Source organism: Elephas maximus, chromosome 3 (genome assembly GCF_024166365.1).
Source record: "Elephas maximus indicus isolate mEleMax1 chromosome 3, mEleMax1 primary haplotype, whole genome shotgun sequence".
Taxonomy (NCBI): Eukaryota; Metazoa; Chordata; class Mammalia; order Proboscidea; family Elephantidae; genus Elephas; species Elephas maximus.
The window spans coordinates 38,899,367-39,459,581 of NC_064821.1; the positions used below are offsets into that span (position 1 = coordinate 38,899,367).

The 560,215-nt window shown below is 51.8% G+C and overlaps 22 protein-coding genes and 1 long non-coding RNA gene across 55 annotated transcripts; 9 read left to right on the forward strand and 14 right to left on the reverse strand.

The window, feature by feature from the left end:
- Positions 1-12,209: 12,209 nt before the first annotated feature.
- Positions 12,210-36,148, reverse strand: SUGP2 (SURP and G-patch domain containing 2). 3 transcript variants are annotated; one of them, XM_049877502.1, is made up of 11 exons: positions 36,080-36,148; positions 33,945-34,076; positions 29,323-30,918; positions 25,556-25,676; positions 22,781-23,250; positions 22,048-22,159; positions 20,993-21,432; positions 18,102-18,163; positions 15,326-15,462; positions 14,647-14,764; positions 12,210-12,413 (listed from the first exon to the last, which is right to left on the reverse strand). In XM_049877502.1, exons 2-10 carry the CDS (start codon positions 34,063-34,065, stop codon positions 14,647-14,649), a joined length of 3,177 nt encoding a protein of 1,058 aa, XP_049733459.1. In that variant the 5' UTR covers positions 34,066-34,076; positions 36,080-36,148; the 3' UTR covers positions 12,210-12,413. The 3 variants fall into 3 exon arrangements, with proteins under 3 accessions (XP_049733459.1, XP_049733458.1, XP_049733457.1); XM_049877501.1 differs by lacking the exon at positions 36,080-36,148 and adding an exon at positions 35,719-35,809; XM_049877500.1 differs by lacking the exon at positions 36,080-36,148 and adding an exon at positions 35,665-35,782.
- On the forward strand, positions 35,907-72,270 carry ARMC6 (armadillo repeat containing 6). 3 transcript variants are annotated; one of them, XM_049877504.1, is made up of 8 exons: positions 35,907-36,283; positions 58,652-58,820; positions 59,836-59,918; positions 64,302-64,875; positions 69,317-69,462; positions 70,164-70,295; positions 70,702-70,831; positions 71,660-71,863. In XM_049877504.1, exons 1-8 carry the CDS (start codon positions 36,230-36,232, stop codon positions 71,773-71,775), a joined length of 1,404 nt encoding a protein of 467 aa, XP_049733461.1. In that variant the 5' UTR covers positions 35,907-36,229; the 3' UTR covers positions 71,776-71,863. The 3 variants fall into 3 exon arrangements, with proteins under 3 accessions (XP_049733461.1, XP_049733460.1, XP_049733462.1); XM_049877503.1 differs by having other exon boundaries at positions 35,908-36,283; positions 70,702-70,839; positions 71,660-72,270; XM_049877505.1 differs by lacking the exon at positions 35,907-36,283 and having other exon boundaries at positions 58,731-58,820; positions 64,283-64,875; positions 70,702-70,839; positions 71,660-72,270.
- A 4,433-nt stretch (positions 72,271-76,703) lies between these two features.
- Positions 76,704-103,137, forward strand: SLC25A42 (solute carrier family 25 member 42). 3 transcript variants are annotated; one of them, XM_049877506.1, is made up of 10 exons: positions 76,704-76,752; positions 93,387-93,499; positions 93,765-93,881; positions 94,064-96,539; positions 96,626-96,731; positions 97,215-97,240; positions 97,817-97,983; positions 98,364-98,480; positions 98,915-99,066; positions 101,370-103,137. In XM_049877506.1, exons 4-10 carry the CDS (start codon positions 96,471-96,473, stop codon positions 101,675-101,677), a joined length of 945 nt encoding a protein of 314 aa, XP_049733463.1. In that variant the 5' UTR covers positions 76,704-76,752; positions 93,387-93,499; positions 93,765-93,881; positions 94,064-96,470; the 3' UTR covers positions 101,678-103,137. The 3 variants fall into 3 exon arrangements, with proteins under 3 accessions (XP_049733463.1, XP_049733465.1, XP_049733464.1); XM_049877508.1 differs by lacking the exons at positions 93,765-93,881; positions 94,064-96,539 and having other exon boundaries at positions 76,710-76,752; positions 93,387-93,495; XM_049877507.1 differs by lacking the exons at positions 76,704-76,752; positions 93,387-93,499; positions 93,765-93,881 and having other exon boundaries at positions 93,998-96,539.
- Positions 103,138-104,607: 1,470 nt separating this feature from the next.
- Positions 104,608-108,765, reverse strand: LOC126071632 (uncharacterized). The gene is made up of 3 exons (XR_007516364.1): positions 107,873-108,765; positions 106,234-106,466; positions 104,608-105,546 (listed from the first exon to the last, which is right to left on the reverse strand). It is a non-coding gene; the product is annotated as an uncharacterized LOC126071632 (long non-coding RNA).
- A 232-nt stretch (positions 108,766-108,997) lies between these two features.
- TMEM161A (transmembrane protein 161A) lies at positions 108,998-127,162 on the reverse strand. The gene is made up of 12 exons (XM_049877510.1): positions 127,072-127,162; positions 123,990-124,093; positions 123,408-123,491; positions 123,008-123,096; positions 122,761-122,917; positions 121,795-121,946; positions 110,901-110,961; positions 110,638-110,781; positions 110,273-110,386; positions 109,992-110,166; positions 109,729-109,825; positions 108,998-109,604 (listed from the first exon to the last, which is right to left on the reverse strand). Exons 1-12 carry the CDS (start codon positions 127,072-127,074, stop codon positions 109,351-109,353), a joined length of 1,434 nt encoding a protein of 477 aa, XP_049733467.1. The 5' UTR covers positions 127,075-127,162; the 3' UTR covers positions 108,998-109,350.
- A 5,254-nt stretch (positions 127,163-132,416) lies between these two features.
- On the reverse strand, positions 132,417-160,067 carry MEF2B (myocyte enhancer factor 2B). Of its 2 annotated transcripts, none has more exons than XM_049877512.1 (9): positions 160,027-160,067; positions 137,442-137,518; positions 136,700-136,903; positions 134,737-134,871; positions 134,080-134,227; positions 133,823-133,956; positions 133,644-133,737; positions 133,366-133,477; positions 132,417-133,047 (listed from the first exon to the last, which is right to left on the reverse strand). In XM_049877512.1, exons 2-9 carry the CDS (start codon positions 137,493-137,495, stop codon positions 132,822-132,824), a joined length of 1,107 nt encoding a protein of 368 aa, XP_049733469.1. In that variant the 5' UTR covers positions 137,496-137,518; positions 160,027-160,067; the 3' UTR covers positions 132,417-132,821. The 2 variants fall into 2 exon arrangements, with proteins under 2 accessions (XP_049733469.1, XP_049733468.1); XM_049877511.1 differs by lacking the exon at positions 160,027-160,067 and adding an exon at positions 152,105-152,308.
- Positions 152,305-167,427, reverse strand: BORCS8 (BLOC-1 related complex subunit 8). 3 transcript variants are annotated; one of them, XM_049877521.1, is made up of 6 exons: positions 166,898-167,427; positions 164,620-164,732; positions 164,213-164,277; positions 161,314-161,427; positions 160,027-160,099; positions 152,305-152,391 (listed from the first exon to the last, which is right to left on the reverse strand). In XM_049877521.1, exons 1-5 carry the CDS (start codon positions 166,932-166,934, stop codon positions 160,066-160,068), a joined length of 363 nt encoding a protein of 120 aa, XP_049733478.1. In that variant the 5' UTR covers positions 166,935-167,427; the 3' UTR covers positions 152,305-152,391; positions 160,027-160,065. The 3 variants fall into 3 exon arrangements, with proteins under 3 accessions (XP_049733478.1, XP_049733476.1, XP_049733477.1); XM_049877519.1 differs by lacking the exon at positions 152,305-152,391 and adding an exon at positions 156,361-157,389; XM_049877520.1 differs by lacking the exon at positions 152,305-152,391 and adding an exon at positions 157,396-159,809.
- On the forward strand, positions 167,008-173,562 carry RFXANK (regulatory factor X associated ankyrin containing protein). 5 transcript variants are annotated; one of them, XM_049877514.1, is made up of 9 exons: positions 167,008-167,099; positions 168,685-168,879; positions 170,129-170,212; positions 170,353-170,418; positions 170,665-170,765; positions 171,079-171,204; positions 171,747-171,813; positions 172,438-172,518; positions 173,475-173,562. In XM_049877514.1, exons 2-9 carry the CDS (start codon positions 168,693-168,695, stop codon positions 173,543-173,545), a joined length of 783 nt encoding a protein of 260 aa, XP_049733471.1. In that variant the 5' UTR covers positions 167,008-167,099; positions 168,685-168,692; the 3' UTR covers positions 173,546-173,562. The 5 variants fall into 5 exon arrangements, with proteins under 5 accessions (XP_049733471.1, XP_049733473.1, XP_049733474.1 ...); XM_049877513.1 differs by lacking the exon at positions 167,008-167,099 and adding an exon at positions 167,744-167,914; XM_049877515.1 differs by lacking the exon at positions 167,008-167,099 and adding an exon at positions 167,744-167,914 and having other exon boundaries at positions 170,132-170,212.
- Positions 173,563-173,766: 204 nt separating this feature from the next.
- NR2C2AP (nuclear receptor 2C2 associated protein) lies at positions 173,767-174,919 on the reverse strand. Its single transcript, XM_049877522.1, has 5 exons — positions 174,835-174,919; positions 174,613-174,703; positions 174,301-174,406; positions 174,161-174,228; positions 173,767-173,883 (listed from the first exon to the last, which is right to left on the reverse strand). Exons 1-5 carry the CDS (start codon positions 174,870-174,872, stop codon positions 173,767-173,769), a joined length of 420 nt encoding a protein of 139 aa, XP_049733479.1. The 5' UTR covers positions 174,873-174,919.
- Positions 174,920-181,141: 6,222 nt separating this feature from the next.
- NCAN (neurocan) lies at positions 181,142-208,610 on the forward strand. 2 transcript variants are annotated; one of them, XM_049877523.1, is made up of 15 exons: positions 181,142-181,227; positions 185,341-185,420; positions 186,275-186,664; positions 189,699-189,873; positions 189,980-190,107; positions 190,698-190,991; positions 192,670-193,260; positions 193,430-194,821; positions 199,428-199,544; positions 200,681-200,794; positions 202,246-202,404; positions 203,469-203,551; positions 204,523-204,667; positions 205,631-205,813; positions 206,377-208,610. In XM_049877523.1, the coding sequence occupies exons 2-15, from the start codon at positions 185,348-185,350 to the stop codon at positions 206,520-206,522; spliced, it is 3,990 nt and encodes a 1,329-aa protein (XP_049733480.1). In that variant the 5' UTR covers positions 181,142-181,227; positions 185,341-185,347; the 3' UTR covers positions 206,523-208,610. The 2 variants fall into 2 exon arrangements, with proteins under 2 accessions (XP_049733480.1, XP_049733481.1); XM_049877524.1 differs by having other exon boundaries at positions 206,381-206,484.
- A 6,098-nt stretch (positions 208,611-214,708) lies between these two features.
- Positions 214,709-221,530, reverse strand: HAPLN4 (hyaluronan and proteoglycan link protein 4). Its single transcript, XM_049875846.1, has 5 exons — positions 221,487-221,530; positions 220,538-220,655; positions 219,919-220,281; positions 217,653-217,976; positions 214,709-217,187 (listed from the first exon to the last, which is right to left on the reverse strand). Exons 1-5 carry the CDS (start codon positions 221,487-221,489, stop codon positions 216,796-216,798), a joined length of 1,200 nt encoding a protein of 399 aa, XP_049731803.1. The 5' UTR covers positions 221,490-221,530; the 3' UTR covers positions 214,709-216,795.
- A 1,480-nt stretch (positions 221,531-223,010) lies between these two features.
- TM6SF2 (transmembrane 6 superfamily member 2) lies at positions 223,011-230,487 on the reverse strand. The gene is made up of 10 exons (XM_049875847.1): positions 230,251-230,487; positions 228,450-228,553; positions 227,523-227,620; positions 227,352-227,455; positions 226,952-227,034; positions 226,151-226,275; positions 225,844-225,945; positions 225,478-225,570; positions 224,691-224,810; positions 223,011-223,723 (listed from the first exon to the last, which is right to left on the reverse strand). Exons 1-10 carry the CDS (start codon positions 230,343-230,345, stop codon positions 223,514-223,516), a joined length of 1,134 nt encoding a protein of 377 aa, XP_049731804.1. The 5' UTR covers positions 230,346-230,487; the 3' UTR covers positions 223,011-223,513.
- A 2,101-nt stretch (positions 230,488-232,588) lies between these two features.
- Positions 232,589-254,766, reverse strand: SUGP1 (SURP and G-patch domain containing 1). Its single transcript, XM_049877525.1, has 14 exons — positions 254,399-254,766; positions 251,667-251,829; positions 243,935-244,038; positions 242,848-243,075; positions 241,755-241,878; positions 241,420-241,520; positions 240,335-240,458; positions 238,023-238,396; positions 236,506-236,612; positions 235,606-235,783; positions 235,108-235,214; positions 234,516-234,661; positions 233,746-233,875; positions 232,589-233,444 (listed from the first exon to the last, which is right to left on the reverse strand). The coding sequence occupies exons 1-14, from the start codon at positions 254,430-254,432 to the stop codon at positions 233,418-233,420; spliced, it is 1,947 nt and encodes a 648-aa protein (XP_049733482.1). The 5' UTR covers positions 254,433-254,766; the 3' UTR covers positions 232,589-233,417.
- On the forward strand, positions 254,751-278,574 carry MAU2 (MAU2 sister chromatid cohesion factor). 4 transcript variants are annotated; one of them, XM_049877526.1, is made up of 19 exons: positions 254,751-255,064; positions 265,007-265,024; positions 265,332-265,397; positions 265,972-266,085; positions 267,384-267,478; positions 268,997-269,024; positions 269,331-269,486; positions 270,367-270,513; positions 270,581-270,671; positions 271,294-271,397; positions 271,635-271,712; positions 271,793-271,858; positions 273,198-273,284; positions 273,933-273,982; positions 274,117-274,194; positions 274,358-274,469; positions 276,626-276,716; positions 276,957-277,084; positions 277,191-278,574. In XM_049877526.1, the coding sequence occupies exons 1-19, from the start codon at positions 254,789-254,791 to the stop codon at positions 277,263-277,265; spliced, it is 1,860 nt and encodes a 619-aa protein (XP_049733483.1). In that variant the 5' UTR covers positions 254,751-254,788; the 3' UTR covers positions 277,266-278,574. The 4 variants fall into 4 exon arrangements, with proteins under 4 accessions (XP_049733483.1, XP_049733484.1, XP_049733485.1 ...); XM_049877527.1 differs by having other exon boundaries at positions 273,198-273,281; XM_049877528.1 differs by having other exon boundaries at positions 265,972-266,067.
- Positions 278,575-292,550: 13,976 nt separating this feature from the next.
- GATAD2A (GATA zinc finger domain containing 2A) lies at positions 292,551-375,692 on the forward strand. 11 transcript variants are annotated; one of them, XM_049877532.1, is made up of 13 exons: positions 292,552-292,957; positions 331,268-331,355; positions 346,039-346,301; positions 362,470-362,602; positions 363,200-363,331; positions 364,766-364,855; positions 365,344-365,475; positions 365,605-365,772; positions 367,646-367,925; positions 369,045-369,343; positions 369,906-369,980; positions 370,279-370,468; positions 372,423-375,692. In XM_049877532.1, exons 3-13 carry the CDS (start codon positions 346,045-346,047, stop codon positions 372,551-372,553), a joined length of 1,887 nt encoding a protein of 628 aa, XP_049733489.1. In that variant the 5' UTR covers positions 292,552-292,957; positions 331,268-331,355; positions 346,039-346,044; the 3' UTR covers positions 372,554-375,692. The 11 variants fall into 11 exon arrangements, with proteins under 11 accessions (XP_049733494.1, XP_049733489.1, XP_049733498.1 ...); XM_049877538.1 differs by lacking the exon at positions 292,552-292,957 and adding an exon at positions 308,552-308,781 and having other exon boundaries at positions 369,048-369,343; XM_049877530.1 differs by lacking the exon at positions 292,552-292,957 and adding an exon at positions 308,553-308,781.
- A 2,529-nt stretch (positions 375,693-378,221) lies between these two features.
- TSSK6 (testis specific serine kinase 6) lies at positions 378,222-379,481 on the reverse strand. Its single transcript, XM_049875848.1, has one exon. It carries the CDS (start codon positions 379,473-379,475, stop codon positions 378,654-378,656), a length of 822 nt encoding a protein of 273 aa, XP_049731805.1. The 5' UTR covers positions 379,476-379,481; the 3' UTR covers positions 378,222-378,653.
- Positions 379,482-380,270: 789 nt separating this feature from the next.
- NDUFA13 (NADH:ubiquinone oxidoreductase subunit A13) lies at positions 380,271-387,495 on the forward strand. Of its 2 annotated transcripts, XM_049877542.1 has the most exons (5): positions 380,271-380,385; positions 385,669-385,747; positions 386,714-386,785; positions 387,094-387,163; positions 387,308-387,495. In XM_049877542.1, exons 1-5 carry the CDS (start codon positions 380,292-380,294, stop codon positions 387,425-387,427), a joined length of 435 nt encoding a protein of 144 aa, XP_049733499.1. In that variant the 5' UTR covers positions 380,271-380,291; the 3' UTR covers positions 387,428-387,495. The 2 variants fall into 2 exon arrangements, with proteins under 2 accessions (XP_049733499.1, XP_049733500.1); XM_049877543.1 differs by lacking the exon at positions 386,714-386,785.
- Positions 387,496-388,013: 518 nt separating this feature from the next.
- On the forward strand, positions 388,014-396,132 carry YJEFN3 (YjeF N-terminal domain containing 3). The gene is made up of 6 exons (XM_049875491.1): positions 388,014-388,216; positions 392,429-392,537; positions 393,987-394,097; positions 394,303-394,416; positions 394,491-394,641; positions 395,927-396,132. Exons 1-6 carry the CDS (start codon positions 388,014-388,016, stop codon positions 396,130-396,132), a joined length of 894 nt encoding a protein of 297 aa, XP_049731448.1.
- Positions 396,133-396,721: 589 nt separating this feature from the next.
- Positions 396,722-405,006, forward strand: CILP2 (cartilage intermediate layer protein 2). Its single transcript, XM_049877544.1, has 8 exons — positions 396,722-396,911; positions 397,875-397,973; positions 398,790-399,062; positions 399,497-399,646; positions 400,722-401,000; positions 401,239-401,347; positions 401,645-401,802; positions 402,079-405,006. Exons 1-8 carry the CDS (start codon positions 396,848-396,850, stop codon positions 404,412-404,414), a joined length of 3,468 nt encoding a protein of 1,155 aa, XP_049733501.1. The 5' UTR covers positions 396,722-396,847; the 3' UTR covers positions 404,415-405,006.
- Positions 405,007-421,284: 16,278 nt separating this feature from the next.
- Positions 421,285-464,613, reverse strand: PBX4 (PBX homeobox 4). Its single transcript, XM_049875493.1, is given in 9 exon segments — positions 421,285-421,555; positions 421,699-421,709; positions 423,118-423,256; positions 423,489-423,676; positions 423,952-424,029; positions 424,031-424,162; positions 424,164-424,195; positions 436,096-436,165; positions 464,454-464,613. Coding segments are annotated over 9 exon segments (1,053 nt in total). The 5' UTR covers positions 464,586-464,613.
- Positions 464,614-466,520: 1,907 nt separating this feature from the next.
- LPAR2 (lysophosphatidic acid receptor 2) lies at positions 466,521-470,927 on the reverse strand. Of its 3 annotated transcripts, none has more exons than XM_049877548.1 (3): positions 470,900-470,927; positions 469,098-469,839; positions 466,521-468,441 (listed from the first exon to the last, which is right to left on the reverse strand). In XM_049877548.1, the coding sequence occupies exons 2-3, from the start codon at positions 469,837-469,839 to the stop codon at positions 468,128-468,130; spliced, it is 1,056 nt and encodes a 351-aa protein (XP_049733505.1). In that variant the 5' UTR covers positions 470,900-470,927; the 3' UTR covers positions 466,521-468,127. The 3 variants fall into 3 exon arrangements, with proteins under 3 accessions (XP_049733505.1, XP_049733502.1, XP_049733504.1); XM_049877545.1 differs by lacking the exon at positions 470,900-470,927 and adding an exon at positions 470,634-470,753; XM_049877547.1 differs by lacking the exon at positions 470,900-470,927 and adding an exon at positions 470,315-470,399.
- Positions 470,928-471,701: 774 nt separating this feature from the next.
- GMIP (GEM interacting protein) lies at positions 471,702-482,475 on the reverse strand. 2 transcript variants are annotated; one of them, XM_049877550.1, is made up of 21 exons: positions 482,346-482,475; positions 481,354-481,438; positions 480,582-480,666; positions 480,114-480,171; positions 479,633-479,758; positions 479,480-479,544; positions 479,281-479,388; positions 478,601-478,681; positions 478,347-478,517; positions 478,120-478,257; positions 477,554-477,750; positions 477,158-477,264; positions 477,009-477,086; positions 476,573-476,650; positions 476,348-476,502; positions 475,929-476,117; positions 475,697-475,834; positions 475,402-475,598; positions 474,687-475,074; positions 472,696-472,762; positions 471,702-472,558 (listed from the first exon to the last, which is right to left on the reverse strand). In XM_049877550.1, exons 1-21 carry the CDS (start codon positions 482,362-482,364, stop codon positions 472,155-472,157), a joined length of 2,934 nt encoding a protein of 977 aa, XP_049733507.1. In that variant the 5' UTR covers positions 482,365-482,475; the 3' UTR covers positions 471,702-472,154. The 2 variants fall into 2 exon arrangements, with proteins under 2 accessions (XP_049733507.1, XP_049733506.1); XM_049877549.1 differs by having other exon boundaries at positions 481,354-482,251.
- A 1,404-nt stretch (positions 482,476-483,879) lies between these two features.
- Positions 483,880-495,052, reverse strand: ATP13A1 (ATPase 13A1). Of its 2 annotated transcripts, XM_049877551.1 has the most exons (26): positions 494,638-495,051; positions 492,782-492,871; positions 492,507-492,697; positions 491,367-491,439; positions 491,062-491,217; positions 490,898-490,967; positions 490,689-490,795; positions 490,338-490,467; positions 490,196-490,251; positions 489,799-489,925; positions 489,596-489,733; positions 489,401-489,521; positions 488,928-489,085; positions 488,559-488,734; positions 488,375-488,485; positions 487,369-487,494; positions 487,003-487,111; positions 486,517-486,716; positions 486,338-486,434; positions 486,093-486,250; positions 485,907-486,021; positions 485,430-485,626; positions 484,803-484,945; positions 484,540-484,651; positions 484,303-484,446; positions 483,880-484,226 (listed from the first exon to the last, which is right to left on the reverse strand). In XM_049877551.1, the coding sequence occupies exons 1-26, from the start codon at positions 495,010-495,012 to the stop codon at positions 484,116-484,118; spliced, it is 3,591 nt and encodes a 1,196-aa protein (XP_049733508.1). In that variant the 5' UTR covers positions 495,013-495,051; the 3' UTR covers positions 483,880-484,115. The 2 variants fall into 2 exon arrangements, 1 of the variants encoding a protein (XP_049733508.1); XR_007516506.1 differs by lacking the exons at positions 483,880-484,226; positions 484,303-484,446; positions 484,540-484,651 and having other exon boundaries at positions 484,857-484,945; positions 485,430-485,606; positions 494,638-495,052.
- Between the last annotated feature and the right edge of the window lie 65,163 nt (positions 495,053-560,215).

Sequence of the window (560,215 nt, forward strand, 5' to 3'; positions counted from 1 at the left end):
CCCTCCAGGTCCTCAGGGCACATCTCCTGGGGTGCGGACTCCCAGCTAACACAGCCCATCACCTGAGGAGCTCCCTCCAGGTCTGAACAGGGCATCACAAGAAGAGACTGCTCCATGTTCAATACTCACATCACCTAAAAAAAACTGCTCCAGGTCCACAGCTTGCATCACCTGAGGAGACGGTGCCAGGTCCACAACTCGATCTTCTGGGGATTTTTCTCCAGGTCCACAGGTCACAACACCTGGGGAGCCCACTCCAGGTTCACTGGACACATCACCTGAACAGACCTCACCAGGTCCACTATGTGTATTACCTGAGAGGCCTGCAACAGGTCCACTTGGCTCATCACCTAGGCAGCCCTTAGAAGGACCTCAGGGAACATCTGGGGTGCCAATTCCTAATCAACACACCCTGTCACCCGAGGAGCACCCGCCAGGTCTGAACAGGGTATCAAAAGAAGAGACCACTCCATGTCCGTTACTCGCAACACCTGAAGAGACTGCTCCAGGTCCACAATATTCATCACCCGGGGAGCCCTCTCCAGGTCCAAAGGGGACAACATCTGGGAAGCCCACTACACGTTCACTGGGCTCATCACCAGAAGAGACCACTCTGAGCTCACGATATGCATCACCTGGGGAGCCCACTACAAATTCACATGGACCATCACCTAGGCAGCCCTCTACGGGTCCCTAGGGCACATCACCTGGGGAGCCCACTCCATGTCCACTACTCACAGCACCTGAAGTGATCACTCCAGAATCACAATATTCATCACCTGAGGAACCCGCTACAGGTCCACATGGCTCATCACCTAGGGAGCCTCCTCTAGGTCGTCTGGGCTCATCCCCTGAGGAGCCCCCTCCAGGTCCAAACAGGGCATCACAAGAAGAGATCACTCCTTATGTACACTCACATCACCTGAAGTGACCACTCCAGGTGCACAACTTGCATCACCTGGGAAGTCTGCTTTAAGCCCTTATGGCACCTCACCTCTGGAGTCCACTCTAAGGCCACACAGAGCATCATCTCGTGGGTCGGCCCCAGATGGACACAGAGCATCACCTTCAGGCTCCCCCTCAATAGACACAGCGCACTAGACACAGAGCACTACATGCAGGGCTTGCCCTGGATTGACATGGAGCAATATCTGTGTTATCCATCCCCAACTGACAAACAGCATCACCTCCAGGGTTCCCATCTGATCCATTCCAAGCATCACCTGCTGCATCCATTTTTGATCGACAGAGTATCACCTTAAGTGCCCACCCCCGATACAGAGGGAGGATCACCTGTGATTCCCACCCCCAACCCACGGTGAGCATCACCTTCAGGTCCTTCCCCTAATCCAAAGGGAGCATCACTTGCAGGGCTGACTCAAATTGAAATTGAGCATCACCTCCAGGGTATGCCCTCCTATTTACATGAAACATCATCTGTGGGGTCTACCCCCGATCAACAAGGAGAATCACCTCCAGAGCTCACCCACAATCCACATGGAATCTCCTGCAGGGTCCAACCCTGATCTTTACAGAACATCATCAGTGGGGCCTACCCCCTATCAACATGGAGCATCTCCTCTGGGGCCCAACCTGCATTCACACAGAGGATCAAATCTGGGGCACGCACCTGATCCACACAGAGCATCACATGCAGGGCCCACCTCAGATCAAAATGCAGCATCACCTGGGGGTCCTGCCTCCCAATCCACACAGAGCATCACCTTTGGGGCTGCTCCTGCTTAACAAAGAGCATCACTTGCAGGGCCTGCCTCTGGTTAATATGGAACATCACCTGCAGGGCCCACACAATACACACAAAGCGTCACTTATGTGGCCGCTCCCATTTGAGATAGAGCATCATCTGCGGGACCTGCAACTGACACAGAGCATCACCTATGGGGCTTGAATCCAACCCACATGGATCATCACCTGTGGGGCCCACCCCCAATCTACAGGGAACATCACCTGTGGAGCCTGTCCCTGATGTACAGGGAGAATCACCTGTGGGGCCTGCCCTGGATCCATGAGAATCAACTCTGTGGCCTACCCCCAATTAACAGGGAACATCACCTGTGGGAACTGCCCCCCAGAAAACACGGAACATCACCTGCTGTGCCCTCCCAGGATTCACAGGAAACATCACCTGTGGGCCAGGACCTCAGTCAACACAGGGCATCATCTATGGTGCCGCCCCCAATCGACAAGGAGCATCACCTTCGAAGTTCACCCTTGATCAACATGGAGGATTGCCTGCAGGGCCCACACGCGGTATGCACAAAGAATCACCAATGGGGCCCATACCCAATCCACATGGAACATCAACTGCGGGGCCCACATCCACTCAACATGGGACATCACCTGTGAGGCTCACTGTGAATCCACATGGATCAATCCTGGGGACTGCCCCAAATCCATAGGGAACCTCACGTACAGGGCTCACCCTGACCTCCAAGGAGCAACACCTGCAGGACCCTCAACCCACTGACAAGTAGCATCACCTGTGGGGCCCACCCCAATCTACAGGGAACATCACCTGCGGGGACTGCCCTCCTACACACATGCAGCATCACCTGCAGGGCCCTCCCCGATCCACTGGAAACATCACCTGCAGGGCTGGCCCCCAATCAACACAGCATCACCTGTGGGGCCCTCCCTCAATCCACACAGAGCATCAACTCTGGGGACCATATCCAATCCACATGGGGAATCACCTTCAGGGTCGACCTCTGACCCACACCTAGCATCACCTGCAGGGCCACCTCTGATTAACAAGGACCATCACCTGCAGGGCCCACCCTGCTAGACACAGAACATCACCTGTAGGTCCTGCCCCTGATTCATGGGGAGCATCACCTGTGGGGACCACTCCGAATGGACATGGGGCATCACCTTTGGGAACAGTCCTGAATCCATATGTGTCATCAACTCTGCAGTCCACCCCCTCCCTCCCCATTCACGTTCACATAGAGCATCACCTTCAGTGCCTGCCCCAGCTCCATAGGGAGCTTCATCTTTGTGACCTGCACCCAGTCAACATGGGGCACCACCTACGGGGCCCGCCCCTGTTTGACAGGGAACATCACTTGTGGGGCCCACCCTGAATACATAAAGATGATCAACTCTGGGGCCTGTCCCCAGTTCTCAGGGAGCACTACCTGCAGGGCCCTCTCCTGGTCCACAAAGAGTATAACCAGTTTGGCCCATCCCAGTTCCATAAGGAGCATCATCTACAGGGACCACCTCTCAGTACGCATGGAGCATCACCTCACAGGCCCACTGCCCATCCACAGGAAGCATCACCTGTGGGGCCCGCCCCCAAATGACATGGAGTCCATCCATCCTGGATCCACACAGTTCAATTCTGTGGCCCAACCCCGATTCACAGGAACCATGACCTGAGGGGCTGGCCGCCAACCCACGTGGAGCATCACATAGGAGGCCTTTCCCAATCAACATGCAGCAGCACCTGGAGAGCCTGCCCCCAATCAACACAGAGCATCACTTGTAGGGCCTGCCACAATCCACAGGGAGCATCACCCATGGTCCCACCCCCGATTCACAAAGAGCATCACCTGCAGGGCCAGCTCCCAATCCACACGGAATATCACATCCAGAACTTGCTGTAGAGCAGAGCCAGCCTCAGCACCCACTAGCGTCTGCATCCGTTCCTGAGCCAAGCTGGCACCAGGCCTTCATGCTCTTCACCTGAGAAGGCATCTTTCATGTTTTGGCACTTGTTTTCTTGATTGACATTTTTTGTTTGTTTAGCTAATTTTTATATTAGCTAAAGGTTTGACCTTAAATAAATTTTCACATTTTGAACATTTTAAAGTGTATAATTCAATGATCTTGTATGCTTTTTTTGAGAAAGGTGCAAGACTAAGCGATGTTTTGGACTGTTACACATAAAGTCACTCCATTCAGCCTAGTTTCAGAAATTATAAAACATCAAGTAGGAAAACCTTTCATTCTTATTCTTCCTGGGTTTTACTAACAAGGTAAAATATTGCCATAAAAGATTAGACTGGTTTTATCTGGAAAAACATAGGAAACTGAGGGGAAGGGTTAGATATATAGTAAAAAAAAAGCATACGTCCAGGAATTATTTGCAATCACTGATATTCTCTGTGAGACACACCCTTGGACCCTCCCAGGGTGCCCTGCTCAGTTGGTTCCTGTACATAAGAAATGGAGTTTTTCCTGCCCAGATGCTTTCTGGGTTCTAGTTCCTCACACATGGTAATTTTAGGGTTTCTTTTCCCTTTCCTAATTAAATAGATACTATGGGTATGGATATACCATGTATGATATTTTATTCCAATTGATGCTACATTTTTGAGGAAAATTAGAAAAAAGTGCAATGCAGAGTACAGAAATGAGTCACAATCCCACCACTGAGAAATTCCTCCCATAACTCCCGCATTTCTGGGCCTTAGTGTTGAGTTTGGATCAAAGTGGAAAATGTGTGTTTGGCTTTTGGACAGCATTTCCATTGCCGTCCTGATTGTATAGTGTCATACCTGGAAGGACCAGCTAGCAATCACCTGGTTAGTCCACCTCCCATGCTCACAGATGGGCAAGAGGCAGAGACAGGGAGTGGGGGCAGGAAAGCCAGGCCTTTGAACATTTTATCCGGCACCTCAGCATTGTCATCCCAGGTCTCTCCCCCTCAACTTGAAAATTTCTTTCGACTTGATCCTCATCCTTCTCCTCCCTCTGGCTCAGGCTTTTGTCTCTCCCTAGCCCATAGAATGAGAACAAGAACAGCCACAAGACCTGTGACTTACTGAGTTCTTGCTGTGTGCCAAAATGACTTCATCCTCTCAATAACTATGAGAGAGGGAACATAATTAACCCTATTTTACAGATGAAGAAACCGAAGTTCAGAGACTTGGTAACATGGCCAAGATCTCCCAGATAGAAGGTGATTAGAGGCAGGATCTAAATCCAGATCCTGTAATTTCAGAATCTTGTACCAACCACTATGTTTTCTGGTCTTGGGACAAACCAAAAAGTTTATAATCACCTAACTGTGCTTGTGTACTGAAACACAGCATATACGTCAAAGCTGTAGAAATGTTAAGCGTACAGCTAGATGAATTACCAAAAGGGAAACGCACCTGGTTAGCAGTACTCACATTAAAGAGAACATTACCATCCCTCCAGGAGCACCTGGAAATCATGACTAGGGGGCCAGGTTTAGGGCCAGAATCAGGGTCTGGACCATTGCCAGGGTCAAAGTTAGAGCCAAGGTCAAGTTCCAACTCGAAGTCATGGTTAAGTACATGTCCAAGCCTTGGGCCCAGGTCAGGGACATGACCAAAGACAGGCTCAGGACCAGAGTCTGGGCCAAGGCCAGGGACAGGCTCTGCATCAGCGTTAGGGTCAGGGGCTGGGAATTACCAGGAGGACCAAAGCAGATCTCCACGCCCAGCATTGGCGGGGGGGGGGGGGGCAGGGGGAGGCAAAGGTTTTATAGTGGTCATGGACAAATGTGACCATGAGCCAGAGTTATATAAGACGGCCTCAACAAGGTCATGTAACAGGGGCTTAGGAAACAGCAGTGAACTAACAAAAAGCATGAGGGCAGCTATGTTCAACCTTGCAAAGGCTATTTTCCCCTCAGTCCACCCCTCGAGCCTGGCTCTTATAATTTGAGACATTCCCCCTCTTCTGCAAAGTCCCTGAGGGCCCCAAGAGGAGATGTCACTGTAGTGACAGACAGCATTGCTGTAACTGGAGGCACAGACCACACCAGTAGTATAGACAAACACAGACAGTCCCTATAAAAAAAAAAAGTCCCCCCCCCAAAAAAATTTTTTTTTTTTTATATAAAAAAAAAAAAGTCCCTATACCCAGGAAAAATCCTAGACCCATCAAAACACCATGCCAACTAGAGAGGAAAGAGGAAAACCAGGCGGCCCTTTGTAGACCAGCCATCAGGTTTGTCTGGAGACTTTCTTTCTTTCTTCACGTGGCCTAACAGATGAGTTATGCTCTGCTGGTAGTCTGGTATACAGGTACAACATTCAGTCTTTACTATGGCACATGTCCTGATTTGAGTGGCTGTTAGAATACCCAGAGCCATTTGGTTCTGAAGGGCTACCTTCTCATTTGGGTGGTTTCAGCAGTTAACAGCCACAAGATTTCTATGATCTCATTCAGGGCATGTTTAGTATAACTGAAGCTTCAATTTGTTCTATTACTTCTAAGGAGCACACAGGGCAAGGGGAGGACAAAAACAGCTAAAAGGTAGTCACACCATTGGAAAAGGCTATGCTTGGCCCACCTGGCTTTCACCATGAGGCCTTTCAGTGATTTTGGTATAGTTTTCTTGACTGTCCCTGTGGCATAGTGTAACCCCAAAGTACAGTGCCCGATCTGATTATATGGTAACCAAGGCCACAGGTAGTGGCCACACAGCCACCAGGAGCCATTAGGAGAGGGACATGCTCCTGCCTTCCAGTTGGGGTGTTTATATTGCAACCAGTCAATGGCATCAGGTAGTATCACTCACTGGGAGTGGGATGCAGGACACCAGCCCATTATGTGGGCATAGGACTTGGTAGGAGACATGGGAACCCATGAGGTTTTCCTTGGTTTGAAACAGACTGAAACAGGTTTCCCTAGTACACCCCTTTTAGGTACCAACCAACCTAAATCATCCCACAGATGGAAAACACCCTTTAGTGGTCACAACCAAGAGGAGTAGCCGTCGCTTACCAAGATGTGGAAAAGGTGACGTTGTGCCCTGCTCTCCTGTTATGCCCCAATGAGTTAAAGAGGTTTTCATGCTCTCCACCCCTCATGTCTCTCATAGTTGTTTAATCAGGGGCTTCACACTCCAAGGCATGCCTTTGGTGCTTGAGAAGTGGAGTTGTCCACAGACCTAGCAGCTGCTTTTGTCGTGGACTACAGGGAAACTGCGAGCCCACTCTAGGAAGAGGTTGGCAGCCCCAAAGGGAAGAGTGCAGAGTAGGCCATACGTGTGGTTGGAAAGACACTATGGTGTCTGCTTTTCTGGTGAATCTAATGGGCAGCTTTCCCCTTGGGATGCACCATTCTACCTTGTGTTATAGGGTCTGTTTCTGGGTTTCCCAGTGGGGAAAGGTGTGAATGGGCTGCCACATGAAAAACAGGTCAGCATCCGGGGTTGGGATACAATCTCAGATGTCCTGCCACAAGGCTTTCCTCCTCATGACTTTATCCATTATTGTCCATTGCTTCTTATGCCATTGGCCTTTCCACATAGCCCACAGGGTTAAGGGCCAGAGTTTGTGGGTGATGATCATCCATAAGGGGCCCTTAATTTGCTCCATTGACTTCTTTGCCTTAAGCTGGACACTTGCACAGCTACCGCCGTCCATAGTGGTGGCATACCTTGGTTACAGCTATCTGTGTACCAGGGTGTCTGCTGGGAGCTGGCCTTCCTCTCTTGGAGGAGAAAGCAGGCTGCTCCGGCAGCACACTAGCCTATGCTGGGGATCATCTTGATATGTCACTGGACCAAGTACATCTTGGGACAACGGACTGGCAGAGAGGGCACTTGGCTATCTGGGCGATAGCTGACAACAGTTTGGAAAGGAGCCAGCTGACCCACCCATTTATGGGCAAAGTTATCGGAAGGGTGACAGCTCTTGTGCCTGTTAACAACCCTACCTGGTAGAGTGTCATAGGCTGCTAACAATTGTTTCTCCATACGACTGTATCGATTTTCCACCCTCATCCACAGTTGGGACCAAAAACCTAGGGGGGCTTAATTCTATCCTGTTCTTGCCACAATGCCCAGCCAAAGCTGTCCTTGGTGCTGCTCGTGTCTAACTGGAAGGATAACCATTCCTGCATTGTGCCCGGTGCTTTCACTTTTACAACCAACACCTTTGTTTTCTCAAAAGCTTGTTACTGTTCATTACTACAATCCCAGGAGGCACCCTTTTTTTTTACCAGTTGATAAGAGTGGTGTCAAATACTGGGCCAAGTGTGGAATAAACGCTCCCAAATACCCCAAAAGACCCATGAAGGCCTGCACTTCCTTTGGCGTCCCAGGGGTGGGATAAACTTCTTATCAACTGTGGCTTCAGGCAACACATGGGTCTTATCTGACCAGACGACCCCTAGGAATCTTACCAATGTTCCCAGTTTCTGCACCTTGTGGGGATTCACAGCCCATTCTCTCCCCTGCATGTGGATGATTAGGCCGTCTAGATGCTCCTGTAACAGAGCAATATCTTCGGCAGTTAACATGATGCCATCAATATAATGAAACCAACGGACAATACTGGGGAAGTGAAAAAGAGTCAGGTATCTGGCTATCATACAAAGGCAAATAGTGGGACTATGTAAATATCCTTGGGTGAGCACTTGAAATATTCATTGCTGCCTCACCCCTAGATGAATTCAAACTGGCCCTGTGCAGACTAGAGGGATGCTAAAAAAGGTATTGGCCAGATCTAACATAGCATGCTATATGCCCAGGTCACTACTAAGGGTTTCTAATAAGGAAGTTATGTTCGGGACTGCAGCATATATAGGAGGGATCACTTTGCTCAGTTCCCTATATTCCATGGTCACTTGCCAATACCCATCTGGTTTCTCCAAAGAACATCCAGGGTATTAAAAGCACTGTGGGCTTCCCGGAGGATGCCCACTCTTTTTAATTCCAAAATAGTTTTACTAATCTCCTTATGTCCTCTGGGCAAATCATACTGCTTGATGGGGCAGGGTCACTGGTTCCCATGCCACTTTCCCCCTCAGGACTGTTTTTACCACCCTCATTCACAGCCGGAATTTACCCAAAGACATGGTCAAAGTCAGGCCAGTGAGGACATCCATACCTAGAATGCATTCCGGTATTGTGGAAATATAAACTTGGTAAGGTTTAGGGGGAGGGGTTCCTACTTGCAGGATCAGAAGTACCTGGTGTATGCGGATGGACTGTCTGCTGTACTCATCAGTTGCCAAAGGGGTCCTTGAAACCTCTTAGGGTTCCCAGTAACAGGTGTACACTTGGCCCCAACATCATCCAGAGCAAACATTGCTGCTTGTTTGTTCTTGACCAATGTATTGTGATCTCTACGTGGGGTCTCCAGTCCCCCTGCAGGGCCCCACCCCTAGTAAAAGCACTTCCTTGAAAGGGGAAGTAGGACCCAAAAGGCAATACTGTTTCTCTGGCTTCAGATTCTTCCAAAGGCTAAGCAAGACTGTATTCAGTTGCATATTTGTCTCGTCAACTGCCGTTCTGGCAGCCACTAAGTCCACACACATCTGCCTTTGGGCACTTTCAAGTGGCCCTTGGATGGTCGTCTCGCAGGTTTCCCAACCTTTCTTTTCTCTCTTGCCATGGCTCGCACCCCCTTCTCTCTAGCCTTCTCGGTTTCACCCAAATCAGCTATGGCTTGTCTCACCTGATACACTATCTGGCCCAATAAGGGACTGACAATAGCCCCTAGCCTGCCACGCCAGGAGGAAGGAGCCACTTGGAGGATTCTTGTTTTCATTTCTGCATTGAAAACTTCATTGTCTGGCCCCTGGACGTGCTTCTTCATATAGTCCAGCTTCTCTGATCATTTAGTCAGCACACAGATTGAAAAATTATGGTGAAAGGATACAACCCTGACACACACCGTTCCTGATTTTAAACCACGCAGTATCACCTTGTTCTGTTCAAATGAACGAAGTACAGACGTTAGTTAACACATCAATATTGGTAAATTGTGACACATGTACATCACTAATCATCTTCAGGAGGGATCAATTGCTGGAGGAAGACATCCTGTTTGGTGAAGTAGAGAGCCAGTGAAGGCAAGGGAGACGCTTGGTGAGATGGACTGGCACAAGAGCTGAAGCGATGGACTTAAACATGCTGGAGATTGTGAGGATGCTTGTCATGGATTGAATTGTCAACTCAGCTGGGTCATGACTCCCAGTGTTGTCTCATCATCTACCATTTTGTCATCTGATGTGATTTCCCTATGTGTTATAAATCCTCTCACTATAATGTAATGAGACAGATTAGTGGCAGTTACATTGATGAGATCTACTAGACAGTGTAATAAGCCAATCTCTTTTGAGATACAAGAGAGAAGTGAGCAGAGAAACATGGGGACCTCATACCACCAAGAAAGCAGTGCCGGGAGCAGAGTGCATCCTTTGGTCCAGAGGCTCCTGCACAGAGAAGCTCCTAGGCCACAGGAGATTGATTGATGACAAGGACATTCCTCCAGAGTTGACGGAAGAAAGTCTTCCCCTGGAGCTGCAACTGTTTTGGGGCTTCTAGCCTACTTGACTGTGAAAGAACACATTTCTCTTTGTTAAAGCTATCCACTTGTGGTATTTCCGTTACAGCAGCACTAGATGACGAAGACAATGATGCAGGACCAGATGTTCCATTCTGTTCATACGGGGTTGTCTTCAGTTGGGAGTCAACTCGACAGCAGCTCCACCACCACCACATTAATGTAAGATGCTAAAAATGGGAGACACTGGGTGTGGGGTTGGGTATACGGGAACTCTCTGTACTGTCTTCTCAATTTTTCTGTAAATCTAAAACTACCCTAAAAAGATGGTTTACCTAAAAGGAGAAAGTAGGCAAACTGTTACATAATCTTTTATCCTCAAAAAAAAAAAGTAGCTCTCCTCATGAAGGAGACTGAGATTTAGTGGTCAGGACAACCTCTGCACCTTTTGATTCTCACCCACTATTATTCAAATATTGATTTCAAAACCTGATTCAGGCGGAAATGCTGCCAAGCCCACTGCTGGGTGAGGAAGCAAGTCCCTGAACCACGTGCACTATGGGGATGCTTCGTTGTTTTAGGATGCGGGGAGCAGGGAGAAGGGGACTAGGTGCTCTGTTCTGCATGTATCTGGGGTTTGGCTTCTGTTGGATTCTCCCACAAAGAAAATGTACTCGTGTGACTTGAACGTGCACACATGTATATATGCATGATCTGTGTACGTGTATGCACAGGTTCATACAAATGTACAGATGTGTGCATGTGTTGTAGCACGCATACATGTCCATGTACAGAACACGTACGGAAACATGGGCATGCACATGTGTAGGTGTGCATACATGCACACGTGTGCACACCCATGTATATTATGCATGCAGACATATGTGGGGATATACACACATAGCAGAGGCCTGCTCTAAAACCACAGGTGGTGTCCTTGTCTGGGACATGTCCCACCACCCCTTGCCTCCCACATAGCAGGGCTGGTGTTGAGCCCCAGAGCATAGCTAAGCCTAGGAAAGCCATGTGAGGAGGGGACATAGGAGGCACAGGGCTGGGAAGATGGGCAGGAAGGTGCCTCTCAAGGCATGAGGAGCACACTTGGCTTCCTCTCCTAGTGACCCTGGCCAGCCTCAGGCAGTGACAAAGGCAGGGGAGCAGATGGAGAACATGCTCTCAAAACTGCTGCCATAGTTCCTGTGAGGCATTGCTGGTTGGGGTGACTTTCTCAGGGTGCAGCCCTGGGGGGAATGTGGCTGAGTGCACACCTATCCGTGTCTCTTCTGCACAGCCATCTGGAACACTACATCCTGCGGTCCCCAGCCCAGGCCTCACCCCTGAAATGGGCAAGTGCAGACCTGATTCAGGCACAGCAGTGTGAGAGGTCCCTGACCAACGCGTGCTTCCAATCAAGGTCAGTGTCAGGAACTGGTCAAAGAGCTGGCCAGGGGCCCTGCAGCAGCTCCCAAAGTGCCGCTGTGTGGTCTTCTAATTCTGATGCAACACCCAGTGACTTTCTAAACATGCCCACACGCTGCACACCGACCTGCAGGGCCTGGAAGCCCCCTCAACCCTACTCTGTACCCGAAGGTCCAGGGCGACCATGGGCAGCACTAGGGCAATAGGTTCTTTAGGGATCCTTGAGAGCCCAGGTGCCTCAGCTGGGGGGTGGGAGGCAGCAGGCAGCAGAGCATGGCATAGGGCATCCAGAGTGGCTGAGGCCCTGTGGGGGGTGGGGTGTCGGGGGCAGCAGGAGCAGGCCTCCCTCCCCAACCCTCAGCTGTTTCCTGTGCTCACCGCCCCCCTCCCCCGCCACTGTGCTGGTGATATGGTCCCCCAACACCGGGCCTTCATTGGTGACTTAAGAGGCCAAGAGAGAGAGGACCCCAGCTGGGGTCACCCTGAGCACACGAACTCCTCCCCAAGTCCCAGTGATCTGACGTTAAGGATGCGTCCACAGAGACCAGAAAGCTTGGTTTCCTCTACGTTTATTTCAACTGCTACGAGATGAACAACATTCACAACTACAACGTCCCTTTGCAACACCACATCATCTAGGTTTACCAAGGACCAAACATGTTGAAACCCCCAAGGATCCAAGTGACAGAGACGAGCAGAGCCAGCACCCAGCGGCCAGCCAGAACTTCCCAATGCCCGGCATCCTCTCGGGAGTCCCTGGAACCAGAGAAGACACGTGACCCTAAAAGAGCTGCACACACACTTGCTGTGTTTGCGTAGGTGCCTGCATGTCTGCGTAGGTGCACCGAGAGCATGACAGGAACCCGAGGGTCACAGCACCAAGGCTGACAATGGTCCCTGGAGAACAGCACTCCATCTCTCAGGCCAGTATCCCTGCATCTGTGGGGACATTCTAGGTGCTTCCCTTTGCTGAGTGTGAGGGTCACAGTCTCACTGCACACTAAAAGGTGGCAGCTGAGGAGGATGGTCGCACACCCGTGAAATTTATAGCTATTTCATTTATGGAAAAAAGTGTAGCGTGAAAAATGAATGTACTTGGAAAAATGAACTAGAAGGCAGAGGGGACAGCAAACCACAGAACCATGCCTTGGTGCCAGGTCCAAGAAGGTAGGGAGGGTCCAGGCACCTTTGAAAAAGACACCAAGGCCCAGGCTTGCCCCCATCGGGTCGGCAGGGAATGTGCCAGGAGAGCTGGGAAAGCAAGTGCAGTGGACAGACCCCGTACCTGCCACGCCCATGGCCTCTTGTTTAGCCGATTCTGTGGACCGTGGCTCACCCTCAGGGCTGACACCCTAACTTTTCCGTGGTCAAAGTCAGACAATGGCTACTGAAGCCACAGAAGCCTCCACAGGTAGACAGCCAAGGGGCTCCCTCTACTCGGTGGTTACACCCGACCCAAAGAAAAGCAGGAAATGCTCGGCATGGGGACTGGGTACAATTAAGACAGCAATTAAACCAGAGCGTGGGGGTGGCAGTGTCAGGGTCAGGAACATGGGGTTCTTCAACCTTCTCCCTCCTTGGGCTCAGGCAGAAACCAGCTGCTCCAACCTCATTGTGTCAGTGGGAGCCCAGATTTTCACTTATTTAAAACATCAACAGAGATGCTTTATGAAGGAGGATCTGCACCTAGTCACAGGAAGCAACACCAGGGAGTCTGAAGGCACATCAGACTCTTGAAATGACAACCAGCTGCAGCCACGCTCCCTCCACCCTGGCTCCAGTCTCTTCTCTGACACAGCCACGTGGGCAGAAACTGGAGGTCCTGAGGGCCTGCCCTTGCCCCTCTGTAGGAGACCACGCTGTGGCTTCTCTGTGGATTCTGAAGAGACATGCAGACACGTGGCACTGAGCTGCTGACACTTCCCCCACTGAAGGCAGCCACACTGCTAGGCTGAGACTCCATCTGCCTCTTGGGTGCATTATCCCGTATGAGGCTCCTAAGTAACATCAAGTCTCTCAACCTGCTCCCCCAGCTTCTGAAGCTCGGTGGTTCACACCCGGTCTGGAAAGCAGTCAGAACCCAGGATCTGGAGTTGCTCCTACATCCTGCTTGTGGGCGGAGCCCTTCTGCAGAGCTGGTCCCTTGGGCTGGAAAACCCACCAGAGGGGCTGGAGAGGGAACCAAGGAAGAACTGCAGTGCCTGCTGCTAAAAGGACTTAGAGGAAATGGAATAATCAACAGCTGTCTGAAGGGCGTATTCTGTTTTCTTCGAGAAAACCCAAGCCAGCCACCTTTGTACCAGATGCTGGTGCTCCCTGGCCGGTCCACAGTGGGGCTCTGGGTCAGAACAAGGGTTAGAGAAATTGCTTCAGGCTTCCATCTCTCCTTATTTTTGTACTACTCAGGAAGAAAACAATTCTGTTCAAAACTGAGTTGAAAATTAGAGGTGGGGAGAGGGAAGCAGTTAAAAAAGTTGGAGAAATGCAGATATTGATAAGACTGATTTGACCCCCCTCAGAAGGAGAAAAACCTAAGGGCCTAGAAGGGAGCTCGGCCAGTCACCGCCCCCGGAGCTCTGGCATCCATGTCCGCCCACCACCACCTGGGACGGCATGTCCACTCCCAACTGGGGAACAGCCTTCCTGTTGGCGGCAGCACAGGGTGGGCAGCATCATCTGTGAGAGAGACCTTGAGCAACTGAGACGCCATAGGCGGCCCATTCCATACGCACAGTTCCAGAGCACACCACTGACCTGGGTCCTGGGTGGGAAGGCCACACACAGATGCATTCGGCTCATTCTTTCAGCCAGTCCTGGGAGGCAAGGGGCTGCAGAGGCCCACATCCAGAACTCCTACTTCCTTCCCAGAACTCCTGGGTTCTGGGGTTCTGGTCTGTATCTCTGGGAGCAGGAGCATCGACCTTTCCGGGAGGAACGTCTGTGCCCCAGCCTAGCTCGCAGCTGTCACGGCGCCCATGCTTGCACGTACCTACTTGTTTGCCCGCTTGTGTCTGTACATCTGCATCATTCTCTGGCGGAAAATGTCAAATGTGTCTTCTTTGTGCTCCTGGTCAGCCCCCAACCCCTCCCCTTCCGAGGCAGTCCCCCTGTGGGAGCAAGCAGAGAGTAAGTAAGCTGTACAAACGAGCAGAGCTGGGCGCCAGGCGTTGGACAAGCCTGGGCAGTCACCATGAGGCACTTCTGTCTGCAAGGGTGCTGACCGCAGTGCCAACCAGAATCCCTGTTCACTCAGCAGTGCACCAGAATCAGTAGGCTGCACTGTTTAGTCAGTCTAGGGGTGTGAGTCAGGCAGCCCTAGGCTGGACTCTCCCCCACAGCTGCCTGTGAGGGGCTCCTAGAAGATGGAAGAGGCTCTGGACCTTACCTACCTAGAAATACCATTCAGCTCTCAGGAGCTCACAAGATAGAGAAGCTGGTTACACAGTTGGCGTGGGCAGAGAGAGGACCTGTGTGTGTGGACGGTCAGCCTCATGTCTGAGACTCTCTTGTTAAAATCACAAGTACAGGAGCTTTAAGCCTATCTTCAGCACAAGTGGAACCAGAGTTTGGCTTGGGTCAAAGAACCGGAAGACTAGCCCACCGCAGCTTGCCCTCAAGCACAACACCATCCACCACAGCCCCAAGCAACACAGGTGCCCAGTACGTACACACTGACTGGCTCCCGAATGCCGCTGCCACAGGAGCCCAGGCCATGGCCCTCCTTCCAGCCCATCTTCTGCAGCATCTGGAAGCCCACATTCTTCTCTGTCAGCTTCTGCTCGGCAAATTCCAAGTCCTTGGGCTTCTACGCAGAAAAGGCATGTGGACTCAGCACAGGGAGCGAGGGAGCCTCACTTCTTCCCATGAAACACCTCTAAGCCAAGGGGCTCAGGCCCCGAACTCCAAGAGACGAGGCCACAGCAAGCCTCCTGAGAAGGCTGGCACCCACAGCCCTCGGATCCCTCCTCAGTGACAGTGCTCAGGACCAAATCTGTGGTCCTAGGCTCAGCCCCCACCCACTCACACACCATTCACCCTGAGTGTGACACGTGCTGACGCAAGACACCATCGTGTACACAGGAGAATGCAGAGCTGACATCTTGGTGCCCCACTGGAGCGGGGGAGGGCTTCTGGAGGTGAACTGCCAGAGTGCAGGTGGTCACTGGCCTGAGGCCCCAATAGGGTGGCTGAAACTGCCCAGCTCTTGGTCCAGCCTTTCAGGCCTGCTGTGACCACACAAGTAGCAGTGCCGAGACTATGAGGAAGATGCCTGGGGGCGGCGGGGTCCTGAGGACTCGGCGTCAGCAAACAGACCCAAGTGCAGACTGGAGTGAGCATGCCCAATGACAAGTGTGGGTGGGCGCACTCCAGGCGTAGGAGCCCAGGGTGCAGGATCAGATGTCAGGGGCAGGGGGGCTGTGTAGGGATGGCCTGGGAGACTGAGGTTGAGTGGGAGGTGAGTCATGGAAGGAGAGTTGGGTAAGACAGTAGAAGAAGGCCAGTGCCAGTGCCAGTGCCAGTGCCAGTGCCAGTGCCAGTGCCAGTGCCCCCTTGCGGCCCTTTCACTCGGCACCTGAAGGACAGCAAGTCTCCCAGCTTGAGCCTCTGCAGGCTGTGCCCCTAATGTCTCATTAACTCCTGTGTGCCCTGCGGGTCTTCAGCAGCACCCCTATCCTGAAAGTAGGCACTGCACAGTAAGCCAAAGTGGCCTGTCTGTCCTACCCATCTGGGGGCACCCTAAGGGTAGGGATTAGGTCTACGTGGACTCTGGGGACCCCATATCCAGCCACAGGTAGGTTGTCACTGAACTGGGACAACCGTGTGTAGGAAGGGAAGGCCTCAGGGGCTCTGGAAGAGTGGATGGGGCCCAGGGAGGGAGCTGTCCTGGGCGGCTGGGTGCCACTGCTCAGGGAGTGCACATGAGGGAGCACCAATGGACACCAGGCAGCACCGCATCGAACAAGAGTGCCAGCAGAACGGGGTCTGAGGGAGTGTGACCTGGACGTCACCCCTTCTTGTGCAGAGCCCCACGTGGATGCACTGGCCCTCCCCAACCCATGATCTGGCCCATTATGCAAGCCTCAAGACGTGCCTCATCCAAAGGACAAGTCCCCATGTGTGCCTCATCTGGCCGCTCAAGCGCCAGCTCCGCTGTACCAGAAAAAGCCAGAGCCAAGAGCCAAGGGGCCAAAGGTGCACTGGGTGGGGGCCGAAGTGGGGGAAGCCAATGCAGGGGGGCCGACCAGGGAGCCAATCAGGGGCCCTGCAGGGGCAGCAAGGTGGGGGCAGCACCGGGCCCACTGTTGCTGCTCAGTCCCTGGGCCTCTCTGGCCTCTGTGCTCGCCTTTGAAGGAACAAAACCACACCCAAGTGCCAGAGCTCACTGACAGGAATTGAGAGCCCTGGAGGGTGAAGCAGTGCGTGCACACATGCACATGTGTACGCTGAGTACACATGTGAGCATATGCACACGTATGTGTGCACACATCAGTTACCAATGGCAGAGGAGGCGGGGTGGCGCCTCCTCCCCATGATCATGTTTCAGGGGGTCTGGGCAGGCCGCTTTGCAGGGAAGTCACAGTCACACTGTAGGCCCAACAGGAAGGGACAGGCAGCAGCTTGATAGTGGAGATGGCGAGGGCAGAGCTTCGGCCCCAGGGACCCCCTGCCTCCCCTTCCCTGGCACCAGGAAAGGGCATCCTTGGGAGTAGAGAAAGCAGATGGGGCCCTTGTGGCCTCTAGCATTCAAGAAACGGCTTATGTGGCCATCCCAGCCACTTGTGCAATGGTTTCCCAGAGAATCAGAAAAAACACACAACCTGAGCCAGGACGTGCGGGTTGTGTGGACAGACGCTAGGGGCCAGGTTGAGTATCTTCCTTTTCTGTCCCGTCCCTGCCACAGGCCCCAGAAACCCCTAGGAAAGCCCACAATCCTAACCCATACAATACCCCCACCCCACACAATCCCTCCCTCAGCTCCGGCAGCTCCTGCTCAATGTCACCCTCTCGGAGATTCCCTGACTCTGCATCATGCCACGGCGGAATCTTCCCATTGTCTGTCTCTGCTAGTGCGCAGGCTGCATGAGTGAGCGGTGCCTCATCCCTGCTCCCACTGCCTGGAGGCGTGGGCGTGCCAGCACATATTGCTGCTGAGTACAGTGAACCAGCACAACACGTGCTGTCCCATGACTCTCATCGTCGCGACAGCTTTCTACACTGACGTTCTGGCAGCAAAGTCCTGACCTCATCATCTCTCGGCCTGCTGCACGCCAACCCCAACCTCCCGCTAAATGGCTGACCTCCCACAGTGTGCTCCTCCAGGAGCGGAGGTGGCCTGCTGCATCCTGTGTTCACACTTCAGTGGAAATATGAAGCTACAGTGTCTGTGAACACCCCAAAGCTGACCACACTGCTCGCGAGGACTCAAGGAGGGGGCAATCTCACCTTCTTTTTGGACATGGGACGACCCCGGGGCCTGTCGTAGGCAATTCGAACTGGCTCATGAACTGGAAGACAAAAGAAAAAAGTATACACATAAACACATACGCATGGTCCCCAAACTATTTAGGAGGAAACTTCAAGTTCATACCCCCTGAGAGAAGGTACCTTCAACCTGCATGTCTACCCTCCACCCCCTCAGCCATGCTCCCAGAGTCAATAAGACCTGAGAAGGGCTCAACTGAGATGTGCCTCCAAACACCTGAATTCACAACAAAGGAGCCGATACACGAACTGTTTGTCGTGACAGCACGAATATATTTTGCTTTAACGGATGGATTATTCACAGCACAGTGCCTGCCCACTGTGCGTATGACCCCTCCCCAGGCAGAGGATTAAAGTCCACGTGGAACTTCCCAGTGAACAGCAACCATGCTTCGCAGCCAGAATGTGACGTTTTTAATGAAAAGTCCAGTCAGCAGGTCTGGTCTCATCTCCTGAGGAACTCACAGAACCGTGACCTCCCTGAACAGAGACCCGGAACTCTACTGTCCCTGAGGAAGACATGTCTGAGTTGTGACACACAGTCACCCTCTGGAAATGTGTGAAGGACACTTGAGTTGTGGCACAGCTGGAGGTTCATTATCTCCCCAGCACAATCTCAGAGGGAGGACAGTGTTTGAAGTCCCCCACCACCACAGAAAGACTATGACAACACGGCTGTGGGCCTGAAGGACAGAGACAGTTCACTACAGCCCTCACTGCCCATGCCCCATCAGCCCCTGCCACCCACAGCAGACACCACAGGTGGAAGGGAGTGTGAGGAGCAGCCTTGGCTGGAAGGGTGGTGCAGATACCCCATACCACATGCCGGGACGATGCAATACAAAAGACCAAGCCGTGTGCGACTCTGTCCCGTGACAGCTTAGAGGCAGAACTACAGGGCCAGTAACTGGGTTGGATCTGCAGGGGCAGAAGGGGAGGGGACTGCAGAGGGGACAGTCTTCCCCTCTCAAAAGGGATGTATTTTATCCTGTGCGACTTGACCTTGAGAACCCTGGTCCTTGGTTGTGGGGGGTCATTTAGGTCAATTAGCATAACAAAATTCATAAAGGAAATATTCTACACCCAACTTTGGTGAGTAACGTCTGGGGTCTTAACAGCTTCCTAGCAGCCATCTAAGCTACATCTACTGGTCCCATCCCATCCGGAGCAAAGAAGAATGAAGAAAACCAAACACACAAGGGAAATAACTGTCCAAGAGACTAATGGACCTCGAGTACCACAGTCTCCACCAGCCTGAGCCCAGAAAAACTAGATAGTGCCTGCCTATGACTGCCAACCGCTCTGACAGGGATCACAATAGAGGGTCCCAGACAGAGCAGGAGAAAAATCTAGGAAAAAATCCAAATTCATAAACACACACACACACACACAAAGACCAGACTTAACTATGGTCTGACAGAGACTGGAAGAACCAAGACTATGGTCCCCCCAGACACCCTTGTAACTCAGAACTAAAGCCACTCCCAAAAGTTCACCTTACAGCCAAAGATTAGACAGGTCTATAAAACAAACAGCAGCCCTGGTGGGATAGCAGTTAAGAGCTCGGCTGCTAACTAAAAGGCTGGCAATTCAAACCCACCAGCTGCCCCATGGAAACCTTATGGGGTAGTTCTACTCCATCCTACAGGGTTGCTGTGAGTTGAAATTAACTCAACAGCAACGGGTTTTGGGTTTTCTAAAACAAACACATGAAAAACGTGCTTCTTAGTTCAGTCATGTATACGAAACCAAACGGACACCTGCTCAAAAGCAATGAGAAGGCAGAAAGGGACATGAAAAATGGACGGATGGAAAAAAGGGAATTAGGATGTGGAAAGGGAGAGTGTTGATACATCACCGAGATCGCAACCAATGTCACAAAACAATTTGTGCATAAATCGTTAATGAAAAACTAACGTACTGTGTAAAATTTCACCTAAAGCACAATAAAAAAAGAACCCTGGTCCTCCGCCATGAGAGAACACTAGCTCCATCTGGCAGCAGAGGCACCACCTGTGGGGCAAAGCTGGAAGCGAAGTGTTGACCTGCACTGGACTCCCTCTGTGCTGCTGTGCCCCCAACCCCAGGGGAGAGCAGGGCAGCTCTCTGGCCTCAGATCAAACACAGGCAGGCGTATAATACCTGCACCCTAAGGTTACAGGGGGAAACTGGTCACCCCCTACTGCTGGTCCCCCCTCCCCGAGACTGGGCTTGGAGCACAGGTAGAGATGAAACACGCATGGCACATGGGGTCCACTGGAAACACGCGGACTAAGAAGCACTCTCTGAGGCATCAACTCCAGACCAAGTGGAAACAGGAATTTTATCTCCCAACGCAAGTGAGGCCATACTTGGGGTGGAGACCAACCACTTAAGTAAAAACATATATAAAGGAGTCCCTGAGTGGTGCATATCGTTAAGTGCTCAACTACTAGTTGAAAAATTAGCAATTTAAACCCTACCAGAGGTGCCTCGGAAGAAGAGACTGGCGATCGGCTCCCTAAAGGTCACAGCCATGAAAACCCTATGGAACACAGACCTACTCTGCACACATGGGGTCGCCATGAGTCAAAATGGACTTGAAGACAACTAACAACACATGTACAACTAAAAAGCCAAGTGCTATGGGCACGCAGACCCAGGTACTCGCCAACATGTTGCTCAGAGGGCTGGGAGACTGCAGGGAGGTCATGTGCTGCTGGGGCAGATCACCAGGTCTGGTGCAGGCAGAGGCAGGAGGGGGGATAGACCAGTAAGATCTTCAAGGGGCTCAGGATGTCCATATCCAAATGACTGCCTCCACGCCCCCTATGAGGAGCACAGAAACACCTCCCCACAGCTGTGGCTCTCACCTTTGGGTTCCTGGATGAGACACACCCTCTTGGGGGCTGGGATCATGCCAACCTTCAGCGACTTGCTGCTGACCCTCTTGCGGGGGAAGTAGACCCCTGTGGAGGCCTGGGACGGAGCAGGAGCACTGGCTGGGTCATCCTCAGTGGCCACGCTTGGGAGGCCATCAGCGGCAGTGCCGCCCTCAGAGCCCCCAGATGTGTCAGCGGCTCCTTCTGGGCCGGAGGCCTCACTGAGCACAGGTGCCTCCTCCTCCTCCTCATCTTCCTCCTCCTCCAGCTCGGCCTCCTGCAGAGGGGGCTCGTCTCCACACGCCCTGTCCCCCTCCCTGGAGTCTGCACGCAGGGTGAGCGGAGACGATGAGAATCGAATTGAGGGGCACAGTTCAAACACTTTCATCCGATAGAATTTGAAAGCTGAGCTATTCTGGTCGTGCAGGAACCTGGGATGAGATGAAACACATGGGTTGCGGCGGGGGGAGCTGGAGGCACAATGACATGATGAACCCTGATCTACACGGCGCTGCTGCCCCAGCCTCTGCCCAGGCAGGATGACAGCAGCTCCTGGGGTCAGAGGGCAGCGTCCAGTCCTGACCCCCAGTGTCCCTTTCTGAGAAATGGGGAGGTAACCTCCCCTCCTCACCCCCTGCCCTGCACAATGATGCCATCACTGTGGAGCTGCCTATCATCAGAACCCAGGTCAGGGCTGAGGACCATGAGACCAATGGTGAGTCTGAGCTGCCTCTTGCCACAGTGGCCAGCATGACGGGGCCATCCCTTCTCATGTTCCCCAGCTCCCCGGGCCAAGGACGAAGTCACCAAGCACAGCCCACACACTCCGCAGAACGGCCTTCACCTCCCTCCTGGCCCCATGCGGCTCCCTGGACATGGGGGCTATTTCCTGGCCCCTCCGTCCCAAGTGATCCTTCCTTTCCCTCCCTTGGGCAACTCTGCACGGCCTCAGGTCTTGTGAAAATATTCCTCTGGGGGACTTTTCCTGGTGCCCCAGAAAGACGAGACACTTCTACTCCAGTGTGCCCCACCCCCGCAGTACACACCACAAATCAGGGTTGTCAGCGCTGTTCTCGATGCTGAACTGCTCAATTTCTGGTCCCACCTGAGCAACGAATCGTGCCAGCTTCTCTGCTGTCTCCATCGTCTTTGCATCAACTGCAAACACAAGGTGCCATCAGGATCCGCTCCTCACGAATGATACGCTGTGTGGCCTGGTCACAGGCAGCCCCATGGTCTCCCTGCGCTCCTGTCCAGCACGTGGCAGAACCCACCCCGTCGGTGGACATGCCCAGATAGCCAATGGGGGTGAGGTACACATGTCTGTCACCGTGTCACCTAAGCTGGCGGCCCAAGACCCCCACTGCTGCATGTGGACCATTCTGGGTGGTCTGTCACACTGCAATGGTGGCTGGTGTGGCAGTTGTGCAGGGTGGGGCCTCCACATCTCCCACTCCTGGGAGGGAAGCTCTGCCCACAGGGACAGACCTGGGTGGAGGCCACATCATTCAGGAGAACCCACAAATTGACCAGCCTTGAGGAAGGAGACATGGGACCTCGGTGAAGAAGAGGCAGGTCAAGGGACAGCATCAGCCCCGTGAGTCAGAGCCCAGATGGGACGTCCTGTGTAGCTGCAACAAGGGCGCCAGGGTGTCCCTTCTGTGACCCATCCCAGTAGGACTCACCAGGATGCATGGCTGCCCCTCTGCGAGAACCTAAAAGATCAGGGTTAGGATGGGGCCCAGAGAAGAGGGGCGAGTGGGGAGGAGGGGCACTCACCGTCGGCAGATGGGCAGGGAGAGGAAGTCTGAGAAGCTTCAGGAATGTCCACTCCTGCTGCCTTGGGCGGTGGGCTTGAGGCCTCCGAACTGAGATCCTGAGGAGCGGGCGCAGCCAGCCTTGGCAGGCAGTCCCTCACAGAAGTGCCTCCATCGGGCTTGGCAGGTGCCCCCCGGCCCTGGTGCCTCAGCCTGGTGCCCGATGAGAGGAGGGTCTGGGTGCCGGTGGTTGCACTCCTCGCCTTCCAGCCCCGGAACCCCTGGGCACGGAGGAGGCCCCGCCGCCGCCGCCCTGGGAGGAGCCGCCTCTTGAGGCTCCGCACAGCCCTGGCGTATAGCATGGCCCTGACGGCACACTCTGCCGAGCCTGGCTGCTGGCCATCACCACTTGAGGCCTGCTTTCCCCGCTGCACTTCTGCCAACCTCAGCTTGTAATACTTGTACTCCAGGCTGTCCTTGTCAGACAGAAACCTGCAACAGACAGGGACAGCAGAACAGGTGTCAAGATACCAAGCTCCTACCAAAAGCAGTTCTGCCAAGCACTTTCTGAGTGCTGGATCGCCGAGGCCCTTGGGCTGGGCCCAGATACCATCCTGCAGAAAGCAACTGTACAGGGTGTCACCCAGTGCTCCAAGTCGCTCCTCCACCATCCCCAGTAGCACAAAAAGGCAGGGGCGGAAACCAGCACTCTGCCACTCACACTCTGGCCTGCTGGAGGCAGGAAGATGCCTTCAAACAGCCTACCTCTGGTACCATTAGAAAGAAATCTGTGCTTTTCAAGAATCTCTACTAATTACAGTTAAGTCGCAAAAAAATCATACCCTGTATACGTACAACGTTACTAAAACACACATGACCACACCGTTCAAAAAGAGTAGCTACAACTAGAAGGTCTATGGAAAAGTGTTTGCACTCGTTAATCAACGAATGAAGACAAGCCAACCACCTCAGTATGAAATTAGCTTTTAAACCAAAGCACTCCAGTGAAGGTCTGCAACGCCCAAAGTGGCAGCGGGGGTATGTATTTGTGCGGGTACCACAGAATGTAATTTGATGGTCTAGGTCAATGGTCTCAAACAAGGCAGCCCTGTCCCCCAGGCACTGGGCAGCATCTAGAGACACTGCTGGCTGTCACAGCTGGGATACAGGGTGCTACTGACAGCAGCAGCACCAGTGGGTAAGGGCCAGAGATGCTGCTCTATACCCTCGAATGCACAGGACGGTCCCCACAGCACAGAATCCCTGGCCCCCAACGTCAAAAGTACAGAGGATAAGAAACCCTCACGTTGATCAGAGGCTTCTAAAATGCACTTTCCCTTTGGCCCACCAATTTCACTCCCAGATATTCTCCTAAATAAAACCACAAAAAAATCTAGACAGAAAAAAAACAAGCAAAAAAAAAAAGTTCGTCAGGTTATTTTTAGTACCGGGAGGGGGGACCAGATCTATCTAAGATCCCACCAATGGGCAGTGGTGAGTAGGTCTGGTACCTGTGTACGATGGAATGTTACGCAGTTACTAACAACAAAAAAAATAATATTAAGTGAAAAACACAGGACACAAACTGTAGAGTATACACTCTGGGAAAAAAAAAGAAAACACAGAAAGAAAACATCCCCAATATTAACAGCAGTGTTTTACTTTTGAGTGGAAGAGCACTGAGTGGCTGTCACGAGTGACTGTCATCTTTGCCTTAAAACTATCCTCTGATTTTACAAAGTACACACATCAACTTTCAATTTAGAGAAGTTAACAAATGATAAAATTTTTCCACTTCCTGCACTCTAACCTAAAGAGAGAATTCTAAACTTACAAGATTTGATGCATTAAGGTACTCATTGAAACAGTTTACAACGGCATATAATTGTGTAAAAAATGTTGAATTGGCAAATATTGTGTTATATTTTTATAAAAACAAAAAAAGCATTTAAGAAATTCTAAAAAATCTAACAGGAGTCTAATGGTTATTTAAACTTTAATTTATTTACTCTGTGGACTAGTAAAATGTTGTTATGTGAAATAACATCTATGAAAAATAATATATGCATATTGCTGTGTTAACCTACAAAAATATGGTATGTTGTATCACAGCATAATCCAAACCCAAACCCCTTGCAGTGGAGTCAATTTCGACTCATAGCAACCCTGAAGGACAAAGTAAAATTTCCCAACAGGGTTTCCAAGGCTGTAATCTTTACAGAAACAGACAGCCACATCGTTCTCCCACAAAGCACAATCACACAGAAAAAAACAGAAAACCAAATCCCCACTGAGGAGAAAGACTAGAAGCAAATATGTCAGTGGCAGTTGGTGGGTACAAAGGGTGGTTCCCCTGCTCTCTGCTTTTCTTTCTCTAGTAGCAAATACTGTATTTACAACGAAAACCATGATTTTTTAAAAAAGCTGTTCTATGCCTATGAAGAGGCAGTAAGGCAAAAGGAGAGCATCACAGACACCCAAACTTCACCAACAATCGTGGTGACACAGCTTGACCATAAACCCACCCTTGTAGGTATAGCTCATCTCATTCCCAGATCTGCCTGGTCAGTGGGGGCTGTGCCCACCACAGGGCAGAGCCAGCAAAGCTGAGGCCTGGACCCAGGTACATGTGGCCTCAGACCCAAACCCTTCCCACTGTTGGGCAGATGCAACACAGCTGGGGCCTGGCCCAGACCTGTGCCCTTCCAGCTGCACTGTACCATGTCTTACATACCCTGCCCTGTGCCCTCAACGGCTCTATGGGAGGGATGTGCTGGTGCAGCATCTGAAGACCTACCAGTAAGCAGGGTCCTCCTTGAGTGCAGCTCTCTCTCTGGGAGACAGGCTGCCTTCCACGATGCGGATCACCAGCTTGTCAATGGTCTCTACCACCTTGTGGCCTGCTCGCTGGGGCATGGCTGGAACAAAGAAAGCACGTGGGGTCCAGTAAGACAAGGACAGTTGGTCAGGGTCCAAGACAAAACCACTGAGCAGGCAGGAACCCTCCTTCAGGAGAGGCCAGTACTGAAGAGAGGAAGACAATGTTTCCATTCTAGAAAACAACATTCAAAATACCCGCCCAATAGATTTAGCAGCATAACCACTGGAATAGAAACAGCTTATGATAAAGATCCGGAACAATTTCTCTTCATGTATTTCTATGTGTGTACCAACACATAGCATCACATATTTTTCACGTACCACTCAACAACCTGAAGGTCCACAATATATTAACGGAAAAATACAAAGATATAACAAGAAACCAAACCAAACGCACAGCCGCTAAATCGATTCTGGCTCATAGCGCACCTATAGGACAGAGTAGAACTGCCCCATAGGGTTTTCAAGGCTGTGTATCTTTATGGAAGCAGACTTGCCACATCTTTCTCCTGTAGAGCAGCTGGTGGGTTCCAGCCAACCTTTCGGTTAGCAGCCTAACATTTAACCGCTGCACCACTAGGGCTCTTGAAAGACACAAAACATATTAAACGTAAAGATATATCTAAATACCAAACGTACCTAGATAATAACCTCCCCAGTATAAAGGTGGAATGAGGCAGATACATAAATACGGACACATAAAAAAAGGATGTGACGGAAATATACCAGAACACCAACAGCGAACGTATTTCGGTGGCAGATTTATCAGTGATTTCATTTTCTTTGTACTTTATTTAAAAAAAATAAACATATGTATTTTGTAATCACGAAAAAAAAAAAAAAAACCTACGTGGTAGTGGAAAAATTTGGAAAAGACTGATAGAACAACCTGAAGAATGTAATCAATGGCACCAAATTATACATGCAGAAATTGTTGATGTCTTCACCATAAAATAAAATTACGCATACAAAAAAAATTTACAAAGAAAAACTCCCTAATTAAAAAAAGTCAGTGGTCCCAACCAAGGTGGGTGTTCACAGAAAATATCTGCTGGATATACAGAAAAAAAAAAAAAAAAAACACATTTTTTAAGGTGTGAATTTACTTCAATGACTGTTCTACTCAGATGCCACCAGCACTGCAGAAGGGTATGCTTCCCCACACAATAAGAACACTGAGTCCTCTATGGGCTGACTTTAATAGCAAAACTGGTTGATTTCTTCAGCCACCCAATAAAAACCGCTGCTGTGTAGGAGCTGTTTTCCTTGTCACCCTCTGACCAACTTGAGGTCCTGCCCGTGCTAGGCCTGGGCTGTGGCTCTGACCTCATCCTAAAACTTCAGCGTGAGCTCTGTGCAAGACACTTAGTCCTTGACTGCCGTGTTAGTGCGGGCCTTTTCCCTATGGAACGACTATACTTTTAAGCTGTATTTCTGTCAGTGCTTATTTTACAAATCTTAGTTTTACGTAATTTTACAACAGAACAAATGGCTCAAGGTCAGGAGGCTTTCGTGTGGATCTCTGCAGCCACCCCTGGGGAGAAAGGCCTTGAGAGCACAGAGGTGTGACAGCAAGGCCCAGAGGTGGGCCTCAGCGCAGGCCCAGCAGCCCTGTCCTGAGAATGCATTCTTTAGAGAAAAGCCAAAACACCAAACCTGTTGCCGTTAATTCCAACTCCTAGTGACCTTAAAAGACCGAGTGGAACTGCCCCATAAGGTTTCCAAGGGGAGCCTGGTGGATGTTAACTGCCGTCCTTTTGGTTAGCAGCTAAAGCTCTTAACCACTACACCACCAGGGATATAAAAATAATGGTCATTATCAATAAATTCAACCAAAACAAATGGCCCCCACCCTAGGATGGATCGGAAGCAGCAACCTGGTGCAGGGCCCCTCACTGCCCCCCGCCAGCCCTTACAGCCCCGCTGGACATGCATGGCTCCATCCAGAGTAGCTAAACTTGAACTCAGCCCCTCATGGCTTCAGAGCCCTTAGTAAAAAGCCACTCAAGTCCAGTGTGAATTAAGTCTGTGTAATGATGCAGCCAACACTGCAGAAACACAGAAATGTCTCCTATACACCTTGAGGCAGTGCCACAACCCTGTCTGCAGAGGCCCAAGGGTCATATCACAGTACTACGTGAGGTGGGGGTGACTCCAGGCTATGGGTAGTGATTAGTCCTTCCCTATACAACTTCTTCGATATTGTTGCTACCATGACTTCCACTTCTACCACATTTGGGGGTGGTGTGTGGGGAGGGAGTTTGGCTTCAGTCCTGAGCCCCCTCCTGCAGGCTGTGGCCGGCCCTCTTGGGTTGTGGTGGCTGCCCAGGTGCATGGGGCCCAGCACAGGGCCTGGCCACAGGTCTCTGGGAGGCTGCAGAAGTGAAGACAGGAACGAGACTGTCCCACCTGGCTGGGGGCACTGCAAGGGCAAGTGGATGGATGACAGCGAGAATGCAGACACACGTTTCCTCTAAGCATCAGGCACATCTGAGCTGGAAGCACCTCTCCTGGGAGCGAGGCTGCTTCTACTCTCTCCTTTGTAGTTCTTTCATCCACAGTGAGCCAACACTCTGACCCACGGTTCCTGGGTACACCTAGTGACCTGTCAGCCCTCAGCCAGTGTAGAAGGCAAGCAGGGTGGAAAGGTGCTTCCACCACCTCAAACAGCCTGGCTGTTGCCTGCACGGCCCCTCGATAGCCTCCTAGCTCCCCCAGGCCAGATGGGGCCTTCTCTGTTGTCCCCAATTCCAGCACAGGCATGCCTGCTCACATGATTCCTTCCATCAGAGCCTGGGAACTCCTCGCAGGAGTATATTCTTCTTCTATACTTCGGACAAATTATCAAGAGGGACCAGTCACTGAAGAAGTACATCATGCTTGGTAAGGTAGAGAGTTAGCGAAAAAGAGGAAGACCCTCGATGAGATGGATCGACACAGTGACTTCTGCAACGGGCTCAAATATAGCAACGATTATGAGGGTGGTACAGAGCCAGGCAGCCTTTCGTTCTGTTGTACAGAGAGTCACTAGGAGTCAGAACTGACTTAATGACACCTAACAACAACAGTCACATCTCAGCCACACTGGAACAGGGCTCTTAACCTTGGCTTCAGCGGGATACAAACTGTAAGCAAAACTGTGTGCAAACGTAAGTGCATTTTTCCTGGCAAAGGCTATAGCTCAACATCAGATCCTCAAAGGACGAATGTCTGAGAACTTCTGAGGGGACAAATTGATAATACATGTTTATAGACTAGACGGCACACATGCATACAGGTAGTCCCCAACTTATGACAGGGTTCCGTTCTGATGACTCCTTTGTGAGTCAGTTTTGACGTAAGTCAAATACTTTTTTTTTTAGTTTCCATCATTATTGACTTTTATCATCAGCATCTTTATAAATCTAATCTTTATCTTCCAGGATTGAGAACATTATGTATAAACTAACGTTTTAAAATTGTATATGTTACTAATGACAAAACATACAAAAAAAAAATGGTCCTATGTGTGGTACCTCATAACTCAAATACGCGTTAAGTCGGAGACTACCTGTACTGACCAACGTGGGTCACCTACTAAAATCCTGACTTGTTTTCAGGTGGCTACAGAACTTCCAATCTAAGTAACAATCTCAAAGGGAGTAAGAGACATGACCAAAAACAAACAAGCTTTCCCTTCCTTACCATCACTCAGGTCACTTGGGGCCTTGGTCTGAATGTCGAGTTTTGTGGAAGGAACCGTCTTCTCCTCCTCTTGCACTGGCTCAGGTACGACCTTCCTAATCTGGAGTGGGTACCCACTAGCGATCAGCCAGGCCTTCAGATGGTCTATGTACTCTCTTCCAAATAAAGTGGAGTCCTCAAAGTTTGGAAATGCGGCAGGAGAGGGAGCTATATCTTGGAGGCCGACCGCTTCTAAGATTTTCTCTTGTCGGAAAGAAGAGGCCAAGGAAAACGTCTGTCCCAGAAGGGCCAAGGACTTGCGGCAGAGAGAGTTGGTGGTCTCCAGAGCGATGGCCAAGTCCAGGGGGTTGCTCAGAGTCTTCATCTTGACACTGAGCTCATAGGCATTGCAGGCCATGAGCAAGGGCGTGACGCTTTTCAGAAGCCGGTCTTGGAGCCTCATTATGTACTTGTCAAAGGGCTTGATGATTTCAAAAAAGCAATTTTTGGTTTTCACAGCACCTTTGTCTAAAAGCAGGTTTAAAAGCTCATTATCAACTCTGGGTGTTTTCAAAGCAGAGTGCTTTAAAAATTTGATAGTAAAAAAGCAAAAATCTCTGTGCTCTGGCTTTAAGGAACATTTGAATGAGGCAAGCATTTTAGCACAGGTTTCAGTTTCAAGCTCAAAGAGAGTCTGAAAAAGTTGAGAAAATTTAATATCATCTTTTATGGTGTGGAATCCTGCCCATTTGATGATTTCTATCCCAAACCTTGAAAAGACATCAGACTTATCTACAAAGTCGAAGCTCATCTTCCTCCTGGGGAGCCGGACATTCTTCAGATCAAGCCCAAAGGGAATCTTCTGCACAGGGAACTGGATGTCTTCTGCCCCTGGGTTGGTCCCAAGGGTCACATCAGGACTTAGAGTGGTTTTCTGGACTTGGTTAGTGGCCTGAGTTTTGGGAGTGACACGACTTATAGTGGGTGCTTTCTTTGTGCTCACGTTTCTTAGCGTGACGAGTTTCCCGACATCCCCTTTGGCCTTGAGCATGGCCTGAGTCTCCCCCTTTCCCAGGAGAGCACTTTCCTGGTCAGAAATGTTGAGAACGCGGCCTCTTCCCTGCACCTGGCTGCTAGCCAGTTGCACAGGGTCTGCCTCACCTGGACGGTCCAGGTCATAATCTTGACTTTCCTTCTCCAAACACTCCTTATCAATGAGTCTGGAAGAGCCAAAGTCCCCCAATATTGCAGAAGAGCCAACAGTAAATTCTTGTGACCAAGAGGATTCTTGAGAAACTGGATGGCCAAAGTCTTGTTCCCAAGAGCCACGGAGTGCAAACTTCCAGTCCTGAGAATGCAAATGTCCCAATTTCCGATGGCCAAAGACCTGGTCCCGAGCGTCAGGGTGGGACAAGTCCAAGTCTTTACGAAAGTAGGTATCGTCACTCACAGAAGCTGTAGTGGATCTGAAGGAAGGCCCTGGAAATACATCTCCTCTCAGGCCTTCTCTGCCGGTGTCCCGAGGATGGGATATGGATCTGCTGAGGGAGTACCTGGCCTCACTGTGAATGTCATCATACATCTCTGCTCTGGGTCGTGGGACAGCCCTCAGGAGATCTGAAACACACAAGTCAAAGAGAAACACACAAGGCACTCAGAGGCTGTACACATGGTCCTGGACCACTAGGCAGAAGTACTTTGTGAGGTCACAGTACTTTTTTACAAATTCGATTTTGTACCAACATATAAGATCCATGCGTTTCACTTTAAAAACCTGGATTTACCGTTTGGGAAAGCAGAAGACTAGAAGCACTGGGCCTGCGTTGCCCCCAGCTACAGCCCCTGCCCCCTGACTCCTTCAGATCCCTTCCCTTGTCCTATAAAGATGTGTGATGACAACTACTTTCAGTTTTAGACTCAGGGAAGGGTGTCTGGTCCCCACATCACCTGGATATCTTGGCTGACTAGAAGATTTCTCTACTTCTGCTTCAGATTCTATGAAGGCCACCTGCCCTCACTCCTTCCCAGGAGACACCCATGCCCACATCCACAGTAATGTCCAGCCATGGCTGACCCCTTGCCCTCCACTGCTGACTGGACTGAGGCTGAGCAGCTGACCAAGGCAGTAGACGCCACCATTCACAAAGGTCTGCTGGGCCCATCGGTCCTCTCTCTGGAGCTGAACAATGAGGCTGCAGAAGGGAGAGGGGAAGGCAGAAGCTAAACAAGCTCCATCTGGAGGGACAAGGGTGGAAATGAAAGAGCAAGCCTCCTGTCCTTTGTGCAGGAAGAAGGAACACTGGAACATGGGTCTGCATTTGTGGATATGTGCAAGAGGTCAAGAGCACACGTGAACTACACGCATGTGAGAACGTGGGCTAAAGCAGACTTATCACTGAATGCTTTTTTAACTGGCTGTTAAATTAGAACTCGTTAAACCAAAAAAACCAAACCCACTGCCATCGAGTCGATTCCAACTTATAGCGACCCTATAGGACAGAGTAGAACTACCCCAGAGTTTCCAAGGTACGCCTGGTGGATTCAAACTGCTGACCTCTTGGTTGGCAGCTGTAGTATTCAACCACTATACCATAAGGGTTTCCTAGAACCCATTACCTACTTTAAAGAAGTTGAATGAGAAATAGAGAGGGAAATAGAGATGTCATGAGATCCTGCTGGGCCAGACAGGCCACCGGAAGCTGGAGCCGAGTCCCCTTGTCACCAGTCTTTACTGAGCACCAACTGTGTGCGCTGCTTTTGGCATACAGTTACAGCAGGGAGACCAAGTAGTGAAGCCCTGCTTTCCTCGGGCTGCTTCTCAGTGGGAACCAAAAATGCTTAAGGGGGAGTGAGTGCCTGTGAGAAGGGCCAGGCAGGCTGGCAAGTGAGGGGGGAGCTGGGTGAGAGGAAACAAGGGAGGAGGGGCTGCCACCTTTACACATGGTGGTCAGGGAGATGTACTCGACCAGTAACACACGAGTGGCAGGTGTGGTGATGGGGAGGCTAGGCTGCACAGCTGTTAGGGGGCCTCCAGGCAGGAAGTCCCAAGGTATACCTGGTAGAGGGGATGACAAGCTAAGGGTAGGCAGGAAGTTCCAAGCTGTGCTATCCCCTGGGGTCCCCTGGAATCCTACACCCAGGCACTCTAACTTATAAAGATACCCAGATGATTCTAACATGAGGTAACAAAGTCAGGAAACTGTGGTGAGAGAAGCCCTAATGGTCTCTGCAGCTCACTCTGAGTGGGATGGAAAGTCCCTTGGAGGCCTCTGAGCAGAGATGTGACCCTAGCCACTATGTGAAGAGATTGCAGGGGCAAGAGTGGACACAGAGGTCAGTGTGGAGACCACCACAATGATCCAGGCACTGACTAATAGTACTGAAGCATGGTTTGGGTGGTACCATTACAGCGGATGGTGACTGAGTTCTGCACAAGATTGGCCAAATCTTCTGGTTTATGAGGAAGCAGGGAAGATCAGAGGAAGCAGAGATACACAGCAAGATCGAGCAACTGACCAACCATGCAGCTTTTGTGACAAACAGATGGTTCCAGAACAACCTAGTGTCCTCTGGGTTTCTAGTTCCAGCCCCCTGCCCCAAATCTTTCTGGAGATAACTAAGATGTGTTTTCACATTTGATTCTCTAGAAAACAAACCAAGATCTACATTTTCATACACATATACACCAACATATGAATTTGAGAATTACATAAATATTTCAAAGAATGGCACCAAATCCATTGCTGTTCAGTAGATTCTGACCCACAGCAACCCTACATGACAGAGTAGAACTGCCCCATAAGGTTTCCAAGGAGCAGCTGGTAGATTTGAACTGCTGACCTTTTGGTTGGCAGCCGTAGCTCTTAACCACTGTGCCACCAGGGTTGGGGAGGAAAGGGTGCAAATCAGCTAGGACACGTGGTGAGGCTTCTTTGGGGAGGCACCTCTGTGCCTGAGGATTATGACCAGGCAAAAGAGGGCATGCATCAGTGTCCCCGGAATATGAAGCACAGGGCAGGACACAGGAGTTTGGAGACTTGCATGGGTGGTGAGGAGCCATCATGCTATCCTGCCAAGGGGCATGTCGGCCCTGTTTCATCTTGCTGACAGTGTGTCAAAATTTCCAGGGACTGTTTTCAGGCAGGGCCTGCTCAGCAGCTCCACAGGCCCCCACTCCCTCCGCATGACCTGATCCAAAGCACACACCAATTACCTGACTACTCCTGCACTCATCTGAGGATCTAACCCTGCAATGGAGAGCCCCAGGACTCCAACGAAGGCTGTGGCCCAGTGAAACTGACATAAACAGCTCTGTGGAGCAGTTAAGGGGAGATAAAGACCAGGACAGAGCTCAAAGTGGGGCAGTTGCGGTGGGGATGGTACAAGATTGATTCAAGAACCCATTCTGAGGTGGAGGAAGGAGGCCCAGAGGAGGATAGAGAAGCAGTCTCAGCCCTCAAGAAACTGCAAGAAATAATACCCCCATCTGCATGCTGATGTGACAAGTAGGCCCAGAGAAAACTTCACCACCATTTAATAAGATACGTCACAATGGCTGGGGGAGGGTTTCATAGTTTGCCGGAGGCACTGAAATCTTCTTGCCTGGCCCCCAGATGTCTCCCTGAAAACACACTTCAATTTACCTTGAGCTTTAAACTGAAGAGTTTCACCTACAGCCTCAGCACTGGAGTCAATATGGTATCGCTTAGCTTTTTCTTGCAACACAGCATCAAGTGTCTCCTGCGCAATCCGCCTTGCTGCCATGCTTCTCCAACCTGTAGTAAGGTGAAAAAAGCATTGAAAATGACTACATTAAAAAAAAAAAGGCAACAATCTGGCAAGGTACTTCAGCAGGACAAGCTGAACTCTTCTAAGGGAGCTTCTGCCCTCAGGAAGCCCCCAGGTGTAGCCAACTAAGGAGCAGCAGGCAATCTCAGACAAATTATTTTCTTCTCTTAACTCATTTCCTCAGAATTTGTTTAAAAAAAGGCTCTGTGAGAAAGATCTGGAGAACAGTGGAGGGCGTGGGACCATAACTCAGTGCACAGGATGGCAAAGACACAATGGTTATGTTCCCATTTTACAGATGGGCCAAGAAGCTCAGAAAGCTGACTTCCCACAACTTCTCAACAAGTGGGTGGAGGAACCGCAGACTAGTAACAATGACAACAGGCGCCATCTACTGAGTCTCACTCCCTGACAGACCCTGTCATCAGCAGGATAGGCATAACCTCACTTACTTCTTGCAACAACCTACCAAAGAAGCAAGTCCCGCTATGAATTTCACTTTACACAGGCTAAGGGACCTGGGTGGAGCAAGTGGTTAAGTGCTTGACCACTAACTGAAAGGATGGCAATTCAAAACCACCCAGTGGTGCCACAGAAGAAAAGCCTGGCAATCCACTTCTGTAAAGAACTGCTGTTAAGACTATCAAGTTGATTCCAACTCATGGCAACCCATGTGTGCAGAGTAGAATGGCTCCATAGGATTTCCATGGCTACGACCTTTCTGAAGCAGATGGCCAAACCTGTCTTCTGAGGCATCTGAGTGGGTTTGAACCGCCTAACTTTCAGCTACCAGTTGAGCACAGACTGCTTTTAACCACCAGGAACTCCTTCCAAAAAAATCACAGCCTAGAAAACCCTACAGAACTCAGTTCTACCCTAACTTGTGGGGTCTCCAAGAGTCAGGATCGACTGAAGAAAAACGGGCTTGTTTGTTTTTTTCTGCTAAGGGACCCACCTACGGTCAGACAGCCACGACCTGAACAAGGCAAACAGGGCCCAAGCAGTGAGGACAGAGCCCAGGAGACCCCGAGCAACAACCCTTAGGACCCCAGTGGCTGCTCCTTAATCCCCGAGAGATGCTGCCTCATAAAACTCCAACCCCAGGACGCTGCGTGCCTCATCACCATTTCTCATGATCTCTGCCGCTGAGTCACCCCATGTTCCGTGCTAGCCAAAGGTAGAACCTCCGCAATGGTGGGCCTGGGTTCGAATCCTGACTCTACCCTTCCCTCGACAAAGAGATCTGACCATTCCGTGCCTCAGTTTCCCCATCCGTGAAATGGGCGCCCGGCCGCCATTACCAGCCCCACCCCCAATGTCGGCGACTGCCTCGGTCCCGGATAAAATGAATGAACCAGGGAGAGAACGAAATACCCCGGGTGCGGCCCGTTGCGCCTGGCCCCCGAGGGCCAACAGAAAGAGCGCAGGGCCCAGGAGGCCGCGGCCGCCCCACCCGGACGCGGCCGCCGCCACCAGTCCAAGGGCTGAGCCCGCGGCGCCATCGCGGGGACCGGGCTCAGGGGCTGAGCCGCCCGCCCCGAGTCCACCCTTCGACGACGCCGTCCCGGGTCTCACCCCGAGCCCACCGCGCGCTGAGCGAGCCCTCTGCAGCCGCCTCAGGGTCCTCACCCGCCGCCGCAGCCGCCGCCGCGAGGCGGGGACATGCAAATGAGCCAACGGTCTCTGCAGCGTCTAGCCGCGCAGGCGCAAGCCACCACCGGGCCCCATCGCGCAGGCGCAAACCGCCGTATGCCCTACCACGCAGGCGCAATCCGCCTTCGGCCCCCTTACGCGCACACACGAGCCACCGCCTTCTCCGCACGCGCACACCGCCGCTGGGCCTCTTGCGCAGGCGCATTGTCCCCTTCTTTAAGGCAGACGCTCCCGAGGCGAAAAATTTACTAGCCGGGGGACGCTGGCCACAGCTTGCGACCCAGAAAAGCCTGCAGAGACGCCGACGCTGCGCACCAGGCAGCAATCTTGGCTTTACCTGTGCTCGCGGTCGCCCTTGGTCAACCCGAGAGCTGTGCGTGGGCCTAAGAAGGGGGCGAGAGTAGACTCTGCGCATGCGCGCGTACGGCGGCCGATAGGGGCCAGAAGCCGCAGGAACAGTCGCAAGCTCCACCCGTTCCCCACGTGGATGCAGAGACCGGGTGAGGAGCGACGGCCGCCGGGCACCCTTGCACGCGTAGCGGTACGTGGGCACCGCGGGGTAGTGCTGGTGACTGTGGCGCGGGCCTCGGGGACTTGGTTTTGGAGCAATGAAAGCATGTTACGGAAGCTGCCCGGGGACAAAATTTCCCATTCCCTTGTTTCCGCTTTGTTTTCATTCATTCGTGCAGCGCCTGTGTATTGTGTGTCCGTCCCCACCTAGGAGGGGGGGCGGGGGAGGTGGGGAACAAAACGGATTGGAACTCCAGCTATGATGAAGGTTAAATTTCACTGGGGGAAGGGCCTATACAGTGGAAGCAAATAAATGAACGCTGTCGCCTTAGGTAGAGATGTTAACTGCCGTGGGGTTGGCCCCAACTCATAACACCACCATGTAACTGCCCTATAGAGTTTTCTTGGCTGTAATCTTTTATTATAATTTTTTATAAATTTCATTTATCTTTTTGTTGTTGAGAATATACGCAGCAAAACGTAAACCAATTCAACAGTTTCTACATGTACTTTTAGTGACATTGATTGCATTCTTCCAGTTGTTCGACCGTTCTTATTCTCCTATTCTGAGTTGTTCCTCCCTCATTAACATAAACTCACTGCTCCCTAGGGTTCCTATTTAATCTTTCAAGCTGCTGTTGTCAACTTGATCTCGTGTAGATAGTTCTTAAAAGAGCATAATGCTAAAGGCAGACCCTTGTTATTAGTTAGGCTAAGCTATTGTTTGGTTTTAAGATGACTTCATGGAATATTTTTGGTTTAAGGTTTAAAGATTATCTCAGGGCAGTAGTTTCAGGGGTTCGTCCAACTTTCATGGCTCTGGGAAACCTGGAGTCTGTGAGAATTTAAAATTCTGTTCTGAATTTTCTCCCTTTTGGTCAAGATTCTTGTATGGAATTGTAGATCAAAATGTTCAGTTATGGTAGCTGGGCACCATCCCGTTCTGGTCTCATGGCAGAGGAGGCAGTTAGCCAAAATTTACATATCATCCTCCTGTTCCTGACTCTCCTTCTTCCTCTGTTGCTCCAGGTGAGTAGAGACCAATTGTGCCTTGAATGGCCACTTGCAAACTTTTTAAGACGATTGGTTGAATTTACGGATGCAGAACCTGTGGATACAGGCCAACAATATACCTAAGAGTAGAATTGCTGTGTCATATTCTATTTTTTGTTTTTTGAAAAACTACCACACTGTTTTCCACAGTGGCTGTACCATTTTGCATTCCTACCAATTTCCCCTACATCCTCTCCAACATTTGTTATTTTTTGTTGATTTTTGTTTTTGTTTTCTTGTTGTATCTTAGCTATCCTAGTGTGAATGAAATGGTATCTCATTGTGGTTTTGATTTGCATCTCTCTGATGACTAATGATGCAGAGCACCTTTTCATGTGCTTTGTGGTCATTTAAAACCCTGGTGGTTAACGTTGTGTGCCAGCTTGGCTGGGCCATGGGATTCTCAGTGGTTTGGCAGTTATGTAATGATTTAGTCACTGCTGTGATGAGAGCTGATATACTGTAATTTCCTCCCATGATGAGATCTACTATGAGCAGCCAATCAGTTGAAAGGGAGTTTCCTTGGGGGGGTATGGCCTGCATCCAGTGTATGTGGACTTTCTGACAAAGCTCACTGACTTTTCCTCTGTTCTGGATCCTGCATTTGGCTCATCATCATCTGAGCTCTTGTTCTTGGGAGTTGAGCCAGCAACCTGTCATCTGACCTGCTGATCTTGGATTCATCAGCCCCTGCAACTACATGAGTTAGGAGAAGCCTCCAGCCTGATGCCTAACCCATGGATGTAGGACTTTCCAGCCTCTACAACCGCATAAGCCATTTATGTGATATAAGTTTATACCTACCTATGTATTTATTTATTTTTAGCAATTTATAGATAGGTATCGTGGTCTGGGTATCATGGAATGAGAGATATCGTTGCTGATGTCAAATGGATCCTGGCTGAAAGCAGAGAATACCAGAAAGATGTTTACCTGTGTTTTATTGACTGTGCAAGGCTTTTGACTGTGTATCATGACAAATTATGGATAACATTGCAAAGAACAGGAATTCCAGAACATTTAATTGTGCTCATTAGGAACCTGTACTTAGACCCAAAGGCATTCCTTCGAACAGCACAAGGGGACACTGCATGGTTTAAAATCAAGAAAGGTATACATCAGGGTCATGTCCTTTCACCATACCTATTCAATCTCTATGCTGAGCAAATAATCCAAGAAGCTGGACTATGTGAAAAAGAACATGGCATCAGGATTGGAGGAAGACTCATTAACAACCTGTGATAGGCAGATGACACAACCTTGCTTGCTGCAAGTGAAGAGGACTTGAAGCACTTACTGATGAAGATCAAAGACTACAGCCTTCAGTATGGATTTAAACAAATAATTCATTTTATAGGGATCAGCACAAAGCTGGTTCCCATCAGGAGTTTAAAGATGTCCCCAATGTTTAACATTTCCAAGCTGTTGTACCACTCCATCATCTCTAACATCAACTACTTACTCTCGCCTCAGTACTCTCCCTCCTGTCTTTGGGTTCCCTAATTCACTGCAACATCTCGTAGAACTCACAAACCATATATAGGAAATGGCTCGTGCGGTTGTGGAGGCTGACAAGTCCAAAAATCACAGGACAGCTGTGGACTTCTCCCTGGCCTTCAGTTTCTGCCCAGAGGCACTCAACTTTCTCGCTGCTTGTACTGGGAAGCCCCCTGTGCCGTCTCCTGCCAATCTCTCCTTCTTTGGTGGTGGTAGGCTCTCCTTTTTGCTCTAGAATTGACTCTTTTAAGGCAAAGGTAACCAATTCCCTTGTAGGCCACAATTACCTATCACACAATCACCTGGGTGGGAGTTACAAGACCATGGCTGGAACGGCAGCACACAAAAGTAATTACTCCGCTGCAGGATTACAGGTCAAGATAAAAGAAAAACCCTTGCAACTGGACCAATAAGCAACATCATGATAGATGGAGAAAAGATTGAAGTTGTTAAGGATTTTATTTTACCTGGATGCACAATCAATACCTATGGAAGCAGCAGTCAAGAAATCAAATGACACATTGCATTTGGCAAATCTGCTGCAAAAGTGTTAAAAAGCAGAAATGTCACCTTGAAGACTAAAGTGCACCTGACTCAAGGCGTGGTGTTTTCAGTTGCCTCATTTGCATGCTAAAGCTGGACAATAAGGAAGAGAGATGAAGAATCGATGCCTTTGAATTATGGTGTTGGTGAAGAATATTGACTATACCATGGACTGCCAAAAGAATGAACAAATCTGTCTGGGAAGAAGTATAGCCAGAATGCGCCTTAGTGGAAGCACTACTGCGTGTACTTCAGACATGTTATCAGGAGGGATCAGTCACTGGAGAAGTAAAGTAGGGGGTCAGCGAAAAAGAGGAAGACCCTCAACGCGATGAATTGACACAGTGGCTGCAATGATGGACTTAAACATAATAACGATTGTGAGAATGGTGCAGGACTGGGCAGTGTTTTGTTCTGGTGTTCATAGTGACGCTATGAGTCAGAACCAACTAGACAGCACTGACAACAGCATGTATTTATCTATCGGTCTATAATCTTCATGGGTGTTACTTCTCTAGAGAACCCAGCCTAAGACTAATATGGTGAAATGTCTATTCAAGTCCTTCACCTATTTGATGACTGGGTTTTCTTTTTGTTGTTAAGTTGTCAGTGTTTTACATTTATTTTGGTTATTGAATTCTTGCCAGATATATGGTTTCCAAAGATATCCTCCCAGTCGGTGACTTACCTTTTCACTTTTTTGATAAAGCCTTTTTGAAAAAGTTTTTTTATTTTTACAAGGTCCCATTTATTTATTTTGTCTTTTGCTGTTTGTGCTTTTTTAGTTATGTGAGATAATCCGTTGTTGAAAGCTAGGCCTGACGGCGTTGCCCCTGCTTGTTCTTCTAAGAATTTTATGGTTTTAGTTTGTACATTTAGGTCCTTGATTCATTTTGAATTTTTTTGTGTGTGTATATAAAAAAAAAAAAAAATTTTGGCAAGGATCCTGTTTCACTTTGCTACATGTGGAAGTCCAGTTTTCCTAGCCCCATTTTTTGAAGTGATTCTTCTTTCCCCATCGAATGGACTTAGCACCCTTATCAAAAATCATTTGGTGGAATATTACGCATTGATAAAGAAAAATGGTGAATCTGTGAAACATTTCATAACAAGGAGGAATCTAGAAGGCATTATGCTGAGTAAAATTAGTCAGCTGCAAAAGGACAAATATTGTATAAAACTACTGTTATAAGAACTCGAGAAGTAGTTCAGACAGAGAAGAGAATATTCTTTGATGGTTATGAGAAGAGGGAGGGAGGGGGTTTTCACTAATTAGATAGTAGATAAGAACCGTTTTAGGTGAAGGGAAAGACAACACACAATACAGGAGAGGTCAGCACAACTGGACTAAACCAAAAGCAAAGAAGTCTCCTGAATAAACTGAACGCTTCCAAAGCCAGTGTAGCAGGTGCAGGGTTTTGGGGACCACGGTTTCAGGGAACATCTAAGTCAATTGGCATAATAAAATCTACTAAGAAAACATTCTGCATCCCACGTTGGAGAGTGGTGTCTGGGGCCTTAAATGTTAGCAAGCAGCCATCTAAGATGCATCAATTTGTCTCAACCCACCTGGAGCAAAGGAGAATGAAGAACACCAAAGACATCGGGTAATTACGAGCCCAAGAGGCAGAAAGGGCCACGTAAAGCAAAGACTACATTAGCCTGAGACCAGAAGAACTAGATGGTGCCCAGCTACAACCGATGACTGTCCTCACAGGGGACACAACAGAGAACCCCTGAGGGAGCCGGACAGCAGTGGATGCAGACCCCAAATTCTCATAAAAAGACCAGACTTGATGGTTTGACTGAGACTAGAAGGACCCTGGAAGTCATGGTCCCCAGACCTTATCTTAGCCCAAGATAGGAACCATTCCCAAAGCCAACTCTTCAAACAGGGATTGGATTGGACTATGGGATAGACGAAAACCCCGGTGGTGTAGTGGTTAGGTGCAACGGCTGCTAACCAAAGGGCCTGCAGTTCGAATCCACCAGGCACTCCTTGGAAACTTTATGGGGCAGTTCTACTCTGTCCTTATAGGGTCGCTATGAGTTGGAATCGACTCAACGGCACTGGTTCTGGGTATGGAGACAATGATACTGGTGAAGAATGAGCTTTTTGGATCAAGTAGAGACATGAGACTATGTTGGCATCTCCCGTCTGAAGGGGAGATGAGAGAGTAGAAGGGGTCAGAAGCTGGCCGAATGGACGTGAAAAGAAAGAGAAGGATTGTGCTGTTTCATTAGGGGGAGAGCAATTAGGAGTATATAGCAAGATGTTTATAAATTTTTGTATAAGAGTCTGACTTGATTTGTAAACTTTCACTTAAAGCACAATAAAAATTTTTAAAAAATCAATTGACCATAGATGTGTGGGTTTATTCTGGACTCCCAACTCCATTCCATTTGTCTTTGTGTCTGTTGAAGCGCTGGTGGCACAATGGCTAAGAGCTTTGGCTGCTAACTAAAAGGTCAGCAGTTCAAATCTACCAGCTGCTCCTTGGCAACCCTGTGGGGCAGTTCTACTCTGTCCTATAGGGTCCCTATCAGTTGGAGTTGACTTGACAGCAACGGGTTTTGGTTTTGTGCATCTATTATTATACCACTACCAGGCTGTTTTTATTACTGTTGCTGTATAATATGTTTTCAAATCAGGAAGCGTGAGTCCTCCTGTTTTGTTCTTCTCTTTCAGCATTGATTAGCTGTTCAGGGCCTCTTGTCATTCCATATTAAGTTGAGGATTGATTTATTCATTTCTGTAAAAAAAGCTGTTGGAATTTTGATCGGTATTGTGTTGAATTTATAGATTGCTATGTAGTATTGATATCTTCCAATCCATGAACATCAAATATCTTTCCATTTATTTAAATTTTCTTCAATCTCTTTCAACAGTGTTTTATAGTTTATTATATAAGTCCTTCATATCCCTGGTTACGTTTATTCCTAGGTGTTTTGTTCTTTTTAGATGCTATTGTAAATGGAGTTGTCTCCCTAATTTCCCTTTCAGATTTCCTGTTGCTGGTGTATAGAAACCCAACTGATTTTTGTTTGTTCACCTGGTATCCTCCAGCTTTGCTAAATTCCTCTATTACCTCTAGAAGTTTTCTTGTGAACTATTTGAGATTTTTTATATACATGATCATATTATCCATGAATAGAGATATTCTTTTCCAATCTAGGTTTTATTTTTCTTGTCTTATTGCTCTGGCTGTGACTTCTAATACAAATATGGGATAGAAGTAAGAGCCAGCACCCTTGCCTTGTTCCCAGTTTCAGGTGGAAAGCGCTCAGCCTTTCTGCATTAAATATAACGTTGGCTGTTGACTTTTCGTATATTCCCTGAATCACATTGAGGAATTTCCCTTCTCTTCCAACTTTTTTTAGAGTTTTCATCAAGAAAGGGTGTTGGATTTTATCAAATGCTTTTTCTGCATCCATAGAGATGGTCATGCGGTTCTTGTCCTTTGTCCCATTGATGTGGTATATTAGGTTCATTGATTTTCTGATGTTGAACCATCCCTGCACTCCTGGAATAAATCCCACTTGGTCATTGTCACAGATCGAATTATGTCCCCCAAAAAGGTGTGTATTAACTTGGTTAGGCCATAATTCCCAGTATTCTGTGGTTGTCCTCCATTTTGTGATTGTAATTTTATGTTAAAGAGGATTAGGGTGGGATTGTAACACCCTTACCAGGTCACATTCCTTATTCAGTATAAAAGGAGTTTCCCTGGAGTGTGGCCTGCACCACCTTTTATCAAGAGATAAAAGGAAAGGGAAGTAAGCAAAGAGTTGATAAGCTCATACCCGCCAAGAGAGCAGTGCCAAGAGAGCAGTGCCAAGAGAGCAGTGCCAAGAGAGCAGTGCCAAGAGAGCAGTGCCAAGAGAGCAGTGCTGGGAGCAGAGCCTGTCCTTTAGACCTGATTTTCCTGCCTTGAGATGCTTCTAGACCAGGGGAAGACTGATTCATCACAAGGACCTTCTTCCAGAGAGGGAAAGCCTTGCCCTAGAGCCGGCACCCTGAATTCAGACTTTTAGCCTACTGGACTGTGAGAGAATAAACTTCTCTGTTAACGCCATCAACTTGTGGTATTTCTGTTATAGCAGCACTGGGTAACTAGGACAGTCATGGTATATGACTCTTTTAATATGATGTTGGATTGTGTTCGCTAGTATTTTCTTGAGTTTTGCATCTGTATTCACAAGAAATATTGGCCTGTGGTTTTCTTTTCTTGTGATGTCTTTGGTTTGGGTATCAGAGTTGTGTTTGCTTTCTGGAATGATTTAAGGGGTATTCCTTTCTTGTTTTATCTTTTGGAAGAGTTTAAACAATATCGATGTCAGTTCTTCTGTAAATGTTTGTGAGAATTCCCCAGTGAAGCCATTTGATCTGGGACCTTTTTTTTTGCTGGGAGGTTTTTGATCACTGATTTGATCTCTTCACTTGTTGTGTGTCTGTTGAGACTTCTATTTCCTCTTTAGTCAGTGAGTAGGTTGTGTGCTTTAAGAATTTGTCCATTTCATCTAGGTTATCCAGTTTGTTGCTATACAGTTGTTCATAGTGTTCTGTCGTAATTCTCTTTGTTTTTATCATGTCAGTTGCAATGTCTCTTTCATCTTTCATTTTGGTTATTTGCATCTTTTCTCTTTTTTGTCAGTCTCGCTGAAGGTCTTTTCAAAAAACCAGCTTCTGGTCTTCAGACTTAATGGTCTGACTGAGACTAGAAGGCCCCCTGTGGTCATGGCGCCCAGGACAGGAACCATTCCCGAAGCCAACTCTTCAGACATGGATTGGACTGGACAATGGGTTGGAGAGGGATGCTGGTGAGGAGTGAGCTTCTCAGATCGGGTGGACACTTGAGACTATGTTGGCATCTACCTGCCTGGAGGGGAGATGAGAGGGTGGAAGGGGTTAGAAGCTGGTGAAATGGACACGAAAAGAGAGAGTGGAGGGAGAGAGCAGGCTGTCTCATTGAGGGGAGAGTAATTTGGAGTGTGTAGCAAGGTGTATATGGGTTTTTATGTGAGAGACTGACTTGATTGGTGAACTTTCACTTAAAGCATAATAAAAATTATTAAAAAGAAAACCAGCTTCTGGTCTTATTGACTCTGTTATTTTTCCATTTTTGATTTTATTTATTTTTTCTCTGATCTTTGTTATTTTCTTCCTTCTGGTAGGTTTAGGCTTAGTTTGTTCTTCTCTTTTTAGTTCCCGCAGTTGTCGAGTTAGACTGTTAATTTGAGAGCTTGTTTTTTTATGTATTTATTGCTATAAGTTTCCCCAAGTACTCCCTCACTGGATCCCATAAATTCTGATGTGTTGTCCTTTCATTTTCATTTGACTCTAAGAAATTTATGATTTCTCTTTTGACTTCTTCCTTGACCCATTGGTAGTTTAATAGTGTGTCATTTAATTTCCATATGTTTGTGTATTTTCCATGTTTTCTTTTGATATTGATTTCTAGCTTTACTCTGTTGTGGTCAGAGAAAATACTTTGTATGATTTCAATCTTTTTAAATTTATCAAGACTTGCTTTGTGACCTAAAATGTGGTCTTTCCTGGAGAATGATCTATTTGCACTGGATTAGAATGTATATTGTGCTGTTTTTGGGTGAAATGTTCTATATTTGTCCTTTAAGTCTTGTTGGTTTATAGTGTCATTCGGGTCCTCTTTTTAGTTGTTGATCTTCCTTCTAGATATTCTGCTCATTATTGAAAGTGATGTATTGAAGTTTCTAATTATTCCTGTAGTACTGTTTATTTCTCCCTTCAATTTTATCAGTGTTTGCTTTACATAATTAGGTGTCCCGTTGTTGGGTGCATATATGTTTATGATTGTTAAAGCTTGATTAATTGACCCTATATCACTAAATGGAAACCCTGGTGGCATAGTGGTTAAGTGCTACGGCCGCTAACCAAAGGGTTGGCAGTTCGAATCCGCCAGGCGCTCCTTGGAAGCTCTACAGGGCAGTTCTACTCTGTCCTATAGGGTCGCTATGAGTCGGAATCGACTCGATGGCACTGGGTTTGGTTTTTTTGGTATATCACTAAATAATGTTCGTCTTTATCTCTTCTGACAGATTTTGTCTTAAAGTCTACTTTGTCTGATATTCAGACTGCTATCCCAGCTCCCTTTTGGTTATCATTTGCATGGAATGTTTTTTTCCATCCTTCCACTTTCAATCTATTTGTGTCCTTGGGTTTAAATGTGTTTCTTATAAACAGCATATAGTTGGATCATGTTTTTTTAATCCATTTTGCCACAGTCTGCCTTTTGATTGGATCATTTAGTCCATTTACTTTCACTGCGATTATTGATAAGAAGTGACTTAGTTCTGCCATTTTGATACTTGTTTTTTTGTGTGTCTTAAGCCTTCTTTGGAATCCTGATGGCGTAGTGGTTAAGAGCTCAGCTGCTAACAAAAAGATCAGCAGTTCGAATTCACCAGCTGCTCTTGGAAACCCTATGTGGCAGTTCTGCTGTGTCTTGTAGGGTCGCTATTAGTCCAAACTGACTCAATGGCAATGGGTTTTTCTGGTTTAAGCCTCCTCTGTCTTTGTCCTTTAGTATTGATTGCTTTTGTGTTTTGTAGTGAGCCTTTTTGGTTCTGCGGTACAGTGAATTAATACGGCCCTTCTAGCCATAGTCTTTGTAACTCTAAGCAGATGACTCTGTGGGACTATACACATGAGGTATATGAAACTTTAGCAAGGGGATTAGTCAGTTTTGCCATCTACTAAGCTTAAAGGGCAATACTAAAAGAGAGAGAAAGAGTTATAACACAGAAGACATGGAGAGAGAGCTGTAACACTGGAGATGGCAAGAAGCAGTGGCAGAGAAATGGCAGGCGCAGAACTGGCAGACTGGCAGGAGACAGCACGGTGGGCTTCCTCGCCCACAGAACAAGAATGCTGAGTGCCTTTGGGCAGGAGGCTTGCTGGCAGAGTAGGGTGCCTCTGATCACTTGGTGGAGTAGGTTTGATGACCTACAGATCTAGAGCTGAGTGCCTTTGGGCCAAGGCTTACTGGCAGAATGGGGTGCCTCTGGGCACTTACTGGCAGAGCTAAAAGAGCTTTGTAATAATTGCCAGAACAGGGCAGAGGCCAGGCTGAGGGGCCAAGGATCAAGGAGAGACCTGCCTGCAGGCATGACTGAGAAGAGGCTGCCCTGAACAAAAGAACTGTATCCTGAGCATTTGTGAGCCTGAACTGTAACTTTTTACTTCCCTAATAAACCCCATAATCATGAGTATTCTCTGTAAGTTCTGTGTGGCCATTGCAACAAATTATTGAACCCAGCAGAGAAGTAGAGTGCCTGTGGAAGGGACAGATGATGTCAGAATTGGTTAAAAAGTTGGAGGGTAGAGGCATCTCTGACCTCTGCCTCCTAGGAATCAGCCTTGGGTTGTTGATCTTGATTCTCCTTCCCCCTTGTGAAGTTAAGAGTAGGTCAGATGACTTCGTCATGCCATTTTTACAGGCTCCCTTCTGCTTTCCTTTTGCATACGGTTTATATACATATATATGTATTTTTTTTTCTTAGTGGTTACCATGAATATTACATTGAAGAGCTAGCACTTATAACATTCTAAGGTAAGTGATACCATTGCAATAACATACAAGAAATTATGTATGTATACTGTTTCAGGCTGGGTTCTCCAGAAAAGCAAAACCAGTAGAGCATATAAATATTTATATAGACAGATGTATATCAAAGAAACGGCTCATGTGATTATAGAGGCTGGAACATGCCAAGTCCGTGGATTAGGATAGAGGCTTCTCCCAATTCATGTAGCCATAGGGGCTGGCGAACCCAAAATCAGCAGGTTGGAAACCAAGGCTCTTGCTCACAGGCTTAGAAATATCAATGAATCCCAAGATTGGCAGGCAAGCTGATAGCTCAAGTCCCAAGAACCAGAGCTCAGATGAACAGGAGGCAGCCACAGGATTCAGCGAGCAAAAAGCCAGAACATCTGCTTATATTTGGATGCAGGCCACACCCCCAAGGAAAATCCCTTTCAGCCGATTGGCTACTCACAGCAGATCCCATCATGGGCACGATCACATATAAACACTGAGAATCTTTGCTCAGCCAAGTTAACACACAATCTCAATTGTCACATATATACCATTCTATTATCACTAATTGCGTCTCTATATTTTATGTGCCCTGTAATATAATTTTATGTTTGCTTTTGTATATTTGTTATTAAAAAACGTGAAGGACAAAACATTTAGAATTGTCAAGCATGGATACCTTCTTACCAGCCCTTATACTTGTCCATGCATTTTCCTTTACTAGGGATCTTTCCTTTTATGTATATGAATTACTTTCTAGTGTCTTTTCCTTTCCACCTACAGAACTCCCGCTAGTATTTTTTGTAAGGGCAGTCTGGTGGATATGAACTCTCTCAGCTTCTGTTTGTCTGGAAGTGTTTTAATTTCACCCTCATTCTTGGAGGATAGTTTCACAAGGTATAGTATTCTTGGTTGACAGCTTTTTTCTTTCAGTACTTTAAATATGTATTTTGATTGCCTTCTGGTCTCCAATGTTTCTGAGGAGAAATTGGCATTAAATCTTGTTGGGAATCCTATATATGTGACTGCTTGCTTCTCTCTTACTATTTTCAGGATTCTCTTTTTATTTTTAATTTTCGAAAGCCTAACTTTGATATGGAAACCCTGGTGACGTAGTGGTTAAGAGTTCAGCTGCTAACCAAAAGATCGGCAGTTCACATCTACCAGGCACTCTTTGGAAACCCTGTGGGGCAGTTCTGTTCTGTCCTGTAGGGTTGCTTTGAGTTGGAATCAACTTGACGGCAACAGGTGGGTGGTTGTTTTAATAGAACTTTGATTGCTCTTGGTGTAGATCTCTTTGGGTTTATCTTGCTTGGGGTTTTCAAGCTTCTTGAATTTGGGGATTCATGTCCTTCATTAGATTGGGAAAATGTTCTGTCATTATTTCTTCAAATATTCTTTCTGTCCCTTTGTTTCACCGCCTTCTGGAATTCCCATGATGTGTATATTAGGTCTCGTCGTTCCATATGTCATTAAACTGTGCTCAGCCTTCTTGAGCCTCGGTTCTTGTTGCTCTAAAGCATCTATAATTTTAGCTTGCTTATCCTCTAATTCACTGATTATTTTTTCTGCCTGATTAAGTCTGTCAGTAAGCCCTTTTACTGTGTTTCTCATTTTAGTTATTGTCCTTTTCAGTTGTATTATCTCTTATCTTAGATCTTCATTTTGTTCTTGCATCGTTTTCCTTGTTTCTTTTAGCTCTTTGTCTATGTTTCCCCTTAGTTCTTTAATTACTTTTAATGTTGTTGTATTATATTCTTTAATTTTTTTCATTATTTGGTCATCCCTAGATGTGCTTTCACCTTCTTTCTCATGTTCATTTGGATGGGTCATTATTTCTATGTTCTTTGTGTGGCTTCTGATTTTTTTTGTTGAGGCACTTGAATTTTTGAAGGTGTTAACTTTCTCAGTTTTCCCCAGTATTTGGTGTTTTTGCCCACACTACTTTCTGCAAGAAGCTCTGAGGTGGTGCCTTGGTCATCTAGTACTGCTATAACAGAAATACCACAAGTGGATGGCTTTAACAAAGAAAAGTTTATTCTCTCACAGTCGAATAGGTTACAAGTCCAAATTCCGGGTGTGGGTCAGCTCCAGGCGAAGGCTTTCTCTCTCTGTGGGCCCTGGAGGAAGGTCTTTATGATGCATCAGTCTTCACTTGGTCTGGGAGCATTTCAGCATGGGAACCTACGGTCCAAAGGATGCCCTCTGCTCCCAGCACTGCTTTCTTGGTGGTATGAGGTCCCCAACTCTCTACTTGCTTCCCTTTTTTATCTCTTGAGAGATAAGAGGTGGTGCAGGCCACACCCCAGGGAAACTCCCTTTACATTAGATCAGGAATGTGACCTGGGTAAGGGTGTTAAAATCCCACCCTAATCCTCTTTAACATAAAATTACAATCACAAAATGGAGGACAACCACAAAATACTGGAAATCATGGCCCAGCCAAATTGATATACACATTTTGGGGGGGTATAATTCAATCCATGATAGGTGGGTGGAACCTTCAACCTTCGCTTACTGCTTCCTCTCTCTCCCCGTGATAGCTCCTTCTCCCTCCCTGGTTTAATCGGGATTGGAAGTTCCAGATCTCATTTTTCAACTTTCAATCTCTCCCAAACACACTAGAGAACATGCTGTGTTCAGTCTCTCCACCAGCAGCCCCAGCCACTCGGGCGAGATAGCATGTACTAATCAATCTGTCCATCAAGGGTTGCAGTCCCCTCTTTTTGCTTATTACTCCCTTCCCATCTTGGTTTCTGCAATCATGTTTTTAGTCAGAAAACCCACACCCTGTGAGCTACTTTTGGGGTTGGGTGTTGCTCTCCGGTTTTGCCCAAGATTTCCTTCCCTGCTCTGAGGGGGCTGATTGTATCTGAGCTAGCATTAAGGGGAAGCACAGGCAGACTTTCCTCCATTTCAGGAGAAGGAGGGGCTGCCACTTCCCAGAAGGACCTCCAAGAGATCTATCTTGTTGGTTTCAGAGCCCCAGTGGCCCTGTGTTGGTTGGGGGGTGCAGTGCAGTCTCCACGTAGATGAACCACCTCCTAACTCCACTGTAGGGAACCTTCTGTAGGAGTTCATATCAGTTCAGCAGCTGACAGCTGCCAGTTAGGGGAGGGGTGGTTACACTAGGAACAGACCTGCAGGGAGGCATACCTTATTGCTCTCAGAGCCCACTCCGTAGAATGTTGGCCGTGGTAGCCTCCACTCAAGATGCTTGCTTCCTAGCACACAGCAGCTTCGGTCAGCAGTCCTCAGCACCAACTGTAAGGGAAAGCAGACAGGCCCAAAGTGATCCCCACGTAGGTCTGTCCTGTTGGTTTCAGAGGCCTAAGCTATGGGGTGCATAGGGAGGCAGGTTGAGTGCTGACTATGGGATCAGACTCCATTGTGGGGGCCTTCTGTAGCAGTTTGCAATAGTCTAGCAATCAACAATTACCAGGTAGGGGGGAGGGTGTCACGGCCTGGTCAGATCTCCATGAAAGTCTGCCTTGTTTCTATCATAGTCCCCCCAGTAGATTGTTGGCTGTGAGTGCAGCCTCTGCTCAGGACTCCTTCTTCCTAACACACAGCAACATCAGTCAGCATTCCTCAGCACCAACCGAAAGGGGGAACAGACAGACCTGAACTGACTCCCTGAGAGGTCTGTCCTGTTGATTTCAGAGGCCTGAGCCATAGGGTGCACAGGGAGGCTGATAGAGTGTTTACTATGCGAGCAGACTCCAATGCATGGGTCTTGGCTGTAGTCTTTACAGAAACAGATAGCCCAGGCCTTTCTTCCATGGAGTCACTGGGTGAGTTTGAACCGCCAACCTTTAGGTTAGCAGCAATCAATGGAAAACTGTTTGTGCTACTGAGGCTCTTAGGTAAATAATACTTTCGAGTGAGTGGTCAGGAAGGGTTCCCTTGGGAAGCTAGGAAGGATGATGGGGGTGGGCGGGACACAGGAAGATCAAAGTAGAGAAGGAGATGGTAAGCAGCCTGGGTTTTGTTCAGGAGGGTTGGGAAGCCACTGGAGGGTGTGTGGAAGGTGTATGTGATTTCGAGGCTCCCTCTGGCTGCTGTTTGGAGAACAGGAGTAGGAAGTAGTGGGGAGTAGGGGCGCGAGATCACCCACGTGGAGAGGATGGTGCCTAAGCCAGGGTGGGCATGGTGTGAGGAGGCCTCAGGCTCCCCGGCATGAAGTGGGATTGTTTTCTTTCTTTTTTTTTTAATAATTTATTTTGTTGTTGAAAATATACACAGCGGAATATATACTAATTCAACAATTTCTGCAGGTATGATTCATTGACATTGATTATATTCAAGTTGTGCAACCATTCTCACCCTCCTTTTCCAAATTGTTCCTCCCCTTTTAATATAAACTCACTGCTCCCTGAGCTTCCAGTGTAACCTCTGGAGGTGCTATTGTCAGTTTCATCTCATGTAGATAGTTATTAAAAAAGTGCAATGCTCAAGGCAGGCGTTCTTTGCTAATTAAACTAAACTGTTAGTAATTGGAAGCAAGGATGGCAAGACTTCATCTCACGTAATTTGGACACGTTACCAGGAGGGCTCAGTCCCTAGAGAAGTATATCATGCTTGCTAAAGTAGAGGGTCAGCGAAAAAGAGGAAGACCCTCAAAGACATGAATTGACACAGGGGCTGCAACAGTGGGCTCAAGCATAACAATGAATGTGAGGATAGCGCAGAACTGGGCAGCGTTTTGTTCTCTTGTACATAGGGTCGCTATGAGTTGGAACTGACTCAACAGCACCAAAACAACAGCAGCAAGTGTTTGATTTAAGGAGTCCTGTTGGTACAGTAGTTGAGCACTCTGCTGCTAACCGAAAGGTCAGTGGCTCAAATCCACCAGCTACTCCACTGGTGAAGGATGTGACAGTCTGCTTCCGTCAAGATTTACAGCCTTGGAAACCCTGTGGGGCAGTTCTACTCTGTGCTGTAACCAAAAAAAACAACCTGTTGCCATCGAGTAGATTCCGACTCGTGGTGACACTATAGGACAGAGTAGAACTGCCCCATAGGGTTTCCAAGGAGCCTCTGGTGGATTCAAACTGCTGACCTTTTGTTTAGCAGCTGTAGCTCTTAACCACTATGCCACCACAGTATGCTATAGGATTGCTATAAGTTGGAATTGACTTGATGGCAACGGGTTTGGTTTTTGGAGGTTTTTTTTTTGGATTGTTTGGTTTAAGGAGCCCTGGAGCTCAGGTCAGTGGTTCAAACCCACCAACTCTCCAAGGGAGAAAAATGCAGCAGCCTGTTCCCATAAAGATCACAGCCTTGGAAACCCCATGGCACGGTTCTACTCTGTTCTCGTAGGGTCACTGTTATGGATTGACTTCTGTCTTCCAAAAGTATCCAGTCAACTTGACTAGGCCATGATTCCCAGTATTGTGTGGTTGTCCACCATTTTGTTATCTGATGGGATTTTCCCATGTGTTGTAAATCCTACTTCTGTGATATTAATAACGTGGCATTAGCAGCAGTTATGTTCATGAGGCAGGACTCAATCTACAAGGCTAGGTCGTGTTTTAAGTCAATCTCTTTTGAGAATAAAAGAGAGACAAGCACAGAGGCAGGGGCGGGGGAATGATACCTCATTACTACCAAGGAAGAAGAACAAGGAGCACGTGTCCTTTGGACCCAAGGACCCTGTACTGAAAAGTTCCTAGACCGGGGAAAGATTGATGACAAGGACCTTCTCCCAGAGCCAGCAGAGAGAGAAAGACTTCCCCTGGAGCTGGCACCCAGAATTCAGACTTCTAGCCTCCTAAACTGTGAGAGAATAAGTTTCTGTTTGTTAAAGCCATCCAGTTGTGGTATTTCTGTTATAGCAGCACTAGATAACTAAGACAGTCAGTATGAGTCTAAATCAGGTTTGGTTTTTATTGTTTTGTTTAAAGAAGACTTCAGGAGATACTTTTGGTTTAAGGTTTAAAGGGACCACTTCTTTATGAGTGAAGCCATTGCTTAGGGGAACTGGCAACCACCAGACTCGCATTTTTACCCTAGCACAGCCCAGCTGCATTACAGGAGCTGGGAATGCTGTTTCCCACCCTCTTGGCCTAGGCTGTACCCCAAGTGGCTCTGGATGACCATCCCCAGGCATCATCACTCTCTTGAGCTCCATATCTGTCCTTTCACCTGCCCCCACTGTACTCTGTCCTGTGCTGGATCTGAGGGCCCTGGAGGACTTGGCTAGGGTGGTCACAGTGTCAGACGCCTACAGTCCTCAGCTCTGAGCTCAAGACTGGGCAGAGGGAGGGTCACAGTGGGGGATCCCAGGGTGAGAGAGCACAGCTCTGTATGAGTGGCCAGGGAGACTCCTAGGAGAAAGAAGAGGATCAAAGTAGAGGGAGAGGTGCCATTGAGGTAGGATAGAGCAGTGGTGTCCCAGCCAGGCCCCTTCCTGCCTGTGTGACTTCAGGCAGGTTCTTTCCCTCTCTGAGTTCCAGATTCCTCATCCGTCAAATAGGCACAGTGATGTTCCCCTTTGCGACGTACTTCTGTGACAGGGTGACCACTTACCGTTGGTCCATCTCAGGTCTGCAACATGGCCGGGGTCACTTACTTGCTGGTGTCCCTCCTGTGGTACTAACCCCAGAAATTCTTGCACCTTGGAGCTGGCCAGGAGCCTAGGCCACCCCACACTCCCCACTGAGAAAGTCGCTTGTGACAGAAAATCCTTACTCATTTCCTTCACCATAGACTTTGGAAATTCTTAAAACCAGTTGTTGTCGAGTTGACTCTGACTCATAGCGACCCCATGTGTGTCAGAGTAGAACTGAGCTCCATAGGGTTTTAGTAGCTGATTTTTAGGTATTTGATCGCCCAGCCTTTCTTCTGAGGCATCTCTGGATGAACTTGAACCTCTGCTCCTTGAATGAGCAGCTGAGCGCTTAACCACTTAGCCATTTGTACCACCCAGGGACTCCATCTAAACAAGGCAGATGTATTAAAACAAGTAAATTAAAAAAGTTTTTCGTTTCTTTTAGGCTCTGGGCCTGAGCCTGTCTCCCCTTGTTGAAAAGGAACGATGGCAAGTATTAGGTATTAAAGGCCTGTTGGCATCTGGTAGAGCCTTTCTTGTTGACATCATCAAAGAGTTGAAAGAATTGTAAAGGGAATTTCCTGTTTTCACTGAGGGCTTCTGTCTTATTTAACCGTGTGAACCATCCCGCTCCAGAAGGAAAGGCCCTGCCCAGGATCACTGACTTATCTAACTGCTGGCACTGCCCCCTGGCAGCCAGGTGTATGTGCAGTTATTGTTGTTTTAAATAGAATAATAGTATTTTTTTCTTAATGTGGAAACCCTGGTGGCATAGTGGTTAAGAGCTATGGCTGTTAACCAAAAGCTCTGCAGTTCAAATCCGCCAGGCGCTCCTTGGAAACCCTATGGGACAATTCTACTCTGTCCTATAGGGTCGCTATGAGTCGAAATTGACTCAACAGCAGTGGGTTTTTTTTTTTTTTGAACTACCTGGAATCCCCTGAGAGGGAAAGGCCCTGCCCAGGATCATCGACTCATCTAACTGCTGGCACTGCACCCTGGTGGCCAGGTGTATGTGCAGTTATTGTTGTTTAAATAGAATAATAGTATTTTTTCCTTAATGTGCTATAATTCACGTAACATAATATTCACCCATTTAAAGTGTACAATTCAGTGACAGAAGATTCACAATATTGTACAACAGTCATTTCTGTCTAGTTCCAGAACATTTGCATCACCCCAGAGAGACCTTGTACCCATTAGCAGTCACGCCCCATCCCCCGCTACCCAGCCCTTGGCAACCACTAATCCACTTTCTGTCTCTATGTATATGACTGTTCTGGAATTTTGTGTAAATGGAAATCATACAATATGTGGCCTTTTATGTCTGGCTTCTCTTGCTCAGCATGATGTTTTCGAGGTTCACCCATGTTGTACAATGTATCGGAGCTTTGTTCCTTTTCATGGCTGTGTAATATTCCATTGTGTGTATGGACCACATTGTGTTTGTCCGTTCATCTGTTGATGGATACAAGTTGTTTTCACCTTTTGGCTGTTGTGAGTAATGCTGTGAATATTTTTGTGTGGTTGTGTGTTTTCATTTCTCTTGGGTGTATACTTAGGACTGGAATTGCTATGTGTTTAATGTTTTATTGTGGAAAATTTTAAACATACAGAGTTTGAAGATACCATAATGAACACTACCTACCATCGCCCAACTTCAGCAATGGCCTGTTTTTGGTCTGTTTCATCCCCACGATGGGGCCTTTTGAAACAAATCCCAGTTACTATATCTGTCTTTTCCCTGTAAATGCTCTAAGTCTCTCAAAGACAAGGACTCTTTTTTTCCTCATAACCACAATACCATTATCACACCTATGTCATATTGTTAAGAATTCTTAATATCACTTTTCCAGAAGCTCAGATTTCCACCACCATCCCCGAATTTCTTTCAAATTATTGTTGTTAGGTGCCATCAAGTCAGTTCCGACTCATAGTGACCCCATGTACAACAGAATGAAACACTGCCTGGTCCTGCACCATCCTCACAATGGTTGTGGCAGCCACTGTGTCAGTCCATCTTGTTGAAGGTCTTCCTCTTTTTTGCTGGCCCACTACCAAGTATGATGTCCATCTCCAGGGACTGACTCTGATCCCTCTTTTTTTTTTTTTAGTTCACTGATCCCTCTTGATAACATGTCCAAAGTATGTGAGACGTAGTTTCGCCATCCTTGCTTCTAAGGAGCATTCTGGTTGTACTTCTTCCAAGACAGATTTGTTTGCTCTTTTGGCAGTCCGTGGTAGATTCAATATTCTTCGCCAACACCACAGTTGAAAGGCGTCAGTTCTTCTTTGGTTCTCCTTATTCATTCATTGTCCAGCTTACACATGCATATGAGATGACTGAAACCACCGTGGCTGAGGTCAGGTGCACCTAAATCTTCATGGTGACATCTCTGCTTTTCAACACTTTAAAGAGGTCTTTTGCAGCAGATTTGCCCAATGCAATGAGTCTTTTGATTTCTTGATTGCTCCCTCCATTGGTGTTGATTGTGGATCCAAGTAAAATGAAATCCTTGACAAATTCAGTCTTTTCTCTGTTTATCATGGTGTTGTTTATTGGTCCAGTTGTGAGAATTTTTGTTTTCTTTATGTTGAGGTGTAATCCATTCTGAAGGTTGTGGTGTTTGATCTTCATCAGTAAGTGCTTCAAGTCCTCTTCGCTTTCAGCAAGCAGGATTGTGTCATCTGCATATCACAGATTGTTAATGAGTCTTACTCCAATCTTGATGCCCTGTTCTTCAGAGTCCAGCTTCTTGAGTTATTTGCGCAGCATACAGGTTGAATCGGTATGGTGAAAGGGTTCGACCCTGACACACAGCTTTTAAATCACTCAGTATCCCTTTGTTCGAACAACTGCCTCTTGATCTGTGCACAGGTTCCTCATGAGAATAATTAAGTGTTCTGGAATTCCCATTCTTCGCAATGTTATCCATAATTTACTATGATATACAGAGTCAAGTGCCTTTGCATAGTCAATAAAACACAGGTAAACATCTTTCTGTTTGATTTCCTCAAAATGGGGTCCTAACAGTGATCCCCCCCACTTGCATTTAATTGATGTCTGTTAAATCTCTTTTGGAAACCCTGGTGGCATAGTAAAGTGCTACAGCTGCTAACCAAAAGGTTGGCAGTTCAGATCTACTAGGCACCCCTTGGAAACTATGGGGCAGTTCAACTTTGTCCTACAGCGTTGCTATGAGTAGGAATCAACTCGACAGCAACGGACTTGGTTTTGTTTTTGGTTTTAAGTCTCTTTTAATTAAAAGTTTTTCCCCTTCCTTTGCAATTTATTTGTGGGAAACCTTGGTTGTTGTTTTTTTGTTCTCTAGTCCCTTCCTCTTATTTAATGAATAGATTTTAGAGCAGTTTTAGGTTTACAGCAAAATCGAGCATATAGCACAGGGAGTTTCCATATATCTGTTCTCCCCCTACACACAGCTTTCCCCTACTATTGGGCGGTGCTGCTCTGAAGATGGTCAGACCCAGGTTTGAGGTTTTGGTACGATTGCTTCATAGGTGCGCCGTGGTCTGCATCAGGAGGCCCCTGTGCCAGATTTTCTCCTGAGTGATGTTGAGATTGATTGGAGGATTCAGTTAATATTGGCCTGGCCCTTCTTCATCTGCCCATCGGCTTTGCAGACTTTGCAGCCCTTGGGGGCCGTTATCTAGGTCTGCCCTGTGCCGGGTGATCTGCTGGGATCCGTCCTGACAGCACAACTTTTCTTCATCATTCCTGATTCTCCCGGGCCAACTTATACAAGGGAGGCAGCATCAAGGCTGGGTTCCTCACTTGCCAGTATTCGTAAGAACTAGTTGGACTTTTTTGTTTTAGTACTTATGGACTGACTTGCAGATTCTGATTTTGATGTCTAGTGTTTTTGTTTTGTTTTGTTTAATGCTCAGTTGTCCTCTCTTTGGCTAACAGGAGCCCCTTGGGGTTTACTCCTGAGTCCTTTGACATGACCCTGGTAGTCTCTAGAAGCTTCCTTGCTTTGTGGTATCACAGGATGCCTCAGGCTGGTCCTGCCCATCTCTGGAGCCAGTATCCTGTCCCTCAGTGGAAAACAGTATTTAGAGACCACAGTTGGCATCAGGGGAGCTCGTGACTACTGTGGTGTCATTTTCTCTCAGCATTTTCAGTTTGTGTTACTAGAAAATTGGAGTTTTTATTTGTTTGAGAGGAAATGTGTCATGAATTCATATAGATATTTCTAATTCAAATTTAGGAGTATCTAACAGGAGTTTTTAAATTAACTTCTTTGGTTTTATTAATGTTCGAATCTTTTTTCTTTTATGCTAGTTTCTAATGACATAAGCATTATTACTTATTGGAGACCCTTGGTGGTGCAAATGGTTAACACACTCAGCTGCTAACTGAAAAAATTTGAGGTTCGTGTCCACTCAGAGGCACCTTGGAAGAAGGGCCTCGCGATTTACTTCCGAAAAATCAGCCATTGAAAACCCTATGGAACACATTTCTATCTGACATGGATGGGGTGGCCAGGAGTTGGACGGAGTCAACTTATTGGCAACTGGTTATTTCCTATCTGTAATAGTTTCAGAGTAACATCACCCATAACAGACGTACTGAAAAGAGTTGAAGAGTTTCTCTTGCAGCTCATACCATCCTTAGGATCTGCCTCACCAGGAGGGCACAGACATGTGGCCTTGTTTTAAAGTTACATGAAATGGTTCAATCAATGTAGAGCCATTACAAGAGCTTCATTTTGCTCTTGATTTTTAGGGATTGCTCTTGGTTTTATTTCGGTTCACTTTCTTAATTATGCAAAGCGTTTATGTGGTTCCAAATTCAAACCTGTAAAACATGATATATTTGGAGAAAGGAGTCTTGCTTCTGTCCTGTCCTTTAAGATATGTATAAATATACATATATATATATATTCATTTTTACTATAAATGTGTGTTGGGGAAAAGGTACATATTAATAACCCCCCTTGCTCAGATAAACGGTAAACTACATGCTCTGCTCTGCACTTTTAGAGGCTCTTGGCATGTTGGGACATTTCCCTTTCTTTGATCTTGGGTGTAAGGATTTTCCCAGGGGGTTGTAGAACCTGGCCCTGGTGGAGACCCCCACAAATGGTGCTCTCAAGGAGGCCAGACCCCCCCCTTCTTCCCCATAGCATGGTGTCCTGTCCCCTTGCTTTCTCAGGTGGGCGCGTCTGTTGGCAGACACACGGACCATCGCGACAGCGTGAGGATGGCCTCCAAACGCATCAGCCAGGAGACCTTCGACGCAGCCGTGCGTGAGAACATTGAGGAGTTTGAAATGGGGCCAGATGAGGCTGTGAGGGAAGCCACAGAGCAGTTTGAGTCACAAGGTGGGCACTGGCACAGGCTCCTGTTGCTGTGAGAGGAGTTGGGAGTAGAGGCCTCACCCGGGCTGGCCACACCCATCACACCAAGCTTTGGGTCTGTACCTGCCTGTGCCTCATCAGACATTTGGGGGTCTCATTTCCACTATCACTTCCTTGAAGAGGTTTTTGCTGCCACTTTCCGGGATGGCACAGCCCAACTCGGAGACCCAGCTTACTCAGGCCAATGGGGCATGTCAACCTCCAGCCTATAGGAGACCAGAAGTACTCAAGTGGGTTCACAGAGGAGTGTTAAGTTGGCGCGGTGGGGGCTGTTTACAATGGGTCAGGGTTAGGAAACCCATGGTAGGGACCCTCCACAGGCCATGGCACGGACCCTGAGGGTCAGGGCAGGGAACCATTGCCCACCTGAGACCCACAGGAAGTTTAGCTCTGGACAAGGGCCTCCTGACAGGTTTAGGCCCCCAAGTCTGTATGGGACAGTTGAGGCTGGCCCTGCAGCCAAAAGCTGGGGGTAAATGCTGATTCTCTCCCCTTCACTTTATGCCTGGCCCCCATTGGCCAAACTCTGACAGAAGCTCAAGGGAAGGGAGCTGGGGATACAGCCCCAGAGGTCAGAGGTTGTCCTCTGGGCACAGAGAGGGCAGAGGTGCTGGAGGGTGACTGGAAGGCATTGGGCATGGGGGGCTTCCCGTGGGCAAGGAGCCCTGAGGGAGAAGGCTATCCAGTTGCCCCCTCACCCCCCAGGTAGAATGTGGCCACTTCTTGCTTCACAGCACGGCCAGCTGTGATCAGCCAGCCTTGCTCAGTGATGGCCTCACTGCCGCTCTGCTTGGACAGCCCAGGGGAAAGGGGGTGCTCACCCATGTGGACACAGTGCTGGGCCCACCATGGGTGGTGGGGGTAGGAGCTGGGCAGGCTCCCTGGAGGCTCCTGGAGTGGGGTTTCCAGGTGAGGGGCACATGGTATGACTCGGGTGGTGGTGACCCCTTGTTTTTGGTCTCCCCTCATTCCTCCCTAGGGGTTGATCTAAGCACCATTGTGAAGACAGCACCCAGGGTCTCTGCAGATGGACCGGAGGAGCCAGAACACGATGTTCTACAGGTAGGGGCAGGCAGCCACCTGGGCAGGGCCTCTCAGCTTGGCAGGAGCCTTAGGACCAGTACACTCCCAGTGGTCCCTGAGCTACCTGAGGGTGCCATGGGGTTTGTGCAAAGAGAGGTGGGCAGGGGTCACAGGGGAGGCGGGTCGAGCAAGAGCTGTGGTTTATGGGGCTTCAGCTGTCTGCTGGCACTAAAGCTTGCCTGTGGGGTGGATGCCGTAGTTCCTGAGTTAAGGTGGGGAAACCGAGGCCAGCACAGCTTTCCACACAGTAAAGTAGAGCTCATAGGAGCTGGACACTCTGCTTAATGTTGTCCATCAAGCTCAGTACATGGCAAATGGGTCTAGTGCTTGCTGAGAATGGACTGTGGGCCGAGTTCTAGGTTGGGCACCTTCCTTGTGCTCTCATAGTCAAGGTTGGGCTATTATCCCCATTTTATAGATGGGGACATCAGGATCCAAAGAGAAGAGCATGGCTTGGCTCTCCTAGTGGCAAGGAAGTAGAATGGGAGAGTGGGAGCCCAGCTCTGCCTCTCATTGCCTCAACATCCTCTGCACCTCCTGCCATGCAGAGGCCTTGTGAAAATGATATTGTTTTCTTCTGCCTTTCTTTACTAGTGAAGAAGAACATGTAGTAAGGATGAACTGTATTGGCTACATAGTTCTTCTTTTGTGACCCACTCAAGCTTGTCTTCTGGCAGATTTTCTACTGAGATGGCCACCTTTTTTTTTTTTCTTATTGATTTGTAAAAGCTGCTTATATAGGAAGGGTCTCAGTAACAATATAGCTGGGTCTCTGAGTGCTTCTTAAGTGCTTGGCATTGTGCTAACTTCTTAAAACTGTTGTCGCAATCTGAAATAGGCCCATTTTGCTGATGAGGAAACCAAGGCTTCCCAGGGGTAAGTGGGCTGCAGAAGGTCACAGCTAGTGAGGGGTAGAGCTGGGACCCAGACCCGGGCCCCTCTTCCCACAAAAGCCAAGCTCTGAACCACTCTGATGCCTTCCTCCAGCAGGTGCAGTGCAATGGGTTTCTCTTACATATGGCCTATCTTTATATATATAAAAAAATCTTTATATAGGCCATATGTAATTCTGCCAAAATGACTGGCTAGGCCACAGTCTTGCAATGGATTGCTCAGTGCACTATGCAAATAGGTGCTTAAAACCACCCGGTAGGATTAAGTGACCTTGCAGGAATTGGTCGATTACTATGCAGATTGAGTGATTGTGGTCTACCGACGGGATTGGTCAGTTTGTGGTGTGGCTGGGAGGGCCATGCCTTGAAATTGAATACAGGGGCCAATCCCATGGAGGTTGGGGGTGACCTCACTACCATCAAGACGAGCCTGGAACAGAGTGTGTCATTTGGACCCAGGGTCCCTGCATTGAGAACCTCCTAGACCCAAGAGAGAAAGCCATTACACTGACAGTGGCACAAGACAGCAAGAAACGTGGCAACACAGCAGAGCCCAGCAGCAGTGAAACAGTGGCAGCAGCATGAGTGGCATGAACCATGGGGACCAGTAGCTGTCGTGGGCTTGCCAACCCACAGAGTGAGAGACAGCTGAGTGCCTTCTGGCAGGAGGCTTGCTGATGGAGTGGGTTGTGTCCAGCTAAAGTGCTGTAACACTTGTCCTAACGGGGCAGAGGCTGGTATGGTCGAGAGAAGGGCTGCCTGCTGGCATGGCCAAGAGAAGGGCCATTGGCTGGCACGCCAAGAGTAGGGTTTGCCTGCAGGCACAGCCAAGAAGGAGCTGAGAGCCATCCTGGCTGAAAGCTGTCCTGAGTGACAAACTGTATCCTGTCCCCTGAGCTGTATCCTGTTACTTCCAAGTTAACCTTGCTCTTGAGTTGTAGCCTGTTACTTCCCTAATAAACCACATAATGGTGAGTGTGGTCTGTGAGTTCTGTGTGGCCATCACAATGAATTCTCGAAACCAGCAGAGAAATAGAGAGGGCAGTGGGAGGAACCGCTGGTGTCAGAAACAGTGAAAAATTCCCAGAATGGAGATGTGTCTGACCTCTACCTTGTAGGAACTAGCTTTGTGCCAATCCTGATTCTCAACTCTCTTCCTAAATGTAGATAGGCTCAGACTCTACTAGGTTACAACAGGAACCCCCTTGTTTGTGTTCAGCCTTTCCTCTTTTTCCTTCTTAATTTGACTTTTTAAATTTCATTTTTCATTACAGAATGAGAATGTGAATACATTCTTGGCATAAAAGATTCAGGCCATACTCAGGCATGTATAGTAAGAACTGGAAGTCCCCTGTCGCGTCCCTCACGCCACCCCCGTTCTCACTCTTCCCCGGAGGTAATGGGTGGACACTCAAGTCTGCACCTTCCTGCCCTCCTCACCTCCCAGCAGAGCTGACCCCTCCTCACACCTCTTGTGCACTGTTCACAGGTGTAGGGGCTCTGGTGTGTGAAAAAGGCTCCCTTTTGGAGAAGAATTCAAATCTATGGTGCCTTTTGAAATGAATCTGCTAGAGTTGTAAACTGTGTAGCAAACAAGCTTGTAGAAATAAAAACCAAGTCTTGAAACTCTCCGAGTAAAAAGTGAGTCAGCCGCTTAATCCATATAGAAGTTTATAGGCTAAAAGCAGTCAGTCGCAGAGAATGAAGGGACCCAGGAACAAACATAGCTGACAGATGTGGCCCTCGTAGCTGTCGTCAGGTTGACCCCACGTGTGTCAGAGTAGAACTGAGCTCCATAGTGGCCGTGTTTTGGAAATAGATCGCCAGGCCTTTCTTCTGAGGTACCTCTGAGTAGGTTCAAACCTCCAACCTTTCAGTTTGCAACTGAGTGCATGAACCAGTTTGCGCCACCCAGGGACATCACCTGACCCCCTCCATTTTAACAAAAGCCATCTCCTTAACAAGCAGGCGAAGTCTCGAGGTCACAGGGTTAACAAGCACACTTAGAAACTCAACTTTAGGGTGAGATCCCTGCAAGGCGTGATTCCATTTAGATTTGACAGGTACAGTGTGCAGATATCTGTAATTTTCATTTTCTCCCTCATTGATTAAATGCAGAATGATTGCAGATCCATCACTGGGCATTCTCAAAGGCACTGGCCTCACATGCTCTTTCCAGTTTCTTAAGGATTCCTGCTACAATACCACAGCCTCTGGCTTTAACTTACTTTTTAATACTCTGTTGAGTGACCAGCTACTGACTGAAAGGTTGGCAGTTTGAACCCACCCAGCAGTGCTGCAGAAGAAAGCCCTGGCAATCCGATTCCATAAAGATCATGGCCAAGAAAACCCTATGGAGCTCAGTTCTACTCTGTAACACATGGGGTCGCCACAAATCAGAATCAGCTCAACAGCTATGGGTTGAGCCTTCAAATTTCCTCTGAGGTCCACAAGTCTGAGGCTTGGTGTAGGTCTGCGGTTAAGGCAAGTTACAGCCCTTTATGGAGCTGCCCTCCGTCCTGGGGGCAGATGCTAGTGGTTTCATTAGCACCAGGGACATAGGTTCATGTGGTGCCCATCCAAGGCTTGTGGTCATGCCCCTGATTGGCAGCTAGAATTCTCTGCACTTTTCAAACTGCCTTCTCTCTTTAATATTAGATATTAAATAATTCAAATTATTTTAATGTAATTGTTGTTGTTAGTTGCTGTCAAGTCGATATCGTGACTCATGGTGACCCTGTATGTGCAGAGTAGAACTGCTCCATAGGGTTTTCAAGGCTGTGACCTTTTGAAAGCAGATTGCCAGGCCTTTCTTCAAGGTGTCCCTGGGCTCAAACCAACCTTTCAGCTAGTAGTCAAGAACTTAATATAATTAGTATTTTAATAATTAGATATTGTTTGATAGTCTACTTAAGGGCTTCGAGTTGAATCTGGGTAAATCCACTGTGCATACAGTGTGGTTCCACTTGGCAGGGCCTTGATAAATGTGTTGAGTGAATGAGACTAAAGGAGACATCTGGGATGGGTAGGTTTGAGAACTTCCTCAGACAGCTGACCATTGGAAAGTGTGTCTGCCAGCTACAGCTGTGTAAAAAGCGACCCAAATCAGCAGCCAGTATATTGTCTGTTAGGATTCTGCAGCCTGACTGGGCTTAGCCGGATGGTTCTTCTATGGGTCTCACTTGGGGGTGCTCATGCAGGGGCAACAAGGGCTGGAATGTTTACAAGGTCTGTGCTCATGTGTCATCTAGGGCCACTGGGGTGTCCAGGCCTCCTCCTCTCCATGTAACCTCTGCAACCAGCCAGACTCCCTACATGGAGCTCAGTGCTCTGATAGTATGGCTGTGGAGGCCACCACAGCCGGGACCAGCCCAGATCTGGGGAAGGAGTCCACAGGGTGTGAGCATGTGCTGCAGTCTGGGTGCTGTCTCTGACCAAGCCCCACAATAGTCTCTCTTGTGTCCCCCAGGCCCTGGATGCCCTGCGGGAGGCTGTGGCCTGCTCCCAGCCACAAGAGGTATTGGTGCCCCTGGCCCGCTTCCACAATCAATGCCAGGAGCACAGGCCCTGCCGCTTCTTGGCTGCCCAGAAGGGGGCCTACCCTGTGCTGCTCGCCATCTGGCAGCTGGCCATGGCGGGTGACCCAGCCCTCCTGCTCCAGGCATTGGACACCCTTGCGGTGCTGACAGATGGCCAGCCCGACCTGCTGGATGCCCAGGGCCTGCAGCTACTGGTGGCCACACTGGCTCAGGGCACTGGTGCAGCCAACCTCACCTGCACTGCCCTCCGCCTGGTGCGCCACGTCTGCCTGAAGCATGAGCAAAACCGGCAGGCCCTGGTCAAGGCTGGTGTGCTGCCCCTGCTGACTGGAGCCATCGTCCAGCACGGCCGCTGCGCTGACGTGGTCCGGGAGGCCTGTGGGGCACTCCGCGTCATGACCCTTGACGATGACATCCGCGTGCCCTTCGGCCATGCCCACACCCATGCCAAGATGATCGTGCAGGAGAACCGGGGCTTGAAGGTGCTGATCAAGGCTGCTGAAGGTAGGGGGCATGGGACAGCCCTAGGGGATGTATCCTTTTTTGAGGCCAGGCTCAGCTGGACAGTTCAAACTGCCCAAGGTATAGGGGGTAAGGGGTGGCCCCAGGGGTCATGGCCTCATCTGAGGCTTGGGGCTCAGCTGAAGGGTTCATTTCCTGGTGGATACCACCCAGGGTAAGGGGGCAGCAGATAGCACTGGGGGCACAACCTCCTCTGAGCTTGGGACTCAGCTGGAGGTAATGTGCTGGCTGCTGAGGAGGGCTCCAGGCTGGGCCTCATTGGCCAGACCCAGATGAGCCTGTCCCCAGAGCCACTTGGAGAGGGGGCCTTGTGCTGTCCAACTACATGGATGGAGGGGGAAAGGGAGAGTGCCCCCAGGGAAACTGAGGTGCTGTTTCCAAAGACAGGGGCCTTGATGCCCTCACTGAAGCTAGTCCCGACAAGGTTTACATTCCCGCCGTATTTGGCCACAAATTATGTGCATGTTCGTGTGCCCAGCTCCGCCCATGCTAGTCGCACGCTAATAATACTGACATTCAGACCCCAGAGTCCTGCCCGGTCCGCTGCTCCTGCCTGGAGAAGGCCTGACCAGGGTCCGGAGCCCAGAAGATGCTAGGAGAGTGAACGCCCATGTCCTTCCCATCTCATGACCCTGACCACAGCTGTGTGTACAGTCTGGCCCTGTCCATACCACCTGCAGGCGACACGGGCCTGGTGGTCTGCACATCAGCTGCTCTTTTGATGGTGACGCCCTCTCGTTGACTTACAGGAGATGTGTCAGCCTAGGTTCTCCAGGAAACAACCCACACGACATACATACATGCAGTTGGTGGTGGTGGAAGTGGTTAACACACTCAGCTACGAACTGAAAGATTGGAGATTCAAGTCCTACCAGAGGCACCTCGGAAGAAAGGCCTGGTGACCTTCCGAAAAACTAGCCACTGAAAACGCTATGGAGTACAGTTCTACTCTGCACACATGGGGTCACCGTGAGTCGAAATCAACTCGACAGCAACTAACAACAAATGTATCTCTATCTGGAAGGCGAAAGTTGGAAACAAGAAGAATGAGTAGTTAGGAAATATGGCCTTGGTGATAGAAACAATGCCAGAGATCGCATGATTGAATTTTGCAAGGCCAGTGACTTCTTCACTGCAAATACCTTTTTTCACTAACATAAATGGCAACTATACACATGGACCTCACCAGATGGAATACACAGGAATCAAATCGACTGCATCGGTAGAAAGAGACGATGGAAAACCTCAGCATCATCAGTCAGAACAAGGCCAGGGGCCAACTATGGAACAGACCATTAATTGCTCATATACAGGCTCAAGTTGAAACTGAAGAAAATCAGAGCAAGTCCACAAGAGCCAAAGTATGACCTTGAGTGTATCCCACCTGAATTTAGAGACCATCTCAAGAGTAGTTTTGGCATTTGAACACTAATGACCGAAGACCAGATGAGTTGTGGAATGACATCAAGGACATCATACATGAAGAAAGCAAGAGGCCATTGAAAAGAGAGGAAAGAAAGAAGGACCAAGATGGATGTCAGAGGAGACTCTGAAACTTGCTCTCGATTGTCAAGCAGCTAAAGCAAAACGAAATGATGAAGTAAAAGAACTGAACAGGACATTTCAAAGGGCGGCTCGAGAAAACAAAGTGTTATAATGACATGTGCAAAGAGCTGGAGATAGAAAACCAAAAGGGAAGAACACACTTAGCGTTTCTCAAGCTGAAAGAACTGAAGAAAAAATTCAAGCCTCGAATTGCAATAGTGAAGGATTCTATGGGAAAACTATTAAACAATGCAGGAAGCATCAAAAGAAGATAGAACATACAGAGTCATTATACCAAAAAGAATTGGTCGATATCCAACCATTTCAAGAGGTAGCTTATGATCAGGAACCAATGGTACTGAAGGAAGAAGTCCAAGCTGCACTGAAGGCATTGGGGAAAAAGAAGGCTCCAGGAATTGACGGAGTATCAATTGAGAAGTTTAAACACACAGATGCAGCGACGGAACTGCTCACTCGTCTATGCCAGGAAATTTGGAAGACCGCTACCTGCCCAACCGACTGGAAGAGATCCATATTTATGCCTATACCCAAGAAAGGTGAGCCAACCAAATGTGGAAATTATAGAACAATATCATTAACATCACACGCAAGCAAAATTTTGCTGAAGATCATTCAAAAGCGGCTGCAGCAGTATATCAACAGGGAACTGCCAGAAATCAGGCCGGTTTCAGAAGAGGATGTGGAACCAGGGATATCATTGCTAATGTCAGATGGATCCTGGCTGAAAGCAGAGAATACCAGAAGGATGTTTACCTGTGTTTTATTGACTGTGCAAAGGCATTTGACTCTGTGGATCATAACAAATTATAGATAACATTGTAAAGAATGGGAATTCCAGAACACTTAATTGTGCCCGTGAGGAACCTTTACATAGATCAAGAGGCAGTTTTTCAGACAGAACAAGGGGATACTGATTGGTTCAGAGTCAGGAAAGGTGTGCGTCAGGGTTGTATCCTTTCACCATACCTATTCAATCTGTATGCTGAGCAAATAATCCGAGAAGCTGGACCATATGAAGAAGAACCGGGCATCAGGACTGGAGGAAGACTCGTTAACAACCTGCGTTATGCAGATGATGCAACCTCGCTTGCTGAAAGTGAAGAGGACTTGAAGCACTTACTAGTGAAGATCAGAGATCTTCGTTATGGATTACACCTTCAACATAAAGAAAACAAAAATCCTCGCAGCTGGACCAATAAGCCACATCATGATAAACGGAGAAAAGATTGAAAGTGTTAAGGATTTCATTTCACTTGGATCCACAATCAACACCCATGGAAGCAGCAGTCAAGAAATCAAAAGACACATTGCATTGGGCAAATCACTACAAAGGACCTCTTTGAAGTGTTGAAAAACAAAGATGTCACCTTAAAGACTAAGATGCGCCTGACCCAAGCCATGGTATTTTCAATAACATCGTATGCATGTGAAAGCTGGACAATGAATAAGGAAGACTGAAGAATTGATGCCTTTGAATTGTGGCATTGGCGAAGAATATTGAATGTACCATGGACTGCCAAAAGAACAAACAAATCTGTCTTGGAAGAAGTACAACCAGAATGCTCCTTAGAAGCAAGGATGGCAAGACTGTCTTATATACTTTGGACGTGTCAGGAGGGATCAGTCCCTGGAGAAGGACATCATGCTTGGTAAAGTACAGGGTACAGCGTCAGTGAAAAAGAGGAAGACCCTCAATGAGATGGCTGCAATAATAGGTTCAAGCATAACAATGATTGTAAGCATGGCACAGGACCAGGCAGTATTTTGTTCTGTGGTACATAGGGTCACTATGAGTTGAAACTTACTCGACGGCACCTAACAACAACAGTATTTATAGTTATATATGCTAAGAAATTGATCTCTGTAGGGCAGAGCAGGCTGGACATGGGCAGGGACCGAGGTTGTGGTCCCTGGGTGGCAATTCCTCCCCCTTCCTCTGGGTTTGTTCTTAGGGCCCTCAGCTGACAGATAGAGCCCACCAGGTTGGAAGGATAGTCTTCTGTACTTAGTCCCCAGGCTGTGGGTGTTAACCGCATCTACAGACTGCCACACCACGGCCAGTGTCAGCTTGAATAACAGTTGAAGCATAACCAACCTTCATGAGTCTTCTCACGGGCTGTGGTATCTGCCCTCACTCTGGGGTCTCTGTGAAGGTGTCCCCTCCCAGGTACCTATGCAGGCCGTGGTATCACCATGTATTGTGTCGGGCCAGCTGTTCAGTTTCCTCCAGGGCATCTGGGTATTGTGTCACACTTAACAGGGTCATTCCTACCCCAAGATCAGAAAATCATCTCGAGTTTTATTTAGCACTTTGCTGGTGTCATGTTCTAGGTGAGACCATCAGTTGGTCTGGGATTTCTTTGGGATATTGGGTGGTGGGGCGGGGTGAGGGAGGGGTGGTCCTTGCCTATCCCCAGCGGCCAGCAGGGGGCGCTGCAGGCCCAGGCCCTGGGTGGGCACCAGGTGGGAACCCCTGAGCACTCTCTTTAGGCACAGCCTCTGGTGCTAATGGGCCTCCGGGCTTCCAGATGCAAATGGTGCCTTGTGAGGCAGAGTGGAAACGGATTCTTCACCCAGGACAGCTGGCCCCGAGCCTGGCTACCCAGGAGCCAGGCAGTGGCCAGCCACCGCTTGGGTCCACTCTCTTCCTTCCGGGTTCCCCCAGACTTGCCCTGAATCTTCCCAGACCCCCTCCTGTGTCCCTCATCCTCCTCCCAGTTCTCCCTGATCCCCTAAACATCCCTTAGGGTCTCCCCAGCCTCCTCCCTGGGTCTCCTCCCACCCCTCTGACCCCCTTCCTGCATGTTCTCTTCTCCCACACACATGCCCTCCCTCCTTCCCCCCCCCGCCCCCACAGCATTCCCTGACAGCCCCGGCATCCTGGGTGAGCTCTGCAATACCCTGTCTCGCCTGGCCGTCCGCAATGAGTTCTGCCAGGAGATCGTGGACCTTGGGGGCCTGGGCATCCTGGTGGGCCTGCTGGCCGATGACACCAACCACCAGGTGGGCACCAAAGACCCCCTCCCTGGGGTTCCTTCTTTTGTTTCCCTCAAACCTGGACTTCAGCCTGGGCTCAGGATGGTTCAGAGGGAGGCCTCACCCCCTTGCTGTCCTCAGTTTCCCCATCTGTAAGATGGAGCAGGGACCCCTACCCATCCTTCCCTCATCCACCAGCATTTATCAGCCTGCTGCAGCCAGAAAGCCCCTTGGGGGTGCCCAGCACATGGTGGTGATGGTCATGCTGCCCCAGCCCAGCTGGTGGCATTACCAAGACTCGGCCTGTGCACAGGCAGAAAGCCAGACTTGAACCAGTTTAAACTGGCCTCAGCAATCAAGGGAAGATGTTTTCCTTATACTCCTGAGGGCGGCCTTCAGTTTCGCTCCATCTCAGCTCTGCTTCCCACTGGACCCAGCTGTGGCCAGGGCCCATGCTCTGATTGGCTGGCTTGAGTCACATGCCCCCAGAGGGGCATAATCCTCATACTCACACTGTCCAGCTGAACAAAAGTAGCTGCACCCTGTCCACCTTCTGGGCCCCTTGCCCTCTGCCAGCTAGGACCCCACCTGTGGCCACACCTGTTCAAACCTGGACTATCTGTGCAGTAGCTGCACAGTGGCTGCCCCAGACCCATCTCGAGACCCCACCCCCCACAGCCCAGAAGCTTCTGAGGGGTCTGCGGCTGACTGCTCTGTCCTCACCACAGGACCTCATGAAGCAGGTGCTGAGCGCCCTGCGGGCCATTGCAGGCAACGATGACGTGAAGGATGCCATCGTCCGCGCCGGTGGGGCCGAGTCCATTGTGGCCACCATGACCCGGCACTTGGCCAATCCCCAGGTGCACACCACAGGGGGTGGGAGCATGGAGTCCCAGTTAGTGTCCGCATCTGCCTAGTACTCCTTCCCACCTCTTCAGGCCAGGGCTAGGGCAAGGACAGTGAGGCACTCGGGGTGGGGAGAGTGAGAGGGGTGTAAAGAGAGCAAGGCAGTTAGGGTAAGGCAGTCAACGTGTCCCTGCATGCACCCGACTCCGAGAGCAAGGGCCCCTGGGTGTCCTGGGGTGACTTCCATACCCAGGAGAGCCTGACTGGGGCAGAACCTTCTTCAGTCCTAATTGCCCGTGGTATCCCTGTCACCTGGCGTCTTCACCGTCATTAGTCTGTTACCAGCTGAGCTGACATCTGGGAGTGGGAGGGGTTTCACTGACCACCCCCCTAGGTCTCAGACACCCTGTGCCCCCCCAGGTATGTGAGCAGAGCTGTGCAGCCCTGTGTGTCCTGGCCCTGCGCAAGCCGGAGAACAGCCGGGTCATCATGGAGGGCGGCGGGGCCCTGGCTGCACTGGAGGCCATGAAAGCGCACCCACAGGAAGCTGGTGTGCAGGTGGATGGGGCAAGGGGCAGGTGTGGGAACAGGTGGGGGAAGGGGCAGCCCTCTTTTCTGCCCTGGGTGCTGTATCTACCCTGCTGCCAGTGATGGTTGGCCTGGTGTCTCCTCTGTTCTCTCTTCCTGGGCCTTACCACTTGTTGGTCCCTTTAGAGGGGTGTAGGAGGGAGGAGATACAGAAGTGGGGGGGTCTGCTGGGGCTTTGGAATGAGTTCCAGATGTGGGGATGCCACTGGCCACACCTCTTGGGAGTCATCCCCCCTACCCACCTGAAACTCAGACTCCTTGCTGGGCTCCTACGCTCCTGCCCCTCTGCCCTCCAGCCAGTACAGGCGCCTCCTCTAGGTCCTTGAATGTTCCTGGCGTCTGCCCACCCTGGCCTTTGTTCTTGCTGCTCCCTCACCCAAGGCCCCCCCGACCAAGATCTCCCCTTGGCTCGTCCACCCCTGACCACCCTGGCCAGGCAGCCCCTTACTTCCCACCCACTGGAGGCAGGCGCCATATCGGGAAGTGTGGCCACACTGCCGCTGTGCCCACACATGGCCAATGTGTGGTGAAAAAACAATGGACCCACACACAGCTACCTTCTTCCATGCCTGTGTTCCCTGGGCTTCTGTCCCAGCTTTGAGCCACCTTTAGGGACCTCGGGCCCCCACTTGCCCATTCTGAGCTGCCAAGAAGGTAAAACGGGAAGATGGGTCAGGCTGGGCGCAGTCGGCTGCAGTCATCATTATAGCTCGCATTAGAAGACTTTCCCAAGGCCAGAGTGAACCCGGGCCTGGCACCCCACGGCTTACACCACTCCCTCCCCTCCCAGAAACAGGCCTGCATGTTGATCCGAAACCTGGTGGCCCGCAGCCAGGCCTTCTCACAGCCCATTCTGGACCTGGGAGCCGAGGCGCTCATCTCGAAGGCCCGTGCTGCCCACCGTGACTGTGAGGACGTGGCCAAGGCCGCCCTGAGGGACCTGGGCTGCCATGTGGAACTGTGTGAGCTCTGGACAGGCCAGAAGGATAACCTGGCACTGTGACCCCCTTGGCCACAGGGACTCGAGGTGAGTCAGGGGCTGCAGCGTACGTGACTGCCCTGCACTTCATGCCACAGCTGGGCCCACCTGCTTCCGTTGTCAGATACATCTGACAACACACCTGGTAAGAAGCACCCAGTCCAGGCTGCCCGTCCCTCTTCCTGGCCCTTTCCTCCTAGAAGGACTTGCAGTGTTGCCAGGAATGCGGGGCCCTGCTGCCTGCCCTGGCCCCATGATGTCTGGTACCCAGTTAGCATCTGAGTGGTCTGTTTGGGTAGTTGGGGTCCTGCCTCTGTCCTTGTCCTCACCTGTAAAATGGGTCTCAGACACGTACACTGCTGGCCAGTAGGTGGGGCCATGATGTCTGTCCATTGGAGCCCAGGAATAAAGACCATGGATGCAGAGTGGACAGTGCCTATCCCATAGCTCGGCTGGGTAGGGGCTGTGGCCTCAGGAGAATTAGGGGGGAGGGCAGGAGGAATAGACATGTCGGGGGGGGTCATGGGGTCACCAAGGAAAGCTAAGGAGTTTTGAAAGTAGCTTGGGTGTTCGATCTGTGGACAGGGTGGTGGGGATGCAGTGGCAGGATGAGGGGTCTCCAGGTGCTGAGGGCACATTGCTTGGGGGACTCAGAGCACAACATCTGAGCCAACATCATGGTCCCCCTGAGCCTTGGTGGTCCCCATAAAACAGGGATGCAGAGTCCAGTCCGAGGGGTGGAACAGGGCCACAGTGGGTGGCCCCAACTATCCTGGCTGTGCCTGCTGACATCACCAGCCTCCTGGTCACTAAGCCTCCCACACAGCTACCCTGCAGCCCCTACTGGTGCCTGACAGCCAACCACCGGCTAGGTCACAGTCCTTATCCGCCCGGTGGCCTGGGCAGCCTACACCCTCCCTGAGCCTCAGTTTCCCCATCTGTGGGGTAGACATCATTGTTGCTGCCCCCAGTACCTCCCCCCTGCCCATGTTCTGGGGTCCTGGGCAGCTCATCCCCTGTATGGCCAGGTCTGGTCCAGGACAGTCTTCAGAAGGGGCTCTAGGCACCATGCCTAGAGCCTACCTGGAGGCCCCTCCCTCTCCTGGAGCTCAACTCAATCCTTGACCTCACCTCTGTCCTCTTCCTGGAGGTGCCTGGTTTCCATGGAAATCAGATTACTCAAGTAGCTATGAGGGGGCATGGCCCTGGCTCCACCCCCATGTAGGGATATCTCGCCCCATGGGTGGGGGCCTGCTGGTCAGGGTGCCCTGCCCTTTGGGGACCCACAGCAGCTCCCCTGGCTGATATAAACCGCACCCCACCCCAGTGCCCCACTCCCACTCACTGAGGTTCAGGGCCAGGTGGACCTTACCTGATCCTGGGTCGGCTGCCACTTGTGACTGTGGGGGGTGTCCTTAGGCTGCACTGAGCCTCTTTATGTCTCCTGGGGGTGTGCCAGGCCAATTCCAGGGAGGCCTGAGGGCCGGCTCTATATTATTTTGTCCCTTCTCCACCCTGCAGGTCCCGTCCCAACCCTGCTCTCAAACTGCCCATGGCTCCCATGGCCCTCAGCTTGTGCCTCCCCCTTGTCTTCCCCTTTTTGATCTCCAGCCACCCCACCACAGCTCACCCCACAGCCTGGTTCCCTCTTGCCCTAGGCCCAGACACCTGCTCCCTCCTCGGCCCCCCTAAGCTCCCAGCCCAGTGCCAGGTGTGTCTTCGGAGCCTGACCCCAGCTAAGGTGGCTGTGTGTGTCCTTCCTGTGTGTTTGCCCTTCCCTTTCCCCTGTCCCTGCTGCCGGCCTGTTAGCTCAGTGGGACAGAGCGCATCTGCCCCATGTGCCCAGGCTTCCCAAAGGTATTTTCTGAGTGCACCAGAGTAAATTAACTACCCTGAGGGAGGCGGAGGGACAGCCTTTGCCCAGCCCTCCCCTTGGCTCCTGGCCAGCATGCTCCTGGGGCCTCAAGCTCCTCCAGGGAGGGGAAGCTGGCTTATCAGCCCTTCCCACCTTAGCCTGAGGAATTGGGTATCAGAGGGTGCTGCCTCAACAAGTTTGCATGCACACTGCAGGCAGCATGTGGGGTAAGAACAGCCCGGGTATCCTCTCTGCACTTCAGGCATCACCCCGCTGGAGCCTTGGCCTCCCCTCTGTCCCTGCATGAGGTGCCTGGCTCAGACAGCCTAGGGGGCCTGGTTAGGGATTGCCTGTCGACTTCAGCCACTCCTCTAAGGAGTTCTTGCTGTCGTCGTTGATGACGTCAGTGCTCCCAAGAGGAAAATGGGCGAAGACAGAACATTTAGTCCAGCCAGGCCTCTGCCACTCTGTAGTACTGAACATGCAGCCCCACCTTTGTTAGCTCTGTGAAGCTGATACAAGACTCCCTTGGGCAGCATTGATGAGTAAACCCCCATAGGGGCAGGCTGCTGTCACTTCTCCCTATAGTTGAGGAGAAGGGGCTGTGGTGGGCTGGAGCCCAGGCTAGCCTCATTGCAGGTGGCCTGACCTACGTGGGTGGCCAAGCCTCCATGCTGCACCCATTCTGGCCTACAGTGTCCTGTGAGGTGATTCCTGGGTCTCCACACCCTGGCCCAGTGCAGCTCAGGTGCCTGGGGAGGGGAAGGTCATTGCTGCTGCCAAGGGGCACTCCCTGCCACTGCACAGAGGTTGGTCAGTGCCAGCATGCTATTCAGTGGACAGAAGTCAGAGCTCAGTGCACCAGCCTCACAGGCAGAGGTGGTGCCCATACTGGGCTGCTGCCTGACCCTTGCCTTAGTTGGCACTGTCCCTGGGTACCTCAGAGCCCACCAGGAGCTGGCTGTCCCTGTCTTGGGCTGGCAGGTAGGCACTGAGAATGGCCACCTCTGACACAGAGACCTCAGTCACAAGCCTCTTATGGTGGAGTTGGTCTGTGTCCTCATTCTATGAGGTGTACTTTACAGAGAGGAAAACTGAGGCCCAGAAGAGAGGAAGAGTGTACCCTTCACCAACATTCCAAATGCTCCTTTTGGACTGGCCTAGTCATAACATTTGACTTCCATTCATCTCTCCGATGCCCCCATCCACTCTGGGAGGTAGCTGGGAAAATTGAGGCAGAGTTTGAGTCACTTGCTGAAGGTCATGTGCCCTGGAAATAAAAAAGCACAGAGACTGAAACCCAGCCCTGGACCTTCCCACTGAGGAACACTCAACCACATAGTGGTTTTCTCATCTGCAAAGTGGGCCCATCACTGCCCCGCTCCCCCTGGAAACCAGGTCAGAAGATGGTGTTGGGAAGTGCCCAGTGGGGTGACAAGGTGCCAACTTCCTCCTCCCCTCCCTCCAGGTCCTGGAAGGACAATCCCTAGGGATCCACTGGCAGCTGTGTCTCAGCCATGCCTACTGGGCTGCCCACTGGGAAGCAGGGAGCAGCTAGGGGCACAGGAGGGGAGGCCAGGTGGGGACACCAGGAGTGAGGACTTCCAATGTAGGAGCCTCATCTCCCCTCCACACAGAGGGTCTGTGAGATACTTGGATGGGGCACCCTGCAGGGGCTTACAAGGCCCTAAAGTGGGAGCTATATTACCCTGCAGCTCAGCCTTGCCCCCTCCCAGGGCTTCGTGGCTCTGAACTTGATCTCACTCACCCAGCCACACTCAGGAAATAAGAGCTGCTGTATGTGGCACATTTGTAACCCTCTCCACCCAGGAGCTTAAGGGAGTGCCCTTGGTGAGTCAGAGAGCAGAGTGGGCTAGGGTAGGCTAGATGCCTAGCCTAGCACAGGGCAGCAGGTGTCCCTAAATGCCCCTTGGACCACAGGTTACAGACAGAAGCAGAGCACACAGGCCAACCTTGGTTCACTGAGGGTCACACGCTCCCACCAGAAGGTCACCGAGAGAGCTTGGGGTATAAAATTCTGTGGAAGCCGCCTCAGAGCTCAGCAGGGAGACTGAAATGGAGGAGTCACTGTCCATTTCCCAGGGAGGAACTTGAGCTCACCAGCCCCTTGCCCAAGGCCGCACCGCAGGAGGGCCAGGGGCCGAACAAGGATTCTCAAGTGTCTGCTCTGTGACACTGCCTCTCCTCCAAAAGGAAAGTGTGCTAGGTTCACACCTAGAACCGGCCGCTGGCGTGCTGTGTGACCCTGTGTAGACCCCAATGTCTACAATGGCCTTGACCTCACGGAGTTGGGGTTAGGACTCTGAGTGCGCCAGAGGCTAAGAAGTGGGGAAGCGGCCGGCAGGGACGTCCTGTCCCGCGGAGGAGGAGGCTCGGTCTCCACCGAGCCAAATCATTCCACAAAGCGTCCTCCCATGGCCCCGGGCCACGCATCCGTCCTGGGCTGCGCGTCTGCCACTGCAGGCTGCTCACAGGCGGCAGCAGGGATGCCTTGGCGCCCGAGTGGTTGCCCGCCTCTCGCTGCCTGGCCTGGATCCCGCACTTTGCACGCCCACCCGCGCCCCGCCGTTGGTCGCCGTGACCGCCCGTCCCGACATCGAGCCAATCCACGCTGCCTTCTGGGCTACGCCCTCCTCCCCCTCGCCCCTGCCTGAAGGCCTCACCACAGCGCTCGGAGCTCAGCCCTCGTTCCCCAGCGATTGGCCATCGGGACTGCCCGTCGCCGTCGAGACCAATCCTCGTCCCCGTCCAGGCGCTTGCCTCCCAGCGCTGTGCACCCTCCGGGACCTCCCGGGGTACCCACGGCCTCTCCCAACGGCCCCGCCTCCGCCCCGTAGCAATTGGCCGCAAAGGCTGCCCCTCCGCCTTGTGTCCGCAAATCCCTGCTGCCCACCGCGTCGATTGGCCGGAGCGCGGCCAATCGGGGCGCGGCATGGCCCCTCCCGTGGCGCGCTCTGGGGGTGCGCGGGGCGGGGCGGACGAGGCTGGAGGTGGCGGCGGCGGCGGCGGCGGCGGCGCGGCGCGGCCGGTGAGAGGCATGGGGTGGACAGGGCTGAGGTCTCGGGCCCGGGGTGCGAGGGGTGCGGGCAGTGTCACGGGCCTCGGGGCGGGTGCAGCAAGGCGACACCTGACAGCGTCGTCAGGGAGCAGGGAGAGGTTAAAGCCCCACCCCCGGACTCCGACACCCTCACCGGGGACCCCGACACCCTCGTCTGTGCCCCCTGAGGGCCTCACACCCGGTCTGAGCTCCTCGCCTTCACCCACGCACACCTGACACCACGTTCTCATTTGTTGGCACCTCTGTACACCCGAGACCACCCTCTTCGTAGTCACCACCCTATTCATAGTCACCCCCCACATCCTCAACCTCGTGTCCCCTGGGGCCCCTCACAGCTGGGCCTGCACCCCCATATACACCTGAGTCTGTGTCTGCCCTTCCTGACAGCCCTCTCACACACCTGACACGGCGCCCCCACTCGTGAACCCCCCACATCACCTGAGCCTGTCTGTCCTCTGATGCCCCCACACGCTGGGGCTGTGCCCCCTCCCAGCCCCCACAGCTGAGCCTGCATCTTACGCACACACTTGAGCCTGTGACACTGCCCTCCCCACCCCACCCCCACCCGGCACACCTTGGCCTGTTCTAGGCTTCACTGACCTCCCTGAAGTCTAGTCTGTGCCCCTCACACTGACCCCCTCCTTCAACAGCCTGGGTCGGTGCCCTAAGGATCCCCCTCCCCCAGCCACCTGCTGTCTCCCAGCAAACCCCTCACCCCATCACCTCCCCCACCCTGTCGGTGTCCCTCACTGGTCTCCCCCATTATGGGATCTCTGTCCTTCCATTATCATCCCTGTTCACACCTGTGCCCCCATCTCATACCTGTGTGTGCCCCTCCCAGGTTCTCTAACATTTACCCAAACTTTGTATCTTAGGTCACTGCATCCCCAATCTACCCCTCACCACACACATAAACAAAAGCCACCCAGGTGTTATCTCTTAATGATAATGGCTCTTGACAGGCTCTAAAAGTGATTTCCACACCTTAGAACAATCCCCTCAGATAGACAAAACCAGAATTGTCCCCACTCTGCCAACCACAAACCCAAAGCTCTACTCCAGTGCTGTACACAGAGCCTGCTCTCTCCTGTGGCCCACCTCAGTCTGTTGCCCTCCTGCTGTGTTTCTCTCTGAGGGATCAACTGGGGAGGGGAGCCTTCCTGTTCTCTGTGCTCACCCCCACCCCCAGGCGTGACTTTGACTGGGCGGGGAAGTGTTGAGCTGGAAGGGGTGACCCTGTGGTTGCTGGAGTGTGAGCCTGGATTCCTGGGGTAGGGTGGGCCGAGCAGACTTGGGTGGCTCGCTGACCTGTGTGAACGTTTGGGGCCCAGAAAGCTGCCAAACCCAAGAGAGTAAGGAAACAGCCCAGATGAGAGAGCTGATGTTTTACCGCCCAGGCTGGACTGCCTGTGGTGCTGGGGTAGTAGTTTTTCCGGAACTGTACAAGTTCCCGAGTGGGTGACTTAAGGCTACAGCGGAGAAGGAGGCAGGTGACTTTGTTGTTTAAAAGTGGTAAAGGACTGCTTCCTGTGAGGCTGGCACATTGCTTCTTGACCTCTTCCCATCTCACTTGCAAAGATGAGGTCAGAATGTTCCAAAGGGTTGTGTCACCTTCAACTTCTGTGGAAACTGAAACTATTGGGATTTTTCTGTCCAACTTCATAAGGGGTCATTTAAAATGTGCGTGTACATGTATATATATACACACACATGCATTAAAACGTACACATGTATAGATGTACATGTATATAATACACAGTCACGTACATGTGAGTATGTATGCATATGTACTCATGCACATGCATACATGTGCACATGAAATAGATACATGTGCACATCACGTATACTTATATGTAAATGTATACAATTCTACACGTGGAATCCTGGTGATGCATTGGTTAAGAGTTTGGCTGCAAACCAACAGGTTGACAGTTTGAATCCACCAGCCTTTCTGTGGAAACCCCATGGGGCAGTTCCACTCTGTCCTATACAGTGGCTATGAGTCGGAATGGACTCAACGGCAACAGGTTTGGTTTTGGGGTTTACTTTATACACATATACATACATGCGCGTTGTTAGTTGCCGTTGAGTTGATTTCAACTCATGGTGACTCCGTGTGTATCAGAGTGGAACTGCTGCAAAGTGTTTTCAAGGCATTGACCCTTTGGAAGCAAATCTCCAGGCCTTTCTTCCTAGGCACCTCTGGGTGAGCGCAAACCACCAACCTTCGAGCTAGTAGTGGAGTGTACGTGAGCGTATATACACATATATGTTGTTGCCTGCCGTTGAGTCAATCCAGACGTGCAGCGACCCCATGTGTTACAGAGTAGAACTGCTCCAGAGGGTTTTCTTGGCTGTACCTTTTTACAGGAGCAGATCTCCAGGGCCTTTCTCTCAAAGCACTGCTGGGTGGGTTCGAACTGCCGACCTTTTGGTTAGCAGCTGAGCACTTTAACCACTGCACCAGCAGGGCTCCTTCCATCCCTTTTACCCAGTGGTAAATCTTCACTGAATTTCACTGGACAGAAGTATATTTAACCAGTCCCTTGGGGATGGCCAAGTTGCTGCTGGCATTTTGCTCTTGCAGACAGCCGTGATGGATAGACTCATGCATTCATCAAACAGGGAGTAAGTATTTGCTGCTCACCACCCACCCCCACCATCCGTCAGTGCCCAAGAGAGTTCAAAGCCTCCATCTGGTGGCTTTGTCTGCAGTCAAAGGGCACATTCCTTTACTTTGTTCCCGCCCCTCCCTCGAGGTTGTACCCATCACTCTGCCTTTTGTCCTCTGTGAAGTTGGAAAGTGCTGTTGTCCCCCCTCCCTGCACCCAAAAAAGGTCATTATCAAGCTTGCTGGTCTCCAATCTGTTGAGCAGGAAACAGCACAAGGATCTTTTAGAAAATTGCTTCTGTGCGTATGGCTGTGTCTTGGGTGTTTTTGGCTAGTGTGGCCCTTAAACATCAGACTTGTTTTGCTACATGTTTCTTTTCTACCCTCAGACTGAACTTCAGTCCAAGACCGAAGCTCAGTTCAGTCCCTCCTCCCTGAAGCTCAGAGGGCAGCCCTGGCTTGGGCATCCTTGCAGAGAGGGGGACTCAGGCACGCCCAAGTCCTGCAAGGGCAGGTTGGGGGGGTGCTCAAAGGAGGTACCTTGGGAAGAACAGTTGGCTGGAAGAACTGTTCAGCTGTTGTGATTCTGTTTTTTTCATGTGAGTCTAGCAAAAGAAAAGACTAAGGTGTCACATGACATGGAGACAAGTCTGTAATGTTAGATCTGTTTGGGAGGTTGTTCTGTGGCATTCACAATTTCTCACTATTGGTGCCAAGTTAGGGAGGATTGTCAGACTCGGGGGGGCTGCTAAGGCCTGTTTCAACAAGTCATCCGTTTTTTTGTGTGTTTTTCTCTTCTTTCCTGTTTGAGCAACTAGAAGTTCAAAAACCCATTGCCGTCTAGTCGATTCTGCCTCCTGGTCACCCCGCGTGTGTCAGAGTAGGGCTGTGCTCTGTAAGATTCACGGTGGCTGACGCGTCAGGCGCGGATCACCAGGCCTTTATTCTGAACCACAGTCTCCGGGTGAGCAGCCGAGCATATTCACCATGCGCATGACCCGGGGACTCCCAGCTGGAAATTAGGATGGCATCATATTGAGATTATCAGAATCGTTGGCTTGTTTGAGTTTTGTAAGAGTGAATTTAAAAATGCGTTGCCTTTTTGACTTTAACTATGAAATACTTCTTGATAGAAAGTATGTAATGTTCACAATATAAACAAAGAAGGCACTCTGAATAATAACACCAACACCCAGCTCAGGAAATAGAACAGTCCCCTGCAGCCCTGCCCTGGCCCCAGTGCTATTTTTAAAATGTGTTCAACATTTGTTGTCTTCACCAAGCACCTTTTTCTGCAGCCGCCTTGGGCCTAGGGCTTAAATCCCAGAGCTCAGCGAGGTTCTGTAGGAGCCAGGATTTCTGCCTGCCGAGAGCTTGGCCAGCAGGGCCACTGTCCAGTGAGGGGAAAATGGCCTCTGGGCCAGGTGGCAGGTCACTACGAGGGGCAGGCCCATGCCGACACTTGCTGCCTGAAGCCTCTGCTAAGCCATCTGGGGCGCTATGCAAGTAAATGCTTGTCCAGGTGCCTCTGTTGTGTTTCGTTTTGTTTTTCTTAATTGTGAAAATATACGTAGCAAAACATACACCGATTCAACAATTTCTACATGTACATTCTTCAAGTTCCACAACCATTCTGATCCTCATTTGCCACATTGTTCTTCCCCCGCTAACAAACGCATGCCCCCTAAGTTTCCTGTCTGATCTTTCCAGTCACTGTTGTCAGTTTGATCCCATATAGATAGCTTTTAAAAGAAGACAGTGCTCAAGGCAGACCTTTTTTACTAGTTGAACTATAAACTATTGTTTGGTTTTAAGAAGACTTCAGGGGATAATTTCGGTTTAAGGTTTAAAGATTATCTCAGGGCAATACTTTCAGGGGTTCATCCAGCCTCAGTTGCCCCAGAAAGTCTGGATTCCAGGAGCATCTGAAATTCTTTTCTGCATTTTTCCCTTTTTGATCAGGATTCAAGGAGCCCTGGTGGCACACCGGTTAAGCACTAGGCTGCTAACTGAAAGGTTACAGCCAAAAACACTTGATGGGGCAGTTACTACTCTATCACATGGGGTTGCTATGAGTTGAAATTGACTCGACAGCACCCATAACAACAAGGATCGGGATTCTTTCATAGAATCTTCAATCAAAATGTTCAGTAATGATGGCCAGGCACCCAGGTGCCTCTGTTGTTTTGATCAAGAAGAGGAATGCTGATGGGGTCAGACAGAAGATTGAGGGGCTCGGAGCATGTTCCCCGCCCTCCAGAACGGCCAGTGTGTGTGCAGCCCCCCGGAGTGGTGGTGGTGGTTGTTACAGCCCCAGCTCATTCAACCTTCTGTACAACAGAACAAAACGTTGCCCAGTCCTGTGCTATCTTCGTGAGTGTGGGTATGTTTGAGCCCATTGTTTTGTTTTTGTGTCAGTCTCTCTCATGGAGGGTCTCTCTCATTTTTGCCGACCCTCTACTTTACCAAGGGAGATGTCCCTTTCTAGTGATTGGTCTTTCCTGATGACGCGTCCAAAATAAGCAAAACAAAGTTTTACCACCCTTGCTTCTAAGGAACATTCTCACTGTGTTTTTTCTGAGACTGGTTTGTTCTTGCAGTCCATAGTATTTTCAGCATTCTTTGCCAGCATCGTAGTTCAAATGGTATAGCTTCTAGCATTGTAGCAACGTGCAAGCCCCCACAGTACGGACAGACTGACAGAAGGGTGGTGGCAACCCTCTTATTCACCTGAACCCTCTTATTCATCTCCCCTCCCAGGTGGGAAGGACCTGGAGAAGTGAGTAGATGTGTTTTAATTTATGCTTTTCATTTTTTTTTTCATTGCCCCGGGCCGAGTGCCTATCAGGCTGTGAGATCCGTTCTGCGGTTATCCCTAGTTACAGAGAGTAGTGAGGGCAGTTGTGGGTCAGGGGTAGAATCCTCACCTTCCATGTAGGATATCCACGTTCGATTCCTGGCCAGCACACCTTATGCACAGCTACGACCCGTTGAGGCTTACGTATCGCTATGATGCTGAACAGGTTTTAGCGGAGCTTCCAGGAAGAAAGCCCTGGAGATCTGCTTCTGAAAATCAGCCAGTGAAAACCCTATGAATCGCAAAGGGCTGATCTGCAGCCGATCAGGGAGATAGCACAGGACCAGGCAGTGTTTTGTTCTGTTGTGCACAGGGTTGCCATGAGTCAGGGCCCGACTTGACGGTAGCTAACAATGGAAGTGTAATGAGGCTGAGGAGGCTTTTTCCAAGGACACTCAGTGTACGTGGGGAGCCAGGCAGACCTGGTGAGCCTACCTCCAGGCCCCAGCCCTCCTCTACATGTGGCCTTAGACACATTCATAAAGCGCCCTGAGTGCCTCCATGCAGCTTGAGGAGGAGCGAACGTGAAGCCCTAGTAGTACTCCCAGGTGCTGTAAACACGCACATACCTCTTGTGAGCCAGACCCAGACTTAGGCGATGCCCCCGTGTGGTCGGGTCCTGTAACTGCTCAGTCCTGAGAGGAGCCACAGGGGCTGCGGTTCAGTCCTGGGGGTGGGGAGGCTCCCTGAGGTCTGAAGCTCAGGAAGAGTGAACTAGATGGCACAGCCTCTGAGCAGAGCGGACGTCACACGGGAGAGCAAGCCTGGCACCGAGCAACCAGCATCAGCTGAGGACACTGAGAAAAGTGAGGGCCTAGCCCACGGTGCTGGCTTGGACCGCAGGAAAAGCCAGTGGTGACTGCAGAGAGTGGCTTACCCCAAGACAGCCATGGGCACAACATGGCTTGGAGACTTGAACTCAGGGCCTAGCTGTGGCTGGGCAAGCCGCTGGCACCCACATTCTGTGCTCTCTGTGTATAAGACTGGGCGGTGGCCTGCCTCTTGAGTAGGCGTGAGGGTTTGGCATTAGTTAGGCATGGATTCCAGCCACACTGACAGGAACACCCAGCCTACTGTGCCTGTTGGTGCACCTAACCACAACGCCTCCTCACTCTTGGTGACTCTGACTTCACAAGTCTGGGGTGAACCAGGGAGTCCTTGCAGGTGGTCCTGGAGACACCTGGCAGAGCAGACGTGAGCAGCCCTTCCCTTCCTGGCAGTGGGCATACCTGTCCTCTGAAGCGTCATCCCTTCATGAGGCTGCCACGACAAAGGGGAGGGTGTATCAGGACCATGCCTTGAGAACAACAGGTGGGGGGTAAGAAGGCCTCCCCAGCCAAGACGAGAGAGGCCACACAGCAGGATGCACCTCTGGTCAGTCAGAGCCAAACGTGGCAGACTGGACCGTCCAGTGGAGCAGCCTTTGGTGGGGAGTTGACATTTCCAAAATGCACCAATCCGAGGGGCTTTGGTAAAGATTGTGAGCTGAGGTGGCACCTTGGGAGATGAACCTGGAGGGCGTGGGGGGCAGGCACTGGAGACAATAGTTTGGCCCTCACAGAGCCCTGGCAAGGGACAACGCACTGAACATCGGTCTTGGGGCTGTGAGAGCTGAGAGTTGGGCTGGGCACTGGCACGATCCGGGGGGCTGCAGTGGCGGTGGTAGGACCTACTCTTCCCTGGCCCACCCTGCCCTGTCTGCTCCTTATCAGGGAGCATGGTATTTACCAACACCTGTTAACTGCTTGCCCCAGAAATAGTAACAGGTGAAGAAACTGAGGCTATGGAGGTTTGATCAGGTGTCAAGGTCACAGGCTAGAGTCCGAAATCACAGGCTGGACCTGGCTTCCCACAGCACATGCTGGTGTTGCAGGGAGCCTGTGCACCTGCCCGTTTGGGGAATGAGGCAGACAGTGATCGCAGTGGTATGTTCCTGAGCTTTGTGAAGGATTCCCTGAAGGTCAGGAAGAGAAGGGCAAAAACACCTGTGAGCTGAGCATGACCCGCTACCCCTCTCCCCCGCCCCTGGCCTTCCAGGGACCTACAACAGGCGAGTGAGGCGGGTGAGATGGACAGCAGCTAACTCTTGGAGGGGAGAGGCTGGCACATTTAGGATGGACTTTGACGGATGCATAGGAGTTTTCCAAGCATGGTGGGAAGTGGGGAACATTCCAGTTGTGTCGAGGAGTTAATTCACACCTCAAGCAAACAGTTGTTGAAGGCTGGCTGAGAGAGCACTGTGCTTGGTTCCCCATGGTAAAAACATGGGCTTTTGGGGTGAGGGCTAATTACACAAGTGCACCTTCTGAGTGGATTAAGTACTGTGGAGCGCCTTGGTTTGTTTTAGTGTTTGGGTTTTTTAAGTCATGTGCCAGGGTAAGTGGGGCAGGTGTCTGCAGCAGTATCTGTGAGTGACGAGAGCTGCAATTCCTCAGGGAACTTTCTGGCATTTTCCGGGGCTTGGATGTCTGTGTGTCTAACCACAGAGACCGCAGCCCTAGGTCACTGCCTCCAAAGTTTGTCCGGAAGCCCACACAGAGGCAGCCCTGGTCTTTGAGGGTTAACAAGGGACAAGTACTGTGTAAAACGCTCGGGGCCACTTAGGCAGAGATAATGCCTATTAACCAGGAAAGAAAACAGCTTTTATCAGCATTCAGAGAGGATGTTAATTAGCTTCCATTTACCAGTGATTACTGATCTCTTTCACAGTGTTTGGAGCTCCATTAACTACACACGCCTTCCTACTCACACTTTTACTAGGCTCCAGGGGTGGACTTCAGGCATTTGTGGTCTGGGCTCCTAGGGTCCCTGCCTCACTGTGGAAGTAGCCCTCATCCCACCCCCTAAAAAAACAGTCCACCCACCTGAACCCATGCTCCTTGTCTCTGGGGAGGCCAGAGCTGGTGCTATTGTGGTCAAATTGACTTAGTTTTTGTGTGTGTAAAAATCCATGTTGTTGTCGTTAGTTGCTGTCCAGTCAGCCCTGACTCGTAGCAACCCCGTGTGTGCAGCCCTGACTCATAGCAACCCCGTGTGTGCAGAGTAGAACAGCTCCATAGGGTTTTCAAGGCTGTCACCTTTCAGAAGCAGATCGCCAGGCCTGTCTTCCGTGGCGCTTCTGGGTGATTCAAACCTCCAACCTGTTGGCAAGTAGTGGGGCGCTTAACCAATTATACCACCCAGGAACTCACAGTAAAGCACGTATAACATAAAATTTACCCTTTCAACCATTTAACCATTTAGTACATTTACAGAATCATGCAACCACCCCTTATGTCTAGTTCCGGAACATTCTCTTCACCCCAAAAAGAAACCCTGTACCCACTAGCAGTCTGTTATGGATTGAAGTGTGTCCCCCCAAAAAATGTGTGTCAGCTTGGCTAGGCCATGATTCCTAGTGCTGTGTGATTGTCCAGCATTTTGTCATCTGATGTGATTATCCTGTGTTGTAAATCCTAACCTCTATAATGTTACTGAGGCAGGGTTAGAGGCAGTTATGTTAATGAAGCAGGACACAATCTGCAAGATTAGGTTATGTCTTGAGTCAGTCCCTTTTGAGATAGAAAAGAGAGAAGTGAGCAGAGAGGAGAGGGACTTCCTACCACCAAGAAAGAGCCAGAAGAGGGCATCCTTTGGACCTGAGGACCCTGTTCTGAGAAACTCCTAGACCCAGGGGAAGACCAATAACAAGGACTTTCTGCCAGAGCCAACAGAGAGAGAAAGCCTTCCCCTAGAGCTGGCACCCTGAATTTGGACGTCTAGCCTTCTAGACTGTGAGAGAATAAATTGCTGTTTGTTAAAGCCACCCACTTGTGGTATTTCTCTTGTAGCAGCACTAAATAACTAAGACACAGTCACTCTCCAGCCCCTGGCAACCACTTATCTGTTCTCTGTCTCTAGAGATTTGCCTGTTCTGGAGATTATAAACAGAATCACAGTATGACTTTTAAAGTCCCTCCCAACGTTGAGGTTTTGAGATTTCAGGTAAACGTTCCCTAGATGGCGCCACCTAGTTTTATCACCACGTTAGAGGCAGTGATGGTTCAGTGGTAGAATTCTCTCCTTCCACAAGGGGGACCCAGGTTTGATTCCCAGCAATGCATAGCCCCCACCCATCTGTCAGCGTGGAGGCTTGTGTGTTGCTAGGGTGCTGAAACTAGATTTCAGCAGAGTTTCCAGACTAAGATGGACTAGGAAGAAAGTCCTGGCAATCTACTTCTGAAAATCAGCCAGTGAAAACCTACGGATCACAACAGTCCTATCTTCAGCTGCTCCTGGGGTTGCCACAGGGCCTGGCAGTGTTCCCTTCTGTTGTGCCTGGGGACGACTGGACGGTTACTCCGGTTCACCCCCCACCTGCCCCTTTTGTTTTTTCTTTGGTATGTGGAGAGGTTGCTAAACAGAAACAACGTGTGAACAAGAGAATTGCTTGTTATTTGGTGCCGCTATCACAGGATAAGACGGCCCTGGGCCCCAGCCCCCAGCCCTGGATATTGCCCCCTCCCCACCCAGGGAGACTCTGGCACCTGGACTCCCATTCCAGAAAGTGCTTCCAGGAGGGGTACATTCAGCGGTGCTGAGCAGGAGCTGGGGAGTAGAGCTTCCTGGTGCTGTGGATGCTGTCATCATGGTTGGAATAGGTGCTATAGCGTGTGGGGTCAGGGCCCGGAAGGTGCAGGGGACAGGCACTCACCACAGGAAGCACCTCCCCTGCAGTCATGTGGCTGCATCCACACTCCTTGGAATCTCCCCTACCCTCCCCACTCCCCCTACGGAAGGGGACTCAGTCTAGTCCTAGCTTCCAGGGGGAGTGAGCACTCATTCCCTGATGGGGTCACCTGTGGAGAGCAGGTGGGGCACTTGCCCAGATCACTTTGCACACACGTGGCCTTGGTTCAGTCAGTCATCTGTGGAGTGGGCAACAGGTCTTCTCATGGGTGGGGGGAGCGAGTGTGGGCGGAGCACAGACCTTGGCCAGGTGCCAAACCCAGCTGTGGTCCAGAGTTTGGCACAGGTGCCTGGCCCAGTCTGGAGGCCCCAGGGGCATATCCTGCTGGAGCAGAGGAGGGATGCAGCCCTGCAGGGTAAGTAGAGCCAGGGAGAAGGTACTTCCAAGCACCACCCTTGAACCGCATAGCACCCAGTTGGCACCATGAGCCCAACTCACAGATGAGCAAGCTAAGGCCACAGGAGTGGGGTCTCTCACCTGGCAGCTCGCCTTGAAAAGGCAGAGCTGGGCCAGAACCCAGGGTCTGCCATTGAGCTCATGCAACAGGTGACCAGAGGGGGGCCGTGCACAGTGTCCTATAGGCTGAGGGGGAGGAGCATCCTCATGTCCCCAGAATGCTGGTTTAGGGATGGCACTTTCATGCCCTAGTTCACTGGGTGTCTCAGGAGGACTGAGAAGGGGGAGAATCTGGCCCAAAGTCTGTCTTTCCTCCTTCCTTTGTACACTTGGGGATTATGGGTTTCCCGATGACAGCAGGGTCTCCTGGACTGGCTGGTTTGGGCCAGCTTTGGTAGGGTGACCCGTGAGGGGAGGGCTGTAGTGGGGCAGAAGGAGGGATCCACCGGGCTTATCCAGGCAGATCAGACGACGGATGGAAGTGCCCCCTCAGCAGTGAGGCTGGCGTGGGTGGGTGTTTCAGACCCAGATGGCTGGGCTGCTTCATTTAATTAAACCTGGATGTTACTATGTGCTTTGCTTTCATAAAGGAGCCCTTGGTGGTGCAGTGGTTAAGCGCTTGGCTGCTAACCAAAAGGTTGGCAGTTTGAACCCACCAGCTACTCTGAGAGAGAAAGATGTGACAGTTTGTTTCCATAAAGATTATAGCCTTGCAAACCTTGTGGGACAGTTCTGTCGTATAGGGTTGCTATGAGTCAGGATCGACTGACAGCAGTGGGTTTGTTTTTGTTTTTTGCCTTCACAGCATCGCTGGTGGTTTATTGGGGCCCGGTGGTAGAAGTCCTGACTACCTTTGATCACCTGGGGAGCTGGGTCATGTCATCAGAGGTCACCCCCCTCACAAGAACAGGGGCCGCAGCCATGTGTGTCCTCCTGCCAGCCCTACCCCCAACACTTGCTCCCACCCCTCTTGGTGCTCAGGCCTGGGCTGACTCCTGGCCACCCCTCCCCTCCACCTCCTTACTATGCCCTGTCAGCCTGACTCTTCCCCAAACCCCACCACCTCCCCCAGTCCCACCGTCTAGGCTCCTACCTCTTGCCTGAGTGACCACACTGGTGCCCTTAACCAGCCTTCCTGCCTCCATCCCACCCCCACTGCAGCCAGAGTGACCCTTGCTTCCCTCATTGTCCTGGTCAGCTCCTTTCTGCCCCAGGGCCTTTGCACTTTGCATCCAGCTGCCTAGAATGCTGCGCCAGTGAGCCATCTATTTATCCCACCTCCATTCAGATGCTGCCCTTCCGGAAGACCTGCCAGCCACCATCCATTCCATCTGTTTCCTTCCCAGCATGTGTCCCTCCTTGCTGCATAGACTGTGGTGCCATGAGGGCAGGCCCTGTGCCTGATACAGTGGAGCCCTCGGTAAACATTCATGCATGAAGGATTCACGTCTTGGCTCCCATCCTTGCTGGGGTGGAGGTCCACCATGGCAAGACTGGCTGTTCTCATATCGTCGTTACCCCCATTGACCTGTGGTCAGCCTCCTATGATCCATCCTGGTCCCCGCAGCAGCCTGGATTAGTCTCCTGTTGCTGCTGTAACAAGTGATCACAACTTAGAGGCTTAAAACAAAAAATCTGTTGCCATCAAGTTAATATGATTCATAGCGACCCCATAGGACAGAGTAGGACCCCATAGGATTTCCTAGGCTGAAATCTTTACAGAAGCAGACTGCCACATCTTTCTCTTGCAGAGTGGCTGGTAGCTTTGAACTGCCAGCCTTTCACTTAGGAGCTTAATACTTAACCACTGTGCCACCAGGGGTCCTTCTTTAAAAAAAGGAACTAATTGCCATCAAGTCAGCCTTGGCCCTTGGCGACCCTGTGTGTGTCAGAGTAGAACTGTGCTCCACAGGAATTTCAGTGGCTGATTTTTCAGAAACTGATCACCAGGCCGTTCTTTCAAGGCACCCCCAGATGGACTCGAACCTTCAACCTTTTGGTCAGTAGCCAACGCATAACCGTTTGCACCACCCAGGGACTCCAGAGGCTAAAATAAAATAGCACATATTTATTCTTATATAGTTCTGGAGGTCTGAGTCTAAAATGGATCCCAGGGCCAACTCTCCCAGGGAAAAATGCCTCTCTGGCCTTTTCTAGCTTTTGGAAGCCACCCACACCCTTCAGCTGGCGGCCCCCTCCTCCTGTAAATTTGAACCTTCCTGTCCCTCTGTCTCCTGCTTCCGTCATTACATAATCGCCTCTGACTTGGACTTCTGCTCCCCCTCGTAAGGACCCTGTGATTACATGGGCCCACCAGGTAATCCAACATAACCTCCATCCCAAGATCCGTACCTTGATCACATCTGCAAATTCCCTTTGGCTATGTGAGGTCACATGTTTGCAGGCTCTGGGGATTAGGACGGGGACATCTTGGAGGGCCACAATTCAGGTGACCACATGGCCCTTTAAACATGGTGATCCCGAAGGCCCCCTTTCCAGGGGAAATAGTAACTTTGCTGTGGAGACACCTGGCAGCCCCCAGGATGCCCAGGTGACCCAGGTGACTTCACCCTGGTGAGTCACGTGATGTCAGGTGCCCCAATTCGATGCAGTCAAGAGAGAATCCCTCCCCCAAAACCCACAACCCCAGTCTGACCATGACAGAAACAGCTGACAGACCCTGACTGTGGTGTGTTCAAGGACCTGCAGCCCATCCTCCTCACAACTGCCAAGGTCACGAACAACAAGGAAAGGATGAGGGGCTGTCACAGATAGAGGGGACGGAGACAGAACATGAAACACAGCAAGGTGCCCTGGATGGGATTCCAGGCAGAGAGAAATGAGTGGAAAAGCTGATGAAGTCCAGGTAGTCGAGGATTTAGTTGATAGTCGGGGATTTAGTTAACAGTCCACATGAGGATATGGATAAAGATAATGTCCCACCAGGAGTCCCGGCATAGCACAAAACGGTTAAGTGCTGGACTACTAACTGAAAGGTTGTCAGTTCAAACTCTCTGAGGTGCCTTGGAAGAAAGGCCTGGCAGTCTACTTCCAAAAGATCGCAGCCTTGAACACCCTATGGAGTACAGTTCTGCCCTGCATCCACAGGGTCGCCACGAGTTGGAGTCCACTTGATGGCAAGTTACAGCAACAGTAATGTTCTGCCTCTACCTGCAGGGCTCCCCAGGACCCATCTGACAGCCAGTGCCCTGCAGGGCCCCTTCTCAAACCTGTGATGGTTACATTTGGGGGTCTCAGTGGCCCCATTTTATTTTTCTTAGATACTACTGGCTTTAGTGCCACTTTACTAACTCACGACTTACTGCAGGGACCCAGAGCCTTAGGGGTGCTGGGGAGTGTCCATGGGAGGCCAAGTGCCCCAGACAGAGGGGTGAGGGCCTCAGCTACTCCCACCAACCCAATTGTATCTGTACCGACAGGATCAGGTCCCAGGTGTCCCCTCCTTGACCAGCTGGCCCTTCCTGCATGTGGCATCTGGTTCCTGCATGCCGGATTCTGTATTATAGGACTCTGCAATGCCCAGATAGCCCCTTCTGCCAGACCTGATTTCCATTGGTGTCTCCCAGGCTCCCCATCCTCCAGACTCAAGGCCCCCAGAGGCTGAGCCATGGTCTCAGGATGGCTCCTCCTGGCACCTTCTCCCCAGCGCCCCTGCAGCATCCAGCCCACAGCAGGGCTGGCTAACCCTGAATCCCATCCATGGCCCTGACCCTGACTTCCATCCCCGCCCCTCTGTGCTGCCTCCTCTGGACTGGCTCGGGTCCTGATGGGGGTCGGGGGGGGCTCCTGGCCCCACAGGCAAGCCCAGGGGTCCCTACCATTGTGCCCAGACACTTTTACAAAGAGGCTGTTCCTGATTTGTGATGTCTACGAGGGGCCTTAGCCTTTCCCCGACAGGTGATTCCTTTGGGTTAAGGGAAGCCCTGCTAATTGAAGGTTGGCAGTTCGAGTCCACCCAGAGGTGCCTGGTAAGAAAGGCCTGGTGATTTACTGTCAAAATATTATCTATTGAAAACCCTATGGACCACAGTTCTACTTGGACACACAGGGAGTTGCCATGAGTTGGGATCGATTTGGGGGCACTGGTATTGATGGGGGTCTTAGTGAGGAATAGATCCCTTGGCCTCCCCGTTACTCTGCTCGCTGCTGCAGTTAGGACCTGTATTCTCAGCCCAGCTCAGCCCTCCAAGTGGCCTTGGGCAAGTACTTAAACTGCCTGAGCTTCAGCTTCCTCATCTGTAAAGCAGAGCTAATATGGGTCAAGGCCAAGCAGATTAAAGGACTGGGGTCAAGGAATTTAATGGACAGTAGTTGCTGTTGTGCCAAGACCAGGCCACAGGTTGTGGCATCTGTCTTGACCCCATTCTCACTCTGAAAGAGTCCTTTGTCCTGGTTTCCTCAAATCATTTTTAAAAACTTTTTATTTTCAAATAATGTTAAAAGAAAAAACTTTATTTTCAAATAATGTTAGACTTACAAAAAAAGGTACAAAAATAATGGAGAGTTCCCGTCCACCATTCTCCTGGCTTTCCCCAGTGTTAGTGTATTACGTGAACATGGTAAAAACAAAACCCAAGCTTCCTGCCATCTAGTGGACTCCAACTCATGGCCCCGTGTGTGTCAGAGAAGAACTAGGCTCCGTAGGGTTTTCTTGGCCATAATCTTCACAGAAGCAGCTTGTACCACCTAGGGACCTTACCTGATCATGGTACCATGATCTAAACCTGAAAGTGAGCATTGATGTAGTACTACAAAGCACGGCCACAGTGGTGGTTCAGTGGTAACACTCTCAGCGGGAGACCTGGGTTTTGTGTCTGACTTTTTTCGCTCAGCATGTTTCTGAGGTTCATGGATGTTGTGGCATGCATCAGGACCTCATTTCTCTTTATGGCAGAGTAATATTCCATTGACTGGATGGACTGCATTTTATTTATCCATTCATCTGTTAATAGACACTTGGACTGTTTCTACTTTTTGGCTGTTGTGAATAGTGCTGCATTGAACGTTGGTTTAGAAGTATCTGCATTCCAGCTTTCAAGTCTCTTGGGTGTATACCTAGGACCAGAATTGCTGAGTCATAGGGTAATTCTACTTTTAACTTTTTGAGGAACTGCTAACTATTCAGGACCTATTTTTAAGTAGGAAAAAGCTAGATTCAGACAGCATGTTCAGCATAATCCCACTGATGCGATTTTAACACATAACTCAGTGTTATGCACGGGCATTAGTGTGGGCAGAGGGCTCGGGGACATCCAGAGGCTGGCGGAACGATCACCGTCTGCTGCGGGGCCTCTGTGTTGTTTACAGTAAATCATATCAATTTACTGTAATGATTACAAACACAGGAACTGGTGCTGGCAACCTGTTCCCTGTCCTCTGCCCTCTGTCCTCTAGACACTTGGGCCTGGATGGTGGGACATGTGCTTTGCTGAGCTTTTGCCTGACCCTCAAGGTGAGGGCAACTTGCACCTCCTGGGAGGAACCCTGAGGTATCAAAGAGCAAGGCACCATTTCATAGTGAAAAATCAATTTTCTGGAAATTTTTGTGTGAATGAACTTGGGCCCTCATCGACACAGCCCAGTGGAGGCGGGGGGGATGTTGAGGGGCCGGGTAGGTGGGCTCTTTCGGCTCCACGTCTGTCTGTGCTGGTGAAGAGGAAGTATGGATGTTCCCCCTTCCCTGCCCCATACCCCCTGGCCTGTCCCCCATGCTACACAGCCTCAGGGAAACAGTTTAACCTCTCTGAGCCTGTGGGCTCCGCTGCAGCACCAGCTTAAAAAACAAACTACCCAGAGTCCAGTTTGTGAGGCCCAGACAGCAGGAGGGCTCTTGTCAATCATTAAGCCATAACACTGGGGCGAGGGTCAGGGTGTGGGGCGGGCACCGTCCCCTGCAAGAGACAATGGCCAGGCCAGGGGAGGAGGGGAGGTTCTGTCCGAGTGGCTGGGAGTGAGTTGCTGCACTGCATCTCCACCCCTCTGCCCCCCAGGACCAAGGCTTCGCCCAGCAGGCCTGGGATGGGTAATGGTGTGAAGGAGGCCACGGCACACCTGCCGGAGGGTGCCGAGCCCACCCTGCCCTCGCCTGTCTCCAAAAAGGCAAGTATGCGTGCTCTCAGAGCCCCCCTCCGCGCTCCCCAACTCTGCCCTGCACCCCCTCAGAGCTAATCACTGCCTCTGCGCATGCCATCACCAAGTCACCGACCCTTGACCCTCGGTCATTCTGTCTCATCCACTGCCCAGGACCCTCCCTCGCACCCACAGCTGGGGCCTGGCATGGCTCCAGGGAGGTTGGGGGCTGTCAGGGTGGTGGGTGGGAGACTCTGGCTCCTGATGGGAACCCCACTGACACAAATTTGTCTAGGAAGCTGGGGTGAAGAAGGGCTTTTGGAGCCTGTTTTCCTCCCCCACCTGTGGATACTGAAGATTTAGCCAGACAGTGGCTGAGCCTTTCTGCGGGATCACCCAACTTGTCTTATTTGCAGGTGGGGGGCAGGGATGGCCATGGGGAAGCTGGGATGACCAGGGGTATGGGGGGTTGGAAGGCCACCGGGGGCTGGATGGCAGGGTGGTTGGGTGGCTTTAGGGGGACTGTGGGGGGCCAGGATAGCCATGGGGAGTTTGCCCTGAGCCCTGCCATCTGCCTGATTCCCGCATGTGAATTTAGGACGTGTTCCCCTCAAAAGAGTTCCTGCAGCCTGTGCTATTCACCCTAGAAGCGAACCCCTAGTTCCACCTGAGCCACAGACTGACCTGACTCTGTGGGAACCCATCCCCGTGCACCCTGGGGCAGGACACAAAGTCCACTCGGCCAGAGGCCATGCTACAGTCATCCTCCAACCGATCCCCAAATTTCTGGTTGTGCTGCGGAGCACCAGGCAGACAGGCAGGTTCCCACCCACCTGGGAAGTCACTGTTCCTCAAGCTGTGTGTGGGAGGCAGTGAGGGGGCTGGACCCAAGGCAGGTGCTTCCCCAGCTATTTAGTGAACTTCCCTACTGAACTCCTGGATTCAGAAGATTTCATTCTTGTTGTCTCAACCATCCACGTCCATGGAAGCAGCAGTCAAGAAATCAAATGATGTATTGCATTGGGCAGATCTACTGCAGAAGACCTCTTTAAAGTGTTCAAAAGCAAAGATGTCACTTTGAGGAGGAAGGTGTTCCTCACCCAATTTTCAATTGCCCCATATGCATGAGAAAGCTGGACAGCGAAAAAAGGAAGTGAAGAAGATTTGATGTTTTTGAACTGTGGCGTTGGCAAAAGTATTGAATATACCATAGACTACCCGAAGAACGAACAAGTCAGTCTTAGAAGAAACACAGCCAGAATGCTCCTTAAAAACAAGGTGGTTAAAAAAAAAAGAAAAAACAAGGATGGCGAGACTTCATGTCATCAGGGAAGACCAGTCACTAGAAAGGGCCATCATATTTGGTAAAGAAGAGGGTCAGCAAAAACAAGGGAGACCGTCCATGAGATGGACGGACACAATAGCTTCAAAAATGGACCCAAACACACCAACGATCATGAAGATTGCACAGGACTGGGCAACGTTTTGTTCTGTTGTATATGGGATGGCCACGCGTCGGAGCCTACTCCATGACAACTGGCAACAACTACAGGGCTCAGAACCCAAGATCAGAAGCATCTAGATGCTGCCCCTCCTCACATGCTGACTAGTAAGAGTTTCTATGGGATGAATTCTGTCAGTGGGAGCCACAGTGCTTTGAAGGCCGAGGGTTCTGTGAGCACCAACATTGTACCGACCAGAACTGCACCTGGATCAACTGGTCCAACGGGGAGCTCCCTGCTCAAAGCCACATTTCTCCAATGAAGAAGCTGGAATCTTAGGATTTATGCCACTGTATGTTTCACATGTGCCTCACCCACTTCCTGTGGGGCTGTCTGCCTGTTCACATCTACTTGTGGGGGTCCCTATAGTGTCTGTGCTGCCTGCACTGGGCCCTTTGAAGTTAGGAGGAAAGGAGCTGAAAGCAACCGCCAGGCAGCAGGCCCCCTCGGAGCGTGCGTGCGTGCGTGTGTGTGTGTAATTGAAGGGTGGCACTGAGCTTTTAAGAGTCATAGGTGGTATCGGCCATGCACTGGTGAGGGAGAGAAAGGGGTGCGTGGGCTCCATCTTGTTGGTGCCATGGTCATGTGCCAGACGCTGCCCGCAGAGCGTCAACTCTGCTTGCAGAGGCCCACGAGTTGGCAGTCACTCATCTCACCAAGAAGGCCCCACTGAGTTTCCCCTCCAGTGCGGTGAGCCAGCGTCTGACCACACGCCTCAGAGCTGCTGACCCCAGATGCCCAGAAGTGTGGCCGTAGAAGCCAGAAATGCAGATTCCCAGAGATGAGACCCCAGTTGCAGATTCCAGCTCTGGAGACTGGGGAGTTGGGCTGGGTGAGGAGATAGAGAAGGGCTTGGCCAAGGCCCATGACATCCAGGGAACAAAGAGAGTGAGGCCCTGGGACCTGGTCTTGGGGACCGTTTCTGTCCATGAGAGGACGCCAGGAACAGTGTCGCTGCCGAGATGGAGCAGCAAGGAGATGCATGAGAGCACTGGCTCCATGGCTGGCCACATCACTGTCACCGTCATCACAGTTATTGTCACTGTCACCGTCGTCACTGCCATCAACACCACCACCATTGTCAACCACTGTTGTCACCACCATCATCACCATTATATCACAGTCACTGTTATGATCACCATCGTCACCGCTATCATCACCTCATCACCGTCACTGTTGTCACCGTCAGCATCATCACTATCATCACCACTGTCACCATAATGTCATCACCGACATCGTCACCATCACCGTCACTCTTCACCCTGACTGGATAACATTCCAGAGATGCCAGCCCCTGACCTGAGATGTGGAAGGGGCTACACTGATCTACCCCTTCTCTTACCCCACATGACACGTGTGCCTGGTGACATTGCCCTGAGGACACCGCAGTGGCTTGGCGTGGCCAGGAGCCTGGGTGTACACGTGGGCGGGGCTGGTTGCCCTGCAGTCTGAGCCCAAGGATCGGAGCCTGCAGCGCCCAGCAAGCACATCCCTCCTGCCCGGATGACCTCCAGGCTGCGTATTTCTCACGTCCAGCTGCGGGGTCTGTGGTCTCTGGGCCTGGCCTGGGCTGTAAGATGATACCCCAGCACCTCCTTGCCCCACCCCTCTCCTGATCGATGCCCCTCCTGATGCTGGTGTTCTGCACTTCCTTACAGAGAGACCACCACGACGTGTACAACGCCCTTCTGTCTGGGGCCCTGGCTGGTGCACTCGCCAAGACGGCGGTAGCCCCCCTAGACCGAACCAAAATCATCTTCCAGGGTACAAGCTATCTGCCTCTCTGTCCATCTATCTGTCTGTCCAGCATGATGGAGAAGCTTCTGGGCTCCCTCTCACTGTCCTGGAGGCGTTAGGCAGGCGCCACTTCCCTTTTGGGGACAAGTCTGGGTGTGTGGAGGGGAGGGGATATAGGCTTCCAGGTGGAGGAGGGGGAGCTGCTGCAGGGGTGCCCCCACCGCAGTCAGCACCCTCAGACCCACAGGCAGACTCTCAGCAGCCACTTCTTACTCCTGTTCTAAAAGCACAGAGCCGAGGGGGACGCGCAGACTGAGGGGGCACACCAATGGGGGGGACACGCAGACTGAGGGGGCACACTGATGGGGGGACATGCAGACTGAGGGGGCACACTGATGGGGGGACATGCAGACTGAGGGGGCAAGCTGAGGAGGGGAGTGTCATCCAGATGGGGAGGGTCATGCCAGTGTGTCCCTTGTGTCCTGACGGGCTGTGTGTGTTTTCTTCCAGTGTCTTCAAAGAGATTCTCTGCCAAGGTGAGGTACTAAGGCACCAATCCCAGGCCCCTCACACCCGCTGTCTTGATAGCTGGTTGGGGCAAGGGAGGGAGAAATGGCATGAGAGAGATACCTTTTCCCTGTGCCCTCCCACTGCCTCCAGCCAGGCCCCAGGCTACTCAGGGGTGAGGGCATGGGGGTCCCAGGCTGCTCGGGGTGGGGAGGAGGGTAGGGGTCCTCGCTGTGCCCCAGCTGTGCCTGAACTTGCCCCCATGCCCCCGCCAGGAATGTACAGGTGTGCTGTGTGTTTCTGGGAGGGGGGCTGGGAGCTTGGCTTTCTGAACCCCACATCTTTGTGCATGATTTTTTAACAGTACCAGGCATTACCTTCTTAATAAGGGAAACAAGACTATTTTTAAAATTAGACAAACACCACCTCTGTGGAGCTCTGGGTCCCCCTCATAAACCTGGTCTCCTGTTCGTGTCAGAATTCCTGCAGATGGGGTATGGGCAGGGAGGCATGTTGGTGGACAAGGTACAGGGCCGGACACATGGACAAGGTAGACAAGGACGTAGGTTCCTGGCACGATGGTGACCTCTGACCCCTGCCCCCAGGAAGCCCTCCGGCTGCTCTACTACACCTACCTCAACGAGGGCTTCTTCAGCCTGTGGCGTGGGAACTCAGCCACCATGGTGCGCGTGGTGCCCTACGCCGCCATCCAGTTCAGCGCCCATGAGGAGTACAAGCGGGTGCTGGGGCGCTACTATGGCTTCCATGGAGAGTGAGGACCCCCAACCCTTCCCTGGCCCCCGGCCCCCTTCCCCATCCCCTCTCTGGCCCCACCCCAACCCCTCCATAACCCCACAGGGCTCCAGAGCTGGGGAAGGACCAGGCATCCCCCACTGAAATGTGTCAGCACCCCGGGCTGGGCCTCTGTGTCTCTATCTCTTTGACTCTGTGTTTCTCTGTCTCTTCTCTTGTCTCTCTTTGTCCCTGCCCTTGTCTCTGCCTCTCCATCTATCTCTGTCTCCCTCTCTCTCTGTCTCCTGATTGCTCTGTTTCTCTGTCTCTCCATCTTTCTGTCTCTATGTCTCTCTGTCTGTCTCCCTCCATCTCCCTCGGCTCTCACCCTTGCTGCCCCCACCTCCACTCCCCCTGCAGGGACCTGCCTCCCTGGCCCCGGCTCCTTGCAGGCGCACTGGCTGGAACAACGGCCGCCTCGCTGACCTATCCGCTGGACCTGGTCCGGGCGCGGATGGCTGTGACCCCAAAGGAGATGTGAGTCCTGAGGGGCCGTGTCCCCAAGGGTGAGAGCCACTCCCCAGGCCCTGGGGTGGATCTGGGCATCTGTGTTCACTGTAGCAGAAGCTCTGTGAGAATCCTCACCCTGGCCCTTGCCTAGCCTGGGCTGTGGCTCTGCAGCCGTTCCAGAAAGCCTGTGATTGCTTTCTCAGACAGACTGAGTGTCTGCAGGCTTCCTTTGGAGTTGGGTATAGATGTGTTAAGTGTGTATGAATGAGAAATAAAGGTCCAGCCCATGGGGCAATCCCAGTGTTGATGAGGGAGCAGGAGCTTCTGTGTCCATGTCCTGATTCCAAAGCTGCTGCACATGGTTCTGTGGCCTAATGGTGGACAAGCAGGTGGTTGTGAACTGTGGCCCCTGCCCTGGTGGCTCACTCACCCACAGCCTGCCTGCCTGCTTTGTCCTGCAGGTACAGCAACATCTTTCACGTCTTCATCCGCATCTCCCGTGAGGAGGGGCTGAAGACCCTCTACCACGGCTTCACACCGACCCTGCTGGGTGTCATTCCGTACGCAGGGCTGAGCTTCTTCACCTACGAGACGCTCAAGAGCCTGCACAGAGGTGAGGGGCATGGGGCGGGTCCTGGGCTTTGGGTCCTGGGCCCTGGCACCCACAGGGTCACATATCCACCAAAGGAACCTGGGTACTGCCATTCAAGGCTTTTAAGAGCCACTCCCAATATCTAGTGTATTGTCTTGAGCGCTGACTGCACCTTACACCCACATTCATGCTCACACACATGGTCATATGCCTGCACCCACACGTGTGTTCATGTAGCCACACACACATGCACACGCAGCATGCAGGTAGAACCAAGACATTAGGAAATACTCTGTTGTTTTGATACTTTTGAGAAAATCTAGAAATACAGAAAAGTACGGAGAATACTATGAGAACACCCATACCAACATGGACAGCTATTACCATGTTGCTTCAGATGCTTTTTGTTAAAGAAATAAAACAATGCAGCTAAACCCCAGCTGTCCCCTGCCCCAGCCTTCATTATTAGAAATGGGGAGGGTATCTCTCAAGCTGATTTTAAAAATACATCTGTGCGCACAGTACGTTGTAACGTTTCACGGTTATAGGAAGTGGCCCACGCAGGGTTACATCACACAGGCTCCGTTGGCGCATCTTCTATCTGGGGCTGGTGTCTGAGCACCTTGTGTTGGGTGTTCACCTCTGGGGCTGAGGGTGGTGTTTAGGCCGGCTCTCAGTCTCCTGTGGCTGCTGTGACAAAGTACCACCCATTTAAAGCCACAAAGTTCTGGCTGTAAGAACAGAAATGTAATCTCCCAGTCTGAAGGCAGTAAGGGTGTCGTCAGGTCCATGCTTGGTCTGTTGGCTCTGGGGGAAGAGCCTTCCTGGTGGTCCAGGTGTGCTTCGGCCTGTAGGTGTATCCTCATGTGGTGTCTGCCCTATTGGAGTGACTGTGTCTCTGCCTCTCTGTCTGTTCTCCCCTTTTATAAAACACCACTCCAAAGGGATTAGAATTAGGACCCACCCTACTGTGGTATGACCTCATTTAACTGATAACAACAACAACAAAAAAAACCCTATTTCCAAACAAAGTCACCTCCACAGGTGCAGGGGTCAGGATTTCCACGTATCTTTTTGATATTACTTGCTGACCGCTTGGTTGATCACCTGCCGTTGAGTTGATTCTGACTCACGGTGATTCCATGTGTGTCAGAGTAGAACTGCTCCATGGGGTTTTTAATGGCAGATTTTTTGGCAGTAGATCGCCAGGCCTTTCTTCCTAGGCACCTCTGGGTAGACTTGTACCTCAAACCTTTGGGTTAGCAGCCAAGCACGTTTGCAGTTTACACCACCCAGGGACTCCGACATATCTTTTTGGAGGACACAATTCAGTCCCCAGCAGGCTGTTTCTAGTTTTTCTCTGTAATCTACCAACCCTGGGAGCATGTCTTCTCACACTGTCGCCCTTCTCAGTTTCCCTCACCCGGCAGTCACTCTTGGCTGCTTGGACATGGCCTTTCTCCAGGTTCTGGGCCACACGGGTATTGTCAGACCCCTTAACGTTTTTGCCAGTCTGGTGGGCAAGTGATGTTCTGTCACTGTTTTTGATTCTTAGTTCTAAATTTATAGCCGAATTTTTTAAGCAGTTTTAAATTTATAGACATGTTGCTGAGAAAATCCAGAGTGTTCCTGTATGCCCTCTCCCTCCTGCACAATTTCTCCTGTTATTACCATCGTGCATTTAATTGATGAACCAATATCCGTACATTACCATTAGCGAAAGTTCATAGCTCACATTAGGGCTCAGTCTTTGCGGCTAAACTTTTGCAAAGAATCCCTGTCGATCGGCCAGTGCCAGCTTCTTTCTCCATTGTGCTGCACAGCGGCCTCTTTCCTAAAACCCGAGAGGCCCTGGGGCCTCTGTGTTCTTCACGGGGAGATACTAGTGTTCAGGAAGTGTTTCCAGCGCACCCTGAGAGGTGTAGGTAGTGCAGGAGGACTGGGACAGGAAGATGTTTTCTTTATCAGACGGGATCCAGGTGTGGCTAGATGTGAACAGCGCCCCTTTCTGGGTCTTAGGTCTTTTTTAGGATTCTTTGTGCTTTCTGGTGTGTTTATTTCTCAAATTTGCTTACAAAGAAATAACTAGGAGGAGAGGAGGTGGGGACAGGTGGGTCCTGGCAGAGAGGAGGAGGGGATGTGGGCTCGGTCCAGACACACACCCCTGTCCTGTTATATCTGACAGGGGTGAGCGCGGGGGTGCGCGTGGGCGCGGGGGGCTTGTAAGGGTGCACTTATGAGGGAGTGCATGTGCCTGCGTGTGCACGTGAGCTCTGTGTGTCGGAGCGCTGCGCGCCCAGCGCTCACTCCACTCGCACCTGCAGAGTACAGCGGCCGCCGACAGCCCTACCCCTTGGAGCGCATGATCTTCGGGGCCTGCGCCGGCATCATCGGACAGTCGGCCTCATACCCACTGGATGTGGTGCGGCGGCGCATGCAGACAGCGGGCGTCACAGGCTACCCGCGCGCCTCCATCCTGCGCACAATGATCACCATCGTGCGCGACGAGGGTGCCGTGCGCGGCCTCTACAAGGGTCTGAGCATGAACTGGCTCAAGGGCCCCATCGCTGTGGGCATCAGCTTCACCACCTTCGACCTCATGCAGATCCTGCTGCGGCACCTGGAGGGCTAGGGCGGCGCCTCGGGGCACGGGGATGCAACCCCTCGCTTGCTAAGCCAAGGGAGAGCAGTCTGAGGAAGGGCGTGGTGCCTCTGCAACCTGCCCGCAGGCCCTGAAGTGCAATAGTGGGACAGGGGAGGGGGGGCGCTGTTCCCGAGAGTGTGGCTCAAAGGGGCCCTTGGCAGAGGTACTATGGGTTTTCAGGACCTGTATCCCTCTGAGCGCGGAGGCAGACCCTTCCGCCGCCGCCTTCTGACCGTGGGAGATGTGGCGGAGATGAGTGCAGGGAAAGTCCTGGCCCGGAACCATGGGACCTTTCCTGAAATGGGACCTCTAGGATGGGACCCCCATCGTGTCTGCTCTGAGCTTTGGCTGCTGCACTGGTGGCACCCAGGAAAACGCAGCCCCTCACCCCACCCAGCTCCACCCCCATCCCATTCTCAGTTCTTCACAATTTCCATGGGACAATAACTCCTTGGCCTCCAGTACTTGTGTCCTGATGGGCCACCCTCCTGGATCCCAGGTTCCACACCGGTGGTTGCTGAAACCCCCCTGAAAGAGAAGAAACCCGAGAGGTGTATTGGTGCTCCCTGTCCCCTCTGCTGCTGCCCATCCCATTTGTGAAATCTCAGTGAGAAGTCATGACCCCAAACACGACACTGTTCAGGTCTGAGCTCCATTTGGCATCTGTTGGAAGCTGAGCCCAGCTGGACCCTCTGTCCTGTAGCACCCCAGCTCCTGGAGGTTGGGGTATCCGTTGCTGAGGACCCCCCAGGAAGGGCTGTTGCCTGGGGTCAAGAGTGGTAGAGTCCTGGTACCCTGGGGCAGCACCTGTTTCCTAATGATGTTTGGGTTTCTGATTTGGTATTGTTTTTCACTTTGGTGGACATCCTCCCTGTCGCCATCTAGTCCAGAACAGGTGTGAATGGGAGAGCTGATTTTGTATCCAACAGCAGCCTGTGGTGTGTGACTCTGTTTCCCACTACCTGGCTTTGCCTCTGCTCTCTCCTCGCACCTGCGGGTGTGAAGGGCCCACTTGTCACCGGACATATTTGCCAGCTGTTCCCCAGATGGGTCCCCAGATGAGTCCCCAGGGGCCCTGGCAGCCTGAGGGGGGTATCCTGGTGAGTGAACGCCTCACATCCAACCTCCAGACCTTGCCCACTGCCTGGAGGCAGGGACCTGAGGCCCCCAGGCAAGGGTGGAGACCAGGGTTGACAGGTGGGGCACCGACTCCCTCCAGCCAGAGGTACCCCAGCTGGGCAGAAAAGGGGTGGTCCTCTGGTCCTGTTGGCCCCAGTGTGTCTTGAGGTCCTGGTAGTGCCATCCCCTCCCCCACAGCCAAGCCTCCCAACCCCTTCTGCTCTTGGTGGTCTAGAGTTACACTTTTGATGCCATGAAGACACTTTGTTTATATATAATGTTTATATATTTTAAAGATTTGTCAAAAGAGTATATTTAATAAAAATTGAAATGACTTTTTCTACTGCTCACGTCTCTTCTTCAGCTCTGACCGCCATCCCCAACACTAGCGTTGATGTCTTGACAAATTGGTGAATCCGTTTTGTGGAGTCTATTCCTTTATTGTTTGTTCACACAGACCTTGATTTTCTCAAGATGCTAGTTGTACATAGGTTTGTGATGGTCCGTGGGGCTGCCAGGCTCCCGGCTTCTGTTTCCGCATCCCCCGCCCCTACCCACTGCCTCACCCCACCGACGGCGTCACCCTACCCTCAGTGCCCACTGCTGGCCCTGGCTTGAGGATGAGCACGAGGCCTCCCCGCATGCAGCCCCCCTGGGACTCATGGCAGGGCACAGCCGAGAGGCAGAGGCAGATGTTCTATGCCCAGAAGTGGAGGAGGCCAGGTGGGCTCTGTTCTGTGCTGCTTTGTACTTCACCTGGCCGTGTTGCCGGTAAACAGTTTCCTCTTGTGGGTAGACCTGTCTCAATTTTTAGCAGTTGTATTTCAGGGGGACTTCTCTTACATACTTTAGATATGTTATCAGGAGGCACCAGTCCCTGGAGGGACGTCATGCTTGGTAGAGGGTCAGCGAAAGAGGAAGACCCTCAACGAGGCGGACTGATACAGTGGCTGCAACGGTGGGCTCAAGCATAACAACTGTGAGGATGGCACATGACTGGGCAGTGTTTCATTCTGTTGTACATAGGGTTGCTGAGTCAGAACCCAATTTCAGGAGGAAGGCCGTAATCAAGTCTACCAACACCTTACTGATTGACATCTAAGGGAATTGGTGAGCCATGGCTATGGCAATGTGGTGGTGACTGGGGGCTGATGAGCTGGCCACATGTCCACTTCCTACATCAGTCCCTGAGCCTCAGGGGAGTCACCCCCCACCCCCACTGTCACATCCCCTAATAGTATGGAGGTGGGCACGTGATGCTGTATCGAGTGGAGAGAACGGTTGGTAGGTGCGTCCTTTGGAACGCACCTTTCTTCCCTCTTGCTGGCCCTGGTAGAAGAGACTGCAACTGGGCCTGTCATCAGGACTGTCCTGTGACCACAAGGCAGGAGCAACACCAGGGAGGAACAGACACAGCAGGAAGTAGTAGAGATGGGAGAGAAACTGGGTTCCTGGTGGCACTCTCTGGACACCTGGACCTGGCCTTACCTGAAGGTCCACATCCACCAATGTGAGTCACTTTATCCTCATTTTTAAGCCAGTTGAGTTTTTTTGTTTTCAGTCAAGCACATCTTGAAACAAATACCCTTGTATGGACTTGTGTGTGTTCATGTGTTGGGATGTCTGTGGTGTGAGTTTCCAGAAACAAATGGCTGGGTTCAGGTATCAAGGGGGATGTGGTTAGTGTAGCTGATGCTGCCGCTGCCTGTCTGCAGCTTAGCATTCACAGTTCCTACCAACTGCTTGTTGCTGAAGCAGTCGTGACTCAGCCTTCCCCTCAAGAGCACGACCTAAGATCCCGAGATCACCCCTTCACCAATGACTGACAAGAATAGGAGGGTGCCGGTCCCCTTTCCCCTGGGTGAGACCACTCAGAGGTGTGTGTTCTGTGATGTCTCCCGGAGATCCCCATCAGGACTGAGCCCCAGTTGCCCGCAGTGTCACCTGCTCTTTGGCGCCCCCTGCAGTGTTCCTTCCTTCCCAGCCTAACGTCCCTAGCCCCCAACAGAGCTTCTTGGGGTCCCTCCTGGATACCCTCTATGCCCTCAAGTCCCTTTCTCAAGGTCAGCTTCTCAGGGAATCTACCCAAAGATGAACAGAAACACTAGCTATTCCTGCCAGGAGAGCTTATGAATTTACACCACCCAGCAAGGATCAATTCCTGACCTTTGATCTGTGCTTATTGGACAGGTGACAAGTGGTATCTCAAGATTTTAGTACTCCCTGGGGTGTGTTTTGTTTTGGGTTTTGGCCCATTTCTCCCACCCAGTCCATCTTGGAGATCTGTCCTTGTAAAATCAGTGAAATTTTTCTTGTTCTTCTTACCAGTCATGTAATTGTTCATAGTTTCTTTACTACCTGATAGCGGGGCATTTGGCTTGTTACCAGTCTTAAACTGTCAGAAATTACACTGTGGTTGCTGCCATGAGATGAGAATTCCCCTGGAATGTGTCCTGCTTGGCCGTGGGGCCACCTCAGTGAGGCCCTGTGGAATCGCTCTCCTGAGTGGCTGGCACAGGTTTCCACAGGGGTTGACGGCACCTCCTGCCTGATGCCTGCCTGGTGGGGCCCGACTTTGCCACTGCTGCCTGTGGGTGACTGACGTGGTATCATGGTGTGGTTTTAGTTTGCGTCTTTCTGTGATTTCCAGTGAGGATCACCTGTCCGTGATCACTGCTGTGTATCTTGCCTCTCTGAGCTGTCACTCTTCAGGATGTCTCAGTCCTCGGACCCCAGTCCTAGCAGGACAGGTTAAGAGATAGTTAGGGGTAACATGGACAGTTATTTCGTGACAGGTCTGCTGAGCCCTTGTGAGATGATAATGGGTATGACATCAGTAAACTGGGGAAACTGAGGGCCTTGGCTTCTTCACGCAGGACCCCACAGAACCCTTAGTACCTAATATACGGTCATGGGTGGGGAATGAGGCTCTGGCTCTTGGGCAGAAGCACCTGGAGCTGAGGAGAGGGGGTGGCACCTGCCAGGGAGGATCGGGGACTCCTGGGGGACAACTGTGAGTGTTGGGCAGGAGCCTGGGCACCTGGCAGTGTGAGCTACAGCAGATATTTGAGCAGGGGAGGAATTGAGGGGGTGAAAGGGAAGCAACTGGACTGGGATCCAGGTGAGAGGCAGGACATGGCATCTGTGTACTCAGAAGGTTCCAGAAGATGCAGGGTCATGGGGCAAGAGTCTGGTCTCCCCAGGGCCCACCGCCCCTGGCCCCAACATTTGCTGGCCCAAACTGAGTAGTACTTTGCATGGCCCTAGAAAGCCCTCCCCTCCTGGTCATTCCTAATTACTCCCTGGCAACGCCCACATCCCCACCACGGTCTTGACAGTCCTTCTCACTGCTGTAGATCCTGCGTCTTCCCAGCGGACTGACCCTTTTCCCATTACCTCATGATCGTGTTTGCTGCTGACATCACCTTTGCCTCTTGGCTTTGTTCTGGTCATCATCTGCAGGCAGCAGCTCTAGAATCTTTTCAGGGAGTGGGCACCTCCTGAGGACTTGGACTGCCACCAAGCAGGATCCTGGGTGGGGTCTGGGCGAGGAGGATCCGGGCTGCTGAGGCTGGAGCAGGCAGGATTCCCGCAGAACCGGAGTGAGAAGTAGCGGGTCAGGAGGACCCTGAGGTCTGGGTTCACTGAATAGGTGGCACTGATGTGACCGGGGGATGGGGGAGAAGGGTGGTGTAAGTGGACAGGTTTGAGGTCAGGTGCTTTGGCCACACGCAGCGAGACGTCAAGGGGGCAGAAATAACACTGGGATTTATTGGTGCCTGAAGCCCTGAGACTAATGAGCTTCAAGGGAATGAGTGAGGACAGGGAGGCAGGAGGGAAGTCAGGCAGTGGGGACTATTGGTGTCAATGAGGGGGCTCCCTGGGGCCTTAATCAGCTGTCTGTGCAGCCTCTCATTCTGTTCCCCACCATCCATGCCCCTTCTCACCACCGGTTTCTCCTGTTGGCTTTGACTGAATCGATGCCAGTTCTATTTGTTGCTGGGTTTTTTTCTTGTTGTTTTTTTTTTTTTTTTTTTCTCCCTCTCTACCTTAACTGGTTTGGAAGTTACACATTCTATCTTGACTCTTGTGATGCAGGGTTCTCAGCCTCAACACCACTGACATTTGGTTCCAAATTCTTCTCTGGGATGAGGGCCACCATATGCACTGTGGGTGTTGAGCTGCATCCCTGGTCTCCACCTACAAGGTGCCAGCAGCACCCCCTAGTGGTGTGACCAAGAATGTCCCCAGACATTGCCCATGTCCCCTGGGGACAGAATCACACCCCCCAACCACTGTCATTGTCATAGTGGTAACCACTGAAATGCTAATTAACACAAATTATCACACTTACTCCCCTGAAGTATCCCAGGACCCCAACCAGCCCCTCTCATCTTCTCTATGGAGAGTCCTGGGCATGGTCCTGGGTGCCTGGGGACAGTGCAAGACCTGTTGAGCTGGGGCAATGCACCATCAACCCCTGATTCCTGAGCCCTGGGTATGGCTGTTTTGTCTTTGCTAGGAGCTGGTCCAATCCTCTTTGTTCTGGAATCTTCCAGACTGCCAGGGAGGTGGTGCTGTTGTTGCTGGTGGGCCCCTTTAATCTGAAACCTGGAAACTTCCCTTGTGCTGTTCCATTAGTGCCTCCAGCTTCCTCAGACCTCTCCTTCCAGAACTCATTGTTTGGGACCTTCCTTTCCTGGTTTTCTTTTTTCCCCTTGTTTCCTGTATTTTTATCTTTGTGTTCCTTCTGTAAGATTTCCACAACTTTATCTTCCATCTGCTCTTAATTTCCAACCACTCAAATAGAGAAAAAATGTTCTTCCTGTTTAGTAGCATTCTGTTCTTGTTTCACAGGTACAACCTCTTCTCCTGAAAACATTCTGGATTGTTTGTTTTATAAGGTTTCACCTCCCTGAAGTGTCAGTTTCCTCACATTGCATTTTTCTGTTTAGGTGTCTGTTTTCTTCAGATTGCTGATGACCCCTGGCCATCTGCCCCATGACTAAGAATGGGAATGGAGATGGCCTGTTGGCAGACTTGAGATGGGGATGTGTGACTCACCACTAAATTGATGGCTGGTGGGGAACTCTGCAATGCTGGTGTCTTTAGGTCTGTCTTTATGGGCCATTCGGATTCCCCAGAAGTCTTCCATCTTCTGCCTGGAAGGTTCTGGAAGCTGAATGAGGAGGGTGAGGACTGGAGCTCCCTCTGTTCAGCTTTCTGTAGGCTCAGTCCCTTGTCAAGCCCACCTGTCCTGAGGGAGGTCTTTGGGGTCTCACCCCACCTCGGGCCAGCAGGACCACACAGCACCACCACAAGGTTTTATGAGGAGATCAACTGTTTCCTGGACTGGAGGTTCAGCATTTTATTTGCAGATCTGTTGGCCAGTTTCGGCTCCTCCCCTGATTCCCAGCTTCCCCAATGTTCTGCTGCCCCTTTCTCCTCGACCTTGTGAGTATGTATATTTTTAACCCCTTTTCTGTACTTGAGTTTTGGGAAGGGCAAGACCTGGATGCCTGCGGGTCATTTACCTGGACCCAGCAGGCACTTCTTGTTCTCCAAGTTGCCTCTGCTGTAGCGTTCGGCATGCCAGCTGCTCCTGGCTTGGGTCTCCACATTCTTCAGGTCTTTGGTTGTGCCCCTTTTCTGAGTGGCATGATGCTATCTTTGTTCCATCTCAAGGCCCTGGGGTGGACAGCTGGGGGTGGTGAGGGAGGCTTCTCCCCCACAGTGTGCACACCCGAAGCAGGTGAAGGGTAAGCGGTCATGAATAAGCCAGGATAAGCAGATGGCTCCCACAGGGGTGCCCTGGAGAAGCATGAGGCCAAGTGGGGCTGGGCATGTGGGGCAATGGTGTCTCAGGCTGCAAAGATTGCCTGGTGTTTTCACTCACAGTTCACATCTTATAACAGATAGGTGTGCTCACATGGTGCTCCCACCACCTAGTGCAGTGACCCCCATGCCCCCCTCCACCCGCCTCAAAGCCTCCACAGGGAGCTGTGGCCTTCATATGAACACAGGCACTGGGGCTCAAGACCAAGCCAGCCACGCTCCCCATGGGCTCCTCCCTCCCCTTCATGACCCTCTTCCCACGCTCCCGTATTTGCCCCTCTCTTCCACGTAAGGTTCTCATTACCCTCATCATCCCTCCTGGCCTTTCTACCTGCTCATGCTCACCTCCCACCACCCACCAGAGCCTCCCCTCCCTTGTTCCACATTTCCTCTTCCTCTACTTCTCCCTCTGTCCCTCCACCCCTGGGTCACCACCGCCACATCCAAATGGCCCGAGTGACGTGGAGGCACAGGAAGCCACCTCCCAAACCACTGAAATCTACTCAGACCCCATTCTTAGGAAGCAGCCTGCTCCTTTATTTGTCCAGAGAGTGGCCCCCATGCTGCTGTCCTGCAGGGACACATGCTCAGAGAACAAAGGCCATTGGCTGGGGGGAGATGGCTCCCATTCTGAGGCAGACCCTGGCTCAGGCACTGAAGTGTAGGGCTCACAACAGTGGGAGGACCCTGAGGCTCACACAGGGTGGCTAGGAGCCCCCCAGATGCTGGTGGAAGTAGAGACCAAAAAGGCTAGAGAGCAGCTGGCAGGCAGCTGTCCACCAGACAAGGAAGGAGAGGATGCCACGGCAGAACAGGGGTGTGAGCAGGCCACCCAGTGCCCCTGCAATCTGGGCTGCTGTCTCCTGGGCTGAGTCCCCCTCGGGGCCAGCAGGGGCAGCATCAGCTGAGGATGAGGTGAGGGGCGGAGGAGAGGCCAGGCCCAGGCCCCAGGAGTAGCCGCCTGCGAAAAGGGAAAGTGGGGAAGGCTCAGGAGGGGCTGGACCTCAGGAACTCACCCTGGACTGGCCTCCGTGTAGCCCCTCACCCAGAGGTGACTTCTCAGACCCCTCCCCACAGCTCCTCACCCAGTGATTTGAGCAGCAGTGTGCAGTTGAGGGTGAGAATAATGGGCGTCAGGTACTGTAGGCTGACCACTGTCACGTAGCAGTACACTCGGACCACCTGGGGGCAGGACAGAGGGGGCTCAGGGCTGCTCTGTGCCCAGGGACCAAGAGAACGCCTCACCCCCTGCCAGCTCTGTACCTGCTACTGGATCTCCCAGGCCTCAGTGAAGTCAACCTCAGTTCCCCGCCACCACCTCAGTTCCCCACCTCCACTGATGTCATACCCGCTGCTGGATCTCACAGGCCTCAATGCGGCCGGCCTCTCGCCGCAGCTGCTCCACACGCACTTTGGCAAGGCCCAGGTATGCCTGCAGGTGGGGCCGTGTCACCGCCAGCCTCAGCAGGCACAGTGCCACCAGCACCCAGAGGCGCAGTGAGTCGAAGGCTGAGTCCGGCAGCCTGGATGGGGAGGGTGGGGAGGCTGGTGAGGGCGGACTCCTAGGACTCCCAGCCCCTCCCTGAGCCTCAGAGACTTCCTCTCCCCACCCCATCTCCCTGCACGCACAAGGAGACGGACGTCCCCGCAAGGGGCGCCTGCTGCAGGAAGTCCCGGGCAATGGGCCTGGTCCAAAGCCACAGCACGAACAGGGGTGACAGGAAGCTGGTGTGCAGGAGGAGCCTGTAAGAGCAAGCAGATGAGGGATGGGCAGGTGAAGCCTGGACCTCCACCACCATCCCCTTAAAACCTTCTGCTGTCGAGTCAATTCCAACTCATAGCAACCCTATAGGACAGAGTAGAACTGTTTCATAGGGTTTCCAAGGAGTGTCTGGTGGATTTGAGCTGCTGACTTTTGGTTAGCAGCTGTAGTTCTTAACCACTATGCCATCACCACCAAGGCCCCCCAATTCCATGCCCCCCGCCCACATTACTGCAGCCCGGGCCGGTCCTCCGCCATTGTCAGCGCATCACGGTGGGTCTGGGCCAGCCGCAGGCCTGGGAAGGTAAGGAAGGCGCCCAGCATGGCGCCCATGGCCGCCAATCCCACACGGACAGTCAGTTTGACCAGAGGGAGCCTGGGGAGAAAAACAGGGTCAGAGGGGCCCACAGCCCTCCAGTGCCCTCTCTGCCACCAATCCAGCAGGATCCTGGGAGGCTCCCAGCTTCCCACCCCACTTGCATCCCCCAGACTCACGCCCAATCCCAGCCCTGCTTCTTTAGAAGTGGCTCCAAGTTCTGGGTCATGCTGGCCAGGCCTGGGGAGACAAGAAGGGAGTGATGTGGAGTGGACCTCCAGGGCCTCCTCCCAGACATCCATTCAGTCCCAGGGAGTAACGCGCCTATGGCAGCCAGGCACAAGGACCACATCGTGCTCCAGTTAAGCAGGGCTCATTTCCAAGAATGGGGGAGTGCTCCAGGCAGAGACCCTTGACTGTGGCTGAGCGACACCAGGTGAGGGCCACTAAGGGCCTGAGCCTCCTGGATTATACCAGGAAACTGGAGGGTATGAAGGGCCCCTGTGTGTCCAAGAAGAAACCAAAGTCTTCCATGGAGCAAAGTATCCTCTATTTAGACCCCCACATTTTCTACAGGTTAAAAGCAAACATGAGCTCACAACCAAAGATCACCAAATACACAAGGACACAAAAGTTGGGGAGGGAAAAAAAAAGTGTAGTCCCCCAGGGATTTCAAAAATTGTTACCAATTATGTGTGAAATGATTAAAGAAATAAAAGCTGGAATCATAGACTGAGCAACATGAGACTACCTGAAAGAACTAGGAAGATCTGAAAAGGAACCAAATTAAGCTCTTATAAATGAAAAATATGATTATTAAAATAATAAGTAGTTAAGCAGATTAGAAAGAGCCATAGGAGGCAGTTAATAAACTGGAAGATCTGAAGAAATCGCTCAGATTCTAGCTCAGAAAGATAAGAAGGTGGGAAATAGAAACAGGGGGCTAAGTGATAAGAGGCCAGAACAGAAAATCCAGCATAAGTGAAATTGGAGTCCCAGTGGGAGATGTGAGAGAATGAAGGGGGAAGAGTTATTAGAAGAGAATGATTGAGAGGTTTATAATGGATTATACACACAAAGTATATCAAACTGGATAAATAAAAAATTCATACCTAGACACACTGTAGCAAAACTGTAGAACACCAAAAACAAGAGCCCGCAAAGCAGCCAGGGAGTTAAGACAGATCACCTATAAAGGAACGACAGTTAGGATGACAGCCAACACATACAGCAAAACAGAAAAAGAATAAATAGAAAGCAAAAAGATGGTAGAAACAAAGCCAAAATGTCAGTAATCAACAATAAATGTAAGCAGACTAAACTTTGAAGTTAAATGATAAAGACTATCAGACACAACTGAAAATATCCAGCTGCATGTTGTTTAAAGGAGACACACCTCAACATAAGGTCCGTGGAAGGTTGAAAGAAAAGGGATGTTAAAAAGATAATAGCAAATACTATTCAAAAGAAAGCTGGAAAGTCTATATTAATAACATACAACATCCCACCCAAAGACAAAAGCATCATTAGGGACAGAAGACGTAATAAAAAGGCTGATTCACCAGGAAGATATAGCAAATCTAAACTTCTCAACACCTTGTAAAACAGCCTCAAAATATATAAGGAAAACACTGGCAGAACTATCTATAGAAATTGAAAGCCCTATTAATGGACCACAACTACCACAGCCTTCACCAGACTGAGTCCAGCACAACTAGATGGTGCCTAGCTACCTCCACCAACTGCTCTCACAGGGATCACAATAGAAGGTCCTGGACAGAGCTGGAGAAGAATGCAGAACAAAATTCTAACACACACAAAAAAGACCAGACTTACTTATTAGTCTGACAGAGACTGGAGAAACCCCGAGAGTATGACCCCTGGATACCCTTTTAACTCAGTACTGAAGTCACTCCTGCGGTTTACCCTTCAGCCAAAGATTAGACAGGCCCATAAAACAAAATGAGACTAAATGGGCACACCAGCCCAGGGGCAAACATAAGAAGGCAGAAAGGGACAGAAAAGCTGGTAATGGGGAACCCAAGGTTGAGAAGGGGAGAGTGTTGACACATCGTGGGGTTGTCAACCAATGTCACAAAACAATCTATATGTATTAACTGTTTAATGAGAAATTAATTTGCTCTGTAAACCTTCATCTAAAGTACAATTAAAAAAAAAAAAAAAAACCCAAACTCTATGGAGCACAGTTCTACTCTGACACACATGGGGTTACCATGAATTGATGTCCACTCAAAAAAAAAGAAATTGTGAGCCCTACCATCCTAGAGGGAGATTACCCCTTCAGGAACTGATATGTTAAACAGACAAAAAGAAAGGATGGTGATTTGAATTTATTGCATACGTAAAACCCTGTACCAATCAGTGAATATACTTTAAGAATACTGGACTATTCACAAAAATTGATCACAAACTAGGCCAAAAGGCCCATCTTGCCAAATTTCAAAGAAATCTATTAAAACAGACCATCTTACGTAACCACAGTGCAGTTAAGCTAGAATTTTTGTGTGTGTGTGTGCGTGTTTGAAATTTTAAAAACACTTATATATGACTCACAGGTTAAAGAAAACATAACAGAAACTTTAAAATACCCAGAACTGAATAATAATGAAAATACAAGTCAAAACTTAAGGGATGGTTTATCAATAATGTGAAGAGACAACCTACTGATGGGGAGAAAAATTTCGGGAACCATGTATCTACCTGATAAGGAGCCCTGGTGGCACAGTGGTTAAAGTCCTCGGCTGCTAACCCAAAGGTCGGCAGTTCAAACCCACCAGCTGCTCCGTGGGAGAAAGATGTGGCAGTCTGCTTTCATAAAGATTTACAGCCTTGGAAACCCTATGGGGCAGTTTTACTCTGTCCTGTAGGGTCACTATGAGTAGGAATCAACTTGACAGCAGTGGGCTTGGTTTTGGTTTTATATCTATCTGATAAGGGTTTAATATCGAACATATATAAAGAACTCCCACAACTTAACAGCAAAAAGACAAATAACCCAATCAAAGAATGAATAAAGGAGTTGAATAGACAATTCACCAAAGAGGACATACAAATGGCCAACAAGGACATGAAAAGATGCTTGACATCACTAGAGAAATGCAAATCAAAACCACAATGGGATACCACTTCATCCCCAGTAGGATGGCTATGAAGGGGAAAAAAAAAAAAAAAAGGAAAGTAACAGGTGTTGGCAAGGAGTTAGAGAAATTGGATCCCTCATCCATTGCTGGTAGGAATGTAAAATGGTACAGCTGCTGTGGAAAACATTTTGGCAATTCCTCAAAAAGTTAAACATAGAATTACCATGTGACCCAGCAACCTTAATTTAGATATACACTTAAAAGAACTGAAAGCAGAAACACAAACAGAAGCTTGTACACCATTTTTCATTGCAGCACTATTCACAATAACCAAAAGGTGGAAACAACCTAAAAGTCCATGAACAAATGAATGGAAAAACAAAATGTGGAACATACACACAATGGAATATTACTCAGCCGTAAAGAGGATGGAATCTTGAAAACGTTATGCTCAGTGAAATGAATTAGTCACCAAAGGACAAATATGATCCAATTTATATGAAATAGGAAAATGTATAAAGATGAAAGATTATTTGTGGTTACCAAAGGTAGTTTTCAGGAGGGACCAGTCCCTAGAGAAGGACATCATGCTTGGTAAGGTAGAGGGTCAGCACAAAAGAGGCAGACCCTTGATGAGATAGACTAACACAGTGGCTGCAACAATGGGCTCAAATACAGCAATGATTGTAAGGATGGTGCAGGACCAGGCAGTGTTTTTGTTCTGTTGTAATAGGGTCACTATGAGTCGAAACCAATTCAACTGAACCTAACACCACCATCACCACCAGAGGTGGGAAGGAAGGCGAAAGAGGAAGTCGCTGCTTAGGGGGCACTGAGTTTCTGTTAATGGTGGTGGAATAATTTGGAAATGGATAGTGGAATGGTGATGGTTTATAAAAACAGCGTGGGGGCAGAGTCTGATCTCTAACTTCACAAGAGGGAAGGATAACCAAGATCAACAGCCCAAGGCTGGTTCCTGTGAGGCGGAGATCAGACATGCCTCCTTTCTCCACCATCTTTGCCAACTCTGACACCAACCGTCCCTCCCACAGCACTCTCTACTGGGTTCAATAATTCACTGCAGTGGCCGCACAGAAGTCAGTCAATACTCACAATTATGGTAAATTCCACAGGGAAGTAACGGGTTACAACTCAGCCTCAGAAACACTCCATCAGGAGGGCCACTTCACAGGCACGCCTTTCCCTGGCCCTAGGCCTCTGCCCAAAGGCACTCAGCTTTCTCTCTCCACGGGCTGGGAAGCCCACTGAGCCGTCTCCTGCTGCCGGGTCTCTGCTGCTGGGTCTCTCCTATCACCGCTTCTCACCATCTTCAGGGTTACAGCTCTCTGTCTCTCTGTCTCTCTGTCTCTGTCTCTCTCTTGGTCTGATTCCAGGAGCTTCTCAGTACAGAGATCCTGGGTCAAAAGGACACGCTCTCTGCTCCTGGCTGTTCTTCCTTCATGGTGGTATGATCTTTTTTCATTCCTGCCTCTGGAGTGGCTCATTTCAAGGCCAGCAGGATAGAAAAACTGACCAGTCCCTTTGGAGGGCCACAATTACCCTATCACACAGTCCCACCCAATTACTTAGGTGGGAGTTACAAGACCACAGCTAGAAAGGCCACACAAAAGTGGTCCATCACACCACATGGTTATACAACGTGATGAATCAATATCACTAAACTCTACATGTAAAAAATGTTAAATTGGCAAATGTTTTGTTACTATATTTTTACCACAAACAATGGGGAAAAAACCAAGGTATGGAACAAAACTGGGACTAATAAAATAACTACACCTTAAATGCTATAAATGTTAGAAAAGGCTAACGAGCTAAGTACCCAACTAAGAAACTAGAAATAAGAAAAGTAAGCCTACCAGTACTGCTCTAAAACCTACAAAACAAGAAAGCAAAAACATACCAAAAGACATTTCTCCAAAGAATATACATAAGTAGCCAACAAGCACATGAAAAGATGCTCAATGTCAATAGTCATTAGGGAAATGCAAATCAAAACCACAATGAGATACCACTTCACACTCACCAGATGGCTGGCTATTAGCAAAAAAATAGGAAATAACAATTGTTGCTGAGGTCTTAGCTACACAAAAGACAAAGAAGGGGAAAGACTGGAAAAGACAAAAGAATTCACAATTCACTAAAAACACAAGTAGTGGACAAGGTTATTCCATGGGGAAAAAACTTCAAATTTGATCCATACCTCATAATACAAAAAAATTCAATGCCCAGGGTCCTAAGTGCTTAGGTGAAAGGCAAAACCGCAAAATTTTTAGAATATGGAACTTCCTTAGGGAAGGATTTCTTCAAGACAAGAATCAACTATGCTAAAATAATGAACTTCTGTTCATCAAAAGGCACCAGAGAAGGTAGCTGCAATTTACGTTTAATGGCTCAGCAAAAACATGTATGTGTGTGCGTGTGTGCGTGCGTGCACGTGTGTGTAGAAAATAATGCAAAGGTGGCCAGTGAAAATTGAAACCCTGGTGGTGTAGTGGTTAAGAGCTACGGCTGCTAACCAAAAGGTTGACGGTTTGAATCCACCAGATGCTCCTTGGAAACCCTGTGGGGCAGCTCCACGCTGTGCTGTAGGATCACTATGAGTCGTGATTGACTCTACTCCAATGGGTTTGGTTTTTTTGGTTGGTCAATGAAAATAGCTCAAGGGCACATGGGTGCGTTCATCAGACTATTCTTCCAACTTCTCTGAAGATACTTCACAAACTGGGAATTTAATCAAATCCAAAACACATTTTTTTCACATATTAACTTTTCTGAAATTGGGATATGTTATCGACTCGACGGCAGTGGGTAGTTTTATGACAATTGATGGCATGTAATAGTTTAAATAGCAGTGTTTTTTAAAATTTTTATTTGTTCATAAAAAATAATGGTGTGTCAGATTTGATATAATAAAGTATGTGCAGATGTAACAAAGAATCAGTATCCAGAATATATAAAGAAAACCTACAAGTCAACAAGAAAACAAATAAATATTTCTCCAAAGAATATACATAAATAGCCAAGAAGCACATGAAAATATGCTCAATGTCATTAGTCATTGGAGAAATGCAAATCAAAACCACCATGAGATACCACTTCACACCCACCAGGATGGCTATTAAAAAAAAAAAGAAAATAACAAGTGCTGATGAGGATGTGGAGAAATTGGAAGCCTTGAGCGCGGCTGGTTGGCATATTAAATGTTGCAGCTGCTGTAGAAAACTGGCAATCCCTAAGGTCAGGAACAAGACAAGAATGCCTGCTTTCACCACTGCTATTTAAAAAAAAAAAGAGTTTTTCTTTTTTTACTCAACTGGAGGAAACCCTGGTGGCACAGTGGTTAAGTGCTACGGCTGCTAACCAAAGGGTCGGCAGTTCAAATCCGCCAGGTGCTCTTTGGAAACTCTATGGGGCAGTTCTACTCTGTCCTATAGGGTCGCTATGAGTCGGAATCGACTTGACGGCACCGGGTTTTTTTTTTTTTTTTTTTTTAATTCAACTGGAAGTTCTAGGCCAGAGCATTTAGGCAAGACAAAGATATAAAAGGCATCCAAACTGGAAAGGAGTAAGCCAAACTATCTCTATTTGCATGACATGATCCTATATACTGAAAAATCTCAAAGAATCCACAAGAAAGCTACTAGAGCTAATATACAAATTCAGCAAAGCTGCAGGGAACAAGATTAAAACACAAAAATTAGTTGTGTTTCTATACACCAGCAATGAACAATGCAAAAAGGAAATTAAGAAAACAAATCCATTTACAGCAGTATCCACAAGAATAAAATACTCAGGAATAAATTTAACAATTTAAATACTCAGGAATAAATTTAAAACATTGCTGAAATAAATTAAATGTGACCTAAATAAATGGATAGACATCCATGTAGTTCATGGATTTGAAAACTTAATATTGTTAAGATTTCTATACTACCCAAAGCGATCTACAGATTCAACACAATCCCTATCAAAATTCCAACAGCCTTTTTTGCAGAAATGGAAAAGCCTATCCTCAAATTCATATGGAATTCCAAGGAGCCCCAAATAGCCAATACAATCTTGAAAAAGAAGAACAAAGTAGGAGGACTCACGCTTCCCAATTTTAAAGCTTACTACAAAGCTACAGTAATCAAAACAATGTGGTACTGGCTTAAGAATAGACATAAAGACCCACAGAATAGAACTGAGAGTTTAGAAATAAACCCGCATGTCTATGGTAACTGATTTTCAACAAGAATACCAAGAAAATTCAATGGGGTAAAGAATAGTCTCTTTAACAAATGGCGTTGGGACAACTGGATTTCTACATGTAAAATAATTAAGTTGGACCCCTAACCCATATCATATACAAGAATTAACTCAAGATGGATCAACAGCCTAAAAATAGGACCTAAACCATAAAACGTTCAGAAGAAAACAGAGGGGTAAATCTTCATGACCTTGAATTTGGTCATGAATTCTTGGCTAGGACACCAAAATCACAAGCAACAGAGAAAAAAATTGATAAATTGATTATCAAACTTAAAAATGTTTTAGAATCAAAAGACATTATCAATAATGTAAAAAGACAACCTACAGAATGGGAAGAAGTGTTTGGGAAACATGTATGTGATAACACCAAAATAACAAATCAATTAAAAAGTGGGCAAAAGACTTGATTAGACATTTCTCCAAATAAGATATATGAATGGCCAATAAGTACATGAAAAGATGGTTAGTGTCTAGTCATTAAACCCGTAAACCAAACCCACTGCCATCGAGTCTGTTCAGACTTATAGTGACTGTATAAGACACAGCAGAGCTGCCTCAATAGGGTTTCCAAGGAGCTACTGATGGACTCAAACTGACGACCTCGTAACCACTGCACCATCAAGGCTCCTGTCTAGTCATTAAAAAAAAAGTCATTAGGGAAATGCAAATCAAAACCATAATGAGATATCACTTCACACCTACTTGGATGGCCATAAAAAATTAATTTAAAAAGATGGAAAATAAGTATTGATGAGGATATGGAAAAATTGGGCGATTCCTCAAAATGTTGGAAACAGAGTTATCATGTGATCCAGCAATTCTACTCCTAGGCATACACCTGCAGCCCAGTGAATTACTTACTATGGCCCTTTTAGCCATGCATGGTCTTGTAACTTCCATGCAGTGACTGGGTGGGACTATACAAATAAGATGCTTGTGGCCCACCAAGGGGACTAGACAGCTTGCTAATAATACAAATAAAGTGCATGGAACCCTGCAGGGGTGAAACCATGCAAATAAGGTGTATGGAACCCAAATGAGGGGATTGGTCAGTTTTGCCAGCCTGCTAGGCTTAAAAAAGAGAGCCAATTCCAGAGCAGAGAGGGGACCTCAGTACCACCAGTAAAGAAGAGCCAACAGTGGAGAACCTTCTAGACCCAGGAGATGGAAAGAGAGAGAGCTGTAACACCGGCGACAGTGTGAGACAGTGAGAAATGGAAGCAGAACCAGGAGGCTGGCACAAGAAGGCATGTTGGGCTTCCCGGCCCACAGAGCCAACCCATGGAGCAAGAGAGCTGAGCACCTTCAAGCAGAAGGCTTGCTGGAGGAGTAGAGTGCCTCCAGGCATTTATCAGTGGCGCTAAAGAGCTTTGTAACACTTGCCAGAGTACGGTAGAGGCAGGGACAAGGAGCTGGAGGCAGGGAGACAGACAGAGAGAGAGGCCTGCCTGTGATTACGGCCGAGAAGAAGCTGTCCTGATTGAAGAACTGTATCTTGAGTCATCGCTGATCTTGAATTATAACCTGTTACCTCCCTAATAAACCACTTAACTATATTAGTTTGCTCTGTGAATTCTGTGTAGCCACTACAACAAATTATTGAACCCGGCAGAGAAGTAGAGAGTGCCATAGCTGGTGTCAGAACTGGTAAAAAGGTTGGAGGGTAGAATATGTTTGCACTTCGCCTCACAGGAATCAACCTTGGGCTGATGTTGACGGTGGTTCTTCCCCCTAGTGAAGCTAGAGGACCCCGGACATCACCTCACCATTTTTTATAACACCCAAAAGAACTGGAAACGGGGATGCAAACAGACATTTGCACACCAATATGCATTGCAGCACTATTCACAATGGCCAAAAGGTAGAAACAACCCAAGTGTCCATCAACAGATGAATGGATAAATGAAATGTGGTCCATCCATACAATGGAATATTACTTAGTCCTAAAAAGGAATGAAGCACGGATACATGCTACAACACGATGAACCCTGAAAACATTCTGCTGTGTGAAAGAAGTCAGTCACGAAAGGCCACATACTATATGACTCCACTTACATGAAATGTCCGCAAGAGGCAAATGCATAGAAATAGAAAGTAGAGTATATATTACCAGGGGCTGGGGAAGAGGAAGATGGGGAGTCACAGCTTTAGGGGCACTGAGTTTCTGTTTGGGGTGATGAAAATGTTTTGGAACTAGAAAGTGGTGACGATTGTATATATGGTCAACATAATTAATGCCACTGATTGTATACTTAGAAATGGCTGAAATGGCAAATTTTAGGTTATATAGACATCACAATTTTTTTTAAAAAAATCACCCAAGTAATAAAGTCAAAAGATAAATAATAAACTGAGAAAAAATATACACAATTCCTATCATGCACAAAGGTTAATTTCCTTAATATATAAAAAAGCAGTTGCCATCTAGTTAATAAAGAGCTCCTACAAATCAATAAAAACGGTCCAACAATCCAGGCAAAAGAACAGACCTTTGCAGGAAGGGAAATAAAAATGACTCTTTAACATGAAAAGATGTTCAACCTCGTATTTTCACCCATCACATAAACAAAGACAGAAATGTTGAGGAAACACCCCTGGAGAGGATCTAGGGAAATGGGCACACTCCTACGTCTTTTTCTAGATGGCAATTTGCAATACTGTCGAAATTACAAATGTACTTTCTTGCACAGGGACAAAATGCACAAGGCTGTTCTTATAAAACACTGTTGTAAAACAAACTGCTTTGTGCAGCACTGTTTAATGGCAAAAGGGTCTCCAAGGCAGTAATCTTTACAGAAGCAGATCGCCAGGTCTTTTCTCCTGTCCACCAGCTGGTCAGTTGGAACCACCAACCTTTCAGTTAGCAGACAGGCATTGCACCACTAGGCCTCCTTGCAAAAGACCTAAGTGTCCACAAATAGGGGCCTGGTTGAATAATCACGGAACATCCATACAATGAAATACTGTGTAGCTGTTTTTTGCTTTTTTTTTTTAAAGACATTCTAGGTATCATTGAGGGACAATCCCCCAAATTTATGGCTTTTCAGTTAAAAAAAGCACGGTATCGAACCTTATACATTACCATTTTGTGTGAAAATAGGGAAGCGGTCCTCTTGGTTTCCTCTGGGGAGGACAGGAGTAGGAAGGTGATTTTCCTGTTTTCTCTCCTTTACTTTCTGGATTTTGTACCATTTACTTCTTCCCCCACAAAATTAAATTACAAGTCAATAAAGAGGAGTCCCTGGGTGCCACAACTAGTTAAGTGCTCAACTACTAGCCAAAAGGTTGGTGGTTCAAATCCACTCAGAGGTACTAGGAAGAAAGGCCTGGTGATTTGCTTGATAGGTCACTGCCTTGAAAGCCCTATGGAGCAGTTCCACTCTGCACACATGGGTCGCTATGAGTCCAAATTGACTGATGGCAACTAATGACAACAATACGTAAACAAAGACACCATGATGGCTGCTGGGTACAGCACAGACAGGAGGGGTCACCTGGAGCACCTGCGTGAAGAGCAGTGGCGGGAGGTAGCAGTCAGAGACCAGGAGAGGTGGGGGTCCTCTGGTCCCTGAAGCCTCACAGTCTGCTAATACCCAAAGCCCGCAAGGTACCCTGAGTGAGCCCTGTGGGCCAGGAGCCACTAGTGGAGACAGCACATGCCCACTGACTCAGTGACCCCTCCCCACCCAGATGCACTAACCTGGCTCTAGGCCGAGCTCGAGTGTCTCCTCCCGCACCACCTGCACCAGCATGGCCAGGAGCAGGAAGAAGAAGGCGAAGGTGAGGCACACAGAGCGCTCACCGCCCTCCTCTGCGCTGAAGTAGAGCCGCGTCACTGTCAGGAACACCTTGCTGGTGCTGGAGCTAAGGAAGCCACAAAAGCCAGGGTGCCCCACCTCCCTCACCCCCAGCACAAGACAGTCCCGGCAGTGGCCTGGGGAGCTGGGGCCCCAGGAGAGCGAGCCGGGGGTGCAGGAGAGGCTAAGGAGAGTAAGCAGATGGGGCGGGGCCAGCACAGTGTGGTGGGGGGTCAGCAGCAGGTAGGCAGACACCTATGCTACCAGACCTCCCAGTTGGCCAATTACAAAAGGCCTCCCAGCCCTGTAGTCCCCCCGCAACCTGAGGGGGTGTCTTTAGGTGTCCTCTGGCCTCCTGACCCATCATAGGTGGGTTCTTAGAGCTGCACCCCAAGCAAGCCTCTGACAAGCCTTTGCAGAGCTGCTATAGCTGAAAGGGCTGTCTCTCCAATCTGGCCTCAGAGAGATTGGAGGTCTTTCAGGAACCAGGGTGGGTTCCAGATGACTCTCCCTCCTAACAAGCCCACCTCACAAAGGCATTCCTTCTGGGTGTCTCCCCCATCCCTGATCTGTGCTTTGACCCAAAGAATGTGATGGGAGGATGGAAGAAGTGAAGTGGGGAGGGGGGCTGGCCTCGAGGGGCCCCTGAAGCGTCCCTTCTTGCTTCCTTTATGTCCTGGGCTGGAGGGCAAGACCGAGCCCCCATGGAACAGAGAGGAGCTGTTCCAGCCAACTCCCACTCAGACCATGACCCACAGGAGCAAATCCAAGGGCTGCTGTTTTGGGGAGGTTTGTGGCCCCAGCAACCGAGGGTACAGGCGCCTGGGATCCTCCCCCCAGGCCCACCCAGGGAGCAAAAGGAAGGACACATGGAGAAGGCAACGGCTAGCAGGCACCAGCACACGGCAATGTTGGCCTCCCTGGCTGGGTGCAGCGCGTAGTAGTAGGCCTCGGTGAAAAGGTACACACCACCAGTGTACACAGCAAAGTCCACGAACCACTGGTACTCCAGGAAGAAGCGCAGGACTAGGGGATGGGGGCACATGGCTCAGCATGCACTGCGGGGGTGGTGCGCAGCACTGGACGGGGGGACCAGGGGACAGGCAGGGCTGTTACCCAGGGCATCCACCGCTGTGAGGGGACAGGTCTCCAGCTGGAAGGGGGTGTCTCGGGGCACGGACAGAGGTTTCTCCTCACTGGCCCACCTAGGAGGAGGGAAGGGTCAGAGCAGTTCTGCACACCCACCACTGGGTCAGCAAGGGCGGCCCTCCTCACCCCACCCCAGCCTGGGAGGCTCTCGAGCTGCCTGGGCAAAGAAGGCGCTGGTCTGGAAGGACTTTGCCTGGAAGGGGTGGGTACCACTGCCCACAGGGCTGCCCCCAACGAGCTTCCAATAATGCTAGATGTTAATGTGAGGCAACAAGCAATGATGATGAGTCCCCTGATTCCTCTCTGTGCCCAGAGTCACGCCTGGGCCTGTCCGGCTGCCCGGAGTCCCAGGGTCCAGCGCACTCACCATGGCTCCCTCTTGCCTCTGGGTCTCTGCTTGCCTGCCAGGGCCCGGAGCTCCTCCTCAGATGGATGCACATATCGGAACAAACTGAGGACCAGATGGACAGACAGAAGCTTGGACATGGAGGCTCCAGGCAGTGACCCCCCAAACTTGGGGCTGGGATTAGAGGGAGGGTGGGGAGGGATTTCCCAGGGATGGGAAGGTGGATGGTGGAGCCCAGCTGGGGGCAGGAGGGCGGGAGTTGTGAAGGGAGCCCATAAGTCTCCAGCTGACCCGGGCCACGTGGACTGGGGTCCGGGACACCTTGAACTTGCTATCGCTCCTGGGGGAGCAGGCAGGCACCTGCCTCTGGAAAGAGAGGTCATAGTTTCTGCCAGGTTCTTAAAAGGGTCAGTGTCGCAGACCCAAACCAGGACAAAAAGCAGCAGAGGCTAACATCTGTGGTGACTGAGAGAGGAAGGAGGCTGGTAGGTGGCTGGTGGGCGGGGCTTTCCGGAGTCTGAGGGCTCCGCCCACCCCGGGCTCCACCCTGCTCCCCTCTTCTCAGGCCCCCTCCCCTTGGTCCTTCCTCCCCCACCCACTCACCTGCCATTGCAGAGCAGCCAGCGTGCGAAGGAGCAGTGCGCAGCTAGCCTGTGCATGAGGGTGGCCGTGAGCAGGGTCACCACCAGCTGCACTCCGAGTACCGCCTGTGGAGGACACGACCAGCATGGTCCCAGTGGTCACCAGCTTCCTTCCCCCCTCCCTCAACCACCAGCTGGGTGCGCACAGCTCTCAGGCTATTTATAGAGAAGCTAGATTGGGGGGAGGGGGGCCTGTCCGCTCAGGCTGCCCTGGCTATCTGGGGGAAGGGAATTCACGGGCTGGGATGACCCCGGGCCCACCCCAGGCCCCCTGGGAGCCCAACCCAGGCGCAAGACCTCCCCGGGCCTCAGACCATCTCACCTCACCCTGAGCTCACCCTGACCAGCACCCAGTATCAGTCAGAGGGCCAGACCCCCACCCACTGGGGCCCAGACAGGGCTCACGTGTGGTCTCTGCTAGGGATTTCTGTATTAGGCTTTCTGAACCTCAGTTTCCTCATCTGGAAATGGGGTAGTTCCTGTTTCACTTATTCGTCAGGACCACCTCTGGGCCATAAGATGCCCAGCACACAGCTGACTTTCAGGGCAGACGTTCACGGCTTTCCCACCCTGGCCCCCTTCCAAGAGGACCCATGGAGTGTCCCTTAAGCTTTCAGCGTCAAGGTTCAGCTCAGCCCCTTCCTTGCCCTGCCAGCCCACCACCCGCCCCCTCTCCTCCACTGCAGTCAGCGTCCCTCAAAGCCAGTCTCACTACTTGACTCAGGTAAAGACTCACGTGATTGTGATGAATTTGCTTTCATCAGGAATTTTCTCACCTTTTCAACAAAAATTCGGGCCAAGCTTTCAAGTACTTATTTTAAAAATGTTTTAGAAAAAAATGTTACCAGTAATCAGCCTGAAGCTGAAGGCAGGTATTCCTGCTTAATCTGTCCATAACGCTTACACAAGATTCTGCTCAAGAGTGTCCACTAGAGTTATGAACTGGGTACCAAAAATCGCCAACTAAACGAAATAAAGATCATTTTAAGATTAACTCATATGATTAAAACACTTCTTTAACCAAGGCAGGAGCCTTGGTGGCACAGTGGTTAAATGTTTGGCTGCTAACCAAAAGGTCAGCAGTTCAAATCCACCAGCCACTCCTTGGAAACCCTATAGGGCAGTACTACTCTGTCCTACAGGGCCGCTAGGAGTCAGAATCAACTCAACGGGAACAGGTTTTTAACCAAAGGGAAAGTGAGCTAACCAACAGGAGATCCTCTAGTATAACGCAATACCGATTCAAAACAGCTGCGGAGAAAACAGCCCTTAAAAAAAAAAGGACATTTTCTCTATGCTCGTGAATGGGTTTGGTTTTTCGGTGTGAACTGTAAACTGAAACCACAAATATTCTTTCAGTAATAAAGTGGGGGAGGGGACATCTCCCTAGTTTCCCCATCCTCACTCTCACCTCCCCACACAGGGCTGGTAATAATGGGTGCTGGCGGGTGCCCTCTTTCCTGAGACCCTGCCTTCTCTGCCCCTACCCATGCTTGGTTCCCCATGCCTCTCAAACATCAGGCCTGCGTGCCCCTGCCTGCCCTTCTCCCTCTGCAACCTCTCCCTGTGGTCCTGTCCCCTGCCACAGTTTAACCACCTACTCAGCCTTACATGGCCCCAAAGGTGCACCTCCAGCCCTGAATTTCACCTGCAACGTGGCCGGCCCATGCCAGTCTTCCCTCAGACCAGGCTTCCTCCCAGTACACCGGGAGGTCCCAGCACTTAACCATTACTCAGAAACCCACTGAGTCCTTTCCAGGCAGCCCAGCCCACCCAGTCTCCCAGCAAACTCCCAACTCTGCTTTGCAGCCAGCTGGCCACCAGCCCCACTGTCTTCCTGGCCCTCTCAACACCAACCACTCCGGTCTCCCAAGACTCCGGCCCCCTCAGATGGTCCCATCCAACACCTCCTGAGTTCTTTATCTTGGCATTGCTGTTGGGCTCCCCAACTGGAATCTCCCTGAGCAAAGGGAAGGGGCTGGCTTCTGGTTCACATTATGGCTCCAGGCACTGTGGGGGAGCGAGGGTAGGCATCTTTCTCTCCACCTAAAGCTCCAAGGTCAGAGGTCCCTCCTGGGAGGCGTCTCAGCCCCTCAGCTGTCTCTGTCTTCCTCTGGATCTTTCCGGGCCTCACAGTCACGTTCCTCCTGCCCTGTGCTCAAAGTCCTTCCCTGCACCTACTTGCCTCAAACCTAGAACCTGCTAAGGTCAACTCCAAGTTGCCCCGTCTGGTTCCCTGGGTCCTTCCCCGCCCCTCCTCCTGAGTCTCACACCCTTGACACTCGGCCCATAACGACTCCCCCACTTTTAACATTCCCTATCAATGCCTCTCCTCGGAGACCTTCCCAGGAAGAGCTAGGCCTTCTGGCCCTCAGTCTCCGTCCTCCTCCGGCCCAGGCCGAACCTCTTGGGGATGGGGTCTCCCCGCCCTCGCCTGGCACCAGCCTGAATCACAGGTGCCAAGTTTGAAGAACAAACTCAATGGGTTCGAGCCAGAGCCTCCTGAGACGTGCGGGTTCCGGCTTGTGCTGTCTCCAAGCCTGAGACCCCGCCCACCCTGGGGCCACCCAGACTCCCGGCCTGCTCCCCAAGTGCTCCCCCTGGCCCTTCAACACACCCAGATAGCCGCAGAGCCTCCCAGAGCCTTCAGGGCGCCCCGAGGGCCCCATCGGAGCGGCTCCTACGCTCCCTTGGGGCCCTGACCTCAGGGGGGGACCCCAGCCCCAGGGGGACACTGGGCCCCCTCATGGGGATCCGAACGTGCTCGGGTTCCCAGTTCCCTTGTGGGACCCCAATACCACCCACCAAGACTCCAGGACTCCTAAAGTGCCGCCAGAGACTCGCCGGGACCCCCAGGACGCTTGGGGACTTCCAGTCTCCGCAGTAAGACCCCAGACCTAGAAGGACCCCGACCTCTCGGCGCAACTCCAACTCTCAGCTCCCCTAGTCAGAGCAGAGAGACCCCGGCCCTCGGCAACTCTCCAGATCCGGTCGCGGGGGGGACCCAACACCTCGCTGCCCGGCGCCCAAGACCCCCAGCTCACCATGGCGCCTGCGGGTAGCGCAGTGCGCGGACCACAGGGTTTGGGGCGCTTTGTAGCGACTCAACCAATCAGAGCCCGACTGCACCCTGACTAACGGCTCGCATGACCAATCAACAGGCTGGATACCGGGGCCCGTCAGGATGGACACACGCTCTCTGGCGCAGCGCGGCGCGTGCCGGGAGCTGTAGTTGTAGGACGCCCGGCTGGTGCTGCCTGAGGTTCGAGTCCCGACTGTGCCTAAGCGGCTCTGTGGGGCCCCGAGCCAAAAGTTGCCCCTCTCTAAGGCTGGGTTTCCTCACTTACACCCACCTCACGGATCTACAGCGAAAACATGCAGTCTTCCATTGGTCATTTCTGAGGTTGGAACTCCCCTGATCAAGAATAATCAATGTCTCCCACGGAGTAGACGCCTAAGAGCTCAGACTGAATTCAAACCAAACCCCACTGCCTTACTTAAATCTGCCGCCAGTACTATTGTACACACTATAGTCCAGCTTGTCACCGGCCATGCTATCTCATACCTCCATGCGTTGTAAACATGCTGTCCTTAAATCTTGGGATGCCTCCTTTTTCACCTGACAAAATCTTTATTCACCTTTACCAGCCAGGACTCTAGCTGCAGGCTGCAAAACATCCAGCTCAAATGGGCTCAAGGAAAAAAGGGAAAACTCTAGGAGTAGGGCCACCTTCAGGCACGGCTAGATCAAGGACAAAAATGTCAGCCTCGGATATCTGAAGATCTCTATTTTGCAGCTTGGAGGAAAGGGCTTCTATCATACATGCCTGAGTTTTGCCATCTGTGCTTGTATGGATGAGTGTGGACATATATGTGGGTGTAGCTGAGTCTCTAAGGAGCCCTGGTGGTGCAGTGGTTAGGCATTCAGCTGCTAACCAAAAGGTCAGTGGTTCAAACTCACCAGCCATTCCCCAAGGGAAAGATGTGGCAGGGATTTATAGCCTCGGAAACCCCATGAGGAAGTTCCACTCTGTTCTATAGTGTTGCTGAGTCTGAATCAACGCGACAGCAATGGATTTCAGGTAGCTGGGACTCAGGGTCTTTATGGGGGTGGGTGCCTGTCAGTGCAGCCTGTGTCATTGACATGCCTTGTCTCTGGGTGTTTTTGTCTTTGTTCATGAGCGCTTGCAGATGTTTCTTTTCCAGGGGATTCACTGGGTCTGAGTCCCTGTGTGTCTGGGAGATGGGCATGCCTCCCAGGAGACCCAGACTTAGGTCCTCTGAGTCATAGTGTCCTCTTGAGAAAGGGTAGGTGACCAGCAATGATGGTCACTGGAATTGTCAAGGACCATGGGATTCCCCTCAGGAACAGGGCAAACAGGTGGGATCCAGGGAAACTTGGATTTGGGGAGGTGGTTCTTAGAAAAGGGGCTGGGGTACCAGGTAAAGGAGACTAGGAAAGAAAGGAGGATGGGGGGGCGTTTGCTGCAGGCCCACTGTGCACCGGGCACGGGGGGCGGCATGAGCTCTTGTGCTCCCTCCAGCAGGCATGGGTGACACAAAAATTGTTTCCATTTTATTGATGAAGACACTGAGGCTTTCACCAATAACCAGATGCCATACAGTCATCTCCAATTCATGTCAACTCCACATATGTCAGAGTAGAACTGTGCTCCATAGGGTTTTCAGTGGCTGATTTTTGGAAGTAGATCACCAGGCCTTTCTTCTGAGGTACCTCTGGGTGGATTTGAACCTCCAACCTTATGATTAGCAGCTGAGCACATTCACCATTTGCACCACCCAGGGACTCCACTGAGGTTCTGAGAGGCTCAAATCTCCATCTCACACCTGACCTCCCCAACTCGTGATTCATAGTGCCCCACGTGGATGTTACGTGGGCAACTCACAATTGTTTCAGCCCCACTGAGCTCCACATCTTCCCTCAGACTGGTCTTTCCACTGCCACCCCTGCCTCAGAAAACAGCAGCTCCATCATTCCAGGAACTCAGCCATGAATTCTGAAGCCAGCTCAATGCCTCCCTCACCCTCACACCTGAGCCATCAGTGCCTCTTCACAGCCCCCCATCCAAGGGTAACAAGAGTCCAACCTGGTCTCCCCCTGTCCAGCCACCATTATCACCACCAGTGGTCTCCTCCTCTTTGGTCTCTGGCTTCTAGTCCCCTCCCCACCTCCACAGCTGGTTTTCCCAGAGCAGCTGAAGGCTCCTATTCCCCTACTCAGAACTCTCCATGGCTCCTGCCTGTCTCAGAGCAAAAGCCAAAGTCCTCCGTTCTACACTGGAAGTTCCATGAACTCTTTCCCTCACTGTTGCCCAACATCTCTGTTCTACACTGGAACCCCCCTTTTCTGTTCCACATTGGAGGCTCCTGCTACTCTGTTCTACACCGGATGCGCCATATTGCATGTTCTACATTGGAAATGCCTTGTTCTCTATTCTTCATTGGCCGAATCCACATTCTCTATTCCACACTGGGTATTCCAGGGCCCCTGCTCCTCACTATACGCTCCACATCTCTGTTCCACATCAAATGTCCCACGTTCTCTGACCTACATCACTCTCATTCAACATGGACTGTTCTGTCATCTCTATTTGTGGTGGTTCTGAAAACACAAGGTCCGGGGTGGCACAGATAGTTTGTGCTCAACTGCTAACCAAAAGGTTGGTGGTTCAAACCCATCCAGCAGTGTTGCAGAAGAAAGGCCTGCTTTCATTAAGGTTACAGCCAAGAAGATCCTATGGAGCTCAGTTCTACTCTGTAACACATGGGGTTGCTGTGAGTTGGAATTGACTCAACTTTTTTTTTTTCTAAAAACATCTCTCAGATCTCTGATGGATGCCCCAGTGGCTTCACTCGGACCCCCATCACCATATTTGTGAGGAGGCCATGCTTTCCACCGGGCTTCCTATCAGCAACTCACTTCCTGGCAGACCCAGGACCCCCCTGACCACAGGCATGGTGCCTAGCCAACATCTCTGTGTCCTCAGAAGGCCATGGTGGCAGGACACTTCCACCCAACCCTCCCTCCTCTCTCTCCTTCAAGGGGAGACCGACAGAGCCAGTGGGGACAGAGTTGGGGTCTTTTCCCAGGGGACTTTGTGGAACTCAGGGTCCCAGCCCATTAGCCCCCCATGGCCCAGGAAACCCAGAGTCATACATGTATAATTACACATGACATCCTCTGGGTTTCCAGGCAGAGAGCCTGAAAACCTAAGGTGGCTTCCCTGGAAGTCTAGATGGATTTTTATTGTATTACTACTACTACTTCATGTTTTATTTTTGGGCGGGGAGCACTAAACCCAAAGTCACATTGTCGGGCGCCACCTCGTGGCAGATGGTGTAAGTGCAGCCTTCCGGGTACGAGAAAGCGCAGAACCACAGCCACCGGCCCTGGGTACCCCTAGCCTTATAAAGCAGCCACCCATTTCACGAACCACACACTGAGCGCATAGCCTTTGGGTACTGACTTCAAGAAGGTTTCCGCTTCCTGTCCACTGTGGGGGTGAGATCTTGGGGCTGGGAAGGGGCCCTCCTTAGCCATGCCTCAGCTTTCTCAGGGGACCAGCCACTCTGGCTACTCTTCTCCTCCCCCGTTCCTGGACCTGTGTCTGGGTGCGTGGGTCACTGTGGCCACGACACTGGGGGCCACCAAGTGGGTAGCTGTGCACCTGTGTGGATGGCCAGGGTCCTTGTGACCCGGTGTCCCCGAAAAAGGTGACCTTGGTGCAGAATTTGCATCCGTGGGGAAACAGCCATTTTCACGCAGCAACGGTGACGCTGCAAGTGTCTGGGGATGCGTCCGCGGTCGGACCCTGGTGTCCACTGACTGGAGGCGCAGCGGCTCACCCCTCTCCGAGCAAGGCAGAAGAGAACGTGAGGACTTAGGACTGCTGTTTGAGCTGAGTGACAGACGTCTTCTAATTTGGACACGCAGAGGCCTTGCTTATCCCCAAACGGTCTCATTCTGCAGGCTTCCCCAGCGTATTAAGTGGCTCCCCCATTCCCCAGGTGCTGGTCAGAGAGCTGGAGTCTCCCAGGATGCCCTCCACCTTTAAGTCATCCGTAGGACGTCATGAATCAGCCTCCAAACGCACCCACAAAGCGTCCACTTTGCCGGCCACTTGTCACCCCCACACCCCTTTGCATCCCCTGGGCCCCTTGCCTCTCCCACTCCTGTCCACCCAAATCCTTCCCTCCCAGGAAGCCCTAAGGAGAAAGGGAGCCTTTTACAAATCATCTCAGACCACGTTCCTCTCTATCCTGGACACTGGGGACCCAAAGCCTGGACTTTCTTGGGGGGTCATCCGGGGGATCCACATGGATCGCGTGGATCTGGCACTTGGATTGTGCTCAATACACTGTCGCCTAAGTGAGCACCCCCGCCTCGCAAAAAAGGCTTGTCACTCCACATACTTTGCCCCGCCCCCCCAAGGAGTCCATCCCAGAAGCTTTGGCTGAGGGGGCTGCGGGGGAGGGGATCAATTCCAGGACGACCTACCGATTTCAAGGCCCCCTTATGCTCCTCCCCTCTGTATCCATCGCTCAGTCTGCGCGCGCTAATGGTGGAATGCAAGGCTTTGGTTCTCCTGTGGCGTGTGGGGGTGACAAGTGGGGATCTGAAGGGCTGCCAGTCAGCCCCCTGGAGTTGGACGGGCCAACACCTTTCCTTCAGCTAAGGGCTCCCAAACACCGTGTTCGGGTCTCGGGTGACCCGCCCACCCCAGCAGAGCTGGGCCAATCAGCTTTGGACTCTGAGGACTCTGATGAGGGGGCGTGGGATCTTATAAGCATTGACGTCAAACTCCTTATTTTCCACTTTCCTGTCCAGATCTGTGACGTCTATTCAACCCACTCCTTGTTCTGCTTTCGTTAGCAGTTAGAGCCATCTCTCCGTTTGGGGCAGTTCAGAGGGTTTCCTGGAGGAAAGGCACTGCGGGGGGGGGGGCTCCTGGAGGAGGGGGCATGGAATTTAAAAGAGAGGGAAGTTTGGGGTTGAGGGGGTGGTCCAGAAAGAACCAGAGACAGCATGCCTTTCGCGTCGAAGCTGCAAGCAGTTCGCGGCGGCTCAGGGCGCAGGACGGGGACGGGGACACACGGGGCAGGAATGAGGGGCAGCTGGGTAGCTCCACTTTCTCCTTGGGACGAGCCATGAACATTCTATTGAGACCACCTGGGGAGGGTAGGATGGACATGTGGGCGGCACCTACGGCTGTTTGCTGAGGGCGCCCTCTGGCTCTAGGACTCCTGAGTTGGCCCTCACACATGGGGGAGGCCAGAGTGAGCGGCTTAATTAACGCCCGGAGGGCCGGATAAACCCCCAGCCCGTCACCGCTCGGGCCAGACCACCCCGCGGTGCCTGTCCCCCAGACCCCGGCGAGCTGCCCACGGGGTCATCCCCTGCATGCAACCTCTGCGTGTCGCACGTCGCTACCCGCCACGGGCCCTTCCTAAGGTCACCTCTCATACCCCACAGGCCCTCAAGTCTCAGGGTCACCTGGGGAGGAACCCAAAGCAAGACAGGCGCTGGAGAGGGGGCGGGGCTCGGGGCGGCGACAGGCATCATCTCTTCCGCTGACGCCGCGCATGTTTTATTAGTGGACCGACACACACACAGAGGGAGAAAGGCAAGCCTGCGATGGTAGATGAATCCAGTCCCCCGTTCCCCCCACGCGGAGGGAGCCGTACTGCTGGGTCATCTCGGAGGAGGCCTGGAGGCAGGGGTCCCACGTCCTTCGCCCGTCCCACTTGGGTGCCCGGCCACGCCCACACGGCCCTACCGAGGCCAGCCGTCTCCCGAGGGCAACCGGCGCAGGGGGGGCCCGGGCCGCAGCGGCTCTGCCAGGGGCCGGGCCAGGAGCAGCGGGAAGGGGAAGGTCTTGGGAAAGTCGCCGGGGCCCCCGGGGGCCGGCGAGACGCGCTCGGACTTGACGCTGACTGGGGGGGTCGGCGGGGAACCGCCGCGGGTGGGGGGGCCCTCCTCACCCAGGCCGCGGTTCCCGCTGCAGAGGGGGAGAGAGAGAGAAGAGCATGAGTTCAGCGGTGGGGAGAGGGGAGGAGGGAGGGAGTCCAGGCTTGGCAGGGGGACCTTGGGAAAGGAGGGGGCAGCAGCCCTCCTGGGGCCTCCAAAATAGCCGCCCACCCTCCCAAGAGCCGGCGGCGGGAGGGGCTTGCAAGACCAGGAATGGCCACTGGGGGGCAGAAGAGGCTGGAATTTCGGAGGACCGGGAGGGGCCACCCTGACCCTGACTCTGGGAGGGGGAGAGGGAGGAGGAGGGAGGAAGGGAAGGGGAGGGGAGTAGGACAGCTGAAACACTTACCTGGGCTGGGCGGGGGCTGCCGGGGGTCCATCCCCCCTTGAAGGTTGCCAGGGGGCCAGGGCAGGGGGCTGCAGCAAGCCAGGGGGCGGTGGAGGGTCTCCTAGACCATATTCTAGGGGGCAGAAGGGGTGGACTGAGTCCTAGAGCTCAGGGAGACCCCGGCCCAAGCCTGACCCTTCCCACAAGCCAGTTTTCAGTCCCAGTGGGTGGGGGAGTGTGGACCTCCGGAGGGCAGGTGTGTGGATGACTCCTGCAGCAGACAGGGTAGTGGTGCCTACCTGGGGGGCCAGCGGGGAGGAAAGGGAAGCCCCCAAGTGGGGGTCCCGAGGTTGTGGCTGAGCATGGGCTCTGCAGGCTGCCGTAGAGGCCTCTCTGTGGGGAGAGCAGGTGAGGAGGAAGCTGAGGCACAGGCCAAGGCCGTACACCGGTGGCCCAGTCTGCCTTTCCCCCCACTCACCGAGGTGCTCAGCCCTCCGCAGCCCCCAGCCAAGCCCCCAGGCAGGTCTGGCCTCCGGCCCTCCGCTGCCAGGTACAGTGGGGGTGGTGTCTTGCTGGCGAGGTGACTCGGGGAGAAGAGAGGATGCACCAGGCCTATGGGATGGGAGAACCCCAGAGAGAGCAGTGTGAGGTCCAGCCAGACTGCCAGTGCCAAGATCTACCAGCACAGTCCCCTGAACCCCTGCTGTCCCCCAGGGCCCATGCCCCCGCACTCACCTGGGGGCCCAGCTTTGGGGGCTGTTGGCCGGAAGGGGGATGGGCGACTTTGGGCAGGCAGGGCCTCCCCGAGCCCATTGGGTTCACAGGCCGGTGGGGGGAGGGCCCCATATACCATGTCTGGGCTGGGCATAGTGGGGGCTGCTGGCTGTGGACACAGGAAGGAAGAACTAGTCATCTGGGATGGGTGGAAGGATGGGTGGAAGAAAATCCCAAGGAGCTCAGGGACGAACATCTACCATCAGGAAGCCCTGGTTTCTTCTCCCTCTGGGCTACCCCTATCGGTCCCTCTGTTCCAGACTGAACCTCACAAGGCTGGAGGAGCCTGCATTTGGCTGACTCAACAGCTAGGCTCAGGGCTGAGGCTTCTCATTCAGTATGGGGTGGGCACTGAGGGGGCTGCCTGGGGTGTTTGACGAATCAAAGAAACAAAGAAGGAAGGAACTGACCTCGTACCAAACTCTTACTCATACTTCAAAGCCCCAGGTGGCAATGCCCACTCTTCAAGGAAGCCTTCCGTACCCACCCAGGCAGAGACCCACCCCCAAACTCTAGGCTCCCCTGGCCTAAGATCCCTCCCTCAGCCTTGGCCTCAAGCACTGGTGGCCTAGGAGGTGGGTTGAGGACCCCATTCAGAGTGGAGTACAAATTTCTTACATAAAGGCGGGGTCGGGGCAGAGCTGGGTTGCCCCCATCACCCGCCAGCCTCCGCAACTTTTCTCCTGGCTCCTCAGACCCCTCGTCTGGCTCCAGTTCTGGCCCATCAAGGCCCACGCCCCTCCGCTTCAGTGTCTATGGGGACAGGAGACAATAGAGTAGACCCTCAACCACTTAGCCAGGGAGCTGATTCTACGAGGGCAGGGAGAGACTTTTCCCACCCAGCTCTACAAGCACAGTGTGCTCTAGCCCAACCCCTTTGACCAAAATCTCAGTGAGTTACCACCTAGTAAGTACCAACTGTGTGTGGGGTAGAGTGCAGGCATGGCCTGTTCCTGGCGAACCCCACTAACCAAAATCCCAATGAGTTACCATCCAGTAAGTTCCAATTGTATGGGGGGTGGAGTGTAGGCACAGTTTGCTCCAGGCAAACCCTAGTGACCAAAAACCCCAGTGAGTTACCATGTATGGGATTCCAACCGTGTGCCAGACACTGCTGTAAAACAAGGGAGGGACTGTCCCTTCCTGGTACCAGAGAGGACAATGGACCCACCAAGGTCACACAGCAGGGGCTGAGGTCCTCCCAGGCTTGGACTCAGGAGAGCATCCTTTCCACCCACACATGCAGCCAGAAAGCGTGCACACAGTAAGTGCTTAATAAATGTTGGCAGAATGACGATCTGAGGACAACTTCATGGGCTCTCCCGAGCTGTCTCCCTGGGACCCCTGACCCGCAACCTCCTGGGCCCCCCAGACACTGGGGGTCCTGGGGTGCAGTCCTAGCCCCACTACTCTCCCCAGCCCTTTGGTTCCAGCTTCCGCATCATGGGTGGAGATTCCACCGCTAACAGGATGATGACCTCACCCACCCTGGGTGGTGTGGGACTGAACCAGCTGGTGCTGGGGCCGCTTTCTCCCAAGGACACCTGGACTCATACAGAAATGCTCCCAAGGTCCTAGATGGCCTGCTCTGCAGAGCCTTTTATTCTGTCTCTCTCCCTTTCTGTCTCTCTCAGTGTCTACCTGCTTCTCTTTATCTCTGTGTGCAGATGGGAGAGTCAAGTCCAAGAGAGACAATCCCAATGCGCTCCAAGCCTCCTCTCCCTGTCTCTGCATACCTGTCCCTTTGCTCTGTCCGTCTTTCCCTCTCTCTGTCTCTCCCTGTGTGTCTCTCTCTCTCCTTGCTGTCGCTCTCTGTACTGTTTCTCTCTCTGTCTCTCCCTCTGTGTGTGTCTCTGTCCTCGCTGTCGCTCTCTGTACTGTTTCTCTCTGACTCTGTGTGTCTCTCTCTCTCTCCCTCTTTGTTTTTCTCTCTGTCTGTCCTATTTCTGTTTTTCCATGGCTCTATCTTAGACTCTTTTGGGTTATCTTAGACTCTGTCCCTCTCTCTATGTTGGACTCTGTCTCTCAATCTCTGTCTCTTCCTGTCTCTTTGCCTCTGACTCTGTGTCTCTCCGTCTCCATCTCTCTGTCTCTCTTCATTTTCCCCTCTCTCTATCTGTCTCTTCCCCTGTCTCTGACTCCCTCTCTCTCCCTGTATCTGTCTGTCTCTTTCTCTCTCTCTCTCCCCATTTATCATAATTGGAGTTTAAGAGCACACGCCCTGGAGACAGACAGACAGACAGACCTGGGTTCTAATTCTGCCTCCTCCACATACTTGCTGTGTGACCTCAGCAGGTGGCGAGAGCTCCTCTGAGCCTCACACCCCTGCCTGCAGAGGACGCTGACCAACTGCTCATGAAACCTGCATAATGTGTGTGGGGCCTATGGTCGGCCTAGAGGAACAGTGGCCAACATTCTTTGTGTCTACTGTCCAGGCAGCTGCCCTCAGAAGGGCCCTCTGTGCCCCCAAACCGGGTTTTACCAGAGGTAATGCCCACCAGATTTGTGTGCCAACCAGGAGTCGCTGGGCTCCGAGCACACAGTGTATGCGGGCCTTGTGGGCGAGAGGGGGCCCGGGTACCTCGAGGATGTCAGTGTTGGTGCGGCTCTCGTGGGGCTCACTGTACTCCGTGTACTTCAGCAGCACGCGATCCATGTCTGTGCTGGCATACTGAAAGAGGCGGTTGGCGCTGTTGAAGATGATAAGGGCAATCTCACAGTCACAGAGTACGCTCAGCTCGTAGGCCTTCTTCATCAGCCCAAACTTCCGCTTGGTGAATGTCACCTGGACCCATAGGCAAGGGGTGGGAGGAGACACAAATTTGGAGTGGGTTGGGGGAGGTGGAGGAGCCTCAGTGTCCCCAAATGAGCCTGTGCCTCTGCTACACTGTTCTTTCTGTCGGCTCTGCTCTTCCTCATGCTCAACTTGGTGAACTCCTGTTCATGCAAAATCCAGCCCAAAGGTCCACTCCTTTTGGAACACTTTTATTGTCCCTCCCAGGCAGGGCGCACACTCCCTCTCTGGGCTTCCCCAGCTCTGCGCCTCCCTCTGGCCCACCCTGATCCAGCTCCGTCTCACCTATGACTGGGTGTTCCCATCAACAAATGAATAAATTATCATGAAAACAAGCAACGCTAAATTTCAAATTCCTAGCGGTGCATCCAGGCCCCTCTTCCTCCTCATCCCCCGGGTTCTAACCACAGCTTTTACTCGAAGGTCCCCAAAACGGCCAGGCCTTTCCCCAGGCAGTGCCCCCTGCCAGGAATGCCTTCTCTCCAACCCTTGTCACCACCTCCCCCCCCTCCACCCACCAGGAACTCACCTGCCGGTTCCTTTGGTCAAGAATGCGTGAGATCTGGATTTTTTTCCTCCCCATTGTCCCAGGCTGGGTGGTGCAACCTTGGTGGGGGAGAAGGGAGAAAAGACAGTGTGGGCGTAGAGAGTGGGATCAAGAACCCCAGCCACCCTCCTATCCTTTGCTGGCCCCCGCCAGACCCTGGCCAGGCACTGAGGGGGAGATAAAGGGGAAAGCCAGGGCACGCTGGGCCTCCATGCACCCTGGTCTGCTGTGGGGACCACGGCATCTCTTGCCCCGGACCAGCCCGAGGGGGCAGAAGTGCTCAGTAAACACTTTCAGGCCAATTCTGCATAAAGAGACAGCTAACCAAGGGTGAAAAAGCAAGGTGCGGAAGGCCTAGTCCTGAAAGCCGTGGGTGTCAGGCCATCTCAGTTTCTTCATCTGTACAGCTGGGACAATAACGGTACCCACTCCCCAGTGTTGTCCGGAGATGAAATGAGTTAACCCTGAAAGCAGGGACTCAAACAGATTTGTGTGCACCAATGTTCACTGCAGCACTATTCACAGCAGCCAAAAGGTGGAAGCAACCCAAGTGTCCATCAATGGATGAATGGATAAACACAATGTGATCTGTCCATACAATGGAATATTACTCAGCCAGAAAGAGAAATGAAGTTCTGATACATGCTACAACCTGGATGAACCCTGAAAACATCATGCTGAGTGAAAGAAGTCAGACACAAAAGGCCACATATTGTGTGATTCTATTTGTATGAGGTCCCTAGAACAGGCAAATTTCACAGAGGCAGAAAGTAGATTAGCTGCTCCCGGAGCGAGATGGGGCAAAGAGGAGTTACTGTTTAACGGGAGTCCCTGGGTGGTGCAAATGGTGAAGGTGCTCGGCTGCTAACCGAAAGGTTGGAGGTTCGTTTGAGTCCACCCACAGGTACCTCAAAAGAAAGGCCTGGCAATCTACTTCCAAAAAATCAGCCACTGAAAACCCCACGGAGCATACAGTTCTACTTTGATACACATAGGGTTCCCATGAGCTGGAATCGACTTGACAGCAACTAGTTTATTGTTTAATACGTACAGATTTCCTGTTTGAGATGATAAAAAAGATACAGAGATAAATGGTAGTGAGGGTCACACAACGCTGTGAATGTGGTTGATGCCACTGGACTGTACACTCAAAAACAGTTGAAATGGTAAATTTTATGTTACACGTATTTTATCACAATAAAACAGTTTTTGTAAATAAAAATTTAAAAATGAGTTCACCCACGTGAGGCATTCAGATCTGCTCGGCATACAGCAGGTGCCATAAACATGCTGCAATTGTGAATATCGGCACCAGGGCTGATTCCAAGGTTTGGGGGGACACTGGTGCCGGCCTCCAACAGAAACACCATCAAAGGTATCAGGAAGCCTTCTGGAATGGAGCAAGCAGCAAGTAGTGGGCTCACACGGGGAGCTGACAGAGCTGACACTTAGGGAGCTGTGCGTGTAACCATCATGCCTCATCCCATTCAACCCCACCCGCGAGCAAGATACACGAGAACAGAAGAAAAGACTACAAGGAAATGCTCATGGTAGCGGTTACCTTTGGGCAGAGGATTTGGGGTGAGTTCCCCCCCTTTTTTTTTTGAGGTGCAATTCACCTAACATAAAATCAACCATTAAAAAGTGAAAAATTCAGTGGCATTTAGTACAGTCACAAGGTCCCTGGGTGGTGCAAATGGAATTTCGAGTCCACCCAGAGGTGCCTTGGAAAAAAGGCCTGGCAAATGACTTCCAAAAATCAGCCACTGAAAACCCTATGGAGCACAGTTCTACACTAACATACGGAGTTGAAGTCAACTTGACAGCAATGAGTTTTAGTATATTTACAAGGCTGTACAACCACGACCTCTATCTGGTTCCAGAACTTTCTTATCACCCCAAAAGGAGACCCCGTACCCATTAGCAGTCACTCCCCATCCCTCCATCAAGCACCTGGCAACCACTAATCTGCTTTCTGTCTACAGATTTGCCTGTTTTGGATATTTCATATGAATGGAATCAGATTAATATATAGCCTTTTTGTGTGCCCTTTCCCCCTTTTTGATTATCTGAATTTTCTAACTCCTTCTCCCACTCAGTGGTTATAGATTATTAAAATTTTTTGCTTTAATTTTTGAAAAAGAACAAGTGAAAACTCCACCTCTGCCCACCCCCCAGGGAAGAGGCGGGAGCTGCGTGGAATCTCCTCAGGCCTGGAGCTTTCAGATGGGGTTCGGACCTGGGGTCTGCTGGGCGGCTGGGAAGGAACCCTGGACCCTCCTCATGGGGTTCTGGGATCTCTCTGGTGGAGGTCCCAGACGAGGGCAGCTGTCAGACCCCCAGGCACCCTCCCACACACTCTGTGGTCACTTTGACCCTGATCTGCCCAGGGTCACGTGGACCTGCATGATTTCAGCCCCAGTTCTGACCCCTGGGATGCCCTGAGCAAGGGAACCCTCCCCCCTTGGGTTCTGCTGTTCTTCCCCCTTGGTCTGCTGTTTATGACAGGGCAGATAACAGACATGCCTGCAATGGGCAAGACGAATGTCTGGAAATGCAGGCCAATCTTCTGGGACCCAGCCTGAGAGATCTGGGTGTGATCCCCACAGTCCCAGGGCCCACGAGAAGGAGTACCCCCCATGTGTAGCCTGCTGTGTGACCCCAGGCTCATCTTCCACCCTCTTTGGGCTCCATATTCGAGTGGTCATAACTGTGTAGAGCCCAGCCCATTGGAGCCCCTACCCGGTTCCCCCAGCTCCTGCCTGGCCTGCTAAATTTAAGCTCTGGGGCTAATTTTAAACCCCAGCCAGAATCAGCCTTGTTCCCACGGCTGGGATGTGTTGCCTCCACCCCCACAGGTCCCTGGGGGCCTGGAGGGGCCCTGGTCCAGAGGCCCTGGTGCCAAGATGACTCCGGAAATGCCCCCCATGCCCGGGGTCCCACGAAGAGCAGGGCCGGGCTGGGCTTGGCCTAAGCTCTGGTCCTGGAAGATGAGACGCTCAGTCTGGGCTCCTGCCCTGTCTCAGCCTGTTCCCTGTTCACAGACAAGGACACTGTGGCCAGGGCAGACTTCAGATGAGTGTGAGGCCCAGAAGCTGGGAGGGTGGGCGGGGCGGGGGGTGTCTCTGAACTGAGACTGGAAGTGAGTTCCAGGCACAAGGAACAGCCTGTGCAAGGGCCCTGAGGAGGCACAGGAATAACCAATAGGGCTGTAGTGAGGGCTGGGGGAGGCAAGAAGGAATCACAGGACCAGACCACAACGGGCTTTCTGAGCTGTGAGTTTTAGTCTGAGAGCAAAGGAGAGCCATAGGAGAGTTCTGAGCAGAGAAGGGGAGTGATTTGATTTATTGTTCTTAAAACATCATCTGTGACTGCCATGGGGAGTAGGATTGCTGGGTTGGGGTGGAGACAGGAGGGGTTAGGGGTGGTACAGGGCTGCATCTGACCCTAGAACTCTCATTGCCCAGGAACCAAAGTCATCCACAATTCTGGCCACTAAGGAATCTCTCCAACACATACCTCCCTGCCCTCATATCCTCCATGGCTCCCCATTGTCCTCAGGAGAAAGTTCTAGCCTCTGACCTGGCACTGGAGGTCTTTTTCAATCCAGCCCTTGTCCACCTCTCTCGCTTTTCAATAAATGTCTCTGCCTGAAAGGGCCGTTACCTGGCCAACTTCTATTCATCCTTCAACACATGGCTCAAAAAATGCATTCCTCCAGGAAGCCTTCTCAGCATTCCCTCTGAATTCCCACAGTTCCTGCCCTTCCCCCCCAGCCCTAACCCCATGGCGGGTATGTCCAGCTCAGTCTTCCCTAGATTGGGAGCCACTCAGGACCAGGCACGAGGGTGAATGGGAAGAGTTGGTGAGTTGAGCAGTCATGAGAGATGGGACTGAAACACCCCAGCTTCCCTCAACAACTTCCTCTCAGACTCCCCCAGCTGACCCCCAGCCCAGAAATACACGGGCATGCAAATTCAGCCACCCAGGGTTGACCTATCTTGGCCCAGGTGTGAAGGGGTCTGCTGAGGAATGCGGAGGTGGAGAGCCGGGGTGTGCATATATATTTGTCCTCACATGCAAATTCCCTCCCCCAAGCCGCAGACAGACCCTGGAGACCCATTCTCCAGATGTTGGCGTGATCGGAACTGTTGGGGGTGGGGTAGCGCACATTGAATGTGCCAGGCACGGGCACAAGGGGGGAGGCTGAGGTTTGGGGGGCCTCTTTCGTATCCCTCCCCCACATCCAGACAGAAAGCAGAGAGCTTGAGGCATATATGCTCAGCACAGAGGCAAACAGATGGACCCACTGACCTGAAGGGAGGAGCAGGGAGGGAGGAACGAGTCAGGAGAAATTCCAGAGGGCATCTCAAGGGAAGGGCTGAGATTAATAGGCTGGCTGCAAGCCTAAGCATTTGAAGCCAAGGGTTCAGCACTTTCTATCCCTTTCTTTGCACTCTCATACTTAGCATTTATTAGGCAACCATTGTGTGCCAACCACTGAGCTAAGCTGACCTCAAAGGAAGTAGAAAGCTTAAGTAGACCAATGACCATAGAAGATTAGAAAAGTATCTCAAGATTTGCCATTAAAAAAGACAAGACAGAAGAAGGACAGCCACATGAAGACAGTCATGCTGCAGCTACAAGCCAAGGAATGCCTGAGGCTACCAGGCATAGAAGTAAGGACAGAAAAGAAAGGATTTTCCCCTAAGATCTTCAGAGAGTACATGGCTCTACCGACACCCTGAATTCAGACTCCTAGCCTCCAGAACCATGAGAAAATAAATTTCTGTCCTTACAAGCCACATGAATTTTAAAAAAAAGAGGGGGGGAAGGCCCAGATGGTTTTACTGGTGTTTACTGAACCTCAAAGAACAGGAAAGCCCAGTGTTACACAAACTCAGATCTTTGAAATAGAGGGGAGCTCCCCAAGTCATTTTTATGAAACTCCTTTATGTCAAAACCTGATGAAGATGGTTCAAAAAGAGAAAGTACTGACCATGAAAGAGGCTACATGAACCAAGGTGGTCAGGACGACCTCTCTGAAGAGCTGGCGTTTGAACTCAGACCTGAAGCACAAGAGAGAAACAGCCAAGCAAGGGAAGACCATTGTGGGGAGCTCTGGGGGGAAGCTTGCTCCTGACAGAGAGACTGCAAGGGCAAAAGCCTGGAGGTGGTAAGAGTTTGGCATTTTGAAAAAAAAAAAAAAGATGTTCCTTTGTGGCTGGACAGTGGCGTGAGGGAGAGATAGGAGGGAGATGATAGTGGGAAGTTCATGGGGTTGGATCACACAAGGCCTCCTGGACCACAGTGAGCAGAATGGACTTTACTCTGAGGGCAATGGGGAGCCACAGAGAGTTAGGGGTAGGAAAGGGATGGGATCTGATTCTACAGCTTTAAAAAGCTCCTCGGGTAAATAGCACTATTCACAATAGTCAAAACATGGAAACAATCCAAGTGTCCATCAGTGTATGAATGGATAAACAAATGTGGTTCACCCTTACAATGGAATATTACTCAACCATAAAGAGAAATGAAGTCTTGATACACGCTACGTTATAGATGAACCTTGAAAACATTATGCTCAATGAAATAAGTCAGACCAAAAAGGGCACATATTGTATGAACCCACTAAATGAAATGCAAATGCAGAGAGATAAAGAGTAGATTACTGGTTACCAGAGGCTGACGTGAGGGCAATGGGGAGTTATTGCTTACTGGGTATTGAGTTTCTGACTGGGGTGGTGAAGAAGTTCTGGAAATTGGTAGTGGGGATGGTTATAAAACATTCCGAATGTACTAAATGCCACTGAATTGGACATTTAAAAATGGTTAAAATGATAAAGTTTGTTACGCATATTTTACCACAATAAAAAAATGTGGTCCATCCACACAACGGAGTATTATTCAGCCATAAAGAGAAATGAAGCTCGGATACAAACCACAACATGGATGAACCTTGAAAACATGATGCTCAGTGAAAGAAACCAGACATGAAAGGACAATTATTGCATGATTCCACTTATACAAGGTCACCCAGAGCAAGCAACTGCACAGAGGCAGAAAGTAGATTAGTGGTTGCCAGGGACTGCACGGAGGGGGCAATCGGGAGTGACTAATGGGTACAAGTCTCCTTTCAGGGTGATGAGAATATTCTGGAATTAGACAGAGGTAGTGGTGGCACAATATTGTGGATATAATTAGTGCCATTGAATCGTACACTTAAAAATGGTGAAATTGACAAGTTTTATGATACATGTATTTCACCAAAAAAAAAAAAAAAATGAGAGAAGAAAAAATTTTTTAGAATTTCCTAGGATTCTTACGTTGCTGGTGGGAGGGGAAAGAGGTACAACCACTCTGGAAAACTGTTTGGCATCTCCTAAAGCTGAACACATGTCCACTGTCTGACCCGGCAAGCCCTCTCCACAGTATTTACCCATGAGAAATGAGTCTGTGTTCTAACAAAGAACACAGGCAGGGATGCTCTTGACAGCTTCAGTTGTCACAGTCCCAAACCTGAAACAACTCCCACACCCTCGAGGGGAGCTCAGTAAATACTTTCTGGTAATCCCATGATGGAATACTACATGGGACAGAAAAAGGACACCCACCAGCTCTGTGCAGCCCACGGTGAGTCTCGTGGACCACATACTAGGCAGCACTACAGTGTGGTCGGATCCTGCTCACGCAATGTTCTAGAATAGGCAAAGCTCACCTAAGGTGACAGATGTCAGCACGGTGGCCACCCTGGCAGGCAATGGCTGAGGGGGTTCCAGGGGCTGTGAATGTTCTGTGCCCTGATCCAAGGACTGGGTACCTGGCTGAGTTCAGTTCGAGCAAATTTCCTGAGTCTGACTCCGATGACCTGTGCATTTTTCTCAACGTGATATCTCAATAAAAAGTTGTTTTTTTGAACTTTTTATCATGGCTGTCCATGCAGCGAGTTTATGGGTCCAGGCAGGAGTAGAGATGATGGGGACAGGGGTCCAGGGAGAGTCTGGGGCAGGTGTCCAGGCAGGAGACTTGGGGCCTGGAATGGAATGGGCACTACAGGTAGGGATAAGTGGACAGACTGTTTGCTGACCAAAGGAACAGAACACATTGATGGCACACACCTGGGGTGGGTTGGTGTCCCAGGCCCCAGGCCTGAGCACCATTGGGGGAGCAGCTGGGGTGGTGCGAAGGAAGATCTCATGAGCACCCAGAACGTCATAAACTCTCAATGGCAGCATGTGAGGTCACTTAGTCAATCAACAAACACTTAAGCACTCCTGGGGCCTCTCAGGCCACAGACTCATTTCCCTAGTCTAGCGAGGCCTCCTGGACACCAAATGATGGAAATGGGGGGGTGGTTGGAGGAAATCCCACCCACCTTACCTTCCCCCTCTCCACCTGCCCCGGCTCTTCACCCCTGGCCTCTCCCTACTGGAGAACTCTGATTTCTCACCTGTAGATGGGGATGAGAAGCCCCCTCCCACCAGCTGGGGAGAGATGGGGAGAAGGGGTCTGTCAGTCTTGTCTTCTGGGCTCCCAGAAGCCTCTGGGAAGAAGGGCTGGAGCCTGGAAGTGCGGGGCAGGCCTGCCGTGACCACAGCCACACACTTGGCGACATCAAGCCCCCACTTCTTCCCCCGTAAAGTGGACCACAGGATCTAGACCCCAAAGGCTGTGCAGTGAGGGTGTGAGAGAAGCACTTAGGAGCCAGGCCAGTTCTCCCCTCTCTACCCAGTGGCGCTTTAACGGGGGACGAGTGTGGCAGTGGCATACCCAGACCCCTTAGCCTGGGAGGCCTCAGCTCGTCGGGGACCAGTGGGGACTGGCCGGGGAGGAGGACAGGAAAGGAGAAGTGAGAGGCAGGTGGGTGGTGGGGGGAGGTGAGGCCCGGGGGACGCGGCACGGCGGGGAGGGGGCGGCTGCTTCGGCAAATCAGGCCCGTGGCCTGCCTCACGCAACCCAGGCTGTGGTTTCATCACCTGCTCCCCAAGTACCTCATTACAGCGACAGGAAGAGCCCCTTGGAAAGCCGGGACCCCCCCACCCCTCTCCTGGGGGCTGGAGCATCTCCGACCCCAGCTGCTGGCAACCCCCCCAAGCCAGGCCCTGGGCTCCTCCCCTGAGGCCTGGGAGATGTACCCAGTGGGGGTCCTGTTGGTGACCCGGGGCTGCTCCAGCCACTAAGAAGAGCCCCATACCCGCCTGCTGGGGAGATGGTGGGGGTTCTCTGGGTCTCCATTCCCTCCCCCAGAAAACAGGCAGAGTGCTGTGGGAGCCTTGCTGGGTTGAGGGTGGTTACCGAGCACAAGCACATTCTGGGGGAGAGCTTCACAGTTGGGGCTCAATATCTGCTCACATCCTCCTTCCCCTGTGCAGGCTTCGGTCACCTGGTCTGACCCCTCCCTGCTCAGAGTTAGGGCCCCAGGCAGGGTGCTAGGGGAAAGGGTTGGGGGTCAGGGAAGAAGCCCTTTCCTTATCTGGCCAGTCGGGGGTGCAGTAAGATAGGCAGACACCTGCACATGGAGGCCCCAAGCATACGCAAAGTCCCTCAAAATCCACAATTGCCCCCAAACATGTACGAATCCCCCAAACACACACGAACCCCCTAAAACATACATGATCTCCCAAAACATACAGAAGCTTGAAACACAATCCCCCTAAAACATAAGACAGAGCCCCTCAAAATCCACAGGTGCCTAAAACACACAAAGATCCCCAAAATACATGTGGATGTCCACATACCAGCCCCAAACATGGACAGTCCCATAATACATGCAGACCCCAAAACACAAAGACCTCCCAAAACACTCAGATCCCCCAGGCATACACTTCCAAATACTTGCAGATCACCCCAGACATGCACAGCGCCCCCAAACACATGCAGACTCCTCAATTTCACATGGACCCCCATCTCATGCTGGCCCTTGACATATGCGGCTCCCCACCATGGTATACCCCCCCACCCTCTGCCTTTCTTTTTGAGGCAGGTGGCCAGTACCCCCAGGGAGAGATGTGGGCCTGGGCGCTGAGGGTGGGCCATGTGGGGTGAGTGTCTGGGGTCACATCTATGGATGCTACAGGGGGGCTGCAGCTGCATCACTGGGGATGGTAGGGGCGGTGGGGTCTGCAGGCGGGTGTTCCTGGGGCTTGTGGGCATCTGAGCAAGGGATAAGCCACCCACAGGTGGCTCTGAATCCCAGAGTCCAGGATGTTTAACCAGAGAAGGCCCCTTGGGAATCCCTTTGTCCACAAGACCCTCTAGCCCGCACAGGAAAACCAAGGCCCAGCAGGGGACCCTCTGACCTGCCTCCACTGACCCCTCCCTGGGCTGGACCAGCTCCTAGGATGGAAGGTTCCTGCTATGAAGGGACAGATGTGGGTGGCATGGGTGGGACATGGCTCCAGGAGGCCCACCTTTTGCCCCAAGAGCCCACCATGGCCAGCTAGACCTGGGTTCAAATCCTGGCCCCACCTCACACCCCTCATGGGAATCTGAACAAGCAGTTCCCCTCTCTAAGCCTCAGCTTCCCTGTGTATATACAATAGGCCTCTTCGAGCCGTCTAGGAGCCGACCCACCTCTCCCCTCGTCCCAAAAGCCCTCACCTGCAGTAAATTCCCAGTGGGCTTCTGTCCCACCCCAGGCACCAGAGACACTCCAGCCCCAAACAGGACCCCAACTCTCCCATCACCAGGCCTCTGCCAGGCTGTGCCCTCCCTTGGGATGCCCTGCCCAGGCTGTCCTGAAACCAGCCGCCAGTTCTAAGGGGCCAACTGAGCCCCCCTTTCAGGAGGCACTGACTTCCCCAGGCAGGGCCACTGCTCCCTGCAGCACCCAGCCCTGCTGATACTCTTTCGTGCTTCTTTGTTGTTTTCTTTAACAATCATTTTGCCCCACTAGAATGTCCATTTCATGAGGGCAGGGGCCAAGCCAGCCCGGGTCAACACTGCATCCCCCGTCCCCAGCCCCCAGCCATAGGCTAGATATCCAGCAAGTTCAGTCACTCTCTCTTAAATGATGAGCGATCAACTGCTTAACAAATGCAAGGTATGCCCTGCAACCTGTTTTTCTCTTAACCACCCCGATTTTCTCTTATACATCCTGTGGCTCACAAAACAGGCTGATGCTCCATCCGGCCCCAGGGCCGTGAGTTTGAGACCACTGCTCTAACGACCAGCCTCTACAGCACAGCAGCCAGCTGGAGGGTGCTCGAGCTTCCCTAAGGCTGTGGGACTGACCCTCTGAAGGTCCTGCTGCCCACCCTGGAAGGAAGCCACATCCAAGGGCCTGTAGGCCCGGCTGCCCTCGCTGTCCCCCACAGGCCTGCCCCATATGGTGGCACGCTCTCCTGTGTTGTGCCCATTGCAAATGGAGGCCTGCCTGCCCCATCCCACCTCCCTGAGGGGCTTAGGATCCCAACCCAGAGTGAGAGACTCTGGACACTTGCAACCAGCTCCACTGTTCCACTGGGGCCAGAGCTGGGGCAGTGATGTCTCCCAGGCTGGCCCGCTGTGGTGACTTTGGATCGGCCAAGGTTTCACGTTCTTTGTTCCAGAGAAAGCTCCCCCCCATGGGGCCCCAGAAATTCCTCCCCAGAGGCCCGGGCCTCCCTGCTTGGGAAATTAGCACATCTGTCAGCTCCAGGGCGGAAGGGACTTGGCCCACAGCCCCAGGGTGCAGCCAGCTGGGACCCCAACATGGGGCTCTGAGGCATCCCTGGCCCTGCTTTCCTCCCTCTACAAGCCTGCAAGGTGCTGGAGATGTGGCAGCGATGGACAGACCCAGCCTGGTCACCCCCATCCCAGTCTTGGGGGGAAGCTGACAACACACAAGTAGCCACGTCAGGGGCCTGGGCCTGCAAGGGAGAAATTTAACAGGGAAGGCAGAGGCAGGGGAGGCATCCACTTTACACAGAGAAGCCAGGAGCGTCTTTTGTTATAGATTGAATTGTGTCCCCCAAAAATATGTGTTGTAAATTCTAACCCCCATACTTGTAGAAGGAGCCCAGGTGGCACAGTGGTTAAGTGCTCAGCAGCTAACTGAAAGGTCGGCGATTCAAACCCACCAGCGGCTCCTCGGGAGAAAGATGTAGCAGTCTTTCCATAAAGATTAAACCCGTTGCTGAATCAATTCCAACTCATAGCGACCCTATAGGACTGAGTAGAATTGTCCCATAGGACAATGGGGCAGTTCTACTATGTCCTAATGGATCGGATCCCTATGAGCTGGAATTAACTCGGACAGCAATGGGTTTGGTTTGGTTTTTTGATACCTGTAGATGTAATGGAAACCCTGGTGGTGTAGTGGTTAAGTGCTATGGCTGCTAACCAAAAGGTCGGCAGTTTGAATCTGCCAGGCATCCTTGGAAACTCTATGCGGCAGTTCTACTCTGTCCTGTAGGGTCACTATGAGTCGGAATCCACTCTACGGCAGTGGGTTTGGTTTTTTTTTTTTTGGTAGATGTAATACCATTTAGGAATAGGGTTTTCTTTGTTATGGCAATGAGGTCCTATCAGTACATGGTGTGTCTTAAACCTAATGATTTTTGAGAAATAAAAAGAGCAAGAGAGGCAGAGAGAGAAGTAACCAGAATGGGGGAAAGATAGATCTCCAATGAAAGCAAAGAAGAATGCTAGAGAAGCTGAAACAAGGATCTTCCCCCAGAGGAGACAGAGAGACAGCTTTCCCTTAGAGCTGGTGCCCTGAATTCGGACTTCTAGCCTCCTGAACTGTGAGCAGATGAATTTCTGTTCATTAAAGCCACCCACTGGTGGTATTTCTCTTAGAGCAGCATTAGGAGACTAAGGCCATTTTCTGAGGAGGTGAGGCCTCAAGGACGTGAGAAACCCAGCCACATAGGGATGTAGGCGAGAGATTGCCCGGAGAGAAGGGTCCAGTGAGCACCTTGTGAGAAGGCACCTGCTAGGCAGGCTCCAGGAGCAGGGGAGGTGAATGAGCTGGAGCACAGTGAGTAAAGGGTAAGCAGGGGGAAGGGAGAGAGGGGAGGCCACAGGGGCCATATGAGGGGTGGACTGTAGAGCAATGGGGAGCAATGGAGGGTATGTGAGCAGGAGAGGGACATTTTTATTTTCGTTGTTGCTGTTTTTTTTTTTTTTTCCTTACTCACATATTGGTATTCTTTTATTTATTTTTTCCTTTTTTTTAAGTTGTACTTTAGATGATCAAGGTTTACAGAACAAACTAGTTTCTCATTAAACAGTCAGTATACATATTGTTTTATGACATTGGTTAACAATCCCACAACATGTCAGCACTCTCCCTTCTCAACCTCGGGTTCTATTTTACCAGCTTTCCTTTTCCCTCCTGCCCTCTAGTCCTTGCTTCTGGGCTGGTGAGCCCCTTTAGTCTTGTTTTGTTTTATGGGCCTGGAGGGACATGTTTTGATTCAGGATTTTCAGCAACTCCCATGTCAGCTATGTAGAGAAAGCCTGTCAGAGGAGGAAGTCAGGACAGTGTCCTGGTGGCCCCAGGTAGGGGCCAGCGTCCTGACCCTATCCCCCTGTCTGGGCCCACAGGGTGACTTACTCCCTTCCCAAGGCCCTGCCTCAACCTCAGGTGGACCTGAGATAATGGGAATTGAAAACAGGAAGCCCACTTGTCTGAGGCCTCCTAGGCCATGGGTGGACAGTGGGACGGGGGCAGGCCTGGATGGGGTTCACAGGCACCTCAGCTTGTCCACCTGCAGTTTACTGAGTGCTTGCTGTCTGACTGCCCCACACTTCAGCTCATTTACACTGGCCCCCACCTGCCCCAAAGGCAGCCCAATGGAGCGAAGATAGTCATTCCCATTTTACACAGGAGGAAGTAGGCTCCTTCCCAGGGCCACATGGCAAGACCCCCAGATTCACACTCAGGCCTGGGCTTCCCTCAGCTCCTAAAACCCACCACTCTACACAGTCCCCATGCACCACAGGGGTCCAAGACACTCATTTCTGGGCCTGTGGATGATGTAACTGCACAAACCCCACAGACATAGGCCCAGCCAGCTCTTTGGGGCTGGGAAACAGGACATAATCTCCGTGCCCAGCCCATGGGGTCTTGAGGGCAGAGGCTGGGGGGAACTCTCCGGCCTCAAGCATGAGCTCTGGCATGCTATAAAGCCTCTCAGAAAAACAACGTCTCCCTCCCAGTGTATACATGCCTAGAACCTTCCACAAGGCCAGACCGCCAAGGTCTCTACATCGATTGCCTCGGGATTGAGCCAACAAGCCAACAAGGATTTTACCACTCTTTCCTCTCTTAATTTGCATTTTCCAGATGTGATTTAGCCAAATAAATCATTAGCTGGAAAAGAGAGGTGAGATTGGCCTCGACTTGCTCAGGCCCCAAGGATCGGAGAGGGGCAGCAGCCTGCCCAAGGTAACACTGGGAGGGGGAGAACAAGTTGGGACCCTCACCTGGGACCCCCACTTTTGTTCTCTTTGAGCCCTGTCCTTTCTCCAAAGGATTTGGGTGTCCCCCCAACCCCCGACCTCGGTCTTCTCTTCTGCTAAGTGGGGGCTTCAGTCCGTATAGTTAGCTCCCAGGTTTGGGAGGTGAGACCCTGCTACCCTAAATTTGAACCCCTGGAGGCCAATATTCACTCCTCACCTTAGACAAGTAGGTGGACAGCAGGTGAGGGATGAAGGAGTAAGACCACCTTTCCCTGGAAGCCCTTTTGTGCCTCTGCCATCTAGCCAAGAGGCTGAGCGTTCTCATCCCTGAACACCAAGAGTCCAAGCCCCTAACCTTCCCCCGAGAGGGTTCTCAGCCAGGCCCCTAAGTGAGTGTAGGACCTGGGGCTCAGCTATTTCTGACTTCTCGGCTAGGGGTGGTCCATACCCTGGACTCCAAGAGAGCAGGGAGGTTGGTGAAAGTAATGCTACCACCAACTTGTCACATGCTGACATAAGGGCTATGACTACAGATGGGGACACTGAGGCCCAGAGAGGTGGGTGTTGGTGGGGGGCTGTGTACCGCCACCTGGGGGCTCACTGCCTATTGGCCTGCCCCAGCTGGGGGCCCAGGGTGAGATCCCCATGTTTGCTGCAGGGGCACAGATCCCAGTGGGAGGTGGGGGTCACAGTGACCAGTTGCACAACCGGGCAGTTAGGCCACACACAGGTCTCGGATGGGTGCATGACACCAGAGGGCACATGCACAATAAAGAGGCTCAGGGTTGTGCAAAAGGGGCTTGTGGACATGCAAGAGGTGTGTATGGAGAGGTGGGGACATTCAACTCATGGACACATCACAGGAGCTTACAGCTTGGGACACACAACTCTCCAACTCAAAACACCCCATCCACAACGCTGGACACATAGCCCCGGACGGATATCACAAACTGTGGACACAACTCCTGGAGATGCAACCTCCACACACAACCCGGGACTCCCAACCTCTTGGGGTCATAATTTTGGACACACAACCCCTCTAAAACACACTCCATTAACACACACTCTCAGACTCACACACTCGTGGATTCACAACCTCGGACACACATCCCAGCAAAGCTCACATATTCGACACAAGCCCCCGCGGACTCACAATCTCGGATTCGCATCCCTCGGGCGCACACCCTCTCGGACACTCACACCCTCGAACACACAGCCTTGGACGTAGAGCAGCACACGTAGACTTCCAAACTCACCCCAACCCGGCTGCAGTTCCGAGGACGCCCGCACTTGTTCTGCCGGACGGGACAGCGCGTCCTCTCGGCTGTGCGGCCGTGCGGCCGCAGGTGCGCTCAGAGCAGGCGGTGCTGATTGGGCGGGGTCGAGTCAATTTGCATAGAGGGCGTCACCGCGGGCGGCGATGGGCGGCCACTCTAGCTTGGCCCTGAGCATGGGGGGCGGTGCCGGGCTGAGATCGAGCCGACAACGAAGAAGGAGTGTGGACGGATGATGGAGAAGAAGGAGCGAGAGTAGAACTGGGAAACTAGAGAAAGGAGAAGGGGAGTGGGTCAGACCAAGCCAGGCTTCCCCCTTCCCATCCCTGGGAGCACCTGACCCTACCTGTGACCCTGACCCTAACTCAGATCATCGGCTCCTAACTTGAATTTACACTGTCCTGAGTGAAATCTAACTCTAATCCGGGAGCCCGAGGGCTTCAAAGAGACCGCGTCCTTCTCAGTCAACGCTGATCCTCGCTCTGGGCCCAACTCTGAACTCTACAGGAGGACCCTAGGCTGAGCACAGGTGTCTGCTGGGGCCCGCCCACGACCCTGCCCCTGCCAACCTGCCCACATCTTCCTTCCACTATCCATGCCCTGTCCTCTTTAAGCTTTGCACAGCTGTCCCCTTCACTTCAAAGGTCAGCTCTGGGGGCCCTTCCAGACTGGACCCCAGCCCTGATCTCTGGGGTCCCCAGCACCACCAAACCTAGGGCCAGACATGGAGTGGGACCATGGAGGGGTCAGTGAGCAAATCCATGTGAAAGGAATCACAGGATGAAGATGAACGGGTCTTCAAACACTGTCCACCATCTACTTTCCCATCTCGACTAGGCAAAGCTGGAACAGTCCTGGTCTGGGGCAGACAGAGCTGCCACAAACATCCTCAGCCCTGTGGAATCGGGACGGGACTACAAAGAGGGATATGCAGCTGAGGGAGCCCAAAACTGAGAACAAGGGCTGCTGGAGGAGTCAGGGAGGGCTTCCCAGAAGAGGGGACATTTGTACTGGGTCTTGGAGTATGTATAGGAGTTTGCCATTTAGAGAAGGGTTTTCCAAGAGGAGAGAACAGCACCTGCAAAGGTGCAGAGGAAGAGCACAGCACGTTTTTTGGTGAGGAGAGATGAGGAGATTACACCAGAGTGGTAGGTGAAGGCAATGGGTCTGGGAGCCCAGGAGGTGCTGGGAGCTGGAGAGGAGGGAGTCCATCTGGGGCAAATGCAGCAGGGAGAGCAGGCAGGTTGTGTTGGCTGCCTGATGTTCGTCTTCGTGGGAGACAACAGGAGGCAGCTGAACCCCTGGATGAGCAACTGAAGGTATCAGCATGGGGGGGCGCACTGAGGCAGGGAACAGGGGTATAGGCATCTGGGAGGCTTGTGCCTCTCCCTGAGTCTCACTCTAACTGCCTACAACATGGGCAATGTGGACTCCTAGTTTGGGCACAACCATCTCTTTGGATGTAAAAACTGGGGCTCATACTGTAGCATATGAGGGTGGGAACTGGGGTCCTGGCTCCCCCACCCCCATCCCTCAGTGCTCAACATGCAGATCGGAACAAGGCTTGGGGAGCTTGAAGGTGGCTGGGGAGCCCCAGGCCCCCCGAGGGCCATTCTGTTTACTCATGGCCGCCTGCCCGTCTCTGATGCAACAGGCAGGCTCTGGTTACATGAGGGCGGCCTCAGAGCAGCCCTGGGAGCAGCTGGGGTGGCAGGAAGGGCCATGCGGCTGGAGGTATCCCTTCTGCCCCATCTGGGGTGTCCTGTTCCACCCCACAGGCCCCTTTCCTAAATTTCCACCCCTCAGGCCCCTTTCCTATAACCAGCCCCTCTGTTTTGCCTTTGCGTCTGCTCCTGCCCTATTGCCCTGTGTGGACAAGCTCTTCATCCCAAAGGGCAGTCAAGTCTTGGATCTCAGCCTTCTCAGATGAGGGGACACACAGTAAAAGGTTGGAGGGTGGAGGAGAGGGACCAGAGAGATGAAAGGGGGGCCCTAGGGAGGAGACCAGGAAGATTGGGGCAGCCTCCTCCCTCCAGACCAGCTCCCAGAATAGAATGCTGGGGGAGGCTTTGAAGGACCCTCCATGGCAAGGACAGGGTGGTCCAGTGGGTAGGGTCCTGCGTTAGAGGACCCTGGATCTGAGTCCCAGCCCCAATACCTGCTCCCTGTGTGACCTCAGGCCAATCACTTCGCCACCCACGCCCCCAGCCCCAGTTTGCTCACATGAAAAATGCAACTGTTAGCAGCCCCCTCCTCCTGGGGGGGGTGAGTGGGATCAGAGTTTACTTAAGTTGCACCCCCACCTGCAACCCCTTTCCCACCACCTCCTTTGGAGCCCCCTCCCCCAGGAAGTGTTCCTGATCCCCCTGCTGTTCTGGACCCTTCTGTCCCATCCCTCCTTCCAGCCCAGCGCTAACCAAGGGACCTGGGGGTGGGTATCTGTGTCTTAGCTGTGTCTCCTCCAGCTGGGTTCCTCAGGGCCAGGTACCAAAGTGGTGTCTTATCAGTTTCTTGAAGAACTGGGACTTTTCACCCACATGGGTGGTGAGGTCTGAGCATGGAGGGACGTGGGGGCCAAACCTGGGGTGCCCAGAGGCCTCATGGGGGCTTGAGGTAGGCTGTGAAGGGGGTCCCAGGGGCCTGAGTGTGCAGGACCCTCTCAAGGAGCTCAAAACAAAAACATTGCCATCAAGTCAATTCCGACTCATGGCAATCCCATGTGTTACAGGACAGACCTGCTTCATAGGTTTTTCTTGGCTGTAATCTTCGTGACTCTGCTGAGTGGGTTCGAACTACCAACCTTTAGTTTAGCAGTCTAGTGCAAACCACTTGTGCCACCCAGGGACCTTGGGGAGCAGAAAGCAGGTCTGAAATTGAAGCAGGACTAGGACAGGGCCTGGAAACCCTGGCAGCATGGTGGTTAAGAACTACAGCCGCTAACCAAAAAGTTGGCAGTTCAGATCCACCAGGCGCTCCATGGAAACCCCAGGGGGCAGTTCTACCGTGTCCTATATAGTGTAGCTATGAGTCTGAATTGACTCTACCGCAATGCGGTTTGGTTCGGTTTTTTGGTTACGACAGGTCAGATCTGGACGGGGTCTGCAGGACAGAGCCTGATGGTTTGACGCCAGTCCTGGCAGCTGCAGGCCGGGGGCAGGTCACCACACTGTGAGCCTCGGTTCACCGCATCCATGGGTTTGAAGGAGCCTGGAGGAGTCACCTCCACCCTTGTGGGCGCCAGGCTTCCGCTTGAATGCCCTGGGGACCAGAAGCTCACTGCCTCTCTTCTGACTGCCTACCCATCTCTGAGGCTCTGCTCGCGAAAGTTCGGCTGGGCCGTGTGGAAGTGCCCAGGCCCCTCAAGCCGAGTGCCTGGGGCAGACCCCGGCCCTACTGGGCAACCCGACCTTGAGGAGCCTTGTTTCTCTCTTTAAAAATGGGAGCTGTATCCTGTAGGGTGATGAGGAGCGAAGGGTCACAAAGAGCCTGGGACATGCCGGAAAATGGACGCAAACGATGACCGCGCCCGGACCAGGCCTGGCCTCTTACGCCCCCTGGCGGTCGGCCGGGAAGGGAGAGGCGGACAGGCAAACGATAAGCCAATCTGGCCGAGGCCTCATGCAGGTAGATCTTACGCAGGGGCCGAGGGCGAAGGGGGAGCCCAGGAAGATCTGGGGAACCCCACGACTGCCCCTCATTAGCCCTCGGCGCCCAAATCGTTCTGATCGGCCTCTGGAGAGATGTGCAATTATCTCACTTTCTCTGTTTCATGGGGCTGGGCCTATCTTGCTCACAGCAGGATCCCCTGGGTAGGTAGGGCTCACAGTGGCAGTCAGTATTTGCTGAAAAAATGACTGTATAGTTGACAGATGGACTGGACTGACGACGGAGGGCGCCCTCCAGTGACTTATGAGGGCCACACATTATTCAGGGCCAGAAATGGGCCTGGGCCTGGGGTTCCTCTCCCCACACCCCCAGCCTGACACTGGGGAGGGGATGGGCAGACACACTAGCAGGGGGAGTGCGGGACACAGGGAAGGCTGAGTCCTGTTTCTTGGTGGCAGGAGGGCTTCCTTCCCAAGGATCCCTGTGTCCCAGACACCTCCACCACCACGTCCTTAGACCCCCCTGCAGCCTCAGGGTGCACCAGGACCCTTCTCCACCTCCCCTGGGATGTGCCTAGCCCTTGCCACCCCTCTCCCCAATCACCCCTCAACACCAAGCTGGGGGACCCTCCCAGAGCAGCGGGCCTAGGACCCACCCTGGCCACGCTCTAAACAATGCCATTCTGATCTTCTTGATTCATTTTGTGTGAACAAAATATTCTGGGGGTAAAATGACATTGGCAAACAACTGGCCTTGGTAATAGACACACGGTGGACTCGTGATATCCCAGATTCAGAATTCACAGGGATCAGCAGTGAAGGGTCTTCTGCAGCCAGCCACAGAAGCTGACTCAAAGCAATTTCAGCAAAAAATGGTGATTTATGAGCTCATGAAAGTGAAGAGTAAAGACTAGCTAACATCAGGTACAGCCGGATCCAGGACCTTGAGCCTGTTCTCAGGAAGCTGACCCCTTAATCCTCTGGCAAGCTAACCCCTTCATCTGCCAGCTCAACAAGCCCAGTGAGAAAGCAGCGCCTGTCCCATGGTTCCAGCAGAAGTCCGAGGGAAGATCTCTTGTTGGATCATGTGACCATCTCAAACCAATCACTGTGTCCTAGGAGAGGGGACCTGATTTACCAGGCCAGGGTCCCATATTCACCGTGGAGCTGGGATGGCTTCTCCACATGGCCTGAGCCTGGGGTGACATTTCTGCTTGAGGCAGAATGGAGGCCAGGCAGGCAGATGCCTGAATGTCCACCACAGCCCACAGAGGTGGTCCTGGTGGAGATAGGGAAAACCAGAGGGCCAGTTCCAGGCCAAATATCACAGTGACATGGGGCTGAGGTTCCACCAAGCCCAGGTTGGCTCTTCTGGAGCTGTGTAACCTCGGGCAAGTCATGTTGTTTTCCCACCTGCATTCTACGGACACCTGCCTGGTAAGACCCTGAGGATGAAAGGTCCCCAGCATGGTGCCAGGCACACAGCAGGTATGCACTGGTCACAGGGATAATCATGGTGGGGCAGCTAAGAGTCCAGGAGAAGCAAAGCTGTCTCAGGAGACAGTCACAGCTTTAGCTATGCACAGAGAGAAACAGGATTGTTTCTGTTCCCGGTCTTCATTCCAACCAATGTCATGTCCAAGGATCAGAGCTCTGGTCAGGCTGGGGAGCGAGGGGAGAGGGTGATGGTGAGACCTGGGAGGCAGAGGTGGAACTCTGGATCCCAGTCAGCAGGCGGAAGAGGGGAGCTGGGTAGCAATCGCCCTGGGAATCTGGCAGACCTGGGGCTGGAGTGTCACCCACAAGGCTGTACTGGGGGCTGGTGTGAGGTGAGCCAGGGGTCAGAGGATCTGGTGCGACCCAGGGCTGAAGCGTCACCCACAAGGCTGTACCAGAGGCCCATGTGAGGTGAGCTAGGGGGTCTGAGGATCTGGTGCGAATCACAGCAGTTCTGGTCCTGGGGGGGAACCTGGGCTGGCTGCCTCACTTCTCTGGGCCTTGGTTTCCTCTTCTGTAAATCGGGAAGGTACTTAGGGCCCTGGGAGTGGGCAGGAAGGTGAGGGCTGAGACCCAGGAAGGCCAAGATCTGACCCCAGGATCTAGCCCCATGAAAGTTGCTGGTGATGCTGAGGGGGGCAACTTTGAGGACAGGTGGGGGTGGAAGGCTCTGAGTTGGGAGAGCTGGGTGGCAATTCTGAGAGTTGTACAGGGGAGGAGAGGACTAGCTGAGGGGCACAGGGTCAAAGGCGGAGTCAGGAAGAGCCAGGAGCATTCTGTATGGTAGCAGTGCAGAGACAGAGGGACAGCAGATGGCACGGGTAGTGTCCTCAAGGCATGAGAGTGGGTGAGGCCAGAACACCACAGACGTGACCAAGGCGTCAGTGGGTGTGGACCCAGGGCTGGCCAACACGGCGGGGGGTGTGGTGGTTCCTGTGATGCCCTCCTACTTCAGGCCCTTTTGGATACCACCAGACGATCCTGCCTATAGGATTCCCTACCACCCTCATGCCCAGAGCTAAGCCTAGCATACAGCAGGTGCTCAATAAGTGCTCAGACTGAGGTGCTCAGTAAGCGCTCACAGGCTTGACACATGCGCTCCACTTCCCCTTGGCTCTAGGAGGCTATGGCTCTAGGGGGCTGTGGGGGGCCTGCCTCAACTCGTGCCTCCCCCAACCTTCTCGGAGGGCCTCACTGGCACAGAATGGAGGCCAATCACAACACCTGGCAAGGGGGCAGGGAGTTCTGAGAGGCACAGGCCAGGGGCTCAGTAAACATCAGGGCACCCCCATTCTGCCTGTATCTTCCCTTCACAGGCACAGTATGTGCAAGTCCTCCTTGGTGCTGCACCCCCATATAAGGTGGACCAGGTCCTTCCCAGTGCTGCATCCTCTGAGTTGGATCACACCTGCCAGTACTCAGGCCGTGATGCTAAGTTCGCCCACGTGAACTGCTTTGACTATCAACAAATGTGCCACCATCAAAGGCTGGGTGCTTGTGTGCTGAAGCGCCCTCCTGGAAGCCAGCCATCAGGGGAAGCACTGGCTAGCCTCCAGAAGAGGCACTGCAGGACAATCAAACCCCCCACTGCAGCCTGGTCAGTGCTCAGTGTATGAGCAAGGCCACCGCTGACTCTCCAGCCCCAGGCAGCTCCAATGAGTGCCATATGAGTGATATCAACAGAAGAACCACCAGCTGAGCCCAGTCTATATTACTGACTCATGAGCCAGTAAGTTATTAATTAACGCTATAAGGCACTAAAATCAGGCATTTTGTCACGCAGCAAGTGCTGACCGCGAGCTGGTCTTACAGAGGAAAATGCATCCAGACGGGGGAGGTGCTTGCTCAGTGGTGGTGTGAGGGCTCAAAATACAGCCAGAATGACCCTTAGAAGCATCTCACATACTTTGGACATAGGGCCAGTCCCTGGAGAAGGACATCATGCTTGGTAAAGCGGCGGGGAGGGGGGGTGGTCAATGAAAAAGAGGGAAACTCTCAAGGAGATGGATTGACACAGTAGCTGCAACAATGGGCTCAACAGTACCAACAACTGTGAGGCTGGCACAGGAACGGGGGCAGTGTTTCGTTCTGTTGTACACGGGGTTGCTGTGAGTCAGTACTGGATTGCACCTAACAACAACATACCTGTGGCTATAATCTTGTCTGGAAATAGGGGTTTTTTTTTGTTATGTTAGTGAGGCCATACCAGTATAGGGCGTGTCCTAAGCCTAATAACTTCTGAGTTATGAGATTAGACACAGAGGCAGGCAAAAACAGGGAAGACAGGCACCATGTGAGGATTGTCTGCAAGCCAAGGAACCAAGGAACACCTGGGGCTCCAACAAGGAAGGAATCCACATGGCCAAGACCCTGATTTGGACTCTTAGCCTCAAGAACTATGAAAAAATCAATGTCTGTTCTTTAAAGCCACCCACTTCTGGTATTTACATTACAGCAGCACTAGGAGACTAAGGCCATGGGTAGGCGCTGTGTCAGGTTCTGTCTGTTGAGACTCCGTGCATGGATAATGCCCTAGATTGTGGCAAAAGGGGGTCCTGGAGGGGGGACATGGGATCAGTACAGGCCTGTGGACAAGAGTGAAGCAGGGAAGAGAGGTTGAGAGGTGGACTGGGAACTCCCCCGAGCACAGAGGGCAAAGAGTTAGAGGCTGGGTCACAGATGCCCCCACTGCCTCCCGTGACAGAGCACCCACAAGAGAGCCCAAGTGGTCACATAAGCATGGACACTGGTGGGCAGGTTAGTCCAGAGCAGGGGAGGCCCCAGCTCTGCCCCAGCACTGACCTGGAAGGGGAGGCCAGGCACCTCCAGTTTCTTCTGGAATCAGGACGAGGAGGGTGGGGGCGGCTCTTCGGGGCTGGAACAAAACACGGCAGCGTCCATCAGGAAACCCCAGACTGGGCGTGGGTCTAACTTTGGCCCCCAGAGCTGTGGCCTTGGCATTCAGGGGATCCTCAGTACACATGGGAACAGTACCCCCTCTGGGGCCTGACTGGGACACCTCAGGACTGTGTGCTCGATCCCATGCACACGCAGAGAGGAGGCATGAGCAGCACCTGGCCACTGGCAGCACTGCTCAGACGTGAGTGACAGGAACACCAGGGTGAGGCTCTGTTGTGTGCTGGCCCATGCCAGGTGCCATATGCTGTCACCGGCACCTTCTCAAACAGCTGCCTGCAGCCATGCTTCTGGTGCAAATGACGCCAGTGGTAGAGGGAAGGACACTCACACCTGTTTACATACTCTAGGGGCTTTTCTGTTCAACAATTCTCACGTCTCAGGCATCAGAAGCAACACAGGTACTTCTCTTTTTATATGCCTGGTAGGGGTAGAGAACCAGTAGGCCAGGACTGGGGGCACCCAGCAGACACACCCCAAGGTGAACGCACGGCCTGAAGTGCGCATGAGTGCGTCAGATGCACATTTATCAGCTTAGTGTGAAAAACAAAGAGTTACTTTTCCGGAACCCCTCCAAGCAGCACACCAGGACTGGGGGGACCTTTCATTTCTGGATCACCCAAGCCTGGTGCAGGGCCTCCCTCAGACCCAGTCTGAGGACAGAGTGGCCTCACCGCACCTGCGGCTCACCACCTCCTGACCTGTCTTGGTCTTCCCGAGCCAGCTGCCCCAGCCATACCCGGCTCCTCCACACTCCTCCACAATATCCAGTTCACCCCGGCCCAGGGCCTCTTCCCTTGCTGTCCTACCTGGAGCCCCAGCCCTGTCAGCTCCCCAACCCTGTCATCCAGGCCTCTCTCACCCACTTCTTCTCAGATGCCCCAACCCCAAACCCCGCATTTGTCCTTTGTGGCATCTGTGGTGGTCTTTTTGGTCACACGTTTACCAGATGTCACACTCCCCTTCCCGCCCCTTGAGCATGCTGCCTCAGCCCCCACCCCATGTCTCCAGTGCCTGCCCAGGGTCCAGCACAGGGCAGAGCTCAGTTCCAGGCGCCAAGATAATGGATTCTCCCACAACAGACACCAAAGGACAAGAAGAGACAGGAAAGGGCAGCTCCTGGCCGGTGGTCCTCACAGTGCAGTAGTGGTGGCGGCAGACGCCTGGGACTACCTGTGGCCCTGGGCAGCAGAGGCGTTCATGTGGTCCCGAATGCTGATGGCCTGTCTGAGCAGCCCCTCGACACTGCGGAAGTAGACACTGCTATCCACGAGGTTCTTCACGGCACTGAAACAGGACAGCTAGGTCAGGCGAGGTGACAGCTACTGTGGAGCCCCCAGCACAGGAGGGAGGGAGGGAGAGGGGCTCCACAGGGTACAGTCACCCTGGGTCCTGCACAGCAGGCACCCCAGTGACTTGGCACCTCCCTGGGGCTCACCCCCATGTACCCAGGTAGCATCTATGCAACAGACTGTGGGATGAAGACGTAGCCTTTGTGTCCCTGTAGCCAGACATTCACCTTTTGGAGATACAAACACATAAAGAAGGCCACACAGATATCTCATTTTCCTCCCAGACAATGTATTCTGCCTCTGAACGAAGGTTATCAACTGAACTGTTCGCAGCTCTGAGTGTGAGTCTAGACTGAGCCATCCGCCAGAGTAACCTACCACCAGGAAGGGGTATGCTGCTGCAAACGGTGCCAAGCTTGGTGTGGGCACCACACAGTAAGCTCCACTGAGAACACCCTTTCCATTGAACAATACAGACATTAGCGAAGGCGCTTGGGACCTGACTATGACAAAACACCACCTGTTAGCCTACATCTACGGTAAATCTAAAAATATCATTTTAAATTCCTTCTATTAAAAATAAAAGGTCCCTGGATGGTGCAAACGGTCTGTGTTCCACTACTAACCTAAAGGTTGGCCGTTGAACCCACCCAGCAGCTCTGTGGAAGAAAGGCCTGGCAATCTACTTAAACAAAGACTACAGCCAAGAAAACCCTATGGAGCAGTTCTACTCTGTAACATACGGCGTTGCCTCGAGTCGGAATCAATGCAATAGCAAAGGGCTTGGTTTAGGGGTTTACTTGGTATTAAAAACAAGGCGTCGCTGAGTGATGCAAATGGTTCATGCAGTTGGTTGCCAACCAGAAGGTTAGATGTTCAAGTCCATCCAGAGGTGCATCAGAAGAGAGGCCTGACAATCTAATTCCAAGAAATCAGCCACTGAAAACCCTACGGAGCGCAGTTCTACTCTGACACACATAACATCGCCATGAGTCAGGGTTGACTTAACAGGAACTAGTTATTAAAAACAAAAAACATACTGCCATTTACTGTGGATCGAGGACCTGATAAAAAACGGTCCCAAGACCACAGGGTGTGCCATGCTCACCAGGAAAACTGTAAGAACTGCCTGTATTTTTATTGCTGTTGGAAGGTGGCTCTAACGTGCTCACCTTAACGCTATCAAATGAAGGCAGCTTTTCTAGTGTTTGATTCCACACCTTGATAAAAAGCTTGCTAGTAAGCTAACTATTGACTATTTAATGTCAGGCATGCAATTTCAACGTCTCGGGTTTTTAACTTAATGATGCTTAAAGGATCTGAAACACAAAAAAACAAGAAGTCTTTCATGAAACTTTAAATCTTTTAGCATTCGAGAAACATACATCTCCCTAAAGAAAATGCTTATGGCCCAGAGAATGCTAGTGTCCTGCCTAGTCCAGCACAATTTGATGGAACTTTCCACGTCGTGAAAAGTGTTCTTTATCTGCGCTGCCCACTCACACGGCTGCCGAGCTCTTGAAATGTGGCTTGTGTGAGGGAGGAACTGAATCTTTAATTTTATTTCATTTTTAGTTAAAACTGAAGCTTGGATAGCCACTTGTGCCCGGGGCTCCCACACCGACCCACGCAGTTAGAGGAGCTGGGGGAAGCACGGACATCAACACTTTCTTCCTTTAACCTTCAGCCCTGCTGACGAGCTGGCAGCTCTCAGGGACATCTGCCACCACTTGTACAAGAGAAACTCCTACCTCTTGTCTATTTTTTCCTTGAGGTAAGAAGGGCATCTGCAAGCACTTATCACTGTGGCCTCTGCGTCCTCAGGCAGGTGCCATCTGCCCAGCTACCCCTCGGTCCCACCAGAGGAACCAGGGCTGTAGGCAGCAGAACACCCCACCCTGTGCCCAAGGCATCAGGCCTTCTAGCCTAGGACCTGTCTTCACTTGACCAAACCTCAAAAGGCAAATGAACTCCTGAGACGAATCATGAGAACTGCCAGAGGAGTGTTCTCTCTCCCCCAGAACAGCCACAGCCCGCTATGGAGGCAAACAGCGCCTACAAACACAGATGTCCAACTCCAGGGCAGTTGCAACGAGACATTAAATACAGTCCTCTAAGGCAGGCAGGGGCAGGGTGGCACCAAAACCATGCCATGGGGAGACACAGGCCCCTGCTTGTTACATCAAACACCTGCGGGGCATCTTTTCCTAAAAAAGCAAAATAACCAGACCCAGAAATGAGCTAAGTTCTCAATTATCCTAGAAGAACCTGTTTGTCCATAAAACGAACCTTTAAGCAGTTTCCATCTATTATGAATGAAAAAGGCCCACACTACCCACCTCCTCTTTACAACCTCAAAACTTTAGATAAACTTAAAAAAAAATATATAAGCAACTGTCTGCATGCTTTGGCCCCCCTCAGTGGCCACCTTCCCGCCTGTCCTCCCATTTCAACTGCAATACTGCCATGGTGCTGGGTTCCCTTAAGGCTCCAGCTCCTTGCACCCAGGGGACGATCCAGATCACCTGTCTGAATGGTGGGGGAAGGTTCAGCACAGGAAGGGGCAGGGGCAGATGGGGGGAAAAACAGGCCTGGCCACACCTCCACCTACAGACCTCCACTCAAATGAGTCTGGCAGGATGGAGCTCCCTGGGGTCCTGAATGCCCAAGGCCAGGGATTGTGGGGTGATCTGGGGTAATGCCAGGAAGACTCCAGGGGACAGAGTGACCTCTGAGCATGATGAGGAGGCCCTGACAACATGGGGAGACAAAGCACTCACCTGCAGGCATACTCTACCGTGTAGATGGCCCCCTGGCTCTGCTCTTCCCATCGCTGCATGTCCGCCTGCAAGGAGGGGGGCGTAACTAGTGGGGCCGCTGCAGAGGGTACTCACTGTGGTCACAGAGCCCTGCAGCCCAGGTCTTTCTTCCTGCAACTCCCTTCCCTCCCTGTCTGGGCCTTCTGTGACTTTGTACAGCAGTTCCCTCTGCCTGTCCCACCTCCTTCTCAACACACAAGTCTGTCTCCACAGCCTAACCTGGCTGGGCCACCAGAAGCCTCCTCACCAGAGTCCTTGATTTGACTCCTACCCCCACAGCACCTCCACTACACAGTGGGCCGCCCAGGGCCACCCTCCTGCCCTGGCTTAGGAGGTGTGGAGGAGGTCCACAGTGGGCAGGGGCTCACCTTGTGCTGGGCCAGCTCAGGCAGGGAGCGGCGCACATGTTCCTGCAGCCGGTATAGCGCCACAGACGGCTCATTGGCTAGCACGTAAACGCTCTCAGTGAACTTGTCTGTGACTGTGTCCAGGTTCCGAGGACAGCCAAGCAGGGAGGGGGAAACCAAGGGGACAAAGCATCAGAGTCATGCTTCCCAACCTGTGCACCAGCCAGAGGGGAAAGGAGTGTGGGGAGCTCCCCCAGCAGCTGGGTCACCACAGTGGTTGGCCACAGGAGATGGTCATGGCAGGGCCCTCCTGGGGGCTCCTTGGGACCATGGCCTCACTCATGTATCCAGTGAACTCCTGGTCTTTCTGCTCCCAAACCCACATGAAGTGGACACACTAGTGCTGCCTGGGTCCCTCAGACCTCTGTTACAACTGTGCCTGAGACTGTTCTCCAGAGGACATCTGCAGCCTACTGAACCCGAAGTGCCTGGGCGTTCACAGCCTGACAGCCCAGTTTCCTGACAGGAAAGCCCAGTTCCTGCACTGAGGCATGCCTGCCCTCTCAAGCTCTTCCCCTGCAGGATTTCACCCGAGGTTGCCTTTGCTCAGCCTCCTCCCTGGCCCTGCCCCCTTCCTGATCCCCGCTGCAGGTTTCTCCTGATATATTACACAGCATTCTCATTCCAGGGTCTGCTTCAACAAGCAGCATTTCCATCCATCTACTGGTCCCCAGCCCTCCCTGCCCCAACCGTGAACAGATCGTGCTTGTCGTACCACAAAATAAAACCCAAATCTCACCTATGCACACCATTCCACCACCCCCACTGGCCCAGGCACTGCTGCTCCCCATCTGGGTGCCAGCCCAGTCTCCCCTCACTCTTCTGCTTCCCCGCCTGCCCCCACTGCACGATCTCCATGCAACAGACAGAGAAAGCTCCTAACGACACATCAGATATGTCCTTCGCTTGCTTGAATCCCTCCCATGGCTTCCACCAGTTAGAGAATAAATCCTGCCTTCCTTACTACCAACCATAAGGTGTCCCGTATGGCCTCCTGACTGTCCCTCAAACACTCCCAGCACTGCCCAAAATAATGTTCTGAGATAACAAAAAGGTCCTATAATCTGCACTGTCCACTATGATAGCCACTAGCCACATGTGGCTATTGAGCACTTGACATAGGGTCAGTGTGACTGAGAAACTCAATTTTCATTTGCCTTAACCTTAATTAATTTAAACTTAAATACCCTTAGGTGGCCAGTGGAGACTGTATTAGACAACACAACTCCAAACTATTCCCCACTCCAAGGCCTTTGCACCTGCTGTTTCCCCTGAGACAGCTTTCTCCAGCCCTGCCCCCACTGGCTCCTCTTCATTTCTTAGGTCTCAGTTCGAAAGTCACCTCCTGGGAGAGGCCCTCTCTGACCACCAAGCTTAATCAGATGCCCCCTCCACTATTCTTGATCTCATGACTGTATTCGTTTTTCTTATATGTATTGCAACTTACTGGGTTATGTGTTTACAAAAACGATATTAAGCCTAAGTTCATGACAGCAGAGATGTCTCAGCCTCAGCTTCCTCAACTGTAAAAAGAATCTTGATAACACTATCTTTCTGACAGTTTGCTACACGAATGGAGTTGATGTTATTGCCCAGGGCAATGTGATTGGTGAGGGAGAGAACCTAGGAGTGTTTGAGAGCCAAAGGAGGGTGTGTGGGTCTGTCCGGCTAACTCAGTAGGACATAGCCCAGTCTCTTAGACCCCCTTTTCCTCGTCTTAAAAATGAGTATCGTAATAGCTTACACCTCACAAGGTTGTTATGGAAAGGGGGCATTTAATGTACTTTCTAAATAATAAACTAGAAATAAGCGTGTAATAAAATAAAGACATGTATAATTGACAACTAATTTACATCAACCTACAACTTATTACCATACGGTCTGTAAATACCTGGTGTATACACACATATAAGCGTGTAAACGTATAAAAAGATAAGGAAGCAATACACAGTAATTGCCAGGCGCAGGCGCGCTTCCAATGCTTTGCAAATAGCAAGTCAGTGAATTCTCACAAGAATCCTATGGGGAGAAGACTATTATTCTCTCCAATTCACAAATGACAAATCTGAAACAAGGAGACTTCCCAAGGTTTGGAATTTGATGTCAGCTCAATTATCCCCCCCGCCCGCTCTCTCTGCGCCCTTGCTCTTGCGGGCGCCCCTTCCACCCTTTCTCAGGTCGCCACTCTGTGAATTACCCCCACGCGGCCCCCTCCGTCCGGCCCAGAGCCCCGCATCACCTTTCTTCCCCTTGAGCTGCATCTCGGGTTCCTCCATAGCGACGGCGGCCAAAAAAGCGTCCGGGACCGGAACCGGAAGTCTGGAGGCGGGAACGGCTGCCCTAGCCTTCCCCTGTGGAAACCGGACGCCGCGTTGCTACAGTTCCGGTACCAATCGGCCTGCTTTTCTCACCCCTCCGTCTCCCCGGACCGGAGAGGAGCTGTGAGTCATCCGATGGAGGGGAAGAACACCGCGGGTGGGTGAGGAGGGGGTGGAGACTCCTCGAGGCTTCAGAAGGAACGCCCAGGTGGAGAGCGGCAAGGGCCTCCTCCTTTCCAGAACTTTTTTCGGGGGCAGACGAGTTGGGGGACACTCCACACACTCTCCGCCTCGGGACGTAAAAACGCCCTTCTTGTGCTTCCCTCTACCAAGCGCCCGCACAGGTCTCCTGGGCCCCCGGGCCTGCAGTGGGGACGTTGTTACGGGAAGGGGCGGTAACGGGTACGTTGCCCTTTTAAGTCCTGGACGCCCCACCTACTTCTTTCCGCCCTCCCAGCTGGGGAAAGCTCGGCCCATTCCTCCTAAAAGGAAGCCGTTTGGCTTCCGCTAGACAACCCTCTGGGCGGAGCTTGCAATGAGAGCGGGGGCTCAGGGAAATCCTTAGAGCTGTCTGAGGCCCCGCCCATTCTCCAGCCGCGGGGGCAAGAACGCGCAGGCGCAACTGCGTTCCTCGGGGGTCCTAGCAAAGGCCACGCCCCCTCCCCAGGTTTTAAAAGGCCAGAACCAGCTGCTAAAGCTCGGGTTTTCCGCACTTTTGGGGGGCGGAGGTGCGCAGGCGCAGTGGGGGAGTTCTGGGGTGGGAGTAGAGGTCGTGTATCAAGTTGCTCTGTCCCGGCAGAGGAACCAGGGCGCTGAAGGGCCAGGTTCCCGTCGGCTCCCTCCACATCAAGTGGAGGTGAAAAGTTTGTGCATTGAGCCCCCAAGTTTTGGGGGACCCCATCTTGAGGCGCGGGGGTACGGAAGAGGCTCGTGGGGAGGTGAGTGGACCTCCTGAATCGGGTAGGGAGGGTGGGTGGGACTAGGGCCAGTCATACTTTCGTCGATCCCTCACTCATTCTGGTTGTTGTTAGGTGCAGTCCAGTGGGTTGCGACTCATAGCGATCCCTTGTACAACAGAAGGAAACACTGGTCCCGCGCCATCCTCACAATCGTTGTTATGCTTGAGTGTATTGTTGCAGCCACTGTGTCAGTCCTTCTGTCCAGGGTCTTCCTTTTTTCCATGACCCTCTACCAAGCATGATGTCCTTCCCCAGAGACTGGTTCCTCATAACATGCCCGAAGTACGTGAGGCAGTCTCACCATCCTTGCTTGTAAGGAACATCCTGGCTGTACTTACGGAGACCCCCAAAAATAAACACAGGGAGCATTTATTAAGCTCTGCTGGTGAATCAGGACCCCTGATTTCTTTCAGGCCTTATTTCCCCATTTTATTGAGGAGAAAACTGAGGCATGGAGGGGTTAAGTCATGCGCTCAAGTTCTGTAATTGGCAGGGGAGGGAATCCAACCTACAGTCTGACCCCAGAGCTGGGATTTTTAACCATTTGCATCTTGCAGGTATCATGGGGGGAGGGGACTGAAAAGCAATTGGACTCTGGTTTTAATGTCCTGGCTCTGCTACATTCTGACAATTAACCTGAGCCTCAGTTTAAGTATCTTTGCAGTACAGGGCTGGGTATACAGTCCATGCCTCCTAGATAAGAGATGTTGATGATAATTACTGTTATCTCCCCCTGGCTCTTCCACCAGCTTCCTGCATGGAGCCCACCCATCCCTTGGACAACCTCAGCCTGGCCCAGCAGCCCCTGGCCCCAGAGCCCAGGGACCTGGAAGACCCCAGGGATGAGACCCCTGACAGCTCAGACACCGTCGTCCTCAGCCTCTTCCCCTGCACCCCAGAGCTTGGGAACCCTGAAGTGGATGCTGGAGTCCCCTCACCACAGGGTAGGACCCCTCCTCTGGGCTCAACCATCTGGGACAGATGTGCTGATGGTAGCAAGTCAGGTGTGGCAACAGGAACAGGACCAGTCTTGGTGGTCCTGTTACCTCGGACACGTCTTTCCTCTCCAACTTGTGCAGGGCTTCTTGACTTATTTACAGTTTCACTTTTAAAATTGTGAAAAACTACACATAACATAAAGTTCACCCCTTTAGGCATTTTAAAGTGAACAGTTCAGTAGCATTTGCTATATTCTCAATGTTGTGCAGCCACATCTATCCAGTTCCAAAACATTCTCATCACCCCAGAAGGAAACCCTGTACATATTAGCACTCATTCTCCATTTTCTCTTCCCCAACCCCTGGCAAGCGCTAATCCACTTTCTCTTTGAATTTGCTTTCTCTGGACATTTCACATAAATGCAATCATATATTATGTAACCTTTTGTGTCTGGCTTCTCTCACTGAGCACAGTATTTCAAGATTCATCCGTGGCATTACATGTATCAGAACTTTGTTATTTTTTAAAGCTGAATAGCAAACATTCCATTGTATGGATGGATCGTATCTTGTATATTTATCTATCTGTTGATAGAGTTTTGGGTTGTTTCCACCTTTTGGCTATCATAATACTGCCACGAACATTTGTGTGCAAAGATTTGCTTGAACACCTGTCTTTAGTTCTTTTGGGTAGATAATGAGGACTGGAATTGCTGGGTCATATGGTGATGCTACATTTTTAACTTTTTGAGGAACCAAGGATGTATTTTTAAATGGAGTCCTTGAACATGTCTGATTCAGCCCACCCCAGTGCCTTTGTACTTGCTGTTCCTGCTGCCCTGGATGCCCCTCTCCCGCCTTTTCCTGTGCCTGGTATCCTCCTTACCTCAATCTTAGTTGGTATCGCTTCCTCAGAGAGGCTGTTCCTTACCACTTCATATAAAATAGAGCCTCCTCTGCCCCCCAGGCTTTCCATCACCTTGTACCTGCTTTTTATTTCTTCTGAGCACTATTTCTGCCTCTCTGCCTGACTTATCTCCTTGCCCCTGGGCTCCCTGGGGCAAGGCCTCTGTCTTGTTTTGCTGGCCCACAGCTTGGCCCAGAGTAGATGATCGTCCCTGAGTACCTGAGGAGCTGGGGTGGGTGAACAGTGGGATCTCAGGCACTGTCTTCAGTAGCTTCAAGCCCCGAGTGTCTTCCCCACAGCCCAAGACACACACTGAGGGGACACTGAGACCCCTGTTCTCTCTCCCAGCAGGCAGCTCCCTGAAGCACTCCACGACCCTCACCAACCGGCAGCGTGGTAACGAGGTCTCAGCCCTGCCGGCAACCCTGGACTGTGAGTGGGGCCCCAGGTTCCCAGGGGGGTCAGTGGGGGAAGGGATCAAGGAATCCCTTTGAACTGGTGTAAACTGAGGCCCAGAGGGCATGGGACAAGTGCCCCGCCTAATGGGTTCTCTCCCTTTCTCTGGCACCCAGCACTGTCCATCCACCAGCTCGCAGCCCAGGGGGAACTAAGCCAGCTGAAAGAACACCTGAGAAAGGGTGTGTGTCCACACACGTGCTGGCATGTCCACCTATGTGTGCTGGTGTGTTGAGGCCTGTTTGAACAAATGTGGAATGTGCTTGTTTACATGTGTGCCCTGTGTGTCCATGTGTGCCTGTTTACACGTGTGCTGGTGTGTCCACGTGCATGAGATGGCGTTTCTATCCGTGTGGATATACTTGTGTGCCTCCCTGCTACAGTGTCTGTGTGTCTGACCCCAGCCCCTGGCCTGCCCCTTTCTCCAGGGGACAACCTAGTCAACAAGCCGGATGAACATGGCTTCACCCCCCTCATCTGGGCTTCAGCCTTTGGCGAGATTGAGACCGTGCGCTTCCTGCTCGAGTGGGTGCGTCTGGGTCCAGCTGGGGGCCCCCATGGGTGGGCAGGTGGGGGTCTTGGCTGTATCTACTGGGGCCTGGTCTGTAAAATGAGGCTGCAGGGGGAATCCCTAGGATGCCCCAACCCCCTCTCTCATCACCTCTCTATCCCCCCATTCCCCCTCTTACTGCCTCTCTGCACCCACCCCTCCTCTCATGGCCCCTATGATCCCTTCCCTCACCTCTACACTGCCCCCCCCACCTCCCCTGACCACCCCTCTCTTCCTCACCCTTCCCTCATCACCCTTTGTCCCCCACCCTTATCACCACCTCTGCCCCCAGGGGGCTGACCCACACATCCTGGCCAAAGAGCGAGAGAGTGCCCTGTCGCTGGCCAGCATGGGTGGCTACACGGACATTGTGGGGCTGCTGCTGGAGCGGGATGTGGACATCAACATCTACGACTGGGTGAGGGGCCGCCCTGCCACCTGCCCACCCAGCTGCCCCAGTCTCCCACCCCACTTTCTGGGCACTCCACTGCCTGCCTGCCTTGCTGCCCCAGGTTCCCCACCTCACCAGCCCAGGCACCTACTCTGCCACCTGGGCATCTATCCCATCGCAGCTTCCTGGCCTGTGTTCCTGCCTCCAAAGGAATTGAGCACCTGCTGGGGCCAGGCTCCGCTTTGGGTGCTAAAAACACAGCTGTGAACAACAGACATGACCACAAGCTCCCAGTATGAGGGGAGGCAGACGAGTTAACAGGCAGCTCAGATGTAGTAGATAGTGCTGTGATGGGTGGCACACAGGCAGCTGCAGGAGCCCAGAGGTGCCCATCTGGTGAGGGAGGTCAGGGAGGGCTTCCTGGAGGTAGAGATGCCTGATCTGAGCCCTAAGGGAGGAGAAAGATAGCCAGGTGACAAGCAGGGGGAGAAGCCATGGTAGCTTAGAGGCCAGAGACTAAGGGTGTCCTGGAAATCAGGAAAGGCTAGTGCCTTGTCTCCCTACCCCAGAACGGAGGAACCCCCCTGCTGTACGCCGTGAGAGGGAACCACGTGAAGTGCGTGGAGGCCTTGTTGGGTGAGTGGGGCCCAAAGACCCGGCTGGGGAACCCAGGGGGCCTGGGGAGGGCAGCTTCACCCAAACTAGCTTGGGTGAGAGAAGGCTGCAGGAGAACATGAGGTGTGGGTATGGCTCAGCCCAGCACTTGACTTCAAAACCTCAGGGACCCCAGACGTGGGGGTCCTGTTGGCTACATTTATCGGAGAAGACTGGGGCTCAGAGTTGCCTGTTATTCAGGGTCACAGGAGAAATGCCAGACTCGTGGCTGCATGGTGGGGAATCACTGGACCTCCTGAGGCCCCGTTCTGGTCTCCTGCCTTTGGGCCTAGTCTCCCTTCCATGTCCCCACCCAATATCCCCTCCAGCCCCCTCTCTGACCCCCTCTAGCATCTCCTCCAACCTGGTGCCCCCCTCCAGCACACCCCAGCTCCCCAACATGGCCCTTTCATCCAGTGCCCCCTCCTGCCCCCCAATACCCTTCCAGCCCCTCCTCTAGTATTACACCCACCCTCCTCCATCCAGCACTCCCTTCAGCCCCCTCTCTCCATCCCCCATCCAGCATCCTCTGGCTTCCCCAGCACCCCTCCAGCCCCTCATCGCTCCCCACCAGCCTCTTCCCATCTGCCCCCACTCTGCTTCTAGCCCGAGGAGCCGACCTCACCACGGAGGCAGACTCTGGCTACACCCCAATGGACCTCGCTGTGGCTCTGGGGTACCGTAAAGGTTGGTCTGAGACACGAGGGGCAGTGATGGGATGCTGCAGGGGGGTGACCACAAAGAGGGATACAAGGATACCCCATACAGGCATTAGGTGCTGGCCATGTCGGCAGTGAGCATTCACGCCAGCAGACTTGGGTGCCTGCTATGTACCAGCCCCCACAAGGCCCCAGTGTGCTGAGGGAGGGAGATCGACATGCCTCAATGCCTAGGGCCACGATGGGGGACACACGGGCACTGAGAGGCCTAGCCCAGCCCAGATGGGGGCCCGGGGGGGCTTTTCCAGCCCTGAGGAGGAGGAGTAAGCTGAGGGGAGGAAGGATGGTGGTTCTGGCAGGAGGAAGAGCCCAGACAAAGGAGGAGGATGAGGACGCAAAGCTAAGTGGGTCAGCTCCTACACATAGGCGGGGGTCCAGCCTTCTCCTACCCTCTTTCAGAGTGACAAGGGCTGGTGCTGGGAAGTAGGTGTCAGCAGGGTATATTGGCAGACTCCATTTAGAATCCCCACCTCCCCCTCACAATGAGACCCAGCTTTCCCATCTGTAAAGTGGGAAGATCCTGACAGAACCGATCCCCTCCAAGGTCGTGAGGAGACAGAGAGCTTAAAAAATACCCTCGTCCTTCTTTGGGGGAATTTTATTTCATTTGGGATAAAAGTCATTCCATACAGCTCCCATCATCTTTTCATAGAAGTCACAACCTACTAATTTGGTCTGCTAAGAAATACCATATGGCTATAAAAACGCTCCAAGAACGAATACATCCTTATATGCTTTAGAAAAGGTGCCCAGAGTTCCCACCTCTGTGCTGGGAGGGGATAGATTCCTCAGACCTGCCAGGGTCTCGGGTAGGAGACTCCATTGTTGGCTGCCCAAGAGGCAAGTGCAACTGAGCGGTACCTGCCTCGGCAGCCCCCATTCAGGCTCACAGCCCGCCTTCTCCACTCCCGTCTCCATCTCCAGTGCAACAGGTGATCGAGAACCACATTCTCAAGCTCTTCCAGAGCAACCTCGTGCCTGCTGACCCTGAGTGAAGGCCGCCATCAGGGACTCAGACACTCAGAGAACAAAACGGTCAACCCAGAGCCAGGGCAACCCAGAACTAGCTTCAGAGGCAGCTCTCACTTCCCGGTCACGGGGAGACGCTCAGGACAGTGGCGGGAGAGGGCCATCCCAAGAGAAACCAATAAACCTTCTGTGCAGAACTACAAGGACTTGGCTGTGTTTCCCTGAGGGCTTCTTGGAGGAGGCAGTCTCACACCTTCTCCCCCAGCACCCGGAGATGGTAGATGACCACACGGCCAAAAAAGTCAGCCATGTCCTCAAAGGTCACCTTCAGGCGGTCCACCTCAGCAGCTGGTATGGGGAAGGTGTGAGCCCTGGGCAGTCAAGGAAAACATGCAGCTCCCAGTTGCCCACCTACAGGCCCCCACCCCTCCCGCATGTAAGGTTGAGCCCCAGCTAAGACACCACCACCATGCTGGGTGACTTGGTCCCTCAGCCTCACACAGAACAGGCTACCATGGGTTCCATTTTAGAGATGAAGCAGTGGGGACCTAGGCCTCGTGCCAGATTCTCTTCCAGGTCTCAGTGAGCTCTGGGCTTTCAGAGGCCCAGACCACCCCACACTACACCACTTCACAGGATATTTGAAGCGAGTTGTTGTCCTCAGGGTAGAAGTCCACAATCCTGAAAAGCGCCTGGCTCCCCTGTGAGCCTGCAGCAAAGAGGCAGATGTTTAGGGCGGGGCCTCACCCTCCTGCCCTCACCAACTGGGGACTCCCAGTACCTTCCAGGCGGCACCGGCGACTTGAGAAGCCCCCCTGGAACTGGATCTGTAGCTGGGAGATGCGAACGCCTTGGGGGAACTCGAGCATCACCCACTGGCAGGGACCCTAAAAGCAGACGAGGAAACAGGTTCGCGGTCACTCCACGCTCGGAACCTGCTATGCCTGTCTTTCACTCACGCAGTCCACCCACGGGACAAGCGTCCAGCACACGGTCCGCCCACACGGTCCGCTGGAGCACCGTAAGTTCTCCGGGCACCTTGGGCCCTGGATCTGATTGATTCTGGAGTTGGGGGTCCAGGGAACCGCCTCACCTGGTCCGAGTTCCAACAGGTCTCCTCGTTCTGGTCGAACAGGTGCTTTTTCCCAAACTGCCTGGTATCACGATTCAGTACGGAGCTCACTCTGGATGCACCAGGGTCAAGGCGAGGAAGGGAGGGGTTGACCCTGGCCCCGGACCCCGCCCATCCTCCAGCTCCGCCCACGTGGGGACTCTACCCCCTCCACCGGCTGAGGGCCCCACCCCAGGCTCTCACCTGCTCACAGTCTCCGGACAAACCAAAGAGTGGGTCATCTTGGCTCCACAAGGTTGTGCAGGGCTCAGACCTCCAAGTACTCGCCTATGGCCCGCAACCAGCCCGCCATTCCCGCTCCACTTTGGTCGTAAATGTCGCCTTTCTCACCCCTTTACAGGAAAAACTGGGGGGCTTGGGTAAACTGCCAGTGGCCGGGGACCGGGCCTTTCACAGCGGGTGCAAAGACAGGAAATCGGCTTCCCGCAGGCTTCGAGGGCGGTCACCCCTCCCCCCAAGCCTCAGTTTCCCTGCGCGCAGCGCCAGGACCCAAAACCTGGACCCGGAACCGCGTGGCAGCAGCACAGGCGCAGTTAGACGCACGGCCCCGCCCAGCCGTCGCTCCCGGGGGCAGGGCCTGACATGATCCCGCCCCTCCATGCCGCCTCTTAAGGGGTCCGAGCGGAGTGATTGGGTTTCCCTGGAGCTGAAAAAAGACCGACACCGAAAGCGATGGAGCGGACCACTACGTGCTGGGCGATGTTTCTTGGTACCCAGTACAAACCACTGGTTTTGGCTTCCGAGAGACTTCCTATTTAGGGAAGTCCACCGGAATCCATTTCCAAAAGCTAATACAGCCTGTAACCTTCTACACTGCTGCCTCCCAGAGGCCAAAGGAAGAGCTGAGAAAAGAGGCCACAACGCTGGGAGTACAAGGAGTCCTCATCGACCCCTCCTGCTCAGCTGGGACAGGGGAGGCCCAGCCTCCAAATCTGTCTTCCCCACCAATGCTACCTGGGACATCAATGAAGGCTTCTTGGAGTGGGGGGCATGCAAAGTGGGTTTTGAAGGATGAACGGGAGTTTGCCAAGTCAGATCACACAAGGCCTAGGCTAAGGTTCTCTGGTTCACTAAACACTTCCTGCTACCCTTTCATGTTACCCTCTTGTGCCACCCCCTGGTGCCACTTTCTTATGTCCCTCCCTGTGATGGATGATGATGGAGACAGGGAGAGGCCTCAGCTCCAGCCCCTATACCTATAACCTATTGCCGTGCAGTCAATTCTGACTCATAGCGACCCTACAGGACAGAGTAGAACTGCCCCATAGAGTTTCCAAGGAGTGCCTGGTGAATTCGAACTTCCAGCCTTTTGGTTAGTAGCCGTAGTACTGAACCACTACGCCACCAGAGCTCCAGCCCAGTGCCTGATAAGTTCCCAAGCTAGGAAAGATAGAGTTAGACACAGACACTCTCAGCCCCATGGGGCTAGGGCTGGGCCAGAGGGAGAGAGGGGTCTGAGGGAGCAGGGGCTCTACCTGGAGGGAGGGCTTCCTGGAGGAGAGCCACTGCAGCTGCACCTTAATGGGTTGGCATGCGTTGGCCAGGGTGGGGAAATCAAGGAAAGTGTTCCAGGCAGAGAGAGCAGTTCAACCAAAGGCTTGCTTGTGTGAAAGACAATGAATTAGAACAAAATATATGGAGCCAGATCCTGCTGGGCCAGGAGGAGCCCTGGAAGGTGCTTGAGGAAGGGCAGAATACCCTTCTGGCAGGAGGCTGCAGTTCCTGGCTTTAAGTGAATGACCAGGATCCAGCCCCTTCCTTCAAGGGCTGGGGTAGCAGTTCTCTGGCATCCTACCAATGTCTACCCAAACCCACCCCTGGAGAGGGGGCTGCCAAGGAAACTGGGTCACCAGTGGAAGGGCCTGCCCTATCCAGCCCTGCCTCCCAGGTCTTCCTGTGTTCAGTCTGGGGCTATTCTGGTCTCAGGGCTGGGGCTGAGGGTGACAAGAAACGCCCCCACTCCCTGAGAGGCAGTTAGAATGCCCCCACCACCTGAAGGGGCTAGATCTGATTCAAATTCTGGCTTGGCCACTGGCCAGCATCATGACCTTGGACAAGTGTTTTGATCTCGCTGAGCCTGTTTCCTTATCTGTAAAATGGGGCCAGTTCTCTTTACAGGACTGTTGGAGGATTCTGCGTGGGCTCCTTGGGCTGACACATAACAGTGGTGATATTTGTTGAGAGCCTGCTGTGTTTGAGACTCTATGCTGAGTTTTGTTTCCACTCATTGGCTCATGGACCCTGCAGTAGCTATTCCCGTTGCCACACCCCAGTTTACACCGAGGATGCAGCAACTAGGCCAGGGTCCCCAGTGAGGGTATGCACAGCCTCCACAGCCCTCCCCAAGATGCCCAGCTTTGGCAGGGGGCCGCCTTGCCACTGGGAGGAGGCCAGCTCCGGACCCTCTTCCTGCCTCCTCACCCCCCTGGCTTCCCAGCATGAAAGAGCCTCCTGTTTCTCCAGGGAATTAGTGGCTCCAGGCTCCCAGCGGGGCAGCCAGAAGTGGCCCATTCATTTGCCTGGATGAAAGAGAAGCCAAGCCACCCTCCGCCTCCTAGGGGATGGGGCATGGGGAGCTCTAGAAGGGCCAGCAGCAGTTCCTCTGGTTCATGGGGGAAAACTGAGGCAGCACAAAGAAGCAAAGTCACTTGGCCAAGGTCACCTGGGGGAACCAGGATTCGAACTCCAGTCTGATTCAAGAGTTCCCTCTGCCCACTGTCCCTGAACCTGTCTTCCTGGAGTGGGCAGAGAAAGGCCCTCTGAGAGATTTGAGCCTGGGTTTCCCGCCTGGGGATGGGGGTAATGGTTGCTCCGAGGTCTCAGTCTGCAGTCTGCACAAGGCAGTGAGCAAGTGTGGGGAAAGGCATGGCAGGAATCCCCCAAAATCTCTCCAGCTCAGAGTAGACAGTTTGGGGGTGTTGGCCCTGTGAGAGAGCCTGGTGTCTCTGTGAACACGGAGGTGACGTGGGTGTGAGGTGTGACTGTGGTCGTGAGTGTGGCTGGGTGTGGAGTGGCCATGCCATGACTGTGTGGCTGGGAGTGACCACACCACAGTGGCTGATGACATTGGGTGTCCACTGAACATGGTCGTGTGCCAGTTATCTGCAGGTGTGCCCACACTGTAAACATGGCTATGTGTGAACAACATGGTGGCCATGGGGTGACTCGTGTGGATGGCGGCAGGTATAAGTGCAGAGGGGCCGGGGGGTGTGACTTGAGGTCACAGCTGTAGGTTTGCTTGTGCGTGGAGTGATCCTTGTGTGTCTGGGTGTGGACGTATGTGAAGCTAACATGCTGTTGCCATGTAGCTGGGGGTGTCGGTGGTTGTGGGTGACATTGTGTGTAAAAGAAGTTAACATGGCTGAGTGTGATGTGTCCACGCATCCACCCATTACCTTGGGTGTGTTGGAGGCACTAGGGCCATGCTGTCCACCCTGAGACCCAGATTTTCTTGAGTCTGGCCGCCAGCCCCTTCCCCCATCTCCTCCCCACCACAGCAGCCCCTGGCCAGGGCCCCAGGGTGGGGGGAAAACAGAAGGGACCAAGGGTTTGGTGGGGGGGAAGGCTGGGCAAATCCCAGCACAGGACTATAAATAGCTCTTTGAACCCAGCAGATTCCCAGGCTGGTCCCCTCTATTCAAGCCCCCGGCAACAGCCTGCCCTGGGCCCCAGGCCAGCCCCTCGGAGCTGAGCCCTGGCGCCAGCCTAGGCAGGAAGGAGGCAGCTGGGCTCTGTGGCCACAGACCTGGGCTCCTAGTCTCTAGGTATGCTGTGCAGCCTCACAAGTGGCCCTTCCCCAGAGCCCCAGTTTCCCCCTTTGGAAATGGGCTGTGTGCTTTCATTCTCCCAGCAGACCCTCTGAGGTGGGAACTACTAATTAGCCACATTTTAAAGGCGAAACTCGGGTAAGAGGGATCAAATGGCTCACTCACAGACACACTGCTATGAGGGGCAGAGGGGTGTGGACCCTGGGCTTATAGAGGCCGAGCTGTAGGAGCCCCTTGCACAACCACACAACCACAAATAGTTACACAACCATGCAGCCACACAACCACACAGCTATACAACTACACAGTTACAATCACACACCCTCACACAGCCACACAACCACACAGCACAACCATGCACACTCACAACCACACACATCACACAACCTCACAGCCATGCAAGCCACACAACCCATACGCACACCGCCATAAAGCCAGAGTCACACAAGTCCACACAATCACGCACACCACACTACCACACAGTCACACAACCACACAGTTACAACCACACACACTCACACAACCTCACAGCCACGCAACCACACACATCACACAACCACATACATGGCAGGACTGTGCTCAGTCATATGACCATGCACATGACCTCACAAAACCACACCACCATGCAGCCACACAACCACGTTCATGCTCTCACCTCGCCCTTCCAAGCAGCCACTGAGTCAGCTTGCCAACCATAGGTGGGTACTGGTGGACCGGTGTGACCTCAGGTTGGCAGTCAGCCTCAGACACTGACACCAACTGACCGCAACCTCAGTGACACAGCAGCCCTAAGACCCTCCTTTGTGGGTGCAGCTCTGGGTGTGGCACGTTGGCCAAGGGACCCAGTGGGCTTGCAAGAGGCACACAGAAGAGGCTGACACTCACAGATGCCTTGGGCCCTTCATCCTTCTTCCATTCCCACCCCAGCTTCAGTCATTTTGTGGAAACTCTCCCGTCCTCCTTTATTTGTACCCCAGCCTACGAGGACCCACAGACGCAGAATATGCCTGGGGTGGGGGGAGCCGTCAGCGGAGAGACCAAGGTCAAGGGCAAAGGGGATAAATGGGGGCTATCAGGGGCCGAACTCTCTAGGCTTTTTTTCTTGTTTCCATGGTTTTTTCTATTGTGATAAAATTCACATAGCCTTAAAATTCACCTTTTTAATGACCATAAAGTGCACGGTTTCAGAGGCATTTGGCACATTCACAGTATTGTGCAACCATCACCTTTATCTAGTTCCAGAACATTCTCATCACCCCGAAAGGAAACTTCGTACTCATTAGCAGTCACTCTCCATTCCCCCTCCCCCAGACTCACTTTCTGTCTCTGTGTATTTGCCTGTTATGGACATTTCACGGAGCCCTGGTGGCACAGTGGTTAAGAGCTTGGCTGCTAACCAGAAGGTCAGCAGTTTGAATCCACCAGCTGCTCCTTGGAAATCTCAGGGGGCAGTTCTGCTCCGTCCTGAGTTGGAATCGACTCAGCAGCACCGAGTTCGGTTTGAGTTTGGACATTTCATATAAATGGAATCGTGCAGCCTGTGGTCTTTGTGTGTGGCTTCCCTCACTGAGCATAATGTTTTTGAGGTTCTTCCACATTGTAGCATGTATCAGTGCTTCATTCCTTTTTCAATTGTTGTCAAAACACAGGTAACGCCACATTTCCCAATTCAACCTTTTTCACATATGCAGTTCAGTGAGATCAATTACATCAATAATGTTGTGCAACCAGCCCCCATGTCTTTGCCAAATTTTCCATCCCCATAAGCAAAAACTCATTATTCCTAAACAATAATTCCCCCCACTCCACCTCCTTCCTGCCCCTGATAAACTTCATTCCTTTTCAGGGCTGAATAATATTCCATCATGTGAATTTTTACATTTTCAGATGGGGGTCTCCCCTTTCAGGGTACACACATGCCCCCTGCCCAAAGCAAGAACATTCCTGTGCCAGTAACAGTATGTACTAAGAGTTGGCTATAATGACCAAACGAAGGAATGAACGGTATGTTCTGGCAGGAGCTGGTAGAAACAGCTCTGGGGAGGTGCCAGACACACCGGGGCCCAATCCCTGTGACTCTCTTACCAGCTGAGGGACTAAGGGTGTCCCTACCTTCTCTGAACCTCTGTTTCCTTGGCTACACCAGTAAACCATCCTGACTCACTGCGACCCCATGTGTGTCAGAGTAGAACTGTACTCCATACGGTTTTTAATGGCTGATTTCCCAGTCACCTCTGGGTGGACTCGAACCTCCAACCTTTCGGTTAGCAGCCTAGTGCATTCATTGCTTGCACCATGCAAGGACTTCTCCTGGACTGTAAACTGGGCACAATAATGACAAAACTCCTTGGAGCGTGAGCCCTGCAGCGCCAGACAGGCCAGGGTTCTAATTCTAACTCTGCCCTCTCCCTCTGCGTGACCTTGGAAAGCCACTCTGTCTCTCTGGGGCTCAGTTTTCCTACCTGTAAAATGGAGCTGGCCCCACCCCTGGGCTTGCTGGGGACTTCGAACGAGGCTGCTGGCATAGGCTGGATGCGGGAAACCAGGCGCGTGTTCTCCCTGGGTGCGGCGAGCGGTCGAAAGGGGGGCGTTCTAGGTAGGCAAGCCCCCTTCCTCGGGCGCCCGGCAGCCTGAGGCTGGCGAGGGGGCGCATGCGCAGCGCAGCCCCGCAGCCCCTTTATAAGCCGCTGAGGCGGCGCTGGGGCGAGTGGAGCGCAGGGCGCAGGGCTGGACCCCGCGCGGAGAGCCAAGCCTGAGCGTCCTTTGTGCGGGGCAGCAGCCCCGGGGATGCGTCCCAGCTAGGAGCCAGGTGGGGGGTCCGGCGTGAGGAGGGGGTCGCGCTGGGGGAGGGGACCTCGTGACTGGAGACTGCGCTTGGATTGGGGAGGGGGCCTGGGATAAGGGATGAGCTCCCGGGATGGGGAAGGAACTGATGGGGGAGGGGAGTCCCGGCTGGGGAGGGAGAGCTTGGGAATGTTGAGGGGAGGAGGAGCACGGATTTGGGGGGAGGTTGTCTGGAGAATCAGAGATGACCCCAAGGTGGGAGTGGGTCTCTGATTTGGGAAGGAGGCACTGGGGGAGGGGCGCCCCGAGTTTGGAGAGAAACGGGGGAGGGAGGGACAACCAGATGCTGGGTGAGGGACTTTGGAGTGAGGCACCCCGTGGCTGAACTGAGGCACCCCAAGATTTTAAGTGGGGATTCCCAATTTGAGGCTGAATGGAGGATCCCAGGCAGGACTGCAGCGGGAAAGGGGCCCCCAAGATCATCCTGAGAGGGATGGAGGGGGCCTGCGCTGAGAATGAATGAGACCCCCACAAGGGGAAGGGTCATCCCACAGCTTCCCCGTCCTTTTGAACCAGCCCCAGTCACCACATCCTGACTCAAGGAGGCAGCTCTGGGGAACCCCATCCCCAGGGGGCCCCCATTGACCCCTCGGACCTGGAGTTGGGGTGTTATCTCCTCCCCCAGGGAATACAGTAGGTCCCAGGCACACACTGGGTGGGGGCACAGCACTGGATCCCCAGAAACCGTGAGGAACAACCATCTCTGAGAGGGGGGCTCACCCCAGCACCTCCTCATCTGCCCTCGTGCTCACAGCGGGACACAGCCCCCATCCTTTCCCTTTCATTCCTTCTGTTCCTGTAGACAGGTGTGGAAGCCCTGGCTTGGTTGGTTTGGGGACACAGGCTCTGGGAAGTGGGGACTGGGACCCCAGGACCAGCCTGGGCAGGAGCAACCCCCAGCCCCACGCACAGGGCTTTGTTCCTCTCAGCAGCATCAATGGGAGGCGAAGGCCAGGAGAGGGTTGGCACCAGACCCAGCAGGGAGCACAGAGGGGTGCGGGGTGCACAGGGAGAAGTAGGAGGTCTGTGGGTCGTGGGACCCTGGAGTCTCAGCACCCTTGCTGGCTCTTGATTATCCCCAAATGGAATGCACCCCCCAGGAGGTGTAGAGGCTTTGTGTGTGTGTCTGCCTGGTGGGGTGGCAGGTGCCCAGGGGGCCTGGGGTCATCTATGAGTTGATGGGACTGCGGTTGTGTCTTTGTCAGGAAACTTGTGCTGGGCTCACGTCGCCAGGTGGCAAAATGGTGTGAGTCTCCTGGTCACCAAGGCCACATTTCTCCAGCTGGGCTATGCCAGGGGCTGGCACCACCATGTGTGTGCATGTGTGTGTGCACACGTGTGTAAGGAGCTGTGTTTGATTGTGCAAGGCTCATTGGGGGTTTATTTAGGGGGCGTGAGCCTGTGGATGTGTGTCTTTGTGCAGAAGATGTGCCTGTGAGGCCCTGTATTGTCTCTTTGTTAACGTTCGTGAGAATCTATGTGTGTGTCCCCCGGGTCTATGTCTGCCGTGTGGCTGCATGTGTCCTCGTGTGTACAGTGAGGCTCCTCTCCATGGGCTGGAACTGTGGCCCTTGTGTGTGTGTGTGGGGGTGTGTGTGTGGAATGTGGCCTGTGTGCACAGTTGGGGAGCTAGCAAGGGGGGTTCCCTGAGGGGCACCCTAGGATGACTTGATGGCCTGGCTTTCTTTCTCCTCCAAGTTGTTCCACCTTCATGCTCAGGCACACAATGCACAGAGACTCACCGACCAGAACACATGCGTGTGCGCCCAGCCCCTGCCAGGGGCATTCAGATCTGCACATGCAGAGAGAAACCACAGAGGTCTCCTCTGCCCCACCAGTTCCGGGACCTGCTCCTCCCACCCCCTCCCACCACTGCACACATCCTCAGGTGCCCAGGGCTCAACCTCACACACACCTCAGACGCACACCCAGTCACAAACACACAAAAACAGCTGCTGCCAAACCTACCCAGACAGGAGTGGGTGTAAACGAGACACACACACATACCATCTCGGGCCACTCCTCCCCCAGCGCCCCAGAGCCCCTACTTGAATATGCATGAAGCTCATACATTATTCATGAGGGGATGATCCCCAGACAGCTGTGTAAATGCTCACCTCTGGCAGCTCTGGGAGGAGGTGTTTTGAGAGAAGGGGTGTGTTTTCGTGAGGGTAAGTGTTGGAGTGGGGACTGAGAGAGTGCCTGGGTGTGGGGAAGGGGGCATGCCCCAGAAATTCTGTCTGTTGCTATTATGCAGCTCGATATGTTTGGACGGGTGCATGAGGCACTGTGCACACAAGGCTGCTGTTCAACTGAACATTTCTGAGACCTTGAAGTCTTAATTCCTTTCATCCCCTAGATAACCCTTTGAGGTAGGTGCTGGAGTATCTTCATTTTACAGGTGGGGAAACTGAGGCCCAGAGTGATGAAGCAGCTTGTCCAAGGTCACTAAGCACGTGAGGAGTAGAAGCATGAGTGTGTGGGTGAGTGTGATACTTGTGTGTGTGCACATGCGTGTGCATATGTGTGTATGAATGTGAGTATGCATGTGTCAGTGCGTGTGTGTGTGAGAAAGTTGTGAATATGTGTGCGTGTGTGAGTGTATGTGTGTGTAAGTGTGAGTGTGTGAATTCCCTGACCTCGCCCCTTCTAAGGCCCTTCTGGGGCAGTCACAGCCCAGAGTCCTGCCCCATCCCCATGCCCTAATGCCCAGCCAGCATCAGGGGACTCCACTTGTTTGAGGTCCCCAAGGGAGAACTGAGGACAGCCTAAGTGCAGGTAGAAGGTGCTGAGGTTTACCGATCGGGAGGTAGGGGCACTAATCCGGGGCCTGGTCTCTGCCGTTTCCCTTCTATGTCACCCAAGCAAACCGCTAACACTCTCTGTGCCCCAGGTGTGGTTAAGCAGGTTGGGCCAAACCAGGTGGGCTGTGTTGCTGAAGGCGCCGCATGAGAGTTCAGCACCACGGACAGGTCCCTACCAGCCCCTCAGCCCTCTGGGAGCTGGGGAGGGGGCAGCTGTCCTGCACAGCCCCCATTCTGGGGCTCCATCCCCAGCTTTCCTCAGGGTTAATCTTTTAACGAGTTTGTGTGTGCGCAATGGCTGGGCTTGCACATGATGTTCTCATTTCCCATCTGCCTCACCTCCTGAGCCTGGCCCTGTGAGGGGGAGGCTAGAGGGGTAGGGGGCTTTGGGAAGGGGCCACCTGCCCAGAGTTCCAGTCACTGTCAGAATGTGAGGTCTGCAAGGGCACTGCTGTATCCCACATGCCTGGAATGGGGATTGCACGCAATAGGCACTCAATAATTGTCCAATGTATGCTCATGGACCACAGCCCCTATACAGGGCTGGTCCTACCACTGGGGTTTCTCTGTGGGCTGCGGAGGCACCCTCACCAAGCGTTGAGAAGTCAGGAAGGGTAGGGTGGGCTGGGGCAAGGCCCCCTCTTCCTGCTGGGAATTGGCAGTGCCTCAAAAATCCCAGAAACCAAGAATAGAATCCTGGCAACAACCAAATCCTGGAATTGAAGCTAAGAATCGTGTCATTCAGCAGACCCAGCTTAAAGATTGGGGACCCAGGGAGGACTGGGGCTGGTTACTTCCCTCCAGGAGCCCCCAGTCTGATGGGGGAGGCCAACCTGAAAAATGGAATCCCTATCCGGGCTGTGTGAAGGTCAGTAATAATAATGGCAGCTGAAATTTACTCCGTCATGTCAGGCAGCTTAAAGCATTTTAAATGCATTGATTCATCTCTTCCTTTCAGCCATCTGATATTATCCCCATTCGACCCACAAAGAAACTGAGGCACAGAGAGATTAAGCTACTTTCCTAGGGCCACACAGCAAGGAAGAGGCAGAGAGACAATCCCAGGTCTGACTCACTCCATGCTTCTGACCATGAGGCATCACTGCTCAGATCCTGAAGTCAGCTGGTCCTGGGTTCGAATCCTAGCTCAGCCCTTGCTTGTTCACTGTGTGACCTTGAGTGATTCATTGGCCTCTCCAAGCCCTGGGTTCCCATTCTCAGAGGCTGGGAGGGTACTGCTGTGGCTTACCCTCCCCGCCTCCATCTCGTTCCAGGTCCAAGATGGGGGTCATGTCTCCGTGGGCCACGGGCCTCCTGATGTTCCAAATGCTGCTGCTTGTGGTTGGGGAACAGGGTGAGTTGGCTTGTAGGGAGGGAGGGGCTGGGGCCTGGGAGTTGACAAGTGGGGGCTGCTTTTTAACTCCAGAGAGCCTTCTCCTGCTGGCTTTCTGGCTTAGTCCAGGGAATAGAACAAGAATAGATGAAAAATGTCTTTGAAGAGTCAAAAGTGAACCAGACACCTGAGACATTATTTTTAGTCATTGCCAGTGGAGGCTGGAAGTTCCTGCCTCTCACCCTTTGGCTGATATGAACTAGAGAGAGAGAAAAATGAGATGACATTAGTCCAGAGATTGATTAGTGATATCTGCCACAGGCGGGGCAATAGGGAGTGGTGGTCAAAAGCCCAGGCTTTGGAAATTCCTCCTAGATCTGCTGTGTGGCCTTAGGCAAGTAGTATTACCTCTCTGAGCCTCAGATTCCTCAACCTCCCAAAAAGAGGATGCTACATCGCTACCCCTGTAGATGGTGGAGATTAAATGAGCTGATTGCTACAAAGTGCCTGGCATATAGAAAATACCTCACAAACACCATTTCCCATCCACTGCTGTCCCTTGCTTAACTGCTGGGGAAACTGATGCTAAGGGACAGAACATGACATTGGGTCTCAAACACTTCTCATTACTCCTGTTTCTGTACACAGAGGCTCCCGGATCTGGACTTTGAGTGGAGGCAGGACCATAAATGAGTTTGACCCTATTGCTCCCCTTCTGCTTGGATGAAACTCACAGACCTGGCACTGCTTTGTGGTGTCGTGTAGGCAGCCTAGCCTCCCTGGCCTCGGTCTCCCCATCTATGAAATGAGGGAAGTAGCAGTCTCTCTGGTCCTCGCCTTTGAGTCAGGCCCTCTCTCTGCCTCCTCCCTCCCAGGCACACAGGATGCTGAGAAGGGGCTCCGAATGCAGAAGGTGGGGTCCGGGACGGTGCAGGCTGCGCTCGCTGAGCTTGTGGCCCTGCCCTGCCTCTTCACCCTGCGGCCCCGGCCAGGCATGGCCCGAGATGCCCCTCGGATTAAGTGGACCAAGGTGCGGACGGCATCTGGCCAGCGACAGGATGTGCCCATCCTTGTGGCCAAGGACAACGTGGTGCGGGTGGCCAAGGGCTGGCAAGGACGTGTGTCGCTGCCCACCTATCCCTGGCACCGCGCCAATGCCACACTGCTGCTGGGGCCACTGAGGGCCAGCGACTCCGGGCTGTACCGCTGCCAGGTGGTGCGGGGCATTGAGGATGAACAGGATCTGGTGCCCCTGGAGGTGACAGGTCAGTTGGCGCAGGAAAGGGGCTAGGGCCAGGAGGGGGAAGGGCCAAGTCAGAGACCCATTCACTATGCAGCATTTTAGAAACCATGCCCTGAACAGTGATCTCCTTTGGTTCCTCTGGTGGCCTCACAAAAAAGGCCTCTGCGGGTACTAACCTGCCTTTAACATCACTCTTTTAGCCAAGAGAACAGCCTCCAACTCAGTCTCCCATGGGCCATAGTATCTAGGAAGGATTTCATCCTTTTGTTTTAAGTCTGTTTTATGGTTACCTAACTTTACATATGGAAACCCTGGTGGTGTAGTGGTTAAGTGCTACGGCTGCTAACCAAAGGTTCAGCAGTTCAAATCCACCAGGCACTCCTTGGAAACTCTATGGGCCAGTTCTACTCTGTCCTATAGGGTCACTATGAGTCTGAAGCAACTCGGCAGCAACGGGTTTTTTTTTTTTTAATTTGTCTTTATATGAGTCAGAATTGACTCAGTGGCAACGGATTTTTTTTTTAACTTTATATAAGGGAGCCCTGGTGGTGCAGTGGTTAAAATCAATAACTGAAAGGTCAGTGGTTCAAAACCACCAGCAGCTTCACAGGAGAAGGATGTGGCAGTCTACTTCTCTAAAGATTTACAGCTTTCGAAACCCTATGGGGTCGCTATGAGTCAGAACAACTTGACGGCAGTGGGTTTAACTTTATATAGCATTAGTGGTTCAGTGGTAGGATTCTCACCTTCCATGCAGCAGACCTGGGTTCCATTCCCAGACAATGCACCTTACGCACAGACCCCACCCATCTGTCAATGGAGGCTTGTGCGTTGCTATCATGAACAGGTTTCAGCAGAGCTTCCAGACTAAGATGGACTGGGAAGAAAGGTCTGGTGATCTACTTCTGAAAATCAGCCCATGAAAACCCTGTGGATCACAACAGTCTGATCCACAACCAATCACGGGGTTGGTGCAGGACCTGCAACATTTTATGCTCTTGTGCATAGGGTCACTGTGAGTCAGGGGCCAACCTGACAGCAGCTAACAGGAGTTTTACATAAGGCAAAGGATACTGGCTTTCTGTTTAAAATAAGAATATAGCAGGACCCCTGGTAGCACAGTGGTTAAGCAGCTCAGCTACTAACCAGAAGGTCGGTGGTTCAAACCTACGGTGTGGTGATCTGCTTGGAAGCCCTATGAGGCAGTTCTACTCAACTGACTTAACGGCAATGGGTTGGTTTCTTAAAATTCACATAAGTGAATATGCTTTGTAAAATAAAATAAGAATATAAAATATCCCTTAAGTAAGTTTATTTAACTTTTTAAAAAGTGAGGCTATTTTTAAAAAAGCAAGACGATTAAAAATACATATTATACAAATAACAGTCCTCTAATACTTGTTTAACTAATTTCTTATATTAAATTCTCTGTTGAAATACCCAGTGTAGTTTCTGTTTTCCTAACTGATCAAGGTGGACAAGGCAAAAAAAAAAATTAAAGCCCTAGAACAGAGCCTGGCTTACAGTAGGTACTCAATAAATAAATCTTTGATGAACAATGCAGCAAATGGACTGTTGTGTGGAAAATGTTCCATAGACTCCTCCTAGGAAGCCGACTTCCCTTAACCTGTTGTGTGACCTTGAGCAAGTCTCTGGACCCACCCACTGGGGCTGAGTGCCCCCTCCCCACCTGTGAACCTGGGATGGTGGGACAAAACAGTGTCTCACTGTATATTTTATGGTGTCGGCTCACCATCCTCCTTCGAAGGCCTGCCCTCTTGAAACCAATAGACCTCAGAGAAAATGATTGGTGTCAAAGGCAATGAATTCCATATCTGAGGTTGTTTCATTCATTCAACAAAACATTTCTTAAGCACCTGCTACGTGCCAGCCCGGTGTTAGGGACATGCCATGGATGGGACCAGCTGCTGCCCTCTGGGAGCACTCAGTCTGATAAGATGGAACAAAATGTTTAATTCCTTTTTTTGTTCAACCATTTCTTTCATCCTTTTCAAGTCACAGTGAGCCATTATTGATGCTTCCTGACCTAGCTTACATGCCACCTCCTCCAGGAAGCCTTCCATGACTCCATCTCCGGTCTGGGCAAGAACTGGCGTCCCATTGCTGCCTCTCCTTTCTCCATCAGGGCATGCCCTTAATTCCTAAAAGGCAGAATCCCTTCTCCATGCCTCCTGTCATCTTCAGGGCCTACCTCTAGGCACGAAAGGTGCCATCTTTGTAGTCAGATCATCCTGGATTTGAATTCTGGCTCTGCCTCATACTTGCTGTGTGACCATGGACATGTCCCTCAATGTCTCTGAGCCTTAGTTTCTTCATCTGGAAAATGGGGATACTAGGATTGTTGTAAGATTTCAAGAATATAATGCTTGTAAATGCTTTGCACATAATAAATATTTGGCAAACTCTAACCCTTATGGCAATTATTAAGGTCCCTGGGTGTCACAAAGAGTTTGCGCTCGACTGCTAAACCCTGCTGGCGTAATGGCTAAGTGCCACGGCTTCTAACCAAAAGGTCGGCAGTTCAAATCCACCAGGTGCTCCGTGGAAACTCTATGGGGCAGTTCTACTCTGTCTATGGGGTCGCTATGAGTCAGCATCGACTCGATGGCAACGGGTTTGGGGTTGGTTTTTTTTTTTTTTTTTACTAACCTAAAGGTTAGCAGTTTAAACTCATTGGTACTGCGGAAGAAGGGTCTGGTGATCTGCTTCCATAAAGATTATAGCCAAGAAAACCTGATGGGGCAGTTCTACTCTGCACACATGGAGTTGCCATGTCAACGGCAACAGGTTTGATTTTTTCTTTTTAATGGTCATCATTACCAGTGTCTTCATCTGTAAAATGGGGGCACATCAGCTTTGCCCCCACTACCACCCTAGCACTGTGCCTGGCACTAAGTGAATGAATGTGGTGCAGGGCACACAGTAGGGCAGCAGATCTATTATTATCATACAGGAGGGATCATTCAGCAAAGGAGGAGGTATGTTATTAAAGATACCAGCATGAGTGGTCCCCCACCCTGTTCATCCCCATGCAGGTGTTGTGTTCCACTACCGGGCGGCCCAGGACCGCTATGCACTGACCTTTGCCGAGGCCCAGGAGGCCTGTCATCTCAGCTCAGCCACCATTGCAGCCCCGCGGCACCTGCAGGCTGCCTTTGAGGACGGCTTCGACAACTGTGATGCTGGCTGGCTCTCTGACCGTACTGTTCGGTGAGAGGGGTCACAGGGTGGGAAGATGGGAGGCTAACCCCTGGGGCAAGGTCCTTGGACGCCTCAGTAGCACACATCTGAGAGAGACCTCCCCTTGTCTTGTCAGATATCCTATCACCCAGTCCCGTCCCGGTTGCTACGGCGACCGTAGCAGCCTTCCGGGAGTGCGGAGCTATGGGCGGAGGGACCCGCAGGAACTCTACGATGTCTACTGCTTTGCCCGCGAGCTGGGGGGTAAGTCTGGGGCTGGGAGGATCACCCCACAGCACCTCTGAGCTCCAGTTACCCTCCCTACCCCATCTCTCCTTGAGTGCCCACCTCTCCTGAGTTTCACCCTGCAGCTAAGACCTGAGCTCTACTCCCCTCTCTGAGCCCCCCTCTAAATCACCTCCTCCTTTCTGATCCCCATTTTCCTCTAAGAGCCCCTTCCCCCTCTTTCAGCCTTCTTTCCTTATCTAAGCCACTTCTCCCCTCTGAGTTTCAGAGTTCCATTTCCTAGTCTGAGCCCCTCCTCTTCTTTGAGGCCCCCCATCTCTGAGCCCCTGTCTGTCTCACGGAGGCCCTACCCTTCTTTGGAGTCTGACTTGTTCAGGGGCCCAAATTACCTCATTTGTAAAAAGAGGCTAAGCCCCCTCTTTTTAGCGCTGTGTAAGAGAACACGGATGTTTGGGTGACCTGGCCGCACGGCAAGGGTGTCGCTGCTTGGTAAAACACCCACCCAAACCTGGCCAGGATGGGGATATTTGGACTGGACTGGGACCCCCCCCTTCTCAGGCTTGGTAAGGGTCCCTTTTCTGGTCTGACCCCTGCCGTCCCTCCTGCAGGGGAGGTCTTCTACGTGGGCCCGGCCCGCCGCCTGACCCTGGCCGGAGCGCGTGCCCAGTGCCGCCGCCAGGGCGCCACGCTAGCCTCTGTGGGGCAGCTGCACCTGGCCTGGCACGAGGGCCTGGACCAGTGCGACCCCGGCTGGCTGGCTGACGGCAGCGTGCGCTACCCGATCCAGACGCCGCGCCGGCGCTGCGGGGGCCCGACCCCAGGCGTGCGTACAGTCTACCGCTTTGCCAACCGCACGGGCTTCCCAGCGCCCGCCTCGCGCTTCGACGCTTACTGCTTCCGAGGTGAGTGCAGCCAGTCCCCGCAACTGCCACGCCCCAAGTGACACGGCCCCTGACGGCCCCGCCCGAAAAGGACCTGATCCTTTAGGGGCCGCACCCCTCCGCGACGATCTAGCCGCATGATGGCCACGCCCCTCCGTGACGATCACGCCCCTGTGATGGCCACGCCCCTGTGATGGCCACGCCCCCGCGCTGGCCTACCTGCAAAAGGACCCAAAACCAAACGTATCGCTGTTTAGTCAGTTCTAACTCATAGCTGACATACAGGACAGAGCAGAAATGGCTCATAGGGTTTCCAGGGCTGTAGTTTTTACGAAAGCAGATTTCTGCATCATTCTTTTGTGGAGCAGCTGTTGGGTTCAAACCACGCACCCTTTGGTTAGCAGCCGAGCGCTTAACAGCTAGGCCACCAGGGCTCCTTCCCAAAAGGACATGAACCATTAAAATAAGCACCACGGGCTACGCCCCATAGGGGGAAGCTACTCTTAGCCACACCCCCACTCTTGCCACACCCAGAAGTCTGTGCTTGCAAAGACAATCACGCCTAGTCTAGTGGGCACAGCCGAGGAGAATGCCCTAGAGGACATGCTGTGGAAGATAAATTCCACGGAGACCTGCTCCAGGAGAGGGCGCTATCGCCTGTAGCCATGCCTGCAAGTGCCTAGACTTCTTGTAAAATCTAGACTCCATGAGTGGGCTAACCTTAGTAGCCAGCCTCTGAGGCCATGCCCCTTGAGAGGCTGTGATCAGATAGGATAGGCATGGATGCTATCTCTTAGCCACAACCCCAGATGCCACATCCCAGGATGGTGCTTCTTCTGGTGACCACTCCAGTGAATACCACACCCCATGAGGGCCTTAACCTCTAGTACACTTGATCCAGATACCACACCCATTTTTAAAATCTATGCCCCATGAAGGTCCTACCCCCTACTGCCCACACGCAGAGTACCTACCCCTTGAAAGGTCACACCCCTGAGATCCTGGTGGAGACCAAGCCCTGGGGAGACAGCCACATGGAAACAGGTGAACCCATGCCCCCAAGAAGGCCACAACCCCTTGCAAGACCACACTCCTAGTTGGAGCCATATCTAGGGCCTAGCTGTGGAAGCCACTGCCTACCTGGTGCCATGCCCATAGGTACCCCTGGTGAGGAGGCCAGGCCCACATAAGAGACCAACCACGCCTCCTGAGGGGGCCACAATCCCAGAGGGGACCAGAGACCATTCCAGGTGTTAGAGTGGGGCCGTAGACCGGGAAGTTGTAAAGCTCAGCTCCCAGGAGCCATGTGCCCTCTGTAAGCATCCCCAGCCTGTGAAAGCCACACCCTAAAAAGGAGAGGGGGCGGGGCCATGGCCCAGGATTCAGTCCAACACTCCACAGGCTGACCCACTCCTGGGAGTTGGAACTCTATGAATCCCCGCTATGACCTCTGACAGAGGGCTCAGGTAGGCCCTAGCCTGAAGAGTGGGGTGATAACTTTTTGCTCTCTCTGAGGCTGGGGGTTCCCAGAGACCAATGAGACAGACAGAGAGGCACACAGAGAGACAGTGGGACACAGAAAGACAGACTCAGAGATACATAGGACTCTGCTGCAGCAGGCTGCAATGTGGGTAAACTTCAGGCAGAACTTCCTACCCAATCCTGGGCCTAACACAACCTCTTCTGCTTTCTCCCACAGCGCATCACCCTACGTCACAACATGGAGACCCAGAGACTCCCTCCTCTGGGGATGAGGGGGAGATTCTGTCAGCAGAGGGTCCCCCGACCAGAGAAGTGGAACCCAGCCTGGGAGAGGAGGAGCCAGTCTCCACTGACTTTCAGGAGCCTCCGGTGTCTAGTGGGGAGGAAGAGCCCCTGATCTTGACAGAGAAGCAGGAATCCCAAGAGACCCCCAGCCCTGGCCCCAGGAGCACCACACTGGCCTGGGCCTCCATGTCCTCCTTAGAGGCTAAGGAGGCATGGCTGAGCACGGTGGCCCCCAGCCCTAGCAGCGAAGAGGGTACTGTGGTGGGAACTCACACAGAGGCCCCCCTGGCAGGCCCAACACCCAGGAGGAAGGGGCGCTTCAAAGGACTGAACGGGCGGCACTTCCAGCAGCAGGAGCTGGAGCAAGGGCTGGACGGGGAGCTGGAGGCCAGCATCCTGCCCCCCACCCTGGAGGTCACAGGGAACCATGTGGAGCCTCCCCATCCCATGGGGGCCACCGAGGCCTCGGCCGACCCAAGTCCCTGGGACATCCTGAACAATGAAGTGGAAGGACCTGGAGCCTGTGAGTCAGGGTCCAGGGGACCTACCTAGGGGTCTGAGGGTGGGAAGATGTGGCCATCATCAGGATGGGGACTAGCCTCTGAATCCCCGTCCTCGGTGATGCTCAGCAGAAGGAGCCACCCTAGAGCTGCCCTGAGATATTTATTATTGTGTTGTTAATATCATTTCAGATCCCCCTGGTGGCAGGAGTTCCCCAGAGCCCTGGCTGTGGCTCCCGACCACAGTCCCACCCATCAGCCTGGAGCTCCAGGAAGCTGATGAACCCACCATGAGGCCAGCTGCCTCCACCCAGCCCTGGCCCCCCTCGGAGTCCCCCACCCTGGCTCTAAGCCCCAGAACCGACCCCCAGGATGCCTCCCTCATGGTTACTTCCCTGGACTTCCCTGTCATGGCCATGCTGCGTGCCTCCAAACCATGGCTCCTTGCACCCCTTACGCCTGTCCCCACTGAGGGCCTTGGGGCTGAGGGGCATGGTAAGCCCACAGCTTTCCCACTTGCCCCTGCCTCAGAGACTGAGGCCAGCCTTCCGGGCCTCAGCAACCCAGAGGCATCTCCCCAGTACCCCTCCTTGGGCCCCCCAAGACAGAGTGGAGAGGCAACATCCCTGATTCTCAGTGGCTACAGAGCAAGCAGCTCCCCAGCCCCCTCACAGGAAGTCATGGACCCAGGAGCCAGAGCCATCCCCAACTCCATCAGCACCGATGCCAGGGAAGTTGGGGGGACCAGCTCTGCTCGACTCAGCAAACCTGAGCACCCCAGCCCCAGCTCATTTGCTTCCGTGGGCAAGAACATGGCAGCCGACTTCACCCCTGCTGAGACCACCGCTGAGCCCACAGGAGCCGGAGACATCTTGGGGTCTGAGTCTGGTGTCTTCAATCTGCCAGCCACCATGGATGAGGTGGACAGTGGTGGGCTGCACCTTCAACCCCAGGCTGCACCCTCAGGGGGCCCTGGAGTCTCCTTGGTGCCTGGAGTCCCCCTGTTTGACAGAGCAGGAAACCTGAGTTTTTTAGAGCCTCAGGCAGCTGTGGATGGAGGAGCCATGGAGGGCCCCACAGATCCCACAACAACGGGGGACCTGGTGAGTGCTGGTGGAATTTGGGAACCTGGATCCCGTGTGGCTGAGGGAGCCGAAAGCTCTGCCTTGGGCCCACCAGTGACTGTGGATACGAGAGTGGTGACGTCACTCACATCCCTGGACCTGGAGGACAAGCTTGAGGTCCTGGCTACATCCACACTGGCGTCCTCAAGTTTCGATCCCCACCCAGAGGCAGAGGGCCAGTCAGGGATATTGGGGGCCTCAGCCCCTCCGTGGAAGGGTAGACCTTCGTGGACACCAACTGCGGCCATTGTGGATGAGGCAGCTTCCATTTCCTCAGGGGAGCCCACCACCCCATGGGAGTCCCCTGGCACCCTGCTGCCCTCCTCTCTGGGCCCCAAGGAGTTGGATCTGGAGGTCCTAGCAGGGGGCCCAGGTGTGGAGGGCCTCTGGGAAGAGGCAGCAAGTGGAGGAGAAGAGCCAGCCCTGCCAGGGACCACCACTGAGGGAAGCATGGAGGAGGGTGAGTCCGAAGCCTCATGGCCAAGTCTAGCCCTCAGTGGGGCCAGAGGAGCCAGAGCTTGGAGGGAGGGCTCTCCAAGGGACCAGAGACTTTTTAGGTGGGACCTCATTGGGGAATAGGCATTCCTGGCAGAGGGGTGAGCTTGGGCAAAGACCAGGAGATGAGGTTGCTCTAGATGTGTTTTGAGCACAGAAGCGTGTCCATGGCCAATGTGTGGGAGTGATAAGGTGTTGGGTAAAGAGTTTGAGTTTTAGCATGGCCTCAACTAACCATGCCCACTCTGAGCGCCACAGTACTGGGCAATGCTGGGGGCTGGCCCTCGGAGAACCCCAACCTGGGGGAGACAGAGCCAGACATAGACACTCCCCAGGCAGAGCCAGAGAGAGGGAGGTGGGGCAGGGCTTCTGGACCAGGGGCTCTGGAGCTGAAATTCCGGTGATGGGGGTGATGGGGATCGTGGGGGTCTGGAGCCACAGAGAAAGGAGCGTGGATCCTGGCAGGGGTAGGAGTTGTGAGTATCACCCACATTTTACAGACGAGCATGGTGAGGCTCAGGGAGGGTACATTGCTACCAGGGCTCTCAGTGGCTAGAGCCACATCCGGTAAGTCTTAGATGCCAGCGGAGTCCAGAGGACACCCCGGGTCACGTCTGCCCCCAACTCAGTCTGTGTAGCTCTGGCCCTTGTTTTAGACCTTGGTTTTTTTGGTCAAGTGAGGTTGGAGAAAAAAAAAAAAAAAATGAAGCTAATTAAAAAGCACTGTTTCCAAGCTCCAAAATACTCCTATTAACACAATTGGTTTTTAACTTGCCCCTTCATTTGAGGGCAAAGTGTGGTGCTGATGGAAGGAGCGGGTTTTGCCACCTGCCCTGGCACCTCTGGCCTGTGTACAGGTGGGGTCCTCTTTACCCTTTCAAGACCCAGTTATATTCTGCTTTGAACTTTTTGGTGATACCATGTGTTTTCATTAATAGAAGCATGCTGAATCCTTGAGTCTTGTTACATTTTTGGTAGGTAGTACGGATTTTTTTTTTCTTGCCCCATCCCATAAGCCTATTTTTAAGAGTCCAGAAGGATATAGCATGTCCCACTAATGCTACCCCACTCCAGAGATCAATCCCCAAGTCCACAGGGACATATGTGTCCAAAAAAAAAATTTTTTTTAATCTCTATTTTTCCTAACAAAAATGCACACACCTCTACAACAGCCTGTAGAAACAGTAATTTGCTGTACACGCCCGTTTTTTCAGTTTGAAACAGTCATAAAGGCCCCTGACTTGTGGCAGCATGCACTGTTAGTGGGAAGGCAGTTTCCCAATGAATCTGAGAGGCAGAAAATATTGGTGAGCAACCATATATCCCAATGGTCATAAAAGAGTTAGATAACCCGGAGATAGGCAGACTCTGTGCAGGGGCACAACTATCGATAAAGGCTGCGTTTGGCGGTTTCTGTGTGTGCTTGGCCTGTTCTTGGCACTTTACCTTATTATGTAACGGGTCATCCTTAGGATTATCATGAGTCTTTACAATGAAGCAGTGGTGGTTCCACGGTAGAACTCTCGTCTTCCACACAGCAGATCCAGCTTTGATTCCTGGCCAACGCACCTCATGCACGGCCACCACACAATTGGCAGCGGAGGTTTGTGTGTTGCTATGATGCTGAACAGGTTTCAGCGGAGCTTCCAAACTAAGACAAATGAGGAAGAAAGGCCTGATGATCGACTTCCAAAAATCAGCCCGCGAAAAGCTTTTGGATCACAATGGTCCAATCCTCAGCTGATCACAGGGCTGGCACAGGACTAGGCAGCATTTTGTTCCACTGTGCGTGGGGTTGCCACAAGTCAGGGGCCGGCTCAATGACAGCTGACAACATGATGCTTATAAAGGCTTTGTGGAACATGTCTAAGTGTGAGTCCCATTTCACAGGTGGCAAAATTGAGGCACAGAGAGGTTAAGTGACATGCACAGTGTTATCTAGCTAAGAAATGCCCAGGCTATCAGACTGCAGGGCCTCAATCTCAGCCACTAACTAGACTGCACCACCCTTATTTCCTTGGCAAGCAAAAATGAACAGAGCTGTAGGGAGGGCGTGAGCTGGCCCAGGGAGTGGCCGAGAAGAAGCAGGTGGTGGGGAGGCCCATCCTTGAAGCGGGCAGAGGTGGTCAGAGGAGTGGAGGGAGATCCAGGCAGAGGGGAGCTGAGGAAACAATGTTGCTCAGAGCCCTGTTGCCTGGCCTGGGTCTGACCTGGACTTATCTGAATTCTGGCTCAGACTGAAGCCAGCAGCAGCCTGGGCGGAGGGAGACAAGCAGCGCTGGGGGACACCCAGTCACCACCCACCCGCCGCTCTAAGCAGAAATGCTAATGAAGCCAAAAATAAATGCAGCACCCGCAAGCGACTGAGTCACCGCCAGTCCGTGGGCAGGTGTCAGCAGCACGGGGCACCTGGTGGGGCTCACGTGGCCCCACTGCCTTGGAGCCCCACGCATGTGCACACACGTGCTGGAACCGACACACAGACATACAGCCCGTCTAGCCACCACCCCAGGCAGAGGACTCAGCTATCACAGGGGGACACCTGCAGCATTCATTCAGTTAGCAAGCAATTATTGAATAACTGCTGTGTTCCAGGCCCTGTGTTGAGACCAAAACCTCTGTCTCCTGGAAACTGACATTCTAGAACTTTCTGCAATGATGGAAATGCTCTCCATCTGCACTGCCCAGTAATGTAGCCACAGCCATGCATGGCTACTGAGCACTTGGAACATGGCTGGTATGGCCGAGGAACTGCATTTTCCCTTTTTTTAATTTTTAAATTAAAGTTAAATAGTCACGTGTGGCTAGTGGCTGCCTTTTAGGAGAGACAGACAAGAAACAACAATCCTAATAAATGAGTGAATTCTGTTAGATGTTAAAAAGTGATTAGTACTAGAGAAAAATAAAGCAGGAGGCGAGAGAGGGAGGGCCAAGGGTGATTTGCAGTTTTGGCTTGGGGGCGGGAGTAGGTCATCGAAAGGCCCTATAAGAAAATGAAATTTGAGCAAAACCTGAGGGAGGTGAAGGAGGAGCCATGCGGAGATCTGGGGGAAGAGCAATCCAGGCAGAGAATAGCCTGTGCAAAGGCCCTGAGGCAGAGCCATGATAGAGGTGTTGGAGGAGGAGTGAGGAGGCAGGTGTGGTGGTGGGGAGGGGGCGTGAACAGGAGGGACAGGGAAGAGGTGAGGACAGGGAGGTATCGGGGCAGATTATACAGGACCCTGTGGACTACAGTGAAGAACTTGGTTTTTCTTCTCAGGGCAATGGGGAGCCATAGAGAGTTCTAGGCAGAGGAGAGACATGGCCTGACTGGTGTTCACAGTTTCTCCCTGGCTGCCATGGGAAGAACAGACTGTGGAGGGTGAGGCCAGGAGCCAGGAGGGCAGAAAGGAGGTGACTGCTTGCTACCTCCTCAACTTCTGTGAGACACAGAGCAAAACAGACCCAAATTCTAGGTTACAGGTCCTGGTGAGAGAGCCTTCAACAGGGTTCCTGGAGACCCAGGGCCAGTCTTGGCCCTTGCCCTGTCTTGTGTATAGCTTTGAGCCAGGCCCTGCACTAGGGGGCCCTATCCTCCCCTGGGCCTCAGTTTTAGTGTCTGTGCAGTGGAAGGGCTGGCCATGGGATGGGGGTCGGCTAGGCTAGGATGGGGGCTCTTGCTCCCTTTCCCTGATTCTAGAGGAGGGACTTCTTCAAGGGGATGGAGACTACCCACCTGGGCATCTGGGCCCCCAGGTGGGGAGGTAACCTACCTGATTCCAGGGAAAGCCAGCTGGGGGTGATGGGGGACAGGGACCCACATTTTTTATACCTCCTAGGTGCCCAGTCTAATGCTGAGTGATGCTAAGACCCCCCAGAGGCCCCAGGCTGACAGGGGCAGATCTGGACACAGCATGTGGTCAGGACTGGAAGAGAGGGATGAACTATTTTATGCCCATTTTACAGGTGGGGCAACTGAAATTCAGAAAAGTAAAGTGACTTGCCCAGGCCTCCCTAGTGAGTGACAGAGCCAAGACTTGAACCAGACTTTAACAGCCCATGGTTTTAACCACTATAACGCATCACCTCCTGACACCACAACCACTAAGGTTGTATCAAAAGAGGTTGAGCCACTAGAGTGAAGGTGGCGATGGTTCCCACTCTCCTCCTTTCAGTGCTGTTCATACACTACCTAGAACTTCATGGTTATTTCTGTGCACCAAACCGTGAGAAGTTCACTTACCAGCTGGGCATGTCTAGAAGAAGGAGACAGGTCGGGGAAGGCCGTAAACCCATGTTCCAGAAGACTTCCTAAGAGAAACTTCAGGAGGCCCTGGTCAGTTCAGTCCAAGGACTTTGCCACAGGCAGGGAAGCCCACAGATGCTTTGGGATAGTTCCTGGAAGGAGAGAGCTCCCTGTCACAGGGGGCGTGCAAGAGTATTTGATGACTGCCTGCTGGGGATGTTGTAGAGAGGACACCCACAGAGAAGGGTTTGATGAGCAGGGATTTGGGGGCCTGAGGTCTGGATTCCAAGAAGGCAAATGAGCTGATGGCCTGTCCCCTCCCCTACACTGCCCATCTATCCTGCAGATCCCTCTGATCCCTGTGAGAACAACCCATGCCTGCATGGGGGGACCTGTAAGGCCAACGGCACCATGTACGGCTGTAGCTGTGATCAGGGCTTCGCTGGGGAGAACTGTGAGATTGGTGAGTGCCCTAGACCTAGGATTTGATCCTAGATTTGTTTGACTCCAGAGCCCTGGGCTCTAGGTCCCAGCAACCATTGCCCCCCGGGACTCAGGGGATCATAAAAGGCTGGCTTCAGATGCCGCCTCCCCTCCCTCACTCCCTGGATCCAGCTAAATCAGCCCCAGTTTAGTACCAGAACCAAACCATCTGCCATAGCTAAGCTTTCATCCTGGGGGCAATGACTCTGGTGTGCTGCCTCCCATTGTTACCAGGCAGGAGTGAAGAGGGGAAGAGAAAGGGATGATGTGGCTTAAGCCTCTCCCAGCCAAGAGCCTTAGGGGACCTTACCCTTTCCTGAGTGGGGAGGGCTATAGGCCCCACCACCAGAACTCTTGAATGCTAACCTCAAAGCCCAATACAGGAAACAGAATTTATTATAGAATTATAACAATAAATATAAATGGCATAATTTCTTAAGCTGTGTGCATCATCTCATTGACTCTCCCTTCACAACCACATTACTAATTACAGAATTTTAATAATAAATGTAACCAGCATAATTTACTGAGCCCCTCTCATTGATTTTCCACTCACAATAACCCTTGAGGGGGTGTTATTATTATCATCTTTTTGCAACGAAAGAAACTGAGTCTCAGAGAAAGGCTGCAACTTGCCTGGTGTCATATGTGCTTCAAGCACTGTCTATACAGGTATTAGTAGAAAAGGATCCCAACTTAATATCTAACTCTATCTATAAATGCCTTTGTGACTCTGTGCAAGTCCCTGAAAATGCTCCGGAACTCCGCTTCCTATGTACAAAACATTCCTAAAAGACCCTTCAGCTTCGGCATTCTACGTGCGTGCCTATGTGCAAGAGTATAACCTTTATTCTTTTTGAGTAGGTGGAACATTCTGCAATGCTAATATCCTCACCCTAGGCTGGCCCAGTGGCATCTGCTCTCATTAATGCTAATTCATGTTAATTATGTGTGGCTCCACCCCCTTGGTGCACAGAGCCATTGGGCCACCTGTGCAGACCAATGTCTGCTGTCCAGGATGGATGGCAAGATCATGACCCCATCCTCCACCTGGTTCTCTGTGGGGCTTGGAGCCGGGAAGATGCTGACCCCTGACCCAGCCCCTCCCCTCTCCAGACATTGACGACTGCATCTGCAGCCCCTGTGAGAATGGAGGCACCTGCATTGACGAGGTCAATGGCTTTGTCTGCCTTTGTCTCCCCAGCTATGGCGGCAGCCTCTGTGAGAAAGGTGAGTCTCTACCATGACACCAGAATACTACCAGGAGTGGGGCTGGGTGCCCAGCCACAAGCTTCCTCCACATGTTCCTGGTCTTGGCCTCAGGCTCTGAGTCTGACAGGAGGGAATTTTTTAGATAAAATTCACGTAACATAGAATTAACCATTCTAAAGTGCAGGATTCAGTGGCATTTAGTGCTTTCACAGTGTTACGCAACCACCACCTCTATCTAGTTCTAGACATTTTGTGGATACTCTATACCCATTAGCAGCCATTCTCCATTCCTCCTCCCCCAGCCCCTGGCAACCACTACTCTGCTTCTGTTTGTATAAATTTCCCTATTCTGGACCTTTCATCAGATAATATGTGGCCTTTTGTGTCCAGCTTCTTTCAGTAGGCATAATGTATTTAAAATTCATCCATGTTGTGGCATGTATGAATGCTTTGTTCCTTTTCATAGTTGAGTAATATTCCATTGCATGGATGGATCACATTGTATGTAACCATTCAGCCACTGATGAACATTTGGGTTCTTTCCACTTTTTCAGCTATTCTGAATAGTGCTGCAATGAACAGTCATGTACAAATATTTGTTTGAGTCTCTGTTTTCAATACTTTTGGGTACATACCCAGGAATGGAATTGTTGGGTCACATGGTAGCTCTATGTTTAATGGTTTGAGGAACCACCAAGCTATTTTCCACAGTGATTACCCCATTTTACATCCCCACCAGCAATGGATGAGGGTTCCTGTTTCTCCAACATCTTCACCAACATTTATTTTCCTTTATTATTATTTTTATATATCTTACTGAGGAAAACCATCCAGGAGATGCATTGACACAATAGCTGCCACAACGGGCTCAAACATACCAACAATCATGAAGATATCACAAGATTGGGCTATATTTACTTCTGTTGTACATATGGTTGCCGCGAGTCAGAGCTGACTGCACAGCAGCTAACGTTATTATTATTCTCACAGCCATCCTAGTGGATGTGAAGTGGTATCTCGTCATGGTTTTGGTTTGTATTTCCATGATGACCGATGATGCCGAGCATCTTTTCATGCACATGTTGGCCATTTGTGTATCTTCTTTAGAGAAATGTCTCTTGAGGCCCTTTGCAAGGAGGAAAATTTAAGGCCTTCCTGAGACCATTTCCTGGGGACCCAGACACTGTGCATCCTCTAGGACCAAAAAGGGTGTAGCCAGTGTGGCCCCAAAGATCAGGGAATGAGCTGTCAGCATTGAGACCGGAGGGGATGGGGTATAATGATGAATTTCTTCCAGTAACAAAGAAAAGATGTTAATATGGGGAAGTGGTAGGGAAAGGCTGGGGGAGGGTGGGGAGCTTCAGCAGGGGGGAGATGGGGCTGGGGAGAGGGGTAATGTAACCCACAGTGATCTGGTGGGACTGCTGTTCTCATGGCCAGTCCCCCTCACACTCCTATCTAACCCCCAGACACAGAGGGCTGTGACCGCAATTGGCACAAGTTCCAGGGCCACTGCTACCGCTATTTTGCTCATCGACGGGCATGGGAAGATGCTGAGAGGGACTGCCGCCACCGAGCTGGCCACCTGACCAGCGTCCACTCACCTGAGGAACACAGCTTCATTAACAGTAGGGACTTTGGGGAGGAGGGTCAACTGCCAGTAGGGTGGGTAGGGGTGGTACCCACGAGTCCTTTTCCAGGGTCCCCCCCGCAAGGGGCCTGAGAACACCACCTTTCCAAGCTGTGCTCATTAGTGCAAGCCCTGTCCACATATTAATTCCCTTAATTCCCATGTTCACTCCATGTATTCACTTACTACATAATTACTGAGTGCCTGCTTTGTGCCAGGCACTGTTCCAGGCACTGGGGACATCACCCTGTCCTTGAAGAGTGACTTCTGGTGGGGAATATAGACAAACAAGTAACTATCTAATTACATAAATCTGGAGTATAGTCTTAGCTCGTCCTAAGTGCCCCTTTGACAAATAAAACAGGGCCAGGGAATAGAGAGGGGGATCGAGGAGCATGTGTGCCGAGCGGGATGACGTGGAGAACAAGCTCCGCAGAGACCTAGGGAGAGGGCAGAGCGGTGCAGTAATTAAATCTGGCGTTTACTGATTTATTCATGATCCCTTCTGTTTGGGCTCCTCCCTCGGTTCATGCGTGTTCCCCCATCTCATCTCCGTTAATTCTCTCATTTGTTCACTTTCTGGTTCACTTGTTTCCTTTTCCTCAGTAGAATCAGAGGCACTCCTTACGCATGCGTTCCCACCCCCACCCGACGGGGGTCTCCAGTCCCCTCAACTCTCATTTCTGCAAAGAGAGAACGAACGTGCCTTTAGTATTCCTTCCTGTCTGCTTATTGAAGCCACAAATTATGGCAAGGCCAGGGCCTAATTCCAGCCCTTTCTGTGACACCACCCACCCCCTAGTAAGAGGGCAGGCAGAGTCCTCCCCTGCCTGGAGGGTGGGGAAGGACGTGAGGATGTGGCATCCAGCTCCCCCTAGCTGGGGAAAGGACCTCCCCACCTTTATCCCTGCCCCTCCCCCCACCTCCCTCCCACATCCGGCTCTGGGGGAAGGGCTGGGGTTCCCAGTCCTCATGATCTCCACAGCTCCACCTTCAGTCCACCTCTGAGGCTGAGGATGAGGCTGGGGTCCCCACTCCTCATTACCCCCTGCCCATTCACAGGCTTTGGGCATGAAAACACATGGATCGGCCTGAACGACAGGATTGTGGAGAGGGACTTCCAGTGGACAGACAACTCAGGGCTGGTGAGTGGCTGGAGCTGTGGCTGGGGTCCCTGCCCTCAGGCCGCTGATGAGGACCCCGTCCAGAATGGAGGGATCTGGCCTGAGCCTCCCGGGCTCTGCTGTCAAGCCTCAGTTTACCCTCCTGTGCAAAGCAACCACAGGTGGACGTCAAAGGTCCCAGTGGCTCTGAGATGCTTAAATCTTGCTTTAGCCCTGAGTTTCTCTGCCCCGTAAATGGTCCCCAACCACTCAATTGCCAAGGCCACAAACCTACGACTCATTGCCCAGATATGGTCCCTCACATATACACACTTCTCTACACCCCACTGCCTGTGTAACAGCCATTATTGATCACTTGGACCCTGGCAGTGGCTCCTCACTGGTCTTTTGCCTCCTGCATGCCCGCAGGATCCTCCTCTGCCTCAAGCCCTCCCCGGCTCCCCATTTCCTCAAGATAAAAATCCACCTCCTCTCCTTGGCCACGTGACCTGGCCCCTGCCCACTCTCTGGCCACACCCTGACTTGAAGGGAGCCCCACGAGGCTCCATTTGGTTCCTTTAAAAAGCTCAGTCCTGCCTCTGAGCCTTTGCACACACTGTTCCCTCTGCTTGAAATTGTTTTCCCAGCCTGAATCCTCCCTATCCTTGAGTCCTCAGCTCACCTGTTGCCTCCTCAGGGAAGTCCTCCTGGACACAGGGCCAGGTACACAAACAGGTGCTCAACTATTTATTTAACAGTAACCTGTGTGGAAAACAGGCTGTTGGGACTGGGGCGGGGGGTGGTGGAGATGGGGAGGCAGGGGAACCAAGGAGGAGGATGCTACAGCCTCCAGCTTGGACTGTGGTGGCAGGTAAAATGGTGCTCAGTTTAGAGATAGGAAAACTGAGTCCCTGAGAGTTTCAGTGGTCTGGCCGGGTGACTCCCACAGCAACAGGGCCAGAGCCTGGGCCAAGACCAGGTCCCCTGAGCACCCCTGCCCCCCGTTCCTGCAGCAATATGAGAACTGGAGGGAGAACCAGCCGGACAATTTCTTTGCGGGCGGGGAGGATTGTGTGGTGATGGTGGCACATGAGAGCGGGCGCTGGAATGACGTTCCCTGCAACTACAACCTCCCCTACATCTGTAAGAAGGGCACAGGTATGTCCATCCACCTTCCTGCCTGCTCACCTGCTCTTTCCTCCTTCCACTCAAGCTCATTGCTTCAGCTTTTTATTTACGTTTGCAGATATAAAAGTCAGCCCAGCAGAGTGGGTAAGAGCCCCAATTCTCTCTCCCCAGAAGGTGTACTATTTCCTTCTGCCCTCAGTAACTGTGCATTTTCAAATTTTTTAATCTTTGTTCATATAATTGGTAAGAAATAGTATCTCACTGTTATTTTAGTTTGTACATCTTTAATGATGAGTGAGACTAAGCCACTGTTCATATGTTGATAAGACATTGACGCTTATTTATTTTCCTGTGACCTGCTAGTTCATCTCCTTTGCCTAATTTTCTCTGGTCGTTGGTGTTATTGATTTGTAAGAATTCTTTACATATTAAGGCAATCATTTGTACACATTCTCATGTTCACCTCTCTCATACTTTCTTCAGTCTTGCTTCCATTTCTTTGCAGTTTCCATTCTCTTTCTCCCTTTTAGTGAACGCACTTGGCAGCTAACCAAAAGGTTGGAAGTTCGAGTCCACCCAGAGGTGCCCAGGAAGAAAGACTTGGTGATCTACTTCCAAAAAATCAGCCACTGAAAACCCTGTGGAATACAGTTCTATTCTGACACACATGGGGCCTCCATGAGTTCGAGTCAACTTGATGGCAACTGGTTTTTGATCCTTTCATTGCCCCTGTCTCCTCCATTCCCATCATACTCTATGGTTAGCATAAGAAGTAGGGAGTGGGGTGTGTATGTGAAGGAGACGTGGTTTCTGTCCCTAAGAAGCTCGTGGCTTGGGTGGAGGAGACAGTGCCACACACAGTCACTTCTAGCCCTGTGAGGTCAGGGCTGGGTAGAAGGAGGACCTGGTTGGTGTGTTATTCCCATTTGGATATGAAACCAGCTCAGCCCAATACATGACCATGGCTCTGAGTGGACACTTCTCTGTTCCCAGTGCTGTGTGGCCCCCCTCCAGCAGTAGAGAACGCCTCACTCGTCGGTGCCCGCAAAGCCAAGTATAATGTCCATGCCACCGTCCGCTATCAGTGCGATGAAGGGTTTGCCCAGCACCACGTGGCCACCATCCGGTGCCGAGGCAATGGCAAGTGGGACAGGCCCCAGATCGTCTGCACCAAACGTAAGTAGCCCCCAGACTCCCAACACAGGTTTCCAGCCAATTGTTATCAGCTGCTGTTGAGTCGGCCCTAACTCATGGTGACCCCATGCACAACCGAATGCAATGGAGTGTCTGGTCCTGCGCCATCCCCATGATCAGTTGTAGATCTGACCACTGTGATCCACAGGGTTTTCACTGGCTGATTTTTGGAAGTAGAGCACAAGACTTCTCCCTGGTCCATCTTAGTCAGCTGAAACCAGCTCAGCATCATGACAGCGCACAAGCTTCCACTGACAGATGGGTGGTGGCTGCATATGAGGTGCATTGTCTGGGAATCAAACCCAAGTCTCCCACATGGAAGGCGAGAATTCTCTCACTGAACCACCTGCTATTTGTAGTCTCTGATTAAAACATCTTGTTAGTACACACATTGATCTGGTAATACAGCCTTGGAGATAAGTGAGAACTTAACAGCCTGCCTGGAGTTTTCCTCCACTTTCCCTCCCCTGTGGGGGTCCTCTGCATCAGGCCACCCCTTCTCACCACGTTTTGTCCCACCCTTGTCCTCCCTCACTTCCCTTTAGCCAGACGGTATCATCGCATGAGGCGACACCACCACCACCACCAACACCACCACCTACACCACCACCACAAACCGCGCAAGGAGCGTAGAAAACACAAGAAACACCCGGTGGAGGACTGGGAGAAGGAAGAAGGGAATTTCTGCTGAGAAATCAGGCAAAAGAAAGCACAACCACCCTCCCCCACCTCCTCTGGAGCCTTCACCTGGGGATACAGAACCCAGAGAGAAACAAGAGGGTCCTGAAGTCCCTGAGCCCCAAACCACATCCCCCTACTCCCACATAACCCTTTGTAAAAAGCTCCTCTCTCTTCCTTACGTACACAAGATCCTCTTGACAGGTGTAGCCGTGTGTCTGAAAAGTCAGTTCTCGTCAGTCCAAAATCCGGGAGAGTCTCCCAGTGGAGGGAAGCACAATCAGCAAGTATCGTTCTTTGCATCAGTTTAGTCTTTTGTTTGCAATGCCAATTGCCATTTGTTGAAATAAGGCTTTGATGAGGGTGCAGGAGAGTATGTTTGAAATCGCATGAAGAAATTGCTTTTCACACCAGAGATTCAGGCTCAGTAAACTATTGGATGTCCTCACTCCAGGCTGAAGCCTTTATTTAAGGTCATTGGCTTTGGGAGTAGAAGACTAAACAGAAGCACACTGCTAAAACATGACAACTGCTCTTCCTTCACCCTGGACTTTGGTCGAAGTTCAGGTTTTGGTGTTGGTGGATAAACATAGTGTGGCATTCCCACGTACTGAATTTTAGGAATGTTTTTAGAACAACCTCCCTCCGTGCCCTCAGAATTAGGGGTCAGAAAATCAGAGCAATATATAGGTAATGGATGGGAAGTGTATTGCTCACCCTCCCAGGTCTAGACCAGTGCTGAGATGTGGTGGTTCTGCGTGTGTGAGTCATACACACAGATGAGAGGATGTTTGGGACTTGAGGTGCCCTGATTTCTTTCCCCTCCATCTCTCAGGGAGACAAAGAGCCTCTTTCCTGGACCAAGGAGGTGCCAAGCTTTCTAGCCTAGTCCTGGTACTCATCCCTCAAGCAGACTTTGGTGGTGCCCCTGCCGTAGGCCCATCTCCCGCCTCCATTCCATGCCTGTTGTCAGCCATTAACTGGCCGACTAGAAACGCATAAAGCTTGAAGTAGAAACACCTGCCTGTGGTCATATTATAAAGAGGTGCACAGTGTTCAAACTGAAACACACACACGTTTTCCTCTCAAAGTTTTTATTTTTTAACTGGAAAGAACACCCCTTTCCTTCCTTTCCCAAACACGTGACCTGTCAAAGGCCTCCCCCAGCCTTTGGCCAGGATCTGGCTTCATAATGTTTCAGGAAAGATCACTGCTTTTCCTTCATTCCCTTTGCCCGTTCTCAGTCCGGGTAAAATCTGTGCATTAGTGTTGAAAACCACAGAGGAGAACGGCCTTCTACAGGAAAGAAAAATATGCCAATGCATGATCCTCTAAGGGCTTGGTAGAGAATTGACTGTGTTGACTGAGCCTGTATCCCTCCTGAGAAATAATCCCAGTTGACATCTATGAGTTGGTGCCTGCTAAGGACTTAACACATTATCTCCTTTAGTCACCTTAACAGACCAGTGACAGGAACCATCATTTTCCCATTTTATGCATGAGGAAACTGAGGCCTCTGTCAGACTCCAAACACTACTCTCTACATCAGGGAAATGATTGGAACATTATCTCACACACACAGGCAGACTGAGGAAATGATTGAGAGGCACAACCTGGACCCTCATATTTGACCAAGATCTTCAATCTTCCCTGCTATAGACATTATCCACCATATGGTTATTGTTGAGAAACCCCAGGGATATAGGTTTTGTCTTCTTACTTTGATAATGCTTCTTGATTTTAAAATATGTAATAATAATATTAACAATAACAGCACATCTTTGATCATACATGTCACAAAAGAATTTTTCTTCAAGGGGGCTCGGGATGCAACTTTTTTGAGGGGAGCTTGGCTTATGCTCCTTGCCCTTGTCCCCTGTACCCCTTGCCCTGCCCCCACCCCACTCCATGATGGGCGGGTGCTCTAGTGTTTTTTTAAAGTGGGTGGTTTGTCTTTTGACTTTTCACTTTGGGATGTGTGTGTGTTTGCGTGTGCTGCGTGCGTGGCATGCGTGTGAGTGTGTGTGTGTGTGTGAATAACTGGTTCTGCTGGTTTTGCTGTGAGCTGCAGTGTTCTGTGAGTTTGTGGTATCTGACACTGTGGACATTAATGTACTTCTTTGACATTTTAATAAAATTTTTTAACAGTTCAACCTGCCTGTCACCTTGAGATACCTTCATTCATGCATTCACTCAGTAAAGATTTAATGAGCAGCTACTGTGAGTCATGTATTGTGCTAGGTGCTGAGGGTATAGTGGTGAACGGGATAGACATGGCCCTGGCGGTGGTCAGGGAAGGCTTCCTAAAGGAAGTGATTTTGGGTGGAATCTAAAGGAGGAGTAGAGTTAACTAGGTGAGGAGGGGAAGAAAGGAAGAGTTTCAGGCAGAGGGAAGAGCAAAGGGAGAATGCTGTTATCAGGTGCCATTGAGTCAGTTCTGACACATAGCAACCCTGTTCTATGTACCACTGCTCAGTTATGCACCATCCTTAAAATTGTTGTCGTGCTTGAGCCCATTGTTGCAGCCACTGTGTCAATCCATCCCACTGAGGGTCTTCCTCTTTTCCGCTGACCCTCTACTTTACCAAGCATGATGTCCTTCTCCAGGGACTGATGCCTCCTGACAGCATGTCCAAAGTATGTAAGACACAGTCTCGCCGCACTGGTGGTGTAGTGGTTAAGAGCTATGGCTGCTAACCAAAAGATCGGCAGTGGGAATCCACCAGGTGCTCCTTGGAAACCCTACGGGATAGTTCTACCCTGTCCTATAGGGTCGCTATGAGTAGGAATCGACTTGATGGCAATGGGTAGAAAGAAGCATGGCGCCTTTGAGAAACAGCAAGAAGCCCATCATGCCTGGAGCTGAGTCAGCAAAGGGGAGAGTGGAAGAAGGTGAGGTCAGAGAGGCAGACAACAGGCCACTTGGGCCACATGGGCTACAGTGAGGAGTTTGGGCTCTATTCTTAAAAGCAATAGTGGCAAACAAAACAAAACAAAACAGCAAGGTCAAAAGGTAAATGCCAAACTTGCTAACAATCGTTCAAATCAAAGATAAAGAACCGTTGTTGTTAGGTGTTGTCGAGTGGGTTCCAGCTCACAGTGAATGATCTTCAGCAAAGTTTTACTTGCGTATGATATTGTTCGATAATATCCGCATTCGGTGGGATCACCTTTCTTGGGAATAGGCATAAATATGGATCTCTTCCAGTTGATTAGCCAGGTACCTGTCTCCCAAATTTCTTGGCATAGACAAATGAGTACTTCCAATACTGCATCCCTTTGTTGAAACATCTTAATTGGTATTCCATCAATTCTTGGAGCCTTGTTTTTCACCAATGCCTTCAGTGCAGCTTAGACTTCTTCCTTCAGTACCATTGGTTCCTACTTATATGGTACCTCCTGAAATGGTTGAACGTTGACCAGTTCTTTTTGGTATAGTGACTCTCTGTAATCCTTCCATCTTCTTTTGATGCTTCCTGAGTCGTTTAATACTCCCTCCTTGGAATCCTTCAATATTGCAACTCGAGGCTTGAATTTTTTCTTCAGTTCTTTCAGCTTGAGAAATGCAGAGCATGTTCTTCCCTTTCGGTTTTCTATCTCCAGGTCTTTGCACATGTCATTATAATACTTTGTTTTCTCAAGCCACCCTTTGAAATCTTCTGTTCAACTCTTTTACTTCATTGTTTCTTCCTTTTGCTTTAGCTACTTGATGTTCAAGAGCAAGTTTCAGAGTCTCTTCTGACATCCATTTTGGTCTTTTCTTTCTTTCCTGCCTTTTTAATGACCTCTTGCATTCTTCATGTATGATGTCCTTGATGTCATTCCACGAATCATTTGATCTTCGGTCATTAGTGTTTAATGTGTCAAATTTATTCTTGAAATGGTCTCTAAATTCAGGTGTAATGTACTCAACGTTGTACTTTGGCTCTTGGCGACCTGTTCCAATTTTCTTCAGTTTCAACTTGAATTTGCATATGAGCAATTGATGGTCTGTTCCGCAGTCGGCCCCTGGCCTTGTTCTGACTGATGATAGAGAGCTTTTCCATTGTCTTTCCCCACGGATGTAGTCGATTCGATTCCCATGTATTCCATCTGGCGAGGTCCATGTGTATAGTCGCCGTTTATGTTGGTGAAAAAAGGTATTTGAAATGAAGAAGCCATTGGTCTTGCAAAATTCTATCATGCAATCTCCGGCATTGTTTCTATCACCAAGGCCATATTTTGCAACTACCAATCCTTTATTTCCAACTTTCACATTCCAATCTCCAGTAATTGTCAATGCATCCTGACTGCTGTTCGATCGATTTCAGACTGCAGAAGTCACTAAAAATCTTCAATTTCTTCATCTTCGGCCTTAATGGTTGGTGTGTAAATTTGAATAATAGTCATATTATCTGGTCTTCCTCATAGGCATGTGGGTATTATCCTATCACTGACTGCGTTGTACTTCAGGATAGATCTTGAAGTGTTCTTTTTGATGATGAATGCAACGCCATTCCTCTTCAAGTTTTCATTTCCGGCATACTAGACCATATGATTGTCCAATTCAAAATGGCCAATACCAGTCCATTTCAGCTCACTAATGCCTAGGATATCAATGTTTAGGCATTCCATTTCATTTTTGATGATTTCTCATTTTCCTAGATTCATACTTTTTACATTCCAGGTTTCGATTAATAATGGATGTTTGCAGCTGTTTCTTCTCATTTTGAGTCATGCCACCTCAGCAAATGAAGTTCCTGAAAGCTTGACTCCATCCACATCATTAAGGTTGACTCTACTTTGAGGAGGCAGCTCTTGTGCTGTCGTCTTTTGAGTGCCTTTCAACCTGAGGGGCTCATCTTCCGGCACTATATCAGACAATGTTCTGCCGCTATTCATAAGGTTTTCACTGGCTAAATCTTTTCAGAAGGACTGCCGGGTCCTTCCTCCGGGCCTGTCTTAGTCTGGAAGCTCAGCTGAAACCTGTCCTCCATGGGTGACCCTGCTGGTATCCAAATAAAGGCGGCATAGCTTCCAGCATCACAGCAACATGGAAGCCTCCACAACAACAAACTGACAGACTAAAGGACTGTTGTTGTTGTTGTTAGATGCCGTCAAGTCTGTTCCGACTCATAGCGACCCTGTGCACAACAGAATGAAACACTGCCTGGTCTTGTGCCATCCTCACAATTGTTGCTATGCTTGAGCCCATTGTTGTAGCCACTGTGTCAATCCATCTCATTGAGGGTCTTCCTCTTTTTCACTGATGCTCTACTTTACTGAGCATGATGTCCTTCTCCAGGGACTGATCCCTCCTGACAACATGTCCAAAGTATGTAAGACGCAGTCTCGACATCCTTGCTTCTAAGGAGCATTCTGGCTGTACTTCTTCCAAGACAGATTTGTTCGTTCTTTTGGCAGACCATGGTATATTCGATATTCTTTGCCAACACCACAATTCAAAGGCGTTAACTCTTCTTTGGTCTTCCTTATTCATTGTCCAGCTTTTGCATGCATATGAGGCGACTGAAAACACCATGGCTTGGGTCAGGCGCACCTTACTCCTCAAGGCGACATCTTTGCTTTTCAACACAACTAGTTGCCTTTATATATATATATATATATATATATATATATATATATATATATATATATATATATATATATATATATATATATGTAATATGTATATAAAATTGTACTTTAGATGAAGGTTTACAGAACAAACTAGTTTCTCATTAAACAGTACACATGTTGTTTTATGACATTGGTTAACAGCCCCATGACATGTCAACACTTTCCCTTCTCAACCTTGGGTTCCCTATTACCAGCTTTCCTGTCCCCTCCTACCTTCTAGTCCTTGACCCTGGGCTGGTGGGCCCCTTTAGTCTGGTTTTGTTTTATAGGCCTAATCTTTAAGTGAAGGGTGAACCTTGGGAGTGACTTCATTACTGAGCTAAACGGGTGTCTGGGGGCCACACTCTCAGGGGTTTCTCCAGTCTCTGTCAGGCCAGTAAGTCTGGTCTTTTTCTGTGGTTAGAACTTTGCTCTGCATTTATCTGCAGCTCTGTCTGGGACCCTCTGTTGTGATCCCTGTTAGAGCAATCAGTGGTGGTAGCTGGGCACCATCCAGTTGTACTGGACTCAGTCTGGGGGAGGCCATGGTAGTCGTGGTTGGTCTATTAGCCCTTTGGACTAATCTTTCCCTTGTATCTTTATTTTTCTTTGCCTTTATAATTTTACTGTTTATATATTAAGGCAAGTAGATAAAAGACTAGTTGTCTTAATATATAAAGAGCTCCTAAAAATAAATAAGAAAAAGGTTAATAATCCAGTAGCAAAATGGGCAAAAGGATATGATGAAAAATTCATAGCAAGGAAATACAGATGACTCTTAAACTAAACATATGCTTAACAAAACCACACATTTTTATAAGAACACCAAGATAAACAAGGAAGGGGACAAAAGGGGGGTAAACAAATCTAACATAAGGGGCCTTTTTATAATCGATGATGATAATATGCCTGAGCTGAGAAAAGTTTATGATTTACTCAGCCCCTGCTTCTAAGGTCAAAGTGGGGTGTGTTAGGGGAAGATGTTCACCTTGACATATAATAAGAATTGCAAATGGCAACCACATTGAGATACCATTTTTCACGTATTGGTTTGGCAAAAGTAAGAGAGTGATAACACTATGCTGGTGAGAATATGGAGAAACAATAATGGTGAGGATATAAATTGGTCTCACCTCTAAGAAAACTTAACTTGGAGGTCACTATGTTGTTGTTGTTAGCTGCTATCAAGTCCATCCCCAACTCATGGCAACCTCACGCACGATGGAATGAAAGCTACCCAGTCCTGAACCATTCACATGATTAGTTGTGATCGGACCCTTGCGATCCATAGACTTTTCACATGCTGATTTTTGGAAGTAGATCACCAGGCCTTTCTTCCTAGTCCATCTTAGTCTGGAAGCTCCACTGAAACCCAGAATCAAAACCACACACAAGCCTCCACAGACAGATGGGTGGTGGCTACACATGAGGTACATTGACTGGGAATCGAATGTGGATCTACCACATCGAAGATGAGCACTCTCTCACTGAACCGTCATACCCCTAGGGCAGCTGTAACAAACTACCACAAACTGGGTGGCTTTTATAAGGACAGAAATGCATCGTCTCACTGTTTTGGAAGCTGGGATTCAAAGTCAAGGTATCAGCCATGTGATTCCTCTGGAGGCTCTGAAGAAGAATCCATTCCACTCATAGTGGATAAGGACCCACCCTACTCTAGTATGACCTCACATTAACTGATAACATCTGCAAAGACCCTATTCCCAAACAAGGTCACATTCACCAGGTACTGAGGTTAAGACTTCAACATACTTTTTGTGGGACACAATTCAACTCATAACCCACCCTTTACCATTCCCCTATTCAAGGAAGCAGAGACCCAGCTGGAGCCCTGGAAGCCTAACCACAGGGGCTAGACCCCTGACCCCTTCAGAGGAGGGTCCAAGTCTCTAGAAGTTCTGTCTGGTGCAGTATTGAAGGAGCAGCAGTTACACAATCATCCCACTTCTACAACCAAATCGAGTTGTTAAACCTTTTTCTCTCCTGGCTTTGTATCCCAGAAACTTTCTGATACTCCTCTGCCCATACTTTCCCTCAACGCCAGGGAAAATTCGCAATCTTACTGCCTTCTTTAACTGATTTTTACAAGTCGACCACCAGGCCTTTGTTTCTAGTCCATCTTAGTCTGAAAGCTCACTGAAACCTGTTCACTATTCCTGGCAACAGACCAGCCTCCACTGCCAGATGGGTGGTGCCTGCACAGGAGGTGCAGTGGCCAAGACTTGAACCCTCCACTCCTACCTGAAGGGTGAGAATTCTACCACTGAAGCGCCAATGCTTCCCTCACTGCCTTCCTGATGCCTTAAATTCCAAAGCTCCTCATCCAGTCTCACACATTTCATGCCCTGGGTGTTGAGAAGCACAATAGCCTGCAGGTCTGAAAAGGGGCAGACCCCATGAGGGGGTCTCAAGGGAGAGAATGGAAGCAGTATGCGGGAGGGGAGAGAAAGATCAGGTAGGTGAAAGGGACTCAGTAGTGAAGAAACACACTTCCTAGCCACACCATCACTAAGCACACCTGGGAGGTATTTTGTCCACCAAAGTGCATTTATTAAGTAATTACCCACTCGCGGCCCCTTTCCTCATTCATCAAAAAAAAAAAAAAAAAAGATTTATCGTGCCCCTGCTGTATGCTTTGTACTCACGGGACCTCAGAACAGCCCTGATTGAAACCGCAGTGCAGAAGAGGAAACTGAGGCTCAGAGAGGCTTTGTCACTTAGTCACACAGTGAGCAAGAGAAGGAATAGAGTCTACCTGGTTCCAAAACCCAGGTGGTTTCCCAGAGATGGGTGTGACAGTAAGCGTGGCTTCGGAAGGATCTCAGCATGACTCCTGTCAAGACTTCAGAACTGGGTTCCCTGTGGCTGGGTGGCCCCAAACCTGGCTTTCAGCACTGGAAGTATGGCTGCATCCTGGCTTCCTAGCACAGATCACCCCTTAGACCCCGGAGCTGGGGTGGAATTTCAGGTTCAAGGGTATTTCACGCCCCTTCGGTGTCTAAAGAGGGAGTTGGGAGCTCACACAGGGAATGAGAGGAGCTCAGTGGGAGGAAAATGGGGCTTCTGCTTGCACAGCTCCGGGGGCTGAGCTCGCCTTTTTCTTCATCTGTACCATCGTGATGCCTGTCTGGCGGGTGTTGCAAGGAGCAGAGTGGCAGGTGTCTCGTGCACAGCTGCTGTCTGGCAGGTAGTTAGCGATCAAAAGGATGGTGGCCAGTAGCCCCTGAGTCCAGCGCTATCTGTGGAGGCTGCATGAGGCAGAGGCACACCTGCAGGACACCTGGAGAAGGGTCAGTCTGCATCCCCAGTGAGAGGCACCCCTGACACTTACCCCCATGAAAAGTTCCTGACAACAGGCAGGCAGCTGTCATGGGGAAGACCGTGACAGTCTCCATGGCAACACCTTGGCGGGGCAAGGCCCTGTCAGAAGGGAAAGCGTAGGGGGACAGGTGTTCTGTTATCTCAGACACCAGAGTTTGGTCTCCATGGTAACGGCTGTGGGGTCCAAGCCACCTGGAGCCATACTTGGAGGGTGGAGTTGCTGGGGTTGGGTCTGGGGGGAGGGGCACCCTGTTTCCATGGTGAGACTGGAGAACCGGAATGCTGGGTCTCCTTGGGGGGAGTGTGGCCACTGTGGCATTTAGGGACAGCTGGAAGTGGAGCTTGGGGGTGGGGGCCGGTGAGATGAGAAAAGTGTGGTATCCATAGTTACAGCTGGGGGAGGGCCGCGCAGTCTCCATGGGTGGGGCTGCTGCAGGAGCGGGGTCTGTGTCTCTAGGTGACAGGTAGAGGCTGTGCTGTTCACCTTGGTAACAGTGGAAAGCGGGGCAGCTGGTCTCCATAGCAACAGTGATACATCTTATGGGTCTGTGGGCCCAGAGGTGGGGATGGTCTCTTTGGCGACGGCCGAAAAGCGGACAGGTGGGGCAGATTTACTCTCTTTCCAGGGAGACACCAGGCAGGAGCCCTGACTGGTGACCCAGCGAGTCAGCTGGGGGCTAGTCAATCAGTCTTTTCCGATACAGCTGAGGGAGATCTCCAGAAACTGGAAGGAGTGGGGCTGTTCTCCAGGGTAACCTGGGGGCGTGACCTGTTACCCCAAATCTTACGGAGACTAGCGGAGGAGATGAGAACCCAGTCTCCAGGTCACTGTTGGGGAGGGGGCGTGCAGGAGCCCTTCCTCTTCAGGTGACCACAGGGGCATGGCCACCTGGGAACCCTGAGGTTTCCATTTTCTCTTCAGGTGACCTGGATGGGGGGAGTTCGATGTCCAGGTAACTGAAAGGGGACGGGTGGCTAGTGTCCAGATGGTCACGAGGGTCCAGCCTCCAGGTAACTGCGGGGGCGGGTCCGTTTCCAGGTGACCTTGGGAGGCAAGGCCAGTCTTCAGAAGACCACATGGTCTCTTCTGTAGGTCTCCAGGGGCCTCAGGGCCGTGGCCCGTCTCTCCCGAAGAAAATCGGGGTGGGGGGGAATGGAATGTTTAGGGAACCTCGCGCAGTGCGGTCAGTCTCCAGGGGACCTCAGGCGACATGTTCCGTCACCAGAAACTGCAAGGGGCGTGGTCGGACTCCAAGAACCGCAGGTGGCATGGTCAGCATCCAGGGGACCCAGGGCACTCGGGCAGCCTCCAAGCGCCCCAGCTGCCCCCTCCGTCCCCGCCGCGCCTAGACGCGCAGTGGTGACCAAGCGGCGGGGTCTCGTGCTCCTCCAGCCCAGCCGCCGCCGCCGGCCCAACCCCAGCCCCACCCGCCTGGCGCGGGGTCGGGCGCTCCAGGCGCGCGATAGCAGTAGACGCCAAAGAGGCGGCGGGCGGCGTCAGGGAAGCCCAGGCTGCGCACGCCAGGACGGCTGCCCCCGCAGCGAGCACGCGGGTTCACGATGGGGTAGCGTGCGCTTCCGTCAGCCAGCCAGCCCGCCGTGCAGCGGTCCAGCAGCTGCAGCTTCCACGCGGCAAACAGCTGCCCTACCTTGGCCACCGCTGCGCCGCGCGCCGCGCACGCGCGCGCCGCCCCTGCGAAGGGCACGGGCCGCAAGGGCTTCAGGAAGAACACGCGCCCTGCGGGGAATGGAGAGGTTGTCAGGACCGCGCGCGGTACCCCAGGGCGGGATTCTGGGCTGGGGACTCAAGACCCCCCCCCCCTCCACACACACACCTACATCCCGGGATCTCGGCCTCACAACCCAGGAACCCCTTTGCAGCCTGGAATCACAGCATCGGAGTTCAGGACGCCCTTTGCAGTCTGAAACACCGGCCTCGGGATCCTGGACTCCTTTTTGCACCCTCGGTACCACAGCCTCGGGATTCAAGACCTACACACCTGCAACCCGGGACCCGGCCTCGGCCAGGACAGTTTTAGCGCCAAGTAACGTTTGACTGCCGGATATGGCAGTCCTGGGGACAGGACTCCTGGTCAGGCCTGCTGAGGGCGGGGCCTCCAGAGCTGGGCAGGGACTCAAACTCTAGAGGCGGGGCCCGGGCATGCCTGGATAGGGGCTCCTTGCGGGGGCGGGAGCTACGCACCCGGGAGGTTCGAAGTGAAGCAGAAGGCATCGTAGCGCTCCTCCGCGTTATGTCGGTAACCGTAGTTGCGCACGCCCCCGGAGGTGCTGCCGCCGGCACCGGGGCTCACGGCCCCGCCACAGGGCTCACGGGGCTGGCTCACTGGGTACTGCACGGAGCCGTCGCGGAGCCAGCCCGCGTTGCACCAGTCCAGGCCGTCACGCCAGGCCGCGTGCAGCTGCTCGGCCGAGGCCAGAATGCCGTCCTGCTCGGCGCAGGCGCGCTGCGCCTCGGCGAACGTCAGCTTGTAGCGGCCCCCACGGGGGTGATAGGGGAAGACCACGCCTAGGGGACGGAAAGGGGTCAGCCCGGGTCCCCAGCCCGCCCATACGTACCTCACAGAGGAGGAAATCGAGGCACAGAGGCATTGTGTGATTCTTCCATCTCGGGTCTGGTCTCAGACCTGACCACACCCTTCCCCATCTCACATGCCCTTCCCCAGCTCACGTGCCCTTCCCCAGCTCACACGCCCCTTGACTCCCCTTTGTTTTAAGCTTGGGATTCTCTTAACCCTTCTCCTTAACACACTTAATCATGTCCACCCCTTTTCTATCCCTAGAGACCTTTGTGCATGTTGTTTTCGCTACCTGGTTCATCCGTTGAACTACTGCTCATCCTTCAAAACCGAGCTCTCATAACCCTCCTCCATTTAGTTTTATATGCTTTTCTCTGTGTTCTCCCAGCACAGGGTTCTTCCCTCTGGTCCAGCCCCGACATCAGGGAACTAGGAGTATCTGCCCAGGGTTGACTCCCCCACACTGGGAACCCCTGGAACGCTGGTCCTGGGTGAAAACTCCTTTTATCCCCAGCATCTCCAGAGGCAATACCAATTGGTTTCACTTTCACTTTCCCTTCTTATGACCCTGGAATGTAACGCTCATTAGACTCGCAGTCAACTCAGCTTGCCAGAGTTCTGGCTGGCTGTGTTTGAGGGGCAGGGCTTGGGGGTGAACTGGATATTCTCAGCACATGCCTGGCAGAGGAAGACTGGGTCTGAAAGATTTGGAACCTGACAGACCATGTTCGAATCCCAGTCCTGCCACTCACTAGCGCACGTCCTACGAAGGCTCAAACCTTTCTGAGCCAGATCCCCATCTAACTGGTAATAGCAACTTCCTCAGAGTTGTTGGAAAAATTAAATAAGAAAAACCAGAGAGCCCTTCAACTATGAACCTGGCACACAGAAAACAGCCAACACAGGAGAGCTGCTGCTGCCGCTACTGTTGTTTGCCACCTTAACAAAGTTGGGCTCTCCAGGAATGTTTTAAGGTGGACCGAGGAAGGCAAACCAGGTGGGAGAGAATTCTTCAGATAGAAACCCCACCTACGAAATCCAGGGCCAGCCAATCAGAGCAGTCCATTTCCTAGCCACAGTGATTGGCTCAGATATGGGCACATGATTCAGGATGGGCCAATGAGAGACAACTCTGGGACTCTAGCTGGATCTCCTAGGAAAGTGATTGCTAAGCTGGGAAGGGGAAGCCTGGCGCTAGTTTTTGGTTCCTCAACCCTGGTGTCCTGGTGGTTAGGTGCTACAGCTGTTAACCAAGAGGTTGGCAGTTCAGATCCACCAGGCACTCCTTGGAAACTCTATGGGGCAGTTCTACTCTGTCCTATAGGGTCACTATGAGTCGGAATCGACTGGAAGGGGCAGTGGGTTTGGTTTGTTTTTTTAAGGAGAGATCTGCCTGAGGGGGAAGGCCGCCCAGGGTGAGAATCTGGATTAAAGTTTACCCTACCCCAGGGTTTCCCACCCTTGGTACTAGGACATCACGGACTACATAATTCTTTGCTGTGGGAGGCTGTTCTGGGCATTTTAGGATGTTTGGCAGCATTCTTGGCCTTGAGCCACTAGATGCCAATAGCAAAGCCCCCCAAGTGTGACAACTGAAAACATCTCCATACTTTGCCAATGTCTCCTGGGGAGCAAAGTCGCCCTTTTCAAGAACCACTGCCCTCTGTACTCCATGGAAAAAAGCAAACCATAGCCATCCAGTCTGATTCCAACTTATAGCGAACCTATAGGACAGGGTAGAATTGCCCCATAGGATCTCCAAAGAGCGCCTGGTGAATTCAGGCTGCCTACTTTTTGGTCAGCAGCCATAGCTGTTAGCCACTATGCTACCAGGGTTTCCCTACTCCATGAAGCCTCTAAATTCCTTCGGATAGCTTGAAGTGGTTTCTATCCTTTACAGCCCCCTTTTGCCCCTCTCCTTGGGCTGGTCACCTTCCAGGTCAAGCTTGACCATGCCGGTGTCATCCTCTAGCTCGTTGGTGACCTCGCACTCGTAGCGCCCATAGTCCTGCAGCGTGACGTTTCTGAGCACCAGCGAGGCGTCCCCGGGCCCGTCGCCCTGCAGCTCGGCCCGTCCACGGTAGCTACCGAACGCCCTGTGCTGGGGACCCAGCGCCACGAAGACGTCGGCAAAGGCCAGCGGGTCCACCACCTTGGTCCACTTCAGGCGGACGTCGTCGTGGCCGTGGGCTGCTGCTTCGTAGTGGTAGCGGCAGGGCAGGACGATGGTGCCGCCCCGATGGCTGACCACCTGACCAGGAGCCGTCTGCACCACCACCGAGCCTGATTCGCCCTCTGCGGGCCACGGAGAAGCGATCAGGGGGGTGGGACTGGGGGCGAGGCTTCGGGGAGAGGGGCCCTGGGAGAGGATGTGGGGGACCTGAGGGATAAAGGGGCTGCAGAGAGGGCTGGGAGCGGAGGTGGGACCGTGGCCAGCACTAACGCCCCACCCCCACCGCGCACCGGGGCTCACTCTAGGCCCCAGTCTGGAGGGGTCCCCTTGGGGGCCCCTGCAAGACTAGCGAGACCGCGCCCAACGGCCCAGACTCACCAAGCACGTGCACGACCTTCTTCCGGCCGCGTTGCGCCTCCGCGGGGGCTATGAGCAGCAGTAGCCCCCAAGCCGCGGCCCAGAGCATGCCGGGCCCGAGGGCGGCCGGGGCACACACCTGGGAGACAAAGGGACGCAGGCTGGCCTATGGCGGCCCCGTCCAGGCTCCCGCCCTTTTTGCCCATCGAAGGACCAGCGCCCTGGCCGTTCTGCCCTGCGGCGAGGACCCAGCTCGTGCTAAGCACCCCCTACCCTGACCAGGGTTCCTGAGGACTCCCTGAAGAGAAGGCTAAGACCCCCACGACCCCTGGCACGCTCACACCTTGGGCCCGAGCTTCCCCCTCCCGCAGTCTTTCCCCGGGGTCCCCCCAAGTCACTCGGAACCCAGCCCCCTCTCTCTCCAGCCCTGGCCTGGGGCTGCGGGGGGAGGAGCTGGAGCCGCGGCGGCGGCAAGGTTATCCGTGCGCCAGGAGACTGCAGCAAACGGGGCCGGCGCGGGGTGGGGGGGGGGGCAGAGATGGAAAGAGGGAGAGACAGAGACATGGGGAGAGTGAGAAACACACACAGAAAAGGGGAGGAAAGAGGGGGAGAGACAGAAGGAAGGGAGAGACAGAGAGGGCAAGAACAGTCCAGGGACAGAGGGAGAAACAGAAGGAAAGGTAAAGATAATGGAGAGAGTTCAAGAGGGAGAGAGACACGGAAAAGGGGAGGAAGAGGCACAAGGATACAGAGGCAAAGAGACACAGAAAAAGGGAGAGATGGAGAGAGGGGTAGAGAAAGAAGAGAAAAAGGGAGAGACAGAAAGGGACGGAGTGAGGCAGACACAGAGGGAAAGAGACTCAGAGGGACTTAGATCTAGAGACACAGAGAGAAAGGACAAGAGAGACATAATCCAGAGAGGGAGAGACCGAGACCTGCTCCCTGTCGGTCCCGCAGCCCCCCCACTTACCATTCTGCCTGCGCACCCGTCCAGGCACTCAGTGCTCCGCACACCCAGGAAGGACTGAGCAGATCCTTGCAGGCAGTGCAATCCCGGTGTCTGCCTGCAAGGGGAGGAGGGAGGGAGGCAGGTGGGGGGGCGGCGTTAAAGGGAACGCAGTGTCATGAGTTCCACGGAGGGGTGGCCTGGGGCGCAGGCTGTGGAAGGACCCTGCTCCACAGTGAGTACACAGCCAGGTCCAGGCACCTGATGGCTGACACCAGTTTACCCATCTTTACAATGCGGGAGAGGGGTCTTCCCTCTTGGATATCCTGTGTGGTTAGGGGGCTCAGTGACCCGGAAAAGGGGCTTGGCCTGAGAGCCTGTTTGTGTCATTGGGTGACCATCCCAGGGACCTTGGTTCTGGCACCCAAAAGGTGTTCACTCTGCAGGCTGGGGACCCCCACAAGGATCACACACCTGGCAGACATGGCCTGGGGCGAGGCGGGTAGAGGTGGCTTGCCATGATAAATCAAAAACCAATTCTGCCCCTTGCTCTCTGAGGAAACTTAGAGATGCTTGAATTCTCTGACCCTCAGTTTCCACCTCTGGGAAATGGGGTGCTGACTCTTTGGTGAGAATACAATGGCTAGATATATAGTAAACCTGTTACTATCAAGTCCATTCCAACTTGTAATGGTACTATAGGAGAGAGTAGAACCGCCCCTTGGGGTTCCCAAGGCTGTAATCTTTATGGAAACAGACCGCCACATCTTTCATCCTGGAAGACCTGGTGGGTTTAAACAGCTAACCTTTCAGTTAGCAGCCCAGCGCTTTAACCACTGCACCACCAGGGTCCTAGATATATGAAAACCAAAAAACCAAACCCGTTGCTGTTGAGTCGATTCCACCCTATAGGACAGAGAATTGCCCCATATGGTTTCCAAGGAGCAGATGGTGGATTCAAACTGTTGACCCTTTGGTTAGCACCCGAGCTCTTAGCCACTGTGCCACGAGGGCTCCCCTAGATATACAGTAGGTGCCTAATAAGTGTAGAAGGAGCCCTGGTGGCAGTCCTACTCTGTCCTATAGGGTCACTGTAAGTTGGACTTGACAGCAATGGGTTTTGTTTTGTTTTGTTTTTGGTAATAAGTATAGGTATGGTCTGCTGGGGAACCCTGGGTAAGCCCCTGACCCACCCCTGAACCTGGTCCTTTGCCCAAGTTTAAAAATCCAACCAGGAAACAGCGAGCCATCCCCCAAATCTCTCTGCTGTCTCTCCAGCCTCAGTCTCCCCAAAATGAAACCAAGCCAACCAGACAGCAGAGGCAGAGTTATGGACTTGGACTTGATCCCCAGCTCAGTCTCATCAGGAGGCAGGACCTCTGGCCTGCCTTCACTCCTTCATCCTCAGCTTCCCCATCTGGAATATGGGATGAGATCCAGCATGTAGCACATGAGGTTGGCCCTTGACATGGTATAGGGTAGGTGCCTAATAACTGTGCCAGGTTATTCATTATGACAATTTATTGATGGAGCTGGAATTGTGGACCCTTCTCTCCCAAGCGTGAACTGTGACCCAAGGCAGGTCTCTCATCCTCTCTAAGCTTCAGTTTCTCCACCTGGAAAATGTAGCTGTGCATGCCAACTGAAGACAGATTTCAACTGTCCTGGGACCTCCATCTCCCGAAATCCAGGCTGGCAGTGATGAGTGGGTCCACAAGGGGTCAGAGGAGAGGGTCCCTTCACCCCTACAGCCCGAAACACTCAGGCAGTGACATTCTCGGCATCAAAAAGGTTTTTACTATTAATGAGGGGATGACGGGTAAATTCTGGGAGAGAGTAGACGAATATCCTTGGGGGTTGGGGTGCTGTGACAGCCGAAGAGAACACCTGGCTCCTGGGTCTCCCATCCCACCTACAGGCCTGAAACCACCATTGCCAGGCCCAAAGACCCCTGGAGATGTCCCTCCTGCCCCTAAAAAACCCAACCCAACCTTCCCAAGCCAAGGCCAGGTGGACATGTAAAAACGAGTTCTGGGCAGCATGGCACCCCCTCAGTTCTGCTTCTTGTGGTGGCCCAGGGGGCCGGGGGGCGGTGGACGCAGGAAGAAGGCAGGCCGCCGCAGGCAGCGGTAGGCAAGCAGGTGGGGGCCCAAGGCGTAGAGCAGGTTACACACAAAGAAGCAGGTCCAGGCATCCTCAGGCACGCGGTAGGTGAAGGGCGTGCGCGGGTGTAGTGAGGCGCCCATGTGTGAGAACTGTGCCTGTGGCCAGAAGGGGAGAGAGGATGTCAGGGACAGGGCAGGGCCAGCATTGCCAACATCCCACCCTGGGGTCCTTATCCCCAACTCGCTGGCTCTGCTTGATTTACCTGTCTCCTATCTCTAGTTTCTGCCTACCTATCTCTGAAAAATCTCTGCTCCACTTGTCCCTAGTCTGCCTGTCTGTCCTTGTTCACCTCTCTGTGAGCCGCCAGTGCCTCTTTCCAGCTGCCTGACCAGAAAAAACCATGTTCACCCCATCTGCTGGACCCACATCCCACCTCTCCAGCCTGGGACCAGCTCCTCCGTCCAGTCTTCCCTGCCCCAGGCAGAGGCACCACCACCTACCTATCTGCAAAATCTCAGCTGCCTTTGACACCAATCCTCTCAATTCTACCCCACCAAAGCCCTTCTGTACCCACTGCCTGGCCTGGGCCCAGGCTTTATTACTTCCCACGAGGAACCCAGAAACAGACCTCAGCTCTGATGGGCTCTCTCCTGCTCAAACCACTCCCATGGTGCCCCAGTGCCCTCAGCACAGTTCCTAAGCCGAGTTCAAAGCCCTCAGCATCTAGCTGCCAATTTGTCTTATCTCTGCCTTCACCCATGTTATGGCCCCCTTGACTTTCCTTATGTTATTCCCACTTCTGGGATGCCCTTCCCTGGGGGCAGAATTCATACCCATACATCAATACCCAGCTCTTATGCATCCATTCCCTCTTAGGAAACATTTTCCCTCTTGATCCGCGCCCCCTCCCATCAGCCCCTGTTCCTCCTTTTGACCCCATGAGCTGTGAGTGTCTGTTTCCAGATCTGTCTCTGGCAGACTGGGCACCCCTCAAGTGTGCCTATGCCTGGGGCTGAGGCCTCTGAGAGGCCCAGCATCACCCTACCCAAGCACCAGCACAAAAGCAAGTAATGGGCACGCAGAAGCTATCTCCCCTGTGTGTCTTTCCCACCCCTGCCTCACCTGGCCAATGGCTCCAGCAAACACCAGGGCCCAGTCAGGCAGCCAGGAGCAGCCAGGGAAGATGAGGGCGTAGGCGGCCAGGCAGTAGAAGGGCAGCACGTAGAACATGTACACCAGCATCTGGGGGCACACAGCCCATGGGGTGACCAGTTGCCCCAGCCAGGTCTCCCCATTCACCCGAGGCAGGGACCCAGTAAGGATCTGGCCAGCCTCAAACCCCACCCAGGATGGACTCTGCACACCCAGCATCCCACCCCTCTCCTGTGGAAAATATTGCCTATTTCCCTTGGGGATCCGCCACCCCTACACACACTCAGTCCACGGTGGTCTGGATGGAGCTGAGCCCACCCCTTTACTTCAGAAGTAGTATGTGACCTTGGCCTGGCCAATCAAAACACTCTAGCCCCCTGGTCATAACGATTGGCTACAGGGTGAGCATGTGACTCAAGCTGGACTAATCAGAGCCTGCCTGAGACTTGTTCTTAAGCTCTGAAAGGGAAGGAATAAAGGGCTCACGTTTTTTTCTTGGGTGGCTGAATGGGGTGGATAGAAGCCTGGCAAAAAAGCCTCTGCCACACCACAAAAGGGGTGCCTGGGTGTGAAACCCATGGCCAGAGACAGAGCTGCCCATGAGCTCCTATATCCAGCCATGCCTGAAATTCATATCTGTACTTCTAGCTGCGTGGTTACCCCAGTTTGACCTGTGTTTCTGGCACATGGTTCCAAAGAGGCTCAAGGGAGCCCTTCTCATGGGCAGGATAGTTCTCCTCCCATCTTGCCTTCTCACCTGCACCTTTGGATAGGCCACAGGATCCCGCAGGTATGGCTCATACTGGTAGATGTAGACAAAGCAGGCATCCGTGGGGCAGTCAAGCACCACCTGGGGTAGACAGACAAACTAACACCCCAGCACAACATCCCTCCAAGGGAAGCCTGCCACACCCTCCCAGGTGGAGTCCACACCCCTTGCTCTGGCCTCTCCCTGCCCTGGCTGGGAATCCACACATACTGGAACTGAGGAGGAGGCAAGAGGATGGGGGTTTTCCCATGCAATACTCAGGTCAGAACGCAGAACTTCCCTGGATGATCAAGATGGGAAAGCAATGGTCTTTTTGTACTCGATAAAGGAACAGGATGGCCAGCTCAGACTCACCAGGCCTCGGAAGAGGGTGAAGAACCCAGCAAGGGCGAGGTATATGACAAGGGCCAGGTCTGCTGGACGCTGCAGGAGGCCCTTTCTCTGCTCTTCTTGGACCTGGCCCATGGGAAAGAAACAGAGTGTTAGAGGTCTGGTATGCAGCAGGTCCTCAATAAAGGCTCATCTCCTCCTTTTGACAACCAAGGAGACTTCAGAGGAGTTCCAGAAAGAATGCAAACGGGATATTTAGGCATTTTGGGGACAAGGTGCCCAAGGGAACTCATATGGGAGACATTCAGACATGTTGGGACAAGGTACTCACCATGTTGGGGGTGCAGTAGGTAGGTGCCTGGGACTGGTTGAAGACCCTCATGCCGGCCCAGCATGGGACCAGCATGTAGGGGATAGTGAGGAAGAAGGCAGGCCTGATCTCTGAGCTGTACTTGCCTGCCAGAGTGGAGGAGGGTGAGTCACTCAGTGAGGGTCTCCAAGGCCTGGGTAGACCCTTTAGTCAGGTCACACCAGAGCCCCTGGCTGGGCATCTTGATTCACTTGCTTGAGCTTTTAACATCCTTCGTGGCTCCCCAGTGCCATGAAGTAATGTCCATGTAACAGCTTGTGTGGCCTGCCTCTATTTATCTTTGGGCTCTAGTTCCTTCTGGAACTGGCTCTCAACATTGGGATTTTTGGCTGGGTCAACATATCCTATATTCCACCGATTCTTCAACTCACCACTTCCCGTGAGTACACCTGAGGGTTCCCACTGCCGAGCCTTTGCCCACACCATCCCCACATCCCAGGTATCCTGCCCTACTTGTCCCTACCTCCTAAGCCCTGCCTATGAAGCTTTCATTGTGCCCCCAGTGAAAGTCCCTAAAAGTCCCTTCCTATGTCAAGAGCATTTGGGGCCAAGCCTCTGGGGTGAGGGGCCAGCAGCCCGGAGAAGAGGTGGATTCAGGATTTCCTCCCCCAAGAAGAAATGGGGAGGATGTGGGTGAATAGGCATCAGAGAGGAATGGTCTCTACAGATGCTGAGAAGGATGCAGGATCAAACGGGGAACTTCTAGGCACGGGGCAGTGACCCAGTCCAGGGGGCACAAATTTCCCAAAGCCAAGTCCTCACCGAGGATGTTTCCTGGGAGGAATACCAGGATGCTCATGATGAAGGAGCCCAGCCAGTAGAGTCCAAGGTTCCGGTACCTCTTCCTGAGTGGGGGATCACAAGGTGACCAGCAGGTACCTGCCCTTTGGTCTCAGAACCCCCACCAGGGCCCAACTCTGCCCAGGATGGAAGGGGCAACAGGGGGACAAATGGGGGAATGACCAGTCAGGTCCCTCCATTTAAGGACAGAGGTGGTTGCCCAGGCACAGGTGCCACCTAGGCACCTGACAACAGTGCCCAGAATCTTCTTCTGGTCACCTCAGCCCTCTCCCAGGCTGCAGCCCCTGCAGACAATCCTGGCTCCAACCTGCCCTGGGACCCCACCCTGAGGACTTGACCTCCTTCCAGGTGCCCCGCGAACCTTCTGCAGATGGCACCAGCCATGGCCAGATAGAGGAGGTAGTGAACAATGCCATCCCAGTAGCAGATGAAGACGCCATGAGCCGTGCGCAGGTAGGGCTCACCCTGGGGGGACAGGTGGGTTGGTTGGGGGAAGGGGCAGGGGCCTACCATGCCTGCACACCACACGTACCTCCTTGGTGTAGAACTCCATGAAGCCCACCACATAGCCATCTTCCTGGAGAGAGATGATAAGGTCCACGACAGAGGTGAATGCGAAGACTGCAAACACTGTGGGAGAGTGGGCGGGTATGTGAGACATCAGGAGTGAGCAGGGCTAGAGCCAATAGGGCAGAGCTCAGCCAGCATGGTTGGGGCTCAGGCCAGGTGTGAGTAGGGCCTAGGCTGGGCATGGTTGGGCTCTGGCAGGGTGTGAGAGGGCCAGATCAGGAGCATGAGGGGCTCAGGAAAGGGGTGACCCCCCAAAACAGGTATGTGGGTGACGGGTGTAGGAGGGCTGGGATGGGTGTGGGTAAGCCAGGCCAGATATGGTAGGGGCCAGCGCTGGGTGTGGGCATGGCTCAGGCCTGGCATGGGCCTGGCTCTGGAACAGGTGTGGCTCAGGGCAGGTGTGGGAAGGACCAGTGAGAGGCTGCTGGTCAGGGATGAAGACTCCAGGCAAGGACTTCAAGCCCTGACTGCTCCCTCTCCCACCCCCCACACAGGTCACACACATGACCCACAGACCTGACTCATTCTGTTTGTCTGATGGAACAGGCACAGTCCCTGCCTCTCGGGGTCTCCAGACTGATGGGAGCAGTACTGTCCCTGACCTCAGGAGACCCCAGAGTGATGGGGAGGCATAGTCTCTCAGGGGCTCCCAGTCTGATGGGGGAGACACAGCACCTTCTCTTCAGGAGCCCCAAGTCTGACGGGAGAGGCCCGTTGAGGTTCCCCAGTCTAATACAGGAGGTCCTTCAAGGGCCTCCTAGCCTGGTAGCAGAGGCTCTTCACGGACTAGCACCAGTCTGATGGGGGAGGCTCTTTGATGGCCCCAAGTCTTGGGATGGAGGCCCTTGTCCAGTCAATCTCCCTTCACCAGTACACTCCCACGACTCACCAGCGTAGAGAGGGTCATAGGAGATTTCGCTGTGGGACAAGCTGTAGATAGCCACAAAGAGCAGCACCAGGATCAGGGCACTCATCAACGCCACCCCCAGCGGGCTGTAGAGGAGGAAGCCAAGTCAGGAGGCCAGGCCAGTGCTAAGGTCCTACCCACCCTGGTGGGACAAAGTCAGACTCCGGGTGGTGATGAGGCTGACATGTCCGCTGTTCATCCAACAAGGCCCTTCCTGAACCTGTCCTTTTCCATCACCAGACTCTTGCATAGGCTGTTTCCCCCTCCTGAAACCCCCTTCCAAAGTCACTTTTCCACTCAACAAACTCCTCCTCATCCTTTGCTGCCCATCTACATTGCCCCTCTTCCAAAAGGCCCTCCCTGACTTCCCAGAAAGGATCATTGCTCAACTTGGGCCAGGTACCCCTTGGGAATGTTGGATTTATCCCATCATTTGCTGCCTTGCATTTGATTTAATTTGCTCGTTCAGTCACTCAACAATGCCAAGCCCCTAATGGCCAGGCCCAGCTCCCACACCTGCCAGAGGGTCTCTAGTGCTTGGCTCTGTGCACCTCACTCTTTAAGGCTCCTCCTGGCTAAAGTACAAGCGATTCTATGACTCCACCCCGTCCCTGCCACATCTGCACCCACCAACCTGATAAGGCAGGTCACCCAGTTTCCTAGGTAACACCAAAGTGTCTCTGAGCAGCCCCCAACACAGGCGGACAAACCAAGGTCCAGAGAGGGTTGAAGGCCTGTTCAGGGTCACACAGTGATGCTCTCCAGGCCCCATCTTCCTGGACACTCCACTGCCCCCTAGGATTCCTATCCTGGCCCCTTCCACCCATGATGTAATCAGACAAGACCCCCTGCCAGCCTCATTTGCACACAATTCTTAAACCTCAGCCATGCTTAGTGGAGGGCCAGCTAAAAAGATAAAGACCCTCAATGAGATGGACTGACACAGTGGCTGCAACAATGGGCTCAAACATACCAACAACTGTGAGGATGGCACAGGACCTGGCAGTGTTTCGTTCTGTTATACATAGGGTCACTATGAGTTGGAACTGACTAGACGGCACCTCACAACAACAGTTGTAACTGTCGAGTGAGGTCTAGGATTATGCCCATGACACAGGGGAGGAAACTGAGGTTCCCAGAGGCCACTTGGTTCACCCAGGGTCCCAGGAGGCTGTGAGGGGTGGAGTCAACAATCGGCACCCAGGAGCCAACCAGGGCCAGCTTGTGTTGGGCTGGGTTTGGAAGTGTTAGGGGCTTGGGGAAACTGAGGCTAGTGGCAGAGTGGACTTGCTCTGAATGAGAAAGTCCCAGATCTGAGCCAGGATGCCACGGAGGCACCATCTGGTGGGGGCCACCAGGCAGGGCGTGTGGCAATTGCCAGGTCATTCGGGCCTTATCTGGGCAATACTTTGATCCCGGTGACTTTGGAGCCTGTGCTTGGTGCATCCCTGGGGAAGACTCAAGAGACCCTCCCAAGCCCTGCCGTGTGGGGAGTTCTGCTTCTCAACCTCCATTCTCCTCAGGTTCTAAATGGCCCAGGATAGCCCCACGTCCCGCTGGCCGTCTTCCGGGTGGGAAAAGGACTTCCGGTTCGTATGGGGGGAGGTCTCTGTGGCCCAGACCCCCTCCTCCCGGGCCGCAGCTGAGCAGGGGGCCTAGGGCTCGCAGGGCCCAGGCACGTCGCCGCGCATCCTCCCTCCGCCAGCCCCCGGGGCTTCCCACCCGCGGGGCAAGCAGGCCCCTCGGAGCCCGCAGCCCCGGCCCAGCCCCTCCCCGCACGCACTGTGAGAGCGCCGAGACATGGTTGAGCGCGTAGGACACGGGCAGGGCACTGAGCGACAGCGCCGCGATCTTGCCGGCCAGAGGCGGGATGTCCATGACGGCTGCGCGCGGACCCCAGCGCGGCCTCCCGGGCGGTCGGCTCGGCGGCGCGCCTGGGGGGGCCGTCAGGAAGCCGCCTGGCCCTGCCCCGCGCAAAGGTCGCCCCCCGCCCGCGCCCGGCCGCGGCGGTGGCAGGCCTGCCAGCTCCTGGGGAGCCTCTGAGACGCCGCGCCCCGCCCCGCGCCCCGCCCCTTCGGCGTGGCCCCTCCCCCACCGCTCGCCCCGCCCCTCTACAGCATCACCCTGGCGATCTCCGCTCCGAGCGTCAGTTTTTCAAAGGCTAGAAGACAACGCGCAAGATGCTTGCGCTCCGCTGCCGAGGGCTGCGTCCTGGAGCCCTGGGTTCGTTTGGCTGCTTGGTTCTGAGGGAATTCGTTCCCCAGACCTCGTTCAGCAGTTATGGCTCCTTGTGTCCTTTGTCCTAAGGCACTTGCGTCTTCATCTCGACCTGGAGACTCTTTAACCTCCCGCATGCCCCAGAGCCCTCCACCGACTCCCCAGGGGGGTGGACATTCCTGTGACGGTTTCTGAGAACCCCCATTCCAGCGCCTTTCAATGAGCCTCTGTTTGAGTTGTGTCCTCCGCGAGGTCCACATTTAAACACGCTTCCCGTATGAGGCTCTTACTGAGCCTTGGGTTGGGTTGGAGACCCCGGGAGATTCCATAGCTCAGTGCACTGAGAGGTTCCTTAGCTGGGACTCCAACACCATGGGGCAGCTAGGGCTGCAGCCCTACTCCTTGGTGGGGCTGGAGGGACGGAGAGTTTGGGCAGCGTTCCTGGCGAGAAAAGCAAGGCCATCCATATGGCTGGGTATGGTGGATAGTGAGGTGGAGGTGATGAGGGCGGGGGTTAGCTGCGAGTAGCCGGACCTTGTTCTCTGAGTGATGGGAGCTGTGGGAGATGACGGCCCGGCCAGGGAGGGGTTGCAGGGTGAATAGAAGGAGGTCTCTGTCACCCCCATTTCCAACCAGCCTCAACCCCCCACCCACGTGGCATCTGTGCCCACTTGCTTCCTGCCCCCACAAGCCCACAGGTCAGATTCTAACCCTTGCTTCTCTAGTCAGGGCCCTTTTTCCAGGCAGCCCTTGGCATTGCTCCAACTAGGTCTTTCAGTTGGGACAGCCCTCCCAACAGCATCGCCATGGGCCTGTTTAGTTTGTAGCTGGAAAACACCTCTCCCCTCAAGCTGGGACGTTTTGTGTCTTCTTTCCTAGGCAGCCCTCTGGGTTACCACCCCAGCCCCATTCCCTCCGTGTCCAGCTGACTGGGGGCCTGGGCACACAACTAGGGCATGTTTGTTGAAGGGCCTGGCCTTGCAGTGTCCCAGGCCTGCACCCTCATGGCATTCGGATCCCATCCCCCACCCTCCAGCCCTGTCCCAGGGAATAAAGTCCACGGCTAGAGCCTGGCAAGCCTCCCAGTCACTGAGAACAGCACCCAGTGAGGGGGTGACGTGATGGGGGTGAGGCGGATTAGGTGTACTGCCAGGCCCTATGCTTGATGGCTACCCTGAGCTGCGTCTGTGAGCTCTGGACCCAGCCTGAGACCCCTGGGCAGCGCCAGGCTCAGGTGCCCTGCTCCAGGAACAGCATCTGCGGACAGGAGATGGGGTGGCACTAGTGTTACCGCAGCCTCAGGTCAGCCATCCTCGAGACCTCCCTATCCCCTCCCTGTCACTGAGATGCTCATCAGGCCACCTCCACCCGCAGCTCCCTACCCATCCTTCTGATCCATCCTTGTACCACTGGGTGGCCGCAGAGATCATTTAGGGAGTTCACTGCCGACGTCCCCACCAGACTCTGGCTCGTGGCTGATGTGCGCACAGGCTGCCTGAAGCTAAGCCTAGCTCTGAGCCCTGAGACTGAGCAGGAATCTCCGGCTCCGCAGAGTGAGCAAGGCCTGCTGGCGGGCAGGCGGGGCCCCACAGATGGCTGAGTCTTGCTGTTCCAAGTGTGGCTCGCAGAGCTGGGGATGTGGACTCCTAGGCCCCCTCAGACCTTGCTGAATAAAATCATGGGTGTTTTTCTTTTGGATCTTGAAAAGCCAGCTCCACCCACCTACCCTGGATTCTCCTCTGCTCTGAGGCCCCTCCCCCAGGAGCCCTCCTGACCACTATCTGCATGGGGTAGAAAGGCATCTTCCCTGTGACCCTCAGCAAAGCTCTGCTTGTTCACCTCGGTCCGTGTTGACACAGCACATCCAGTGACACACTCCCCACCAAAGGCACGAGCCTGTGACCTGCTTGTCCACCATAGTTTAATAAATGCTCTGGGGCCCACACTGGGCACAGACCTTCAGCAACAGGGTCAAGGCTACCAGAGGGAAGGAGCCCTGCAGGAGGGTACCTGGGTCAGGTGCAGGGAATGAGGTCTCCTGGGAGGAGCCCGAGGACATGGGGCAGTGGGAACAGGTGTGAACTGGGTGTTCCCACCTCCAAGGCTGCCTGCCCTGCAGGTCTGAGGCTGGGCCCTGCCCGCAGGCGCCTCCCCAGATTCCTCCTGGCCCAGTTTTGGCCCAGATAAGGCCAGGTCCCAAGGAGCCCAGCATGACCCAAGTTTACTACACTAAAGCAGCCTTTCTCTGTCCCCTCTCTTCAGGAGAGACAGGGGGCTGTGTCCTCCCCATAAACTATGCCAGGGCTGAATAGGGAGTGGAGACCCCATAAGCAGACATGATGCTAGCATGCCCGGGACTCCTAGGGTGCTGGGAAATCTTCACAACATATCCCACCTGGCTTGCCCCCAGTCTGGCCCTGGCCCTACAGCTAAAGAACAGGAAGGTTGTGGCAGAAGGCAGGACCAGGCTGAGGAACAGGAGGGTGGTGATTGACAGGCCTGGCTGTCATGGCCAAGGAACAGGAGGGTCTGGGTGGACGGCAGGCCCGGCCCTATGGATGACGAACAGAAGGTTGTGGTGAGTGGCAGGCCTGGCTCCGTAGCAGGCTCGCACCGAGGCTTTAATACACAGCACGATACTCGCAATAACAGGAGGGTGGGCAGACACGCAGGCTGGAACGTTCCAGGGTCTGGGACAGTCCTTTAGGAAGTAGTGTGAATACTGGCGAATACTCAGTAGTAAGGCCGTCGGGGGTTGTTCTGTAGGAGGCAAAAAAGACAAGGTGGAGCTAACTTTAAAGGTTCTGGGGGCAGCTGAGCTCATATCCTCAGGACGTGACAGGAGGGAGGGAGGGAGGGATCTGGGGAGGAGAGGGGGTCTGATGTAGGCTGACTGAGAGTTCTGGTAGGGGCCAAGGGCAGACGGGTAGCTGGGGACCTGGCCTTGGTGGGCTGGAGAAGGCAAGGAAATTCTGGTACCACCACCAGGGCTCCACGCCCAGGGAGTTCAGAGAGGTGAGAGACCCTTAAGTGAATGGTGGGGGCAGGCAAGGGCACGCACCAGGGGGTTGGGCCGGAACCGGTAGGCCAACATCATCCTCTTGCGGAAGGCCTCATACTCATCATCCTCTTTAGAAAGCTCAGCCGGCCGGTCGATGCCAAAGCCGGCTCCGTCCACGGCGGTGGTCCCCCTACAGGAAGGGAGGGGGCAGGTGTGAGTGCTGGACCTGGGGGGCCAGTGGGCCCAGCACACACCCTGATCAGACCTCGATGCGGGCACTGTACTGAACTAGATGGGATCGTCTGTGCAGACATGCCCAGGGCTGTGAGCTACAGACAGCCGAGGTATTCCAGAAACAGCTGCTGAGGACAGAGAGGGCTGTTTCCCACCTGCCCCTCACTCACCCTGAGGATACCCCTCTTCGTCCTCCCTCTCCCTGGTGGGGAATAATAATAATGCCTCAGCCAGGCCAGCAGGCCCAGCATGCTCCCTTGGAGGACGGACCATTTGTGTATACATGTGCCCATTTGGTCTGGGTGGACACAGGAGAGAAAAGTCAGAATGCATCCCAGGGTGGGTCACCCTCCAGCACCATGCCTCATTTTTGGCATGGTGTGTGCAGTGGGGTGCTGCCATTGTTTCACTGAAGGAGAAAAGCCATCACACAGGGCAGGGATGAGGGGGACAGGGGACAAGGAGACAGCAGGCCCCTACTGCTAGGTCAGTGCCCACACACAGCAGGTTCCCCGAGCCCACCATCCAGTGCACTACCATGCTGACAGGATGCTTGATGCCCTGGCCCCCGTGAACCCCCATCTACCCACGCTCACTTGCTGACGGGGTTCTTGATGCCCTGACCCTCGGAGCCCAGGCCTTCGCCCTCCTTCCATCCCATCTTCATCAGCATCTGGTACCCGATGTTCTCCACCGTCAGCTTGAACTCCTTGTACTCTGAGTAGTCGGGCTCACGGCCCTCCTGCAGGGCGTGGGCACCATCAGTCACCAGGCCTCTGAGCCGTGCTTCAGCAGCCTCCCTACCTCTGGCCTCATTCATGGGGGACAGTGCCCACCCGTCCACCCCATGAAGGTCATCTCCTGGGGCCCAGCTGGCAGTGTGCCTGTGCACCAAGCTCCTAGTGGCCGAGACAGGACAGCAACAAGCCCCACAGGCTCGCCCACTGGGGGATGAGGATCTGCTACATGAGTTGCTCTACAAAGACACCGCGTGGCTCTGCCTCACCAGCCTGACAATCCTGAGTGGGCAGGACACCAGCCCTGTCTACAGAAGCCAGTCCTTGGGCCTCTGCTGAGGAAGTGCTTTGCCTGTGCGTGCACTTAGTTGGTGCAATGGAAGCAGGTGCCTGCAGCCCCAGAACGTTGCAGTCGCAGACAGAGTAGCCATGGTCATGCGGCACCCTTTACCTTCAGGGCCTTGAAGGTCTCCATGAACTTCTCCAGTTCGTCCGGTGGCAGGAAGTCTCCGATGAAGTGCTTGCCCCGGCCCATCTTGGTTAGCTGCTCAGCCCACTCTGCCAAGGGAAGGAGGAGTAAGGGAGGGAGGAACGGGGAAGGCCCATGCTCCCACAGCCCTTCTGCAGGTTCTCCATGGCCAGCAAACACCGGCAGAGCTCTCTGCTCGCTGAAACGTCACCCCAGAGGACCACGAGGCAGAAGCCTCCAGCCAGGGTGGGCATGAGGTCTGGACCCACATGAGGTGCCCAGCAAGCCTGGGAGAGGAGTAAGGGCCCGGCTGCCCCATGGAGCCTCATCCACATCCCACCCCACCCCTTCACATCTTGTCCATCCTCACCTGGGCCTGGGCCTGGGCCTGCCCCTGCCCCCGACCCATGGCCACCTTGCATCTTGTTCATCTCCCACTCCCCCACATCCGGTCCTGCCGCCCCAACCTGCCCCACCCACCCCGAGTCTTGTCCATCTCCATGCGCCGCAGCTGGTGCTCCCAGGTGCCCAGCTCGCTGTCCACCTCCTCGTCACTGTCGTAACCGTGCTGGTGCTGCTGCAGCGCCTTCTCCCACAGCAGCTGCATGTCCTGCATGGCGCGCTTGTGCTGCATGATCATGTCGTACATCTGCTGCATCTGGGGGGACGCGCGTGGGGTCAGTGGGCCCCCATGCCTGCTTCTCTCTGCCAGAGAGCTCTGAGCCCAAGCAGCTGGTGGAGCCCAGGTCTCCGGGTCCCAGCATCTGCCTCACCCACAGCCTACCCCTGACCTCTGGGGAAGTCAGAGGTGACAGCCAAAGGCCCCGCAGCCCCCCGGGGGGCCAGCAGAGAGGTCGCCCTGGCCGTGGGGTCCTTAATCAAGGCAGGCTCACACCCCAAACACCACCTGCCCTGCGCTAATCAGGACTGTGTCCTCTAGCAGACACAGAGGAAAACTGTGGAGATGATTCCAGTTGTGTCCGGCCCACAAACGTGGTAGGAAGGGCCAGAGGAGGACTGAACAGGGGTGGAACCAGAGGGGGACCCACTGGCTAAGGAGCCTCCCCGCTGACCATGGCTCTGCATGGCACAGGGGACCCATGAAGAGGGGATGCAACTACAGTTGCTGTGACAAGGAGGAGCAGTTCCGGTGTTTGCTGTCCCAAATGCCCCTTCCGACAGTCTCGAGGTTGGCTGTGCCCACCCAGTCCCCCACCCTCCTCATGCTCACCCCAACCTCTGCTCCTGCCCCAGCCCCTGCCTGACACCACCACCCCATCCCCTACCCTGACCCCTGCGCCCACCCTGCCCCTTGCCCTGTCCCCCACAACCTCCCCGCCCCTGCCCCAATCCATGCCCCGCCCCCGCGGCTGGCTTTACCTCCTGCTGCTCCTTCAGCTGCTTCTTCTGGGCGTCTGACAGCTCTGTGACGCCCACCAGGCCCACAGGCTTCCCCTTCTCGTAGCCAAGCCCCTTGAGGTCCTGAACTGGAGACAGAGGACACAGGACAGTCAGTGATACGCAGCCCCGCCCCAGGTCCTGAGGGGCAGAGTTGAAGAGTTCCATGTGGCTCCAACGTGGCGAATGAACCTACAGCACCTGTGCAGGGTCCGGTGCACAGTGGGGCCCTCACCTTGGCTGTCACCATCGCCATGGTCATTGGTGACATGTGACAACCGCAGATGGCTGTCACCATCACCATGGTCACTGGTGACGTGATGACCACAGAGACTGCCTGTGCACTTTCTCCTACATCCCTGTTTTGTTTCCACGAGAGCCCCCTGCTGCATACGCTACACTCCCTGATACTGCAGATGTGGACACGAAGACAGAGAGGTTTGGGGCCTCGCTGCCAGTCACAAAGCCACAGGCGACAGGGCAGGGGCTCCGCACGGTGAGACATGAAGCTGACACATGCAAGTGAACGCGTGTGACCACGCATGTGTGTGTGCATCTACACGTGTGAGAACATGCATGCGTGTACAAGTGCACATATGTGCTTGCACACAGGGACCACGCATGTGAGTCTGAGTTCACGTGTATGTCAGTGTGTGAGAATACATGTATAAGTGTACAACTGAGCGCACACGTGCATGTATATGATCATGTGCATGCACACGTGTGAAGCATGTGTGTACGTGTGGATGTACAAGTGTGTACGTGCATGTCCAAGTGTGAGTGACTGCACTGTGTGAGCATTCATGTATGTTATGTGCGTGTCCACGTGTAGTGTAGCTCCCAGAAACCAAACCCTACTGGCAGACACGCAGTGCAGACGCAGGTCTGGCATACGACTCAGCCCTGTAGCTCTATGAGCTCCTTCAGTGTAGGAAGCCAGCTGTTCTCAGAACAAATGCCATTTAACTTGGTACCCGTTTGGGAACTTGGTGGGAGCCAGCGGCACTTAGTGGGATGCCATGGCCCCATCTGGGAAGTGAAAACCACTTCCCGCAGGGAAGCTGGGCAGGGCACAGAAGCCCCTCGGGGGCATGAAGAAAGCTGTGCCACCTCTGCCCGTGAGAATGCCACACTGCTCCTGGGCACCCTGACTCCGTACCAGGTGAGGGCCGCCCAAGCCTGGACAATGCCAGCCAGTGATGTAAACCTGGGCATGAGTGACCCCAGTCCGAGGGCATGCTTAACAGGCCTCTGGGGCATATCTATACCTGTCGGCGTTAGACAGACCTCCGGGCATAGGCTGAGCGGTGTTGGCTGGCTGTCAGAGCAGGGGCACTTGAACACCAGCCCAGGCCTCTCCACCCTGGGGGAGCTTTTGTCCAGAACCCCAGGGAGGATGACTTCCAGGACCCCTCAACCCCAAGCATGTTATAGTAGGGGGGATACCACAATCTGAGCTGCCCTCCTTTCTATGTGGGGGCAGGGAGAAGACTGCTCACCTGACAGTGGTGAGGGGGCAGCGTCTGCATCCCTTTGCACCAGCTCGGCGGGCGGGAGCTCTACTTTATCCTCCTCAGGCCCCCACCGGCTCTTCCGCTTCCTCTTTGCAGTAGTCGCAGCAGCCGGCTTCCCAGGAGCAGTGGCCAGGGCAGTGGTGGGCATGGGGGTGGTGGAGGGCACAATGACAGCAGATGAGGCCAGGCAGGTAGTTGCAGGGGGCACAGACCCTGACAGAGCCTCAGAGGGGCACTGGAGCTTCAGGCCAGGGTCAAGGGCTATGGGGGTGCCCATGGGGCCAGCCTTGGCTCTCCGGAATTCCTCCAGCTTCTGACGGTAATACTTGTACCCTTTGCTGTTGGGTTCATACAGAAAGCTGCAAAGGAGAGGAGGGGCTGTGAGCTGGCCTTGAACCCCAACCCAGACACCAGGCCATGTCCACGGTCACAGCGTGTCACAACTTCCTGCCTGGCCAGGCCTCAGTGGCTGCTGGTTCTGCCCGAGGAACATGATGACATGCTCATAGACTTCGAGAACCATAGGGCAGGCCAGGACTCCCCATCTCCCATCTTTATCAGGAGCCCCCACCCTGCTCATCACGCCATGCCCAGGGGAACTGGAGTGAAACCCAGACCCCCGTCTGGGCAGAAGCCTCCCCAGGCTCTGTAATGTGAGGAACCCTGAACCAAACAGAGATGAGAAATGTCAGACAGCAAAAGCAAAGGGCCTGCCCTGAGCCCCAAGGAATCAAAGTCCCGACAGCCTGGCATATCAGCATACCCCTCGATGCGTTTGTGAGGGCATCTCGAAAGGCAGGACACTTGTGCGCTGGGGTCCCCTTGGCCCTCTCCCTGCCTATCACAGAGTCAGGCCTATTCTGGCTCCCTGCTCCACTCCAACAACACACGTCCCCGAGCTGGCAGCTGGAGTCCCTGGATGGTGCAAATGGTTAACGCTTAGCTGCTAACCGAAATGATGGCGGTTTGAGTCCATCCAGAAGCTCACTGGAAGAAAGACCTGGCAATCTACTTCTGAAAAAAATCAGCCATTGAAAACCCTATGGAACACAGTCCTACTGATACACACGGAATCACCACGAGCCAACGCTGACTCAGTGGCAACAGTTTTTTTTTTTTCTTTTCTTGCCAATGCAGTACTAGGGGCACTTACAGGGTCCCGACAAAGGTCTGCATTCACACCAGGATAGGTGGCTCAGCAGGTGCCTCAAAGCAAGAGTGCTTGTCCCTTGGTTGAAACGGCACAAAAAAGCCCCAAGAGAGTGTGGGGGGGCCCACGCCTCACTGACTCAGAGATACGGGGCACTTTCCTGTACTCCTCTGGGTCACAGTACAAGCATCGGGAAGCCCAGGGAAAGACAGTGTGCAACATCAAGAGACAAGCAAGGTGTTTGTTCAGAGAAATGGAGAGGCTGGATGTGAGGACACTGGACAGGTTCCCTGAGGGCCAGTGTCAGGGACCAGCTTAAGGAGGATGGGCCTTGTCCTGGCCACACAACCTCAGCCTGACCACACAGCCCTTCCTGACAGCACCATCTCTCCCGGACCACACCACTGCATCCTGACCACATGGCCTTATTCCAACTGCATAATCGTCCTGAATGCACAACTCTGTCCTGAACCAGGAAGGCACTGCAAGTCCTGGCATCTCTGACCAGAAGAGGGGGCTAGGATTGGAACCTTGGTGGAATCCCATGACATTGACTACTTTCACTGGATGGATTTTGCAGCCAGTGTCTAGTGCAATAGTCTCCTACTTCCATAAACTTACTTACAGGAAAACGGTGAAAAGGTGGAATGACTTAGAGCAGATGTTAGTCGGGGGGCTCAGAGAGGTGGCCCACACCACAGGAGTCATCAGGAAGACTCTGAGTTGGAGCACCCTGGGGGTCCTCCAGTCCACAGCAGACCTCTCTCCTGACTCCAGACCCAGACACCCACGGCCTTGTGACCCCTCAGGCACCAGACACACGGCACACCTGACCCTCAGGCATCCCCTCCCAGCCCCTCTCCTCAGCCTCTACTTCCAGCAGCCCCTCCTGTTGGTTCCCCTGCCCACGCCCACCACCAGCCCATCTCTGACCAACCCCCACGGCTGCTGACTGGGACCCTGAGAGCACAATGACCACATCCTGCCCTGCTCCAGCCCCTCCACAGGCCCATGAGTGGACACTTCTGAGCCCCAGGGGCCTGGCCCTGCCCAACCCTGCAGCCCGGACTCCCACGCCCTGATGCACCCCCCACACCCACCTTCGCCCCTACCTGTGTGCCGCCCCTACCTGCGTGCCGCCCCTCACCTGAAAGCCTGGTTCTCACGGTTGTTCTGGAGGGCGATGGTCTCCACCTCCGGACCCCCGTCTGCTATGAACCTGGCCAACTTTTCTGCAAGGTTCTTGGCCTCTTCATCCTCTGGGGGTGAAACTTTAAGCAGGCTGTCAGTACTGAGCGCAACGCACCACACCCAACAGCCTAACTTCCGCTAAGAACCCCACAGCAACTCGGCAACTTGAGGGGCTCGTCTTAGGAGCAATGCAAAGAAAAACAACAAACGGGAGTCAGATTACTGCAGGAGACCAACACCCACCCACCGGATCAGTGCCACAGCCCCTTGCCCCACCCCCTACTCCAGGACTAACACTGATTCAGCATCATAGGTGCTTCCCTGCACCCACCCAGCCTCAGTACCTACACTGGGGGAGCCTCATGGCACACCCCACCCAGTCCCTGCCTAGGACTGATGCAGGTCAGCGTGACGCCTCCTGATCCGACCCTGGGACCGCTGGGTCAGTGTCTTGGCACCCCCGCCCCCATCCTGGTTGGGTCTGGGCCAGGGGGACAGGCCCACCCTGGATGGGGAGGAGGTCACAGTGTGGAGACAGGCCAATCCTCCTCCTCTGGGGAGAGGGTCAGGGCAAAAGGGCCAGGTGCCAGGGAAGGAACTCTGCCTCATTCCAGCTCCCGCTGTCCACCAGGGCACCACTTCACCCGCAGGTGAAGACCCACAGGTGTCCCCCACTGCCCTGGAGCTTGCCCCAAACCCCACTGGCTGAATGTTCTTGGCTGTCTTGTCCCCTGCTCCCACAAGTATCTTGTAGCTGAAGTGCTCAGCCCATGGCGGGAGCATGTTGGTGCTCATTAAACAACCAATGGACATGAGCTCAACCCCCCAGTGCTCTCCTCTGGGCACCCTGTGTGCCCAGCACAGGGCCAGGTGGGGAAGGGGGACCCTGTGTCACCTGATCCCACAGTTCTGGAGGGGATGGTGGTGCCGGCCCAGCTCGAGACAAGGATACAACATGACCTGAGGGGCCCTGATTCCCCACCGGGCACAGTTTCCCAGGCCCCCTCCCCTTGCCTACCTGGCTCCCACTGCCCCACTTACCTTTCTGAGGGGCCGCCTGCATCTTCTGTGCCTCCTTCCTCATCTCGGCCACCTTCTTTCTGTAGTAGAGGAACTCCCGACTGTTTTTATCGTGCAAAAACCTGGACAGGGTTTGACAAAGGAGAGGGCCTGAGCAGCTGTAGCAAGGGGGCCACATGGCTCCTGGGACACTTTGCACACAGCAAGCTGGCAGGACCCTGACACAACCCAGGGTTATGTCTCTGCTCCGCCCAGCTGTGCCCACAACCTGGCACACCCTCACCCCAGTAACCTCCACAACGGCACTACAGCTAAGCAAGAAGATGGCACCAGCCCCTGGCCCCAGAGACACTCACGAGAAGGCGGGGTTGTCTTTGTAGTCCTCCATGGCCACCTTCTCTAGCTCAGGGCCGCCTTCCGCCACAAAGCGGGCCAGTTTTTCTATCACTTTCCGAGTCTCGACTCCCTCTGGGGGTGAAACTTTAAGGAGGCTGTCAGTACGGGGGCTTAACTCACACACCTCACAGTCAACAGGCACACTCTCTCTGGGGACCACAATGACAGAGGGTGGGGAGAAGAGGGTGAGATACGGGACATCAGTGCCTGGTCTGTGCACACAGCACCAGGAACACAGGGTCATCTGCACAGTCGAGAGCACATGGGCAGAGAGGGCACACCAGAGCTGTGTGCCTCACAGGGGCTGTGTGTTGCATGGGGTCCACGTGCCTCATGGGGCCATGTCCACCCCAGACCGGGAGGAGGCCTTTGAAAACACATCCAGTCTCACTTTTCTTTTCAGGAATGATTAATTCTTTCTTTTATTGATCAGTTTTCAGTATTATGAGTTGGTTCCCTTTCACCCTCCTTTATAACTCAGGAGGCCCCACAGGACCCAGGGGGGCTGCCCCTGCCCCTGCTTGTCTTCGTTCATCTCAGGAGCCCAGGCAGGCGAGGCTGGTCTCTGGTTTCCTCAGACCCTGGCACTGCCCACCAAGAGCATGTGTGAAGTTGTCACAGCATGGTAGGGACATACAGCCACCAGCCCTGGCCAGGTCTGGCCCCCCAGCACTCAGTGACCTGGGGTCCCTCTGAAGGTAGGCAAGGCTGCACGCAGGGAGGCATGCTGCTGCCTGCTCCCTGCTACCCCATAGAGAGCAACCACCTTCCTCCCTACCCAGGGCAAGGGACCACGGTCTATTTGCTCACAACACTGTTGTGTGGGATGAGTGACCCACAGTGGGGCACGGCACTCCTGGGCCTTGGTAGGAGGGTCAGCGCATGCCCAGCCAGAGGCTCTGCCAGCACTGCCCAGAGGGTGGGCCACATGAGAGGACCCCATGCCCCATACATACTCCAACCACCCCTCCCCAGGTCCACCCCAAGCCCTCCCTGCTGAGAGCGTGGCCTCAGGCCACCTCTCCTGACCACAGGCCCTAGCCCCGTGCCTACCTTTGATCTCCAGCCATTGCTCATAGTCTTCCTCATCGTCGTCATCCGGGGACTGGAAGACGCTCGGCCGGGTGGCCACGGGGAGCTGCTTGGCATGTGAGTATGTTTTCCCTGGGCCCGGTGGGCCACCCAGTCCCAGGCCTGCTCGCTTGCTGATCAGGAGAGGCCTCCTCACAGTGCTGGGGATGGGTGTGCTCTGGGGGGCACTGGCCGAGTTTGGGGGGGCATCTTGGAAAGGAAGGAAAGTCCTGTCGGATCAGAGGCCACACACTCCCAGGAGGCCACCCACGCCCCACAGATCATCGGAACGCGCCTACGAGGATGCCACCTAATTTACAGATGAAGACAGTAGGCTCAGCAAGCAGGACTTGTCACAGTCACCCACCAGGGCCCCAGCTCTGTGGACAGAGCTTTCCTGGAACACATAGACCCACACCCGCATTCCAGAAAGAAACCACGTCCTCTGACTGCCAGTGTGATGCTAACTGCTGGTGCCAAGCTACTCGCACCTTCACATACGGCATGGGCCTGGACAGCATGGGGAGCTCAGGCAGTCCCCTCCTCAGTGAACGGTGGTCCCTCAGCTGTCCTAGGGACCCGACAGTGGCTGAGTATCAGTGGCTCACAGGAAATGACCTCTGATCAGTCAACTCTGTGGTGCAGACATGGGCCTCGTCCGGCCCCAACACATCCCTCAGTGTTCCTGTGGGCCAGTGACCCACATACCTGCACACAGGGACCTGTGTCCCAGGGCAGCCCTAGATGGGGAGAAGACCCTGGCACACTGGCTGGGGAGTGTGGTCTAGTTTGGGACCAGCTATGTCCAACAGAGTCATGGTCCCCCTGAGACACCCATAGGTGGGAGCACACACAGGCCACGCTCAGAGGGGCACACAGCGTAGATCCTAACCGGCCACAGCCAGGCTGGCTCTGCACCCACGCTGGGTCCTTGGGCCTAGTATTTCTAAGTGTCAGTTTCCTATCTAAAATGGGAGGCAAAAGTTTGGTGGGGACCTGGGGGTCTGCACTCTGAGGAGGGGTGGGTTGGGCAGGGAGCCCCTGGGATCACAGGGGCAGCCCCACTCACCTGTGCTGGTCTGCGCCTTCTGCAACTTCAGAAACTGCTGCAGGAAGCTGCCGTCGTTGGCGAACTTGTTGGAAATGGAGGAAGAGTCATGCGCATTTGCAATTCTAGACCCGAGAGTGAGAGAGGACAAGGGTAAGCAGGGGCAGGAGAGACAGGTCAAGGGCCGCTGCGGCCCCATACTCACCAAAACTGGCCCCCACAGGTGTCAGGGGGCTGCTGTGAAGCGCAGGAGCAGGCTTCCAAGCAGGAGGTTGGGGATACTCCTGTTCAGGGAAAACAACACTTCGTGTACTCACACCATCTCTGCCTGCGCCCAGCCCTCTCAGGTCCAGACGCCCAGCCCCCCGAGACTGGCTCCCGCAATGTGTGCGAGCCACCTGATGTGCCTGCCTTTAACAGCATCTCTGCACCCTGACTGGTTTGAACACCTGGCTTCCTGCCTAGACCTCCAAGTTCTTTAGGGAAGTCCTGTGTCTGTTCCTTCACGTGTGTGACTCCAGTGCATGCCAGCACCTCTAGGTGTGTCACAGGCGTGCCAGAAAATGCCAGCAATCTCCGAGCAGAAGAGTTACATGGGCACTCTCTTTATTTTTTCTACTCTGTCTTGTTATTATTATTAATATTTTTTTAAAGGCAAACCCGAGGACCTAAATATTTTGAGTTCTAACTTATTTTTCTTCTGTCACTGTGGTGCACTGACTTACTTATTACAGCCCTTCTTGCCATAGTCTTTGTGACTCTCACAGGATGACTGGGTGGGACTATGCAAATAGGGTACTTGTGGCCTACCAAGGGGACTGGACAACTTGCTGCTCATGTAAATACGATGTATGGAACCTGTGACGGTTAAGGTTATTTATCAAGTCGGCTGGGCCATGGTTTTCAGTGGTTTGGTAGTTATGTAAAGATGTAGCTGTCTTCCACTTTGTGATCCAATATGAATCCTAGCCTCTCTGCCTGTGGTCATAGACCCATTTGGAACTGAATTGTCTGTTATGTCAAAGAGGCAGGATTAGGGTGGGATATATCTCAAGTCACTGCCTTAGTAGAGGATGTAACTCAAGGCACAACTCTTATCCCAGTTACCATCCTTACTACCCTTACTCAAGTCGCAACCTTACACTGCCTTGTTCAAGTAGGAGGAAGTTCTTTGAGAATATAGTCTGCACCCATTACGTACGTATGTTTATATATACATATGCACACACACAGACACACACACGAATGCTCTGACAAAGCTCTCTCTCTTGCTCTGGATCCTAGATCCGGCTTATCATCATTTGACCTCCTGTTCTTGAAACTTGAGCCAGCAGCCTATCATCTGACCTGATTCACCAGCTTCCGCAGCCTTGTGAGCCAGCAGCCTGTCATCTGACCTGCTAATTTGGGTTCGTCAGCCCCTGCAACCACATGAGTCAGGAGAAGCCTCCAGCCTGACATCTGAACCACGGATTTGGGACTTGCCAGCCACCACAACCGTGTGAGCCATTTCTTTGATGGTTCATGAGTTCTGTGAGACATTGCAGCGAATTACGGAACCCAAAGACAGGAAGAGAGTACTCAGGGGAGGAGGAGCGGTTGATGTTAGAGATGATGGAGTGGTACAGCAGTTTGGAAAAGGTGGACATTTGGGACATCTTCAAAAAAACAAAAAAAAAATTTTTTTTTTTTTTTAACCTCCACCTCAGAGGAACTAGCTTTATGCTGATTCTTCTAAAAAGAAATTACCCATTCGATCATAAAACAGAGGCTTGTTATGGAACAAGTAGAAATGTAGAAAACAGGAATGTAGGAATCAAGGGGGAAAACCCCACAGAGTCCTGCATCTCAAAAGGGCCACTATTCCCATTTTGGGATATTTACTTTGCACCCTAAGTTTGAAGTCAGAGGAAATGAGGCTGTAACCACAGACCACACCTGCAACCTCACACAGTTGCTGCTTCTGTTCCTCCTTAACCCACCACCCAGCCAACCTCAGAGATCCCCCTTTATATTGTTCCTCAGGGCCGTGTTAACGTTTTGCCATAGTGACGTGCCCAGGTAGGTGGCAAAAGTGCAGGGAGCCCACAGGTCTACCATTTCTCTTTAAAATTGTCTTATTTTTCTAGGAATCTGCTCTAATGAACTAAAAATGCAAAACAACTAAAAACAACAACACAGGGCGCTGGTTAAGTCAACCACAGGACCTCCAGAGAGCAGACAGGGTGCCCTGAGAAGTCAAGATCCTAAAGCAAAAGTGGCCAGATACATTAAATGAAAACAAAGAGACAGAATATAAAACCACATCTACAGTACGGTCCCGCCTAAGTCAAGACAGACTTGAGTTGAAAACTGTTAGAAAAACACATTAAAACGTAGCCAGTTGTATTGGGGTTGTGGGTTATGACTCTTTTTTCCCCCTTTTCTCTCTCCTGTATTTTCCAGATTTTCTGTATGAATTATCTTTAAGGTTATTTTAAATGAAAGAAAAAGGAAGTTCTGGCTGATAAACTGCCCTTGGCATTAGACAAGCAGGCCCCCAGTGTCCCTCAGTGCTCCTATTCTCCTTTATGCTGTAGCATTGCTCCCCAGGGGACGGGGTGGGGGTGGGGGTTGCTGTACATCAAGGCAGCAGACAGATACCACTGAAAACTATAACAAATGGTGAGGGCTAATGTAAGGCTGGTTCTTGACGAACAGAAAAAACACAATGGGGTGTATCCACACAAACGAATTTTACTCAGCTCTAAAAAGGAACCAAAGGAGCCCTGGTGGCACGATGGGTAACTACTCGGCTGCTAACTGAAAGGTTGGGAGTCTGAACCTACCCAGCAGCTGGTGATCTACTTCCATAAAGATTATTGCCTAGAAAACCCTATAGAATAGATCCTCTGTCACATGGGGTTGCTATGAGTCAGAATCGACTCCACAGCACCCAGCAACAAAAATGAAGCGTTGATACATGCTTCAACATGGATGAACCTCAAAAAGGTTATGCTGACTGCGAAGAGTCAGACACAAAAGGACAAATACTGTGTGATCCCACTTATACAAAATGTCCAGAACAGGCAAACCCACGGATACAGAAAGTAGAGTCGTGGTTGCCAGGGGCTGGGAGAACATGAGAAGTGACTGCTGATGGGTACAGCGTTTCTATTTGTTCCAGAACTAGATAGAGGTGGTGGTTGGACAACTCTGTGAATTAACTAAATGCCATTGAACCGTATCCTTAAAAGAGTGAATTTTAAGGCATGTGAATTGTTGTTGTTGTTGTTAGGTGCCCTCGAGTCAGTTCTGACTCACAGCAACCCCATGTACAACTGAAAAAAACACTGCTTGGTCCTGCACCATCCTCATGATCATTGTCATGCTTGAGCCCACTGTTGCAGCCACTGTGCATCTTGCCAAGAGTCTTCCTCCTTTTCGCTGACCGTCCTCTCTACCAAGCATGACACCCTTCTCCAGGGACTGATCCCTCCTGGTAACCTCCAAAGTATGTAAGACATAGTCTCACCATCCCTGCCTCTAAGAAGCACTCTGGTTGTACTTCTCCCAAGACAGATTTGTTTGGTCTTGGGAGTCCACGGTATATTCAATATTCTTTGCCAACACCACAATTCAAAGGCGTCCGTTCTTCTTTGGTCTTCTTTATTCATCTAGCTTTTGCATGCATATGAGACAATCTAAAACACGATGGGCTGGATCAGACACACCTTAGTCCTTAAGTGACATCTTTGCTTTTTAATGCCTTAAAGAGGTCTTTTGCAGCAGATTTGCCTAATGCAGTGCGTCTTTTGATTTCTTGACTGCAGCTTCCGTGGACGTTGGTTGTGGATCCAAGTAAAATGAAATCCTTGACAATTTCGATCTTTTCTCCATTTATCATCATGTTGCTCATTGGTCCAGTTGTAAGGATTTTTGTTTTCTTTACATTGAGGTGTAATCCATACTGAAGGCTGTGGTCTTTGATCTTCATCAGTAAGTGCTTCAAGTCCTTTTCACTTTCAGCAAGCAAGGTTGTGTCATCTGCATAACGCAGGTTGTTAATGAGTCTTCCTCCAATCCTGATGCCCCGTTCTTCATACAACCCAGCTTCTCGGATTATTTGCTTGGCAGACAGACTGAATAAGTATAGTGAAAGAATACAGCCCTGACACACACCTTTCCTGACTTTAAACCATGCAGCATCCCCTTGTTCTCTCCAAACAACTGCTTCTTGATCTGTGTACAGGTTCCTCATGAGCACAATCAAGTGTTCTGAATTCCCATTCCTTGCAATGTTACCCATAATTTGTTATGATCCACAGTCAAATGTCTTTGCATAGTCAATAAAACACAGGTAAACATCTTTCTGGTATTCTCTGCTTTCAGCCCAGATACGGTATTCCTGGTTCCACATCCTCTTCTGGATCCTACTTGAGTTTCTGGCAGGTCCCTGTGATCTTTGGCAAAATTATACTTGCATGTGATATTAATGAAATTGTGTGATAATTTCCACATTCGGTTGGAGGGCCTTTCTTGGGAATAGGCATAAATATGGATTTCTCCCAGTCGGTTGGCCAAGTAGCTGTCTTTCAAATTTCTTGGTGTATACGAACAAGCACTTCCAGCACGGCATCCACTTGCTGAAATATCTTGATTAGTATTCTGTTAATTCCTGGAGCCTTGTTTTTTGCCAATGCCTTCAGTCCAGCTTGGACTTCTTCTTTCAGTACCATGGACTCCTGATCATATGCTACCTCCTGAAATGGTCGAACACTGACCAATTTTTTTTGGTACAGTGACTCTGTGTATTCCTTCCATCTTCTTTTGATGCTTCCTGCGTCGTTTAATATTTTCCCGAAGAATTCTTCAATGTTGTAACTCCAGGCTTGAATTTTTTCTTCAATTCTTTCAGCTTGAAAAATGCCAAGTATGTTCTTCCCTTCTGGTTTTCTAACTCCAGGTCTTTGCACAATGTCATAGTAATACTTCACTTTGTCTTCTCAAGCTGCCCTTTGACATGTTCTGTACAGCTCTTTTACTTCATGTCTTCCTTTTGCTTTAACTGTTCTATGTTCAAAATCAAGTCTCATCTCTTCTGACATCCACTTTGGTCTTTCCTTTCTTTCCTGTCTTCGTAATGACTCCTTGCTTTCTTCATGTATGATGTCCTTGATGGCATTCCACAACTCATCTGGTCTCCGATCATTACCATTCAACACGTCAAATCTCTTCTTGATGTGGTCTCTAAATTCAGGTAAGATATACGCAAGGTTGTGCTTTGGCTCTCGTGAACTTGTTCTAATTTCCCTCAGTTTCAACTTGAACATGAGCAATTGATGGTCTGTGCCGCAGTCAGCCCCGGCCTTGTTCTGACCAATATTGAGCTTTTCCACAATCTCCTTCCACAGATGTAGTCAATTTGATTCCCGTGTATTCCATCTGGTGAGGTCCACGTGTATAACTGCCATTTGTGTTGGTGAAAAAAGGTATTTGCAATGAAGTAGTCGTTGGTCTTGCAAAATTCTATCATGTGATCCCTGACATCGTTTCTATCACCAAGGCCATACTTTCCAACTATCAATCCTTCCTTGTTTCCAACTTTCACATTCCAATCTCCAGGAAGTATCACTACATCCTGATTGCTTGGTCGATCAATTTCAGACTGCAGAAATTGATAAAAATCTTCAATTTCTCCTTTGGCTTTAGTGTTTGGTGCATAAATTTGAGTAACACTTGTATTAACTGGTCTTTCTTATAGGCGTATGAATATTACTGTATCACCGACAGCGTCGTACTTCAGGACAGATCTTGAAACGTTCTTTTTGACAATGAATGCAAAGCCATTCCTCTTCAAGCTGTCATATCCAGCATAGTATATGGTTCAAAATGACCAATACTAATCCATTTCAGCTCACTAATGCCTAGTGTATCGATGTTTATGCATTCCATTTCATTTTTGACCACTTCCAATTTTTCTAGATACATAATTCATACATTCCATGTTCCAATTACTAATGAATGTCTGCACCTGCTTCTTTTCATTTTGAGTCATGTCACATCAGCAAATGAAGGTCCCGAAAACTTGACTCCATCCACATCATTAAGGTGAACTCTATTTTGAGGAGGCAGCTCTTCCCTAGTCGTCTTTGGAGTGCCTTCCAACCATTGTCTCATATAGTGCTCATTTTCTGGCACTATATCAGATAATGGAAACCCTGATGGTGTAGTGGTTAAGTGCTACCTACGGCTGCTGACCAAGAGGTCAGCAGTTCAACTCCTCCAGGCGCTCCTTGGAAACTCTATCGGGCAGTTCCACTCTCTCCTATAGGGTCGCTTTGAGTTGGAATTGACTCAACGGCAGTGGGTTTGGTTTTGGTTTATATCAGATAATTTTCAGCTTCTATTCATAAGTTTTCACTGGCTAGTTCTTTTCAGAAGGAGACTGCTGAGTCCTTCTTTCTAGTCTGTCTTAGTCTGGATGCTCAGCTAAAACTTGTCTACTCTGGAGTAACCCTGTTGATATCTAAATGTTGGTGCCATAGTTCTCAGCATCACAGCAACATGCAAACCCACACAGTGCAATAAACTGACAGACGCATGGGGGATGTGAATTACATCCCATGATAAACCAACAAATAAATGAAAACCTAAGGACATAACGGTTCTACAGAATCGTAATTAGGGAACATGTTTTCCTTTCAACAAGTAGAGAAAACACCAGGACGTGAGATAGATCACACCTTCGTGAAACAAAGCAAAGCAAAGCAAAGAGAAGGTATAGAAATGGATCAAAATGGTTGTTTTGGGATGACTTAAATATTTATTTCTTCAGCTCTAAATTCTAAAATTCGGTATTCCTTGACTTTTTCTTTGTCGTTGTTATCTCCAAACTAGCTGCACCAGGCACCTGCCCACCCGATGTCCCTTCCAGCCCTTGATCTAGATGCTATGATCTAGTGGCTTGGCTGAGACCCCTGGAACCCCTCCTGGAGGGGATCCTACGGAGTTTGTCCATCTTGGCACAAGTCCTTCCACAACCCCAGGGGCAAGAGTCCATGAGCCCCCACCACTGGTCACTCGACCTAATGTTCCTAAGTCCTTGGATGCCAGGCTGTGCTGGCATGGGCACCAAGATGAGAGACAGAAGTCGGATGGAGTTTTGTGGAGTATGCACAGCCTACACATTCGACCCCAGAGGAAGGGGCAGCCTCTCTGATAATTCATCTTTCACCTGGAATCCTTGTATCTTATCAACACGACCATCCTGCTTCTCCCACTCTCCAGCATTCAGTGTCTCTCAGAACATGCAGTGGAAACTATGTGAGCTGTCTCCTGCCTTGCTCCACCCAACACACAGGGGGCAGGGCCTCTCTCCCTGTCCTGGTCTTCACACCAGCTTGACCGGGGCTTCAAAACACAGAGCATCATCTCTACCCCTACAGTGTCACTATGCCTCACTTTATTCCCCAGCAGTGCTGAGGTGGGGGCTCACATCCCCCTTTACTAGCATGCTGTGAGCCCCATTAGGGCAGAGCAGAGTTTGCATTTTACTCTGGGCTATGCTCCCAGCCCCTGGCACATGTTTGGTCCTCCGTGAGTAACTGCCAAGAGACTTGTTCCTTTGCTGGCACCCTGAGCTTCCTTAAAGGGGTGCCCATTCCACTCCTTGGTTGCCAGGCTGTGGCTGGTGCATGTCCACTGACCTCCAAAGCAAAGCCCTCTACCGGCAACCGTCCACACCTCAGCCTGGGTCCCAAGGGGCACTTACTCTCCTGGGTGCGAGCTGACCACCTGGTTCTGCTTGGCTTTCTGCTCCATCTTGGCTTCGATTTCCCGTTTCTTCTGAGCAATGAGCTCTTCCTGGTGAAGAATGTTCATGTTCATTTTTCCAGACTTGGGGGGGGCCACCCCAAACCATCGGTTTGCCTTTCCTGGGGAGGGAAAAGGAGCATGTCAGAAGTTCAACTTTGCTTCACATGTGTCCTGGTGCCTGCTACAGGCCAGCAGCAACCAACTTCTGGCTGATTCACACGTTTATTCACACATTCATTCAGCAAACACTGACCGAGTGCCCAGTCAACATTGAGTTGACCCCAATTTATGGCAACCCTACACGTGTCAGAGTAAAACTATCCTCCATATGGTTTGCAATAGATTGCTGGGTTTTTCTTCTGAGGTGCCTTTGGGTGGACTTGAACTGCCAATGTTTTGATTAGCAGCCAAGTATTAACCACTTGCACCCCCCCCCCCGCCCAGGGACTCCAACCAAGCACCCACTAGGTGCTGAATGAAAGAGCCATGGCTTCTGCCTGTTGGGATTCACTTCCAGTTGGAGAGACAATAAACCTGTAACAAGTAACTACAAATTGTGATCAGATCTCTCCTGGAGGCCAAAAAACCAAAACACCAAACCCGCTGACGTCAAGTCAATTTTGACTCATGGTGACCCCGTGTGCATCAGAGTAGAACTGCTCCATAGTGTTTTCTTGGCTGTGATCTTTACGTGCTTTACTAGCCAAAAGGTTGCTGGTCTGAACCCACCCAGAGGTGCCTCAGAAAAGAGGCCTGGTGATCTGCTTCTGAAAGGTCACAGCTTTGAAAACCCTATGGAGCAGTTTTACTCTGCACACATGGGGATGCCATGAGTTAGTGCTGCCTCGACAGCAACTAAGAGCAATCTATAAGGAAGCAGATTGCCAAGTCTTTCTTCTGTGGTGCTGATAGGTGGTTCAAACCACAATCTTTAAGTTGGTAGTCAAGTACAAACTGTTTGCACCAAAAGTGGGTGGGAAAGAGCAATGGAGTAGCTCCTACGCAGCTAGGGTTCCAGAAAAAATGCCTGCTAGAGGGGCATTTACACTTAGACCAGATGATGAGCCAACCTCGTGGAAATCCAAATGAGGAGTGATCTGGGCAAAAGAAGAAATGTTGTGTGTCCGTGCATGAACAAGGGGACCAATATGGCCAGAATGAACACTAGAGGCTGGGGCAGAGGGGAATGAGAAGAGATGAGCTATGAGAGGGAGCTTGGGTTTTACTCCGACAGCTTTGGGAAGTAACATGGAGTATTAAGCTGAAGCAGGTTATTGTTAGCTGCTGTTGAGATAAACCCCAATGCATGGTGACCACATGCACGATGGAACAAAATGCTGCCCAATCCTGCTCCATCCCCATGATTGGCTGTGGATTGGACCATTGTGATCTACTGGTTTTCATTGGCTGATTTCCAGAAGTCAGGCCTTTCTTCCTGTCCATCTTAGTCTAGAAGCTCCAGTGAAAACTGTTTAGCATCATAGCAGCACCCGAGCCTCCACTGACGGATGGGTGGTGGCTGCAGATGAGGTGCTCTGGCTGAGAATTGAACTTGGGTCTCCTACATGGGAGGTGAGAATACCACCATGGAATGAGATCCAACTGCAGTTTTAACTTTTTAGATTGTTCTGGACACTGACTGGAGAGACTGTAGAGGTAGCAAGGAGGCCAAAGAGGAGGCTACTTATAGACCTCCAACTGAGACAACAGTGTCATCAGACTAGAGTGGTAACCTTGAATATGGAGAAGACACCTTGAAGGTTTCCTGTGGGACTCAGAGAAAAACATAAATTCTGAAAAGTGGTTCTCAAGACCCTGCCTGAGGTGGCTCCCCTCCACTTTCAATTCAGAAGTTCTTCAAATGGACAAGCTGGGCCCACCGCAGGGCCTGTGCACCGGCCATCTCGCTTGGCCTCAGATCTTCCCAAACCTGGCACCTTCTTATCTAGAATGTAGCCAGCTAAGACAGGTCTTTTCTGCCACCCAGTATTAGACTCCACCCCACTGTCTCACATCATCACAATTCTCCCATTACAAACACTTGCTCATTTGTACATTGTCTGACATGCCAGTAGAAGGCAACCTGCACGAAGGCAGGGCCCTGGTTTGGTGACTGCTATACCCCCAGCACCCAGCAAGGTGCTGGGCGTAAGGCGAGCACACCCAAACTATTTGCTGAGTGGGAGAATGCATCCCAGTCTGGAAGTTTAGAACTGGGGGAGAAGGATGAGCAAGGCTTGTGGCTAAGTAGGACTCAAAGACCCGGGAAAGTGTGTAAGGGGAGTCCCAAGACAGTCCAGAGAAGCAGCTTTTCCACAAACCGGGAAGCAGGCCAAACGACAGCTGCTACAAAAAGGGGGGCGCAGGACGGCCCAAGGTTGCCGCTCCTTCGGAAAGCAGAGCTCGGAACAGCCGGGAAGGCCGCTATTCCGGAAAGAGGGAGCAGGGCAGACTGGGTTGGCGGCCTTCACCGAAAGCGGGCCGCCCTCGGTAAGCCAGGCGGGGGCAGCCGGCGACCCGGGTCTAGGGTCTCGGGGAACGCGGGAGAGGCAGCAGCCGCCACTTCAGGCGCCCAGGGGGCTGGGCTAAAGTGGCGGCGGGCCCGGGCAGACCCTACGGGAGAGCGAGGCGACGGTGCTTAGCTCGGAGGACCCAGGCAGGCGCCTGAGGGGAAACGAGAGCTGTTACCTGCAACATCCCGGTTGTCCATCTTGAGACTCATCCAATCCCACAATGCTCGGGCGCCGTCTAGGGGGAGGGGCTGTTATAGCGCGCGTGGCATGATAGGAGATGTAGTCCGCGTCGGCCAGCCCCGCCCCGCCATTGCGCGGATGCCCAGGGTCTTCCCTCAAGGACCATAGCCTTAGTCTACCGGCGACGTCTGGTCTCAGTTCCGCTAACCAGAAGGCGTCGTCTTTTTTCACACCTCTCCGGAGTCCCGTGCATCCCAAATACAAACTACATACCTTAAAATAATCTGCGCGGCAGCTCTCGCGATAGCCGCGAACACGCCTCGCCCCGCCCCTCAGGCCTGCTTCCGCCTCCCTGTGGCGGCCGCTTGTTGTTGTGGAGGCCAAAATGGCGGCTCAGGCGGCGGCGGTGGCCCAGGCGGCGGCAGCCCAGGCAGCGCAGGTCGAGGCGGCCGAGTCGTGGTACCTGGCGCTCCTGGGCTTCGCCGAGCACTTCCGCACCTCCAGCCCGCCCAAGATTCGCCTGTGCGTGCACTGCCTGCAGGCTGTGTTTCCCTTCAAGCCGCCGCAGCGCATCGAGGCCCGCACGCACCTGCAGCTCGGCTCGGTGCTCTACCACCACACCAAGAACAGCGAGCAGGCGCGCAGCCACCTGGAGAAGGCGGTGAGCGCGGGCCGGGCCACGGGGGCGGGGCACGGGGGCCGGGCTGATGGACTGCGCCCCGGGCGGACAGGGGGCTCCGAGCCGCCCCTCGGGGACCCGGGGTCGCGACCCCCGAGGAGCCACGGGACCCCCCACTCTCCTCTGCCAGACCCCGACGCCGGCACCCTCCCAGGGGCCCCGAGGGTCTCGCCCCGCCGCCTCTTTATTTTCCGTCTCTGGTGACGGCCTTATTAACCGGAGCCTCTTCAAGGGTCGCGAAGTGTTTTAAGTTTTCAGACTACTCGGAGGGTTGCTTCCTGTCAGGAGTGACAGTTCCCAAGTTGCCAGGTTTCCAAGCGGACCCATCTCCATCCCCTCGTTGGCGGCGATAGGGTCACCCCCAGTGGGTTCTGCATCTTCCAGCCTTGGAGGCTCAGCTCGGGAGCATCAGCCTGGACGTTGCCCCCCCCGAAGTGACTTGGGGTTGGGGAGGGTCAAGCAGAGGGGCGCGATGACAGTCCAGGCATTCATCCCCTAGGAATCTGAGGTCCGGACGCAGGAGGGCGTGCCCTCCTGGACCCGGAAGTCTGGCTCCTCGCGGTGTCTGGAGGGCCTTGTACCCCCGTCTGTGTTGCTGGGTATTGGAGATAGGGAGGAGGAGTCCGGGAGCTGGTAGTTTTCAGTCGTATAATACAAAAAAAAAAAAAAAAAAAACCCACCTTGCCACCGAGTCAATCCCAACTCATGGCGACAAGGATATGTTACAGAACAGAGCGGCTTCATGGGGTTATCTTGGCTGTAACTTTCCATGGCACCACTGGGTGGGTTCGAAGCACCAACCTTTAGGTTAGTAGTCAAGCACAGACCATTTGTGCCACCCAGGGACCTTTGCAGTCCTATGAGGAATTGGAATTAGGGGGCCGGGATCCAGGACCCTGTCACTCAGCACCGGGCCCCCTCCATGTTGCTGTCTTATAGAGGGGAGTCTTGCAGCTCCTGCTTTCTCTTTCTCCATCCACAATCCATCCTTTTCCTTGGGCAGCACTCATCTTCATCTTGACTTGTAGGATCCCCATGCTTTGAAACACATGAGAATGCAGCTGTCACTCTGGACAGTACTTCCATCAGCTTTCCAGCTGCACTCCTCTTGGGCTTGTGCCTCTCGTTGCCTCTGCCACTTACCCAGCTTTGGTCTCCTCAGAGGAGGGGCGGCTTCATGACTAGAATTCACTCAGGTCATAAAACCTTACTGATCTGGGGTGAATCTGAACCCATCCACTGCTGGCAGTGTGTTGTCTTTGGGAGGAGATAGTTGGAAGGGGACTTTAGTCACCACCTGACCCAACTTCCTTGTTTCAGGATTGAGGAAATTTGCAAACCCAGAGAGGTGAAGTGATTCACCCAGAGCTACACGGCAAGTGATTAACCAAACTGGGCCTAAACCTAGGCTTAAGGTCTCCAAGTTTCATGCCAAATACGTCAGTATGGTTTCTGTGTTAGTTGTCATTGAGTTGACTGACTCATGGCTACCCCATGTGTTTCAAAGTAGAACCATGCCCCATAGGGTTTTCAAGGCTATGATCTTTCAGAAGCAGATTGCCAGGACTTTCTTCTAAAGTGCCTCTGGATTAGTTTGTAGGTGAGTGCTTAACCGTTTGCATCCACCCAGTGACTCCTGAGGTAGTGATATAAGAACCATGAAAAAACTGGGCCAGTGTGAGGGAGCAGAGTTGACATGGGAGCTATTTTTGGTGGGGGCGGTGAGGGATCCACTATTTGTGGGAGTGACACTTGAGCAGAGGCCTGACTTGGTGAGGGGCATACCAGAGAGCCACTCAGGACATCTGCTGTGGATGGTGGCTGCAGGCGACCCACTGTGGAATGGGTGATGGCACCTGTCATTTTGGGGTCTCCCAGGGCTGTGATGAAACTGCCTTCAGGAATAGGGGCTGGAGGCTGTGACTGCCTGGCCCCCATCCAGCCCCTTCCATGAATGTGCTTGTTTTGAACACTCTACCTTCCTGGGTTAAAACAAATTCCACTGCTCCCATCTTGTGCCTCCTTGTGCTGGGTGGCCCTTTTCCAGCCCTGGTCACAGTCATCCATTTCATGCCCCAGCCCTGTCTGGAAGAAACAGTCATGCCTCAGTTGCTACCTTTGTACCGCTTGGCATTTGGACTCATAATTTAAGCCCTATCCCTGTGAGGTGCCTTCCTTGGTTCTATTGAACCCTGAGTCCTCGTGCCTCCTCACAAGCCACACTCCTCATCACACCTCACACTGGCTTTATGCCCGGACATCCCATTCTTCCCCTTGGATACATCCTCAGCTGGGAATTTGTCTAGATTCCAGCTAAGATGACATCGTCCTCCAGGCGATTTTCCTCCATCAACCGCTTCGTGATCCCCTTTGTGTTATAGCACCGGCGTGCTTCCTTCAGGCTTTATTCTTTATTACTGTGTGCATTTCCCCAAAATCAGGCCGCTATCAGCTCTTTTCCTTTCCTTTGTCAGAGCCACTCAACAGAATCATATGTCCTCCCTTCAGAAGTGCTTTGCTGGTTTCTAGTTCTGAGGAGCAAATGGCCAAAGAGATACCAGTTTTTTTGTTTTTTGTTTTTTCAGGGAACTGGCACAGAATTACAAAAAAAAATTTTTTTTTAAGGTAAATAATTCTTGAGGATCTTGAGACTCTTTTCTCCTTGACCATTTCCCTGCTCTTCACTGGACTAATTTTCTCTAACTTGTTACTTGTTGTTAGTTGCTGTTGAGTTGGCTCCGACTCATGGATATCCCATGCACAACAGAACAAAACATTGCCCAGTCCTGCACCACCTCCGCGAGCCTTGGTATGCTCAAGTTCATTGTTGCAGGCACTGTGTAGTTTGAGTGCCTTCCAACCTAGGATCTCATCTCCTAGCACTACATTGGACAGCGTTCTGTTGTACTCCATAAGGTTTCACTGGCTAATTTTTAGAAATAGATCTCCCGGCCTTCTTCCTAGTTTGTCTTAGTCTGGAAGCTCTGCTGAAACATGTCCACCATGGGTGACCCTCCTGGTGTTTGAAATACTGGTGGCACAGCTTCTAGCATCACAGCAACTTGCAAGCCACCACAGGACAACAGCCTGACTGATGGGCGGTAGTAACTTACTAGTATTATAGGTAAAACAGTTGACTGACCTCTGAACCGAGTACTATATTCAGCATCTTGTTATTTTCATAGTCTTTTGCTTTCTCTCTGGGAGACCCTGACGTCCTTGGTAATCATATTTTTACATCAGGTTAGTTCTTTTTTTTCCTTCCATTCTGCTTAAGTCAGTGTCTCTAAGAGCCTCTTCAACCACATTTGCCTGTCACAAGCTACTGGGAAGGAACATATAACATCCTGCCCATCTGTTTGATCAAGCCTCCTGAATTTGTAAAAAAGGGAGAGAGAAACTTCTGCTGAGTGTCCCCTCAGCCAGGGGACGTGTTTCTCCTCATCTGAGTCATGGTTACAGGTACCCCAGGACCCCCACCACTGCCACCACTGGTTCATTACTGGGTTGGCTGAGTATTCCTGCTCTATTACAGTGCACGTGAGCTGCTCATCTGAGAGCCTTCCAGCTCTGCTGTTGTTGGACAGCTACTTGGGTGTGTTGTCAGAACCCTGCTGTTCTGGGGCTTCTTGAGCCAGCAGTTCATGATGATGAGAGGCTACTTCTCCCATAAACCTCCTGGCTAGAGGGTCTGTAATCTGCTCTGCAGACCTGTCAGTGTGCCCTTTTTGTCAGTTCTTTCCTTATCATGTGTTCTTCTTGCTGTGTGCAGGCTCCTTGGTCCTGGGACATTTGTCTTGTTTTCATGCCTGCCTTTCAAGTGGGCGACCCCATCTGAGCCATTTGCATGTTTACTGTGGAATCGAGACACTATGCGCGTTTGGTTTAGTCCAGTTGTGCTGACTTCCCCTATATTGCGTGTTATCCTTCCCTTCACCGAAGATAATTCTTGTCTACTATCTAGTTAGTGAATTCCCCATTCCCTCCCTCCACACCCTCATAACCGTCAAAGAATGTTTTCTTCTGTGTTTAAACCTTTTCTTGAGTTCTTATAATAGTGGTCTCATACAATATTTGTCCTTTTGCAACTGAATAATTTCATTCAGCATAATGCCTTCCAGATTCCTCCACGTTATGAGATGTTTCACGGATTCATCATTCTTTATTGTGTAATATTCCATTGTGTGAATATACCATAATTCGTTTATCCATTCGCCCATCGATGGGCACGTAGGATGTTTCCAACTTTTTGCAATTGTGAACAGTGCAGTAATGAACATGGGCGTGCATATATCTATTCGCGTCATGGCTCTTATTTCTCTAGGATATGTTCCAAGGAGTGGGATTGCTAGATCAGATGGTACTTCTGTTTCTAGCTTTTTAAGGAAGCACCAAATCGATTTCCAAAGTGGTTGTACCATTTTACTTTCCTACCACCTTTATATAACTGTTCCAGTCTCTGTACAACCTCTCCATTTATTATTTTGTGTTTTTTGGATTAATGCTAGCCTTGTTGGGGTGAGATGGTATCTATTGCAGTTTTGATTTGCATTTCTCTAACGGCTAATGATAGTGAGCATTTCCTCATGTATCTGTTAACTGCCTGAATGTCTTCTTTGGTGAAGTGACTGTTTATATCCTTTGCCTTTTTTTTTTTTTTCTCTTTTTAATTATGCTTTAAGTGAAAGTTTACAAATCGAGTCAGTCTCTCATACAAAAACTTATATATACCTTGTTATGTACTCCTAGTTGCTCTCCCCCTAATGAGACAGCACACTCCTCTCCACCCTGTATTCCCAGTGTTCCTTCAGCCAGCTCCTGTCTTTCTCTGCCTTCTCATCTCACCTCTAGACAGTAGCTGCCCACATAGTCTCATGTGTCTACTTGAGCCAAGAAACTCAGTCCTCACCAGTATCATTTCCTGTCTTATAGTCCAGACCAATCTCTGTCTGAAGAATTGGCTTTGGGAATGGTTCCTGTCTTGGGATAACAGAAGGTCTAGGGACTGTGACCTACGGGATCCTACTAGTCTCAGTCAGACCATTAAGTCTGGTCTTTTTACGAGAATTTGAGGCTGCATCCCACTGTTCTTCTACTCCATCAAGGATTCTCTGTTGTGTTCCCTGTCAGGGCAGTCATCAGTTGTAGCCGGGCACCATCTAATTCTTCTGGTCTCAGGCTGATGTAGTCACTGGTTTATGTGGCCCTTTTTGTCTCTTGGGCTCATGATTACCTTGTGTCTTTAGCGTCCTTCATTCTCCTTTGCTCCAGGTGGGTTCAGACCAATCGATGCATCTTAGGTGGCCACTTGCTAGCGTTTAAGACCCCAGATGCCACTCACCAAAGTGGGATGCAGAATGTTTTCTTAATAGATTTTATTATGCCAATGGACTTAAATGTCCCTGAAACCATGGTCCCTAGACCCTAGCCCCTGCCACTCTGGCCTTGAAAGTGTTCGGTTGTATTCAGGAAACTTCTTTGTTTTTGGTTTAGTCCAGTTCTGCTGACCTCTCCTGTTTTGTGTGTTATCTTTCCCTTCACCTAAAATAGTTCTTGTCTATTACCTAAGTAGTGAATACCCCTCTCCCTCCCTCCACATCCTCATAACCATCAAAAAATATTTGCTTAAGCTATTTCTTGAGTTCTTATAATAGTGATCTCATACAATATTTGTCCTTTTGCAACTAATTACACTCAGGATGATTCCGTCCAGATTCCTCCATGTTATGAAATGTTTCGCGGATTTGTCATTGTTCTTTATCATTGCATAGTATTCCATCGTGTGAATATACCATAATTTGTTTATCCATTCGTCCGTTGATGGGCATCTAAGTTGTTTCCAACTTTTTGCTATTGTGAACGGTGCAGCAGTGAACATGGGTGTGCATATATCTATTCGTGTGAAGGCTCTTATTTTTCTAGGATACGTTCCAAGGAGCGGGACTGCTGGATTGTTTGCTACTTCTGTTTCTAGCTTTTTAAGGAAGTGCCAAATCAATTTCCAAAGTGGTTTATCATTTTACATTCCCACCAGCTGTATATAACTGTTCCAGTCGCTGTATAACCTCTCCAGCATTTATTATTTTTATGTTTTTTGGATTAATGCTAGGTAGTCTTGTTGGGGAAACCCTGGTGGCATAGTGGTTAAGTGCTACAGCTGCCAACCAAAGGGCCGGCAGTTTGAATCTACCAGGCGCTCCTCGGAAGCTCTATGGGGCAGTTCTACTCTGTCCTGTAGGGTCGCTATGAGTCGGAATCAACTCGACAGCACTGGGTTTGGTTTTTTGGTTTTGGTCTGTGTATCTGTTGTTGTACCAGTACCGGGCTGTTCTGTTTTTAAAATCAGGTAGTGTAAGTCCTCCCACTTTGTTCTTCTTTTTCAGTAATGGTTTACTTACCCGGGGCCTCTTGCATTTCCATATGAAGTTGGTGATTTGTTTCTCCATCTCATTAAAAAATGTCATTGGAATTTGGATTGAGATCGCATGGTATCTGTAGATTGCTTTAAGTAGAGCTGACATTTTCACAATGTTGAGTCTTCCTATCCACGAGCAAGGTATGTTTTTCTACTTATGTAGGTCTCTTGGTTTCTTACAGTAGTGCTTTGTAGTTTTCTTCATATAGGTCTTTTACGTCTCTGGTTAGATTTATTCCTAAGTGTCTTATTTTCTTGGGGGATATTCTAAATGATATCGATTTGGTGATTTTCTCTTCGAAGTTCTCTTTGTGGGTGTAGAAGAATCCAACTGACTTTTGTATGTTTGTACCTTGTAACGTGATACTTTGCTGAACTCTTCCATTAGTTCTAGTAGTTTTCTTGTAGATTCTTTGCGGGTTTTCTGTGTATAAGATCATATCATCTGCAAATAGGGACAGTTTTAATTCTTCCTAACCAATTTGGATGCTTGCTATTTTTTTTTCTTAACTAATTGCTCTGACTAGGACTTCCAGCACAATGTTGAATAAGAGGTGATAAAGGGCTTTCTCTTCTGGTTTCGGTTCTTAACGCGAACGCGTTCAGACTCTCTCCGTTTAGGATGATGTTGGCTTTGTATGAATCCCTTTTATTATGTTGAGGAATTTTCCTTCTATTCCTATTTTTCTGAGAGTTTTTTTTTTTTTATCATGAATGGGTGCTGGACTTTGTCAAATTCCTTTTTTGCATTAATTGATAAGATCATGTGGTTCTTGTCTTTTATTTATGTGATGGGTTACATTGATTGTTTCTCTAATGTTGAACTCCCCTTTTCCTTCTTAAGGCTCGAGAAGCCAACGCTGAGATACCCCACTCAGCACAGGCAGACAGCATCCTTCCTCCTTCAGGGTCCTTGAAGGTCAGAGTGTTTTCTTGGAGCGAAGATCCTGCTTCCTCCAGCTTTCAGTTCCACCTTTCTCATGCTTGCCCTCCTAACCCTTGGACTTGGGCATGTGAGGCCTATTAACCTCTATGCCCCTCCCCAGGTGCCCGTTCTCCCTGTTCCAGCCTGAGAATAGCTTTGGTGTCACCGAGACCTTCCTGCTGTGTAGGGTACCACATCATATACCTATGAGGTAGCCCACTTCCCACTCACTGGGGGCCCCACGTAGCCCCCAGCAAGCCAGAGAGAGGCGAGCAGGCTCAGACCCCTGGAGCCCATGCCCCCAAAAGCTAGGCGACCATCTAGGGGCATCCCAATCAATTGCCATTTCATATGCAGTTTTGTTGCCAAAAACCTGATTTTTAAAAAAGCCACCTTGGTTTCAAGGTACTAGCAGCCTTGAGACATGCTTAGCCTAAGCCCAACAGTCATGAGGGTGCTGCCCTGGCCCTCCCATGCCCTGGGAGGCCAGGGTCACCTGTGCACGCCCTAAGAGTCCTAAGGGGATTGTGGTCCCCTGTGCGTACCCTGAGAGACCAGAGGGGACCAGGATCACCTGTCATGCCCTGACAGTTCCGAGAGGCTTGGGCCATCTATGCATGCCCTAAGGAGCTCATGGTCACCTGTCATATGAGGCCTTCTGGAAGGTTGGGCCTTGGGACTTGAGTGAGTCACTCCCAGTCTTGTCCAGGGTCATTAAGGGCCTCTCCCTTCATAAGAGACAATTCTTCCACCATATTCCAGGAAGTGAGGGGGCTGCCAGGAAGGAGGAGGCTGGTCACCAGCAGACACGTCTGCTCAGAAGAAGTGTCCGTGGGTCAGGAGGGAGCCAGGCTCCACTGATGTCTACCAAGTAGGTGTTGGCCTCTCAGAGCCTCAGGAGGAAAAGGAACACAAAGCTATTGCGACAAGGAGAACTCTGCCGGCCCTCATAGGCTGGAGCTCTGTGGGCACAGGCAAAGCTTCATAAGGAGGAGGGTACAGCTATACTCCTGAGGCCGCAGAGGCAGAGCTCATCCTCTGAAGCCCACCATCATCACCGTCTACAGCTCTGTGCTGGGCACGGGTTCCCTGCTGGCCACAGACCTGAAGTGAAAGTTCCCTTTGTCTCTTTACATATGTCTGTGGGGGTAGCATCAGCTACATAGCTGCACCCTTGGTGTCCCCAGGCCTGGCTTCGGCGTTAGCTATATGGCCGGACTGAAGGTGTCCCCAGGACTGGCTCCACGGGCCATGAGTGGGTAGGTCTGTGACAGCCCATCTCATCCCTGCGCTGGGCTCAGGGCAACTTAGAGCCAGCTCTGGTGTAGGAGGTGCTTTCTCATGTGCCTTGGGCTCTCTCTTCACTTTGTGCTCTAACGGGCACCTATCAGGACTGTCCTTCCCAAAGGAGGCCCCTCTAGCTTCCCTCTCTAGCCACAGCCCCCTCCAGGATGCAGTCTCTGCCTCCTCCTCTCTCCCATGCACACTCTTGCCACAGCCACCTGGAGTCTCCTTCTCACCTGGCCCCACCCCCACCCCAGGGGGGCTGGACAGACTCCAGGGGTGGTGTTGGGGGGTCTGACCCAAAGCCAGGGGTACGAGCCATGGTGAGACCTGTTGGCCTCCCAGGCCCAACCCCCAGTGCCAACACCTCGCCATTTGCACACAGGTCTCTTATCTCTTGGGGCCTTCTCACCATGTCTTTGCTACTTGGCTCCCCACACACAGTTACTCATGCTCCCTTCAGACGCTGGGATGGTTGGTTCTTTCCTTCGTCTCTGTGTCCACCTTCCAGCAATGCCAGGGCTCTTGTTGGGTGAGGGGTTGGCAGACATGAGGTGGGCAAGGTGCGGGGCTTGATTGCCCGCGCAGCACAGCCGTGTGCACACGTGGAATCCTCTCTGGCGCACAGGTCCCTCAGGTGGAGCAGGAGTTGTCCAGAGAGATGGTGTGGGGAGCGCAGGCCTTGGTGATTCCCTCCCCCCACCCCACCCCACCCCCACCCCACCCCAGGCTGCTGACTGGCACCCTGTGGCTGTGATGCTCTTCCCTCCTCAGGACTCTGCCCACACTGCTCCTGCTAGCAACTCCTCCCTCCCCTTTTCAGGCCCCCTCAGCACACCCTCCCAGCTGTCACTAGTTGCTTGTATGTGTCTGAGGAGGCCTGTCTGTAGCACACACTTAGGGAAATTAGAGTGCAAAGACTGGGCCAGACCAACCTCGGAATTCCTTCTCACCTGCAGCTGTCTGTACTGGCCCCTTGCTCAGGCAGCAGCCCCAGCAGGCAAGGGGTGGGTGCCCGGTAGACAGGAAGCCCCCTCTCTGACCGTCAGCCCCTCCCCTGGTGTCAGGGAGGCAAATATTCATCCTCACCCCCTGAGGTGTCACCTGAATGGTCTGTAGCTTCAGTTTCAGCCCCTGAGTAGGAAGGAAGTGTGCCCTCGTGGGCAGAGCCAACACCCTTGCTTCCCCAGAGCACCTCGGTGCCTCTGGTGGCAGCAAAGCCTGCGTCCACCTCAGAATGGAGCCAGGCTAGGCACTGGCAGCTTGGCTGAGAACTAATCCTTTTTTCCTTTTCTTTCAGTGGTTGATATCACAGCAAGTATCCTTTTCTTGTTTGGGTACGAGAATATCTTGTACACCTGGGTCTACCAGACAATGCATGCATGCTTGAAGGCCTTGTCCACCAGGCCACCCAGAGCCTCCTGGCCAGCCCAAGGCTGCCCATTAAGGCCGGTGGTATCCCCGCAGCTGGTTCAGCTTCTGGCTGTCGCAAGCCCCAGACACCAACGCACATGTAGACTCTGAGTTCAGAGCCCCAGCAGTGCAGGTCACCTCACAGGGACCCCATGTTGTGCTCTCTATACCAGCGTCTGCACAGCTTGCTGTTCCTTAACCAGACCTCACAGGTCCCACAGTTCGAGGACGTCAAGTTTGAAGCAGCAAGCCTGTTGTCTGAATTGTACTGTCAGGAGGTAAGAATGTGCTAAGGTTTCCAGAACCAAAGCATTTCTCTCCCGCAGTAGGGAAGGCCCAGCAGCAAGCCAGAGCTCTCAAGACCATTTTAAGACCTGAGGGTACCTCACACAAGGGTCTGGGAAGCTGTCTGCCAAAGTTCACAGCCCGAAGGCTACTTCCTGTGCCTTCTCAACCTGGTTCCTGGTTTCAGCTGTAGCTGAAAGTTGCCTGCCTTCCTTCAAACAAGAACACGCGGGGTGGCTTAGGTGGTAGAAGGGGTGCGGGACTCCTTGCTCCTGGCCAGCACCTCTGTGGTTGGCACCTCTGTGTTCAAGGAGTGAGAACAATGGGACCTGTCACCTGATTTGACTATTCACAATTTTGAACTGAAATCAGTGAAGTTGGATGAGAAGTTACTTTAAGAGTGATACAAAAACTTCCCAGCCAGTGATTCTAGTAACATCTCTCTCTCTCTTTTGATGAAGTAAACTGGCAGCCCAGGGGCCACTGATGAGCACGCAGTGGCGGCTGCTGGGCCTTGGAAGCTGTGTGAGGGAACTGGGCTGGCCAAACTCCAGTCTTTCCTTTCAGAATTCTGTGGACGCAGCAAAGCCCCTCCTGCGGAAAGCGATCCAGATCTCACAGCAGACACCGTACTGGCACTGCCGCCTGCTTTTCCAGCTCGCTGTGAGTGCTGGGGCCAGGGTATGTGGGGGCTGGGGCACGTGGGGATCAGGGGGACAGGACCATGGCGCTGGGCCTGAGGACAGAGCCCCCAGCCTCCATCCTTGGGCACAGAGCTCTGTGGCACTCAGGCAGCTGTCCAAGGGCTACAGCAAGCTCTGTGGTTGCTGGGCTCTTCACGTCCCTCCCTCCTGGCCATTCCGTGAGGCCTGGGCTCACTCTCTGGGCATCTTCTCTGGAGCTGTGTGTTTTAAGAGCTGCACTGATGCTCCACCTCGGTGAGACTGAGACTCCTGGAGCCCCACGGAGCTGCAGGTGGAGCTGACAGCATTCCAAAGTGCTGGACCTCCAGGACTGCCAGGAGGGGACCAGTGACCAGGGAGGAAGGGCATGTGCACAAAGTGAGGGGTGGGCTGTCCTGGCCTGGCTCTGCCGCGCTCTGCATGGTCTCCCTTGGGCACCCGTTTCTGGTGGCCTGCAACCCCTCTGCCACCCCCACTAGAAACCCTCAGGCGCTCCCCCTACCCTCAACCCAGCTAGCCCTCCGTGACAGCCCTGACACCTGCCTATTACCTCAGCTAGTAGACCCTGAGCTGGGAGGCCCCCACAGGGGGGCCCCTCACCCCACCAGGTCTGGCTTCTTGGGTTCTGATGGGCTCCCAAGGCCACTCCTACACTGTGTCCCACTCCCAGCTCTGGTTATGTCCAGGCCTGCCTTGGGTCTGCGCCCACAGCACCTCACCCGATTTTCCCACGCTCCTTTGTGCCGAGTGCAAGAGGAGCACTGGGCTGCAGGGTAAGCTGCCTGCTGAAGGCCGTGCTGTTGGTGAGTGCCGGGGGGCATTCGGCCATACCACTGCCCACCCTGTCCACCTCCAGTCCCCACCATGGCTACAACCCTGCTCTACTGCAGGAAGCAGGCATGGGCGTCCTTTTGCCCTCAGCCTGGAAGGATGACGTTGACCCTGAGGACTCCCTTCTTGTGGGCCCAGGATGCCCTGGGGTGCCACTGCTTCTCTGGCTGTGGTGAGTAACTGACTCCCACAGTGACCCTGAGGGGCACACAACTGTGTGCATGCACCACTGGCCCTGTGCAGCCTTGGGTGTGGTGATGTACACTGTAGGCAACCAGAGTTCTGGGCCAAAAGCAGCACTGAGGAGACCATTTGATTAGTACCGCTCAGAACTGATGCTGAGGAGGTTTGTTGAGACGCAGGGGGTTCCAGCTTCTCGCTGACAGAGCAGTTAGCTCATGGCTGTCAGGTGTTCTGTGTGAAGCAGAGCTCCTGGGAGCCAAAGTTTCCACCATCTACTTTCAGCAACTGCACACACTGGAGAAGGACCTAGTGTCGGCCTGTGACCTGCTGGGCGTGGGGGCTGAGTACGCCCGCGTGGTGGGGTCCGAGTACACACGGTACGCACCCCCTGCTCTTCCTCCTCACTCCTGGAAGACAGACAGATGGAACTTCAGTGTGAGGAGATGAGAGGCATGCAGATGGACATTGCTCAGGGCCTTCCGCCTGTAGATTCTTGGAGTAGACGAGTTTGATGTGGGCTCTGAGGGTGAGGCATGGCTGGTGTGCCTCACGTGCTGGGACCTACAATGTTTCTAGCGTTTCTAACTAAATGACATGCAAACAGTGTGCCGTGCTGCCTGCCTCGTCACGCAGATGTGTCCATGGTACGAGCAGGGTCTGGGATGTGCAGCCCCAGTGGCTTCACAAGTTCCTGTAAATAATGTCAGGACACTGCGCAGGGGATACCACAGGGCTTTTGCATACAGGCAGGAGGAAGAGGGAGAATGTTCCCATTGTGCACAGAACTGCTCAGGCCGTCTAGAAGTTGGTGGCCCTGGTAAGGGGGAAGGGTCAGGGTTTGGAGGCCGGCTGGCATTTACTGTGCACACTCTGTGAGGGCCTCCTACCTGTGTCTTTCCCTCAAACAGGAAAGTCCTCTGAGGTGAGCAGCTCAAGCGGTGCTGTCTTAATTCTGTGTGCACCAGGGTTCTGGGTGGGGGTCTATGTAAGTAAAGGTGGGACAGAGACTCCCCAGGGCCTATGGGCCTTCCTCCCTGAGTGCAGTGCCCTGGAAGCTGGCCTGTCAGTGGAGCACAGACAACATGGGTCTCTGCATCCTTCCCCAAGCAGCCCTCAATAGCCTGAGCCCTGAGCCTCTGGACGTGCTGGGTGTGGGTTGGAGCTTCGTCATCCTCTGTGAGCCGCTCTCTGTGTGTAGGATGAACACCCTGCAAAGTGGCCCTGGGATGAGGAAAGGCTCAGAGAGGTGCAGCCACCTGCCCAAGAACACAGTGGCCAGCAGAGCCAGTCAGCATACAGCCCAGAGTAAACAGGATGGGGGGCCTACCTGCAGCACAACTGCCTGAATTCCACTAAGGCACTGAAGCACCTGTATAGCTTGGGGAGGCAGGGCTGCCCACCCCTATTATTGCTATTGTTTTCCAAACTTCCCTTGATGTGCTTTTGTGTTACCGTGTCTGTTACTGGTGGAAGTGGTGCACGTTCACATGGAAAGTACAAGGAGGGTTAAAAGGGACAACAGAAGATGTCTCCCCAGCCTAACCACCTGAGGACAGAGGTAGTGGGCAGTGTGATGGCTGCTGGCCTGGCAGGGCCTCACAGGTCATCTCGTAGTTCCCAGAAGACCCTGAGTGGAACCAGGGCCAGTCACAGGCAGGAAAGGGGGGCATAGGAGGCTGCGGGATGGTGAGGGTGGAGCCCACGGGAAGGGCCTAACTGTGCAAAGAAAGCAAATAAAAACAGGACAAAACCCAGGAGTCCTGTAGACAATGTCAGCCTCCTTGGTGAACAGTGGGATCTGTTGCCACTTGTGAGGTTCCAGTGTACGTTGGGGGCATGGTGGTCCTAGGAGGCCATGTCCTCCTGGGACCTGACTCCCTCCCTCTCTCTTCCAGGGCACTGTTCCTGCTCAGCAAAGGGATGGTAAGTGAGTCTGGGCACAGCTTGCAGGTATGGCTGACAACACGGAGGTGAGGGCAAGGTCCCTGGGCCCTGCCCAGGTACAGAGTTGAGGTTCAGGTTCTAGGGGGTGGTTGTGCAGGGGAAGGAGCGGGCCTTGGAACCTATGGGCCCAGTTCTATCTAGTTTTGCTCCCAAGCCCATGATCTGGGCAGTATGTCCTCCTCTCTGAGCTCCACCTGTACCTTGGGGACTTGGGGCTGCAGAGCCCTGCTGTGGTGGCATGGCACCCTCCCCACATGGGGCCCCAGGACATGTGCGTTCCCCCAGCTGCTCCTGATGGAGCGGAAGCTGCAGGAGGTCCACCCGCTGCTGACGCTGTGTGGGCAGATCGTCGAGAACTGGCAGGGGAACCCCATCCAGAAGGAGTCACTGCGGGTCTTCTTCCTGGTGCTGCAAGTGACCCACTACTTGGACGCTGGGCAGGTGTGTGCTGCCTCAAGCGTGGGGCCGGGCTGCTCCATAGAGGGGTATACACCAAGGTGTGTCTTCAGCATTAATGTCTGCTGGCTCCCCTGTCCACCCTGGGGTCTTGGCACATGCTGCACCCTGCTGGATCACTTTGCTTGTCAGAGATGTGTCTGTCGTCTGGGCTCCCCTATGCTCAGCCATGCTCACTCTGTCATCTTTTCCTTGTCTGTCTGGTGACAACTGTAGGTTCAGGGTAGGGGTTGGTGTGGTCAGTGAGCCCAAGTCCAAGCCATTGTCCTCTGTGTGGTTGTGAAAGGTGCATTCTTAGCACTTTGACCATGTGAGTGGCTGCCCACCTATGGGCCAGCCATATGCGTGCCCCTCCCCCAGGGATGTGCCCTGCCCCCATGGCTTAAGGCCATGTGTTGTCCCTCATGGGTGCTGTGGACTATGGGCCCTCAGACGAGGACTCCTGCACAAACCACGTCACCTGCAGGAGTCTGGGTCTAGAGGCCTCTTCCTACCACTGAGACTAACCCCCAGCTCCTGGCCAAGGTTCGCATGGGCTCTGTGGGGATGCTTCTCCCAGGCTTCTGTGTCATGCCATGGCCTGGCTGGGCAGCAGGTGTGTTCCTGCCAGGCTGACCCACCTGGACCCGGGGGTTCCTGCAGGACATAGGACACAGCAAAGGAGGGCAGGGGACTCCTGGGAAGAGGGAAGGGGAGCCAGGGAGGGAAGGCAGGTCTGAGGAGCATCACGTGCCTGCTGAGAGGCACTAGTTAGGGGGCTCAGCAGGGCAGTGGGCTGGCAGCTCAGATGTGGGGGTTCCGGTGTGCCAGGCTCAGAATCACACGTCTCAGCTTTAGGCTCAGGTGTGCCCTGTCCCTCGCCCAGGTGAAGAGCGTGAAGCCGTGCCTAAAGCAGCTGCAGCAATGCATCCAGACCATCTCCACACTGCACGATGATGAGATCCTACCCAGCAACCCTGCCGACCTCTTCCACTGGCTGCCCAAGGAGCACATGTGCGTGCTCGTCTACCTGGTGAGTGCCGCCCAGCCTGCGGGCACAGATGCACAGGCCCCCATGACGCCACCTGCTCTTGTCGCAGGTGACCGTGATGCACTCCATGCAGGCTGGCTACCTGGAGAAGGCGCAGAAGTACACAGACAAGGCCCTCATGCAGCTGGAGAAGCTCAAGAGTGAGTCAGCAGCATACGGGCGCCTTGGAGGTGTCCCAGCCGTGTGTGCCCGTGGGGGCCAGGTGGGGCGGCACCTGAGGGGGCACCGGGCATCCCTGCTCAGTGGGGTGAGTGGGCTCCTCTAGAGCAGGCAGCAGTCGCTTTTGCTGTTTACTGCTAGCATCGTGAAATTGGCGGGGTCCAAGCTGAGGCCAGGGTCTCTGCAAGTTGGGGCTCTTACAGACTCCTCAGCTCCCTAATGCCGTCCTGTGGAAACTGAGGACCCATGCTGCCACGGGGCCCTATGGACACCGTCCTCCAGTCTCCCAGGGTCTCCACTGCTGCCTGCACCCCCAGCCACCTCTCTGACTGGACCTTGTGTCCTGAGCACTGGGCAGGAGTGAGGGAGCACCCACCAGGACCCCACATGTTCCCTGGACATGGGGATGTGGTTCCTCCTTGGTGGCCGTTGTCATGGGGTTTGAGTCAGGAGTGGGGTAGGGGCAGGAGAGCTGCATGAGCAGGGTCTGCAGGCGGGATACGGGGCAGGGGTGTCCAGGCCCACCAGCCCCCATGCCCTCCCCGTGATCACCCCTGTGCCCACCCCACACTCACCTCGTGCCGCCGGCTTCTCTCCTCCCAGTGCTCGACTGCAGCCCTATCCTGTCCTCCTTCCAAGTGATCCTGCTGGAGCACATCATCATGTGCCGGCTCGTCACAGGGCACAAGGCCACTGCTCTGCAGGAGGTGGGCTGGGGAGGGGGTGGGGGGCGGGCCTGGCCTTAGGGCATCACCTGGGAAATTGGACAGGTCACGCCCTGTGGACATATTGACTGAGGAGTCTTAGAGAGGCTGACAGCCCTGTCGCCAGAACTTGCATGCTCAGGGTGGGGGTCGTCTGACAACAGCCCTCCACCCCACTCCTTCTGAGCAGGCGAGTACGGGGAAGGCCAGCCCATGTGATGCCACTGCCCCTCCCCCCAGATCTCCCAGGTCTGCCAGCTGTGCCAGCAGTCCCCGCGGCTCTTCTCCAACCACGCAGCACAGCTGCACACGCTGCTGGTGAGTGCAGCCACCCGCCCTGCTCTGGCGAAATCTAGAACATCCATGGCTGCATTCTGACATGCAACCCTCCCTTCCAGGGCCTGTACTGCGTCTCAGTGAATTGTATGGACAATGCAGAGGCCCAGTTCACCACAGCCCTGCGGGTAAGGGGCGGGCAAGGGTGACGGCAGTAATGGTACTGGGATCATCCATGCCATGCCGTGGGAGGCATGGCAGATTCGTGGGTTTGGCCTAATGCTGGTTGTGGCAGGAACACACTGTTCTCCTGGGACTTCCTGTGGAGGGGCCCATGCTGCTTCTGTGTGTACCAGAAATGGCTCAAATTCCTTATTCCTTTTGGGACGGGGCTTGGACATGCTGGCAGTGATGCCCAGTACTTAAGGGCATGGTGGTATGGGACATGACCAGGGAGGCAGATGTGGTGGGACCCCAGTGCAACTGTACAGACAGGCCAGGCTCTACCAGGGCTGCCTGCTCAGCCCCCAGACCTGCCTGCTGGTGTAGTCTGTTGCTTAGCTGGAAGCCTGGGTCCTCTCAGTGGGCTTGGGGCACCTGCCTAAAGCTATCCCATGACGAGGGTCGGAGCTGGAGCTCAACCAGGTCTGCCCAACCCCACACCAGCCACACAACCCAGGGGCAGCAAGGGCTCCTGGGTTTGCTCGTGTGAGGGGGGTTCCCTCCCACCACAAAACCGCCTCCTGGGGAGTGACTGAGCTAACACCACCGAGGCACTGTCCACTTGTGCCCTAACGTCTGGACCAAGTGTTGTGGCTAGGCCCATCAAGAGGCCTGACTGTCTGCCTCTTGCACGTCTCAGGGCCCCTTCACCCATGTTCCTCTGCGTGGCCAGGTGCTGCCATCCCCACCACTGGCCAGGGTGGTGGTGGGGGCTTTAGGCCCTGTACTGCAGGTAGCACAGCCAACGTGGGCACCCCCCCACGACCCCTCCTTTTGTGCTCCTCCCCCCTAGTGGATTTGCACTGCCTTCCCTGGCCGAATCAGAACCCTCCGCACCCGCCCTGCCCTCAGCTCCTGGGCCAGGTGGTGACCATTCCCTGACCCTCAGTCTTCGGTGGGTTTGTCCCACCCATCCTGGCCATGCCTGCAGCTCCCAGGTGCCTCATGACCATTCCCTGCTTTCCTTTCTCTGCTCCCACAAATGGCTGTGCCTGCTCTCATCACACCGCCCCCTTCTCCACCAAGACCCCCCACGGTGTGCACCCCAGGGCCCCCACGCCACACAGAGAGGTGTGACGGGCAGCACCTCTGCAGGTCTGTCAGGAGGTGGCGCAGCCAGGGAAAGAACCCCCCGGGACCATCAGAGAAGCCTGTCCGGATGGGGAGATAAGGCGGCTGGTTTTGCTGGGTGTCTCATTTTCCAGACGCAGCTGGTGGCTTTATGATGAGAAGTGAGCACTGTGTTGTTGTGGGTTCAGAGGCTTGGCTCTAGTGTGGCCAGCCTGACACTACGTCTCCCTCCAGCTCACCAACCACCAGGAGCTGTGGGCCTTCATTGTCACCAACCTGGCGAGTGTGTACATCCGGGAAGGAAACAGGCACCAAGAGGTAGTAGGTGACATGCTTCGTGTTTGCTGCCTCTCGACCTCCTGTGTAGGCTGTCCCGGCATAGCAGGCTCAGCAAAGCCCAGGCATTGGGCATGAGGGCAGCCTCCAGGTGGGAGGAGCCCCACCGAAGACAGTGCCATGTCCACCCAGGGCTGCTGCTGTATTTCAGGGAGTTGTCAAGGCTACAGGGCCTCAGTGCTCAGGGCAGGGAGCACCCTGGGCCTAGGCTGGACAATGGCCGTGATGCCCGGCCCTGAGGTCCCCCCTCCAGGAAAACCAGATGCCACCTACCACCTGTAGCCCTCTATCTGGGACTGACTCTCCTGTCTGACACCTAGGCATCCAGTCCATAGAGGCTGACCCCTTGTGGACCCCTCTTCACTTTCATCCCCCAACCCCCCATTCGGCAGCCAGAGGAGTCCCAAACCACCAGTCACACCACCCCCGTCAGCCTCTGGGGCTCATTGTCCCTTCTAGCTAGAACCCCAACCTCAACAGACAGGCCCCTGGTCCCACTTGCTCTTTTGGGCACACAGTTTCCTGTTTCGGATCCACCACGTGGGTGCCACACCACTGGGTAACCTGTCAGGTCTTGGGCAGAACACATCACATTCAGAATTGCCACACCCTGACTGGCTTTTCCACCCCTAGCTGTACAGTCTGCTGGAGAGGATCAACCCGGACCACAGCTTCCCCGTCAGGTACGTCACAGCTTCCTGCCCTGTGCTCTTGGGGCTGAGTGTATGGGGCACCCCCTTCTGGACCACTGGGGGGCTGCAGTCCCCTGACCCATGCCCTAGAACAGGTCTGACTCTCTGCTTTCCCTCCTCCCCAGCTCCCACTGCCTCCGGGCAGCTGCCTTCTACGTACGTGGGCTATTCTCCTTCTTCCAGGGACGCTACAATGAGGCCAAGTGAGTGTCACATCTCTGTTGCCCCCCCCCCCCATTATGTCCCCTTTCCCACCCCACAGGCTGCCCCAGCCTCAGGGCCCCATCGCATCTGCCGGGGGCTTGGGGCCTCAAGGCCGCTGGGAAGGGGTCCTGGAGGAGGCTAAGCATCTGTCCCCTTGCGTAGACGGTTCCTGCGGGAAACTCTGAAGATGTCCAACGCAGAGGACCTGAACCGGCTGACAGCCTGCTCCCTGGTGCTGCTGGGGCACATCTTCTATGTGCTGGGGAACCACAGGGTAAGTGGCTGCTGGGCTGCAGCATACCCTCAGGGGTTTCCCCCAAATCCCCCATGATAATCCCGCCTTGAGGAGTCTCCCCCAAGCTGCTCCTGACTCCTGTCTTCCTACAGGGGGCACAGGCAGGCAGGGGTCCAAGTGCAGAGTAGCTGGGACCCTGTGGCCCCAGCAAACTCAGTTTTGAATCCTAACCTGGTACCAGTACATCTTCGCCCCTCCCCCCACATCCTGCTCAGCAGAGGCCAGTGACGGTGGGTAGGACCACCTGTATCATTTTCAGGTTTTTTTTTTTTTACTCTGCCCCAGGATGCCGTTTCCTCTACCCCGGCTGAAGTCACAGTGAACCAGTAAAGTAGCCAGAACGGGAAAAAGTCAGGTTGAAGTGCTGTTAGAAACTTAGTCTTCTTAGAGAACGAGGGCAGGGTACCTATAGCATAGCAACCATATCTCTTGCTCTAGGATTTTAAGCACAATCCGAAGCAATGCTACCCCACTCAAAGATGGCAGTCACCCAAGCTGCTTTGAAGTGTGTTGCTCTCCTGCAGTCCTGCCAGTAATCCAAATTCATGCATCAGACTCCTGAAAGGGCTCACTACGCCTCTTCCAGGTTTCCCATTCCAGGGCTTCAACTGTAATTTTTCCTATTCCGCTGCATTGGCCATGACTGAACCAATTCAAACTGGCTCAAAGCCCTCGTTTCTGAACTGTCACACTAGAACCACCCCATGTCCCTGCCCCTAAACCAGCAGGTCTCCGGGAGTCCCATGTCCAGGTCCCAGTTGAAGTGTCTTTGGTCATCTGCTCAGTCATTCCTCTACTTCATGGGCCTTGGGTTTGTTAAAGAAAACATTGCAGCATTTCCCATTGCATGAAGTGCCATACCTGTTACCGAAACCCGGGGAGCAGAAGAGACAAAGCCCCCCATCCCCACGTAGGTGTGGGGTGGGCTCTGTCCTGGGTTTGGGGCCCATGTGGTTCTGTCCCTCCTTTCTCTGTTTGAAAGCTGCTTTATGCCCTGTCCTGTGAGGTTTCCTGGGACAGATCCCTCAGGGCACACATCCCTGAGCACAGAGAGGACCCTTCATCCCTGCCTGGGACTCCCCCTCCCTTCGACTTCCGGACAGCAGGACCCCTGTGCCACATCCTGGGTCTACATGAGCCTGGGCCTCCCCACACTCCTCTGTGTGCTGAGTCTTGGTGATGTTTAAAAAAAACTGTACAACTAGGAGCCAGCCTAGGGGGGACACATGAAGTTGTTGGTTTTGTGTCTCTAATGACGACGTGTCTCCCTGTGAAGCCGTGGTTATCCTGAAGCTGGGGCAGAGGAGTTTGAAAGGTTGTATCTCTACGTGATGAGTTCCCAAGCTGTGGGGCTTCAGTGTGTGGGGTTCTTCAAGCATCTCCCTGGACTCATCATCCCTGGGCCAGGGACAGGGGTTAGAGAGCGTCGTGGTCGCTGGCCAGGTGACCTGGGCGATACAGAGCCCCTCCCAGTCTGGGGCTCCAAGGACAGCCTATGCAGGGCCTCGTGGGGGAGGTGGAGGCTTCTGGGAGCAGGAGAGCTGAGCACCTACCCCTGCCCCTGCCCCAAGGGGGCCCTCAGGCACTGGGCCAGGAGTGGATCCACCTTCCCTGGTGCCTCCCTGGCTACGGAGTCTGCAGTGGTCTCTTCTGAGAGTTGCTACACACGGGGGTGGCCCCACTGAGGAGCTCCCATGTGAGATAGGATGTCTCATCCGGCCTGTTTCCTCATCGAACCTGCAAGCAGGCTCCAAGTCCCCATGGTGCTTGTTGAAGTACAGGTTCTGCTCCTCCCAGCCCTGCTGGCCCCAGGACCCCTGTATCTCCATTTCTGCCTTACTCCTGATCAGGGCCCAGAGCTGACTCGCCAATGCCTGTGTCAGAGGCACCGAATCACCCAGGCTCTGAGGGGGGCTGTGAAGGAGGCACCGCGGGAGCAAGGAGCGCGAGTGGCTTATGCTCCCTCAGTGGTCGTGGAGTGCTTCAGAGAGGACCGTTTAGGGTGGGCTCTGAAATAGGAATAGAAGTTTGCTGGCAGCAGCAGGAGGACACAGCCCAGGCTGGGCTCAGTGGGCATGTCCCAGGCTGCCTCCACCTCTGGCCCACTCAGCTCCCTCACCACTCTGGGTTGACAGGAGAGTAACAACATGGTAGTGCCCGCCATGCAGCTGGCCAGCAAGATCCCGGACATGTCGGTGCAGCTGTGGTCATCAGCTCTGCTCAGAGGTGAGTATGGCAGCGGCCCCTCCTCCCGGCCCTGCCCAGGGTACAGGGCTGCTGGGCAGAACCCATGGGGATGACCTCCCCAGGGGTGACATGCTGGGGGTGGGGCAACGTGCCTGGATCAGGTGGCGGGGGGGGTGACATTGCTTAGGAGATGATGTGTTGGGGTGGGGGGTGACGTGTCTGGGAGGTGATGTGCCCAGGGAGTGATGAGCTGGGGGTGTGTGACATGCCCACCCCCAGACCTGAACAAAGCCTGTGGGAACGCCATGGATGCACACGAGGCCGCCCAGATGCACCAGAACTTCTCACAGCAGCTACTCCAGGACCACATCGAGGCCTGCAGCCTCCCTGAGCACAACCTCATCACGGTATGGGTGGGGGTCATGGGAGCCCTCAGGAAGTTCCTGGGTCATCTGACTGGACGTGGGGGGTAGGACCTGCAGGCCCTCACTTGTGTGCCTCCCCCACCTGCAGTGGACGGACGGCCCACCCCCTGTGCAGTTCCAGGCCCAGAATGGACCGAACACCAGCCTGGCCAGCCTTCTGTGAGGATGGTCCTAGGATGGCCCTGATGCAACCGTGCTGGCCCAGAGTTGCTCTTCCCAGGTGCAGCGTGGGCGCCATCTTCTGTTTGGGGCCAGGCCACATGCGCCTTGCTGGAAGGACAGACGAAAACTCGCTGCCCACCATGGGGCCATGGTGTGTCTCAGGTCGGAGCCACCCTGGTAGTGGACGCTGAACACATTCCCCTTCTCTACGTCGGGTGAAGCCCACCAGGAAGCAGGGCTGGCATGGGCACGGCCCTGTGTACCAGGCAGTAACCTCCACTTTGACAGCAGGGACCTTGCAGTTTGTGCAGGCAGCACCTGGAGCCGTGGCTTCAGCTCAGAATGGAAATTTGGAGGGAAGAAGTGACAACTCATAGAGGGGACAGGTGCATGTCCACTGCAACGCTCGTCCCGGCCTCTCTGTATGCACCTGATGGCCGTGGCCACTGCCCAGGGGCCCTCCAGGGACTCGCATTTCCAAACACCGGCAGCTTCATGTTCGGGGGGTGCACGTATATAGATGCGTGTGTGTGCGCATGGGTGTGCAAGCATGTGGGCTAGGAACATGGAACTGGAGCAGGGCTTCCAGCCTGGAATGAGAGGCCTTTCCTCCAGCAGCTCTGTGGTCTCTTCCCTCACCCTACCAGGTCTCCCACAGTTGGTCACAGGCACTGTGCTGGCCTCAGACAACTGGCCCGTCGTACACCCTGTCTGGTGGTCTGGGAGGCACACCACCAGGCATTGGTAACCAGGCTAGGCAGCCGTACCATGTTCCTAGCACCCTCAGCACACAGGGCAGGCAGTCTGGCTCACTGGCTTCCTCACTGGGGTCTCATCACCTGTGCTTTCAGGCTGCTGTTCGGAGGATCCATCTGTGCCAAGAACGTGGGGACCTCCCTAGTCTGTGTTCTGGTCTGGGGGCCTGACCGTGCCTTAGCCTTGCAGGGACCCTGTCCTTGCATCAACTTGGGTTGCCTCAGGAGCCCCTGGTATGTCTTCCTCCCAAGCCTTGTCCTCTGCCCAGCCCCAGTGGAGCGGAGCCCATTGAGGGAGCCCCGGGCCCCTCCGTCCCCTGGCCAGGCCCAGCCACATGTTTGGCTCCTTGGCCCCACATCTGCCTGGTCACATTGTGCATCATGTTCGTCTGCATATTTATTAAGGCTTTCTCTGCTGGTAGGGCGTTTGTGTTAGGGTTATTGGAGGAAGAACCTCACGGCTTAACACCTGCTTGGTGTTTGCTTTTAGCGACCGCCCTGTTGTCTATGTATATGTGAAGCTAAGTAAGTTTACAGTAAAAATCCAGTACCCGATATTTAATGTTCACTCTTTATGGAAGCCAAACCGTATGTGTGCACTTGTGTGTGTGCGTATTCTTGTTTGTGCACTTGTGTGCCTGTGCATGTGTGTACACGATCTTTGACCCTTCCTTCACAGCAGCATCTTCGATGACATAAAGCTTTTGATTACTACTTGAGTCCACATGTAAGGGCGGTGAATTTCAGGACGTTGACCAGACTTTGGCGCCACCGTGCGGCCGGACGCGTGTTTGACCGCTCCTGCGCTCCCAGGGTCCGTCTTGTCCTTGGGTCCCAGGATCCGTCAGCCTACCCCCAGGGAACAGGCAAAGGACCCGGAACTGCTGCGCCGCATGGATGGCTCCTTGGTTTCGTTGTCTGTTTCGTTAAGAGTTTTAATAATGAGCGTGTTTGGTGTAATGTCTTTTCACGAGGTTGGAATATTTTGATTTTAGCAGCCTGTAACTTCAGCTGGTGCTTTTAATCAGGAAAAGAACTAGATACAGAACACTGTTCATAAGCGTAACCGTACAGCACAGCCCCGCCTGTGAGTCTCCTGTGTATCCAAAGTAAAGTAACTTGGCAGGAGCTTCGTGTTTTTGTGCTTGTGCCTTACCCCTCCCGCGTCGAGGACTATGCTGAGCCAGGGCCCCGACGGGGCTGGGCAAGTGAGGGGGCACGCAGGAGGAGGAAAAGGACACATGTGGGAGGGGCCACACAGGGAAGGGTGCATGGGGAAGGGGATATGTGAGAGCGAAGAAACAGGAAAGGGGCCACGTGGGGGAGGGGACGTGCCGGGGAGGGGGCGTGGGAGAAAAAGGATACACGACGGAGGGGGGGCGTATGGGGGAGGGGACGCACGGGTAGACCCTCGCAGGCGAGAGTGCAGGGAAGGTCCTGAGGCTGGGGGGATGAGGGGGCGGCCGCAGCAGCACCGTGATGCCGAGGAGAGGACAGAGAAGATGCATGTGGGGGGGCGGGGAGGACCGGGATCCATGTGTGCACGTGGCCGAGGCGGCCGGAGTGGGCGGGGCTGGGCGTCGAAACTCCGCGGGAGGTCGGAGCCGGCCTCACCCACTGGGTCTCAGGGGGTCTGTCAAGCGGACGTCAGTTTCGGGTGAGGCCAACGTGTGCAGGGTCCTGAGGCGCGGTCAGGCCTTGCGGATTCCTTCCAGGGGGACCTGCGGCACTGACGGCCCGGCAGGGGCGGGGCAGCCGGAGTAGAGAGGGCTTCAGCCGGACTGGGCCGTCGGCGGATCAGGAGCGGGAGCGGGATCGCCATAGTTCTAGACGCCCCATCTCACCGCGGTTCCGCCGAGTCCACCTACAGCCCCTCCTTCAGCCTCCTCCACCCTCCCAATCAACGCCGAGTACACGTCCCCGTGCCAGTCTTGGGGTTCCAGAACATTCCACCCTCGCTCCCGCCGTCCCTGCCGGGGACGCTTGGCACCCTGTCACCTCTGACCCCGCTCCAGCCCCGAGCGGGCGGCCTCACGGGACAATGGGGCCTGGGGGCTTGTTTGCGGAGCGCTTCCAGAGAAGGATCGCATGTACCGTGGGCTCTGAGTGTCACTGCGGAGGCTCTAGAGTCTGTGCCCCTGACGGAGCGAAACCAAGGACTGCGGGGTCCCGCGGACACACACACTGGTGTAGGGGGCTGGATGGGGGCCCACGGTGACTGGAAAGCCGTTTCACGAGAGGAGACTGCCGTGCCTTGCACAGGTTTGTGTATACCCAACGGCGCCCCCCACCCCCAGAGCTGCCGCTGGACGCTGATGGCTGAGGGGCGAGGAGTTAGGCGGTGTCGGGTCGGGGTCCCCGCGCTCGATGGGTTCCCCAGGGAGCAGGGTGGCGCGCCCGAGTCGCTCTGCCCTCGGCCGCCAGGGGGCGCGCTGGCTCCGGGAGCCGAGCGGGCAGCCGGTGTAGGGACGTTGGAGACCTTCCTACGAGGTCCTCCAAGGGTCAGACACCCACTGAGCGCCCCCAGTGTGCTGTGTTGGGGACACAGCAGGGACCGAAAGGCACAAAGTCCTGCCCTCAGGAGTGGATGACTCCCAGAGCCCCAGACAGGATCAAGGGCAGGGACAGGCTGAGCGTCCACCCCACCTCCCACAGAGCTGGCCTCCTACCGATAAGTACATGGAAACCCCGGGTCACCCCAGATCTAAGCACTGCCCCCTCCCCACCAAAACACTCAGGCCACATTACCAGAAACCGAATTTGGGCCTGGGGGTGCATCACTGGGTGTGTGGCTGGTGTGAGTGGTGGTGACCCTGTGTGCCTTGGGAGGTTCGTTGACCAGAGGTGGTGTATGTGTGACACAGGTGGTGTCAGCTCCAGGCATGCGAACACCACATGGAGCAGTGGTTTCACCCTGGCATCTCAAGCCTGGGGTCCTGCCCCAGCCCAGTGCTTCTTCCAGAGCCACCCCCCAGAAAAGGGGGCCCCATTCCTTCAAGAAGCTCTTCTTGCCTCCAGAAGTTTCCTCTGTCCTCAGGTACCACAGGAGGAAGTCCTGGGGTTTCTTTCTGTCTCTGCCCCACCCCCTGTCTGTCTCTCTCAGCACCTAACTCTTGTCAGACCAGAGCCCCTCCCTGGGTGTGTCCTGGGTGTGGGGACCCCCAGGCCAGGGCTGGGTTGGCTTTAAATGAAGAGAGATGCCTGCATCCTGGTCCAGTCTCCCTTGGTGAGACATCCAGGTCATGGCCACATGACTGTCCCTAGAACCTTCCAACCGCTTTATACCACACCTCAGAGCTCATTCTGCCATCCCCTACTCAGAAAAGCCATGATTTCTCCCAGAGAAAAGGGCCAGAACATGGTCCCAGCCACCCAAGAAGTCAACCGTCTGGCTCCACATTCAACTCCTCTTTCACAGGCAGCACAACACACATTTCTGAGGTAGGGAGTCGTCAAAATGGGACTCAGGGATCTTAGAAGGGTTGGTGTTGCCTGAAGTTGAAGGTCTTGACTGTTGCCTGAAGTTCAACACATCAACTTAGAACCAATGTGGAACCAATGCGGATCTTTGGAGCTGGTTCTTCTCTCTCTCCAAAACCTTACAAAGCCACCAGGTCACAGGGTTATGCTAAGTGGATTATTCAAAGTTGGGGCTGACATCAGCAAGGCCACCACATGGGAGATACTTGGAGTCTGGGAAATACTTATACTAAGTGTGTTCCTGTTGACCTGAAATTCAAATATAACTGGGTGTTCTGTGTTTTACTTGGTAAATATGGCCGCTCTAGATGCTCTATCCACACCCTGTCTGACAGTTTGTTGTACTGTAGTGGTTTGCATGTTACTTCCATGCTGGAAATTATACCATCAGTATTTCAAATACCAGCAGGATCACCCATGTAGACAGGTTTCAGCAGAGCAGCCAGGCCCTCAGAAGATACTGTTCGGTTGTGATCCACAGGGTTTTCATTAGCTGACTTTCAGAAGTCAGTCACCAGCATTTATTCCTAGACTATCTTAGTCTGGAAGCTCTGCTGAAACCTGTTCGGCATCCTAGCAACATGCAAGCCTCTACTGACAGACCCTGGTGGCTGGACATGAGGTAAAAAAAAAAAAAACTGGCTGGGAATCAAACCCAGGTCTCCAGCATGGGAGGTGAGAATTCTACCACTGAACTACCAGTGCCCTCATAGGCATTCTGCAGGGGACAGCAATCTTGAGCTAAAGGTGCTGGGCTCTCAGAAACATTCTAGAAGCTGGAGCCAAACCTCAAAAGATGGCCCTGTCGTGAGTCCCTGGTTAAGGTCTGCAATTTGCATGTGTTGGTAGAATATCACCACTAGAGGGCTTGCTTTTCGTTCAAAAGCTTGCAGAGCTTAGTAGCGTGTGTACTGAACTTGTCTGTGCTGCATACCTGGACCAGGGCCTCTCTGAAGGACAGGTAAGAACTGGTGACTGTGGCTTGTGGGTGAGTGTACAGTAGGCCTGAGAGACATCTCCCCCCCTGGTTGCTTCACCCACTGCTCTACCCCACCCTTGTGAAGAGTTCATTGAAAATTAGTATTCCAGTGAATGAGAGAACCCCTAAAAGGTGGATCATTCAAAGGAATCAATACAGTAAGATGGAGGTGCTCATTCTCGCTCCTCATTGCAAACCATCCCACCTGTGGGGAGGGATCAGTGTCGATGCCAACTGGACATGGTCCTATGTCTGGTGGACAGTCTCTCCCACCTCTCTCGGTCTGTGCTTTGGCAACAATCGAGGAGAAAGTTACTTAACAAGGGCCAGAGCCTTGGTGAGCATAAGGCACATGAGAGGTGGCGCAGTAGAAGGACCATTTGGCCCATCCAGCTCTGGGAAGCTGTTCCTATGGCCACTTCCTAGCACACTGGCCTGGAGGCCTCAACAGGGAGGCTGGGAGGCAGCTGGGCAGTGGGAATGGAAACATCCCCACCAAGACACATGTGTGACCCGCAGGGCATGGCCCATGAGTGCCCCAAGTTCCTTGATGACTCCTGAGTGCCCCCCAAGAGACGGGAGCATTAACACTGGGTCCCATGGCACCTGCTTGGCGACCACAGAGGGGCAGTGAATCTCTATAGCCTCCAACAGTCAAAGGCCTTGGGTGCTGCCTTAGCTCCATCGAGTCGCACCCTGGCTCGGCTCTCCTCATCTGGAAATATAGACAATGGACTAGATTTTTTTTTTTTTTCAACAAATGGGTTTTGTTCACAAGAATTTGGAGCTAGATGGTTGGTTGCATCAATTCAGCTGCTCAAGAAAGTCATGAAGAATGCTGATTCTCTTATTTTATTCTAAAATACATATGAAAGTAAAAATTGCCACTTTAACCATTTTTAAGTGTACAATTCAGTGACATTAGTTACCTTCACCATGATGTGCAACCATCCAACCAAACAAAACCCATTGCCACTGAGTCAATTCCAGCCCATAGCAACCCTATAGGACAGAGTAGAACTGTCCCATTGGGTTTCCAAGGCTGTAATCTTTACGGGAGCAGACCGCCACATCTTTCTCCTGCCAGTGGGCTTGAACCACTGATCTTTCGGTTAGCAGCTGAGTGCTTTAAGCACTGCACTACCAGGGCTCCTTGTGCGACGATCACCACCATTAATTCCAGAACATTTTTCTCACCCCAAATAGAAACCCCATACCCATTAGTGGTAACCACCTCTTCTTTCCTATCCATATCCCTGGTAATCATTAATCTACTTCCTGTCTCTACAGACCTGCCTGTTCTGGACATTTCATAGATGTGGGCTTATACAATATGTGGCCTTTTATGACTGGCTTCTTTCACTCAGCATGATGTTTTCAAGGTTCGTCCACATTCTGGAAGGTTTCTTAACTTCCTGTGGGCTCTGACATTTCCTGGTGTGGAATTTTCTCCCTGAAGAGGGGACAAAAACCAAACCAGTTGCTGTCAAGTCAATTCTAACTTATGATGGCCCCATGTGTTACAGAGTAGGACTGCTCAATAGTGTTTTCAAAATTGTGACCTTTTGGAAACAGATCCCCAGCCCTTTCTCCTGAGGCACCTCTGAGTAGGTTTGAACCACCAACCTTTCGGTTAATAGTTGAGCACTTAACTGTTTGCACCACCCAGGGACTCCAAAGTGAAGACGAGGAGAGAAATGAGCAGCCCACAGAAAAAAAAAATGACCCAAAACATGGGTTGTCTCAATGTCATTTGCTATGTGTATGTCAGTGTGCATTTACTACGTATATATTGAAGAATGTGGCTCTCTCCTCTGGAATTTATCATCTAGTGGAGATTAAAAAGAAAGAAAGAAAGTGGGGGCGGGGGGAGAGAAGGAATCCAGCCTACCCACTCTGTGTGGTGTATTAATACGAAATATGCAAAAATAACAGTTGTAAACAGAAAACATCAGTCACTGATAACACTGATGGTCCCACAGCAGGTGGAAAGGTGCAACCGGAACCAGGGATCTGCTCTCCCCTCTAGTTTGCTTTCTACCTTTCCACACTGCAGCCAGAAAAACTGAGACCACACCCAGGTCTAATTTGAAGCAATTTGAGAGGACTTCGGGGAGGGTGTGGTTAAGGGCAAAGATCTCTGGATTGGAATTCAGACCTAGGTTCTGGTTTTATTCAGTTGCATCCCTGGCTGTCTTAGTCATCTAGTGCTGCTACAACAGAAATACCACAAGTGATTGGCTTTAACAAAGAGAAATTTATTTTCTCAGAGTCTAGTAGGCTGTAAGTCCAAATTCAGGGTGTCAGCTCCAGGGGAAGGCTTTCTCCCTCTGTTGGTTCTGGAGGAAGGTCTTTCTTCCCAATCTTCCTCTGGGCTAGGAGCTTCTCCGTGCAGGAACCCCGGGTCCAGAGGATGGACCTTGCTCCCAGTGCTTCTTTCTTGGTGGTGTGAGGTCCCCCTGTACTCTCCCATAGCTTTCTCTTTTATATCTCAAAAGAGATGGGCTTAAGACACTAATCTTGTAGATATCATCAATATAACTGTCACTAATCCATCTCATTACATCATAGTGATAGGCTTTACAACACAGGGAAATAACATCAGATGACAAAATGGCAGAAACTGGCTTGGCCAATGGCAAACCAACACTTTTCAAACTGTTCCACCGAGGTGTGTGCCTCAGCTTCTAATAGATGCTCTTAGAATAAATGAGTCCCTGGATGGCGCAAATGTTAACATGTTTGGCTGCTAACCGAAAGGTGGTGGTTTAAGTCCACCCAGATGCACCACAGAAGAAAGGTCTGATGATCTAATTTTGAAAAATCAGCCATTGAAAACCCTGTGGAGCACAGTTCTGCTCTGACATACATGGGGTTGTCATGAGTTGGAATCAACTCAACAGCAACTGGTAACTGGTTAGAACAAATAAAAGAGATCAAGTGGTAAAGCAAGTTTGGAGTATACCATGACAACATGCATTATCGATATCAAAGGTTTAGAAAAATCCTCTAGCTAAAAAAAAAATTTTTTTTTTTTTTTTAACAAGGAAACTCTTTCATCACAGAATACCTAAGGAAGTCTTGAGGCATTCTGATGTTTATGGAACGCAGTGTGGGAAATGTTGAACTAATCACACCTAAGGCATCACTCCTGTCTAAAGTATCCCAGGAAGAAACTGGAGCTAAGGAGGTACAGAGAGGACCTTGAACACCAGGCCAGGATCCAGACTTTATACTCTGATAATGAAAGTCTTCCAAAAAAAAAAAAAATTTTTTTTTTTTTTTTTTTTTTTCTGTTTACAAAAGCAATACAATATAGCCTCCCTAAAAATGAAAGTTTCTTGAGTAGGGGTGTGACATGATCAAGTTTATTATTTAAGAGAAATTAGTCTAAGAGTTTGGACATGAGTGATTGTGAAAGAGCTGTTCAGTCCTGGCCTGGGCATGGGTGGTAGTAATGGAAATCAAAGGGAATAGACATAAAGCAAGCACAGGGATGAATCATAACGATTAGCAACTGTCATGAATTGAATTATGTCTTTCCGAAAATGTGTGTATCAACTTGGTTAGGCCATGATTCCCAGTATTCTGTGATGGTCCTCCATTTCATGACTGTAATTTTATGTTAAAAGGATTAGGGTGGGATTTTAACACCCTTACCAGGTCACATCCCTTATCCAGTGTATCGAGAGTTTCCCCCGAGGTGAGGAAAGGGAAGCAAGCAGAGAGTTGGGAACCTCGTATTACCAAGAAAGCAGCACCAGGAGCAGAGTGCATCTTTGGACCTGAGGTTCCTGCGCTGAGATGCTCCCAGGCCAAGGGAAGACTGATGACAAGGGCCTAGCTCCAGAGCCAAGAGAGAAAGAAAGCCTTACCCTGGAGCTGGCGTCCTGAGTTTGGACTTCTAGCTTCCTGGACTGGGACAGAAGAAACTTGTCTTTGTTAAAGCCATTCACTTCTGGTATTTCTGTTACAGCACCACGAGGTAACTAAGACAGCAACTAACTTTGAGCTTGAAGAATAATGTTAAATAAAAGTCCAAAGATTTAAAAGCCTTAAGCCCTATGGGGTAACTCTACCGTATCTACTCTATAACATGGAGTCACTGTAAGTTGGAATCGACGCGAAGGCACACAATAAGAAGAAGCCTGCAACAGTGGAAAAGTGACGTTGGTGCAAGAAAAGAGAATGGACAAAGAGTAGCTAGTTTAAAGAACAGGCAGTGGGTCAAAGAGAGAACAAATCTGTTGCTCTGTGGAGTTTGAGGTCATATCTGGGTGGAAGTGTCTAGAGGGGCATGAGACCCTGAACAGGAACTTGAGTGGATCAGAAATAGATCTGGGAGTTTTTGTAGAGTCCTTCTCTACTGTGGTGAAATGAGTTTGTTTATGTGGCCTTTTTGCCTTGGCTCTGTGAAAAAGAGAGTAAAAGAAAATGGCTTGAGAGATTTTTCTCTTGGCCCTGAGAAGTTGTTACAGTTGTCCTTGTTACAGTTGCCCTAGTCCTTTGGAGAAGCTTGGTACTTTTGCCCAGGGAGGAAGCCAGTGCCTGCCCTCAGGAAATGTCAGTTATTATGCAAATAGGTGGAGCCATTTGCAAGGGGATTGACCAGTTTAGTCCAGAGAGGGGATGGCCAGTTATTATGCAGATAGGGTGTGTAAAATCCACCCAATAGGATTGAGCCACTTGCTTATATAAGCACCCATCCCACAGAGGCTGAGGGGGACCTCACTGTCATCAAGAAGAACAGTCTGGAGTGGAGCACATCCTTTGAACTCAGGGTCCCTGTGCTGAGAATGTCCTAGACCCAGGAGACAGAGTTGTAATATTGGAGCATTGGCAGCAGAACCAGGAGACTGGCTCAAGATGTCATGGTGGGCTTCCTGGCCCATGAAACGGGGCAGCTACAGTAGACATGCCAATCCATGGAGCAAGAGAGCCAAGTGTCTTCAAGCAGGAGGCTTGCCTGTGGAGTGGGGTGCCTCTGGACATTTGTTAAAGGACCTAAAAGAGCTGCAACACTTACTTGAGCAGGGAAGGGGCTGAGGGGAGGCCTGTCCTCAGGGGGCCAAGAGGAGGCCTGCACGGCAGAGAGAGAGAGCGCTGTGTTACACTAAAAAAGGGAGAGATGTGCTCTTCACTTTGGGGGAGACTTCTAGACCTTGCCTGTGTGCTTCCTAACATTGATCCTATTTCTGTTACTTCCAAGTTAATCCTGATCCCATGTTACTTCCCTAATAAACCATATAACTGTGAGTATGGCCTGTGAGTTCTGTGTGGCCATTGCAACGAATTATCGAACCTAGAAGAAAAGCAGAGAGTGCCGCCGGGAGGAAAACAGGTGTCACAATTGGTAAAAAACTTAGAAGAGGCCCAACACTATTGTTACTGCGTTAAATCTATGAAGGGATTTGTTCGCTGAAGAGACATAAATAACAAAGAGTGGCAGAATTTCCAGGCAGAAGTTGGATGGAAACGGAACTGGAACTGGAGGCACAGGATAGTTGAGTACCATGGAAACCAGGAAGACATTTTGAGGAAGGGGACATGGCCTCTGGATGCTAGAGGTTGGAGAAAATGCAGATGGAGAAGAGTTCCTGGGATAGGCAATCATTGGGTTCTCAGTAACTTGAGAGAGAGCTTTTAAGGGTAGGATTAAACCCCAGACTGATAGGGAGGAAGGAATGGTGAGGAAATGAAAGTAGTGGGGTTGGGCCGTGGGCGTGACATGCATACTGCTTAGAGGAGGCAAAAAAAGGCAATCACTTCAGGTATGGGAACAAAGGGTATGGGGTGCTTTGTCTCAAAGGGGTCTGAAATGCAGCAGGACAAAAGCTCTGACCAATGTTTCTAAGCTCAGATGTAAGGGTATGTCTGGGATGCTAAAGGCCTTCCAATCATATAAAACCTAAAGAATTCTACTAGGGCATCAGTAGGGGTCTTTCCCATCTATCACTGGGGTTGGCTCCTCCCTTTCAACTCTCAAAAGTCCTGCCTGCCATCTGTAGTCTGTGTCTAGGATGAACTCCCTTCTGTTTGGAAATCTGCTTGCCTTCCTGGTTGAGGAAGTCTCACTATTTTGGTTTAGAAGTATTGGTCTAGGCTGCAGGCATTTAGATGTAGATAACACTTTCTTTTGTCTCAGAAAAGAGTTGTCACTAATCCCACTTAATTATGTCAATAAGAACCGGTAAGATTTACTACTAGAGTTCAGTTTTCTTACCTAAAACAACCAAACCAAATCCGTTGCCATCAAGTCGATTCTGACTCACGTTTTTTACGTAGAGATCTCAAGGCAGAGCTTAAAAAAAAGGGCTTCTGAATTCCATCTGGACTTCATTCCAGATTTTCTAGACAACCCACGTCACTTTCTCTGGGGGAAGTGGGAGGAATACTTAGACCAACATCTTGATTTGGTTGTATATTTCTCTCAGGAAATAGATACTAAGTTTTCACCACCTTTTCCTTTGGACCTTCCAAAGGATGTAGGTTTCAGTAGTTTAGCAACTTATACATGAGAACCTCAAAGTGTTTGGCAAACCCAAATGAATTACGCAGTCCAACAATCTTAGGAGGCCAAGGATGGAGGGGACTTTGCAGCTTGTACCTGAACTGATACTGTCATTGAGTGACACTGAAAGGGTTTAACCTTTGTGTTTAGTACTTTTCCAGCTGATATTAAGAAGCTGTCTTCAGGCACTGCTTCCTTGGTGGTCCAAGCCCATGACACCAACAGGAGGTTTTTGCAGGCCAACGCCTACCTGGCCCTCAGTTTTCTAGCTACCACTGAGGCCTCACCTCCCCTGCTGCCCTGAAAGTTGCCTGGCTCAGTTCCCGGTTCCCTATTTGGACGTGAATGTCACTTAGCCAGTTTGCCCACATGATTTTCCAGACCCAGGAAGGGACACGCCCTGATGAGGAGAGATGCAATTGCTGCTACTACCATGGAAAGGAAAACTCTTCCTTGGTATGGGTCACGTGCCCTTCTTTTTTTTTTATGTCACAAGCTGTGGTTATGTCATCCATTTTGGTGGGGCATTTCACTCCCTCTGATTCTTGGATTCCCTTGGATTCTTCGAGGATAAGATTTTCCAGACAAAGGGGACTTCTGTTTATGCTTCGGATTCTCGAGTCACTCTAACATTTCTGCCTCCAGGCAATGACTTTTTCCAGAGAATCAAAGAAATTCTGAGCATTCTTAAAATAAAAAGGTAAAACGTAGTTATAGATCCTGTCATTTTCAGGGGTCTGGAAATTGCACAGGGTAGCCCTGAAATACCCTCACTGCATTTATAAGCTCCCTTTGACAAAGTTGATTTGGGTGGCCTTGACCCTGGTCAGGCCCCCCATTTGCCTTTTGCTCTTGGGTTTGGTGACTCTGTTATATGTACCTAGAACCTCCCTTCAGAGAAACACTTCCCACAGCTTGCCTAAGAGATAAGATTCAAGAGTGTTTTAGTCTCTTAACATGACTCTGCTTTGCACAAGGACATAAGGGCACAGGCCCCTGCACATGGACCCAAAGTGATAGGAAGACAATGCAAGTTTAGGAACCAGTCGTAAAATGGCAGTAGGATGTGAATGAGTCACACATGCCCTCTCTGCTTCTCAGTTTCTCATGTGAAAAATGAAGGGGCTGGACCATGAGTTGCTCTTTGGTCCCAGTTCAGTTAACAACTACAAAATGTATGCAAAGCAGTGATGATTACTTAGCCAGGTAAGACTAGATTTCTCAAAAAGCATTCTGGTTAGCGAACAGAACAAAACCAAAAGTTCCTGAGTTGTATTATGTGCCTGGCATGGTGCAAGGCACTTTGCACCACAATCCTCAGAGCAGCCGTTGAAGGTCAGTGTGTGACTTCTTACATGGTTGAAGACAGTAACTAGCCTGGATAGTCAACAGCAGTGGTGGATTCCACCCCAGCTCTGCTAGCCACCAAAGTCCAAGTGTTTATCATCCACCCACAGTGCCTTAGACACTTTCAGAATGTGGTAAATGCTACAGAGTTGCAAACAAGGCACTCCCAAACACCTTGTCTTCATGTTTACAATGGCTTTTTTCCCTAGCAAAGGACTCTGTCTGCCTTGCCACTTGGGGCCAGGATGAGCTCACTCAGGGAGTCATGTCCCACAGGGCTCTTTGCCAGCCTCCCATCACTGGGGCTCTCTGAATTTATTCTTTAGTCTTCTTCCTGGAGTATCAGCCCACTTGTAACAATAATCCCTTCCACTGGGGCATGCTGCTTCATGGTTTACAAAGTACTTTCACATCCATTATCTCATTTAATCGCTTCCTCCTCTACATTCCTACAACATTTTCTTGGTAATGCTTTAGTATAACATTTTGCCTTCCTTACAGGCTTATTTACTGCATTCATCTTGGCTTGCAAGTTCCATCCAGTAATTCATGTATCTCACACACTTCTGTGCACGAAGTGGAAGTAATTTGCCCTGGTGAATCCTCACAGTATTGTGCATCTCTTTCATTGCTCCCTTCTTCACTCCTGGACGTTTGGTGGTCTACTAAGCACAAAGCTTGGTTCTTTGGGGGAAAATCAGACCAACTGGGGGATGACAAAAGCGAATGCTTCCAATGTCTGGCCTGGTAGTGTGGTACATGCTACAGCAGGGACTGGTCAGTTTTGTCTGGGGATGGGTGGGAATTGGGAATGGTTCTTGGAAGGGCCCCACCCAGCAGAGGACAGAATCAGGAAGGGCTAAGGATTAGTCCTTTGGGAAAGAATAGATGGCTGCCCAGAAAAATTCTCAAAAAAAAAAAAGAGGGCTAAATGGGTAATTTTTCCAAAAAAGAGGTAAATCTCTCCACAATTTTGTAGGATAGAGAAGTCAAATGGTTGCAGGTCTCTGGAAAAGGGAGACTATAACTCAGATAACGGTCAGAAAGTACAGGGAGCAAAGCTCCCTGCAGTTTTTTTTAGTAGAAAGGGTGAAGGAGACATTAATTTTCATAAAGAGGGTGCTTTGAAACCCCAAATTTCTCTTTGGGGGCGAAAAAGGTGTGAGGTAGAAATTCCTCAAGTTATCTTCATAAATGAAGGTTGGGGGTACACAGGGAGGAAAAACAGGCTGTGGCCACCAAAAGTGCTCAGAAAAGAGGCGGAGTTGGCTCCTCAAAACTCCCAGGGAAACGCGCTGGATCCTGAATTCCCAAAATTGTCCTTAGTAAAGACCGCAGGAGGCCCTGAACCCCAATTTTTCTTAGAAAAGAGAGAGCTGGGGTCCTGAATCTACAAAATCATCCTTAATGATTCTTCTCATGGCAATTCTCATCAGAAATGCGAGAGCAATAACTGCCTACACTCTCCTCAGAAGAGGGGCAAGAACCCTGAGGATTCTCCTCAGAACAGGAGCCAGGGAAAGAATCCCCAACATTCTCTTCAGAAGACCCGGAGGAAGAATTCCTGAGATTCTCCTCAGAACAGGGGCCAGGGACAGACTCCTGAAGATTCTTCTCAGAACTGGGACCAGGGAAAGAATCCCCAAGATTCTCCTCAGAAAGCCCAAACAACCACAACTCCGCTCGCTTGTGAGCGCGGGGCAAAGATTCCCCGCAGGAGCAAGGCCGGGCCACAACTCGCCCAGTCTCCTCAGAACGCGCCCCACGCGGCCCCGCCTGCCACCCGGCGTAACCGCCCGGCCTAGGCCGCCACCGGTGCATTGTGGGTGGGGCGCCCCTGCTGAGCACTGCGGGGAACCCCCTGCCCAGTCAGTGGCCGGGCGCCTGGCAGCCCAGCCGAACCGCCCTCCGGGGTCCGAGTGAGCCGGCCACGAATTGACGCGTCCCTCCAGGCCCCGCCCTCCGCTGTGTTCCTTTCCCGCCCCGAAACCGGAGCCCCGCCCCCACGCGCTAGGCGTGGTCCTGCGGTCCGCTTCATTCTCCAATTGGCAGACCCACATGTCGGTCACTACGCCCCTCCCCTCGGGTCCGCCCCGGCCACCGGCGCGATCCCCAGGGCCAGCCGGCCCGCACGTTCATTGGCAGTCTAGCGCTGTCCGTCACGGATCAGGTCACGCCCCCCCTTGGGGAGCGGATTCCCGGAGCCGGGTCGGACTTCATTGGCCTACGGCGCCGCCACTCGGCGAGACGCGCCTCAACCCGGAAGTGTGTTAGGCGAAATCTGCCTAGCAACCGGGGAAGCCGGGCTGCGAAGCGGCAATTTCAGTGTGAGCCAGAGCGGCGAGACCGAACGGCGGCTCTGAGCGCGGCGCGGCGGCTCCTCCCGCCCCGGGGTCAGCGCCCGCGGTGCGCGCACGCGCACCCCGTCGCCGAGCGCGCCCCCGTGCTGCCGCGCACTGGGTCGGCCGGTCGCCCTGTCGTCCTGTCGTCGCCGCTGCCGCCGGCGCCACCTGAGGTAGCCGCTGCCGCGGGACGCGACTGGATCGGACCGGACCGGACCAGACCGCGCCGCCCAAGGCCGCCCCGCCGCCCCGCCGCGGCCGAAGCACCGAGCAACTTTGGTGAGTGAGGGGTGGGGGGGTCCCGGCTCCCGGTGCCCCGGGCTTCTCGGGGGACCCCTGCCCTGTAGGGAGTTCGTTTCCATGAGGGAGACACCCCCGCTTCTGTGAGGAGACCCCGGCCTCTTTGAGAGGACCCCTTCACTTCTTTGAGGAGACCTGGCTACTCTGGGGGACCCCCGCCTCTGTGCCTGTGAAGGACCGGTACTTCTGTGAGGCGACCCCGGCCTCTCTGAGAGGACCCCCATTTCTGTGAGGAGACCCTGGCTTCATCGGGCGCCACCACTTATCTGAGGAGAGCTCCACTTCTGTGAGGAGACGGTTTCTGTGAGGGTACCCCACTTCTGTGAGACCTAGCTTCTCTGAGAGGACCCCAGCTTATCTGAGAGGACTCCCTTCCTCTTTGAGGGACCCCACGTCTCTGATGAGACCTCAGTGTTTCTCCGAGGGAGCCCTCACTTCTCTAAGGAGACCCCTACATCTCTGAGGTTTCCCATCTTTTCGAGGTGATCTCCACCTCTCTGAGGAGACCTGGTTCTTTTGGGTACTCTCTGTTTCTCAAGGGGACCCTGCCTCTGGAAAGAGACCCCCTGCTTCTCCAAGGGGACCTCCACTTCTCTGAGGGCCCCCCGCCCTCAATGAGGGGATCCCTGGTTCTCTGAGCTGTGTCCCACTTTTCTTATGTGTTTTGTTTTGCACTTGAGCTTTTCAAAGTTGTCTCCCGTTTTTAGAGGCCTCCTTTCCCCTGCTTTTTTGAGATATTCTGTCTGCTTTTCTGTCTCTCACTTTTTTGGGTGGCCTCTTCCTTCCCCAAAGTGTCCCCCAACTAATCTAAGATGTTGCTGCTTTGACGATCCTTCTCTGAGCTGCCCCACTTTTGATAGGGCCTCCTTTTTGGTGACTGTCCTCACTTCCCTGAGGAACCCCCAGCTACTCTGAAATGCCCATAGTTCTGGCAGGATCTTTAGTCTCTGAGGGGTACTCCCACTGAAGTGACTCCAAAATGTGCATTTCTGTTGAATTCTCTACAAATCCGTAGATACCAGAATTTTCTGAGGGGTCTCCTGCTTCCTCGGAGTTTTCCTCTCTAATTTGAGATGTCCTGCTCTTCATGGGATACTCACGTCTCTGAAGCATGCCTCCACTTTTCCAATGCGTTCCTCTCTCATGAGAGACTGTGGATCCCTCTTCTTGCCTGCATTTGGAGGACTTCCTCTCCCACTTGCTTGAGAGGGCTTCCCTTTCCTGAGTCTTCCCTCCTGATTCTCTAAGGTAGAGACTTCCTCCATTTCTCCTTGTAGTCCCCAAATTCAAGGATTTCCTATTTCTGTTTGTGTCACCCCCTTCCTCCATTGCGGAGGGAAAGACGAGAAATACGTCCCCTGCTTCAGTCTTCTTTTTTTGCCAGGCTGGGGGTCTTCTTTGGACTTCTGCCTAGGGGGTCTTCTTTGGACTTCTGCCTCAGCTTCCAGGGGCCTCGAGGATTTTGTGACTGGAAGGGAGGTTGGGAGACTGAGAAGCAGAGAGCCCTGTTTTCTCCTGACCTTCTAATACCTGCTGGATTTAGGGGAGCCAGGTGGCCACCACAGTATTGTCAGGCCAGTGTGGAAGAAGGAGGAATAGGGAGGGTGCATTGTCTTCCCATTATCACACTGTCAGGCCGCAGGACCTGACTTCCTGTCCCTCTACCTCCCTTCTGCTTAGTGTAACTCAGTAACTCACCTCCCCCTTCCCCCCAAAAAGGAGAAGAAAATGCTCTTCTAGGTCTTCCTGCTACATTTTCTCTCCCTAGGTACTCTGATTCACCCTTTGATCTCTAGAGGACCCCAGTTTGTGGGCCACTCTTTGGTTTGAAAGATAGGGCAAGAAGCAGGAAATGGGTCACCCTAGATCCAGGGAGAGTGAAAGGAAGGCAAGAGACAGAAGATTTGACTACATTTCTGCCAGTTTTAGGTGACTTCAGCCTGGCCCAAAGGAAGTTTTTACGTGGCTTTTACAAATCTCATGTATACTTTTTTTAATGGCCCACCCTGGATTCCAAGTTCACTTCAGTAGCTAATTTTATCTGCTTTGCCAAACGCAGAGCTCTCTGGAGCCCAAGTAGATGAATGCTGGCATTGAGAGATGGTCCAAAGGACAGGAATGAACTCAGTTTGAAACCTGAGTAACTTGTAACCACTTCATGTCCATGCAGAAGTCTCAAGCTAAAATTGTGGGGAAAACTTGCCTGAAGTGGAGCCCTGAAATGCACGCTGAACTGTTTGATTTGATTACCGTTTCAACAAGTTCTTCCCTCTGACTCCATTAGAACTGCTGTTCACTTTACAGTTTGATTTAAGGCTGTCTCTCTCCTGTTCATCTCCATCTGGGTCTTGCTTAATTTGAGTCCTTTGTGAAGGCTCCTGCCGAGGCTATAATTTGAGTTCTAAATCTGTCGGTGGACCATGTGGACGCAAGTTTCAACTCGAGCTATTTTCTTCTATGGAGAAGCGCTTGAGAATTTCTGGGGCCCTCTGCTCCTGGTGGAGTCAAGTCCAGGCAGGAGGCTGCTGCAGACCCGGCTGCTTTTCCTGGTCAGCTAGAGTCACTGCCCTGGGGGGTGGGGAAAGATGGTGGGGAGCTCTGGGCTCTATGGGGTGGTGAAGGAGTCAAAACCAAAAAAACCTGTTGCCATCGAGTTGATTCTGACTCTTAGCGACCCTATAGGACAAAGTAGAACTGCCCCGTAGAGTTTCCAAGGAGCGCTTGGTGGATTCGAACTGCCGACCTTTTGGTTAGAAGCTGTAGCACTTAACCACTATGCCACCAGAGTTTCCAAAGGGGTCATAGTGTCCTGAAATGAAGGCAAAGAAGTGCCTGGCTCCTTTTTATTATTTTAAGTGAAACCCATAGGACCAGCAGGGTGGGGCATGAAAAAGGTGAGGGGGAGCTTTGAAGTCAGAGGGCCTGGTTTGCATTCTGGTTCTGCCCTTCCTACTTAAGGTTGGGCGGCCTTGAACAAGTTGTAGCACAAAATTGGCACATATTAACTTATTTGAGGGAATGCATCTCTGTAAATGTGTCTGGAGGTGCGTAGTGATGAGATGTGCTTGGTAGACAAGTGAATGAATGAATAAAGAGAATGAACAGGAGGTCTCCAGCACAGTGCCTGGCACATGGTTTGGTTGTTGTGCCTGGGAGATTAGGTTCTGGCCTGGACTCCCAGACCAGGAAGTGCTTGAAATTCTGCCAAGGCTAAATGTGCCCAAAGAGAAATAAACTCGCTATGTCTCTTGCAAAACTCACTGCCCCCCACCCCCCTGTCTTGTGGCAAGGGTTTTTTTGTGTTCTGATACTAGAGATGGATTTGCTGTGTGGCGTGGGTGTTTGTGCTTGCCTTAGCCTTGGCTTCTCTCTCTCTGTAAAATGGGGTAATTTGTGAGTTAAGGGTAGGCAGGGAAATGTGTTACTATAATTAGACATTAAGTAAAAATAAATTGTTATGAACTTGGAGAATTGTGGAAAAAAAAAATAGGTGAACCATAAACCTAAAAGATCATATCCATGTTTTGGGGGCTGTTTGAGTGAGTGAGCTGCAGCGCTTACCTGGTGAGTGACTTGTTCTTACCCATTAGAACCTTGAAAGAAGAATCATTGTTTCAGGGTAATGGATCAGATTTGGGGACAAAAGATTGGGAAAGTGATGTACAAAGGCATTTGACGCCACACAATAATAGTACTACGAGAGGGCCAGTGTGCGGCATAGTGCCCGTAAGGAGATCAGAATTCACCTCCAGCTACCAGGATGGGGAGAGCTGTGGAGATACTAACTTGGCTCCTTGGGAGCCTGGGGGTGGGGCATGACACTTTTCTTTCTTTCCTTTTTTTTTTTTTGAGAGGCATCTTAGCAGCTAGTAAAAGCCCTAGAATCATGGCCGGTGAGTCCACCTCAGCTTTCTTCACTTACTAGTGTGGGGACAGATGGCGCTCTGCCCCTGATGGCCCAAACCCAGGGGGAAATAATGGGTGAGAATCTGAGCTAGGCCTTCAGGGGCTGCTCCCAAGTTTGAAGAGAAGGTTGTTGTTGTTTCCTTGAAACATCCTTTCTCACACACACACACACACACACACACACACATACACAAACAAAGTTTTGGTGTTGAGGCAAAGACATATCCACCAATCTTAATTTTCTCATAGTTCGTTTTAGGACAATTATTCCATTATACGAGAAAGCAAAGTTTATTATTTTTAAAAGATAAAAAATAAGGTAAACAACTTTAAAGGGATCACCATACCCTTTGAAATTATGCTGTCTTGTGTGCCACAGACTTCACTCTGGTGCATGGTGGCGCCACCACCGTCTCTTTATCTAACAGGAAGTTTTTTAACTTTTTTTTTTTTTCATTGAAGGATCCTTACAGCAATAAAAAACCTTGGATAGTTAGAAATGATATTGATCTTGGTGCATTTATTAGATGTAATGTAACATAGTTTTCCATTGGTGGGCAGCTGTAAAAGGCATGTGGGTCCAAACACTGCCCAGCTTCTAACTCTGGACTGATAAACTGTTGATTTGTATAACCGAAATAGCTAGGGAAGTGAGGGTTTCCTTCCTGTTAGAGACAGCACTGGGGGCATTAAATCCCTATGGGATCTTGATGACAAGAAATAAGCTGACCTCTTTCGGAATTGGGAAATTACTGTATGAAGTGGCTCCATCCAAATTAATAGATGATATGATCTGTAATTTCTAGTATTAAGTTTGGTTTTATCCTCTGTAGCCCGAGTGCATTGGTTTGAATATGATTTATCCCTTTAAACTGGCCTATAAGGGATTTTGAGCACTTTCTGGATGTTTTCCCATGTGGTTATACCAAAACCAAACCAAACCCAGTACCGTCGAGTCGATTCTGACTCATAGCGACCCTATAGGACAAAGTAGAACTGCCCCATAGAGTTTCCAAGGAGCGCCTGGAGGATTCGAACTGCTGACTCTTTGGTTAGCAGCCGTAGCACTTAACCACTACTCCACCAGGGTTTCCTATGTGGCTATAGGTAATTAAAAAAAAAATTATTTTATTATGGTAAAACTATATATACAAAAAGATTTGCCAATTAAACATTTTTCACATGTTCAATTCAGTGGCATTAATTATGTTCATCATGTTGTTGTACAACCATCACTACTACCCATTTCCGAATTATCCCATCACCACTGAAAGAAACTCAGGGCCCCCTAAACAGTGACTCCCCCTTTCCTCCTCCCTCCCATCCCTGGTAACCTCTAATAAGCTTTGGTCTCTATACTTTTGCCTAGTCTAGGTACTTCACGTGAGTGAGATAATACAATATTTGTTCTTTAGTGACTGACTTATATCACTTAGCATGTTCCCAAGGTTCATCCACGTAGTGGTATGTGTCAGAGCTTCGTTTCTCTTTATGGCTGAGTGCTTTTCGTTGTATAGATGGACCACATTGTGTTTATCCATCATCTGTTGATGAACACTTGGGTTGTGTCCATCTTTTGGTATTGTGACCAGTACTGCAATGAGCATTGGTGTACAAGTTTCTGTTATGTTTCTGCTTTCAATTCTCTTGAGTGTTTTTTTTTTTTAAATTTATTTATTTTGTTGTTGAGAATATGCACAGCAAAACATACACCAATTCAAAAGTTTCTACGTGTACCATTCAGTGACATTGATTACATTCTTTGAGTTATGCAACCACTCTCGCCCTCCTTTTCGGAGTTGTTCCTCCCCCATTAACATAAATTCACTGCCTCTTAAGGTTCCTATCTAATCTTCACGATGCTGTTGTCAATTTGATGTCATATAGATAGTTCTTAAAAGAGCATAATGCTCAGGGCAAACATTTTTTACTAGTTAAGCTAAACTTTTAAGAAGACTTAAGAGGATATTTTTGGTTTAAGTTTTAAAGATTATCTCAGGGCAATAGCTCCAGGGGTTCATCCAACCTTCATGGCTCCAGGAAATCTGGAGTCCATGAGAATTGGAAATTCTCTTTTGAATTTTCCCCCTTTTGATCAGGATTCTTCTATGGAATCTTTGATCAAAATGTTTAGTAATAGTATCTGGGCACCATCCAGTTCTTCTGGTCTCAGGGCAAAGGAGGCAGTTGTTCATGGAGGCCATTCTCCACACATTCCATTCCATTTCTTCCTATTTTTGACTCACCTTCCTCTGTTGCTCCAGGTGAATAGATACCAATTGTTGTGCCTTGGATGGCTGTTTGGAAACCCTGGTGGTGTAGTGGTTAAGAGCTACAGCTGCTAACCAAAAGGTTGGCAGTTTGAATCCACCAGGCGCTCCTTGGAGACTCTATAGGGCAGTTTTACTTTGTCCTATAGGGCCGCTATGAGTCAGAATCGACTCAACGGCAATGGGTTTGGTTTTGGGGTTTTGGATGGCTGTGTACAAGCTTTTAAGACCCTAGGCACTATGCAAGGAACTAGGAGGTAGAACAGAAGCAGTAAACAAGTTATTAGACCAGTTAACTGAGATGTCCCATGAAACCATGACCCTAAACCTCCAAACCAAGAAACCAAATCCCATGAGGATTTTGGTTATACATAAGCAGCTTCAACAGCTACTCTTTTTTTTTTGTCATTGTTGTAAATATGTCTATCATAAAACTTTTGCCAATTCAACTTTAATGGGTGTGCAACTTATTGACAGCAATTTTAATAATTGACTGTGCAACCCTATCCTTAATCAGTGCGATATACCATTAACCCCCCTTTTCCTCCTCTCTCCCACCCCTGGTAACCACTCATAAACTTTGTTCTCTATACATTTGCAATTTTTTGTCTTAATGTAAGTAAGGTCATATGGCATTTGTCCATTTGTGATTGACTTACTTCACTCACCATGTCTCCCAGCTCCATCCATATGGAGCTATAGCATGTGTGAAGACTTCATTTCTCCTACTGGCTGAGTAGTATTCCATTGTGTGTATGTACCACATTTTGTTTATCCATTCATCTGTCAATGGGTTGATTTTTTTTTTTTTTTTAATGCAAGTTAAGTTAGATGGAAACATAAAAAAAAACCAAACCCATTGCCATCGAGTTGACTCCAACTCATAGTGACCCTATAGGACAGAGTAGAACTGCCCCGTAGAGTTTCCAAGGAGCACCTGGTGGATTCGAACTGCCAACCTTTTAGTTAGCAGCTGTAGCACTAAACCACTGTGCTTCCAGGGTTTCCAATGGAAACGTAGAAAGTGTTAAATCTTCTGGCTCACGTGACTTCCTGTGCCAGCACACAATCCAACAACAAATCTTTGAGTGTCTGTGATGTGTCAGGCAGTGCTATGCCAGGTGCTGGAGATTCAGCAGGAGCAGGACAGATGCAGTCAGGCCCTCAAGGAGCTTCCATTCTATGGGGAAGCCCAGTCTCAAACAAGTGACCATGTGGGCGAGTTAAAGAATGGTGCCAAGCTTCTCTGGGAACCTCACTAGTCTCATTGGAAGTTGCAGGTTGAGTTTCTTGGAGGTTTGGAGGTGAAACTTCAGTACATCTCCAATTTTCTCACTGGGCTCCTTGCTCTGTGTCTCTTTACAAAGAGGTAGAAATTATGGAATTTTCCTGATTGACTGTTGGCTGTTCACAGTAATTGTTCCAGGATGACTGGCTGTAATTTTGGAAAAAGGAAAGAGTCTGGGAGAGCCCCTGCTGGGAGCATTCTCAGTTTGGCTTTTCTTGATGGTAGGGGCAGTGATGGGTGTGTTTGGAATCCTATGGCATTTCTTCAAACCGTTCAGATGAGGAGATACTTGGCTGTGTGTTTATGGCATGGGAAAACTGAGGTTTCAAACAAAGGAACTAACTTTGCTCTATTGTGACGGGCAGTTCTTGGTGCATTGAGGTCCCTCTGCCCTAGGTTTCCTCTTCCAACGGGACTTGGGAAGCACTATTTTGACTTTCACCCATCTTGTCACTTTGTTGTTTGTCCTGTGGTAGCTCATGTGTTGCTATGATGCTGGAATCTGTGCCACCTATATTTTAAATACCGACAGGGTCACCCACAGGGCACAGCTTTCCGTGGAACTTCTAGACTAAGACAGACTAGGAAGAAAGACATGGCAATGTACTTCTGAAAAACAGCCAATGAAAACCTTATGGATCACAGCAGAATATTGTCCGATAAAGGGCTGGAAGAGGGCACAGGACCAGGCAATGTTGCATATAAGGTCACCGTGAGTCAGAGCTGACTGGAAGGCAACTAACAACAGCAGCATGCTGGGGCAAGGCTGGGAGTCCTAGATTCGATGTTCGTCCACCTGGGTTAATTATTTGACAGGTGCTTGTATTCAGTGGGTGTATCTGTGAGAGGTGGAGCCAGGGTGTACAGCCTGAGGGGGAGGGAGGGTGGCACAAGGAGGGTTTCTGGTAGTCTGTCTTCTTTTTCTTTCCTTCCACTCAAGTACTGGCCAATTCTGGAGGTGGAGAGGCAAGGCCAGGCCGGAAGTGGGTGTGGACGAGTAATGCAACTGTTCATGTGACCAGGCTCCCACCTCTGGGCTCTGCTGCCCTTGGGAAGTAGATGCCTGCTCCTGCCTCACTTCCTGTTCCCCTCCTGCTAGGCTGCGGTCTTGGGCCCCAATTTGAGCATAGAAAACATGTTCAAGTTCTTGCTTTTCCCTTGGTAAGCTGCAGTGTCAGAGCTGGGAGTCGCATTTGGCAGTTCTCGGGGCTCGGCTAATGTACCTATAAACTCAGTAATATCTGGCAGGGCTGCCAACAGATACTGAGCATCACCACTATGCTCAGGTGCTGAAGGCTGCTCTGGAGAACTTAACTAATCAGTAGTAGAGACAGATAGTCCTTCAGTGAGAGTGTGTCTCGAAGAATGGTTTGTTGCTACAGAGTCTTCATCATTTTGTAAAAGTGGGCAGCTCCATGTGCAGTGGGAACTTTGGAGCCAGGAAGTCTGGGTTTGAGTCTGGATTCCACCACTTGCTGACTGCCTGGCCTCAGGAAAGTGATCTAATTGCTGGTGACCTAGCCTCTTTGAGCCTCAGTTTCTTCATTTGTGGGGTGGAGATGGTAAGCATGCAGCCAGCAGCCAGATTGTTACAGGTGCCTAGTCAGGGTAGTTATTACAGAATTGTATCAAGATGGAATGTTTCTCTCGGGGCTCGGACACAACTTTGGACAGCTATCTGTGGCAGTTAGTACTGCCCAAGAGCAAACCACTCTCATCGGGGCATGCTGGCCACAGGCAGGCTGTAACCAGGGCCCAGTGACTGAGGATCCTGGACTGGCTGATTTTCCCAGGGAGATGGCTCAGTTCACTGCAGTCTGATGCCGCTGCAGCATCACCTTACCTTGGCTGTGCTTGCTGCATGGACTGCCTGCAGTGTGATGGGTAACTAGAGAAAGGGCATATACCAAGACTTTATGTGACTGCAGTGTGGAGAGAACCCCCACTCCCCTCCCCACCTTCATCAGTCCCACCTGTAGCTGTGCTCATAAAAGCCTCACCTTCAAGGTTGGTGAAGATGAGCGTTTAACTTGCTGAGGGTCAGGCACTGGGCTGGGCCTAGGAGCTCATAAACCAATCTGTTGCAAACTTGCCCAGCAGCACTATGGAAGAAAGGCCTGGCCGTCTGCTTCTGTAAAGATTACAGCCAAGAAGACCCTATGGAGCAGTTCTACTCCGTAACACATGGGGTTGCCACAAGTTGAAATCAACTTGATGGCAATGGGTTTAACTTTTTTTGAGGATTATTGAATTCAATTTCAAATAAGCACTTTCAATCAGAAATGAGTGGTGGCTAGTACAGTTTGACCAGCTAAGACTGTCTATGGAGCTTCAAGAGAACACGTAATGGGGGCTGCTCCTGAAATCTTTTTCCTTTGAGAATTATCATCATTTAAGCTGGTCTGAAATTCTTAGCATGTCAGAACAGTTTTTTAAACTTTTATGATTGCATTTTTAAGCTTCAGGCTTTATATTTAATCTCTCAAAGTATCTCTCTTGGAGGTTGAAATAAAGGTCTTACTCTTTTCTGACCAGGAGTTGGTAGAATATAGGCGTGACTCTGTTGGCCCACAAGAGGGCAAGGTTGTTTGTTACCTAGCTGCTAGAGGCAGACAGATGGGTAAGACCCGCCACCTGTATTTATTTTCTATAATGAAATGCTGTGAACCAGGCGAGGGGGAACCATTCTATCCAGAGTCATTTGGGAGGAGTTTTTTCCCTCCAAGGAGCCCTCGTGGTGCAGTGGTTAAAGCGCTTGTCTCCTAACCAAAAGGTTGGTGGTTCGAACTCACTAGCCACTCCGGGGGAGAAAGATGTGGCAGTCTGCTTCTGTAACTGTTGCAGCCTTGGAAACCCTATGGGGGCAGTTCTACCCTGTCCTATAGAGTTGCTATGAGTCAGGATTGACTCAATGGTGGGGGGGCGGGGGGTGAGTTTTTCCTCCCTCCCTCCCTCTTTCGGAAGATGGCAAATTGGTATATCTGCCATTTAGCAACTGGGGAACCGGCTGTGAGCTGGAGGCTAAGTTTTGTTTTTTTGTGTGTGTGCTTTAAGTAAAAGTTTACAAATCGAGTCAGTCTCTCATACAAAAACTTATATACACCTTGCTATACACTCCTAGTTGCTCTCCCCCTAATGAGACAGCACACCCCTTCTTTCCACCCTGTACTCCTGTGTCCATTCAGCCAGCTTCTGTCCCCTTTTGCCGTCTCATCTCCCCTCCAGACAGGAGCTGGCCACGTAGTCTCATATGTCTACTTGATCCAAGAAGCTCACTCCATACGAGTATCATTTTCTATCTTACAGTCCAGTCCAATCCCTGTCTGAAGAGTTGGCTTTGGGGATGGTTCCTGTCTTGAGCTAACAGAAGGTCTGGGGACTATGACCTCTGGGGTCCTTCTAGTCTCGGTCAGACCATTAAATATGATCTTTTTATGAGAATTTGAGGTCTGCATCCCACTGCTCTCCTGCTCCTTCAGGGGTTCTCTGTTGTGTTCCCTGTCAGGGCAGTCATCAGTTGTATGGAAGCTAAGTTTTTGAAATGTGTTTTCTTCATGTCTCAGCCAGGGATGGTTATTCACAGACTGGTGGTGGGACTCATGCTCTGTCTGAGAAGCAGGTTTGAATAGGCTGATCTCTAGATTCAAGACTGTCATAGAGGCTTTTTTTTTTTTTTGTAGTTTTCCTTTTTTTTAATTCTTTAATACATAGAAAACACGGTTTGTTTCTTAACTTTTCAAAGACTCAAACTTGATCTAAATTAGGTGGGCAGTGTTTGTAAATCACATATAAACACAAAGGAGAAGCTCCCTGCCAACTAGTGACACATGGAGATGAAGACGGAGTGGGAGACACACTTCCGGTTCCTACAGCAACTCTGGGCGGTTTGCACTTAACCCTTTAGGGGAGCATCTGTGCTCAGAACTTTGTCCTAGTATGACATCATCCAGGGCAGAGCCTCTCTGTGGACGGATCAGCATAACTACAAATGGCGCCTAAAGAACCCCACATGGTGTCAGCGTGAAGGGCAGAAGGGCAGTGATTAAAAACAACACACAGAACAAAACAGTGTTAAAACAGTGGACCATCTCTAGAGGTTTTCAGCATAAATGACAGGCGAGGGGAGAATGGGGGCTGAGTTGTTCACTTCAAATCTGTCTCCCACAGACTCCTAACTTAGTGTAAGAAAGTCATTAGAGGAAGATGTTGACATTTGTTGTAGCAGCAGTAGCATATTGGAAGTATTGTATTTTTCATAAAGCATCGCTGTAATAGTCCCATTAGCCATTTTCTGGTCTTTGAAATATATATCAAAGTACTAAGGAAATCAGATTCATATAGAAATTAATCTTTTCCTTTTCCAGCCAATTGCATTGTAATCTCACTCTGTTCACATGAATTTGGGGTTAAATAAGAAACTTTAAAACAACTCTCTGCCAGGGATTGTGGTTATATTGTCTCTAAACTCAGTGAAAACAGTTTTAGGCAAACTGTGGAAAATGCTCAGTGCTCTTTCTCATACAGGTAATTTTTTTTTTTTTCTGAACTTGGTGTACTTTTGAATGAACAACCTGTTTATTCTCTTTTAGAAAGCTTCCCAGAAAACAAGTGGGAGCCTATATCATTTGTTGATAACGGTAATCTCACATTGGTTAAAATCTGCATAACCAGGTCTCCTTAGCTGGGGTCTTTTTTGCTTGCTTGTGAACTTAAGTGAGTAGTTGACAATCTGTCCCATGTTTTGAGAGGGAAAGGCATCTAGAAAGCTGAAAGAACAGTGAATCTTCTTTTTGCAGCCATATCTCTTGCCCCTTTCTCCCCAAGCCCCCACACTCCAGCCTACCCAGCTCTAGCCTTGGCCTCTGCTATTCTGGACATCTGGGATGCCCTTCCCTAACCTCGTGAAGAGCTGGCTCAAGTGTCACATCTACGAATACTTCCTGACCCCTCCCAGGCAGGGCACTTAGCCCCTTCCTAAGCAGTTCTGTTGTATGAATGCATTTTCTGTCTTGAAATCATTGTGTGTCTCTCTGCCCCCAGCCTGTGGGCTTCTGGAGAGGCAGCTGCAAGTTCTTCGCTGGCAAAACCCTGGGGGTGAGTGATCCCTGAGACAGTTCTTATTGGTCAGGTCTACCACATAGGACATCTCAAATTTTGCCCACCAGAAACTTGAAAGAAATTTTCTTTGGCCCTTATTCTGATTTTTTTTTTTTTTTTTAAGTACCGCAAATTTTCAGTAGGTGATGCTGCTGCTTCTCAGTCAGCTTCATGGTGCTGTGGAGACTTCGGCTAATTTCTGCAGTAAACTCTTTGTCATTGAGTAGTTTCCAACTCACAGCGATCCTATAGGACAGAGTGGAACTGCCTCATAGGGTTTCCTAGGCTGTTAAATCTTACTGAAGCAGCCTGCTACATCTTTCTCCTACAGAGCAGCTGGTGGGTTCGAGCTGCCAGCCTTTCGGTTAGCAGCCAAGCGCTTAACCATTGCACCACCAGGACTCCTTCTGCTGTAAAAAGGGACACATTTAATGATCCATTATTAAATGGGGAATTTGGCCCAAATTTATTTTCTTCGATCCCTCTGTTGTGCTGGAACACACAGATATCAGATGGTGTTTAGAAGTTTATTTATTAAAGTTTAATTGAAAGGCAACTAGAACATTTTTGCAGCAGCTACCGTGGAAGTAATTCTGCTTTTATTAGCAAGGATCTGGCCTATGGAAGATACAAAGTTTAAAGTGAATTTGGAAGAAACTTTCATTTGCATTAATGAAATAACACGTGTTTTTCAACTATTCCGTTAACAACTGATATTCCTAAGTATCGATGGGCTTGATTTTAGGGCAGGGGCAAAATTCTGAGGACAACATGGTTGGAGCCAGAGTTGACTCTTACCAGAGCTTCTTCAGCTGTAGAATGGCATCTGAGTAAGATTGCATCATATTTCATAATCACCCAGCTGGACCTTCTTGCCGTTTAGTCTAGTATTAGTTACAAGCAGGCATGAGGCACCAAGGTCCTTAGTCCAAACAGCCTCCACTTCTTGCCCAACCTGAGCATCAGGAGCCTCGACAGGTTCTGATTCGCTGTCACTTTAGCCATCTGCACACCGCTCTCTTCCTGTCACAGACATAAACCCGATAACTGTTTCAGCCCCAGTTCCCCAGCTGGAAGAGGTGGCATTGCCCCTGGAGCAGCCCACCTGCTGCCAGTGCACACCTCAGTCCATAGGGTGTGTCATTAACATGGTGCAGCTGATGCCTCCCTTTAAAACAAGGCAATTGTCACCTTGGTGACCCACACAGGGCTTGCCAATGTAGACTCTGGAATCCCTGCATCTTAAGTCTCAGGTCTCCCATCAGACCACACTTTGCTCTGTTTGTAGTTAATTAAGTTGGCATTAATCAAGACCCAGGTGAGGAGCAGTGAGGTAATATTTTGCTTGTATTGCTTTAATAGCATCATCTGATTAATCATCGTAGCGTAAAGGCATACACTGTTGAGTTAAAGTCCACGGTGTTTGCCTTCGACCATCCTCAAACGTGGGATTGGGGATCTTGCTGAATTCTTTACCCAGGACTGAGAATAAGACTGGATTGAGAATAGGGCTGCTTTTGTTTGGCTGCTTTTTGAAATTGAATTTTTTAATTTCTTTGTAGCAAAGCAAATCTCTGACGTAACTGGGGCGGGGAGGCCTTTGGAGTCCACAATTTGTATTTTGTACCATTTTCTAGTTTGGGGGCCGCTTCTCTCTTTTTTTTTTTTTCTCTTTTTGGCTCAGGGAAGATTGTATGGATGTTGCATTAAGCAGAAGAAAATTTTTTGGAGGGTTGAGAGCCAACAAAAACACAACGACAAAAAATTGCCAGTTGTATGTGAAAGTGGACACAGGGCCTTTTGGAACTTGCTATTAAGGGGGGGGCATAGAGCAGAAAAAAACATTTTATTGGTGAAACTTGTTCTGTGCAAGTGTTTTTCAAATTTGGGGTCGAGACACATAGTGGGTCTGCATTATATTGACTTCCTTTAAAATGAAATAGAACAGAAGACAACAGAGTGCCTTTCAAGTGGAAGAGGGGTGTTTGGTGGAACTCTGCCCAGCTGCATACATGTGTGCGGGGTATGATGTGAAAAGTCCAGGCATCTCATCACAAACCAGATGATTTGTTCAGACTCTGGAAACAACACGAAAAGGGCCTTTTTGGTGATTATGCACTCCGTGATCTTGGTGACACAGTGGCTTTTCAACGATTCGGAATCGTACTTTCCCTATTGAAGTCATGGGTTTTAAGGTCTGACCGTCTTTCCCGTCTCGCAGCCCTGCTGCCTGTATTTCTCACGTCGCTGTTCCGTGTGTGTGTGTGTGCGCGCGTGTGTGCGCGGCTCCGCTTTGGGGGTTGGTCACCCTCCCCAGAGGCTCGGGAGGCAGCTGGAGGGCGGATCGGGGCGTGGAGCCGTCTTGGTGGAAGTCTGCTCCCGAGCAATGACTATGCCGCCGAGCCCCCGCCCCCCCAGCTCCATCGGGCCGCGGGCCGCGCGCAGCCCTGGGCCTCTACCCGTTCCAGAAGCAGCTCAGTGGCTGAAGGCGCTCAGCCGGGACCTGGAGGGAAACGCGCTTGCCGGCCGACCGTGGTGTGGGAACGCGCATAGGGGCGTGGAGCCGTCTTCGTGGAACTGTCCAGAGAAGTGACCGTGCCGCCGACGCCCCCCACGGGGGCACGGACCGCGTGCAACTCGGGGTTCCCGAAGCAGCTCAGTGGCTGGGGGCGCAGGGACTCGGCGGTGAGCGCCCAGCCTCGTGGGAAACACGCCCACCAGCCGACCGTCGCTGGGGAGCGCGCTTGGGGTCGCGTGGGGCGTTTCCGGGGCGGAGCCAGGCCTGTCTCGCCCCGCCTCCGGGCCCCGCCTCTCCTGCAGCGAGCCCCCGCCCTTCCCTCCCTCCGGGTCCCACCCCCTAGGCCGCCGGGTTCCGCCCTGAGGCCCCGCCACTCCTGCTGCGAGCCCCGCCCTTCCCTCTCTGGGCTCCGCCCCCTCGGCCTCCGGGTCCCGCCCTGAAGCCTCGCCCCTCATCCACTAGGCCCCGCCCCTCCCGCACACAGCCCCCGCCCCCGGCCCCGCCCCGCGCGGGCGGCGGTGGCGGCGGCGCCTTTAAGAGCTCCCCGGTGTTTTGGGGGCCGCGGCCGGGCGCGCTGACCTGGTGCGCATGTCCCGGGCGGTGACGCCGCGCCGGGCTCCATGTGTGCGGCCGAGGGGCGCATTCTCTGGCCGGCGACACGGCGGGCGGGCGGAGCGAGTGCGGCCGGCGGCCCCTCAGAGGAGCGCGACCCGTTCCGGACCCGGTAAGTTCCCGGCAAACTTGGGGCGGGCGGGCGGGGCCGCGGCCTCTGCGGAGACGAGAGCGGCGGGCCGGGCGGAGTGCGGTCGGGCCGGCCCGCGGAGCGTGGAAAAGTGCGCGGGTGCGTCCGGCCCGGTTCGGAGCGGCTCTGTCGCGCCGCCCCAGAAAGTTCCCGGTGCACGTGGGGGGCGGGGGGCCGAAAGTTGTGGCGCCGCCGCTCCTCCTGCTCTTCCTTTTGGGCGGGGGCGGGCGCTCAGGGACGTGGGCGGGCGGGGGTCCCGGGGGACTGGGGGCTCTCCGGGGCTCGTCCGCGGGGCGACACGTGGGCGGGCGGGTGGGGGTCCCGGCTGCAGCGTTGACCCTGCGGCGGCGGCGGCAGGCTCGTGTCAGAATAAGAGTCCCCCTACCTCTTCCCCGCCCCTCCCCTCCCCTCCCCGCCCTTCCGCCGTGACCCACGGCGCCCGGTCCTCTTCCCGATCCCGCCCTTCCCCCGGCCCCAGGCCCTGCGCATTGGGTTTACCTCCTGGGCTAGCGGTGGCGTTTTAGTTTCTCCTCTCCCACCTGGACTGGCTTCGGTGACTAGACAGCAGAGCCGCCTCTCGAAGGGATAATTGGCAAAGCTGGGACTGATCACTTCAGCGAAGAAAGGCTTATGGGAAGGCTAGGAGGGCCTGACCCGCACCGGGTGTGATTAGGACCCTCCCTGCATCCCGAGGATGGCCCTGGGGGCAGGTCGCTGCCCTGCTCCGGGAGTTTCGCAGGCTGATTCTGTAAGTGGAAGCGTCCTTATCTGGAGAGCTCTGGATTCCAGAGATCAAAGTCCGGGACTCGCTTCAGCCTTCCTTTTCTCTTCCTCTACTATTGACTTCCTTCGGTTTTCCTGGAGCCATAGTGTTTGCTAAGCCAGGGCTTCTCTGTGTTCCTCAGCACAGAGGGGCTGACCGACAGTTCTCTGTGTGATTGCTGCAGTCTTGAACATCTTGTCATGTTAGAAGTGGCTGCAAGTTTTTTTTCCTGTTAGGTTCTGTGACATGTTTGCTGGCATCAGTTTGTTAGTATGTGCCAGAGACCGGTGGCCTTTTAGACCCTACCATAGCTGTGCTGGAGGGTCTACAGCTGTGCAGGAGGCTTAGCACTGGTATGAGTCATCAGAGATCCCTGCCTTCTGTGTGCCAAGGACTGTGCACTGGCATCTCCAGTGCCCAGAGTGATCACACCATGGAGGTGTGTGTGTAATAATCACTATCTTACAGATGAGGAAACTGAGGCTCCTGAAGCCGCAGAGCCCAGGAGTGCTCCTGCTAATGAGCCCACTGTGTGTTTTGGGGGAGCTCCTAGGACACTTCCTGTCTAGGCTCCCCTGCACTTCTGTTTGGAAGTGGGGGTGCCCAGGGTGACGTGGTACCTTCTTGTCTGTAAGAGCAGTCACCCAGCGGGCCTGAAGGGGCCAGCCTGAGCTGCTTGTGGTACTTGGCTCAGCCCTGCCTTGGCAGGATGATGGTCCTCTTCTCGAGGAAGTACTTACTTAGGGCTGTGGGCATGGCTGCTCTCTGACTTTGAGGGAGACTTGCTGGCCCTTCATCTTTCCTTCCTTTTCATCCCTTCTTCTCCCTCTGGAGTCCCGAGGCTGGGTCCCAAAGACCCCAACAGAGGACCACAGGCTGTGCGCTATAACCTGGACTCGCTGTTCTTTCACTCCGATGACATCATTTTTTTTTAATGTCCAGTCATCTCTAATGCAGTTTCATTTGGCAGATCTCAAGAGCTTATATTTTGATAGCAAGAAAGAAAAATTACCAGGTAGAACAAGTTCTGGAAGGATTTATACTGAATGGTAACACTACATTTCTGGATTAGGATTAGTAGTACTTTGTTTTTATTTTGTAACTTTTGGGTCTCACTGTGTTTTCTAATTTCTTTTAAAGATAGGAACCTTTGAGTAACAACACCTTTTAAAGACTCTGATTCTCAGCGCTGCAGTAGCGCCTCTCTTGTTCTGCATCGTTTATTTTGTGAATTTCTGGCACTGCAAGTAGTGATTTTTGGGTTGATTCATTCAATAACTGTTGGTGTGCCTACCGTGCCTCCGGCACTGTGCTAGGAATCCCTGCTTGGTAGAGGGATTAGCGGGGAAGAAACTGTGATTAATCTCATAAAGGTAGGCCAAGGAGAGAAGGTGGCAGAACCCGGTGGGCAGGCCCAAGCGGGGCTTTCCCTAATGGGTGGACTGGGTGAAGAGAAGAAGGGAGAGTGATTATGCAGAGAGAGCTTGGGCTGGGAGAAGACCTTTGTGGTTGGAGCGGAGGGAGTAGGGTTTAGGATTTTCCCTGAGAGCCTGGGGTGTCGCTGAAGGGGGATGCAGGGGTGCGGAGGCTTTGCAGCAGAACCTTGCTGGGTTTGGGAAAGCAGGGGATGGAGTCTGGTGTGCATGGAGGCCCCGTGTGCAGAGTAAGACTTGCTCCATAGGCTTTTCAAGGCTGTGACCTTGCAGAAGCAGATCATCAGGCTCATCTTCCAAGATGCTTCTGGATGGCCTCAAACCGCTAGCCTTTCTGCTAGTTGTTGAGTGCTTAATCGTTTCGGTTGCCCAGGGACTCCAGAGGATGTGGCAAAGCAGAGGAGCTGCTCTGAAGAGTGCCAGTGTTTTCTCATGTCCATTCTCTGGGGAGAAAATTAAGAACATTCTGCAGAGTCTGGGCTATGTGAGTTCCCAACAGAAGCAAAACTTCGTGCCCTTATCCTTGAGTTCAGGTGAACGGCCAGCACCCAGTGGCCTAAGAGCCAGGCACCTGGGTTCTCATCCGGAGGACTTCCTGCATGGATGGCGGTGTTTCTGTGCTGTCACATGGGAGGGCAGGGTGTTTTTTTTTTCTAGACTTTCTCCCCTCCTGATGATTTAGTTAGTTCATGCTTGTAGAAAACTGAGGCAGAGAAAGGACAGTTTGAAGCAGCAGCAGGTCAGTGGGTGAATGTTTGTGAGCCGTCGCTGTGGGATGTCTAGGATCGTGGGGTTTTTGAGGAGCGGTTGTCAGCTGGGAAGAATGTGGAACCAGGAGAACAGGTCGGCGGTGCCACGTTCTGTCTGATAGAACTGCCGCCTGTAAGTATGGTCACTCTTTGGAGCAGATGTTCTTGAGTTGCTTGCAGTTTTAGCAGGCAAGTGAAACGGCCTCTCAGTGTGCATCTGCTCAGGTAACTAAAAGCTTCATGTTAATAGTGAGCCTACACTCTTGTATTGAGTGAGGGACAGTGTTTTAAGAAGGTTGAGATAAAAAGAAAAGGTTCTGGGTTCCATGTGGTGGCCAAGGGGTGGAAGCAGTGAGGCTGAGGAGCGAGGTCAAGGTGGTGGCCATGGAGTGACTGGGCACCTTGTGGTGACCAGTGCTGTGGAGTAATTGGCCACCCCAGGTCCTGCATGCCACAATTTCGGCACACAGGATCCAGGACTTACTAGTGGAGACTGTGGGCTGCTTGTCTCCCCTCACTCTCCAGGCTGTATGTATGACCTCTTTTCTTTTTGTTTGATGAAAATGTAGGTTAGTGTTTTAGAAGATAAAAGAACTTCTTCAAGTAGAATACCTACAGGTCGCCTTAGGAAGCGGGGGTGGGGGAGAGGGTCTTTAGCACCGGTCCACCCAGCCCTGTACCTCCCTGCTCTTCTCTGCTTGGAGGTGCCCCTGCTTCACCAGTGAGGGTTCTTCAGGGGACTTGCCTTCCTGTTCCTGACCCTCTTTCCAGGGTACCTTGTGTAAAAGCACTGAAGACATGAGCCCTGTTGACACGGCGGAGGCCAATGTTTGGGGTGGATGTGCTCTCAGACAAGTGAGTGCCCAAAAGGCATGCTGTTGAGAGGAGTTTGGGGGCAGGTTTGAGTTCCTAGGATTCAGATTGGCCTCAGTTGGGTGTGATAGAACTGGAGGGAGGGGTGTGGTCGCAGGGGCCTTAGTAGGCCGGGATTATAAGAGGTCTGAGCTTGTTTGAGGTGAAGAATTTTTCAACCTCACCTGTAGCTCTGCCTGCAGACCCCACCACCCTCTCACTGGCCTTGCTGGCTGTGTCATTTAGCTTGACCCTCCAGACTTCACGCTCCCTCAGTGAGGTGATGTCTGTGAGCTCACTTAAACGACATCCTGCTCCTCAGCACAGGCCGGCTAGTGCCACTGGCCACATGAGGCCTTGCACCTGCCACCCAGGAGGTCCCGTGTGGCCAGTGAGGCTAGTCTGGCTCAGGTGGCCAGGTGGTATGCTCTGCTGAGTCTCACGCTATTTCCCGTTTCTAAAAGGGGTGATGACAACCTTCTCAGGAGGCTGTGTTGGGATCTGGGTCTCAGCACGGAGCCTGGCTGCAGTGTGTGACCAGTAGATTGTGCTGTTGTGACTTCCAGACGAGGGGCCAGAGCAAATAACAGGAGGGACCGTGCCACCATACGTGCAGAGTCCCTTCGTGCCCTCCACTGCCACTTGGCCGCATCTCAGCTCTATGGATTGGCCCTTGTACCCATGGAAGATGGCATGCTCCTCCAGCGTGTGTCCTTGTCAGGGTCCCCTGCTGACTCGTCTGCTGAGGGGCTCACTTGACCTCTGATTCTAGATCCTCCACCTGAAGGAAGGGACAGCCTCTTCCACCCTTGGCTTGCTGACACTGATGTCCTGATTTTCTGGGGCTACTCTTGAGACCAGGAGGGGTAGCCAAGAGCTGGCTCCTGGCCTGGGCAGGAAGCAGGTCTCCTGCTTGTGCCCACCTGACTGGCCCTAACCTGGTCCCCCTTCCAGACTCATAGCTCATGTGGCTCTGGAGGTGGACAGACAGGCTTTTCCGTGACCACCACTTCCTCGCTCTTCAACCTTGGGCAGGTCGCCTCAGTGTTCTCATCTGTGAAATGGGGGCAGTATTTTTGGCTTCAGAATGTCTGTGAGGATGAGTGGGAAACCTTTGTAGGTAGTTGGGTTGTCCCACCCCCTGTGCCTCCGTCCACCAGGGGCTGCTCCCCCACACCTCAGCTGCGGAACAGGGAGACACTCAGGCTGAAAAGGAGTTTTATGACATAGTCCCACCATAGCCTAATGATTTGAAGGTCGCTGTTAGGAGATCTCACCTGAAAAGGTCAGTCAAGTTACCCAGAAGGAAGGTGAAAACCTGCGCATATAAACCAAACGTAAATTTCCTTCGTTTGCAGTGCTTCTTTGCAACTAGCCCTTGAGTCAGTGGCTGTTTGACTAGATTTAAGACACTTCACTTTAGAGAGGTTGCTCAGCATGACCTTGAGGGGAGCAGGTTCCAGGCCCCATTCCCATCATTGAGTTACCAGTTGGTGCATTTTTGTGGCTGTAACAACAGATATTTTTCCTGTGTGTTTTGGGCAAGCTCACTCTGCCAGCAAACTCTTGAAAGCTCTTCTCGCTGTGAATGTCAAGCTTCATTCACACCTACAGAGAAAGTACGTTTTCCTCAGTTGCTCAGTAGTGGAGCTTTGGGAACAGTGCTATCTAAGGTGGTAGTCGTGAGCCCCAACTCATGGTGACCCCACACACAACAGAATGAAATGCTGCCCGGTCCTGCACCATCCCTGTGATCAGTTGAGGATCAGACTGTTGTGATCCATAGAGTTTTCATTGGCTGATTTTTGGAAGTCAATAGCCAGGCCTCTTTCTTCCTAGTCCATCTTTGCCTGGAAGCTCTGCTGAACGCAAACCTCCACTGACAAACACGTGGTGGCTGTGCTTGAGGTGCTTTGGCTGAGAGCGGAACCTGGGCCTCCCACATGGAAGGTGAGAATTGTACCACTGAACCACCACTCCCTCTGCTCTCTAAGGTAGGAGTGTAGCAAACAGCATTCTGGGTTGTGTGTGTGTGTGTGTGTGTACCCGCATGCGTGTGTGCACACACATGCGCGTGCTTTAGGTGAAACTAAGTTGCTCATTCAACACTTTATACACAAGTTGTTTTGGGACATTGGTTGCAATCCCTGCGATGTATCAATATGTGAACAGTCTCCCCTTCTCAATCCTGGGTTCCCATTTCTGTTTGTCCAGTTTCCCGTCTCTTCCTGCTGTCTCCTCTTTGCTTTTGGGCAAGTGTTGTGCTTTGGTCTCATATGCATGATTGAACTAAGGAGCATGTTTCTCATGTGTATTGTTTGTTTTTTAGAGTTGTCTAATTTTGGCTGAAGTGTGAACTTCAGGAGTGAATTCAGTTCTGAGTTAAACACTGTCTGGGACCATAGTCTCGGGGGTTCCTCCAGTCTCTGTCAGACCAGTAAGTCTAGTCTTTTTTTTGTGAATTTGAATTTTGTTCTATGTTTTTATCCTGCCCTGTCCAGCACCCTCTATTGTGATCCCAAATTCTCGTTTTGAAGGCGCGAATGGAGTTGATTAAGTCCTTGGAGGCCTGTGATGTTCTCAGGACTTCCATATCATTGATGGAACACTTGAACTTTGTTTTCTATAGTCTCACGTATGTTTTTATATTCTTTGTAATATAAAGGGTTAGTACCCCTTCTCGCTTTAATGGGGTGGTTCTTTCAGAAGATCGTGTAGTCAGGTCAATACGAGGGAATCTCTTAGGCCATCTGGACCCCTGGTAGAGTTTGCAGGTTTCCTACGGTTGTTTCCTTAATGGATTATTTGCTAAACTGACCTTTCCACAATTTGCTGTGGGTCGTATGTCTCCTGCTACCCCTCCCCAAACCTCGTTTGGTAATGTTTCCCATGGTTAGGCCACGTCTGGTACTGAAATCTGGAGAGGGGAAGAAATTGTCATCATTTGAGATCATCTTTGGACATAGACGTTGACATACTGAATTTGGATCGAAATGTAGTTTCAGCCTTCCTGTCTACTTGTGTTTATTTGTCAGGACGTGGCGTTAGAGATGTAAATATTTTTGGTGGTTGAACAGTAGACAGATTTAGGATTCACCGTGACTAGCTTTTTCACTGGGGGCAGTTGTGGTTTTGTGGTTGAATTCTTACCCTCCACACAGGAGACCTGGGTTCGAATCCCAGCTAATGCGCTCATGCGCAGCCATCACGCATCTATCAGTGGAAGCTTGTGTGTTACCGTGATACTGAACAGATATCAGCAGAGCTTCTAGACTAAAACTGAAAATCAGCCAGTGAAGACCCTGTGGATCACAGGGGTTTGATCTGCAACCAACTACTGCCAGACTGGGTGGCATTTTGATCTGCTATACATAAGGTTTCCATGAATCAGGGCTGACTTGACGGCAGCTAACAACAGCAACCTTCTTCTCTATACTTGGTTCTGACATCCGAGCACATGGCACACAGACTTCAAGATGTGCTGGACCGCCCTTAATTTTGCCGGCTGGACACCGAGGCCCAAGAAGGGGGTAGGGAGTGGCCTGCCAGGGCTGACGGCAGAGCGGGGCTGGGACATAGCCCTGCTCCCTCCCAGAGCCTCCCTCCTGAGTTTGCCTGGCTTTCGTGACTGCTCGTGTCCTAACTCTACTTCTTTACAGTGTTGTCTGTTTTCCTTTATTTGAACATTCTGGTTCCTCGACACTTGGGAAGGTCTTTTGGTAGGTTTCCTTCCTCAGGCAGGTCCTTTGGAGCCCTGAGGTCATCCTAGGGGTCTGAGGCAGGAGGACAGGACAGGGTGTGGCAGGAGGACATACACCTAGGGGCTTCTGGAGCTACAGGGCTACCTTTTTAAGCAGTAGAGTGTTTCTAGTTCTGGAATTGAGTGGGTGATGGCTTTAAATTTCAAGACCATAAAACTGCTTTCTCTGTCTATTAGAAGAAAGGGATGGCACTTAATGAGTTTGTAGATATCATTCAGATGATATGCAGGTGACTGTTTCAAGATTCAGAAGATTGGCTCTCAACATCAGGAGGAGCAGGCATGGAAGTTGGGTCCCCCTCTAGCACGGAGCAACAGTTGGCCGTTCCCGGGTACGAGGGGCCTGGACGCTGGCAGAGAGCACTGGTTGGCTCTAAAACAGTGCAGCCAGGCAACTAAAAGATGTTTCTACAGAAAGGCTCTTGCCAAGAGTAAGTCTCATCCAGCTCATGGCAACATCATGTGTGTCAGAGTAGAACTATGCGTTGTAGGGTTTCCGGTGGCTGAGTTTTCAGAAGTAGATTGCCTGGCCATTCTTCTGAGGCCCCTCTGGGTAGACTCAACCCTCCAACCTTTCAGTTAGCAGCCTAGCGTATTAACTGTTTGCACGACCCAGGAAGTCTGAAAACATGTTAGGGAAGGCCTTGCATGTCTTTTTTACATGAGGAGTCCACTCTGGCCGTTGGAGTGGTCCTTAAACCGTATCATAGGAGACCTGGTTAAGTAAATTGAACGTGTTTTGTTTGGAGGAGAGATTAGGGTGGGGGCAGCTGGTGGGTTCCAAAGGCCCATCGGTGAGCTGCTCAGAAGTGACCAGCATCTTTCTGCTGCCACCCCATCAGGCACAGGACTGCCCATTCTGGGAGGGTGTCACAGGACAAGATGAGGTAATCTACCACAAAAGGCAGCCAAGGTGGGCACATGGCCACGTGGAGAAAGGAGCTCCGGTGAGCAGCTCAGACCCCACCCGTCTCCTGTGACATTGTCTGCTCCGTCACCCTGGTTTGGTGCAGAAGGAAAAAGAGACTTAAATGATAAATTACTTAGGAAGATGAGGGAAACTTTGCTCTTAAGCAGTCCATGGGCCATTGCTGGTTGTTTTTTTTAAAACTATCTTTTAAATGTTAGTCTGTTGACGTTCAAGAGTCTAAACTATGTGGTAGGTGCCCTGTGGGCGTGCAGCATGGCCACTGCATCCCCACACAGTGAAATCACCAAGGCAGGCACCAGGCCATGGACATGGGAGCCGGAAGGCTCTGGGGTGAAAGCGTGGAGAGTCGCCGTGGCCTAGGCGGCCCCTGCCTCAGGCACTGAGTAGCCTCGTTTTACCCCAGGGCTCTGTACAGGCACGATTTTTATTAAATGCCTGATGTGGAAAAGTTTGGGCAGCTCTCATTGGTCTGCTTTGAAGAGACTGTTTTCTTCAGTCTTGGGCAACTCCAGCGTCTGTAGAGAAGGTTCAGGGCAGGTGGCTAGAAAAAACCGTTTACAAGGGCCAGAGTGGGACAATGAGCAGAGCACACACTGGGACCTCTGGATTTAGGTGAAGTTGCAGTGGGAAACAAGCTCTGAGAACATAGGTTCTACTGATTACTGGAGACCTTAAGTATGAAGCCACTTACACCTCATCCTAAAAGCAGGGAGGTCCCTGAGGATTCTGAGCAGGAGAGTGTGGACTTGGAACTGGTCAGGGAGGCTGCCAGGACAAAGGCTATTGGGTAACAGCGGGGTGTGAGAGCTCACAGGGCCCTCAGTTTGCCTGATGGGGAATAAGAAGCAGGGACAGGTGCCAGGGACACGATAAGGAAGATTGGGCCTGATTAGCTGGGTTCCATGGACTGAGGACGTATTTCATCTGTTCGGTCAACAGCTGTTGGAGTCCGTTTCCTGCTGGGCCTGCGCCATACGCTTGGGGTCCAGTAATGGGTGAAAGGGGCCGTTCCTGCTCTTGGTGGCTCAGGGCTTTGTGTGAGCAGGAGGGTGGGCAGGAGAGGTCTGTGGAGGGTGCCCAGGAGAGCAACCCAGGCCCCAAGGCTGAGTTTGTGGGAATTTGGGCAAAGGTATGGTGAGCTGGTCCTGCAGAGGGTATCCTGGGGCAGTGGCAGCTGCTTGGTGAGATAGCCCAGCTGGTGGCTGCAGTGGGTTGCAGTGGAGGCCCCCCGTGTTACCCACCTTGTGTGACCCATCCGGCACATCGTGGGTGCAGAGGGTACGACTGTGGCCCTGCATGGTCACGGCCAGCTCCAAGAGGACAGGGCAGAGCTTGGCTTGTCCTTGCACGCACACTTGTCCCCAGACTGGTGCTGCTTTGTGTTACATAAAAGTGTGCAAGATCATCGTTGAAAGTATATCTAGGGGACCATCTTGTGCACATAGGAAAAGTTTGTTTTACTCTGCTCCCAAGGGTGAGTGAGCAACAGATGGATGGACACAGATCTTAACTTTGCATGAGAAAGAGCTTCCCAACCGTTACGAGTGGCAGGGACGAGCCCTGGGAGCTTGTTGGTAACCTGCATTTTCTAGATTCTAAGAATTTTCCAGCTGGGGGTTTTTGGAAACTTTTCCAGAAAGACCCAGAGCCATTAAGACATTCTTCTGAAATATCCAAATGAATTATTCCAACAGCTGCTGCTTCCTGGTTTTAGAAGGCTTCCTTGTTTCATGCATTGCTCAAATGCTTTCAAGTCCTGACTCTTGGTCGATTTTGAGAGAAGACAGGTGGATGTCCCACTGCTGCAGGAAACTGGTTTTGAGAGAGGGGAGGGGTCTATGGAAGGAACAGAGCCCTGAGACTTGGCATCCGGAGGAAAATGGCTCAGGTCACCAAGTGGCATCTGGCTGGTAATTACCAAGACCTTGTCTTTCGGGGTCCTGATGTTGGCTCCAGGGTGGGAGTGAGGAGTCAGGCAGGGTGGCAGTACACCGGCTATGCCCTGGCAGAGTGTCTGCCTGGCCCTTGTGGGTCCCTGCCATCCTCGACCTTTCTGCTCTCCTCCGGTCAGTTTGTCTGCTTTGTCACTGCCCCACACTTTTTGAGTGCTTAGTGATGTCTACTGAGAGAAGAAGGGCGGCCTCCACATGCTCCGTCATGGACCCAGCTTGCTATGTGGAGTGTGGTTGGCATGTGTGTGAGTTTGTTGGAGTGAAGATGAAAATTGGTCCTGATTTATGACCCAGACCTGGCTTGTAAACTGGCTATAACAAAAAAGAAAAAAAAAAACCCCGAACCTGTTGCTGTCGAATCGAGTCTAACTGTAGAACTGCCAAATAGGATTTCCAGGGAGCTTCTGGTGGATTCGAACTGCTGACCTTTTGGTTAGCAGCCGAACTCTTAACTACTACGCCATCAGGGTTTCCAAACTGGCCATAGGGGCTCAGAAACAAGTACTTGGTCAACAGAGACAGGTCAGTGTCTTTTAGAAAAGACGAGACACACTGAGCCATTGAACAATTGCATATGTGGTGTGTGCGATGGTGTTCATTTCTCTTGGAGGCTCCATCAGTTCAATAGAGGTGTACTCACCATCTGTATTGATTTCTGTGTTTTTGTTCTGGAAGTTTTCCCTGAGTCATGAGATGGATCCAGCCCTAGGGTGGTCTTGGAGTCACTCCTTTGCTGGTCAGTGGTTCAGGTTTGACTGGGCCTAGGAGACTGGCTCACCAGGGCTTGAGTCTCATCTGATCTCTCATTAACCATGTAGCCATGGGTAAGCCTGTTTTCTCATCTGTGAAACATGAGTGGTAATGGTAGTATGTTATGTGAAGTGGGAGTAGTAACGGAAGTACCTCGTGTAAAGGGGATAGTGATAACAGGAACAGGTACCTGGTGTGAGGTGTGGGTAGTAATGGCGGCACTTCATGTGAGGTGTGGGTAGTAATGGAGGTACTTTGTGTGAGGTGCCGGTAGTAATGCTGGTACCTCGTGTAAGGTATGGGTGGTAATGGAGGTACCTCGTGTGAGGTATAGGTAGTAATGGCAGGTACCTTGTGTAAGGCGTGGGTAGTAATGGAGATACCTCGTGTGAGGTGCGGGTAGTAATGGTGGTACCTTGAGTAAGGTATGGGTGGTAATGGAGGTACCTCGTGTGAGGTATAGGTAGTAATGGCAGGTACCTTGTGTAAGGCGTGGGTAGTAATGGAGATACCTTGTGTGAGGTGCGGGTAGTAATGGTGGTACCTTGTGTAAGGTATGGGTGGTAATGGAGGTACCTCGTGTGAGGTATAGGTAGTAATGGCAGGTACCTTGTGTAAGGCGTGGGTAGTAATGGAGATACCTCGTGTGAGGTGCGGGTAGTAATGGTGGTGCCTTGTGTAAGGTATGGGTGGTAATGGAGGTATCTCGTATGAGGTGTGTGTGTAGTAATGGAGGTGCCTCGTGTGAGGTTTGGCAGTAATAGCAGGTACCTGGGCAGTTTGGAGAATTAAATGAAATTAGGTATGTCAAGTGCTTGGCACAAGGCTGGCAGGGACAGAGAATTCAGTAAGCGTTAGCCACTGTTATACTTCTCTTTGTCTTCCCTTAGTAACAAAATCTTCTTTCAGCATATTAAAAATAGTTCTCTCTGTCCTACAGCGTTCACAAGTGGGTTTTTCTATAGCATTTGTACTCTGTGCCCAGCAGTAACTTTGTCCAGGAAGACCAGCCTGATGAGCTCACCCAGGAAGGCCTGGGCTTGGGGACAGCGGGGCCCTCTCTAGCAGTGCATCACTGTGTCCTACGGACAGGGTCTGGGTCTGTGACAGGTGGCCGGATGCAGAGGGGGGCAGCCTCAGGCTGTGGTAGGAGAGGGGTCTCTGGGGTGGGCCTCTTAGGGGAGGTGGAGGTGAGACTGGCCCTGAGGGTCCCTGCGAGACTGGCCCAGGCTGTGCGTAGTTAGCGAATGAACAGTGCATGCTGAGCCCCTGTGCCCTTCCCCTCCAGCTCATTCCAGCCCAGGCTACCCTCACTGATGGGCAGCTGGTGGCGCTGGGCCGGGGCTTGGGGCTTGAATGGCTCCTGGGGGTGACTAGGTGGGGCCGCATGGGGACTGCCCACTCCTAGAGCATTGTTTTCTGGATCAGCCTCTACTCTCCTCACAAGCACAGCCAGAGGCTGCACATGTTGCTGGGCGAGGCCAGGGCAGTTGTCAGTGACCTTGCGACCTGGTCCCTGGTCTGAATCGACCCTCAGGGGCTTCAGGTGTCACAGTTTTGGTCCTTTGCTTTTCCCGGGAACGTGCCTGGGAGGTGCGTGTGGTGGAGCCTCAGCCCTGCTGGGTGCCAGTGTGCTGTGTATCATGACAGCTCCTGGCAGCCCCGCGGCATAGAAACCGAGGCACAGGGAGTGTCGGAGGGGCATGCAGGGCCAGGGATGGGTGGGGTGATGTCTGACTGCAGGCTGAGGTAGCCTCAGTTCTGAGTGGGTGTAAGCGTGGAGAGGAACCAGAAGAAGCATAAGTTGTGCAGGGGTACTTGGAACCGATTGTGCGTGCATGTGGCATGGTGAGCACGTGTGTGCGTGTATAAGTGTGAGTGCGCGTGTGCCTGGTGCAAGTGTGTGTGCGTGTCAGCCTATTCATTGTGGAAGTTGAGCCTGTCACTTTAGCCATTGCAGTGTGTGCACGTGGAAGAAAGAAATCCTGGTCCACATTGGACATGGGCACTGTGCTGTCACAGTGACCTCTGCCTTCCGTAAAGGGAGACTCAAGAACCTGCCAGGGTCAAGTGGCCACATTTGTGCCTCCTGTAGAATTCTGCCTGACGTCTGAGAGTCACATCAGAGTAAGCAGGGCCAGCAGTGTTGGGAGTGGGACCCCAAGAGGCCTGCCTCTATGGCACAAATACTCCTTGCAGAAGCACTAGAAGAGTAAAGGGCCTCCTTCCTGGTTGGACCTCTTTCTGGGGTGGGACAGCCATGCCTGGTGTCTCTAGCAGCAGGTGAGGAAGCTTCTTCTGATTGGGAGTTTTTCTCTTGGTCCGAGATTTAGGACTAAACAAACTCAGAAAACTTGCCACAAGAGCAGAAGGACTGGGGGTTTTATTATTTGATGTGAAAAGCCCACCAGGTTCCCTGAGGCTGACACACCTGGTGGAGAGTAGACTCCTGTCACTGCGAAGTCGAGGCCACCTGGATGGTTGGTGGGTGAGACTGGCTGTGCCAGTACCTCCCCTCGTGTGTCTTGCTGTCACGAGGCATGTCTTTCCAGATGCTTGACTGGTTGCTGTAGGCAGCTGCCGCCTCTCTGGCCCCTGCCCAATTCCTTGGCGCTATCCCTGGCTTGTTTTCTAGAGTTGGTTCAAGTTATCCCAGGGAGACTGCATGTTTGAGGTCACCTGTCACGCAGGACGCATGCCTGTTTGCAAAGGAAATGCCCACTTGTCCTAGCCAAACTCGAGGGGGACCCCAGTAGTCATTTTGCACCCCTTCCTCTCAGGTACCAGTGGTGTTGGGGGTCTCTGAGTGATCTGACCATTTGAAACCGACCTGCACAGAAATGTGCTCTGAGCCCGGGCAGCTTGGTGGCTCGTGCTTATGTCTCATCCAAGATGCTGTTGGGTGTGAACTGTTGTGTGTGAGCCATCACACGTGACCAGTTGCTCCAGTCTTACAGATGCCACCTGTACTGCCAATCCCAGACCGGCCTCTCATTGCGAGGCATGTGAATTCATTGGTTCGTTGCAGGCCCAGGGGCTGCTCAGACACTGAGGGTGGAGCTGGTGTTTCTCCCAGAGGCACTCACTGGTAGGCAGGCTCGTCAGCCTGCCTTCGCCTCCTGCCAGAGGGCTCTTAAGTATCCTAGGACCTAGCCGGGTGGTTCAGGGATGTGTTGGGACAATGTGACACCAGCCCAGTTGGTTCAGGGTTGTGTCTGGAACAGTGTGACACCTAGCCCAGGTGCTCTAGGAATTGTGTTTGGGATACTCAGCCCAGGTGGTTCAGGGATGTGTTTGGGATGGTGTGACACCCAACCCAGTTGGTTCAGGGTTGTGTTTGAAATAGTGTGATACCCAGCCCAGGTGCTCCAGCAATTGGGTTTGGGATACTCAGCCCAGATGGTTTAGGGATTGGGTTGGGATGGTGTGATACCCAGCCCAGGTGCTTCAGGGATTGTGTTTCGGACAGTGTGACACCCAGCCCAGGTGGTTCAGGAATATGTTTGGGATGGCATGATGGCTGCGGCGACCACTCAAAGGGGACATTTGTGCCCACAATGAATGTCATCCTCGTTGTCCACAATAAACACTCCCTGGCCCCTACCCTGGGAAACCCTGGTGGCGTAGTGGTTAAGTGCTACGGCTGCTGACCGAAGGGCCAGCAGTTCGAATCCACCAGGCGCTCCTTGGAAACTCTGGGGCAGTTCTACTCTGTCCTATAGGGTCACTATGGGTCGGAATTGACTCGACGGCACTGGGTTTGGTTTGGCCCCTGACCTGAGTGGCCCAGTCCGTGGCCAAGGTGAGGTTAGGACGGAGTGTCCTGCGGGAAAGCAGAGCTTCGGAAGTGCGGACAAGGCTGGGTCTGGTCCCAAGAAGTGGGGTGAGGCAGGCCCATGTTAGTCCATCAGAGTTGTGACAGTCAGGATGCTGTGCCTGTTTTCCAAAGCGAAGTGTCCCAGCACCCTTCTTGTATGATTGTTTGGGAGGGGGAAGGCTGAGTGATGGTGGAAACCAGGACAGGTCAGGGTTCTAGGTTGTGCTTGGGTACAGTGTGTGTACCAGGGCCACAGGCTTTGTTCTGTATACACTGTGTCTCCACAGGGTTAAGATGACGTGTGGTTCTAGAAGGCTTATTGTAACATCATCTAGAAGCATTGGTGCCCAGAGGTTCCGGGATGTCTTCAGTGCCGAGGAGGGGGCCTGATGCACTTCCTCTAGCTGTGTGGGGTCACTCTCAGGCATGCTGAGACCTCCAGGGGGCTCAGGGAGCCTGGGTCCAGGAGCGGCTGAGGGTCCCCTGGCCACGTTCAGCTGAGGCTGCAGGTCAGTCCTGTCCAGGGTAGCCGGGTGTCAGGGAGAAGCCAGTCACAGGGAGTCGTGTCCTTTGCTTTTCTGACGTTTTCTTTAGGATGTGCACTTCCTCTAGCTGTGTGGGGTCACTCTCAGGTATGCTGAGACCTCCAGGGGGCTCAGGGAGCCTGGGTCCAGGAGCGGCTGAGGGTCCCCTGGCCACATTCAGCTGAGGCTGCAGGTCAGTCCTGTCCAGGGTAGCCGGTTGTCAGGGAGAAGCCAGTCACAGGGAGTCGTGTCCTTTGCTTTTCTGACGTTTTCTTTAGGATGTGCACTTCCTCTAGCTGTGTGGGGTCACTCTCAGGCATGCTGAGACCTCCAGGGGGCTCAGGGAGCCTAGGTCCAGGAGCGACTGAGGGTCCCCTGGCCCTGTTCAGCTGAGGCTGCAGGTCAGTCCTGTCCGGGGTAGTGAGCACCCGAAACAGTACACTCGGGCACTTTTTAAAGTCCCAGATCATCTGGATGTAGACGTGTGATTTCTGGTCATCTTAAACATAGTGTTTGAGTGTAATTTTAAGCTGCTGTGTGGACCGCTGGGGATGAGGATGGGGTGGTAAAACAACCACTAAGATGCAGAGTGGAGTAATTTGGAGAAGAACATTAGTAAGAGTAAGAACTAGCTGATGCTGTCTGAGATTCCTCAGTGTAAGAGCTGCTGGCCCTTGAGTGGTCTTGCACTCTGGGGACACCTGAGGAGGGTGGGGGCGGGCTGCTGGGTGTGACCCCATCCACTGGCTGGACCGTCGGAAGTTGAGCTGGGCAGATGGGGCCTGTTCACAGGATGCTTTTGGACATTAGGATGATTTGGTGGCGTGAAGGATCAGGTGCCTCGAAGGCAGAAGAAAGGAGGGATGTGGTATAGAATTGAGACCTGAAAGGCCGAGCCTATTGGAATGGCCTTACCTGGGTTTTTATGGTGACGTTAAGAAGGGAGGGGCTTCAGTGAGTTCACACTTCTAGGCCCTCAGCGGGTGAGAAGTAGGGCCTAAGGGGCTGAAGGCATCTGTGGCTGGGGCAGCTCCATGAGCGCCTCTCTCTGGAGCCAGGATGCCGTGAAGCCCGGCCATTTCGGGGGCATCCACTCTGGGACAGCGTTCTCTAGGGATGGTGATGGCACATGGCTGCACAGCCTTATGTATGTAGCTGTTTTCACAGTATGATTTGCTGCTCTGATGTAAGGGATGGTTTGCGCTTACATGGCTGGGCTTTGCCTCGAGTCCACCGCGGGACTTGGTGGTCAGGTATTTATAGCCCAAGAGGAAGTCGCTCACCATTTCCTCCTCAGTCTGGTTGGGGTGGGGTGAGGAGATGGCAGGAGGGGCCCTTTCTCTTGTGCCACAGCATTCAGGGCAGAGAACCTAGGGATACTTGACATCGTGTGTCCAGTCTCAGCCGTGCCCAGTGATGGTAGGTGAGCAGGAAGGCTGGGTGGAGAGGGCTGCTTGAGCAACAGTCCTGTGAGCTTGAGGAGAGGAAGGGGGGGGGGTGGGCTCTCCAGGCAATGGGACCAGCACTTGCAAAGGCCCCAGGGTGGAGAGGATAGGTGCACGGGTCAGAGGGAATGGGGCCAGTGTGGTTGGATCTGAGAGCGTGGTGTGAGAGAAAGACAGAGACTCTGTGTGTGTGTGTGTGTGTGTGTGTGTGCATGAGCATGTGTGTGCTACGGTCGATGTAAGCGCGTGAATGCATGTGAGTGTGAGGGTGTGGGTGTAAATGTTGAGTACAGGTAAGTGAGTGCAGGTGTGCACGTATCTTAATGTGCATGAGTGCAAGTGAGTGTGTGGGTATGCATGTGAGTGCATGTGTGAGTGAACACGAGTGTGTGTGAGCACGAGTGTGGGTCTCTGCATGGGTGTGCATAAGTGTATGTGCTCAAGTGTGAGTGCAAGTGTGAGTGCGTGAGAACATGTGTATAACTGTGTGCACATGCATGTGCATGCTTGCCAGGTGAGGTCACGGGGTTACCGGGAGAGCAGGCAGGCCACGGATGGGAGGTGGTGCCCTCTGTTCCTGTGACACTGGGATGGAAGGGAGGATGTGCCCTCTGTTCCTGTGACACAGGGAACACATGGCAGGCATTGGGGACAGTAGATTGGTCAGTGCGGGGATGGCCCAACTGTCCCTCAGGTCGTAGTTACGGGACTTGGGGTGGATGGGAGCCTGGGTGCAGGACAGGCTGGGCAGACGCGAGACCTCAAGGTCACGGCTGGCCATTACCCTGGTGCGCCTTGCCTGAGTGAGGGACCAGGATTGCAGCCTTCCAGCCTGGTTGCCAGGGACTAGCTGTGCTGGTCTTACCCTTGGCTGGGCTGTTCTTCTGCCTCAGGTGTGCCGAGTCATGCTCTTCTCCACTTCTGTGGAGACAGGCTGCTTAACGGGGCCATAGCCCCCCAGGGAGAGATGGGTAGGTAGCTTGTTGTCTCCCAGGCCAGCATGGAGCCAGGGGGCCTCTTGGTGTGACTCCTCGACTTCCCTATCCAGGCAGGCCTGTGTGGGTCAGATGTCATCTCTGTCCCTGTCAGTTACTCCTTGTGCTCAGAACACCCACAGGGGCCAGGTAGCCAGCATTTGGGTCCTGCAGCCCACAGTGGGCAGTGCTGCACAAGTGGGCAAGGTCCTGTCCAGGAAATGATGCTCCAACTCGCCAAGAAGGCTGACTCTTGCCCAGGTTAACCCTTCCCCGATCAACTGGAGAATGCTAGGATGGTTTTGACATTTGGCTTCCCGGAGACGCTCCATGTTACAGGGCCTCAGTTTCTCCTGGGAAGACTGAGGCGGTCCTCACCCCCTGACTGCATGGCAGAGCAGCAGTAAGGGCTGCTGGCAAAAGGCCTAGGTGGCTTGTATGGGCACACGTGTCTTGTGGAATAGCAGACGTGGTAGACCTAGAGAGGGTGGGGAATCCTGTCCAGTGTCATTGGTTCTGTCTCATGTGTTTGGGCCTGAAGTGCCCAGGACTGGTTTGGACTTGAGGTGGGAAAGGCTTGGGTGTAAGGTGCATTGGAGGGTTTGAGAGCACAGCATTTCAGGGAGAAAGGGGCCTTGGGGAAACATGCAGCCCCTTGGGTCCCCTCCAGGTGCAGATGAATGCCTGGCCCCGGATGCCAGCCTGTGCTACCGATGGTACTGTCACCCAGGGTCCCAAGGGACCGCAGCTCCCAGAGGGGTGGCTGGCATCTGGCCGGGCCTCTACCTGTGTTAGATGGAAGCTGACCCTGCATGCCTGAGCTCTTGAGGGGATGAAGCGCAACAAAGGGCTTCTGTTGCCCAAAGCAAGGTGCCTTGATTTCACATGAATCACCATGGTTACCTTGTGTGATCTCCTCTAAGATTGGGATTTGGTTGGGGAATGGTAGTGTATGGGTGGTGGTGGGGTCGATTGTGTGTGTGTGTGTGTGTGTGTGTGTGTGTTTAAATCAAGGACACAGGTGCAGGGTCAAAGCCAAACCATAATGATTTATCCAGGGAGCGCAAGAGTCTCTCTTGATTTGGTAATTGTGTACTTAAGGGTTACTTGATACTGCTTTCAATCGATGGGTTGGAAATGAAAACAGTAAAAGCTCGCTGGATCAGCCAGTGCGGGTGGATGGCAGACGCCCCAGTGATAGCTGTGGATGCGGATCACAGCGCATTTCAGAGAGTTGCTCAAGATGCTATCGGGGGAGGTGCTGCCGTGGGGCCTCAGGTCCAGCCGTCTGCCTTCACATCCCACTTTTCCATTCAATAAGTATTTATCGGACGCCGGCTGTGGGACAGATGGTATTCTAGGTGCTTGAGATAAAACTGGCACTACTGTCCTTGTGGAGTTTGCCTTATTGTCGAGTGAGAAAGTATGTGAGTGGCTGGTGACCCGTGGAAAGGCAGTAAGTGCTATGAGAGAGGAAGTGCACGGGGAGAGGGGGCTGGTCCGTTGTACACATGAGCATGGCGCATCCGTGCTCCAGGGGCCAATATTGGGGAATGGCCAGGCATCAGGGGGTGGGTGAGGCAGGGGCAGCAGCTGCATCAGTTATGGTATTAGGACAGACATGTAAAAAGACCCTTCTGAGATCGTCCGTGAACGTTGAATATGCGCTGAGCATTAGTTGATTATGGACTAGATATTAATATTGAACATGCCCTGGGCATTTATTGATATCCAATATGTATTGGGCAGTAGTATCGATTACAGACTGGGCATTAGTTTGGTATTGGTTATAGACTGGGTGTTAGTTGATACTAAGGATTATTGTTAGCTTTTTAAGTGTGACAGTGACTTGGTAATTATGTTTTTAAAGATCCTTTTCAATTTGAGATGCCAAGTGTGGAATGGATTGTTGAAATGACACAGTATCTGAGACTTTGGTTAAGAAATAGAAAGGCTCTGTGGTGGGGGTGCTGTTACGTTGAGGAGTGGCAGGAGACCATGTAATTGGAGCAGGGCCCAGAGGTCAGAGGTGGATGTGGAGGTGAGGCTGTGCAGGGCGGAGGCCTCTGAGGCAGTGAGAAGAAAGCTTTTTCCTCAGTGGGTGAGCCGTTGGAGGGCCGTGAACCTTCAGAGTAGAAAGGCCTGTGTGTGAGTCTCCCAAGGGGGATTGTGTGGCTGGCAGGGGATGAGACACGTGGATTTGGACGTATTTGATGGCAGATTGGAAGGGTTGCCCCATGGGCTGGGTGTGGGCCAGCAGAGGAGAGGAGTCAGTGGGCAGCTCCAGATTTTCATCTGGGCCCTGGAAGGATCAGCTTGCCATGCACTGGGCTGGGGACCTATAGGGGTCGCTATGAGTCGGAATCGACTCGATGGCAGTGGGTTCGGTTTTTTGGGGGGGGGCGCTGGGGAGGCCACGGTGGGTGTGAGAATTGTACTGGGCGTACTGTGACGCACAGGTACAGGTAGTCCTTGACTTAATTTACGACATATTCGAGTCGTGACGAACTGCACTTAAAACTGTCTTTTTTTTTTTTGGCACATCTTATCGTTAGTAATATGTGCTACATACGATGTTTCAGTGCCTAATTTGCTGATATCATCATGTCTTAGGTCTATGTGTAATGTTTTTAACATCCAAAGATTGGATTTATAAGGATACTGATAATAAAAGGCAATAATAATGAAAACTGAAAAGAAGAAAAGGTATTTGACTTACATCAGAACCCATTTACAATGGAACCCGTCTTAACCCAGGGACTACCTGTAGTTAAGTGCCTCCCCTCTGAGAAGAATTGCCCTCAGCCCTCAGGGGGCATGGCCCTTGTGCCTCAGGACCTCCTGTAGAAAGAAAGGGCATGGGGGACTTTGTGGTGGAAAGTAGCTGTCCACATACGTGGTATTGCTTCCTGGCCGGTTCTGAAACCAGGTGGGACCCTCCTCTGGATGCGTTTTCCTTTGGACGAGTTGTGCTCGCTACTCTTGAGTTCTTTGCATTTCCATATGAATTTTAGAATCACTTGTCAATTTCTGTAAGAAAGCCTGATGGAAATTTTTCAGTGGGATTGCATTGAATCCGTAAGGGGGGAGAACTGACCTCTCCCTGACCAATGAGCAAGATATCTCTACTTATTTAGGTTTTCTTTAGTTTACCTCACAATGCTTTATTGTGGTTTTAGTTTATGGGTCTTGCACATATTTATTAAATTTAGGTGTTTCCCATTTTTTATGCTAACATAGATGAGTTTTTTTAAGCCTCAATTTTTAAGCTTCTGCTAGTGTGTGAACATGTTATTAGTTGCCACTGAGTTGTTTTCAACTCACGCAACCCCTTGTGTGCTCGAGTAGAACTGTTCCATAGGGTTTTCAAGGCTGTGACCTTTTAGAAGCTGATCGCCAGTCCTCTCTCCTATGGTGCTTCTGAGTGGATTCAAACTGCCAGCCTTTCAGCTAGTAGTTGAGCACTTAACCTTTTGCCATCCAGGGACTCCTTGTGTGTAGACATATGGCTAGTTTTTGTCGACCTCCTGTAGCATAGCAAGCGCTGGGGAAGCACAGGGGACTTTGGAAGAGAGAGGCCTCGTCGTGGGAGGAGTGAGCATGAAGATATGGTCCATGGGGTTCCCAGCCCAAATGAGGCCACGGACAGCAGAGAAAGGGCCTTCCTCAGGAGCCTGCCTTGCCTACAGCCCAGTTGGGGCTGCCCTTGGAGCCCAGAGGCCTTTTTGCAAAAGTGCCGCTGGCTATTGCACGTTCTCCCTTACTTTTACAAGTTCTCCTGAGAGTTTCTCACCGTCCCTGAGCTGTGAATTGTATGTGAACCAGTTTAAAAATAAAGGCTTCAAATCAGAGCAGGCTCCTGAGAGTCATGTGGGTAAGGAGGATGACACCATTGGTGATGGTGACAGTGCTTGGCATTTCTGTCCTGCTTTTTTTTTTTTTATTTAAGTGGCTCAGAGCTGAACAGTTGCTGGAATGTCTTGGATCTGGCCAATCACTGGGTTCAGCTTTTGCACTTAGAGCCCTGAACACCTGAGCCCACAAATTGGAGACTGACCCAGATTCCACAAACTGGGGCCCAGGCCAACCCTGACCCCGACACTACAAACCAGGAGCCAGCCCTAACCCTGGCCCTGACACTACAAACCAGGGACGGATGACCAGACTGATTTATACCACAAACCAGGGTCTGAGCCGACCCTGACCCCAGCACATACCACAAATCAGGGGTCTCCCACATGGCAGGTGAGGATTCTACCCCAGACTACTATAACTTCATTTTAGATGTGGCTGTTACCGCCTTCGTGCCTCTGTTGTTGGTGTATATTGGTTGGTGCTATGTGACGTGTCTGAGGTTGATAGAAGTCCATTTTCCTGCTCTCCCACATGAGGATGGCCCTGGTTGAAACTGCAGAGGCTACTTTTGTGATCCCAGGGGCTAGATACAGTCACAAGTGCTGGCATGTCCCAGAGACCTTCCTTGGAAACTCAGGGTGTCTTTCTTTGTCCCCCATTTAGGCTGGTGAGCACGTTGATGTGGTTGCCTACGGACACAGCTGCCGCCATGGCCAACTTGTAGGACCAGTGTCCCTGCGCCAGGAGCCAGGTGAGCAGGCCGTGTCTGAGCGCAGGCTCAGTCAGCTCCTCAGAGGCCGATGGTGTCTCATAGAGGGGATACAGGGGGTGCAGGGTCGCACACTATGTCTGCGGGGAGCCCTGCCTCACCTTGGGGACCATGAGCCCTCCAGGGCTGCTACATTCTTACCCACCAATCCCTAGTGGTCACTGCTGGACATGCACAGGGCTGAGGGGCCGAGCCATGCCAGGTAATCTGTCCTGAGGGGTCAGGAGACAAGTGTAGGACCAAGGGGCTGAGCCACTCCGGGTAGCCTGTCCTGAGGCGTTGGGCAACAAGCTGTCAGCAGTCAGGGACAGGAGACCACATCCGCCTGGTAGCCTTTGCCCCAGGCATTTCCAGGATTTCCTAATGTTGACCCAACTGTTAGACATTTTCCTTCATCTGCAGTTGGGAACGGGGACAGGAGGGCCACAGAACTCACCCTGCAGGGACTTTATAGGTTAGGATCAGGGCCCTGACTAGAGAAGAATACAGAACCTGGAGAAGAACTTGAGGGCAGCTTGGAACCTCCTAGCTCAGCTACTTTGTTTTGCAGAGCAGTAAACTTGGATGTAGCTGACAGGCAACTTGGTGGGGGGGGCTTCATGTGCGATTGGGGGCCTTTATGCAGGGTGCTTCATCCCTGTCTGAGCGTGAATCTCGCCAGCTGTGTGGTGTAGGAGTCAGCTGCTCCCAGATATGCCCACAGCCCTAAGGGCCAAGCTGAGGGCAAGACACTACCATATTGGGTCAGGTTTGGGAGATCTAGCCTGTCTGCCTCTGAGAAGAAAATATGGGCTGGTCTTTGGTTGGTCAAGGAATCCTGGTATCCAAAAAACATTTCCAGAGCATCCTTTTAATGAAAACACACTTTCTCAGTCTTTAAGTACTTTTTTAATTGAGATATAATTTGAATACCATAAGCCATCCATTTAAAGTGTACAATTCATTGGTATTTTGTATATTCAAGAGTTGTGCAGTCATCACCTCTAACTAATTTGAGAACATCCTCACCACCCTGCAAGGGACCCCATACCTATTAGCAGTCGTTCCTCATCCCTTCCCCCAATCGCTAGCAGTCACTAATCTGCTTTCTGTGTCTGTGGATTTGCCTCTTCTGGACATTGCATGTAAATGGAATCAAGTGATACGTGGTCTTTTGTGTCTGACTTCTTTCACTGAACATGTTTTTGAGGTTCATCCACATTGTAGCATGCATCTGTGCTTCGTTCCTTTTTATGGCTGAGTAATATTCCATTGTTTGGATGGACCACATTGTGTTTATCCATTCATCTATGGATGGACACTTAGGTGGTTTCCACCTTTTGGCTATTTGAATAGTGCTGCTTGAACATTTGTGTACACATTTCTGTGTGGACATGCATCTTCATTTCTCTTGGGTATATACCTAGGAGTGGGATTCTGGGTCATATGGTAACTCTCTGTTGAATGGTTTGAGGAATTGCCAGGCTGTTCCCATAGTGGCTATACCGTTTTTCATTCCCATCAGCAGTGTATGAAGTTCCAGTATCTCTATTCCCAGTGGTTTTTGAACAGGTAACTCAGATTTTGGGCCCATGTCTTTGAGATGCTCAAGGACTGTCTGTTAAATGGTGTACATTATCTGGTGGTGGTTCCAGCGTGCTGTCACTAGAGTCTGGGAACATTAGGCATTACGAGAAACGGAAGGACGAGAAATGGGGGCTTGGATACAGTTCTCCCGTGGGAGGGAACAATGCTGTGTGCTCTACACATGTGAGATCATAGGCCCTCCCCTAGATCCACAAGGTCGGCTTCCTACTCCTGGAAACACAGAAGGGTCTTACCCAGCTCTTCCAGAATCACTTGGCCAGGAGGTGGGAGAGTATGGCTTCAGTTCCCCGTGGCCCTCCTGTCTCCAGAGCCCACAGTACCGTACATGCAGAGGTGCTGTGTCTCCTGATGGTACACTGAGGGGGCTAAGAAGAGTCATACATCCATACAATGGAATATTACTTAGCCATGAAACGGGTCACAGCTTTTAGTGTAACGTGTTTGTGGTGGAAGAACTGCCCTGTAAAAATGTGGCCCCACAAGGCATGATGATGGGGAGTTCTGGGCTTTCTCTTCACTCCAATTTGCGGCATGGTTAGACTTAACAAATATGATGAACGCCATTGTTCTTGTTGTTAGTTGCTGTTGAATAGACTCCTACTCATGGTGAGCCATGTGTATCAGAGTTGAATGGCTCCATAGGGTTTGCAAGGCTGTGAACTTTTGGAAACAGATTACCAGGCCTTTCTTCCAAGATGCCTCTGGGTGGGTTTGAACTGCCAACCTTTTGGCTAGTAGTTGAACATTTTACCATTTGCACCACCCAGGGTATATGATGATAGCCACTCATCCAAAACCCAAACCCACTGCTGTAGAGTCGATTCCGACTCCTAGTGACCATATAGATGTTAACGCCCAGTGGGTACTTATTTGGTCTACCTGGCTGCTTTTAGTCTGTCAGCCATTAAAGTCACGTTCCAATGCCAGGAGGGACTGGGGGGTGGGCAGTGAACAGAGAGGGTGGGTCTAGGCTTGGTTGTAAGCAGGATTGCTCTGGACATTGGTATCTAAAATTTGGGGACTTAATTCTAGAGAAGGTCTGTAGTGCCTCTAGCCCAGAGTGACTGACTGAGCCCTGCACTTGTGGCGACAGGATGGCAGGGCAGCTGGTGCTCTTTGCCTCTGCCTAGGCCTGACTCTAAATACATGGCTTGGGCAGCAAGAACTTGAAAAATGGATGAATGGTGGATGCCGGACAGACGGTGGCTGGGCAGATGGAACTTTGTCCCTGTTGTCCAAGGCCAGGAGGGATGGCACAACCACAGCATCACCAGTAACCAGATGGCACCTTGGGGTGGGAAAGAGACCCCAGAGGTCATTTTGACCCTCCCCAGGGCCCTTGCCTCCCTGGTGCAGGAATCTGGAGGTTTACTTGGTGCAGGAATCTGGAAATCTTGAAGTGACTGACCAGGAAACAATGCTTTGTAAGCCATTATGACCCCAGATGTTTTCAGATGCTCAGGGTATCACACAGGGAAAGATGCTCATGACTGTTGCTTCTTGAAGGGTTTTAAGTATACCAGAGTGTGCACTTTCTGTTGTAGGATCTCCATCAGTCCAGTACAGTGATGTTCTGGGTGTTCTCCACACAAGGCAGGTAGGGCCCCCTTGGGCAGGTGGTGCATCCTTGTCCTGGGAGTCGAGAGGCCCTGGGTGGTTATGGAGGATGAACTAGGTTGGGGGCTGCTCCTGGTGTGTCCACCACCCCTTCCCAGTTTGAAGTGTGTGAAGTATCCATGTGTGACACATGTGAGTCCACCCACTCTGTATATCTTGGTCTGCTCTGCTAGTGCCTTATCCACCGCAGGTATACACTGCCCATGAAAGGCGTGTGACTTACAGGAAAGCAGGCTTTCCTGAAAGTCGTGCAGGCATTCTTACCTGGGGTATAGAGGCATCATGGCCGGAGCCTGCTCATACGAGTTCCCTGGATGGCCTTTCTGACTCTGGTTGCAGGCAAGCCTCCCAGACATGGATGACGTTTGTCATTGTCGGGGCAAGGTCACTGTGAGCACCCACTGGTTGGTGCATGTGGCGGGTGGCCCGGGGCCGATGGTCCTTTGGTGTTTGGGGTCTTACCGTGAGGACCTGATTCTGGGCACCTGGGGTAGGGCATATCTGCTGTTGCCTCTTAGGGGTTTGTGGCTCTTGGCATGAGGTTTTCTGTTTGTTTTTGATTGTTATCTTCTCTATTGACATTGAAGATGTTTTGGGTTATTTAATCTACGAGATTTTGAAGTGTTTTTTCTCATCTGTCTAACAAACATACATCACCCTGCCTCCTCTGTGCCAGACCTGGGCCCAGTGGGGATGGAGTGGTAAAGGTGTCCCTTTCTCGGACAGGACACACGGATAGATGATTAAATGTGGAAAGTGTCAGTGGTGTGAGCAGGAAAGGGGAAAGAGACTCCCTGAGGGGTGGCGGGAGGGGACATATTTCCCTTTTCCTTTTGCTTGTGTGAGAGAGTAGGAGGGTCTGGAGCCTCAGGGGAGCTTCCTAGGCAGAGGGAACAGGAGGTGCTGAGGCCTAAGGAGTGGTGTGAGATGGTAGTAGTAACATTAGAACTTGTCTAACTTCAGGGGGGATAATGAGAATCAAAATCAGCCCAAGGTGGAGGGCAGATGTACCCGCACTCTCCCACCTTTTTACCAAGTATGACACCAGCTGACCTCCCTGCAGCACTCTTGCTTTTCTTCTGAGTTCGACAATTCACTGCACTGGCCACAAAGAACTCATAGACCATACTTAAGTGGTTTATCAAGGAAGCCTCTCAGCCCCCTAAGGACAGGCCTCCTTTAGGGCCCTCAGGACAGGCCTCCTTCCATTGGCCTCTGACTGCTGACTGACTCAGCTCATAGCCAGTGCAACAGTTTTATTCAGCTCACTTAGCTGTGAGTTGGAATCAACTCCATGGCAGTGGGTTTGGGTTTTTTTTCCTTAGCTGCATTCCTAGCAGCAGGTTTCTTTTGACACCACCGACTCTGCTGCACAGTCCCTTCTGGGCCTGTTGTGGGGGACTCTGCTGCAGGGCCCATTCCAGGCCTCTCATTGTCCTGAGGGGGCTGAGAGGAGGCCTGTTCTGAGGGGGGCCGAGAGGAGGCCTGCAGAGCTGAGGAGCTGAGAGAGCTGTCCTGCACTGAAGACAGGAGGGAGGGATGTGCTCTCCTCTTTGGGGGAGCCTTCCAGACTTTGCCTGCGTGCTTCCTTACCCATGTTACAGCTCTTCAAGGAGTTTCCTCACCTCCTGTCTCTGCTTCTCCCTTCTTGGCTGTTTTGCCTTGCTCTTTTGCCTTTTCCCCTGTTTTTCTTTTTTCTCTGCAAACCTCTTTGGAGTAGTCTACATATAGAAGCAAACTCCTGGATGGTTTCAAGGAATTGGACTCCCACCAGGCCCATGAACTAATTCCCGCTTGGTAGGCCATAGTCACTTCATTTGCATAGTAGGTGATAGTCACTTCATTTGCATAATTACATTGCCCAAACCCTGCAAGGTACATAAAATAGACCAGTCATAGGGCAGGCTGCAGCCCAGGGCCTGACAAAAAGTATCAAACCTCAAGTTGTTTACAGCTTGCCCAGGAAATGTCAGTCAACCTGGACAAAAGTAACAAATCCTCTGGGGTAGAAAACTAGGGCAAAGGTAGCTCTTCAGGGTTTAGGGGAAAATCTCTCAAGCTTTTTTTTCCAGAGAACCAAGGCAAAAGGCCACATAAAGGAACTTACTGCACCACAAGGGATGAGTTTAGGGAGGGTCCATGGCAGCCAGGTGGTAGACATAACCCTTTGTACGCCTTGGGGCTTGAAGCCCAGGAGCCAGCTTGGGGCATAGAGGCTGATCCCCTTATGTTGGAAGGAGACTGCAGCCGGTTAGATGCAGCAGGTCACAGTCTGCCAGGGAGACCCCTGATTACCCTTCGTCTGTGGGATCTTAATGCTCCTCCAAGTCTCTGTCCCCCCAGTCACCTCTGCTGCTCTGTGCACAGCAGCGTTACCTCCAGGGCTGGGGGTCAGGCGGCAAGTGATGGTGTGAGCCCACCTGAGATGGAGAAGCAAGGTGGCTCCTCATCTCCACTGTGAGCCATGGGAAAACTGGTGATGGCTCTAAAGACACTTGCTCACCACCCATCTCCCCGTTCACGTGCACTTGGGCAGATCACTCTCCCCTGGTCTGGTATGAGGCCTTGGGTCTCTGACTGGGGGTGAAGGACAGGCTTCCTAGTGCTGGGGTGCTGGGGCGTGCTTCAGGAGCCCCGGAGGACAGGGCCCTGTGCGGGTGGGGGATCCCCCTGTAGAGGTGAGAATGGCCTGCCCACAGAGTTGGAGTGTGCCTTCTGTTTGCAGAGGTTTCTAGACCATGCCTAAGGAAAGTGAAAACAGATCCCTGTACTACATCTCAGTGGGATGTACTTTCCCAAGTTCTAACACACTTCTTAAGCTTTCTCTTCCAGGTGACTGTAGCACGGAGGTCGAAGTGTGGGTGTGGTGGATGTCCCAGACCTGGCCCTGCCTGTCTGGTAGCGGTTGAGCATCTTGGCCCCACTGGAGAGTTGGAGTCCTTCAGCATGTGCTTTGAGGGGGTAGTGGCCCCCTTATTTCCTGAACATAGCTCTGGGTACCAAAAAGGACTTTGTTCCCATGTGAAGTGTCAAAACGGGATGTCTTAGTGGTGGCTCCTTTTTGCATAGCTTTTAGATGTGATGTGCATTGAGAAATTTAAAATCCTCAAGTTTTTATCTTAAAAACGTTGACGGCCACTACTTGACTGTGCCACAGTTTCCATGGCAGTTTGCTCTTGGGCGTAATTTTGTTGACCATACCCAAAAAAGCATCATTTGGGAAATAGCATTTAAAAGTCCTTGAGCAAATCAGACAGCGGTACTGGCACTCTTGCTCTCTAAACTATCCCCCATCCCTACCCCCTGCCATGGCCTGGTGGTGCTGACCAGACCCACCTAATGGGCTGCTTGAATCCCACCTGGGCAGGGGTCCTGAGATCTGCACATAGTGCTGGGCTCAGCGTGCGTGCCCGGCCATATCGGGATAGTGACAGGCAGCTGTAAGGCCCATATCCTTCTCCACCTCCCTTTGCTGCTGGCATCTGAACAAGCTTCTCTATGTGCCTGAGCCTCCCCTGTGTCCATCCCAGAGTTCAAGAGAGCCACAGGGTGCACTGACAGAGCTGTGCTGCAGAGGCTTGGAGCAAAGTGCAGCATAGGGCCCTGACCCGCAGGACTCCGTCAGATCCTCTCTGTCTTTTGAGCATGGTGTCTGCCTGGTCCACAGCTCTCTGGCCTCTCCTTCTGTCCTTGAGGACCCTGCTAAAGGTCAAGCCCTTCCTCACTCATGGGCTGGCCAGGGTGCTAGGTGAGCCGTCCTGGGGCCCCAGATACTGAGGGGTGAGCCCCAGGGCTCATGGCTGGGCCCTATGAGGAGTGATAGGCCTCCTTCCAGGCTTTCCTTCTTAACAACCTGATTTAGTTCCATTCAAAAGTAGTTCTTAAAGTTTGATGTTTTTCTGGGGGATGAGTTTTGATACATCTGGTATATTTCTGCCCCTTCTTTTCTGCTTCCGTTTGTTCCTCTATCTTCTGTTTCTGCAAGCCCAAGTTCCACCCCTGGACCCAGCTCTCAAACAAGCATTTCTAGAGTCTTCCTCTGCACCCCTGGAAAAAGAAAAGAACCAAGCCCATTGCTGCCGAGTCGATTCCGACTCATAGTGATGCTATAGGACAGAGTAGAACTTGCTCCATAGGGTTTCCAAGGAGTGGCTGGTGACTACAAACTACTGACCTTTGGGTTAGCAGCCAGGCTGTTAACCACTGTGCCTCCAGGCCTCCCCTAGATGCCCCCTTTTTGAAATGTCTACGCAGTCAGTTCTGCTGTAACACGTTTTGAAAAAGCGGATTTGTTCCCATACTGTTGGTATATCAGGAACAGTTCGAGCAGGACACAGAGGGCCTTGAGTGCTCAGGGTGGGCTCTCACTTTCCCTCATACCTGGCAAGGTTTGGGGGCGGCTGTGTCTTGTTCATGTACGTGAATGGTACCTGTCACCTGTGTGAAAGCAAACACTAAAAACAACTCACAAGAACCTTTCTGGACACACGATGTGGTGCAGAGGGAGCTCGTCAGAGCGGCTTGGTGGAGCAGCAGCTCGGGACCAGCTTGGCCCTTAGCCCACTGAGACCTCGTCCCTCTCTGAAATAGAGTCACGTGTGCCATCCCAAGGATGGTTGTGCAGTCATGAGAGGACACACCACCCTCAGCCTGTGGGAGGTATGTGTGGGTGTGTACATGGTGGGTCACATGTGTATCAGTACATGCTGATGTTACATGCCGACATTATATACCAGTACATGCTGACAGTTTGGTACACGGCAGTACATGCCAGTGTTACACACTGGTACATGCTGATATACTCCAGTGTTACGTGCTGGTATGTGCCAGTATATACCAGTACATGCCAACGTTCCCCTCCAGTACATACTGACATGCTCCGCCCTAGACCACTAGGTGCAAAGACTCTTGCTCGTGTCCCTAATCTGGGGCCTTTGAAGCTGGGGAGCCCACAGATGGCTGCTTGGCCCAGAACTTCTTGGTGGTGTGTGTGGGTGAGTGTGGAGGTTCCACGGGACTCACTGCAGCCCACTCCTTAAAGTCTGAGCCCTCCCCTTGCTCAGAGGTTAACCCATGCTCATCCCTTGGCTGGTTCCAGACTTCTGGTTGTGCCTCTGTCTGTGGGGTCAACCCATATACACGGGCTTTCCTGTAAGTAGGAAAGAGGGCGTTCTTACAAAAGCCTTTGCCTCATTGGGAATCACACGCTTCAGGAAGCTTGTTTTCAGAGTTGGTGGTTGAATGCAGCAGTACTTGCTGAGCCCGTACTGTTTGTCGGCACTGGAAAGGAAGATGAGAGAGAGGTTTCTGCTGTTGAGGGCTCAGCACAGAACAGAGAGGCCAGTGCTCCTGGAGGGTGTGTGGTGGGCACCAGCCAGGCAGTCATGTGTGTGACACTTCTCTACCTCAGGACCAGAAGGGGCTGATGCTGCAGCCTGATGGCCACTTGGGAAGCTGATAGCCCAGAGGGATGGGCAGGGGGAGTTTGTGACACAGTGGGTTTAAGCTGTGCAGATGTGTGACAGTGAAGGTGTCCCTTCCTGAGCTGCTCCAAAGTCTGCTCATCCTCTCCTGTTCCTGGCATACATGTCAGAGAGGAACCTCCCCCTTCTTCTTCCTCCTCCTCTCCTTTTTCTTCTCCTTCCTCCTTACTGGCCTGGCTGCGTGAGGCCAGCAGCTAGAACCACTGCTGCGCTCCCTGTCTGTGACTTGTTCATTCGTTTAATTCTATTTCTGGTAGATCAGCTTCTATTTCATCTACCTTTGTTTTTCATCTTTGTTTTCTTTGAGTAGAAGACTAATCTGTGGTCATTTTTAAAAAAATAAACAGTACAGAAACGTGCAATTCAGAAAGTGAAAGTTTCTTGTAATCCATCCTTCAGAGATGACTACTATGGATTTTAGGGGAAATTTCTTCCTTTTTTCCCCCCTGTAGTTTATATATTATTAGTTGCTTTCTAGTCACCCCCGATGGTGACCTCATGCACACTGGAATGAAAAACTGCCTGGTCCTGTGCCATCCCCATCATCGGTTGTGGATTGGACCATTGTGATTCATAGCCTTTCCATGGGCTGATTTTTGGAAGTAGATCACCAGGCCTTTTTTCTGAGGCACCTCTGGGTAGACTTGAATCTCCAGCCTTTTAGTTAGCAGCTGAGTACTTTCACCATTTGCAGCACCCAGGGGCTCCTAGAATATATATAAGCATTTTTAAGTCCTTTGATTGGTATTGTACTATTTTGTGGCTTGGTATTTTCTCTTTAGTTATCCTAACCTCACTCAGTGTCTCTTCATATAGTGCGTTTGCGGGTATGTGGCATGTTTTATGGGGGAACTGAGGCACAGAGCACCTCGGCCTCCCAGGCCCACCGGTTAATACGTGGCTTGACTGAGCTCCATCACTGCTCTGCATCACATTCCTATCCTCTCTAGTGTCTTGCTGTGATGGCTGATTGTTTGATCAGTTCTCTCTGTCCCAAATTAAATAGCATGGTTTAAAGCTTAGAGGAGAGCAAGCATCTGTACTGTGAGTTGCTTTTGGGACAGACGCTGTGGGTACCGAGTTCTGCTGCCTTGTCCTTCCTCGGTGTGTCGGGAGGAAGGTTGCGGAGCTGATTGAGGTTCTGGCATGGATAAGGGGGCTGTGTGCCCACTGGGCAGGGCCTGCAGGTGCTGGAACATGTACCTTTTTTTTTTGCATGTAACGTACCCGTAATATAACTCCTGGAAATTAGCATGGTGCACTTATAAAAATAGTGTGCCAGGGGATGGGTTGTGTGGTTGGCAAAAAACTTAAAATGTACACGTTATTTGCGTAAAACCATGCTAGCTCTTCATTCCCCGCCTGTCTCCAAGGGCTGCCACGCTGGTCTCTCTGACCCCCATGCTGGGCACAAAGCCCTCACAGAGTCCTGGGAATCAGGTCCAGCTGGCCAGGCTTCCGGCCATTCCTCCAGCCCACACCCCAGTGAGCCACAGAGCTGGGTGCACAGTGGGAGTAGTGTGTTTATGGCACCACCCCTTCCCCCCCTGCTGTCCACTCAGACTGCGCTGTCCTTACCTCGGGAGCAGGTGCTTACAGGGTAGTGGGTGCAAATTCAAGAGGCATGGTATGTTCAGGCTGAGCAAGGAGCACAGAGGCAGTGTCCCCAAGGCAGAGGGCCGGGTTCTGGGCAGACCACAGGGTGCTGTGGACAGGCTTGAGGCAATGACAGTGTAATCAGACTGGGCTTGGGTTTAGAAAGCTCTTCTGGTAGCAGCTGGGGTTACAGAAGCTTCCAGAGATAGGAACATCCTCATCCTCACAGAGACTGAGGAAGTGGAGAAGCTCCGCCCGTTGAAGAAACATCATTAGAGCAGGCGGGTCCAACTCCAGCACCAGGGCCCACAGGCCTTTCTCGCTTACAGCAGGGGTGCTGGGTGCCTCCTCCGCATCCCCATGTGGGATCATGTTGGGCTCAGCACTTCTCCCCAGCTTTGTCCTCTCCCCATCGCATTTCAGGTCAAGTCCATCTTCCCAGTTGTTCAGGCAAAAAAAACAGACACTCTCTGTTGCGGTGGCCGGAGCCTCACAGGTCCGAATTTCCATTCTGCCCTGGTGCTCTGCTTCTCTCCTGGCCTGAGCCTATGATGCAGGACCCTCCTGACTGCTCTTCATCCTCGCCTGTCCCTTACTACCCCCCTCCTCTGACGCCCTGAAGGCACCCACTCATACCTCTGGGCTTTCACTGGCTCCCTAGAATCATCCCAGCACCAGCAGGAGCTCAGCGGGCCATTGTTGGGCAAGACCGTGGCTGAGAAGTGGCCTTGGGTCCATTCTTGAGAATATCAGCTTTGCCGCTTTCGCTAAGTGACCTAACCTGTTCGTCGAAGCTTGATTCTCCTCTCTGAGACAGGAGCTCCCTTAATAGCCTTGGTGCTAGTTAGTGTTCACCAGTCGTTGTCGTGTGAATAATATTGGCAAACACATCTCAGGGGCAGGCTCTGTGACTGCCATCATTTATTAATCTTTTTTTTTAATTATCAAGAGACATCCATGCGCCTATCCTGGGCCCAGTGGGCCCTGTTTAAAATCCGGACTCCTGCCCCAGCATAGTGCCTTTCTCACAGTTGTCTTGGGACTTATGTCTGGTTGAAGCTCTTAACAGCTGGGCAGTGTATTTTACTAAAACACGGCCACTTTGGTGGGTGTCATGGATGTTTGCATCCTATCCAAAGCCTGTGGCTGTCAGCTTCCAGGGACTGGGGTGGAGCCCGTCCTTCTGGGTGTTCCCTCCAGCCAGTGGCCTCTGTGTTGGCTGTCCCGGGCCTCTTTGGGGCCCTTCCCGGAGCCACTGGTTTTGGCTGTGTGGGCAGGGGCCGAGTCAGGGTGCTTGGAGAGAAAGAAGCGGAGGGCAGACCTGAGTGTGCCTGGCACCCTGCTCCTACTTAACAGTCTCTCGGCCCTTGGTGGCTTTGGTGCCCTCATCTCTCTAAAACGGGTGCAGTGCAGTGAGAACTTTCCCTGTGCCTGTAGTGCCCAGGCAGGGGTCTTGAGGTGGTGGTTCCTGACAAGATTGTCCCTGAGCCCACAACACTCAGCTTTTTATGAAGGCTTTGAGTGCATAACCTCATCACTTCCTGCAGAAGCTACTTGTCACACTTCAGTCTTTGAGGCTGGTTTTCCCTGACAGCCTGTCTGCCGCCCTGCTTACCCCCTGGGCCCTGCTCTGCATCCTGTCCTTGCTCTGCACTCTGGGCCCTGCTCTGCTCCCTGCTTACCCTCTGGTCCCTTCTCTACTCCCACCCTGCTCTGCCCCCTGGTTCCTGCTCATGCCTGCCATTGCCATGGCCTCCAGCCCCTTGGGATGGGTCCCCTGATCTTCCTGCCATGAGGAGGATGAACCCTCCCGCTGTCAGCGCTGCCCTTTCTAGGACCCATGTGCTGTGTCACCACGGGGATTGAGGCAAATATAGGCCTCATGTGGTGCCTGGCAACCGTGCATTGCAACAGCACATTGCTGTGGAGGGCCCATGGGGCCGGGTTGGGGGCTGCCTCCCAGGGCTGTTCCCCGACACGGTTCCACCATGACCAGCTGTGCTTGTCCATCATGGGGGGTGCAGGCCCCCAGGAGTGGGCAGACAGGAGCTGGAGGCGGCCATCAGCCTGTACCCTGGGGCTGGCAGAGCTCCAAGTCTCTGCTCATAAACTCCCTGACATTGTCTGTGCCATGGTGGCACTCGCTCACAGCCTCTTGGTCCCCTCTGTTGGAGAGCTGGGTGGAGACCACAGGCCAGGGCCCACCACCACATCTGGGCACCGTGAGGGCTGCAGGGGGCCTGAACCCTTGTAGGGTGTCAGAGGCAGCACAGCAAGGCCTAGCCTGGTGAGTGTGGAACACGTTTACTGTGGGCTCTCCATGTGTGCAGGAGCAGTTTGGGGGGCCTTATGAAGGACCTGGGATTTGGATGGGCATCACAGAACTTTACCAAACAAAGCTAAGGGCGTGTGAGGCTGGAAGCTAAATGGGGTGGGGTGGGTGGAGTATCCCTGACAGAGCAGAGGCAGAGTAAAGGGAATGGGGTGCTACTGCTCTTCCCTCCTCTTCTGCCCAGACTCCTGCATGCAACCAGGGCCTGGGACTGAGTCACCGACAGTTAACATTGGCCATGAAATGGATTCTCCCAACTTGCTGAACTATAAGCCGTTCACAGGGTGGGCAGGTAGGCAGGTGACCAGCACTTGAGGCAGTGTCCACCATCCCTAACCTGAAAACTCCAGTGCTGGCTCTCCACCAGCCCTGGTCTTGGCTCTGCGGTCTCACTGGGCAGATGAACATCAAAAACCAGAATCAAGTTAGTCATGGTTTGTAGTGAATGATGTCGGAGAGGGGACAGGAACTATAGACGAGACTGCTGAGAGGGACCTTGGAGCATCCCTTCCTCTTTGGGCCAAGGAAGCTGGTCAGCTCCTCCATGCTTGGGGCTGACAGGAGGCCAAGGGTGGTCCAGGCCTGGGTCCCATGAGGGGCTCGGGCAGTGAAGACCATACCCCGCAGAATCTGAGCCATCCAAATTCTGGCTGGTGTGTGTCTCCATCAAGCTTGTGTGCCTGGCTTATGTCAGGGCTGCCTCCCTACTGCCATGCAAATGTGTGTGGGTTGGCTTGTGGGTGGGCCATGTGCTTAGAGCCCTTAAGGTACCCATTGGAGCCCTCGCAGGCCCAGCGCCCTCAGACTGGGCTGCCCTCTCTCAGTCCCTGGAGCATGAGTCTATGAATACACATATCAGCAGGGCCTGTGCTATTGCCTACTTCTGACTTGGCTCAGAACAGTGTCCCATGCAGTGATGTGGCCCCTTGTCACCCTGGGATAGGCCCCCAAGGCAGTGAGGCGAGTGACCTGCTTGCATACTCAGACAAAACCAGGGCTTCCTGTGGCGCCTGCTCCCAGATGGCATTAGTGCATCTCTGTGACAGGTGGCCCTCGCGCAGCTCCACACCCCGTCCTTCATGCAGACTTATCTGCATGCACCTGGTCTTTGGGCAGCTATTCTCCTGTGGGGGTCTTCTGTGGCCCTAGCAGTTCACTCTGTTCTGTCCCTCTGCAAACTCTCCCACAGTCCTTTGGACCCTCACTTTGCGGCCCTGTCTTCCGGGTGCCCCACCAGCAATGGCCCCTTTAAGAACCTGTTGTGGAATGCCCGCAGCATCTGAGACAGAAACTGCTGTCATCCCGTCTCAGTGAGGGTTAACAGCACTTCAGCTTGTTGTCTGGAACCGGTTTAGACTGGTTTTCTGGAAAGTGCTTTGTCTCTCAGATGGAATCCTGGGAAGGGTCATGTGGAGCCCAGTGATGTCACGGGATCAAAAACTGACTCAGCGCTTTTTCTTCTTTTCTTTCTTCTTTAAATCAAGATGTGTGTGCGCTGCAGGTACAGGGCAGGGGCGTGGTGCCGTGCCAGGCTCAGCCCCACCCAGAGTTTACCTTACTGGCAATCACAGGGTTAAATGTGCCCCCAGATGAGTGGGAATGAGGACACTGCTCTTCCCTGAAGGGGACAAGACAGTGTTACCTGGGTGTCCCCCATGCATGGTGCCTGTGCCCAGGAGTGAACTCTGGCCCTGGGCAGCGCGGGCATCCTGACCCTGGAACTGAGCACAGGTGCCTAAAGCCCCGTGGTCAGGTGTACAAACCTGGGTTAGTGTCTTCCCTTCACTGTTGAGTATAGAGTGCAGAGAACCCACCCTCCCGTGCCCACCTCAGTCTGCAGGTCTCTGACCCTCGTGGGGTGTCCGTAGGTTGGTCCCCCCAGTGTGAAGGCTGGGTCCCCATCCTCTTCCCAGCCTCCGGAGACAGGAGATACAGCCCTGTGGGCCTTTCTTTTGCCATTGTCCCATTGGGGGAAACACACTTACACTCTGGGATGTTCCTTTGAAGTGGGACTCTGTCCGTGAAGCCAACTTGCTGTCTATCCCCGCAGTTCAGAATGACCGAGGAGGCATGCCGGACCCGAGGCCAGAAGCGGGCGCCTGAGCGGGACCCAGCCGAGGACCATGCCGATGGCAAGAGGATGAAGATGGACAGAGGGCTGGTGGCCTCAGACTTGACAACGGGGGCCGACACGACAGTGCGGGCTGAGCCAGGCACAGTCCTGGGCCCAGGGCCGCCCAGAGCAGTCGAGACAGGGAGAGTAGGCGAAGGGCAGGTGGCTGATGGGCCTGTGGACATGCGCACCTCGCAGAGGTGAGTGGGCTTGGGATGGGGTCCCAGCCATGGGAAGGGTTGTGACAGGGCCAGGTGGAGGTGCAAGTAGCTGTGGGCAGAGCTGAGGAGCAGAGGTGGGTGACAGGCCCTTGAACATGTGCACCTCACAGAGGTGAGTGGACATGGGGGCAGAGGTATTTGGCCATGTGGGGTGGGCTCCAGCCCTGCTACTGCCCCACCGCTGCTGACCAGCCATCTCAGCCAAAGGGACGCCCATGCGTCTCTGTGTTCCCGTTTGTGGCTGGGGGTGGGGGGGCCCGGAGGGCTGGGAGGTGCACCTGCAGTGGCTCCTCTGCCAGCAGCAGCTCTTTGGTAAACAAGGACCAATGTTCAGCCAGACTCGTGCTTTTGTTCTTAAAGGAAAACTTGAGTGTCAGTAGAAATTAGTTTTTCGTTGGGTCATGCCTCTTGGCTTTTCAGATTTGAGGGTAGGGAGCTAGGGATGCTTGGCTGGGGACAGGGATGGGAACAGGGTGAGGATGCCCATCCAGGACACCTTCAATGTGTACGTGTTGGTGTGGGGGGATTTTTCAGTTGCTTTCATCCCCACCCCCAGGCACATCAGGCAGGGCTGCCACTCCCTATGCCCCCTCCTGCCCTTTCCCTAGTCAGTACTGGTTACTCAGGAGTGACTTCTATGATAATTCACAGTTTTGAGGCTCTTAAGGTAAAACCTTGAAAGAAATAGGACTCAGTCCACCACCCTGTTTCTTTGCTCAAAAACCTGCCTTTGTTTCTGCCTGTGGGAAACCATAGTGGCGTAGTGGTTAAGAACTACGGCCGCTAACCAAAAGGTTGGCAGTTCACATTCACCATGTGCTGAAAATCCTATGGGACAGTTCTGCTCTGTCCTGTAGGGTCCTATGAGTTGGCATCGACTCAATTGCTATGGGTTTTTTTTTTTTTTTTCTCCGCTGCCTGGGAAGAAGAATTCAGACCCAGAACCTGCTCTCATAGAGCAGCCAGGAACTTCCTTGACCTCCCCTCACCTTGGAGCGCTGGTGGGAGCCGTGCCCCCAGAACTTCCACATCCGTCATGCCAGAGCCTACCCAGGGCTTCCCTCTAGCCTCGTAACTCTGAAAAGCGGAGTTGAGAGCTCCATCTCTTGCCGCAGCCAGGATTTCTCCTCCACAAAAGGCTTGCTCCTCTGAGTCTGTGGCTGGGTGGCTGCTGCCGGAAGCTGGCACCATCTCACCTCCCTGTGAGGTGGGACAGACCCTCCGAGGGTCCTGATTTGCAGTTTTGTGGTAAATCCCTGTTGGAACCAGACTGCTAGAATGGTAAAGACTTCAGAGATCGCCTGGTCTGGTGTCTTACAACTTTGTAAATTCTTAAGATAACTTGGTAAATTCTTGCCTCCTTGAGATAAACAGGAAGATCCCACTCCATCTATATAGGGGGGATGTGCTCTATGTTCCTGCCAGCCAAAAAGACCTTTTCTGGCTAACTTTGCTTTCCGTGGAGTCCCAGGGTGTTGCAAATGATGAACGTACTCAGCTGCCAACTGAAAGGTTGGTGGTTCAAGTCAGAAGAAAGGCCTGGTGATCTACTTCTGAAAAATCAGCTGTTGAAAACCCTGTAGAGCGCAGTTCTCTGACATACGGGGGGTCACCGTGAGTTGGAGTCGACTTGATGGCGACTTTTTTTATTTTTATCTCCGCAGTCCCTGTTCTGAAACCAGGAGGCCTTTTTCAAACTTCCAAAAGTAAAATTGTAAATGTGGGTCTTTTCTTCCTCCCTGTAGCTCAGTTCTCACTAGGAGAGAAGTTCATGACTTCTCAGGTGAGTAAGCAGCCAGTGGTGGATTTGGAGCTGGGGCAGGAGAGGAGGGGCTGCTGGTCTTGCTTGTGTTCCTGGCTCTTTCTGTGTGTTTTTTCATAGCCTCCACTGTCGGCCTGCAGGGTGAGCCAGTGGCAGCGTGTCCCTTCTGCAAGTAGGAAGTTAAGTGTTGGGTGGGTTCAGAGCTGGAACTAAAGCCCAGATCTTTTTGTTAGTGCGGTGAGGGGCCACCATTTGGCCTCCAGACCTCTTTGTCTCATTTTCCTGCTGTCTGTCTGCTTCCAAACGAGGGTCATTCAGACTCTGCGATACTGTGTTCTGAAGATGGTTGGAATGATATGACATGTGAAGGGTGAGAGGGAGTGCAGGGGCAGGGTCCTCCTGCAGGACTAGGGGAGTCCTTATAGCATTTGTGGAGGCTTCCGGCATCCTGACAGCAGTGTGAGGCATGGAAGAAGCCCAGATTGAGGCGAGTAGGCAAGGCTGGGTTCTGATCACAATCCCAGATGCTCTGGGCAGCACTCCGTTCACTTGTAAAATGGGACGACAGCTGCACCTGCCAGGGCGGTAGGAGGGGACCAACAACGTGTATCTACAGTCACTGCCAGCGCCAGACAAACCATGGAGTTTTGTTGACTGCCCTTCTACTCTTTACTGGAAACAGGATGTAAGGTGGAGAGCTAGTGCTCCTGAGGTACCACATAGAATGCTCTGTCCACTCCTTGGTGGAAGGTGCATATTGCAGAATCACAGGATCAAGCCCCCACGAGCCATTCTAAAACTAGACTTTAGAAACCTTTGGCTAGTCCTGGTTACTGTGATAAAAGTGGACAGCCTTCAGATCCTCGTTGAGGGGGTCTGGCTTGGCACCTGCCTCTATCGTGGCTTAGTTCCCCTATCCCTTTCAGGTTGGTGTTCAGTGTCTACAAGGGCAGGCCCAGAGGCGTAGCCATGCCTGACTACAGGTTAGGGTGGCCAAAACGCTGGCTTCAAACTCATTTTGTCTGTGTGAGACTAACAGGCCAACTTTAAATTGTTCTGCAGAGAGAATTTCACTTTGTTTTTTAATTTAAGAAGTTCTTATAACTTTTTAATTGAAGCATAAGGTACGTAACAATGTGTAAGTTTTCACAAACTGAAGGTACCTTTGTAACCCAAATCCAGAAATAGAACATTCTAGCACCACAGAAGCCCCTTTGTATCCACTTGCTGTCACTACTTCTCCAGGGGTAACTGCTGTCTTAACTTCTAACAGCACAGATAATATTTTTCTGGTTTTGTACTTTAAGTAAATGGAATCCTATAGTAGGTACCTTCTGTCTGCCTGATTTCACTTAGTTTGTGAGATTGATCCGTATTGGAGAGTATAGCTGTAGTTAATCCATTTTCACTACAGTTTAGTATTTTACTTATAGAATTTCTATTTGACTCCCTTTCAAAATGACCTCTTTTTCTTTTGTACTGTCTTATTCTTCGTAGTGTCTTGTGATCCAATTTGGGCATATTGAAGGCTAGAGGCAGTAAAATCACCAAGGTTTTATTTTTATTATAGTGGGCTGATTAGGAGCATCCGGAGGCAGATAAAGGGGTAGGATCATTTCTTGTTCTGTCTCCCCCTCCCCTCCCTTTCCCTGTCTCTCTTTAACTTGGCAGTTTCTCTGACTTAGTCTTCCAGTGTGTGTTTTATTTTCAAAATAAATTGATCAGAATTGGAGAGCAACTTCCAGCTATGGTTAGTGAGATCATCAAATCCTTCCCCAAAGATCAACTGTAAAGCTGCACAGAATAGGGGGGAAAAAAATCAGCACTTTGTAAATTGACCAGAGGCATACAATAGTCTGAGAAGTGTTTATGCTCAAAAACCTGCTGAAGCTTGGGTGAGAACAGTGGGACTCTATGGCATTTGGCTTGGGACTGCTCCCATCCCTGTCTGCGACTCTGTTGGTGACAAGGTTCTGTAGGACGGTGCAGGCTGTGAGGAACCACAGCTCCTCTGCTGGCGTTTTAGGGGGCTTGCCTGACTTGGAGTGGAGGGTGGCACATGGGCCCTGTGGCTTTGTTGGTGGAAGTGACATTCTTGGAGATGGATGAGCAGGGAAGACCAACCTGTTAGCCTGAGGTTGTGGCCATGGTTGGGATAAGACAAAACATCAAGGAAATAAAAGCCAAAAAGTCCCAAATTTGAGGAGAAACTCATCAAGAAGCCTGTTGAACCCCAAGTAGCATAAATACAAAGAGATCTACACCTAAATACACCACAGTCAAGCTGTTGAAAGCCAAAGAAAAGAGAAAATCTTGAATGCGGCAAGGAAAAGGTACTCATAACTGATAACATGGAGGGGAGCATCGATATGATGAACTTCTGACTCCTCGTCTGAAACAGCAGAGACCAAAGGGGAGCTGAATGACACATTCACTGTGCTGGAAGAAGAAAATTGTCAGCCTGGAATATGAATGGTCAGAGCACTCCCCTGTCAGACTGGATTTAAAGAAAAAGGCCAGATCTCACTAAACTTATGTTGTCTGTAAGTGACACCCCTTTTAGACTCAAGGACACAAATAGACTAAAGGGATGGAAAAAGATATGCCATACATACAATAACTGTATTAGAGCTGGAGTGACTTTATGAATATCAGATAAAATAGCCTCAAAGACAGAAAATGTTATTAGAGCCAAAGAGGGGCATTTCATAATGATGAAAGGGCCCATACATTGGGAAGATGTGGGTTACAAATGTATGTATGCCTCACAGTAGAGTCCCCCAGTGTCTGAAGCATAGAAACAGACAATTCAACTGTAGTCAGACTTCAGTACCCCCCTCCCCCCCAATAATTGGTTAGGACAACTATACCGGAAAGGTTATTTGAGAGTCGTCACAACACTGTCAACACTATTAACCCACTCAGCTAACTGGCTTCTATAGAAGAGGCCACCTGATGCCTGCAGAGAACATACTCAAGCACACGTGGAGCATTCTCCAGGACAGACCATACACTGTGCCATGAAACAGGTCTCTGTAAACTACAGACCCACTGGAATGGCTGTAGGGGGCAGTGGTGGTTTAGTGGTAGAATTCTCATCGGCCATGTGGGAGACCTGGCTTCGATTCCCAGCCAGTGCACCTCATGTGCAACAATCACTCATCTTTCAGTGGAGGCTGGTATGTGGCTGTGATGCAAAAAGGTTTCAGCAGAGCTTCCAGACCAAGATGGACTAGGAACAAAAGCCTGATGATCTACTTCCAAAAATCAGCTCATGAAGGTCCTGTGGATCCCAGTGGTCTGATCTGCAGCCAACCATATGGATGGCACAGGACTGGGCAGTCTTTTTTGTGCATGGGTTGCCACAAGTTGGGGCCAACCTGATGGCAGCTAACAATTTTAATAGAGATTGCCATGTTCCTCTCCTTAAGGTTGCGTTATAGTTGCTCTCGATGCTTTGACCACTTGGTTTCTTGAGAGGTCTGGGCTCTGGTGCAACTGTGGCCTCATCTCTGTGCTAGGGGTACCGCAGAACCGCCTGGGAGAGGGCTTGCAGAGGTCTGGAGGGGCCCTCTAGCAACACCCTCAGCCCTGTTTCTTCCTCTGGGGCCACCCCACGCAGCTGTCTGTTGGAATGTCTCATTTGAGTGTGCGCCCAAACGAGATGGTGAACAGGCCTCAGCTGTTGGACAAGTGGCTCAGAAAGGGCTGGGTTCTCTGGTTGGGGGGTATGGAGGCTTTGGGAGGAAGAAGTCTGCTTCCTTGTGTGATATGGTGCTTTCCAGAGTTTGGGGAGGTCAGGAGCCCCATCTCAGGTCCATGTGGGCCAGTGGCAGCCCTTCATTTGCCAACTTTGTTCCTGGGCTGCTTTCAAGAGAGGTTGAGGGTACATTCCAGGGCTGCTTCTAGTCCAGAGCCTGCTCTGGTTTATTGGCCGTCTGCAGCACGCTCGGCTCTTGGGAGCAGAGGGGTGCATCCACTCAGAAGCCCTGGCCTGGCACTGCTGTCCCTGTCTCTGGCCTCTGTGTCCTCCTCGACCAGCCTACTGGCTCCTCCTCTAAACTCTGTCCACCTGCCTCTAGCCAGGACCTCTCCAACCCCAGCTCTGAAGTAATTGAAATGTGAGGCCCACCTTATGTAGGGCATCACAGGGGGGTGCACATGAGCCCAGCAGGAGGTAAGGATGTCACTCCCAACTTGCGCTCCCTGGTCTGCCACCACCACCACCCCTCCCATTGCCTTCACAACGCTGTGCTCTAGAAATGGGGGTGATCCTGGCCTCGGAAAGGGTGCTTCTTATTGATGGAGACCTGGGGACATCGTTGGCTGGGGGCGGGGAGGTGGGGATCCCTCACCAGCATTTGTCCTTCAGAGCTTTCTCCAGTGGACTAGCTGGTGGGTTCAAACCGCCAGCCTTTTGGTTAGCAGCCGAGTGCTTAACCGCTGTGCCACCAGGGCTCCTTTCTGAAAAGATTACAACCTTGGAAACCCCATGGAGCAGTTCTACTCTGTCGTATAGGGTGGGTTTTTATGAGTCAAAATTGACTTGACACCAGTGGATTTGCTTTTGGGTTTATTAAATTTTTAGCACTTGCTGTGGTTCTCATACAACTTTGGCAACAGGAGAAGCCCAGTGGCCGTGATGTGCTAGCAGGACTGCTCTCTGTTTAAAGACAGGTTGGCCCGTCAGCACCGGTTCAGCCCTGCTGGACCTTGGGCCCAGAACACTCCTGAGATCAGCAAGTACTGCGGAAATGCTTGGGGTGTGGAGCATGCTTGTGGGTATTTACTACACGCAAAGACTTGAAAATACATATTAATTTATTTCAACATAACACTAACAAACTTATTGCATGTTAACGTAAATAACATTTCTTTTAATAAGAGATAACTGTTTTGTAAATCTCCTTAACACTTGGCCTCGTGAGAAGGCAGCTAGATTCTCACATCTCCTGCACTCAACATGGTGGTGACCTGTGGTTGGGTCGAAGTGCTTGAGAAAAACCAGCTCCACATGGAGACACGGGCTGAGGGAGCGTGGGCAGTTGTGGTATCCTCCTTTAAGGCAATACCCGGCACAGAGCATAGTTTCAGGAGGGGCAGTTACACTGTAAAATCTGAAACCTCATTGCTGAACTTTTTATACTTGGTTATGTTAAAACCTCTTGTGCTCTGAATAATCTTTTTTAAAAAATAAACAATTTTAGAATAGTTTTGGGTTTATGGAAAAGCTGCAGATAGTTCCCATGTACCCACCTCAGTTGCCTGTCGTTAACAGATGACTGTGCTGCATGTGTCAAAACTAAGTGCGCCAATACTGGATGTTGATACTAACTAAAATCCCTAAGTCAGAATGGACCCAATGGCAACGGGTTTGGTGGTGCAACAGTTAAGCGGTTGGCGGTTCAGACCCACCCGGCAGCTCTATGGGAGAAAGATGTGGCAGTCTGCCTCTGTAAAGATTACAGACGAGAAAACCCAATGGAGCAGTTCTGCTGTATTCTATAGGGTTGCTATGAGTCGGAATCGATTTGATGGCACTGAATAACAACATGCTTTATTTGAAGTTCCTTAATGTTTCTCTAATGTCCTGTTCTGTCCTAGAACCCACATGACATTTAGTCATCATGTCATCTCCTTAGGCTCCTCTGGGCTGTGACATTTTCATAGACTTGTTTTTGGGATCGTGATGGTTTTGAGGGGTGCTGGTCAGGTGTTTTGTGGGATACCCCAATATTGGAATTTTTCTCATGGTTGGCTTGGGGTGATGGGGTTTTGGGAGGAAGATCATGGAGGTGAGCGCCCGTCTCGTCACCTCATCCAGAGCATATGCTTTCACCTGACTAATCTACTGATGTTGACTTTGCTCACCTGACCAAGGTGTGCTGTCATGTGGGTCCACTGTGAAGCGCTCTTTCCCCTTTTTCTCTCCCATGCAATGAAAGACACTGCCATGCGCAGCCCACACTGAGGGGCGGGTGACACTCTCCTCCTCCAGGGACAGTACCTATGCACATCATTTGGGATCCTTCTGCTCAAAGATCTCTTTTCTGCCTGGAATGATCAAGTGATTGTTTACTCGCATGTGACTATATAACGTTATGGAGCCTTGAAAAATAACTAGATCGCTGAGTTACAAAATCTTTCCAGTATTGACACATTTCATCATTTGGTATCAAAAACAGGATTTGTTCATATCACCACTGATGTATTGGGAAGCAGTTGAGCTCATAGTGGCAAATACAAGTTTTCCCAAACTGATCTTGCTTATTGAAAACTCAGAGTTTATTCTGGTGACAAATACTGTCTGCCTTTTTTCTGGAGGCAGCAGGCTCTCTTGGACTATTTTTGGAGAAATGTCTGCTGCATAACCATAGTATGCCCTTGTGTCATTCTTCAAAGTAATGCTGGTGTTGCACACGAGCCATCCTTAGAGATGACCCCGACCCTGGGATGAGTGTCTTAGGTGAACCTCCCACTCCTAGTGCACACTTCAGGCCAGGCGTGATAAACGGCTGCTCCCGCTCCTCCGTCAGGGACACTCCTCACCATAGCATGTGTTGGTGGTGACACTGGAACCCAGCACTGTAGGGTGCCCATCCTGACCTGGGCTCAGACACCTGCATCTCACCCTTGGCTACTTTTACCCTGGCAGGTGGACATCAGCACCACGTCCAGGAGAGCAGTGGCACCTCAAGCAGGCAGGTGGCGTCCTAATGCTGTTGAGGATGTGATTCTGACCTCACGGAAGTCCCGGGAGAGTCCCAGGATGCTTGGGTTCGTGGCCTGCACCAAGGTGTGCAAGCAGGCCAGGAGGGGCTGTAGGTGTGCACAGAAGGGAGCAACGCCCTGCCTAATCTGTCTGCTCCACATCTGACCGCTGAGGCAAAATGTTCTGGGCTGACGGGCTTGTCCTGCGGCATCCAGTTCCAGGGGCGAATCTAGAGATAGATGACAGCAGAAGGGTGATCAGCAGAAGAGTGTGTGCTCAGATGGTCTGGAGTGAGGTCGCTGTGCCTAGGCCAGGGATATGCTTTCTGTGCCATTTAAAATCTACAACTTGAAGCAAGTGGAGGCCCATGCTACAGATGAAGAAACTGAGTCTTGGGATTTTTTGGCCATGCTGGGTCCCATGCAACCAGAAAGGCACCCAGGACCTCGTGACAAAACTTCTGTGGTCCTCACAGGCCACTCTACAGCCTCTGCGCTGCGCATGTCTGGGAGGATCTGAGTTGAGTCCTGGAGGGCGCTTGGAGTCCACCAGGTGAAGGTGAGGGATCCAGGAATTTGCCTGGTGGGGAATTTCTAGGCCACCCGGGGGGCTTTTCCCTCTGTGATCAGGTTTGTAGTCATCGCAAGTGGGGACTGTTGCGTGTGGTTTTATTCACATACGGTGACTGTCACGTGCTCTGTTTCTGTGAAGGAAGCCATGAGCCGTCCCCAAGGCACTTCACAGCCAAGGTGAGGCTATTAGCTGACAACTGCCCACATGAAGCCCTTCTTGTCTTCCTGGGCACCACTAGGCAGGTGCCAGTCCCAGACCCCATGCTCTCACCAGCAGTGAGCCTACAGGCCCGGTGCCAGGGTGAGCCAGGTACCTACTGGCACAGGTGTGTGGAGGTTCTCAGCCTCCCAGCACCGTTACGCCTTGAATCTGGGTAACAGGGAGACCCTCTCACAATGGAGCTGTCATAAGGTCTACACGGAGGGTGGGTCTGTCTAGGGAGCAGACATTCCAGACAGTTCCCAGATATTGCTGAGCCAGACTCCCAGTTCTGCTGGGCAGTAGTCATTTCTTCTGGAGTGTTCTTCCTTGCTGGACTAGACCAGCTTTTCTTGGTGGTGTCGGGGTCCTGTTGGAATTACTGTGTGTGGTCATGCTGCCCTGATCTCCTTGGGTGGGTGTGGAAGACTGAAGAAGAACTGATGCCTTTAAATTATGGTTTTGGCGAAGAATATTGAATATACCACAGACTGGCAGAAGAATGAACAAGTCTGTCTTGGAAGAAGTATAGCCACAGTGCTCATTAGAATGAAGGATAGGGAGACTTCGTCTTTCGTACTTTAAACACGTTATCAGGAGAGAGTAGTCCCTGGAGAAGGACACCCTGCTTGGTAGAGGATCAGTGAAAAAGAGGAAGACCCTCAATGAGATGTATTGACACAGTGGCTGCAACAAGGGGCTCAAACATAGCAACGATTATGAGGATGGTGCAGGACTGGGCAGTATTTTGCTCTGTCGTACGCGGGATTGCTGTGAGTCAGAACCAACTTGATGACACCTAACAACAACAGCATGGTGCAGTTGCTGACTGCAGGACCCATGCGTGTGTCTATGGGGTTCTCTTGCAGCCCCCTACAGCCCCTGGACTGGTCCTTGTCCTTGCTTCCAGCTGCAGCAAGGCCTCTGCATCTCCCTGGCTGGGTTGTGTGACTTGGCTGTGTCACTGAGAAGTTGCGTGGGCTGACGCTTGGGCTGTGCCGCCTCCTCCCTGAGGTATCACATCTTCAGAGGTGGTTGTGCAGGATTCGCAGCAGTGCAGGGCCCTGTGTGAGTGGACCTGAGTTTCCAGGAAGAGTGAAGGCTTCAGTTGTGCCCCAGTTGCCCACCACAGTGGCCTCTGTGCAGAGAAGCATGGAACATCCTGACCTCCTCCCCCGAGGCAGGCCTGTGGTTTTCTCTCGACATCTCTACTAAGAGGGTCTCAAGTTACCGAGCAGGTGGGGAGGGCTAGTAATGGACACAGGGCAGAAGCAGAGAAATCAGCTGAGGGACCAAGGCAGCAAAAAGCAGGGGATGGTGGGAGTCTGTGAGGGATCAGGGCACCCGGGCAGCCTGAGCCCTGCATTTGGCCTTGGGGCACAGCCTTGTCTCTAAGGGGTGGGGTGTCCTTTTGAGCTCAGCGGGTGAGCCCAGAGCTCGGAGAGCATGGCCTTGGACGCTCAGGTGGCTCCTGGAAGGTGCCCAAGGTGCAGTGTGTGAGCCTGTGCGTGTTAGTACCTGCACCAAGGGGCCTGCAGATGTGAGGTGGCCTCCTGGGTGGCAGGAGTCAGGAAGCTGGCATGCATTGGTGAGGTGTGAGTTCATAAACCCCATCCTGCACCTTGGAGGAACTCTATCTTCCCTTCCATGAGGGTTGGGGACACGGCATCAATAAGAGCCAAACCAGCCCTTTTTCGTGGAGTCTGAGTCTCCGTGTCACTTTGGACAGCCTGTTTATCGGTAGCGCACTGTGTGCCAAGCATGCGCTTCCTTGTAGAAACCGCCTGTGAGGCTAACGTCTGACCCCTCATGGTCGCTGGGGGATCACCTTATCACTGAGGTTTGGTGACAGAAGTCCTGTGCCGTGACATGCAGGCCCACATGGCACGCTGCCCAGTGCTGGGGACCCAAGGAGGGCTTGCTTCGAATTCCCAAAGTTCTGAAGGTGATCCTGGTGTGGAGGCCTCCAGTGGGGTGTGCAGGTGGTAGGCTCCACTCTCCCTGTGCTCATTGGGGCAGTAGGAATGGACCCCGGCCACTCATGGCTCTACCACTGCTGGAGGGTGCTCCTGCTGTGCTAATTCCTGGGCTACCTGAGGCCCCAGAAGCTCTGGACCCTGGCTGTGATGGCTCTGGAAGGTAGTGGTCATCAGATCAGGATGAGGGCTAGTCTTGCTTAGCCATTCGTGGAGGGAGATACTGACCTCTGGCCCGCCAGGTGGAGGCTCCTCCAGGTTCCCCCAACCCTACCCTGGAAAAGGTAGGGCAAACTGCTGAGTACGTTACCTGGTGATGGAACGGCTTCTCCCTGCTGGGCCCCTCATGTTCCCTTGAGGAGCAGTGGTAGCAGCACTGCAGCCTGAGCTCAGCACCGCTGCATGCTCGTGGCAGCCACTTGAGGGTGGCAGGGCTGGCCACTTCGGACTTGGTGGGGCCTCTACCCAGCCCTTTGGCTTGGTGGGAGCAGCCTTTTGAAAGCTCTGAGTCCCCTGGAGGTAGCTGGGCAGGGGCTCGGGGCCCTGCTGTGTAGAGTGAGAGCTGTAGTGGAGCGGGGGGGTCCTATAAGCCGCCCGCACAACTCTGAAGCTCTGGAGTCCTCTGGCTCTCAGTCTGTGACCAGCCCACGGCTGCACTCCTCTAGCTACTTTTCAGGCCCAGGGGAGAGGGGCACCTCTCCTGAGGCTGGTGGGAAGCAGGATGGAAGGGGAGCAGGCTCAGGCCCAGTGCGCACTGACATGGTCTGTGTCAGCCCAGGGCTTTTAGGTGGCCCTGGACCAGTCTGTGGTCACCCTGGGAACATCCCTGACTGCAGGGGGGCTGGGGAGGCATATTTAGAGCTGTGCCTGGGCTGTCCGTGCTCCATGCTGAGAGTCCTGGGTAGGTCAGTACCCAAGCAGGGAAGACCAGTGAGCCCCTCTTCCTCAGGGACCCCCTAACGAGCCTGTCAGATGGGTGATGATGCTCCACCTCTGGGGCTGTGGGCAGGAGGGGTGAGGAGCCCTAGAGCTCTGCCTTCTCACTTCTTATCTAGGACCATCCAAAGGATGGTTCTGAGTGAGCAGGTCCTGGCAGCTGAGGTTCCATTTTCTGAAAAGACTGTGGACCCCTGAGCAGCCAGCCGGAGGCCAGGACATGGGCCAGACACCCTCCCTGGGCAAAGCCAGGTCGTCTTCCGTGAGAGAACCTCCTGTGTCTCAGCCCTCCCTTCCTTTGCCCCATCCCTCCCCCTCCTACTTAACCTGTGTATCTGTCCTTCCAGGTGCACTGTGACCCTGGAAGGATATAATGTATTTTATCCAGGGCCTGCCCCCACTGCCTGGTTCTTGGGTGCATTTTACGAAAATGTGAATGGATGGACAGATGGACAGGTGGGTGGGTGGTGGAAGGAAGAGCGTATGCCCTCCCTGGACATTGACATAGGAGACAAAGTCAGGTCCCAAGGATAGTTCTGGGCTCCCTCAATGACCCTCTTCCCTGGCATGGGGCTGAGGATACAGAATGTGAACCACGCTGATGAGCAGTGAGAGTGGTCGTCTTACCCGTGGGTGTGGCTGAGTCTCCTTTGTGGCTGGTTTAACTTCGTGTTGAGGCTCATGATTTCAGTCCTCCCCTGAAATCACTGGCGGGAACTGAGGGCTGCAGCCTGTCCAACCCACCGTGCCCCCACAGCTCTGCAGGGTGTCCAGGGAGGCATTGATTTGGTGATGGTCTGGTTGGCTCCTTAGGGGTGTCATAGGTTAGTAGAATCTTTTCTCATCCTAATAGCCTACATGAGTTCCCAAGATATAAGGGCTGGCTTCTCAGCGTGTCCACATCTCATGAGTTCTGGTGCCCAGATAGATAGCACGACCTGCCCCTTCCCCACAGGGAGTGTGGGGGGTAGGGGGGGGGAGCTGGTGCAGGAGGCAGTCTTCTCGCTCTGCTCTCCAGCTTCTGGCCCAAGTGGTTTTTATAAAAAAATTTTTTTAGTAATACGTACTGTAATTTGGGGCAGCTGTTTTATTCAAGGGATGGTTTTTTGCCTGAACTTGAAGAACTTCCTGGGACATCACTGAAAGGTTTGAAGGTCCTTCACTTTAAAAGTTCAGCCTGGTAAAGTTTCTAGGTTTGGACACTGGTGGCTGGGGAGGGACGACTGCCCCTCACAGCAGAGCTGTCCTGGCCAGGGTGACAGGAAGTTCTGCAGCCACGCGGACCAGTGAGTGGGCGGGGTACATGCGCCTCCATTTTCTGACAGCACCTGAGCCCCACCTCACTTCTCAAAATGAAGGCTGCATGTCACAAACCGGCTGGAACTGGCTGTTGCCATGGTTTTCACGTTGGAAGGCACAGTTAAAGGGTCACATGACCAGGGAGGGAAATGCCTTTGTCACATGACTTTTTGGTGGCCTGATTAACATACAGGAAGTTCACTCCCTGCTGGCTGCCTGGATGCTGAGCTGCTCTGGTGGGAGGTGACATCATCCCCTGGAAGGGGTTATTGATCACCCTGGGCCAAGACGTGGCTAGGGCGAGAGCCCTGTTGTCAGTCAAGCTGTGGTCACTTTGGCACGCCACAGCCGCTGGGCAGGCAAGCCCTCAGGACCCTGCCCGGCTCTCCTGGCAGGTTGAGTTCTGTGAGCATCTCTCTGGAAGAAGTATGCACCCAATGCAGGAGGGCAAATACGTGGAGGTTGCCATTGTTCTCAGGCATAGATAGTGTACATCTGGCCTGAAAGCCTCTCTGAGGCCGTAACCTTAGACACAGTTATACCAAAGTTACTCCTTGGCCCACTTGGAGTACCTGGGGCCCACCCGGGCTGAGGCCAGCGCCACCAGTGGCTACCTTGCCACCTGTGAGCTGGGTCCAGGGATTGCTGTGGAGCCAGAGAGAAGCCTGCCTGTCTGTGGGACATCGTGCTGTGTAAAGAACTCAGGTGTGCCTTCAGAGACCTAGGAAGGAATCTGTGCTTGTCCTTCGTGAAGTCAAGTGTGCACTCAGAGACCCTGGATAGAACTAGAGGCATCTGGAAGCTGCATCCATGCCTGTGTGGACAACTAAGGTGTGCACCCTCAGCGACCTGGGACAGGACTCGTGGGGTCACCTGAAAGCAGATTCTCTTGCTAGGCAGTATGGCCAGTGAGGACACCAGCAAGCTTGGATGGGACAGGATGCCCCGGTTACTATATAAGTGACCTGTGTCCAACTCCAGAATGTGGCTGGTCACCCTCGTCAAGGGACTTTGCTTTGAAGCCTGTCCCTTCGTGCCTGTTTACCTGAGGCTGGGTGGGGGCTGGGGTAGAAAGTGCTGTGCCTTGTGGCTCTGAACATGGAGGGTCCAGGGGCGTGTGGAGTAGGGCTCCAGGCTGGTGCTTCCCTGTCCCAGGTCATTCCAGGAGTAGAGTGGCTGTGGGCACGCACTCTAACCCCAATCCTGTCCTCAGTCAGCGACCTGTTCCTCCAGTTAACTTTATCCGGGAAGCTCTTCTGATTTCATTCTCAGGGTCACAGCGCCACCTAGGGACGTGTGTCGTTCATTCACCTACTGAGTGCTGGGCCCCACCAGTTGCCTCTTTTTCAAGGGACTTCAGACTTTCTTGGAAACCCTGGTGGTGTAGTGGTTAAGTGCTATGGCTGATAACCAAAAGGTCAGCAGTTTGAATTCACCAGGTGCTCCTTGGAAACTCTCTGGGGCAGGATCGCTATGAGTCAGAATCAGCTTGACTCAGTGGGGTATGGGTTAGACTTGCTTGGGGAGAAACGGTCTCTGGCTGGGCCCTATACTCCTGGCCTGTGGGCATCAGTGCTCAGGTGAAGGCCTCAGTGCTGTTCCTGCCGTCCACGTAGCATCTGCGTCGCTAGAGGACCCATCACAGGTGTATTCTTGCTCGGGTTCAGTGAAATGTGTGCCTGCGAGCATTGTGGGAGGTTCCCATACTGGTCAGCATGGAACATTCTCTGTCTTGGAAAGGACCTGTGCAGGTCAGCCTGAACTTTCTCCATGGTGGGAGGGGCCTGTGCAGGTCAGCCCAAAACATTCTCGTACAGGCCCCTCAGCCATGCATGTGGCCGTTTGTAACTTCATCCTGACAAATAGCAAATAAATGAGGATGCGACAGCAGTGTCCTAGGCTTTCTTGTCCCCGGCTCTGCCACCACAGGGCATGGGGAGGGATCTGTGTGCCGAGCTTGCAGCGCAGAGAAAGCAGGGAAGGGGAGGCATGGGCTGAAATGATGCAGTTTGAACTGGGACTTCTGGGTGGGAGAATCTGGGGTGGGGGGCAGCACCCAGCCTATGTGAGCATGAGAGGGAGGGGGAGACAAGACAGTCCCCAGATCTGTGGGAAGAGCCATGCTCTGTTTCCTCCACTGCCCTGTGTACCTCTCCCTGTACATCAGTCACCTAGGGGTGAGGGTAGGCAGAGAGAGGGCTCTCTTGTCTGGGGCCAGGGTTGCCCTTACTGGATCCAGCGTGGTGGAGTGGTGGCCCTGACTCTGGGATGTGTAGCCAGTACTCAGTGGCCCCGTCTGCAGCTCAGACCCGGTGCCAGGCCCATGACATAGAGGAGGAAGTTGTGCATGCACTAAAATGTTCCTGTCACTCAACTAGACAGTGACTGGGTATCTAGACGCTGTTGGCCTGGGGAGATGGAATGGGCACCAAAGAACAGCCCTTGCTGCTAAGGCCTAGTATGTCTGATACTGGTGGCGTGGGAGAGGGCAGTGTGAGATGTGAGTATGGCACGTGATGTAGGGACCTCGGGAGTGCAGTCCAAGGGATAGCTGGCCACAGGCTGGTGGGTGGGGTGGCCAGGGTGGGGGGCAGGCGCTCACCTGCTCACTGCATGCCCACAGGCTGGTTTGTGGTTCTCAGGGTATGGGCTCTGGTGACATGTCACAGCATCCACTGTCTCTGTCCACAGTGATGTGAAGGCTGAGAGGAGAGCTCCCTCACCTGATGTGATTGTGCTCTCGGATGGCGAGCAGCCAGCCAGTCCACGGGTGAACGGGCTGATGAGGGTGGCGCTGATGGAGACCAGCACCGAGGACCTCATGGTGAGCCCTCCTCGTCCCACATCCCACTTCCAGGGGAGCACTGCCTCTTGTTAGCATTCTTCGTCCTGTGGCCTGGCCCCACTTAGGCACTTGTGTTCAAGTGGAACTGTCTGACCCTTTCCATCAACCCTCTTTTCTTTTTAATTTTTATTGTGCTTTAAGTGAAAGTTTACAAATCAAGTCAGTCTTTCACACAAAAACTTACATACACCTTGCTACATACTCCGGATTGCTCTCCCCCTAATAAGACAACCCGCTCCCTCCCTCCACCGTCTCTTTTCGTGTCCATTTTGCCAGCTTCTAAGCCCCTCCACCCTCTCATCTCCCCTCCAGGCAGGAGATGCCAACATAGTCTCAAGTGTCCACCTGATCCAAGAAGCTCACTCCTCACCAGCATCCCTCTCCAACCCACTGTCCAGTCCAATCCCTGTCTGAAGAGTTGGCTTTGGGAATGGTTCCTGTCCTGGGCCAACAGGAGGTCTGGGGGCCATGACCACTGGGGTCCTTCTAGTCTCAGACCATTAAGTCTGGTCTTTTTATGAGAATTCGGGGTCTGCATCCCCCTGCTTTCTCAACCCTTATTTCTTGATCTTACAGAAAAGTAGTCCTGAAGAACGAGAAAGGATGATTAAGCAACTAAAAGAAGAGTTAAGATTAGAAGAAGCAAAACTCGTCTTATTGAAAAAGTTGCGGCAGAGTCAGATTCAGAAGGAAACCACTGCCCAGAAAGTGAGCGTGTGTGTCCGTTCTCCTTCGGGTCGGGGCTACCGCTCAGAGCCGCAAGTCGTGGCAGGTGTGGTGCAGCACCAGCCACTGTGTTACCCTGACCCACTGCCCTCCTCAGTCCCAGGGCCAAGGGAGCTGGGGACTTTCAGGGGTCTGTCGCTAGGTGGTGTGGGGCAAGGCAGTGTCTGGATGGAAATTTGCAGACTCAAGTACATATTTTGGATCTATCTAAAAGGATGTTCAGTCTGTAGAATATCCTGGATCTAAGTATTTAAATTTTGCTTCCCTTAGACTAAAAGCATTGTGTTACTCCCCAACATTGAAAACAGGCGTCTTGGTGTTAGAAGTATGTTTCCGGGTTAAGAGCTTTTTCCAGAAAGGCTGCCTCCGTTGGGCACGCGTACTGGGTACAGGGGCAGCACATACCCTGGGGCCTGTAGGGGCATTGTAATAGTTACCACGTTCCCTCCCTCTGTGTCTCTGTGTCATGGTTCATCTGGGCCAGGCACGTTGGGCCAGGTTGCTGGGCTGTCCAGCAACATGTGCTCTGGGCACACAGCACCACATTCTGGGCTCCTCCTGGACCTATCATATCTTCCTGAGCCTGAGGCTCTCAGCTCTGTTGTTTCTAAGCACAGCCCAGTGTGGATGGCAGCTTTCACCACAGAAGTGACTCAAAGAACTTCAGGTTTGTTTCGTAGGACTTTTTAGTGCCCCGTGCTGGGAAGATTCCTTGTTAGTGTTGGCATTATTCTCTTGTTCCTATTAGTTGAATGACTGTCTCAATAAACTAAACGTAAAAGTGTTTTGGATGATAGATGACATGCATTGCTGTAGGGGGAGGACAGGAGGAGGCAGTCTCTCACCTAACTTGGGGGTGGTACTGAGACTCTGCTTTTGCGTAGTTTTCTCAGACGCCGTACACACGTCCGGGGTCTTGCTACACGGGTGTCTGTTAATCTATGTGAGAAATGCTTTCCATGCACTCACTAGTGGGATTCCTATTCATTTTTTCCATCTTGTCAGTTTTCGAAGACTCAAAGTGAGTCACGCTGTTGGCCCTCCACAGGGTGGTGCACAGCTCTGACACACGCTTTCCCTACATCTTGCAGGGATCGGGGTGCCCTCCTCAGGCCCCTGTCCCTCTGTCCCCTGGATGGCTCATGCAGTGTCGGCAGCAGAAAATGGCGCTGAGGACCTGGCGGGGGCGGGGGGAGGGGTGGTGGTGTGCGGTCCCTGTCCTTGGCTGAGCACACCCTGTTCACACCATGTCGGTGAGCATCAGGCAGGGCTATCCACTTGGCTGGACGCAGAGCCCTCGAGTACCCGATGCATCAAGGGGTAAGAACGTCTGTGGCCCTCAGAGACACTATCACCATCCGGACAACTTGCTTAGGCCTGGATTCTGCTCACCTCATATCCTCTGCTCTTCTACAGCCTGCTGGCTCTTCTGCAAGCTCCGTGACCACACCTCCCCCGCTTGTGCGGGGCACCCAGAACATTCCTGCTGGCAAGCCGTCGCTACAGGTGAGTGTCCCCGCACTGGGCCGTTTTTAAGTCTGGGCAAGGCCATCTTCCAGGGCATAAAGTTGCCTGCCCATCTGACTGACGCAGCAGGACTTTCAGGGCCCCTGAGTTGCCCAAACGCTAGTCACCGTTGACATCGTGAGCAAGAGAAGGGGGCCAGTGATAGCAGTGCCCACGTGGCCATCCCCACAAAGCCCCGACCCTCCAGTATGAGGAGGACACCAAAATCATATGTAGTCAGGGGCAGCCTGTCCCACATCCAGGCCTTGTTTCTATAGTTGGGAGAGCCTTCCCCCAGCAGTCCCAAGCCCACACGGTGTGAGCCAGGTCTGCACAGCCTTGCTGACATCTGTTCCCGGTTCTCCCGTGTTTTAGACTAAATACTGAGGCCTTTCAGCCTTCTGTTTGAACCACCGTGTACTTTTCCAAGCACAGCTGGTGTTTCCACAAGCACGTGTGAACTCGGGGGCTGGGGGTGTCGCCCACAGGCCTCCTCGGCCCGCATGCCCGGCAGTGTCATCCCACCACCCCTGGTCCGCGGTGGACAGCAGGCATCCTCAAAGCCAGGGCCACAGCCCAACGCCCAGGTCGTCATGCCTCCGCTTGTCCGTGGGGCCCAGGTGAGCAGACAGGAGGGCTCGGTGGTCTGGGAGCCCTGAGGGCTAACTGAGGGGCTTTGGGTGTGGTGCTGAGAGCCACCGCCCTGCTGTCATCTCAGACAGACTTGTGTCCCCGCTCCTCCCCACCAGCAAATCCACAACATCCGACAGCATTCCGGAACAGGGCCGCCCCCGCTGCTCCTGGCCCCCAGGGCGTCCGTTCCCAGTGTGCAGATCCAGGGACAGAGGATCATCCAGCAGGGCCTGATCCGAGTTGCCAACGTGCCCAATGCTGGTCTGCTTGTCAACATCCCCCAGGTGGGCCACAGGGGTCATGCATGTGCTGGGGTCAGTGGTGTCTGCCTACACCCTCAGGGCCAGGGGCATTGGGAGCAGGGGGCTCACGTCCAGATTGCCACTGAGGAAGATCCTCCCAGCAGCCAGGTGGGGGGCAGATGGGGGGGGGTTGGAAGTGGGGTGGGACGCAAACCTAAGCAGAAACATTGAGGCAGGGATGGGTAAAAAGCAGGTGGGAGGGGTGAGGGCAGGATATTCTCACTGGTCCCTGGGGGTGAGAATGAGGGTGCTCACTGGTCCCTGGGGGTGAGGGTGGGGGTGCTCACTGGTCTGTGGGCGCGGGCGCCCAGTTTCAGGCCCGGCAACAGGGGCTAGGTGTGGGGGACAGCAGGTTTTGGAGGGTAGATAAGGTGAGGTGTCCAGAATCTGTGCTTCCCCCTGCTGCTGTGTGGGACCCCCCCCCCATCCCTTCTGCTGCTCTTGTTGATTCATGTCTTCTGTGTGGAACACCCGTTTGTTCTGCTGGGTACGCAAGAGGGAAGTGCATCTGCAGATGTTCCTGCAGAGCCAGCACGTCTATTCTTAGCAGCTCACCCCCTCACCTTTGTGCCCAGCCTCGGAGATGGGTCGGTCCGTATCCTCCCACCCACAGCAGCCAGCAGGGGAGTGCGTGTGACAGACACGCAGAATGACCGGGTGCTGGATTTGCTGACTGACGAGTTTGCTTTTCCCTTTCTCCTCCGGAGCAGTGCGCTCTTGGTATGGCAGCTGGAACCCACCAGTGCAGCCTCCTCAGATGGAGCAGGGCAGTGGTGGATAACTCTGGGCAGGCCCTGGTCCTTTGAAGTAGCATGCTGGTGCAGAGGTAGCACAGGCCTGGCACCACAGGGGTGTCTGGACAGAGCCTGACCTGACAGTGTTCACAGCACCCTCATTCACCCATGAACCCCACCCAGCACCTACTGTGAGCAGACCCTGTTCCAGGCCTCAGTATGCCATGAGCACAGGAGAGGATGGGGGGGAGTATGGTCTACTCCCATGGGGCTGGGAGGCCTCATGAGGGTGGGAGCCGGCCAGAGGCAGAGGCGCCATGGTGTGGGCATTGTCCTTTGTGTAAGGGCTCCTGCTGCTTTCTGGGGCAGTGGGGCTCTGTGAAAGCCCCAAGGTGTGGTACGTGCAGATCTTTGGATATGTTCCTCTTCCTGGGGGGTGGTGTACACATCTTCCTCAGATTTCCAGAAGGGTCTTCAGCCCCTTTAGCTGAAGGCACTGCCCTAACCAGTTGTGGGTTTTAGGGAGAGTGCGGTAGTAGACAGTGTCCTGGGGGATGTGGGGGATTAGATCAAGGAGACCCAGCGAAGGGCCACCCATGGGCTCAGATGAAGAGGATGAACTAGTGCAGGACGAGTGGGAAAGAGGAGGGCTTGGGGGCAGGGATTGGGTCTGAAACTGCTACCCCTAGTTCTAATGTCCCAGCAAGGACACATGAGCTCAGACGTTGGCCATCTCCAAATAATCCCCCTGCCGAGCTGCTCCATGCTGTCATCTGGGGGGAAGCACCTGTCACACACCTGTGAGGATTCACACCTGAGAGCAATGTTGGGAGGCGTCGTAGGGGTACTTGGGCCAGCACGTGCTGGGTTATGTATTTACGTGGGCACCATTTACTGGGCACTAGTTAAACCTTGGTACATCTGTTTGAAGGATACATCGTCCCACAGGTGAACAAGTTTGATGCTGGTTCCCTGGGCTAACTAGTTCTTTGAATCCATTGGGAGTTACAGGGGTCTGAGGGATTGTTGGCACACGCAGCTGGCAGGGGTCCTGGGTGGCAGGAGCACTTAGGGTCCACCTCAGTGTGTCTACACTCCTGACAGATGTCTTCCCCCAAAAGGCCTCCCCTGCATCGCTGAAAGGGACGACAGCCACCTCTGCCCAGACGGGCACCACCACCACGGGCACTGCAGCCGTGGCTGCTCCTGGTGATTCCCCAGCCAGCCGGCAGGCAGCCGCCAAGCTTGCACTTCGAAAACAGCTGGAGAAGACGCTGCTGGAAATCCCCCCACCCAAGCCCCCTGCCCCTGAGATGAGTTTCCTGCCCAGTGCTGCCAATAATGAGTTTATCTACCTGGTGGGCCTGGAGGAGGTGGTGAAGAACCTGCTGGAGACTCAAGGTGAGCAGGGGCCAGGGTGGGGTGAGGGTTTGGGGAGCAGGGTCAGGGTGGGACAGGGAATTCTGGGGTGGGATGGGGGAACCAAGCCAGGCCAAGGGGTCCCTGGTTGGAGTGGAGCAGAGGGGGGGTACCAGGGCAGGTGGATTGTTCACTGTGTGCCCAGAGCTGTTGTTAGAGTCTCAGGGACACATGTTTGTCTTTGGTCCCCTGCCTTCTGTAGAGTTAGGTAACTTTGTGGCTATGTCACGGAGTACCTGCTCTGATCATGCCCAATGAGGACCAGGCCCCCAGCTTCTGTCCTGGGTGCAGCTGTGCTGGCCTATGATGGCAGTGGGTGGGCGGAGGGAACATGGAGGAGCATCTTTGGGATATTGGGCAGCACTTCCTACAGGCTCCGGGGAGGTACAGGGCAGATACGGTTATAGGAGGGACACCCAGTGCCAGGTGGGGACTCCCTGCACCCACCTCTCCTGAAGCCACTTGAGTAGAGTTCAGCTGCATGATGTGGGGGTCTTAGGAGTGAAAGGACACACCAGCGGTGGCTAGGAGAAGCTGGGTCCGAGGCACGAGGCTGAGCTGAGAGTAAGGACGCCTCTGCCTAGAACAACTCCGGGTGTCGGGCCTTGGCATGCCTGGTCTTGTCGGGGGACTCCTGCTGCCAGGCCTGTGTCTGGACCTGGGCTGTGTGGTCCTGAGAGCTTACCCACTCTTAACAACCACCTCTGGGACAAGGGGCCGCTGCTGTGGCTATGAGGGCCGGTGGGGGGGTGAGATCTGCTCTGCACCACTCTGCCCTGGTGGTGACCTAATGGCACAGCACAGGGAGGGATAGACCCCACCCCCTTCCCCACAAGGTTTCCTGCTGCATTTGTGGGTGGAAGTGCCCTCCCGTGGGAAGGGGACCAGAGCTCTTTGGAGAGTAAGTTCCATAGGTTTCACTCACCATTTTCTACAATAGTTCAGCTTTGCTTCAGTCGCAAAGTTTACTGGAGGCCGTAGTGCCTGGCACAGAGTTGGTGCTCGATATGTGTTCACCAAGCAGACGCTAACTGTGGCCTGCCCTTGATCGGGGGCTCTTGTAGTGCGCCCTTGCCACTGACACAAGTCCCCTCCTTCCAGCAGGCAAGGTGTCGGCCGCCGCAGCACTGCTATCCCGTGAGCCCTACACGTGTGCACAGTGCAAGACGGACTTCACATGCCGCTGGCGTGAGGAGAAGGGTGGCGCCATCATGTGTGAGACCTGCATGACCTCCAGCCAGAAGCGGGCCCTCAAGGTGGAGCACACCAGCCGGCTGAAGGCCGCCTTCGTGAAGGCACTACAGCAGGAGCAGGAGATGGAGCAGCGGCTGCTGCAGCAGGGTACACCCACGCAGGCCAAGGCAGAGCCCACCACTGCACCACACCCCACACTCAAGCAGGTGAGCCCAGGCCTTTGGTGCTCAGGACACACAGGCTTCCCATGGCTGTACCTCCTTGGCAGGGAACCGCCCCTAGCAGGCAGGATGTTCCGGATGCTTCCGTCTACTCAGCACTCATCTGCCTGATTGTCAGCTGCGTGTTTAAATTGCACTTAATGGTGGCGTTTGGCAGTAAAAACACTAATTTGCAGTTTCTTTAGGTTTGTAGCTTTCGCTTGCAGCGTGCCAGTTGAAAAGTACTTCTTGTCTGAAAGGACTTTTCTGAGAGCCGCAGTGAGACACGAAACGGGTGTCGGTAGGAGCATATGGGCAAGACTAAAGAGAGACAAGTTTGAAGTCAAGTTCCTCTGGTCTTTTTATCCTTTGCTTTCCCCTTGTAGATCTGAAGCTGGCTGTGGGCAGTTGTATCTCCCTGGAAGCCATTTGTCTGTCTCTAATCATGCTTTCTCAAGCCCTAGGTAGCACTTTTCTCCCTTTAGAAGCAGCCTGTCCTGCGTGGACGGGCTATGAGCACCAACAGGAGGACACTGTTGATGTCGATCTCAACTCCCCATTTGTGTAGGTCATTAAGCCCCGGCGTAAGGCGGCGTTCCGCTCAGGAGAGGCCCGCACCTGGACTAACGGGGCCGAGCTACAGGTCAGCACTGAGGCCCAGGGCTGCAGCCCGCCTGCCCCGCACCACGCCACCAACCAGCCCTCACGTCCCACCATGGCCAGCCTACCAACTGCCATCTGCTCTGTCCGTCTGTCTGTCCCTGTCCCAGCTCCCCTTGGCATAACCTACTGGTCTCCTGGTTTTGGACTCTAGGGACCCCTCATGGGTGGGAAGCGGTCGGACAGAGCGAGGAGAGGTTGCGCTGAGCTTCATGCCCTCTGCGGCCCCCTGGCTCCAGCCCCCCCGCCCCCCTGAGCCTGCGCTCCATCTCTCCCTGCAGGCCTCCAGCCAGCTGTCCCGGGGCCCCACCACGACACCCCGCAGCATCCTGCACACCTTCAGCCAGTCGCCCAAACTGCAGAACACAGCTGCAGCCCTTGCGACCAGGACTGGCAAGCATTCCGAGAGGGCCATGGGTGCCAGCAAGGGCAGCGCCACCCCTGGCTGGAAGAAGGCAGCCCTGAGTGCAGGTGGGTACTCCGACCCAACTGGCCTTCCTGTCTTTTCCCAGAGAAGTGTTGTGCATGGGGTGCAGAAGCGCACAGGGGGCCGTCCTTGCCTTGTCCTCTTACCCAAACCTCCAGCTTTAGCTATTCTGTTCAGTGATAATACACCCCGAGTGTGTGACAGCCCTGAGTGTACCAGCCCTTGCTGTCTAAGCACTGTGTCCAGCCCCCACCCCACCTGTCCCCCACTGGCCGTCCAGGGACTTAGCGGTGTCTCTTGTCTAACTACCACTGTCACGAAGGGCCTCCTTGCTCCCTGCCCTCAGTCCGTGACATGTCTGGTCAAAACAGAGCAATGAGGTAGGGAGGGGGAACCGGGGGTAGGGGTGGGATTGTGTACCAGGGGCAGCAAGGCCTCCAGATCCAAAGAAGGACAGTATCGGCACCTCATCCACCACGGACATGTTGCCGCCACCTCCACTGCCTGTGCTTGTCCTGTTTGTTTTTCTTACTTATGTCCTAGTGTTGTTAAAACAGGAGTTAGATACTCCTCACGTGTTCTTCAAAAACGGGACAACAGAAGAGAGGCACACAGGAGAGTTTGTTGCAGAAGTGGCACACGTCTCTATGTATCCTTGCGTGTTCCTGCAGAAAGATGGCTGTCCTCACACACAGACCCAATTGAGAACTGGGAAAGTGAGCTGACACAGATCCAAGAGGGCTGGTGCCGGGGGTAGGGCGCTGGGCTCTGCACAGTAGGTCTGTGTCCCAGAGTTAAGGATTGTAAACCACCGCAAGGCCATTGCTCAGTGCGTGTGATACAAGCACAGACTTGCTGACTGGCCGTTACTCTGTGAATGTGGCTGTGTTTGAGGTCAGCAGGGAGTTGGTGTGAGCTGGTGTGTGCACACCTGTGGTGGCTTTTGCACCATGTGTATGTTTAGGGGGAGCTTGCAGGTGTGAAGGAGTAGACAGCTAGGATGTGAGAGAGGAGTCATTGAGACAGCGTCTCCCCACAGGAGTCCTGGGGTGTCCACATTCCACTCCAGGGTCATAGCTGTGGCTCAGGGGCAAGCCGGTCACGTGGTCAGTGAGCACAGGCCCTAAATGTAGTTCATGTGACTTTGGGCACTTTTCCATAAACATACTAATCTTTACCAGATTTTCTCCTGGCGTGGATGGTGACTCTTGTCCTTGCTGGCAGAGTCCTGTGTGACAGGGATGGGGGGACCAAAAGCCTCTGTATATATGTGGGTTGGGGTCATTTCCTTAGTTTCTGAGTACAAAAGTAACATTGGCTTCTTGTAGAAATGCAGAAAGTACAGGGAGGGTAATGGCTCATATTTTCTACCCACGAGAACATGTTGCACTGCAGTACCATGTGCCACATGTGTGTAAATGTCTGTGTCTTTTGAGGGATGGTGCTGTGCGGTGTTGATGTTTCCTCCTAATGCTTTGATGAGATTTATTTTGCTGTTAAAGATCCTCTGAGGATAGACCTGTTTTCAGTGGCGGCCGTGCCCCATTGTCGCATGGCTCGTCCATGTTGACAGGTGTGTACTGTGAGGATTGGAGAGGTGACTGATCTCCAGCTGTTGTCCCACATGTGGGAGAGGTGGGCCGGGCGCATTGGGGGTGACAACAGGTGTGACTAGGGTACCCTTCAGAAAGCCTCAGTGCAGGCCTCTCTGTGCTCACTGTTATTATCTAAATGTTCTTCACGTAGTGATGACATTGGCTTCTTGGGGATTTCTTTCTAATTGGGGATGAGCAGGGAGGAATTGATCGCTTCTTAGACTCTCTTAGGATTTGATGGTGATGCTGTGGCCGGGGGCCTGTGGCCCTGCTCAGGGTCCTCTGGGGTGGGGTCCTCCTGGATAGAGGTCCCAGTGGCAGTGGTTCTGCTCCGGGTCATCTAGGGTGGAGTCGCGGCAGTAGCTGGGCTGACTCCGGTGGTGCCACGTGCCCTCTGTTGCAGGCGGGGCCCTCGCCTTTGTCAGCCCAGGCCTGGCGGTGCACAAAGCGTCCTCGGCCGTCGACCGTCAGCGTGAGTACCTCCTGGACATGATCCCGCCACGCTCCATCCCCCAGTCAGCCACATGGAAATAGTGGAGACCCACCTCCCTCCTCCCTTTCCCCGCACGGCTGCCTCTGCCGAGAAGGGCTGCGCCGACCTGTCCTCCGCCCGGGAGATGCCGCTACTGAATGTGGTTGCTGAACAAGCAACCTGAGACGCTGCAGACCCTGGGCAGCACTGGGCGAGGAGGACTCCACCTGGAGGGACCGCGCGGCTTTCTTCCTTCCTTTCTTTGCCTTTAGTTTGCCGTCACCAGCAGAAACGTGGACCCGGGGGCTGGTTCTGCATCGCCCCCTCCCCCAATCTGGTTCCTGGCAGGCGCAATCTCCTGGACATGACACAGCAAGTGAGAGTGGCCACTCCCGGCGCCAAGTGAGTGGCCACTGCTCTGCTTCCCAACCCTGACACCCTCCGTCACGAAGGCCTGTCACTCGATGTACCTTTGAATCACCTCATGATGATGGAGTTGAAGGCAAGCTGTGCATACCCAGGTCCTGACTGCAGTGTCTGCCCTGCGCCTCAGGGGGCAGGCAGCTGGTAGCCCAAGACTGGACCAGCCCCACAGGAAGCCCTTCGCTGCTGCTCATCTGATGACCTTGGGACCCTCGAACTCAGCAGAACAAAATGAACCCAGGCCCACTGGAGACCAGGGATCTGGACACACTGCTGCCAAGGAGGGAAGATGGGCACAGAGCCCAGGAGCTTGGCTGGGAAGCAGGAGAGGGCTGCTGTTTTTGTTTTTTGGTTTATTTTATTAAATTTTCTCTCTTACTTTTCCTACTGATTTCGATAGATGGAATCATACGCTAGCCTGACCGTGAAATAAGTGTCAGGTGCTCGTAACAGGTGTGTCCCGGGTTGGGGCCCGGCCCAGGTGCTTCTCCTGCACCCCCTCCCCGACTTCAGGATTTCAGTGTGGGTCTAGTCTAGAAACTTTTCCTTACAGTGGGGGTGCTGTCGTGGGTCGTCCTCAGGTTTTTCTACCCTTAGTGTCTACAGAAATGTCTTTAGAAGGATCAGATCTGCCCTTAGTTTGTTTTGTTTTTTTTCTCCCGGTCTTTAAAGCCAGGCTCCATGAGGAGAAGTGAAGATCCATGTCTGCTGCACACAGCCTCCCCATGAGGGCAGCCGAGCCCTGGTCCACCCCTGGCTGCAGGTGGAAACTTAAATTTAAACCCTTACTTTGCAGGGTTCCCTCCTTCAGACACAACTATTACTGTAATAAAAGCTCATGTAACTCTCCTTTCTCATGTTGTGTGAATAATGTCAGTGTTTAGGAAACATTTTTGACAGCAAGTAGGAGACCTAGTTTTGCAAAAAGTTCTAATTTTTTGTTGTGTAAAACCCTAAATTTCTTAATTGGTTTTGTTTTGAGCACATCACTTCGATGAGCCAAGGAGGGGAGGGTGAGGCAGAGTGGCCTTCCTCCCGAGGTCTAGGGATTTGGGGGAGAGGAGGGAAGTTGACATTCAGGAGGGGGAAAGAGGGTGTGTTTTTACACGCCAAAATTCAAGAGTATGCAAGCGTTTCTATTCCTCGCATTTTTCTGTGTGCCTGGCAAATAAATACCTATCTTATTACGACCCTGAGCTGTTGGCCCTCTCTGTTCACGCCACGGGCCATATGCTTGGAGTCCTCCCAGAAGGAGAGCCCGATGGCCCTCCCTTGGGAACAACCAACTTCACGCTATGCAGAGAAGCAGCAAAGCACCAGGCTGAGGCACCCTGTGTTGGTGGCTCCCAGCATGCTCCCTGGGTCTGTGACGAGGGCCAGCAGCCCCCTCAGCACCTCGCATCCTCCATCGTGCTCAGGAACTATTGCTCTGAGCCCGTGAGACGTCCCTCCTGGGCTTGGGGCTTGGACAGACCTTGTGAGTTCAATACAAACTGTGACCCAGCAAGGGAAGGGGCGTCTCAGGTGGAAGGGACGGATGGCTTGGGGCCTGGCTCTGCCTTCCACCCCCTCAGCCACTCTGATCAGGGACAACATACTGTGACTTAACAGTAGCTTTTTTTAAAGGGGCAAGAATGTAAGACGCCTTAATCTTTAGTTAATTTCTACTACCTTAAAATTCCCACCACCACCCCCTTTTTTCCTTGTTCCCCTTTGCAGTGTAATTTCTAAGAAGCCCCAGATCACGGGTGGTTCTGTGATGAAATTTATGATGATACAGGACAAGCATTAAATACCTCTCTGGATGGGGGTCTGAACAAGCCATGGGAAAGGGCATTGGTTAGCATTACAGGTGTCAACTGTCTGTGCAGAGCTCACCCCTTGAGACTGCCACGGTCCTTGCTGTCCCCAGGACCCGCAAGGATGTGGGAGCCTACAATGACAAGTGACCGATGATTGTAACGGTCCCAAATTACCTGTCACAAACCCCTGGAGGCAACTGGAAACTTAAAAAGTATTGCCGTGCTATTTGAGCACAATTCCTTTCTCACCTGGTTTGATTTGGGGGGTTGTTACGTACAAGTTTATGCACGCATACATACATACGTACACGGGTAGACATGGACCTGCTCAGAGCTCCCACGTTTCTGACCATCCTGGCTTCATCATGGGGTCCCAGTCAGCAGTATCCCAGTATCACAAAGTTTATCTTTGTTAAAGACATGGGTGGTGAGAGCTACCTTCGGTCCTATCTGTATTTCCAGGACAGAGGGGACGAGAGGCAACTCAGACCGCACTGTGCCCTGTGGCTCCTGGTCCCCTCAGGAATCTTTTTGGCCCACACACGGCTCTCCCGTTGTATGGAGACACGCAGGGAGGAGTTTTCTATATACGTGTATAAATACCTGATGCATAGGGATGTAAATAACAAAAGGTGGGCCTTGCTGCTCTGCCTCACGGCTTTTCTTTAATGCCAAGCTATGCTGTACAGGATGTTGCTGAAATAACTTGGACTGAGCTTTTTTAAAAACAGCAAGCAACTTTTATATTTCTTTAACAGAAAGTGTAATAGACAGTTACACTAGTGCAGGGTATTTAGGGGCCTTGGGGGGAGGCTGTCACTTGTATTTATTGTGACTCTAAATCTTTGATAATAAAACATGTTTTAAAAAAATGTTTGGCACCAAACCGGAATAGACAGTTCCAATAAACAAAGACGCTGGAACCCGATAACTATGCGTTGTGAGGTGATTCTAGAATCTGAAGGACAATAAAGAAATGGACCATGTGTTGGCTGTACTTCTGTTTTATCCTCAACCCTGTTTCCCAAAAACGCCAAAACTTGGAGAAGAGCGTACAAGAGGGTGGCTGAGGGGTCCCTCGCCAGTGGGTAACCGTGGGCCCATGGCTTCACAAGTGCCCGTCTTCTTGAGAATCCTTAGAATAAAGCTTCCTCTACACTCCAACCAGAGGGACAGAATTTTCTGAAACTTTCTAGGCTGGGCATCACTTTGGGAGCCATTGCTGTAGGATATGAGATTATAGATGTGTGTTCTAAGCACAGGGTCACCCAGACCTCAGGAAATGTCCCATGCACAGAGCCGCTCTGAAATGAGCAAATTCCTGGTGAGAAGTTTTTTCAGATTTAGACACTCCCAATTTTTTCATATGACTAATTCCACGATGTGTAAAAAAAAATTTTTTTTTTTTTTGCTGGTTCTTGACACATGGCGGCTGCCAGGATTCACCCTATTTTACAGACAGGTGTAAAGAGCTGGTTGCAGACAGCAGAAACCACACCCAAGCCTGTCCACCTCCGTTTATGGGACGTTTTCTAGGGGCCCAGCCCCATGACCTCACTCTTCCTAAGGATGGATTTGAGTCCTGGCCTTCCCTGGTCAGGCACCAAACTCCTCAAAGACCAGGGCAGATCCCTGGGTGAGTCTGGGCCACGGTCTCCAGTAGGCTGAACACTCTGGGCCACACTGTCTCCACCTACAAAATGGGGCACCAGCCCTAGTCCTTGCAACCCTGCCCCCTCTAACATCCTGGCCCTTCTGCTCACGAGCGCTGTGGAGGTACGGACAGTGAAGGGCCTGGGTGCTAGGGGCAGGGCAGTGACAACAGATGGAAGCATCATCACACCTTTAGATGGGGACAAGGAGGGAGAGCAGAGTGTCAGGCTGGAGATGACTTTGAGGCCAAGTCTTGAATGAAGATGGGGAGGTATTAAAGGGAGTGAGGACAGCCATGTTCAGGTGAGAACACATGTGGCGGGTGGAGAAATAGCGAGGAGGGCAGTGTGGCTGGACCAGGAGAGACAGTGAGTTTTATTCTGAGTGTGTGGGGGCCTGGGAGGGGTCTGGCTCTTGCCGAATCTCTGGTGAGACAGGCCCCCTCCCAACAACCCTGTGGTCCGGTTCCTGCACTTGTTTCCAGGTGAGGAGCCAGAGACATGGCCCAGGTCCCTGAGGAAAACCAAAACCAAACCAATTGCCATCAAGTCAATTCCAACTCACAGTGACCCCATGTGTACAGAGTAGGACTGCTCCATAGGGTTTTCAAGGCTGTGACCTTTTGGAGGATTAATCAGGCCTTTCTTCCAAGTCACATGAGTGGGTTCGAACCACCAACCTTTCAGTCAGTAGTTTAGTGCTTAACTGTTTGTGCCACCCAGGGACTCAGATCTGGATGAGGGGCCCTTCAAATTTAACTAGAGGGGCCCGGTCTTTTCTCTCAGCTCTGATGAGATTCAGCCAGGATCCCCCCTCTGATGGCAAGGCCTATCCCCACTGGGCAGCAGTTATCTGCAAAATGGGGTGAAAAGGACCACAACCTAAAAATTTAAGGGGGGAGGGGCCTAGTACTCCATCTCCAGGGCTCCAGGGAGCCGTGGAAGGTGAGTGAGCAGGAGTGGGACATAGACCCACAAGTCCAGCAGCTCCCTTAGGGGCTGTGTGGGTTTCAGATGGAAGAGATAGGAGGGATCAGGGTTAGGGAGACGCTTGCCACACACCCCAGACAGCCACTGTGACCAAACCCAGTAACCTCATCGTAGGCAAAATAAAACCCAAACTTCCCCAGGCCCTGTAGAGTCCCTCGCCGCAGATGCAACCCTCTTCACCTTCTCTCCCAACTTTCCCAGGTTGGTTCCTTCTGGCTCAGCTCAAATGTCATCACCCTGGTCCCTCCCGGACTGCCCTGCCCGATTTAGCACAATTTAAGATCATCTTATTCCAGGCCTTTCCTTTTGTTTTTACTTTCCACCTGCCTCCTTCAGATGGGTCCAAGCATCTCTGCTGAGTCCCAACCTCAATAAATGCACGAATACGCGAGTGAACCAAGTCTGAATGAACCAGTGGACCCATGCCCAGTCCCTAGCCCTGACTCTCCTCCCCCTGGCCTGGAGAGGGCGGTTCTCACCAAGCAGGGCTGCTCCGCTTCAGACTGATGGGGTTCGAATCCCAGCTGTGTTCTCGGGCAAGTGACAGCTGTGTCGGCCTGCTTCCTCATCCGTAAAGGCTCGGTCCGCGTATCAACAGGAGCTCCTCCCTCCCCTTCCGTCCAGTGAGCCCCCCAGCATCCCCATTCCCAGGACCATCACTACCGCTAGCACGATCTCACACCCCCCTCGATCCTGCCCAGGCTGGAGAGCCCGAAGAGCTGGCTTTGAATCTGCCCAACTCCCCACTGAGGCCTGCAGCAAAAGCCTCGACTTGCCTATCTCGAAAATGGATCTCCCATGCCTGCCCTTCCCCCCAGGGGAGCGACACACCCTGCCCCGAAAATGGGCCACGGCTAGAGCCAGATGCGAGGACGAGCGAGTTTATTACAGATTCCGGGGGGGGCCGGGCCCAGGGCGCCCTGCGCCCCCCTGGCGCCCGCGGTGGGCTGGGGACGGGCGCCGCGCACTCGTGTCTGCTTGCCGCAGGTCCTCGGGCGCGCGCCGTCCTCAGCTTAGCCGTCGCTCGTTCCGCGCAGGCGTACTGCCTTCGGCTCCTTGCACCCCGCCCCCTCCAGGAGCCTTCGTGCCGGGAGCCGGGGCCGCGCATTTGCCCTCCCGCTCTCTAGGTTGTGACTGAGCAGGAGGAGCTCGCTTAGTAGCCGTAGGGGAGAGGAGAGGGGAGGGCGCGTGCGCAGTGGCGGGCGGCGGCTTTGCGGGGTTCCGAAGCGCGTCCCTCGCGCGTGCGCCGCGCGTACGAAGTGCCGGGGCGGCACGAAGGGCGGGAGCACCGGCGGTTAGCCGGAGTCCCCCGCCCGCAGCCAACTGTTGCGCGCTACCTGGCCGGCCGAGGGTCGGGCCGACGGGCTGAACTGCAACAGCTCGGCGATCAGGGCCTTGCAGCGCTCAGGCAGCTCGAGCCCGTCGGGGTAAAGCACGCCGCGCTTCTGGCGCCGGGGCAGTCCGGCTATGTCCGAGTCGTCGAAGGGCATGCACCCGGTGACCATGACGTAGAGCACGACACCCAGGCTCCACACGTCGTATTTCTTGGGGTCATAGGGGATGCCCAGCAGCACCTCGGGAGACGCATAGGCCGCCGAGCCGCAGTAGGTGGTGCTTAGATCGGGGTAGCCGTGTGCCTGGCGGCCGAAGCCAAAGTCCGTGAGCTTGACGCGGCGCTCGTCGGGGCTGAGCAGCACGTTCTCACACTTGAGGTCGCGGTGCACCAGGTGGTGGTCGTGCAGGTAGCGCACGGCGCCGGCGATCTGCGCGAAGAGGTCGCGCGCCTGCGCGCCAGGGATGCGCCCGCTGCGCTGCACCGCCTGCAGCAGGTCGGTGGCGGCCGCCTCCATCACGATGTACAGCTTCCCGTTGCATACCTCGATGAACTCGAAGACGTGCACAATATGCGGGTGCCGCACGCCCCGCAGGATGGACAGCTCGCGCGGCAGGAACTTGTTGACGAAGTCGGGCGGCGCGCGCCGCCGGTCCACCACCTTGATGGCCACTGTGCCCTTGTACTTTTTGGACGTGGCCACCTTCACCTTGGAGTAGCTGCCTTCTCCGATAGTGCGGCCCAGCTTATAGCCGAGTTCGCTCAGGAGTTTGTCGCCCGACATGGTGGCGCCCGGGGCGCGTGGGGAGCAGGAGGCGGCTGCTGTCGGAGGGCGGCCGGACTCCGATTTCGGGCCTAACCCATGGCGCTTGGCACCTGCACCCCCGTACCCCCATGTGCCCACTCCCAGACCCCTGCCGCCGCGGCGCCTTTTATTGCCGCGGTAACAATTTCTGCCTTGTGAAGTGACCGCAGGCGTCACCCTGCCGCGGGGTGGGGGGGTACCCCTGAGCCGTGCCCCGCAGGCGCCCAAGCCCCTCATACTATGTGACTCACAATCGCCCGGAACGGCTCAGTTCCGGAGAAGCGGCCCCTAGCCGGGTGTCTCGACCACACTGGGGAGCAAAATCCGCGCCTGGGATCTGGGCGCCTCCTCGTGAGTCCGACCTCGGCTAACAGCGGACCCTTCCCCTCCCACTCCGTGTACCCCCCGCCCCATGGCCATGGGGAGTCCTGGGCTGCCCGCAGATTCCCCTGACGTGGAGAAAACGGGGAAGGGGCTTGACTCTGGGACCTGCTTCCTTGGGGAGCAAGAGGCTGGGGGTTCCTGACAGTCCGCGCTGCAGCCCTGAGGGAAGGTGAACCCGAGATCCTTTAGTACAGTGATGAGGGCGCCCCAACGCCCAGTCTGGTAAATAAGGACTCAGACGCGCTGCTGGAGCCAGGCTCCGCCGCCCCGACGCTCCGCGCCATCCAGGGGCTAAACCAGCGCCCCAGTCCTGTCAGAAACCTCTCGAACTTCCGCCACACTCATCATGACGGCGACAACCGCCTGGTACGTAACTTCCGCCCACGGCCGGAAGTGTAGGACTCTGGTAGAATGGCGACGGCGAAGGTGAAGCAGGACATGCCCCCGCTGGGGGGCTACGGCCCCATCGACTACAAGCGGAACCTGCCCCGTCGGGGTCTGTCGGGTCAGTGTCGCCGTGCGCCGGGGTGTCAAGGTCTGGGGCCCTCGGGCCCCCGCGGCGGGGACGGGACGGCGAGCGGGCCTCAGTTTCCCGGCTGTGCTGCGGGGAGATGGAGTCCCAGGATCCCCCATAGTTTCAGTAATAACGATCATATGTGCTGCAATTTGTGTCTTTTTAACAATCCAAGAGGTCAGTCCGTTAATTACTCCCATTTTACAGACGGTAAACTGAGGGTGGCTTACCCGTGACCCTGGCCCCTTGGCTTTGCTCCGGCTTCCAAGGAGGAGAAACTTGCCTGAGAAAGGCTGCGACTCCCCCAGGGTCAGTCGGGGCCGAAACCCAGGGAATGTCCTATAGGGTGGCCCAGGAATCTGTGTTCTTGAATTTTCAAATGTTGTAAGTAATATTTTACATTGGGTTCAACACAGAAAAAGTAAAAGGTGCCACACTCAGCACCCAGTGTTAACAGAAATAAAATTTAAAACATAATTTAAGGGTGAATACAATTGCCGAAATTCATCAAAATTTACATTTAAAACCTGTGCATGTAGTTGTATGCAAATTATGTTTCTGTTTAAACAAAGGGAAAGGAATTAGCAGGCGTGGTAAAAAAATGTTAATTCAGACTGTGGAAGAGTGAGTCTTTCCCTTGACCCATTCCTTCTTGGTTTTTGTATCCTAGAACAGGGGTGGGCAAACTTTCTCTGGAAAGGGCCAGATGGTAAATATCTTAGGCTTTGCTGACCACGGAGTCCCTGTCCCTGCTACCTTTTCACAACGGTTTACAAATGTAGGAACGTTCTTAGCCCAAGGGCCGTACAAGACCAGGCTATAGGCTTTATTTGACCCAGGGGCACTTGTATGCCTAAGATTCTAGTTCTAGAACAGGTTGACAGACTATGACATGATGTCGGGTGCCATCCAGTTGATTTCGCCTCATAGCGACCCCATGTGACAGAGTAGAACTACCCCATCGGGCTTCCTAGGCTGTAATCTTTACCGGGGCAAATCACCAGGTCTTTATTCTTCGGAGCCTCTGAGTAGATTCAGACAGCCAACCTTCCTGTTTGCAGCTGAGTGCTTAACCATTGTGCCACCAGTGCTCCTTATGATGTGATGAGAGCCTCCATATTTCTTTTATTGAGGGGTAACTGAGCACCCAGCCTGTTAGACCCCCTCAGGTGTGTATTGGGATAATGTGCACCTGTGTGACTTGGACCAGACCCATGGGCCTCCTGTTCCCCCTAGTCCACATCTCCCATTTTTAAGTCCCAAATGTGCCTTTCACCATGGACCTCTTCGGGTTCATGATATCGCAGTACACCAGTGTTTCCTGTAGAACATGCAGGCTCACCTGGGTCTTTCCACACCGTGAGAGGTGAGGAAGATACCTCTTCCGGTGGTGTGGTCTTCTTTATGAGGCAGCAGCTTCCCTGGGGCCCTCTCACCCATCTGTCCTTGCTTCATGGCCCTGTTCAGACCTCAGCCCTGTCTCCAAGGGCTCACAGCCTAGCTGAGGAGACAGATACCATTGCACAAGAATTTCCAGTTTTGAGGATAAGAGGCCTGTGTCAGCCAGGGTGGCAGGGAGCGCCACTTTGAGGAGGAGCCCCCAGGAGGGAGGCACAGCAAGTATAAAGGTCTGTTCTCCATCCCCACAGCCCACATTCCCATCAGCCCACCCTCCCTGCTCCTGTCTTAACCCTGTGGCCCTGAGCCTGACACCCACTGCCCAACAGTGGCTAGAACGTGCCAGGCTGCCCAGGCACCTCCCCTTTGCTCCCCAGTGCTCTAAAGTGACTTCCACCCCCTTTTCCACTCCTCGTCTCTTTTACCCCAACGTTCTACTCCTTCCTCAGTCTAGGTTGGAGCCTTTTCTTATTTTTGTGTCTTTAATATCTTTATTGAGATACATATAATTTACATGCCATAGAATTCACCCATTTAAAGTGTACAATTCAGTGGTTTTTAGTACCTTCACAGATACATGCAACCATCTCCACAGTCAATTTTAGAAGATTTTCATCCTCTCAGGAAGAATACTTGTGCTTATTAGCAGTCATGCCTATTCCCCACCCTCACCCCCAGCCTGTGGTGACTACTAACCTACTTTCTGTCTCTGTGGATTTGCCTGTTCTGTGGTTAAGAGCTCGGCTGCTAACTAAAAGGTTGGCAGTTTGAATCCACCAGCCGCTCCTTGGAAACCCTATGGGGGCATTTCTACTCTGTTCTGTAGGGTGGCTATGAGTCGGAATCAAGTCGAGAGCAACAGGTTTGGGTTTGTTTTTTTTTTTTTTTTTGGACATTTCACGTTAGTGGATAATACAGTATGTGGCTCCATTATATGGATACATTTTGTTTATCCATCAGGAATGGACGTTATGAACAGTGCTGCTATGAACATTTGTGGATACATTTTTCTGTGGACCTACATTTTCATTCTCATGGGAATATACCTAGGAGTGGGGCTGCTGGATCCTATGGTAACTCCACGTTGAGCATCGTGAGGATCCACCAGGTTATTTCCAGAGGGGCTGCGCCCTTTTACATCCCTACCAGCAATGCACAAGAGCTCTAACTTCACCTCCTCAACAACACTCCTTATTATCTGACGTTTTGATTGTCATCATCCTGGTGGGTGTGAGGTGAAATTTCATTGTGTTTCTGATTTGCATTTCTCTGATGACTAATGACATAGAGCATTTTTTCTTGTTTGTATTGGCCACTCGAGTATCTTTCTTCCCTTATTAGGTATATGATTTTCAAATATTTTCTCTATCTCTGGGGGTTCTTTTTACTTCTTTGATGGTATCATTTGCAACACAAAGGTTTTAATTTGATGAGGTCCAGTGCATCTATTTTTGCTTTTATCACGGGTGCTTTTAGTGGCATAGTGGTTAAGAGAGCTATGGCTACTAACCAAAAGGCTGGCAGATTGAATCCACCAGCCGCTCTTTGGAAACCCTATGGGCCAGTTCTACTCTGTCCTTTAGGGTGGCTATGAGTTGGGATTGACTCAACAGCAACAGGTTTTTTAATTGCCAAATCTAAGAGTTGTATGGTTTTAACTCTTACATTCAGGTCTTCCATCCGTTTTGAGTTCATTTTTGTGCATGGTGTCAAGAAGGGACCCAGCTTCATTCTTTTGCATGTAGAGATCTAGTTGTCCTATTTGTTGAAAAGACTGTTCTTTCTCCGTTGAATGGACTTGGCATCTTTGTCCAGAATCAATTGACCGTAAATGTATGGTTTATTTCTGGCCTCTCAGTTCTATTCTTTTGAGCTGGATGTCTATTCTTACTCCAGTGCCACGTTGTCTTGATTACCACAGCTGTTTGATAAGTTTTGAGATCGTGAAGTGAGAGTCCTCCAACTTTCTTCTTCTTTTTCAAGATCATTGTGGCTATTCTTGGTCCCTTGCAGTTCCAGGAGCCCTGGTGGCATAGTGTTGTTAAGCGCCCAGATGCTAACTGGAAGGTTGGTAGTTTAAGCCCACCAGCCGCTCTAAGGGAGAAAGATGTGGCAGTCTGCTTCTGTAAAAATTACAGCCTTGAAAACCCCATGGGGCAGTCCTACTGTATCCTGTTAGGGTCTCTGAGTTAGCATGGACTCTATGGCATTGGGTTTGGGGTTTTTTTGGTTTGCAGTTCCATAGGAAACTTATGATCTACTTGTGACTTCCTGCAAACAGGAAAGCTTGGTTTCTAACAGGGATTGCATTGACTCTTTAGATCAATCTGGAAGTACTGCCATCTTAACAGTGTTCCAGTCCATGCACGTGGTTGTCTTTTTGTTTATTTAGATCTTTGGGAGAGGTCCACACGCCCTGCTGTGTGTGCCCCTCACTCACCTCCCCCACCAGACTGGCAGTTCTCACGGCTAAGACCCCGCTGTGGGCCCAGTTTCTTCAGCCCTGAAGCATTCGGCCGATGATGAGATGAGTGAGAGCCTATGGACTTCGTGCAGGTGTGAAGGGTCCTGCTGCAGCACCTTAAAGGCTGTTTTCTTGGAATTTATCTTAAAGATGGGCTAACGTGGGTGCCCGGCTGTGAGGGTCTCCGGAAGGCTGGACACAACTCTGTCTGCCCACAGGGCTGGTTAAAGGCGAGGGTCCCCCACCCCTGGGATGAGGCAGCTCTAATCGGAAACTTGGACGGGAGAACGTGCTGACATTGTGGAAGTACCACGAGGGGAGGGTACTTGTGTGCTCTGGATCAGCTCCGAACACGCAGGATCTCTCGGGAGATTCAAGGGACTGGGGTCCTGCCTCTGAGCACAGGGCCCAGGCACCTCGACTCTGGCCCTTTGTAAGGTGGAGCTGTCTTACCTGAGCTCCTGTTTGCAGCAGGTGAGCACGAGGGGTCTGTCAGTCACCTCACGTCCCACTCCATACCCTGCCGGAGCCAAGATGGGAAGGGTGGGAGAGGCAGTCCAGTTGGTTCAGGACTCTGGTGGCCCCACTGCAGACAGGGCAGCCTACTTTTGTGCCCCGAGCCCCATGGACCCAGGCATGGCCTCACCCACTGTTTGCCAGTCATTTACTGGATGGTTACTAAAGCCTGGAGACCCTGAGTGGCGCAATGATGAACACACTTGGCTGTTAACTAAAAGGTTGGAGGTTTGAGTCCACCTAGAGGTGTCTTGGAAGGGTGGTGATCTACTTCCAAAAAATCAGCCGTTGGAAACCCCATGTGCGCAGTTCTCCTCAGACACATGGGGTCGCCATGAGTTGGAATTGATTTGGTGGTAACTGGTTGGTGGTTAACGTGCTTGGCTGCTAACTGAAAGGTTGGAGGTTTGAGTCTACCCAGAGGTTCCTCAGAAGAAAGACCTGGTAATCTACTTCCCAAAATCAGCCATAGAAAATCCTGTGGAGCACAGTTCTACCGTGACACTCACAGTGAGTCAGAGTCAACTGGATGGCAGCTGCACCCAAAGCCCAGTTGTCTGAACCTGTTGATTCCTCCCAGCATCCGTGACAGCCCAGCTGTCCCTCAGGATTAGTGTCTGCTGGTGCTTGTAAATATTCATGGAGCCTCTGTCCCCCAGAGTGCAGGGCAGGGGGCACAGCCTTGCATCCCCAGGCCCCAGTGGATACCCCAGGTAGCCTCCTGTGGCCAGAGTGCAGAGGGAGCCCAGGGAGCCGAGGCTGCATGAGCTGGGATGGTGAGGGCACCCTCAGAGCCGCTCGCGCGTGGAGGCCGGTCTGCTGACCAGGGGCAGGCGGGGCCACCCAACTGCAAACATCTAGAGTCCTGAGCAGATCCGTCGCCCCTCTCCCCGCAGGCTATAGTATGCTAGCTGTGGGCTTTGGGACCCTGCTCTTCGGCTACTGGAGAATGATGAAGTGGAACCGCGAGCGCAGGTGGGAGCTGCGAGGCGTCTGGGGCATCTGCTCAGCGTCTGAGGGCCACAGGGAGGAGACCGTGCACCCCGAGTGGGCAGGGCAGAGTGGAGGCCCCATCTCTGGGCAGAACGGGTGGAGGGCCGGCCAGCCTCTGCTGGGATGAGAGTTGTGGTGACCAAGCACAGACTCAGTGCAGTGAAGGCTTAGACCACACCACACAGGGGTACTCGACCCATGTCACAGCAGTCCCCATGGCGCTCTCTCAGGCTCGCTCCACAAGGCTGGAACCCTGGGGCTGTGCTTGAGTGGCCAGCACAGGGAGAGCTCTCGGTAGCTGTTGAGGGAAAGAAGACTAGAGTGAGCCAGCCCAGCCTGACGGGACAGCCACCACAGGAGCAGATGCCTGGCCAGCAATGACCACACCGTGTGCTAGTGCAATGAGGGGGGCAGCCTGTGAGGGGGAAGTCCTTTGCATGTGTCCACCCACGGCGATTCCAGTCTGTACTGGCCCCTGCTCACGTCACTCTTATCCTTACACCAGCATGGGCGGGCTCACTGCAGGGAACACAAACTCCAGAAAGAGAAGGGCCCCACCGGTGGTACCTAGGGCCAGCCAAGCTCTCAAACTTATTATTTTGAGGTGGGGGCATGATCTCAGAAAACGTGGAGCCCTGAGGATAGTCTTTCCCTCCCTGGTTCACCCAGTCATCAGACCAAGCTAATTTTGGAATTGAAAAAATTTTTTAATTGAAAAGAGTCCATAAAGCCAGAGTCTCCTGGACAGCAGCCTGTGCAACCCCCATAGACCCGCCCACCACCTTGCACCACCCCCTATCACCCCAAACAGCTTCCCTGCCCATGGCTGCCCCCAGGTGGATACCCTTGCCCTGGCCCTGTGCCCCTCAAGCGTGACCCTGGGGAGTTGGATGTCTGAAGCTACCCCACCCCCCACCAGCCGTGGCTGATGGTGTTCGGGTTCTGCAGGCGCCTGCATATTGAGGACCTGGAGGCCCGCATTGCACTGATGCCACTGCTCCAGGCAGAGAGGGACCGGAGGTAGGGACCTGCAGCGGGGGTCCAGCCCAAGATGCACCCAGGGAAGGGCAGCAGAGTCCCTACACTGCCTGGAGGGTGTCAGAGACTTGACTTACTCTGGGGGAAGCATAGGGAAGGCTTCCTGGAGGAGGGGTCTTTGGGACTGGGTCAGGGAGGCAGTAGTTTAGAGGCCCCAGGAGAGAGGACATGGTGGTGGAGTGAACAGCATGTGCAAAGACCAAGAGGAGACAAAGCCAGGAGGGGCTGTGGCGGGGGTGGGATCTAGGGTGCAGGTCCTGCTTGGTCCCATCCCTCACCCCACCCTGCAGAGTCCTGCAGATGCTGCGGGAGAACCTGGAGGAGGAGGCCATCATCATGAAGGATGTGCCTGACTGGAAGGTAGGTCCTGGGGGCGGGGGGCGGGGGGGCAGGGCTGCGAGGGGCTAAGGGACGTAGTGAGTGGGGGGAGGTGGCAGCCCCACCCAAGCTGGGGGAGGGGAGACTGGGCCCCCAGCGCGCCCGCCCACACCCTGGCACCTGCAGGTTGGCGAGTCAGTGTTCCACACAACGCGCTGGGTGCCTCCCATGGCGGGCGAGCTCTACGGACTGCGTACGAAGGAGGAGCTGCTCAGCTCCGACTATGGCTTCATTTGGCACATATAGGAGGCAGGAGCCCGCTGCGACCTTCCCTGCCCCCAGGAAGAGAATAAACACTCTGAAAAAAGGCCGGAGTCCCCGCTGTGTCTGCACTCTGTAGGGAGCAGGGGTGGGGGATGGGGCTGGAGGAGTGGCCGGGCCCAGAGTGGAGACCAGGCTGGGCAGCAGGGACTAGGCTTCCTGGGGCTTCTGCTGGGGTTGCTCCAAACCGAGGAGGGGCTGGAGCCTCCAAACACCTGGGTCTCCACCAGCGACCTCATCTCCGGCTTCCAAATTATCCCTAGATTTTCCTACTTCTGTCCCTCCCAGTCCGAGTGCCCTTCCCACTTTCGGTGAAATCCTGATCACCCTCCCGGGCCAGAGGTTCGTGAACTTAGTGCTGGGTCTGTAATATAGAGGGGTATACGGCAGGAGTTGGGGACCCCCTAGAGTCCAAGGATCCCATAGCCCGGGGGCAGAGATAAGCAGGCCGTCGCTGCCCCTCCAGACTTACTTTACCTGCTAACATGCAGGCCTCTGGGAATCCCCCTTCCCCCGCAAGCAGCTTTACTCATGCCGGAAAAGGGTTAAGCGCACCTGCACCCGCTGGCCAATGGCCGCGCTCAGCGCTTTAGCAGCGCCTTCTCGTTGGCGGGCGGTGCGGGGTGGGCGGGAGGAGGCGAGAAGGGGCCCAGCCTCTGAGGATGCGCTTAAAAGACGACCGAGGCGGCAGCCGCCACAGTTCTGCACTGATTCGGTCATGAACGCGGCCGGCCCAGACCTGGTGGAGGCGCCCGAGGAGCGGCGTTTCCTCAGGTGAGCTGGGGAGGGATTCCAGGAAGGGTGACTGACCGGGGTGGGGACCGGGGAATCGGAAGCCCATGGCGTGGATGCCAGATGGAGAGGCCAGGCCTGCCGATGCCAACCTCTCTGAAACTGCGTTGCCAGGGAAATTGTGTCCAAGACGGGCCCGCCTCCTCATGAATAATAATTTTGCATCATCAGCAGCACCGTGAGACCTCCCCCATTCATCCCCAGCTCAACAGGGCCCACTGCCTTTCCCTCCCTTCCAGGGACCCTGGAGCCCCAGGCCAGTTCCTCAAACTCTCACCACCCTTGGTGGTCCGCTAGCTACTCTCCCCTTGTCTAGAGGAGGAAACAGATTGGGGAAAGGAAGCCACTCTGCAGCCATGACGGGTGGAGTTTGGACAAAGGGATCACTTGCTAGTGGCGTGAGGAATTTAGGGTCCAGGACTGGAGGCTGTGGCTGTGTCTCCACCTTGTGCTTCGTCTTCCAAGCAATTGCAACATGGTATCTGGGCAGGGCTGTGGACCTCACTGGAGACCAGAGTGACCCAACAGCTCTTTGTCCAACTGCCTCTGCCCATTTGTCCCCTCAGCCCTTCTCAGGGTGAATATTGTCCAACGACTGGCTGACGTACAGATTTAGGCTAGAGATCCTGGCATGTCCTAGGCAGGGGAGGAGAACGTTCTAGGAGCTGTGACTTCGCCTGGTGGTGAGGCCTCAAATGCCAACTGAGGGGATGGAGTGCCACAGGGTGCATAGGAGCCAGAGCTCAGTGAGCAAGTAGGAGCAGAGGCAATCAGGTGGGAGACTAACAGTGATGTGGAGGTGGGGTCTGACCTCCACTAACTTCACAAGGAGGAAGGAGAATCAAGACCAACAGGCCAAAGCTGATTCCTATGAGGCAGAGGTCAGACATGCCTCCACCCTACAACCTTTTTACCAATTCTGACACCATCTGTCCCTACTGCAGCATTCTCTACTTCTCTGCTGGGTTTGATAATTCATTGCAATGGCCACACAGAACTCACAGACCATACTCACAATTATGGGGTTTACTCGGGAAGTAACAGGTTACTTCAGGATCAAGAAATACTCAGGATACAGTTCTTCCATCAGCACAGCCTCTTCTCAGCTGTGCTCACAGGCAGGTCTCTCTCTGGCCCTTGGCCCAGCCTCTGCCCTGCTCAAGCAAATGTTACAAAGCTCTCTAGCTCTGCCAATAAGTGCCCGGGGCACCCTTTCTCCCAGGAAGCCTGGGCCGGAAGCCACTCAGCTCTCTTGCTCTGTGGGCTGGGAAGCCTACCGTGCTGTCTTTTGCTGGTCTCCTGGTTCCGCTGCCACTACTTCTCACTCTTGCTATTGCTGCACTACCGTCTCTTGCTGTCTTCCATGGTACAGCTACTGTACCAGGCTTACATCTCTCTCTCTCTCTCTCCATGTCTCCCTTTAAGCTTAGCAGGATGGTAAAACTAACCAATACCCTCACTAGGGTTCCACACACTTTGTTTGCATGTCCCTACCCCCACAAGGATGCCGTGCTCCTTATTTATATTAATAGCAAATTGTTCAATCCCCTTTGGTGGGCCACAAGCACCTTATTTGCATAGTCCCACCTAATCATTTGGTGGGAGTTACAAGGCCACGGCAAGAAAGGCCATATAAAATGATACATTGCACTGCAGAGATGCAATGGGGGGGGGCTTGTAACCATGGTGAGGAGCTTGAATTTTATTCTCTGAGCAACAGGGAGCTGTAGGGGGGTTTGGGGCATGGGGTGATGGAATCTGGTGTTCAGGTATTCAAAGCCCCCTGCAGCTCATGTTGAGGAAGGAGACTGTTGTAGGTGCCCAGGTGAGCCGTGATGGTGGACCAGCGGGCAGAGGTGTGAGGGTGGAGAGAAGCAGATGGATTTAAGAGAAAGCTGGGAGTGTCTGACATGGACACACCACCCTGAGGGCTCTGCCTCCAAGAGAGTCCCTTCTCATGTGTGCTGCCTTCCTGGAAGCATCTGAAGTGTCAGACTCAGTTACTTCTGGAACCAGGTCACGCAGCCCTTCTAAGGGAGGGATATCCTGGGGCCTTGCAGCTCCTCTCACCTGGGGGCCGAGTTTGGAGGAGCAAGAGGCATCCTTATAACTGCCCCCCTCCAAAGCCAAAGTTCCACCATAGCAGAATGGGTCTGACCTGCCCTGTATCCACCTCCTCCCTGGCCCTAATTCCCGTTCACGCTGCAGAGCTGCTACTGCCCCCCCCCTCACCCCCAGCCCTGGCTCCTGGCCTAGATGCCCTCTGCCCACCCAGGCCCCATTATCACTCTAATGACCAGTTATGCAGGAAGATTATGTTCCAGGTGGCTGCCAGTGATCAAAGCTTTAGGACAAAGCACTCAGGCGGGAGGGGGAGCGGAGGAATGGAGTCTTCCCACCCTCCTCTTCCTCTCCCCACCTTCATTCCGGGGCAGCAGCTGGAGCTGTCAGAAGATGAAGTTGAGGAGTGAAATATTTTCCCTGCTCACCTGATTCTTCATCACAAAATCACCTTCTCGGGTATTGTTTCCCAGGAGCTGACCTTTCACCTGGGCCAGCCTGCCAGCTCAGCCCTCTTTGTCCACTGTGACTTCCTTTTCTCCTCCTGGTTCTTTGCCCTCATCCTACATTGGCCACAGACAGGACCAGGTTTAAATCCAGCTCTGCTTGCTGGAGTGACTCAGACCATATGACTTCCCTGCCCTGAGCCCCGTTTCCCCCGTCTGCATGAACCCCCCAAGTTTGAGGTCCTGCCTGCCTTGTTCCCTTGTCTCTCTGCTCCAGCCACACTGGCCTCCCTTCTAGCCCTTAAATATGTCAGGCTGTTCCCACCATAGGGCCTTTGTCCGTGCTGTTCTTGCCACCTAGACTACTTCCCACAATGCTCCCGGCTACCTCCTCAAGGTGGCCTCCTAAACCCCCCCTCCCTGGATTATGCCCGACCTCCGCTCCTCCCACTGCTCTGGCCCTGATCCTGCTGCAAAATTAGCCAGAAGGTTGTCGTCTCCAAGGAAGGAATTTCAGACTTCATTCTGCCAAACCTATGCCATTTATAGGTCTGGCTTTGGTTTGCTTCTTGGTCCTGAGACACCAGAGGCTCACTCTTTGCAGCTCTAGAGACCATGGTGGAAGTCCTGCCTTTCTCATTTGCTTTCTCTGGGACCCTGGGCAAGCCACCTGGCTGCTCTGAGCTGGCATTTGTTCTCCCAGCTCTTCCGGGTCTGGTCATCATCATCATTTCTATTATCACACCCCCAGTGTCTGCTCTGCTGGGCTCAGGTGCTGTCCCCCAGCAGGAAGGGGCCTTGCTCCCCATCCTCCTGGCCTGGGAAAAGCTGGCATCAGGCTTAGATCCTGCCCAGGGTGAGGAGCATCTTCAAACCTCAATGCCAACTCTCCCTCTCTGCAGCCACCAAGCCTGGGCCTCTCAGAAACCCCCTCAGGAAGGGCTGGCTTGCCCCCTGCATCTGGAAGGGCCTCATGCCTGGTTTAATGTTCTTGACATTCTGAGTAATTTTTAGACAAGGAGCCCTGCCTTTCCTTCTGCAGAGCCTGCAAAGGAGGAAGCAAGACTCAGAGACGTGGAGACTGCCCAAGTCACTCAGCAATTTGGGTCTCTCTGGCTGCCAATATTTTAATTTTATCATTACCCTGAAGGGGGGAGCATCAAAAGACCTCATAGCTGCATGTCCCACATCCCCCTCCCTGAGCAAGCTGTGGAACTTCTCTGCATCCTTCAATAGCCCTCTCCCTTGGTTGCCCCCAGTCCCAGATCCCAGCGCCCTGGAGTTTGCTCAGCGGTTCCCACTCCTTGAAACCCCCTTATCGCCCCCCGTCAATGTCCTTCACGCTCTATTCTCTCCTCTGGGGCGTCTGTGTCTAGCGTCTCCGTTTTGGGGCAACCAACATCGGCTGCCATGCGCACTTGTGGCCACCAGGGGGCGCCCGCGCTTCAGGTGGCGGCGCAAACCTCCCGCTGCTTGCCAGGCTTACATTCTAACCGTTCGGATGGGGAAACTGAGGGAGGTTCCGCGCCTGAGAGGCTGCACCGGCGGGGGCCTGGGGAAGAGTCATGGCCTGGCCTGGAACATTAGTGGGGCCTTTCTGGCTCCCTCTGAGTCTCTGCCTCTAGGTCTCTCTGTCTCTCCATCTCTCTGTGTCTCTGAGCATCTCTCTCTCATCTCCGTCCCCCAGCACAGCAGAGGCAGCCGCCCTGGAGCGGGAGCTGCTTGAGGACTACCGCTTTGGGCGGCAGCAGCTGGCGGAGTTGTGTGGCCATGCCAGTGCCGTGGCTGTGACCAAGGTACCCTGACCCCTGGCCCCCAGCCCTGACCCCAACCAGACCATCATCCCACCAGGACTGAGGCCCAGCTGCATGACCCCTGTGGCAAGGACCATCCAGGGCCCAAGAGGCCCCTCTGCTTGGAGCTGCCCAGCCCCTCACTCAGATGGGGAAACTGAGGCCGAGAGAGAGTCATTGCTTGTCCAGCCCAAGCAGGAACTCAAGACCCAGGGGATCAGACAGGGTCAGGGCAGAGGCGGGGATCCCTAGAGGTACAGAGGCTGAGCAGCCACAGGAACAGTGCTGGGACCCTCAGCAGCAGGCACTGGTCCCTTGAGGGATGCTGGCTACTACAGCCTGAGCACCCCCAAACAATCCTGTGCCTCGGGGGTCAGAAGCAGAGCTGCAATTCCAACCCAGGCACATCCAGCCCCAGCCAGTGAATGTGAGGTGATGCTAGGGAAATAGCAATAATGATGATACCATGGAGCACTTTGTCCTGTGTTCTGTGCCTCAGTTTCCTCATCTGAAGAGGGGTAATTAACAGCACGGTTAGTAATGTAAATGCCTTGGAAAAGGGCGTGGAGCAGAGTCAGGAAGCCTGGTGCTCGGAGGCCCCCATTCTACCTTCCCACTGAAAGCCCCACATCCTCTGATCGCAGTCGGGGGTTTGGGGCTGGGGGCCTGGCTGGGGTTGCAGGAGTGTTCAGGGTGGGTCAGGGCCACACTGAGACCTCGAGCAGGAGACTCGAAAGGGGAGTGAGTTGCCATCTCTGTAGTTCAAGGTTAGAGTACAGCTGGGTCCCCCTAGAACCACCCAGGACTTGGGAGATGCAATATCCCTTGTCTCTTCACCCCACATGCCTGCCAGGCCATTGCTACTCCTGTTTGATAGAAGAAAAACTATGGCTGGGAGAGAAGGGGTGCCCAAGGCCTTGCAGAGTCAGAGCAGGGCTGGAATACCTCCAGTGCCAGTGTCCTTAACTCCTAAGGTAAAGAGAGATGCACACACAGACAAACAGACAAAGTCTGTGAGAGACACAGACAGAGAGACGGAAGCACCAGGGCATCGTCGGGTTGGAAAGTATCCCTTTCTCCCCTCCGCCTTTGGGGCCTCCAGGAGGGCCAAGGCCTGGAAAGACTGGGTGGGGGGAAAGACTGTGGTGGAAAAAGGTGGAAGAATGTCTGCAACCCAGGCAGAGAATAAACAAACCACACTCGCGCTGGCCTGGTGGCTGGAGGCATGTTTTCCTGCATGGATTTGGCAGAGCCTGAGGCAAGGGCTCTTCCATGGAGAAACTGAGGCCCCAAAAGGACCATCCCCTCTCCCAGAACACCTCTCTCCTGTCCTCTCCCATTGCCTCCAGGCCCAAGCACCTGGTCTTTCCCTGCGCCAGGCCTCAGTTTCCCCACCTGAGCAAGGAAGGTTCTGAGCACCATGCCTTTGCCTCTACTGTGCCCCCTCCTCAGGTATTCCCCTTGGCAGCTCTCTCCCGGAAGCAGAGGACAGTGCTGGTTGTTTGTGGCCCGGAGCAGAATGGGGCAGTGGGGCTGGTCTGTGCCCGGCACCTGTGGATGTTTGTGAGTACCCAGGACCCTCGGGGTCTCCCCCACCTGGTCCCTGCAGAAGTCGCTTCCTCCTGTTGATAGTGTCCAAAACGGGGACATCGAGGCTTGGCCAGGTTCAAGAACGTGCCTAGCATTTGCCCTGGGCAGGGTCTGCTGCTAGGTGTATAGGCCTAGGGTTTAAGAGGACCGAGATGCTGACCCCCTTTTGCCCACCCAGGAGTATGAGCCAACCATCTTCTACCCTATGCGTTCGCCGGACCCATTGCACCAGGACCTGACCACCCAGTGTGAGAAGATGGACATCCCCTTCCTGTCATACCTGCCTGCAGAGGTCAGCTCTTGGTGGGCAGCTAAGGGCGGAGGTGGAGACTGCCGGGGGCTCCCTGACCCTGCCTACCCTCTCAGGTCCAGCTCATCAACGACGCCTATGGGCTGGTGGTAGATGCCATGCTGGGCCCTGGTGCAGCGCCGGGTGATGTCGGGGGCCCCTGCACTCGAGCCCTGGCAACGCTCAAGCTGCTATCCATTCCCCTTGTGAGCTTGGACATCCCTTCAGGCATGCTGGGTTGGGGGGTGCATTGGGCCTGGGGAGCATGGGTGGGGTCCCCACACCACGTCTCCTGGTGACCCTGGCTGGTCTGTCTGCTCTGAGCCTCAGTTTCCCCGGCATGGATGGAACGTCCACTCACTAAGGTCCAGGGTCACGCCCAACCTGTGGATGGGGAAGACCAAGGCTGCCACCCCAGTGACCTGGGCTGCCCCCCCACCTAGCCCTGCATGCCCAGTGCCCACTCTGGCCCAGTCCTCTGGGCAGACGTGAGCTCACTCAGCAAACGCCGCGCCTGCCCTGGCTGCCGCCCCATGCCTGCTGGAGCTATTAGGAGACGGGCAGACGGAACAAACAGCTGCCGGCCAACCGGACCCTCTGCGGGGGTGGCCAGACTCAGGGACAGCCCCCCAGCTCGAGGGAACCTAGGGCCATCCCAGCAGGGTGCCACAGAGCAGGGGGCTTCGAGGGGAGGTGGGGACCCACATTAGATGGGGAGGTGTCAGCTGTCTGGTCAGAGGGTGAAGGCTAGGGTCAAGGAAGGGAGGATTAAAGTCAGAGGGAGGAGCCAGGGGCTTCTAGTTAGTGGCCCAGGCTCAGGCCAGAGGGGGGAGAGAAGGCAGGGCCCCAAACTGACAATGAAGCCTAAGCCAGAGGTGGCAGAGGTTGAGGTTCATGAGGGGGAGCATGGGTCCTGCCAAGTTGAGGGGAAGCAGGATGTAGTCTGAGGGTGCAGGCAGGGATTTCAGGTCAGAGGGAGGAGTCTTCAGTTAGAGGAGGAGAATATCTGCTCAATTCGGGTGGGGTGGGGGGTGTGTACTCTCAAGAGCAGGGAGACAGGTCTGATGGGGGAGATTGGGCTGAAGATGGAGGTGGGTCTGTCCTCCCAGTGGAGGGTGGGGGTCTGGTCAGCAGGGGGAGGCTGGGGTCTACCGGAGAAATCTGGGTGGAGAAGGGACTCAGGGTTGATGGTGAGGGAGGTCTGGGGACAGATGCCAGGTCAGAGCCAGAGAAAGGGCAAAGGTAAAAATGTTGTGGTCTGGTAACAGAGGCTGGGTCAGATGGAGAGGAAAACAGGGAAGGAGGGGGGAGGCTGGTCTGAGGGCAGAGGCTCATTCCTTGGGGAGACAGGTCTGACCAAGACTTTGATGGGGGAGAGGAAGCAGGAGGTGGGGCCCTCTTCTGAGGGCAGCGGCTCAGTGTGGGGGTGGGGAGGCCCCCTGTCTGGCAGGGGGTAGGCTTCTACTCTAAGGAAGCCAACCCTGCCAGCTCCCGACTGCCCCTCCCCCCTCAGGCTGGGATGCAGAGACGGGCAGCGATTCTGAAGACGGGCTGCGGCCCGACGTGCTGGTGTCGCTTGCGGCGCCCAAGCGCTGCGCGGGCCGATTCTCCGGACGCCACCACTTCGTGGCTGGCAGGTTCGTGCCAGATGACGTGCGCCGCAAGTTCGCTTTGCGGCTGCCGGGATACACGGGCACCGACTGCGTCGTGGCGCTGTGATGGACACCTGCCCGTAGCTTGGACCCCCGCCAATAAACAGATACCCCCCCACCTCGACGACTCCTTTGTACGCCAGGTCCGCCGCGGGGGTGGGCAAACTCCGGGAGGGACTTCCCACCTGTCCCACTGAGGCCCCAGCAGGGAAGGATGAAGGGTAGACATAGGGTGGAACTTCATGCCGCCGCCGCTCCCCCCACCCCCACCCCCCACCGCAGTCCTAGGTCGGAGGAAGGGAGGTTTGACTCAGGGACAGACTTCCCGCTAGCCTCCTAAAAAACTCCAGCCAGAAGAATGAAGGTTAGACTCGACAGGAGACTTCCAGCCAGTCTAAAAAACTGCCTAAAGCGCGAAGATTCGGGCAATTCGAGGCTGGAGAAGCCAGGCTAGGTCCAAGAAGGACTTCCCGCCTGCAGTTTAGGGTCCCAAGGGGGGGATGGAGGGTGGACTCAGGGAGGGACTTCCCGCTGGCCAAATGGGTAAAGGGAATGCAGTCCAGCCTGAGGGCGGTGGCACAGCCGGACGCTCCGAAGGGGGCGACCCAGAGAGGTTGCGCGCTTGGCCGGTCACCCAGCGCCAGGGGAGGGGCTTGGATGGGGCGGGGCCTGCGGTCGCATCCCGCCCCCACCCTCTGCCGGTAGCAGCCGCCAGACTCGTGGGAGACCGGCCCCAGCGCGCCGCGGAGCCCGGATCTTCCCTCCGAAGCTCGGACCCAGCCATGGCGTCATTGCCGCCACTGCTCTGCCTCTGCGTCGCCGCCGCGCACCTGGTGGGGGCCCGAGGTGAGGCGCCCCCAGCCCAGCTCCCCAGGCGACAAATGCCTGACGGCCCGCCCTGAGTGCAGCCCCGCCCGGAGCGAGGACCAAGAGGTCCACGCGCTTCCCCGGGGCAGAGGGCCCACGGAGCTCCGGGACTGACCGGGGTAGGGAGGGGCTTCGTGCACTCATCCCACAGCGAAGAGACGGCAGGGGTCAGGGGCCCGGGACTGTGTATGAACGCCAGGCTCCTCCCGACTCCCAGGGCAGCGTGACCCCAGCATGGAGCCTTGAGTCCACCGGGCCCCAGGTCCCGGGCCGAAGGGGTCAGAACCGCCCCTACCCACGAAACCTACTCCCCGAACCCCTCCACACACACACTGCCCGGAGAAGAGCTTCCCGTCTCAGGAGAGCTCAGTGGGGCGGAGGACCGCCCACTTCTTAGATGGGTAGACTGAGGCTCCGAGGGAGAAGGGATTTGTCTGAGGTCACCCTGTCACCGCCTCCGCCCCGGGCCATCCTGGGCAGCTCCAGGCCTGAGAGGCCAGGCTAGATTTCAGAAAGGATTTTTCCTGGGCACCTTGGGCCCCAAGTAGAGGGATGGCGAGCGTGGAGGGTGGACTGGAGGGGGATTTCCGGCCGGCAAGATGATGAAGATCGCCTGTAGTACACCCTGAGGATGGGGACACAGCCAGATTGAACTCATGGAGGCCTAACCACCAAGGGGAAAGATCTGAGTCTCTGGGAGTGCAGTGAGACACGATTGACTCGAGCCCATCGGGTCAAGGCTCAGTGAAGGGGCTGGGAAAGCCTGGGAGGGGTTATGACAAGGCTTCCTGGAAGAGAGGGTGCAGCAGTCCCCGGGGGGTCAGCCAGTGGGTTGCGGCCTCTCAAAACCTGTTCTCTGTGCTGTAAAATGGGAATGATCAGGCCAGCACCCTGACTGAGAGGTGCCTCCTTCCCTCCTCCCACTGCTCACCTGTCCTGCAGATGCCTTCCCCATCGAGGAGCCCACAGGGACTGTGTGGGGGCTCCACAGGCAGTCGCCACTCTCTGGTCAGCCCTCACCAGCCCTGGAGAACTGGGAAGGTGAGTCAGACAGGGTCTGAGTCTGGCCCTGCTGGGTGAGCTGGGGGTGGGTGGGTCATCTGAGGAGGGAACACAACGTGGTGAAGGGCCCAGGGCTGTTCGTGACCCCTAGATGTGGCAGCACCTGGAACTGGTGCCCCAAGAGGTCTAAGTAAGGCTGTTCAAGGAGGAAAAGGGCGGTGTGTGACGGAGGGGTGTATGTGTGGGGGTAACTACTTGCCCAGGTGATGCAGGGAGGCAAGTGCTCTGGAAACTGGGTCTCTGGTCTACTGACTGCTCTTGAGGAACAGAAAGGGGTAATCACCCCATGGGAGGATGATGCAAGCAGAAGCTGGGGCTGACCCTCCCGCCCCTGTAGGTCCTGGGCCTCCGTGAAATGGGAGCTGTCCAAGTGGGTGCAGCTGGGCAGTGAGCAAGGTCCAGTGTTAATGGGGTGCCGCCAGGCAGGGGCAACCAAAGCCAGGGCTGGTGTCTTACTGGTCTCCCCTGCTGCGTTTATAGCTCCTCACACCCCAGAAACTCCGCTGAGGGTGGGAGGCAGGCTGAGGGGTGCTGGTCAGACAGCGCAAGATGCCAGCTGAGCCAAAGCTGATGTAGCAGAAGGCCATTACGGCTCCTTCTGCCCTGAAGGCTCTGGATTCTGGGCGGGATCGTGGGCGGACTGAGTAAGCTCGCGTTAAGGGTGAGGGTTCGGACAGCAGGTAAGGCCCATGCCATACAGAGGGTGACGGCCAGGCGGCTTGCCGCCCGATAGGGGGGGCGGGTGATGGGAGCCGCCAGGCCCGGCCCGAGTCCCAGCGCGTGCGCTGCCCGCAGAGGCCAGCGAGTGGACGTCCTGGTTCAACGTCGACCACCCGGGCGGCGACGGCGACTTCGAGAGCCTGGCGGCTATTCGCTTCTACTACGGGCCTGCGCGCGTGTGCCCGCAGCCCCTGGCGCTGGAGGCACGCACCACAGACTGGGCCCTACCGGCCACCGTCGGCGAGCGCGTGCACTTGAACCCCACGCGCGGCTTCTGGTGCCTCAACCGGGAACAGCCGCGCGGCCGCCGCTGCTCCAACTACCACGTGCGCTTCCGCTGCCCTCTCGGTGAGGGCGGGGTCATGGTGGGCGTGACCGAGGGGCGGGGCCTGATATAGGACGGGAGTGGGTGGGGAGAGGGCGGAGCCTGAGAGCTACCTGTGGGAACGGCCTGGCCCGGTGGGCGGCACAAAGGGGTCGATGGGGCCTCTTGTGCGCCCCCAGGAGGGCGGCTCCCTTCCCGTCGCCCTCATTCGCTCCTTTGTACCCGCACCGGCATGTGGGGGTGTTTGTTGAGCCCCATATGTGCGATGCGCAGGAAGCACAGCAGGCCCAACCTCGGGGAGGTGATCTGGGGTCAGGGAGGTGGGGCAATACCTGCAGAGCAACTTCGACAGGTGCATCTGGGGGCGCAGTCCTCCAGTCCCTACATTGTCCCTGGTTCCAGGAACTGCGGTCCCCGGCGGGCGGCCGCCTGACTTTCCTCCCCTCCCTCCCCGCAGAGGCTGCGTGGGGCGCGTGGGGCCCGTGGGGTCCCTGCTCAGGGAGTTGTGGGCCAGGCCGTCGCTCGCGCCGCCGCAGCTGCCCGGTTGAAGACAAGTGTCCCGGGCGTCCGCTGGAGGCGCAGAAGTGCGTGCGGCCTCGGTGCCCAGGTAGGAGGGGCGGAGCCTTGGGAGGGGCGGGGCCTTGAGAGGGCGGGATCTGGAGATGAGAATTAGGTGCGGTGTCTGGAGAAAATAGGGTTACGGGATACAAAGAGGAGGGGAGGGTTAGGGGCGGGGCCTGCATAGGATAAGAGGAGCCTGTTGAGGGAAGTGCCTACAAGGGTTAGGGGCGGGGTCGAGAAAAGTGGGGAGTTAGGTGTGAGAGTTAGAAGGGTGGGGCCTGGAGGGGGCGTGGCTTGGAGGGCCCGAGCGCTGGGGACCCTTGAGGCCTGGCCCCTCCTTTCCCGCCGGGGCCCGAGGGGCACTGGGGAATGTGCATATCTGAGCGGTGAAGGCTAACATTTCTGGAGGGGAAGTCTTGTGCAGGCACGGACAGATCCGAGAGCGCGCTTCCTCGTGTGCAGGGCCAGGCACACGGGGGTGGGTTCTGCACGGATACATACGCAGGAGCGGGGTCTACACTCTCCGGGTGCACGCGCTCGTGGCGTCCGCAGCCCCGCCCGAACCCACGCCCACGCAGACACGCGCTCACACCCTTGCAGGCACCAGGCTGGCCAGGAGGCGACTGGAAATTCCGCCAGGCCTGTGCTCCATAAACATGTTCTGGCAGCCCTGGGCCTGTGGGGCTGTGGTGGGGTGGGGGAGCCCAGTGGCCAATGGGGCAGTGGGGCCCCCACCCCACCCCCGCCTGGCTCTGCCCTTTCTGCGCCTCTTCCCTGAAGTTTCCAGTGGAATTTTCCATTTTATGGAGAAACCGCGGGATTGGAAAGGGAGAGAGAAGTTCTGAACCCAAGACCTGGTCCCTAGCTGGGCCTCCAGCCCCTGCCTGGAAGGTTTCTCTCCGGATGGAGGGGAATCCTCCGCCCTTAAAAAGGCCCTTATTTTCTCATGTTCTCTCTGGACCCCAGGTCCCTCCCCTGACCCACCCCTGATCTCTCAGCCTGGCTCACTTACACTAGGGCCCGCTCTGAGGGAGCACAAGGGGGATCGGGGTGTGAGTGACTGACTGAGAGGATAAGCTCCTTCGGGGCCCCTCTGCCCTGCTGCTCCCTGTGTCCCCCAGGGTGCAACCCTGACACCTGTGGATGCCCCAACCATGTCCTCCTGGGCGTGGTGGTCACCCGATCTGGGCGACCATTACCAGGAGCAAGGGTCTTCCTGCGAGGCCAGCCAGGCACCTTGGCCACTAGTGATGCCCATGGAACCTTCCGGGTGCCCGGCATTTGTGCCAGCAGCCAGGCCAACATCAGTGCCCAGGTGGACGGCTTCTCTGCAGGCGTGGCCCAGGCCCAGGCCAACAGCTCCTTCTCAGCTGTGGTCACCATTGTTCTTAAGAAGTTGGGTAAGCATTTGGGGGTAAGGGGCATGGGGATGCAGAGGGAGTGGGGAGGAAATTTGAGGTGACACAGAGCACTGGGGGAGGAGGTGCAGAGTGAGGTCCCTGGGGAGGAGGTCAGACATCCAGTCACCAGTCATGTCACACAGTTACTGAGGAAGACAGGAGGAGGATGGAGTTGAGGGAAGGGGGGCTGGGAGGAGTGGGAGGGGCAAGGCCCTGACCTCTGCTCCCCTCTCCCCAGGGAAGCCATACCTGATGAAGCACCCTGAGTCCCGAGTGCGAGAGGCAGGCCAGAATGTGACCTTCTGCTGCAAAGCCGCAGGCACCCCTACACCGAAGAAATACTCCTGGTGAGGCCTGCCCCATGCCCAAGGGCCTTTGTGTGGCCTTGGGGTAGGCATGGATTTCCCCAAGACACTTGATTCTCAGAGATTTTCCAGAAATGACCACAGCCATGGTTCACCATTCGGAAAGGAGGAGTCTTTGCTGGGTGGGTGGGAGCAGGGCTGAGCCCCTTTTGTGGGTGAGGACACTGACCTTGCTTCCACTCATCCTGAGGCCCCTCTGGAACTTTCTGGCCCATGGGGTGGGGGTAGACGCATCCCTCCCCTGCACCAGGGCCCCATCTGTTCCTACCTGCCACCCAGGTTCCACAACGGGACCCTGCTGGACAGGAGAGAGCTTGGGTATGGGGCCCAACTGGAGCTGCGGGGACTGCGCCTGGAGCAGGCGGGTACCTACCATTGCAAGGCCTGGAATGACGTGGGCACCATCCGCTCGGCTACTGCCTGGCTCACTGTGCTGGGTGAGCAACCCAGCCTCTAGGCTGTCCCTGACCCCAGGCTGAGGCCTGGGCTCCCTGTTCACTGATCCTAGGCCCCTCTGACCCTGACCCTGGGCTGAGCCCCTGCCCCCAGTCCTTACCTAGGTTATGGCTAGCCCTGGGATGACCCCTGACCCCTGGGCTGGGCCTCTGGCCCCAGTTCTTACCTGGGTAATGTTCTAATCCTGGGCTGACTCTGACCCCTGAGTTGAGTTCCTGATTCCAGATGCAGTCTTCATTGTCTTTTCTTGCCCCTAGCCCCGGGCCAGCCAGCCTGCGACCCCAAGCCCCTAGAGCACCTGATCAAGCTCCCAGATGATTGTGGTCAGCCAGACGGCAGCCCTGCCTACCTGGATGTGGGCCGCTGCCCCGATGTGCGCTGCCCTGGCCCCATGGTCTCTGGCCCCCGGTGCGGGGACACCAGCACCCGCTGCTGCTCTGTGCAGCGCTTGCAGAGCCGGGCAGTCCACTGCTCTGGCTATGTCCTTCCTGTGAAGGTCGTGGCCGAGTGTGGCTGCAAGAAGTGCCTACCCCCACGGGCCTTAATTCGGGGCCGTGTGGTGGCTGCCGACTCGGGGGAACCCCTGCGCTTCGCCCGCATCCTGCGAGGCCACGAGCCTATCGGCTTCACCTCCTATCAGGGCGATTTCACTATTGAGGCGCCACCATCCCCAGAGCGCCTGGTGCTGACCTTCCTAGATCCCAGTGGTGAGTTTGTGGACGCCATCAGGGTTCTGCCGTTTGATCCATGGGGCACTAGTGTGTACCACGAGGTCAAGGCCATGCGGAAGCGACTCCCGGTCATCTTGGATGCCACTCAGAGCAACAGGATCCCACTTGGTGAGCTGAGAGACCAGGCCCCTATGGGCGAGCTTGTCCTGCCTCCAGGGGCATTCCGCTTTGCTGATGGCCGGCCCTACATGGGTGCTGTGGAGGCCCGGGTGACCTTCGTGGACCCCCGCGACCTGGCCTCTGCAGCCGCTGCCCCCAGCGACCTGCGCTTCCTGGACCGTGATGGGGAGTTGGTGCCGCTACGCACTTACGGCATGTTCTCTGTGGACCTCCGTGCCTCCAGCTCCGGGGAGCAGCTGCAGGCCGGGCCCATGGCCGTGCGTGTGGCTGCTGGGCAGATCCACATGGCCGGCCACGCGGAGGCACTCAGGCTGTGGTCGCTGGACCCCAGCACGGGCCTGTGGGAGGAGGAGAGCCGTTTCCAGCGTGAGGTGCCTGCTGGCCGCCGGGTACGCCGGGAGGAGCGGGTCTTCCTGGTGGGTAATGTGGAGGTTCGTGAGCGGCGCCTGTTTAACCTGGATGTGCCTGAGCGCCGTCGATGCTTTGTGAAGGTACGCGTCTATGCCAACGACAAGTTTACGCCCAGCGAGCAGGTGGAAGGCGCTGTTGTCACGCTGGTCAACCTAGAACCTGCACCCGGCTTCTCAGCCAACCCCCGTGCCTGGGGCCGCTTTGACAGTGCCGTCACTGGCCCCAACGGCGCCTGCATCCCTGCTTTCTGCGACGAAGAACAACCTGATGCCTACACTGCCCTTGTCACGGCTACCCTGGGGGGTGAGGAGCTGGAGCCCCCACCCTCCCGGCCCCGCCCACTTCCATCTGCCGTGGGCGTTACCCAGCCCTACCTGGACAGGCTGGATTACAGGCGCACCGACCACGAGGACCCTGCTTTTAAGCGAAACGGCTTCCGTATCAACCTGGCCAAGCCCAGGCCCGGCAACTCCGCTGAGGCCCGAGGGCCTGTGTACCCCTGGCGCAGCCTGCGGGAGTGCCAGGGGGCCCCGGTGACTGATAGCCACTTCCGCTTCGCCCGTGTGGAGGCCGATAGGTATGAGTACAACGTGGTGCCCTTCCGTGAGGGTGCGCCTGCCTCCTGGACCGGCGACTTCCTGTCCTGGTGGCCCAACCCACAGGAGTTCCGGGCCTGCTTTCTCAAGGTGCGCATCCAGGGCCCCCAGGAGTACATGGTCCGTGCCCACAGTGCCGGGGGCAGCCACCCACGCACCCAGGGCCAGCTCTACGGGCTGCGGGACGCCCGCAGTGTCCGAGACCCCCAGCAGCCCGGCACATCTGCCGCTTGCGTGGAGTTCAAGTGCAGTGGGATGCTGTTTGACCAGCAGCAGGTGGACAGGACACTGGTGACCATCACACCACAGGGCAGCTGCCGTCGCATGGCCATCAACACACTGCTGAGGGACTACCTGGCCAGGCACCCCCCACCTGCACCGACCGATGACCCCACCACCTTCTCTATGCTGGCTCCACTGGACCCCCTGGGACACAACTACGGTGTCTATACTGTCACTGACCAGAGCCCACGGCTGGCCAAGGAGATCGCCATCGGCCGCTGCTTCGATGGTTCCTCCGACGGCTTCTCAAGAGAGATGAAGGCTGATGCTGGCACGGCGGTCACTTTCCAGTGCCGGGAACCACCCACCGGCCGGCCCAGCCTCTTCCAGCGGCTGCTGGAGTCCCCAGCAGCAGCGCTGGGTGACATCCGCCGGGAGATGGGTGAGGTGGCCCGAGGCCAGGCTCGTGCCACTGGCTCCCTCCGTACCCGCCGGGGCAGGGCCCGGCAGTGACTGGCACCGATGGCTTCCCACTGCCTCCCCTGACTCCTCCTTCCCCAGGAAGTCCCTCCTTCCCCCCAAGGCTTCCTACCCCATGTTCCTGGCCAAGCACCTTCCCCGTCCACTCTTCTCTGCCCAGAATTCAGTGCCAGCCAATCAAGGAGAGAACTCAGGTGTGTCCATGGGCACCCCGGGGTGTTGAGGGGGACCAGGCAGGCAAGATTGGATTTTGCCCTAACTGTAAACCCCCTCACCCTAGAGCCGTAGAAGTGGTGGCTCTTGGCTAATGCCATTTTCTATTTTAATGTTGATTTTGATTTGATCTCAGATATTCTGCCTCTGTTGTTCAAGGGAAGGCCTTGGGGTTTCCCATCTGGGCAAGAAGTACCTCCGCCTGCTATTGAGCTCCGTGATGTATCGGGACTTTATTGGGGCTTCTGCCCCAAGCTCTGATCTCGGGGTTATTTATTGGGACCAACCCTGTGGGGCTGGTCTCTGAGTGAGTGGGGCCCAGGGCTGGGGCTGGTGGTGCTGGGGGAGGTGCTGGGGCAGGAGGCATAGTCCTAATGCAGTTGGTGCATGGAGACCCCGGGCTGGGGCAGGTGCTTGGTACTCAATTAAAATTGCTTTATTTTCAGTCTGGCATCTGGGACTGTGGGGCTGCCAAGCACAGACACACCTTCACAGGCAGAAACACTCGAGCCACACAAACACGCATGTGCAGGTGTCTCGGTGGCCCCATGTGACAGACGCATGTCCAGGCTGTGCGTGTACAGAGACACCGTGAACTGCCAAGCTTGTCCGACCGTGACTGCTGAATACGGTAGCAGTTGCTGCCCTGGCCTTGGCTCCCATGGGCAATGGCTCCCGTCTGGTTGTGCGCCTGGGGCTGGAGCAGGCAGCAAGGGGCCCTGGCAGGGGTACACCTGGGTCAGGCTGGGCAGATGCGGCTGTAGCCAGCCTACCCTGGATTCCACCCACTGAGCCTGGCCACACCTCAGCCATGTGTGACCACTGCAGGACCTTCAACATGGGGGCAGCAAGGCCACAGCCACTGTTCACCACTCTGTGCCCCGTGAGGCGGGCACTGTTCTGACTGCATCCCCATCTTGCAGAAGGAGAAACTGAAGGCCGGAAAGGACAGGCTTGGGCTGTCTTTAGCTCTCTCTAGCTGTCACAGCCTCGCCAGGGCATAGCTGGGGTGCCTGGGTCCTGGAGGAGCCCTGATGGCCTGGAGCCCCATCAGGTGTACCAGAGAACCTTTGGGGCCTGGAGTGGAGGCTGGTGGGGCTGCCAGGGAGGCCTGGGGTGGGAGGAGTGCCCAGAGAAGTCAGGGGCCTGTGTGGGGGTGACCTGCCCAGCCTTCAACGCACCCACCAACTCCTCCGTCCACCACTTGTCCAACCCTTGCCCACCATCTGTCCATCCAGAGCTTAGAGATGTCTGTCTGTGCCAGCACCAGAGTCCCCAAAAGAACCTAGCTTTGGGGGCAAATAGACTCGCACGTAGACCCCAGCACCTTGGTGGAGTCAGTGCTCAGTTCACTGATTCCCTGATCCCGCCTTCTCTTACATCTGGCCAGACCTGTGTCTCAGGCCTTGACACCCTCAAACCTTTCCTAGCCCCATTTGCTCAGGCCAGTTCCCCTCCTGGGAACATCATTATCTCTGCCCTGAGAGCAACTCGGGGTCCTGGCGTGGGGGAGTGGGGAGAACCTGGCAAGTCCAAGAGCACCAGCTTGGTCTCTGAAGGTAGGCCCCAGGGCCCTTCGGAGTCAAGCTTTGGGGAGCCCCAGGCCACAGCACCCCAGCTATGCCCTGGTGAGACTGTGACAGCTAGACAGGGGTCAGGCATTTATCTAGAACTTACTGTGCATCTCCCAGTAACCCACACCCCAGCCTCAGTGGCTCGGAGCGGGTAGCCCCTATGCCCACGGCAGCATGGACAGGACCTGTCTGCCCCAGAGCCCTGCTCAGGACTGCCTGGTGGGCCCTGGGGACCAGCAGAGTAGGGGCAGGGCCCGGGCTGGCTGGGGTTCTCAGGCCGAGGGTGATGAGGTGTCAGGCTCCGTGGCCAAATACCTTTCATTGAGAAAGTATTGAGGCTGCGGCTGGTGCCAGGCAGGAGCAGCCGGGTTTGGGGAGAGTAGTAGTTCTGGCCCTGGTCCCCTTTCCCTGAGAGTGGGTTCCGGTGGGTGGGAGCCTTCCTGAAGCCCCCTTCCCGAATCTGGGCCGGGGTGAGCAGGGCCCCCCAAAGGAAGCAGGCCTAGGAGGGCTTTTGGATGGAAGTGCAGCCCAAGCGAGTCTCTCGGCACGGGGCCTGGAATTGCCACCTCAGCGTGTAGTGCCGGCCTCTTCCCTAATGCCTGCTGGCCACTCTCCAAGGGGGCAGTGTTTGGCCCCAGTTTCCAGAAGAGGAAACTGAGGCTCCAAGAGAAGGAAGCCATCACTCTGAGCCAAGAGACTGTGGTTTGTTTGCCTACTCCATCCCTCATTGCTGCCAGGACCCGCCCACCCCCTCCTGGAACAAGGGCTGATCTGCCTCCTGGTAAATCCATTCCCCCTCAACAGGGGCTGCCAAACCTCACCCCCTCGATGTGGGGGAGGAGTTGGGGGGTGTATAGCCCCCCCCCCCAGAGACCCCCGGCTCCAGCCGCCTGGGGTCAGCCCAGGGCACAAGGAGGGCTTTCGTCTGCCCACAGTATTTTAGACTTTTATAATTTTAGAACCAGGGGTTCTTAAAATTCCTAGCACCACAAGGGGAGAAAAATCTTGGATCGGTAAAATGCTTAGAACAAGAGTCTTAAAACCACAGAACCCATGAGAAAGACAAAATCAAGCACATGTTGAGTACTGACTGGATGCAAGCCCCACCCCAAGTTCTAATTTAAGAGCATTTAATGTTGGTTTGAGACCCCAAAATGTGCTTTTCAGGAGAATCCCCGACCCCATTTCACAGTTGAAGTGACTTGCTGAGGCTCACACAGCAAATGGGAGAAGCACGGGGCCGGGGAAAGGGCAAGGTTTACTGGTATAGGGCACATGGACTCTGGGTCTTGAAGGATGTATAGGAGTTTACCAGGTGGTCAAGGCAGGAAGGAATTTCATGCAGTAGAAAAGGCTTAGGAGGGCAGGAAGAATAGCAGCAGGGAGACATGAAAGGAGGTCAGCATGCCCTTGAATCCTGAGTGAAAAGCCCAAGCTCACTCTGGAGGGCAATAGTGAGCCACAGAAGGTGCTAGAGCAGGGGAGGGTTACACAGTTTCTCATAATAAAGACTCCCCTTGGAGCTGTGTGGGGATCAGCTTGTTGGGAAGTGTTTCTTTTCTGGAACTGGGGTCTGTCCCATCCTACGTGGCAGCCCCTGCAGGGTCCAAATCCCGTGGCCCAGCCCCCACCCACCACCACCTCCAGTCCTGGCTGATCACCCCTGGCTCCTCCAACCTGGCGTGGCCACCCACCAATTTCCGGTCCTGTCTGTCTCTCTCATCAGCCTTCCGGGTTGGGTATGATCCAGTCTCAGACCCCAAAGCCTGCCTATAGCCAGCCTGGCAGAGAGACCTAGCTTCAGTTGGGGGTGGGGGAAAATATGAGCTTTAATGGTGGAAACAAAGGCGGGGTGCCAGCAGAGAAAGAGCATCCCAGGTGAAGGCTGGTGTCCTGCTGCTGCCTGACCCCACCCCCACCCCTCAGGGGAGGAGCTGGGAACAGGGGAACTGAGCAGGCTTGATTACACATAATCCCAGCACATGGACCCAGTCTGAGGGAGGAGGCAGAACTGGGCACAGGTATCCCAGCCTGTGGCGTCAGGATCAGTCCATAGGGAGCGCCAGGGGCTGTGAAAACCCAGAGGAGAGAGGCCATCGCAGCGCCAGTTCCTCAAGGGAGGAGACTGGAGGAGGTTCTGACCCCAGACGCTGGGGAGAAGCAGAGACCGATTCTGGGGGTGGACACCAGGAGATAGGCACAGTCCCACTCAGATCACATAGACCCAGACCCACAGTAGCACCACCATCCCCACTCCTGGTCACACCCTGTCATGTTCACAGTCACCATTCTGTTCCACCTTCACCCTCAGTCACCCTGGGGAGCGTGCAGCTGTGAACGCGGGAAATAGCCCCCGCATGGGGTCATGGTCAGCTCATCCACTTTCCACATAGTAGACACAGCGTGGTCGCCCACACTTAGGATACACTAGACCTGCAGATGCTGGGCAGCCAGTATCAGGCCCCAAAGTTAGCTCCCCCAGGCACAACTGGCCACCACCTCAACTAGGTGCACACAGCACCTTCCACCCTCCTGGGGCCCTGGGACTGGATGGGGTTTAGGGGGCACAGAAGGCCTCAGGGTCCCAGCTACTTTTCCAGGGAAGTCCTGAATCCCTTCCTGCTGACTCAGCCAGGGGCCGGACCACTCAGTGCTGCCAAACCTCAGGTATGTCCTCGAAGGCTGCCTGGCGGGGCTGGATCAAGGGGGGCACCCAGGCCCCATATGGAGATGGAGATTTAATGGTAGACCCCAGGGCCTGGTGCCAGCACCGTGGAGGCAGACGCCTGCTGCCTGCACCCCAGCTATTCCTGGTTGAGGATTGGGGGAGCAGGGCATCCCAATCTGATGGCAGCCTCCTCATAAAGGACCTGGCTCAGGCCATGACCCCGGTCTGGAAAAAACACCTGTGTCTTGGACGGTCTGGGGGGAACTGGCCTGGCTGCCTGTTCTGGGGCTCAGCACAGGGACACATACACACACACAGATGGGCACGCACGTAACATCTACACGTAGACCTGTGCATACAGACGTGCTTGGTTACACATAATCCCAGCACCAGGCCTGGCCCTCACGTGGCCCCAGTCTCAAGGAGGAGGCAGAACTGGGCACAGGTATCCCAGCCTATGGGGTCAGGATCAGTCCATAGGGAGCGCCAGGGGCTGTGAAAACCCAGAAGAAAACACAAGGAAGCTTTCTGGAGGAAAGGGCATTTGAAATGGGCTTTGAAGGATGAGTAGGAGTTTGCCAAACCAGCATCAGATCTCCAGAGGTCTCGAGTGCCAGTTTTAGAGTTTACGTTTTGCCTGTGAAGATTCTGAAGAGGAGAGAGAGACAGTTAGACAAACCCCTATTATATCTCTTGAGGACCCAGCCTCTGCCCTCAGGGACTGTTGTGTCAGATGGATGAGGCAGAGACAGATTCAGCCAGGGGAGATAGAAGAGACCTGAGATTGGTGAAGTATCCATTATCTGTTGGATCGCATTCCGTCAAGTACCCCTTAAAGGCAGGTTTTATTATTATCCCCATTTTATAGGAGGGGAAATGGAGGCTGAGAGAGGGAAGCTTGCCCAGGGCCTCACAGGGAAGCACAGCTATCTGACCGCGACCCTGACCTCTGACCTGCTAACAGGTCTCAAGCTGACCCTAAAGTTTGAAGACCAGATTATATGGCTCAAATAAGTCACCTTTGCCAAGGGCCACGTCTTATGCCCCTGGGGTCCTGGCCAGGGAGGGAGACCCCTCCCCATGGGACACACAACCTCCCCCTTGGGCTTTCCAACAGGGTCACCCCCCTTCCCTTGGTTATTTGGTTGCTGAGTGATTTAATGGGGCACTTGTAGGCTGATGTCCAACTGGGGGTGCTTTGCCAGGCCTTCTGGGAGGCCTGGGTCCCTGGCCTGGGCTGCTGCTTGCCTGCCGTCTGGCCTAGCTGAACACAAACACTTGGAAATTGCCTACCCAGTGGAATCTGGGTTGTGGTCAGGCCGTGGCTGAAGGAGCCACTGGAAAAACGCACAGCCCATGGGGCCAGGCCCAGCTTACGTTTCACCAGGAGGGAGCGGCTGCCTGGCGCCCTGAGCTGAGGAATGTCCTTTCTTTAGCCCTTAGGAACCTGTTGTCCTAGGGGGGAATCTGGCCCCCAGGTGGGGTCACCCTCAGCCTCTCCACTCAGGCCATGACCTGCCTCCTGGTGTGTCCTCACAGAATCAGGTCTCTCTGCATGGCCCCCTGGCCCAGCTGCTGTTGGAGACCCCTTGTCTGCTTGTGTGCCCCTCATGACAGGGAGCTCACCCCCTCATGGCCATCGGACCCAGCAGACAGGAGCCTGTAACGGGACTGATTTCACACAGGAAGATTTGGCTCCCTTTGCCACAAGGAGGAGATGTTGATGCAGCCTGGCCACACCCACTCCTTACCCCCATGGGTCCAGCCACCTCCTAGGCCTCCCCTCTGGATGTCTCCTAGACCCTCTGGGTTCAGAGGGCCCCAAATGGACCCAAGTGTATTTACCCAAAACATGTCCCTTGCCCCATGGCCCTGTCTCAGAGCCACCTGTCTGTCCACCTTGAACCACAGGCTGGGCAGGTGGCTGCACATCCATTGAGTGCCTACTGGGTGCCAAAGCACTTCATTTACATCACCTCACTGACCTCTCTTGGCGAGGCTGGTCCATTATTGCCCCACTTTACAGACAGGGAAGCTGAGGCTGAGAAGGTTTGCTTAGTGTCCTGGGGTCATAGGAACAGATTCTGGAAGCGGAAGCTGTTTCTACCTCCAGCCTGCCTATTCCCCGCCTCCACCTCGTTTGTGGCCCTGGTGGCTAAAAGGGGACCTGCAGCCTGTTTGCAGGCTGGCCTCCTCCCAAACACCTTTCCTTCTGCCCATTCAGGTCCCTCCCCTGCTCACTCACCCTTCCTGGCTCCCCATGTCCCCCTCAGGAGGGGCAGAGGCACTGGCTGAACCCCTACTGTGTCACCACAGAGATCTCTAAGCACAAAACCCAGCTGGGTCGGACCCTGGCCATGTCCTAGTCAACCTTTCAACTTGCAGCCTCAGTTTTCCCAGCTGGAGACTGGACCAACGAAGGCCACTGCCTCTTTGCGTCATGATGAACGAAAGGCTAGTATGCAGTTTTTACGTCGTTAGGTGCAGTCGAGTCAGTTCCAACTCATATCGACCCTATGTACAACAGAACGAAACACTGCCCGGTCCTGTGCCATCCCCACAGTCATTGTTGCAGCCACTGTGTCAATCCATCTCGTTGAGGGTCTTCCTCTTTTTTGCCGACTCTTTGCCTTACCAAGCATCATGTCCTTCTTCAGTGACCAGTCCCTCCTGATAACATGTCCAAATTATGTGAGATGAAGTCTCACCATCCTCGCTTCCAATGAACATTCTGGCTGTACATCCAAGACAGACTTGTTAGTTCTTCTGACCGTCCATGGTATATTCAATATTCTTAGCAACACCATAACTTAAATGCATCAGTTCTTCTTCAGTCTTCCTTATTTATTGTCCAGCTTTCACATGCATATGAGGCAATTGAAAATATCATGGCTTTGGTCAGGCCAGCCGCAGCTTAGTCCTCAAAGTGACACCTTTCCTTTTCAATATTTCAAAGAGGTCTTTTTCAGCAGATTTGCCTAATGCAAATTTGCTGATTTCTTGACGGCTGTTTCCATGGGCGTTGATTGTGAATCCAAGTAAGATGAAATCCTTGACAGCTTCAGGTTTTTCTCCAGTTATCATGATGCTTATTGGTCCAGTTGTGAGGATTTTTGTTTTCTTCATGTTGAGATGTAATCCATACTGCAGGCTGTGGTCTTTGGTCGTCATCAGTAAGTGCTTCAAGTTCTCTTCACTTTCAGCAAGGAAGCAAGGTGCATATTGAAAGTTGTTAGTGAGTCTTCCTCTAATCCTGTTGCCACGTTCTTCTTCATATAGTCCAGCTTCTTGGATTGTTTCCTCAGCATACAGAATAAGTAAGTATGGTGAGAGAATACAACCCTGACACACACCTTTCCTGATTTCAAACCATGAAGTGTCCCCTTGTTCTGTTTGAAAGATTGCCTCTTGGTCTATGTACAAGTTCCGCATGACCACAATTAAGTGTTCCAAAATTCCCATTCTTTGCAATGTTATCCATAATTTGTTATGATCTACACAGTCGAATGCCTTTGCATAGTCAATAAAACACAGGTAAACATCTTTCTGGTATTCTCTGCTTTCAGCCAAGATCCACCTGACATCAACAATGATAGCCCTCGTTCCACATCCTCTTCTGAATCTAGCTTGAATTTCTGGCAGTTCTCTATCAACATACTGCTGCAACCACTTTTGAATGATCTTCAGCAAAATTTTACTCGCATAGAGATTAATGATATTGTTTGATAATTTCCACATTCTGTTGGATCACCTTCTCTGGAATGGGCACAAGTATGGATCACTTCCAGTTGGTTGGCCAGGCAGCTGTCTTCCAAATTTCTTGGCATAAGTGGGTGAGCACTTCCAGCACTGCATCTGTTTGTTGAAACATCTCCGTTGGTATTCTGTCAATTCCTGGAGCCTTGTTTTTCACCATTCCCTTAAGTGCAGCTTGAACTTCTTCCTTCAGTACTGTTGGTTCTTGATCGTAAACTACCTCCTGAAATGAATAAGTATCGACCAATTCTTTTTGGCACGGTGACTCTGTGTATTCCTCCCATCTTCTTTTGATGCTTCCTGTGTCGTTCAATATTTGGCCCATCCCAAAACAAACAAACTCACTGCCATTGAGTCAATTCCTATTCATAGCGGCCCTATAGGACAGAGCAGAACTGCCCCATAGGGTTTCCAAAAAGCAGCTGGTAGATTTGAAATGCCGACCTTTTGGTTAGCAGCGTACTCTTAAATTGCAACTGGAGGCTTGAATTTTTTCATCAGTTCTTTCAGCTTGAGAAATGCCAAGCACATTCTTGCCTTTTGGTTTTCTAACTCCAAGTCTTTGCACATTTCATTATAACACTTTGTCTTCTTGAGCCGCCCTTTGAAATCTTCCATTCAGCTCTTTTACTTCATCATTTCTTCCTTTTGCTTTAGCTACTCTTTTTTTTTTTTTTACTCTACATCCAAGAGCAAATTTCAGAGTCTTTTCTGACATGCATTTTGGTCTTTTCTTTCTTTCCTGTCTTTTTTTGGGAGGGGAGAGAGGAAATGTTTTTTAACGCAAAAACTGAAAAAACCCAAACCTGTTGCCATCGAGTCAATTCTGACTCATAGCAAGCCTATAGGACAGAGTAGAACTTCCCCATAGAGTTTCCAAGGAGTGCCTGGTGGATTTGAACTGCCAACATTTTGGCTAACAACAACAAAAACAAAAAAATGGCCTAATATTGTGTTGCACTTCGATTTTTTTTTTTAATGTGCTTTGAGTGAAAGTTTAAAAATCAGTCAATCTCTCATACAAAAATTTATATACACCTTGCTATATACTCCTAATTGCTTTCCCCCTAATGAGACAGTACACTCCTTCCCTCCACTCTCTCTTTTTGTGTCCATTCGGCCAGCTTCTGACCCCCTCTGCCCTCTCATCTCCCCTCCAGACAGGAGATGCCAACAGAGTCTCATATGTCTACTTGATCCAAGAAGCTCGCTCTTCACCAGTATCATTTACTCTTTCCTGTCTTTTTAATGATCTTTTGCTTCTTCATGCATGATGTTCTTGGTATCATCCCACAACTCATCTGGCCTTCGGTCATTAGTGTTCAGTGCATCAAGTCTATTCTTGAGATGGTCTCTAAATTCAGGTGGGATGTACTCAAGGTGGTACTTTGGCTCTCATGCACTTGTTTTAAATTTCTTCAGCTTCAACTTGAACTTGCATATGAGCAATTGATGGTCTGTTCCGCAGTCAGCTCCTGGCCTTGTTCTGACTGATGATATTGAGCTTCTCTGTCTTCTCTTTCCACGCATGTAGTTAATTTCATTCCTGTGTTTTCCATCTGATGAGGTCCATGTGTATGGTCACTGTTTATGTTGTCAAAAAAAGGTGTCTGCAGTGAATAAGTCATTGTTGACATAAAAGAGGTGATAGGGGCCTTCTAGGGCCCCCTGGAGAAAGGGAGGAGGAGGGAGAAGGAAAGAAGGAGGAAGAGGAGGAAGGAAATTGGATTCTCTGAGGGAAGAGAAGCCAGGGGTGGATCTTAAACTGACTCAGATCCGATTCACGTGCTAAGGTCGCCCCCTCTCGACCCATTTGGAAACAACAAGGAGAAGAGGCTGGTCCCCTGTTTATGTCCCCCCCGGGTTTGGTTTTTTTGTTTGTTTGTTTGTTTCCAGCCCCCACAGAGGGCCACAAGAAAGCCCAGCAGCCTGAGCCTGGAAGACCTTGGTCAGTCCAGTCAAGCGTCCTCCCGCCTTCCAGCCTCGGTGACCCCATCAACGGAATGGGGACAACATAACCCCAGACCCACAAGCAGCACCCCTGCCTGGATGTGCTCAAGTGGGTCCAGCTGGCACCTTCACACAGTGTCCCTGGCATGAGGAGGCCATGATCAGAGAGTTGGATTAGTCAAGGGTGCCCACAGGGAGCTGGAGGAAGTGCTAAGGTCCTATGAAGGCCCCAGGTTGCCGGGAACCCAGGATGTGGGGGTGAGAGCCTGCACACACGTTCCCAGGTTCGTGCCCCATGACTCTGTTTCCTCAATCCTGCGATTGAGGGAGGTGAGTGAGAATAGCACCAACTTCCTCTTTCGCCTCTGCTGATGGCTCTTGTGAACCAAGGCATTCTCTGGCCAGGTGAGCCCCTCAGGGTAGCTCCTGTGCCTGTAACTCTTTAAACCAGGTCTCCCTCTCTGAACTCAGGCCCCTAGATTTGGAGAGGCATTTTGAGATTGGAAGCATTATCCCTTGCTTCCCGAATTCTTCATCTGGATGATGTGTGTAGTCTACACAGGGCAGGCAGTTACCCAGTCTGGCCACACACTCCAGCTTTTTGCCACCAATTAAAAAACCCAGCCAAACCCAGGCAGGCCCTTTTTATCTAGAGTCAGCTCCAGAGCTCTGCTAACAGCGTACTAAATATGAGACATGATTTCTCTTTGATGGACGAGTGACATTTGAGTTGTATGGATCAGTGAGAATCCTTGATTCCTGGCGCAGAATCCTGATGGTGGCGTCAGTCTGGTTTGTGGATGTGTACATCCCGGGCCCCCTGCCCAGGCAGGCTGAGACCGAGCTCTCACTTCACCCAGAACCTCAGAGGACTCATCTGGGCCGGACTCCGTCCAAGGCCCTGAATCAGTCCTGTGCCTGGCAGTTTGGAGCCCTGCCCAGGTAGTGGCCACCTGTGCCTTCAAGAATTCTTGACCCCAGGGGCTATTGGGCCTGGAAGGAAGGTACCCCAACATCTGCTTAGGTTTCACCCCATCAGGACATTCTTTCCTGGCACCTGGGGGCACAACTTTCACCCACCCTTGGAGATGGCCCAGGTACTGCCAACCACCAGACTAGCTTTGGCTGGTTTGCAATCTCAGACCAGGGAGGCCAGGCAGGGCTGAGCTGCCTCCACTCCCAGGTGGCCTGGGGTCGGGTGGGGCCTGGGCAGAGGACTCCCTCCAGCCAGCCATGACTTCGCTGCTCAGACCCTTGGCTTCAGGGCACTTCTGTGTTTTACAACTGCAGAGACCCCAAAGGGCACCCCAACCTCAGGCTCCCCCTTAAAGTGTGGGTACATCCCCCCATCCCCTCTGCTCTGCAGTGCCGGCCTCAGATTGAGGACCCTGAATCCTGAGGAGGGTGAAGCCAGGGCACAGGGACCTAGATGGGGCGCTGGTGGGTGTGCTGGGGTACAAAGGGCAGGGCTGGAGGTGGTAGGGACCTAGGAGATTCCTGGGCTTGTAAACTACATGCAAATGTGAAAAGTATGAAAGGAATGCAACCGATATGTAAAAGTCCTGTTGCTCAAAGCAAACATATGAAAAGCCATGCAAATGGCTTCACAGGTTCAATCAAAGTAGCACCAAATGTGAGTCCTGGGCAGGCCAGGAACGTGCAGGCAAATATCAGGAGGGTGGCAGCTCCCGTCCAGAGGGAGGCGGGCTGAGAAGGCAAGAAGGGACAGGAACTGGTTGAATGGATACGAGAAACCCAGAGTGGAAAGGGGGAGTGAGCTGGCACATTGTGAGAATTACAATTAATGTCACATCATTTTTTTTTGTTATTTAACAATGTGTATAAATTTTTTGTGTGAGAAATTAACTTGAGCTGTAAACTTTCACCTAAAGCACAATTAAAAAAAAAAAGGGTAAAAAAAATTTTAAGTTTTTTTTAGGTCAGAATATTAAAATGATGCCTAAATTTCATTGCCAGAGATACTATTTCCTCTTTTGTGGAGTTTCTTGACTAATCCCCTCTTCACATTTCCTTAAGTTTTGTTATGGTTCCTTTAAAATTCAAATTTAACCAAATAGGTTGCTTTTCCTGATTCTATGTCAATACTTAGAATTAATGGGATTACTTCGTTTGGAAGGAAGGCAAATATGTCCTAGAGCTAATTTCCAAATATTTTACTCTATAAGTCTGAAAAAGGAACCCTGGTGGCATAGTGGCTAAGTGCTACAGCTGCTAACCAAAAGGTCGGCCGTTAAAATCCACCAGGCGCTCCTTGGAAACTCTGTGGGGCAGTTCTACCCGGTCCTACAGGGTTGCAATGAGTCGGAATCGACTCGCTCGACTATAATGGGTTTGGTTTTTGGTTTTTTAAGTCTAAAAAAGGTTATCTTGTTCAATGGGTAATTCGAGATTGGTGAGTATGTAAGAAAATAATGGGTAGCAAATGGGGGTACCAGAGATATTCAATGGAGTATATGTAATTATCCCAGGGTTTATAGATTTTCCAATAATTTTAAAAGGCCATCTTAAAAAATAATACAAATAAAGGCTGAACAAGAGTATAGAATAAAGATAGCAAACTAGCACAGGTTGCTAGCTCTCTCCTCAAAAGCCAAACTTAAAGACATTACAAAACCTAGAGAAAACCTGATATATCTGTCAGACAAATATCAACTCTAATAATATAAAATAGTACCCAAAATGAAATACTTGGGTATAAATACAACAAAATAGATGCAAGATATGTATTATGAAAACTACAAAACATTGGTGAAAAAATATTTAAAAATACAAAAATAAATGGAGAGATATACCACGATCATGGATTGGAAGGCTCAGAATTGTTAAGATGTTAGAGCTACAGATCCAACACAATCCCAACCAAACTCCCATGGGCTTTTTAAAAAATATCTATCAACAAGGTGATTCTAAAATATATATGGAAAGGCAAAGGAACTAGGAGAGCTAAAAAAATTTTTTTAAAAGAACCAAGTTGGAGGACTCACACTACTCCATTTCAGGATTCATTATAAAGCTACAATGATCAAATCAATGTGGTATTGATGAAAGGATAGACACAGAAATCAATGGAAAAGAATATAGAACTCAGAAGTAGATGCATACAAATATGGTCAATTGATTTTTAACAAAGATATAAAGGTTTTTTTTTTTTTTAAGACAGTGTAGCTTTTCAACAAATGGTGCAAAAAAATGTATCTTGACACATATCTCACATACAAAAATTAACTTAAACAGGATCACAGATCAAAATGAAAAAGTAAAACTCAAAAACTCTTGGGAAGAAATACATGTGGCCTTGGGTTTGCCAAAGAGTTTTTAGATTTGATGCCAAAAAATCACAACCCAGTGATAGATGGGACTCTTACCAAATTTAACATTTTTACTCTGTGAAAGACACTATTAAAAGAATAATAATAAACACAAATATCATGGATGTGCGTGTGTGTGCCTGGGCAGGTGTGCAACAGCAGTGATGGGCAACACGCAGACCCCATTATCAGCCCTGAGCCCTTATGTTCCGGGGCCCCAGCCCCAAGTATCCAGGCGGAACAGCTGTTGCTCCCGGATTTAGGCCAGGGGTAGGGGTCTCTGACCCTCCCTGCAGTCTCCCAGCGCTGGGCCCTCTGCCCAAAGCTGGTGAGAGACCTGTGCAGTCACCAGAGGACGAGGGTGGGCATGATGTGCAAGTGGGGCCCTCCTCGCCCTAGGGCCCTCCTGTACCTTATCTGCTGGCACCAGACAACCTGCCTGTGTGTGACCTTCTCTTGCTCTCAGGGCAAGCCTCAGGCATAGAGGGGACAAGCCAGGGGCAGGTACATTGCAGCAGCCATGGCACATCACAGCAGGGGTGGACCCAAGAAGCTCCAGTGTCAGAGGCAGGTGCAAGGAGGGGTCAAGGCCGCCTGGTTGAGGGGACCTGGGAGGCAGAGCTGGAGGGGCACAGGACCTTCCCTGGGGCATGTCAGGGGACAGAACATATCTGGGCCACCCTGGGCCAGGCGTCCGTGTCCGCATGTATCAACCTGGTACCTTTGGGTTGGGGGTAGAGGAGAGAGAAGGAAGTTTCCATTTTAAGCTTCAAGTTGGGGAGGAACCGGGTGAGGGGACAGCAAGGACATCTAGCTGGCCTTCAGGGCCACATGGGTGACACGTGACTGCTCACAGGGTGCAGAAAGGGATTGGGAGTTTATTGTCTTTTGATAAAACTTTAACTGGAGATGGTAGGACTTGTATTAAGGTAAAAAAAAAAAAGCAAGACCCATCACAGTAAAATCCCAAGCACCTGGCGGTGGTTTTAAGTCAAAAGACCGTGAAATGGGTAACAGTGCTCCTGGCATACATGGCCCAGGGAATGAACCGGCGCATCCCAGCTGCTGTGCTGGGCTCACATGCCAGCCCTCCCCAAGCAGCTCGGGTAGTAAAAACTCACCAAAATCAAAGTTAGTCAAAAACTTTAATGGGAAAAGAGTGACAAGTCCTAGAGAAAACAACTCATAGTCTTACCATAAAGTGAATATTTAAAAAAAAAAAATGAACCAAATTGGGAAAAGAGCAGTACTTCAGCCCGCTTCACATGGGCTGGCATGAAAAAGAACAGCTGAGGACAGGACAAGGCAGGCCTACAGGCCGGGTGGAATAGCAACTACCCCTTGCTGGCCTGGGTTCTGAGGTAATCGGTGGCAGGTGGAGTGGGGACGGGGAGGGGGGGTGCTCTTCTGCTCTGTCCCCAAAACTTAATTGGATGCGTCTGAGTGGGCACTCCCCAGATCTCCAGCAGGTGACATGATGGAGAGTGGGAGGGTGGCCACTTGCCAGCTGCCTCTGGGCTGGAAAGAAATGACAGCAGCGTCAGCGCTGGTGCAGCGGTGCTGACCGCGGACTCGGCCAGCCCTCATCCCAACATTCAGGCAGGGCCTCCAGGTAGGAAGGGAACAAGGGCATCACAGTCCTGGGCTCACGCCTCAGCCTGCCACCTGACCCCTTGTGACATGCACATGCTGCCCTGGCAGCAAAGCTGGGCCTCCAACAGCTACCTCTGTGGGGCCTTTGCGGGGACCACTGTGGTGCTGCTCTGGCAGCTGGGAGGGGCCAGAGGTTAGTCCTGCAGCTCATGGGGCCGAAGAGGGTCTCTTGGAGAGAGGCTCCAGGTTTGGTGGTGGTGCCCTTATGTCTGGTCTGCAGTGCAGCGACAGAGACTCATACCACCTGACTCAGAAAGTTTATCTAGTCACATCTAGGCCAAGCCCTCACACACACACTCTTCGCAACAACCATCCCCGAGGCCGTGGAGAGAAGGCCGCATCAGGCCCCAGCTTCTCCACATTTGCTCTCAGGGCATTCCTGGTCTGCAGCACACACCTGTGCAGGGACTGCTCACCTCCCACAGGGGCAGATGTCCGCCCCTCCCATGGGGCCCGACTTCAGGCTCCTTCTGCTGGGCTCCATGAGTCCCCAGCGCCCGCCTGGCACCCACACCTCCATCTCAACTGCAGCCAGCATCAGGAGGAGGACTGGATGCCGGTCAGGTCAGCAGACCCAGCCCAGCCCCTCTGATGCGTCTGCTCAAGTGATGGGGATGCAGAGTGCTGCACACCCCCAGCGGGAGTCATAGTGTGCCCTCCGGACCGATGCTTGAAGCCAGAATGGCAGGATCACAGGCTGTGTCCCAAGAGAAGTGACAAGTAGGTGAGGGGAGGCAGTGGCTCTGTGTAAGTGCCCACCCATGGGACTGGGAGGGGGCGCCCTAGAACTAGGCTGTGGTTCTGGCTAGGGGTGGGGTGGGACACAGCTGTGAGCAAGGAAGGACGAGTCCTCATGGGGCTAAGTCAGGGCAGGACATGGGGGGACGAGTCGGCACTGGGGTCCTGGCACTACCCACTCACTACAAGGGTGGTCAGACCCTGGCCTCACTGTCCAGGAAGCCCTGGGCCCACTGGGGAAGGCTCCGGTGCCAATGGAGCCTCATGGGGCCAGCTGGAGTGTCGCTCTCGAAGCTGCTGTCATGCACAGTCACACCACTCTGCCCCCACCACTCATTATGGGCTACTGGGTTGCTGTGGTAGCTCATCAGACAGAGGTAGGAAAGCCTGTACTAAGCCAGGCTGGTGAAGGGGTACGATCAGTGGGAGTCGGCTCTGAGGACCTCACAGGCCTGGCCAGGCCTGGATGCCGCCTCAGACCTGTGGAGGCACGTCACACATGGGGGTGTGCATTGTCTTTAGGAAGTTCCACATGGGGTCCTGCCTGGCCCCCCAGCTGACATCTTAACCCTACTCCCAGCCTTCCCTGAAGCAAGGGGTAGGCCCCTGTGGGCTCCGCAGGAGACTCAGGAGCCCTGGGGACTGTGGGAGGACATGGGCTCCACATTGGCCACAGCTCTGCCCGGCCCAGACTGTCTGGTCCACCGCCCAGCACCCTTGAGAATGTCCCAGAAGGGCACACCCACCACCACACCTGGCTTCTCACTGGAGCAGCGGGATGGCTGTCCTGGCACACCTGGCCCTCCCAGCCCTTGAAACTGGCTTGGGACGGGGCTGAGGTAAGGCCTCCGGACTCAGAAATGGCAGGCAGACCCCTCATCCAGGCAGTCAGTGCTGCAGTGTGGCTCCTCCTGGCCCTTCCATACTGCCCCCATGAGAAGGGGCTCCTTTGCTCAGCAACCTCCTTTGGCAGGGGGCCCTGTCCTGGCAGGAGTAGACAGGTCTTACAGAGGTGGGTCTCCTCACTCAGCCCCCCAAAGCTGTATGATGGAGTCAATCACCGCATCACAAACCCCGCCCAGGGCCTGTGGCACTGCCAGCTGCCAAGCTCTCACAGGGGAGGCAAGGTGGGTGACGACGGAGATTTTGACTCTGCTGGGACTGAGGCTCGCTTGTGACTCACTCAGCTGTGACTGGGAGCTGGGTCCTGCCTTGAGGTCCCCGACGGAGGCCAGTGCCTGCATGCTCACTAAGGCGTTCCCGGGACTGGTCAGCAAAGGGAGTCGGAGGAACCTGGAATGGTGCAGGCGTTGGCGCCTACACCTTTGCTGGGAAGTCGATGCCAGTAGCACCACCTCAGTTGTAACAACCACAGATATTTCCAGAGATGGCCAGTGTGCCACGGAGGCAGGGTCACCCAGGAGGGACCCCCTGACCTAGTGCCTTCCTACAAGCAGGGAGATGTCCACAGTAGCCCACACAGGGCTATCCGTGTATGACTGGAAACACCTCAATATCCCAATGAAACACATACTTAAGTTTCATGAACAAAAGTAATACAGCTGAGTTACAAGGTAGAGTTATGGATGGCCTTTTCTCTTCAAAACTTTTTAAATATTTTAACTATAAAAAGGAAAATCACCTGTATGTGTGCTCCCTGTTCCTCCCTCTTCCCTGCCTGCTCCTCAGTATGAAGAGGCCTTCTCTTGCCGAGCCCGAGATAATCATTTGGTTCCCACTTACCTATAAAGAACGTTCCAGAACTTCTTTGTGGAATTAAGTCTGTGAAAACGAAGAAAGCTAAATTCAGAAGAGTGGCTGCAAAACACATTTCCACTTTGAATTCAACTGGAATTTTAGAGGGAGAAATGTTCTACCTGGTGAGTTGGGGGGTAGAGGGTCAAGTGGTTATAGAGCTAGTCCCTGGCCATGGCCCATCTCTGGACAGAGTACCCCAGTACTGACCCATCTCAGACCTTCTGACACCTGGTTAGAGCCCAGGAGCCACTGGCCCCAGGCAGTCATCAACTATCCGCCCTAGTCCTTCTGGCAAAACCAGCTGCAGCTGCCCAGGTGTCTGCTTGTAGCGCCATCCTGAAAACTTCGATCAGCCTCACCCTTGATACCCATCCCCCAATCGTGAGTTCCCTTCCCCCTTTATATTCTCCTTAGGTAAACCTCACAACCTGCACAACATCCACACCCCAAATTTTAACCCCCTAGGTTGTTCCAAAGGACCCCTGTGGTGAAATGGTTAAGTGCTTGGCTGCTAATGGAAAGGTCAGCAGTTGGAACCCACCAGCCGCTCTGCGGGAGAAAGATGTGGCAGTCTGTGTCTGCAAAAATTACAGCCTTGAAAACCCTATGTGGCAGTTCTTCTCTGTCTTATAGGGTCACTGTGAGTTGGAACTGACTTGACAGTCAACGGGACCATTCATGGAGAGAGTTCAACTTGTGGAGTATGATACTCCACACACACACCCCCAGGGGGTCCTCATGTCCCACACGCGTCTCCTCAGGGGGCACTCACACTCCACAGACGTGCAACTGCTCAGGGGGTCCTCGCATTGCACACGCATCACCTGAGGGAACGCTTACTCGAGGTCTCCTGGTCCACGCACTTGCCTCTATCCCTGTCTCACAGACCGTGGACAAGAGCACCTACTGGAGCCCACAACTCATAGCGCGGTGCCAGGATCTCAGCCCAGCCTGGCTGACTCTGAGCCTGGACACTTGGCTACTGCCCTATCTGTCCACCCATTTAGTTAATCCCTGGGTGCCCTCATTGGACTTAACTGTCCTCCCCTCCCAAGTACAGCTGGCAGGAGGGAGGCGCAGCAGGGGAGGACCATCACCTGGGAGACCGTGATGCCACCCTCCTTGGCCAACTCTTCTTTGGCTTCTTCACTGGGATAAGCATTGCTCAAATGGGAATAAAAATACTCATTGAGCACTTCTGTGGCCTGCTTGCTAAAATTCCTCTGCCTACGCATGTGAAGACAGACAGCCCAGCCAGTGTTAATATGCTGGGACTCTCAAACAGCATCCTATCCCAGGTAGCAACCAAGACTTCAGAACTCCTTCCAGATACATGGTGAATTACTCCACAGAGAGGATGTGGAAGGTCCACGACCACGGCTCACAGGTCCCCAGGACTATCCGATTCCATTCATCTTCCTGAAGGCCGGCCCTCGCGGTGCCCAGGCAGGGGTGTGGGGCCTGACCTGATGTGAGGAACCCCAAGTGCAGGGTCATCACAGCCTCGCAGGTTCTCTGCTCCAGCTGCATCTGAATGGTGCTCAACTTGCCGTGGATGACACCGACCATGTGCTCAATCCTGGGGGAGGCAGGCCGCGTCCTGCTGTGCTCCTGGAGGAGGTTGGTGACATGAGTGGTAAACTCACAGCAGGCTTGGGGTAGGGATAGCCAGCCTGTGACCAATGAGCAGGGTGGCACCGGGCAGCAGCTCCATGCCAGGCCAGCCTCCTGCCCGCCCCCTGGTGGCTCCCACACAGGCTGGGAAGTAAATGAAAAGGGCTTTTGGTAAGATCTGCCACCTTTGCTGTTAGGCCCATTGCAGGTACTCCCTGCTTTGTGCCACAAAAGAAAGGTGGTTAATCATTCCACAGTTTGCTTTGACCAGTGTGCGTTCACATGACGGAAACTCTTCCATGCAGAAAGATCACCTGTTCATATTTCTCTAGCTCTGAGTGGTGTATCTGTCGGCTCTGGGACAGCTTGGCCCTGTAGTCAGACAATAGCAATGCTATTGTCCTTTGGACAGCCACCTGGTGTCGCTGCGCCAGCCACCGCCCGTCCTCCTCTTCCTCTCCTCTCTGGCCTGGAGACGCCCCCAGCCAGCAGCATGTTATCTAGCCTCCTGAGCTGAGCGTTAGGGGGGGTCCTCTTCCTGAATGCCATGAATGCTTAACACTAGATAAGAGAGACAGTATGCGTTTTTGGAAAACAAAACACAACAAAACGCTGGCCCTGGCGTTATGTCTCAGCCGTTTCAGGGGCGAGGATTACTTCATTTATTACCAAATTTGGTAACAGACACTGAGTAACCCACCAGCACACTGGCCCAGGTGCTACAGCCTACTGAGACAGAGAGGCAAGGCCACAACTCTGGACAGCCACGTGGGGAGAACTCCACCAGGGAGGGTGGGACACCAACATTTAAGGGCTGGGCAAAGACTGAGTGGTATCAGGCAGGTCACAGAAAGACCAGAAGTCAGAAAGGGGTGAATAGCGTGGGTCTAGCTCTTAGGAGAGCGTTGTTAGCTTCTACAGAAGCAGCTGCAGGGCTGAGGGCGTGGAAAGCTGACTAGGAAGCTCTCAAGAATGTGTGGGACCCAGCCAGCACAGGGCAGGAGGTGGCGAGGGTCTGGGCCAGGAAGCGTGGTTTTGGGGGTGTCCATGTTTGGTTTGCTTCTCTAGTGATAGTGAAAATGTCTGGCAGCCCACAGGGAAAGGACCCAGATGAGGGACACGCAGATGACTGGGGGAGGGGGGGTGCGGGGGGGGGCGGTCCTGAGGAGATGGAGGCTGGAAGCGAGGGAAGAAGGCGATGACAGAGATGTAGTTCTGACTTTTGGGGAAAACCAAGTGTGCAGTGTTTTCTTGGAAACAGGTTCTCTCATCAGCTACTCACTACTAACTGACTTGTGTCCAAATAAAATTTCAGTTTAATCATATCGTATATGTATATTTACATTCATTAGTCACTTTTCCCTTTCTTGTTCCCTATTCATTAGTCACTGTTCCCTTTCTTGTTCCCTACATATAGATTAGCCTTTTCTGTCAAAAACTCACTAGCCAAAAGGGAAAGGACTCAGGAGATATACGTGTAGGAATTTCCTTAGAAATACCCACTTCAGCACCTTATCACCTTATAACCAGCAGTTTAGACAAAAGAAAAGCCCTAGCGTATGCAAGGTCTTATCACAAAGCTGATACTTAACCTGATATAGAACGGTACCCTGACCTCTCCAAGATTGCGTGCCCTCAAAGTTTGAAAAAGCCACACCGAGAAAAGTAAGACAGCGCAAGGAGAACCCACACACTTGGTTCACGCCTCGAGCAGAATGGGCTAGAAGGGCTCAGATGAGTCCAGACTCAGACACAGGAGCCCAGGATACAGTGAGCACACACAGCATTGACAGTCACCCGCACTAGCGACAGCCGCAACAGCTAACACATGCAATCATGGTACAGCCATAAATAATGTTATAAAGCCATCACATCTTCAGAGACTTTTTTTTTTTTCTACTATAAAAAATCACACAAACTTGGTAACTCAAAACAACACAAATTTATTTTCTGACGGTTCCTGAAACACAGGTCTCACTGGGCTAAAATCAAGGTGAATGCGGGGCTGCATTCCTTTCTGGATGATCTGGGGAGAATCCATTTCCTCACCTTTTCCAGCTTCTAGAGGCCGCCTGCATTCCTTGGCTCATGGCCTGCTATCTTCGGGTAGGTCGAGTCCTTCTCATATCACACCACCCTGCCCTCCTCTTCTGCCTCCCTTTTCCATGCTTAAGGACCCCATGACTACCAAGGGCCCAACCAGGTGATTCAGGATAATCTCCCAATTTTAAGGTAAGGTGGGTAGGAATCTCAGTCCCCCTTTGCGTGTAAGGTGCCATAATCACAGGTTCCAGGGATTACAACGTGGACATCTTTGGGGAACATTACTCTGCTGACCACAGAAAGTTCAAGATATAATGCTAGGTGAATAAAGCAGATAAAAAAACTGTTTCTCGGCTCAGTCTAATTTTCTCAGGGCATGTATGACGTGTGTATGTATGTGCAGTGGGGGGCGGGGGGGTGTAGAGAAGCAAGGAGGGGGACAGAAACCAGACAGACTTTAGCCCAGAATACAGACTGGAAAGTAACACACCAAAATATGAACCAAGCTCTTCTCTAGGTGATTTTCCCTTATTGCGTGTTTTCCTGTATTTTCTATAACCTGTATGTGGAAGGAGCCCTGGTGGCATAGTGGTTAAGAGCTACGCTGCTATCTAAAAGGTCAGCAGTTCAAATCCACCAGTCGCTCCTTGGAAACCCTATGGGGCAGTTTTACCCTGTCCTATAGGTTTTTTTTTTTTTTTTTTAATAGTGTTGCTATGAGTCAGAATTGACTCCATGGCAATGGGTTTTCTGGTGGAATGGGGACATCTGGGCATGCCCCCTTGAGGCTGAACACATCAGAACACACCCTCAGGCAGTCTTCTCAAATATCACTAAATTATCCACACTAATTTTTTTTAATTCTTGGGAAACGCACTTCTCTGCCTGCCACAGCACTATGTAAAAGTATGCCACTGGCTACTCTTGGTGTCAGTGTGCTGTGGCCCTGTGGTTACTCTAGCCCTTGACCTCAGGGCTTCAGAGGCACCCATCCCAATGCCTGGCAGGCTATACTTCCCCACACCTCACACCAGGCACACCATCGTTTAAGGCTGTCCTCAGTCTCTCTTTCTCTTTGTTAAAGCCAACCACTCGTGGTATTTCTGTTATAGCAGCACTAGATGACTAAGACAGAATTTGGTACCGAGAGTGGGGTGCTGCTCTAACAGATACCTAAGATGTGGAAGTGGTTTCAAAACTGTGAATGGATTGAAGTCTCAGAAGGAAGTAAGGCGAACTGTTAACACCCAAGAAGGCACAGATGGTGAGAAACAGCTGCAGAGGACTGGCAGCAGCAGCAGACCAGCACCAGACAGTTCTGGGGCTGACTCATGGAGCGAGAGAGCTGAGTGCCTGTGCACAGGAAGCTTCCTGGCGGAGTGGGGTGCTTCCAGGTGCTTATCGGTGGAGTTACTAAGCTTTGGAACACTTGCCCCAGAAGGGCAGATGTAGGCGTGAGGCCTCAGAGTCGAGGCCAAGGAACACAGGCAGCGGAGCTGCCTCAGCCTCAAAACGTACGGCCAGGACCTCTGGGGTTTCAAAGGGTGGAGCCATGGCCTCTGGTGTTTCTAAGAGTGAAGTTGCCACTCAGATAGATTAGGAGAACAGTGCTCCTAAAGCCAAGGCAGCAGAGTTGCCATCCCAGTGAGCCTGGAAGGCAGAGCTGAAGCCCAGAGCTGAGGAGCCTCCACTGAGAATCTGAACAGTGTGGCTAATATGTAGAGTCTGGAGGGCAGGGCCATTGTGTGGATGGTCTCAGACAACAGGGGATTATTTTCAAGCCTTGAGGGCTAATGTAAAGTGTTCTGCTGACTTGCTTGGTTCCTGTTAAGCCTTCTTTCCCTCCAGTTTCTCGTATTTGTAGTGGAAATGTCTAGCTTGTGCCTGTTCTGCCATTGTACTTTGAAAGCAGATTAACGTGTATTTTAGATTTCACAGATGAGGAGGAATTTTTGGATTTTGGACTTGGAGTTGATTTAAGACTTTTGCTGTGATATGATGGGGTGAATATGTCTTCCATGTAGCAAGGACATGAATTTTGGGGGCCAAAGCGTGAAATGTCATGGATTGAATTGTGTTGTGTCCCCCCAAAATATGTGTCAACTTGGTTAGGCTTTGACTCCCAGTATTGTGTGGTTGTCCTTCATTTTGTGATTGTAATTTTATGTTAAAGAGCATTAGGGTGGAATCTTAAACCCTTACTAAGGTCACATCCCTGATCCAATGTAAAGGGAGTTTCCCTGGAGTGTGGCCTGTATCACCTTTTATCTTATAAGAGATAAAAGGAAAGGGAAGCAAGCAGAGAGAAGGGACCTCATACTATCAAGAAAGAAGCACTGGGAGCAGAGCATGTCCTCTGGTCCCAGGGTTCCTGCACAGAGGAGTTGCTTGACCAGGGGAACATTGAGGAGAAGGACCTTCCTCCAGAGCTGACAGAGAAAGTCTTCCCCTGGAGCTGACCCTCTGAATTTGGACTTCTTGCCTACTAGATTGTGAGAAAATTAATTTCTCTTTGTTAAAGCCATCCACTTGTGGTATTTCTGTTATAGCAGCATTAGGTAACTAAGACAACTTGCACATAGATATGTGTTTGCAGGATGCATACGATTTACTGCTCTGTGTGCAACTGTGTACAACCCAATGTCAGGAAGAAGGGATGATAACATCTGTCAGCAGGGCTTAACTGGGGTCTCAATGAGAGGCAAGGACACACCCAGGTTATTTCTCTAAAGTTGTCAGTGTGTACAGTACATATCTGTATGAGTAAAAACAAAATAAAACAAAAGTCACACAGGAAAAGCCCCATGCCTGGTCACCATCATCGTCACAAACTGCATGGTGGCTTTTAGGAACAGCTCTTCCACCTGTCTGTCCTCTGTCAAACTGTCCTTCCCATCTAACTTTGCCCCGGCACTGCCCCCTTGTCCCTTCCCCCCTTCCCACCTGTCTAAACGTGTTGCTGTTGAGTCTATTGCGACTCTATAGGACAGCGTAGAATTGCCCCATAGAGTTTTCAGACAGTGCCCGGTGGGTTTGAACTGTTGACCTTTTGCTTAGCAGACGTAGCTCTTAACCACTATGCCACCCGGGTTTCTGTCATTAGAAGTCAGATATGAATTACATGCAGGCTCATCTCCAATCGACTTCTCAACTCCCCAGGGCCCTTGGCTGGTGGGCAGAAGGCCCCAGGGACAAGGAGCTCAGGTCCAGGACCAGGTAGGTTGGTCTATCTGCCTGTCGGAGCCGCTCAGATGGGAGGCAGGATCGAGAACAAAGGCAATCCCTCAACTGTGCAGTCTGTCTTCTGTTCCCAACCTACTGAGAGCAATAAAAAACCTCTGCAAGCCCAACAGTGAAATAAAATAACCGTGTGAATATCGACACATCCCTTTTTTCACAAGAAACAATACGGAACACACCCCAAGTCATTTTTATTTTTCTTCCCTAATGAAAAAAGACTTTGTTTTTTTGTTTTGGGAGAAAAGCAAGAGATTTAGAGATGACCTAACCTTCACCCAAACTGCTCAGCTGGTCTTCTCACCTGGTCATTTCATTCACCTCACCTGGTCACCTGACCTGCTCACCTGACCACCTCACCTGTTCACCTGACCTGACCACTTCACCTCTTCAGGTGTGTGTGCATGCTTGTTTGGCAGCAGGCTGTGTGCCAGCTTCCTCTTGGACCGGGGGTGGGAGGCTGGGCTGAGCCACCTCTGGGATTCCTGCCCCTGTGGGAGGCAGTTGAGCCCATGGGTTACTCAGCAAAGGTGTTGGAGACCTCAGAGGGCCCTGCAACACCTTTGGGCCAGCCCCTGCAGGTTGTGTGGTTGGAAACATGTCATCTTGCTAGCCTCTGCCTGTGCCTGGGAAAGGAGCTGCTGTGAGAATAGCATGGATAGCATGTATCATGAGGGTGGCCTGGAGCCCAAAACACTCACCTCCACCCACCCTCCCTGCTGCCCGGGAGCTCCTGGAGGCTAAGGCCTTGGCTAATCCATCCCCACTGCCCACACCCGAGTGAGCCGATGCTGGAGTGCCTCTGGAGCAGACAGAGGGCTGACAGTCGCGCCGCAGGCACCCTGGCCAGGGAAAGCACAGCCTCATTTTCAGGCCATAGCGCATCTGACCAATCAGTTCCAGGTGCGGCACTCCCATCTGCCTGAGGCCCATCCACAGTCCTCGTGGAGGTGACAGCACCAGTGTCTCAGCTACTGGGTGAGAAGAATCACTAAGAAGAAAAGCTGGGTGACTCCTTGCTTTCCGAAAACCTTCTGATGCTTTTCGACCCCTTGCTGAGCACCAGTGAAGTGCTAGGCACAAGCTGGGATTCTGTGCTGACCAGGTGAACTGAGGTCCTTTGCTGCTACCCCAGGGATGGGGTCTTGGAGGGATAAGCCATAGGGCTGCTGGGCACAGCTGGCAGGGATGGACCCAGCGTCCCACTGCAACTTTGCTCAGGCTGAAACTTCCTGCCTAGATTCTCAGAACCTGCACTCACCTTTCACCAGCACAAAGTCCTTTTAGTCAAAGAACCAAAGTCAACTCCACTGGAATCCTGGCCAGGTGCTAACTCCAGAGCCACGGCCATGTTCTGTGAGGGCATTCCCTGCCTAGATGATGCCTCTGATGGCAGAGGGCAGGGAAGGGAAAGGTAGGCAGTACACGGCGTTCTGTACCCAGACCCCAACTGCTAAGAAAGAAAAGAGCCCCAGCTTCCAGACAGGGTAATGGCCACCCACAACAGCACGGGGACAAGCAAGGGGGCTGTGAGTAGCCCAGGTGCCCACGGCAGGAGGGGGAGGGCAGGGGGTGAGGCTGGGAAGGGAGTGGCTGTGTGTGTGTGTGTGTGTGTGTGTGTGTGTATGCATCTTGGGGGGTCCAGGGAGTGTACAGTACGTGGCACCAGCAGGAAATATGGGAAGCTTAGACATGCTGTGCGTGGAGGTAAAGGGTGTGGGGTGAGGGCTTAGGGCTGAGGGGCAAACAGTGAGGAAGAATCAAAGGCAGCCCCACTTTCCAAAGTGCCCAGGTCCTACCAGGTCCTTCAGGACTGGTTCCTCCACTGCTGTGTGCAAAACCTGACCTCCAGCCCAGCCCCACCGGCTTCCACGGGTCCGTGAACATCAAGCTCACTCCTGCCCCCGGACCTGAAACACACTGATGAGTCCTTTGCTGGGGATGCTGTTCCCCAACAGGAAGCGGCAATGGCTTATTGGCCAGGTTGAAGCCCCAGTGCCCCTCAGAGGCTGCCCCCTGCCAACCTGACCTGGAGTCCCCAGCAGCCCCATGCAAATGCCTCCACGTTCTCCAGAGCAGCTGCCCTGTGTGGGATGACCCTGCTCCTTTGGGACCCCCACGGTCTTGCTCCCTATGAAAGCCCCAGCACCTACAATATACCTGGGCTCACAGAATAGGAGCTTGCTCTAAATAACCCTTCCCTGAAAGGTCACTGGGCCATTTGCAGACATGCTCTGCCATACCACAGGAAGAGATCACCCCTATGCCCCAGAAACTGCTCTCGAGAGCAGGAAGGAGGAAAAGCCACCCACTTGCTGTGAGGAGACCTCGCTACCAAATCCAGACAAGAGCCACAGAGAAGACCAGACCCCCTGCATGCATGGAACAAGGAGGGCGAGGCTCACCTGTAGGCTTAGGACACCCCTGAGATGCCTCAGTAACCCAGGGAGCCCCCCTTCCCCCCGCCAATTGATATGATGCTGGAGATGATGCTGCAACTTTCCCAAATTCAGCTTTCTCTGCCCCCCTCCATGACCCCAAAACTGATCCCCAGGTCGGGGAGCACTAATCATTGATATTTTAATCAAGCACCACCTTCTATTACTGTTTCCTTGGGATAGTGGGCACTGAGTATCTAACAACTCTGAAAGGAACAGACTCTTGGGACAACATCTGCTTGTGCTGAGAACTGCCTGCATTCTCTCTGAGAGCAAGGTCCCACAGGTTCGCTTATTGATGCCAGCTTGTTTAAGTTACTGAACATTCTCAGTCTCACATGGCTTTTAAAAGAATAACCCTTTAACCAGTGGCGTCGCTAGGGGAGTGTGGGGGGTGTGGATCATACCAGGTGACAAGGTCAGAGGGAGTGACACCAAAATGACTGTCCATAAAATTTCTGTACAGTGTTTCAGCAGAAATTTATTATTTTTTATAAAGATATCCCTGTAGTTAGTTATAACAATAAAAACATTTTTCGTAAGCCTGGCTTACATGTAACAATATACCTACAAGGCTAAAATTCTAGGCTAATTTACTTTTTGAACCTTCTAATGTACTCCTATGAGTTGGAATCGACTCGATGGCAATGGGTTTAATGCAGTCCAGTCAGCGGTGTCATTATTACCCAGTTACAATGATGCTTCAAATCACATGGTGTCATTTGCACGTGCTACAAACATGTGCTGTTGTTTTCATTGCTCCTGGTGTTTGTATAGTTGCTGAGTTTGTCAAGTTTTCTGGTGTTTTAGCTACAGTATCATGGTAATTAGTGTTTGTGAACCTAAACCAATAACTTTTTTGAATGAAGTAGTAACTAAAGGAAAAGAAGGAGTGATATACAGGCATTACGATTTACGAGTAAGAATACAAAAAACATTACTAAGGATTCTATATGGTCTGGTATGAGAGAAGGTTCACGGGAGGTGTGGCACCATGTGGCATCATGTGGCACAGGCTGACACCAACCCTAGTGACATCACTGTCTTTAACACTTACCAGTGGCTGTCACATGCACGTGACATTCACCGAACTGAGGGATTATTATGCTATGCAAGTGAAATTCCCATCACTTCTAACTAATCTTTAATTAAAACACAACACAAGCTCAGATGCTGAAACCTCGACCTGATATGCAAATCAACTCATTTCAATATATTTGCATGCTCATTAGCTGTAGCTCTACAGCCTGTAATGCACCTCCATTCCCCTCCGCCTTCTTGGGCTCGGCTGCCTGCACAGCTTTTCTCACACATGGCAAGAGGGCAAAGGAAGAGCCAGGAAAATGCTGCAAAACAAACGTGGCCAGGAAACATGTCTGGGAACGAGTTCCATTTCCCTAGGAGGATTTGCAAACGTTTTTAAGAGCCATTGCTAAGAAACACAGCAGTTGTGAACTGTTCCTGTCTACAATAAATAATTCTATTTTTCATTGTGAAGAATGGGAATTCCAGAACACTTAATTGTGCTCATGGAAACCTTTACATAGATCAAGAGGCAGTTATTCAGACAGAACAAGGAGATACTGATTGGTTTAAAGTCAGGAAAGGTGTGTGTTATATCCTTTCACCATACCTATTCAATCTGTATGCTGAGCAAATAATCCGAGAAGCTGGACCATATGAAGAAGAAAGGGGCATTAAGATTGGAGGAAGACTCATTAACAACCTGTGTTATGCAGATGACACAACCTTGCCTGCTGAAAGTGAAGAGGACTTAAAGCACTTACAATTGAAGATCAAAGACCACAGCCTTCAGTATGGATTGCACCTCAACATAAAGAAAACAGAAATCCTCACAACTGGACCAATGAGCAAGATCATGATAAACGGAGAAAAGATTGAAGTTGTGAAGGATTTCATTTTACTTGGATCCACAATCAACAGCCATGGAAGCAGTCAAGAAATCAAATGACAGGTTGCATTGGGTAAATCTGCTGCAAAGGACCTCTTTAAAGTGTTAAAAAGCAAAGATGTCACCTTGAAAATCAAGGCGCGCCTGACCCAAGCCTTGGTATTTTCAATTGCATCATTTGCATGTGAAAGCTGGACAACGAATAAGGAAGACTGAAAAAGAATTGACGCCTTTGAATTGTGGTTTTGGCGAAGAATATCGAGCATACCACGGACTGCCAAAAGAACGAACAAATCTGTCTTAGAAGAAGTACAACCAGAATGCTCCTTAGAAGCAAGGATGGCGAGGCTGCGTCTTACATACTTTGGACGTGTTGTCAGGAGGGATCAGTCCTTGGAGAAGGACATCATGCTTGGCAAAGTACAGGGTCAGCGGAAAAGAGGAAGACCCTCGCTGAGGTGGATTGACACAGCGGCTGCAACAATGAGCTCATGCGCAGCAGCGATTGTGGGGATGGCGCAGGACCGGGCAGTGTTTCATTCTGTTGCGCATAGGGTCGCTGAGTCTGAACCGACTCAAGGGCACCTAACAACAACAAGATTTTTCATCCAAAGAAGTGCTCTAACTTTAATTGCACAGTAACAATGGGAACCATGAGGAAAGGCCTAGGGGCTCCAGAGCTCGGCTAGACACAGCCACCACCAGGTGTGGGACCCTGCGGGGAGCTGATGCTGACACAGGAACAAGTCTCACTCAGGGGTGTCAGCCAGCATCCTCATTAAAGGCCCAGCAATATGGTGCACGAAGAGAGTGAACCCTGTGGTGTTGGACTAGAATTAAAGATATTGGAATGAACTCAAGGTTTTCAATATACAGATAGAGAAAAACGCATGCATGTGTATATACATGTGTGTGTAAGTCTGTGTGCATGCATTCACACACACACAGGTGTATACACACATGGCTCTCGGTTCCGAGACTACCTGGGGGCAGCAACACTGGATCCTGACTTCTCAACACTACTTGACTCTACATGGAACCTTGGAGAAAGAGCTGGAACATGCTGCAGCAGCAAGTACAGAAGTGCTCAGAGAGTAATGGAGATATGTCAGAAGGACACGAGGCCAGCCGGAATGGGCTCCCACGGGCCAAATCTGCGACAATTTGAGCAAGAGACTGTGATATGATAGGACTCTACGAATTCATACCCGTTGCTGTCAAGTCAATTCCAGCTCATACTGATCCTATAGCGACTATAATTATAGAGTAGAACTGCCCCCATAGGGTTTCCAAGGAGTGGCTGGTGGATTTGAACTGCTGACCTTTTGGTCTTAACCACTGTGCCACCAGGGTGCCTATGAATCCATACTGACACAAAATAAGTAAACCAATTGAAAGTTTAAGGAGGAATGGGTTATTTATACCATCTCAAATACTTCCCTACAGAATACTTACCACAAAGAGAAACAGAGAAACTTTAAAGGGGAGCAGGCTGGCAGACACCATCTTAATCAAGCGATTGGGGCAGTGGGACAACTGAAGGCATGTGCCATGGGACGAACCCACACCTGAGGAGAGCATGGCCTCGTTTCCGTGCCACTCCTGCCAAGGATGCAGAGTGAAATCTAACCACGTAGGTGGTGATGCCTGCTGCATATTGGTGGCTACCGTTCCAGACTATATATACTGTTACTAACCTTAACCATGCAATCAAGGTAACCACCATCAGCAGTAGGAGCTAAGATAGTACGTGCCCCGCTAAGACGCACAAGAGGACACAATGTCATGTGTGTGGAATTCCTGCCAAGATGCACCACTGCAGTCTAGTCACAAGGAAACGTTAGACAAACCACACTCAGGGACATTCTACATGGCTGGGCAGTTCTCACCAACAGTGTCAAGATTGTAGAAGACGAGGAAAGACAGGGGAACCATCGCAGGTTGGAGGAAGCTAAGGAGACGTGGAGACTACATGCATGTGGGACTCCAGACGGGACCCTGGACCAGAGACCTCCATTGGGAGGAAACTGAGGAGCCCCGGATATGGGCTGGAGTTCAGTTAAATAGCCCAGCACCAATGCTGATTTTCTGGTTTTGATCATGGCACTACGGTTATTAGGGCATTAACACATTAGAGGATGCTTGGGGAAGGGTATACTAGAGATCTGCTTTCTTCAACTTATCTGCAAGACTAAAATTAATTCAAAATAAAAAATATTTTTAGATAATAGCAACTTGAAAAATCAGATAGGAACCTTAGGGGGCAGTGAGTTTATGTTAATGAGGGAGGAACAACTCAGAAAAGGAGGGTTGAGAATGGCTGCACAACTCGAAGAATGTAATCAATGTCATTAAATTGTACATGTAGAAACTGTTCCGTGAAAAAAAAGAGAATGTTGTCAGATTGTGATAAATGTAGCTAACATCACCGAACATTTTATGTGGAAACTGTCAAATGGGAACCTAACTTGCTGTGTAAACTTTTACCAAAAACTCAATAAAATATAATTAAAAAATTTTTTTTTAATCCAGGATAATTACTTTGGATGTGTAAAGCAAACAAGAACAAAATTGTGATTACTCCGCTTTTCTCATTACATGATCTTTTCCTTTTCCAAAGCAATCGAATGCCACAGCAACTCTTAGGTCTTGTGTCTAGCACACATCTATTTGCTACTTATTTGAAAGAGTCTTTCTCCAGTTATAAACACTGACAAGGCAGAAATGAACCTTCCATTGCCAGAGATGGGACGTGCAAAATGTCCCAGGCGTACACGAGGCGTGTCTAGTCGTGTGTCCCAGGAGCCACATGGTCTCTCCCGACGGCCTACCTGTCTTTTCCTTGATCTCACAGAACACACTGAAGAGAGCGGGCTTCATCTGATGGCAATTTGGAGTGTGCTTTCTGTAAGAGGGGTGACAGAGAGGTGTGAAGGAGAAAGAGAGGGGTCACCTTGTCCACAAGTGAAGACTCAATATTGAAAAATAAAACTAAACCCAGTCTGCAAGTTCTAACTCTTGAAAACCCCTTTTATGGGGATACCCCCCAAAAAACAGAACATAATATTTCATATGAATCTGATTTGTGCAAATTTAAAATAGAGTATATAAGAATATTCAAGCCATTTTCCTTTACATGTGCACTTTTAAATAATGCAAATAGTGCAGACTGAAGTAATTCAAATCGCTCATCAAGGACTATGGAATTCCAAGTTCAAATGATTTGAAAGTCAAGTTTCCACGACTGCCTGCAGCATTCACGCTTGTGCACAAGTGGAAGCTTGAGTTGCCCTCTCCCAGTCATGTCTCATCACTCTAGGGTCACAGGAGATACAGCTGTACACAGGCAGACGTGGCTCCTATCCACACAGAAGGCCACACACACACTCACACACGCACGAGAAAACCTTCCAGTGTGGCACGTGCTTTGCAGTGAATTAAACTGAGGTCACATCAGAGTAATGGCTGGAAGGCTTATCAGAGTCTGTGCATCTCTGAGGTAACATTAAAGCCAAGACTAGAATGAAATGGAGAAGTCAGCCAGGCAGAAAGCTGACAAGAGAATAATTTCGGCAAAGGAAACAAGCGCAAAGGCCTGAGGGAGAATACACTCGCTGTTTAAGACCAGCTCAGCTGCAGTCTAAGGGGAGAGGGGAGAAGCTGAGGAGAAGTTACAGGGGCAAGGAGGGGCCTGCCTATGAGACAGGCGGAGGACTTTGGCTTTTGTTCGTATGTGAAGAGAACTGAGGTTGGCAGAGTAACAGCCCCACAGACGTCCACGTTCCATTCCTCGGATTCTGTGAATATGTTACCTTACAAGGCAAAATGGACTGAGGACGTCATCAAGGTTAGGGACTTTGAGAGGGAGAGTATCCTGGACCATCCAGGTAAGCCCAATCTAATCTCATGAATCCTAGAAGTGGAGAACCTTTCCTGGCTGCAGAGAATCAGAGATGCGGCACCAAGACTCCACCTGCCACTGCTGGCTTTGAACATGATGAGGCCACGAACCAAGGCAGCCTCTAGAAGCTGAAAAAGGCAAGGAGACGGGGTCTCCCCAGGGCCCCCAGAAGGAACACAGCCCTGCCAACACCTTGATTGTGGCCCAGTGAGACCCATGTCTCATGAGCTGTGCGAGAATAAATTTCTGCTGTTTTAAGCCACCAAGTCTGTGATAATTATTTATAGCATCGATAGCAAACCAATACAGGAAGCAACGGAGGATTTTACACACAGTGGTTGTAACGTGATATGAAATGCATTTTTCCGGGGTTTTTTTTTTAATTGATATAATTCACATACTGTGAAATTTAGCTTTTTAAAGTGTACCAATCAACAGTATTTAGTACATTCAAAAGGTTATGCAACACTGCCACTATCTAATTCCAGAACATTCTCATCACCCCGGAAAGAAACCCTTGCCCATTAGCAGTCGTTCCCCATTTCCCTCCCGCAGCCTTGGGGCAAACACTGATCTGTTTTCTGTCTCTAAGGATTTGCCTGTTCTGGATATTTCATATAAAAGGAATCACACAATAAATGGCCATTTTGTTAATCCATTAGTTGGCTGATGGACATTTGGGTTGTTTCCACTTTGGGCCTATTGCGAATAACGCTGCTATGAACATTGGTGCACAAACTTTCATGTGGGTGCATGTTTTCATTTCTCTTGGAGTGGAAATGATGGGCCATATGTTCAACTCTTGGAGGAACTGCCAGATGTTTGCCACATTGGTATGCCATTTTACATTCCCACCTGCAATGCACAGCCTGGCTAACACTTGATACTTTCCATTTTTCTGATAATAGCCAACCCAGTGGGTATGTATCTAATAAGGGTATATCTCATTGCGGTTTTGGTTTGCATTTCCCTAACGAAGAGCTTGGCTGTGAACCAAAAGGTCAGCAGTTCAAATCCACCAACAACTCTTTGGAAATCCTATGGGGCAGTTCTACTTTGTCCGATAGGGTCGCTATGAGTTGGAATCGACTCAACTGCAACGGACCAACAGGCAATTACTAATGTAGGAGTCTTGGTGGCATAGTGGTTAAGTGCTCAGATGCTAACTGAAAGGTTCGAATCCACCAGCCAGTCTGTGAGAGAAAGATGTGGCAATCTGCTTCCTCAAAGATTACAAAAGAAAATAAACCCAAACCCACTGCTGTTGAGTCCATTTCAACTCACAGCGACCCTATAGGGTCATTCTCCCTTGGAGCAGTTGGTGGGTTTGAACAGCTGACCTTTTGGTCTGCAGCCTTAGAAACACTATGGGGCAGTTCTACTCTGTCCTATACAGTCACTATGGTCAGAATCGACTTGATGGCACACAAAAACAGCTAATGATTTTGAACTTTTTTTTTCATATCTTTGTATAGCTTCTTTGGTGAACTGTCTATTCAAATCCTTTGCCCACTTTCTAATTGGACTATCTTTTTATTATTGAATTGTAAGAGTTCTTTATATTTTCTGAATACTGAACCCTTATCAGATATAATTTACAATTATTTTTACCCATTCTGTGGACTGTCTTTTCACTGTCTTTGAAGCACAAGTTCTTAATGATGATGAAGCCCAATTTATCTACTTTCCTTTGACTGTTTGTGTTTTTGGTATCCTAAGAAACCATTGCATAATCTAAGATCATCAAGATTTACGTCTATGTTTTCTTCTAAGAGTGTTACAGATTTAGCGCTTATATTTAGGTCTTTGATCCACTGTGAGTTAATTTTTGTTTATGGCGTGAGGTAGTGGTCTAAATTTCACTCTTTTGCATGTGGTTATCCAGTTGTCCAAGCACCATTTGTTGAAGAGACTATTCTTTCCCCATTGAATTGTCTTGGCACCCTTGTCAAAATCCACTGACCATAAATGTATGGGTTTATTTCTAGACTTTCGATTTTATACCATTGATCTAGTTGTCTACCCTTAATTATCTGCATTTTAAAAAGATCACTGTGGCTGCTCTCTGGAGACTGGATTGCAGGAAGCAAGAGTAGAACTAGGAATACCAGTCTGGAAGCTGTTATACCTTGAATAGGCCGGAATATGACGCTGGCTTGGTTTAGAGCTACATTAGTAGACATAAGAAGTAGCCAGGTCTTTGATTTCAGGGATGGAATCACCATGACATCCTAATAAACTGGATGTAGGGTTAAGGGAAAGAAAAAATTCTAGGATAACTTTTTGATATAATTCATATGCTGTAAAACTGGGTCTGAACAACTGGATGGATAAGGAAATTGTAGGGGGAGCAAGTTTGGGGGAGCAGGATGAGAATTAAAGTTGTGTTTTGGTCAAGTTACACCAAGAGTATTTCATATGCTTATTAGGCTGCTGGGTTTATAGAGATATATGATATAAAGATGAGGAGTCACTGGAGTAGAGATGGCATTTAAAGCCACAGCATTTGATGACGTCACCGCAGGAGGATGTAGCTAGAAAAGGGGCCCAGGATGCAGCCCAGGAACACAGACTTGTTGGATCAAGCCGAAGAAAAGGCGTCTACACAGGAGACTGGGACCGAACTGTCAGTGAAGAGGAACTCAGCAAAACATTGTTTCAAGAACAAGGGAGGAGCCATCTGTGAGAAGTGGTTCTGAGAGGTCAAGCAGAATAAGAGACCTTGGATTTGGCAACGTGGAGGTCACATATGGCAAAGGGGATGGCACAATCTCTCCTGTGATTATGTTACCTTATATATGATTCCACCTGAGCAGCTGGAGACAGCATCTGCTGGTCTTGAAGAAGTTGACTCAGTAGAGGAAGAAGGCTGGGAGAGAAATGGCAGAGAGATAAGGGAGGCAGTGACCATGAACTCTCTGAAGTTTTATCATAAAGGAGAGCAAACAAACAAACAAACAAACAAACAAACAAAAAAACCCATTGCCATCAATTCCAACTCATAGTGACCCTATAGGACAGAGTAGAACTGCTCCATAGGGCTTCCAAGGAGCACCTGGTAGATTCGAACTGCCAACATTTTGGTTGGCAATCATAGCTCTTAACCACTATACCGCCAGGGTTTCCAAGAGGCAGGAGCTAAAGGAAGCGATAAGTCAAAAAGGGGTAAGTCAAGGGAGTGTTTGTCCATTTGTAAAGATAAGAGACATTAGCATATGTGTATATGCCAACGAGGCAGCCAAGAGGGGGACCTTGGTGAATGCAAGCAAGAAAGTAAGGATAACTGCAATCACAACACTGTACACATATCTGAACTTCTGTGAACAATTTTGGTAAGTACTCTATGCCATTATTTTGGAGCCCTGGTGGTACAGTGGTTAAGAGCTCAGCTGCTAACCAAAAGGCCAGAAGTTTGAATTGACCAGCTGCTCCTTGGAAACCCTATAGGGCCATTCTACACTGGCCTATAAGGTGGCTATGAGTTGGAATCAACTTGACAGAAATGGGTCTTTTTTGGTTTATGCCATTATTTTAACATTTTAAACCCCATAGTGACATAAGTCAAACATTCGTTATTAAGAGATGCTGCCAAGGTCAGAAAATGTGCTTGAAATTCAGTAACTTTATGACGGATGTCAGATGTGAAAACACTATGAGGAAAGCCCAACATCCGCCACATCACCTTATGCTGTTTCTATGCGAGTGTCCTCACCTCCCAGCTCACCCCGTGCGCTCATGGAGTACCTTGCAAAGACTAGAGTTAGAAGTATAGAACCACGAGCCATGTCTCTGAACCCCAAACATGAGAACATGTTGCGGAAGATAACATCTGACCTTCAGTAAATCTAAACCCAAACATTAATTGTTCTACTGTACACAGAAATTGATCGCACAGGAAATTCAGCCTCGCAGGTGAGATATTTTCCTTCCACAGAAGCAGCAGTACATTAATTAAAGTGGACTCAAGTTATAGCTTGTTACGTACTGTAAATTTGACAATAAAATACAAACGAATGAAGTCAGCTATTCTGCTACCGTACGGTGGATTCTGGGAATGGTTCTCGCCATGTTGGCTTTCTGCTCATAAAGCACCTCACAAAGCACCTTTAATGCGCACAAAGGGACCCCACAGGGTGCGCCTGTGCTTTATTAGGGAAAGAACCGGCAGAAGCTCTGAGCACACTCTGGACGGAGAGATGCTCAGGCAGCTGACTGGAGACCACTGACGGCCACACGGGGCAGGCCTGAGCGGAGTCCAGGGTGCCACCAGAGCGGATGAATGACCTCACGTAGTGGACGCTCCCTGAGGTGACCCCGCCAGGCCTGCCCGTGTATGGGCAGAGCCTACGACTGGCTCCTAGCCAGGAGAGTATGGCAAAGGGGATGGCACAATCTCTCCCATGATTATGTCACCTTATATATGGTTCCACCTGAGCAGCTGGAGACAGCAGCTGCTGGTCTTGAAGAAGTAACTGCCATGTTGGGAGGTGGCTGGTGGTAACGAACTGCAAGCAGCTTCCAGGAGCTGAGAGTACTGAGAGTGACAAGAACACGGGCTCTCAGTCCTCCAGCTGCGATTCTGCCAACAACCACGTGAGCTTGGGAGAGGACTCTGATCCTCAGATTAGGAACGCTGTTCAGCTGACACCTAGAGTGTACCCTTGTGAGACCCTGAGCAGAAAGGACCCAGCTAACCTGTGCCCAGAGTCCTGACCCATGAAAACTGTGAGATAATACGGTGTGGGCACTTGTTACACAGAGTAAGCCACTGAAGGGGGCTGCGGGGAGAGAAGCAGGTCAGTGCTGGTGTCCTAAGATATGACACCCTCCACCAAATCCAAGTATCTGCCTTAGAAAAACAAAAATGTTCATGCTTTGTAAAGAAGCAAAATTTCAATGAATAAGAAATAGTAAGACACCTGAGGACTCTAGTTTTCTTTTTAAATCTGTGAGTCTCCTTTTAAAACCAGTGCTAAAAATCGGGAGCAAAATGATTAAGAGTCACACCAAGTAATCCCACAGAATATTAATCGCATAGAACAGTAATCGGGAGTGAAAGCACAAAGCATAGAGCTTTATCTTCTTACAACCTCACGAATTCAGTATTTATAGGACAGACATTTACTGAGCAACTGCCAAACGCTGGTCACTGTTATCAGGGGCAAGGGGTCCAGAATAAAGAAGACATATGCCGCATTCTGGCTCATACCAACAATACTCTAGATCTCCTAATTTTAGCTCTTATTTATTTTTCTAAATTATGTATCATTTAAAATTACCCAGGTCTTTGATTTAGACCGTATTCAGAGATTTTGTCCCTGTAGAACAGGATACTTCTTAGAAAAACTTTCCTGAGAGCAACAATGCTTCTAACACCTCAGCCAAAGATGAAATCAAATCCCCTTAATTATTCTCAATTCTAGAAGCATTTATTGTAGCTGACAAAACAGTCAACAATACTATGCATCTCTTGGAGCCAGACCTAGGCACAGGATAAAGATTAAAAGACATGTTCCCCACCTTAAGAAATAAAACCTAGATGGAGAGCCTAGATATGCAAAGAATGGCCTGAGCTCCAGAAAGGCACACAGCCTCTTATGGATTGAATTGTGTCCCTCTAAATTGTGCGTCAACTTGGCTAGGCCATGATTCCCAGTATGGTGTGGTGCCCACCATTTTGTGATCTGATGTGATTATCCTATGTGCTAAAACCCTAACCTCTACCTGTGGTTAATGAGGCAAGATTAGGTTGTGTTAAAGAGGATTAGGATGGGATACAATACCCTTACTCAAGTCACAACCCTGATCTGATGTAGGGGGAGTTTTCCTGGGCTGTGGCCTGCATCACCTTTTATCTTACAAGAGATAAAAGGAGAAGCAAGCACAGAGACAGGGACGCCATTACCACCAAGAAAGAAGAGCCAGGAGTGCATGTGTCCTTTGGACCCAGGGTCCCTGTGCTGAGAAGCTCCTAGACCAGGGGCAGATTGATGGCAAGGGCCTTCCCCCAGAGTTGACAGAGAGAGAAAGCCATCCCCAGGAACTGGCACCCTGAACTCGGACTTCTAGCTCCCTAGACTATTAGAAAATAAATTTCTATTTGTTAAAGGCATCTAATTGTAGTATTTCCGTTATAGCAGCACTAGATATCTAAGGCACAGCCCAACAGTCAGACGCCCTCAACATTACAAAAAAGGTAGAACCTGGAGTCCCTGGGCAATACACAAACTGTTCGTAATAAAAAGGCTGGCAGTTTGAATCCACCCAGAGGCACCTCAGAAGAAAGGCCTGGCAACCTACTTCTGAAAAATCAGCCAATGAAAACCCTATGGAGTTAAGGCATACTGAGGCTCAGGAGTGGCACAGTGTCACCTCCACCACATCCTAGTGGTTAAAGCAAATCATAGGCCAACCCAGGCCAATCCTGCATAAAGAACATGATGACCAGAAGGTACAGTTCACTGAGGGTCACCAGTGTGACAGACTACCACAACCCCTAGTATTAAAGAGTTTACAGTCTTGTGGGGGAGATTTAATACTAAAACCAAACCTGTTGCCATCAAGTTGATTCTGATTCATAGTGACCCTGAAGGACAGAGTAGAACTGCCCCATAGGGTTTCCAAGGAGCGACCAGTGGATTTGAAATGCTGACCTTTTGGTTAGCAGCCGTAGCTCACTGTAGCTCTTAACCACTGCATCACCAGGGCTCCGATTTAATATCAGGCAAATGCAAGTATGTACAAAGTGCTCCAGAACTAATGAAGCAGTAATTAAACATTCAGAGAAATCATACTTAGAAAAACAGAGTTTTGTTTTTCTTTCCTGGTTTTTGTTGTATTCCTTACTCCCAAATCACTGAACCAAAGATGTTACAGCACCAAAATCTAATAAATTGAGAAATACAGCTATATTTGCCATCAGATATTAAAAAATTGAAAAGAGAGTGTACATCAACTTGAAACTGTAGAGTATATTTTATTCTATGCTGGTATCACGAGTTCATTTAAGAATACTAAACGAGAAACCTAATTCAATAGATCCTAACTTCGAAAACAAAACAAAACCCTATAGAACACAATTCTACTCTGAAACACATGGTGTTGTCATGAGTCGGAATCAATTAGAACACAAAAAAAAAGTTTGATTTTTTTTTGGTTTAGGGATGTAAAACTAGAAGAGAACAGAAATGAAGAGTTTGAAGACGGCATCTCCAGGCTTGACTGGGATGAGAGAAGCCAAACGCACAATTGAGAGCGCTGGGTTCCACAGTCCAAGGAGGGGGCAGGAGAAGCAGACAGCTGAATTGTGTGCTCTTGGTCCCTGTTCTAGGACTGAGCACATAGTGGGCACGTGCTCATTTGCAAGATGAAGGAAAGATGTTATGGTCTTTAATAGCGTTGCATGTAAATACAAAAATAAGATCAAAAAGAAAAACGGCCAAAGACACTAGATTTGGGCAGAAGGAAGTTATGAATAAAGGAGACAGTTGCCTCAGTGTCTTAGGCACCTAGTGCTGCTGTAACAGAAACACCACAAGTGGATGGCTTTAACAAAGAGAAATTTATCCTTTCACAGTCTAGTAGGTTACGAGTCCAAATTCAGGGTGTCAGCTCCCGAGGAAGGCTTTCTCTGTCGGCTCTGGAAGAAGATTCCTCGTCATCAACCTTCCCCTGGCTGAGGAGCTTCTCAGGCGCAGGGACCCCGGGTCCAAAGGACACGCTCTGCTCCGGATGCTTTCTTGGTGGTATGAGGTTCCCACCTCTCTGCTTGCTTCCCTTTCCTTTTTATCTCTTGAGAGATAAAAGGTGGTGCAGGCCACACCCCAGGGAAACTCCCTTTACATTGGATTGGGCATGTGACCTGGGTAAGGGTGCTGTTTACAATCCCACTCTCATCCTTTTAACATAAAATTACAATCACAAAATGGAGGACAACCACACAATGCTGAAAATCATAGCCCAACCAATTTGATACACACATTTTTGGGGGGACATAATCTAATCCACGACATTCAGCAAGGGCTAAGAACAGGAGCCCTCGAGTCACCAGTGGGCTCAATCAGAAAGAGATTTGGTAAAGGAGTCTCTCAAACATTTCCGAAGAAACGACGGTAGAGGAAAGTTAACATTTATTGAGCTTTCTTCTGATCCAAGACAAATACCTCAGAGAAGTCAGAGTACTTATAACAGGTACAGAAGCAACGGCATGTTCACTCCTTATTTGGCAAGGAACTCAAAGTCATGCTCAATCAGACAGCAGCTGAGGTGGTCACCTCACCCGTGTCTGCCTTCCGAGGCCGTGCCCTCCACTCATGCCTGACAGAACCACACTGCATGCTTTCATGCTTCTGTGATGTCCCTATACGTTCTGGCTCCCAGCCCAGAATGCCAGGCCCACTTTGTCTCCCTGTGCAAAGCCTGGGTCTAGATCAGGCTCATCTCCTTGCATGAAATGAAGGTTTACTGAATATACGAGAACAAATCTGTGAGAATGAACTTAAAAAAAAGTCCTCTGAAGCCTTAGCCTGACTCTCTGATCTCCCACAGCACCTGATCACTACTAAGCTCCTAAGGCAGGAAGTGGTGCCTTATTCCAGGGAGCTACACGGGAGTCCTGGGAAAAACAGGGACAGAGTTCAAGACAACGTGCTCAAATCTCCATCCAACCACTTCCTAGTTGTCTGAGCTTGGGCAAGTTCTTACTCACTCTGGCCTCAGTTCCTCATCTAGACACTCAGTTAAAAACCACTCAATTCCTAGGGTTACTGGGAAGTTCAAATGAGGGAAATCACCATCATCATCATCACTAACTACTGTTCTTTTTTATTGTACTTTAGATGAAGGTTTACGGAGAACGGTTTCTCTTTAAACAATTAACACACGTATTGTTTTGTGACATTGGTTGCCAACTCCATGACATGTCAACACTCACCACTTCTTCACCTTGGGTTCCCCATTACCAGCTTTCCTGTCCCCTCCTGCCTTCTCATCCTTGCCCTTTAGTCTCGTTTTATCGGCCTGTCTAATCTTTGGCTGAAGGGTGAACCTCAGGAGTGACTTCATTATTGATCTATAGGGGTGTCCAGGGGCCATGTTCTCAGGGTTTCTCCAGTCTCTCTCAGACCAGTAAGTCTGGTTTTTTTTTTTTTTTTGGTGAGTTGGAATTTTGTTCTACATTTTTCTCCAGCTCTGTCTGGGACCCTCTATTGTGATCCCTGTCAGAGCAGTCAGTGGTGGTAGCTGGGCACCATCTAGTTGTGCTGGACTCAGTCTGGTGGAGACTGGTAGTTGTGGTCCATTAGTCCACTGGACTAATCTTTCCCTTGTGTCTGGTTTCTTCATTCTCCACTGCTCCAGATGGGGTGGGACCAGCAGAAGTATCTTAGATGGCTGCTCACAAGTTTTTAAGACCCCAGGCGCTACTCACCGAAGTAGAATGCAGAACATTTTCTTTATTTATTTTGAACATTTTCTTTATAAACTACGTTATGCCAATTGAGCTAGATATTCCCTGAGACCACAGTCTCCAAAGCCCTCAGTCCAGTAATTTGGTCCCTCAGGGAGTTTGGATGTGTCTAAGGAGCTTCCGTGACCTTGCCTTGGACAAGTTATGCTGGCTTCCCCAGTATTGTGTACTGTCTTATCCTTCACCAAAGTTACCACTTATCTATTGTGTATTTAGTGTTTTTCCCTCCCCTCCCTCCCCTCCCTCATAACCATCAAAGATTGTTTCTTTCTGTGTGTAAACCTGTTCATGAGTTTCTATAGAAGTGGTCTCATATGATATTTGTCCTTTTGTGATTGACTTTTATTTCACTCAGCATGATGCCCTCTAGATTCATCCATGTTGTGAGATGCTTCACAGATTCATCACTGTTCTTTCTCTTTGCATAGTATTCTATTGTGTTGATGGGCATCTAGGTTGTTTCCATATTTTTGCTATTGTGAACAATGTTGCAGTGAACATGGGTGTGCACATCTCTATTCATGTGATGGTTCTTATCTCTCTAGGATATATTCCTAGGTGTGGGGTTGCTGGATCACATGGTATTTCTATTTCCAGGCTGTGAAGATCAATGAATTCCAAGATCAGCAGATAAGCTGCTAGCTCAAGTCCCAAGAACTGGAGGTCCGATGCAGAGCAGAGAGCTATAGGATCCAAAGCAGGCAAAAGCTAGAACATCTGCTTATATTCAGATGCAGGCCACACACACAAGGAAACTCCTTTTCAGCTGACTGACTACTCCCACCAGATCCCATCATGGGAGTGATCACATACAAACACTGAGAATCATGGCCCAGCCAAGTTGACATGCAATCTTAACCATCACAGTCCACCCCTTGTCAACCTGGCACCTGTACACACCTCCTCTAACTATACATGATCTCTGAATAAAGGCAATTACAAAGTCATACCTGCGCCTAACATGATACAACACACATACAACCGAAAATGCACTAGCCCTGCTTACATCTGATATTTTATAAGTGAAGAAAACAAAAATATTTGATGCACATATACAAAAAAGAAATACTCATAACAATTACAGTCCTTGTTTCTACAACTGGTCACGTGGACTTAGCTGGTATTTAGAACTAGCTTCTTCCACCGCCCATTCCATATTCCCTTTGCCCTCAGCAAGCACCTTAGCTGGTTGTGGTTCTTTACTTGGTGGGGAAACCCAAACCTTCATTCCTGAAGGGTCTGGGGCCATTAGTGGTCGTGTCAGGGGGTTGCTGTAGTTTTCAATTGACTTGAATCACAGGGCACGGTAGTACTAAGAGATGCCCTAAGGGATCTCCTGCATTCCAGACATACTCTTCTTTACCTCCATTATGTAATACCAATCCGATTTTCTCTTGGTACTCAGGATCAATTACACCAAACAGTATGGTAACTCCCTTCTTTGCCTGTTGATCCAGAGGCATAGGAGCACAAAGCAGCCAGGTGGCATTCTTAGTTTTCAGTTCAGTGGAATCAGTGATGTGTCTCCAAGTGGGAATATTCCTCCCTTGGGAACTAAGACCTATAGACCTGCATAGCATAAGTCATGGGGACAGGAAGCAAAAACCTGGTGAGTGGATCGCTAGGGGTAATAGTGAGTGGTGCCATTTCCATTTCCTCTCCTTGATTCCTGGACCCATGAATCCTGGCTATGGGAAAAATAGCACCATATATTGGACACTGGTTTAGAGCACATTTAGCCTCCTGGAGAACACTGCCCAACCCTGCAAGATATTGCTGCCTAGCTGGTGCCGTAATTGTGTCTTTAGGAGACCATTCCATCATTCTATCAAGCCAGCTGCTTCAGGATGATAAGGAACATGGTAAGGCCAGTGAATTCCATGAGCATGGGCCCACTGCCGCACTTCATTTGCTGTGAGGTGAGTCCCTTGATCAGAGGCAATGCTGTGGGGGATACCATGATGGTGGATAAAGCATTCTGTAAGTCCTTGGATGGTAGTTTTGGCAGAAGCATTGCATGCGGGGAAGGCAAATTCATATCCAGAGTGTCTATTCCAGTAAGGACAAAACACAGCTCTCTCCATCATGGAAGTGGTCCAATGTAATCAACTTGCTACCAGGTTGCTAGCTGATCACCTCGAGGGATGGTGCCATATTGGGGACTCAGTGTTGGTCTCTGCTTCTGGCAGATTGGGCACTCACTAGTGGCTGTAGCCAAGTCAGCCTTGGTGAATGGAAGTCCATGTTGCTGGGCGTATGCATAACCTCCATCTCTGCCACCATGGCCACTTTGTTCATGAGCCCATCGAGCAATGATGGGAGTAATTGCTGGGGAAAAAGGATGACTGCTTTCCACAGAAAGTGTCATTCTATCCACTTGATTATTAAAATTATCCTCTGCTGAGGTCACCCTTTGGCAAGCACTCACGAGACACAAATATCTTCATTTCTTTGGCCCATTCAGAGAGGTCTATCCACATACCTCTTCCCCAGACTTCTGTTTCTCCAATTTTCCAATCATGTTCCTTCCAAGTGCCTGATCACCAGCCAAACCATTAGCCACAGCCCATGAATCAGATACAATTACACATCTGGCCATTTCTCCTTCCAAACAAAGTGAACAACCAGCTGCGTTGCTTGAAGTTCTGCCCATTGGGAGGACTTCCCTTCAACCACTGTCCTTCAGGGAGGGCCCAAAAAAGGGGCTGTAGTGCTGCTGCTGTCCACTTTCAAGTGGAACCTACATGTCACACAGAACCATCTGTAAACCAGGCACGAGTTTTGTCTTCTTCAGTCGACTGAACTCCCCATGATGCCACAGGTGCAGCCTGGGAGATGGAAGGTAATGTGACAAGAGTGGAGACCATGGGCATTTGGGTCACTTCTTCATGCAACTTACTTGTGCCTTCAGGTCCTTCTTGGGCCTGATCTCATATATCCTACCTCCATTTAATGATGGAGTGCTGCTGTGCACTTAGAACTTTATGACTCTGTGGGTCAGACAACACCTAGTTCATGATGGGCAGCTCAGGCCTCATGGTGACTTGGTGTCTCACAGTTAAGTGTTCAGTCTGTACTAAGGCCCTGTAACAAGCCAAAAGCCATTTCTCAAAAGGAGAGTAGTTATCTGCAGAAGATGGTAGGGCTTTGCTCCAAAATTCTAAGGGTCTGTGCTGTGATTCACCAATAGGGGCCTGCCAAAGACTCCAAACAGTATCTCTATCTGCCATGGACATTTCAAGCAGCATTGGCTCAGCGGGATCATATGGCCCAAATGGCAGAGCAGCTTGCATGGCAGTCTGAACCTGTTGCAGTGCCTACTCTTGTTCTGGGCCTCACTCAAAACTAGAAGCTTTTCAAGTCACTTGACAAATAGGCTGGAGTAGCACACCCAAATGAGGAATATGTTGCCTCCAAAATCCAGAGAGGCCCACTAGGCATTGTGCCTCCTTTTTAGTTGTAGGAGCAGCCAGATGCAATAACTTATCCTTCACTTTAGAAGAAATATTTCGACATGCCCCATACCAGTGGACCCCTAGAAATGTCACTGAGGTGGAAGGTGCCTGGATTTTTGTGGGATTAATTTCTCACCATCTAGCACCCAAATGTTTACCAATAAGTCCTCAGTCATTGATACTTCTTCCTTACTAGGTCCAATCAGCATAATGTCATCAAAGTAATGGACCAGTGTGACATCTTGTGGAAGGGAAAGGCAACCAAGTTCCCTGCTGACTAAATTATGACATGGGGCTGGAGAGTTGATGCAGCCCTGAGGTAGGCAAGTGAAGGTGTACTGCTGGGCTTGCCAGCTGAAGGCAAACTGCTTCTGGTGGTTTTCTGAAACAGGTATAGAGAAAAAGGCATTAGCCAGATCAATAGCTACATACCAGGTACCAGGAGATGTATTAATTTGCTCAAGCAATGAAAGTACATCTAGAACACCAGCTGCAACTGGAGTCACTATCTGGTTAAATTTTCGATAATCTACTGTCATTCTCCAAGATCCATCTGTTTTTTGCACAGGGTAAGTAGGTGAGTCAAATGCAGATGTGGTGGGAATCACCACTGCTGCATCCTTCAAGTCCTTGATGGTGGCTGTAATCTCTGCAATCCCTCCAGGAACGCGGAATTGCTTTTGGTTTACTATTTTCCTAGGTTGAGGCAGTTCTAACGGCTTCCACTTGGCTTTTCCTACCATAATAGACCTTACTCAATTTGTCAGGGATCCAATGTGGGGGTTCTGCTGGTTGCTGGGTCTATCTATTTAAATTATGCATTCTGGAACTGTGGAAGTCACTACAGGATGGGTTTGGGGGACCACTGGACCTACTGTGAGATGGACGTGAGCCAAGACTCCATTAATAACCCGACCTCCATATGCTCCCACTCTGACTGGTGGGCCACAGTGATGTTTTGGGTCTCCTGGAATCAGTGTCAGTTCAGAGCCAGTATCCAGTAATCCTCAAAAAGTGTGATTTTTCCTTTTCCCCAGTGAACAGTCTCTCTTGTAAAAGGCCATAGATCCCTTTAGGAAAGGCTGGGAGAGATTAATGGTATAAATTTTTGGCGGTGTATTGGCATCCTTCCTCAAGGGGACCTGGCCTTCCTTCATTCAAGGGGTTGTGGGTCTTTAAACTCGCTCAAGTCTGGGAATTGACTGAGGGATCATGACTCTCTATTCTGGTAATTCAAGTTAGACTGCCGTTCACCTGACCTAGAATTCACCCGTTTGTACAGATCAAGTAAATATTTAGTAGATTTCCTATTTCACTCCTAGGGACACCATGACTAAGTAACTAATGCCATAAATCCATATGAGTCAGACTATTCTGATTACTGCTTTGACTCCACTGTCCATTACTGTAACCACACCCACCTTATCTTTGTCGATTGAGTGCCACCACTTGGCCCCTATACCATCGGGTCCAATCAGCCCTGTAGTAGTTAGGTGTCTTAATTCAGTTAGGGCAGTTTTCACTGTCAAATCTGATTTACATAAAATAGCAATCACAGCAGTCTTCAAGGATGCTAGAGCTCCCTTCATAAATTTGTCCCTCATAGTTGTGGCAAAACATGTGTCCTCTGGGCATTCCATGTGTGAGCCTGTGGGTCTAACCTGATAAATCCACTCTAGCATGCCAATTTCCCTAAGCCTTTGGATACCTCCTTCTACAGTATATGAAGGCAGGTCTGGTACTTCAACTCGATTTCACGTAGGCCACCACATAATACAAGTTTCAGCAACCCAACCAAATAAACTATCAGGTCCTTTCCTAACTGCTGGAGCTGAAACATTGAATCTGTGTTTAGTGAGCCCATATCAATAAACTCAGACTGATCCATCATTGGAAACCCTGGTGGCGTAGTGGTTAGGTGCTATGGCTGCTAACCAAAAGGTTGGCAGTTCAAATCCACCAGGCACTCCTTGGAAGCTCTATGGGGCAGTTCTACAGGGTCGCTATGAGTCAGAATCAACTCAACGGCAGTGGGTTTGGTTTTGGTTTGATCCATCATTATGTTCCTTGCACCATTATCCCACACCCTTAATAGCCATTCCCACACATATTCCCCAGGTTTCTCTTTGTACATATTAGAAAAGTCAAGCAGTCTTTTGGAGTGTAGTGTACCTCCTCCTGGCTCACACTTTGTACTTCACCTTTTGAGGCTCACTGGTGCTTAAATCTAGTTATAGGTCTAGAAGCCAGAATCAGTAGTGTGGAATTGTTTTAACATTCAGCATTGTCTTGTAAAGCATCTGCCTCAGGCAATGCCCCAGGCAATGACTCAGGGGAGGGCTCCTTAGAGGCAGCTGGGCTAGGGCTAATCTCATTAGATGGGAGTGGACGGGCTAATAGTTTTTCTAGGCAGGGTGGTGTAGCAGACAAACATGAAGTAATCTCTGCAGATGGAGTGGTTCTGTTGGCAGGAGTGATTCAATGCAATTTAGGGGCTCAGTGTCTCCAGCTTCCTGATTATCTGCCCATATGCCCCCAGCCCAAGTTTCAGGATCCTATTTCTTCCTATCAATGCCCTAACTTTAACTTCAGACACCTCTCGACATTGGCAATTGAGCTGGTATTGTAATTCAGCCACTCTTACAATAAGACTCTGAGTTTGGTTTTCGGCAATATCAGCTCTGTTACTACAAGAAATACGGCTTTCTTTCAAAGCACAAGCTGTGAAGATCAGGGAATCCCAAGGTCAGAGGTCAAGACTTCAAGACTTCTCCTGATTCATGTAGCTGCACAGGCCAGTGAACCCAAGATTGGCAGGTTGGAGAGCAGGGCTCTTGCTCACAGGCTGTGAGGACAGACAAATTCCAAGATCGGCAGATAAGCTGTTAGCTCAAGTTCTAAGAACAGAGGTCAGGTGAATAGGAGACAGCTGCAGGATCCATGGCAGACAAAAGCCAGAACATCCACTTATATTCAGATGCAGGCCACACGTACAAAGAAACTCCCCTTCAACTGATTGGCTACTCACACCAGATCCCATCATGGGAATGATCACATATAAACACTGAGAATCATGGCTCAGCCAAGTTGACACACAATCTTAACCGTCACAGATAGCCTCAGGAAATCATTTTTATTTTATTATTTTTTTATTTTTATTGTGCTTTAAGTGAAAGTTTACAAGTCAGTCTCCCATACAAAAATTTATATACACCTCGCTACGTACTCCTAGTTGCTTTCCCTCTAATGAGACAACACACTCCTTCTCTCCACCCTATATTCCCCGCGTCCATTCAGCCAGCTTCTGTCCCCCTCTGCTTTCTCGTCTCCCCTCCAGACAGGAAATGCCCACATAGTCTCATGTGTCTACTTGATCCAAGAAGCTCACTCCTCACCAGTGTCATTTTCTATCTTATAGTCCAGTCCAATCCCTGTCCGAAGAGTTGGCTTTGGGAATGGTTCCAGTCTTGGGCTAACAGAAGGTCTGGGGACCACGACCTCCGGAGTACTTCTAGTCTCAGTCAGACCATTAAGTCTGGTCTTTTTACAAGAATTTGAGGTCTGCATCCCACCTCTCTCCTGCTCCGTCAGGGATTCTCTAGGAAATCATTTTTAAAACTAGCAAAATTCAACTTTTAGGAAAAGGGCACCAAGGACAGCAAGATTTGTCTTTGCCACTAGACCAAGTCAAGCTAAGCACATTATCTTAAGAGCATAACTAAAACCTGCAGCAGGCTACAGACTGCTGGGCACCAAGACAACTGGCACCCAGTGTAACCTCCTGCAGGATAATGAAAAAGGAAATTCAACTCTGAAATTAGTAGCTCCTCTAATGCGAGAGCTATCCGGCTTTGGGAAATTCCAAACCATAAATTCCTCCTCTGAACCCCTGCATTCTTTGAGTGGACACGCTAAAAGCTGAGTGCTCGCTCACATGAGTTAATATCCACATCTGTAAAGGTCTTCATCCTCATAATCAGTATTCCAATCAAAACAAGGGCATGCCATTCAGTTGAGTGCTTATGCCTTGCCACTGGGTAAATTCTAAGGATACCCAAAATTACCTCATCTTTTCCCTTTAACAGTTAGAATTTATGGGTTAGAATTAAACCCATATTAAATAAGGAATGTCAATCTGCAGAATTAGGAAAGCCATGCAAATCTACACTAGTAGAAAATACATAACAAGACATTTATGGAGAAGTCAAATAAAAAAAAGTTCACAGAAATAATTTCTTGTTAAAAAAAAAAAGCTACAAAGCCCCTTAATTGTAGCGCCTGTTAAATTGCTTAGTTATCTAGTGCTGCTGTAACAGAAATACCACAAGTGGATGGCTTTTTATTTTCTCACAGTTTGGGAGGCAAGAAGTCCAAATTTAGGGTGCCAGCTCTAGGAGAAGGATTTCCCTCTCTGTCATCTCTGGAGGAAGGTCCTTGTCATCAAGCTTCCTCAGTTGCAGAGCTTCTCAGCGCAGGGACCCCAGGTCCAAAGGATGCACTATTCTCCTGGTTCTTGTTTCTTGGCAGTATGAGGTCCCCGTGTCTCTCTGCTCACTTCTCTCTTATATGCAAAGAGATTGGCTTAAGACACAACCTAATCTTGTAGATTGAGTCCTGCTTCATTAACACAACTGCTGATAATCCCACCTCACCAGTATCATAGAGATAAGACTTACAACACACAGGAAAATCACATCGGATGACAAAATGGTGGACAATCACACAACACTGGGAATCATGGCCTAGCCAAATTGACAGACATTTTTGGGGGACACAGTTCAATCCATGACAGTTGACTTAAAGCCAACTTCTAAGTATTTTTTTCACACATACTACATTGCTTGCTTCAAAAAAATATATAATGGTGACCATTCTCCATCACAGTTTTATTCACCATAGGTAGTTTCTTTGCTCTAAACAGTGGCCATTTTCTATCACACGCAAGTCCTACAAAATAACACCAATGTGAGCTGTGGTTTTATAGACCATATAAAGGAAATACAGAAACACTGTTGTTAGGTGCTGTTGAGTCGGTTCTCATAGCGACCCCGCATCAAATGGTATGAAACAGTGCCCAGTCCTGCGCCATCCTCACATTTGTTGGTAAATGTTTGCCCACTGTTGCAGTCACTGTGTCAATCCATCTTGTTGAGGGTCTTTCTCTTTTTTGCTGACCCTCTACTTTACCAAGCATGATGCTCCTCTCCAGGGATTGGTCCCTCTTGATAACATATCCAAAGCACTTGAGAGGAAGTCTTGTCATCTCTATATGCTTCTAAGGAGCATTCTGGCTGTACGTCTTCCGAGGCAGATTTGTTCATTCTTCTGCCAGTCTATGGTATATTCAATATTCTGTGGCAACACCATAATTTAAAGGCCATCAATTCTTCTTTGGTCTTCCTTATTCACTGACCAGCTTTCACATGCCTATGAGGCGATTGAAAATACCTTGCGTTGGGTCAGGTGCACCTTAGTTCTCAAGGTGACATTTTGCAGCAGATTTGCCAAGTGAATATGTCATCTGATTTCCTGACTGCTGCTTCCATGGGCATTGACTGTGAATCCAGGTAAAAACAAATCCTTGACAACTTCAATCTTTTCTCCATTATTCATGATGTTGCTTATTGATCCAGTTGTTGGATTTTGTTTTCTTTATGTTGAGGTGTAATCCGTACTGAAAGCTGTGATCTTTGGTCTTCATCAATAAGTGCTTCAAGTCCCCTTCACTTCCAGCCAGCAAGGTTGTGTCATCAGCATATCGCAGGTTGTTAATGAGTCTTCCTCCAATCCTGATGCTGCATTCTTCACATAGTCAAGGTTCTTGGGTTAGTTGCTCAGCCTACAGAATGAGTAAGTATGGTGAAAGGATACACTCCTGATGCACACCTTTCCTTATTTCAAACCATGCAGTATCCCCATGTTCTGTTAGAACAACTGCCTCTTGGTTTATGTACATGAGCACAATTAAGTGCTCTGGAATTCCCATTCTTTGCAATGTTTTCCATAATTTGTTATGATCCACACAGTAGAATATCTTTGCATAGTCAATAAAACACAGGTAAATATCTTTTTCGTATTCTCTGCTTTCAGCCAAGATCCATCTGACGTCAGCAATGACATCCCTTACTCCATCTCCTCTTCTGAACCCGGACTGAATTTCTGGCAGTTCCTTGTCGATGTGTTGCTGCAACTGTTTTTGAATTATCTTCAGCATAATTTACTTGCGTGTGATATTAATGATATTGTTTGATAATTTCTGCATTCAGTTGAATCACTTTTATTTCTTCTAGTCAGTTCGCATAGACAAGTGAGTGCTTCCAGAAACCCTAGAACCTCTATAATCTGATTTCCTTAGACAACAGGTCCCTGTGGCCCAAGGCAAAGTGTTTCATTTAGAGGGAAAAAAAAAAAAAATCTATTTTCTTAATTGTATTTGTTCATTTTTAATTTTCTTTCTATATTAAGTAGGAAAATCAATACTAATGTGTGACCCTTGTGATTAATTTAAATTCCATTATGCCCACAAGTGGACCTCAGGCTCAAAAAAATTTCCATTTGTCAAACTACCTACCTATTAGGTAGGCTGATTTATGAAAGTTGAAATAAATGGGACACTATACTAACAACAACAATCATTTTGGCAGTCTCTAGAGTCAGATCTCTCTAAGAGTGGTCTGGGATCAGCAGTGCTGGCACCCTTTGGAGCTCATTAAAAATATGGAATCCTTACCCCACCTGGGACCTGCTATATCAGAATGTGCACTGCAATGGGAGTCCCCAGAGGTGAGCGGCACAGGCCAGTCTAAGAAGAACTGCTGTAGAGCAGCACCGTCCAGGAAAATTTTCTGCGGTGATGGAAACATTCTATATCTGCACTGTCCACTAAGCACATGTTACGGAAGCCACTAACCACACGTGGCTACTGAGTGCTTGAAATGTAGCTAGTATGACTGAGGAACTGAAGGTTTAATTTTATCTAATTTTAATTAAAAAAGTCACACATGGCAAGTGTGGGCATTCTGGACAGTGCAGTTCTGTAGTGTCTTAGCTGTGCAGCTGCATGCAGACAGTCAAGGAGTGACTGCTACAGCCAAACCTGCTAATCCTGCAAAACAGCACGCCTGTCATTTCAAGGTACAGTGACTTGAAGAGGGCCAGGTTTCATCAGTGTCCTCTCCCACAGGTCAGGTATGGAGCCTGGGTCTCCAGGACGACACTGCTGACCATTTCACTTCCTCTGTTTCCATCAGGTTCCCTGGGCAATTCCTAGGTCTAGAATTTTCATATTGACTCCTTAGGAATCTCACCACTAGACAAGAAAAGGAGTTCACTAGCTTTTTTTTTTTTTTTTTTCCCAGAAGCTCCGTTTTATTTTCCGCAGTGACAAACCTTTAAGCATCCCCCTTCTCCAGCAACAGGGAAACAAAACAAGTGGGAGAAGAACACCCAAGGGCCATACAGGAAAATAATTAGGCCCCCATACTAAAGTGGCAACTACTCTAGGAATCAATGTCCAGGCAAGGATGCACTGCCTAGGAGGGGACACAAACTTAGGCCTCAGCCTCCTTCTCTCAGCCTAGGCTTAGTGGTAAACAGGTGGCCCAAAGTGCAGCATGGTCTGTACCACCAGGGAAAGCTGGTCGAGAAAGGTGATGATGGAAATCCAGAGGAGAGGATGCTGATAGTCACTGTGAGCTTTTTATAAATTGCCCCACAGTGGGGTTCGGTATCTAGGGCCAGGGACCCATGGGTAATCTCTTTTCCCAGGGGAGACGGGAAAGTCAGGCTTAGGGATAATTTGTGCAGTTGGCTTCCCTGACCTCTGGCCTCACATGCCTCAGCGACCTGGGGAATGCCATCAGCTGCAGGGCCTGCAGGGTCCATGCCTCCAGAGCCGCCCTCACTAGCCTTTGATGATTGGCAGCCTCCAGGCTCCAGGGGCACCTGTGGCCCCTGCAGCTCCTAGGGCGTAGGACACATGCACACCGCTTAAGGCGAAGGGCCCTGAAGTTTGGAGCCTGACATCCTGGCAGAGGAGCCTCAACTCCACACTGATAACATTCACAAATCATTCATAAAGGAAGGTGAAGGAAGTAAATGAAGTAACCTACGTCTGCTGTAAAATGTTGTGAGATTTCTCATAAAAAAGATAAGTCTATACATGAAATAGCAAAACACTCAGGCAATCCTTGGCAAATGAGATAAAATTTCTTGCCTTACTGGTCCCCAGTCCTATAAAAAAAATAAACGAGAAAGTGATCAGTGAAAGGGCCAAGTTAAAAAAAGCAGAACTGTCCCTTCTCCAGGAAGAACCCAGGATGCAGGCGAACATCAGAGGCCATTCAAAGAAACCAAACATCCTCACGGTGGTCTTCAGCTGGCCTGGGCTGGCTGAAACTAAGGCATTGCATTCCAAAGTCCCCAAATCCCTCCACCATCTATGTACCCAGAGGCAAGAATGATGTACAGTTCAATGTCCTAGGATCATTCAGCTATAATGACAAAATTATGCACAAATATTTGGAACTGCCTTCCTAATAATGCAGGAATCAAGTTTTAGGGAGAATTGGTATGTTTTCCTTTTTAAACTCACTTATGGGGATGAAACAGGTAAGGGGGCCTCACATTGGAGATGAAAAATTCGTTCTTACTCGACAGTTGAGCTAAACTGACTCCAGGGGCTATGAGGGGATGGCAGGTGTGTTGTGCGGGGGCAGGGCTGCAAGACCTTCCACCGTTCAACTGATCAGGAGTGACAACAATCTTCTTCCCCTCCTGGGCTGATAATCTACCAGGCTGTAGAGCTCACTATGAGGAAAAGGCCCACCCAAGCTGTGTTTCCTCCAGAGCGGACCAAAGACTCCCTTGTCCGGAATTGGTTGAATTTTTAGGGCCTTGAGTTCATTTAAAGGTTAGATCTAAAGAAGTGGGGGAGATTTAAGGCTTCCAAACCCTAAAAATAAAAGCCCCAGGGGTCTTTCCAGCTCAGAAAGAAGTCATGAACCAGAAGCCAGGTACCTAACAGGCTTGTTAAAATTATCCAGCACATATAACTCCCTCATTTAATTTCTCAGCCTTAAAACAAAAAGAGCTATCTTTGGGGATGTAAGGAAGAGGGGACTGACTGACTGCATTCTCTTCTAAAGCCTATTAGTGGAGACTACAATCTCAAGAGACTGCAGCTACCCCACAGACAGAGGTATACACGTGGCTTCCACCTGTGTAATAGTAGTAGTAGCATCAGAACCTGTCTAAATTCACGAAGGGGAGGAGAAAAAAGCCAGCAGCCCAAAGCTGATCCCTTTGAGGTGGTGGTCAGACAAACCTCCACTCACCAACACCAGCTGTCCCTCCCATGGCTCTCTCCACTTCTCTGCTGGGTTCAACAATTCACTGCAATGGCCAGACGGAACTCACAGAGCATACTCATGATTATGGGGTTTAGTAGGGAAGTAACAGGTTACAATTCAGAATCAGGATCAACTTGAAGTAACAGGAACAACTCAGGATACAGCATTTCAGTCAGGGCAGCTTCTACTTGGTTGTGCCCACGGACAGACCTCTACCACTGGGCCCTGCTTGGGCCTGGCCTCTGCCCTGTTGGACAAGTGTTACAGCTCTCTAGCTCTGCTGATTTAAGTCTCCCAAGGCACCCCATTCTGCCAGGAAGCCTCCTGCCGGAAGACACTCAGCTCTCTTGCTCTGTGGGTATATGAACTCTCTGAAGCTATCTGCTGGTCTTGTACTGCTGTCATCTCCAGTGTTACAGCTGTCTCCTGGGTCTAGGAGTTTCTCAGCGTAGGGAACCCAAGTCCAAAGGACATGTTCTGCTCCTGGCTCCTCTTCTTGGTGGTAATGAGATCCCCCCTAAACTGGTGGGATTGGCTCTTTTTAAGCCTAATGGGATGGCAAGACTGATTGACCCCCTTGGTGGGCCACAGGTACCTTATGTGCATATCCTAGCCAATCCCAGCAAGAATTTTACACACCTTATTTGCATAGTCCTACTGAATCATTTTGTGGGAGTTACAAGACACGGCCAGAAAGGCCATAGAAGAAGAGAAACCCATTGCCCTGAAACACACATGAAGAGCTCTGTCTTTGCGTGGTGAAGCAGGTTCCTGGGTGTGAAGGGTTCATCTTGTCCCTCCCTCAGCTTCCACAAACTCCTCAGTTCCACAAAACTTTCCTGAGTACTTGGTGCCAGGCATTGTAGATGGCCCAGGAAATATAAAGAGATAGTACAACAAAGTCCTGCTCTAAGATTAGTCTAACAAAGAGACAGCCAGGTCAACAGACTGAGCATCACAGAGGGGCACCCTGCCTTGGCCCAGTTACATAGGATTGGTGTGCCCTCTTTCATGTTAGGACTGACCTATACACAGCACACTCTTAATATGACAACTATTAATGTATTAGCCTCATATATACAGTCCTTACTTCTCAATGAGCTCACAGGGTACAGAGACCATTTCAGCTGTGGTGAAACGACCACCTTTATACGGTCTTTTGCCTTGGCTCTTTGGAAAAACAGCTTGAGAGATTTTTCCCCTAAACGCTGAGGAGTTACCTTCGCCCTAGTTTTCTACTCTAGTGGGTTTGTCACTTTTATACAGATTGACATATCTTGAGTAAGCTATAAACAACTTGTGGTTTAATACTTTTTGCCTGGCCCTGGGCTGCAGCCTACCCTGTGACTGGTCTATTTTTATGCATCTTGCAGGGATTGGTTAATATACTTATGCAAATGAAGTGACTATAGCTTACTATGCAAATGAAGTGTTTGTGACCTACCGAGGGGATTAGTCAGTTAGTGGCCACGGCCTGACGGCCATGCCTTGAAACTGACCAGAAGTTTGCTTACACATGCAGACAACCCCACAGAGACTGGCAGACAGAAGCAGAAGAAAGAAGAGAAGAAGCAGAGAGAGATTAGAGGTAAGGATCATCCTAAAAGAGCTATAACGTGGGTTGAGGACTATGTTAGTCATCTAGTACTGTTATAATAGAAATACCAAAAGTGGATGGCTTTAACAAAGAGAAATGTATTCTCTCACAGTCTAGTAGGTTACAAATCCAAATTCAGGGTATCAGCTCCAGGGTAAGGCTTTCTCTCTTTGTTGGCTATGGGGGAAGTTCCTTGTCCTCAATCTTCCCCTGGTCGAGGAGCTTCTCAGGTGCAGGAAACCCGTGTCCAAAGGATGTGCTCTGCTCCTGGTGCTGCTTTCTTGGTGGTATGAGGTCCCCAACTCTCTGCTTGTTTCCCTTTTATCTCTTGAGAGACAAAAGGTGGTACAGACCACAGCCCGGGGAAACTACTTTTTGGATCAGGGAGGTGACCTGAGTATCCTTTTAACCACAGGCAGAGATTACGATTTACAACACATAGGAAAATCACAAAATGGAGGACAACTACACATGGCCTAACCAAGTTGATACATATTTTGGGGGGACACAATTCAATCCATTACAGGCTGTAACACTGAAGACAGAGAGAGGCCTGGAAGAGGCCTTGTCTTAGGTAGCTAGTGCTCCTATAACAGAAATACTACAAGTGGATGGCTTTAACAGAGATTTATTCTCTCATAGTCTTGGAAGCCAGAAGTTCAAATTCAGGACGCCAGCTCCAGGGGAAGGCTTTCTCTCTCTGTTGGTACTGGGGGTAGGTCCTTGTCGTCAGTATTCCCCAGTCTAGGAGCTTCTCAGTGCAGGGACCTCAGGTCCAAAAGGTGCGCACTCCTGGCTCTTTTCCTTGATGGTAATAAGGTCCCCCTGTCTCTGCTTGCTTCTCTCTTTTATATCTCAAAAGAGATTGACTTAACACACAACCTAATCTTGTAGATGGAGTCCTGCTTCATTAACATAACTGCCTCTAGTCCTACCTCATTAACATCATAAAGGTAGGATTTACAACACACGTGAAAATCACATCAGATGACAAGATGGTGGGCATTCACACAATACTGGGAATCATGGCCTAGCCAAACCGACACATATTTTTGGGGGACACAATTCAATCCACGACAGGCCCTGTGGCAGAGTTGGTGGTGAGGGCAGAAACCTGCTGCTAGAAATGCGGCCAAGTTAAGAGCTGGACAAAACTGCTACACCGGCTATGAGACAGTTAGCAGTAGAGAGGCTGATGGCAGAAAGGCTGAAGGGGCATGCACGGCAGAGAGAAGGGCCTGGTTGCTTGCATGACTAAGAGAAGCTGAGAGAGCTATCCTGCACTATCGAAAAAAGAGAAGTGCTCTCTACGTCAGGGGAGACTTCTATACTTTGTCTACATCCTTCCTGATCCTGATCCTGAGTTGTACCCTCTTACTTCCTTAATAAACCACTTAACTCTAAGTATGGTCTGTGAGTTCTTATGAAACCCAGCAGAGAAGCAGAGAGTGCCATGGGGAGAACAGCTGGTGTCAGAATGGGTAAAAAGGTTGGAGAGTGAAGGAATCAGCTTTGGGCTGAAACTGGTCATTATCCTCCCTGAAGTTAGATGGTTCTGACACTACTACTAGCTATCTTGGTCTCCCTAGCATCTAGCACAATGCCCCCAAAAGTAGAATGAGAACAGTGTGTGTGTTGGGCGCAGGGCCCCTAGCTTTCCCGATAGACGCTATGAAACTGTAAAAGAGTCAACATTCCACAAGAAGCCAAGGGAAAGAAAGTTTGAAGAACAAATGTACTCCTTATCCACCTTTTACTTTGCCTCCTCCTCCCTGGGGCTGTTGTTCCTTGGCTTTGTAATCCCTCCTCGATGTCCTCTAAAAACCCACTGCCACTGAGTTGATCCCAACTCACAGCGACCCTAAAGGACAGAGTAGAACTGCTCCTTAGAGTTTCCAAGTGGATTTGAACTGCCGACCTTTTGGTTAGCAGCCTTGGCACTTAACCACTAGGCCACCAGGGTTTCCTGATGTCCTTTAGTGACCGCATAGTCTATACTACCAGAGACTCTGGTCCTACCCCCAGAGACCATACTTCACTCCAAAACAGGCTCAGTGCAACAAGGCCTCACCCTCCAAACCGACTTTAGTCCTTTCCTATTTTCTAATAATTTGCACACACTCCAAGCATGATAAAGTGCCTTGTGACTTGTGACACACATTCTGCCCTTCCTGGAGGGTGGCTGGCTGACAAGTGCTGGGTGAAGGTTAAGAGGAACAACAACAACAACCCGTTGCTGTCTAGTCAATTCCAACTCACAGTGACCCTATACAATGGATTAAAACTGCCCCACAGGGTTTCCAAGCAGCTGCAGGTAGATTTAGAACTGCTGATCTTTTGGTTAGGGGCCATAGCTCTTAACCACTGCGCCCCCAGAGCTTCGTAAGGGGAACAGGTGGTCTTAAAACCTCTTTAATTGTCCCACTGCAACTAAAATAAAATTAAACTCCTTTCTGCACCTGTGGGCCCATATGATCCAGTTCCAGCCTCTCTCCAAACTCAAGTCAGAGTTCCCCACCCTGGCTCTAGCTTTTTTCGCTCTCCAGCTTCAGGGCCTTGGGAGGTGCTGTGCCCACTCCAGGCCTGCTCTTCTCCGCCTGGCTTCCCGGAGTTCTTCGTGACCACTCCCCAGGGTCTCTTTTCCTTATAGCATTTATCACAATTTAGAGCCATTTTTTCATACTTTCTCTCCCCCAAACCACAAGCTTGAGAGCAGGGACTATGTCAGCACCCAGCTTACTGTCCGACACATAGAAGGTGTTCAATAAATACTTAATAAATTAATAACAAAATGGGTCCTCTATTTTCCCCAGAAAGTTCCAGATGGTTCCCACACCAAGTTACCACATCTCAACTCTTCAGCTGAGACATTTCTGACATTCCCCAGGGCTCTCTCTCCATAATCTCCCTTCAAAACTTCCCACCTTCATAAATCCCACTAACCACTCAGCAGGTCACCCTTGAAAAATCCCGCTTGCACCCAAATCTCAACCCTTACAACCTCCTAACACTCCTCTTATCCCTTTAAAAAAAAAAAAACATTCCATAAACCCCTGAACCACCTTTCACCATAAACCTTCCCAACTACAAACGCTCCTTAAGCGAACCCCCCTCGTCCCAGTTGCCTCTTTCAGTCCTACAAGCAAGCCCTCTTTCCAGTCTCACCTCCGTCTAAGCTTCTAAAACTCTTCAAGACGACTGCTTGGCCCCAGAGGCTAACTCTAACCCTTCCATTTTAACCCAAGAACTCCTTCGTCCTCAGAATCCCCTTCGGTCCTCAAGCCCCGCGCCGGCTCCCCCCACTTTCCCCGCTCCAGACTCCCCCCAGGCCCTCACTCCCCGGTCGCTCCCGGCCCAGTTCCTCACTTCGGCCTGGTCCAGGCCCCGGCCCCGGGAGCCTGCGACGCCCCTCGAACCCACGTGGCCCCTGGCCTGCGCTTCGTCCAGGCTCTGGTCGGTGATGGCCATGACCTCCTACAGGACGTCGCCCGTGGCGGGGCCAGGCTGGGGCCTGGGAGGCGGGTGGCGCGGCAAGAGCGCCGTGGCATCCATAAGCGGTGGGGCCTGCGGGTGCTGAGGAGAGAACCTGGGCCTGGAGCGCTCCGGCGGGCGCCGCAGCGAACCGCCGCCGTCCGCGCACCGCCCCCCGCCGCCTCCAGCCAACCGCCGCAGCCTGCGCTCCGCCCGGGCCCCGCCTCCCGACGCTATTAGCCAACCACCGCAGCCTAGGTCGCTGAGCACCGCCCCGGGCCACACCCCCGACACCGCCCGCTGACATTCAGACCTCCGAGCTTTGCCTCGGGCCCCACCCCCGCCAGCCAACGGCTGCCCGCGGTGGTTCGGCGCACCGCCCCTAGCCCAGCCTCCCAGTGCCGCCAGCCAATCGCCGTCGTCCAGGCTTCCACCCGATGACCTGGCTGTGTCCCCGCCCGCCAGGCTGCTGCGCGGCGCCGGGGGACGTGACCCCCAAAGCCCCCGCTAGCGCCCGTGAGTCAGTTGGGGGTTGCCAAGGCAACGTCGCTCCCCACCCCAACCCATTCTCCCGCCTTGGAGATGGCGACGCTGGCTTAGCTCCACTTCAGAGGCCCCCAACCCCCATTTCCTCAGACACACACGTGTCCTTCAGCTCCCCCTCTCACCTCAGAGGCCCGCTCCTCCTCAGAGCACCCCAGTCCTCAGGGTTTCTGCTTCTCCTCAGAACCCCCCTGCTCCCCCAGAGCCCCCACTCTTCTTCAGAGTCCCCCTCCTCCTCAGAGCCCCCCAGTCCTCCTAGAAATCCCCTCCTCCTCCTCAGAGCCCCCTCACTCCTCAGAACTTCCCTCCTCTTGAGGCTACATTTCTTCTCAGACCCGCCCCCCACTCCCTTAGAGCCCCCTTGCTCCTCAGAGTCCCCCACTCCTCAGGGTTCCTGCTCTGCCTCAGAACCCTCACTCCTAGGAGCCCCATTGACACCCTCTGTTTCATCTCCAGAAGCCCAGAGCCCCAGACTCCTTGTCAGGAAAGCTGCTGGGGCTCCTGGCCTCCCTGGCTCATCTCCCCTGGAGCTTCCTTGCTCCCTTTTGCTGGCTGAGGCAGCAGGTATGTGTGTGGTGGTGACAAGGAGGTGAGAACTGATTTTCTCAACCACAGAAGTCAATTCTATTCACCTTTCAAGGTGTAGCTCAAGAGCAACCTTGCTTGTTTTTTTATCCATTCACCGTACATTCTGGCCCTAGAAGACACCAGCCTGTGGTTAACACACGAATGATGTTTAGAGTCCCTACCCCGCCATGCACCCCGTTAGAGCACATCTTCTCAGGTCTGTTTCTTTCTGTTAGGCATCATGGCATCGGAGAAGGATCCTTGTGTGAGAAAAGGAACAGCCAGATGTGAGTCACTTCTTCAAAGTCATAGAACCTACTGGAGCTGTTTGCTTTGAGGATGGGCAATGGATGGAGGCTCAGTCAAGGGTTGTCAGCCTTGCTGGGAACACCTTCAGGGCAGAGTCCATGTCTTTTCAGTGCTGCTAGACAGAAAATTTAAACACTATCTGGTGTGTAGAATTAGGCTGGGGAGGGAGATACTCCAAAGAGGATGGCAGGGAATGAGAATAAGTGACATGGGCCGGGTGTAAAAACTGAAAACTCCTGATGAAGGGAACTCAACACTTGGCCCAGTGACAGGAAGTAATAAGATACTTGGACAGCTAGAGAGCCTGTGACCTGTACAAAAGGGTAGCTGCTAGCACAGTGCAGCGCAGGAGACCTGAGAAATACTGGGCAACTTCTGTGAACAGCGTGGGGGTGGGGGACAGGTAAAACCTTCAGGGATCAGCAGAAGCTCTTTCCCCAGGGGCCTCTGTTGTCCCTCGAGGCCTCTCTGCCTTTTCGAAACTGTGTGACCCTGGGCAAGATCTCAAGCTCTTTGAACCACTATCCCTATGTGAAAATAAGTGTAATACCTGCACCACAAGATGCAGATGATTAAATAATACGTGTAATGTGCTTATCGGTGTGTCAGGTACCTCAGAGGACCTCAGAAATGAAAGGCAACTCTCAGTTTGTGCATCCAGCTCCATGGACCCCAGCACCTGTGGCTCTCAAGTGTGTGTATGTTGGTGGTGGGGTGGGCAATGGTCAGGGCTCCTGACCTTTAAACATCCTGGATTCAGACTGAAAGGCAGGCAAGAGATAAGACTCACATAGACCAGAGACCACCCCAGGGTCCTCAACTTTCCCTCCAGAGGAGACAGAGAACCAGGCAGTGAGATGTAGGCGCGGGAACAGCTGAGGAGACACATTAGAGGCAGAAGGGAAGATAGACAAGACTCCAGAAAGGAGAGTAACAGACAGCTTTAGACAGCAGATGAACAACAGCAGGGTTGAGGCAATGCCATGCTGAAAGATCCTGCAGGCCCCAGAGCCACAACGGACAATTCCAGGACACAGGAACTGGCAGACTGAGTTGAAGACAATGCTTTGAACACCTCAGAGCGGACGGGTTTACTCCTTGTATTATGCCCTCTCCAGGACGTGTGTCAGCTTGGCTGGGCCATGATTCTCAGTGGTTTGGTAGTCATGATGTTGTGATCACTTCCATGATGAGATCTGACATAATGTAATCACCTCCATGATGGATCTGCTGTGACTAGCCCATCAGCTGAAAGGGAGTTTTCTTGGGTGTGTGGCCTGCATCGAATATAAGTGGACATTCTGGCAAGGCTCATGGGCTTTTGCTTACTCTAGATCCTGCAGCTGGCTCGTGTTCATCTGCCCTCCGGTTCTCCGGACTTGAGCTAGCTGCTTACCTGTGGTCTCACCTGCCAATCTTGGGAATTTGTTGATCTTTGCAGCCTGTGAGGAAGAGCCCTGCTCTCTGACCTGTTGATCTTGGGTTCGTCAGCACCTGCAGCTACATGAATCAGGAGACTCCTCTATGTGGACCCAATGGACTTGGGACGCTCTAGCCTGTACAACCACATGAGCCATTTCCTTGGTATAAATCTCTGTCTATGTATATCATACTGGTTTTGCTTCTCTAGAGAACCAAACCTAAGACAATCTCCTGAATTCTAATGGGGACAAGCAAACACCCGAAGGCCACAAGGGGCCACAAACCTTTCCCAGCTTGCACTCAGTACCCCCCAGCCTGTGCCCCTAAAGAATCAGCTTCAAGCAGATGGTGCGTCCATGGTCCTTCCTTGTTACCTTTTCACATTGGGCAGCATGGCCTGAGAGAGCCCTTGTCTCTCCCACCCTTAACACCCAAACCACCACGTACAAGGAACCTCCACTCGGTCCACAGGGCTCACCAGGGATATGCTATGAAAATAGAAAAATGTCTGCTAAAAATCCCCTAAACCTGAGATAAGAGCCAGATTTCTGCCTCCATCTGCCTCTCCCCAAGGCACTCAGAGATGACTCTAAGCCCCCACACCCTGGGGCAGAACTGTATGCCTGGGGAGGGCTAGCAGAGGTGCAGTGCTGAACCAGACTGTGGGTCTGCCTTTAAGTTTGTCCTGCAAACGGGGTTGGGCCAGGCAAGTCCCATGGCTGTCTGAGTGCACACGGGCTGTGGATCTGGCACTTGCAGCATCCTGCTAAAGCCCAAGGCAGCTAAAGGCTTGAGTCCATCAGGGGGTGTCCATTCTCAGGAAGCATAATGCGCGTGCTGGCACCTGTCCGGGCAGAAGATGTGTCGCGGGCGGACTCATGGGTGGACCGGCGGAGACACAGACAGCAGAGGAGGCGGCGGAAGGTACGGCGCATCTCAGCGTCACGGCACGAGTACACCGCAGCATTCACCAGTGAGTTGGCCTCGGCCAAGAGTAGGAAATACTTCTCCACAGCCAAGACGTTGCAGGACTTGCAGCCCAGACCATCCAGGAGCAGCACTACCTGGCCTGGCGTCCAGCAGACCACGAATGCCCCTGTGAGATGGAGCCTGGGATGAGCGGACAGGGTGTGAGGAGGCCCAGCACCCACAGCTCTGACCCTGGGGCTAGAGGAGTCTCCAAAGCTTGGGCAGCAGCTGCTGGCCTCACAGAAGAGGCCGACCATTAAGAGGGGGACCTTTCTCTGACCTGTCTTCCTAACTGGCATGAGGTAGCCCTGGACTTGGAAATTTCCAGTGTGGGAGGGTTGTTCCATGGGGGAAGAGGGTCACTGTGGGACAGGCCAGTTACTCAGTGGCAGGGGAATGGTCACTCCTTGTTCTTGGGAGTGGGTGTACCCTCACGGGAGGGGCTGGATCCCTTCAGCCTCTCCCACTCTGTCCATTCTGCATTCATCAGCCTGAGTGACCACATTACTCCCTGCTCAAAATTTCTGAAGGGCTTCCCACGGAACTCAGAACAAAACCCAACTGCTGCTTGTGCCCTTGAGGCCTTGCTGACATTTTCTCCTCATGGCAGCCCCGCTATGTGGGCCTCCTTTCCTCTTGGAGGTCCCTGGCCTGGTCCGGCCTTGGAGATCTCACCTTACTGTTCCCTCTGCCTGGAACCCTCATCAAATCACTTTTGTTCATTGTGGGAGTCAAGGGAGGGGGGTCCCTGTGGTCCCTGGGCTGGCTGGGGGTCCTACTCACCCAGGATGATGACGACGGTTTTTACCAGGCTGAATGTGGTCTCACGGTACCGGGGGTGGCAGCTGACATGCTCTGCCATGCGATGCACGCGCCGCCGCACATAGAAGAAAATGCGAGTGTAGACGGCCACCATGAGCAGGAAGACGAGTAGGCTGGACAGGGCCCAGACAGCCAGGTAGGTGCGGCTGAGCAGGGGCGCCATGCGTGAGCAGCGGTCCAGGGCACACAGGCAGTGCCAGGAGTGGGCTGGCAGCAGCCCCAGGCCCAGCGCAGCCACCCAAACACCTACAATGAGCATGACGATGCGGCCACGGGGCAGGCGGCTGTGCAGCTGCACAGCCATCACACTGCGGTGTCGCTCCACGGCGATAGCCAGCAGTGTTGCCACTGATGCTGTCAGGCTCGTGTCCAGCAGGCCCTGCCGCAGGAACCAGCCCTTGAGTGAGAGGTGGGCTGTGCGCGGGCCGGTGTGGAACATGAGGAAGAGGTAGGCCACACCAGCAAAGAGATCAGCAGCCGCCAGGTTACCAAGCAGGTAATAAATGGGCTGGTGGAAGCGGCGGTTAGAGGCTATGGCTGCAATGACCAGCAGGTTCGTTAGCAGCACCAGCACACTGACAGTCAGCCCCAGCGCCACCACAACCACATCCTTGGGTCGCCAGTGAGAGCTGAGCTCCTTGCCACTGTTGTTGTAGAAGAAGCCGATGGTCTCGTTGTAGTAGCACTGGCTCATGGTGACCATCTGGGGGCACAGAGGGAGCGATCAGTGTAGGCAGTGGTTGTTGGAAGGGCACAGGAGAGAGCAGCAGCTGGAGGGCAGCGGCAGGACCGTTGGAGCAGGAAGGGCAAGGGTCTCAAAGCTCTGGTCCCCTCAGTCAGGTGATGGTGGGGACCAGGGTGACTTGGAAGAAGCAAGCTTCATGGGTAGGGGAGGCAGCCCTTTCTTAGTCAACTCAGGCTTTTAGGAAAGATATCTCCCAAACCAAATAAATGATTGGCTTGCTTCTCTAGTCCAATCCTGGCCCACGTGCCCTCTGTGAGGGAGAAGAAGGAGGGGCTGGGGCAGGACAATGGGGCGTGAGCTAAGTAGGTTAGGGAGGGTCAGCTTGCTGCCGGGTCACGGCAGGGAGCAGAGACAGGGTGTGTGTGCACAGGGTGAAGTCGGTGCCAGGACAGTGGGGGGAGTCCATGCAGGGTGTGGAGGTGACCAGGATTACCCGAGGGAACAGCGAGGCGCCCCAAGAAGTTGCGCGGCGGAATTTGGGCGCGAGCGCTTCCCAAGGCGGGAGGGACGCCGGGCAGTTCCGGGTGGGTCGGAGAACCCTGGCAACCCCGGGGACAAAGAAGGCAGTCGGAGAGCGGCGGCTGGTCCGGCCACCCGACGCCCCATGCTGAGGCAGGAAGAGAGAAGAAGACGGCGGCGTCCCAGCCCCATAGGCACGTGCCCGCCCAGGCCGGGCAGAGCCGCCCAGAGAGGCCGCGGGCCAGGCGCGCCCTTCCCGAGACCTGCGCCCCCTCGGTCCGTGCCGGCCTCACCTGGGCCGCCCGTCACGCCGCGGACGGGGCGGGCTCGCGGGGAGTCGGGGCGGGCCCGAGGCCCATGACCCGGCGGCGGCGGCGGCGGCAGCGAGAGCGGGAGCGGGAGCCGAGAGAGTCAGGGTGCGCCCGGAGCGGGCTGCGAGAGCGGGCGGGAGGCGGGCCGAGCCCCCGGCGCCCCGCCCCCCGCCCCCTGGGGAGTCCCGCCCCCCCGGGACGCCTGACCGCCCCGCCCCACCACCTGGGGGAACCCCGCCACAGCCCACCTGGGGAGCCCCGCCTTCGCGACGGGGGCGGGGTCGCCCGGAACCTCAGCCCCTTTATTTCCTCCCCGCTGCGCGGCCTCTGGGTCACTACTCTCCGTTTCCGGCGCAGGACCCCCACCCTTGGCCTCCGCACACCTCACACGCCCGCAGTTCCGGACCTTCGGGGCTGAGTTGCCCAGCGGCCGGAGAATTCTAGTCGAGACCTAGCACCGCCTGAGGCGCAGCTCCGGGTGGTCTGGGGTCCGCGCCCCCGCCCGTCTCCGCCTGCTCCCTGGCATCCAATCCGTCGCAGCGTTGCAAGCCACGCCCTGATCCGACCCCGCTCCCATCTTGGAGACCCCCGCCCGCCTCTGCTTCCCCAGCCCGGAGCTACGGAGCAGCGGTCTCCGTGGCCCCTCGGGCCTCTCCGGTCCCGGCTGACGGTCCAGTCGCACTCAAGTTTCTTGTGATCTCGCCCCCGCACCCCCTGCCCGGCCCGGCCCAGCGGCCTCCTCCCCCGGCCTCACTGCAGCGACCCGGCCTCCCTGGGCCTAGAGCACACAGCCTCATTGTCCAGTTATCTGCACTTTGTTATATTTGTTTGATTATGTAGGACCGGATCGAGGACTCAAAGCTCCAGGAGGGGCCGACGGCATGACTCACCCAGGGCCCCTGGCCGCTGCAGCTGCCTGCTCAGAGATGTTTGAGGATTAAAGAAAGGGGGCCTCAGCTTCTCCTGCCAGGAGAATGGGGGCAGGAGATACTGCCCTCGCTGACTTCTCTGTCACCCTCCCATGGTAAAGAAAGACACGCGAGAGCACACATGACACGGTTTATTCAGGAACCACTAGGCCCCAGACCTCACCAGGATGTGGGGAATCGGGTTTGGGCTAACCACTCTCTCCACTTGGATTCAGCAAGGGAGGCAGGCAGGGGGAGGAGAAGAGGAGGGGATGAGGGAATGGCTACAACCAAAGTAGCAAAAGGCAGCCCTGCCCCAGGGGACAGAGACTAGGGTGGACCCCCAGGATCCAGTGACCTATGTTGACCCTGAGCATTGACCCTGAGTGACCCTGATGCTGGCCGTGACCTGGGTCTGGTGGGGTAGGGGTCCTGGGACATTGCCCCACAGAAGGTTTTAGGCCTCCCTTAGGCTGTCCAGTCTTTCCTCATAGGAACTCTCCTGGGCCCCCCAACACTGAATTCCTGGGGGGAAGGAGGGGAGAAGTGGGTCTGTCTTCTCAGCCCTGGGCCCCTCTGCCAGGCTGAGGGATGGTCAGAGTTGGTCCTCAACTTCCTCACGTTGGGGGTCCATGCAGCAGGTGGCCTCAGGCTGGGGATCCATGCAGCAGGTGGTTCTGGGCACAGCATCGCTGTGTAGCTTGGAGAGTAGCCGGGCTGTCTCCTGGGTGATCTCAAAGTGCTTGGGCAGAGGGGTGCGGCGCAGGGGGCTGCCCTCAGGCGAGGAGGCAGCAGGGCCAGCCCCCCGTCCCCGCAAGCTCCCATGGGGTACTGCTGTGACAGGGGTCTCCTCACACAGCTTGGAAGCCACCAGGGCCAAGCTGGACAGCTGGTGGGTGACAGGCCGCACACCCCCCCGAGGGTACTTAACAGGCTGGCGGCTGAAGTGGCCGCGGGGCTGTGTTCCCAGAAGTGAGTCCTCAGGACCTCGGTTGGATGCTATGGGAATGGAGTGGCTAATGCTAAGCACCCCCAAGGCCTGTGGGCCTCCCCCCAGGGGTCCTCTCCCACCCAAACCAGCCTGGGGCAGGGCCACCCCCAGAACTCCTGGGCTGCTTGCTCCCCAACACTCTCACCTTCGCCTCCTCCATCTCTGGTGTCTGTGGCCACTTCTTCTCTCTGGTCACTCTGCAGGGTTGGACTCTGCATGAAGAAACCCAAGAATGACACCCGAAAGTAAAATCTCAGTTCTTCAAGACTCTTGGAGAGCCAAAGATTTGTTCCCGGGCATGCGGACGTTCCTTTCCAGTTCTGGTATCCGGAGATAGATGATGCCCTTAAAAGTGTACTGCTTGCCTCTTCGGCACAGAGCAGTGTTTAACTTCCAGCTGGGTCACCAATCAGTCTCAACTGTGGGCTCCAAGGGGGCAGCCCCGCAGCCCAGTCCCAGGCAGAGGGCCTGCACTGTGGAGTGATACAGTCATCTCTAGGTCAGGGCCAGTGTTGGCTGTGAACTCAAGTCTGCATCCAGCTCTGTTTCTGAAATGTTATGTCTGTTCTTAGTTTGTATTCTCACTGTTCTACTTTTAGCTAAATGGTGAGTTCTTTCTGTGTGTCGGACACTGGCATTCAGCTCTGAGCTGCTGTGGAGGAGGGCAGCGCTCCGGGAACAGTGGGTGCAGCAGGATCTGAGGGAAGCCTCCATAGGAATCACATGCACGGGCCTCTTTGCAATTGTGCTCTGGTCCTGAGAGGCGTGCTCTGTTAAAGGATCCTACTGCTCCGACTCCCAGGAAGTCTATAAAGTGCCTCCTACAGAGCAGGCAGAAGCCCTGGAGGTACCGTGGTTAAGCGCTTGACTGCTAACTGAAAGGTCTGAACGTACCAGCAGCTCCATGGGAGAAAGATGTGCAGTCTGCCTCCGTAAAGATAACAGCCATGGAAAACCTATGGGGGCAGTTCTACCCTGTCCTATAGGATCACTATGAGTCAGAATTGACTCAGTGGCAACGGGTTTGATTTTGGTTTTGACATAATAAATGCATGATCGGTGGTGGCCCACACAGCAATCCGAGTGGACTCCTCTGTGGCCTCACTTCATGCCACCTTCCACCATTCACTCATTCTAGCACCAGGCTGTGCCCTGAACACCCCAAGCCCTCACCTTAGGGCCTTGCCGTTGGCTGTTCCTCTGCCTGGAAGATAATTCCCCAATCTCCACGTGGCTCCCTCACCTCCTTCCAGTCTTTGCCTCTATCTGCCTCCTCCATGAGGCCTGCCCACAACATCCTATTTACTACTACAGACTGCCTTCCGCTCCCCACCTGGTACCCTGATGCCCCTTACCCTCTCGTTTCTCCATAGTACTCCTCACGTCTCGCCTACATAACTGACTTGGCATCATATTGGTGGTTTACTCTGGTTTCTCCCCATGAGAACGCAGGCACTAGAGGATGGGGTATTGGCCTGTTTTGCTCTGATGTATACTGATGTAGGGGAAGAACATGCTCAGCATTTTTCAAGTTGAAAGAACTGAAGAAAAATTCAAGCCTCGAGTTGCAATACTGAAGGATTCTACAGGGAAAATATTAGACGATGCAGGACCGGGCAGTGTTTCGTTCTGTTTGTGCACAGGGTTGCTATGAGTCGGAACCTACTCAGTGGCACCTAACAACACCACCACCATACTGATCTTATCTCTAATGCCTAGAACTATGCCTGGCACATAGTATTGTTGTTGTTAGTTGCTGTTGAGAACTGTAGAATGGTGCTCCGTAGGGTTTTCAAAGCTGAGACCTTTTAGAAGCAGATCACCTGGTCTGTCTTCCGAGGTGCCTCTGGGTGAGTTTGAACCACCAACCTTTTGGCTAATAGTCAAGCGCTTAACTGTTTGTGCCACCGAGGGGGACATAGTAGGTGTTCAATAAGTGTTTTGTTGAAGGAATGGTCACCCTGTATCATTACCCTTGTCGTTACTCCATTCTAACCCACCATTCTATTCTTCCATGTTCCCTCCAGAATGAGCACAACAGGTTACATAAGAAAGGGGAGAGGAAATGAAAGAGAAAGTCTAAATGGGAAAGAAAGGAAGGAAGTGGAGAGAGAGGATTAAGCAGCCAGTTCCTACCTCGGGGGACACAGCCTCAGGATGCTTCTCCAGAACACTTTGGGGCTCAGAGTCTGGGCCTGGGTCTGAAGCTAGGGCTGGGGGCACAGGGTCCTGGATGAGGTATGGGGGTTCTGGCTGGAGGCTGGTTGTGAGGTCCCCAGGGGCCGGGCTGGGGTTGTGAAATGGGGGCTCTGTGGCCAGGGGCAGCTCATCCATCCCAAAGATCTGCTCGTAGTGCACGATGAGGAACTCAACCAGTTGGGCCTGGTGCCCCGAGTCCAGCAGGCAGACGACCGGACCGGCACCAGCTGCCCCTGAACTGTCTGGTGGTCGCAGAAGCGTCGGTCCAAACACAATGCCCAGGTTGTTGGCAGACATCTTGTTTTCCTCAAACTGTGCAGCCACCCTGGGGACAGTGAGGGGAGAAGGGTCAGGACAGGGTACACAGCCATCAGCCTCAGGTTAATGGCAGGGCCCTCAGTGGTGATGTGCCCAGCTCACGGAGAAGTGGTTTGGGGCATTGTTTGAGATCAGCAGGCATATGTCCAAGGTCAGGGATCAGTACCCAAAGTCAGGAATCATGTATTAAGATTCAGAGCTCAGAAAACACCTGTCAAAGGTCAGAGGTCAGTGTCAGGTTAGCACCTGAGGTCAGTAGTTATATGTCCGGGGGAGGGGTCATAGATCCATGCCTCAGGTCAGAAGTCACGTGTCAAGGGTCACCAGTGCCCACCTGAACAGATGGGCCACCAGGTGCCGCAGGGTGTTGTAGTTAGAGTCAGGCAGCTGCACCAAGAGGGTCTTAAGCGAGCGGATGACCTCGAGGCTGGGGCTGGGGGTCCCAGGGTTGTCCCCAGGGTCTGCATGCAGGGTCTTGGCCAGAGAGATGAAGGCATCGTAGAGGTGGAAGGGGACCACAGGGTCGGTGAGCTGGGGGTGCAACGGGCAGGGACACGGGTGTGGGTGGGCTCAGAGGGCCTCGTCCTGGGCCTGCCCATCCCCTGTCTCCCCAGGCCCCGAACACCCACCTCTTGGAGAAACCGCTTGAGGACACCCGAGACGTCATGAGGTGAGTTCCCTGACAGCTCCACCAATGCGCGGCCATTCTCAAAGGCCTGGCACAACCGCTCCACGCGGACCCGGGACCCGCTGACCCGGTAAATGCCCTGCAGGGCCGGAGGGGTAGACACCTGGCTCGGTGACTCTGGCCATCAGCAGGGCCACGTCATCTCTGGGGATGGGGGGGGCTCAAGGTAGCACCTGCACACCCAGGGCACGATGTTCTATCTCGGCCGTGCACCTGGTCACCAAGAAGGGTACTTCCTCCGGGAAGTCCCTGGGCAGCTGCAGGAAGTGGACCCCAAAGAGGGGGGTCCGTGCCGGGAGCCGCTTGTGTCCGCAGAGGATCAACAGTGTCTCAAGGCAGCGCTTGTGGCAGGTCAGAAAACACTGGGAGAGAGATCACAGGGGGCCTGGGGTCAGGGACGTCATCAGGGGCCCGTGGGGGAAGCAAAGGTCATAGGGATTCTTAGGGGTTGAGGGGTCATGGGAGACCATCGGAGATCAGCTAAGGTCCTGGGATGGGAACGTCACAGGGATCTCAGGTCAGGGATATCCTTGGGGTCATGAGGGCCCAGGGCCAGGGAGGCGATTGGGGTCAGCAGAGGTCCTGGCCACACCTCCTCGCACTCGGTCCCGCTGACCATGAAGGCCTCGCACTCTCGGCATTTGGCTGGGCCTCGCAGCCGCCGCAGCCGGTGGGTCTGTGCTGCACTGGATAGTGTCCACTTCCTGAAGGGGCCGGCCATCCCGTTCTCTAGTCCATCTCCCAGGTCTGGGGGGAGAGAGGGTCAGGGGCCTGGCCTACCCATCCTGCCCTACCTCCTCCCCACTTCCAGCCTCACCAGGGTCTCTCTCCTCAAAGTCATCTGAGGACTCGGTGCCTGTGGATGAGGCCTTCACCAGCCGCCGGGAGCCAGGGCCTGGGGCCAGAGGGTCACAGAGGTCGGGGGGTCACAGAGGTCATGGGGGAGGTCACAAGGCTGAAGAGACCCTATGACTTCCAGAACTACCCACAGATGCCCTTGGTGAAAGGGGTCAGAATTCAGGAGGGGGTTACTCAGATCAGAGGTTAGGGGTTGGACAATGGATTTGTGGCCTAGGGAATAGGTAGTTCAGAAGTTGAGTCAAGAGAATGGGTTAGAAATTGAAAAAATAGGTCAGGAATGTGGGGTAGATAAGAGGTCAAAGGACAGGTTAAACATTGAGGGTCAGAGCTTGACCAATGGCTGGAGAACGGTCAGAGGTCAGGAGTGGGTCAGTGCCAGGTCCTGGCCCTACCTGGGCTAGAAGTAGGAGAGTCCAGGGATCGAGACTCACTGCTACCGCCCACACTCTCCACATCACTGCCTGGGGTCCCTAGGAGAGAATAGGTCAGTGAGGTCGGTCCCAGCCTGGCACCACTGCCTACCCAGTCTCATGACACTCACCCTGCCAGCGGAGGCTCGTATCCTCCCAGGGGCCTGGCTCAGCTGCACCCTCATCCAGCCGTGGAGGCAGGGGGGCTGAGAGCTTCTTCCTAGTGTCTGGAGGGGAGCTAACAGAGGGTTTGAGGGCTCAACCCCAGTGTGGCGACAGCACCCAGGCGCCACATGGAAGTACCTAACGCCAAGCCCAGATGCCCCTGTGCACTGTGGCCCCATCAGGGCAGTAACACCAAAGTTCGGCCCTTCCAGTACTGGTACAGTGCCCTTCAAAACGATAGCCTTGGGCACTGAATCTCAAGTCCTGAGACTTTGAGTTCAATGACCCCCAAATACTGAGGCTAAGTACTGACGCCGAGTAGTCGGGTCCCACGGTGCCAACACACCCTGCCCCTAGCCCACCTGTGCGCTGCAGGCACGAACTCCTGGAAGGAGAAGGCGGGAGGCGGAGGCGGTGGGGCTTCTGGCCGCATCGCCCGCACAAACTCCTGGTAGCGCTGGCCGGGCTCGAAGGGTGCGCAGCACTCGGCCAGGGCCGCAAAGGCACGGGGACCATGCTCCGCCTGCGCACCCCGCAGCCCAAACAGGCCCAGGGTCACCTGCAGGGCAGAGACCGTGAGCAGGTCAGGGAGCTTGGGGGACGGGCCGGAAACCCTGGGGTGGGGCCTGGTCCATAGGCATAGGGGGAGGGGCAGCTGGGGACTGGGCTGTAACTGGGAGGTAGGTTAGGAACTTGAGCTGTTAGGCTGAGGCCTGGAGCGCTGTCACTTTGGTGCGGCCAGGCAAGACTGGCAGGAGTAGGCTTGGAGGATTGAAAGGAACTTAGCCTCGACCAAGTGGGGCAGCTTGGAAACTCTCCACCTACCGACCGGGTCACCTGGGGGCGGGGCCTGGAAGTTTGGGGCAGGGCCTGGCTTATAAAGATGGAGAGTCCTGGTGATACGGGCTACTCCAGGGAAGAGCCTCACCCTCTTCAGCACCTCGTCCCCCTGCAGCACCAGCTTGCGCACGTGCGACACGATTCGCTGCTTGGCAGCCTCCAGGTCCTGTTGCCGCGCGTTGGCCTCCCGGACGCAGGCTTGGTACAGCGCCTCGGCCTCCTGAGCCTAGGGAAACCGAAGCTGGAGGTGTGTGGCGTGTGGGCGAGGGCGTCGGGTGGTGGCGCTGGGGCTGAAAGGGTATGGGTGGTCCCCACCTTGGCCTGGGCCTCTTCACGCGAGCGCCGCCGCCGCTCTTGTTGCTTGCTGGGCCCCTGCGAAGCCTGGGGGGCCGGGTCCTCTGGAGACCCCTGGGAGCGGGCCTGCAGGTCCTCACTGCGCTGGATGTACTGGAGCTGGGCACGCCGCAGCGCCTGCACAGCCTCGTTCTGGGGGGAGGTGGCCGGTCATTGCCACCCCCATGATACCTGCCCCCTCAGCCAGGCCTCCCTGCCCCTACCCCGGGTCTCACCATCCGCTTCTGCTCTTTGATCCACTGCTCTTTGAACTCCTTCCGCCACTTCTCAATCTCAGTCCGTTTGGCCACCAGGGGCTGGCAAGGGAGTAGAGGTAGGGGATGGGAGTGTCACCTCCAGGACACCCCAGGGGGGCCCACATGGGCCTTCCTGGCCCCGGAACTCAGCATTTCCTCCATTTCCCATGGCTACATGCATTTCCTTCTCTGGTCCCACTCCCCCCACCTTGTTTCCAGGCAGAGTTTCAGTGGTCACCCCACGCCCTTTGCCTGCCCTCAGAGACCGGAGGCTCCTTCCTGGGAACACTAGGGCACCTTAACCCCTCCACAAACAAGACAGATTCCAGTTACACAGGGAGCCTGGTCTGAATCTGCTGTGTGACTTTGGGCCAGTTACTAAGGACAGTGGTGAGAATGACAATGGTACCCTCTTGGCTGCTGTAGACTGAATCCCACAGGAAAGGAAGCACCAAACCAAAAACCAAACCCATTGCCACTGTGTCAGTTTCGACTCATAGCAACCCTAAAGGACAGAGTAGAACTGTCCATAGAGTTCCCAAGGAGTGCCTGGTGGATTCGAACTGCCGACCTTTTGGTTAGCAGCCGTAGCTCTTAACCACTACACCACCAGGGTTTCAAAAGGAAGCACAGCCCCCACTATTGCTCTGCCCTCTCACCTGGTAGTAGTCCCTCCTCTGCTGAGCCACCGTCTCTTGCGTCAGGGCCCCAAGTGTGAGGTCGTGCTCCAGAAACAAGGTGTAGATGTACTGCAGTGGCATGTGGCTCTGGGGGGCAGGGGAGTGTCAGGAGAAGACTGAGGACCTGGGCAGAGCTGGGGCAGGGATGGGGTCCAATCCAGGGTCTGCTCATGGCTACCTGCTGGTAGATGGACCCCTTGCCGGCCTCTGCAATCTTCATGATGCTTTTCGCAAACTCCAGCTCTGGGGGAGAGACAGCCACAGTCTGGACTCTGCTAGCCAGGGTGGGGGCACTGTCTAGGGCTCGAGGCAGGGCATAGGAGGCTCTCACCATGGCTGGCTCTCTTCTCAGTCCAGGCCAGCAGCTCCTTGGCATAGCGGCTCCAGGTCTTGGCGTACTCCAGGGCTGCGTCCACACCCCCCTTGGTCCGAATCAGCCGCAAGTCCAGTTCCTCCCCTGAGGCAGACAAGCACACCCCTGACTTCTGACCCCTGCCCTCCAGTGGAAGCCTTCCCTGAGCCCCCATACCAGACTAGTGGCCGGCCCTATTCTACAGCCTCATGTTCTCCTCAAACACTCCTTTGGGATCTCATGTGCTGGTTGCAACTTTCCACTGGTCTGTAACCATCTAATTCCCCCCTGGACTGGGGACTCCCTAAGGGCAGGGCTGGGAGCTGATCTGTCATGGGCACCACCAGGTCTCCAGCACCCAGAACAATGTCTGACATGGAATACAAACTCAGTCCTAACTTGCTGAAGGAAGGGCTCTTCTGCCCCAGCCACTCTGGCTGTAAAGCCCCCAGCCCCATACCTGTGAGGGGTGCAGGACCCTCTGGGGATGGGCTGCTCCAACAACTGGTTTCGCTGGTCTGGGGTGGGAGGGAGAGAGCACTCAGGAGCAAGCAGGGCAGGGGTCCCAGCCCCCTCCTCCCCAGGGCATCAAACATGGTTCCTTAGGTTTGAACCCTTTTGCTGAAACTTTGCATTTCTAACAAGTTCCCAGGTGATGCTAATGCTGCTGGTTAGAAACCAATTCTGAGAACCACTCGTAGAGCGGTGGGGTATCTTGTTAAACCATAGATTCTCATTGAGCATATCTGGAGTGAAAAGGAAAATTCTTAGGAGGGGTTTGAACTAGAATGAACCGGTTTGAAGCCCTGTTCCTCCCAGTGCCCCCTCCTCCCCAAGACCTCTCCTCCCTTAAATCCCCTCCTTCCTGAACTCTCTCCTTCCAGAGTCCCTTCCTTCCCAAGGCCCCCTCCCCCAGAGGCCACCCCACCTCTCTCATCACAGTGGCTGTGGGGGCCTTATCAGGCTCAGGGTCTCCTGAGAGCACAGGGTCTCCAGCCAGCATCTCAAGGGTCCTGGAGGATAGAGATGTCAGGATGACGACAACCCTCCACCTAATCTGTCCTGTCCGAGGGTGCTTGGGACCCCAGGGGATTTTGGTGCATGGTCCTGGATATCACTTCTGTGGTGGCATCTCTTGTGTCTGGGAGGTCTGCAGGGATGGGGTGTTTGGGGAACCAGGTGATGTTTTTACCCGACTTAGCAAAGGGTTTGAAGGGTCCCAGGTAAGTTGGGTTTGCAGAGTGGGACTACAGGAATTCCAAATGTTTTAAGGGGTCACAAGAAGGATATATGGTGTACTAGGACCACATTAGGGAGCTCTGGTGGTGCAGTGGCTAAGCGCTTGGCTGCTAACCGAAAGGTCAGCGGTTTGAACCCACAGGCTGCTCTGTGGGAGAAAGACCTGACAATCTGCTTCCATAAAGATTATAGTCTTGGAAACCCTTTGGGGCAGTTCTACTCTGTCTTATAGGGCCGCTATGAGTCTGAATTTACTCGATGGCAACCGGTTTGGTTTGGTTTGCTTTAGGACCATGTTGGGGATTCCCAGTGGACTTGGGAGGTTGGTTATGGGGATGTACAAGCGTTATGAGGTGAGTGGGTCTAGGTGTTGTAGGTTCCTAGTGGGGCTTCAGGGCACCTAAATGCTTGGGGTTTGGGGATCCTAGCAAGATTTGGGGGTGACCCAGGTTCAGACTCACACATTCCCCAGTGAGATCTCGAGGTTGTCCAGGCTCCGAAAGATGTCACTGTACCTCTTCCTGCCCTCGGGAGCCGGGGGTAACCCTGGAGGGAGGGGGTGTTCCACTTGGGCCGACGGCTGCTTCCCTCCACCCGCGGCACCTCCGTGCATTTGGAGGGTCACGAAAGTGTGTGTGTGTGTCACTGTCTCACTCCCTCCTGTCCCAGTGAGGACTAGGATGGGATGGGAGGCCTGTGTCTGGGAAGGGGCTGGGTGAGCCCGGCGGGAGAGAGAGTGTGATTAGGGGGGCAAACTCGGGACAGGATGATGGACCCAGAGCTGCTCCAAGGGGCAGACACCCACACAGGCACGGACAGAGGAAGAAAGCCACAAAGCAGATGCCCGGAGATGCAGCTGGCTTGACAATGGAACCACATGGACCCTAGAGCAGACAGATGGAAACACACGTGGGGCAGACAGGCGCAAAGCCTGCGGCAGAAACACACAGGCAGATTGAAGCCACAATGAGGGACAAAAAGACTGACAGCACATAGAGACACAAAGAGAGACGGAAGTGCAAGTCGGACCCTGCCACACTTCTGCCACCCCTCCCTTCTAAGGGGCCCAAAATTGACTTTGTCCCCACCCCAGAGCTATGGAGGAGCTCCTATTGCGGGGGTCCTACTGCTTTGCCTTCCCATCACCAGCAGTGACAGCGACACCCTGCCCCCCCATCACAAAAATCAGAAGCAGAAGCGGCCACTTCCCCTTCCTGGGTCCCCTCCCCCAGTCATCCGGGGTGAGGGTTCCGAAGGGGGAGGGGGTCAGGGCCTGGTGTCTCGGATCCCTGGTTGGCTTGGGATCCCCACAATGAAGGGTTCTGGTGTCCTCCCCATTCAGGAACTCTTCTCCCGGCTCTAGGAACCGAGGAACAGGCAGGGATCCCTCAATTTGAGAAGTGAGGAACGGTCAGAGACGCCCCTCCCCGAATTCCCAACCCCGACCCCCTACCCGGCTGTGCTGCGTCCATGGCCCGGCCCAGGGGTCGCTCGGCGGTGACGGGGATGGGGTCGCGCGCGGGCTAGGCCCAGCTCGGATTTCCTGCGGCCGCCACCGCCCGGGTTCTGCGTCCGCCCCGCCCCCGGCGATGACCACGCCTCCGGCAGCCCCGCCCCCGGAGGCCACGCCCCGCGGCCCGGAAGCGCGGGCTGAGTCCCTGCCGGGTCCGTCTTTGGGGCCGGGACGCCCCCAGCCCGAGTCCCTTATGATTCCGTTGTGTCAGGGCACCTAAGCAAGCACCCCGGGCCGCAGCGACCCTGACCCGGACACTCTAGGACTCCATCCCGGCCGGGACACCACTCCCCAAAGCCCACAGGGCCCCAGCACCCTGCAGTGGCTCTACAACCGTCCAAGGCCTGAGGCGGGTCCAGGGAGCTAAAACCTAGTAACATCGTTGCCCTGGGGTAGTCTTCTGGACCCCGTAAACCACCCCGTCCCGGATGGGACCACGGTGCCCCCTGGTGGCAACCTGACGTCCTGCCCGATTCCCACTTACTGAGGTCTCCTAACGCTCTGGGTCTCAGGCCCCCTCAAAAGCTGGATGAGACTCTTAAGGCTGCAATTACAGGGCAGCTAGCTAGCTCTCCTAGCTACCCTCCCGCAGCGAGTCTCTCAGGCACGTGGGGGAGGGGGTACAGCAAGCCCTGGCCCTACCCACCACACCCCCCAGGAGTCCCCTCCAAGTTCAGTGTGCTCCCCTGAGGGCGGGCGTCTCAGGGATTGCTCTCCCTGGACATTCTGCTTGACTGGAGTGTGCGTTCTCCTGAACCACAGCGGCCTCTCTGCAGGGTGGGGCCTGGTATCCTACTCCTGAGACCCCCAATGCAGGGGAGAGTCTTGAAGCTGCCACTGGGTGCAGGGCAGGGAAATTTCTGCCAGAGGCCACATGCATCTCGTAAAAACGCATCCACATCCCACTCAGTGGCCATTTCTGACTGGAAGTAAAACTTTAAAGTATGTTTATAATGTTGCTTTGCTGTTGGGAAGGCCAGGAACACCCAACAGGCCGTGATTCTTGGCACACACTGTCTACTCTGCAATCTCCGCCGCTGCGGGCCTAGCTTGAACATAGTGGTACAAGGCCAGATAGAGCCACTCCCGTCAGACCCTGGCTGCTGGGCCCAGCCATGGAGGACAGTGACTCCAGCCTCTATGTCAGGGCTTGGCCTGGATCAGGGCTTGTGATGACAGGGGCTGTCTCTCTGAACCGAAAATGCCATCAAGAGGAAGACTTTTTGTTTATCACAGTTGGAGGAAAAATGCCAGCCAACCACAGCCTATTAGTTCTAAGCCTCCTTCCAGTTCCTAAAATGTTAAAATGTGAAAAACAGTGTGAAATCAGAGATACAATGCTCGTTAACTAGAAAACCAGGCTTGCAGCTTGGCTGGCTAGGCATGGAACTTTATTATTAATTACCTCACACTGCCTGAAGGAACAGTTCCTCAGTGACCTCCTGGCCCAAGCTCTAGACTGTCCTTACCCCCGTCCCCACAGTGGCAAAGACAGGGAGGCAGGGCTGCTTAAAATCACAATGCTGCTTTATTGACTGAAGGTGCTGGCCCAGGGCTAGTTCTGCTGGATGGACCGCTGACAGGTCCTGCAGGGCCCAGTTTGGCTTGGTGGGCGAGGTGGCTGGTCGAACTGTGGGGCTGGGCTCCCTCAGAGGCCCCACAGGGCTCCCCCAGGCAAGGCCAGTGGGCAGTGGTGCTGGCACTGCCATCTCAGGAAGGCACTTTCAGCTTTGGGGACCCCAGGAAGAACTGCAGGACACGGTCCACCAGGAACGCCAGGAAGAAGTCCAGAAGCAGGACCTGGGCGATGACTAGCTTGAACTGGCCAGGCGGGAGGGGACGTGAGTGGGCAGCCAGGCCCAAGCCAGCCCCAGTCCCCTGCTGCTGCTGCACTCACCTCCACTGGGATGTCCACCAGGCCAAACTGGCTGTTGACATCAGGCGATGAGCCTAGGAGCAGACCAGAGATGGCCAGGATCGACACGGCCAGGCTCCACACCAAGGGCTTATTCTCAGTCAGGCTCTCCATAAAGGGTGGGCCCTGTGGACAGATAGATGAACCAGCATTACCTGGAGATGGGGGGAGGGGGAGGTGGGTGGCAGACTGTGCTACATGCGGGCAGTGAGGCCTCACCCTGTAGTTGATGGCAAAGGTGGCCGTCTGCATGGCCATGGCCATGATGTACACCGTGCTGTTGACCAAGCTTGGCTCAAACTCCTTGTACAGGTCCACGAACTGCTCCTGCCTGCAGGCCGTGAGGTCAGGGCACCCACTGGCCCTACACTGCCACGCCCCCCTCGTAGGCACAGGGACACTCACATCCCGCCCCCCCCACCCTCCCCGAGCAGGGCTGTCACCTCCTCTGCCCTCCACGGATGCGAGGTCTAGGCACTCACTTGGTGGGGCTCCGGGCCTGGGCCTCACTGTACAAGTAGACCAGGCTCAGGAAGTGAACTAGGAACTGCAGCATCACCGTGAGCACCGTGTACAGGTTGAAGATGTTGGGCAGGGGCCGCTCTCGGGAGAGAGTCTTCAGGGGCTGTGGTGCAGGGGCAGGGCCCTGGTTCACCCTGGGAGTCCCCAGCAGCCCACAGACCCACACCAGCCCTCCACGTCAGCATCTGCATCCCCTCTGTCTCGCCCCATGGCAGCCATGGGGTTTTAAGATCGTGAAACAGATGGTGACTGCCCTGTCTCAAGCCCTCCGGTCCCACTGCTTGTCTGTCCTTTCTTGTCACCGCACACCTCTGAAGTGTTCTCAGTGACCCACGTCCCAGCCTGTCTTCGGTCTGTGAGCTCCAGGGAGTAACTGGTCCAAGTGGCTCACCCAAGAGCCTGGCCCGAGTTGCCCACACTCGGAGGTGCATGGCGGGTGGAGCTCAAGGGTCTGCATCTGCTGCCCGCTTCTGGGTCATCTCACCATGAGCAGCCACCAGGCCCAATCCTTGTCGGTAACATGAGGTGACGCCCACCCCCCAGGAGGAGGCTGAACTGCTCAGCTTCGACGGTGAGGGCCAGCCCACCTTGGAGCGGGAGATGAAGAGGAAGCAGCCGGCCAGCAGCAGCCCTTGCAGTGTGGCCTGGAAGTCACTGAACTTGACGCCGTCCAGGTAGAGGACGCTCTGGCTGTAGGCCAGGATGAGGGCGTTCAGCGCCAGGACCTTGAACATCTGCAGCGTTGTCACCAGCGTGCAGCGGCCCTGTTTGATCACGTGGCAGACTGCGGGGCGGGGAGGGCAGTTTGGGCATGGGGCAGGGGCACGGGAGGGGCGGTATGGGGCAGGGGCATGGGGCTGCTGGGGCAGACCGCCATGGGTACTAGGGGCGTGGCTGGGTGGGCAATGTGGGCTCGGGAATGGTGGGGGACAGGAGAATGGTAGGGAGTTGAAGCTGGAGATGGGGGAGCACAAGGGCAGGGGAACACAGGATGGTGGAGGCACATGGGTGCTGGGGGCCATCAATCAGGTGGGGACAGGGGATCAGAGAGAGCCAGGACTCACTGCACTGGATGGATGAGAGCTTGGAGGTGAAGGGTGCAGCGATGCTGGCATCTCCCAGCTTCACAATGGGCATGCTCTCGTCCTCAAGGTCCCGCAGCACCTGGCTCAGGCGATCCTGCAGGGACGGGGGCACCCGTGACACCGTGGCTGGGAGTACCACGGCCCCCCCATCCCGACAAGACTCACCCGTTGGGAGGCTGTCTGTTCGTCTGAGGACAGGAGCCCCGATCTCTGCCTGGATGCCCGTGAAGGGCCCCTGATACCACTGCTCAAAATGGGGCCATCCCGGGGCCTCCGCCGCCGCTCCACCACCCGCTCAGGGGCATTGGCCAGGAGCGCCACACCTGGGAGGGGGTCTGTGTCAGCAGCCAAGTCCCGCACCTCCCCCTCCGACCAAGGTCCCCTAACCAGGCCCCTGGCCCAAGGCTCACCCACATCGGCATGCTTCAGGGCACCCACATCATTGGTGCCATCCCCACACATGAGGGTCACATAGCCCAGTTCCTTCAGGCTGGTGACGACAAACTCCTGTGGGTAACGAAGGGCAGGGGGTTGAGTAGGGGATGGCATATTTCGTCCCCCCCCCAGGCCCCCATGTCACGTCACTCACCTTCTGCTTAGGGGCCACGCGGGCAAACACCCGCACGTGGGGGATGAGGCGCAACAGCTGCTGGGGGTCCACGGCCTGCAGGTGGGCGAGGCTGTCCCCCGTGAGGCACAGCGCGTGCTCCAGGGCCAGCGCCTTTGGGGAGCCCTCGGCCAGCGGCAGCACGATGCTGCCGTCAATGGAGCACCACTCACATGGTCGGCCTACAGGGTCGGAGTCAGGTGGTTGGGACAGGGGCCCAGGGTATAGAGATTAAGGTCAGGGGATAGGAGGGGATGGGAACCCGGGTTTGGGGCTGTCATCTCTGTCATGGTGACCTTGGGGGACTGTCCTGTGGCTGCATAACTCTCATACCAGGCCTTGGAGTTCCTCACTCGCCCACCCAGCAGGGAGCTCTGCAGCCCACGTGCTCCAGGCTGGACATTGGGGCTCAAACCCTCAGTTGCTGTGGTGCCAAGTGACCTGGGGGTGGCTCAGCGCCTAGCTCACCCATCTCCGTGGGAGGCTGCAGGATCAGCGTGTGAGCCTTGTCAATGAAGTGTAGCTCCTGTGCCACATGGCAGGCGGTGAGTGGGTTGTCACCTGTGATCATTACCACCTGGGCGGACGGTGAGCTTGGATCAGCAAGGTGTGACAGGGGTGCTGGTCACGAGAAGTGTGCTTCCCTGAGAACACCCGCAGATCCTCTTTCTGACCCAAATTAAGAGCCACTGTTGTCTCTCATTCTACCACAGCATGGAGTACCGTGCCCCTTGCCACCCTCTGCTTCCCTGGCCCACCAGCCCGCCTGCCTGGGGAGGCATTCAGAGAGCCCAGGGAGAAGCCTGAAGACTGTGGAGGAGCTGGCAGCCATACCCGGTGGGATGCGCTCTGGATCTCACGGATCACAGCCTTGGAGTCAGCCTTGAGTGGGCAGGAAACCACGATGAAGCCAACAAATCTCAGGTTGCACTCGAGTGCCTCCCGCTTGACCTCCCGGGCCTGTGGGCAGACGAGAGGTGCCTTGTGACCCAATCCCCACCTCAGCACCCAGCCACAGTGCTCGGCAGGGCCTAGGTGGTCCTAGCCCCCAACTCTGTGCCTCAATCTGGCCTCCTGTGATACATTTTCTTTATAAGCTATTTTCTTACTTTCTACCACCCCATGTCCCTGCCCTCACGGAGCCCATACCCTACTGGGAGAGACGCAGGCAAAGAAGCCACAGAAGTCACTGTCAAGGGCAACAGACGGAGAACGAACGAGATAGGATGGAGCAGATTGGAAGCGGCATCGCTGGGGGGTTCAGGGGCCTCGGAGTTGGCGAACAGTGAGCCTGTGCTCCCAAAGTCTCCAGACATGGGAGCAGCATGAACAAAGGTCCTGGGGCAGGACCCTGCCTGGTGTGTTCCTCAACAGCAAGGAGACTGGTGACCAAGAGGGACGGGAGAGAAGCGGCAGTAGGGGGCTGTGGAGGCTCTAAGTGCAAGAGCATGATCTGCCATATGTTCCAGAAAAATCCCTCAGCTGCTGGGCTGGCAGACTGAATGAGGGCAGAAGTAGGAACATGCAGATGCTATTGATGGGGGGCAAGGGTGCTCTGACAGCTGGTGGGATTTGTGTGAGATGAGACTGCAAGTTTGAGGGTGGGAGATCCCCAGGCTGCGCTGACTGGGTTAGGGCAGCGCGGGAACAAGGATGGGGCTGAAGGCAAGGCTGGGTTGCTGCATACACCCGTGTGGGGCAGGGAGGGGCCAGACCCCCTGTAGCCACAAGACCAGTCCTGCAGGGGCACAGATGGCGAGGGGTGGCCCCCTGCCAGGCACAGGAGGGCACAGCCAAAGGAAGTGTTTGATGGGTGGCTGCAGCGGGCACCGGGCCCTACCTGCTGGTGGGTGAGGTGCCCCAGCTCCTTGTACCCCAGAGCCAGCACGCGGGCCCCTTCCCGGGAGATCTCGGTGTGGATGTTGTGGTAGTCAGGTGGGCACTGGGAAAACTGCAGGGAATGCAAGCCGACGTCACCAAATGCCCCCTACCCTCAGCCCCCCACCCAGCCCAGGCCAGCTCACCATGGAGTGCAGGGTTTCAGGGGCCCCCTTCACAGCCGCGATGTAGCAGAGGTCGGTGGAGCCAAGCTTCTCGTAGGAGGCGAGCACGGACATTCGCTTTAGGGCACTGGCAAAATGAAAGCGCTGGTGAATTTTCAGCCCCTGAGTTTTAATACTTCGGGGAAATACTTTCTCATCTGGAAACAAATAAGCAGGAGTTCTGAGAGGCTTTGCTCCATGGAAGCAGCCAAGCCCCAGCCACTCCCAACTGCCCTCCCTACCCCAGTGCCCAGGGGCTGTGAGGGGTCAGGGTGGGCAGGACTCCACTGGACAACAGGGCACCGCCAGCCCGGTCTGGGGCAGGGTGGCAGAGCATGGGGCCCAGCTCACCCTTGGTCAGCGTCCAGTCCACAGCTGTCAGCATGGCCTTCTCAAGGGGGTCGCCCACAAGCGTGCCATCATCAAGCTGCACGAGGGAGTGGCATGAGGCAAGTGCCCGGTGTGTTTCTACAGGGATATTGGACACGGGGGTCACCTCCTTCCCGTCTCTGCAAGGACGGGAGACAGCAGGTTGAGGGCAGAAGGGCCAGCCAGCTGCCCCAGGAGCTGCACAAGTCCAATCCCCCACCCCGGGGAAGGTCGTCAGCAGGGCATGATGGTCACCTCCAGTCAGAGGCCCTGGGGCTCCCTCAGCTGCCCTGGAACTGAGCCCACCCTCCATGCTCTCACCTACCAAGAACCACTTGGGGGCTCTGGGTGCTGCTGTGACCCCAAGTTGGACCCCCAAGGTCTGGAGTCCCCTGTCCTCCCTCCCCTGGAACCCGTACAGGGCTCTACCACCCCCTCCCATACCCCACGCTCACCGGAGCCCAGCCACGCCACGTACTACCAAGCTGTCGCTGGTCAGGGTGCCTGTCTTGTCGAAGCAACACACCTCGACCTTGCCAGCAAAAGGGATCCTGAAGGGCTCTGTGCAATACATGTCTGGGGGTGCAGAGGGGGTCAGGGTCATGCTGGCCCCCACCCCCACCCAGCCCCCCACCCAACCCAGCACGCACAAAGCTTGGCCAGGGCGATGAGGGAGGTGTTGACAGCAAGTGACAGCTCAATGGGCAGCTCGGGGGGCACAACGGAGGTGAGGATCAGGGTGCACTCCAGGAACAGCTTGTAGCGGTTCCGGCTGGGGTCCTTGGTACCTGCGGAGACAGGGGCTGCAGCCTCGGCAGGAGCGGCGTGGAACCCAGGGGGCCACGGGGCTCACCTTCGATCCACACATAGGCAGCTGCTGCAATGGCGAAGACCAGGAGGAAGAGGATGAAGATGAAGGTCTCCAGGTTGTTAGCGGTCACCCTCTTGACCCCAAAGAGGATAGTCCGCAGCAGCCTGCCCTGGGGAAACAGACAAGACAGGCCTTTCCTGGGGGGTTGAATCCGACCCCCCAAGGCTGCTCTCAGAGATCCCTACCCACCCAGTGATGTCCCCTACTCACCCAGTAATGCCTCTGCTCTCTTGAAAATCACCACTGCCCCTGCCCTCTCCAGAACCAGCAATACTCAGGACCAGTCATGTCCCGTCTCTCCCACCTTCCATCCACTCAGTGATGCCCCCCACCTTCTCCAGAAACAGTGATGCACCCCCATCCCAGCAACGACTCCCACCTGGGATGTGTTGAATCCAGTTCTCAGGACGAAGGCCAGGCATCCGTTGTCGACCGCTGTGGAGACAGGCAAAACCACCGTCACACAGGCAGATTGCAGGGGAGAGAGCAGGGCTAGGACAACCGAAACCCCAGGCACCTACGCTTTAGGCCCGTGCTGGCCTTCTGAGGAGGCATGTGCTGTACCACCTTGGTGCCCCCAAAGATGACATGCAGCCGGGAGTCGGCCTGGAGGTCCAGCACCCGCTCAGGATCGAGCTCCTCAATAGGCTCCTGGCAAGAGGAGGAGCGACAGGGACCCTGAACCTCTGCAGAGCTAGGCTGGGGTCATGCATGGCCAGCATGACCTCACCAGACCCCCCACTCTCACGATGCTGTCCACCCCTGGCCTTGTCCAGAATTCACCCTGAAGGCTGAGGTCTCAGCTCCCCACCCGCCCAACTTCAGGTGCCCAGTCACCCTGAAGCCCTCCGTCTCCCTGTCCCAGCCCACACCTTCATCTGTGGTACCGACTCTCCTGTGAGCATGGCCTCATCCACAATGCAGCGGCCTCGCAGTAGCAGCACATCACATGGCACCAGGTTCTCCTGGGGGGAGCGGCCTGTGGTAGTAGGGGGAGGAGTTAGACCAAGGATCATCCGCAGCAGCCTGCCCTGGAGAATGTGGGCGGGGGCTCCTCTGGGCACAACGGGGTCACCCTCACCAATGGAGACGATGTCTCCAGGGACCACCTCATCACTGGCCACGGGCCTCCACTTTCGGCTCCGATAGACCTGGGTGAGGGAAGGAGGGAGAAGGGTGTAGTGAGTACTGGGGTGGCTGCTCCACATCCACCCCCGACCACGTCCTCCCCGACCACAGCCATACCTGGATCATGTGGGGCTTGTTGCCCATCTTGCGGATCTCTGACATGTTCCGCATCTGCTGCTGCACAAGCGAGGCCTCGAATGCCACCAGCATGGACAGCGTGAAGACACTGTAGTACCAGTACTCATCTAGGCACCAGAGCCCTACGCACAGCACCTGTGGGAGGCAGTTATCTGTCCTGTCCTGTCTCCCCGACCACGAGGATCCCACAGGAGACAGGTTGGCACGCTCAGGGCTGCTCGTCTAGGGTGTGGTGTTAGGGTTTGGAGGGCAGATGGGGGGCAGGGGTCAGAGCTGTGCATTACCTGGAACACAAAGAAGGGGGCCGTTGCTCTCTCCTTGAAGAGCTCTGAGAAGTCGGGCACCACCATCTCGGCCCTGTGGGAGATCAGACTGTCTGCTCATGGTATCTGGGGAGGGGGCACCGAGCAAGGAGCCACGTGGGGGGGTGGTGCCTGACGGGCATCCAGTGGGACCTCACATATCACTGTTCCCTCATGTCTGCACTGACTGCCCTCAGTACTCTGCTCTGCAGAATCCAGATGGAAGCTCCTGGACCCTCCCAACTGGGTGAAGCCTGTATGTGAGCCCCTCTGTTCATCTTGTCAGTGACACAGGTGACGACAGAGGTGGCGCTGCAGCAAAGTGCCCCAGCCCCAACCTTACTCTGGAGAAGCTGTGTGTGGACCTGGATTTTCTGAAAAAGCTTCCTGAGTAAAAGCCCCAGTGCGCACAGAGACAGGCCGAGGACACTTTCAGGCCTTGTCTGCATGGATGTGGCTGAGACGGATACGTGAGGAAAGGGAACTGGGGGCTATGATCCCAATGTCACCACGACACCAACACAAGTCAAGCTGGCATGGGGTAGATGGGCACCTGATGTGGTAACAGCACAACAGTTAGTGACTGGCTGAGTAAGAAAACACTCCCTGGAGGATCTGAGAACAGCTGTCAGGGTGCAGACCTCGCCCCTCCGAGCCAGGTGGGCACTGAAGCTTTGTGAAAGCAGGATGGGAGGGCCCACAGAGCACCCCATTCTACATAACACACAACAAAAGCGCAACAAATGGAGTGACCCTGTCACCAGTGCCTTTCCATCGTGACTCCAAAAGTGCCAGGATATACATGAAAGAGCAGTGAGATCTAAGGTAAAAAACTTAGATCAAGGAAAAGAAACCAAAAGACCAAAACAAGGACAGATGGCGTCTCACAGCTGCACACACTCAGTCCAGCTGCGCCCCAAGGAGGTGAAGGGGGGAGTGGTGGCCCAGAGAATCCCTTCAGTGGCAGGGCCCAAGGCTGAGAGGTTGTATAAAAAAGGTGGATCCCTCCGTCCCACTCCCCCAGACACACTGACTCAGGACTGAGGGGAGCAGTAGCAGAACCATGAAAGAGCCCCAAAACTGGACCCTCTTGGGAGGAGGCAAAGGGAAGCTGACACTCACTTGTTGCTCCCAAACTTCTTCTCGGCCGCACGGATCTCCGCATCCTCCTGGAAGCCCCTGTTGCTCTGGTAGTATGCAAAGGCATTCCCCACAGGGAAGGCCACAGGAAGGAACTGCTTCTTCTCATGGGCGTCGTAGGAATACTTAATTTTTTGGAATTCGAAAGACAGCACCTCCCGCCCATCTTCGCCCTGTGGTGAAGGCATGCGTGTCACCTGGGGTCAGCACTGGGGTCCCCCCCACCAAGCCTTGTTCCCAGTTCCTGGGGGACCTACCTCATCTCGGTGCAGGGCCACAAGCTCAGCGGAGCCGTTATTGGGTGTCGGCACCACCTTCACAAGGGTCACTTTGCTTGGGTCATACTCCTATGAAGGGCAGAGGACTGTGGTCAGCACTTCCCAAACGACAGCCCCTCAGCCTCCCCGGAGAATGTGCCACAGGGCTCCAGTTCACCAGGATGTCGGAAGGCACTGGACATCCACGTAAGCAGGAGTGCTGGCACACGGCAGGGCCCCATGCCAGCCCACCTGGCCTTCTGCGAGCCCTCCCCTTCCCTGCACGGGCTGCTCCAGGGTGACTGGGTGAGTGGTTCTGGCCCTCATGTCTCCTCTGCTGGGACATGTGCCTGCATGGCCACTTACTGCTAAGGGTTCCAACATCCCGTCCTTGGCAGGTCCCCCTCTCTTCAACACCATCCCCCAGGATGAGTTTTGTCTCCCCCACTACCTAGCTCCACAGAGGTGGAAGGTCTGGCTGGCATGCTCACTGCTACTGCCCCTGCAGTAGCTCATTAACCCACCCTGTGCTGCATGGGGAACATGCTGGTGACCGCAAGAACAAGCCCTCCCCTTGGGAGTCCACAGGCCACAGGAGCAGGAAGTGAGGACAGACACAGCTACTAGCTCTGGTAAGCCCATGCCAGAGTCTTGCAGATGTCACCTCGGTGTCTTTTCACGGTGGCACCCAAGGCAGGTGCTGCAGTTCTCATTTTACAAACAGGGACACTGAAACCCGGGGAGAAGCATCCCTGTCTGAGACGTGACACAAGCCCATGTCTACTCTTCTGACCCCACAGTGTGCCCAATCCCAGAGAGGACAGTAATAATAGTCACGCTTTCCAGGCGAAAAGACAGCTACAAGTATGGGGTGTCACACTCCCCCCAACTCCCTCCATCATCTTGTCACCTGCTGGGGTCTTCCCATGCACCCACTTAAAGCCAAGCCCAGAAGTGTGAGCCCCTTCCCTGGGGATAAGACTTGAAGAGAAGAATGGAACGGGATGAGTCTGCACTCAGAACAGGTAACCTATGGATCCAGTGCACATTTGGAGCCAGAGAGGAGCTGCCTATCTATTTACAGGCCTGGACATCGCTCCCCCCTCCCCTTCTTCCGGCAAATACATGCTTGGAAGTGTTTGCAGGAGGAAGGGAAAAACAGGGGCCTCAGCAAATAGGGTTCAGTGCCCATGGCTCCAAGCCTGCCAGTATCACCTGAAGTGGGACCAGATGGTGGCGGCACCGTCCTCAGATGTCAACTGCCACCCACAGCAGCTCACAGTGACTGCTGGTGGACTCACAGAGGAGCTCCTGCTCCTCTTAAACACTGCTGACTCTGTATTTACTTTGGGGGAACTGTGGGGAAGCCTCCCAGCACTACTACTCAGCTCTCTGAGCAAGCGGCACCCGTGCCCACCTTAAATAGACTGGGATGCCCACCCCACAGGTCCCGCTTCACATTCTGAAAACCAAGGCAGGAAGAAAGAAGAGAGGCAGAACTGTTTCCTGGAAAACAACTGACTGCCTACTACTATGAGCAGCTAGCATTAACAAGTCCTACTAAACAGCGTTATGCTAAACTCATTTACAGCTACTATACTCCTACGGCTCAAAACACTCCACAGAAGAACCTACACCAGGATTGCTCAGCAGGTCACAGTGGGGCCACGATGAAGCCTGAGCCAAAAGAGGACCGCGGAGCCTGAAACCTGGGGAGGCGGGGCCCGTCCAGGAAGCCCCGGCGCTCAGAGGTGAGCCCAGGCCAGCAGGCGACAGACACGAAGGGCGCGCTGGGACCCGCGGCGGGGCCGGACCTTGCGGGGGGGGGGGGGTCGGTCTCGTGCGCGCGCGCTTACCGGGGTGCAGGTGAGCGCGCAATGCGCGTGCACGGACCAGTGTCCCGAGAGGACGGTGAGCGCATGCGCGAGGCAGATAGTGGCGAACACGAGCAGCGCAGCCTCGGGGATCTGCGTCCAGCTGCTGCCCCAGCCCCAGAAGCCGGCGGCCGCCGCGCCCAGCCAGGCTGGGTACAGCAGCCCTGCGAACGGCAGCACCGTGAGGCGCCGCAGCAGCGCCAGCCGCCGGTACGGCCACACGCCGGCGACCAGCTCGTCCCCGCTCGCTACGAGCGCTGGCCCGGCGGGAAGGAGCGCGCGCGGCTGCGGCCCGGGCCTAGGCTGCCGGCCGGGCCGGGCCCCGCAAGGTACCGCGTTGCCCACCGCAGCCGCCATCTTCCCCAGCGCCGCGCTCGCTTCCGGGCGGAGGCTCCGCCTCACTTTCGAGGTTTCACTTCCGGTAAACTCTGGGCACCTCCATGGCGCCCGGGACTAGGCAGAAGTAGGGCAGCATAGGAGCTGGGTACGGAAGTGGCTACTGGGCACCGCCATGACTGGTGGTGCCTGTATGAGAGTCCGGGCGCCGCCATGACAGAGAGGGTGTGAAAAGGCCTAGGCGGCCTGTCAGCGCTTCTACGCCGACGAGACCGGAAAAGACGAGACCGGGTGGGCCGGGCGCCACCATGACAACCCGAAGCAGAGCGTCCCGCGGGGACTACGCCCGCTTCGGCCTCGTTCCGTCACGAGGGGCGGGGCCTAAATGCTTCTGTTCCAAGGGGGCGGAGCCTAGAACCTGGGGAGGCGGGGTCAGTCTGGGAATTCTGGCGCTCAGCGAGTGAGGGTTGCGGGGTGGATGGGGGGGTCTTGAGTGGGTCTCATTTTAAAAATGTTCATTAGATATTTAAATTTTCTAGGTCATGTTGTATATGTTTAAGATACATAAACGTAAAACTTTTTATGGTTAGGATTGTGGTCGGGGTTAGAGATTGGAGGTTCAGGTTTAGGGCTCAAGTTTAGGGTTCAGGGTCAAGGTCAGGGACTAGGGTCCAGGGTTAGATGAAGGTGAGGGTGAGGGGTAGACATAGCGGTAAGGTTTACAGTTTAGAGTTGGGGTTGGGGTTGGTTTAGGGTCAGGGTCCAGAGTCCAGGTCCTTGGTCTAGGGTTAGGGTTCTCAAACTCTTCCAAAAAATAGAAGAGGAGGGAACACTCCCTAACTAATTCTGTGAGACCAGCATTACCCTGAAACCAAGCCAGCCAAAGACCTCACAAGAAAACTAAAGACTAATATCTGCTATATAGATACAAAAAAGCCTCAAAATACTAGCAAACGAAACTCAGCAGCATATTAAAAAGGTCATATATCATGACTAATTGGAGTTATCTGAGGAACAGAAGAGTTGTTCAACACATGAATATAATCAGTGTAATACACCACGTTAAAGGAAAGAAAAACACATGATTGCTTCAATTGATGCAAAAAAAAAAAAATAGACAAAATTCAACACCCCTTCATGATAATAGCACCCAGTACACCTCAACATGATAAAGAGCATTCATAAAAAAACCCACAGGATACTCAGTGATGAAAGACTCGAACCTTTCTTTTTAAGATCAGGAACAAGGAAAGGATGCCCACTTTCACCACTGCTATTCAACATTGTACTGGAAGTACTGCCCAGAACAATGGGGAAAGAAAAATAAATAAAAAGGTGCAAAAGAAGAAATAAAAGTTTCTATTTGCAGGCGATATGACTTCATATGTAGGAAATCCTAAAGAAAACACACACACAAACATGTTAGAGCTAATATATTCAGGAAAGTTGCAGGATGCAAAATCAACGCATGTAGGTCAATAGAATACATACGAGAATCCCAAAATAAACCCAGAAATCTATAGTTTATTCATTTCCAACAAGGGCATCAAGACCATTAAATACAGGGAAGGAACAACCTGTTCAGAAAATGGTGCTAGAAAAACTGGGTATTTTATGCAAAGGGTTGAACTTGGACCTTTACATCACACCATATACAAAAAGTAACTCAAAATGGATCAAAGACCTAAATCTAAGAGCTTAAAACACATACGTTAACAGTGTACATAAAATTAAAGTTACTTTAAAATTATTAAAACGGAAATTTTTGTTTTATGTGACTGCTAAAATGGAAAATAGAACAAACCATAAAGTATATGAAAAACAAGAAAAATACTACAAAACAAAGAGATGTTTTCTCAGGCAGGGGACACAGAGAGTCGGGCTGAAGCTAGCACTGGCTGTAGCTTAGGGCCTGTGCTGGAGCGATGTCTACAGCTGGTGCTGTTGGTGGAGCTGGTGCTGAAGTAGCTCATGCTACATCTAGCTCTGGTGTTGCTGTAGAAGCTGGCTCGAGCTCACGATGTGGTACTAGAGCTGTATCTGGAGGTGACAGAGGATGGAAATCCGGCACTAGAGCAAGCTCTACTTCTGGTGCTGGAGCTGGTGATGGTGTAGCTCGTGCTAGATCTAGCTTTTGTATTGGTGCAGGAGTTGGCTCTACCTCAGCAGGTGGTACTAGAGATGGTTCTGTAGCTATCATTCAGTGTGGGTATGGCACTACAGTAGACTCTGTCTCTGGGTGTGGTGCTGGAGCTAGCGATGGAGCTGTCTCTAACACTATAGGTGGTCCTAGACCTACCTCTGGTGTTGGTGCAGGAGCCAGCTCTACCTCAGGAGGCTGTGCTAAGGCTGGCTCTGGAGATGGCTCTATATCTTGAGCTGTTTTTAGAACTAGCGCTGGAACTGATGATGGACCTGGTGTTAGAGCTACAAGAGGAGAAAACTTCACAAACATGACTGTTTACCCTTGTGCCTTACCAAAGACAAAAATCATCCCACTGCCATTAAGAGAAGTCCAAGCCTAATAACTCCCCGCCAGAAAATCTTTCCAGGCTGCAGTCTACCACATGAGAGGTCTGAGGTTGCTCTGAGATCAGGCCCAACACCAGCTACTGGAGGCTCCTGCCTGTGTTACAGCCTGTGCTCCTCCTCACAGGCCCACATGAACCCACCCCCAGTCCTCCTCACCCTGTGGCTCTGCCTCAGTGGGCTCCATTGCTCCAGATGGGCAAGGAGAAGGTGGGCATGGTGTTCCAGGTCTGACCCAGGTATGTTGAGCTAAGCATGGATGACCACAAGCTTGAGGCAGTGAAAATCTGGGGGTGAATGAAATCCTCCACATACTGGCCCAGCCAGGTGTCCAGGATGGAGGAGATGGCGCTGTGGGTAGGCAGGCAGGAAACAGAGTGAGAGTCCTGGACTTTCTTTCCACACAGGTGTCCATGGCACTCCTGTGGAGGACTACACTCCTGTCCCTACTCTGCCCATCCACAGGCCAGCCCCACCACGCTCCCCAACCTCATGCGTCTGTCCTGGCAGTGATGAGCCTGGCCATCAGGCAGGGGATTTGCAAAGAGCCTCAATCCCAGGGAATCTTCAATCTGACCAACTCTTCCTCAGGGAAGCCTGTAAAAATAGCATGGGGGGCGGTGTCTGACCTCCTCTAACTTTGCAAGGGGAAGGAAGAGAATCAAGATCAACAGCCCAAGGCTGATTGCTGTGAGGCAGAAGTCAGACATGCCTTCTCTCTCCATCATCTTTACCAATCCTGACACCCGCCGTCCTTCCCACGGCACTCTCTACATCTGTGCTGAGTTCTATTATTCATTGCAATGGGCAGACAATACTCACGGTTATGGAGTTTACTGGGGGAAGTAACAGTTAAAATTCAGGCTCAGGAATACTCAGCGTACAGTTCTTCCATCAGGACAGCCTCTTCCCAGCAGTGCTCGCAGGCACTCCTCACCCTGGCCCTCGGCCTTTGCCTAAAGACACTTAGCTTTCTTTCTCCGTGGCCTGGGAAGCCTGCCAGGCAATCTCTTGCTGCCAGGTTTCTGCCACCGCTTCTTGCTGCCTTCAGTGTTATCGCTCTCTTTCTCTCTGTGTCTCCTGTTTCCAGGAGCTTCTCAATGCAGCGATCCCAGGTCCAAAGGCTCCTGGCTCTTCTTCCTTGTTGATAGTAGGATCCTTTCTTTTGTGCCTCTGGAGTGGCTCATTTCAAGCCCAGTGGGACAGCAAAACTGACCAATCCTTTGGTAGGCCACAATTACCCTATCACACAGTCCCACCCAATCACTTGGGTGGGAGTTACAAGACCATGGCTAGAAGGGCCACATAAAGCCATCCATCTCACCTCAAAGCCTGACATACTTCCCTGTCCGTCTCTCCTGGCCCTCTCCCCACTGGAATGTAAATTCCAGGAGGACAGGGAGGGAATGTGTCTGCTGTCTTCATTGAACATCGCTGGCACACAGTAGGTGTTCTGTGAATATCTGACAGATGAAAGGACAAATGGAAACTGTCCTGTTCCTGCCTTCCAGAGCCCTCATGACTCCTCAACCTGGAGCTTGTGCACCAGCATGCTGCCTTATTCTCTGCGTGCTTGGGAGGGTCTCATCTTCCCACTGGCACTGCTCTCTTGAAGGGCGGGGGTACACATACCCTAGCCCCACATGCAGATGAGACCCCACGAGTGAGGTTCGAGGCAGATTTGAGAGCAGCTTGCTCACCACACCTCCTGTTCTGGGCCCTAGATAGAGGGGAGGGGCAAGCAGAGCTGGGAAGGGACTGGGTAGAGAGGGATTGTCTCAGAGCACCGCTCTGAGCTCCCAGTCACCCCTCTGCTCCCGATGACACTTGGAAACCCCTTCACAGCTCTCTCAGACTGCTTTCCTCCCGCAGGAGGGACCCCCACACCTCACCTTTCTGTGGAAATCAAAGACGTATGTTACCTAGGGTTCTTCTGCCCAGCCCCACCCCAACCATAGCCCCAAAGCCCCTGTCTGTGGTGACAGGAGCCCTCACATTTTGACCCGAAGTCCACTCACTTTTTTAGTTGGTCCTGGGTCCTGCCATCCTGTCAGAATTTGGGAGGATGCAACCATATCTACAGAGGCCATGAGGGTGTCATATCTAACATACTGAGTGCACGACTTGCTTATGATGTCTAGTATTCCTATCTGATTCTCTGACTTAAGTGGAAGTTCAGAAAGGTGGGGTTTTTCATCTGTTTTGTTCATTGAATTAGGCTAAGTGCCTATGAAAGTGTCTGCACATGGTGGGCACTTAATATATATTTGTTGAATGAATAAACCCCAAAAGTATCTTCCTTGATATCTGAGTGGGCCCAGGGTCCCTCTGCCAGCCCCCAGGCCTACACCATGGATAGAAACCCCCTACATGGAATCTCAAACCTCCTTCACAAGTGGGGGAATCTGTATGTCATGGCCATGGGGTCAGTGAAGAGGAAGACAGAGAGTTTCTTCAAAGGGGAGAGGAAAATAAGACATGGTTAACCCCAGCAATGCCAGCAGGCTTTTCCACAGAGCCAGGACACGGGTTAGCACTTTCCATGGTTTTTCCTACTTATTCCTTACAATAACCCTAACCCTAGTGGGTTGGTCTTCTTACCACCCCACTTTTCAAATCAGTGAACCAAGGCTCAGGAAGGTGAAGTGGCATTCTCAAGACACACAGCAAAGTCACTGCTGTGCTGAGGAGGGGATGGGTGCTCACCTTTTCAACAGCAGTTCCAGGACCTGTTAGGTATTGGCGAAGGCTCTATAGGTACACAGGAAGGTGGGGACGTAGGAGGGATCACCACCTAGGAAGGAGGGCATCAGGTACTCCACCAGCTTCTTCAGGGTGCCTGCCTTGATGGTCCACACCACACAGGTCTCATCTAGGTTCTGGATTGACTCATTTTTACACTCGGGGTGGGACACAGACAGGACATATAGTCTAAGGCAGCACCGTGAACCACCAGGTGGATCAGAGACTGGAGCTCAAACCAAGAACTTCCAGGTCCTCAGTGACTTGTGGCAGGAGGTGAGACACGAGTGCCTCCAGCAGAAAGTGGCTCTCGGTAGAGTTTGAGGTGGGGAAAGATTAAAACTATTAGGACCTTCAACTCATTTTGTGAGCTGAGTAATCACAGTACTTGCCTGTATTAGGAGAACAATCCTAGTGAGTCCTCACAAAACATCCTATTCTAAAGATGAGAAAACAGAGGTTGAGTTATATCAAATGGTTGCTCAAAGCCACATGGTCAGAACCCTGAACCATCCACTGCTAGGGCTACGTGATTCTCTCTGTGCCACATAAGGCTTGTTCTGCCCCTGACATGCAAGGAAATTGGTGCAACATTATTCCCTCCCGAACTTGGAGATGGTGCACAGAGAAGACACACCTATGAGGTCCCTTTGATTTTACAGTAAAAGTTTTCTTTTCTGGAGTTTAGAGAACTGGAGTCTAGTGATTCCAGATCCCACAAAGGAGCAAATGCCTGGAGATTCCAGGGTGGGAGAAATATGCCTGCAGGGCCGAGGATCATGGCCTAACATGAAATGAAAATAGTGCAAAAGACTTGTTTCTGATATTCCTACAAAGACAGGAAAAGTGACTTTGCACCTGGCCTTGGGGTGGGAGAGAGAAAGAGGCCGAATTCCTTTGGAAGGGGACTGGGGACTACTCAGGAGAGAAAGCCCTGGGACAGAGGAGGGGAGTCGCCAGCACTCATCCTAAGACAGCACTGGCCCTTATTGGCCCTTTTCACAGGGGATACAAAGTAGATGGTCCCCATTGCCCTGTTACTAGCCAGTCTTCTGTGTGGGGCTCTGGAAAGACAGAGCCCACTTGGGGCCAGGGTGTACAGGACTACCTGGCTGTCAACACAGGGGAATGCCTCACGTGACCTTCTGCTCCTTGATCGGACACCGACAGCCATTCTACAGACCTCCAGCGTGGCAGCGAGGACCTGACAGCTTCAGAGCTCTGGATGAACCTGGGGCAGACTGGTGTCACCCCCAGTACCTGCCTTCCCACCCTCAGCATGACCTGGTATAAAATTGTTATTCACCCACTTCACAGATGAGTACGTGGAGGCTGTAAAAATGGTGTGGTATCAGACTTCGTCTAACTGTAGGGGAAGGAAAGAGAATCATCGTCATCAGCCCAAAGCTGACTCCTGTGAGGTGGAGGTCAGACATACCTCCTCTATCCAACCTTTTTATCAATTCCGACACCAGCCGTTCCTCCAACAGCACACTCTGCTTCTATGCTGGATTTGATAATTCATTGCAATAGCCACACAGAACTCACAGACCATACTCATGATTATGGGATTTATTAGGAAAGTAACAGGTTACAATTCAGGATCAGGATCAACTTGGAAGTTCGACAGCAGTGTGATGGATAGCTTTTATATGGCCTGTCTAGCCATGGTCTTGTGACTCTGTGGTGCGATGGATCAGTTGTGTGTGACCTTTCTCTTCATGGTCTTGTAACTCCCACCCAAGTGATTAGGTGGGACTGTGCAAATAAGGTAATTGTGGCCCACCAAGCGGATTGGTCAGTTTTGCCATTCTATTAGGCTGAAAAGAGAGCCAATTCCAGAGCAGAGAAACCTTACCACCACCAAGGAAGGAGAGCCAGGAGCAGAGTGCATCCTTTGGACCTGGGATTCCTGCCCTGAAAAGCTCCTGGAACCAGGATACAGAGAGAGAGAGAGCTGTAACACTGAAGACAGTGAGAAGCAGTGGCAGAAAAATGGCAGCAGGAGAGACCAACATGAGACAGCATGGTGGGCTTCCTGGCCCACAGAGCAAGAAAGCTGACTGTTTTGGGGAAGGAGGCTTGCTAGTGGAGTAGGGTGCCTCCAGAGACTTGGTGGAGCTAGATTTGCCGATCCACAGAACGGGAGAGCTGAGTGCCTTCAGACCAGGGCTGGTGGAGTGGGGTGCCTCGGGACACTTTACACTAAAAGTTTGTAAAGCTTGTCCCTCTGACTGAAGGCCAGAGAAATGCGCCTGAGGGCATGGGTGTGAAGAGGCTGTTCTGATAAAAGAAATGTATCTTGAGTGTCCCTGAACCTGAATTGTGACCTGCTACTTCCCTAAAAAAAAAAAAAAAACGTAATCATGAGAATTATCTGTGAGTTCTGTGAGGCCATTGCAATGAATTATCAAACCCAGCAGAGAAATAGAGTGCCGTGGCAGGGATGGTTGGTGTCAGAATTAGTAAAGATGGCGGAGAGAGGAGGTATGTCTGGCCTCTGCCTCATAGGAATTAGCCTTGGGCTGTTGATCATAATTCTCATTCCACCTTGTGAAATTTGAAGAGGTCAGACACTACCCCCATGCCATTTTGGGATGTTGTTGTTAGGTGCCGTTGAGTTGGTTCTAAATCATAGTGACCTCATGTACAACAGAACAAAACACTGCCTGGACCTGCCCCATGCTCATAATCATTGCTGTGATTGAGACCATTGTTGTAGCCACTGTGCCAATCCATCTCATTAAATATCTTCCTCTTTTTCGCTGACCCTCTAATTTACCAAGCATGATGTTCTTCTCCAGGGACTGGTCCCTCCTGATAACATGTCCAAAGTAGGTGAGACACAGGGACCCTGGGTTAGAAGGACACACTCCACTCCTGGCTCTCTGTTATGGATTGAATTGTGTCCCCCAAAAGTGAGTGTCAACTTGGCTAGGCCATGATTCCCAGTATTGTGTGATTGTCCAACATTTTGTCATCTGAGTGATTTTCCTATGTGTTGTAAATTCTACCTCTACGATGTTAATGAGACAGGGTAAGAGGCACTAATATTAATGAGGCAGGACTCAATCTACAAGATTAGGTTGTATCTTGAGTCACTCTCTTCCAAGATAAAAAACAGAGAAGCGAGCAGAGAGACACAGGGGCCTCATGCCACCAAGAATGAAGAACCAGGAGCAGAGTGCATCTTTTGGACTCTGGGGTCCCTGCACTGAGAAGCTTCTAGACCAGGGGAAGATCGATGACAAAGACTTTCCCCCAGAGCCAGCAGAGAGAAAGTCTTCCCCTGGAGCCGGCATCCCGAATTTGAACTTCTAGCCTCCTAGACTGTGAGAGAATAAATTTCTCTTTGTTAAAGCCACCCACTTGTGGTATTTCTGTTGTAGCAGCACTAGATGACTAAGACACTGTTCTTCTTTATGGTAGTGAGGCCCTACCCCAACCTCTGAGATTGGCTCCCTTTAAGCCTAGCAGGATGGCAGAACTGACCAATCCCCTACAAGGGTTCAATTCACCTTATTTGCATTGGTAAAATTGTCCAGTCCCATTGGTAGGCCACAATCACCTTATTTGCATAATTCTACCCAAGCATTCATGGGAGCTGCAAGACCATGGCTAGAAGGGCCATATTAAAGTAATTCACTGCATTTAGAGGCTGACACCCCAGCAACCCGTCCAAGGTCATACATCCATGAATAAATGGCAGTCCTGGTCCCCAGTCCCTGACAAAGCCAACCATACCCAGCAGAGCTACACTGATAGAGGAGGGACCTCCCCAGGCCATCCTCACACTCTTCCCCACCTGTGCCCCACCTGGGGACCCCCAGGCTGACTGAGCAGGAGTGGGCAGCTCCCCCTGGTCTCCCAACCCTGGAGTCGGCGTCACAGGTCTACAGCAGGTGTGGAGTATCTCTGACACCCATGTTGGAGGGTGCTCCCTTCCTTTTTTGCTCCTTCATGCCTGGTGGCAACTTGGGCATCAGAGGAGTTCCAGTCCCCTGTTTGTCATCATGTTCGTGGGGGTGGGTGTGAATCACGACACTGCTAGGGTCCAGGCTGATGGCTGGGGGTTCGCAAAACCCTGAATCATGGGACAGTGACTGGGTCAGTAAGGGGGTCCTTCAGCAGTTCCCTGTATCCCTGCATAGGAAGGAAGGTCCTTGTTTTTGGAGACAAAAGATCCTCCCACTGGGCAGGTGGCCTGAGGGATGCTCTATCAAGCCCTGGCCAAGTCTACTTGGCACAGCTGCTCAAGCTCTACTGGCCCCTCTACCACTTTCTTCTGTCCAGGGAAGAGGAGACAGCCGGGTGCAGGGGCACAGGTATTGACTTCTGAGAGCTTCAAGAGGATCTGGGAAGAGCTGGGTCATCAATGGGCAGTCAATGCCAGTAGCTTGGACCGTAGGGTGACTGCCCCAAAGAGAGTGAATGTGGAGCTCAGAGAAAAGCCTGGTGAAAGTGTCCCCTCAGCCTGTCACCCAGTGATGGTCCTTCCCTAAAGCCCTTAACCTACACTTGCCCCGATAGGGACCCAGGTGCCCCGCATCCTGTGAGTTGCACCCCTGATGTCAGCACTTCTAAAGTCAGGGACTCAGGGGCCTGAGACTCTCAATCCCTGGACCTCTTGGAGAGCTCTGGAAGCCAGAAGCTTCTTCCAGAACCCGTATTCTCTGACACAGGCCACCCTCCCACTCTGGGCTCCTCACCCATGGGAAAGCCCCCGTAATAAAACTTGCCTTCTAACCATCTACCTCCTCGAGAGAGAGAACCAGCCCCATTGGTTAGAAGCTAGTGGGAAAACCACAGGCAGGGTCTCCCAAGCGTCACCCCCCACCCACAGATCCCAATCAGCCCACACTTGTGGAAGGCCCAACCCTTCCATCCAGGATGGGAAATCCCTCTGTCTGAAGCGGGAAACCACAGACAGGTGTGGTGGAATGAATGATTTTTATATGGTCTTTCTAGCCACTGTCTTGTAACTCCCACAAAATGATTGGCTGGGACTATGCAAATTGAGTAACTTATGGTCTACTGAGGGGATTGGTCAGTTTTTGGCCCTGCTGAGAGGAGCATGCCTTGAAATTGTCAAGGAATAGGGTTACAAATGGATGCAAACTGGAAGCATTCACTCTTCTATGCCAAGAAATTTGGAAGACAGCTAACTGGCCAACTGATTAGAAGAGATCCATAATTTTTCCATTCCAAAGAAAAGCGGTCCGACAGAATGCTGAAATTATTGAACAATATCATTAATATTACATGCAAATAAAATTTTGCTGAAGATAATTAAAAGTGGTTGCAGCACTACATCAACATGGAACTGCCAGAAATTCAAGCCGGATTCAGAAGAGGACATGGAACAAGGGATATCATTGCTGATGTCAGAGAGATCTTGGCTGAAAGCAGAGAATACCAGAAAGATGTCTACCTGTGTTTTATTGACTACGCAAAGGAATTCAACTCTGTGGATCATAACAAAGTATGGATAACATTGCAAAGAGTGGGAATTCCAGAACACTTAATGGTGCTCATGTGGAACTGATACATAGACCAAGAGACAGTTGTTCAAACAGAACAAGGAATACTGTGTGGTTTAAAACCAGGAAGGTATGCGTCGGGGTTGTATCCTTTCACCATACTTATTCAATCTGTGTGCTGAGCAAATAATCCGAGAAGCTGGACTATATGAAGAAGAATGCGGCATCAGGATTGGAGGAAAACTCATTAACAACCTGAAATATGCAGATGACACAGCCTTGCTTGCTGAAAGCAAAGAGGATTTGAAGCACTTACCGATGAAGATCAAAGACTACATCCTGCGGTATGGATTACACCTTAACATAAAGAAAACAAAAATCTTCACAACTGGACAAATAAGCAACATCATGATAACTGAGGGAAGACTGAAGTTGTCAAGGATTTCTTTTTACTTGGATTCACAATCAATGCCCATGGAAGCAGGAATGAAGAAATCAAATTACGAATTGCTTTGGGCAAATCTGCAGCAAAAGACCTCTTTAGAGTGTTGAAAAGCAAAGATGTCACTTTGAGGACAAAGATGCACCTGACCCAAGGCATGGTATTTTCAATCACCTCATATGCATGCAAAAGCTGGACAATGAATAAGAAAGATCGAGGAAGAACTGATGCCTTTGAATTATGGTGTTGGTGAAGAATATTGAGAATACCATGGACTGCCAGAAGAAAGAACTGTCTTGGAAGAAGTACAGCCAGAATGTTCCTTAGAAGCGAGGATGCTGAGACTTCACCTCACGTACTTTAGACATATTATCAGGAGGGACCAGTCCATGGAGAAGGACATTATGCTTGGTAAAATACAGGGTCAACGAAAAAGAAGAAGACCCTCAACAAGATGGATTGACAGAGTGGCTGCAACAATGGGCTCAAACATAGCAATGAATGTGAGGATGGTGCAGTGTCTCATTTTGCTGCACATGGGGTTGCTATGACCTGACAACAACAATAAAAGCTTATATAAGGAACCCTAGTGGTGCACTGGTTAAGTGCTCAGCTGCTAACTGAAAGATTGGGGGTTGAAACCCACCAGCTGCTCCACAGGAGAAAAATGTGGCAGTCTGCTTCCATAAAGATTGACAGCCTTGGAAACCCCATGGGGCAGTTCTCTGTCCTACAGGGTTGCTGAGTTGGAATCGACTCGGTGGCAATGGGAATGGGCGGGTGGTAGGCGTACCATATATAAATGAGCCCTTGTGGTGCAGAGGTTAAGCTCTTGGCTACTGAGACGAAAAGTCAGTGGTTCGAACCCACCAGCTACCTTTATGGGAGAAAGATGTGGCAGTCTGCTTCCATAAAGATTTACAGCCTTGGAAGCCCTGTGGGGCAGGCAGTTCTACTCTGTCCTATAGGGTAGCTATGAGTCAGAGTCCTCTTTCCCATAATAATCGATACTTTCACTCAGCAATTCAAAAACTTTGAATTTCTTTATTTTTCTGTTTCTTTTCAAATTAGGAAAATATATCCATATATCTTGTTAAACTTTTGTATTTATCTATCTACTTTAAAGTGCAGCCAGAATGCTCCTTAGAAACAAAGATAGAGAGACTATGTCTCACATACTTTGGACATATTATCAGGAGGAATCAGTCTCTGGAGAAGAACATCGTGCTTAGTAAAATAGAGGGTCAGTGAATAAGAGGAAGAACCTCAAGGAAATGGAGGACACAGTGCCTGCAACAATGGGCTCAAGCATAGCAACAATTGTGAGCATGGCGCGGGACTGGGCAGTGTTTTGTTCTGTTGTGCATAGGGTCGCTACGAGTTGAACCGACTCAACGGCACCTAACAACAACAACTTTCAAAGTTACTTTCTCTCATTTGTTGTAAGCGAGTGTGCACATTTATTTATTTTCAAGATTTTTCCTTGGAAAGCTTCATTAACTATTTCCTCCCACTTAGTTTAAAATATCATTCCACAATGACAAGTTACAGAAAAATTGTAACCTATTGCAACAAAACCTTTGGATTTCAGCCATTTGATGTTTGGATTTCACCCATTTCATATTGCATATATTCAAATTTAACAAGTGCTGTTAGTTTGTGGAGAAATGCTTTGACTGCATTTAATCTAGTTCCTGGAGAGGAACTGTCAAGGATTGAATTGTGCCCCTCAAAAATATCTGTCAACTTGGTTAGGTCATAATTCCCAGTATTGTACGATTGTCTACCGTTTTGTCATCTGACGTTATTTCGCTATGTGTTGTAAATCTTATCCCTGTGATGTAGTGAGATGGATTAGCAGCAGTTATATTGATGAGATCTACAATATTAGTGTCTTAAGCCAATCTCTTTTGAGATATAAAAGATAGAAGTGAGCAGAGAGACATGGGGACCTCATACCACCAAGAAATCAGGGCCAGGAGCAGACCCTGCCCTTTGGACCTGAGATTCCTGGGCTGAGATGCTCCCAGGCCAAGGGAAGATTGATGATATGGACCTTCCTCCAGGGAAAGAGAAAGCCTTCCCCTGGAGCTGACTCCCTGAATTTGGACTTGTAGCCTACTAGACTGTGAAAGAATAAATTTCTCTTTGGTAAAGCCATCGCTTGTGGTATTTCTGCTACAGAAGCACTAGATGACTAAGACAGGAACAAAAGGAAAAATGCCTGCATATTATAACCTGCACTTCTCCACCTGGTGATTCCCAGGTTCTGACTGTGACCCTGACCCTAACTCTGACCCAGAGCCTGTCCCTGGCCTTGGCCCTGACTCTGGTCCTGAATCTGCTTTTGGCCATGTCTCTAGCTTTAGCTGTAGCCTTGAACATGTACCTGACCATAACTTTGACTTTGAACCTGACATTGACCCTGGCCATCACAGACTCTGAACATGACCCTGGTGTAGGGTAATGCTATTCAGCTATATGCATCCCCTCCTAATGGAGTCAGATTTGCTCTTCCCTGAAGCATGCTGAGGATGAACTCAGGATGGACTTGGGCTAAGGTACAAGGCCAGGAGTGGAGTGACTGGGTGGTGGCCGAGGCCAAAGAACACCTTAGCAACAAGAAGAAAAACATCTGGGCCTGGACGTGAAGTCCCTGGGAATGCTGGGTTGTTACACAACAATTGGAAGCCAGCCAGGAGACCGAGGAAACCTCCCTGAGCACCACATATGGCGGGAAGAGGGACCTTGATGGGAGGAATTTGGGGATGGCCCCTGTCCTCCATGTGGGGGGTGTTTCAGCTCACTTGAATAGCTAGAGCCCACCGAGTATGGGGATGCCCCCAAAATGCCTCAGGGCATTGATGATGTGCTGCTTCAATTGGAGGCCCCAAAGTGAAAGCCAGATTGCTGTGCTGTGGCAGCTAGTGGCAGCCTTGAGAGGAGCGTCTGATGCAGAGCTAGCCACTAGGGCTCAAATTAGGCAGCTGGAAGCAAAGCTGCAACTGGAGAAAGATTTGCGTACAGCACATTCTTCCTCCACTGAAACATTAGTGTCCCATTTGCAGGAGCAAGAGGCGTCTGTGGGGGAAATCCCAGGTTGCCCAGCTATCTCCATGTGGGAAGGTCTGGCCCATATGCTTTTATGAGGGGGAAATCCCAGGTTGGCCAGTGAAGCCCGCTAGCTCAGTCGGTAGAGCACGAGACTGGAGATACATGGAGGGATTAAGCAGGTCCCTGGCACTGAGAACACCCTGTAACACCCAGTGCAAAGCTAGAGTTAAAACAGGAGGGGAAAAAAGAAAAAAAAAAAAGGAGTAAAAAGCCCTTCAAGATAGCTTGTGTTTAGCGACCTTGAACAGACCTCAGAGGCCCTCTCTGGAATTCTTTGATAGTTGCCCCTGCCAAGATAACGCAGTTGCAGCTGCAATACTAAGGGGAAAACTAAAATAGGAGGACCTGCCTCCATGTTACCGGGAAACTGGCTGGACCCATGCTTGCGCTTGGTGTGGTGGAGGTGTGGCTCCACAAATGACTGAGGGCTCAGCCAACTTTGCGCATATCGTCTTTCAGAAATCCTTAAGACTGAGGATTAAGCCCAGGTCCCTCTGTCACCATGGAAGGCCAAAGGCCTTGTGTTACAATTAAATTTCAATGAGGCAAACTTTGGGGTCTGAGGTCACTATCATTGAGACACTTGTCCCAGCCTGACTATGGATGAGTCTCTTTGGGACCCCTACAAATCCTTATTGTATGTACTGATGATGTCAATGTTTTAATGCACACCCTTGTAGACTTTTGCCTCCAAGGCCTGATGGGAATTGCTCCAGTTAGGGCCATTTTTAGAGGGACACACGGAAACTGTGATGTGGGCTATAGCTAATAGCCTGGCCATTCAATCTGGCCACTGACAACCCTTGGACTGACATATAAAACAAGCCCCTATGGAGATGAGACATCTGGACAAACAAACAAACAAAATCAGTTCTGCTCCTGATAAGCTTTTGTTACTTGCATGGATAGTCATCAGAAAAGCCCCTCTGCTGATAGTGGAAAGAAGCCAATGAGCAGACCGGTCTTACTGACTGCAGGGATGAAGCATTGTTTGCTCCAAAGCAAAGAGATGCTCAACTGACCTCCTTCTGGATTTAAGAGAGGACTGTCCGTGGAGATTCACACACCATCCTAGATTGGGTCTACACGCATGGACTGCCACTGTCATCAGAAAACACTGGGCAGCACAGGAAAACAGACATGCCTACAAGACTCTGGCCAAGGCTAAAACCTGGGCAGGGACAGATTCCTGAGCCAACAGGCCAGGGCATTCTAGGCAGGTAAATCATATCAGGGCATTTTATCCTATACAGAGGCTTCCACTGGATCTTGAATGAACTCTTCACATTCTTTATCACCCCAAGCCATAGGTGCAATTGAGCACTTCAATGGCAAGGCTTGAATGGCTGATGGGAAGGGAACAAGACAACACCAGCCTGGACTGTGCATCTCAGGCAAGCAGTCTGGGGTCTCATTGCAGCAGTTCCCTGCAAGGGCATTTCTTACTTGTGCCGTATGTTTGATCTGTCTATTCTATAAAATGTGTTTCTTTGGTATACAATTGTTCCTGACAAAAGACCTGAGTTCCCACAGAGGTCACTGCCTTAAGACTAGGACAGACATCCTGGATGGTTATACCCAGGCAACCCTCACTTCAAGTGCCATGGAACAAATAGGGGAGGAACTGAGCACTTATCATTTTGTGCTCGACTTGGCTAACGATTTCTTTAACATCCCTGTACACCCAGACAGCCAGGACCAGTTTGCCTTCAGTTGGGAGGTGAGACAGCGGACCTTCACTGTGTTCCCACAAGCGTACCTGCATAGCCCCACCATATGCCATGGCATGGCTGCTGCTGACTGCAAGCGGTGGACTCCCCCTAGCAAGCTGACCATATCCCACTATAATGATGATGTAGTGCTTACCTCTGACTTGTTTGCTTCTTTGCAGACTGCAGCTGGTGAGGTAGTCATGCATGTCCAGTTGTGGGGATGGGCAGTGAATGAGGGAAAAATGCAGGGGCCTGGCTTTTCGGTCAAGAACTTGGGTGTTATCTGACCCAGTAAGACACAAGTGATGCCTGAAGTGATGATAGATAAAGGCCAAGCCTACCCTGGCGCAGAAACTGTGAAGCAACTACAGGGATTTGTCGGGCTCCTAGGGCATTGGTGCCCCTTCATACCCATGTACCCCATACCCTAAGGTGCCTGTATAGGTTAGTGAAGAAAAGAAGTGAGACTGATGGAGACAGAAACAAAAAGATTGGATGAGAAAGTGATATGGGGGGCTAGAGGGGAAGAGAATGAGTAAGAGAGAGAGAGAGGAAGAGATGAAGATTGGAGAGACAGGTGAAACTGGGGAGAGTTCTAGAAAATGAGGATGTGAGAAGGCAGAGCCCATAAGAGAGGAGAGACAGAGACACAGAGAATTTGAAGAAAGGAGCAGTATGTGATTAGGAGACAAAGGAAGAGGAGGACTTCCAGCAGGTGAAGGTCACTGTAAAACAAATACAGGCTTTAGGAGTGTTAATATAATGTCAGCTGTGCAAATTGGACCATAGCCTGTTACTCCGAGGGGTACGGGTAGGGTGTGTGGCAGCGGCAAAGCAACAAGAGAATGCCACTGGGATTTTGGTCCCAGTTGTGGTGAGGAGCAGAAGACAGGTACAGCATGTTGGAGAAACAGTCATGCACAGTGTATAATGCCCTACTGCAAGTGGAAGCAACTCCTTATAAAGGGCCAAGTTCCCCTTTACTGGGAGTGTTGGAACAGGACTAATACCTCTTGCCCCCTCAGAGTGATGAGTTGGACCCCCGACAACAGTGTGCTTGAACCCTGCTAGTTGTTGCCGATAGTTGGTTAGGGAAGCAAAAGCAAAGCCTATGGGCAGGGGTATACCTGTCACCCAATGAATGGCTTTGGACATGCAGCTCGCATGAGTAAGCCGTACCTGCCCTGCTACTGGGGAGGGCGCTGCACCTGGGGGTGGCCGTATATAAAAAAAAGCCGCTAATATTTACACTGGCCTCCTTCGTGTTCCCAGCAATTGGCAAACCGTAACAGCCCAACACAAATACCGGCGCGTATCATGGTGGTTTTACCCCTTGGCCCTGTTCTTGCCCCAGGCTGCCACTATAGATGTGGAGTGGCCGGTAGAGGCGCTAGCCAGACACACCATGGCTGCACTTAATGACACCAGGGGGGCTATCACCCTATCAACAAATACAGGAGGTCATCCTTAAGAGTAGGATGGCCCCTGACATCCTGTCACCTAGGGTGCCACCTGTGCCACGATAAAAACTGAATGTTGCATATATATCCCTGATGCCTCTAAAAATGTGTCTTTAGCTCTGCAGGACTTTCAGCAACACAACACTGCTACACCACTGACCCTGTCTCCAGCTGGCTGCGGTACCTCCATTTCATCTGGTGGACAGGCTTCTGGGTGACATTGGGACTCTTATTACTGTGTCTTTCCCTGTGTTGCAGGTTATATTGTGTATGTGGTCTGCTTTTAGAGTGGTCCTCTGCATTTCAAGTCTGAGGGCTATCGCAGAAGAGGGGGATGGTAAGATTGTAAGGACATTAGGAGGGTATGCAGGGGTACAGTGTAGGGTAATGCTATTCAGCTATATGCATCCCCTCCTAAAGGAGTCAGCTTTGCTCTTGCCTGAAGCATGCTTGGGATGAACTCAGGATGGACTCAGGCTAAGGTACAAGGCCAAGAGTGGTGTGACTGCATGGTGCCCAAGGCTGAAGAATGCCTTAGCAACAAGAAGAAAAACACCTGGGCCTGTATGTGAAGTCCCTGGGAACACTGGCTGCCCAAGGACTTGGGAGAAAAACCATAGCCCTTAGTCCCAGCTGGAACGGTATATGAGCTTGTGTCCCCTGCTAGGTGGTTGCAGAGCAATAAACTGGTCCAGCCACTGCCGTGGGCCAAGTGTCCCATAAATAAGCTCCCCAAATAAACCGTATGTCATGATCGCTGGTTCCAGAGTCTTTCTTCAGTCTCTTGGATATGTGGCCAACCTTGGGTGCAGGTGCCACTGGGTCATTACACAACACCTGGCAATGGTCCAGACCCTGATCCTGGCCCTAAGTCTGGCCCTAGTCATGATTTCTGGGTGCTCCTGGAGGGATGGTAATGTTCTGTTTAATGTGGGTACTCCTAACCAGGTGTGTTCCCTTTTGGTAATTCATTGAGTTGTATGCTTAGTATTTATACAGTTTTGTAATATATGCTGTGCTTAAGTACACAAGCACAATCAAGTGATTACAAACACTTTTTCTGGTTAGTCTCAAGACCAGATAACATAGTGGTTGGTACAAGACTCTGGAATTACAGGGTCTAGATTCAGATCCGGACTTTAATCACCTTCTATCTTGGTCAAGTTACCAAGTCTCTGATCTTCAGTTTCTTCATCTGTAAAATAGGGTTAATTATGTTCCGTCTCTCATAGTTATTGAGAGAATGAAGTCCTTGCTGGCACACAACAAGAACTCAGTAAGCCACAGCTCTTGTGGCTGTTCTTATTGTTCTCATTCTATGGGCTAGGGAGAGACCAAGACCTGAGGCAGATGGAGGAGAAGGATGATTATCAAGTCAAAAGAAATTTTCAAGGTGACAGGTGAGGGGGAAAGACCTGTGATGACGATGCTGAGGTGCAGGATAAAGAGTCCAAAGGCGTGGCTTTCTTGCCTCCACTCCCTGTCTCTGCTTCTTGCGCATCTGTGAGCATGGGAGGTGGGCTAACCAGGTGATCGCTAGCTGGTCCTTCCAGCTATAACACTGCAGAGTCAGGTGGGCAATGGAAATGCCATCCAAAAGCCAAACGCACTTTTCCATTTTGATCCAAACTCAACACTAAGGCCCAGAAATATAGGAGTTATGGGAGAAAATTCTCAGTGGTGGAATTATGAGTCATTTCTCTACTCTGCATTGCACCTTTTTCTGATTTTCCACTGTAATGTGGCATCAATCAGAATAAAATATCTATACAGAAAAAAAAACCAAACCCGTTGCCGTTGAGTTGACTCCTACTCATGGCGACCCTATAGGACAGAGTAGAACTGCCCCATATGGTTTCCAAGGAGCGCCTGGTGGATTTGAACCGCTAACCTTTTGTTTAGCAGCCGTAGCTCTTAACCACTATGCTACCAGGGTTTCCATTCATATCTATATATCTATTTAATTAGGAAAGGGGAAACAAACCCTAAAATTACAATGTGTAAGGAACAAGAACCCAGAAACCATCTTGGCAGAAAAACTCCGTTTCTTATGTACAAGAACCAACTGAGCGGGGCACCCTGGGAGGATGCAAGGGAGTCTCTCACAGAGAATATCAGTGATTACAAATAATTGCTGGACATAAGCTTTTTTTTTTTTTTTTAACTGTATTTCTAACCCTTCCCCTCAGTTCCCCATGATTTTGCTTTTCCAGATAAAACCAGTCTAATCTTTTATGGCAATATTTTACCTTGTTAGTAAAACCCAGGACAGAAGAATGAAAAGTTTTCCTACTTGCTGTTTTATAATTTCTGAAACTAGGCTGGATGAAGTGAACTTATGTATAACAGTCCAAAACGTTGCACAGTCTTGCGCCATTCTCAAAAAAAGTGTACAAGACCATTGAATCATACACTTTAAAATGTTTAAAATGTGAAACTTTGTTTAAGGTCAAACCTTTAGCTAATTTAAAAATAGCTAAACAAAAAAGTAAATTGAGAACAGGAAAAGGAGTGCCAAAACATGAAAGAGATGCCTTCTCAGGTGAAGGGCATGAAGGCCTGGTGCCACTTTTGGCTCAGGAACGGATGCTGTAGAGCAAGTTCCAGATGTGATGCTCCATGTGGATTGGGAGCTGGCCCTGCAGGAGATGGTCTATGTGAATTGGGGTCGGGTCCACGGGTAATGTTCCCTATGGATTGTGACAGGCCCTGCAAGAGATGCTCAGTGTTGATTGGGGGTGGGCCCTCCAGGTGATGGCTGCATGTTGATTGGGGAAGGCTCCCCATTTGATGCTCCATGTGGATTGGCCACCAGCCCTTCAGGTGATGGTTCCTGTGACTCAGGGGTGGGCCACAGAGTTGATCTGTGTGGACTGAGGACGGACTCCACAGGTGATGCCCTGTGTCGATTGCTGGCAGATCCCACAAGTGATGCTTTGTGTGGGTGGGCAGTGGGACCCTGAGGCAATGCTCTGTAGATGATGCTGGGGGGTGGATGCCAGACTTGATGACCCACGTGGATCCAGGACTGGCCCCAAAGGGGATGTCCCATGTTGATTTGGGGTGGTCTCAACAGGTGATGCTCCCCATGAATTTGGGGTGGGCCCTGCAGATGATATTCTGTGCCGATCAGGGGCTGGCCCTGAAGGTGATGGTCCTAGTCAATCAGGGGTGGCCCCGAAGGTGATGCTAGGTGTGGATCGGGGGTAGACCCTGAAGGTGACGCCCCGTGTGGATTGGCTGTGATTCCCAAAGTTGATGCTCTGCGTGGATTGAGGGAGGGCCCCGCTGGTGATGCCGTGTGTGGACTGGGGGCCAGCTCCACAGGTGATGTTTCCTGTGGGTTGGAGGTGGGCCCCACAGGTGATAATCTGTGTGGATTGAGGGGTAGTCCCTGTAGATGATGGTGTCTGTGAATCCAGGGTGGTCCTTGGAAGTCATGTTTCATTTCCATTGGAGGCCAGCCCTACAGGGATGCTCCATGTTTGTTAGCTTCAGGCCCTGCAGTTGATGCTCCTTGTCAATGGGGTTTGAGCTCTGCAGGTAATGCTCCTTGGCTATCAGGGACAGGCCCTGCAGGTTATGTTCCCTATGGGTTTGGGGCAGACCCCAGGCTTGATGATCTGTGTGGATCCGGGGCAAGCTCCAAAGGTGATGCCCCATGTCAGCTGGGGGCGGGCCCTGCAAGTGATGCTCCTCATGTGTCAGGGGGCAGGCCCCAAAGATGATGCTCCTTGTTAATTGGGGGTGGTCCCACAGGTGATACTCGGTGTGGATCAGGGGCAAGTCTGGAAGGTGATGCCCTGTGTCGAATGGGGGCCAGGCCCACAAGTCCTGCAGGTGATGCTCAGTGTGTATTGGAGGGCAGTACCCACAGGTGATGCTCCCTGTAGATTGTGGGCAGACCCACAGGTGATGCCCTGTGTCAATTGGGGTCCAGGCCTACAGGTGATGTTCTGTGTTTATTGGGGAGCAGTCCCTGAAGGTGACGTTCCCTGTTAATTGGGGGTAAGCCTCAGAGTTGATAATCGCTGTGGATCCAGGGTGGGCCCCAGAGGTGATACTCCCTGTACATCAGGGGCGGGCTGCACAGGTGATACCACATGTTGATTGGGGGTGGGCCCCACAGGTGATGTTTCCTGTAGATAGGGGGAGGACCCCAAAAGTTATGCTCCATGTGGGTTGGATTTGGGCCCTGTGTAGGTGATGCTCCGTATCAACTGCTTGCAGGTCCCACAGATGATGCTCCATCTCGAATAAGGGTGGGCCACACAAATGATGCTTTGTGTGTATCACATGTTGACATGAGGCAGGCCCTGCAAGTGATGCTCCTTGTTCAACCATGGCAGCCCCAAAGGTGATGCTCTGTGTGGATTGGGGGTAGGACACCCAGGTGATGCTGCATTTCCATCTGGGGAGGGCCTTGCATGTGAGTCTCTGGGTGGATTGGGTGCATGCCCCAGACTTGATGCTCCATGAGAATGCAGGGTGGGCCCCAGAGGAGATGCTCCATGTTGATCAGGGGTGGACCCCGCAGGTGATGTTCTGTGTGGATCATGGGTAGGCTCTGGAAGTGATTCTCCCTGTTGATAATGGGTGGACCCCACACACAATGTTACATGTGAATAGGAGGGTGTACCCTGGAAGTGATGCTCCGTTTTGATCAGGGGTCAGCCTGGCAAGTGATGCTTCATTTGGATTAGGGGAGGGATCTGCAGGTGACGCTTACTGTGAATTGGGGGCAGGAATCACAGGAGATCCTCCTTGTGTATTGGGGATGGGCCCTAAAGGTCATACTCTATGTTGATCAAAACTGGACTCAGCAGGTGATGCTTGGTATCAATCAGAGATGGACCCTAGAGGTGATGCTCTTTGTCATTTGGGGATGGATAACACAGATATTGCTCCATGTCGATTGGGGTGGGCCTGCAGGTGGTGCTCCATGTATATCAAGGGCGGGCCTGGAGGTGATGCCCCGTGTCCATCTGGGGCTGATCCACGAGGTGATGCTCTCTATGGCCCAGGAATAGACTCCAGAGTTGAGGTGCCATGAAGACTTAAAGAAGGCTTCCCAGGTGATACATGTTGTGCACCTGGAGTGGTCACTTCAGGTGATGTGGGTAGTGGACATGGAGTAGTCTCTTCATGTGATGCCTTGTTTGGACCCAGAGGGGCCTCCTTAGGTGATGTGCTGAGTTGACTGGGAGTGGGCTGCCCAGGTGATGTGCTCACATGACCTTCGGGGGGTTCCCTAGGTAATGGGCCATTTGGACTTGTAGTGGGCTCCCCAGGTGACACATATTGTGGACTCAGAGAGGTCTCTTCAGGTGGTATTACCAGTGGACCTGGAGTGGGCTTCTCAGGCGTTGTGAGCTGTGGACATGGAGAGGACTCCCCAGGTGATGGGAGCTGTGGACCTGGATCAGTCTCTTCAGGTGATGTGAGTATTGGGCATGGAGCAGTGACTTTTTGTGATGCCTCATTTGTAGCTGGAGGGGGCTCATCAGGCTCCCTCAGGTGATGAAAATTGTGGGCCTGGAGCAGTCTCTTCAGGTGATGCAGTGATCTCTTCTTCTGATGCCCCGTTCAGACCTGGAGGGAGCTCTTCAGGTGATGGTCTGTGTTGGCTGTGAGTGGGCTCCACAGGTGATTCACCTGAAGGACCTGGAGGGGGCAGCCTAGGTAATGGGGCAAGTGGATCTGTAGCAGGCTCCCCAAGTGATGCATATAGTGGGCCCAGAATGGACTCTTTCGGTGATCCGCCCAGTGGACCTGGAGCAGGCTCCCCAGATTTTGTTCCCTGTGGACTTTGAGAGGGACCCCCAGGTGATGAATATTGTGGACCCAGAGAGATCTCTTCAGATGGTGCAAGTAGTGGACATGGAGTATCTCTCCTTGTGATGCCCCATTTGGACCTGGATGGGACACCTCAGGTGATGGGCTCTGTTGACTGGGAGTGGGCTCCCCAAGTGATACACCCTAAAGACCTGGAAGCCTAGGGAGCCTAGATAAGGGGCCTTGTGGACTTGTAGCAGTCTCCCCAGGCAACATATATTGTGTTCTTTTCAGGTGGTGTTACCAGTGGACCTGGAGTGGGCTTCCCAGGTGTTGTGCCCTGTGGACCTGGAGTGGACTCCCCAGGTGATGGGAGCTGTAGACCTGGGGCAGTCTCTTCAGATGATGGGAGTAGTAGATTTGGAGTGGCTTTTCCTTGTGATGCCCCATTTGGACCTGGAGGGGGCTCCTCAAGTGATGGGCTGTGTTGACTGGGAGTGGACTTCCCAGGTGATGAACGCTGAGGACCTGGAGTGGGCTCCCAAGGTGATGGGCCTTGTGGACTTGTAGTGTGCTTCCAGATGATGCATATTGCGAACCCAGAGAGGTTTGTACAGGTGGTGTTACCAATGCACCTGGAGTGGACTCTCCAGGTGTTGCACCCTGTGGACCTAAAGAGGACTCCCCAGGTGATGGGAGTTGTGGACCTGGAGCGGACTTTTCAGGTGATGCGAGTATTGGACATGGAGCAGTCTCTTTGGGTGATGCCCCGTTTGTACCTGGAGGGGGCTGCTCAGGTGATGGGCTGTGCTGGCCAAGAGTAGGCTCCCCAGGTGATGTGAACTGAGGACCTGGAGGGGGCTGCCTAGATAATGGGCCATGTGTACCTATAGTGGGCTCCCCAGGTGGTGCATATTGTAGACCCAGAGTGGTCTCTTCAGGTGATGCGTCCAGTGGATCTGGAGAAGCCTGCTTAGTTGATGGGCCATGTGGACCTGTAGCATGCTCTACAGGTGATGCATATTGTGGACCTGGAGTGGTCTCTTCAGTGATGTGTCCAGTGGACCTGGAGCGGGCTCCACAGGTGATGTGTCCTGTGGGCCTGGAGGGAGCACCTTAGGTGATGAGCTGTTTGGATCTCGAATAGGGGCATGTTCTCCTTCAGGTACCTGTGTTGGAGCTGCTGATGGAGTAGCTGGGGCAAGACCAGCTGTTGGTACCTGAGCTGGCTCTACATCACCATTTGGTTCTACAGTTAGTTCTGGAGGTGATCCTAGATCTTGAGTTGATTTGAGAGCTGACACTACAAGTGGCACTGGACCCGGTGCTGGAGATGCAAGAGGAAAAAAGTTTACAACACAACTGCCTTTCTTTGTGCCTTTCCAAAGACGAAAAGCATTCCCCTGCCATTAAGAGAAGCCCAAGCCCAAGAACTCTTCTCCAGGAAGTCTTCCCAGACTGCAGTCCACCAGGTGAGTGGTCTGAGGTTACTCTTAGCTCCGGCCCAACACCAGCCTCTAGAGGCACCTCCTTTTGTGCTCACTTGCATCCACCCACAGTCCCCCTCACCCTCTGGCTCTCTCTCATTGGGCTCTGAGTGCCCAAGCTGGGGAAGCAGTAAGCCGGGACAGCGCTGCATTTCCCAGCTGGACATGTTCAGCCTCACATAGGCCGTCAGCACATTCAGGGGGAGGAATTCTGGAAGCTGATAGAATTCCTCCAAGTATTCTTCCTGCGAGGTGCCCAGGATGGAGATGGAATTGAGGGTGGGCGAGAGAACAGCAGGGCCAGAGGCCTGGCCTTCCTTCCACATTGTCCTCCCACAGCACCTAAACAGGCACTGGACCACTGTGCCTGCCCCTGACCTTCCAGAGGCCAGCCCCACCACGCTCCCCCAATCCACTCTAGCTACCTGGCAGGGGCAGGCCTATTCAGCCGGCAGGAGGCTAGCAAGGATCCTTAATCCCTGGAACTCTCCATCAGTGATTTCACTCACTCTCCTCTTCTTCAGGAAGTCTGACGTACTTCCCTATCTGGTTCCCAAGTCTCCTCCACCCTGGAAAGAAAATTCCCCAAGGACAGGGAGGAGTTGTATTTACCTGTTCACTTCAGAGCCTGTCACAGAGCAGTCACTTCATGAATATTGATGGCTGAGGGACAAACGGAGTCTGTCCTCCTGCCCCAGCCTACCCAGGGCCCTCCTAGCTCCTCAACCTGGAGCTTGTGTACCAGCATGCAGCCTTATTTCTACGTGCTTAGGAGGGTCTCTTATCACTCTGACACTATTCTGCCGAAGGACAGGTGCCCAGCCATCCCAGCCCCACATGCAGCTGAGACCCCATGATTGAGGTTCAGCAGATTCGAGAGAAAGTCTATCACCACACCTCCTGTCTTGGGCCTCAGACTGGGGAGGGGGACAAGCAGAGCTGGAAGGGAACTGTGGTGAGGATGGAGTCTTTCAAGGGACGGGTATGAGCGCCCAGGTTCCTGGCCTCTCCTCTCTGGCACACCAGGGGTTCCATCTCCAGCTGTCTATGCCTTCTTCCCTCCTTCAGTAAGAAGTGCTGAATTCATTCCTCTAAGGAGAATCTAGATGTGGCAGCCATGGCCTATGCCCAGCCATTTCCCAAGTACAGCCCCGACTCCACAGCTCTCCACCCTTCTGTGGAGACAGGAACGCCTCCTTTCCAACCCAAAGTCCACTCACTCTTTCAGCTGGACCTGGGGTCCACCAACCCCATCAGAATAGGGGAGGATATATCCACACCTAGAAGAGATACTGAGGGCATCATCACATGTAATGCACTGTGGGCACTACCTGCTTAGGATGTCTAGTGCTCCTATCTGACTCCCCAACTAGAATGGAGGCCCAAGAGGCCAGGTGTTTTGTCTGTTGTGCTAACTGGATGATACTAAGCGCCTAGGAAAGGAGCCCTGGTGGCACAGTGGTGAAGTGGACTGCTAACCAATGGGTCGGCGGTTAGAACTCACCAGCTGCTCCTCAGGAGAAAGAGGCAGCAGTCTGCTCCCATAAAGATTACAGCCTTGGAAACCCTATAGGGCAGTTCCACTCTGTCCAACAGGGTCACTATGAATCGGAACCAATTTGACAACAACAGGATTGGTATTTTTTTTCACTGCCCAAGAAAGCTTCTGCCGAGAGTAGGTGCTTCCTATATATTTGTTGAAAGAAGTCAACCAGCACCTTCTCCAATATCTGAATGAGCCTGGGGCCCCTCTCCCAGCCCCTAGGGATCCCTGTTCTGGCTACATAAAGGGCTGAGACCCACTAGATGGAACTTCCAACCCTCTTTACAAATGGGAAAATAGCTTTGCTCTAGCTCATGGGGTCAGTGAAGGGTGAGCCAGAGAGCTTCTTCACTGGGGAGGGGTAATGATGAATGTCAACATCTCCAGCCCCTTCAACAGCCTTTTCTTCACAGCCAGGTTCCCGATTAGCACTGTCCATGGTTTATCTCAGGGAGTCCTCACAACACCCCTAGGAGACCAATCCTTTCACTACCCCACTTTTCAGGGGAGCAACCTGAGGCTCAGAGAGGTAAAGTGACATCCTGAAGATGCACAGTTGGTAGGTGGCAGGGCTGTGGAGGGGTGGGGCACTCGCCTTAGGAAGAGCAGGTCCAGGACCTGCTGGGTGTTGGGTAATGCTGGGTAGGTGCCCAGGAAGGCAGGCATCGGCTGCTCCATCAGCTTCTCCACTGTGCCTGCCTTGTCGGTTCACACCAAACTGGTCTCATCCAGGTCCAGGGCTGACTCATTGTCACACTGCAGGTGGGACAAAGGAAGGATTTATAGTCAGGGGCAGGACCACAAACCACCAGGATGGTCAGGCATTGGAGCTCAGACCGGGAACACCCAGGCCCTCAGCTGTGGTTAGAGCCCAGACCCCTCCACCGTTTGGGCTGCGAGATGTCCCCTCTGTGCTGCTCCTGCCATGGAGAGGAAGGGGCTGGTGCAAGCTCATTTCCTCCCCAGTCTAGAGACGGTGCACAGAGCAGACACACCCCTTTGATGACATGTATTTCACTTTCTTTATATTGAAGGGAGTTTTGAGAGACTAAAGCTGTGGTGGTCCTAGATCCAGCCAAGAGTGAATGCCTGGAGATCCCGGGTTGGGAGAAAGACCCTTTCACAGGGACAAGGATCTGACCAGATGACTTAACCAAAAAAAAAAAAAAAATTTTTTTTTTTTCTGGACTTAGGGAGAGTAAATCCAAAAGGCCGGTCAGCAACTGAAAGGAAGGTCAGCTTCTCACTGGGCAATTGTAAATCAAGGTAACTAACACTCAGGCTGTCTTGGCCACCACGATACCAGACTGGCAAGAATTTAAAAGAACAATTACACTGAGGGTCATAGACTGCTAGTGGTCATGTGACTGCTATAGCTGTTTTGCAAAGGAGTCTGACTCTAGCGATCCTAACTTTAAATGTACACTTCCTTCGGCCCACAATCCCATCCCTGGGAGTCTTTCCTGAGTGTGGGCCCAGTAGATTAGGACACACATAAGACTTTCACTGCAGTACGCTGAAAGGGTAGCAGAAATCAATCATATCCAGGTCCCCCAGCAGGGAGAGGCTCAATCACTGTGGTAACAGGCCCCGCTTCTGGAATATTCTGCAGCACACACAGCGAGGCCACAATTCCTGATCTGGAGGGGTCACGGTGTTGTGTTCCATGAAGATTGCAATTTGCTTAAAAAGGTATATCATAGTGTGAACCTTGCCCTTTTTTGGTAAAAAGAAGTCTACTAAGCCTGAGGATGTGTGAGGCTGGGAGAAGGTGTGGAAGGACAATTCAGCCAGTCAACTGCTCCATGGGACACCTGGGGTCAGTAGTTAAAACACTAAAAGCAGTAGCAAAATGCAAGAATAATCACGACCTAACATGAAGAGAAAGCAGTGTAAAAGGCTTGTTTCTGATGTTCCCATAAACATGGAATAAGTCACTTTGCACTGGCCAAGGCTGGGAATGGGCCAGGTGGGATGGGGACGGAGGGAAGGGGTGGTGGACACATTCCTTTGGGAGGGAACCAGAGGCCCTTAAGGGGAGCTCAGGAGGGCAGTCCAGGGAGTCTCCAGAGTGGTGTCTGTGCCCCGGGGTCCCCTCTGGCCATTTTGCAAGCTCCCTCTGGCCACCTGGGTGTGCAGACTCCAACCCTTCTGTACTCACCCTGAGCCTGCACTTGCCTTTCCTGGCCCCTCTCTCAGGGGAGAAAGAGTATATTATGGCATCGCTCCTGCTCCTTGCTGATTGCCTGCGGGGAGCTCTGCAAAGACAGTGGCCGGCATCAAGGGCCCACCTATGAGGCCGCCTCCTTCCCTCTCTGCCCCTTCAGGCCCATGTGCCTGCTTGGCCATCAAAGGAACTCTCAGTTCTCCATCTGTCACCATGTGCTGGGTGGGAAATACGACCTTTCTGTGGTGCAGGCTGATGGCTTGGGGTCCATAGAACTTCAAAATTACTTGGCTTTGGCTGGGAGAAAAACAAGGGTTTCTCTGGCTGTTCTCCAGATCTGCAGACAGAAAGGAAATGCCCTTGTTGAAAAAAAAAAAAAAAAAATTTTTTTTTTTTTTTTTGTTGAGGAGGCATTAATTCCTCCTGCTCTGCAGCCTGGCCATCAAGCCCTGGACAAGTTCACTAGGCACGACTTCCCAGGCTCTACAGTCTGCTCTCCCAATTCCCACTGCAGCAGACAGGAGGCGGTTCGGGGAGCAGGGATAAAGATATTGACCACTGAGCCCTGCAGAAGGATCTGGGAGGGGCTTGGCTGGCACAAGGTCATCAATGGCCCAGTCGATGCCCATCCTGGGACCATGGGTGACTGCCCCACAGGGTGAGTGTGCAGCTCAGAGAAGGCCAAGGTGGAAGTGCTAACATGGCCTGTGGCCCACTGACAGTCCCTTCCTTAAAGCCCTGGGTCTAAACTGAGACCTTTGGGTAGAGACTTAGATCACAGCATTTTATGTGATTCGGGGGAGTGGGGTGTTGGGGCAGGGACATGAGCCAGGTCCTGTGCAACCCCTGTCCCCCCAGTCCCCAAGGCACCCAACCTGATGGACTAGGCCCCATGAACCTTGTGTTGGTGAGATATTGTGGGGATGGAGCCTGGGCCCGCCCGCAATAAGTACTGTAGCAGCACCACTATCATCATCACCTCATCCCACCTAAGTCTTCCCAGATTGCATGCCCCCTCCTTCCTTGACCCCCACCCACCCCTCAGAACAAATGTGCCTTGTTCCACCCTGACAACTTTGGGCCTCATCAGTTCTGTCTTCCCTTCTTCCCTGTCCCCAGACTGGGTCCCCACAGGGACAAAGGCTGGCTTGATCTGGAGATAGGTATGGCCTGGGAGGGAGGATTGGGATGGCCAGGTGGGATCATAGTGGTGGCCTGGCCTGGATCAGCCTGCCTTGGGCCATCCTGTGTTACCTTCTTCTTCTTTTTGGAAAATGGTGGCCAGAGCCTTCGGGGGTGAAGCCTGAACTATAGTCTAAACCTTTATGAAAGGGTAGAACTCCTGGGTTTCCTGAGACAACAAGAAAACATGTTGGTTTATCGAGTGTCTCCACCCAAGTGACCTGGGTAAGGGGCTGGGTCTAGAATATGGGGGTCTGGTTACCAGGGTTCCAAGTTCTGTTGGGCTCAACTGCCAAGGGAGTGAGGTCATATGGCGTGTCCCCTTACTTGGGCCACTCCTAAGGCCCACCTGGGCTTCTGACTACTCACATCTCCCCCATGCCATCTTCACAACTGTACACAGTACCACTAACACAGCTGTCCCCACAGAACTCTGGAAGGTCTGGGTGCCTCCAAGGCCCCAGCTTTGAGAAGAAAGAACTAGGTTCACTCCTGGCTCCTCTCTCTTAACCAGTCTATGACCCCCGGACAAGACATTATGCCTTTCTGGCCCTGCTCTATCTCCCCACCTGCACGATGGGGATCATTCCAGGATCTACTGCCTAGGGCCTTCCTCGGTTTTATGTAAGATTGTTGTTGTTAGGTGCCTATGCGTCAATATTGACTCACAGTGACCACATATGACAGAGTAGACCTGCAACATAGCGTTTTGTTGGCTGTAACACTCATGGAAGCAGATCTCCAGCAGGCCCCACAGGCAAAAGAGGCTTCCGCCCTCTGGTGGCCAATCCTAGCACTGCAGCCGCAAGCAGGAAACCTCATCACACAACTCACACCTTTGTGCAGGTGTCTTCAAGCCAGCAGCTCTCCCGGGCTCCAGAGGACAAAGCAGCGGGATCTGTAGGCTCCGCAGGTAGTGCGAGGGAGGTTGGAAGCCTCCCTTGCAGCCTCTTTGGCTCCACCAGCCCCGGGGTGTCTACCTTAGTCACGAGGCACCCTCCCCACAGCCAGGACCAAGACTCCATCCCCACTTCCACAGGAGGACCCCGAGGCTCCAATAGGGACTGGTCCTGACCCTGGATGCCAGACTTGTGGTCTAGTGCTCTGCATTGTTCTGTGTGACCCCAAGTCCCCAGTCCAACAGACCTCCAGTCTTCTCGTGGGCCTCAAGGGAATAGAAAGCATTTTCCAAGACCTCAGATCACGGTGAGTCATTGATGGAGAACCAAGGCCAAGAGATAGTTTTCTTAGCCTCAGAACCCTTGGGGTTACCCACTCCCAACACCCCAATGTATAAAGTAGGCAATAGAGGCCTTCTATAGCCCCCACACATTCTGGGACAGGCTCATCCAAGTTCCAGGGGCCCAGAGTGGCGACTGCAGGAACCAGAACTCGTCCTCTCTCGGTTTCCTGGGGGATGGCCAGGCCCAAGATCCCTGGGAATCTTTCGATCCCCTGCCCTTCATTCTGGCATCTCTCCCTCCCCATGCTGTGGGCTGTGGGCATGTGGCCAGGAGACTGGATGCCCCAACGCAGAGCTGCATCTACCCTCTTTTTTCTTTAAATAATTTTTATTGTGCTTTAAGTGAAAGTTTACAAATCAAGTCAGTCTTTCCTTTCGTGACCATTTTGCCGGTTTCTAACCCTCTCTACCCTCCCATCTCCCCTCTAGACAGGAGATGCCAACACAGTCTCAAGTGTCCACCTGATACAAGTAGCTCACTCCTCATCAGCATCTCTCTCCAACCCATTGTCCAGTCCAATCCATGTCTGATGAGTTGTCTTCAGGAATGGTTCCTGTCCTGGGCCAACAGAAGGTTTGGGGACCATGACTGCAAGGATTCTTCTAGTCTCAGTCAGACCATTAAGTCTGGTTTTTTCCTGAGAATTTGGGGTCTGCATCCCACTGTTCTCCTGCTCCCTCAGGGGTTCTCTGTTGTGCTCCCTGTCAGGGCAGTCATCGGTTGTGGCCGGGCACCATCTAGTTCTTCTGGTCTCAGGATGATGTAAGTCTCTAGTTCATGTGGCCCTTTCTGTCTCTTGGGCTCATAATTATCTTGTGACCTTGGTGTTCTTCATTCTCTTTTGATCTGGGTGGGTGGAGACCAATTGATGCATCTTAGATGGCCGCTTGTTAGCATTTAAGACCCCAGATGCCACACTTCAAAGTGGGATGCAGAATGTTTTCTTAATAGAATTTATTTTGCCAATTGACTTAGATGTCCCCTGAAGCCATAGTCCCCAAACCCCCACCCTAGCTCTGCTGACCTTCAAAGCATCCAGTTTATTCAGGAAACTTCTTTGCTTTTGGTCCAGTCCAGTTGAGCTGACCTTCCCTGTATTGAGTGTTGTCCTTCCCTTCACCTAAAGTAGTTCTTAACTACTATCCAATCAGTAAATAACCCTCTCCCACTCTCACTCCCTCCCCCCTCTCATAACCACAAAAGAATGTGTTCTTCTCAGTTTAAACTATTTCTCAAGATCTTATAATAGTGGTCTTATACAATATTTGTCCTTTTGCATCTGACTAATTTCACTCAGCATAATGCCTTCCAGGTCCCTCCATGTTATGAAATGTTTCACAGATTCTTCACTGTTCTTTATCGATGCATAGCATTCCATTGTGTGAATATACCATAATTTATTTATCCATTCATCCGTTGATGGGCACCTTGGTTGCTTCCAGCTTTTTGCTATTGTAAACAGTGCTGCAGTAAACATGGGTGTGCATATATCTGTTCGTGTAAAGGCTCTGATTTCTCTAGGATATATTCCGAGGAGTGGGATTGCTGGATCTATGGTACTTCTATTTCTAGCTTTTTAAGGAAGCACCAAATCGATTTCCAAAGTGGTTGTACCATTTTACATTCCCACCAGCAGTGTATAAGAGTTCCAATCTCTCCGCAGCCTCTCCAACATTTATTATTTTGTGTTTTTTGGATTAATGCCAGCCTTGTTGGAGTGAGATGGAATCTCATCGTAGTTTTAATTTGCATTTCTCTACTGGCTAATGATCAAGAGGATTTTCTCATGTGCCTGAGTATCTTCTTTAGTGAAGTGCGTGTTCATATCCTTCGCCCAATTTTTAATTGGGTTGTTTGTCTTTTTGTGGTTGAGTTTTAACAGAATCATATAGACCTTAGAGATCAGGCACTGGTCGGAGATGTCATAGCTGAAAATTTTTTCACAATCTGTAGGTGGTCTTTTTACTCTTTTGGTGACATCTTTAGATGAGCATAGGTGTTTGATTTTTAGGAGCTCCCAGTTATCTAGGAAACCCTGGTGGCGTAGTGGTTAAGTGCTAGGGCTGCTAACCAAGAGGTTGTCAGTTCAAACCTGCCAGGTGCTCCTTGGAAACTCTATGGGGCAGTTCTACTCTGTCCTATAGGGTCGCTATGAGTCGGAATTGACTCAACGGCAGTGGGTTTGGTTTTTTGGTTTAGCCCAGTTATCTGGTTTCTGTCATTTTTAGTAATGTTTTGTATTCTGTTTATGCCTTGTATTAGGGCTCCTAACGTTGTTCCTATTTTTTCTTCCATGATCTTTCTCTTTTTTCTTTTATCCTTGCCATCTCCTTGGTGTTATCTCCTCCTGAGCCCACCCCCACTGTCCTCACTTATAAAGTCAGAGCGTGTGTGTGTGTGTTTGCGTGCATGACTGCATGTAGGGATTCTGTGGTGAAATGAGTTCCTTCATATGACGTTAGCTGTAAATAACTTGTGGTTTGATAGTTTTCATCTGGTCCTGGGCTGCAGCCTTCCCTGTGATTGGTATGCACCTTGCGGGGATTGGTCAATAAACTATACAAATGAGGTGACTTGTAGCCCAGCCACACCTAGTATGCAAATGAATTATCTGTGGCCTACTGAGTGGGAATTCGTCAGTTTGTGGCCCTGGTCAGAGGGCCATGCCTTAAAATTGAGGAGTTTGTGTATACATACAGCCAGCCCCACAGAGGTTGTGTAAAGAGCAAGAAGCTTGAGGAAGCAGAAGGAAAAAGCAGAAAGAAAGAGACAGTGAGAGGAGCAAGGAACCCCCTAAAAGAGCTATAACATGGGTCAAGGGCTTTAACACTGAAGACAAAAAGAGGCCTGGAAGAGCCCCAGTAGCAGTACTGGCGGTGAAAGATGGCAGGGCCAAGAGGAGCCTACCCTCAGGCAGCCAAGCTGTCTTAGTTATCTAGTGCTGCTATAACAGAAATACCACAAGTAGATAGCTTTAACAAAAAGTTTTTTTTCTCACAGTCTAGTAGGATAGAAGTCCAAATTCAGGGTATCAGCTACAGGGGAAGGCTTTCTCTGTCAGCTCTGGAGGAAGGTCCTTCTCGTCAATCTTTCCCTGGACTAGGAGCTTCTCTGAGCAGGAACCCCGGGTTTAAAGGATGGGCTCTGCTCCCAGTGGTTCTTTCTTGGTGGTATGAGGTCCCTGTGTCTCTCTGCTGGCTTCTCTCTTTTATATCTCAAGAGATTGCCTCAAGACACAATCCAGTCTTATAGACTGAGTCCTGCCTCACTAACACAACTGCCACCCATCCTCATTCGTAAACATAGGGGCAGGATTTACAACATATGGGAAAATCATACAATACCTGGAATCATGGCACAGCCAAATTGATACACACATTTTTGGGGGGACATTATTCAACCCATGACAGGAGCTGAGAGCTGTCCTGCACTGAAGAAAGGAGACTGCCTACATACTTCCTGAACCTGATTCCTGAGTGATACCTGTTGATCCTGACCCCAAATTGTACCCTGTTCTTTAATAAATTACTTAACTGTTTAAGTATGGTCTGTGAGTACAGTGTGGCCATTGCAATGGGTTATTAAACCCAGAGGAGAAGTAGAGAGTGTCCTGGGAGGGAGGGCTGGTGTCAGAATTGGTAAAAAGGTTGGAGAGTGGAGGTATGTATGTTGTCCACCTCATAGGGATCAGCCTTGGGCTGATCTTGATTGTCCTCTCTCCTCCTTGAAGTTAGGTGAGGACTTATACTCATTTCACAGACACCAAAAGGAAAGTGGTCCCACATGGGGAGGGGTTGGCCCGGGGTCCCTCACATCTTATGGGCTCATTTCCAAACAAACCCAATGGAAGGGAGTTGATCCCTGGCATAGGAGGATAGAGCTTTCTTTATCCTCTGGACTCTGCCCACCTTGTGTGTCCTGGACTGTTCCCTGTCCCTCTCTGAGCCTCAACTTCCCAAATATTCAATGAGGAGTTGCACACAGAATGGCATAAGTGTGCACTCAGTGAGGATGTGTGTGCACATGAGGGGGGTAGGCATGGGCCACAGCTGGGTTGACCATATGGGATGCCAGCCTTCCTACCACAGGCAGAGGTGGGCGGATACTATGTGGGGCAAGCAGCCTTTGTGTCCATGGTGGCATACACATGGGCCTGTGGGGGCCCACAGACAGCGTATACACGTGACCCCATCTCTCTGCATGTGAATGTCATGCACCAACTGCTCTGGACATGTGGTCTGTCCAACGTGCTACCTGACCGTCTGCCACCTGCTCTGTGCTCCCCACAGCACTTCAGCTCCTGGAGTCACCCCTACCATACCCATGAGGGGCTGCAGGGAACTGGGCCGGGTGGGCGTGGGGAACCTGGAGACACAGAACCCCCTAAATGTCCCCCTGAGACTCAGCCTGCCCCTGGGTCAGCCATTTTCTGCCTTAGACTCCCCTCTCAGTCTCACTGAGTCTCTCCATGGCCCAGAACAAGGCACCAAAGTGCTCCTGGGTCCGATGCAGTCATTTCACAGCCCAACTGGAACAGCTGGATCTTAGCAACCACCTCCAATTCCTGGGCCCGAAAGAAGGCTAAGATGCTAAAGAGTAGGATGCTGAGCAGGTGCTGGTAGGTCAGGGACCAGGTGCTTGGTCTCTCCTCACCCTTCCCTCTCCCTTCCACTTCCATTCAGGCCCTATCTGCTTTCAGATCTGGGAAAAAACAGCCCCTCCTCCAGGAAGTTTCCCTTGATTCCAACCCCCTATCCCACTCTCCTGTGTGGCTGATCTCTCCTTTCTATCAGGCTCTCCCCATAAATCTAAGAAGGGGCTGGAGACATGGAGTTCAGGGAGTGTTTTTCAGAGAAATCTCTGATTGCACTACCCCTTCCCCACAGAGAGTGCAGAAGCTATTCACCTTCTTTCTCTTCTAAAAGTTGATCATTCTCCCCTGGAAAGCTGACCACCACTGGCCCTCAGAGAAGGTCTCCTAGGCCATGACCAACCCTCTCCCCTCTCATACTGTACTACCGCGGTGCCCACCAGGGGGGAGCGCACACATATACACACACAGGAACTTGAGCATGGGTTGGGTTTTGGGCTGCAGGGCAGCGGGACCCAGGACAGAGGCTCAGGGAACTTCTAGCCCAACTCTCTCTGATGACAGAGAGACCAAGGCCCCAGGCAGGAAAGCACTGACTGGCCACTCACGTGGTGCCTGACTTTGGTGGGGTTGATTTCACTCACTGTCTGCTCTATGGCCCCCCGAGGAAAGGGCTGCTTCAGGGTCTCTGCTGCTTCCCCGCTCTGGGAACTAGGACTACTGGCTTATGCTGAGCCTCCATTTACTCATCAGTAGATGGACATGGCCAACCATGACCCATGGCATTCCCTCTCTCTCTTTCTTTTGACACACACACACACACACACACACACACACACACACACACACATCCCCATTCATCATCAACTTGCTCAAGCCAAAATCTCGGCATCCCCCTTAAATTCTTCTTTTCCCACATCCCTAATGCTCATTAACTGTCTTGTTGGCTATAATGAATCCTAAGTCCACCCCTTCTCTCCATTCCCACTCTTCATTCTTGTCCTGGTCACAATTTTCCACCTAGACCATGGAGAACGGCAGTCTCTGGAGTGTTTTCTGTTGGTGGTTCTCCAGTAATGATTCTTACTGGTCTCTGAGCTACTACATCCTTGCTGGTTGTTGTTGTTGTTAGGTGCTGTCGAGTCAGTTCCGACTCATAGTGACCCTATACACAATAATACGAAACACTGCGTGGTCTTGCACCATCTTCTCAATTGTTGCTATGCTTGAACCCATTGTTGCAGCCACTGTGTCAGTCCATCTTGTTGATAGTCTTCCTCTTTTTCGCTGACCCTCTACTTTACCAAGCATGATGTCCTTCTCCAGGGACTGATCCCTCCTGATACCATGTCCAAACTATGTGAGACGTAGTCTCACCATCCTTGCTCCTAAGGAGAATTCTGGTTGTACTTCTTCCAAGACACGTTTGTTCATTCCTCGGGCAGTCCACGGTATATTCAATACTCTTCCCCAGCACCACAATTCCAAAGCGTCAATTCTTCTTTGGTCTTCCTTATTCGCTGTCCAGCTTTTGCATGCATATGATGCGACTGAAAACACCATGGCTTCTGTCAGGCGCACCTTATTCCTCAAGGTGACATCTTTGCTTTTTAACACTTTAAAGAGGTCTCTGGCAGTCGATTGGCCCAATGCAATGCGTCTTTTGATTTCTTGACTGCTGCTTCCATGGCTGTTAATTGTGGATCAAGTTAAATGAAATCCTTAAGAACCTCAGTCTTTTCTTCGTTTATCATGATGTTGCTTATTGGTCCAGTTGCGGGGATTTTTGTTTTATGTTGAGGTGTAATCCATACAAAAGGCTGTGGTCTTTGATCTTCATCAGTAAGGGCTTCAAGTCCTCTTCACTTTCAGTAAGCATAGTTGTGTCATCTGCATAACGCAGGTTGTTATTGAGTCTTCTTCCAATCCTGATGCCCCATTCTTTTTTATATAGTCCAGCTTCTCAGATTATTTGCTCAGCATACAGATTGAATAATATGGTGAAAAGATACAACCCTGACACACACCTTTCATGACTTTAAACCACGCAGTATCCTCTTGTTCTGTTGAAACGACTTCCTCTTGATCCATGTACAGATTCCTCATGAGCACAATTAAGTGTTCCGGAATTCCCATTCTCCGCAATGTTATCCATAATTTGTTATGATCCACACAGTCAAATGCCTTAACACAGTCAATAAAACACAAGTAAACATCTTTCTGGTATTCTTTGCTTTCAGCCAGTATCCATCTAATATCAGCAATGATATCCCCGGTTCCGTGTTGCCTTCGGAATCTGGCTTGAATTTCTGGCAATTCCCTGTTGGTGTACTGCTACAACCGCTTTTGAATGAATTTCAGCAAAATTTTACTTGTGTGTAATATTAACGAATTGTTTAAGAGTTTCCATATTCGGGTGGATCACCTTTCTTGGGAATAGGCATAAATATGGATCTCTTCCAGAAGGTTGTTCAGATAGCAGTTTTTCAAATTTCTTGGCATAGATGAGCGAGCACTTCCAGTGCTACATCGGTTTGTTGAAACACCTTAATTAGACTTCCATCAATTCCAGAGCCTTGTTTTTCGCCAATGCCTTTAGTGCAGCTTGGACTTCTTCCTTCAGTACCCTCAGTTCCTGATCATACGTAAGGTTATTAAAAGGTTGAATGTCAACCAATTCTTTTTGGTCCAGTGACTCTGAATAGCAGCAGAACTTTGTCTGATATAGTGCCGGAAGATGAGACCCTCAGGTTGGAAGGCATTCGAAAGAAAACTGGGGAAGAGCTGCCTCCCCTCAAAGTAGAGCTGACCTTAATGACATTGAGGGAGCTTTGGGGACCTTCATGTGCTGATGTGGCACAACTCAAAATGAGAAGAAACAACTGCAAACATACATTAATAATCATAACCTGAAATGTACAAAGTATGAATCTAGGAAAATTGGAAATTGTCAAAAATGGAATGGAATGCATGGACATCAGTATGCTAGGAATTAGTGAGCTGAAATGGTCTGGTATTGGTCACATTGAAGCAGACAATCATATGGTCTACTATGTTGGGAATGACAACTTGAAGAAGAATGGTGTTGCATTTATCATCAAAAATAACATTTCAAGATCTATCCTGAAGTACAATGTTGTCAGTGATAGGATAATATTCACACACCCCTATAAGGAAAACCAGTTAATATGACTATTGTTCAAATTTATGCACCAATCACTAAGGTCAAAGATGAAGAAATTGAAGATTTATACCAACTTCTACAGTCTGAAATTGATCAAACATGCACTCAGGATGCACTGATAATTACTGGTGATCGGAATGTGAAAGTTGGAAACAAAGAAGGATCGGTGACAGAAATGATGCCAGAGATTGCATAACAGAATTTTGCAAGACTAACAACTTCTTCATTGCAAATACCTTTTCTCACCAACACAAACTGTGACTATATATGTGGACCTCACTAGATGAATATGCAGGAATCACATCGACTACAGGTGTGGAAAGAGATGATGGAAAAGCTCAATATCATCAGTCAGAATGAGGCCAGGGGCTGACTGCAGATCAGACCATCAATTACTCACATGCAAGTTCAAGCTGAAACTGAAGAAAATTAGAACAAGTCCATGAGAGCCAAAGTACGAACTTGCGTATATCCCACCTGAATTTAGAGACCATCTCAAGAGCAGATTTGACACATTGAACACCAACGACCAAAGACCAGACGCGTCGTAGAGTGGCATCAAGGACATCATACATAACAAAAGCAGAAGGTCATTAAAAAGACAGGAGAGAGGCTGGGCCAAGATGGAGGAGTAGTCAGACGCTTCCTGTGGTCCCTCTTACAACAAAGACCCCAAAAAAACAAGTGAATCAATTATATATGACAAGATAGGAGCCCTGAACATCAAAGGTAAAGTTGAGGAATTGGACTGAGCAGCAGGGAGAAACAGTTCAGAAGCAGTGAGGAGTAGCTATACCCGACCCGGTGGGAACCGACACCCCACAGGCCAATTCCCCTGGCACAAATGCAGTGAGGCAAGCAGTGGCATTTGGGATGTATTTTCCACATCAGGAGAGAACAAGCGGCAGAGAGTCTGCTCAACCCTCCAGAACAAGTGAGGAGCAGCCCTCAATTGGTAAAAAATAAGTACCTGTGTTTAACCTACCTTGCGGATCCAAAAATACCCTTTGGGAAAAACCTCTCTCCCACTCATCTGCTCTCTTCCCATAGTGTACTGGGTCCCAGCTGGCTGCATCCCCTGGGCCAGAAGAAGGACCCTGTACTCATCCTGAGCCATTCTCCCAGCCTTGGAGAGGGAACAAATTAACAAACAGGGAAAAAAATAATCTGCCAGCTCCCCTAAGCCAGGAACTCAGGGCAGAAACAGCTCCTTTGTTTAGGCACAGGCAAAAGGGGTCCATGGACTTTGAATGCCTTTCATCCCTGCATAGAACTCTGTGGGCCCATTTCAGCAGCATAGACCCTCATTAGCACAATACAACAGGATATATATCTGAAGTCTTATTACAACTATTTCAGCTACATGGTGGAGAGTCAGGTTCATGACATTGGACTCTGTCTGCCTATTAAGCAAATGTTCATGACATTTGATCACCTACCCACATCAGGGGCCTGGGGACTGGTGGCCCCCCACCCATGACACCTAGTCACCTGTGACAGGGGTCTGAGAATAAGTGGTGGCTCCCAGTCCTTACAGCCAAAAGCACTATGTGCCCATAGTCCAGCTGCAAAACCAACCCACCTACATGCTGCAGGGAACAAGGACACGCTTTCCTCACAGACACTCGGGGTGGTTGTCAGCCCCCTGCCTAGCATGACTCCCTACTGCAACCAGATACCTGTGCCTAAACCAATCACCCCTGCTTATCTAGGGCTGTAGGTAAGTGCCTGTATCACACACTTACTGACTGACTATCTGGACACCTAAGCTGAATCCATACAAGAAAAGTAAATGGATTCCTGGGTTCACATACGTAGTAACAACTCTAACCACCTGATGACAGGATATTAGAGTTTCAAAGGTGCCAATACACAGACTAGTTCACTTGAGCAGCCTATCTGGGCATAACAAAATAAAACAAGATGACACGACACATTAAGCAAACATAAATACAATAACTTATTGATGGCTCGGAGACAACAGTCAATATCAAATCACATAAACAGGCAGACCACTATGGCTTCAGCAAGCACCCAAAATAAAGAATCAAGAAATCTTCTGAACGAAGAAAACTTCCTGGAATTACTGGAGGTAGAATACAAAACATTAATATACAGAACTCTTCAAGAGATCAAGAAGGAGATCAGGCAAAATGCAGAACAAGCCAAGCAGCACACAGACAAAACATTAGAGGAACTTAAGTAGATTAGACAAGAACATCATGACAAATTTAATAAGCTGCAAGAATCCATAGAGAGACAGCAAACAGCAATTCAGAAAATTTACAATAAAATTTCAGAATTAGACAATTCAATAGAAAGTCCTAAGAGCAGAATTGAGGCAATGGAAGTCAGAATTAGTCAGACTGAAGATAAAGCACTTGGCAACAACATCTGTGAGGAAAAATCAAGTAAAAGAATTAAAAAAAAATGAAGAAATACTAAGAATTATGTGGTACTCTATCAAGAGGAATAACCTACAAGTGATTGGAGTACCAGAACGAGGGGAGAGGGGAGGGAATAAGTGAAAATACAGAGAGAATTGTTGAAGATTTGTTGGCAGAAAACTTCCCTGATATTGTGAAAGATGAGAAGATATCTATCAAAGATGCTCATTGAACCCCTCACAAGGTAGATCCCAAAGAAAGTCACCAAGACATATTATAATCAAACTTGCCAAAACCAAAGAAAGATAAAGAGAGAATTTAAGAGCAGTTAAGGATAAATGAAAAGTTACCTACCAAGGAGAGTCAATAAGACTAAACTCGGGCTACTCAGCAGAAGCTATGCTGGCCTGAAGGCAATGGGATGACAAATATAAAGATTTGAAGGAAAAAATTGCCAGCCAAGAATCATATATCCAGCAAAAGTGTCTCTCAAATGTGATGGCGAAATTAGGACATTTACAGACAAAAAGTTTAGGAAATTTGCAAAAACCAAACCAAATTTACAAGAAATACTAAAAGGAGTCCTCCAGTTAGAAAGTCAGGAAAATAACAACCCAAAGCTAGAACACAGAACAGAGCAACTGGATATCAACTGTCATGGATCGAATTACGTACCCCTCAAAATGTGTGTATCAACTTGGTTAGGCCATGATTTGCAGTATTCTGTGTGGTCCTCCATTTTGTGATTGTAATTTTATGTTAAAAGGATTAGGGTGGGATTGTAACACCCTTACCAGGTCACACCCCTGATCCAATGTAAAGGGAGTTTCCCTGGGGTGTGGCCTGCACCACATTTTATCTTTTAAGACATAAAAGGAAAGAGAAGCAAGCAGAGATTTGGGGATCGCAAACCACCAAGAAAGCAGCACCAGGAGCAGAACACATCCTTTGAACCTGGGGTCCCTGTGCCTGAGAAGCTCCTCAACCAGGGAAAGACTGAGGACAAGGACCTTCCTCTAGAGCTGGCAAAAACAGAAAGCCTTCCCCTGGAGCTCACACCCTGAATTTGGACTTGTAACCTACTAGACTGTGAGAGAATAAATTTGTTTGTTAAAGCCATCTACTTTTCATATTTCTGTTATAGCAGCACTAGATGACCAAGGCATCAACACAAATAGGAAAGTCACAAAAATAAATCAAAGCTAAAACACTCAAAACAGGGAAACGGAGATATCATTATGTAAAAGATGACAACATTTAAACAAAAAAGAGGGACAGAAAAATGTAGTCATAGATCTTTCATATGGAGAGGAAGTCAAGGTGATATAAATAAATAAAACTTTGGTTTAAACTTAGAAAAATTGGGGTAAATATTAAGATAATCACAAAGGAAAACAACGATCCTATACATCCAAATAAAAAACAAGACAAATATGACCGCTCAGCAAACACAAAATCAACAACTATCAAAAGGATGAAAAGAAACTACAGAGGGAAAAATGACTCAGCACAGAAAATTAAGTGGAACAAAGAAACTGTCGACAACACACACACACACAAAAAGACATCCAAATGACAGCACTAAACTGATACCTATCAATAATTAAGCTGAATATAAATGAACTAAATGCACCAATAAAGGGACAAAGTGGCAGAGTGGATAAAAAACACAATCCGTCTATATGCTGCTTACAAGAGACACACCTTAGTCTTAAAGACACAAACAGATGAAAACTCAAAAGATGGAAAAAAATATATCAAGAAAACAACAATCAAAAAAGAGCAGGAGTGGCAATATTACTTTCTAACAAAATAGACTTTAAAGTAAAACCCACCACAAAGGATGAGGAAGGACACTATATAATGATTAAAGGGTCAATATACCAGGTGGACATAACCATAATAAATATTTATGCATCCAATTACAGGGCTCCAAAATATATAAGATAAACTCTAACAGCATTGAAAAGAGAGATAGACAGCTCCAAAATATAGTAGGAGACTTCAACACACCACTTTTGGTGAAACACAGAACATCTAGAAAGAAGCTCAATAAAGACACAGAAGATCTAAATGCTACAATCAACCAACCTGACCTCATAGACATGTACAGAACACTCTACCCAACAGCAGCCAAATATACTTTCTTTTCCAACGCACATGGAACATTCTCCAGAATAGACCACATATTAGGCCATAAAGCAAGCCTTAACAGAATCAAAACATTGAAATATTACAAAGGATCTTTTTTGACCATAAACCATAAAAGTAGAAACAAATACGCAGGGAAAGAAAATCAACCACGTGGAAACTCAACAACACCTTGCTCAAAAACTATTGGGTTATAGAAGAAATTAAGGGCAGAATAAAGAAATTCAGAGAATCAAACAAGAATACAAATACATCCTATCAGAACCTTTGGGACACAGCAAAAGCAGTGCTCAGAGGTCAATTTATACTAATAAATGCACAAATCCAAAAAGGAAAAAGGGCCAAAATCAAAGAATTAACCCTACAACTTGAACAAATACAAAGACAACAGCAAAAGAAGCCCTCGGGCACCAGAAGAAAGCAAATAATAAGAATTAGAGCAGAATTAAATGAAATAAAGAATAGAAAAACCATTGAAAGACTTAATACCAAAAGCTGGTTCTTTGAAAAGATCAATAAAATCGATAAACCACTGGCCAAACTGACAAAAGAAAAACAGGACAAGAAGCAAATAACCCAAATGAGAACTGAAATGGGTGATATCACAACAGACCCAACTGAAATTAAAAGAATCGTAACAGAATATTGTGAAAACTTGTACTCTAAAAATCTGAAAATCTAGAGGAAATGGACAAATTTCTAGAAACACACTACCTACGTACATTAACACAGGGGTAGAACAACTAAATAAACCTATAACAAAAGAAGAGACTGAAAATATAGTTTAAAAACTCCCAACAAAAAAAAGCCCTGACCCTCACAGTTTCACTGGAGAATTCTACCATACTTTCAGAGAAGAGTTAACACCACTACTACAAAAGATACTTTAGAGCGTAGAAAAGGAGGGAATATTCCCAAACTCATTCTATGGAACCAGCATAACCCTGATACCAAAATCAGGTAAAGATACCACAAAAAAAGAAAATTACAGACCAATGTCCCTCATGAACATAGACATAAAAATCCTCAACAAAATTCTAGCCAATAAAATTCAACAACGTATACAAAAAATAATTCATCATGACCAGGTGGGATTCAAATCAAGTCTGCAGGGATATTTCCTGGCTATCCATAAGGTTTTCACTGGTTAAATCTTTTCAGAAGTAGACTGCTGGGTCCTTCTTCCTAGTCCGAGTCTGGGAACTTAGCTGAAACCTGTCCACCATGGGTGACCTTGCTGATATTTGAACACTGGTGACATAGCTTCCAGCATCACAGCAACACTCAAGCCCCCAGAGTATGATAAGCTGACAGACACGTGGGAGCAGGAAGATGAGCCCCTCAGGTTGGAAGGCACTCAAAAGACAGCAGGGGAAGAGCTGCCTCCTCAAAGTAGAGTCGACCTTAACGACGTGGATGGAGTCAAGCTTTTGGAACCTTCATTTGCTGATGTGGTTCAACTCAAAATAAGAAGAAACACCTGCGAACATCCATTAATACTCAGAACCTGTAATGTGCAACGTGTGAGTCTAGGAAAATCGGAAGTCCTTAAAAATGAAATGGAATGCATAAATATTGATATCCTAGGCATCAGTGAGCTGAAATGGACTGGTATTGGCCATTTTGAATCTGACAACCATGTGGTCTACTATAACTGAAATAATAACTTGAAGAGGAATGGCATTGCATTCAGCATCACAAAGAACATTTTGAGATCTATCCTGAAGTACAACGCTGTCAGTGATCGGATACACACTCCTACAAGGAGGACCACTTAATACAACCATTACTCAAATTTATGCACCAACCACTAAGGCCAAAGATGAAGAAATTGAAGATTCTTACCAACTTCTGCAGTCTGAAATTGATTGAACATGAAATCAGGATGCATTGATAATTACTGGAGATTGGAATGCAAAAGTTGGAAACAAGGAAGGATCAGTAGCTGGAAAATAAGGCCTTGGTGATAGAAATGACACCACAGATTGCATGACAGAATTTTCTAAGACCAATGACTTCTTTATTGCAAATACGTTTTTTCATCAACATAAATGTTGACTATACACATGGACCTTAACGGATGGAATACACAGGAATCAAATTGAGTACATCTGTGGGAAAAGACAATGGAAAAGCTCAATATCATCAGTCAGAACAAGGCCAGGGCCCGACTGCAGAACAGACCATCAATTGCTCATATGCAAGTTCAAGTTGAAACTGAAGAAAATTAGACAAGTAGACAAGAGTCAAAGTACAACCTTGAGTATGTCCCACCTGAACTTAGAGACCATCTCAAGAATAGATTTTATGCATTGAACACTAATGACGGAAGACCAGACGAGTTGTGGAATGCCATCAAGGACATCATACATGAAGAAAGCAAGAGGTCATTAAAAGGACGGGAAAGAAAAAAAAAGACCTAAATGGATGTCAGAAGAGACTCTGAAACTTGTTCTTGAAAGTTAAGTAGCTAAACCAAAAGGAAGAAATGATGAAGCAGAAGAGTTGAACAGACTTCAAAGGGTGGCTCAAAAAGACAAAGTATTATAATGACACGTGCAAAGAGCTAGAGATGGAAAACCAAAAGGGAAGAACATACTCGGCATTTCTCAAGCTGAAAGAATTAAAGAAAAAATTCAAGCCTTGAGTTGCAGTATCAAAGGGTTCTATGGGGGAAAATATTAAACGATTCAGGAGGCATCAAAAGAAGATAGGAGGAATACACGGAGTCACTGTACCAAAAAGAATTGGTCATGTTCAACCATTTCAGGAGGTACTATATGAGCAGGAACCAATGGTACTGAAGGAAGAAGTCCAAGCTGCACTGAAGGCACTAGCAAAAAAGAAGGCTCCAGAATTGATGGAATACCAATTGAGATGTTTCAACAAATGGATGCAGCGCTGGAATTACTCACTTGTCTGTGTCAAGACAACTGACTACCTGGCCAAATGAGTGGAAGAGATCCATATTTATGCCTGTTTCCAGGAAAGGTTATCCCACCGAATGTGGAAATTATTGAACAATATCATTAATATTCTATGCAAGTAAAATTTTGCTGAAGATCATTCAAAAGCAGCTGCAGCAGTATATCAACAGAGAGCTGCCAGAAATTCAAGCCAGATTCAGAAGAGGACACAGAACCAGGGATATGATTGCTGATGTCAGATGGATCCTGGCTGAAAGTGGAGAATACCAGAAAGATGTTTACCTGTGTTTTATTGACTATGCAAAGGCATTCAACTGTGTGAATCATAACAAATTATGAATAACATTGTGAAGAATACTTTCCCAGAACACTTAATTGTGTTCATGAGGAACCTGAACATAGATCAAGAGGTGGTCGTTTGAACAGAACAAGAGAACACTGCATGATTTAAAGTCAGGAAAAGTGTGCGTCAGGGTTGTAACCTTTCAGTGTACCTACTCACTCTGTGTGCTAATCAAATAATCTGAGAAGTTGGACTATATGAAGAATGGGGCATCAGAATTTGAGAAAGACTCATTAACAACCTGTGTTATGCAGATGATGCAATCTTGCTTGCTGAAAGTGAAGAGAACTTGAAGCACTCACTGAAGACAAAAGACCACAGCCTTCAGTATGGATTAAACCTCAACATGAAGAAAACAAAATCCTCACAACTGGACCAATTAGCAACATCATGATAAACAGAGAAAAGATTGGAGTTCTCAAGGATTTCATTTTACTTGGATCTGCAATCAACATCCACGGAAGCAGCAGTCAAGAACTCAAAAGATATACTGCACTGGACAAGTCTGGTGTAAAAGACCTCTTTAAAGCGTTGAAAAGCAAAGATGTTACCTTGAAGACTAAGGTGCACCTGACCCAAGCCATGGTGTTTTCAATCACCTTCTATGAATGTGAAAGCTGGACGATGAATAAGAAAGACTGAAGAAGCATTGATGCCTTCAAATTGTGGTGCTGGAGAAGAATATTGAACATACCATGCACTGCCAAAAGAACAAACAAATCTGTCTTGGACGAAGTAGTACAATCAGAATGGTCCTTAGAAGCAAGGATGGCGAGGCTACATCTCACATACTCTGGACATGTTGTCAGGAGGGATCAGTCCCTGGAGAAGGACATCGTGCCTGGTAAAGTGGAGGATCAGTGAAAAAGAGGAAGACCTGCAATGACATGGATTGACACAGTGGCTGCAACAATGGGCTTAGGTATAGCATCGATTGTGAGGATGGCACAGAACCAGGCAGTGTTTTACTCTGTTGTACATAGGGTTGCTATGAGTTGGAACTGGCTTGACGGCACCTAACAACAACAACATGCAGGGATGATTCAACATTAGAAAAACAAACAATAAAACAAAAGGCGAGAACCACATGATCTTATCAATTGATGCAGAAAAGGCATTTGACAAAGTCCAACACCTATTCACGATAATAACTCTCAACAAAATAGAAGGCAAATTCCTCAACATAATAAAAGGCATTATACAAAACTAAGACCTGACATCATCCTAAATGGACACAGCCTGAAAGTAATCCCCCTTGAGAACGGGAACCAGACAAGGATGCCCTGTATTACCACTCTTATCCCACATTGTGCTGGAGGACCTAGCCAGAGCAATTAGGCTAGAAAAAGAAATAAAGCGCATTCAAATTGGTAAGGAAGAAGTAAAAGTATCACTATTTGCAGATGATATGATCTTATACACAGAAAACCCAAAAAAATCCACAAGAAAACTACTGGAACTAATAGAAGATTTCAGCAAAGTATCAGCAGACAAGATAAACACACAAAAATCAGTTGGATTCCTCTACATCAACGAAGAAGACTTCGAACAGGAAATCACCAAATCAATACCATTCACAATAGTCCCCAAGAAGATAATATACTTAGGAATAAATCTAAACAGAGACATAAAAGACCCATACAAAGAAAACTACAAGACACTACTGCAAGAAACCAAAAGAGACCTACATAAGTGGAAAAACATACCTTGCTCATGGATAGGAAGACTCAACATTGTGAAAATGTCTATTCTACCTAAAGCGATCCACAGATACAATGCAATCTCGATCCAAATTCCAATGGCATTTTTTAATAAGAAGAAAAAATAAATCACCAACTTCATGTGGAAAGGAAAGATGCCCTTGGTAAGTAAAGCATCATCAAAGAAGAACAAAGTGGGAGGCCTCACAATACCTGATCTTAAATGATCTTAGAACCTATTAAACTGTCACAGTAGTCAAAACAGCCTGGTACTGGTGCAACAACAGAAACATAGACCAGTGGAACAGAACTGAGAATCCAGACATAAATTCACCCACATATGAGCAACTGATGTTTGACAAAGGCCCAAAGTCCATTAAATGGGCAAAAGACAGTCTCTTTAACAAATGATGCTGGCATAACTGGATATCCATCTGCAGAAAAATGAAACAAGACATATATCTCACACCATGCACAAAAACTAACTCAAAATGGATCAAAGATCTAAATATAAAATCTAAAATGGTAAAGATCATGGAATAAAAAATAGGGACAATGCTAGGAGCCCTACTACATAGCATAAACAGAATACAAAACATTACTAACAATGCACAAACACCAGAAGACAAACTAGATAACTGGGAGCTCCTAAAACAAACACTTACGCTCACCCAAAGAGTTCACCAAAAGAGTAAAAAGACTACCTACAGACTGGGAAGAAATTTTTGGCTACAACAAATCCAATCAGGGTCAAAGCTCTAAAATCTACAAGATACTGCAAAACCTCAATAACAAAAAGACAACCCAATTAAAAACTGGGCAAAGGATATGAACAGACACTTCACCAAAGAAGACATTCAGCTGGCTAACAGATGCATGAGGAAATGCTCAAGATCATTAGCCATTACAAAAAAAAAAAAAGCAATGCGTGCATTGGAGAAATGCAAATCGAAACTACAATGACATACCATCTCATCCCAACAAGGCTAGCATTAATCCAAAAAACACAACATAATAAATGACGGAGAGGTTGTGGAGAGACTGGAACACTTAAACACTGCCGGTAGGAATGGAAATCGATTTGGTGCTTCCTTGAAAAGCTAGAAACAGAAGTACCACACGATCCACCAATCCCACTCCTTGGAATATATCCTAGAGAAATAAAAGCCCTCATGGAAATAGATATATGCACGCCCATGTTCATTGCAGCACTATTTACAATAGCAAAAAGATGGAAACAACCTAGGTGCCTATTGGTGGACAAATGGATAAACAAATTATGCTATATTCACACAATGGAATGCTACTCAACAATAAAGAACAACGATGAATCCCTGAAACATCTCATAACATGGATGAATCTGGAGGGTATTATGCTGAGTAAATTAGTTGAAAAAGGACAAATACTGTATGAGACTACTATTACAAGAACTTGAGAAAAGGTGAAAACACTCTTTGATGGTTATGAGGGTGGGGAGGGAAGGAGAGGGATATTCACCAACTAGAGAGTAAACAAGAATTATCTTTAGTGAAGGAAAGGACAATACACAATACAGAGGAAGTCAGCACAACTGGACTAAACCAAAAGCTAAGAAGTTTCCTGAACACAACCAAACACTTCAAGGGACAGAGTACCAGGGGTGGGGGTCTGGGGGCCATGGTTTCAGGGGACATCCAGGTCAGTTGCCATAACAAAGTTAATTAAGAAAATGTTCTGCATCCCTCTTTGGTGAGTGGCATCTGGGGTCTTAAAAGCTAGTTAGTGACCATCTAAGATGCATCAATTGGTCTCAGCCCACCTGGAGCAAAGGAGAAATAAAAACACCAAAGACACAATGAAAATATTAGCCCAAGAGACAGAAGTGACCGCATAAACTGGAGACTCCATCAGCCTAAGACCAGGAAGAACTAGATGGTGCCCAGCTACCACCAGTGACTGCCCTGACAGGGAACACAGCAGAGAGTCCCTGATGGAGCAGGAAAAAGGTGGGGTGCAGAACTCAGGTTCTAGTAAAAAGGCCAGACTTAATGGTCTGACTGAGACAGCAGGGACCCCAGAAGACATGGCCCCCGGACTCTCTGTTAGCCTAAAACTAAAACCATTCCCGAAACCAAGTCTTCAGACAAACATTACACTGGACTGTAAGACATAAAATGACACTCGTGAAGACTGTGCTTCTTAGCTCAATTAGATACATGAGACTAAATGGGCAGCTCCCATCCAGAGGTGAGATGAGAAGGCAGAAAGGGACAGGAGCTGGTTGAATGGACACGGTAAATTCGGAGTAGAAAGGATGAGTGTGCGTGAGCGTCACATTATAGGGAGAGCAAATAGGGTCTCCTAACAATGTGTGTATAAAGTTTTGTACAAGAAACTAACTTGAACTGTAAACTTTCACTTAAAGCACAATAATAAAATTTTAAAAAATGGAGTCAGACTCTTTAATATTATATGGAAGCTGAAGGGCAGGCTCTAGCAGATCATTATGCCAAACAAGCAGCCTTAACCAAGGTTATGATCCTAACTGAACTATCAAATGATATGCCTCTGGAGGAATTCAAAGAGGCCATTATAAGATATCAATGTTTAGTCCATGATTCTGAAAAGGCAGCCTGGAAAAAAATATGGTCACTGAGTCGGAATCGACTCGACAGCACACAAATACAATTCTTCATTCAGATAATCTCAGATGTTTTCAAAGAGATGTTAGCTAAATTTCTCCATGAAACTACTCACCCTGGTACAGACAAATTGGTTACTACCTTAAATCAACCAAACCAAAAACCAAACCCACTGCCGTCGAGTCGATTCCAACTCATAGCGACCCTATAGGACAGAGTAGAACTGCCCCATAGAGTTTCCAAGGAGCACCTGGCAGATTCAAACTGCCGACCTTTTGGTTAGCAGCCGTAGCACTTAACCACTACGCCACCAGGGTTTCCTCTTAAGTCAACATTGGTTGACAAATATTTAAAAAACAGATTACGTTGTTGTTGGCTCATATTGCCTGTCAAATTATAACCCTGGGAGAAAAAAACTCAGAAAGATGAGACATGGCTAAGAACCAAAACCTCAAGGACCTCTGAACACCTTCAGAGCATTTAACCTAGCTTCCGCCCTCCATGGATTTGAATGTTTTAGTTATTTTATGTCTATTTGCAGGATAGATTTAAGTCTTTCCTTCCAACAAAAATACAGCCCTTACAGCTGCTTAATTTTGTGTTTCCAACTTAAGGCATGGCAACTTTTATACCAAGTGACCAAGGCATACACTAAGGAACCATTATAAAGGAACTCTGTAAAATACTACCTATCACCGAAAAACTACACTGCCCTTACCACCTGCAATTTTCTGGAAAGGGTGAAAGAATCAATGGCATCCTTAAATTAAAATCAGCAAAACTTTCAGAAATCTTTGAGCTCCGTTGGCCAAAGGTATTCCCAGTAGCCCTTATGGCCATATGGTATCCTCCCTCAGAGACACATCAGTTATCCCCTGTGTAAAACTGGTGTGGCTGGGGGGTGTATGACTCCCTCTAACTTCACAAGGGGGAAAGAGAATTAAGATCTACAGCCCAAGGCTGATTCCTATGACGTGGAGGTCAGACATGCATCCACCCTCCTGTCTTTTCACCAATTCTGACACTAACCATCCCTCCCATGGCACTCTACTTCTCCACTGCAATGGCCACACAGAGCTCACAGACAATATTTGGAATTATGGGCTTATTAGGGAAGTGGCAGGTTACAGTTCAGGTTCAGGAACGCTCAGGATACAGTTCTTCAATCAGGACAGCTTCTTCTCAGCCACGACCACAGGCATGCCTCTCTCTGGCCCTTCGGCCTTTGCCCTGCTTTGGCAAGTGTTACGAAGCTTTTTCAGCTCTGCTGATAAGTGCCAGGAGGCACCCCACTCTAGCCTTAGCTCAAAGGCACCCAGTTCTGTTGCTCTGTGAGTCAGTGAGCCTAGCTCTGCCAAGTGCCCACAGGTACCCTACTTTGCCAGGAAGTCTTCTGCCTGAAAGTGTTCAGCTTAATCACTCTGTAGGCCAGGAAGCCCAACGCATAGCCTCCTGCTGGTCTCCTGGTTCTGTTGCCTCTGCTGCCACCATTTCTCTGCTGCTGCTTCTTGCTGTCTCTCACCGACTCCGGTGTTACAGCTCTCTCTCTGTCTCCTGGATCTAGAAGGTTCTCAGCACAGGCATCCTGAGTCCAAAGGATGCCCTCCACTCCTGGCTCTTCTCTCTTAGTGGTGTTGAGGTCGTCTCTTCCCACCTTTGGGATGGCTCATAAGCCTAGGGGATGGCAAAACTGATTAATCCCTTCATTAGGGTTCCATACACCTTATTTGCATGGTCCTATAAATTAAAAAAAAAAATTTTTTTTTTTTATTTATAGGGTTGCTATTTTTTTTTTATCAGTCGGAATTGACTTGATGGCAATGGGTTGGTTTTTTTGGTTTTTACCCCTACAAGTGTGCCATGCACCTTATTTACACTATTAGCAAGCTATCCAATTCCCTTGTTGGGCCACACGCACCTCATTTACACTATTAGCAAGCTATCCAATTCCCTTGTTGGGCCACACGCACCTCATTTGCATAGTCCCAGCAAGTCATTTGGTAGGAATGACAAAGACTATGGCTACAAGGGCCATATTAATATAAAAAAAAAAAAATACTGCACCATAAAACTGTATACTCATGGCTGAAAATTGAATTATTGACACAGAAGAAGGAGATAATCCTAATGAACACAAAGGAAAAACACAGACAGAATGACCAAAAACCCAAATGATAATGGAGGACAAGAACCAACATAAAAACTAGAATCCCTGAAAATAAAGACCACCACAAATATATGGACAGGCAACACTTAGGTAGAAAAAACAAGACACTTAAAGAGGATAGGGAAAAAATTAGGTTGGTCTTAGACGGCAATGAAATAACTACTACCTACAAAGTTCTGAACCTTGCTTGCTGAAAGTGAAGAAGACTTGAAGCACTTACTAATGAAGAACAAAGACCACAGCCCTCAGTATGGATTGCACCTCAACATAAAGAGAACAAAAATGCTAACAACTGGACCAATGAGTGACATCATGATAAATGGAGAAAAGATTGAAGTTGTCAAGGATTTCATTTACTTGGATCCACAATCAACAACCATGGAAGCAGCAGTCAAGAAATCAAAAGACGTATTGCATTGCATAAATCTGCTGCAAAGGAACTCTTTAAAGTGTTGAAGAGCAAAGATATCACCTTGAAGACTAAGGTGCGCCTGACCCAAGCCATGGTATTTTCAATCGCATCATATGCATGTGAAAGCCAGACAATGAATAAGGAAGGCTGAAGAACTGACGCCTTTGAATTGTGGTTTTGGTGAAGAATACTGAATATACCCTGGACTGCCAAAAGAATGAACAAATCTGTCTTGGAAGAAGTACAACCAGAATGCTTCTTAGAAGCAAGGATGGTGAGACTGCATCTTACATACTTTGGACATGTTGTCAGGAGGGATCAGTCCCTGGAGAAGGACATCATGCTTGGCAGAGTACAGGGTCAGCGGAAAAGAGGAAGACCCACAATGAGGTGGACTGACACAGTGGCTGCAACAATGAGCTCAAGCATAACAATGATTGTGAGAATGGCGCAGGACAGGGCAGTGTTTCGTTCTGTTGTGCACAGGGTCGCTGTAAGTCAGAACTGACTCAACGGCACCTGACAAAAACAACACAAAGTTTTGAAGGAAAGAATATTATACCCAGAAAAAAAATATCATTTGAGGGCAAAGGCAACAGCTATTCATTCTTAAACATGGAAAAATTCACAGAATACAGCATTTAAAACCATCTTGAAAAACATATAATGATTGATGAAATCAAGCCATTCAAAATAAGAATCCTAATAAAGAACTCAGGGATGGAGAAGCTGTGGTAAATCCCTGGTGGTGAGTACTGAATACATTTAAATAAAAGAGCAAGACTAGCCTGTGGAAATTACAGTTACACTAAGCATGTAAAGGTTACTGCCCTTGCCCATGCTAAAATTTTATAACAAATCAGGTGCTGGCAGAGAGTGGCAGGAAGTAGGAGGGCTAATTTTTCTCCTACCACAAGCTGAACACCACCTCAACTGGAAGCCCAACATTAAGAAACATAATCACTCCAACCTCTTAAGACTTTTCATATTCCTCCTTAAAACTCTAGAGGTGGAGAAGGGCCTCAGCTTCATCCCTGTGCTCACAGAGGGTGCCATGGGTCAGGGCTCTGCACACACTCACAGTTCTGCCCCAGTGTACTGATGATCCTGAGCCAGGTACCTTAACCTGTCTGGCCCTGGTCTCTTTCCCTTCACAGCCTCTTGAATGTGTAAAGACTTTCAGGGATCTTTGGAGGCTACGGCTTCATCTTTATAAGACGTATGCTTTATTATCCAAAAGGCAGATTTGCCTAGTGAGTAGACCCTGGAACAAAGAACCAGAACACCAGGATTCTACCTCCAAATCTGACTTTAGGTTGTAAAGAAAGCTTGACAGTCACTTGATCACATGCAGCCTGTTTTCACAGCTGTCAAATGTGGGTTAACAATGCTGCCTCACAGGGTTTTAACTAGGTCAGAAGTTCATCCACATAGATAAGTGAAAAGCAAATTCATAAAACACACAAACGGAGGCCCAAATGGCAAACATTTATGCAGAGAAGGATTTCCAAGGACACGTTGCCACAGTGCTGCTCCAACCTCCCCAAAACTTGAGAGTTGTCAGAGGAAAATAATCCTGACATCCCAAACCCCTCAGTAATTCACACCTATCAAGCCCTGGAATCTCGTCCTCCAGGCTGGCCCCTGCCTCCTCTCTTATCTGGACACAGTGACCTCACCCAGGTCCCCACAGGCTTTATCCCTCCACCTGCTGGTCAGTCCCTGGCCTCTGCCTTGATGCTCTAGTGAGAGGTCTGTGGGTTAGCTAGGCCTCCTCCCGCTTGTCTGAGGAACTTCTGCTCTCTGGGATACTCCTCTTCCTCCTTCATCCCCCACCGCCCCTCTCAGGAGCCTGGTTTGTTGTACCAGGGGCCTTGGTCAACTGGACTACACTTGGGACCGAAATTTTGCCTCCTCAGCAGGGATTCCAGCCCTGAGATCATGGAAGACTAGTGGCAGGGGCCGGGGGGGGGGGTGTGTGTGCACAGCCCCTCTCCAGGGCCATACAAGCACCCAGAGGGAGGGCTTGAGAGGGGGTGTTATCCACTGCATTCATTCATTCTACACAATCTTCGCAGGTGGAATCTCCTGCAGCCTGCCATCAGGCCAGTGGATTCCATGAGCCCAGGCCCTACAACCCACACTTACACCTGCACATGTGCACACACGGACCCACGTTCACACCTGCACATGAGCCTGCTGACCCACATTCACACCCATATATGTGCACTCAGACTAACACTCACACCCACATGCACATACACAGATGCATGCGCATACCCAAAACGCACACCTTTCAAACTCACACCTGCACATGTGCACATACAACCCACTCAGTCCCACACATATGCATATAGGCGGACTCACGCTCAGACCCACACATGCACATGCGCACCCCATAGCCTGCGCTTGTACCAGGGCTTCCAACTGGTTTCTTCCAAGTTCGAACTCCAGCTGAGAATTCGCATTTCTAACAAGTTCCCAGGAGATGCTAATACTGCTGGAGATAAGAATCACCTGGGAATCTTGTTACACTGTAGATTCTGATTCAGTATAGCTCGGGTGGAAATGCAAATTCTCAGCAGAGGCTTTAGCTGGAAAGAACCGGCAGGAAGCCCTGGCTCACATCCGCACATTCACAGAAACCAACCCACGCTCACACTCACGCCTGCACATGCGCACGCGCCAATCCATGCTTGCACCAGCACATAGGCACACACAGACACGCGCTCACATTCGCACATACGCACACACGGACCCGAGCTTACACCCACACAAGCACACCAGCCGAGCTCACGTCTGCACACGCGCCCCTCGAAACATCTGCCTCGGCTCAGCGTCCCCCAGAGTCGGTTCCGGATCGAGAAGGTGTAGGAGCCTCCCGGGGACTGCCTGAGAAGGGGATGGGGGTGAGTGGGTCGGGAGATCTAGGGCCAGGGGATTTAACAACACCCGCCCTCGGACAAGGCTCGATTTCCGCGGCTGATGACTGCACCTGCTCACAGCACGCTCTGTTAGCCCCAGAATCCCTCGGGGTACGCGCCGCCGCCAGTGGAAGACACGCTCTAAAGGCTTCTGGGAAGTGTAGTTCCGCGGCGGGCCGCGATGGGCTCGGGTCTCGCTTCCTTTCCCGGGGACTTCCGGGTCGGTCCACCCACCTCACATATCGGGACGCGAGGCTGGAGCGGGGACAACACCCCGGAAAGGGTCGCGAAGCCGGCGAAGATCACTTTGTAGGTTTCGTAATGGGGGCGTTCGGGATCTGCGGTGCTCCCGCATCTCCTAGTGTCTAAACTGACCTTGATAACTTCTAAATGACCAAAGTGTGTGTGTGCAGGTGGACCGAGAGTTCTGAATGTGCACGTTAGTCATGGGTGTGATACGTGAGTTTGTGATGCGTGTGATACCTGAGTTGGCGGGAACCAGGGCTGCCAGGTGTCTTGAGTGTACAGGATGTGACCTGTATTTAATGATCTTGTACTGCAGTCCCACACTGACTGTCAGGACGCCCTAAATATTCGGCTTTTTCAATAAATTATACATTCAGCAGTTAGAGCGATTTTTCCGCCACCATAATTAGCATTTAAGTTACTTAAATGTCTACATTAACTGAAAATCACACCACAGATAAAGATCTGAACTACCCCTTATGGTCACTCCTGCAGACTTGGCTAAAGGAAGGACCAACAGGTGGAACTGATAATTAAAAGTACTTATTTTACATATTCAGGAAAGGAAAAGGACTTTGGCCAAAGCCCTAAATCTTGAACAAGTAGCCACCACGAGAGATAACTTCCAAACAGTACCAAAAAAAAAACAAAACCCTTTGCCGTCGAATCCTACTCATAGTGACTCTCTAGGACAGAGTGGAACTGCTCCATAGGGTTTCCAAGGAATGGCTAGTAGATTTGAACTGCTGACTTTTTGGTTAGCAGCTAGGCTCTTAACCACTGCACCACCAGGGCTCCATAGCAAACACTACACATGTCTAAAAAACAGCTGTTCAGCTACAGCCTCACTCCAGTGTCAGTGCTTTCGAAAGTTAGCCAATCAATGACACCCAAGCTTCTGAAATCAGTAAATTGGTGATAAGTCCCCTGTCTTGAAAGCCAGCTGATCAATAACAGCCCAGCTTCTAGACAACAGCCAGCCACCAAGTGCACATGCCTTGACTGCACTTCTGAAGTCAGCTGGTCACCAGTACAGTGACCAGAGGAACACCACTGAAAACCCACCTGTCCCCAAGCACCAGGTTCCCCAAAGCTTGGTGTAGTTCAGGGCTGTACAGCTCTCCTTTGCAGGCAAAAGGTAAATTCACCTTTTTCTGCATCAGGGTCCAACATATTGTTGGTTGGTAAGTTCACAAACCTTTAACAGTTCAGCCCGTTTGTGGTGAGTTGTGAGTCGGAACTTGTTAGTGACAGACATGCTGATGTATCCTCAGAGTCTCTAATTTAATTTCTTCCATCTTGTGGTGGTTGTTATTACCTATTTTTATTTGTGTTTATTTGAACTTTAAAGTGCCAAAATGCAAGAGTAAATTTTGTGGTTCATTTTCTCAACAGCGGACATTTATTGAACAAGGAAGATAATGGAAAGCCAGGTATAAACCAGAATATTCTAACAGCTAAGAATAAGAGATCTATGATTTCATCGACTAGTAACAAAGTCATAGAATAACAAACATTTTTATTAAGAGAATTCAGTTGAAGAAGATAAAATAATCACAGCAGAAGTTAAAAGAGGCTTCCACACTGTATCTTCATCATTCTTTCTGGTCAAATGTACTGCTACCCAAAGCGTTTTCTGATACCAAAATTGCAAGCAGATTTTCTAGTGCCAGGGCAAAATTTGCAATAAGAAAAAATGTAATGGCTCCATTTACTGTAACAGAGATTATCAAAGATCGAAATGCCTCACCTTTTTACCGCATAGCCATGGATGCAGGTAATCACCATGCAGAAAAAAAATTATCTTTGCTTGTGCAATATTTTCTCATTAAAAAAAAAAAATTGCTTATAAGGCTATTAAGAGTAAAATCCCTTCCAAATAAGACTTCAGAAACAATAGCAGCTGTTTGCAGAGACTCTCGTATTGAGTTAAGAGCTACTGAGAAAACATTGTATTGCTTTTGGTGGAGATAATACAAGTACAGATTTTGGTGGGTGTTTGCATAAAAGTGCACACAGTGTTAATTCAGAGTAAAAGCAAAGCATGGGTCATTCTACGGGAGGTGTTGGCAGATCTGCCCAGATACTGCTCAGTGCTGCTCAAACAGCACCTGAGTTTGTCTGTGGACCTCGAAGCAGTTGCAATTAAATTCTTCAACATTTATACTATTTGAACTGAGTGAATTAAAAGAAAACTCACATACCCCTTTACCCCATCAGATTTGTAAGACTTGAACAGGTGTATATACGGGGATTGGCAAGAATGTGGACAGGTGGGAGTCCATAGGCATGGGGTGGGTGTTAAACTGAAGGAGCTGGAATGCAGCCTGGCAGCGCCTGGGGATATTAAGTACCTGGGTGTCCCATAACACAGTATTAATACTCCTGACACCTTCCCAGGCCTGCTTGAGGCCAGCCATGATCACACTTGTTTCAGCTTTGAGATCCTGGGAGTCAGAGGCACCTTCTGGCCTATCACAGGGGAATAGATGAACCAAAATGGGGTGAATGCTAAATGAATAATTTGTTTTATAAGGATCAGCACAAAGCTGGTTCCTGTGAGGTGGCGGTTAAAGATGCCACATATGTCCAACTTTTCCAAACTGCTGTATCATTCCGTCATCTCTAGCATCAACTACTCCTCTTCCCCTCAGCATACTCCCTCCTGTCTTTGGGTTCCATAATCCGCTGTGACATCTCACAGAATTCACAAGCCTTACCAAAGAAATGGCTCATGCAGTTGTGGAGGCTGGCAAGTCCCAAATCCATGGGTCACATGTAGGTTTCTCTTGAGTCATGTGGCTGCTACACCAACGAACCCAAATCTGCAGGCCAGGCTCACAGGGCTTCAGAAGACGGTGGATCAGGCCAGATGATAAGCCGCTGGCACACAGGGCTGTGGAAGCTGGCACATCCCAGAATTATCAGGTCAGATGGCAGGCCACTGGCTCAGGTCCCAAGAACTGGAGGCCAGACAGTGACAAGCTGAATACAGAATTCAGATGTAGAAAGGGAGAGAGAGTCTCATCAGATCACCTGTGTTTATACACTGGTTGCAGGCCACACCCCAGGGAAGAACGTGACTTGAGTAAGGGTGGGACTTGTGTTATGCCCTCCTGCAAGGCTGTGATTCAGGAGACAGCCCACACCAATCATGCCTCATTCACATATAGAGGTTAGGATTTACAGCACATAAAATAGAGGATAATTAGGATAATGACATGACATCACAAAATGCAGGACAGCCATGCAATACTGAGAATCAGGGCCTAGCCAAGCCAACACATAACCCCAACCATCAGAGCTTCCATATACCTTTTTCACATAGCCCCACTCAGTCATTTCATGAGTCACAAAGACTATGGCTAGAAGGACCATATTCAGTAATTTGTTGCACCAAAGATACCTACACCAAGCACTCTGTAGCAATCAGATTTGATGTACATAGATCGAAACTAAAGCATAACTCAGTGAGAGACTAACAACAGCTCTGGAGCCCAAGAACACATACGTAAACTAAAAGCACATAAACACAGAACATCACTGCGTGGCTTATAAGGATACATACATAATCAAAGACATACACCCAACACATTAGCTTAGGTGCCTAAGGAGGTGGGGAACATTAGAATAGGAATTGAAGGAAGGAAATTAAAACAGAAACAAGGAAGGGTTCTGGCATGTCCAGATGATGATTATGAAAGAAAAAGAAGAGGAGATTTCACATTTTTAAATCCAGATTTCTAGGTTCTGGTGAAAAATCAGAAGATCTAGCAGCACTGGGTCCACATCATCTTACAGGGACAATCAGATGGTGCCCCATGTTTATGCCATCCACCTCTGTTCCCCAGCTGACCTCACATCCCACACCGCGTGTCCAGCCCCATAGACCCCTGAGCTCACTGCTGCTTTAGAGGACATGAGAACCATGGTGGGACTGGCATTTCAGAGAGTTCATTCTGGCTGCAGAGGGCAGAGCGAACCACAGGGGAATGACTGGTTCTCTGGTTCTGAATGAGACCCTATCTATCCTGTGCCTGTCCTATCATTGCATTTTGGAAGGAGATGACTTGTTTTCTAGATTTCACAGGTCCATCCTAACTAATCCTAACCCTAAATACATACACTAAAAACTGGTACAACTAGTCTAGAAACAATTTGGCTGCTTCGAGTAAAACTGAAGGCGCCCACATCCCAATGGCCCAGCAGACCCACTGTAGAAGCATGCTATGTGCACCCAAAAACGTTCATGACACCCACGACTGGAAACAACCTAAATGGCTGTCCCAGGAAAATGGGGTATCGTCATACAATGGAACTACACATGAGATGCACACAACACAGATGAATCTTGAAAACATAAAGTTGGGTCAAAGAAGCCAGGCAAATGGAATATGCACTGAACGAGCCATTCATAGAAATCTCAAAAACAGGCAATATTAGGCACCATTGTCCAGGCATGCATAATTAGGTGGTAAAATGACAAAGCAGAGCAGTAAGTGGATGCCACAGTAATCTGGGGAGGGAGTGCTGTCAAGGGGTGGGAGAGAAGAGGCGGGGCGTCCTGCTTCTCCCCCTGGGTGGGGGCTACGTAGGCATATTTTACAATTCACTGAACTATATTTGGAGCCCTGATGGCATAGTGGTTAAGAGCTAAGCTGCTAACCAAAAGGTTGGCAGTTTGAATCCACCAACTACTCCTTGGAAACCTATGGGGCAGTTCTACTCTGTCCTAAAGGGTTGCTATGAGTCGGGATCAACTGGACAGCAATGGGTTTGGATTTTGGGGGGTTTATTTTGTTTTTTGTTGTTTAAACTGTATATGTTTTACACACTCTTCTGTATGTTTGTTATATTTCGAAATTTTCCAATGCTTTTGCTGTGATGTACGGGATAAAGGGCATATGACTGCCAGGATGAGATGCAAGGTCCCTTTTGTCATTTTCAGATGGGGAATCTTCTGGCTTTTACGCTTAGAGAACAGAAGAAAGGCTAAGATAATGAGAAGAGGGACTGCTGGCCAGAACCAGGCCTCTGAGAGGTGGACTGGGAGGAGTCCATAGCTCAGAGGGGGCCGAGGGGTTCTGCTGCTTCTGTGCCAGTTTTCCCATTCTTGTCCCTTCTATTCCCATTGTTCCTTCTCCCTACTTGGGCGTCCCTGGTTCTGGCCACACAGCCCTGCGTGACATAAATGAAGCTCATGTAAATAAAACTTCTCTACATTAGAAAAGAAAAACATAGCCAACATAACTTTACCTTCTCCTCATGACTCATGCAGTCAGACGTGATGAGGAGATGCCCTCTGATACCTGGAAGAGTCACAATCACATGCCAAGGGCAGCCATCTGCACAGTACTCCACATAGAGAGGTCTATGACTCAGGCGACTAGAGATTCCCTGGCTCCTCACCAAGAAACCTGGAGCATCCAGCAAATTTGATGAAAAAAAAACCTCAAGAGTCTCTCAAATCTAGTTAAGAGGCTAGGATACAGGACAAGAGCATAGCCATTTTGAAGAGAATGTCAATTTAATCAAAACAGTAGAAATCTGATTGCCTGGGAAAATAATATGTAAGCAAAAGGGCAAAGTCTACAACAATGTTACCTAAGAAAACTTCAGAGCAAAGGGGTGACAGCCATCACTAGTCAGCATGCCCTTGACAATGCAAGGCTCTGGCCCTCTTGTTCACCGGTGAGAACGCTGCCCTCTGCTGGACTGTGGACCTCACTGGCTGTGATGCTGTAGTAGTAGCGTTAGAACTTGTCTAGATTCCTTAGGCATAAGAACCAGGATCAGCCCAAAGTTCATATGAGGTAGAGGTCAGAAATACCTCCACTCTCCAACTTCTTTACCATTTTTGACATAAGCCCTCGCCCACCCACCCTTTCTAATTCTCTCTGGGGTTCTATAATTCATTGCAATGGTCACACAGAACTCATAGACCATACTCAACAATGACAAAGTTTATTAAGGAAGTAACAGGGTACAACTCGGGATCAGGATCAACAGGCTACAACTCAGGATCAGGATCAGAAAGGCATGCAGGCAAATTCTAGAAGGATCCCTGGAAGCAGAGAGCACATCCCTCCCTTCTTCAGTGCAGGAGAGCTCTCTCAGTTCCTCTTGGCCATCCAAGCAAGCAGCCCTTCACACACCCTCTCAGCCGTGCAGGCCGTCTCTCAGCCCCCTCAGGACGGGCCTCCTCTTGGCTGTGTATGCACACTCTTAGCTGTTCAGGCCCTTAACCTCCCTGCCATTGGTTGCTTCACTGCTAACTGATCAAGCTCATAGCCAGTGTAGCAGCTTTGTTTCACTAGCTCTCTGCTACATTCCTAGCAGGAGGTTTCTGCCACCAACACTGACTCTTCCACAGGGCCCCTCTGGACCTATAGCAGCTGACACTGCCGCTGGACCCCTTCCAGGCCCGTCACCGCTGGCTCTGCTGCAGGGCCCCTTCTGGGCCTCTTGCTGTCTTCAGGGTTACAGCCCTTGATTTGTGTTACAGCTCTTTTAGGAGGTTCCTTGCCTCCTCTTTCTCTGCTGCTTCTTTCTTCTCGCCTCTCTTGCCTTTTCTCCTTTCCTTCTTCCCGAAATCCCTGTGGGGCTGGCTGAATATATAAGCAAACTCCTTGTTAATTTCAAGACATGGCCCTTCCAGCAGGGCCACAAATGGACCAATCCCCGCAGTGGACCATAGTCACTTCATTTGCATAGTCTTTGTTGTTAGCTGCCGTCAGTTCTAACGCAGTGACCCTATGTACAACAGAATGAAACACTGCCCGGTCCTGCACCATCCTCACAATTGTTGCACTCTAAGAGCCCATTGCTGCAGCCACTGTGTCAATCCATCTTGTTGAGGGTCTTCCTCTTTTTGCTGATCCTCTGCTTTACCAAACATGATGTCTTTCTCCAGGGACTGTTCCCTCCTGAGAACACATCCAAAGTACATAAGACAATGTCTCACTATCCTCACTACTTCTAAGGAGCATTCTGGCTATACTTCATCCAAGACAGATTTGCTCATTCTTCTGGCAGTCCATGGAATATTCAATATTCAATATTCTTTTCCAACATCATAATTCAAAGGCATCAGTTCTTCTTCAGGCTTCGTTATTCATTGTCCAGGTTTCCCATCCATATGAGGTGATTGAAAACACCATGGCTTGGGTCAGGTGCACCTTAGTCCTCAAAGTGACATCTTTGCTTTTTAACACTTGAAAGAAGTCTTTTGCAGCAGATTTGCCCAATGTAATACGTTATTTGATTTCTTGACTGCATTGATTGTAGATCCAAGTAAAATGAAATCCTTGACAACTTCAATCTTTTCTTCATTTATAATCATGTTGCTTATTGGCCCAGTTGTGAAGATTTTTGTTTTCTTTATGTTGAGATGTAAAGACCACAGAAACGCTGCGGTCTTTGATCTTCATCACAAAGTGCTTCCAGTCCTCTTTGCTTTCAGCATGCAAGGTTGTGTCACCTGCATATCACAGGCTGTTAATGAGTTTTTCTCCAATCCTGATGCCGCATTCTTCTTCACATAGTCCAGCTTCTTGGATTATTTGCTCAGCATACAGATAGAATAAGTATGGTGAAAGGATTCAACCCTGATGCACACCTTTCCTGATTTCAAACCACGCAGTGTTCCTTTGTTCTGTTTGAACTACTGCCTCTTGGTCTATTTACAGGTTCCACATGAGTACAATTAAGTGTTCTGGAATTCTCATTCTTTGCAATGTTATCTATAATTTGTTATGATCCACACAGTCGAATATTTTGCATAGTTAAAATACACAGGTAAACATTTTCTGGTATTCTCTGCTTTCAGCTGAGACCCATCTGACCTCAGCAATGATATCTATCCCTTGTTTCACATTCTTTTCTGAATGTGGCTTGGATTTGTGGCAGTTCCCTGTCTATGTACTTCTGTAACAATTTTTTAATTATCTTGAGCACAATTTTACTTGCGTGTTTTTAATGATATTGTTCAATAACTTCTGCATTCTGTTGGAATGGGCACAAATACAGATCTCTTCCAGTTAGTTGGCCAGGTAGCTGACTTCCAAATTTCTTGGCAAAGACAAGTGAGCACCTCCAGTGTTGCATCCTTTTGTTGAAACATCTCCATTGGTATTCCATCAATTCCTGGAGTCTTGTTTTTCACCAACGCCTTCAGTGCAGCTTGGATTTCTTCCTTCAATACCATCAGTTCCTGATCTATAGTCTATGTTGTTCTATAGGGTTGCTATGAGTTTCGCTATGAGTTAATTTGCATAGTCTATTATATATTGTCTCTATGAGTTGGAATTGACTTGACGACAATGGGTTATAGTTTCATAGTGTATTGAAGTGTTCTTTTTGACAATGAACATGATGCCATTCCTCTTCAAATTGTCATTCCCGGCATAGTAGACCATATGATTATCTGATTCAAAATGGCCAATACCAGGAACAGACTTTATGCTTTGAACACTAATGACTGAAGACCACACAAGTTGTGGAAGGACATCATACATGAAGAAAGCAAGGGGTCATTAGAAAGATAGGAAAGCAAGAAAAGACCAAAATACGGATGTCAGAAGAGACTCTGAAAGTTGCTCTTGATCGTCAAGTAGGTAAAGCAAAAGGAAGAAATGATGAAGTAAAAGCTTAACAGAAGATTTTAAAGGGTGGCTCAAAACGACAAAGTAAAG

What these genes read in the sequence shown, in the direction of transcription:
- SUGP2 (XM_049877502.1), bottom strand. Translation starts at nt 34,065, where the DNA reads ATGGCAGCAAGGCGGATTGCGCAGGAGACACTTGATGCTGTGTTGCAA. An exon ending in AAGGAGGACCCTGCTTACTG is followed by an intron (nt 23,251 to 25,555) that starts GTAGGTCTTCAG and finishes TGTCTGTTGCAG; the next exon opens with GTTTCTGTCTGACAAGGACA. An exon ending in TCCCTGCCCATCTGCCGACG is followed by an intron (nt 22,160 to 22,780) that starts GTGAGTGCCCCT and finishes TTGTGTTTGCAG; the next exon opens with TTGATGCAAAGACGATGGAG.
- ARMC6 (XM_049877503.1), top strand. Translation starts at nt 36,230, where the DNA reads ATGCAGAGACCGGGTGAGGAGCGACGGCCGCCGGGCACCCTTGCACGC. An exon ending in CAGAACACGATGTTCTACAG is followed by an intron (nt 59,919 to 64,301) that starts GTAGGGGCAGGC and finishes TGTGTCCCCCAG; the next exon opens with GCCCTGGATGCCCTGCGGGA. An exon ending in GCTGATCAAGGCTGCTGAAG is followed by an intron (nt 64,876 to 69,316) that starts GTAGGGGGCATG and finishes CCGCCCCCACAG; the next exon opens with CATTCCCTGACAGCCCCGGC.
- SLC25A42 (XM_049877508.1), top strand. Translation starts at nt 93,415, where the DNA reads ATGGGTAATGGTGTGAAGGAGGCCACGGCACACCTGCCGGAGGGTGCC. An exon ending in CCTCGCCTGTCTCCAAAAAG is followed by an intron (nt 93,496 to 96,625) that starts GCAAGTATGCGT and finishes ACTTCCTTACAG; the next exon opens with AGAGACCACCACGACGTGTA. An exon ending in CAAAGAGATTCTCTGCCAAG is followed by an intron (nt 97,241 to 97,816) that starts GTGAGGTACTAA and finishes CCCTGCCCCCAG; the next exon opens with GAAGCCCTCCGGCTGCTCTA.
- TMEM161A (XM_049877510.1), bottom strand. An exon ending in AAGCAGGGCTGGGATTGGGC is followed by an intron (nt 110,782 to 110,900) that starts GTGAGTCTGGGG and finishes TTTTCTCCCCAG; the next exon opens with GCTCCCTCTGGTCAAACTGA. An exon ending in GCGGGGACGTCCGTCTCCTT is followed by an intron (nt 110,167 to 110,272) that starts GTGCGTGCAGGG and finishes CTCCCCATCCAG; the next exon opens with GCTGCCGGACTCAGCCTTCG.
- MEF2B (XM_049877512.1), bottom strand. Translation starts at nt 137,495, where the DNA reads ATGGGGAGGAAAAAAATCCAGATCTCACGCATTCTTGACCAAAGGAAC. An exon ending in CCCCAAAGCTGGGCCCCCAG is followed by an intron (nt 133,957 to 134,079) that starts GTGAGTGCGGGG and finishes CCCATCCCATAG; the next exon opens with GCCTGGTGCATCCTCTCTTC. An exon ending in CCTCCCCGCTGGCCCCCCAG is followed by an intron (nt 133,478 to 133,643) that starts GTAGGCACCACT and finishes TCTGCCCCCTAG; the next exon opens with AATATGGTCTAGGAGACCCT.
- BORCS8 (XM_049877521.1), bottom strand. Translation starts at nt 166,934, where the DNA reads ATGGAGGAACCCGAGATGCAGCTCAAGGGGAAGAAAG. An exon ending in GCAGCTCAAGGGGAAGAAAG is followed by an intron (nt 164,733 to 166,897) that starts GTGATGCGGGGC and finishes ACCTGGACACAG; the next exon opens with TCACAGACAAGTTCACTGAG. An exon ending in TCTGCTGCCCAGGGCCACAG is followed by an intron (nt 160,100 to 161,313) that starts GTAGTCCCAGGC and finishes GTTTTGTTCCAG; the next exon opens with CCCCGAAGAGCCGCCCCCAC.
- RFXANK (XM_049877514.1), top strand. Translation starts at nt 168,693, where the DNA reads ATGGAGCCCACCCATCCCTTGGACAACCTCAGCCTGGCCCAGCAGCCC. An exon ending in GTGCGTGGAGGCCTTGTTGG is followed by an intron (nt 171,814 to 172,437) that starts GTGAGTGGGGCC and finishes CTCTGCTTCTAG; the next exon opens with CCCGAGGAGCCGACCTCACC. An exon ending in GGCTCTGGGGTACCGTAAAG is followed by an intron (nt 172,519 to 173,474) that starts GTTGGTCTGAGA and finishes CTCCATCTCCAG; the next exon opens with TGCAACAGGTGATCGAGAAC.
- NR2C2AP (XM_049877522.1), bottom strand. Translation starts at nt 174,872, where the DNA reads ATGACCCACTCTTTGGTTTGTCCGGAGACTGTGAGCAG. An exon ending in TGTCCGGAGACTGTGAGCAG is followed by an intron (nt 174,704 to 174,834) that starts GTGAGAGCCTGG and finishes TGGTGCATCCAG; the next exon opens with AGTGAGCTCCGTACTGAATC. An exon ending in AGGACAACAACTCGCTTCAA is followed by an intron (nt 173,884 to 174,160) that starts ATATCCTGTGAA and finishes CCCAGGGCTCAC; the next exon opens with ACCTTCCCCATACCAGCTGC.
- NCAN (XM_049877523.1), top strand. Translation starts at nt 185,348, where the DNA reads ATGGGGGTCATGTCTCCGTGGGCCACGGGCCTCCTGATGTTCCAAATG. An exon ending in AGTGGAAGGACCTGGAGCCT is followed by an intron (nt 193,261 to 193,429) that starts GTGAGTCAGGGT and finishes ATATCATTTCAG; the next exon opens with ATCCCCCTGGTGGCAGGAGT. An exon ending in CGGCAGCCTCTGTGAGAAAG is followed by an intron (nt 200,795 to 202,245) that starts GTGAGTCTCTAC and finishes TCTAACCCCCAG; the next exon opens with ACACAGAGGGCTGTGACCGC.
- HAPLN4 (XM_049875846.1), bottom strand. An exon ending in GGTCAAGCTTGACCTGGAAG is followed by an intron (nt 217,977 to 219,918) that starts GTGACCAGCCCA and finishes TCCGTCCCCTAG; the next exon opens with GCGTGGTCTTCCCCTATCAC. An exon ending in CTTCACTTCGAACCTCCCGG is followed by an intron (nt 217,188 to 217,652) that starts GTGCGTAGCTCC and finishes CATTCCCCGCAG; the next exon opens with GGCGCGTGTTCTTCCTGAAG.
- TM6SF2 (XM_049875847.1), bottom strand. Translation starts at nt 230,345, where the DNA reads ATGGACATCCCGCCTCTGGCCGGCAAGATCGCGGCGCTGTCGCTCAGT. An exon ending in CATGTCTCGGCGCTCTCACA is followed by an intron (nt 228,554 to 230,250) that starts GTGCGTGCGGGG and finishes CCTCCTCTACAG; the next exon opens with CCCGCTGGGGGTGGCGTTGA. An exon ending in TGGCCTATCCAAAGGTGCAG is followed by an intron (nt 224,811 to 225,477) that starts GTGAGAAGGCAA and finishes GTGTGCCCCCAG; the next exon opens with ATGCTGGTGTACATGTTCTA.
- SUGP1 (XM_049877525.1), bottom strand. Translation starts at nt 254,432, where the DNA reads ATGAGTCTCAAGATGGACAACCGGGATGTTGCAG. An exon ending in TGCCCCCTCACCACTGTCAG is followed by an intron (nt 236,613 to 238,022) that starts GTGAGCAGTCTT and finishes CTCTGTCTCCAG; the next exon opens with TTCAGGACCTCAAGGGGCTT. An exon ending in ATCAAGAACCCCGTCAGCAA is followed by an intron (nt 233,876 to 234,515) that starts GTGAGCGTGGGT and finishes CCCTTCCTGTAG; the next exon opens with GGGGACCACCGCCGTGGACG.
- MAU2 (XM_049877526.1), top strand. Translation starts at nt 254,789, where the DNA reads ATGGCGGCTCAGGCGGCGGCGGTGGCCCAGGCGGCGGCAGCCCAGGCA. An exon ending in ATGTGCTGGGGAACCACAGG is followed by an intron (nt 274,470 to 276,625) that starts GTAAGTGGCTGC and finishes CTGGGTTGACAG; the next exon opens with GAGAGTAACAACATGGTAGT. An exon ending in CTGAGCACAACCTCATCACG is followed by an intron (nt 277,085 to 277,190) that starts GTATGGGTGGGG and finishes CCCCACCTGCAG; the next exon opens with TGGACGGACGGCCCACCCCC.
- GATAD2A (XM_049877537.1), top strand. Translation starts at nt 346,045, where the DNA reads ATGACCGAGGAGGCATGCCGGACCCGAGGCCAGAAGCGGGCGCCTGAG. An exon ending in GACATGCGCACCTCGCAGAG is followed by an intron (nt 346,302 to 362,469) that starts GTGAGTGGGCTT and finishes CTCTGTCCACAG; the next exon opens with TGATGTGAAGGCTGAGAGGA. An exon ending in CACACCCCACACTCAAGCAG is followed by an intron (nt 369,344 to 369,905) that starts GTGAGCCCAGGC and finishes CCATTTGTGTAG; the next exon opens with GTCATTAAGCCCCGGCGTAA.
- TSSK6 (XM_049875848.1), bottom strand. Translation starts at nt 379,475, where the DNA reads ATGTCGGGCGACAAACTCCTGAGCGAACTCGGCTATAAGCTGGGCCGC.
- NDUFA13 (XM_049877542.1), top strand. Translation starts at nt 380,292, where the DNA reads ATGGCGACGGCGAAGGTGAAGCAGGACATGCCCCCGCTGGGGGGCTAC. An exon ending in AAGTGGAACCGCGAGCGCAG is followed by an intron (nt 385,748 to 386,713) that starts GTGGGAGCTGCG and finishes CGGGTTCTGCAG; the next exon opens with GCGCCTGCATATTGAGGACC. An exon ending in CAGGCAGAGAGGGACCGGAG is followed by an intron (nt 386,786 to 387,093) that starts GTAGGGACCTGC and finishes CCCACCCTGCAG; the next exon opens with AGTCCTGCAGATGCTGCGGG.
- YJEFN3 (XM_049875491.1), top strand. Translation starts at nt 388,014, where the DNA reads ATGGCCGCGCTCAGCGCTTTAGCAGCGCCTTCTCGTTGGCGGGCGGTG. An exon ending in TGTCATACCTGCCTGCAGAG is followed by an intron (nt 394,417 to 394,490) that starts GTCAGCTCTTGG and finishes CTACCCTCTCAG; the next exon opens with GTCCAGCTCATCAACGACGC. An exon ending in GAGCTTGGACATCCCTTCAG is followed by an intron (nt 394,642 to 395,926) that starts GCATGCTGGGTT and finishes CTCCCCCCTCAG; the next exon opens with GCTGGGATGCAGAGACGGGC.
- CILP2 (XM_049877544.1), top strand. Translation starts at nt 396,848, where the DNA reads ATGGCGTCATTGCCGCCACTGCTCTGCCTCTGCGTCGCCGCCGCGCAC. An exon ending in GCACCTGGTGGGGGCCCGAG is followed by an intron (nt 396,912 to 397,874) that starts GTGAGGCGCCCC and finishes CCTGTCCTGCAG; the next exon opens with ATGCCTTCCCCATCGAGGAG. An exon ending in GCGCTTCCGCTGCCCTCTCG is followed by an intron (nt 399,063 to 399,496) that starts GTGAGGGCGGGG and finishes CCCTCCCCGCAG; the next exon opens with AGGCTGCGTGGGGCGCGTGG.
- LPAR2 (XM_049877548.1), bottom strand. Translation starts at nt 469,839, where the DNA reads ATGGTCACCATGAGCCAGTGCTACTACAACGAGACCATCGGCTTCTTC. An exon ending in AACCGTCGTCATCATCCTGG is followed by an intron (nt 468,442 to 469,097) that starts GTGAGTAGGACC and finishes TCCATCTCACAG; the next exon opens with GGGCATTCGTGGTCTGCTGG.
- GMIP (XM_049877549.1), bottom strand. Translation starts at nt 481,505, where the DNA reads ATGCACGGAGGTGCCGCGGGTGGAGGGAAGCAGCCGTCGGCCCAAGTG. An exon ending in GGGACGAGGTGCTGAAGAGG is followed by an intron (nt 477,751 to 478,119) that starts GTGAGGCTCTTC and finishes TCTGCCCTGCAG; the next exon opens with GTGACCCTGGGCCTGTTTGG. An exon ending in GCGGGACCGAGTGCGAGGAG is followed by an intron (nt 476,118 to 476,347) that starts GTGTGGCCAGGA and finishes TCTCTCTCCCAG; the next exon opens with TGTTTTCTGACCTGCCACAA.
- ATP13A1 (XM_049877551.1), bottom strand. Translation starts at nt 495,012, where the DNA reads ATGGCGGCTGCGGTGGGCAACGCGGTACCTTGCGGGGCCCGGCCCGGC. An exon ending in GGCCAGCACGGGCCTAAAGC is followed by an intron (nt 490,252 to 490,337) that starts GTAGGTGCCTGG and finishes CTGTCTCCACAG; the next exon opens with CGGTCGACAACGGATGCCTG. An exon ending in GGCACCTCACCCACCAGCAG is followed by an intron (nt 487,495 to 488,374) that starts GTAGGGCCCGGT and finishes GTCTGCCCACAG; the next exon opens with GCCCGGGAGGTCAAGCGGGA.